Source organism: Dendropsophus ebraccatus, chromosome 3 (genome assembly GCF_027789765.1).
Source record: "Dendropsophus ebraccatus isolate aDenEbr1 chromosome 3, aDenEbr1.pat, whole genome shotgun sequence".
NCBI classification, from domain to species: Eukaryota; Metazoa; Chordata; class Amphibia; order Anura; family Hylidae; genus Dendropsophus; species Dendropsophus ebraccatus.
In genome coordinates, this window is record NC_091456.1 from 65,286,637 (window position 1) to 65,761,316 (window position 474,680).

The following is a 474,680-nucleotide window of genomic DNA, read 5'->3' on the forward strand; positions in this document are numbered from 1 at the left end:
GGACAAGTGCCATGAAAAACTTTTTCCCAGTAATTGAAGCACATTACAAAGTTATATAACTCTGTAATATGCTTCAATCACCTATCTGCCTCCCTTCCCTGTCTTTTCCCCCCCTCCACCGCCCACTAGGAAGTGTCCTAACTCACACAGACCTGATTACTGTCGTCACCATCACCAGGCAGCTCCTTCTTGTGAGGATGAGTCATCAGCAGGAGGGCTGCTCTAGGTCCTGTTACAGCAGTCCCCCTCCCCAGTCCAAGTGATGGTTTGCAGTTGTTCAGCCAATGGGAGCTGAGCAAGCTGAGGCACCTAACAAGGCAGGGGAGGGGGGGCTGCTGTAACAGGAGAAGGAGCTGAGAGAAGAGCTTGGTGACAGTGACAACAGTAATTAGGTCTGTGTGAGTTAGGACACTTCCTGGTGGGGGGTGGAGGGGGGAAAAGACAGGGAAGGGAGGCAAATAGGTGATTGAAGCATATTACACAGTTATATAACTTTGTAATGTGCTTCAATTACTGGGAAAAAGTTTTTCATGGCACTTGTCCTTTAAATCCATTCCTGGCTTTGGCTTCAAAATCTGTCAGATAAATCGTTCCGTGTAAATGCACCATGAGGCCTCATTCACACATCCTGCAAAGTTGTCCATGATTGCGGATTCTCAATCACGGATCAACTTATTGCCCATTAATTTCTATAGGGCTATTCACACAGTCCGTAATTTGTACCACATAAAAAATAAGAAATTCTAGTGCTGATTGCAATACGAATTACCAATAGAAAGCTATAGGATCCATGCTTTTTTGCGGACGTCACCGATGTCACATCTGAGACATTCGTGAAAAACGTGGATCAGATCAAAACAAACTAGTGACTTTTTTTTTGATCAGTTCAACATTTATGCGGATGTGGATGCAGATGTACTACGGATGCAATTACATTTTACACTGTACAAATAGCATAAGAAATAAATGTGGCACTCAGCCATGGTAGTTTAAAACAGACCAATATTCCATGCTTGGGTCACAGCGTGGAGGCTTGTGGACAGGCGATGGACCGTTTCACGCACCAGGCAGTGTGAACTTCGTCAAGGCCCTACTACACCCCTTCCAGTACCTCCAATTAAAAAGCACAACAGCTTGGTAACTCACATAACTAAAAATTTAAAGGGACAGATACACTTATATCAAGTAGACATGTTCACATTGACATGAACAAAGCAAATGTTCAAAGGTTAATATCTGAGCGTTCATTATAACTAGAGGTCCTAGTGCATTAACCCTGAGTATTATCAGAGTCTGCTTATTTAATAATATTCATCACGAATGTTGCTACATCTCCTAACGCCACTAGATGTAACTCACCTATGGTTTTGCTCAAAACATCATTGTTTTGTATAATGTGCCAATTGCTATACTGTGATCCTCAAATTTGGCTAAATTTTTTTGCAAAAGTTGGGGCCACAGGTGTTCCCATCAAAGTCCCAGCCTGCTGACAGTACCAACTGTCGGCGAACTGGAACGCATTGTGCCCCAACACCAAACCCAACATCTTACAAATATAGCTGATAAATGGTTCCTCGTAGACTGTGTTCAGTGGCCAGCACTGAACTGCCCACACACCTGAGGGATGCAGCTGTACAGGCTCTCGACGTCAACACTAGCCAACACAAAGGGAAGTCATCCAAGATGGTCACCAACTTCTTAGTATTCTGTAAATGGGAGGGGACATTTTTTTTTAATAGGAGACGTAATGCCTAAACCATTTTGACCTATTTTCACTCCTTTTTGTATAACAGATCTGACCTTAGACTGGTACTCCACTGTAGGTTCTTTTTTAAGGGCTACATAAGTAATGATATTCAACTGACATTCAGATAAAAACAATATTCACTTGCTATTAAAATGATATTTCCCCCCTTGACTGCGGCTTTACTATTATATCTTTGTTCGATTTGAGCCAGGATAGTGCTTTTTCTCCTACTGTCAAATTCAATACAGATTTAGATTTCATGCTGCAAAATCTGCTGCAAATCCCTTGCTGGTCATTTTAATGAGAATACGAACTCGCAGCAGGATGTACCTAAGTGACAGCCCCCTTAACCCCTCACCACGCAGTGCAGTACACTGATTGGCTGGGCGGGACATCCAGACGCAAACCCCTAAAGCAAGCCAGAGGGTGGAGCAGGTAATGTATGCTCCGGACAGTGGGGGCTGTCACTTACAGACTCTGTCAATTCTGCTGCGAGCATGTATTGTCATTGAAAATGACCGGCAAGTGATCCAGAGCGGATTTTGCAGCTTGAAATCCGCTGTGGATCCGGCAAGTGTGTTTGTAGCCTTACATGGATTACAACTCCCACCATGATATAGTAAGTTAGACACTTAAAAGGTAGTTGCCATAATAGCTTTTTCCCCCAAAACAGCACCATACTTGTCGTATGGTTGTGTGTGGTATTTCCACTTGGCTCCATTAATTTCAGTAATAGAGTTGCAATACCACATCGAAATGGTTGGCTCCATTTAACTGACTAATATGATCGCATCAGGGAATGCTAGGTGTTCATGCTCTTTACGTCCAATGAGAACTTTTTGGTCGAGGCGTGGAGACTATTGTGCCCATATAGATATTATACAAAAAACATGTCTAATTTGATTTAAACACAAAAAGTGTTTACGGAAAATCTTGAGAATGTTTATGTCTAAAATGTTTATTCTACCCAGCCATTGAAATTTTTTTGCCAAATCTAGAACAATTCAAGAAGGGGGGGGGGGGGGGTGTTAAGAAAATTCAAATCAAATGTTTCCAAATGATTGGCAGGGGTCTGTATTCCCAAGCATTTAAAGGCTTTGAAACTGGACCTGGTCTGCTGAACCATTTATTATTTGTGATTACTTGAAAGTGATATTATAAAAGTAATCCCCTTGTGAACATGTTTGTCCATAATTTGCCCATTAAGGGGAATTATAAGCAATCTCTGTCTCCTATAGCTTGAGGGAGCAGATCAGTCCTCTATAAGTAGTTTATGTCTAAAAGAAACACTTACATCACCTGTGTATAGACTGGCTACAGGTTTTTTTTCTTTGTTCAATTCCCCTGATGGAAATAAAATACAGCCATTAATTTTTTTTCTCATTATTGTGTAAATAAAATAAATTAAAAAACAAACAAACTGAATTCTAAGACTAAATTTGGACCGGACTATAAAATAAAATAGCTATATTTAATTTACATCAGAGAAATTGAACCAAGGGGAACCATTTGGGCTAGGAAATTTAACTAGATCTGGGTGTTTCTTTCAAACTACCTAAAGAGGACTGATCTGCAATCAGACAAGCTGAAAACGTGAGAGGAGGAGGCCGGCCCGCAGAGAGTATTCATAAGGCACAAGGAGGAGAAAGCAGTGGTAAGGTGTGCCAGAGTGCAGGGCAAACGTTGAGCCACAACTCCTCTTTGACTTTTTGGGCACTATTCCACCAGACGATTATCGTTCAGATTATCGTTAAATCGTTCGACTCTAAACGATAATCGTTCGGTTAAAATGCAGTTAACGATTAACGACCGAACGAGAAATCGTTGATCGCTTTATAAGACCTGGACCTATTTTTATCGTTGCCCGTTCGCAAAACGTTTGCGAATCGTTCGCATTGAATAAGACATCGTTCTGTCGTTCGCAATAGATACGAACTTAATAGCGAATAAAAAAAACTATCGCAATTACGATCATAAGTAACGATTATGCAAACGATAATCATCCGGTGGAATTAGGCCCTTAGTTACAGTAGGATATTTGAGATTGCCCATGGATTGGATTATGTACAAATTACCAAAAGGTAACCTGCTCACTAGGGGACTGCCAGCTACAGTGTGCTGTAGCTGGCAGTCCCCTAGTGAGCATGGTCTTTTGGTAATTTGTCCGTGCAGTGGATTATGCACAATCCTACTGGAATGAATTGTCAAAGAGGAGTTGTTTGTGCCGCACTCTGGTATGCCTTATCACTCCTTTCTCCTCCATCTTCTTCATGAATATTCAACGCTGCCCAGCCTGCTGCTCACTCAGCAGTAAGCAAGTGTTTTTCATCAGTCCTCTGTAGGCAGTTTATGTCTGAAAGAAACTGTCACCTATAGTTGAATTTGAGCCAAAATGTGTTGGGGATGTGGTCTAGGGGTAACTCGCCTGTCTAGAAACCTGCCAGCAGCAGTTCATTCTTTGGTTCAATTCCCTGTTGAAATTTAGTGGATGGCTGCCATTTAATGGCAAATAATTGTTATTTTAAAACGGCGACCGTTGTTTTGAAATAAATAAAAAATTAAGAGCTACATTTTATTTCCATCAGGGGATTTGAACCAAAGAATGAACTGCTGGCAGGTCTCTAGAGAGGTGAGTTACCCCTAGACCACAGCTCCAACACATTTAACTATATCAGAGTGTTTCTTTCAAACACAAACTGCCTGCAGAGGACTTTGGCTGACAGCTGAGCGGGCAGGGAGCCAGGCAGCATTGATTCATTCTGAAAAAGGAGGAAGGAGTGGTGAGGTAGAAGAAAGGAGTGGTGGTGAGGGGACCAGAGTGTGCCACTAACAACTCCTCTGACACTTTGTGCAGTGGATTATTTACAATCCTACTGTAGTAGACAAACTACCAAAAGGAACCATGCTCACCAAGGGGACTGCCACACCTTAGTTAGGAAGGTAGGGCCTGGGAGCTGACAGGTTCCCTTTGAAACTACTATAGAAGGAGTAATACCTACTGGTTTGAAAAAGAGAGGGGGGAAGTAAATATAAAGTAACAAGTCATGCAGTTTTTCCATGTGAATACCAGGAAATGTTTCACACAAAGGAGGCGGGACAATGGGCAACCATGTCTGGTGCCATTCTGGATTGCAATTCTTCTACCCAACAGGATGGGGGCAGATGCCAATAGCGCCATGAAGTCCTCCGGGAACCTTCACTCCTTTAAGAGTATGTTTCCTTGTGTGAAGAATCAGAGGCGGCCCAGTGTATAATCTTAGGCTTCCCAAGATTTTACAAAGCCATATTGATTCTGGTGGATCAGAAGGCCCAAAAGGCCCACCCAGACACTTGGCAAGCATCTTCAAAAAGTTTTGCAAAAGTAAAATTGGCTTGTACAGAGTTAAAGTAGCTTGTACAGAGGTTTTGGTCTTTACCTTCAAGAGTCAGGTAATAAGAGCATGTTAAAAAGGTTATGAAAGGGTACAGAATCGGAGATACTATGAATTTATATAATAAAAATGAAAGTCTGTCTGTCCCCTATAGACTTCCAAACACCAGAACCATTTGACCCCAAATCCAAACACCAGAACCATTTGACCCCAAATTCGGCACACAGATACATTGGGTGCCTGGGAAGGTTAGAGCAAAGATCCCGTCCCTGCCAGATGTACAGGGGGGGGGGGGGGGGTAGCGCCCATAGAAATGAATGGAAAAATCTCCACACTGCACAAACAGGTGGCATAATTAGTGCTGCAGCTCTCCAGCAGTAATGGCAGTTGGAAGCCTTAGCAACCAATAGGATTACTACTTTCATTTTCAAAGGGAGCTGGAATATGATGGGTTGCTGGGGCAGCTGCCTCACCAGAAATAAATGGTAGACCCCCTACTCCAACTATACAGTACAGGTATACAGGACCCCCAAAAGCTATACACTACAGGTATACAGGACCTCCACCAACTATACACTGCAAGTATACAGCTCCCCCCCCCCCCCAACTATACACTACAGGTATACACTAATTCCACTGTTTAACTCAGATGAAACAATACCTTTTAGACGATTGTAGTTTCCAGTTAAGCATTTGCAATGACAACAAACAAGGCCCAAGCCTGAACATTGCAGGTGGCATCAATCTGGATTCTGCATGTTTTACGCATGGACAATTGTATGTTGCTGCTCCAGAGTTGTATCAGGTAAAAATCTTTGTGTCTGTCTATGTACCTGGCAATAACACTGCCAATGTTGTATATAACCAGGCTCAGTATAACACTGCCAATGTTGCATATAACCAGGCTGTATACAAAACTGTATACAGAGCTTTGGTTATATAAATCATTGTCAAGTCTGATCACATGACATCTCAGTTTGGCTATTAGGTATTTAGGATGTTTAAAGTTTTTAGTTTATTTCTAATATGCATAACCAGTGCAGAACTGTCGGGTATATAGGGCTCCTGGCAATTTCCCCTTAAAAAAAACAAAAAGGGAATAGATTGGCCTCTTGGGCACTCTTGAAACAAATCTAACACACTGTCACATTGTAACCGGGCAGCGACGGATACATTTTCTAGTACAGGATAAAAGGATATAGTAATAAGTGCCTGCAGGGTTTTATAGAATTTAGCTGTGCACCTTTTAGGGCCAAGGAGTAGAGATGAGCGAATCAACGAAGGGAAGCACTTAGTTTGATCTGCACTCCGCTTCCTGCCACTCCTCCCCGGATGCCAAGAAAAGTTGGATCCAATCCTGGGAAACCTCTCCCAGTTTGCTAAGATTAGATCCAGCCTTTTTCTGGCACCTGGGATAAAACTGGTATCAGGTCAAATGAAAAACTTCGCTCTGTTTAGATGAGCAATTCGCTCATCTCTACCAAGGAGTCTAAGGGCTATAGTGCATGGCAATTCTTTTCTGGAAGGGAATGTCCAATAGGGTGACATCTTCAGGGAAAAAGGTGGGAATGCCATGCTGGCTATATAGAGATATTGTGGGAGTCTCAGGAGGCACACTTAGCGGCGGTTTTAGACAGTGGTATAGTAGTTATAAAAAGGCCTTTAGTATATCTCTGGTCACCTTGGTGATAGGGAGGAATGCATATCCCTATAAGTGGATGACACTACATCTTAATGTCCCTTACTCCCTTGGATTTTTTTTTTAATATCTTTGCCTTTTACTCAGAACTCAAAAGTTAATTGGATCATCAAGTCCTCGCCCTCAGTGTACAAACAAATTGTTATATTTGGGCATAGTAGAGGGGGGGGGGGGAATAAATATAAAGTAACAAGTCATGCAGTTTTTCCATGTGAACACCAGGAAATGTTTCACACAAAGGAGGCGGGACAATGGGCAACCATGTCTGGTGCCATTCTGGATTGCAATTCTTCTACCCAACAGGATGGGGGCAGATGCCAATAGCGCCATGAAGTCCTCTGGGAACCTTCACTCCTTTAAGAGTATGTTTCCTTGTGTGAAATTGTTATATTTGGGCATAGTAGTGGTGTCTATAGTCTTCTCTACTGCAGAGGTATAGAATCCAAATCTCACTTGGATGCAACTTAGGGCCCTATTACATGGGACAATTGTTGTGTAAAAAATGGTTATATTATTCGAATTTAAACGATAGTTTCATGTCTATGCGGGCAACGATCGAAAAATCTACTTATTTAAGTTTATTCCCAAAAGTTCATTTGAATTTTTTTTTTTATTAAAACTATTACCGATAATCACTTTGTCTACTAGGACCCTCAGTCTCATACAGCTCACAATAATTTTGTTTTTTCACAACTACCAAAAGGTCTTTCACAAGTCTTGCAGTCGAAATGACGACTGTCCAAAAAAGCAGCAGCAAAACAGATATTTAGAACCCAGACAGACTTGTCAAACAAGCCAGAAAGACAATCTGAAATTAACAACCAATGCCCTGCTCTGTGGGTGGACATAATCATCAGTCCTTTTGCTAGATAGTATTCAGTACCAGCATACATTACGCAGGAAACAAGTGGGAGGCCAGTAAAGATAACGTTTGAACAAAATTTGTTTTATTGATATTGAAAAGCTAAAATAGTAAAAACAGAACACAGGTATGCAATAATGTAAAAAAAAAAAGTTGAAAAGCTAATTTTTATCATTTTAGCTTTAAAAGTACAAAAATGTAAACATTCACCACATAATCTAATATAAAACATTGATTTTATCACTCAAAATATAGGCTACTGAAAATAAATATTCGATTTTATCCCTCAGTATTTAAAAAAGTATAATAAATGTTATGGTTCATCTATATTCTAATCTATTGGTGAAATATGTTCTAGTCTTTGTACATGTTCAGTTGTAGGTATTCCGTTGGTGTTAAACAGTTCTAATCCTTTATAGCCCCCTTAACAGTGTGGGACATATCCAGGGACATTATTATTTTTTTTTAAATATGGTTGGAGGTTGTTCATAATTTTTTTTTTTTTTTTTTTTACATAAAAGCAGTCAGAGCAGGAACTGCCCACCAACGGTCCCAATGGTGTTCAAACATGTAATTGATTGACTAAGTGGGTAGGTCCTGCTGTGAAGCGCAGGCAACCAGGTTGCCAGACAATGATCTGTGGGATAAGCGATATATATTAAAAATACTTAAATGTATTGTCCCCTCACAACACCTTTAAAAGAAATATATCATCTGCAAGTCATGTTCTAAACTGCTGACATGGTTAGGTCAAAGGGTATGTTTGAAAGGTACCATGTGTCTCCATGCTCTAATAGCCATCTAACAGTATCAGCAGTTTCGAACCTGAATTGCAGCTGGCAGATCTCCATTAGAGATGAGCGAACCGGGTTCGGTTTCGAGTCCATCCGAACCCGAACTTTCGGCATTTGATTAGCGGTGGCTGCTGAAGTTGGATAAAGCCCTAAGGCTATGTGGAAAACATGGATATAGTCATTGGCTGTATCCATGTTTTCCAGACAACCTATGACTATATCCATGTTTTCCACATAGCCTTAGGGCTTTATCCAACTTCAGCAGCCACCGCTAATCAAATGCCGAAAGTTCGGGTTCGGATGGACTCAAGCATGCTCGAGGTTCGCTCATCTCTAATCTCTATTAATACTGAAAACTTGTGGTGACTATAAATAACGAAAATGTCCTACACCTTTTGTAGAATTCACAAGGGGTCCAAGAATCAGAGATGCATATTGAGTCTGACTGATATATAAAACTGCTATCATGTAGAGCTCTGGTATAAAGGTCTGTCAATTTCTTTTCATCACGCAGACTGATATGAATAGAAGCCCCCCTTTCTGTCTTATAATAATTTATGAAAAAGAAACACCACAGTACAGAGACAGCTAAAGCATCTCTACAAAAGTGTATAATGCAGATGACTGTTCCACATCTTAACCAGTACCAACGGAGTGTCATACTGGTTGACATAAAAAAACAGAAAAAAAAAAAAAAAAAAATCTGATCTCTCCCCCCCGACTGGACTAATGTTTACATTTCACATATCAGAAACATGTTTCAAGTACATTTGTAAAAACTGTCTTAAAAATTTAATTCTGGAGGACCACCTGGAAAACTGGGATACAGTCACGGAGCGGGCAGACAGCGGGAATCTGATGCAGAGTGCTCGGGTTCATACGAACCCGAACCTCGGAGGGTTCGGACCATCCCTAATCTAGATCATAAAACCATCTGCCAGTGGTAACTTTGTCCAGATGACTATGGTTTATGGAACAGGTTTACTTTTGCAGGATAACAAGTGGCCCAACATCATTGCATTAAAATGGAATATCGTTGTGTTGACAAGCTATTCTGCATTCCCAAAGGCCAAAGATGGGAGGGTAAACAAGTTGCCGTTCGCACAGACATAATAGTTTGAAGGAAAAATCTTGATGAAATAATGTGCATTTATATTGGCAATGCATGAAATTCTATGATTCCTACATGCCATTTACTGAACAGAGATTGTGCTGCAAACTTAGTTGAAATGTACTTCCCTCTGGTTTAATATTTGCAAATGTTTCTATTTGCGTAGTCCAATGTATGCACTTAATTGCACATTATTTGAAGTGTACCTGCCATTACGATTTCTCCCCCCAAACAGCATGCAGTCGCCCCTGATACCAGAAGTTTTGGTAACTATGGATTCGACCAGGCCGGGCCGGTTCCACACAGTTACCCGAACTTCCAGCGGGCAGGAGCAACTGCATGTCTATCAGAGGAGAAATCATAATGACAGGTATACTTTAAGCATCAATGATTTTCTTTCTTCCACAAGGTTGCTGAGCACAGTAAAACATTTTTATATTTACACAGTGTTGTTCACCTTCTGAAAATGTGAGAGGAAACAGCTGCCACTAAATGTACTAAGTGGCAGTCTTAAACTGGCAGTCACATTATAAAAAAAGTAGAGTGTCACACTACGATGACGCTCTTTTCTGTTCACTGAAAGGGGATTCGTACATCTCCATGGGAGGACAAGTGCACACCAAATGCTGGTCGCCGTAGATGTCATCAATCCGAGCAATTGTGGGCCAGAATTTACTCTCTGGTTTGACGAAAGGCTGTAACACAGTAAAGATAAATTAATAACCTAAATGTACTACATGTATATTACCTATGCACAGGATAGGTGATCAATGTCTGATCAGGTGTACAACCAAAGTGAAAAAAGGGTTTGAATGAAGCAGCAGCCAACATGCCATTTAGGATTCTTCCAGGCGTAGTAAAAAAAAAAAAAAAAAAAAGCCTCTTTCTTCCAGAAAGCACAATTCTGGCCCTCACGTTGGGCAAGGTTTTGCAGTTTAGTTCCAATCAAGTGAATGGAGGTTAATTGCAATTCCACACAACCTGAAGACAGGGGTGGCGCTGTGTTTGCTAGAAAGTAGCTGTGTTTCTTCTAATCCTGGATAGCAGCCGCCAAACACCGGGTAAGATATGGGCCCAGCTCTCCAGGAAGCCATACTCTCACTAGACCAGGGCTGTAAAAGTAAGGGATTATTCCCATGTTGCGTAGAAAACAGAACCCATGGACAGGGAAGTCCTGTAGTGGACTCTTTCCCTGCCTGGCATCAGGGATCAATATGATGACTGAGTTGGGAAAGTGTTTGAATCTTCGGCACTGTAATGACAGTTGCGTGGCTGCTTCATTACTGTGCCGCAAAGATTTAAACACTTTCCTGCTCCCAGCATCACATTCATACAAGATGCCGGGCAGGGAAAATCCACTACAGGGCTTTCCGGTCAGTGAGTTCTGTGTTTCACGAAAGCCTTAAAGCCCCCTAGGGCGATGCAGAGGAGCAAACTAGTGCAGTCAACGCTCGCTTGCTCCTCATTTCCCTCTCACTGCTGGCGCCATTGCACATGTCGGCAGCGAGCGCCCAAGAGTCGGGGAGGCCTGCCCGAGTGATTGCTAGATTGTCTGTGCAGCCCATAGAAGATAGGAGTGCTCTGCTGCCGCCGCTCCTGTTGCACAGAGCGATGGCAGTAGATTGTTGCTACCTTAGACTTGGTCTTTCAACATGTTGAAAGACAAGGACAGACAACGATCAGCCAACATCGTTCATGTTGGCTGATCTTTGTCTATTACACAAGGCGATTATCGGCCGATAATTGTTTAGTGTAATAGAGCCTCAAGACACAAGTTCCATCCTTAAGGCAAAAAGACACATGAAACTACACCATCCTCTAAATGTACTGTTACATTCTTATAAAGTAATTAGAAGAAACAGAAAAAAAAAAAACTTCATACCAAGGGGAATGCAGCCACTTCCCGTGAGTATGGGCGGTCCCAATTTGAAGATGCAATGCAAGTTAGTGTGTGGGGAGACATCTAGAAAATTAAAGTAAAAATATTCAAAATTAAAGTGTTGTAGGATGTATGCATACGTATGCACTTCCTGCTCAACACAAACAAAGTATATTATTGCAGGTTAATCTACCTTTAAAGGATTCATTCTGGAGTCCATTCTCCCCTCTTCAATATCAGCAATTTCCTGTCTTATGTTGATCATGGCATCACAGAATCTGTCTAGTTCAGCTTTATCTTCAGATTCGGTTGGCTCAATCATAAGAGTGCCAGCCACAGGCCATGACATGGTTGGTGCATGGAAACCTGAAATAATGACATATCCCTATCATTTTGTAATACCACAGTGCTTAATGAGAGGACATTACATGTATGCATATTCACCTATACATAAGGCAATTAGTGACAAAAGTAACAAACCATTTTCTGTTTGTATAACAAAGAATTAGCTAAAGTGTACCTGTCGTTATAACTTTCAAAATTTAAAAAACACAGTAGATGTGATAAAAAAAAAAGTTAAATAACAAATGCAAATTTTCTTTATCATGCTATAAAACAAAGCTGCACTTCCACAAGAAATCCAGGTTCAGCTTTTTTTTTTTTCAACCAGGTAAAGACTAAAAACATGAAGTCCTAGAGTGTCAGTCAATAAAATGGCTACCATCTCTGAGCGCAAAGGACCTGGATAAATGAGACTTCCTGTGTTTAGACTTTTTTTTCTTTTCTAAGAGTCTAAACTCTTGCTGCATTTTCCATAACTAAAAAAAAAATCTATGTAAATTGCAAACTTGCTTTATATCACATCTACTGTTGATTTAGAGCTTGAAAGTTATACCGACAGTGACACTTTAAAGTAACTTTCCATATGAAGTGTATGATGGTAGTTTAAGATCACAACAGAGGTCACATGTCCCCTATTTATATGGTGTGGCAAAAATAAAGACACTGAATTCAAAAATGATGGGGCAAAGGACTGCCAAAGTTTAGTTAAAGCCCACATAAGGACTTTACTGGTGCACTGGCTATACAAAATACTAATTGAGAAAAAAAAAAAAAAGATGACAGTAAGAAAGGGATCTGAACTGCCACCAATGAGAATTACAAACTAAAGCCTGGTAGGGAGAACAGATTACATCTAGGAGGCAGCACTCTGTACATAGCAAAAATACAAGTATTTACACAAGAAATAACTACACACAGGACCGGTATCAGGCTTTTGTGGGCCCTAGGGTGACACAGCCTCAGCGGGACCCCTTGTAAAGCAAATTATGTGGCGACAGTAGCTTGCATATATATGACTTTTTGATCACTTTTTATTCCACTTTTTCTGGATTTGATAGGACCACAAATCAGCAATTTTTCCTTGAGGGTTTTTTTTTTTTGCATTTACGCCATTTACTGTGGGGGGGGGGGGGGGGGGTTAAAACTAACGCGGGAAGGGATGCACTGATTGCTCATATGGATCATTGCAGAACATGTCTGCTGCTCGATTACCAAGGGCCGCTAAAGCCTCTAGACCAGCATCATTAAGTTGATGAGGCCTAGTACATATAAACCGATCAGGTTCTCACAACTGCATTGCAAGACCCTAATTTGCCACTAGACCACCAGGAACAGCTTTAACAGTATTTAAACGGTTACCTTTAAATGCAGTTGGCCATGTTTGTATAATAGCTGAAGTGAAAAGGCTGGGCAATAGAGATGAGCGAACCGGGTTGATTAGCGGTGGCTGCTGAAGTTGGATAAAGCCCTAAGGCTATGTGGAAAACATGGATATAGTCATTGGCTGTGTCCATGTTTTCCAGACAACCTTAGAGCTTTATCCAAGTTCAGCAGCCCCCGCTAATCAAATACCGAACGTTCGGGTTCGGCTGGACTCGAACCCGAACCTGGTTAGCTCATCTTTACTGGGCAACCATCTAATTGTGGAGATTATATGATTTTTGCTTAAAAAAATCTTAGACAAAGCAGTGTTTTGTTTTCGCCAATTAATTGCAAGCAAGAGTTGTTGTAAACGAGGGAGGTTTTAAACGACCACTAATTGTTCACCAAAATACGCGGAATGATAGTCATAGTGATCACCAAAATACGCGGAATGATAGTCATAGTGATCATTTATACACTCTACACGATTCCACCAAACATTTAGCAAACAATTTGCAAGCAATTTAGAGAGAATGTACCATTAGATTAGTAAAAATGAGCCATACATACTGCCCTATCGCTGCAGTGTACTGTCCAGCCGTGTGGAGCTTTTTTCATTCCGTCTCCCGATTCCCGTTATTTCTGCCGATATATGTATATGCTGATTAGCGGCCCTGAAGCACAAGAGGCCGGCCCAGTGCCTGAAATTCCACCTCCTTTTCACCCTCCTCAGGTTGCACTGGCACGCCTCCTATTCTAATTGCGTCCCGCCTCCTGCCCGGCCACAGAATCCTCACGTTGGATCCAGAGCGCAGTCAAGGGGGGCAGAGAGGAGGTGGAATTTCAGGCACCGGGCCGGCCTCCTGTGCTTCAGGGCAGCTAATTAGCATATACATATATCGGCGGAAATAACGGGAATCGGTTGGCGGAATGAAAAAAGCTCCACACGGCCGGACAGTACACTGCAGCGCTGATAGTAAAAATGAGCCATACATACTGCCCTAATTTAATGGTACATTCTCTTTAATGAGAACCCTGGGCTGGGGTGATTTTTGGCTGGAGAGGATGAAAGTAGTATCATGCTCTAACCTTCACGTCACGTCCCAGGTCCCCACTCCGACCCAGTAGTTGCTGGGACTGGAGCTTCAGGATATTGGCGCCAGCACTGGAGCAGGAAGGGTGAGAGCATGTTACTTCTATCATCCTCCCCACCACTTTGCCAAAAATCACCCCAGCTAGGAGTTCTTCAACGATGATTTTATGGTCATCTCAAAAGATGCGTGCAACAAACAAATTTTCATTAGTTGTTTGTTGTCGCCATACACAGAAAGTTTATCACTTAAATTCAAAACGATAACGATAATCTTTGTGTAATAGGGCACTAAGAAATGTATAAAATGTCAGGTCTGTCGTGATCAGTACCAGATAAGTAAATACTACCTACTATCTGTAAAGTGGTTTGAAGGGGAGAAGGGTCTAAAGAGACCAATCACAGAATTAAAATTACCATAATCTTGCAGTCTTTTTGCAATATCCACAGCTTCTATGTTAGCAGTCTTCTTGAAAGGTCTTACATCCACTATGAATTCATGAGCCACACATCCTAAAAAATAAAAGATCTAGTTAAATAAGCAAAGCGCAAAATGAGAGAAGGCTTTTTATGAAAATTAGCCAAATGTAAGATGCTTATTCCAACAATTCAGGTCAATGACTCAAATCGCATGTTTAATGCAAAACCTTTACATTTCTGTACATTTTATAGAAGTGAGGAAAGCATTACAAAGTCATCTCAAGTGATAAACATATCTGTAACTAGTCTTCATCCTGTACGCTGTATCCGGTTTATATTTTAACCCCTTCGTACTGCAGCTAGTTTGGGCCTTCATGACCAGTGCTTTAACGTATGCTAGCGACTCGGAGACAGTGTTTTCCTTTACATACTGTACTTTACACAAGGCAAGATTTGGTAACAATCTTGCGCGTTTTTTGTAAAAAACAAAACACACACAACTCATACTATAATGGAATTGGGAAATATATATATTTTTTTATATTAAAGCGACTCTGTACCAACAACCTCTGTCCCCTTCAAACCACTTGTACCTTCGGATAGCTGCTTTTAATCCAAGATCTGTCCTGGGGTCCGTTCGGCAGGTGATGCAGTTATTGTCCTAAAAACATCTTTTAATCCGGCAGCGCTGTGTCTATCGGCTGGGGCTTACATTAGTATATGCATTAGGCTGGCACACCCTCTCTGTCCTTCCTCCCCACCCTCCACATCATTAGGAATGATCTAGGAACATTTACTGCTGTTTAAGCTTTGCACAGGTGTATTAACTGATCCAGCCCATGTTCATTATACACACAGGTGGGGAATAGGAAGCAATCTGCCTGGAGCATTCCTAATGATGATGAGGGTGGGGAGGAAGGACAGAGAGGGTGTGCTATGACAATACTGTTTTTATGACAATAACCGCATCCCCTGTCGAACAGACCCCAGGACAGATCTTGGATTAAAAGCAGCTATCCGGAGGTACAAGTGGTTTGGGGGGGGGGGGGCTGTCAGATTGTGGGTACAGATTTGCTTTAAACTTATTCAGTGTGCAGTAAAACCATTGTAACATACTTAAGGCAGAAAAGGCAAAAGTCCATCAAGTTCGACCTACAGTATTGATCCGTTAAAGGCAGATGCCAAGAGCATATATGGCAAATATTGCAATCAATAAATGCCTGGATCAACATATTCACTGGGTCACTGCAATTTTGTTTTTTAACCTATTACCACATATGCACAATAGAAACCATCTTCCTAAAAAAAAAAAAACAGGACCTGTTGCCACATTGCAAGATCCATAGAGTTCTCTTCTCTTTTGCATGACTAAGCTGGTTTTAGGCTTAGTTTCCTTAGTTTTTATGGAGACCAAGTTTGACATATATTTGACTTTGTTCTGTTTTATGGCATTTTTTCTGAGACTGATTGACAAAATACATTAATTCTGGTGCTGTTATTTTTGAAAAATATTTACATTTTGGAGATACCAAACATGCAGTTTTTAGTGGGTTATATAATGTTTTATAAGTTTATTTTGTATGGGGAATACAATGTAATTTTATTTATAAAATAGTATTTACAGTCCTATATATACTATAGATGTTGGACAAAACTGCAGTTTTCCTATAGAGTCATTGGGAAAATTACAGCTGTATTTTTTAGTTTGTTTTGCTCAAAAAGTGTGAACCAACAAATTAAATCCTACATTAGGGTGCTTTCTCATGCATCACATTTGCTGCAGATTTTACGTTGCAGAAAACTCAAATGAATTCTGCAACTCATTTACTTCAAATAGGTTCACAGAAAAATTGCTATTATTGAAGATTTGCATTGAAGTGGATTGGTAGAAAATTTTAGACAAACTCTTCTGTGTGACCTGCTTTGGGTAGCTTTCAGATAGACACAATGTGATATGCAGGAACAGCATATTTTTTTGTCAATAACAGAATAAAACTTTTAAAATTCAAAGCATATCAGATCCTGTCCATGGCCTGAATTTTTGTTGCTTGGTGCTTTATCATAACAGTTATAGGCAGAAGCAAAAATTAGACATTCCACACTCACCTCTAGAACCTCGGAATAAGATTTTGTAGTGTTTTTCCAACCTTTTTGACATGTAATTAGCATTTAATATGGCAATCTCTGTTGCATGCTTAAGTCCTTTTGCACCCATCATCTGTAGGAACAGAAATGTTTGTAATGTACTTATTCGACATTTTGCATAGATTTGTTATCAAGATATATCTAAAAAAAAAAAAGCAAGCTAACCTTGATATAGGCCCATGAAATTGGTAATATTGCACTTGAGCCCCATGGGGCTGCGCTTATCGTTCCTAAGGGACGCGCATCATTGTCCTGCTGCAAGGGTATTATTGGATGGCTGGGTAGATATGGTGCAAGATGTTTCTTTCTAAAAAAATATAAAGTTATTTAAAATTGATGCCTTGTTAGCTTTTCTATTGCATCAAAAGAAATATTAAAACCATACGAAATACATTACTCATTCCTCATAAGTTGGTTTAAAATAAACTGTGGTTGGGGCACAAAGTAACACTTTCAAAATGTAAAAAAAAATAAAATACATACACAGATTAACTGTTACTTACACTCCAATAGGTCCCATTCCAGGGCCTCCTCCACCATGGGGTATACAGAATGTCTTGTGAAGGTTTAAGTGTGACACATCTGAACCATAATCTCCAGGACGGCACAGGCCAACCTAAATGAAAAAAGTACTATTAGGCTATGTTCCCACACAGTATTTTGCTCAGTTTAGTGCTACCAAAACCAGGAGTGGATTGAAAACACAGAAAGGCTATGTACACAAACTGTTGAAATTTAGTTGATGGTTGTCACTTAGTCACAAGCTTACTTATATTATTGATAATCACTTACTAATATTTTAACCCCTTTAAGACAGAGCCCTTTGACGCACAAAAGTCCGGGTCAAATTAATGCAATGTTCCTCCCCGCCTTCTAAGAGCCATAACTCATCACTCAGTGACAGATGCTTGATCTGTCACTGAGCACCTTAAACGCTGCGATCGCTGTAGATTGCGGTGTTTAAGGGGTTAATGAGTCAGCTGCGGGATCGAAGCTGACTTTCATTACCTCCGGCAACTCTCTGCAGCGATCCCGCCCTTATCAAAAACCCAGTCAGTACAGGGAACGTATATATACATACCTACTGCACGGGGTATGTGCAGTAGGAACGTATATACACACACGTTACTGACGGGAAGGGGTTAATCACAGCCGCCGTTTTGAAATATCAGTAATTTGCCATTAAATGACGGCCATCCACTAAATTTTAACAGTAAGTAAACAAAGCCTGTGTTTTCAATCCACTCCTGGTTTTGGTTGCAAAATACTGAGCAAAAATACTGTGTGGGAACATAGTAAAAGTATCACTCGTGTCTACATGTAACATCAAGCCTTAAAAGAGGTTATCCAGGATTACAAAAACAAAAAGAAAAAAAAAAAAAAAAAAAAAAAAAACACACACACCCCTGTCCTCAGGTTGTCCATAGTATTACAATTTGGCCCCATTCACAGCATCTAAATTAAGCTGCAAAGCCACACCCAAACTGAGGACAGGAGTGGTGCCTTTTTTGAAGAAAGCTGTTGTGTTTTTATGTAGAGGTGTTGTTGTATAGGTTGTTGAGTAGTTAGTCTCACCTGGGCATTCATATTCGCTCCATCCAAATATACCTGACCACCGTGTCTGTGTATCAAGTCGCATACATCACTAATATCCTCCTCAAAAACCCCATTGGTTGAAGGATAGGTGATCATCATGGCGGCCAGATTATTTTTATGTTTGTCTACCTACATGATGAAAAAATATAAGATATTTTAGGTTAGGCTGCAAAAGATACAAATAAGCCCAAGGATCTGCATGGGTCTTAATCCACAGCTGACATCTGGCCACAGCGCTTTTACAAAAAATTTAGCCAGTGTGAACGCAGTCTGATCGGTATTTTCCTATAGCAGTGCTTTCACTCAAAGCTTCATTCCTCCTCCATATCTCCAAAAAGATATCACTACGGCTACCTTGTGTCTAGCAGGGAAAAAACCTGGCTACACATTGTGGAAAATGTTAAAAGGGCTGTCAGGGCATTATGGCCATTCTGTTATGCTGCTAGGGCTGTAGAAAATATAACATGTATACTTTCCACTGCAAATCCCCTGCCATCCAGTCTCACTGACATCAGAGTGTCTTGGAGACTGAATATGTCAGTGTGGGCACTGTACTGCAAAGCACATCAGAAGACTTCAACAGAGACCAGTGGGTTGAGAAACAGTCAGCAGAGTAGGATGGTATATACTGCAAGTTTAGGTGGTTGACTGTCTATTATGCTGAAGCCAGGAAAACTACTTTGAGAGACATACACAGAGCAATAACATGAATGTACAGTCAGATATTAGCAGCAACAAGGGTGTTTAAGGGGGAACTAACAGGTTAGACAACCTGCACGCCCCCCCCCCCATAGGGCTGGTGACGCTGAGAAGGAAGGAGTCTCTTACCTTAGTCGCTTAGTTGCTTAGTTGGGGTAAACTCCTCTCCAGAGTACTGCTGCGTCCATTGATCATTAGAAGGGGAGAACTGGATGAAGCAGCTGTGCTCCTAATAGTACTCCGGAGCGAAGTTTACCCCAACAAACAGCATGGGAACGGCACAGAGGTGGAAGGTAAGGGTGTCTTTACACAGAGCGATTTATCTGACAGATTTTTGAAGCCAAAGCCAGGAACAGACTATATGCAGAGAACAGTTCATAAAGGAAAGACTGAGATTTCTCCCATTTTCATATACATTCCTGGCTTTGGCTTCAAAAATCTGTCAGATAAATTTTTCTGTTTAAAGGCACTCTAAGACACATTCCTTCCTCCTCAGTTTCCCTCCCCGTGCTATAAGGGGGCTATCAGGTGTGATTTGTCTAACCTGCTGATCATTCCCCTTTAAAATAAAGGGGTAGAGAGGCTGTAATTAAAGAAAGTGTTGTGACTAGAGATGAGCGCATATACAGTAATAACCAAGCAAATCACTTCGTTAGCCCAGCAGTCGGCTTATCAGCCAGCTGCCTTTTAACTGCCACTCCTGGAAAAGCTGGATCCAGTACTGGGAAACAATCCAGCATTACTGTATATTCACTCATCTCTAGGTGTGACCTTAAACATTTCTAGGGAGATTTATCAAACATGGTGTAAAGTGAAACTGGCTCAGTTGCCCCTAGCAACCAATCAGATTCCACCTTTCATTTTCCAAACAGTCTGTGAGGAATGAAAGGTGGAATCTGATTGGTTGCTAGGGGCAACTGAGCCAGTTTCACTTTACACCATGTTTGATAAATCTCCTCCATCTCTAAATCCAATTAAAAAAAAAATCAAGACCTTACCATAGCTTTGAGATTTACTATATCAATGCTTCCATCTTTGTCCACTTCTACTGGCTGTATTTTCATTCCTGCCATTTGAGCGCTTGCAGGATTGGTTCCATGAGCAGATTTGGGGATTAGACAGACCTACCACAGCAGAGTGCAGAATATATTAAAAACTATGGCATTACAACGTAAATCAAGGCAAGAATACACAAAAATTGTCAGAGCGCTTCAGATTACTAACCGTGCGATGAGGTTCACCCTTTGCATTCAAATAGGCCTTGATAGCAGCCAGTCCAGCATATTCACCCTGTGCTCCACTGATAATACATACAAAAAAAAAAAAAAAAACCATACACCATGATTATAGGAGATTTAATGCCAGTTTATTTAGATGTTAAAATGTAATGATTCTTACCTGTTTGGTTGAAATGAGATTTTGTCATATCCAGTTATCTCACACAAGTCCTTCTCAAGCTCCTTGAACAACTGCTGATAACCCTGGGCCTGGTCGAGGGGTACAAACGGATGGATGTTGGCAAATTCAGACCATGTAATTGGCTGCAAAGAATAAGGAAAAATAAAGTTTTCAAAACAGACTTACAAAAAGGCACAAACCTGTACGCTAGTCAGAATCGGACAAAACCGGTTACATTGTCACTAGACTGTAAATAATGTTAACCTCAAGGAAGCTGCGGATTCATTCATGCCTGCAAATGATTCAGCAGATGTGACTTTCTCTTGGGATGAAATTTACCATGAGATACACTAAATATTTCAGCAGTGTGGATCTTTGAATATTTTATGGACACAAGTTTAGATTTTGCCCAGTGTATATACATCTAACAGATTCTTTGTTTAAAGCAAATGTGAAGAGTGTGGAGGACTTTAGAAATTAACATTTTAAAACCAACAAATTAAACAAACAAAACACGGGGCTGTCGTAATGAGAAACCATAGCAGTTACGGACGGGCAAAATAAACGCAGCTAAAAAGGTGTTCCATGTGTAGGAAAATCTTTTGCACATTGGAAAAGGATACAGTCCAAAAAATGTCAATCCATAGAACATGCTCTAGATTTTGAAATATTCAGCTGCCTGCCATGTTTTAGCTTATCCACTTAAAGGGTACCTACATCATTCCGCTCACAGGGCAGGATACCTTGTCAAAACTTAGGCAGGTAGGCAGTCCCCTTTCTAAAGCAAGCAGTCAAAAGAACTGTCGGAAACACCATAGAGTGTATTGTAATACACTTAAGGCCCTATTACACAAAGCAATTATCGGCCATATTTGGCAGATAATCTCTTAGTGTAATAGAAGACAATGATCAGGATAGCAGCGATCTGCTGCCATCGCTCCATGTAATAGGAGCAGTGGTGGCAGACCGCTGCTATCTTCTATGGGCTGCCCAGACAATCTAGCAATCAAACGCACTCACCTTTCACCCCCACAGAACAACATTATATTCTATATAACTGCAACTTTTAATATAATACTGCAAAGTGCTAGAGTACCCATTTAAGGTTGAACCAGGACTGAGAAAATTCCTAGTGTTTATCTGCCGTAAGGTACATGGACATTAGCAGCATACTTGAATGATTTACTTTTGATTTGCCTGTTTCATCACTTTTGTAAAAAAAATAAAATAAAAAATTCCTGCCGTTTCCCATTAACTTACGGTAAGTTCAGAAGAACTGTTGAGTTTCATTGTGCAGGAGCCCAGAGGAATCATACTATGTACGAGTGAAATATCTTTATTTTCCAAACGCTTCATGTAGCGAACAATATTGGTCTCTGAATGGTAGCTGAAAACAAGATAAAGTGTTAGCATATGACCCATGCATTTCCATGTAGATCTAGGTTTGTTCTGTATAGTGCCTCACCTATTAAACACTGGGTGTGTAAGAAATTTGCTTGTCCTTTTAAAAGCAGTGACTAAAATTCCCTTGTTCTCCTCTCCCATGCTTTCGGCAACCAGCTCCTGGAAACAAGAAAGGGGGAAAGAAAACCCATGGACAGTGGTCCCACAACATACAGTATTAATTCTTTCTGGGATGGCCCCAAAATGAAGTGATCTTCAGGGCCTGAGGGAATGACAGCATTAGTCCTGAACTCCACCATCTATTAGCGTCATTGGTGGTGACTAGACTGGTGGTCACACGCGTATACTACTGTTCCATTTACATGGGGTACTTGGGGGACTGCTGTTCTCTTCACGATTATTGACCACTGGTTAGGGTTCTTTTAATAACACAGATTGTGACAGATATCTGTGTGTAAAAGGACCCTAAGGCTGCATTCCCTCGTTCTGTGTTCCTCACGGAACACGGACGTGGAATGCCTGTAACGGACACTCCCCCGCCCGGGCAGCATCTGTGATAAGATGCTGGGAGCGGGGGAACTGTACAGATATGCACCGCACCGTAATGACAGAGCCGCACGGCTGCTTCCCTGGTCCCTGTTACCTACCCTCAGCTATAAACATGCCACATGGTGGGGTGTAGGGTTCCTCCATTCCAACGCTCTTCCCCTTCCCCCAATAAATTTTAATTTACTTACTTTCTTTTTTCATTTTATTTATTAATCTTATTTTTTGTCCCCCCTGCCTTCCCCCTCCTTCCCTATATCCTCTTGTCCTGCTCTGCTACACTAGTCTTTCATTACTACCTAATCTGTTTTTCCTGACATACAGTTGTCAGGGCTATGGGTGACACATAAAACAACTGAGACTTAGTTTGGAGTTACAGTTCCTACTGTTTTATATGCTATACACTATGTTTTTCATGTCATAGTCAGCCATGTTTGGTTGTTATATGGTATTGTACAAGATGCTCATTATTCTGACTTTGCGCAGTCACCATTTTCATTTCCTCTCTGCTTCTTTCAATAAAAACATTTAATGTAAAAAAAAAATAAAATCTGTCAGATAGATTTCTGTATAAAAGGTTATTAGTCAACCACACAAGGGCAGGAACTAAGGCTATGTTCACACATGCATTCACACTGCATTTTTTTTGTATGCATTATTTGCAGTAATCATTTAATTGCCGCTCAGACGTCCTTCATTGCGTTAACGCAATGAAACTGACATATGCGAACATACTCTAAGAGTACATAGCAATTAGCTGGATATATTTTATCCAATTTCTGAGCACCTTTAAAATGTAGCCAACTCCCACCAGGTACCAGAGAGATTGCTTACTTCAGAAGCTGCCCAATGGAGCCTACTGCAGTTTCCACCAGCAGGACAGCCAACTTCAGTACCCACCGGTGCACAGACATCAGAGAAGGAAATGTAAGGGCTCTATGACACCAAATTACCGGCCAATAATCGCTTGGTGTAATAGCTCAGGTTAAAAGGCAATGATCAGCCGACATGCACAATGTCAGCTGATCATTGCCTTTCAGTACTTTCTATTAAAACGATAAGGATAGCGATGGTCTGCTGCCCATCACTGTGTAATCGGAGCAGTAGCATCAAGTTGGCGCTCTCTTTGTGCAGTCCAGACAAGATAAGGATGGTCCGGGCAGCCCCTCAGTTTGCTGACTGTGCGTGGGGAAAGAGGAGGAGGCGAGCACTGACCTGACAGGTCGGCGGCCGCTTCCTCATCAATACAGCCCTTAGTTGATGCTGTATTAAACTTAAAATAGCCTATGAGAGGCCACTGAAAGTTGAATACATTGTACCTTTTTCACATAGGGATCCCCGACAACACAAAGAATAGCCATTTGAATTAAGACTACAAGATTAAGATTGGTACATCAGACCAAGGTAGACACTTATTTCTGCTCACCTAGCTTTAAGTAAACCTGCTCCACATTGTAAGACCGGTTCAATTTGTGTGTGATGTATAGAGTCACTGGGTCTGGCAGGAATCTTGACTGTGGCTAGCAAAACTGAACCAAACTTTCAAGTCACATGTTGCGCTTCATAGACTTAAATGGAGCCAGTCAGATTGGGGAGTAAGACTTCATGATAGATCTCTCCCATTGGCATGCCAAAAGTCTTTTCAAATGACAAACATTAAGATAACTTAATTTACTTACTGCTGAGGATTCGCATCCAAACACCCACAACAGGTCATCCAGATCTTTCTCCTTTACAGTTTCGTCAATAGATACTCCAAGCTGCCAAAATAAATATTTTTATCATGGTCTCGAACTCAATGATTTCATGCAAATAATCATCCTTTGTCTTCATACAGAGGTTGATAACCCATCATAGCAGTGTCCTACTAAGAGCTATATTACGCGGCCTGATCACCAATGTAAACAAGCGCAGATTTGCTAGATCAGCTTGATTCGCAGATTATCGTTCTGTGCAATAGGGTCATAACGCAGAAGCTGCAGCAGGCTATGTGTGTACTATTGCGTGCCCCAACAGTGACCTTCTATATCACTGTGTGACCCCTCTCTATATCACTATGTGTGACCCCCTGTATATCACAGGGATCTGGCATTGTTAGCAGTGTTTCTTGCTAAGTATGGCGAATATTTAGTTAGAAACATAGAAGACTGTCAGCAGGAAAAGACCACCTGCTCCATCTAGTCTAGTTCTGAGTTGTTCAGGACATGGAGGCTGGAGACTGGCTGCATCCACTACACACAGGAGAAGCTGCTTTATATACAGTATTCCTTTATTCCCTCAGAAGTCGCCCCAGGATCATGTAGGACATTAGGGAGAAGCTGCTGAGCCAGTGTGATAACTCCCCTGGTATATGACTGGCCATTTATGAAGGAGCAGGAGTCTGAGTCGGACCTGAAAAATTCAGGAGTCTGAGCTGCGGCTTACCGACTCCACAGCCCTGAATATAAGTCACAGTAGGACTACACACAAAAATACTGACATGTAGTACATCTACTCATTTCAACCCTTTTACACCCCCCAAAACTACTTACTGAACCATCGCTGTATAAACGGAGGTTAATTTGTCGTTGTGCAGCTCGATCTAGAACTTCTTTCAGTGGACAGCCACACTGAATCTTAACTGTATCAAAGAATAGCTCATTGTGTAACCGATGTCCTGCTCTCTTCAGACCTGAACAATTGGAAATGGGGTTAGAACTTCAATTACTAAAACTGACTAATTACTAAAAATCTGACTGCAGAAACATGAAACTTTAAAAGTTATTAAATAGAACACAGTTAGGTTATTGTTTAAAATATATAAAACTTCTAAGCCATGGGACAATACAGAGATTATTCTATCCATGCTAAAATTAAAACTAAAATAAAGCCGGCGCTGGCACAACTAGTGAGGGCGAATACTTCATCGGGGGGCACGACTGCTTTGGTCAGCACATACATGGCATTACATACAGGGGGTGCTCAGCTTCAAAAAGTCCAGTAAAACATGAATCCACAAAGGAAGGAAGCGGTATTTTGGCTCACCATATGAGTGGTAGAGGAGCAACAGCCATTTGGCAAACTTTGCGGAACACTCCTGCAAGACCCTGTAATACTTTGTATAGACGGGTGAGTGCAGCTAGCCTTCTCTTTCTGGATTCATGCTGAAAATAAACTAGTAATCTCACCCCCCGCCACCCCAAAAAAAATAAAATAATAATATAATATAATATATATATTTATTTTTTTTTAACAAAATTACCTTCAGCAAGTATGAGAGTAGCATTGTGAACTCTACGTGCAATATGCTTGAGGCCATTTGGACCATGATAAACACAAAACATTGCGGCCATATTTGCTAGCAGAGCCTATAAAGATATTAAAAGGTGAGTAAGCATTTAAAATATATCAAAAAACAGAACATAATTCCATCCGTAGGTAATCCAAAAAAAAGGACCCTTGGCATCACCTAAAAACCATCAGCAGTCCTCATTCAAGTTCGACAATAGTGGCTAGCAAATTTTTAATGTAGAACCTCATAGGCCTACTGGATGCTAATGAATGGGGGAAGAAAAAAATCACTAAGCAAAAAAATAAAATGTAAAAAACACAACACATTGAATCTTAAGAGTGAGATATGAGAGTTCCCACCTTAAGACCTTGCCAAGTATAGTTTGAGAACTGTTTTTCACTTTGAGCAGCCTCCAAGATATGAGGTTTAACAGAAAGGTGTTTTATTCCTATAAGGTCACTACCAACTATATTGCACATGTTGGCTTGTCAAAATTATAATCATGATGAATGGTTATTGGTAAAAACGGAATAGTCTAATAAAATACAAATGATGCAGCATCCTAGGTACTAAGAACATTACCTGAGCAGTACATATGTTACTTGTAGCTTTATCCCTTCTGATGTGTTGTTCTCTGGTTTGTAGAGCAAGGCGATAAACCTCCTTTCCAGCAGCATCTCTGAAAAAAAGTTCCAAAAGGTAAAATGTAGTTTTTTTTCATAGAAAGCATATGATAAGTGTAGGCACATGTGATAGGTCATTATTGCTGGAAAAGCAAGAAGTCTGAGGAACAAGCAAGAAGTCTGAGGAACAAGCAACAACAGACGGGCACAGAAAGGGGTTGGAGCGGAGGCTGCAGGGGACCAGAGCAGGGAGCTTGCAATCTATATTAATCAATTTCAAATACTATAGCACAATAGCTTCTAAAACACTACACACCTCACTAGTATCTGCAAGCCATTCAAATAGATTTTTTAAATTTATCATCAGTGCAGGGCTATCAATGACTACAGGAGTTTGTGCAGCCCTTCATGTAAAGGGAATGAATCAGAAGATGACCCATTCTTCAAATCAATCTTTTATATTAAACATTTTTTCTGAATTTTTAGTGGTGTTTTCCCCCCAATTTTCCATTTTACCATCTATACTCTAAAATAATCCTGAGATCCTGTAGTTTCATTTTCACCACAAGGTCTAAAAGTTGAGACTTCCTGTTCCCTCTGTGGTGATAAGAGGAGGCTGCTGGAAAGTGATTTGTACAGCATTACAGGCACAGGTCACAGCATAAAACAAGAGCAGTTCCCTGTGGAAAGACCTCTTCAAAAGGTCACAGGGTATGCTCAGAAAGGTTTCACGTTCATCTCAAGGGGACAGGTCCTCTCTATTGCAGCCTATAGCCATGAGGCTTACTGCAAAGCAGATCAATAAATGCTGTTACTGTGCTCCTGCAAGGTGGAAGCCCCCATAACATACCAAAAATGGCCAAAATTTCTAACCCTAGACTGAATGAGTAGATGGCTCACATGTTGCTTCAATGAACAGTTATTAGTTATTGCAGACTTTCATATCAGTTTATTTTGCTTGCACACCACATACCTAGTCACCCCGACCATTCTGCCAGGCATCATACGGACCAGGCTTTCTTTCACAGCAAAGAAGGCTGCATGTGGTCCCCCATAGCACAATGGTACACCAAATCTCTGCGAGCTGCCAAGAGCGATGTCTACTCCAAACTCACCAGGTGGCCTCAAGATACATAGCGCCAAGAGGTCAGTTGCACAGCATGCTAGGGTCTGACATGAAAACAGATAATCAGTAGCCATACAGTTTATTTGCATAGAGAATTTTTTTAGAAAGTATGTCAACATATATATATATATTTTTTGGCTATAATTTGGAAGGCAAAGGACAAAATGTGCTGTAGAAATATGCAGTCGTATGTAGCGGATCATCTCAAGCTGTCTCACATTGCCAGTTTATTCAGTTACATCCCAACTATGTGTCAGGACAGACAGGGTGGGTATAATGCCTACAGTATGTAGGCAGTTGAGCACAATGCTGCCTCCTGCTGGTCTTAAAATTAGATCTGTGAAGAGTCAGTCAGCTGGAGTAGGGTAAAGTGTAAAAGGGTCAGTTTCTGGCTTCTCTCTCTCTCTTCCTGCAACTTCGCTAAGCCAATCCTATGCAGTGCCCTGGCTGCTGCTCTACACAGGCTTCATTGACCAGTTCCTACAAGTTTGCGACAGTATATATGTATATTTCACATGTACATAAAAGTGTCCTTAAGATGTGCAGTCTGTTTTTGATAATTTATAAAAAGTATAATCACAACTGCCCCAAGTTATTATAAGACTTCACTCAACTTAATCATTTCTGAACAGAAGTGGAGGCATACTTCCTTTATGGAGTCTACACCTAAGCAAGGTGTATGCAGCATGTTCCAATACATTTTTATTGTTTGATAATGAAGGGCACAGAGCCAGGCACACTTTAAAGGGACATACCTTAACAAGATGTCCTTTAACCAGGGGTGTAGCTAAAGGCTTGTGGGCCTTGGTGCACAATTTAATTTAAGCTTAGTTCTGCAACCTGGAGAGCAATGCCCAGTTTGCAGTTTATTAGGACTAAGACTAGCACAGAATTTATGAGAAAAATTGCTCCGGAATAGTTATTTCCTGGTCAATGTCAGTATTTACAAAGAGACATTTCAGGAATGATGGGCCCTCTTTAAAGTGAATGTACCAGCAGATTTGAAAAAGACCTCTGTACAACCTGATCAGCACCACTACCTTTTAATAAATATGCAAATTTACTAGTGTGGTACATTGAAGGCAGGCCCAGCCGCCCCAGTGCACAGATTCCGCCTCTCCTCGCTGAGGCTCCTTTGTACTGAAATCTGTTTCTGGCCTGGCTCTGCAAGATCCTACAGCATAACTGAAGAGCATGTGTGAGCCTGCACAGTACACAATGAAGGTGATGCAGCTGCGTGGGATCTCAAAGCCGGGCCAGAAACAAATGTTAATGAGGATAAGAAGTGACACATTTGCATATCTAGAAAACGTCAGATTTCTCAGGAAACACATGGCCAAAAGAACCCAAGGGCATCACTAGAATCAGCATTGTGGCACCACACTAGTGCCGGCAGGTTGTTCTGATGTTTTTTCCTATGTCTGCTCGTACATTCCCTTTAAAACAGTAAGAAAAAGAAGATGCCAGTGGACTGCACAGGAGCCAGGAAAGTATGAGTGCATTTTTAAATTTAGAGTTACAGAGAGGGGAATACAACCTACTGGAGGCCTACCTCCACAAAGAGGTCCAATTACTTTATGGATTCACAGAGGGGACTACTATATGGGAAGAGTGGCCCAATAATACATGTGCTGGAGCAAGTGCACTGTCATCATTTGTAGTCTGCAAAGTCTGTGTAGAACTGGTATGTATATATGGGGACAGTGTAGTGGAAAATTGGTCTTCATATAGTATATGATTTTATTAGGGAATCTTCCAGGTCCATAAGCTGTACAGAGCTGCATACACAAGTAGATTTAAAACAAATAATGCCTTTGTCTTTGCTGAAGGCCATTTGCAAAGTAATAAAACTGCATTTTTCCTTGGAAGTGCCATAGAAGTGATGCAGAACCACCACATTCATGCGGGCATCCTCCTCCTCTCCCTCTCTTGACTGATGTACAGGGCTGGAACCCCACAATTTATGCCCTATCCGCTGCTATAGGTGCTATCCCAAGTGACACCTAAGATGACTGCAACAGATGACAGCAGAAGAGAAGTTTCCCAGACATGTTTACTTGTATCAAGCCAGATCATTAAATATTGCCATGAATTTAATTGGGAAAAAGGTCTTGTTTCCCTTACCCCGTTTTGGTGAGCCCTATCAACCAGTTGAGTAAAGTCTTCTATCTTCCCATCAGTGTCTGGATACTGAAACAATACACCACTGATATCTTTTCCACTAAAGTCCATCTCATGTGGCAACATGAGCTCTGTAGTGACACCAATATAGCTGAAACAGAACAAAAATGTTAAGTATGGACAAGTAAAACTGGCAGAAGTAATAACACTAAAACTCCTCCGACACCAGCCTAACTCTCACGAAACAAAACAGCCAAAACCATCACACCCGACCCTCTCTACAGACATAAGGTGTATGGACTCTTTTCTGATCACTGTTATAAGCAACATGAGTGCAGTGTCCCAGAGCAGGTGTGGTATTTGGCGTTTCCTGCCCACCTGTAATTCTCTACACTCTAAAACATATTTTCTTTTACCTGTATTTACACTTGTGCCTGTAGTATTTGTTTATTTCCACTAGACGTCACTGTTAGGTAAATAGTATGCACAGCTGTGAGGAAAGGGTTAACAGCCAACTGGCAGTTGTTTATAAGGCAACAGTTACTGTCCAATCCCTGAGATAGGTGCCTCAGGCAATCTGGCCAATCCCTACACAGTATTAGGCCCTTACAGTGTGTATCCAGCCAGTCAGGGATGAGGTTATTTCCCTGAGGGACAGAGAAGAGATTATTTCTCAGGAGGGACATGGATGGATTCCCCTGAGGTAAATCAGTGGCGAGGAGTTGGTTATTATTTCCTATGAGAGGAGGACTACACCACACAGAGATCCTGTGCAGGACTATGAGAGAAAGTATTTTACATTTTCTACATCCACTTCAGCTCATCCATGTCTAGCTAACAAGCCACAGAGGAGGATGAGGAAATACAGACTAAAGGGATACCCTATCTACACTGAGCAGCCATCTTCTCTCCTGATAACTGAGACAGGAGCACAAGACAGTGATTAGACAAAAGCGGTAAGCTGACAGACTACACTGCACTCTGCTAGGTTCCTTAGGGGTCCCCCCAACGGCTAGCTATACCCACCAGGTGGGGTCTACGTCCCTGCTCTAGGTTACAAGATACCCATAGACAGCCAAAGGTGGAAGAATCATACCCATGGGCGTAGACATTCTCTCAAAGCCCCTCAGTTGAGTACCTCAGGGTCTAGGTAGGTCCCTACAAGTCCAAAGTAACCCTCAGTCCTCACCTCTCCTCTGATAAAGCCAGTCAAACCACAAGATTAAAAGACTATCCTATTAAAGAAAAACTATTTCCAGTATTATTCCTCCAGCGAGAAGCGGTGTATACAGATACCCAGTTCAAGGCATTGGACTACAAAGTTATAACACACACACATATACATATATATACACACACTCACCGGCCACTTTATTAGGTACACCTGTCCACACATGGCGGCAACTCAGTGCATTTAGGCATGTAGACATGGTCAAGACAATCTCCTGCAGTTCAAACCGACCATCAGTATGGGGAAGAAAGGTGATTTGAGTGCCTTTGAACGTGGCATGGTTGTTGGTGCCAGAAGGGCTGGTCTGAGTATTTCAGAAACTGCTGATCTACTGGGATTTTCACGCACAACCATCTCTAGGGTTTACAGAGAATGGTCCGAAAAAGAAAAAACATCCAGTGAGCGGCAGTTCTGTGGGCGGAAATGCCTTGTTGATGCCAGAGGTCAGAGGAGAATGGGCAGACTGGTTCGAGCTGATAGAAAGGCAACAGTGACTCAAATAGCCAACCGTTACAACCAAGGTAGGCAGAAGAGCATCTCTGAACGCACAGTAGGTCGAACTTTGAGGCAGATGGGCTACAGCAGCAGAAGACCACATCGGGTGCCACTCCTTTCAGCTAAGAACAGGAAACTGAGGCTACAATTTGCACAAGCTCATCGAAATTGGACAGTAGAAGATTGGAAAAACGTTGCCTGGTCTGAGTCTCGATTTCTGCTGCTATATTCGGATGGTAGGTTCAGAATTTGGCGTCAACAACATGAAAGCATGGATCCATCCTGCCTTGTATCAACGGTTCAGGCTGGTGGTGGTGGTGTCATGGTGTAGGGAATATTTTCTTGGCACTCTTTGGGCCCCTTGGTACCAATTGAGCATCGTTGCAACACCACAGCCTACCTGAGTATTGTTGCTGACCATGTCCATCCCTTTATGACCACAATGTACCCAACATCTGATGGCTTCTTTCAGCAGGATAATGCGCCATGTCATAAAGCTAGAATCATCTCAGACTGGTTTCTTGAACATGACAATGAGTTCACTGTACACAAATGGCCTCCACAGTCACCAGATCTCAATCCAATAGAGCATCTTTGGGATGTGGTGGAACGGGAGATTCGCATCATGGATGTGCAGCCGACAAATCTGCGGCAACTGTGTGATGCCATCATGTCAATATGGACCAAAATCTCTGAGGAATGCTTCCAGCACCTTGTTGAATCTATGCCACGAAGAATTGAGGTAGTTCTGAAGGCAAAAGGGGGTCCAACCCGTTATTAGCATGGTGTACCTAATAAAGTGGCCGGTGAGTGTGTGTGTATAATATATATGTCTGCATTGTACTTCTATGCGAGCGAAGGATTATAGTAAAGACTGTTTTCTTGTTAAACTTCAAAACTGACTGACACCTACATCCATATTTATTTTAAGTGTTTTGTTGGTGTGTACACAGGGGTGGGCATGTACCACTCCTGGCCACCGTGACAAGTGCCTCAGGAGCACCACCATCAAGCCCAGCTACGCACCCCCTGGTCACCACATGAGCATGTCCAAACTTGACTCCATAGAACCTATAAAAGCAGTGTTCGTTTGGTGGACACTACAACCATACTTACTTGGCTCTTGTCTGCACCACAGCTATGGTCTGTGGATGGCATCTGCTATCAACATAGAATTTTCTTCTCTTGTTATGCCTAGCCAAAGATGGGAGAAGGAGAGGGAACAAAAATAAAATAAACTAACAATACATTGTTAACTGGTGCTAAAAGATGTCCATAACCACACATACATAATGAAGCTCCTGACCTGTGGCATAGTTGCATTGCTTCAGCTGCAGCCGTTCCTTCATCCAGGAGCGATGCATTTGCCACATCCATCCCAGTGATATCGCATACCATGGTCTGATAATTTAGCAAGCTCTCAAGTCTGCCTTGGGACACCTCTGGTTGATACGGAGTATATTGTGTTACCCTGTGAGGGTTGGTAAAAGTTAAAATAAAATCAGTAACTTAAGAGTTCATTCTCTAAAATGTTTAATAAAAAAAAAAAAAAAAACAAAAAAAAAAACACACAGACAGAACCTAGTCTAGACTGTTTACACGTTGCGTAGAACATTAGGTTTTAGACGGTGATCGCTGTTGCGTTGAGAGGCCGTGTTTTTTTTTAACATAAGGTTCACATTCCTTTTATTCTTGCTCATTAACATCAATAAAACCCTTGGTTAGGGTCAGACGACAACATGTTTACGTACAGGCTGCACTGGTTCCCTATTTTGCAACATTGCGAAATGTAACTAGTCCTAACCTATCTTGTCAAGCTGAATCAGGTCTTGATTTATAAGGGGGCAAGACTGAAACTGAACTAAAACAAAGCAGTGAATATTTTGATCCTCAAAGCTATTGTCATTCGTTTTCTTCTCACGTTGCTGGAATTTGTTGTCTCAGTTTCCAAGGAGACCGGATTCCAAGTGGCATTTTTGGAGTGGCTACCAACTCAGCCTCGGCTCTCAATTTTAACACTTTGTCAACATGCTTTGGTGGTTTAAGGTCCTGTAACTTGTATTAATAAATTGAAGGATAAAGCAAGGGGGGGGGGGGGGGGGGGGGGGGGGACAAAAAAAAAAATAAAACAAAATTCAGCCGTTTAATCCTCTTTCTAGTACATTCCCGAGCAGATTAAAAATTACGCAAAAAGCTAAAAACCAGTTTACAAAGTTCACTTCAAAGCAAATTCTTAGTTTTACCACATATGTTATTGTATAAATGTCTGCATCTAAATCAGCATTGCTCAATGAAAACACAATGTTCATTTGAGTCATCTGTATAAGTGAACTCCCCTGTTGGAACATTGGAGGGAACAGTCACATTTACACAGAACAAGACCAATATCTACTATTTGCAGTTACTGGGAGTTTAGCATCCACTTAATCCTAGTCATGAGGCAGCCTGAAGTTCTTAAAATAGGCATTGTACTTTTCACAATCCTGAGGATTTCAGGGAACCGTGCCATTAGAGATGGAACCCGCTGAGGGGAAAACTGGTGAAAAACACCCTATGCAAGTCATTAAGGTCCCCAGACAGTAAAAGGTGTATGGGGGGCCCCCAGGTTGTCTCACAGACTAGGTTAGTGAAGACAGGGGTCAAACATGATTGGGGGGGGGGGGAAAATCACTGTCCAATACCTTTTTTTCCTCCAAGAGATAAGCCATAGCCAGCAGTCTATGGGAATGGGAGGAGTAAGCCACAGCTAGAGAGCACAGGATCTCTGGGCTCAATGCTCCCGTGTATGTGGAGGACAAGGTGAGAACGGAGGCAATAACCGACGGGTGAATGATCATTTGGCCATTAGTTACGGAAAGTATATGGCCTCCTTTAGAAATACTGCTGCTCATGTATACACACTTATTCTTAATAGTCTTGTGGAAATAGGAATACTTAAAACAGGGTATTCCCATCTCTTATTTTAGTTAGACTTGTAGGGCTTGTCAAGTTATTTTTTTGCCAATAAATTCAGTTAGCAAGCTTTCCTTTAACTTATATACCTGCTATACACATACACACTATTGCTATACATCCTAGTACATCCATAGTATCCTAGCCAATAGTTGAAGGAAAGTCTGAATAAATCAGGAGGAGGCAAGTTTGCTAAATGAAGGTATTCGCAAATATATTAAAATTCACGAGTCCTACCAGTGTAACTATATGAGTTGAGATGGGCATACCCTTTAAGTTTAGCATATGCAGCTCCCTCTTTAACCTGCTGTAGCTATGTGCTAGCTTGAGCAAGGCTCTTTTGTAGCAGCTTCATTAAAGCACAGTTAGGGGCAAAGCCTCTGTCTATTTGGATGAATACAGATCAGAGTAATCAGCAGAAAGGTTATTCAGTGCAGCACTGTGAATGCTGCTCTGAATTACAATCCAGATGAGAAACTCAGGAGAGGGCATGAGCTGGAGCAGTCAGATAAGTGTATGACAGATTTCACCGTGGCCGAGACTCTCTACTTAGCAATGTAATACACAAGTTACATTCTATAGGCTATATAGTAGTCAGGGAATTTGGAGATTTTCCCCATTAGTTACAGACACACACACCCCAACTATCAATACCAAAACTTGCAGCTCTTATAACAGACACGCTCCAGATTATCAGAAAATTATTTCTGCAGTATACTTAGAAGATTGGGTTCACACTACATTTTTTTCTTCATCCTCTCTTTATTAGTTTAAAAAAACAAAAAAACTGTGTGTGTGTGTGTGTGTGTGTGTGTGTAAAACGTTTCCATTGACTTCCATTAAGAAGGAAAAAAGAAAAAAAAAAAACCAACCTGCATTTTGACCCTTAAGATTTACATAAAAAAAATAGGGATTCTTTTAGATATGGAAATCAATGAAAAAACAAATGCACACAAATACATCCATTTTACCATTTGCAAAAAAGAATGGGAAAAAAAATAAAAATAAAATAGTAGTGTTAACCCAGCCTAAGTCTGCAGTAGCATTCGTATAGTTTCCACATTTACTGCATACACTACAGATATCTGGTGTGATGTGGACTTCTTGTATAAGCTGTCCACAAGGTGTCAGCAGAGTCAATACAGAACAAAGGAAGCTTTATAAATATGCTTATATGACAAAGAAAATTAGGGACCTACTTACCAGCCTGCATTTTCCAGCAAATTTCTTAAGATGGCTTGAGGCACTGAACAGTTATAGTACCCCATGCCAATATAGGACCTCCAGATCTTGTTTTTTGATGCAATGTTATGTAACGTTTCTAGGATTTCATTTTCACCTGCATTCAAGAGACAAGAGTAGGTCAAGAATTGCTAAAAATACCACATAATATTTCCCTTAATAAAACATTTAGAAGCTATCCCTTTGGCATACACCAGTATTAATAATGTATTTGCATACTATATTTAACTTTCAGATTATGGTCATGCAGTGTACATTATCAGCAGCAGAAAATCTACATCATAATGGGGGAGAAGAAAAACAGCTAATCTTTTATAGATAAATAGGGGAAATGTATCAAGGCTTGTTCAGAGGAACAGTGGAGTATTTGTTCTTAACCCATCCGATTCAGCTTAATTTTTCCCAGAGGCCTTTTAAAGTTAAAGGTGCATATTTACCAGCAAAAAATTTTACCTGAAAATTTACCAACATTTGCAGATTTTGACATCCCAATTGTACTCAGTGGGGGAAAATCCACATTGACCTGACAAAATTGATATTGCACTGGACAATTTCTAAAGCCTGTAGTTAAGATTTTGGAAATTGCAGATTTTCTGCAGATAAATGGCTGTAACCCTAAAGGCCATATTGCACGACCTGATGAGCAGTGTACAAACGTCAATCTGATAAATCGGCACTCACTTACTGAGCCTATTACACGGCTCGACAATCGTGTAGGAAGGGCTGCACGAACCTAGTTAACATTGTTTTTTTTTCTCAGCAGAGATAACGTGACCAGGGATAGATACCATATCTCGCTGGGTGTTCAATGTCATCATGTGTATTATTGCTTTAACATACTGTAGTTTAGACTCTCTTGACCGGTAGTGCCCTTATCTTCAGTGCAAAGTGACAAGTGAAAATATTGCAGACTGCTAAGTGTTTGGAGTCGGTAGGGTCAAGCCGACTACCTACATTGCAAACTAAATAGGTTTGTCTTGCACAATATACAAGTATATATTGGTTTACTTTACTGTACAGTATTTTAGTCACATAGAAATAAATATAACATGGCCTGGACAAGCCTGCACATGGACCAATAAAGTAAGGATGCTTGAAGCTCTTTTACAATTCTGGGGCAGTAGAGAGAAAACACACTAACCCCTTAATGACGGAACCAATTTTCATGTTTTCCCCTCTTCATGTTTAAATTGTCATATTTTTTCCCCTACAGACTGACATTAGCCCTTAGTTTTTGCGCCACTAATTTTTCTTTGTAATGGCAGGCTTAATTTTTGCATAAAATACGCTGCGAAACCAGAAAAAAAAATTGAAATTGAAATCTGAAAAAGCAAACGAACAAAAAAAACAAACAAAAAAAAACGCAATTTTTATTTGGGGGGGGCTTTGTTTCGTCCTATGGTAAAACTGACACGTTATCCATGTTCCTCAAGTCTGTACGATTAAAACTATATGTAACTTGTATAACTTTTATATTTGATGGCTTTTAAAATTAAAATGAAAGCTTTTACAGAAAATAAACGTTCCCTAAAATTGCTCTATGACCATGCTTATAAACGCTTTTATCCTTTGGTCTATGGGGCTGTGTGGTGTGTCTTTTTTGCACCATGATCTGTTCTTTCTATTGGTGTTTTGATTGCGCATGTGACTTTTTGATCGCTTTTTATTACAATTTTTCTGGATTTGATGCGGAAAAAACAAAACAAAAACAATTTTGTACTTTGGCAGGTTTGTGTGTTTATGCGGTTTACCGTGCCAGATCAGTAATGTGATAATTTAATAGTTCGGGCGATTACACGCGCACAGATACCAAACATTTTTTATCTATTTTTTTATTAAATGGGGAAAAGGGGGGGGGGGGGGGGTGACTCAGACTTTTATTAGGGGAGGGTTTTTGTTTTTATTAATAGAAACACTTTAACTTTTACAGTAATTACAGATCCCCATGGGGGACTTTCAATATAACTACACTTCTCTCATAGAGATCAGTGTAGTATGCTCTATACAGCCCTGATCCATGAGATGGGTGCTCTATTAGTCTGGTCTGCAGCAGACCAGATCAATAGAATACCGAGCCGGGATCAGTGTCATTCCGAAGCAGAGTCCCGAGGCAGTAAGAGGAAGTGATCTCCCCTCCATGATTGCATCTCAGGGGGAGACTCCCCCCACTAGACACCAGGGAAAGCCACACAGAAGACTTTTAAATGCAGCTGTCATGTTTGACAGCGGCATGTAACGGTCTTAATTAGCGGGAGCGGCGATCGGCCTTGTCTGCTAATAGCCATGGTCCCCTAGCGACGAGATGGCGTAAATGTGGCGTAAATGTACGTCAATACGCAGGACACCAGGTGGAAGCTTGGGTTTGTGGAACAGCCTGTGAGCTAAATTGTACCGAGTATCCAGGAATAAATCGTATTTTTGGACAGTCAGTTTGTGGAATCCTATCATCATGGGTATCCAGCTTAGAAAGAGGACTACAACCTTGGGATACACAGGTACAGGTGTATTTAACACCGGTTTACTCAGGCACTATTTTTCTTGTTACATTGGACTTAAGGGATTGGTGGAGATCAAACAGCGAGTGCATTGTCTGGAGGCATATAGTGCGATTGACTTCTTTCTATACCAGTAAATGTACGTCATCTGTCGTTAAGGGGTTAAACAAGTAGTCATAAGGCTATCCACCTGGCTACAAATATAACTATGTTGGGTGAGATGGGAATACCCTTTTAAAAGGTAACAGTGCACAAGACTGAAGAAAACAGACAGAACAGAAGTTGAACTATAACAAGTGAATGTTGGGCGATGTTTAAAGGGAAGACCTACTGTTTAAATATTATGTTAAACATTTAACAATTTTGTTGAAGTCTTTTGCTAATTTTCCATTTCTCTATCCATATTATAAAATAATCCTTAAATATTGCTGTTTTTGTTCTCACCACTGGGGATAAAAGCAAGTACACCACCTGTTGTGTCTGTAGTGATAAGAGGAGGCTGCCGTAAAGTGATCTGTACAGTATTGCAGCAGCATGTGACACCAATTAATAGAGGAAACAATAGCAGCTCCCTATGGAGTGACCTGTTCAAAAAGCACAGAACACTTTCAATGTTGCTTTACATTCATCAAGTGGACAGAGTCTGTCTATTGTCATCTATGTCAGTGAGGCTTGCTGTAAAGTATGTCACTAAATGCTGTTAAACAGCTCAGGCAAGATGGCAGCACCCATAATTATGTACAAAGTGTAGTAATAATAAAAAAATACAGTTAGAAAATAGAAACCAACTGGAATACAACAAACAATTTTTAGTATCAGACTTTAATCAGTGATGGAAACTCTAGGTGACATATTTCCTTTAACTTATACTGTCAGCTGACCAATGACAGACAACCTGTAGAACATCAGCAGATTTTTATATTTTTCCTCCCAGCGGTCACTAGTAGTTCAGTGTGTATCTTCTGAATGTTCATACACAGTTGTATCCAATTGCATCTCAATATCTTAATGTTACATCCAGCGATACATCAGCTGTTAATCGCCTGATGTAAAGAACACTAATCAGGAGTCCTTAAATGCCAGAAAGCAATAAAAAAAAATGTTATCTTTATTGTGTCATTTAATTCCATACATGTTACCAGTAGAAGATATGCAGGAGGTATGGACTCCCAATCTAAGTCAAACAGTACAGAGTACACAATTTATTATTTTTTTTTTAAACAGTGTTCTTTATATTCTACTTCATTACTCACACCTGGATTTGGTTTCAAAGTTGGAGTAAAAAAATGCAATTAATGGCAAGTTTACACAGATTTATCTGATCAGATTTTTGAAGCCAAAGCCAGGAATGGCTTAAACCTTTTAAGGACAGGGCCAATTTTCGTTTTTGCATTTTCGGTTTTTCCTCCTTGTGTTTAAAAGGCCAAAGCACTTGCATTTTTCCACCCAGAAACCCACATGAGCCCTTATTTTTTGCGTCACTAATTGTACTTTGCAATGACAGGCTGAATTTTTGCATAAAGTACACTGTGAAACCAGAAAAAAAATTCAAAGTGTGGTGAAATTGAACAAAAAAAACCCATTTCTTTTATTTGGGGGTGGGGTGGGGGGGGGGCTGTGTTTTTACTCCATTCGCCCTGGGGTAAAACTGACTTGTTATGCATGTTCCTCAAGTCGTTTCGATTAAATTGATATAACATGTATAACTTCTCTTTTATCTGATGGCCTGTAAAAAATTCAAACCATTGTTAACAAATATACGTTCCTTAAAATCGCTCTATTCCCAGGCTTATAGCGCTTTTATCCTTTGGTCTATGGGGCTGTATGAGGTGTCATTTTTTGCGCCATGATGTTTACTTTCTATTGGTACCTTGATTGCGCATATACGACTTTTTGATCGCTTTTTATTACATTTTTTCGGGATTTGATGCGACCAAAAATGCGCAATTTTGCACTTTGGGATTTTTTTGCGCTTACGCCGTTTACCATGCGAGATCAGGAATGTGATTAATTAATAGTTCGGGCGATTACGCACGCGGCGATAGCAAACATGTTTGTTTATTTACTTTTATTTAAAACCTGGGAAAAGGGGGGTGATTCAGACTTATTAGGGGAGGGGGCTTTTTACTTATAACACTTTTTTTTTTTTAACACATATACTAGAAGCCCCCCTGGTGGACATCTAGTATATACACTTTGGTCTCTCATTGAGATCTTTGCTGTATACGTATACAGCAAAGATCAAGGAGATCGGCACTCAAGGACGGGGCCATCTTTGAGAGGTCCCCGGCCGGCAGCAGGTACAGAGATCGCTCCTCCGGGACAACGTCCCAGAGGAGCGATCTCACCCACTAGACACCAGGGATAAGCTGCGTCCGGTAATCAGATGCAGCTGTCATGTTTGACAGCTGCATCCGATTACTGTATTAGTGGGCACAGCGATCGGAATATGCCCGCTAATACTCGCGTCCTTAAGAGGTTGTCCAACTTTTTTTTTGGAAAAGGGAATAATTTGTAATCTGTCCATTTCTCTTACCAGTTTCCTCTAACCTTTCCTCATCTTTGTCCTTGGGCGTCCTCTGTTGCTGCTTTTTGAATTTGTGTTTACATGAGGAGCTTCCAGGTCACAGGGGTGAGCAGTGACATCACAGCTCTGCAAGCCTGTAGCCCCACCGCCGCCTCTATGGATCTAGCTCCGGCCACTCTACCCATAGGCAGGAAATGTCTGTATTACTACAAGTGTCTTTTGAGCAGCATGGTGGCTCAGTGGTTGCGAATTATAGTGCTTGTGCAAAAGCACTATATTGTAATGCGTATCCTTCTCCTTCCAGCCATTCTTCTGCGATTAATACAGCCCGAACCGCTTTGCGCACAGACTCTGTTCAAACTGTTTTGAAGCCCTCAGGCTGACAGGAGTGCTATTTTTGGTTTCGATCGGATTTGTTGTTTAAGAAATTTACGTTTAAAGACCCCTAATTTCCCATAGAAAATAATGGCCACACATATGCAAATATCTGAAATATAGCAGCCAACAGAAATTCTAAGGTCTTGTTATTCAATGCCTCACAACATCCACACAGTCACATGTCCACTACTGGCCAATAGAAAATGTAGAATGTGGAAGGTCCTTAACTATTTTTTCTTACTGATATGAGTAAGATTGTCATGGTAACCGAGCAATGATCTTTACCATTATAAGTTCAGTCAGTAAAGTAGCAAAGCTGAGGGGAGGGTACATCAGTCGCTCGTAACCTCTTAAGGACATATGCCGTACCCATACGGCATATGTCCGCAAGAGGAGTTCAGAGGGGGGCCGTGCCGCAACCCGCTCTGAACTGCCGTGATCCCGACTGCTATCTGCAGCACGGGACCGCGGCTATTAGCGGGAGTGGACGATCGTTGCTCCCGCTAATTAAGACAATTAGATGCAGCTGTCTAACAGTCTTATTTGCTGCCCATCCCAGGTGTCTAGTGGCGGGATCCACCCCCCCCATGGCAATGCAATCGCAGAGGGGGGATTCCCTGGTCTTGTCGGGCCGGGCCTCAGCGTCGGAATGCAGGACAACACAATAGAGCACCAATCTGATGGATCAGTGCTGTGTTATACAGCTATACTGATCTCTATGAGTAAAAAAAAAAAAAAAAGGAGGGTGTCATTAATAAAAAAAAACCCTCCCCTAAGTCTGATGAAAGTCTGAATCACCCCCTTTTACCATTTTATAAATAAAACATTGCGCAAAGTATTAATTTATCACATTCCTGATCTCGCCAGACCCACCAAAGTGCAAAAATTGCACATTTTTGGTTGCATCAATTCCAGAAAAATTGTAATGAAAAGCGATCAAAAAGTCGCATATATGCAGTCAAGGTACCGATAGAAAGAACACATCATGGCACAAAAAAATGACACCTTAATCAGCCCCATAGACCAAAAGGATAAAAGCGTTCTAAGCATGGTAATAGAGCAATTTTAAGGAACTTTTTTTTCTGTAGGTTTTATTTTTTTTAAAAGCCATCAAACATAAAAGTTATGCAAGTTGTCTATCGTTTTAATCATACCGACTTGAACATATATAACATGTCAGTTTTTCCATAGGACAAAACGGCGTAAAAATAAAACACCCCAAAGAAAAAGAATTGCAGGGGTTTTTTTTTCAATTTCACCGCGCATATAATTTTTTTCTGGTTTTGCAGCATATTTTACGCAAAAATTAAGTTTGCCATTGCAAAGTACAATTAGTGGCGCAAAAAATAAGGGCTCATATTGGGTTTCTAAGTGAAAAAAATCAAGTGCTATGGCCTTTTAAACACAAGGAGGAAAAAGGAAAATTGGCTCTGTCCTTAAGAGGTTAAAGGGACGGTACCCAAGTCGCTCTTAAAGGGACGGTACTTAATCTGGTCTTCAAAGGATGGTACCCAAGTCTCTTTTAAAAGGGACAATACTTAAGCTGCTCTGAAAGGGACAGTATAGAGGTCACTTAAAGTGTTGGCACCAAAGTTACTCTTAAAGGGACTGTACCAAGAGTTAAAGTTTATCTTAAAGGGAAGTCACTGTTAAAAGGGCGCTCTTTGGGGGACATTTACTAAGGCGTCTAATATGTGCAACTATTCTAATGGAGATTGGTGTGTATTTTGTTCGAATATCTTGTGACTGATTCATTAAAGTTTAGCACTGCCATAGTAAATGTATCTAATTAAAAAGGCGCAAAGAAGGCGCAAATATGAAAAAACTGCGCAGTTTTATTCACCTGGTTCTGACCAGACGTAAGCCTGTGCCTATGTGACTTTAGAAAGTCGCAAATAAATTGGGCACTAATCCCAGATTATGCAAACCTTTGGGTGAATACTTAAAACAGGCAGATTAAAAAAAAAAAAAGTCACATCTAAAAAATATTCACCTTACGAATACTGGTTCATAAATAGAACTTAGACCAAAAATGGTTAAAAAAAATACAATTATTCACCAAAAATTAGGCGCAAAACCCTAGATAAGTGTCCCCTATGTATTTCCCTGGAAATGCAAATCTAGTTACTTATATTAAATAATTTTTATTATAATCTTATCTTTTACATAGTTACATAGTTAAAGGGGTTGTCCAGCACTACAAACACATGGCCACTTTTCCCCCTACTGTTGTCTCCAGTTCAGGTGCAGTTTGCAATTAAGCTCTATTTATTTCAATGGAACAGAGTTTCAAAACCTCACCCAAACTGGAGACAACAGTAGGGGGAAAATTGGCCATGTTTTTGTAGCGCTGGATAACCCCTTTAATACGGTTGAAAAGAAGACACATGTCCATCAAGTTCAACCAAGGAGGGAATGGATACAGGGAAGGGGGAGGGGTGATAGGTTTTATACATATAGGTTATTTTGGTCTAAGAACTTGTCTAGCCCTGTTTTGAAGCCCTCTACTGTTTTAAGTTAAGTATCTTGATACACCCCACCGTCCACAAGACATGTGGGTTTGGAGTTTGTCTGTTAATAGTCAGATAGATAGGTGTAATATTGTGAGAGGCGGACAGATCCATGCACCAAACGGAGCATCTACCTTTGATTACCGAAGGCCGAAGTTGCATGCGGCCCTAGGGCTGCCTGGAAAGCATGGATACAGCCGATTTCTAGGACTCCCCTAGGACTGCATTCAGATTCTATTGTGAACTGATCATCAAATGCCCTGTGCTCCAGTTCACTCCTCTCTACCAACTAGCATAATAAAACACAGGATTGCACAAAAATGGCATTGCTGATGAAAGCAAGAAAACCTGTAGACAGGTGTGATGCTCTTTTTTGCAAGAAAGTTACTGTGCTTTTTGTAATCCTGGATAACAAGATGGGACAATGTCAAAAGAAGCAGAGAAGCGTTCCAGTCTCTGAACCACACCCCCTCTGTTATGATGATTTTTTTGTTATTAGGAAATGTAGCTTAGGAGACTCAATACCACCTGAAGGGGGTCCTAAAGCCCACCTTCTGGACGTAAGAATTAAAGCCTTGTGGTTTAGACTTCTGCTCCCCTGGACAAAAAAAAAAAATATATATAAAAATAGGATGGTCTGTTTTTCCAAGTTTGCATTAAAATCAGGGATGGAAGATAAAAAAAAACAAAAAAAAAAAAAACACAATAGATGTGCTTGCCAAGAGGTGAGTAGACATGGCCCTGTGGATTCCTGGAAATGTTGCACCAACATCGAATTGCAGCTACTAAGAAAGTGGCATGCCCTATCCTGCTGGTGTACATTTGGCACATGGACTGTGCATGGGATGAGACAAGTTTATTAAAGGTTTGTGCTTCCTAAAATAATTATCCAGGATCAGAAAAATCAGGCATTACTGCTCAGAACTGCTGCGATCAGGAGTTATAGCCAGGGAGAGAACATCACAGATCTTTCCCCCCCACCTCAACGACAAACTGCCAAATAGTGACCTCCAACTTTTGCCTTGACGACCCTTATCTAATAGGGCCAGTGCTTTATTACTGATATAGGCTTTATTACTGAGCTCACACGGGAGTAAAACTGGCGGAATTCCGCTGCAGAGAATCCCGCCCGCCTCATACAGACTGTTATACAGGCAGTCTATGGGAGGGCTCCTGTCTGTCTCCGCTCAGAAAAATGGACATGCCCCTTCTTCCGCACAGAGAAGATGAGCGCAAGCCTCCCATAGACTGCCAGTATGACATGGCTATAGTAAAAAGGGAAAAAAAAGCACACAAGAGGTGGCGCCTTGTGTGATATCATTGGAATGGAGTTACAGTAGGTAGCGGTAGATGCAAGGCTCACCTTGTTACCCTTTTGGCTTGATGCATATCACTCCTATGTTGGGGTACAGGCGAAGAATCAACAAAGTCTTTTAGTCACAGTCGGGGGGCTGCAAGCTAGTATGGAGTGGCATAACTGGATGCTCCCATAGGGGGCCGTGAGTAATTGAGAGGAAAAAAAGTGAAAAAACCGGAGTTACTCACCGGTAATGTAGTTTCCCCGAGTACCAGTAGCGAAATTTGGTGGGGGGCAAGGGGGGCGGTCGCCCCCGGGCCCACTCAGACAGGGGCCCACTGAGGTCTTAGACAGTTAATGCTGTCTGCAAAAGCTATTGCTTTTGCAGACAGCATTAACACGTCAGTAGTGGCCGGAACTGTATGCGCTCGCACTCCTAATGAGCGCATACAGTTCCGACAGGGCCAGGATGTGATTGACACAACATCAGGAGCCATTGGCTCCTGGCTGTGTCAATCATTCTTGTGGCCGGAGGCAGCGTTATGCCTCCAGCCACAAGAGGCTGCGCTCCGCATCCAGGGGAGGGAAGCCATCTATAAGGGGGGATACAGGGGGGGAGCCATCTATAAGGGAGGGATACAGGGGAGGGGAGCCATCTATAAGGGGGGATACAGGGGGGGAGCCATCTATAAGGGAGGGATACAGGGGAGGGGAGCCATCTATAAGGGGGGGGGATACAGGGGGGGAGCCATCTATAAGGGGGAATACAGGGGAGGGAAGCCATCTATAAGGGGGGATACAGGGGGGGGAGCCATCTATAAGGGGGGATACAGGGGGGGAGCCATCTATAAGGGAGGGATACAGGGGAGGGGAGCCATCTATAAGGGGGGGGATACAGGGGAGGAGCCATCTATAAGGGGGGGGGGATACAGGGGGGGAGCCATCTATAAGGGGGAATACAGGGGAGGGAAGCCATCTATAAGGGGGGAATACAGGGGAGGGAAGCCATCTATAAGGGGGGATACAGGGGGGGGAGCCATCTATAAGGGGGGAATACAGGAGAAGCCATCTATAAGGGGGGAATACAGGAGGAGCCATCTATAAGGGGGGATACAGGGGAGGGAAGCCATCTATAAGGGGGGGATACAGGGGAGGGGAGCCATCTATAAGGGGGGGGGATACAGGGGTAGCCATCTATAAGGGGGTAATACAGGGGGGGCATCTATAAGGGGGCAATACAGGGGGGAGCCATCTATAAGAGTCAGCCTACCCACTAAACAAGGGTGTAAAGGGGCCAATACAGATGTGCAGTGTGTATAGAGATGAGGATGGTGACAGTGTGAGGAGCCTAATATGTCTGTCTGGCAGATTCTGTGGATTCGTGGCTCGGAGAAGTTCTCATAACGGTCCAGGGCAGATGGAGAAGAAGATGAAAAGGGAAGAACTCCGATCAGAGAAGACGTCACCTGTGAGTCACTAAATATATCTGCACTGTAATGTATATGGTGTGTAGAGCCTGTGTAGAGCTGGGGCTACTGCTAAATGACTTGAAGAGGTGATATTGCTCTGTGTACAGTGGATTATTCAGTTGCAGCAGTGGTGTTAGTCAGTATGTGCTGGTATTAGTCGGTATGTGGTGGTATTAGTCGGTATGTGCTGGTATTAGTCGGTATGTGCTGGTATTAGTCAGTAAGTAGTGGTGTTATTTGTTACTTGTAATCTGGTACTATGTTTTATTGGATTTAGTATAGAGGATTTAGTCAGTAACAATATGGTGGTGATGGTAGTGGTTGTGGCGATATTTCCCCCTTGTATACTGGTATTATTGGTAATACCATATATATATACCAGTAGCATGCACTTGGTCGAGGAAGGGGGGCTCCAGGTTGACAGTCTGCAGCCCTCAGGGTATGCTGGGAGTTGTAGTACAGTAGTACAATCCTCCGATACCTGCCGCTGTAGACAGATGTATTGCTGGAACTTCAGGGCTGATGGTTGTCACCCACAGGTTGCAGCCACCAGGAGAATCAAACTGAGGACAAGAGTGGTGCTGTCTGTGGAAGAAGGCAGCTATATTTTTCTAATGTTAAGCCCTTTTACTTTTTTTGTGGTTCTATATTCCAGATGTAGAAGCCTCTTACACGGCTCTGTATCCTTATTCACTATAAGAAATGTAGAAGAATATTCCCTTTATTATTCAAAAAAATCCTTGTCACCTGCTGGGGTTCCCTATGGGTAACGTTGGTTGGGGGCCCACTCAGCCTCACTCGCCCCCCCTAGGCTGAACCCCTAGCTACGCCCCTGCCGAGTACATGACAGCACCACCAGAGAGAGGGACTCCGCCCCCCAGGGACAGGAAACCTAGAGAATAAAAGGAAAGGCCCTCCTCTCCACCCTCAGTGAATATCCGAGACTGAAGAGAGCCTTATAATTTTTAATCATGCATATACACAGTGTACAAACACATAACCATAACATAAATTATCCATCTTTGCTTTCAGAATAGGGTACACTTCCTTATCTATGAACTTGTTAATAGAACCCCCTAGGTGTTCACCCGGTGAGAAATAGAGTATTAAGGGGTGGGAATGTAATGGTGCTGTCATGTACTCGGGGAAACTACATTACCGGTGAGTAACTCCGGTTTTCCCCATCGACATGACAGCACCACCAGAGAGAATACCAGAGAGGAATTCAGGGTGGGACTACAGCTTGCAAGACCCTTCTACCAAAGGAAACATCAGAAGTAGAGGACAGATCCAAACGGTAGTGACGGAAGAAAGTGTGAGGAGAAGACCAAGTGGCAGCCTTACAGATCTGCTCTAAAGAGGCATCTCCCTTCTCTGCCCAAGATGTTGATACTGCTCGTGTGGAGTGAGCCTTAAGAGAGAGGAGGCGAAAGACCAGTGGAAACATAACATAAGCTTATGGCCTGTCTGATCCAGTTTGCTAGAGTACCTCTAGCCACCTTGTTCCCTTTATTGGGACCAGAAAACTGTACAAATAAATTTTTTGACTTCCTAAAAGGTTTAGTGATGTCTAAATAGGTAAGGACTGCCCTCCTGACATCTAAACAATGATACTCTCTCTCTTCCTCGTTTGCGGGTTTATCAAAAAAAGGAAGGCAAAACCACTACCTGGGACCTGTGAAAAACTGAAGCAACTTTTGGAAGGAAAGCCGGATCTGGGGTAAGTATAATTCTATCTTCTAGAACCTTTGTATAAGGTTCCGAGGCTGAGAAGTGAATCATCTCACTTACCCTCCTGGCCGACGTAATTGCTACCAATAGGACAGTTTTTAAAGTTAGCAATTTTAGAGACGTCTCTGTTAGAGGCTCAAACGGGGCTTTTATTAGGGCTGAAAGAACTACATTAAGGTCCCAAGGGGCCACTCTATTAGTAATTTTAGGACAGAGTCTGGTTAAGGCCCTAAAGAATCTAACAATCCAAGGATGTTTTGCTAAAGGGTGACTGTATAATGCTCCTAGAGCCGAGACCTGTACCTTAAGAGTAGCTGCTTTTAGTCCTTTTTCAAGTCCTTTTTGCAGGAAGTCCAGAATCGCAGCCAGGTTCGGTTTGTCAAGGTCTATTGTCGTGGTGCCTATGAAAGTAAAATATGCCTGCCAAATCCTAAAATAAATTTTACATGTTATAGGCTTCCTACTTTTTTGCAATGTCGAGATGACTGCATCCGACAACCCTTTACCTTTCAGGATTAACCTTTCAAGAGCCAGGCCGTCAAGTGGAGCTTGTCCACTTGTGGGTGCTGAACTGGCCCCTGAAGAAGAAGATCCGGACGGTCCGGGAGAACCCATGGGTCGGAGATGGACATCTGAGTTAGGCAAGAAAACCACGCTCTTCTGGGCCAAAAGGGAGCCAGTAGAATCACCCTGGCCCTGTCCTGCCTTATCTTCCTTAGTACCCTTGGAAGAAGAGGTAGCGGCGGAAAGGCATACATTAGCCTCCACCTCCAAGTCTGTGATAATGCGTCTATTGCTAGAGGTCGGTCCCTGGGAGATAGCGAACAGAACTGTGTCACCTGCCGGTTGGATCTTGTGGCGAATAGGTCCACCTCCGGTATTCCCCATAGGTCCGTGATCATGTGAAATATTTCCGGGTTTAGTTGCCATTCTCCCTGGTGCAGTGAATTCCGGCTGAGATAATCTGCCCTGATGTTTTGTGTTCCTTTTAGGTGAACTGCTGATAAGGATAGTAGATTTTTTTTTCTGCAAAGGAGAATATTTTGTAACAGAGGTCCAGCAATGCTGTACTTTTTGTGGTTCCTTGTTTGTTTACAAGCGCCACTGAGGTAGAATTGTCTGATATTTTCACGTTAAGAGTTTTTTACATAATGTTTTGCCGATCTGAGGGCTTCTAATATTGCTGCCAATTCACGGTAGTTTGAGGATTTATCCCTGAAAGATCCATCCCACATACCCTGGAAGTCCAACTCCCCTAAGTGTGCTCCCCACCACCTAGGGCTAGCATCGGTTGTGACCAAAATCGGAGAAAACATATTCCAGCTTAAACCTATTGTGAGATTTTTCTCTATTAACCACCAGGAAAGACTATCTGCGACTTCATGGGGAATGACTGTTTTTCTATCTAACCCTTTTGGAGACCCATCCCACACTTCAAGGAGGTGTTTTTGTAATGGTCTACTTATGGATTAGGGCCCAAGGTACCGCTGGGATGGCTGCAGTGAATAGACCTAATAGAGACATACCCTTCCTGATGGTTATTCTGGGGTTTTCTAGTACTGCGGTTACTGTATCCTTTAGTTTGCGAGTTTTGTCTTCTGGTAGGTAGGACTTTTGAGAAGATGAGTTTAAGTCTATTCCTAGGAATTTTTTCTGCTGGGCTGGGGATAGAAAGGATTTTTCATTATTTACAATCCAACCTAACTTATCTAGAATCTTTAGAGTTCTCACTATTTGAGAATTTAGTTTTTGCTCTGACTCAGCTACCAGTAAAAAATCAATCATCCAGGTATGGAATAAACAAACCTGGACCTTCCCGAATGTGTGCTGCCATCTCTGCGATTATTTTGGTGAAAACTCTCGGGGCTATCGCAATTCCAAAGGGAAGGGCCTGGAATTGAAGGTGACACAGGTTATTATTAATCCGTATAGCAATCCTCAAGTATTTTTGATATTGTTTGTGTATGGGTACATGAAGGTAGGCGTCTTTTAAATCAATGGAGGCCATAAAGCAATTTTTCTGTAATAAATTTATTGTGGACTTAATAGATTCCATCTTAAATCTCTGATACTTCAGAAATTTGTTAAGGGGTTTTAAATTAATAATGACCCTAAAGGATAAATCGGGTTTTTGAACTAAAAAGAGTGTAGAGTAAAACCCCTGTTCTATTTCACAGTGTGGCACAGGGACAAGCACGTCCTTATCAATAAGAGAAATCACTTCTTTCTCTAGAGTCTTAGCCCCTACTTCTCCCATTTGGCTCTTTGTTATTACAAATCGTGTGGGGGGTCGGGAGATAAAGTCAAAGTCCACACCTTCCTGAATGTATTTCAGGACCCAGGAGCTGCCACAGATCTTCTTCCACTCCTGGGCAAAAAATTTTAATCTACCCCCCACCTTGATCCCAGTACTACTGGGTAGATGGCTTTTTATAGGTATCGGATTTTTGGTTGAAGAGGTAGCCCCTTGATCTACCGTATCCTCTACCTCTTCCTCCTCTGTCCGATCCTCTTCTGCTAAATCCACCCCTACCTTGGGGACGAAATAATCTATAGGCATTTGGCTGAAAGGAGGAGGGAAACCCTTTCTTTTTATCTCCCGCCTTCTCCAATAATTTGTCCAGTTCTGACCCAAACAAAAATTCTCCTTCACACGGAAAGCTGCAAATTTTTGCTTTTGCGACTGCATCACCAGACCAGTTCTTAAGCCAAATAGCTCTTCTGGCTGAGTTTGATGATGCTGCTGATCTGGCTGAGAATCTGAGCGCATCGGCTGAGGCATCTGCCAAAAAAGAGGTAGACTTCTTAAGTTGAGCCAGGGAGGATAGAATAGTCTTCTGACTCCTTGGCCTTAATTGCATCCTCCAATTGTGCTAACCAGACTAACATTGAACGGGCAACACAGGTACCGGCTACATTTGGTTTAAACGTAGCCGTAGATGACTCCCAGGCTTTTTTAAGGTAACCATCCGCTTTTTTGTCCATGGGGTCTTTTAACGTGCCTAGATCTTCAAAAGGCAGCTGAGACCTCTTTGAAACCTTTGCAATAGCTGCGTCTATCTTGGGGGGCCCCTCCCAAGATGGGATTTCCTTTTCGTCAAACGGATATTTCCGTTTTACGGCTCGAGGAATAAAGCCTTTACGGTCAGGTTTTGCCCATTCTCTATTAATCAGTGCTGATATGGTTCTGTGCACCGGGAACACTCTTCTTTTCTTGCATTCTAAGCCACTGAACATGATATCCTGTACGGATCTCTGTTCCTTCTGCTCCTCAATCTCCATAGTGGAGCGTACCTCCTTAACTAGAGTATCCACATCTTCCACTGAGAATAAAGGCTTCCCGGAAAGTTCATCATCTGAATAATCCACCTATATCTCATTAATAACCCCCTCTTCAAACTCATTCTCTGCAAGGACTACTGCTTCCTGAGAGGTACTCGGAGTAGCGGGGTTAGGAGCAGAAACAGGTGCAACCGCAGGAGATACCTGCACAAGGGATTTTTGGATTTCCTCTTTAATTAAATCCCTAAAAACAGAAAAAAATAATTCCTGAGAGAGCTGCTCTTATTATATTATTTAACATAATAGAAAAAAAGGAGAGAAGGAGTAGAAATGAAAAAAAGAAACCGTCTCACTTCATGGATGATAGAATAGAGGATATATTGGGTGTTTCTGCAGCCACCATCTTATCAATGCAGGATTCGCATGTTGGTTTGTCATAATCTGTAGGCAGTCTCCCCTTGCAAATTCTACACTCCTTCTTTGCAGGTCTAGATTTCCTAGCTTCCTCCTCCTATCAAACACATTTCAATCAGTAATGTAAAATACAGACAGATACTGCTCACCACACTGTGTCTCCGTCTGTTACCCTGGATTTCTCTGCTGGCCCAGCAGCATCCTTCTTCCTCTCGCTCATGCTGGCTGGCACACAACAAAACACGCTGAAATGCTGGCCACCACCTCACTCCAGCACGATCTGCAGCTTTTGAGTTCCCAGTGCTGCCTCGCTTCCTGGTGCCCGGCGTCAGACGTCACTTCCGCCGCGCGCTCCGAGAATCCCGTGACGCGTCACTTCCGGGTATTCTCCTGCCGGCCGGATCAAACTCCACAGCCATACGATGAGGCGTACGAGCGTCCGGCCGGCCTCCAGGACGGTGAGTGTGGGCTTATGGACCCAACTAGGGCCCGTTTGAGACTCCCCCTCGGCCGCACCGAGCCACCAGGGATTAGAGGGAGCTCCAGCATGCTACATCTCCAGGCTCCCTACAGGGACAGGAAACCACTGAGGGTGGAGAGGAGGGCCTTTCCTTTTATTCTCTAGGTTTCCTGTCCCTGGGGGGCGGAGTCCCTCTCTCTGGTGGTGCTGTCATGTCGATGGGGAAAAATTGACACTCCTACAGAAAACCAGCGCTGCCTTCACAGAATGACAGGAACAGTGTTGTATTAATCTAATAAAGTAACAGCGTTTATTGGAAGATAGCACAGATATCCACCAGTTTCACTCAGTGTGAACCGGCCCATATGGAGAAAAATGTAACTAAATGCATGAGAGGGCTTTTTTAATTATAAATAAGGCCCTAAATTGATAGAACATAAACCATATTAATGTTATTATATATTATATTAACACAATTCATATGAAAATTCAATAATTTGAAAAATTTTTCCGACTCTAGCTCCGACTCCACAGCCCTGTCTATGAGGCTACATTGTCGGAATTAGAGTGTGGCTGGGAGTGAATTGTGCAGCTGCACTCCCTCTAACCAGCTATATCTGTGGATCACATCGGTACTCAGATCCACTGTGATCATTAACTTCTGACATGTCAAAAGTTATTCCTAGTGTCAGGTACTCTTAGGCATTTTTTTCTCTTCGGTACAAGATTTGGTAAGGTGCCCCAAAGAAACACTTTTCCATGGGGTACCCCAAGGTGGAAAAGGTTGGGAAACACAATCAAGCACAATCATTGAGCTACGTACCCTTACAGACGGCATGACTACAATTAAAAATGCTGATTTAGGTCACATTGTCTAAGTCTGGCACATGCATCCATGCATTGTCACTGCTCTTAGCCATTTATAAAGCCATATATAAAAAGTAACCACGGAGGGAACATTTTGTTAAGGGAAAACACGCTTCTGCATTAACCTGCAAGTTAAATCGGTACATTTCAGACTTTCTACTGTGCTTCAGCAATTCACTGATGTCATCCTGAACCAACCAGACTGAACTGGTCACAAACTTGACAGAAGCTAAATGGGTTTAAAGTTTGCACTCCAGCTGCAATGTGCTTTATATGCAATTACACAGAGAGGAATCAGCAGCAGGGGGACAAATTGTTCATTGTGGAAGACAGGAGGAAGCTACAGCAGCGTGGCCTGAAATAATGCGTCTACAAAACAGTTACACAAATAATTGCTGCCTCAAATGGTACCTATTTACAGTCTTCATGGCAGAGCAAGGGAGAAAAAAAAAAAAAAAAAAAAATCATTGATCCGTTCCCTCTATGTACAGTACATAAGTTGTGTTTTATGGCCGAGATAAACATGTACACAATGTAAAGTACCAAGTACACACACAGGAATCCATCTATAAGAATGTAACCTTTGTGAGAGTGTATCTGAACTACATGACAAGTACCAGTAAGTTTACAGTAACAGAGTCCATAAATACCAGCAGCGAGGCACTATTGTGTACCAGGAATGCTGTGGAGAGTCACTTTAGAAAAACCATCACACCAGCTCAACGGGCAAACAGACAGAAATTCAGTGTAATCCAGAGGTTAAATGAAATGAATGAGAACAGGTCACCAAGAACAAAGCACTGACGGGTCACATCCCCCCATTGCTAGTTAATGGCACATCTGGATTAATCCCTAAGCAACAGAGATCTTGGAGATTTGACAATGGAGGAATTCCAGAAACAGATTTCAACAATGATTTACCCTTAATGGATATACAAAGTATCAGAGCTTTCCCTTCAATAGTATTTTAAAGGGGTTATACAGGATTAAAAAAAAAAAAAAAAAAAATTTGCTACCGTCTTCCCAAACCAGCACCACTCTCGTGCTTAGCTCGTGTCGGATACTGGAGCTCAGTTCCACTGAAACCAAGCTGTAATACCACATACTACCAGAGGACAGGTGTGGCGCCATTTTTGCAAGAAAACAACTACTTTTTCCCTTCTGGCCCTATGACAGCACCCCTGGAGAGCATCCATCCCCTTCTCATGAGACAGGAAACAGCCGCCAGGCAATCAATCAAGCTTTAAAAGGAGCCGCATCAACCCCTTACACCAGTTCTGTTTCCTGTCTTCTGAGAAGGATGGTGGAGGGTGCAGCTCCTCTGCACCTTCCCAGAAGTCGCCAGGATCAAGCTGAAGCTGTGGGCGCCTGGTTCCTAAATAATTGATAGCCCGGGTTACCCTGCCGGTATAAGCCTCTTACCAGAAAAGAGCCACCTGGTCAGTCTGCGGTCCTCCTGGTTCCCCTCCTTTTGGCTTGAATTCCCTTCTCCCTCCGGCCAGGGTGAGTTTTTCCGCCGGGTTCCAGGCCTGCAGGGGGGGCCTGGCGTTCATGGCGGCGTAGGAGCGGCTTCCGGCAGGCGTGTGTGCCCGCGTCTGCGTGGTGACGTCACTGGGTGGTCATGTGGTACGGCCTACTTCCGGTGGGCGCCCTGGGTGCAGTATGGCTTCCGGTTTGCGTCGCGCATACTTCCGGCGCGGACTAGGGGCGGGCTGCGCTGGGGGCTCCAGGGCTTGGGGGGAGGATTTTCCCACCTGAAATCTTTCAGGGGATGGAGGGGCGGTCCGTTGTCAGCGGCGTTTGGCAGCTCGCCACCGATTGGTGAGAGGGGGGGGGGGCGGTCCCCCTCTATGAATTTAAAGCAGGAGTGTGGTTTTTTTCAAGTGTGTGCACCAACTGGAACAGGAACCCAGCCAGCTTCTGGACCAGCATACTACAGCAGGTGGAGGTGCTTCCCACTACTGCTACTACAGCTTCTTCAGCTTCAGTCATGGAGGAGGAAGCAGAACACACAGACACAGAAATCCCAGGAAGAGGTTTGCATGGTGGTGAGAGGGGTTGTACCCCAAATATTTTTTTCCTGATGGGTTTTTTCTACTACAGTAGGATTCTTCTAAAAAAGGAAAGAGTAGAAAGGAGTGCCTGATGTGTCATAAGAAACTGCATTCCTCCTATTCTAAGTCCCTGTGCAATATGTGCCTTTGTAAAGTTATGGAAGAGGACTCTCCTTCCTTTATGAAGAGCATTAAGTGAGATTTATCTGTTTATGTAGATTATGTGTTTATGCTGGTCCAAACTGTTCCCTAAAAAAGTTCTCACTTGTACTTACAGGGGTTTAATTAGAGATGAAGTTACGAAGGCTATGCCTAAGGAGAGGTCTGGCTCAGGTGCTTCTACCCCAGCCTCCACCCCAGCTTCTTCAGCCTCTACATCTAGAGCCGAGGTGGCTGTATCGCACTCTTCCAGTCCCATTATTACACTGGAGTCTGATCCAGAGAAGAGGGGGAATGTCAAGCATCTTCTGACAATTCATCAGATGAGTTATCGGGCAGGCCATTATTTCCGGTGGACAAAGTAGAGTCCCTAGTTAAGGCGGTTAGAGCCACTATGAATATGGAGGAGACTAAAGAGACTATCTATTCAAGACAAAATGTTTGAAAGTCTGGCCCCTAGAAAGAAGAAGGTTTTTCCAATTCATCATACTACGAAGGATTTAATAGATAAAGAGTGGAAAAAACCTGATAAAAAGTTTTTTGTACCTAGAGCTATGAAACGCAAATATCCCTTTGACGAAACAGAAACTGAAAGATGGGATAGAGCCCCTATGATTGATCCTCCAGTATCCAAGATAACGAGAAATCAGGGGGCTTTGCCTTTTGAGGATACGGGCACGCTGAAAGATCATATGGACAGAAGAGCAGATAGCTTTCTTAGGAAAGACTGGGAGGCGGCTGCAGCTATTTTTAAACCTATGGTAGCCAGCACTTCAGTAGCTAGATCCTTAAAACTTTGGTTAGAAGAATTGGAATCCAATATCAGGGATGGTACGCCCAGGGAAGATCTTCTAAAAGCCTTCCCTACTATTTTTGGGGTGGTGGATTTTATGACTGACGCCTCAGCAGACACCCTTAGGTTAGCCGCTAGAGCTACAGCAGTTTCTAACTCAGCTCGTAGAGCTATCTGGGTAAAGGATTGGAAGGGGGAAACTACATCCAAGTCCAAATTATGTGCCCTTCCATGCCAGGGAAAATTGTTGTTGGTCCTGCGTTGGATTCTATATTAGAAAAAGCCTCGGACCGTAAGAGGAAGTTCCCCTCCGTTCTTCCTCCTCCCAAGAGGCCCTTTCATAGCAAGGGAAGGGGGGGGGGGGCTCAGACATCTTATCCAAAACAAAAGAATTGGAAAGCCCCTGGTAAAGGGAAGGGTTATTTGTTTTCCAAAATGAACGCTTCCAAAAAAAGATAAGAAATGACGCCAGGGGGCCTGTGGGGGGACGCCTGAAGCGATTCTCTCAGGAGTGGGAGAATATAACCTCAAGCAATTTGGTGAAGGAGTCAATAAAGCATGGATTAAAACAAAAAATTCTGTCTCCCCAGGTCATAGTTTTGTAATAACAGATTTGAGCCGATATCCAGAGAAACAAGCGGCTTTGGAATCCGAAGTCCTCTCTCTTCTCCAGAAAGAGGTGCTGGTTCAGGTTCCCAGTTCAGAACGGGGTTCGGGTTTTTACTCAACCCTGTTCCTAGTGAAAAAGCCCAGCAGTTCGTTTCGCACAATTATCAACCTAAAGGACCTGGACCGGCACCTCTGCTACGAAAAATTCAGAATGGAGACTATTCAGTCGGCCATCCTGAACCTTTCAAAAAATTGCTACATGTGCACTCTGGACCTTCAAGATGCATATTACCATCTTCCCCGGACCACCAAAATCTGTTGAGAGTGGCAATTCGTATGGGAGGGATCCACCATTATCGGTACAGGGCTCTCCCCTTCGGGTTGTGTCAGGCCCCCAGAGTTTTCACGAAACTGATGCGGAGGTGATGGCTCATGTCAGGGAGCAGTACATTGTCAGAATTCCATACCTAGACAATTTTCTGATAGTAGGACCATCAGAAAAGATAGTCTCAAGAAACGCAATATAAATTACTCATGTGCTGGTATCATACTCCTTCCCTTCTCCACAAGTTCAACCCTGCCTTCCCTAATACCTGCTGGAGGTGCCAATCTGCTCTGGGTACCCTCTTCCACATTTTCTGGGAATGCCCCTTGATCAAGACGTACTGGGCGATGGTCCGGAACACCATACAAGAGGTTTTAGACACACAACTCCCTATGACTCCTTTACACTTTCTTTTTAATGTCCCCCCTAAGTCTATTGGGAGTCGCACAGCCAAGATGCTCCTTCACATCCTTACTGCTGCCAAATGTCTTATTGCCCTTCATTGGAAGAGTACTTCCCCTCCTTCCTCGATGGATTTGCTGACACGAATTAGAGACATTCGTAGTATGGAATCGCTTACAGCGACTTTAAACAACACAATTGAAAAATTTCATTCGGTATGGGAGCCTTGGGATGCGTTCTGGGACAGGCGTTCGAGATAACACTCCACCCCCCCCTTTTTTTTTTTTTCTTTCTCTCCCTCTCCCTCCCCCGTACTTCTCTCCCTCATCTCTTTTACTATGTTATCTCATCTTCTCTTTTTTCTCTTTTCCTTTTCTTACTAGCGATAGAGGCGAGCCTACTGTAATGCTATGTAAGTTCACCTTCCCGGTCCTCGAGGATATTATACGTTTTGTTATTATATATTTTTCCCTTGGTTCCGGGATGACGTTTATGAGCAGGATTTCTTCCTCGCCTCTTCCTTTGTTGTATTTGGTTTATGTTGCCTTATAGCCCGATTCATACAGCTGCTACTCGCACTTCTTTTCCGTGAGCGGGCGATTGTATTTCTGTCATAGGACAGTTTGTTCATTATGTATATGCAGATTTTTGCTACACTTTTCCTTTATACCTATGTCTTACTTTGTTTATACTAAAAACTTTATCTTTTCTTTTTTTATAAATTGTCTTTTTATTAGTCTCCCAGCATTGCCTGTCAGTCAGAACATCTTCTCAAGGCTAGGTCTGGAAGTAAATCTAGAAAAGTCCTGTCTGTGCCCAAACCAGATTTGCTCCTTTTTGGGGATAAGACTAGATTCTTTAGTTCAACGTTCTTTTCTTCCTCCCCAAAAGGTGGATCTGATCATAACGAGGGTAAGAGATCTTTTCACCCAGAGTTCCTGTTCCCCAAGACAGGCCATGTCAGTCCTAGGTCTTATGACGTCAGCCATTCCGGCAGTAGCATGGGCACAGTATCATTCCAGGACGCTACAGGCACAGATTCTAGACACATGGGACAGACAAAGAGAGTCACTAGACAAGACCTTTACACTATCTCCCCCAGTGTTGAGATCCCTATAATATTTGAACGGCTAGAGGAGTCTCTGAACAGGTTAACCTGGTCCCTGACAGCGGATTGCAGCAACCTCACTTGGTATCTAGATGCCATGGATATATAGAATGCTATATAACTTGAGATTCATGATTGAACTTACAGACTTGGTCATCTGTTTTCAAGGGTCTTGACAGTCGAATGCTTGCTGGAATAGTCTGATCGATTAGCTCATCAATGCTCTAATTGGTAAAAGAAAAGTATTATGAAATTGGATCAGTCTCATAATTCAGCTCTAACAATAAGGAGTCTATCATACATCTTACGGGTCTACTCTCTGCAACTACCGCTCCCATACAAAGTAACTGAATAAACGGACAAAGTATGTAGGATGTATTGATGGATTTCCTATGGATGCGTCTATGGTAAACACTGTCCTCATAACACATGCCAGTGACTGGAATTACTTTGGCTCTATAGACAATGTAAACACTTCTCCAGTATGTAGATCCTGGAAACAACCACTAGGACTATATTACAGCTGAAGAGACTAAAGATAGTTCATAGGGAAACCTATATATATATACACACACACATATACAGTAGTACATCGGGAAACCTATCTGATACAATGCTAGGGCTGAAGAGTTACTTAACATGTAAAGTAGAGAAGATAGAGAAGGGAAGATCCAGGATTTAACTCCACTGAGTCTGAAACTGGCTGATACCAGAGAACAATAGAGCAGTCAGCCACAGGAGAGACATGCTTGGGACTCAGCCCTCTCATAGCCCCCAGGCTTAGAGGGTAATCCTATAATCAGAGGGATGGAAGCCATTGTACTCACCTCCATTCCCAGAGCCTGCAGCATCTCTCTCTTCTCTTTGTCGCCGGGTCCGATGTGTCTCTCGGAGAAGTCGTCGTGTCGGGGGACCAGGAGCTCGATCTGTCTCTGGGAGCCGGGAGGGGAGCCGAGGGCTGCGGAGACCCGGCTGCTGCTGCTCCGGGTGGTCCTATGGATGTGCTGCCAGGCTGCCCTCCCGCTGCAGCCCAGCCTCACCGAGCGGCACAGCAGCCCCCAGGATCTGGTGCAGCTCTGCATGATGTCCGCCCGTGCCCTGCTGTGTGTGATCCCGGGATGAGATGCGCAGCACGCTCCCTCACACTTGTGGAGAAAGTTGGATATCGATCACCTGCACATCACTTTGTACTGATGTACCAGCCGCACGAGGCCACGCCCCCTCGTTATGTCCTTCCCCTCCAATCACCTCCCGCGCAGCATCTGACGTGGAGCCAAGCCCCCGTGTAACGCCAGGAACTAGTGCAGATAAGGCTGGAGAGTGCGCGGCTTGCATAATGCCCCCAGGCTTCCCCTCAGCAGACATGCGGATGGGACGAGGGTGAGGTGACCCGTGCAGAGGAGGGGTCCTGGCGGCTACTCCCACCGCCACTATAGGACGAGAGAACCAACTCCCCGCCGGCTCCTCCGCAGCTGCCACCTGCCGCCCGCTCCCACACCTGAGGAGATGTTATTACCTCACACAGAGGAAAGCCCTCTAATACTACATAGTATAGAGATAGGATGGGCTGCGGTTTTGTGGGTTTTTCAGTTTGAATATGTTTTTCACAGTGTATACATGAATGTAGTTGGCTATGTATATCGTATATAAATGTTGTTGGCTATGTATATCGTGTGTGTATATATATATATATATATATATATGTGTGTATATGTAGCTGGCTATGTATATTATATATAAAAGTAGCTGGCTATGTATATTATATATAAAAGTAGCTGGCTATGTATATTATATATAAAAGTAGCTGGCTATGTATATTATATATAAAAGTAGCTGGCTATGTATATTATATATAAAAGTAGCTGGCTATGTATATTTTGTATATAAATGTAGCTGGCTATGTATATTTTGTATATAAATGTAGCTGGCTATGTATATTTTGTATATAAATGTAGCTGGCTATGTATATTTTGTATATAAATGTAGCTGGCTATGTATATTGTGTATATAAATGTAGCTGGCTATGTATATTGTGTATATAAATGTAGCTGGCTATGTATATTGTGTATATAAATGTAGCTGGCTATGTATATTGTGTATATAAATGTAGCTGGCTATGTATATTGTGTATATGTATATGTAGCTGGCTATGTATATTGTGTATATAAATGATGGGGCACAGGTCCTGCCGTACTGGTGTGCTATGACTGCATTATGTGCCTCTTGTATACTGGTAAGATCATGTTGGTCTTGGTATATTGGATCTGGTCAGTAACACTATGGCGGTAATATGTACTGGGAGTATTTAGTATCTGTATGACTATTTAGAGATATACAGTACTGTACTTCATAAAAAACTTGTATCTATACTTTTAAATATGTGTTTGTATGTTTTGTTTTGTTTAAGTCATTGGTTGAATACATTTAAGGGGAACTATCGGCAGGGTAGACAAATCTAACCTGCTGATAGTTCCCTGGGGGGCACAGGATGCTGAGGATGAGGGTATGTCTCTTACCTTCACCCTTGGCAATGTTCCTGTGCTGTTAGTTGTGAATTCCTGTGCCCAGTAAGCCTTTAATCCCGTAAGAGCTGCGCCAATTTTCATTTTTGCATTTTTTTTTTTCTTCCTCGCCTTCTAAGAGCCATAACTTATTTTTCCATCTACAGGGCCAGGTGAGGGCTTGTTTTTTTTTTTTTTTTTCAGAAACAGTTGTACTTTAATGACAGAACCCCCAAAATATCATTTATGGGGTGAAATTGGGGGGGAACACTCAATTCCACAAATTTTGCGGGGATTCCGTGTTTATGTAATGCACTTTACGGTAAAATTGACATGATCTCTTTATTCTATAGGTCAGTCTGAATACAACGATATGCATGTTCACATAGCTTTTCTAATATTTTACTATTGTTATGAACAGTAAAACGTATTTTTTTTGCAAATAGCTATGATTACAATGGCCCTATTGTAACTCCTATAGCGCTTTTATTTTTTCACTTACGTTGCGGTATGGGGTGTAATTTTTTTGTGTCATGATCTCTAGTTTTTGTTAGTACCATATTTGTGTAGATCGGACTTATTGATCACTTATTTTTTTTTTTATATATATATAAAATGTAGTCAGCACTCCTGGTGTGTTTTTTTTTTTTTTACGGTTTTCTTTGTTCACGCCATTCACCGTGCGGAAACAATATTTTATTTTAATAGATCGGACAATTACGCAGGTTATGACATATGATATGATATGTTTATTTTATTAATTTTGTGTGTTTTATTTATAAAATGGGAAGGTGGGGTGATTTAGACTTTTATTGGGGAAGGGCCTTTGGGGCATTTTTAAAAACATTTATTTTTATTTAATTTTTTCTGTACACTTTTGAAGTCCCCCTTAGGGGACGTTTACATTGATGCATTGGATTGCTCACACTGATCCCTGCTATGCAATAGCATAGCAGGGATCAGTGTTATCTACGATCTTCTGATAGAGCGAAGACCTGACTGGACAGGGGAAGGTAAGAGGCCTCCGGCAGTCAGGCCATGCGGTCGGGACCCCCGCAAACATGCTGTGGGGGTCCCAATCGGTAAGTGACTGGAGCTGCTCCTGCCACTTCCACTTAAATGCCATGGCACGATTGTGGTGTTTAAGGGGTTAATGGCGGGCTTCCGTACGATCGCAGCAGCCAGTCATTAATAGTGAGGACCAATCTGGCTTGCCCCCTCCATTGATAATCGTTAGAAGGGGCAGACCTGCTGGGAGGCTGTAGCTCCTCCTTATGATATCAGTAGAGGGGGCTGGCCTAGCAAGTGTCAGATTAGTGTTCGGAGGAGCTGTAGCCCCGCCTCTAGTGCTCCTAATAATAATAATGTTTTTATTTGTATAGTGCACACAGATTCCGCAGTACTTGACGTAGTTTTGCCAATTATTGCTCCCTAAATTCACCTATCTGTATGTTTTGGGGGTGTGAGGAAACCAGAGTACCCAGAGAGAACATATAAACTTTTTGCAGATGTTGCTGCCTAATTGCTTACAGGGGTACATACATGTTTTGCCCCTGGTCTTCATGCCATGTGTATGAGTGACAAACCAACTACTTCCATCTACTATGAAGACCAAAATTAAAACATAACTTTTATTTGAGTAAGTTAATAAACATACGATCCGAGTGATATTAAAATAATGGATGCTTAACCGGGATTGTATAAATGTGTCAGGGTTATTGGACAAATAGTCCAGTAGAGACTCAAGGATGTATAGAGGTATTACGTATTGTAACTCTATCTGGGTTCGCAGACAATGGATGCTATGTCAGCCAGGATCTGCACTGTGCGGAGACACTTAGGGTGGTATTACACGGGCCGAGCAGGGCCCGATAATACCTGTAAACTAGCACCGATCTGCTAGATCGTTGCTCGTTTACTGGGCCTATTACACGGCCCGATAATCGTTTGACAAGAGCTGCAAGGACATTGTTACCGACAGGGCCGGACTGGGACTTAAAATCAGCCCTGGCACTCAAACCTCAGCAGCCCACATAATATATCCTCCCCAATATATGATAGATAGCGGTGTGCTATACATGCTGTAGCAAATTCTGCTCACTACTTCATTAAATATATGAACCCTACCATCAACACATAGAAAACAATATAATCTGCTGTGGATTTGTTGTTGCATATTTATGTATTTCAGCTGCACCAAATCCACAATGGATCTGTGTGGTCCATACCAGGTACAAAGAAATAGATCCTGGAATACAGGTGAGGGAAGATATAAGCGACAGGACCTTTAGTCTAGTCTAAACTTTTATAATCAACCTTTCCATTACCACCTGAAGTGTCACAGAGGCGGAGACAAGCCACAGCTGCACCTCCCACTGCCCCTTCCTGCTCTGACTGATTTACATACACGGCAATGCTGCGGATGTCGCTGTGACACTTTAGCTAGTAATGAAAAGAATGATTATGAAATGAGTGATTATAGTGCAATTACGTCCAGTGACTTACAGGAGTTGTCTTCTCTGCATGAATTGCAAGTGACGTTTTTAAACTTGTTCTCTTTTTCTTGCTCGGCCATCAGGAAGACTTCTCCGGCCGTGACTCCTCTCTGCAAGATCTACCAGACAAATAATTTAGGATCCTTGCTCCAGCATCATCCCCAAGTGTATTTCTTCACACAGTAACCTTGCTCCTTTTTTGACCCCCTTATAAGCAGTTAGGCCCAGTCTGTGCCTCTAAACAATAGTCCAGCCCTTCTGCACCCCATATAGTATTATAGTATAAAGTTCACTCTGTACCCCATATAGTAATAGGAGTCTTCTGTGCTGTGTCTCCGTATAGTAATAAAACATTTTCCCCTATAGTAGTAAGGCCCCTTCTATGCCCCAAATGCCCTCTCTGTGCTTCAATAGATTATAGGCCTCCTCTCTATCCCAACATAGTATTGGACCACCCTCTTTGGCTGCATGAAACATAGGCCCCACTGTATTGGTCCTCTCTAAGCCTTCTTATAGTATAGCCAAGGCTTTTAATGATATATTAAAAGCTGCATGGCCCCTCAACTAGTTTCTTTTTGCAAAGAGCATCATCAGGAGGAGAGCATATTTCATTTGCCCCCTCCTCCTGATCACACTTATGTCATTTGCCCCCTCCTGATGATGCTTATGTCATTTGCCCCACCTCCTCCTGATGGCGCTAATGTCACTTGCCCCCCTCCTGATGACGCTTATGTCATTTGCCCCTCCTCCTGATGACGCTTATGTCATTTGCCCCTCCTCCTCCTGTTGACGCTAATGTCATTTGCCCCACCTCTTCCTGATGATGCTAATGTCACTTGCCCCCCTCCTGATGACGCTTATGTCATTTGCCCCACCTCCTCCTGATGATGCTAATGTCATTTGCCCCCCTCCTGATGACGCTTATGTCATTTGCCCCCTCCTCCTGATGACGCTAATGTCATTTGCCCCCCTCCTGATGACACTTATGTCACTTATGTCACAAGTCCCCCCTGGAAAACAGAGATACAGCCTATGACCTAGGCTGTATTGCTGTTTAAAGATGGGACTCGTGCTATCTCCACCTTCCCTACGGAGCGGGAATACAGCGGGATTAAAAGGCCGATTGTTCAGGTTCATATGACGCCAAACCTCGGCCAGGCTCACTCATCTCTTATTATGACCTTAAAGTCACTAAATGTGTGCACAAAAGCCATTTTAATATCAAGTTTAAATTAGCACAATAAACCGTAAAGGACCATTTAGGACTTTTTGAGCAGCTACTGTATGGCTCAAAAAAGTGAGTGTGAACATAGCCTGACAGAAAGAAGTCCAGCACTTCTTTCTTGTGTATTTGAATTCACAGCCTTATAAGAGATCCATAATGCAAGACACCATTGTTTTCAACAAATGCGGCACGTGATGGTGATGGCGTCTTGTATCAGGGATTTGCTATAAAGTTGTGAATATTATTTCACTGGAAGAAAGTGCTGGACTTTTGTCTATGGAATCCTATGTACATTTAGTCACATTAAAATACAGATTATTCCAGTGGTGTAAGTGCTGTAGGATGTGCTGGTCACCTGCATCCACACATCATGCATGCTATAAATACATCATAAACACACAACACACACTGTGCATACATACATATATCATATACACACACACACACACACTGTGCATACATACATATATCATATACACACACACACACGGTTCATACATATACACACACACTGTGCATACCTACATATATTATATATACACACACACTGTGCATATACTGTATACATATATCATATACACACACACGGTGCATACATAAACACACACTGTGCATACATACATATATCATATATACACACACACATGGTGCATACATATATCATATATACCCACACACACGGTGCATGCATAGATACATCCATATATCATGAATACACACACACTGTGCATACATACATACATACATACATACATCATATATACACACACACTGCATGCATACATATATCATATATACACACACACTGTGCATAGATACAGACATCATATATACACACACTGCATGCATACATATATAATATATACACACACACTGTGCCTACATAGAGACATCATATATACACACACTGCATGCATACATATATCATATATACACACCCACTGTGCATACAGACATACACACACACACACACACACTGTGCATACATGCATACATACATACATATACACACACACACACTCACACTGTGCATACATACATACATACACACACTGTGCATACATACATACATACATACATACACACACTGTGCATATATACATATATCATACATACATACACATTTAGCATTAAACAGATTGTGCTGACACTACAGTTCATGTATCGTGACCTCTCAGCATGACTTGTCTAACACTGGCAGTATACACTTTGCATAGCGCTGTTTATTGCAGATTCCCTGGGCTGGGTGCACTACAACCAACCATGGCATCCCTGTCACACAATGGAGACTATAAGCTAGGACAGCATCTCCTTCATGCAAAAAATGTGGTTTCATATTCTGCCATATTGCATATACAAAATGTACATAATATTGTATATGCTATCTGTCAGAATAAGAAGACACATGAAGTTTTTGCATGAAGTAGATGCTGTCCTCTGGATTTTGTTTAATACATGCATAATATATATGTACAAACATACATTATATACACATATGCCTACTGCACATACATACATACATCATAAACATAATACAGAGGCATGCATACACTATATACTGTACACACATATTGTTGCATACATGCATGTATGTACAGTATATATGTGTGTATATATAATATATGTATGTACAGTATGTGTATATAGTGTATGCATGCCTCTGTAGTAGGTTTATGATATATGCATGTACTGTATGTATGTACAGTATATGGCTATGTTCACACTATGTAAGTTCCGCAGAAATCATGGCCGTTGTTACAACAGCAGTGATTTCTGCGGTACTTACGTAGTGCTGCAGGCTGAGGGAATCCCGGCCGGAGTGTATACACTCTGGCCAGGATCCCTAGTGGCGTTGTGAGAAACTGACATGTCAATGAATAGCGGCCGCAGAAAACCCTGTCAGTTCACACAATGGAGCGTGCAGGGAGATCTGATGCGGGCGCACACAGATACACCCGCATAAGAACTTAGCAGCGCTAAAGATCTTCCGGTTGGTACTGTAGTACTGGGCGGTAGGATCTTTTCTGAGACCGGCCACTCTCTAAGAACGGACGGTCTCTAACAGCGTATGAACATGGACTATATGGGGGAGATTTATCAAACATGGTGTAACGTGAAACTGTCTCAGTCGCCCCTAGCAAGCACCTTTCATTTTCCAAAGAGTCTGTGAGGAATGAAAAGGTGGAATCTGATTGGTTGCTAGGGGCAACTGAGCCAGTTTCACTTTACACCATGTTTGATAAATCTCCTCCTATGTGTTTATATATGATATATCATAAACCTACTACAGAGGCATGCATACACTATATACACATACTGTACATACATATATTATATATACACACACATATATACTGTACATGTATCATATATATATACACACACAGAAATCCTTTACACACACACGACACATACATTGCACATTACATACTATGACACACTATATAGGTACACACTATCACTGTGCACATATGCACACACACATAAAGACAAGAAGCAACCATTACTGTCCATAAATAAGCTCCTTACATCCCAGCTGCTGACAGGCCTTCTCTTCCTCACAGCCAGCATGGAGCTCCCCTGCCTCTCCGACTGCAGGAAGTCACTGGTTACACAGCAGGGGGAGAGGGCAGGCCTGGGCTGTAGCTTGGTGGGAAGTCCTTTCTCCTCACCAGGCAGTGCTCTCTGTTAATAGCAGTAACGGCCCCCTCTCAGTCACCTCAGGCAGCAGCCACTCTGTGCTGCAGGGGGCAGCAGCTTCTTCTCCTCTCTCCTCCTGGAAGCTGATCCTCTGCGGCTCCAGGAAATGATGTCAGCCGGCCCTCCTCAGAGTAAGTTGTAGCAGAGGTGCCGGTGCAGCACCTCCGCTACACACAAGGAAAGATTAAAGGGGCAGAGCGGGGAGGGAGGGAGAAATGCAGCAGCTGTTCTCCCAGCCGATGTAAGTGTGCAGGGGGACCAGCGGCCCCTCTGATTGGTAATCCTGGCAGCCCAGCGGGCATTTGCCCGCTCTGCCAGATTACCAATCCGGGCCTGGTTACCGATGTCCTTGCAGCCCTTGCTAAACTGGCATACATTACCCATCCACGTTCCAGGGCTGCTCCTGCTGTCCGCTTCTCCCGAGGTCCCTGTGATTGGCTGAGCGGCCTATCAGCTGACAGGCCGCTGTGAAGCGAGAGCGCGCGGGACCCCGGGAGAAGCGGACGGCAGGAGCAGCCCTGGAACGTGGATGGGTAATGTATATCGTTAGTCGCCGGCCACGCACCGCTATTACACATAGCGGTGCGCGGTCGGCGCCCGACAAAAATAGGGTCTAACCTATATCAACGATCAGCCGATGATCATTGTCATCGGCTGATCGTTGCATTTATTACACGGAGCGATAATCGGCCGAATCGGGCCAATTTGGCCGATTATCGTTCCGTGTAATAGTACCCTTAGGCTTTTTATTTATTTGTGTGTCACTCAGACTTTTATTTACTTATGCCTTTATTGTGAACTCGCACCGATATCGCCTGTTGTTTGAGGCTGAGAGTCACTGCATCGTCTGATGGTACCCTCTTCAGAACACCTCTATAGCATACTAGTGCGGTTAATAATGTTCCCGGCTATTTGCCGGCATAGTCGGGACACATAGAATTTGTATGACCGCTACCCCTCTTGATTGTTAAAGGGGTAGTGCGGCGCTAAGAAATTATTCACAAAATAACACACATTGCAAAGTTATACAACTTTGTAATGTGTATTATGTATGTGAATCGCCTCCTTCCCCTTGTTCCCCCACCCCCGCACGTGGTCCTGGAAGTGTAGTGTACCATACATACCTGAGGCGCGTCGACCCCGATCTTCTGTCAACGACGTAATCCTCGGGAGAACGGCCGAATCGCTGCAGCTGTCCCTGATGCCGGCCCTCCTCTGCCGCGTCATTGGCTGCTCAGCCGCGATTGGCTGAGCATAACTGTGCTCAGCCTATCGTGGCTGAGCAGCTGATGACGCGTCCAGCATCAGGGATGGCTGCAGCAATTCGGCCGGCCTCCCGAAGATTACGTGGTTGACAGAAGATCGGGGACGACGCGCGTCAGGTTTGTATGGTACACTACACTTCCGGGTCCACGTGCGGGGGTGGATGAACACGGGGAAGGGGGCGATTCACATACATTACAAAGTTGTATAACTTTGTAATGTGTGTTATTTTGTGAATAATTTCTTAGCGATGCACTACACCTTTAATATTGAGGTCTCTTCATATAGCGTCCATTAAAGTTAAAATACACACAAGCATACACACCACATGTATTGTGACTTTCTCAAGGGAGACTAGTATAAAGTGAATATTGTTTGTGTGTAATTTAACTTTAATGGACGCTATATGAAGGAATCTCAATATCAAGAGGGGTAGCGGTGATAACAATTTCCACGTGTCCCGGCAAATAGTCGGGAACGTTATTAACCGCACTAGTAACCCCTTGGCTCCCTTTCTATGCTAGAGGTTTATATTGGTGTTTAAAATGATACAATGATCTTTTTGCACATTTGCACTGTAGCACTTTTTGCTTCTTACACTGTGCAATATTTATCTATAGATGCTCCACATGATCTGATCATGTGGAGCATTATTAACATTTTTGATTCCCTGGTGAAGTAGGAGAGTATATAGTCCTCCTACTTAATTTTCAACATACCTATGTGGTTTTTTAATTGATTTTATTGCTGTTTGTTGTGGTGTTTGTCCTAATAAACATTGTATTTTGTTTGGATATAGTGGTGTGCGCTTTACTATAGTGTCCAGCTTTTTCTTTTTTGTTTGCATAAGGTTCGTTTTTTGGACACTCAGCTGCACCCCTTGTTTTTCTTGTATTTTAGGTGAGCTCCCCCATATCTTAGATTAGAGTTCACAATAAAGTCATAAGTACATAAAAGTCTGAGTGACACGTAAATAAAAAGCCTAAGTATCTCCGCACAGTACCGATCCTGGCTGACATAGCATCCATTGTCTGCGAACCCAGATAGAGTTACAATACGTAATACCTCTATACATTCTTGAGTTTCTACTGGACTATTTGTCCAATAACCCTGACAAATAATTGCTTACAGGGCACAGGATTTCACAACTAACAGCATGTGAACATACCTTCATCCTCAGTGCCCCATGCACACTAGAGAGCTTTCAGCAGGTTAGATTTGTCTAATTTGCTGATAGTTTTTCTTTAATACCTTCACGACCGGTCCAGTGCCTTAACCCTTTAAGGATGGAGAATGCCTCCAGTTCCATTGGGGCATATTTCTCCTGCTTCTCTGCTACTGAAAGCATGGACCCCATCCACCTCACCCCTTGCAAATCTTTAAAATGGTATGAGCCAAAGGTCATGAAGTAATTACTTGCTCTTTGACGTTCCCATTGATTTGGTGGTCCATCCACCTGCCCCAGTTGAAAACCTGCAATGCACTGATGCTCAACTAATACTGGGCAGGGACATAGAGAACCGGGGCAGGTAAGGGGCTCAGGTGAGCTGAAGAGACGGTGGCATTGGGCCCCTGTACTTGGGCTCTGGTGTCCATCGAGAAAACTGCAACAAGTGAGTGGGGTTATCCAGTGCTATAAAAACATGGCCACTTTTCTTCCTACTGTTGCCTCCAGTTCAGGTGCGGTTTGCAATTAAGCTCCATTTACTTCAATGGAACTGAGTTTAAAAACCCCGCCCAAGCTGGAGACAACAGTAGGGGGAAAGTAGTCATGTCTTTGTAGCGCTGCATAACCCCTTTAATTGCAAACCACACCTGAACTGTATACAAGAGTGGGGCAAAAGTGGCCATGTTTTTGTAGCTCTGGATAACCCCTTTTAAAGGGATTATCCAGCGCTACAAAAACATGGCCACTTTTCCCAGCCAGCCTCATAATGAAAGTCTAAAAGAGGCTCGCGCAGCTTTTCTCTTCATGCTGAAGAATAAACATGTTCATTCTTCAGCGCGGGGAGATGAGGCGTGCGTATTCTGCCACTTTTGCTGCCTTATATCTGTCAGGCAGCAAGAGGATTGTGCACTTTGCTGTGCTGGACATTCCTGTTTCTGGGGAGGACCGGAGATATAACTGTCAGACGAATGATTGTTCAGCCAGGAGTTATTGAAGGTGTATGACCACCTTTAGTCACAGTCAGTATACAAGGGGTCAAGCCTGAATTACTGCTAGTGTCATAATATTGACACACAAAAATCTTGAAGATGAACTATTATAACCACACATTGTTATTTTATTTATTTTTTTAATTGTATTTTTATTGAAAGTTTATATTTTTACAATACAGAAAATAAAATAAAAAATAAAGCAACAACTGTGCAATATAAATGAAAATGAGAGGCATTACATAAGTGGCATTAAACCTAATTCGAAATCCAATGACCATGGCATGTATAAAACCTCTATAACAGTATTTACAAAAATCAAGTGTAGGGGGAAGACAAGACAAAAGCCAAAAAAGGGGAAAACACAAAGGAAGTCTAAGGAAAGTTAGGATTGCCCGACACGAGGGATCATAGCGTGAGCCGGGTTTTTTTTCCGCCCAATAGACATCCCAGAAGTTCCAGACCTTTTTGAGATGATCAAGCCTGTTATTTATCATAGCAGTTAGCTGCTTCATATTCCTAATATCCAATTTATATGCAAAAAGATCATTCTCAGTGGGGGCCACCGTTCTCCTCTAGAACCTAGCTACTAAACACCTGGCTGCTGTAAGAATATGGAGCAGAAGTTTCGTAGTGTTGCATCCTAGTTTCGTAGCAGGAACATTAAAATAAATAAAATACAGGATCCAAGGGGACCTCTAGGCCGACAATTTCCTTAAACAAGTCCCTCACCATCAACCAGTAAGAGGCTATTAATGGACACGACCAGTAGATATGCTGGAGGGTGCCCACACCTCTCCCACCCCTCCAACAGACGTTAGTCAATGATGGGTTTATAGCATACAGAAATTCTGGCGTGTGATACCAAAAAAGCATTAATTTGTATTGATTCTCTTTATAGGTTGTGCAGATAGAAGTCTTAGCTGCTCTATCCCATATCACCCGCCAGACAGATTGGGGCAACTGCCTACCAAAGAGTATATGGATACCTAATGTCTTCAACAAAGGAAGGACTCTTCAGAATGTGATAGATGTCTGAGATGAGGCCTTTTGTAGAGACCCCTGCTTTACATAGCCTCTCAAAATCTGTAGGGAGGGAGACCTTGGTGGTAGAGAAAAGTGTGAACATAAAATGTTTAATCTGAAAGTATTGGTATTGTGCTGTAGGTTGTAGGTCATAGTCGGCAGCCAAGGTGGAAAACGGCAAAAGAGTCCTGTCTCTAGGGCTGGCAATGTCAGCAAACCGAAATAATTTATTGGCGTGCCATGCCCTAGTCATGCCAGTCAGACTATTCAGTAAACCTGGGTGAAAAAGAAAGGAAGTCATGGGAGAGTGCTCAGAAACTAGGGGGAACCTTTTGATACAGGTACACCATACATGCCTGGTGTGGGTTATAGAGCCTAAAACAGGCCCTAGGAGGGGCGCATTCAGGGTAGCCCATAAAAGGGAATTAGGGTGTACAGGAGCTATCCACAATTTCTCAAGCATCATCAACTTTGTGTAAGCCAAAGGCGCTAACCAGGCTGGGATATGGTGTAAATGTGCCGCCCAGTAATATCCACACAGTTAAATGTTGCCTCCACGCTGTTAATGAAAAAAATGCACTATTCAAAGACCAATAATACTCCCACATAATGACATAATGAAAGTCTTGATTGGTCCAGGTCTAAATGTTTAGACTCGTACTGATTGGTAGATAGAATCGGGAAAAGACCTCACTAAGCGCAGTCTTCTCCCGACTCTGTGTCCCATGACCATTCGGGATTATAATACAGCTCTATGGAGCCCGACTGATTATAATGACACAGAGTGGGAAGAGGATTCGCTGCAGCGCAGTCCTCTACCCGATCATTCTCCCGATCAATACGGATGTGAACGTTTAGATCGGACCGATCAAAACTTTTGACATGTCTGTATAACATTACAAAAGTTTTGCAAAATGACAGTGACACTTTCATAATATCACTTTATTGTTCCTGAAAAAAAAACACACTCTATACTTTTACTGATATATCCACAATTACGATCTGCACTAGGACATGTTTTTTTTTTGCATCACAGATCCACAAAACTTGCAGATGTGGGAATAGGCAGATAGAAATCAATGGAATATAAATCTGTCCATAATTGCAGATATATTACGGATAAATTTTATGGCCTTAGACAGTCCTTCCTAAACTGTGAGGTGGGCCTCAAAAGTGAGATAGATACACTCCCACAGCTATTTCTATTATACAGAATTCAGAGAAATAAATGGTAAATTGACTTCAACTACAGATAGTGAAGTTTAGCTATTATGTCAGTCTGTATGGTAAAGGCCAGGCATTACCCTTATCTGTCTGTGGAGGGTCCAGTATAAGAAGCCATGGTCTAAGGCTATCCTTTATTTCAAAGGCTTTGGCTATTGAGAGAAGAAAAGGCATTAAGTAAACATCGTTTACTAAGGGGGTCTACACTCACCGGCCACTTTATTAGGTCCACCTGTCCAACTGCACGTTACCACTTAATTTCTAATCAGCCAATCACATGGCGGCAACTCAGTGCATTTAGGCATGTAGACATGGTCAAGACAATCTCCTGCAGTTCAAACCGAGCATCAGTATGGGGAAGAAAGGTGATTTGAGTGCCTTTGAACGTGGCATGGTTGTTGGTGCCAGAAGGGCTGGTCTGAGTATTTCAGAAACTGCTGATCTACTGGGATTTTCACGCACAACCATCTCTAGGGTTTACAGAGAATGGTCCGAAAAAGAAAAAACATCCAGTGAGCGGCAGTTCTGTGGGCGGAAATGCCTTGTTGATGCCAGAGGTCAGAGGAGAATGGGCAGACTGGTTTGAGCTGATAGAAAGGCAACAGTGACTCAAATAGCCAACCATTACAACCAAGGTAGGCAGAAGAGCAACTCTGAACGCACAGTACGTCCAACTTTGAGGCAGATGGGCTACAGCAGCAGAAGACCACACCGGGTGCCACTCCTTTCAGCTAAGAACAGGAAACTCATCGAAATTGGACAGTAGAAGATTGAAAAAACGTTGCCTGGTCTGATGAGTCTCGATTTCTGCTGCAACATTCGGATGGTAGGGTCAGAATTTGGCGTCAACAACATGAAAGCATGGATCCATCCTGCCTTGCAGGGCCGCCATCAGGAATTTCGGGGCCCCATACAACCAAAGTGTCTGGGCCCCCCACATTAATAAAAAAAAAAAAATAGTGTGTTCGCCCCACGCCTTGCTGGGAGGTATAATTTGGTTCCGATCAATTCTAGAGAACTGGCTCATATACCCCATTTTCCCCAGTGGCTTAAAATGTAACCTCTGTTATACAGTTATAAAATTGTAGAAACTAAATGTGAATAAGGTGCAATTTAAATGTCACCATACAGACACTTACTTGTATAGCTGTCTCTTGTGCTCTGTATGCAGTGCATTATATTCACCCCTGCAACGTACAATTTATAGCGTGTCTACAAGCCCAGCGGGGCTTATTATGATAGAGACTAAAACTTATACAAGAGTGGGGTAGGGGTTCCCCTGTATTCAGAATGCTGTTGAGTACTAGGCAATGCCCCGTTTGGGGTTATTGAATTTCGAGGGTCTGGGGGGCTGTTTGATTTGTATATGTTCACCAATATACCCCCCCCCCCCCCCCCACGGTATGCTCACTAACATAGAATATGTTGATAAGGCTAATATAATGAGGCTGTTCCATGTTAGTGAGCATATACAAATCCCACCCCCCACCCCCAGGCAGACTAGTTTAGCTCACCCAAGACAGTGATAGCGAATACATGGTGGTGAGAACGCTTTCTAGGAGATCCTGTTTGTGCAGCAGAGGTGTCTTTATCCTGCTCTGCATAGACCCTCGAAATTCAATAATCTAAGACGGGGCATTGCTTAGCACTCAACAACATTCTGAATACAGGGGAACCCCTACCCCACTCTTGTATAAGTTTTAGTCTCCATCATAATGAGCCCCGCTGGGCTTGTAGACACGCTATAAATTGTACGTTGCAAGGGTGAATATAATGCACTGCATACAGAGCACAAGAGACAGCTATACAAGTAAGTGTCTATTTGAATTGCACCTTGTTCACATTTAGGTTCTTCAATTTTATAACTGTATAACAGAGGTTACATTTTAAGCCACTGGGGAAAATGGGGTATATGAGCCAGTTCTCTAGAATTGATCTCACACACAGACACCAGCACACATGTATACAGACACCAGCACACATGTATACAGACATACAGACACCAGCACACATGTATACACACATACAGACACCAGCACACATGTATACAGACACCAGCACACCAGGGCACGATGAAGTTTGAACTTCTGCAACCTGGAGAAATCACCTGATATCACCTGCAGTCCTATGTAACAGCACAGATAACACAGTGATATCTCTGAGTATAGATCATGTAGTAGATGTCACCTGCAGTCCTATGTAACAGCATAGATAACACAGTGATATCCCTCTGAGTACAGATAATGTAGTAGTCACCTGCAGTCCTATGTAACAGCACAGATAACACAGTGATATCTCTGAGTACAGATAATGTAGATGTCACCTGCAGTCCTATGTAACACCACACATAACACAGCGATATCTCTGAGTACAGATAATGTAGTAGTCACCTGCAGTCCTATGTAACACAACAGATAACACAGTGATATCTCTGAGTACAGATAATGTAGTAGATGTCACCTGCAGTCCTATGTAACAGCACAGATAACACAGTGATATCTCTGAGTACAGATAATGTAGATGTCCCCTGCAGTCCTATGTAACAGCACAGATAACACAGTGATATCTCTGAGTACAGATAATGTAGTAGATGTCACCTGCAGTCCTATGTAACACCACAGATAACACAGCGATATCTCTGAGTACAGATAATGTAGATGTCCCCTGCAGTCCTATGTAACACCACAGATAACACAGTGATATCTCTGAGTACAGATAATGTAGTAGATGTCACCTGCAGTCCTATGTAACACCACAGATAACACAGCGATATCTCTGAGTACAGATAATGTAGATGTCACCTGCAGTCCTATGTAACACAACAAATAACACATCGATATCTCTGAGTACAGATAATGTAGTAGTCACCTGCAGTCCTATGTAACACAACAGATAACACAGTGATATCTTTGAGTACAGATAATGTAGTAGATGTCACCTGCAGTCCTATGTAACAGCACAGATAACACAGTGATATCTCTGAGTACAGATAATGTAGATGTCCCCTGCAGTCCTATGTAACACCACAGATAACACAGTGATATCTCTGAGTACAGATAATGTAGTAGATGTCACCTGCAGTCCTATGTAACACCACAGATAACACAGCGATATCTCTGAGTACAGATAATGTAGTAGCTGTCACCTGCAGTCCTATGTAACACCACAGATAACACAGTGATATCTCTGAGTACAGATAATGTAGTAGATGTCACCTGCAGTCCTATGTAACAGCACAGATAACACAGTGATATCTCTGAGTACAGATAATGTAGATGTCCCCTGCAGTCCTATGTAACAGCACAGATAACACAGTGATATCTCTGAGTACAGATAATGTAGTAGATGTCACCTGCAGTCCTATGTAACACCACAGATAACACAGCGATATCTCTGAGTACAGATAATGTAGATGTCCCCTGCAGTCCTATGTAACACCACAGATAACACAGTGATATCTCTGAGTACAGATAATGTAGTAGATGTCACCTGCAGTCCTATGTAACACCACAGATAACACAGCGATATCTCTGAGTACAGATAATGTAGATGTCACCTGCAGTCCTATGTAACACAACAAATAACACATCGATATCTCTGAGTACAGATAATGTAGTAGTCACCTGCAGTCCTATGTAACACAACAGATAACACAGTGATATCTTTGAGTACAGATAATGTAGTAGATGTCACCTGCAGTCCTATGTAACAGCACAGATAACACAGTGATATCTCTGAGTACAGATAATGTAGATGTCCCCTGCAGTCCTATGTAACACCACAGATAACACAGTGATATCTCTGAGTACAGATAATGTAGTAGATGTCACCTGCAGTCCTATGTAACACCACAGATAACACAGCGATATCTCTGAGTACAGATAATGTAGTAGCTGTCACCTCGGGGCACCCCTACTAAATGATGTTCTACAAAATAAGAAAAGTGTCATACAGGGACTCACAGGTGACGTCTTCTTTGATCTGAGGAGTCACTTTCCCTTTTCCTCTCCATCCGGCCCAGACCTCCATGATGATTCCTTCCAGATATGTTTCATCTTTTCAGAACCTGCGAGACAAACAATTTAGGCTCCGCACATTTCTAGCAGCTTCCTTTCTCCCCCCTGTAGGCTCCCATAGTAACTGCGCTGTTTGGTGTTATGTGCAGTAAAGCGAGTAGGAATGTGGGATGCCCCCTGTATGTAGGATCCCCTGCTGTGCCCCCTGTATGTAGGATCCCCTGCTGTGCCCCCTGTATGTAGAATCCCCTGCTGTGCCCCCCTGTATGTAGGATTCCCTGCTGTGCCCCCATGAGCTAATAATGCCCCTAGAGGTGGCCCCCATGAACTAATAATGCCCACAGAGGTACCCCCATGAGCTAATAATGCCCCCAGAGGTGCCCCCATGAGCTAATAATGCCCCCAGAGGTGGCCCCCATAAAGTAATAATGCCCCCAGAGGTACCCCCATACACTAATAATGTCCCCAGAGTTGCCCCCATATACTAATAATGCCCCCAGAGGTGCCCCCATGAGCTAATAATGCCCCCAGAGGTGCCCCCATATACTAATAATGCCCCCAGAGGTGCCCCCATGAGCTAATAATGCCCCCAGAGGTGCCCCCATATACTAATAATGCCCCCAGAGGTGCCCCTTATGAACTAATAATGCCCCCATATACTAATAATGCCCCCAGAGGTGCCCCCATGAACTAATAATGCCCCCATATACTAATAATGCCCCCAGAGGTGCCCCATATACTAATAATGCCCCCAGAGGTGCCCCGATACACTAATAATGCCCCCAGAGGTGCCCCCATATACTAATAATGCCCCCAGAGGTGCCCCATACACCAATAATGCCCCCAGAGGTGCCCCCATACACTAATAATGCCCCCAGAGGTGCCCCCATACACTAATAATGCCCCCAGAGGTGCCCCATGAGTTAATAATGCCCCCAGAGGTGCCCCCATGAACTAATAATGCCCCCAGAGTTGCCCCCATATACTAATAATGCCCCCAGAGGTGCCCCCATGAGCTAATAATGCCCCCAGAGGTGCCCCCATGAGCTAATAATGCCCCCAGAGGTGCCCCCGTATACTAATAATGCCCCCAGAGGTGCCCCCATACACTAATAATGCCCCCAGAGGTGCCCCCATACACTAATAATGCCCCCAGAGGTGCCCCATATACTAATAATGCCCCCAGAGGTGCCCCCATACACTAATAATGCCCCCAGAGGTGCCCCCATACACTAATAATGCCCCCAGAGGTGCCCCCATACACTAATAATGCCCCCAGAGGTGCCCCCATGAACTAATAATGCCCCCAGAGGTGCCCCTAAAAAAAAAAAACATCCTACTCACCTAATCCGCGCTGTTGTTGCAGGCAGCAGCTCTTCCTCCTCTTCGGGCTCCATCTTGCGAGCCGCAGGGAGGGGACTTCCGGCAGGCGTGATGACGTCACATGATCACGCCTGCCGGAGAGGCACATGATCACGGCCCGGCCTCCCATAGGCTGCTGGTATGAAGTGCCGGCAGCCTATGGGAGGGAATACAGGAGGAGGACGGTGACAGGTCCTTCTCCTGTATTCTGATCGCTTTAATGTTCTGCCCGCTCACTGTGCGGGCGGAACATTAAAGCGATCAGTGCATCCCGAGAAGCTGCGCGGCCGCAGCTTCTCGGGATGCTCAAAAACAGTTGGCAAGGGGGGCCGTGCGGGCCCCCCTAGCGTAGCGGACGGGGGGGCGGCGACCGGCGGGCCCCCCATGTCTCTTAGGGTCCAGGCCCCATACGGCAGTACCACTTGTACTGCCCTATCGGCGGCCCTGCTGCCTTGTATCAACGGTTCAGGCTGGTGGTGGTGGTGTCATGGTGTGGGGAATATTTTCTTGGCACTCTTTGGGCCCCTTGGTACCAATTGAGCATCGTTGCAACGCCACAGCCTACCTGAGTATTGTTGCTGACCATGTCCATCCCTTTATGACCACAATGTACCCAACATCTGATGGCTTCTTTCAGCAGGATAATGCGCCATGTCATAAAGCTAGAATCATCTCAGACTGGTTTCTTGAACATGACAATGAGTTCACTGTACTCAAATGGCCTCCACAGTCACCAGATCTCAATCCAATAGAGCATCTTTGGGATGTGGTGGAACGGGAGATTCGCATCATGGATGTGCAGCCGACAAATCTGCGGCAACTGTGTGATGCCATCATGTCAATATGGACCAAAATCTCTGAGGAATGCTTCCAGCACCTTGTTGAATCTATGCCATGAAGAATTGAGGCAGTTCTGAAGGCAAAACGGGGTCCAACCCATTACTAGCATGGTGTACCTAATAAAGTGGCCGGTGAGTGTATATTCTATATATGGGCACAGAGGGGCCTAATACACGATGTAAGGACATTAAGGCGGCCTCTATATGATATGGGGGCACAGAGAAATCCTGTATACCACATGGGGGCACAGGGGGCTTATATACTACAGTCATGGCCAAAAGTTTTGAGAAGGATACAAATATTAATTTTTACAAAGTCTACTGCTTCAGTTTTTAAAATGGCAATTTGCATATACTCCAGAATGTTATAAAGAGTGATCAGCTTAACAGCAATTACTTGCAAAGTCAATATTTGCCTAGAAAATGAACTTTATCCCCCAAAACACATTTCAACATCATTGCAGCCCTGCCTGAAAAGGACCAGCTAACATAGTTTCAGTGATTGCTCCATTAACACAGGTGTGGGTGTTGATGAGGACAGGGCTGGAGATCAATCTGTCATGGTTAAGTAAGAATGACACCACTGGACACTTTAAAAGGAGGCTGGTGCTTGGCTTCATTGTTTCTCTTCTGTTAACCATTGTTATCTCTAAAGAAACACGTGCAGTCATCATTTCACTGCACAAAAATGGTCTAACAGGGAAGAGTATCGCAGCTAGAAAGATTGCACCTCAGTCAACAATCTATCGCATCATCAAGAACTTCAAGGAGAGAGGTTTCATTGTTGCCAAAAAGGCTCCAGGACGCCCAAGAAAGACCAGCAAGTGCCAGGACTGTCTCTTAAGAGTGATTCAGCTGCGGGATCGGGCTACCAGCAGTGCAGAGCTTGCTCAGGAATGGCAGCAGGCAGGTGTGAGTGCATCTGCACGCACTGTGAGGCGGAGACTCTTGGAGGAAAGCCTGGTCTCAAGGAGGGCAGTAAAGAAGCCACTTCTCTTCAGAAAAAACATCAGGGACAGACTGAAATTCTGCAAAAGGTACAGGGAGTGGACTGCTGAGGACTGGGGTAAAGTCATTTTCTCTGATGGATCCCCTTTCTGATTGTTTGGGACATCTGGAAAACAGCTTATTCGGAGAAGATGAGGTGAGCGCTAACACCAGTCTTGTCTCATGCCAACTGTAAAGCATCCTGAAACCATTCATGTGTGGGGTTGCTTCTCAGCCAAGGGAATCGGCTCTCTCGCAGTCTTGCCTAAAAAGACAGCCATGAATAAAGAATGGTACCAGAATGTCCTCCAAGAACAACTTCTCCCAACCGTCCAAGAGCAGTTTGGCGATCAACAATGCCTTTTCCAGCATGATGGAGCACCTTGCCATAAAGCAAAGGTGATAACTAAATGGCTCAGGGAACAAAACATAGAGATTTTGGGTCCATGGCCTGGAAACTCCCCAGATCTTAATCCCATTGAGAACTTGTGGTCAATCATCAAGAGACAGGTGGACAAACAAAAACCAACAAATTCTGACAAAATGCAAGCATTGATTGTGCAAGAATGGACTGCTATCAGTCAGGATTTGGTCCAGAAGTTGATTGAGAGCATGCCAGGGAGAATTGCAAAGGTCCTGAAGAAGAAGGGTCAACACTGAAAATATTGACTTGCTGCATTAACTCATTCTTACTGTCAATATAAGCATTTGTTACTCATAATATGATTGCAATTATATTTCTGTATGTGATAAACATCTGACGAACACACATATAAACCAGAGGGCAGCAGATCATGTGAAAATATAATATTTGTGTAATTCTCAAAACTTTTGGCCATGACTGTATATGAAGGTGCAGAGGAGGCCTAATGGTACTTTTACACGGAGTGATAATTCGCCCGATCGCACGATTAACGATTTTGAATGAACAATGTTTTTTTTATAACGATCAGCGTTTAGACGGAACGGTACATAGTACGAAAAAATTGTTATGCGATCGTTTAAGCCTATCTCACACATAGGTGAAATCGGTGAAGGACTGTTTACACGGAACGATCTGCAAATTTTTTGCGAACGACCAACGATAATTTGAGAACATGTTGAAAGATCAAAATGAACGATTTCTCGCTCGTCGTTTGATCGTTCGCTGCGTTTACACAAACGATTATCATTCGAATTCGATCGTTATCGTGCAAATTCGAACGATAAATCGTTCCGTGTAAAAGGACCATTACACTACATGGCTTCAGAGATTAGCTTAACTACTATATGGGGGAACAGAGGGTGCCTGTATACTATGGAGGTACAAAGGGTGTAGAGGTGATTAAACTACTATATGGGAACAAAGATGGGGAGATAGCTACTATATAGCACAGAGTAGGTCTTATTATTGTGTTGGGCAACACAGATGGGAGTTTGTGTAAATGTGGGGCTGGTCCTGGAGCAAGGAGCCAAAAATCAGACGATCATAAAAAAAGCGTCAATTAGACAAGACGACTACTGTGAGTCACTGGATGTAACTGTACTTTATTCACTTCTATGGGGTTATGGGAGCCTAGGCACATTCTCTGCACAGGGATACCCTGCAGTCGCTGTTAAAAGTGTACCGTAAGTGTAACATGGCTTTATGTAAATCTGTAAACTGCTCACATTGCTCTCCAAGGAAAGCCAAGCGGTGATGAGGAGACAAGTAAACAGCCCTCAGCTGAACGCTGCTGCCTGCTCATCAAAACTTCTCACATATCACTGTGTTTAACAGCAGACATGGGACCTTAGGAGCCTGTAGTCTTGAGAGGATTCATTGAAGTCTATGAGAAAGACTTGGTCTGTGACCTGTGCAGAGGTTGTAGGAGTACGAAAGGAGTGTCCAATACATATTGTCATTTAGGGATCCTGTGCTATCTACCTCCAGCTTTATATTGTAAGTGTTATCTTTATAATATAATAATACATAATCCTACCTGTCAGGATAATGGAATATCTGTATGTATAATGTATAAAAATATTTTTAATATTGCAGCTTTATTTAACCCCTTAAAGAAACATGACATAAGTTATGGCACCAGTAAATGGGTATGGAAAGAGCTTATAAAGTGAGCTCTCTCTATACATGGTGCCTCAGCCGGGGCCGCCACTAATAGCCGACGCAGACCAATAAATAGCAGACCAATAAATAGCCACCACTAATAGCTGACGCAGACAATAAATGGCGTAAGTGTAAGATGTCACATCACATCCCAAAATTTTTTTTATAGAAAGTGATAAATAAGTCATATATACACAAGTGTAATACTAATACAATCTACAGATCATGATGCCAAAAATCCTACAGACCAAACGATAAAACGTTATAAGAATTAGAATAGAGGAAATTTAAGCACATTTATTTTATTTAATTTTATGTAAGTTTTTATAGTTCTATAAATTGGATATTGTTGTATTTATGCTAATTTTGGGGGTTGCACTGCATATTTTTACAGAACAATTAAGTATATCATTACGAAATACAATGGGTGTCGTAAGTATAATACCTTATATGGGTCTGTAGGTGAAAAAATGAAAGTGCCATGACCTTTTAAACATGTAGAGAAAAAAATATATTAAAATGTACTCGTCCACTTAATGGGTCATTTTCTGACTATATATTAGTTAAAAGGTAAATTTTTATTAAATAAAACAAATGTTATACATTTAACAACAGCATATGTACACAATTCTGTATACTGATTATTTACTGCATCAGTAGGCTTCTGCTTCCATCTCTATGCCTATGGATTGTAGAGGAATACAACTGACAAAAAAATCTAAAATAAAACGTTAATCACTTTTCTGTTTTAAATTGTGTATATCTTTGCTACAACCTACCCTTAAAGAGGACCTGTCACCCCCCACACCGGGGTGACAGGCTCTCGACCCCCAGCTAGATCCCCTTATAGTTACCTCATGTCGCCGAGTCCCGCCGCCGGAGCCTGTCCCGGGACGGAGATATTCCGGTGAGAAGCCGGCGCGCGCTGTGGAGATGGGTCCAGCATCCATAGAGAATGAATGGAGCCGGACTCATCTCTGCTGTGCATGCACAGCTCCATTCATTCTCTATGGACGCCGGACCCATCTCCACAGCGCGCGCGCCGGCTTCTCACCGGGATATCTCCGTCCCGGGACCGGCTCCGGCAGCAGGACTCAGCGACATGAGGTAACTATAATGGGATCTATCTGGGGGTCGGGAGCCTGTCACCCCGGCGCGGGGGGGGGGGGGGGACAGGTCTCCTTTCAGTATAAGAAGTGCCTACTTCAAGTGCACTACTATCTTTGCGCCCAAAGACAATACAGGAATGTAGTAGTGAGTAGGCTCTCAAGAAGGATGCTCTTTTGAAGGTACTTGTGGTATATATCAGATAGAAGGTACATATACATATATATATATATATATATATATACACACACACACACACACATATGTATATGTACATATGTGTGTGTATGTGAATAATTTGTATTTGTAGTATTTGGACAAATGTCAATTATCCACATTTTACTGAGGAAAATGTGAGCGGACTGAGCGAGCAGACTGCTAAAATGGTAAAAGGATAACAGAGCCAAAGAACACTTGATTTTATTCATAGCCTTTACATAGATTTTGAGATATAAGATTTTTATTTTATTTATTATATTTTCAATATTGCTTATGTACATATCCAAATACTAATTATTCACATATGTACCGATGGGAGTAGTGGTTCCCCTGTGCCACCACTAGCGATGACGTAAGCTGCAACAGGGAGCGGAGTCTAAGGGGTCGCTGGTCTTCACCAGAGCACGCTGCAAGGCAGGATGGATTTGCTGCGGCAGGCGACCCCCAGGTCGCTACCCCTGGCTTGGCTTGCTAGTAGCGGTGGCAAGGTGCAGCTGGAGACTAGTAGGCAGATAGACAGGCACTCAGCAGGTGGCTTAGTTGGAACTGAGACAGCAGTCAGATGGTAGGAACCAGGAATGGCTGGAACCGCTGGGCAGGATACACAGGCAGGAGTATAAGGACAGGATACATAGGCTGGATAAAGGAGAGCTGGGCCACACACTAATGGTAAGAATGTAAAGGTTCCAACACCTGTGGTGGGTCAGGACTGCAATTTATAGGAGATCTGCAGAGCAGCAGCCAATTAAAGGTACACTGACCCTTTAAATGATAGCAGAGCCGGCACGCACGCTCCCTAGGAGACAGAGACGCCCCCATCGAGCTGACAGGGAGCCGGAGGAGGAGGAACCCCGTCACAGAGCAGAAGATGGGGCAGCAGTGGCACGGTGAGAGGTACAGTATGTGCCGCGGCCGCGGATGTGACGGTACCCCCCCCCCCCTTGGGCCTCCCCCGCTTTCTTGCCTGCAAGAAGTTCTTAATGAGATCCCGATCTAAGATGTTGGCTTTGGGTTCCCAGGATCTCTCCTCTGGGCCAAAACCTCTCCAGTCAACCAAAAAGAAGCGTCTTCCTCTAACAGTCTTCATTGCCAGGATGTCCTTAACAGAATAGATGTCATCAGAGATTGCTTGTGGAGAAGAGGAGAGTTTACTGGAAAAACGGTTGAGGACCACTGGTTTTAAGAATGAGACATGGAAAGAGTTCGGGATTCGCATGGTAGGAGGCAGGCGTAGTTTATAGGCGACCGGATTGATGCGCCTCAGGACCGTGAATGGACCAAGGAACTGTGGGCCCAATTTGTAACTTGGGATCTTCAATTGAATGTGCTTGGCCGACAACCAGACTTTATCACCTGGAGCGAAAGTCATGGCAGGTCTCCTCTTTTTGACGAACTCCTAGAAGACCGCTGAGGCGTTGCACAGACCAAAAGGCACGACCAGATACTCATAGTGCCCATCGCTGGTGTTGAAGGCGGTCTTCCATTCATCGCCCTTTCGGATCCTGATCAAATTGGCAAATGCTTGTTCAGCCTCGGGTGGCCATTGCTTGGGGTCGGCTTTCTTCTTGGTAAGGGGAGTAGATCAGGATGACATCCAAGTACACAATGACACAAACGTAGAGGAGATCTCAGAACATGTCATTGACAAACTCCTGGAACACCGCTGGGGCGTTGTACAGACCAAAAGGCACGACCAGATACTCGTAGTGCCCATCCCTGGTGTTGAAGGCGATCTTCCATTCATCGCCCTTTCGGATCCTGATCAAATTGGCAAATGCTTGTTCAGCCTCGGGTGGCCACTGCTTCCATTCATTGCCCTTTTCATTCTTCCATTCATCGCCCTTTAGGATCCTGATCACATTATAAGCCCCCCTGAGGTCCATCTTAGTGAAGACTCGAGCTCCTCGGAGGCGATCGAATACCTCCAAAATCAGAGGCAAGGGGTAGCAGCGATTTTTCACAGTCACTTTGTTAAGTCCCCTGTAATCAATACAAGGACGGAGTGATCCATCCTTCTTCTGGACAAAGAAGAACCCGGCACTGGCAGTAGAGGTAGACTTACAGATGAAGCCCTTCTGCAGGTTCTTCTTGATATAAGCAGCCATGGCCTCAGTCTCTAGAACCGAAAGGGGATACACTCTACCACAAGGAGGTGCAGTGCCTGGAAGAAGGTCAACAGGACAGTTATATGGCCGATGAGGCGGTAGAGTGTCAGCCTCCTTCTCGGAAAATACATGTGCCAGGTCTAGGTATTCAGCCGGCAGGCCAGGCAGAAGCTTGGATGGATCTGACGAAGAAGACACTGTCCGGAAATGAATAGTTTTCAGACAGCGGTTGTGGCAATCTGGGCCCCAAAACAAGATTTCCCCAGTCTTCCAGTCAAAGTTGGGGGCATGAAGCTGCAGCCAGGGTAGACCCAACAAGATGGACAAAGAAGAATGGGGCAAGACATAGAAGGCCATTTTCTCAGAGTGTAGCGCCCGCACCTGCAAGGTCACGGGATTGGTCTGGTACTGGACGACATTGATGAGGGTCTCACCAGTGACGGAGAATATAGTCAGTGGTTTGGCCAGAGGAACCACAGACAGCTTTTACCAGTGACGCAGCAATGAAACTGCCTGCAGAGCCGGAGTCCAGGAAAGCAGTGGATAGAAGTGGCTGACCAGCTGTAGATAAGACTGTTACTAAGAAGCATATTCATGGAGAGGAAGTACACACACCTAGGGAGGCCTCTCCTACCGGATCTAGGTGAGGGAGTTTTCCGGTTGTTGAGGACGCTTATGGCAGTTTAGACGGAACTGGTCAGGGCTGGCACAATAAAGGCACAGATTTTGCTCCCGACGCCGACTTCTTTCCTCTGAAGACAAACTGACTTTTTCCACCTGCATAGGTTCCCCAGGCTGAGGCAGAGGCTCAGAAACGGACAGCCTCTCGAAAATTGGTGCCAGACAACAGGTGTGGTGAGGACGATGTGACTCGCGTTCTTGTCGAACCTCCTCCTCTTGCTCAGAGAATCGGACGTCTATCCGGGTGGCCAGATGAATGAGGTCATTCCGAGAGGTTGAGAGGTCGTGGCAGGATAGCATGTCCTTCACCCGGAAGACCCTTTTTTAAAGTGGCCACCAGGGCAGCATTGTTCCAGTCCAATTCAGCTGCCAATGTGCAGAATTGTACCGCGTACTCACCAAGAGAGGAGTTCCCCTGGCGTAGATTGAGGAGGGTGGTCTCCGCAGATGAGGCTCGAGCTGACTCCTCGAAGACACACCGGAACTCTGACAGGAATGCCTGGAAATTTGCAGTATTGGGGTCATCTCGGTCCCACAATGATACTGCGCAGGCCAAGGCTTTCCCCTCCAAGAAGATGATGACAAAAGCGACCTTAGAGCGCTCAGTGGTAAATTGGTTTGCCTGGAACTCGATGTGCATAGCGCACTGGTTGACGAACCCCCTGCACATCTTGGGGTCTCCAGCATACTTAGACGGCTGCACAAGACGTAGGGTCTAACCAAGAGGAGAGTCCACTTGCATCGGAGGTGGAGACACTGGTGGAACCTGCTGATGCTGCTGTAAGGTGGCTGGCAATTGCTAAATCTGCTGTGACTGCTGTGGAATCTGCTGTGACTGCTGAGTGAGTACTCTCACGATGTCGCGGGCATCAGGCACCTTGCCGGGATCCATGGTTGGAGCCTACCGTAACACTTGGAGTAGTGGTTTCCCTGTGCCACCACTAGGGATGACGTAAGCCGCACCAGTTAGCAGAAGGGGCCGCTGGTCTTCACCAAGGCAGGATGGGTTTTCTGCGTCAGGCTGGAACCGCTGGGCAGGATACACAGGCAGGAGTATAAGGACAGGATACACAGACAGGATACACAGGATGGATAAAGGAGAGCTGGGCCACACACTAATGGGAAGCATGTAGAGGTTCCAACACCTGTGGTGGGACAGGACTGCAGTTTATAGGAGAGCTGCAGAGCAGCAGCCAATTAAAGGCACATTGACCCTTTAAATTATAGCAGAGCCAGCGCGCACTCTCCCTAGGAGATAGGGATGCGCCCGTCGAGCTGACAGGGAGCCGGAGGAGGAGGAGCCCTGGCACAGAGCAGAAGATGGGGCAGCATCAGTGCGGCGAGACATATGTGCAGCGGCCACGGATGTGACAACATACACACACATACTGTATGTTTATCCATATATATATATATATATATATATATATATATATCTTCTATCTTATATATACCACAATTACCTTCTATAAGAGTATACTTCTTGAGAGCCTATTCACTACTACACTTTTTTTGTTTTAGGCCCGAACTCACTTTGTTACTGGAAAATTACTTTCAACTGTGCTGCGTGTTGCCAAATCATCACCTTTCTTTGGTATTCATTAATAAGTAATCTTTTATTTGTCATTAATTTAATATTTACATACCCAGTAACATTTTCTGGCTTAGAGACAACAAAGCCAAAGAAATGACACATTCATAAATAGTTTCATGGCCAACGACATCTCCTCTCGGGATAAATATTAATCCAGTTCTTTGGTATATAGTGCCCAATTAAGATATTCACCCAGAACAAGCAGTTCACCACAGGATGACCTTTTTTTTCTCAAAGAAACTGAATTTGAGGAAAATTGGAGAAAATAAATGATGTTGGATGTTAACAAAATGCAATGATTTGTCTTGCACACCACACTATCTGGAAAATGACCTTTATCAATACTTTCTTTTTCCTCTTTTAAAAAATCTATATCAGTCCTCAATGGGTTCACATACTACAGAGTAAGAAGACAGAAGGAGTAAATTCTTAATATTTATTTAAATAACATAAAATTAAATATGTGACCTCTTTATAATACTTCTAGTTGTAACAAATCAGTTACATTATTAGAATTAGAATTCAGTGGTACCTCGGTTCTCAAACTGCTTGGAACTCGAACTGTATTTTCAAGGAAAGTTTGTGTTGGTTCTCAAACTCTTCGGGCACCCAGTCTTGAAGTACAGTAAATACCGCAGTATTCAAACGAAAATTTATCTGTAAGTAACATTCAGAAATCAAATTTGCTCGGTATCTGAACGTTTTAGCGAGCTTGGATTTTGGGTTATACCTGGTAAGTTTAGCATTGGAGAGGCTTCACATACAGTACAGTACTGTATAAGACTGCTGGAGTGCATATACAGTACAGTAGTTGTACAGTCAGTGCACCACCATCTTCCTTCCTGTACTGTATAAGACTGCTGGAATGCATATCAGTGCCAGGCATGTCAGTGCCAGGGCCGGGACAAAGAGTAGGCAGGGGTAGGCGATGGCCTAGGGCGCCAAACAGCAGGGGGCGCCATCAGGCCGAACCGGAAGCAGCATACAGGAGGTGATTACATCAGCCCCCTGCCGGGAGATGCACAGGCCTGTCGAGTCCTCTGCTGCTACTGTACATAGGAGGGGGGAGGGGCGGCTCCCTGCCGGGACACTGCTCTGGCTGAGCTCCCACAGCCAGGAGGTGTCTGACCTGCTCCAGGACACCAGCATGGGGGACTGTGCAGCATTACTCACATCCCCTGCTGCACATCCTCCAGGCTCTGGGAGCTGCTCAGCTGTCGGGCCAGGGAGAAGGAGGAGGTGAGGAACGGCAGCCTGCAGAGACCACACAGGGGGACCAGGAAGTGTGTGCCCCTGCCTCTCCTGTCAGCTGCTCATCACTGCTGCATCATCATCATCAGCAGCAGCAGCAGCAGACTCCTCCATGACAGTCCCAGGATGGTGAGGACAGAAAGTGCACGCAAACTAGCTGAGAGGTAACTGTTTTGTGTCTGTGTGTGTACATAAGTGTGTGTGTGTATGTATACATAAGAGTGTGAATGTGTGTGTATGTATACATAAGAGTGTGAATCTGTGTGTGTATGTATACATAAGAGTGTGAATGTGTGTTTGTGTATGTATACATAAGAGTGTGAGTGTGTATACATAAGAGAGAGAGTGTGTGTGTATACATAAGAGTGTGAGTGTGTGTGTATGTATACATAACAGTGTGAATGTGTGTGTGTGTATGTATACATAAGAGTGTGAGTGTGTATACATAAGAGAGAGAGAGAGAGTGTGTGTGTATACATAAGAGTGTGAGTGTGTGTATACATAAGAGTGTGAGTGTGGTGTGTATACATAAGAGTGTGTGTGTGTATGTATACATAAGAGTGTGAGTGTGTGTGTATACATAAGAGTATGTGTGTGTGTATGTATACATAAGAGTGTGAATGTGTGTGTGTATGTATACATAAGAGTGTGAGTATGTATACATAAGAGTGTGAGTGTGTGTATACATAAGAGTGTGAGTGTGTGTGTGTATACATAAGAGTGTGAGTGTGTGTTTATACATAAGAGTGTGAGTGTGTGTGTGTATACATAAGAGTGTGAGTGTGTGTGTATACATAAGAGTGTGAGTGTGAGTGTGTGTGTATATACATAAGAGTGTGAGTGTGTGTGTATACATAAGAGTGTAAGTGTGGTGTGTATACATAAGAGTGTGAGTGTTGTGAGAAGGTACAAGGGGTCATAGTAGATGACCGATACGTGTCACCGAGGTGCCTGGCCTCGGTGAAGTGAGCTGGTAGCTTTTGTCAGTAACCCTAGGTTACTGACACTTTTTGTTGAATAGTATGGCTGTTTGCACAGTTGATCCGGGCCGGCCTTTCACTGGAGCAGTCTTAGAGCTGGGTGGGATGACTGCTCCCACGTATTCCAGGCCGGGTTTTCTGTGGCTGGATAGAATCCAAGTAGCTCAGCAGAGCTGAGGGTGTGGTCCCAACTCTGGAGTTTGTGGGACTTGCAGTGCTGGAGTGTGTCAGCTGGGAAGCTGGTGGGTGTCTGGAAGCTGTGCCATCCCACCTTTCCACATCCTAGCGGGTGAACCCGCAACTGAAAAGGACTTGTGAGTTTGTGACGTCCACTTGGACTTTATATTCTGTTTTGCTGAAGTCAAGCCATTAGTGTTTTAGTTTGCTGTCCCTTCTATGCTGAAAATAAAAGGACTGCTGTTTGGCTAAACTGCATATTGAGAAAGACTTTTATATTGCCATTTGAACTCATCCCCACATATGGTGTTTCGGATGCGGGCAGCAATCCTGTGAACTTTCTGTATGTCCTGGGTCAAGGCTGCAGTACAGAGCCAGACCACACCAGCAGCCATGGAGGAGGTGATCAAACAGCTAATGCAAGCCAACCTCCAACAACAGAGGGCGCATACAGAGGCAATGCAGGCCCAGCAGGAGACTAACAAACTGTTCATTGAGCAGATGGCGGTGCTGTCAGATGCCATTCATGCTCGGGAAAATCCACCCGGAGCCATGCTGGATGAGGGACACAAAGTCAGGAGGACTGTGAGGGAAGCTCTACAGAAGATGACGCCAGAGGACGACATCGAGGCTTTCCTTACCGTGTTTGAGAGGGTGGCTGACAGGGAAAAGCTGCCGCCGGATCAGTGGGCTGAAGTCCTGGCCCCATATTTAACCGGGGAGCCCCAAAAGGCTTATTATGATTTGGCTTTGCAGGACGCTAAAGAGTACCCCAAGTTGAAAGCGGAGATTTTGGCACGGCTCGGTGTCACATTGGCTGTCAGGGCTCAGAGGGTACACCATTGGGCCTACCGCATGGACAAACCTCCAAGATCCCAGCTATTTGACCTGTTACACTTAGTTCAGAAGTGGTTGCAGCCTGAGCTATGTTCCCCAGCCCAAATGGTGGAGCGTGTAGTCATGGACAGGTTCATGCACTCTCTTCCCCGACCTATCCAGTGCTGGGTCGCACAGGGTGACCCCCAGACTGCAGATGACCTGGTGGGACTGGTGGAGAGGTTTCACACTGTGGAGAAATCCCTGAGGGGACCAGAGAACCATAAGTCTCTCTACTGGGGAGCCCAGAGGGACTTGGACAGTAAGTTATCTGCCCCGAAATCCTCTCGAGAGGGTCGTCCCAAGACCAGGGGAGGGACAGAACCCATAACCAAAGGGCCTTCTCGGGAGATCATTTGCTGGAGATGTCGGGGTCCAGGTCATATGGCAGCCCAGTGCCCACTCACAACAGAGCCAATGGACTGCTCTGCAGGCCGCCGCAGTTCCCTCTTTGCGCAGCCAGCATGCAGCGCTGTTCCCACTAATGGGGAGGGACCCCAAATGTGTACCCTAACTGTTAATGGGACTATTGCCGCAGGACTATTGGACTCAGGAAGCCTGGTCACACTTATCTCAGCCTCTCTCCCTCATGTGTTGCTCCCTGGGAAAAATCTGGGGGTCACATGTATCCATGGGGACACCAAGGTGTATCCTGTGGCACAGGTGGTTCTGAAGACAGACTGGGGTACCCTGTCACATAATGTGGGAGTGGTTAAAAAACTGATGCATGAAGCTATTATTGGTCGTGACTGCCCCCTGTTCTGGGACCTGTGGGAAAAGACCACTATGCCAAATCGTCCAGGGGGTTCAGACAACCTGGGGGGTCGGGAAGAGGAGGTAAACCCGGAGTTCCCTATGACCGCCCTAGTAGGGGAAAATGAGACTGAGGTTACCCCAGAGGATAATGTCCCTGACTTGGAGGTGTCCCGGGGTAATTTCGGTACAGCCCAACTCAGAGACTTGACCCTGAAAGGCGCCCTAGAGAATGTTGTGGTCCTTAATGGGGTTCCCCAGGAGCCTAGGGCAGACGACCGGTTCCCACATTTTGCCATGAATAGTGACCTGTTATATCGGGTGACCAAGATAAGAGATGAGGTGGTGGAGCAGCTACTGGTGCCAGGACCATATAGGCGTATGGTAATGGATATGGCCCACTCACATGTCTTGGGTGGTCACCTAGGGGCAGACAAAACGCTTGAGAGGGTTCTACAGCGTTTCTATTGGCCAGGATGTTACAGAGAGATTAGGGATTTCTGTCAATCTTGTCCTGTCTGCCAGGTCACCTCCCCGGTAGCCCATTTTCGTAGTCCTCTGGTCCCATTACCAATTATTGAGGTTCCCTTCGAGAGGATAGGAATGGATCTGGTAGGGCCGTTGATGAAGTCAGCTAGGGGGCATCAATACATCCTCGTACTTGTTGATTATGCCACCCGGTACCCTGAGGCTGTCCCCCTAAGAAGTCCCACATCCAGAAACATCGCCAGGGAGTTATTCCATGTCTTCTCCCGAACAGGCATTCCTAAAGAGATTTTAACAGACCAGGGAACTCCGTTCATGTCTAAGGTAATGAAAGAACTGTGCAAGGTATTGAAAGTCACTCAATTGCGCACATCGGTCTATCACCCACAAACAGATGGCCTTGTTGAACGTTTTAATAAGACCCTGAAGGCGATGCTAAAGAAAGTAGTGGAGAAGGATGGGCGGGACTGGGATTGTCTTTTACCATACCTGTTGTTCTCCATTAGAGAAGTGCCCCAATCCTCTACAGGGTTCTCCCCCTTTGAATTATTGTATGGCAGGCACCCCAGGGGTCTCTTAGATGTAGCAAAGGAGACTTGGGAAAGTGAGGTCACGCCCTACAAAAGTGTGGTAGAGCATGTAGCCCAAATGCAGGAAAGGATCTCCAAGGTGATGCCCATGGTAAAAGAGCATCTTATGCAAGCCCAAGAGGCACAGTCCAGGGTCTATAATAGGTCTGCTCGTCTGAGACAGTTTAATCCAGGAGATCGTGTACTAGTGTTAGTCCCTACTGTGGAGAGCAAGTTCCTAGCCAAGTGGCAGGGTCCTTACGAGATAGTGGAGAAAATAGGGGAGGTCAACTACAAGGTCCATCAACCAGGAAAGAGGAAGCCCTTTCAGATCTACCACATTAATCTGATAAAACCGTGGAAGGAGAGAACCCCCCCTGAAGTTTCTTGCCTGGTGACACAACCAGAGACCACCTTTGAGACAGTTAAAATTTCAGAGACCCTGTCCCCCTCCCAAAAACAACAGTGTAGGGAACTGCTGCAGAAGAATAAAGATCTCTTCACGGAAACTCCCGGGTGCACCTGTGTAATAGAACATGAGATCCTTACAGATCCCCAAGTGAGGGTAAACCTAAAGCCATATAGGATCCCTGAGGCCCGCCGGGAGGTCATTGCCAAAGAGGTCCAGAGAATGTTAAAACTGGGGGTGATTGAGAGGTCCAAAAGCGGGTGGTCCAGCCCAATAGTGTTGGTGCCAAAACCAAATAGTGAATGGAGATTTTGTAATGACTACCGCAGACTTAATGAAGTATCCACGATGGATGCCTACCCCATGCCAAGGGTAGATGAGTTGGTGGAACGACTAGGGCCAGCTAGGTACATCAGCACCCTGGACCTCACTAAGGGATACTGGCAAATCCCACTGTCCAAAGAAGCTAAGGAGAAGACTGCTTTCTCCACACCTGAGGGGTTGTTTCAGTACCTCCGGATGCCATTTGGGTTGCAAGGGGCTCCTGCCACCTTCCAGAGGGCCATGGACCATGTTCTACGTCCCCATAGGAAGTATGCTGCTGCATATTTAGATGACATTGTCATCTTCAGCCATGATTGGGGAAGTCACCTCATTAAGGTTCAGGCTGTCTTAGACGCCTTAAGGAAGGCTGGTTTTACTATAAACCCAAATAAATGTGCCCTAGGGATGGAGGAAACCAGGTACTTGGGGTAAATAGTTGGCAGAGGAGAAATTAAGCCGCAATTGAATAAAGTGGAAGCTATTCAGAATTGGCCCCGCCCACTCACGAAGAAACAGGTCAGGGCATTTCTGGGTATTGTGGGATACTACAGGCGGTTTGTCCCCAAGTTTGCGGAGATAGCAGTTCCCCTGACTGACCTTACAAAGGGCACAAAGTCGGCCATGGTGAAGTGGTCCCCAGAGGCAGAGAGGGCCTTTCAGGAACTAAAACAGTCTCTGTGTAGACAGCCAGTGTTGGTGGCTCCGGATTTCTCCCATGAGTTTGTGGTCCAGGCTGATGCATCGGATGTCGGTCTAGGTGCAGTGATGTCCCAGGTAGTGAACGAGGAGGAGCACCCAGTAATTTACCTTAGCAGGAAACTGACCCCAGCAGAGAGAAATTATGCCATCATCGAAAAAGAGTGTTTAGCTATAAAATGGGCACTAGACTCCCTTAGATACTACTTACTGGGAAGGAGATTCAGGCTAGTGTCGGACCATGCCCCACTTAAGTGGATGAGAGATAAAAAAGGAAATAATGCCAGGGTTACCCGCTGGTTCCTTACCCTGCAAGAGTTCTCCTTTTCAGTAGAACACAGACCAGGAAAAATGCAGGGAAATGCAGATGCATTGTCAAGGGTGCATAGTCTGGTGGCTGAAGGTGCCCAAGCCCCTGGCTTTGGACAGAGGGGGGGGGTATGTGAGAAGGTACAAGGGGTCATAGTAGATGACCGATACGTGTCACCGAGGTGCCTGGCCTCGGTGAAGTGAGCTGGTAGCTTTTGTCAGTAACCCTAGGTTACTGACACTTTTTGTTGAATAGTATGGCTGTTTGCACAGTTGATCCGGGCCGGCCTTTCACTGGAGCAGTCTTAGAGCTGGGTGGGATGACTGCTCCCACGTATTCCAGGCCGGGTTTTCTGTGGCTGGATAGAATCCAAGTAGCTCAGCAGAGCTGAGGGTGTGGTCCCAACTCTGGAGTTTGTGGGACTTGCAGTGCTGGAGTGTGTCAGCTGGGAAGCTGGTGGGTGTCTGGAAGCTGTGCCATCCCACCTTTCCACATCCTAGCGGGTGAACCCGCAACTGAAAAGGACTTGTGAGTTTGTGACGTCCACTTGGACTTTATATTCTGTTTTGCTGAAGTCAAGCCATTAGTGTTTTAGTTTGCTGTCCCTTCTATGCTGAAAATAAAAGGACTGCTGTTTGGCTAAACTGCATATTGAGAAAGACTTTTATATTGCCATTTGAACTCATCCCCACAGTGTGTATACATAAGAGAAAGAGAGTGTGTGCGTGTGTGTGTGTATACATAAGAGTGTGTGTGTATGTATACATAAGAGTGTGAATGTGTGTGTGTGTATGTATACATAAGAGTGTGAGTGTGTATACATAAGAGAGAGAGAGTGTGTGTGTATACATGAGTGTGAGTGTGTGTGTGTATGTATACATAAGAGTGTGTGTGTATACATAAGAGAGAGAGAGTGTGTGTATACATAAGAGTGTGAGTGTGTGTGTATACATAAGAGTGTGAGTGTGGTGTGTATACATAAGAGTGTGTGTGTATGTACACATAAGAGTGTGAGTGTGTATACATAAGAGAGAGAGAGTGTGTGTGTGTGTACATAAGAGTGTGAGTGTGTGTGTATACATAAGAGTGTGAGTGTGTGTGTGTATACATAAGAGTGTAAGTGTGTGTGTGTGTGTGTATACATAAGAGTGTGAGTGTGTATACATAAGAGAGTGTGTGTGGTGTGTGTACATAAGAGTGTGTGTGTATACATAAGAGAGTGTGTGTGTGTGTATATATATAAGAGTGTGTGTGTGTGTGTGTGGTGTATACATAAGAGTGTGAGTGTGGTGTGTATACATAAGAGTCTGAGTGTGTATACATAAGAGAGTGTTTGTGTATACATGAGAGTGTGAGTGTGTGGTGTGTATACATAAGAGTGTAAGTGTGGTGTGTGTATACATAAGAGTGTGAGTGTGGTGTGTGTATACATAAGAGTGTGAGTGTGGTGTGTGTATACATAAGAGTGTGTGTGTGTGTGTATATATATTTATATATATATACATAAGTGTGTGCCTGTATGTGTGTACTGTACATAAATGTGTGTGTCTCTGTGTGCGTAAGTGTGTGTCTGTGTGTATACTGTACATAAATGTGTGTGCCTCTCTGTGTGTATACGTAAGTGTGTGTCTGTGTGTATACTGTACATAAATGTGTGTATATACATAAGTATGTGCCTGTGTGTGTGTATATATATATATATATATATATATATATATATATATATATATATATATATATATATATTTATATATATATGCAGAAATATGTGTGTCTGTGTGTATATCCATATATATATATATATAGGGTCTCTCACCTTTAACCATAACTTGAATTTTCCAAAGTCTTGTTGATTTACCTTTGGACCCTATGGAAAAGGGAGGAGAAGTGCAAGGTGTACAGAGAAAGAAGATAATATATTACATAGAAAATGACTTGGGCTTTCTTATAAGTGTAATGAATCTTAAAGTAATTTGCAAACTGTGAATCTCCCCTATGAGGGGGACACATATGAAATTCACAGGGTGGTCTGACAAACAAAATTATTTTCAACTGTACAGTGTAAGGCCATACTCACACTACGTAAAAGTATGGCCGTTGTTGCCATCGGCAACAACGGCCGTACTTTGTGTGGTGTGGAACACTGCCTTATCTGCTATGGGATCCCGGCCGTAGCGTATACACATATGTAATGGCCCAGAAAGGTGTTTATTGTCAGGCGTCTGGAGATGTATTGTTGCTATTGGCAACCTTAGACAGTCTGTATTGGGACCTATGTACACTACCGTTCAATAGTTTGGGGTCACATTGAAATGTCCTTATTTTTGAAGGAAAAGCTCTGTACTTTTCAATGAAGATAACTTTAAACTAGTCCTAACTTTAAAGAAATACACTCTATACATTGCTAATGTGGTAAATGACTATTCTAGCTGCAAATGTCTGGTTTTTGGTGCAATATCTACATAGGTGTAGAGAAGACCATTTCCAGCAACTATCACTCCAGTGTTCTAATGGTACAATGTGTTTGCTCATTGGCTCAGAAGGCTAATTGATGATTAGAAAACCCTTGTGCAATCATGTTCACACATCTAAAAACAGTCTAGCTCGTTACAGAAGCTACAAAACTGACCTTCCTTTGAGCAGATTGTGTTTCTGGAGCATCACATTTGTGGGGTCAATTAAACGCTCGAAATGGCCAGAAAAAGAGAACTTTCATCTTAAACTCGACAGTCTATTCTTGTTCTTAGAAATGAAGGCTATTCCATGCTAGAAATTGCTAAGAAATTCAAGATTTCCTACAACGGTGTGTACTACTCCCTTCAGAGGACAGCACAAACAGGCTCTAACCAGAGTAGAAAAAGAAGTGGGAGGCCGAGTTGCACAACTAAGCAAGAAGATAAGCACATTAGAGTCTCTAGTTTGAGAAAGAGACGCCTCACAGGTCCCCAACTGGCATCTTCATTAAATAGTACCCGCAAAACACCAGTGTCAACATCTACAGTAAAGAGGCGGCTGCGGGATTTTGGCCTTCAGGGCAGAGTGGCAAAGAAAAAGCCATATCTGAGACTGGCCAATAAAAGAAAAAGATTAAGATGGGCAAAAGAACACAGACATTGGACAGAGGAAGACTGGAAAAAAGTGTTGTGGACGGATGAATCCAAGTTTGAGGTGTTTGGATCACAAAGAAGAACGTTTGTGAGACGCAGAACAAATGAAAAGATGCTGGAAGAATGCCTGACGCCATCTGTTAAGCATGGTGGAGGTAATGTGATGGTCTGGGGTTGCTTTGGTGCTGGTAAGGTGGGAGATTTGTACAGGGTAAAAGGGATTCTGAATAAGGAAGGCTATCACTCAATTTTGCAACGCCATGCCATACCCAGTGGACAGTGCTTGACTGGAGCCAATTTCATCCTACAACAGGACAATGACCCTAAACACACCTCCAAATTGCAGCTTGACCGTATGGTACGCCAGAAGTGCCCATCCAATCAATCCAACTTGTGGGAGCTGCTTCTAGAAGCGTGGGGTGCAATTTCTCCAGCTTACCTCAACAGATTAATAGCTAGAATGCCAAAGGTGTGCAATGCTGTTATTGCTGCAAAAGGAGGATTCTTTGACGAAAGCAAAATTTGATGTAAAAACAATGTTATTTCAAATACAAATCATTATTTCTAACCTTGTCAATGTCTTGACTCTATTTTCTATTCATTTCACATTGTATGGTGGTGAATAAGTGTGACTTTTCATGGAAAACACAAAATTGTTTGTGCGACCCCAAACTTTTGAACGGTAGTGTATTTGCTGCTTTTTCCTAACTCTCTTATGGAGATAGTGTTTTCCATCATATATTTATTCAATATGTTGTTATGTATTAATCGCTAATAATACAAGTGTTGAGCTTGATCAGTGCTCCTCCCCTGCAACCTATCATACTCTAGTGATTGACCAGGGGAAAGCTAGCTCCGCACACCTTTTACCCAGATGGGCTGTGCGGTCTCCTCAGTGACAGTTGGTAGTCTGGCATTGCCAGAGTCACATCTAATCTCCCTACGTCACCTCAGCAATCCTGTCAGACTCCATCCTCAACCCCCTAACCTGTTTTCAGTCAGCCATAAGGACTAATACGTGTCTTCAAAGTCTCAGCAGGACATCCTCTGTATTTATTAGTGCCTGCTGTCGGATTGGTGAAGTGATAGAGGGTCTCCCATTCACCGTCCACATCTTCCTGGCTTCCAAGTCAGCGTGTCCATGCGTCTTCCTTCTACATGATAGCGAGCATTGACAGCGTCAAGTCTCTTCAGTAACTTCAAGTACCTATTCACACGCACCTTATAAAGGCTGGAAAACCGCAAAGTCCCTGGAACAGGTCTGTCTACTTGAAACCCTATTTATCCACCAAGTCTTAGCTATAGTAACCAAGGTAACCCTCCCCCTGAAGCTAAGGACTCTGATCAAGCAAACAGTTTACCATCATCAGATGCCCCTGTATTGGATTGTATATAGTTATCCTTCAAGTAAAGTCTTAATATACTTTCACCGCTATTGTGTGAAGACTTTTTTTTTTAAATTATATGTCCCTGTGTGTATGCTGAAGAAGACAAGAGCCCCAGCACCCTCGGACCCCACCGTGACTGGAAGGTTTCAGAAGGTGAGCCCTAAGTTTGCACTACACCACCCAGCAACACCTCAGCATATCACACCACATACCACCAAAGGGACATTGTACATAGTATACGCTCCGGCCGGAATCCCATATGACGCCGCAAAGAACTGACATGTCAGTTTTCTGCGACCGCAATTTAGTAAATTGTTGCTGCAGAAAGACCTGTCAGTTCACACAATGAAGCGAGCGGCTCTGGTCGCTTGCTTCATTGTGTGCTATGAGAGTTCTGATGCGGATGCGCGCTGATGCGCCCGAATCAGAACACTGCGGCTGGAAAGATCATCCGGCCGGTACTACAATAGCAAAGCATGAAAAACCCCTAAAGGTATAAACCCACACACTATATACGCAGCAAATACGCAGCAGATGTGATGGTGAAGATTTGATGCTGTGTTCAGTTATTTAGATCTAATCTGCTGCGTATTTGCTGCGTATCGCAGTAGTAAATACGCTGCATATACGGTGTGTGGGTTTGTACCCTAAAAGGTATTAAATAAAACTTCATTTACCAGTATATGTTCATTTATTAGATAGCTGAAAATAGATTTTATCACGCTAGTCAGTTGAGTTCTAATGGCAGTGTATTATCTGGCAAAAAAACTCCTGCAACACAACTCCTCCGAGTTTCCATTGGTTGGTGGTCACAAGAGAAGCAAGCAAGACTTTCAAAGTCTTGGTTCCTTGATTTCTTTCTCATGGCAGTTTGTGATGCTTTCTGGCACCAGACAAGTCCAGCGGCCTACCTGCCTCTGCATCTCAGCACACAGCGAAAGGACGGCCTCTACTCCTGATCCTTCAGAGGAACGGGACTGGAAGGAACATGTTAAACTACTGCCCACATTCACTGACATGGAGAGATTTGTGAAATGCTTGGAGTCCTCCTACAAACAAGAGCTAAGCTCCTTAAAAGCAGAAGTACAGACTTTTAATGCAAAACTCACTGATGTTTCCCCTTGCCATCTTTCCCTCACTGCTACTGTGGAAGATGTAGACATCACCTTGGCTTCTCAAGACACACCGTATAGAATAATGGCTATAATTGATTGTGATTGTCCAAATGAAAAGCATGCTCATTATCTTGACCTGCTTTCCCAAAATAGACTTTTTTCCCATCTGTTCACATGTTTTATTTTCACCTAAAATTACAGTCATATTTAGTTTTAGTTTACTGCGTGTGAACCTAGCCTAATAGATGTAACAATGCCTCATAACATCATCTGTTGTCTGCACCAATACAGGATCAAAGAGAAGATAATGTTTTCCATATGGATGGGTAACTTCTGGGTACTTGATTTTAGCCTAGGTAAGGGTATAATCAGGCGGAATTCTGCGGCAGAACTTTCCGCTGTGAAATCACACATTCCTCAGTGTGTCATAGCCTGTCTATGGAAGAGCTCCGCTCCAGCCACTCTCTGCTCAAAGTATTAACATGTCAATTCCTTGAGCGAAGAGCTTCGGCAGACACGTCAGTTCCCTGAGCGGAGAGCAGCGGCAGCGGAGGAGAGAGCTCACCCATAGACAGGCTATGGCACACTGAGGCAGGCGGAACTTTCTACCTGATTTACTGTGTGACCATACCCTTACATTAGAATATAATGCAAATATTTAGCAAATATGTTAATGTTTCTTTTTAATAACACATTTTTTTGCGATGTTGCACATTCAAGCTATGTTCCCACAACCACTTTTTAACAAGAAAAATAAACTTTTTTTGATAATAATCATTATTTACAGCAGCAATAATAGAACATTGACTGTTATTTTAAAAACATTATAAGCAAAATAAATAAAAAAATAAAATTCTTATGCTATTTACCAGTGCTGTCCAGATGTATGTCCACGAGACCAGGATGTTCAAAGAGTGAAATATTTATTCTTAGGCACAAATATTACCAGTTTCTGGAGATATACTCCCTTCATCAGATAACAGTGCACTGTTATCTGATAAAGGGGGTATATCTCCTGAAATGGCATAAGAATTTTTGATTTTTATTTTACTTACACTGTCTGCATGGGCCCCCACTGGGAGTATCCGGTTCATATGCACCACCAGCTTTAGCAGTCCTTAGATGTCTGTGGTCCCCCTGTTTTTTCCTGCGCAGAACACTGACAGAGGTACCCCTAATTTGTTTGAGAGGTGATAAGCATAAAGCCCAAGGGGCACGAAGGTGAGCAGACCTATCACATCACTTACTATGCCTATTCCTTTGGGTTTTACAAGAGGCGCCGGGCATTCTTTTTTTTTCTTCTCCTTCCTGCATTTTAAAAATATGGAGCTACTGTATGATATCTACTTGGATGACAATAAAAATAGATTATACATTATTTAAATTAGGGCTGTATTTATTGTACACAAGTTTTATACAGATTACAGATCCACTTAAAAAAAATCTTAAAATGTGGCACCTTTCATGCTTGCCACTAGAGCAGTCACAAAAATCTGTCATTTTATCCGGCCTACATCCCATTTGTCAGCTTTTCTGTATATATATGCTTGCACAGGATGAGCAGAATCATCTCATTGTCATTAAAGGACAAGCAAGTTAATGACAGCTATATTCTACTGCCAGAAGCCTAGATAACGTAGCATAGCAACACTATAAAACTATATACAATGACATAGTATTTTTTTTTGCCGCTCTGTATTTTACCAATTCTTTAGTCCCTAATAATGTCACTGGGAAACCTAATCACCTGATCAAACGGGTGTCCCATTTTGTGCCAACTGGAATTGTGGAACCACTAGGCCACCGCTAGCAATAGCAGGAATCATGGGCAACAGAGCTGGGACCACAATTATAGGGTAGCAAATGCAGAGGCTCCAAAAGGGGGGGTCAGGGCAGGTGTAAGCATTTAAAGGGGAAGTGTTTAGTACGAAAACCAATTAAGGGCGTACTGCCTCTTTAAATCTGTGAGAGCTGTAGGAGGCGGAGATGCGAGTGCTCGCCAGGGAGAGACAACGCTGGAGGCGCCACCAGGCCCTGGCAGATTGGAAGGAACTGATGGGGTGGCGGTCCGATGCACGGGTCACTGCTATAACACATTTGATTGTGACATGGTTAATCTTAACTGCTGTGGTGAATAAGTTGACAATGCTTTTCCTGTACACTTTCCTGCCCTCTACTGCTCTCCTCTTGCTTGGACCTAATGCTGCATAGTAAGTATGCACTTGCCCTGGGTTTCATGGAGGGTCAGTGTGCGATGCCGAGCCCCTAGGGGCCACTCCGCTGAGAGGATGTTGTTGCGGGCAGGAACCGGGGCAGCTGCTAGCTAGAGGGTTGTCACGATTTAGGCACGAGGGATCACAGCTGGAAACCGGGCTCCTGACCGAGCGGAGACTAGGCATGTGATTCTTCGTTGTCCTTAGTCAGGGCACCAATAATTACACCAATGTCAAGGTTCAGCGGCACCTAGATCTTGAGAATAGATGAGAATCTTGAGAACTTGAGAATAGAACACTTCTGGTAATGCTGCAGCAGATACCACAGGGTTGCGGCCTTGTGACACAGGAGCAGCAGCAACACACAACCTATCCCCCTGAAGGTGGGAGACAAGAGACCAGGCAGAGAGGAAGTCACATGGTATTCCCCAGCCAAAGCTCGATGGCCATTGGAGTTACCATGGAAGCAGGGGCAGTCATGTGACATCCAGCCATTGCATCATCACATCATTAGGCTATGTTCACACTATGTATATTTCAGTCACTATATTTCAGTCAGTATTGCAACCAAAACCAGGAGTGGATTAAAAACACAGAAAGGATCTGTTCACACAATGTTGAAATTGAGTGTATGGCTGCCATATAACAGTAAATAACTGCCATTATTTCAATATAACAGCTGTTGTTCTAAAATAACAGCAAATATTTGCCATTAAATGGCAGCCATCCACTCAATTTCAACATTGTGTGAACAGATCCTTTCTGTGTTTTTAATCCACCCCTGGTTTTGGTTGCAATACTGACTGAAATATACATATACTGACTGAAATATACGCAGTGTGAACGCAGCCTTAGGCATATAGGACTAAATATACATGAGAAGTACCATACTTGAACACTGGGGGGCGACATAATACCCTTAGGCACTGATAACTGAATATGCATACAAGAAATGAATGGAATAGCAGACCTGAACACTGAGAGGGGTGATACAATACACACAGGTTGCAGTGGACCATAGCTTTCCAGAACAGAACTGGCCATAATAAAGGTGCAGAGATAAAGTGACAAATAAATACTCTGTTCTGGGACACTGCATACCTCCCTACTAGAAATGAGCCAACCTCGGCGAACCACAAGTTGAAGTAGATGTGGATGAATGAACATAAAGGGCCAAGACAACAAGACAAGAGGAAGGAATCTAAGTGTGAATGAATATGTAGATGTGTGTTTCCCACGCTCAAGGCACAGGTGACAGGAGAAATTATGAAGAGAAAGAAAAACCCTAGTGACAGGACTTCACCTAGGGGTGCCTAACGTACTCTGGTTACAGGTAGTTAGCGCGTGGACCATCTGACATGTGAGCCAGGACTACTTAACTGCTGGCGGGTGACCCTCAATTCCAGTCAGTTTAGACAGTAGGTTTCCAATGAAAAACGTAATCCTACTGGAAAAGAACGTGAATACCTGTGTACTGCCTTGGGTGTCTGTGTGAACTGACTTGGACACCTGGAAGAGGAATGAATAAAATAACAAACGCAAGCATACATTTAAGCCCTTTTCATACCGGTCAATCATACAACGCAATTACTCACAGGCAAGACACACGAAAAGGTGCCAAAGGTGCAGTATGTATGAACAAATGTAAATGTTGAGTAGGACTATGTGTAGCAACTATTGTGTGTTGGGAAAAGACAGGGGTAAACAAACAATGGAGACACAAGAAAGGGAAACATAGAAGACAAGAACACTGCGAGGGCCTGAAGAATACTGGCTCAGAGGAATCTTTCCAGTGGATAACACAATAATACAACATATGAGAAAAATAGAATACCCTTTTGAAAATACACTCTTTAGAAAATATACTCTTTAGAAAATAGACTTTCCCTGAGGCTACAGATACATACTGACTTCTTACTCAGAGGAGGAGGAAACTGAATTTGGCACGAAAACACACTCTATAAGAAGATACACTTTTTCAAAAGACACTCTTTACTCTGAGACTATCTAAATGACTTTTCTGCTTACTCAGAGGAAGAAAATACACATATGACTCTGGTATGAAAATAACCTTTGACTACTGAAGTGCAATAATAAACTTCTGACAATCACATAATCATGAAAGTGCTTTAGGAAGAACTGGGTAAGTGTCTCTGTTTTGGTAGAGTCTCTTTTAGGCAATTAAAACCATCGTCCATGTAAAAGGCTCTGGGACAGGCACTAGAGAACAATACAACAACCTGAGTGTCCATCAGCACATAGCTGGGTAAGGAATAAGGAAGCTTGGTCAGGTGCATAGCTTAAACGTTGCAAAACTTTTTCAAACTAGAGACATAACAATCACTCGAACAGTCAGGAATCTTGGTCTCTATTGCGAATTGGTAGTGTTCCCCGAGTTGAGCGCTCAGACCGTCTCAGCATGAGGTTGGCTTCATTAGCAGCTTGCTCTGGAAAAGGTCGGGGGTCATTGACAGCAGCTGGTTGAGGAAGGGGAACCGCAGGAGGCGGAATGACTGGAGTGTTCATAGGAACTCCCTGATAGCCAATGGCCATGTGGATATGGCTCAGTTCGGAACATATCATCAAGAGAGGGCGGTTTAGATGGAGCCTCTGGGACTGGCAGAGGTGCCTGTACAGGTACTGGACAGGATGCTGTGAGGTCTTGCAGATCCTCCCTCACACAGCGCTTTATCCTATTAGGGTGTACAGTTTGAGGGTCCAGACCTGGCTTTTTGACCTCATACACGTCAGTCTCCGGATAGGGAATAGCGGAAATGGTATAGGGTTCAGGCTCCCATAGGCTTTCTAACTTGTGGGTGCAGTGATACTTTTTGAGCCAGACTCTTTCCCCCACTCTTAGTGGTGTGGAATGCGCTCCCTGATTATAAGCATCTTTCTGGCGCTGGTGGGCCTCTCCCATCTTCTGGTCGACAATCTCTCTGGCATCTTGAATCCTCCTCTGATGCTCTTGGACCCAGTCGGTATTAGGCAGAGGGTTGAGAGTGCCAGTTACTTGAACTCCAAGCGTGCGGTCTTGAGGAAGCTGACCTTGGCGCCCAAACATCAGATAGAAAGGAGAGTAGCCAGTAGAGCAATGGGTGGTGTTATTATAGATTTCCACCAGCTTATCTAACAGGTGAGGCCATTCAACCCACTTTGCCACCGAAGCTGTTCTTAGCATGTTGATGAAGACCTGGTTGATATTCTCACAGAGGCCATTCCCTTGAGGGTGATAGGCCATGGTACGAAGCTTCTTGCACTCATGGTAAGCGCATAGCTCATGGAAAAGTTGAGATTTGAAAGCCGGGCCTCGATCTGTGAGCAGGGACTCAGGACAGCCGTAGTGTTTCACATATTCTTTGTAGAAAGTGATGGCTGTGGTCCTCGCAGTCAAGTCTCGGACGGGTACCACGACAACCCACTTGGAATAGTGATCAACCATGGTCAGGGCATATGTGTATCCACATCTCGTCGGGGCCAACTTCACACAATGGGACACAATGGAATGCAAGGGAGCTCGTGCCTCTCTTCCTCCTGCCTTGGAGATGTTACAGGCGGGGCATTCAGCAAACCAGTTCTCAATGTCAGCCCGCATTCCGATTAAATAGAAACGTTGACGGATGGTCGCCTCAGTCTTGTGGACCCCGAAATGGCCGGAACGGTCATGGTAGGCATCCAACACCAGTTTGGCGTCCCGCTGGGGAATCAAGATTTGATGGCATCGTTCTCCAGAGACGGGGTCCAACAAATTTCTTAGAAGTAGGCCCCTATGAAGGAAGAGCCGATTCCGCTGCCCCCAGAGACGTCTCAGTTCAATGTCTGGATAAGGCCTCTTGATTCTCATGGAGACTCTCCCAGTAGACAAATAGCCATAGATCTCTCCCAAGACTCTGGATTCATTCTGGCATTCTGGATGGTCTGCCATCTGGACAAATCTTGATAGGGGCCCGAGTCAGATCACCGTGGTAGTACTCTGGGTAGCGAATCTCTGATAGAAAGGGGGCATCTCTACATCTTCCCAGTTGTCATCCTCTGGGGCTTCCTCACCTCTTGGCAGTCGAGACAGCAGGTCAACATTCACATTGGCCTTGCCGCTTCAATACTTGATTTCGAAGTTGAAGTTGGCCAATCTAGAGGCCCAACGCTGTTCCAGAGCACCTAGTCACGCGGTATTGAGGTGAGCTAGTGGGTTGTTATCCGTATAGACAGTGAAATGATGAAAAGGCTGACTATAGTCAGGGTAGGCCAGGATGGGAGGCGAGGTCAATAGGGCCTTCAGGGTTTGAAACGCTGTCTCCTGTCGTTCAGACCACTCTATGGGTAGCCGTCGGCTGTAGTTCTCTCGGGGACATCCACGGAGTAGCTCATTGAGCGGTTCTGCCACCTGGGCGAAGTAGGGTATAAAGCGGCGATAATAGCCCGCGAATCCAAGGATGCTTCTCACCTCTTTCACTGTCTTAGGAACGCCCCAACTCTCCACGGCCGAGATCTTCTCGGGGTCAGGTTGTATCCCCTCGGCACTGACGACATGCCCCAGATAGTTCACCTGCGGTTTGAGGAGGTGGCACTTCGATGGCTTCATCTTGAGGCCGTGGTCAATGAGGACTTGGAACACTTCGGCTAGGTGATGAATATGGTCCTCATAAGTGCAGGAATAAACAATGACGTCATCCAGGTAGAGCAATACACTTTGGAAGTTGACGTGACCGAGGCACCTCTCCATTAACCGTTGAAATGTGGCGGGGGCGTTGCAGAGCCCAAACAGCATACTTGTGAACTCATAGAGTCCCATGGGGGTAGTAAACGCTGTCCTCTCTCGGTCTTCCGGAGCCATGGGCACCTGTCAATACCCACTGGTGAGGTCCAACGTTCAGAAGTAGGCGGCTGAACCCAGAGCAGCAATAGATTCCTCTATGCGAGGCAGCGGATAGGCATCCTTGTGAGTAATGGTGTTCAGCTTCCGGTAGTCAACGCAGAATCTGATGTTGCCATCCTTCTTTTTGACGAGGACGATAGGGGCAGCCCACGGACTTTGGCTCTCCTGGATGACGTTGGTGTCCTTCATTTCCTGGAGCAGTTTCTTCACCTGCTGATAGCTGGAATAGGCCGGTGCTTCTCCTTGATAGGAGGGTGATCTTTGGTATTAATTCGATGTTGGACCAGACCAGTTTTACCAAAGTCAAGTGAATGCTTGCTGAAGGCCTCGTGATGGCGCTTGGCAACTTTGAGTACCCCCTAAATATGCTCGATTGGGGTGTTGGCATCTCCGATGTTGAAGGCATCCCACCAAGGAGAGCGGGACTGGTTGGACTCTCCTGATGACATCCTAATAGACCTCTGGTGGGCGATAGTCTCTTCGCATATGAGATCCTCAGGGTCGAGTTGGTGGAGCATGGCAACCGTGGTAAACTTAGGTAGGCCGACTGGAGAGGCACTGAGGTTGACCAGCCGTACTGGAACCTGACCATTGGAGACGGTCACTAGGCTTCGGGCAGCCATGACAAGGGGTTGACCCTCAATTTTCGATAGAATTTAGTAAGGCCTCATAATCTGCGTTGTCCAGGCCTGGGCGAGCTCTGCAGCAGATAAGGGTCTCACTGTTAGCTGGGATAGTGATTGGGCGAGCATTTCTGGTACGGACACGACAAATTTCCCCTCGGTGATTGACAAACCTCTGCTGAGCAATTAACGCCTTGATAGTCTTCTGAATGGCTTGCTTGTAGGGGGAATGAGCTTGAGACAGAGAGTTATGCAAGGCAGCTACTAATTCTGAGAATACATGGCGGATAACATTCATGCCCAAAACTAATACCACTATCCCCTCAGTGACTATGACACCCTGCTGAGTTAACCTTCAGTTACCAATGCATATGGTGGGTTCCCAATACCCTAGTTGTGAGATAGTCCGACCATTACTAGCAATCAGTTTTAGTCTGGCTTTCTCCACTGGACACAACACCCTGCGGTCCCAATATTCTTCAAAAACATGCTTGGGGATGGTGGTAACTTGGGAACCAGTGTCCACCAAGGCCTCGAGGGGCACACCGTCTATCCTTAAAGTCACATGCGGGCACTGCGATAAGAATTTTGAGAGCCATTGTGACTCCTGCGGGCCTGAGACTCTACCTCCCGGGTGTTGGCCCTCAGACCCAGGGATAGCCCGTTTAACTGAAAGCACTGGGATTGATAGTGTCCATGTCGCCGACAATAGTCACAGTAGGGCCGCTCTCGAGGTGTGGCCCGGTGGGGTATGGATAGGTCAGGGAGGTGACTCTAGAGACAGGGCCTGACTGAAAGTAGAGTGAGAGAAGGAGGTGTGTGAAGTCCCCTTTAGTTCTTTGATGGCTTAGCAAAGGGAGCTGACTACTTGAGTAAGGAGGTCAGGAGTAGCCAGGGGGCTAGTCAGAGGAGCTTGCACGGCCTGGACAGCTTGAACAGATGGAATAGAAGCCGTGGTGAGAGGACCAGGGATCACACCCGTCAGCTCTGGCTGACTCGAGGTCGGGGGACAGTTATGGCAGGGGGAGTCAGTTCCCTCAGAGCCAGGGTTTTGAAATCCAGGAAAGACATATTAGGGTTCTGAGCAGCCAACATGCGCAACTGGCTTTGAATGAGTCTATCACCTCTATGAAACCGTCTGTGATTATGTTTTCTGCTGCAGAGGGGTCAATGACATCCACCTGTTGTAAGGCCCGGTAGGCGGACTGGAGGGCAAGAGCATAGTCCCTCAGGGTCTCACCTGGTTTCTGACGCCGATCATAGAACTGGAGACGGATTTCTGTGGGGGACTGTACCTCAAATTCCCTCCTGAGGCGATCAAAAATCTGTTGCACCCCAGCTTTTTCCGTAGCGGGCCATGACCGGACCTCCTCAGCAGCAGGACCTTCCAATTGTCCGAGCAGTAGTTGTACCTGCTGAGTAGGAGAGAGAGAGACCAGTTCAAGAGTACGAGAAATTTTTTCCTTAAAAGCAGCCAAGGTGTGGGGCTCCCCATTATAGCTGGGTAGGTTATTGCGCCCAATGAAAAACGGCACTCCAGCAGCACTAACAGATGCAGGGGGTGCAGCTCGGGAAGCGGGCGGACCAGTGGGTGAGGACAGTGGACTGTTTGACCCGCCGACGACACCATCATCCGTGCTGGAAATGATGGGGGACTTCCACTTATCTGACTATCCCAGTGCAGCGGACGGGATCTCTGGATGAACTGTGCAGAGTGGTCGGGATGATTGGCGGTGAGCTGAGATGACGGAAACAGGAGTGGCAGGCTTGCAGACGACAGCGGTGGAGCGGGCGGAAGCTGGGCCCGGCAACTTCTCATGGGTGCAGCAGTAATCTTCTTCCCCCAGCAACACAGATGATAGCTGAAGGCCGGGGGGCGGAGCGTGAGCGGCGTGCGCAGGAACCTTGGAAGTACAGCCGTAACCCCTTCCTGGGCCACAGCGTGGCAGGTGCAAAGTCTCTGGGGGGAAGTTGTAGCGTACCTTGAGAATGCTGACAGTCGGCACAGCGTAGATCCTGTTTGTGACGCCAAATGCGATGCCCAGGCCCCTAGGGGCCACTCCGCTGAGAGGATGTTGTTGCGGGCAGGAACCGGGGCAGCTGCTAGCTAGACGGTTGTCACGGTTTAGGCACGAGGGATCACAGCTGGAAATCGGGCTCCTGACCGAGCGGAGACTAGGCATGCGATTCTTCGTTGTCCTTAGTCAGGGCACCAATGATTAGACCAATGCCAAGGTTCAGAAACAACGGTAGTTGTGAAACAGAGGTAACTAGTAGCAACAGTCTTTCCGGATGCAACCGGGTATAAGACAAACTTGAATAAGGCAGAGTAATGGGTGATGCTGCAATAGGCTGTGATGATAGCGTGCTGAATGATGGGAGTCAGGGGCGGATTAACTTTACCATGGGCCCCGGGCTGTTCACCAAGCCTGGGCCCCCCACCTCACTGTAACTATGGCGGCACTAGCCTGGCGTTCATAGTACAGTATAGATAATGTCATGATGTCCTGATTTGTGCAAAATTGCCATAAAAAAACTGTGATTTTTTGCAAATCATGGCGGAAGTGTAGCCAGGAGACAGTACACCACTGAAAGTATAAGTCTTTTTGGGTGGTCATGGGCCCCCCAGGAGCTCAGGGCCCCAGGCTGCCGCCCGAAACGCCCCTATTATAATCCACTACTGATGGGAGTAGTAGTGATACTGAGGATAAGATGCTGGGCGGAATGGAATTGAGATGAATACTTGCTGTTGATGATTAGAGAAGATGATGAGAGGAATGACTGAAGAACGCCACCCAGATCTTGAGAATAGTTGAGAATCTTGAGAACTTGAGAATAGAACACAGCCAGGAACACTTCTGGTAATGCTGCAGCAGATACCGCAGGGCTGCGGCCTTGTGACACAGGAGCAGCAGCAACACACAACCTATCCCCCTGAAGGTGGGAGACAAGAGACCAGGCAGAGAAGAAGTCACATGGTATTCCCCAGCCAAAGCTTGATGGCCATTGGAGTTACCATGGAAGCAGGGGCAGTCACGTGACATCCAGCCATTGCATCATCACACAATTAGGCATATAGGATTAAATATACATGAGAAGTACCATACTTGAACACTTTGGGGCGACATAATACCCTTAGGCACTGATAACTGAATATGCATACAACAAATGAATGGAATAGCAGACCTGAACAATGAGAGGGGTGACACAATACACACAGGTTGCAGTGGACCATAGTTTCCAGAACAGAACCGGCCATAATAAAGGTGCAGAGATAAAGTGACAAATAAATACTCTGTTCTGGGACACTGCAAGTGTGCTGTTAAGCTCTTCTATATGATAGATCAGTGTAGTTGTATTAAAAGTCCCCTTGTTTTTTTTAAGTTCAGATATTTCTATAGTTATATATAGTTGCTATAATGTCAGGGTATATTCACACTACGGAATACGCTCAAAAATTTCAAGTGGAGGCCGTGTGGCGGACTCTGCTTAAAGTTCCGTATACGCAGCAGATACGCAACAAATACGCAGCAGATTAGATGGTGCAGATTTGATGCTGTGTTCAGTTATTTAGATCTAATCTGCTGCGTATTTGCTGCGTATCGCAGCAGTAAATACGCTGCGTATACGGTAAGTGGGTTTATACCTTATATATATATATATATATATATATATATATATATATATATAGTGGTGCCTTGGATTACAAGCATAATTCGTTCCGGGAATGTGCTTGTAATTCAAATCACTCTTTTAAACCAAAGCAAATTTTACCATAAGAAATAATTGAAATGCAGACAATTGGTTCCACACCCCAAAAATATAGATTTTTTATTATGAATAACATGTAAAACTAATGAAACAAACATTTAGAAACAGCTAAATATGTCATAAGTTACTATACAGTAATGGAGAGGAATGGGAAACACAAGGGCGGATAGAGACTGCAGGGAGCATGAAGGAATGAGCAGGACATATGCGGGCACATAAATGCAGCACTCTGTCCGGGGAGCGAGGGGATACAGCTATGAGGAGATTACCTTCACAGTCCTGTCCCCTGATGCAGACCCCAGCCTGAAGTGGATCTGCTATGATTTGGAAGGTGAGGGAGACGTCCTGGGTCAGAGTACAGGGCTGTTGACCCCATGATGCAGACCATGCCCCTAATCCACTCCCCCCTTCCACCCAGTACAGGGAGCTCTTAAACCAAAGCAATGCTCTTAAACCAAGTTACAATTTTCAAAAACTGTGAGCTCTTCTTGCAAAACACTCTCAATCCAAGTTATTCTTAAACCAAGGTAACATTATATATATTCCTCTCTGCTTCGACACAGACAGCAGCAACTAGGAGACCAATTCATCCTTTTTTATCCCCCAGAAAGCACCCCCCCCCCCCCGTGACTCTGCAGCATTAGTAATACAATCAGACCTCTGCCACCATACTGTCCCTACAGCTAGAGGCCGCTAAGGGACATGGCTGTCGGTCATTGAGCTGGGGAGAGGGGGCCTGAGGAGGCAGGGGTGCCTGGTGCTGTGCCTGCAGGAGAAGAAATGCAGGTGGTAAGGTAACATGACATCTTGCCACTTGCAGACCCCGGGTCAGTCAGCTACAGAGACACAGTGACTGATTGTCACTTACTGTTTCTCTATCAAAACTTTATGCAGCCTGCAGGGGAGAGTGTGTGTGAGGGGCCTTAGCTAAAATAATAGTAAGGGATTGTGCCGCCCCCTAGTGAAGCAGAGAATCTGCCGCCTGAGGCGGAACGCTCATCTCGCCTCATGGCGAAAGCAACCCTGCACACACTGTGTGCCCTAAGCACCTTCCTAGAGAAGTGCAGAAGATGCTGGGCATTTCTAATGCAGTTTATATTTAGCACTTTTCTGTCTCAATTGACATGTCAGCATAGAGAAAAGCTAGTGAGCCGGGAAAGTGTTCCGTGATGATGTCATCAAGGCTGTGATGACATATATAACTGCCAGACAGGCAAACAGTATATCTGCAGCCAGGCAGCCAAGCAGCAAAGGTAGGTAGTTAGCAAGGAAGATGCAGGTAGGTACAGTTCTAACCATTTAACTTCGATATTTTGGGGGCCAATCTATGCCTCTCGCATACTGCTATAGTTGTGAGCAGTTAGCATCGTTTTTTTAGAATAGTTAGCTACTAATTAAAGGGGCTCTCTTAAGTCGCTCTTATAGGGACGGTATCCAAGTCGCTCTTAATGGGCTGGGGCCAAATTCGCTCTTAAAGGAACAGTACCAAAGTGGCCCTTAAAAGGAGAGGTAACCAATGACGGTATCCAATGACTGATTGTATCTAGGGAGCATGTGCTGAATGGATTTTATATTAGGGAGATGGACAAGGAGAGTGTTCTGTCCTCTGCAGGCATTCACCTGGCATTGCAGTGCCTTCAGCTTCAGCACACTCCCCAATGTGTTGCCCAAAAATAGACCCCCAGCATGATGTGTACCTGCACTCCCAAATGTGTTCCCCAAAAATACACCCCCAGTAGGGTGCAGATCTGCACTCCCCAATGTGTTGCCCAAAAATAGACCCTCAGCAGGCTACGTTGCTGTGCTCCCAAATGTGTTGCCCAAAAATAGATCCCCAGCAAAGTTCAAGTCTGTATTCCCCAAATGTAATGCCCAAAAAAATAGACCCCCAGCAGGGTGCAAAGCTGCACTCCCAAATATGTTGCTCAAAAATGCATGTGTTACACTCAACTATATAAGAAATTGGATGATTGGTTAATATTTTTACTAATAGTTTTAAAAATGTATTTTTTTAATTCTAATCATCCCACTTATTTGGTACTGTTGGGTGCAGACCAAACTATTAAACTGTTAACATTACTGACCCACAAGGTCAAAGGCGTAGATGCAAAAAAAATAAAACAACATTGCTGACTTTGGTCACATCACAGACATAAAAATGGAAGTTAAAGTGATTTTAAAAAAAGTCACTTTTTTCACTATGTTATCAACAAAAACTATAGATTACGACAAAAAAAGAGCCCTCTCTAGGTGGAAAGATGAAAAAACTGTAGTCAGAATGGCAATGAACAATTTTTTTTTTTTTTTTTTTTATAGTAAAACAAAAACTAGTTTGGTATCATTGGATTCATACTCACATCCATTTTACCATCTCCCTGGAGGAGTGGACTTCTAGGAAGAGGTCTCTCCATTGGTTCCTGACTCCACTACAACCAAGCGCGGACACGAGTCTGTTCACATGGAGCGGCGTAAGCTCCAACTAAAGCCTACACACCGTGCAGAATATGGGAGATGTTCTGTCAGTGAATGCATCTAAGAAATAAAGATCCAGCAGGTCCGATGAAGTGACGCATCCAAGCCACATATGAATTTGTGTATCTATTAAGAATGGACTTTGATATCTAAACAAGCTTATTACTCACGTTTTAATTTACACTAAGGGCCAGTTCACAGTGAGCAAACACTGAGAGCTCCGGTGCGGAATCCCGCCGTGCTCAGTGTGCTGCTTTGAGTGAATGGGAGAGCGTGCGCCTGTCCGCTGCCACCCCTCTCCGCTCATGTTCGTTCCTGGCGCGGAGAGCGGCGGCAGCGGACGAGCATGCGCCCTCTCTATTTACTTACAGGAGCACACTGAGCACGGTGGGATTCCGACGATCTTGCTCAGTGTGAACTGGCCCTAACACTTTGAGTGTTTTTGAGTTGGACTTGCTATACTGTGGAAAACAACTCTCTACCACTGAAATTGGAATTGTATGGGGTTAACTTATGTGATTATCCCAGTAACCTATAACAGATGATGGACACTTTTGGTAACCAATGACCACTATGTAAGATTCTTTGTACACCTGTCTATAAACCAATGGCGGATTATAATGTGGGCGGTTTGGGCAGCCGCCTGGCGCCCGAGGCTCCGGGGGGGCCCATGCCACGCCGCCAAATTATTAATAAGGATGTTACTACTTACTACACAGCAGCAGCAGAGTGGGCCCCTGATCGCGCTATGTCTGGAGTCCGCCGCGACACCACCCCCTGTCCTCGATTCCCTGCCTGGCGGCACTTAGCTCTCTGACCCCTGCACTGCGTGCGTACGCTGCTCCAGGTGGGCGGGCCTTGACACAGCGCAGCGTTGAGAAGAAACACGGTGTCTGGTGTCAGCAGCTGTCTGAGCACTGTGCACCGCCATCCGCCGCCGATGCCGAAGACGAGCAGGAGCAGCCCAGAACAGCTAAGCCTCCCGTCTAGAGGAGCAGCCTGTGCTGCCTGTGCCTGTCTAATGTAAGTAAGTTTTCTTAGGCACTGGGGATGGTGGGACCGGTCCGGAACAATGGAACATGGATGGACCATTTAGGCCTGGGGGGAGGGGAGGCTGCCTGGCAGTAGGACCGGCAGACAATGGTTATTGGGGCAGGCTGCATAGGGGGGCCAGATGGGCATCTGGCCCCCTATGCAGCCTGCCCCAATAATCTGAGATGGCCATATGTTTATAAAGGACAATAACAGAAAACCAAGATGTTAATTGGGGGGGGGGGGGGGGGCTGTCTGTGACCTCCCCTATAAGATCAGCACCTTCCTCTCCTGACATCCTCTGTGCTGCTGGGACCTCTCCTATAAGACCAGCAGCCTCCTCTCCTGACATCCTCTGTGCTGCTGGGACGCTGGGACCTCCCCTATAAGATCAGCACCTTCCTCTCCTGACATCCTCTGTGCTGCTGGGACGCTTTGACCTCTCCTATAGGATCAGCACCCTCCTTTCCTGACATTCTCTGTGCTGCTGGGACCTCTCCTATAAGACCAGCAGCCTCCTCTCCTGACATCCTCTGTGCTGCTGGGACCTCCCCTATAGATCAGCACTCTCCTCTCCTGACATCCTCTGTGCTGCTGTGACCCTGTGACCTCCCCTATAAGATCAGCACCCTCCTCTTCTGACATCCTCTGTGCTGCTGTGACCTGGGGGGGGGGCAACAGCAGAGGATCAGGTGACAATATGTTTATTGGGGGCAGTAGCGGGTGAACAAGTGACAATATGTTTATTGGGGGCAGTGGAGGTGGGGTGGACAATGCTTACAGGGGGTAGCAGCAAGGGACCAAACATTATGTTTATTGGGTCCAGCAGGGAGGGGAGGCAGGCAGTGTTTATTGGGGACAGCGTGTGGGGGGGTCAATGTTTATTGGGAGCAGCAAGGGACCAGACATTTTTTTGTGGGGGCAGCAGGCGACCAGGAAATGTTTATTGGGGGCAATAGGGGGCTTTCTATTATGGAGTCAGCAAGGTTAATAGTTTACTATTACTGTCACTATCACAAGCATTAATTCTTTTCTTTTTTCTTTTTTTTTCCCATCCAAATGTTTAAGCAGACTTAGAGTGCCATCTAGTGTATCGACAATGAATAGCAGTAAGGCTTTCAATAAAAAAAAACAATACTTATTCATATATCTTATGACTTTCATTTGACAGATTCTCTTCTGAAAATTATTTTACAGGCTTTGATAGCAGACAATGACAACAGAAGTGAATGTATAGTCAACAAATCCAAATGTACATTAATTATCTGATCTGATCTGATAAAAAATTCTACTGATTTCAAAATAGTTTGCAGTAGTTAAAAAAAAAAAAAAGCCTAATAGAGCATTGTGAACTGAGCCTGGGGCCCCTATTACATAACATATGGGAAAGCCATTCTTGCATATATATTTCTAGATCTGAAGGAGCATTGTAGTGCAGCTCAAGGGAGAGAAGGAACCTGCTCTTAAGAAATATTAGAAAATGTTTCCTCTCTTCCTTTAGCCATGCTCCACTGCTTCTTTTGATGTAGAAAGCCACACAGGATCTCCCATAAGTGATGTAAAAGAGGCCTAATCTTCCTAGGTTTAAGAGAAAGAAATTTAAGTAGTAATAAACAGTGGAATACATCTCAATATATACATACATACGAAATCACTATATCTGTGACCGTAATAGAAAATGTGCAGATAAACCAAATATACAAAGAAAAGGGCATTTTCAGACTGAATCCTTACTGGATAATTTATTTCTTCCTTACGTTGGAAGAAGCATTTTAAAGGGGTACTCCAGAAAGTGAAAATATGTTTGTTTAAATATATATATATATATATATATATATATATATATATGGTAGTCTGAAGGACAAACTAGTAAAAACTAACTTGCAACAAAAAGAGAAGACAGGACAAAAATATCTGACTGTGATGAATAAGGGATCATATCCCTTTAGACAGTGTGTAACATGCACATACATGGTTAAAGGCAATGACTTTGGCAATGGCAAAGGCACACTGCTTGCAGTCACAAGAGTAATCAATCAATGCGGCGGGCGGGCGGCGGAAAATGGGGCGCCAGGCAGTGGGGTGGCAAGGAAGGGGGCCGCGGGCCCCCTTCGCTGGCGGGCCGGGTCGCAATGGCGACCGTTGCAACCGCCATAGCTACGCCACTGGTTTGGGCATAGATACCGGTAGCCTCCTGCTTTACCTAGTGGGGCAGTTGAGACAACCAGATTCACTTTCACCTTACCGTAGTGTTCACACACGGAGGTAGGGTGTCAGGCTGGAGGACCCAAAGCATGAATGGATGGAGTTCCTAACAGCATAGTTTCCCATGTACCCAAATGGATTTGAGCTGACAGCAATGATTCATGCAGTATTGAAGACTACAGGCACTAAGACTACAGGTACGTACGATGTCATACAGCCTGATCTTCAGCGTGTGCGTATTTACAACGTTTGCCATTGGATGACTGTAGACGAGCCGCCAGATGAACTGACAAGTATCCACCCACAGAGGCGTGTGTAGTGAGAGGACACGCGCACCTGCGCACTAGAAATATTTACAAACACAATGGAGTTGGCTACAACAGATTGAAATCGTTTTCCTCAATAAAAGGCAGTGGTGAGTGGTGGAAGACTCCGCCCAGCAATCATACTTTTTAACCCCTTAGTGACCGCCATGCTGCCTTTTCACGGCGGCCACTAATGGGCTTTATTCTGATGCGTACGCCTTTTAACGGTGGGCGCATTGGAATAAATGACCGCCCGGCGGTGGCAGCAGGACGGGGGATCAGCGGTCAGTGTGACAGCTGACACCCTCCTGTAACTGCCCGGAGCGGAGGATTCTCCGCTCCGGGCAGTTTAACCCTATAAATGCCGCTGTCAAAGCATGACAGCGGCATCTAACGGTTTCCGGTGTGTACCGGACGGCGCCGCAGGTCCACTTACGTGATCGGAGGTCCAGCGTCGTCGTCCGGTCCCTCCGACGTTTCCATGGTAACACCGGGGGCCTAATGAAGGCCCCCGGGCTTACCATGGATAAGCCATCCTGCTGACAGGGGTGGCTGTGCTACTGCCTGTCAGCAGGATGGTCACATGACACAATACACTGTACTGCAGAAGCAGTACAGTGTATTGTATACTGTGATCTAAGTGTTACACTAGTGTACAGTAATGTACACTAGTGTAAAAAAGTAAAAAAAAGTGCACCAAACACAATCCCCCCAGGCCCCCCCTCCCCCATAATAAAAATGCATTACATTCCCCATACACTATAAAACATTACATAAAAGTGATCAAAAACACAAATCCTACACATATTTGGTATTGCCACGTCCGTAACGACCCAATCTATAAAACGATATCAATAATTATATCGCACGACACACGCTGTAAAAAAATAAATAAAAAAACAGTACCAGAATAGCAGTATTTTATCAATCTGCTTTAGAAAATACGTCATAAAAGGGATCAAAAAGTCATATAAATATAAAACTTGGTATCATTAGAAACTACAGATCTTCCCGCAAAAAATAAGCCCAAAACCAGCTCTGTCACGCAAAAGATAAGAACGCTATGGATCTTGCAATGTGGCGACAGCTTTTGTGGGTTTTTGCTAGGAAGATAGTTTCTATTGCGCCAAAGTGGTAATAGTTAAAAAAACCTACACAAATGTGGTATCGCCGTAACCGTAGTGACCCAGAGAATACATGTATTATGTTATTAGTGACCGCCGCTACAGATTTTTACGGCGATCACTAATGGGCTCTATTCTGCTGCCATCAGCTCTTTATGGCGATGGTGCAGAATAGTGCAGCAGCGCCGGTAATGCCCGCAGCCCCCTCCTCTCAGCTACCGAAGGTTGCTGAGAAGTTGGGGCAGAATGTGGGGTCAGTCCTGGCCAGTCCCCTCACCGGCAATCGCCGTTATTACCAGTATAACGGCGGCCACCGGTAACGGGCACTGCATGCTTTCATCTCCTCTCACCGTTAATCCACAGTGAGAGGAGATGAATGTCCCCCCCCCTGTCCCCCCCGGAATAACCTTAGTGTTCACAGTGAGTAATTCCTTAGGGTACAAACACACTTGCAGTATCCGCAGCGAGTTTCTCACTGCGTATTCGCAGCGAGACTCGCTGAGGATCCTGGCCCTGTGTACTCAATGGCAGACAAAGTCGCAGCAGGGATGTACATCCCTGCTGCGAGTTTGTCCAAAGGCCGACCCGTTAACCCCCCGGCCGCCGGAGACTATACATCACCTGGTCCCGACTATACATCACCTGGTCACGACTATACATCACCTGGTCCATCTGATTCCAGGCACGTCCCGCTCAGCCAATCAGTGTGCTGCCCCACCGCAGCACTGATTGGCTGAACGGGCAGTGAAGATGCCGGGAGCCCCGTAGCCGGGATCAGGTGACGTATAGTCTCCGACGGCCGGGGAGTTAACGGGGCGAGCTGCGGACAAACTCGCAGCAGGGATGTACATCCCGGCTGCGAGTTTGTCTGCCATTGAGTACACATGGCCAGGATCCTCAGCGAGTCTTGCTGCGAATACGCAGCCAGAAAATCGCTGCGGATATGACAAGTGTGTTTGTACCCTTAAAAAAAGATCAAACTCTCATTCTCTCCACCACCAGAGGTGGCGGAGAGCATGGGACAATGATCAGGGACTAGCCGATGTGGTCCTGGTACAAGTGATCAGCGGTATATACTATATACCACTGATCACTTGTTCCAAATGCTTCCGGCACTTTTTGTCCCGTCACCAAAAATCATTGGTAACAGGATAAAAAGTCAAGTGCCCAGAATTACCTGTAACCACCTCTCATTACCTGTAACCACTCCGCATTACCTGTAACCACTCCGCATTACCTGTAACCACCCCACATTACCTGTAACCACTCCGCATTACCTGTAACTACCCCAGATTACCTGTAACCACTCCGCATTACCTGTAACCACCCCAGATTACCTGTAACCACCCCAGATTATTCATAACCACTCCAGTTTACCTGTAACTGCTCAGACTACCCGTAACCACCCCAGATAGCCAGTAAACACCCCCAGATTGCGTGTAACCACCCCAGATTGCCACAGGCTACCCATAACCACTACAGATTAACACAGATTGCCCGTAACCACCCCAGATTGCCCATACCCACCCCATAATGCCTGTCACCTCTTCCAGATTGCCCATCACCACCCCAGTTTGCCTGTGACCCCCCCCCAGATTGCCCGTCACCCCAGATAGTCGGTAAACACCCCCAGATTGTCCGTTACCACCCCATATAGCCAGTAAACACCCCCAGATTGTCCGTTACCACCCCATATAGCCAGTAAACACCCCCAGATAGCCAATAAACACCCCTAGATAGCCAGTAAACACCCCCAGATTGCCCATAAACACCCCAGATTGCCACAGACTGCTCGTACCACCCCAGATTGCCCATAAAAACCCCAGATTGCCACAGACTGCTCGTACCAGCCCAGATTTCCCATAAAAACCCCAGATAGCAAGTAAACACTCCCAGGTTGCCCGTCACTACCCCAGATTACCTGTAATCTCATTTAAAAAAATAATAATATTTTAGCACCTGCGCTATTCTAATAACCGATACTGATGCATTTGGGGTGTCTGGAGCATTTAGGACGTATCTTTCCCACATTTATCAGGCACCAACAGCTAGAATATATACCCCAGGATTTCTCTCCCCTGTATTTAATTTGTACAAAGGGACCCGGCAGGGTTGCCCGTTATCGCCGCTCCTCTTTGACCTTGCCCTTGAGCCATTGGCTAGGCATCTCTCCTCTGGAAAAGTATTTCCTGGTATAGAGGTCAGAGGGACGGCGGTACGGGCGGCCTTGTTTGCGGACGATATTATTTTATTCTCCAATGATCCCCTAAGAGATGTCCCGAACATCACGAGTACCCTGGAGGGCTTTGGAAGTTATTCAGGGTACAAGATAAATATTAATAAATCCGAGCTCCTACCCCTCTTTCGCCCCTCCGGAAAGCAAAAGAGAGATCTGGAGCAGTTAGGGCTCTCGGTTGCTACTAACGCCATCACCTACCTGGGGATAAAAATTTGGGAAGACTCCACATTCTATCTATTCCCTTAATTACCCCCCCTTATTTGCCAAGATAAAAGATGATTTGTATAGATGGCACTCGCTTCCACTGTCACTTTTGGGCAGGTGTCATCTAGTAAAGATGTCAGGTTTTGCGAAACTCCTCTACCCCCTACAAACAATACCGGTATTACTAAAACACGCCGATGTGGTGGCACTCCAATCTACTTTCACTAGGTTAATTTGGGCTGGTAAGAAACCGAGGATTGCTCTCTCTAAACTCATGTTGTCTAAAGGTGAAGGTGGTGTAAACTTTCCTAATATACGCGGCTATAACCTGGCCTGTCTTTTCAGGCATGTGTTAGACTGGCAACATAACACGTCTGCACACTCCAACACAGCACTAGAAAAGCAACTGGTTGCGCCATGGAACTTGATGGCGATACTTCATGGTCCTCTCTCTGCGCTCCCCCCAGCTGTGAAGGGCTCCCTTATGGTTCGAGACACCATCCTGGCATGGAAACAAATTCGTATAAGATTCAACAAACCATTCCAATGCTCTAAATATTTCCCGCTGTGGGAAGTACCTGACTTTCCACCTGGAAAATCAAGCCGTCTACTGTCTCTATGGAGGTCGGGGGGGGTTAAAGTCTTGGGTGATCTACTCCATTCTGCAGAACAAAACTGGCTAACCTTATCTGAAATAGCGGATAGATATCATGTCCCGATGACGGACTTCCTATCTTATCAGCAGGTAAAATCGTACTTTACTTCCAGACTGAAAGACATAGCATCTGAGGCCCCGCCCAATGACTTTGACTCCCTGCTGTTAAACCCCCCAGGTAACTCAGTATCTCTGTTATATAAAAAATTGCTTACACGGCTTCTGCCCACGTCCGCACATTGCCCATATAAGTATTGGGCCACCGCCCTTAACATTCCAGATATTTCTAAACATATTCACACTGGCTTGATGGCCTTCAGAAAACAAATAGTTAATGAAAAATGGAGGGAAACGCAACTCAAACTTACTCACAATGCTATTTATGCTTTCACGCTGCCCCCTTCCATTTTGCTCCCTGACCGTAAGGCAATGTGTCCGAAATGCAGTGCGCCAAAAACAGACCTGTTTTATGGTATATGGCACTGTCCTCGTTTGGAAGCCTTCTGGAAGGATGTGTCCAATCTTCTTAACACGGTCACCTCAGTTTCCTCCCGGTTTACCCCACTTGAGGCATTATTTCATATAGGACTAGATAGGGAGGGTTCGGAAGAGGTATATACTTACCTACCTGCACTTGCTCACCCCATACTGACAGTGGCAAAACACTGTGTTTTACAAGAATGGATTCGCTCTACCCTTCCTACACTAGAGGATGTTATATCCAAGCTACAGCATTTATTCTACGTAGAACGCCGACTGGCCCTACGAAGCAAAGAAAGACTTACGGCCCCCTTATTTCGTAAATGGAAGCGATTTCTTACCACGTATTTTTCTCAACCTGAGATACAACATATAATGCAACCATTTACACAATCTACCTGGTACCTAACAGAAGATCTGAAAGGGACATTGGGGCCTTTCAAATATATTAGGCCTACCTGCTCCCCTAACCCCAATGATACCTCTTCCTCCCTCCCTCCCCCCATCTCCTCTGTAAATTAGTCAACCGCACGCCGCCCACTATGGGTGACTGGAACAGGCTATATATGCTCCAAATTGACTTCTATAAGTTTCACTTCATACTACATACCCTTAGTCGGTGTCCCTCGGGGCATCCCCCGCCGTCTCCCCTTGAGTCTGAGTCGTGAGATACTGTATTGTCTTATATGTTAGTGTCTTGTCGGTCTTCTACTATTCTTCCCTTTCCTGATTTTCTTTTGGTTTTGCTATGTTTATTTTTCTCTTTTCTTTTCCCATTTATTTGGGCTGAATATAAAACTCAAGGTTTATAGTTATCTGTTACTGACTGCAGGATGGATGGTGGTACTGCCAATTGAACTACCAAACTCTAGATGGCTGATATCTAATTATAGAGATCCTTCTCTGATTTTAGCCTGTTGACACCAAGTTGTATCACCTATAGAACAACTCTGGAGCACACTAATGTACCGTCTCAAGACCCATTTCTGGAGGATACATATGCGATGTTTATTGGCTTCTCTGTTGAGAACTACTCGTGTTTCTTTCTGTATATTTTGCTTATGACCACCTAACCTGCTGTCATTGCTTGGTTTTTTGTTAATGGAATAAAATATTATTCAAAAAAAAAAAATAACCGATACTAGCTGCGGTTTTGCACCAGCAAAATGAAGCTCCTTCCCTTCTGAGCCCTGCTGCGTGCCCATACAGTGGTTTATGACCACATATGAGGTACCGTTGTACTCAGGAGAACATGCTTTACAAATTTTGCAGTGCATTTTCTCTCCTGTTTCTTGTGAAATTGAGAAATTTCAAACTAAACAAACATATTATTGAAAAAAATCTTTTTTTTCATTTTTACTTTCTAATTTTGAATCCTTTCCTCTAATACCTGTGGGGTCAAAATGCTCACTGCACCCCAAGATGACTTCTTTGAGGGGTTCCCTTTCCAAAATGGGGTGACTTTTGGGGGGTTTCTCTTCTGCGGACACTACAGGGACGCTGCAAATGCACCTGGCGCTCGGAAACTTGTTCAGCAAAATCTGCACTGAAAATGCTAATTGGCGCTCCTTCCCTTCTGAGCCCCGCTGTGTGCCCATACAGTGGTTTATGCCCACATATGAGGTACTGTTGTACTAAGGTGAACCTGCGTTACAGATTTTGGGGTGCTTTTTCTCTCCCTTTCCTTGTGAAGTTGAGAAATTTCAAACTAAAGGAACATTTTATTGGAAAAATTCTAGTTTTTCATTTTTACTGTCTAATTTTGAATACTTTCCTCTAATACCTGTGGGGTCAAAATGCTCACCGCACACCAAGATGTATTCTTTGAGGGGTGCACTTTCCAAAATGGGGTGACTTATGGGGGGGTTTCACTCTGCTGACAGTACAGGGGCACTGCAACCGCACCTGGCGCTCAGAAACTTCTACAGCAAAATCTGCACTGAAAATGCTAATTGGCGCTCCCTTCCTTCTGAGCCCAGCTGTGTGCCCATACAGTTGTTTATGCCCACATATGGGGTACCGTTGTACTCGGAAGAACCTGTGTTACAGATTTTGGGGTGCTTTTTCTCTCCTGTTCCTTGTGAAATTGAGAAATTTCAAACTAAACATACATATTATTGGAAAAATTCTAGTTTTTCATTTTTACTGTCTAATTTTAAATACTTTCCTCTAATACCTGTGGGGTCAAAATGCTCACCACACCCCAAGATGTATTCTTTGAGGGGTTATATTTCCAAAATGGGCTGACTTTTTGGGGGGTTTCACTTCCCTGGCACTACAGGGGCTCTGCAAACGCACCTGGCGCCTGAAAACTTGTACAGCAAAATCTGCACTGAAAATGCTAATTGGCGCTCCTTCCCTTCTGAGCCCCGCTGTGTGCCCATACAGTGGTTTACGCCCCCATATGGGGTACCATTGTACTCAGGAGAACCTGCGTTACAAATTTTGGGGTGCTTTTTCTCTCCTGTTGCTTGTGAAAATGAGATACTTTAATCTGAACTAACATATTATTTGAAAATTTCTATTTTCCATTTTTTCCCGGCCTAATTGTGAATACTTTCCTCCAGCCCCTGTAGGGTTAAAATGCTCATTATACCCCTAGATTAATTCTTTAAGATGTCTAGTTTCCAAAATGGGGTCATTTATGGGGGTTTCAAGTATACAAGCCTCCTAAACACACTTCAAAAAAGAACTGGTCCCTAAAAAAAATAGTTTTGGAAATTTCATGAAAAATTGGTAATTTGCTGATACATTTCTAAGCCCCGTAACGCCGAAGAATAGTAAAATATGTTTACGAAATTATGCCAGAATAAAGAAGACATATTGGTAATGTGACCTAGTAACTAATTTATGTGATACAACTTTCTTTTCTTAGAAGCAGAGAATTTCTAAGTTTGTAAAGTGCAAATTTTTCAAATTTTTCATGATATTTTTATGTTTTTCACAAAAAACACAAAAGATAGTGACCAAATTTTACCACTAATATAAAGTACCATATGTTACAAAAAAACAATCTCAGAATCGCTAGCATATGTTAAAGCATCACTGAGCTATAAGCGCATAAAGTGAGACAGGTCAGATTTTGAAAAATGAGCCTGGTCATTAAAGAGGACCAATCACCTAAATTTAACTGTCCCTGTTGTAAAAGTTCCTCTCTCCCTAAGTCTATCTTTGAAGATACAGACTGCCTTTGCTGTCTGTATCTTTCTAATTTACCTAATCCATCCTAGCGGCGCAGTAAGGCCGGGCGTGGCCATCTTGATTATGTCCCTTGCGTTCCAATGCTGCGTTCCACCGTTGGACCGCAAGTGACGTCATCAACATGGCGCCCGGCTTTACAGCACCGCTACAGAGGACTGGATAAAGTATAAGATACAGACTGCAAAGGCAGTCTGTATCTTCATAAAGTCTATTCCTGAAGATACAGACTGCTTTTGCCCAGTCCTCTGTAGCGGTGCAGTAAAGCCGGGCGCCATCTTGATGACGTCACTTGCGGTCCGACGGTGGAACGCACCATTGGAACGCAAGGGACATAATCAAGATGACCGCGCTCGGCCTTACTGCGCCGCTAGATGGATTAGGTAAAATATAAGATAGAGACTGCAAAGGCAGTCTGTATCTTCAGAGATAAACTAAACTGTCAGTTAGGACATTTATACACAGTGATCTCGCACTGTATAGCGCGGGATCACTGTGTATTTACAGAGCGGCGGGCAAAGGCTCATGGGAGCCCTTCCCGCCGCTCGGCATGCCGGGAGTTTCCTGTCCCGCGCCGGCTCTTTTGAAAAGAGCCGGCGCGCGACAGTGAACGGAAATGCAAATATATTAAAAACCCGGCAAAAAAATTGATTAATTATATTTACAAAAATTTATTAAAAATTAAATCTGTTAAATGGAGCAATAAAAAAAAAAACAACAACATTTGCCCGTGATTGGTTCTCTTTAAGGCTCAAATAGGCTTGGTCCCTAAGGGGTTAATATTTTATGTCACTTTACACTCAAGGAAGAAATTTATGACTTTTGGAGATAAGGCACAGAGACATTGTATATGATTACACTATATCCCGATGGGACCCTATGCTGTATAAAAGCCTTTTTTTTTTCATCTTAATTGCACTAATTAATGTTTAATTGTTTTTGATTTTACGTGTGTATAAAATGTGATGTGAGACTCACTGACATTATGCTTGAGAAAGGTCTCGTGATGAGATTGAAATGTTGCATATGAATTTGCTTGAATAAAAACACTTGGATTTTTTTCACTGAAGGAGGTGCTGCAGATTTCTTCTTTATGTATATATATACAGTGGTACCTCGGTTTTCGAACATAATTGGTTCTGGAAGGCTGTTCCATAACCGAGCAGTTCGAAAACCGAGCTGTAAGTTCCCATAGGGAACAATGTAAATGTGATTAATTGGTTTTTACACTCCGTGGGTCAGGTGCAGAGCACCTGGCCCACAGAGTGCAAAAACACTCCACATCCCCCGCAACAGTGAGAGGCAGGAGCGGGCGGCTATTTAAACTTGCCGCCGTGCTCCTGCTCCAATCAGCTGCGGGGGACACCCTGTAAAGAAGTGGGGAATCCCATCATAATGATGGGATTCCCCACTTCTTTACACGGTGTCCCCGGCAGCTGAGAGGAGCAGGAGCACGGCGGCAAGTTTAAATAGCCGCCCGCTCCTGCCTCTCACTGCGGGGACAGGCTGTAAAGAAGCCGGCTCCCAGCGCTGTCCTCCTGTCTCTCCCCACCAGCCCCTCCGCCCCCCCGCCGGCCCGGAGCGCTGTACACCCCTATAGACTGCGGCGCGCCCGCAGCCCCGCTCACCAGCTTCTTGCTCCCGCTGCTCCCCGCCGCCTCTGCAGACTCTCTCTTACCCTGCAGAGGCGGCGGGGAGCAGCGAGAGCAAGAAGCTGGTGAGCGGGGCTGCGGGCGCGCCGCAGTCTATAGGGGTGTACAGCGCTCCGGGCCGGCGGGGGGGCGGAGGGGCTGGTGGGGAGAGACAGGAGGACAGCGCTGGGAGCCGGCTTCTTTACAGCCTGTCCCCGCAGTGAGAGGCAGGAGCGGGCGGCTATTTAAACTTGCCGCCGTGCTCCTGCTCCTCTCAGCTGCCGGGGACACCCTGTATTACGATGGGATTCCCCACTTCTTTACAGGGTGTCCCCTGCAGCTGATTGGAGCAGGAGCACGGCGGCAAGTTTAAATAGCCGCCCGCTCCTGCCTCTCAGTGTTCCGAACACCTCTAACTGTCAGCTGAACATCAGTTCAGCTGACAGTTATCCCCCTGGTTTTGTTCGGATACCGAGCAATGTTCGGATACCGACCAAAACTTCAGGGGGAAATTTAGTTCGAAAACCAAATTGTTCGAACTCCGAGGTGTTCGGAAACCAAGGTTTTACTGTATATATATATATATATATATATTTACATATATATATATATATATATATATATATATATATATATTTTTTTTTTTTTTTTTTTTTTAAAGGGGTTATCCAGCTCTACAAAAACATGGCCATTTTCCCCCCCGCTCTTGTACCCAGATTGAGTGGGGTTTAAAACTCAGTTCCATAGAAGTAAATAGAGCCTAATTGCAAACCACACCCAATCTGGAAACAAGAGTAGGGCAAAAGTGGCCATGTTTTTGTAGCGCTGGATAACCCCTTTAACCTTCAGGGGACACTGCAATTTTTTATTTTGGATTTTCCTTTTTAAGGGTACGTTCACACTTAACGGATCCGCAGCTTATTTTCTGCTGCAGATCCACAGCAGATCCGCAGAAGATTTAATTTAAATATCTGAACACAGCATCAAATCTGCACCATCAAATCTGCTGCGGATCCTGTAGGTCTGAACACACCCTGAGGCTGCGTTCACACTACGTATATTTCAGTCAGTATATGTATATTTCAGTCAGTATTGCAACCAAAACCAGGAGTGGATTAGAAACACAGAAAGGCTCTGGTCACACAATGTTGAAATTGAGTGGATGGCCGTCATATAACAGTAAATAACTGCCATTATTTCAATATAACAGCCATTGTTCTAAAATAACAGCAAATATTTGCCATGAAATGGCGGCCATCCACTCAATTTCAATATTGTGTGAACAGAGCCTTTCTGTGTTTTGAATCCACTCCTGGTTTTGGTTGCAATACTGACTGAAATATACTGACTGAAATATACATATACTGACTGAAATATACATAGTGTGAACGCAGCCTCATGAAGGTGCGTGCACACTACAGAATCCACACTACGGATTCCACCGAAAGAACTGACATGTCAGTTCTTTTGGCGGAATGCGAAATCCGCCCGTGCATAGAATAGTGTCTATAGCACGGGCAGAGATGTGCGCTGCTGTGCACGGGTACGAGCAACGCAATCTGCCGCGGGTCATATGAGCAGATTCCGTAGTGTGCATGCACCCTTACTGCTCGAATTTAAAATTCATAACTTTCATTTTTCTATCAAAAAATATAAGGGCTTGTTTTTAGCTAAACTAAATTCACTTTATAATGTCCCTTTTTATTTTACCATAAAATGCATGGCAAAACGGAATAAAAATTCTGTGTGAGGTAAAAATTTGTACAATTACCTTCATTCTCTGGGCTGTTACGATTACAATAACCAATTTATATTGGTAATGGGTCCTGTTTATTTTGGGGCTTGTATACTTTTTCCTTGCTGCACAAAAACTCACAGATCTTGCTCAAAATGTATCATTAGGTGCACTGGCCTTGATAAAGCTGCACATTTTGTGTGATTCCGTCATTTTATTTGAGCAGTTTCTTTGGCTAAGTTGGCTAAAAAACTATGCCATGGTCTGACTGGAGTACTTCTGCAGAATTTTATTATGCCCTGCATAAAAACACAAAATAAATCAGTATAATGGTGCGTTTACACGTAACGATTATCGTGCGAATTTGCGCGATAACAATCGAATTTGAACGATAATCGTACGTGTAAACGCAGCGAACGATCAAACAACGAACGAGAAATCGTTCATTTTGATCTTTCAACATGTTATCAAATCATCGTTCGTCATTCGCAAAAAAATTCGTAGATCGTTCCGTGTGAACAATCGTTCGCCGATTTAACCAATGTGCGAGATAGGCTTAAGCGATCGCAAAACGATTTTCCGTACGATATATCGTACCGTCTAAACGCTGATCGTTATGAAAAAAAAAAGTTACTCCGACATCGTTAATCGTGCGATCAGGCCAATTATCGTTTCGTGTAAACGCACCATAATGGTGCATAATTATGCATCTTTATTTTATTTTCCGACCTAAAAAAATGGAAAACATTTGTCCAACTATGGGGCTATATGAGGGCGATATGACATATGTTTATTTGATTATTTGTTTACATTTCTTTATTTGGAAAATGGGAAAAGTTGGATGATTTGAACTGTACCATAGGAGGTTTTTTTTATTTAATAAAATTTATATTGATCATAGCTTTTTATGAGAAAGCTATGATCACTGTTGTTGGCAATTGACTGATCAGCCATTGCGCCACAAAGCCCACACACAGACGTGTGAGGCTTGCAGCCTACAGATGCAATGAAGATCATGCATTGGGAGAGGGACCAGACATCAGGGATCACCACTGGGCCACCAGATACTTTAGAGCCCTTTAGAGACTGTTTTCAGATTTGGCAATCGCACTGTACAAGCAGTGGCCCTCTGCTACACATTTCAACAAAGGGTTGCTGGTGTAATAGGAGATTGGCTCCCAATCTCCCATTATACAGTCAGTGCCGCTACGGTACATAAAGTAACTAGTAATTAGAGATGAGGAAACCTGCCAAAAGCTCAGGTTTGCACAAACCTGAACTATTGGTATTTGAATATCGCTGCCTGAAGAAGGTGAATGCTGCTTCACTCTTTTTCCACGGCCGTAGCAGACAATGGCCACTGTTCAATACACTGTGTCAACAACAGCTGTTATTTGCATTGCCTTCAATTCAACACATTTCTCTATGACAAGAACGGCCATTGCTTTAATTGAAAACAATGTCTGTTCTTGTAATAAAAAAAAATGTGGTGTGAACATAGCCTTTTCCCTGTCGTCCTATTAGCCTCACAATAGCTGGGGGTGTTCTCACCCCTGTGGGTCATTAGGACGAGTGGAATTTTAATGAATAAACAAACTTGTAGCTCCTCCCACCTCTGTATATAAGGCCCCTCTACCTTAGCCTCCTCAGTTTTTTATTTTCGTCCCTTGGGTTAGGGACGGGTGGATCGCCGGTCCTGGACTCTGTCGGGACCGGCACAAGCTCCGGCGGAGCGTTCTGTCCTCTGGACAGATTACAGTGGTCTGGCATCTTTTGGTGTCCAGGCCGCTGTTATTTTCCGAGTTGTGTCCCTGTTTATGGGCACCGCCATTTTTGTGTGGCCTAGGTCCCCGCAGACCGGATGTGACGTGCGTACGTCGTGTCGCACTTCCGGTTTCGGAGCGCTAGAGTAGCGCTATTCTTTGTTTTTCCCTTCTCCTCTAGTATAGGTGGCGTTTGGGCTCCTCCCCCTGAGGGTCGCTGATGTGAGGTCTGAACACAAGGTACCTTTTTGGCAGATAGCTATCCCACCCTAAGTGGGCGGGTAGGGGGCGGGAATGGGCGGTTTTGGAGCCAAACACTAGTATTTAAACCCCCCAGGTGCTCACAACCTCACCAGTCTGCTGGATCCCTCTCTCTGGAGTGTGACAAGCTCTTCCCTGTGCTACAGTGCTCAGTGTATTTCTCTGCTGACTAATGTAAGTGTGAGCCGCTGGCTTAAAAATCTTTTTTCTTTCTCCTTGTTACTCATTTTAATGTGTTGTTATCAGATGTCTTCTAAGGAAGGTTCAGACATCAGGACTTCTGAAGCCCACAAGGTGGTTGGGAAAAGAAAACATTTCTCCTGCGCTGACTGTGAAAGGAGCCTCCCAGAGGGATGGGAATATCTAAAGTGTCAGGAATGCCGCATGACAGCTAAAGATAAACCTACCATCCACGATGTGGTAAGGTTTAACCCCTCCTGACTCCTTTGGTTACTAAGTTTTCCAACCTTACCCTGTTCTGTTCCCATAGGTCGTATGGGTGAAACAGTCTCTCACTGGCATCCAGGATTCAATGTCCGAGCTTAAGGATTCCATCCAGAAATCCTCTAAGAGGCCCAGAAGAGATGATCGGCCCATGTGTGTGTCACCATCCGGGCGTGAATATAAGGTCCTTGATGAAATCGGTTCCTCTTCTGACGATGATTATGAGGACATTGAAACAATTAGAACCTATTTCCCTGTGGAGAAGGTTCAGAAGATTATCAATGTGGTAAAAATTCTGAATGAACCTGAGTTTGATGATGAGGACAGACCGTCTACATCCAAAAGAGCGTTTGATGTTGATGAAACTGCTATGTTTATGTTAAAAAAAAAAAAAAAAGGGGCTAAGCTTGAAAAGGCCCCGGTCCTCAGCCGTAGATTTAAATCAATGTTTCCTCTGGTAAATGAGAAGGCTAGAGATTGGCTGACTCCTCCCAAGGTAGATGTTGCCGTAGCTGGCCGCTAGGTCCATGTCTCTTGCCACGGCAACTCGTAGAGCTCTGTGGATAAGACCTTGGTCTGGCAACTTTTATTCCAAGTATTACCTTTGTAACTTGGAATATACCCCAGGAAGACTCTTTGGGACGGAATTAGATCAACTGATGTTGGACCTCTCGGATAAAAAGGGGAAGAGTCTCCCCCATAATCAGAGAGGAGGTCGTCGTCAGTTCCGCTGGGAGAGAATCCCTCAGCGGGTGCGTCAATTTCGTTACTCCTCAAGAGGTAGAGGTGGTTATGCCAACAAGAAGGGTTCCTCCAGACAGCAGTCTAAAGGAGGAAATAAGAAACCAGACTTCTGACTATCTCCAGCTTCCGGTAGGGGGTTGTTTAAGTTTTTTTGTGGAGACCTGGGAATCCAAGATAAAGGATACTTGGGTTCTCGAAATTATTCGGGAGGGTTACTCCCTTCCTCTGGAGCCTCTTCCTCCGGAGAGATTTTTAGTTTCAAGCCCCCCTCCATCTCCAAGAAGGGAGATTCTAGACAAGGAGATAAGAACCCTAATAGCCAAAGCAGATTTAGAGGAGGTTCCCCAGTCTCAGAGAGAACAAGGGATATATTCTCCAATTTTTTTGGTTCCAAAGCCTTCTGGAAAGTGAAGAGTTATTATCGACTTAAGGTATCTAAATCACTTTATAATAAAAAAGAAGTTCAGAATGGAGACAATAAGATCTGTTCCTTTCATTCTCTCACAGGGGGATTTCCTTGCGTCTCTAGACCTACAGGATGCATACTTTCACAAGCCCATTCACCTACAGTCCTGGAAATACCTGAGGATAGCGGTGTATCTAGATGGCCAACTGACACACCTACAATTCAAGGTACTCCCGTTCGGCATAACCACAGCTCCTTTTGTTTTCACCAAGGTAGTATCCTCGGTGGTGGCGGAACTCAGACTTCAGGGCATGCGAGTCATCCCTTACCTAGACGACTGGCTAATCATAGCCGCAAAATTAGCAAACATGAAAAATGAATAAAAAAGAGGAGATACAGCTCACCAGTGAATGGTTTCGGCAGCAGCAGGCAGTGAATAGAAAGGGTGCTCGATCTTCAAGACGCTGGCCAGAAGCCACATGCAAGACTTAGCTGGGAGGAAGAGGTGTGGAAGTCGGCACTCCTGGACGTAGAAGTATAAAATATAACTTTTATTCGTGCATATTAAAATCCGATGGTGGGCATAGCAGTACCTACGCGTTTCGCGCTACTGCGCTTAATCATGGTCTAATGTTAAATGAATCTTTTGGCGAATAAAAACAGGTGACCAACCAATGAGAAGATCCCTACGTCATGGATCATGTGCCTCAGCGGCACAGGTGTAGTATGAGTGCAACTCCCATTCATTACACATATGTTTGGATAAATCCCAATATACTTATGAAATGAAAGTGCATGCTAGTTTATAAACCAAATCTAGAAATAATGATAAAGTAGGTCATTTTTATAGTTAAGACCTTTTGGATACCTAGTGTCCAAGCGAAAAATCATTTTTGCTTCTTTATGCAGAACCTGTTTGTGCCAGTCACCTCCTCTCGGTGTTTTTTTAACCCTTATGATGGCATATGTACTGAAGGTGCTGACATCTCCTCCGTGTGTCTCAATAAAATGTTTAGCAGCCCTCTTCTTCAGGAGATGAGCAGAGGGAACTACTGGAGACTTCCATTGAGACCAGACCTCCTGACCCAGGGATCTCTACATTGCAACAGCAATCTGACGGCATGGCTTCTAGTAGGTCCCTTTTGAGAACCGAGGGTCTCTCAGACAGGGTTTTGGTGATGCCTTCTCACTCTAGGAGTGAGGCGACTAATAAATCATATTCCAGGATACAGAGGATCTTCCAGACTTGGGCAGTATCCAGACGTGTCGATGCCAAGAATCCATCAGTGTCACAGATCCTTGACTTCCTGCAAGATGGGTTTGATAGGGGTTTAAGACCTAACTCTTTGAGAGTACAGGTAGCAGCCATGTCAGTTTTTCTGAAAAAAAAAAACTTTTACAGATTCAAGAAATAAGGGATTTCTGCAAAGCAGCCGACAGACTAAGGCCGCCTATGGTAAGACTGGCTTCAGCCTGGGACCTGGTGTTGGTGCTCAAGCACCTTTGTTCAGCGCCCTTTGAACCTCTCCAGGAGGTTGACCTGAAGTTTCTAACCTTAAAGACTTGCTTTCTTTTAGCCATCTCTTCAGCAAAGCATGTAGGGGACCTCCAGGCTTTGGGTTCCAAAGAGCCTTATGTTCTTTTTTTGAATGACAAGGTTATTCTCAGACTATTACCCTCTTTCAGGCCTAAGGTTCTATCCTTTGCCACTCTTAACCAATCTATATCTCTTCCAGCTTATACTCCTACACCGAATGAGGATGGCATGGACTATTCTTCCCTGGATTTGGTAAGATGTCTCAAGATCTACCTGGATAGGACCAAACAGTTCCGAAAGGTTGAAAATCTTCTAGTTCTCTTTCAGGGAAGTTACAGAGGTAAGAAGGCTTCTAAACCTTCCATCTCGAGATGGATATGTGACTGTATCAGGGTCTGCTATACCATGGCAGAAACTCCAATTCCTGAATTTTTTGAAGCCACATTCCACCAGATCGGTCTCCACTTCCTGGGCTGAAAGGAATTCTATTCCTATGGAAAATATCTGCATGGCTGCTACAGGGTTTACCCCCATTACGTTTTTGAAACACTACAGGATTGACACTTTGTTATCGGCTTCTACTGTATTTGCAAAATCAGTATTAAATTCTGTCTCTGATTTCCCACCCTAAGGAATTTTGTATACTTGCTAATTCCCCAGCTATTGTGAGGCCAATAGGACGACAGGGAAGATTACATTTATTATGTTAAATTGTTTTCCCTTAGTCCTATTGGCATCACAAGAGTCCCTCCCTTGAAGCTAAGTTACTTGTTAATAAACTGAGGAGGCTAAGGTAGAGGGGCCTTATATACGGAGGTGGGAGGAGCTACAAGTTTGTTTATTCATTAAAATTCCACTCGTCCTAATGAACTACAGGGGTGAGAACACCCCCAGCTATTGTGATGCCAATAGGACTAAGGGAAAACAATTTAACATAATAAATGTTAACATACTGTTGTATTTTTCAGTTGCAGCAGTAAGGGTCGACAAGGGCCTCTCTGCTGCCACTTATGATCGTGATGGGAACTGCAGGGCTGCCCAAGCCCTGGTGCCTGCTCATCTGCTCTGATCAAGCACTGCTGGGACACAGCAATTTTAACCCCTTTGTGCTGCAGCTAGTTTTGGCCTTAATGACCAGGCTAATTTTTCAAAATCTGACCTTTCTCACTTTATGCTCTTATAGCTCAGTGATGCTTTAACGTATGCTAGCGATTCTGAGATTGTTTTTTCGTGACATATGGCACTTTATGTTAGTGGCAAAATTTGGTCACTACTTTGTGTGTTTTTTGTGAAAAACATCAAAATATCATGAAAAATTAAAAAAATTTGCATTTTATGAACTTTGAAATTCTCTGCTTCTAAAAAAAGAAAGTCGTAGCACATAAATTAGTTACTAAGTCACATTACCAATATGTCTTCTTTATTCTGGCATAATTTGGTAAACATATTTTACTTTTTTAGGGTGTTATGGGGCTTAGAAATTTATCAGCAAATTATCACATTTTCGTGAAACTGATTTTTTTAGGGACCAGTTATTTTTTTAAATGGATTTAGAAGTCTGGTATCCTGAAAACCCCCATAAGTCACCCCATTTTGGAAACTACACACCTTAAAGAATTAATCTAGGGGTATAATGAGCATTTTAACCCTACAGGGGCTGGAGGAAAGTATTCACAATTAGGCAGTAAAAAAATTGAAAATTTAAATTTTCCAATAATATATACGTTTAGATTAAAGTTTCTCATTTTCAAAAGGAATATGAGACAAAAAGCACCCCAAAATTTGTAATGCAGGTTCTCTTGAGTACAACGGTACCCCATATGTGGGCGTAAACCACTGTATGGGCACACAGCAGGGCTCAGAAGGAAGGGAGCGCCAATTAGCTTTTCCAATGCAAATTTTGCTGAAGAAGTTTCTGAGCGCCAGGTGCGTTTGCAGAGCCCCTGTAGTGTCAGCAGAGAGAAAACCCCCCATAAGTCACCCCATTTTGGAAAGTACACCCCTCAAAGAATTCATCTTGGTGTGTGGTGACCATTTTGACCCCACAGGTATTACAGGAAAGTATTCAAAAGAAGACAGTAAAAATGAAAAACTCGAATTCTTCCAATAATATGTTCGTTTAGTTTGAAATTTCTCAATTTCACGAGGAACAAGAGGAAAAAAGTACCCCAAAATTTGTAACGCAGGTTCTCCTGAGTACAATGGTACCCCATATGTGGGCATAAACCACTGCATGGGCACACAGGAGGGCTCAGAAGGGAAGGAGCGCCAATTAGCTTTTTCAATGCAGATTTTGCTGCAGAAGTTTCCGAGCGCCAGGTGCGTTTGCAGTGCCCCTGTAGTGCCAGCGGAGTAAAATCTCGCCATAAGTCACTCCATTTTGGAAAGTGCACCCCTCAAAGTATTCATCTTGGTGTGTGGTGACCATTTTGACCCCACAGGTATTAGAGGAAAGTATTCAAAAGTAGACAGTAAAAATGAAAAACTAAAATTTTTCCAATATTATGTTCTTTTAGTTTGAAATTTCTCAATTTCACGAGGAACAAGAGGAAAAAAGTACCACAAAATTTGTAACGCAGGTTCTCCTGAGTACAATGGTACCCCATATGTGGGCGTAAACCACTGTATGGGCACACAGGAGGGCTGAAAAAGGAAGGAGCACCAATTAGCTTTTTCAATGCAGATTTTGCTGAAGAAGTTTCCGAGTGCCAGGTGCGTTTGCAGAGCCCCTGTAGTGTCCGCAGAGTAAAATCTCCCAATAAGTCACTCCATTTTGGAAAGTGCACCCCTCATAGAATTTATTTTGGGGTGTGGTGAGCATTTTGACCCCACAGGTATTTGAGGAAAGTATTCAAAAGTAGACAGTAAAAATGAAAAACTCGAATTTTTCCAATAATATGTTCCTTTAGTTTGAAATTTCTCAATTTCACGAGGAACAGGAGAGAAATGTCACCCCAATATATGTAAAGCAGGTTCTCCTGAGTAGAACGGTACCCCATATGTGGGCATAAACCACTGCATGGGCACACAGCCGGGCTCAGAAGGGAAGGAGCGCCAATTAGCATTTTCAGTGCAGATTTTTCTGAAGAAGTTTCTGAGCCCCAGGTGCGTTTGCTGAGCCCCTGTAGTGTCAGCAGAATAGATTCCCCCCAAAAGTCACCACATTTTGGAAAGTGCACCCCTCAAAGAATTCATCTTGGGGTGTGGTGACCATTTTTACCCCACAGGTATTAGAGGAAAGTATTCAAAATTGGCCAGTAAAAATGAAAAACTCGAATTTTTCCAATAATATGTTGGTTTAGTTTGAAATTTCTCAATTTGACGAGGAACAGGAGAGAAAACGTACCCCAAAATCTGTAACGCAGGTTCTCCTGAGTAAAACGGTACATCATATGTGGGTATAAACCACTGTATGGGCACACAGCAGGGCTCAGAAGGGAAGGAGCGCCAATTTACAGGAGCAAAACCGCAGCTAGTAATGGTTATTAGAATAGCGCAGTTACTAAAATAAAATAAAAAAAATGAGACAGGTAATGTGGGGTGGTTACGGACAACCAGGGGTGGTTATGGGCAACCTGAGGTGGTTACAGGTAATCTGGGGTGGTTACGGACAACATGGGGTGGTCACGGGCAACCTGCTGTGGTTAAAGGCAACGTGGGGTGATTACAGGCAACGCGGGGTGGTTACGGGCAACGTGTGGTGGTTATGGGCAACGTGTGGTTGTCATGGGCAACCTGCTGTGGTTACGGCAACGTGGGGTGGTTACAGGCAACGTGGGGTGGTTACAGGCAACGTGGGCTGGTTACAGGCAACGTGGGCTGGTTACAGGCAACGTGGGCTGGTTACAGGCAACGTGGGCTGGTAACGGGCAACGTGGGCTGGTTACGGGCAACCTGCTGTGCTTACAGACAATCTGGGATGGTTACGGGAAACGTGGGGTGGTTACGGGCAACCTGCAGTGCTTACAGACAATCTGGGGTGGATACGGGCAACGTGGGGTGGTTACGGGCAACCTGCAGTGCTTACAGACAATCTGGGGTGGATACGGGCAACGTGGGCTGGTTACGGGCAACCTGCAGTGCTTACAGACAATCTGGGGTGGTTACGGGCAACCTGCAGTGCTTACAGACAATCTGGGGTGGTTACGGGCAACGTGGGGTGGTTACGGGCAATGTGGGGTGGTTACGGATAAACTGAAGTTCTTATAGGCAATCTGGGGTGGGTACCTGTAATCTGACATGGGCACCGCAATCTGGAGGGGGTCATTGGCAATTTGGGGTGGTCAGAGGCGACGTGTGGTGGTCAGAGGCGACGTGCGGTGGTCAGAGGCGACGTGTGGAGGTCAGAGGCGACGTGCGGTGGTCAGAGGCATCGTGGCGTGGTCAGAGGCATCGTGGCGTGGTCAGAGGCATCGTGGCGTGGTCAGAGGCATCGTGGCGTGGTCAGAGGCAACGCGCGGTGGTTACGTGCAATCTGGGGGGGTTACATGTAATCTGGCATGATTACGGGGAACCTGGGGGGGTTATGTGCAACCTGGAAGGGTTACAGACAATCTGGGATTGTCACTGATAAACTGAAGTGCTTATAGGTAATCTGGGGTGGGTACATGTAATTTGGGGTGGTTACGGGCAATCTGGAGGGGGTCACTGTCAATTTGCGGTGGTTACGGGCAACGTGCGGTGGTTACGGGCAACGTGCGGTGGTTACGGGCAACGTGCGGTGGTTACGGGCAACGTGCGGTGGTTACGGGTAATCTGGGGAGGGGTTAGGGGTAATTTGGGAGTAAACTGCAATTATTACTATAATAAAAAGTGTGTGTTTTATTTTTTTGTATGTTTGTCACTTTTTGTACTTTACATATTCATTTTCACTGTATTACTATGATTACTGTGATATTTTCTATCTCAGTAATCATAGTTCAGTGACAGAGACCAAATTGGTCTCTGTCACTTTAAATTTTCAGAGTTGGCTGGTTGTGAAGCGCATGCGCACTTCATAACCAGCCAGGACGTCGAGGAGGAAGGAGCTCCAGGATCAGGTAACGTATATGGGGAAGGAGGGGTGACTGGGGGACGGGGGTGACAGGGGGGGTGGGGGGCGACTTGGGGGGTGGGGGGACATCACTTTTTATCCCCTGTCACCAATCATTTATGGTGACAGGGGATAAAAAGTGCCGGGAGCACATGGCACAAGCGATCAGCGGTATATAGTATATACCGCTGATCGCTTGTACCGGGACCCCACAGGGGGGTCCCCGATGACTGCCCCATGCTCTCCGCTACCTCCGGTGGCGGAGAGCATGGGGCTTTCATTCATTTTAACTCTTTCATCGCTGTGAACCGACGTAGATTCACGGCGGGGGGAGATGAAAGGCGGCGGCAGCACCGGTAATCCTCTTTACCGACGGCCGCCGCTATAACGTTAATAGCGGCGATCGTCGGTAAGGGGGGGGGCCGGGACGGACCCCACACACTGCCCCAACCCCTCAGCTACCTCCGGTAGCCGGGGGGATGGGGTGGGGGCCGTCCCGGCCCCGCAGCCTTATTCTCTGCCATCGCCGTAAAAAGCTGATGGCAGCAGAATAAGGCCCATTAGTGACCGCCGTAGAAAGCCGTATCGGCGGTCACTAAGGGGTTAATATGGAGCCTCCCCCCTGTGTACTGTATACCCTTATGCATTAAATAATACAGGATACTATGAGAGGCTGGTAATATGTGTGGCAGCCTCTGCTGAGTAAGCAGTGATTATTATTCGCACAAACAGTGGCAGCAGAGAGGCCCAAGCAGTGAAGTCCTAGGTGCATTGCCCCCTGGGAAACATGAATATGCAAAAGAAGAGCCCGTGGGGCCTCTTCAAAAAGTCTCAAGACTAGAGATCATGGTGCAAAAAATGAAACCCCATACAGCCCCGTAGGTGAAAAACTAAAACCGGTGTAAGAGTCACAATAGGCCCATTTTACTAATACAGTGGTACCTTTGTTAGAGAGTTACTTGGTTTTAGAGAGTTTTGCAAGAAGAGCTCACAGTTTTTTCTAAATTGTGACTTGGTTTAAGAGCATTGTTTTGGTTTAAGAGCTCCCTCTACTGGGTGGAAGGGGGATTTGGGGACGGGCATGGTCTGCATAGTGGGGTCTACAGCACTGTACTCTGACCCAAATCATGGCAGATCCACTTCAGGCTGGGGCTTGCATCAGGGGACAGGACTGAGGAGGCAATCTCTTCATAGCTGTAAACCCACTCTCCCCGGACAGAGAGTGCTGCTATACTGTGCCCACATATGTCCTGCTTTTTCCTTCATGCTCCCTGCAGTCTCTGTCAGTCCTTGTGTTTCCCATCTTCTCCATTTCTGCTATAATGTGCCTGCACTTACACTCAGCTATACACACTGCGGTATAGAAAATCTTCTGTCACTGTCATCCTGCACAGCTCTGTGATTCTCACTTTCTGATTGGCCCATGCTGGACACACACCCCTTCCCCATTGCTGTCGTGACCGCACAGAATTCTGACAGCAATCCTGCTTCTCTATTCTAGCCTGTCGTACTACGCTACTGCATTAGGGCTCGTTCCCACTGAGGAAAGGTAGCGGAATTCCGCGACGGAATTGTCCGCCGCGGAATGCCGTTAGCCTCCCGCTCATAATGGGAGTCTATGGGAGGCGCGCGCTCCTGCCCTGTCCGCGCTGAAGAATGAACATGCAGTTCTATCCTGTATCTACAAACTGTTGTATAATAAATATAAGAATAAAAAATTATTTTTGCATAATTGTCTGCATTTCTTGATTTCTTATGAGAAAATTTGCTTTGGTTCAAGAGGAGATTTAGATTACAAGCACGGTCCCTGGTCGAAATATGCTCATAATCCAAGGCACCACTGCATTTGAAAAAAAAAATTAAAAAATTTGAAAATCTGTGTAAGGGTGCCTTCCCACAAGGAGCAGGTAATGTATGCTTCGGGGCCGTGGGGGTTAACGGCACTGAGTTTAACATACTTGCAGCGAGTATGCCAGCCCACTGAAATGCATGGGAAAGTATCCGCAGCGGATTTCTCACTGCAGATACGTTGTGTGTGAAGGCACCCTAAACTTGCATTTTGTTGTGTTCAGGCTGACCTATAGAACAACAGTATCCTGCCACTTTTACCGTAAAGTGTATTACCTAGGTATGGGAACCCCCCCAAAGGTTACAATATTTCTTTTTTTTTTTTTCAATTTCACCAATTTTTATTTTAAGAAATAATATTATTGGGGTTCCGTCATACATTTAATGGTAGATTGAAAAGTGCCAATACAAAGTACACTTGTTCCTGAAAAAAACAAGCCCTTAGATAGAAAAATGAAAGTGCTAGAGCTCTTAGAAGGGAGTAGGAAAAAATGAAAATGTAAAAATAAAAATTGGCACGGTCATTTAGGTCTGGGTCATGAAGGGGTTCATATACTCGAGATCCTTTACTATACAGTGTTACCTTGGTTCTCAAACTGCTCGGCACCCAAACAGTATTTTCAAGGAACGTTTGCTTTGTTTCTTAAAGGACAACTCCGGCGAAAAATTTTTTTGGCTTATTTAACACACATTACAAAGTTATATAACTTTGTAATGTGGTTAAATACCCGGTCTGGCCCCCTTCCCCCACTTTCCGACCCCCGACCCCCCACCCCGGAAGTTAAAGAATGTATACATTACCTATTACGGTCGTCACGATCCTCTTCTCCCGGGCGGCATCTGGTGACAGGTGACGTCAGAGCTGGGTGCGGTCCGGGTCTTCTTCCTCTTCGGCGTCTTCATTGAGAGTGAATGGGAGAGAAAAGGCTGCTGGTGCACATGCGCACCAGCAGCCTTTTCATTGGCTGGAGCGCATCACATGGCTTCCAGCTTGCTCAGCCCTGATTGGCTGAGCTTGCTGGAAGCCATGTGATGCGCTCCAGCCAAAGAAAAGGCTGCCGGTGCGCAAGCGCACTGGCAGCCTCTTCTCTCTCATGGACCCGGAAGCAAGAGACATCGCTGGACGGCGGATGCAGGTGACGGTGAGGCGGACGGCGGGCGAATGGAGTGGCGATCGTCACCGGAGGGATGGTGAGTATGGTGTCTGTGTGTGTCTGTGTTTTTTTTTGGGGGGGGGGGTCCCGCCGGAGTTGTCCTTTAAGCACTTTTCAGGCACCCAGTCTTAAAGTACAGAAATACTGCGGTATTTGAATGAAAATTTACCTGGAAGTAACTTTCAGAATTCAAACTTTGCTCGGTATCTGAACCTTTTTGCGAGCGCGGACCATGGTTGTACCTGATGAGTTTAGCACTGATGAGGCTTCACACAGAGTACAGTACTGTAAAAGACTACTGGCAGGGCCGGGACAAGGAGTTTTGGTGCCCTAGGCAGAGAAGGCAAATGCCCCCCCCCCTTATTAGAATTGGTGCTCCCCGCACAGTATTATGTCCTGAATGTGCCCTCACACTGTATTAAGAGCCCCAATACATACAGTAATTATCTTATAACACTATTTCCACCATACAGTGATCACATATTACAAGAAAACTGCACTGAACAAAACAGAAATATATCACCAATGATACCATTACATAATACCTCCACACCATGACCCCTATCACTACAACCCTATAACTGTGCAGTTACATCCAGCGACTCACATGGGGCGTCTTATCCGATCTGTCACATTTTCTTTTTCTCTCCATCCAGCGTGGGCCACCTTGAAGTCTTCCCCCCGTCTGTGAATCCTCTCTCCAGAATCTGTCAGAGAAACATTTTAGGCTCCAACACATACAGTAGTTACCCCCCTCTGTACCCCTATATAGTAGTTACACCCCTCTGTGCAGTCCCAATATAGTATAGACTGCTGTGTGCTCCCCCAGAAGTATATAGATCCCCTGTGTGCTCCCCCAGAAGTATATAGATCCCCTGTGTGCTCCCTCAGAAGTATATAGACCCCCTGTGTGCTGCCCCCAGTTATACATAGACCCCCTGTGTGCTGCCACCAGTTATATTTAGACCCCCTGTGTTCTCCCTAACCCTTCCCATATAGCAGTAATTCTCCAAAACAAACAACACCCACACACCCCTGCAGAATATCTCATATCTATGCACCCACACACCCCTGCAGAACATCTCATGTCTCGCACCCACACACCCCTGCAGAACATCTCATATCTATGCACCCACACACCCCTGCAGAACATCTCATATTTATGAACCCACACACCCCTGCAGAATATCTCATATCTATGCACCCACACACCCCTGCAGAACATCTCATATCTATGCACCCACACACCCCTGCAGAACATCTCATATCTATGCACCCACACACCCCTGCAGAACATCTCATATCTATGCACCCACACACCCCTGCAGAACATCTCATATCTATGCACCCACACACCCCTGCAGAACATCTCATATCTATGCACACACACCCCTCACCTTGCTGACCAGTGCCCTCAATGTGGCTTACCTCCTCCTATACACTGCACTCACTGCCTCATAAACAGCCCAGGAAACCAGCTGCCTCATAGAGAGCCTAGCAGAGGAAGATAGCTCCTCCCACACTGGTCACATGGGCATGATGTCATCAAAGGTCCTTTACACCTCCTGGACACTCCATTCCTGCTGCTGTATGACACAGTTACAGTGCAGGGCAGGCAGGGGGGCAGGATGGAGGGGTAAGTAAATTAATTACCCATCCAGATGGCGCCCCCTGACGTTTGGAGCCCTAGGCCATCGCCTACCTCCGCCTACTCTTTGTCCCGGCCCTAACTACTGGAATGCATATACAGTACAGTACAGTAGTAGTGTGGTGACCTTCTGTGCCGAGGCGTGTGTTGTGATGCCAGTGCCGATTGGGCACACTGGTATGGTGGCTAACCTGCTTTTATTTTGGTGGGCTGGCTATACCTTTTTCCCCTGTGAACAGTGACCTGCCAGGTTGTTTGGGGGTTCCTTGGACAATTATCATGGTGGTCCGGAGTGGAGTAGTGATCCAAGGCAGGTGTGTATGCTGTGTCGGTGCTTAACGAAGAATCACAGAGTCTCTTTAGCACAAATAGAATTTTGTTTACTCTGAAGATACTTGAGTTAGGCAGCAGATAATACAGCTTTGCCTTGATACAATACTTTACACTTGATAAGTTACTTAACACTTTAGGCCCCGTTCACACATAGCAAAACTAGCGGAATTCCGCCGCGGAATGGCGTTAGCCTCCCTCTCATAATGGGAGTCTATGGGAGGCACGCGCTGCTGTTCTCTCAGCGTCTCTCCGCACTGAAGAATAAACATGGGGAGAACAGCAGCGCGCGCCTCCCATAAACTCCCATTATGAGAGGGAGGCTAACGGAATTCCGCTAGTTTTGCTACGTGTGAACGTAGCCTTAGAGTCCAGATCTGCACTGAGAGTAGAAGAAGTGATACAGCGGTGCTCACTGAGTTGCGTCATGAGAGGTAGAAAAGGGGATCAGAAGAGTAGAGAGACGGAGCCAGGGCCCAACTGGGCTGCTGTAGGGAGCGTTCTAGCCTGCATCCTTCCTCTACAGAATCCAAAGGCAAAAGACCTCACACTTCCTCTACCGATGTGACTTTCTTCCTACAGCGCATGTGGGTGAGGGGTGCGTGTACAGAGGTAAAGAGAGAGATGATAGGTGAAGAGAAGAAAGAACTCTCATTGGTGTGCAGATCCATGTGATACACAAACAATCAATAACCCTTTGGTTCCTACAGCTGGGCCATATCTGTATACACAGTTATAACAACAACATCTTGTGGTACTACTGTGGATACCACAGTAGTACAGTCAGTGCACCACCAACTCCCATTCTTTACAGTAAAGGATGAGTGAGGAGTTAGTGACTACTGTACTATAATTGCTGGTGTTGTTGAATGTTTCTTGTGTATAATGTCCTGTACAGTATATAGTGCTGCTCTGTACTGTAGTGATTAAACGGGGCACTTTTCAATGTAATATATGGGTACTGCCGGTAATTATTGGTGGGTGCTGGAACCAATTAAACACATTTACATTATTTCCTATAGGAAGATAATGCTCGGTTCTCAGAATGCCCCCCTGAACCAATTAAGTTTGAGAACCGAGGTACCACTGTATTATAGAGAGGAGCCATGCTGGAGATGGGTCATTATAGCTATTCATCTACACAGCACACTCAGGGAGTTACCATAGCAACACCAACTGCCTCCTTCGTATACTACGCTAGCTGGGAGAAAGGTCCAGAAAGAGGGCAGAGCTATTCTAATGAGCTCCCCTCAAGAGGAAGTTGTGACAGGAATTCCTGGGTTGGTTGAGCACAGCTGTAGCAGGAGTAACATCCACTGAGGGGACTACAGCCTGTGAGGAGATTTCTAGGAGCCAGCTTACCAAAGACAGTCAGTATGACTCCCCTATGGTGAGATTTATCAAACATGGTGTAAAGTGAAACTGGCTCAGTTGCCCCTAGCAACCAATCAGATTACACCTTTCATTTTTCAAAGAGTCTGTGAGGAATAAAAGGTGGAATCTGATTGGTTGCTAGGGGAAACTGGGCCAGTTTCACTTTAAACCATGTTTAATAAATCTCCCACACTGTCCCTATGTGCCTCCTCACATACCCTGCACCACACACACTGTCCCTATGTGCCTCCTCACATACCCTGCACCACACATGCGATGCCCTGGCCCCTAGGGGCCACTCCGCTATACAGATGTTGGATGGGTGCAGGAATCGGGGCAGCTGTAGGAAGTAGTGGTCACGGTTTAGGCACGAGGGTGCTACAGCTGGAAGCCGGGCTCCTGACCATGCAGAGGCTGGGCATCCGATTCTTCGTTGTCCTTAGTCAGGGCACCAATGATCACACCAATGCCAAGGTTCAGAAACAACGGTAGTTGTGCATTTATTGTAACGGTGGTAACTAGTAGTAACAGTCTCTCCGGATGCAACCGGGAATAAGGCAATCTTGAATAAAGCAGAATAATGGGTGATGCTGCAATAGGCTGTGAGATTAGCGTGCTGAATGATGGGAGTAGTAGTGATACTGAAGCAGAGATGCTGGGTGGAATGAGACTTGAATTGAATACTTGCTGTTGATGAATTGAGAAGATGATGATGAGAGGAACTGAAGAATGACTGAAGAATCGACACCCAGATGAGGATCTTGAGACTTGAGACAGGAACACAGCCAGTGGACTGGAGCAGCAGAGCACAACGCAGGCCTCTCTCTTTTACAGGGAGAGAGAGGACTAACAGACAACCTATCCCCTTGATGGTAGGGAATAGACTGAGGTAGCACAGGAAGTCACATGGTAACCCCAGCCAAAAGCTCGATGACCATTGGTGTTACCATGGAAGCAGGGCACAGTCACGTGACATCCAGCCATTGCATCATCACACCATTAGGCATATACAGAGGAATATACATGAGAAGTACCATCCTTGAACACTAGGAGGCGACATAATACCTTTAGACACTGATACCTGAATACACATGCAATAAATGACTGAAATGCAGATGTGTAGTCAAGCGACTACAGGACCAAGGATCAAATCCACACCAGAATACGGTAAGCGCAGGAGTATACACAATTTGCACACAGCGGTGCAGCCAGGAGTCATCCAAGAATAGATGGCGTAATAAGTGAATATTACGCCATCTATTCTTGGATGACTCCTGGCTGCACCGCTGTGTGCAAATTGTGTATACTCCTGCGCTTACCGTATTCTGGTGTGGATTTGATCCTTGGTCCTGTAGTCGCTTGACTACACATCTGCATTCCGCTTCTCCCACCGTCGGTGGTGACGTCCCCCAGTACAGCTGCGGAGTACCTTCTTTCATGCTGCATTTAGTGTTGTGCCTAAAAATTCGCACAACCTACCCAGGTGAGTGGATCCCTGTTAGATCTCCTTTCCATCCACCTGGCCACCTTTTATTACACGAGGAAGCGCCCCCTGTCTCCCTTCTTTTCAAATGACTGAAATGGCAGACCTAAATACTGAGAAGAGGGACACAATACACGCAGTTTGCAGTGGACCATAGCTTTCCAGAACAGAACTGTTTATAATGAAAGTGTGAGCATAAGAAGGGCTGTTCTGGGACACTGCATACACACTGTCCCTATGTGTCTCCTCACATACCCTGCACCACACACACTGCTCCTATGTGCCTCCTCACATACCCTGCACCACACACACTGTCCCTATGTGTCTCCTCACATACCCTGCACCACACACACTGTCCCTATGTGCGTCATCACATACCCTGCACCACACACACTGTCCCTATGTGTCTCCTCACATACCCTGCACCACACACACTGTCCCTATGTGCGTCATCACATACCCTGCACCACACACACTGCTCCTATGTGCCTCCTCACATACCCTGCACCACACACACTGTCCCTATGTGTCTCCTCACATACCCTGCACCACACACACTGTCCCTATGTGCGTCATCACATACCCTGCACCACACACACTGTCCCTATGTGTCTCCTCACATACCCTTCACCACACACACTGTCCCTATGTGCGTCATCACATACCCTGCACCACACACACTGCCATTATGTGCCTCCTCACATACCCTGCACCACACACACTGTCCCTATGTGCCTCCTCACATACCCTGCACCAAACACACTGCCCCTATGTGCCTCCTCACATACCATTCACCACACACACCGCCCCTATGTGCCTCCTCACATACCATTCACCACACACACTGCCCCTATGTGCCTCCTCACATACCCTGCACCACACACACTGTCCCTATGTGCCTCCTCACACACCCTGCACCACACACACTGCCCCTATGTGCCTCCTCACATACCCTGCACCACACACACTGCCCCTATGTGCCTCCTCACATACCCTGCACCACACACACTGTCCCTATGTGTCTCCTCACATACCCTGCACCACACACACTGTCCCTATGTGCGTCATCACATACCCTGCACCGCACACACTGTCCCTATGTGTCTCCTCACATACCCTGCACCACACACACTGTCCCTATGTGTCTCCTCACATACCCTGCACCACACACACTGTCCCTATGTGTCTCCTCACATACCCTGCACCACACACACTGTCCCTATGTGCGTCATCACATACCCTGCACCACACACACTGCCATTATGTGCCTCCTCACATACCCTGCACCACACACACTGTCCCTATGTGCCTCCTCACATACCCTGCACCACACACACTGCCCCTATGTGCCTCCTCACATACCATTCACCACACACACTGCCCCTATGTGCCTCCTCACATACCATTCACCACACACACTGCCCCTATGTGCCTCCTCACATACCCTGCACCACACACACTGTCCCTATGTGCCTCCTCACACACCCTGCACCACACACACTGCCCCTATGTGCCTCCTCACATACCATTCACCACACACACACACACACACACACACATACACATACCCTGCACCACACACACTGTCCCTATGTGCCTCCTCACATACCATTCACCACACACACACACACACACACACACATACACATACCCTGCACCACACACACTGTCCCTATGTGCCTCCTCACATACCCTGCACCACACACACTGCCCCTATGTGCCTCCTCACATACCCTGCACCACACACACTGCCCCTATGTGCCTCCTCACACACCATTCACTACACACACTGCCCCTATGTGCCTCCTCACATACCCTGCACCACACACACTGCGCCTATGTGCCTCCTCACATACCATTCACCACACACACACACACACACACACACACTGCCCCTATGTGCCTCCTCACATACCATTCACCACACACACACATACACACACACACACTGCCCCTATGTGCCTCCTCACATACCCTGCACCACACACACTGTCCCTATGTGCCTCCTCACATACCCTGCACCACACACACTGCCCCTATGTGCCTCCTCACATACCATTCACCACACACACTGCCCCTATGTGTCTCCTCACATACCCTTCACCACACTGCCCCTATGCTCCCCATACCCTCTTCCTCAGGTTGCCCCCACTGCTCCCACCTGCATTCTGTCTCCTCTGTAAAACTACCCCACTCCATGTAAACTTCAGGCTAGCTCCCACACATGCCGGTCACGTGGTCATGACATCATCGGAGGTCCTTTCGTATAGGAAGACATAGCATTTATGGGCAGGGGATCATGGCAGCGGGCGAGAAGCAGGCTGCATACTGGCCTGGAGCGCAGGATCGTGAGAAAAGGATGAGAGGGCACCAGGTGACAGAAGGGCCGACGCCTCCATGTATCTCCTACGTGTGCTGCCTGTAGCCCCTGCCTCCCAGTGAGCGCTGGGGCTGTTACTTCCGACACGGGGAGCGACGCGCTCCCTGACCCGGAAGTAACAGCCCTAGCGCACACAGCTGCCTGGTGCTTGTGCTGCCCGGGCATCAGCTGGGGGCCCGTCCAACACTGACTCGTGTGACCGCAAGCGAAACACTGCTGCTGATCGATCAATACAGCGGCGGGCGGGCGAAGGAGAGGCAAGTGTTGAGGCAAGGAGGGGGGCTGGGTCGCAGCGGCGACCGCTGCGACCACGGTCACTACGCCACTGATTACAAAGTTGTATAACTTTGTAATGTGTGTTATTTTGTGAATAATTGTTTAGCGCGGCACTACCCCTTTAACCTCTGTGGCAGTATTTACGTCAGGAGGAAGGAGAGCGTTATTAGCACTCGGCCTGTGACAGAACATTATTTATTCCTCACAACGTCTATCCTCCCTGAGATCTCCTCACTCTAGTCTACCACAGCCTGCACCTGCAATACACTGGGCCCCTTGAGCCCTCATCATTTGCAGCACCCGGTGGTCGAGCAGGCCTCCTTGGTACTGGGGGGGTTTGGGCAATCACAAATTTGCTATGGGGCCAGCCATCTATAGTATTTGCGTACACCATTATAGTGGCTGCCATCTTGCCTGCGCTGTTTTTAACAGCATTAAGACATATGTTTATAGCAAGTCCTATGAACATAGCTACAATAGACTGGCCCAGACCCTATTTACTTGAATGGGAGACGTTTTTGTCCATGCTCTGTATCTGTGCAGAGGTCATTTAACAGGGAGGGGGAGGCTGAGCTCTAAGTAATAACTATTGTGAATAGTTTCTTAGCTATATACTAGTGTTACCTTTACTGTACTCCAATATATCTGTGATGATAGTAACTGTACTGTTATTTGTGATGAAAGTGACCTCCACAGAATAGGAAGTGTCAGCTTAGTTTTAGGCTTGAAGGTCATAATAAATTTCAGGATCCTTTAAAAATTTTAATCAGAAATAGAAAATGAATGCACAATTGTCCATGCTGCTATTGGTAACTAGGGCCCTGACTGTATTGTGCAGGTTTAGTCATGTGACCGTGCTGCCATTGTGTAACCCAGTTATGTAACAGCGTGTAACAAGGAAGCGTTATCATCGGTCGCAGCTACTATCTATCCTAGTGTGTATGAGCCACACGGGGTGCGCGCACAGTACAGAGCCCATTGTGTGAGCAGTGCGCGCCCCCGCCCACAGAGCTGGAGAACCAGCCAAGACCTCGTGGACGCGCACAGGGCACCCGCACGCAACTGTCAGCGCCGCCTCCATCTAGCCAGTTTAACCCCCTGTAATCCTGAACATGTTGACGTCACGCCTGCGACGTCATCAACCTCAGCCTACACAGCCGTGGAATCGGAGAGGTGCGACGCAACCGACTTGTTGCGGTGTCTGACGCGAGTCCGGTGGACCGGGGAGGCCACATAACCAGGCAGGAAGAGCGGGTACGTGCGTGTTTGTTGTCGGTGACGGCGGCGTGTGAATGCCCGTGTGCTGTGAGGGCAGCCCTGGCATCTCCGCTGTGGGAGCAGCAGCAGCCCCAGTGCGGGCAGCGCCCCCCGTGTGTATGAGAGGAGGGGGAGGCCGTGTGGGGAGACGAGGCTACAGCTGGCCGTGTGTTTATTTACTCGCTGCTCCTAATGACATGGGGGAGACGGGGGCAGGTGGAGTCTCCGGGGCGCCGCTGCAGCCATCTTTGGTGTGGGCAGGAAGCGGAGTTCTCTCTCACTTCTGGGAGATGCGGACTTGTGTAACTACACGGACTGTGCGGAGCCCTCACTGCTTCATTGTGGAGCCCCTCTAAGGGGTCAGTCACCGAGGGGCACAGCATGGTGGGGCAATAACGCCATATAACCAGCAGGACAGCCAGGCTGCTAGCGTCTGTCAGCTGTGCCTCCCTGTCAGGCGGCGGAGGAGCAGACACTGATGGCTTCACCTGTCCTAGGCTCAGTCTGCTGCCACACTGATGTCAGTCTGCTGTCCCAGGCTCAGTCTGCTGCCACACTGATGTCAGTCTGCTGTCCCAGGCTCGCAGTCTGCTGCCACACTGATGTCAGTCTGCTGCCACACTGATGTCAGTCTGCTGCCACACTGATGTCAGTCTGCTGCCACACTGATGTCAGTCTGCTGCCACACTGATGTCAGTCTGCTGCCACACTGATGTCAGTCTGCTGCCACACTGATGTCAGTCTGCTGCCACACTGATGTCAGTCTGCTGTCCCAGGCTCACAGCCTGCTGCCACACTGATGTCAGGCTGCTGCCACACTGATGTCAGTCTGCTGTCCCAGGCTCACAGGCTGCTGCCACACTGATGTCAGTCTGCTGTCCCAGGCTCACAGGCTGCTGCCACACTGATGTCAGTCTGCTGTCCCAGGCTCACAGGCTGCTGCCACACTGATGTCAGTCTGCTGTCCCAGGCTCACAGGCTGCTGCCACACTGATGTCAGTCTGCTGTCCCAGGCTCACAGGCTGCTGCCACACTGATGTTAGTCTGCTGTCCCAGGCTCACAGTCTGCTGCCACACTGATGTCAGTCTGCTGTCCCAGGCTCACAGTCTGCTGCCACACTGATGTCAGTCTGCTGTCCCAGGCTCACAGCCTGCTGCCACACTGATGTCAGTCTGCTGTCCCAGGCTCACAGCCTGTTGCCACACTGATGTCAGTCTGCTGCCACACTGATGTCAGTCTGCTGTCCCAGGCTCACAGTCTGCTGCCACACTGATGTCAGTCTGCTGTCCCAGGCTCACAGTCTGCTGCCACACTGATGTCAGTCTGCTGTCCCAGGCTCACAGTCTGCTGCCACACTGATGTCAGTCTGCTGTCCCAGGCTCACAGTCTGCTGCCACACTGATGTCAGTCTGCTGTCCCAGGCTCACAGTCTGCTGCCACACTGATGTCAGTCTGCTGTCCCAGGCTCACAGTCTGCTGCCACACTGATGTCAGTCTGCTGTCCCAGGCTCACAGTCTGCTGCCACACTGATGTCAGTCTGCTGTCCCAGGCTCACAGTCTGCTGCCACACTGATGTCAGTCTGCTGTCCCAGGCTCACAGTCTGCTGCCACACTGATGTCAGTCTGCTGTCCCAGGCTCACAGTCTGCTGCCACACTGATGTCAGTCTGCTGTCCCAGGCTCACAGTCTGCTGCCACACTGATGTCAGTCTGCTGTCCCAGGCTCACAGTCTGCTGCCACACTGATGTCAGTCTGCTGTCCCAGGCTCACAGTCTGCTGCCACACTGATGTCAGTCTGCTGTCCCAGGCTCACAGTCTGCTGTCCCAGCGATGTCAGTCTGTCTGTAGCCTCTCGTATAGAAAGGTTTCTGCTCTGTGACACTATATACATCCCCAGGAGCTCTGCTCACCTCATGTCCTCCAGTGGCTTCTGCTCTCTGTACATTCTCCTCAGTCACCCCCTCCAACACATCACTGTGCCTTAGAAGCCCAGGGCAAAGTTATATAGCTTATGTCTTACAAGTAGTATACATCACACACAGGGCAGTGTACGGCTTCCATTGGAGTGATGGTGTGCCGCAAGAAATATATGCAGTTCTGCTGTAGGTCCTACTTATGGGATGCTAGGTGTGTACCTTATTCTGGTGTACGCTATGTGTCTGCACAGTGTTTTATTATTAAAATGAGAGTGAATATCAGCTGTAAACTCTTGTATACAGAGGCAAGGTATGAACAGATCCTAAAGTCTTCTAGGTGCCCAACGGGGGTATTACACAGAAAAGGGATTGCACAAAGTGGTTGTGCTTCCCCCTTTTCTATCTATCTAGTCTGACATCTGCTGTTAAAGGAAAAGTCCGGCGAAGATTTTTATTAATGTATTGTTTTGTCCCCCAAAAGTTATGCAAATCCCCAATATACACTTATTATGGGAAATGCACATAAAGTGCTTTTTTTCCCTGCACTTACTACTGCATCAAGGCTTCACTTCCTGGATAAAATGGTGATGTCACAACCCGACTCCCAGAGCTGTGTGAGCTGTGGCTGCTGGAAAGGATGATGGCAGAGGGATGCTCAGTGTCCCTCCAGTGCCCTGTGTCCCTCAGTGTCCCTCTGCCATCATCCTCTCCAGCAGCCACAGCCCGCACAGCTCTGGGAGTCGGGTCGTGACATCACCATGTTATCCAGGAAGTGAAGCCTTGATGCAGTAGTAAGAGCAGGGAAAAAAACACTTTATGTGCATTTCCCATAATAAGTGTATATTGGTAATTTGTATAACTTTTGGGGGGCAATACAATACTTTAATAAAAAATAAAAAATTGCTGGACTTCTCCTTGCATGGAAGAGAGAGGCGCTTTACTGATCCATTTATAAATACAGCATCTGCAGCAGATTTAATGTTGTGTTACATCGATATCTGCAACATCAAATCTGCAGATCTTGTATGTATGAATGGACCCTAAAAAGGATCTGTCAGCTCCCCTGACGTTTCTGTTTGAATAAATGTTTATTCCCCATGAATAGTGTTCAGTGGATCTGTGAAACTATTCATGTTTGGCAATGTTCTCTGAAGCTGAATGCTTAACATTTAATTCCCAGTGGCTACAGAAGTTGCATGCAGCCCTAGGGAGTTCTGGAATACGTGGGTACAACCATAGGCCCAGTGCTTCCCCCAAACACTGGTCAGAGCATCATTGTGACAAAGATGCAAAGAGAAGGATTATCCAGCAAACCAATGGTAAAATTTAGCAGCTCTGTTGAAGTCAATTCATAATCCTTCTCATCTATTTCAACACCCCATGGTCTACTTGTGAAAATCCTTTGTACCTCCAGTATCAGCTTCATGGATACTATGGATATGTGAGTTTTTGTTTATATATCTTAAATTGAAGCGGACCGCCTATATTGTGACAAAGAACTACAAGAAACCCATGCTGCACTTTATAAGAAAAACAATAATATAGTGCGCCTTTAACCCTTTGAGGACAAGGCCCAAAATGACCCAGTGGACCTAGCAAATTTTGGTCTTTGCGCTTTCGTTTTTCCCTCCTCCCCTTTTAAGAGCTCTAGCACTTTCAGTTTTCTATCTACAGGGCCATGTAATGGCTTATTAGTTACAGGAATAGTTGTACTATGTAATGGCGTCTTTCATTTTACCATAACATGTATGATGGAATCCCAAATATATTATTTATGAAGATATAAATAGGGGAAATCGTAAAAAAGAATGCAATATGGTAACGTTTGGGGGGTTCCTGTGTCTACGTAATGCACTATATGGTAAAAGCGACATGATACTATTACTCGATAGGTCAGCCCGAACACAACCATATGCAGGTTACACAGATTCTCTAATGTTATATATATATTTTTAATGAAATCCTTTTTTTTTGGCAAATAAATATTAATAAAATGGGCCTATTGTGACGCTTATAACAATTTTAGTTTTTCACCTATGGGGCTGTATGGGGTGTAATTTTTTCCGCCATGATCTCTAGTTTTTATTAATACCATATTTGTGAAGATCGGACGTTTTGATCACTTTTTATAATTTTTTATATATATATATATATATATATATATAGTAACATAAAATCGGTAATCCGCGCACTTTTTCCCCTGTTTTCGTCTACGGCGTTCACCGTTCGCAATGACGCTTGTAATATTTTAATAGATCGGACAATTACGCATGCTACGGTATATTGTTTATTTTTATATGTTTTATTTATATAATGGGAAAGGGGGGTGATTTCAACTTTTATTGGGGGAGGGGTTTTGGGGTAGTGTGTTAGTGATTTTTAACTTTTTTTTCTTTACACATTTTAAGTCCCTTTGGGGGACTTTTACATACATTACTTTGATTTTTACACTGATCACTGCTATGCCATAGGCATAGCATTGATCAGTGTGATCAGCGCTCTGCTCATTGAGCCTGTCTGTGCAGGCTCAGTGACCAGATCGCCGATCGGACCGCACGGAGGCAGGTGAGAGACCTCTGGCGGTCCGTTTTAACGATCGGGACCCCCGCGGGGGGACACTGCGGGGTTCCCGATCGGTAAGTGACATGGGACTCCCCCTGTCACTTACACTTAAACGCCGCGACGCAATTGCAGCGTTTAAGGAGTTAATGTCATGCTGCAGCGCGATCGTTGCAGCCTGTCATTAATGATGAGCTGCCAGCTGCTGATTGCAGCCGGCCCCCACCTGCTATGAAGCGCGCTCTGCTCCGGAGCACTTTTCATAGCTCAGGATGTACCGGTACGTCCAGGGTTGTCTGGGGATAGACTTCCAGGACGTACCGGTACGTCCTAGGTCGCCAAGGGTTAAAAGGTGCCAGCTCAGGTGGTAACACTGATCCACCTGTGAAATGTCACTCTGGAGTGTGTGTGTAAATGTGAACCTCAAAACAGGACTGGAAATATTAGCCAAACTAGTCTCCTCCAAAAGGATTGATTACTGTTCAGTGGGTGGGATATTGACTTAGGGGCCTATTCCACGGAGCGATTATGGATCCGTGGAATAGAGAGAACGATCAGCCAATGATCGTGTCATCGGCTGATCGTTCATTTAGGTTCAAACCTAAAATCATCGGTCGCCACCAGCACATCGCTACGTGGAATAGCGGGCGCGGCAGATGACCAACGATTTCATAAACATCATGCATTACCTGTCCAGGCTGCAGGTCTTCTTCTCCCAATCCCACGTGGCAGCATTAGCTTCGGAGCGGCCTGTCTGAGCTGACAGAGCGCTCAGCCAATCACTGGCCATGGCCGGGACTGCCATGGCCAGTGATTGGCTGAGCATTCTGTCAGTTCAGTCAGGCCGCTCCAAAGCTGATGCTGCCGCGCGGGACCGGGAGTAGGAGAAGACCTGCAGCCTGGATAGGTAATGTATGAAACAAGGGCTGCAAGGACATCGGTAACGATGACCCTGCAGCCCTCGCTAATGATTGTCGGGTCGAGGAATAGGCCTAGTAAACGAGCGCTCGTTTACATCGTGATCGGGCCCTGCTCGGCCCGTGGAATAGGACCCTTACAGGGTGGCTACCTAAAGGTGATGCAAAAGAGGCTACAGTGTTTTCTTTCTAAGAAGTGCAAATTTGCCTCAGTTGTAAGAAAAACATTAAAGAGGACCTGTCACCCCCGGTGACGGGGTGACAGGCTCCTGACCCTCCGTTAGAGCCCCCTATACTCACGTGATCCTGTCGGGTCCCGCTTCTGGAGATGGCCGGGTCACGGAGATATCGGCGCCCAAAGCCCGGAGCGCGCGCGCGCTCCTCAGATGAGTCCAACGCTCATAGAGAATGACAGGAGAGTCCAGCACTCCGTCATTCTCTATGAGCATTGGACTCATCTCTCAGCGCCGGGCCTCGGGCGCCGATATCTCCGTGACCCGACCATCTCCAGAAGCGGGACCCAGCGGGATTAGGTGAGTATAGGGGGCTCTAACGGGGGGTCGGGAGCCTGTCACCCTGGCACGGGGGTGACAGGTTCCCTTTAAAGGGAATCTGTCAGCTCATGGGCCCTAGCTACAGTGCTGACAGTCCCCGAGTGAGCATGATGGCTTTTAATAATTTGCCTGTGCAGTGGATTATGCACAATCCTAGTCTATTGAAGTGTCAAGAAGGAGTTGTTTGTGCTACACTTTGGCACTTCCTCCTCCCTCTTCTTCATGATTATTTAATGCTGCCCAGCCTCCTGCTCGCTCAGCTGTCAGCCAGTGTCTCTGATTGCAGATCAGTGCTTTGTAGGCAATTTATGTGTAAGGGCCCTTTTACACAGAAAGATTATCTGACAGATTATCTGCCAAAGATTTGAAGCCAAAGCCAGGACTGGATTTGAAAAGAGGAGAAATCTCAGGCTTTCCTGTATGACCTGAACTGTTTATAGTCTGTTTCTGGTTTTGGCTTCAAATCTTTGGCAGATAATCTGTCAGAGAATCTTTCTGTGTTAAAGGGCCCTTATGGTGCGTTTACACAGACAGATTTATCTGACAGATTTTGGACGCCAAAGCTAGGAGTGGATTTGAAAAGAGGAGCAATCTCAGTCTTTCCTTTATGACCTGTTCTCTGTTTATAGTCTGTTCCTGGCTTTGGCTTTAAAGATCTGTCAGATAAATCTCTGTGTAAACGCACCATTAGGGTCCATTTACTCAGAAAGATTATCTGACAGATTATCTGCCAAAGATTTAAAGCCAAAGCCAGGAATAGACTATAAACAGAGATCAGTTCATAAAGGAAAGACAGAGATTTCTCTTTTTTTTTTTTTTTAAATCCATTCCTGGCTTTGGCTTCAGATCTTGGGAAGATAATCTTTCTGTGTAAATGGACCCTTAAAGAAGCACTCACGTATAGTTAAATCTCTGAACCCAAGTGTGTTAGAGCTGTTGTCTAGGGGTAACGGCCTGAACCCCATATAAATTATCGCAGAAAGTTGAAACTCAATGTTGCCCAGACTCATGCCTGAAAGCTTAAAGTGACTCTGTACCCGCAATCTGCCCACCCTAAACCACTTGTACCTTCTGATAGCTGCTTTAAATCCAAGATGTGTCCTGGGGGCCGTTTGGCAGGTGATGCAGTTATTGTTCTAAAATACAACTTTTAAACTGGCAGCCCTGTGCCAAACGGCCGTGGCCTAGAATATCTGTGCCCTAACTTTGCACCACCCCTAACTTTGCACCAGTTAACCTCTTAAGGACATATGACGTACCCGTACGTCATATGTCCTCACTTGCACTTCAAAGCGGGGCCGCGAGTAGCCCGGGACCGCTGCTATTAGCGGGCACGGTCGGATCGCCGTGCCCGCTAATTAGCTAATCGGAGGCAGCTGTCAAAGTTGACAGCTGCCTCCGATTACCGGAGGCAACGTTTCCCTGGTGTCTAGTGGGGTAGATCGCTCCTCCGGGACCTTGTCCCGGAGGAGCGATCTCGTTACTGATGCCGGCCGGGGACGCGTCCAAGATGGCGCCGTCCTCGGCTCGGCACTCGTTCGTTTCGGCTGCAGCAGCCGAAAGCAAACGAGTGCTTTGTTGTTAATAGTAAAAAGCCCCCTCCCCTAATAAAAGTCTGAATCACCCCCCTTTTCCCAGGTTTTAAATAAAAGTAAACAAATAAATAAAAAAATAAACATGTTTGCTATCGCCGCGTGCGTAATTGCCCGAACTATTAATTAATCACATTCCTGATCTCGTACGGTAAACGGCGAGTACGGTAAAATTGCGCATTTTTGGTCGCATCAAATCCAGAAAAAATTTAATAAAAAGCGATCAAAAAGTCGTATATGCGCAATCAAGGTACCGATAGAAAGTAAACATCATGGTGCAAAAAATGACCTCACAATGGCCCCATAGACCAAAGGATAAAAGTGCTATAAGCCTGGGAATAGAGCAATTTTAAGGAACGTATATTTGTTAACAACGGTTTGAATTTTTCACAGGCCATCAGATACAATATAAGTTATACATGTTATATATCGTTTTAATCGTAACGACTTGCATAACAAGTCAGTTTTACCCCAGGGCGAATAGCGTAAAAACACAGTTCCCCCAAATAAAAGAAATGCGTTTTTTTTTTCAATTTCACCACTCTGAATTTTTTTCTGGTTTCGCAGTGTACTTTATGCAAAAATTCAGCCTGTCATTGCAAAGTACAATTAGTGACGCAAAAAATAAGGGCTCATGTGGGTTTCTAGGTGGAAAAATGCAAGTGCTATGACCTTTTAAACACAAGGAGGAAAAACCGAAAACGCAAAAACGAAAATGGGCCCCGTCCTTAACCCTTAGACGACCCTGGACGTAGGGTTACGTCATGGAAGTCTGTCCCCAGACGACCCATGACGTAACCTTACGTCCTGGGTGTTTTTCCCGCTATGAAGCGCGCTCCGGAGCGGAGCGCGCTTCATAGCAGGTGGGGGACGGCTGCAATCAGCAGCCGGGACCTCACCGGTAATGACACGCTGCAGCGATCGCGCTGCCGCGTGTCATTAACCCCTTAAACGCCGCGATCACGGCGCGACCGCGGCGTTTAAGTGTAAGTGACAGGGGGAGTCCCCTGTCACTTACCGATCGGGACCCCCGCAGTGTGACTGCGGGGGTCCCGATCGTTGAAACGGACTGCCGGAGGTCTCTCACCTGCCTCCGTGCGGTCCGATCGGCGATCTCCTACACTGAGCCTGCACAGGCAGGCTCAATGAGCAGATCGCCGATAACACTGATCAATGCTATGCCTATGGCATAGCATTCATCAGTGTAGAAATCTAAGTATTGTATGTACAAGTCCCCCAAAGGGACTTCAAAAGTGTAAAAAAAAAAAGTTCAAAACACTAACACACTACCCCAAAACCCCTCCCCCAATAAAAGTCTAAATCACCCCCCTTTCCCATTATATAAATAAAACATATAAAAATGAATAAATAGATAAACATATAATATACCGTAGCGTGCGGAATTGTCCGATCTATTAAAATATAACAAGCGTCATTGTGACCGGTAAACGGCGTACACGAAAAGAGGGGAAAAAGTGCGCAGATTACCGATTTTATGTTACATTATATATTAAAAAAAATCAATAAAAAGTGATCAAAACGTCCGATCTTCACAAATATGGTATTAATAAAAACTAGAGATCATGGCGGAAAAAATGACACCCCATACAGCCCCGTAGGTGAAAAAATAAAACCGTTATAAGCGTCACAATAAGCCCATTTTATTAATATTTAATTGGCAAAAAAAAGGATTTCATAAAAAAATATATATATAACATTAGAGAATCTGTGTAACCTGCATATGGTTGTGTTCGGACTGACCTATAGAATAATAGTGTCATGTCGCTGTTACCATATAGTGCATTACGTAGACACAGGAACCCCCCAAACATTACCATATTGCATTCTTTTTTACGATTTCACCTATTTATAGCTTCATAAATAATATATTTGGAATTCCATCATACATGTTATGGTAAAATGAATGACGCCATTACACAGTACAACTATTCCTGTAACAAATAAGCCCTTACATGGCTTGTAGATAGAAAACTGAGAGTGCTAGAGCTCTTAGAAGGGGAGGAGGGAAAAACGAAAACACTAAGATCAAAATTTGCGCGGTCCACTGGGTCATTTTGGGCCTGGTCGTTAAAGGGTTAAAGCTTAACTGTCATATTTTTTTTTATTGCAGAAATCAGTAGTATAAGCGATTTTAAGAAACTCTGTAATAGGTTTCATCAGCCAAAAAAGCCTCCTTCTGTACTCAAGAAGCAATCTCCCAGCCTCCCCCCCTGACTTCTTATCTGTGCATTATCAGGCAAACACGTCTTCATTACAGAGAAGCCAGTGAAGACTGGCTCTGCTCTCTCCATTGTAAGCCTATGAAGGGGGAGGGGCTGAGGGCAGGCCCGTATCTGCCATGAGGCAAGGTGAAGTGTTCGCCTCAGGCGGCAGATAACACAGCCCTTGAGGGGGGCGGCATCAGCGTCCTGTGTCCTTATCATTACAACTAGTTACGGCTCAGTGCCCAGCCGTGTTTCCTGTCAGTTGCCTCATGAGAAGCGCTGAGGAGGCACTGGAAGCCTGGTATTAACAGGTATTCACATCACATAAGACATAGATATAGTGTCTCCTGCTGTTAACCCTTTCAATAATGCAGAGTTATTATACTCTGCATCACTTACACACTGTAGAAAAGAAAAAGTTAACAGCAGCAGGGACGCTATATTATGTCTTCTCTGCACTGCTGACCTCAGCACAGTGCAAGAGCAGGAGAAAAAGCATAAAAGTAATGTTCTGCTCTGCTGTTAACTCTTTCTGTATTGCAGAATGTAAGTGATGCACAGTAATACTCTACAGTCTGCAGTACTGAAAGAGTTAACAGAGCAGCCCGTTTTATGGCTCTTCTCTGGCTCCTGATGTCAGAGGTCAGAGGTTATCTATATTGGGGTACCATACACACTGCGATGCTGCACTGTGCCTGTCCTGGATCTTCTCTCCCTGACTATTGCTCTGAGGTCCCTGCAGTTTAGACTGCTGTCAGGTCACAGGATAGGATACTCAGCTGAGGCATTAACCTCTTAAGGACCCATGACGTACCGGCACGTCATGGATCACTGTCACTTAAGGACCCATGACGTACCGGTACGTCGGCCCTTTAAACGGGCGCCGCGGCCGGCCGGGTCCCGATCGGGGGAGATAGCCTGCTATAATACATAGCAGGCCATCTCTCCCTGTCGGCATGGAGGGTTGTTAACCCCCCCCATGCCGACGATCGCCGCTATTGGCTGATAAGCCCATAGCGGCGATCGGAACCTTTCCGGGCCATCGGTGGCCCGATGACCCGGAAAAAAATGGCGGTCGGTGCTGTCCGAGGACGGCACCGACCGCCATTACTGTAAAAAGTAATGGTGGTCACGGTACCACCGTCCCGATCGCCGTGAACAGCCGGCCGGCCGTTCACGGCGATCAAAGTCCCCACAAGTAATAAATACCTGCTCCGGACCCCTCAGCTAGGTAGCTGAGGGGTCCGGAGCAGGTATTTGTACATTACTCACCTGTCCCGGGGTCCTGATCGGCGTCTTCCGGGTTCCCGGCGTCCTCTTCATCTTCGGCTTCTTCCGTGAGTCCCGATCGTCTCTTTCCGGCTCCAGCGTCGTCTTTTTTCGTATTTTTCCGGCTCCAGCGTCGTCTATTTTCGGATCTTGCGCTCTGCTGCCCCCTAGCGGCTGATAAGTGTAATACACGTATCAGCCACTACAGGGATGTTCAGAATGTAGTAAAAAAAAATTTTTTTTTCCCAATTTTTTTTTTTTCTATTTTCCGCACCCTATCGCCGCTGAGTGTTGATCAGCATCGCACAAAAGTGCGCTGCTAATCAGCAACTCCTCCTTTTTGGCGTAGGGTGTTTTTTTTATATCCTACTGCCACGGTCTGCTGATAAGTGCCGAACATAAGTGCGGCATTCATCAGCAACACCATTTTTGGCGTAGGTTTTTTTTGTATACTTACTGTAAAAAACACTACATTACACCACACTACACTGAATAAAGTTTTACACTACACCACTACATACCCCATATACTAGTCCCCATATAAAGATGGCCCCCAGGGTGTTTTCGGTATCGGACGCATACATTATTATTGCCTCCGACACCGAAACAGACAGTGAGGATGAATGGGGGGTCATTTGTTCCTCCATTCATCCTCATCCTCCTCATCATCCAGTGACGTGTCTGGGAGTAGCGTAGCGTACGCTGCCCCCCAGACACGTCTTTTCCGCCAGTACCGTCCCGATAAGAGATGACGGTATGGCGTGAAATTCTACAAACTCTGTGAGAGTACCTCAGGGTACACTTACAGATTTAGGGTACGTGCACACTGCGGAATGGCGAAGGATAACCCTTCGTGCATTCTGCAGCTGGCACCCGCCGGCGGACTGATGCAGGGGCGCGTCTCCGCCCGTGTCATAGACTCTATCCTATGCATGGGCGGATTCCATCATCCGTCATTCCATCAACATGTTGGACGCAGAGCGGAATCCGCCCGTGCATAGAATGGAGTCTACGACACGGACGGAGACGTGCACCTGCATCAGTCCGCCGGCGGGTGCCAGCTGCGGAATGCACAAAGGGTTATCTGTCGCGATTCCGCAGTGTGCACGTACCCTTAGAGTGTATGAAGGAAGGGCACTCGAATCCAGCCCCAGATGCCCCCCCCCCATCCTCGGAGTTAGTGGGGAGATCGTTGGGGAACTGATCTTCCCACTGCTGGATAAAGGTCACCACCTGTACGGGGATAACCTTTATACCAGCACCCCCTCTTCTGGTCCCTCGCTGCCCGAGCTACTGTAGCTTGCGGCACGATCCGAACATATCAGAAGTAGTAATAGTGCCCTAATATTTAGCAGCCATGGAGCGGACCCAGCGCTTCTGGATATGAAGGACCCCGTATCGCACCAGGACAACATTTACCAGGTGACGTCCCCCACACTGGAGAACAGAAGACCCCAGAAGAAGTGCAGAGTGTGGTGTAACAGGGGGATCAGGAAGGACACCATTTACCAGTGTGACACCTGTCCTGATCCCCCCGGCCTCTGTATACTGGATCGCTCCAAGGCGCACCACACGTCATTGGGGTTCTACATTATCTAAATTCTGTCCCTTATTCCTATTTCAGGGGTCACGTTGATCCAGGGATTATTCTGATCGCCATTATGGAGTCGGGAAGGAATTTTTCCCCTGTGATGAGGCTACTGTCGTCTGCCTCACGAGGGGTTTTTGCCTTCCTCTGGATCAACACAGGTTAAATTTGATGGACACCTGTCATTTCCAACCTTATAAACTAATAATTGGCCTAACACCCCCAAATAAATTAGAATGGTCCCTTTTCCCCAGCTAAGTAGGTATGGCCGCCATTCCCATTAGAGGATGCCATGATGCAATTACAAAGCCTCTGTGCGGCCAGGACAGTAGAAACCCCCCACAAGTGACCCCATTCTGGAAACTACACCCCATAAGGAATCTAACAAGTGGGGCAGCGGGTATATGGCCCCCTGGTGACGGCCACATTTGGGACGTGAAAATGAAAAAAATGGTATTTTTTATTTTCACGGCACATGTTCTACACATGTGCCCATCACTAGTGGGGTCCATATGCTCACTGCACCCCTTGTTAGATTCATTATGGGGTGTAGTTTCCAGAATTGGGTCACTTGTTGGGGGTTTCTACTGTTCTGGCAGCACAGGAGCTTTGTAATTGCGACATGGCCTCCATCCCCCATTCCAGCCTCTAAATGGCGCTCTGTCCTTTTGGTGACTTGCCCTGTGCCCATATGGCAAATTATGTCCACATGTGGGGTATTTTCGTACTCAGGGGAAACTACCCTACACGTTTTGTGTTCATTTTCTTTTTTAACCCCTTGTGGAAATGGAAAAAAATCAAGGCTAGACCAACATTTAGTGTAATTTTTTTTAAATTTTTACTCTAAATCATTGATCTTGTCTTGATTTTTTCATTTTCACAAGGGGTTAAAAGATTAAAAAAAACACAATGTGTAGAGCAATTTCCCCTGAGTACGGAAATACCCCACATGTGGACATAAAGCGCCATGCGGGTGCAGGGTAAGCCTCCAAAGGGAAGGTGCGCCATTTGGTTTTTGAAGGCTGGATTTGGATGGAATGGATTTCGAGGGGCCATGTTGCATTCAAAAGGCCCCTGTGTTGCCAAGACAGTTAAACTCCCCACAAGTGACCCTATTATGGAAACTACACCCCTCAAGGAATGTAACAAGGGGTGTAGTCAGCATATGGACCCCACTGGTGACGGGCACAAATGTGGAACAATGTGGCGTGAAAATGAAATATTCAATTTTTTACACTATAATGTTGGTCTAGCCTTGAATTTATCATTTTCACAAGGGGTTAAAAGAGAAAAAAAAACACAAAATGTGTAGAGCAATTTCCCCCGAGTCCGTAAATACCCCACATGTGGACATAAAGCGCCATGTGGGCGCAGGGCAAGCCTCCGAAGGGAAGGAGCGCCATTTGGATTTTAGAGGTTGGATTTGGCTAGAATGGATGATGAACGCCATGTCGCATTTACAGAGCCCTTGTGCTGCCAAAACACTGTAAACCCCCCACAAGTGACCCCATTCTGGAAACTACACCCCTCAAGGAATCTAACAAGGGGTGCAGTGAGGATATGGACCCCTGGATGACGGGCACATTTGTGCCATGAAAGTGAAAAAATGAAAATTTTCACTTTCACGTCACATTTTTCCACATTTGTGCCCGTCACCAGTGGGGTCCATATGCTCACTGCACCCCTTGTTAGATTCCTTGAGGGGTGTAGTTTCCAGAATGGGGTCACTTGTGGGGGGTTTCCAGTGTCTTGGCAGCACGAGAGCTCTGTAAATGCGACATGGCCCTTGAAATCCATTCCAGTGAAATCCAGCTTCCAAAAGCCAATTGGCGCTCCTTCCCTTTGGAGGCTCGTCCTGCGCCCGCTTGGCACTTTATGTCCACATGTGGGGTATTTCCGTACTCGGGAGAAACTGCGCTACATGTTTTGTGTTTTTTTTTTCCTTTTATCCCTTTGTGAAAATGAAAAATTGAAGTCTAGAACAACGTTTTAGTGTAAAAAATACTTTAGTCTTTTTTCAAGCCATATTGTTTGGAAAATCTGTGAAGCACCTGTGGGGTCCAGATGCTCACCGCACCCCTTGTTACATTCCTTGAGGGGTGTAGTTTTCTAAATGGTGTCCCTTTAGGGGTGTTTTTTAGGTTTTGGCACCCCAGAGCCTCTGCCAACCTGAAGTGGTACAGTCAAAAATGACCAAAAATAACGGAGCCATTGAAATTCACTAGGCGCTCCCTTATATCTGAGGCTTGTGGTTGCGTCAAATAGCGCAATAGGGCCACATATGGGGTATTTCTATAAACTGCAGAAACGGGGCAATCAATATTGGGGTGCATTTCTCTGGTAATAGGTTTATAATTATGAAAAATATTGGATTACAATAAAATCTCTGCACAGAAAATTAAAATTTTCAAATTTCTTACACACTTAGCTTTTATTTCTGTGACTCCCCTAAAGGGTTAAAAAACTTTCTGGATGTGCTTTTGCAGAGTTTAGGGGGTGCAGTTTCTGAAATGGGGTGCTTCGTGAGGCTTTCTAACACACAGTCCCCTCAAATACACTTTAAACCTGAACAGTTCCCTAAAAATATCTGATTTTGAAATTTTACAGAAAATTTGGAAATTTGCTGCTAATGTTTTAAGCTTCCTATTGTCTAAAAAAAATGAAAGATAGTTTAATAAATGCCGCCAACATAAAGTAGACATGTTGCTAATGCTATTTAATATATAATTTATGTGGTATAACCATTTTCTGTATAAGCAGAAAAGTTTTAAAGTTGGAAAAATGCATTTTTTCACAATTTTTCACGCTATTTTGGGTTTTTTCATAAAGATTCGTTATAAGTATCGACTCCAATTTACCAGAAATGTGAAGTACAATATGTCACGAGAAAACAATCTCAGAATTAGCCGGATAGGTAAAAGCATCCCGAAGTTATTAATGAATAAAGTGACACTGGTCAAATTCATAAAATTTGCTCCGGTCCTTAAGGCCATTTCAGGCCCGGTCCTTAAGGGGTTAAAGGGAACCAATCACATGAAAAATCGATATGAAGGCAATAATCTGTGCTTATACCCCTTCTAGCACACTTCCCACACATGTATCTATAGCAGCTGTCCCTGCCCCACACACCCCAAAATCATACTTTGATCTGGTCCCTGCCGTATGCAAATCCCAGGAAGGTAGTCATGTGGGCGTTTGTTCAGATCAAGTAGTCACGGCCTCGGGGGGCAGGGTATTGCTGTAATACACAGCCCCTGTCACTGCTGCATCATCATAGGGGGCGGGGCCTGGACTGTAACTGAGATACAGCACAGCGGCTGCCTATCCTCCCTGTACTCTGTATGTGTGTGACCCGGCCTCTCACACAGGCTGCTGCTGCTGTACTCAGCGTCTCTGTATGAAGGATCTTAGCCCAGCTGAAGCCAGCACAAGCCACAGCAGTGTTATTCCTGTGCTGGTGGCTACACAAGGGTTAAAATCCTTCATTCCAGGACGCTCTTCTCCCCCCTCCTCTCCTTCCACATGTTCTTTTGTGCTGCTCCATGTCCTGTGACAGCAGCGGCCCCCTCCTCTCCTATGACCCGTCCTCCTCCTGTGTGGCTGCGGCACTCTCTGTCTCTTCTCTCCCTCTCTGACAGCATCGCTGGATGTCAGGGAGAGAGACAGATCGACACCTGAGGCACATGTGGAAGGAGAGGAAGGGGGCTAGGAGCATCCCGGAATGAAGGATTTTTAACCCTTGTGTAGCCACCAGCACAGGAATAACACTGCTGTGGCTTGTGCTGGCTTCAGCTGTGCAAAGATCCTTCATACAGAGACGCTGAGTACAGCAGCAGCAGCAGCCTGTGTGAGAGGCCGGGTCACATATACAGAGTGCAGGAGGATATGGAGCCGCTGTGCTGTATCTCAGTTACAGTCCAGGCCCCGCCCCCTATGATGATGCAGCAGTGACAGGGGCTGTGTATGACGCCCATAGAGGCGTGATTTCAGTGATACCCCGCCCCCCGAGGCCGTGACTACTTGATCTGAACAAATGCCCACATGACTACCATCCTGGGATTTGCATACGGCGGGGACAAGATCAAAGTATGATTTTGGGGTGTGTGGGGCAGGGACAGACGTTACAGATATATGTGTGGGAAGTGTGTTAGGGGGTGTATAAGCACATATTATTGCCTTCATATCGATTTTTCATGTGATTGGTTCCCTTTAATCATGTTGAATGGGGGAACCTGGGAGTGCTGGAGTCCTTGTATGGGGAATTTGAGGGGCACTATGCACGTGGTGATATTACAGGGAATGTGAGGGGCATTATGGGCATGGTGATATTACAGGGAATGTGAGGAGGGCAGGGGGCATGATAATCTTGTAGGGGGAATGTGGGGGAACAGGGATATAATGCTGAAATCCACTCCTGGTTTTGGTTGCAATATGAGGACCACAATACTGACTGAAATATACGTAGTGTGAACCCAGCCTCAGGCTGGGTTCACACTATGTATACTTGAGGCTGTATTTGGTCCTCTTGTCAGGTCCTCATAGCAACCAAAACCAGGAGTGGATTGAAAACACAAAGGATCTGTTCACATAATGTTGTAATTGAGTGGATGTCCGCCATATAACGGTAAATAACTTCCATTATTTCAATACAACAGCCGTTGTTTTAAAATAACAGCACATATTTGCCATTATATGGCGGCCATCCACTCAATTACAACATTATGTGAACAGAGCCTTTCTGTGTTTTCAATCCACTCCTTGTTTTGGTTGCTATACAGCCTCAAACATACAGCCTCAAATATACGTAGTGTGAACCCAGCCTCAAAGTGTAAAAGTGTAAAAACATTGAAGGTGAGAATGTTTTGTGTATAAGAAAAGAAAATTTATAAACAAGGAATTAAAAACAAAGTGCAAGCAGGCAGTAGGGAAAGCAATTGAATGCTAGGGTGGTCTAATGGGAAGATCGTCTCCCTGTAAAGCGATCGCTGGAAGCTGATCAGTTGTACTTACTGGCCCGGGCCAGTAAAAGTTTAAATCATCCCTCCCCGTTTTTCCTATATCTCGCTGCGAGCCCGGCAGGTCCTGTCAGTTCCCATACACTACATACTTGCTGCGGTCTAAACGACCGCAGCGAGTATGTAATTATACCGCCCTTAACCCCTTCTGCTCCCCCGCTGGGTATATACTTTACCTGTCATCGCTGCACGGGTCCGGCGTCCTGCTCTCCCGCCCGGCCAATCAGTGGCTGCGGCTGGGCAACACACTGATTGGCCGGACAGGAGAGCAGGACGCCGGACCCGTGCAGCGAGGACAGGTAAAGTATTTACACAGCGGGGGAGCAGAAGGGGTTAAGGGCGGTATAATTACATACTCGCTGCGGTCGTTTAGACCGCAGCAAGTATGTAGTGTTTGGGAACTGCCAGGACCTGCCGGGCTCGCAGCGAGAATCTCGCTGCGAGCCCGCCCGTGTGAATATACCCTTATACAGATAAACGGCAAGAAGCACAATAACCCACCAAAGTGCAAAATTGCAAATTTTTTTTAATCACATCCAGAAGAGTCTTGATAAAAAGTACATATTATGGCCAGGGCCGGATTAAAGGGAGGGCACAAGGGGCACGTGCCCAGGGGCCTCCACCACTAGAGGGCCTCCACCAGCCCAAACCCAGAAGTGGTGTCTGGGAGCCAGTCCCACGCGCAAAAAGCATGTGGAAACCCTACCTGGACACAGCACTGGCCACACTGCATGCTGTCCAGGGAGGGAGGCAGGTGTAGGGTTAATCCTGTGTAAGCATCTCCCTCCCGGCAGGCTCAGACTCCCCCCTGGTGGGTCTTTGAATGGATTCTTCCTGTCAAGCTTCCAGGGGCCTGTCTCCTGCCGAGGTCCTAACTCCCCCTTGCCCCTCCCCCTCACTGAGGAGAGGACAGCCTGGGACCTCAGCAAGGAAACCTGATCTCTCCAGCAGGGAAGTGACATCATGGAGCATGCTGGAGCATCTGTCACAGTGGCTGACAGGCTGAAGGAACAGAGAAGAGCCAGGAGAAGACCTGTCATCTGCCCAGATCAGGTGAGTATGAGGTTTTGTTTTGTATTGGCACATCAGAGCAGGGGTATGTACTATAGGGGTATGTACTATAGGGGCATATATCAGAGCAGGGATATATACTATAGGGGCATATATCAGAGCAGGGGAATATACTATAGGGGCATATATCAGAGAAGGGGTATATACTATAGGGGCATATATCAGAGCAGGGGAATATACTATAGGGGCATATATCAGAGAAGGGGTATATACTATAGGGGCATATATCAGAGCAGGGGGCATATACTATGGGGGCATATATCATAGCTGAGGGCATATACTATGGGGGCATATATCAGAGCAGGGGTATATACTATAGGGGCATATATATATAGCCTTTGTGCAGCATATGACATGTAGCCTGTGTGCAGTGTATGGTGTATATAGCCTGTGTGCAGCCTATGATATATTGCCTGTGTGCAGTGTATGGTATATAGCCTGTGTGCAGCCCATAATATATAGCCTGTGGGCAGTGTATGGTATATAGCCTGTGTGCAGCCTATGATATATACCCTGTGTGCAGCATATGACATGTAACCTGTGTGAAGTGTATGGTATATAGCCTGTGTGCAGCATATGATATATAGCTTGTGTGCAGTGTATGGTATATAGCCTGTGTGCAGTGTATGATATATAGCTTGTGTGCAGTGTATGGTATATACCCTGTGTGCATTGTATGATATATAGCCTGTGTGCAGCATATTGTGTATATATATTGCCTGTGTGCAGCATATGGTGTATATATAGCCTGTGTTTAGCATATGACATGTAACCTGTGTGCAGCTATATATGCCATGATCCTTAGGGTATATTCACATGTAGCATATCCGCTATAGATTATACACAGCCTTTAAGTACTTTCTGCTCTTTACTGCTTCAGGTAGTTTATATGGTTGGGAACTGAAGATGGGACTTAGACTTGCAAGTCCAGGTTCTGCCTGCGATTCACAACTGCATATGCTGCTGTGGTGGCTAACACAGGGGCAAGAGAGCACAGAAAGTACTTAAGTGCTGTGTTCTAGCATTGAATTAAGTGGGAACACACCGCAATGCTCACCCCTCCCCCATCCTGTCTCTAGGGCCTGGCATCTTCCTCTGGACTGCAGCCTCTAGGGACCATCATATGCAGAACAGAGGAGGATGTTGAGCCATCCAGCCAGGAGTGAGGAGGGGTAGGTGCTAAGTCCCCTACAGTAATCAGCCACCTGTATAGATTGCTGTATGGTTTATTTGTGGGGGAAGAAAATGGGGGGCCCCCAACAAAATTGTTGCCCAGGGCCTCCACCAACCTTAATCCGGCCCTGATTATGGCATATAAAATTACCCCCTACACCGCCCCATAGACCAAAAAAAAAGAACCGTTATAAGTAGAGATGAGCGAATTTACAATATAAAGAAAGCGAATCGCTTTATCAGTTCAGCAATTTGCTTATCAGCAGTTTGCCTTTGAAGTCCACGCAGCTCTGCCCCGGATGCCTGGAAAACTTGATCCAGTCTTGAGAGAAATTTCCCAGGACTGGATTCAGCTTTTTCATTCACGCAGGGAGGAGCACAAACTTCAAAGAGAGATTACCGAGCTAACAAAGCTATTTGCTTTATTTGTACTGTAAATTCACTCATCTCTAGTTATAAGGAGAATAGAGCAATTTTAAACACTTATTTTTTTTTAAAGTTTACATTTTTTTTTAGCAGTAAAATAAAATTTGTTAAATAAACTTTTACAGGTCAGTTTTACCACAGGACAAACGGCGTAACCCCCCCCCCCTTCCCACAAGAACAAAGGGACTCAGTCTTAGGTTAGTTGGGGGAAAGATCAGAAGCAACTTGAGAAAATATTACTTTAGTGAAAGAGTATTAGATGCTTTAAACAATCTTCCAGCAGATGTGGTTGGTAAATCTACAGTAACTGAATGTAAACCTGCCTGGGATAAACATATTATCTATCCTAAGATAATAAGAAAGGAAATATTAAAAGGCAGGGATGGGGAACCTTCGACCCTCCAGCTGTTTTAAAACTATAATTCCCGTCATTGTAGTTTTAATATAAGGGCAGGGGAGATAGATCAGGTGGTCCATCTAATGCGGTTATTTTATGACATTTGGGCCTCTCATTTTAAAAGGTGGATATCTTTAGGATACACATGTAAGTGGTGATGTATCTGTATTATGACTTTCTGATCTTCACAACCAGTTATTGTATCACTCTCTCTTGGGGTTGATGCCTTGGGGAATATGTTTGGCATCAAGTTACATATGATGCCATTAACATTTATTTTTAAATCACAGACCTTAAGTCTAACCAGTCACTGGGGTATTCCAACAGTGTAATTTGTGCTGTGGCTGCTAGTCACGACTAACTACTATTGTAGTGTGTGGTTTTTTTTTGGTTTTTTTTGTTGTTTTTTTTTGAGATTCGCTTATCTCTGTTTGACCTAATCAGTTACATTAACAGCCATTCAACAGCAATGTTTTGGCATGCAACCGGGAATCATTACACATAAAAATGCTATAATGTATTGAAATATATCGCCTTGCAGTGTTGCCTGTAAAATTAGTTAAGGATAGTGAAATATCAATACTAGAGTTAAAATATTGGTTTGATACCAGGATTCCCTGGTGTTTGATACTTTATGTTAAGCTGTGCAAGAGTGTGGCTTAGCACACAGTATACTCCTGAAAATATGGTGAGCAGCAAGATGAATGCCTGCCATGTTCTGTGTGCAGCCCCCTAACGTCAGCTGCCTCCCAAAAAAAGTTAGAAAGCAAACGTTTGGCATCGTTGCACACGTGACTGCCTGAACTATAAAAATGATTAAATCCCTGAAAAGGCCAAAATTTGCTCACATCACATCTGAGAAAAAAAGTAGTAAAAAAAGTGATCAGAAGTCACATATATATACAAACATCAAAACATAAATAAATAACATATTTATAAACAACCCATCAAAACTACAGATCATGGCACAAAAAATGGTCCCTCACACAGCCCTATAGGCTAAAAGATTAAAAAGTTATGGTCCCAGTCAGAATAGGGCGATTTTTAACCCCTAGGCGACCCGGGCTGCCTACAGGTGTTAAAAATGGGGCCGCGGTCCTGGGTGCTGCCTGTAGCCCGGGACTACGGCTTTTAGCAGCCACGGTCTGATCACCGTGCCCGCTAATTAAGTATCGGATGCAGCTGTCAAAGTTGATAGCTGCATCCGATTACCTTATGCAGCCCTTCCCTGGTGTCTAGTGGGGTAGATCGCTCCTCAGGCCGGGGTCTGGAAATAAACATACTATATACCATAGCGTGCGTAATTGTCCAATCTATTAAAATAACACAATGTTCTACCAACACGGTGAACAGCAGTGGTTAACACAATGATTGTTTTTTTAAAATACATTTTATGTATAACAAAAATAATAAAAAGTGATCAATATGTTTAATATATACAGATATAGTACTAATAAAAACTAGAAATGTTAAGTAAAAAAAATTGTGAAACATTAGAAAAGCTATATAAACAGGCATATCCTTGTATTGAGACTGACCTATAGAATAAAGATTTGTTTTACCGAAAAAGTGCATTACATAAACACGTAAACCCCCCAACCCCCCCCCCCCCCCCCCAAAAAAAAAAGTTGAATTGAATTCCCCCCCCAATTTCACCCCATAAACAATGTTTTGGGAGTTTCTATATTCATTTTATGGTAGTTTGGAGGGTACCATTACAAAGTCAAAATATTACCATTACAAAGTACACTTGATCCTGAAAAAAACAAGCTCTCATGTGGCCCTGTAGATAGCTCTTAGAAGGAAACAAAAACGCTAAATTTTAAATTGTTGCGGGCATTTTAGGCCTCTGTCCTTAAAGCGTAACTGTCATTTCAGGGTCATTTTTCTGAAAACATTAAATATCAACAGTACAAGCGATTTTAAGAAACTCTGTAATAGGTTTTATGTACTAAAAGAGTTTCCTTCTGTATTGAAAAAGCAATCTCCCAGCCTCCCCCCTCACATCAAATGAAGCAGGATTTCTGTGGCTATGGAGAGGGGAGGGGCTGTTAGGAGTGACTGAGCACGAAGGATTTCTGCACAGCCCAACACCCTGCAATCTTCTCTCAGTAAGTTCATAGATAAGCATTGACCTTTCTGACCCCAGAATCCTGCGTTTTAGGTGCCCAGAGAGTCTCCAAACAGCTGACCTTCATGTCACCTCTTCCTGCTCCCTCATCTCCCTCAGCCCCTCCCCCCTTCATAGGCTTACAATGGAGAGAGCAGAACCCGTCTTCACTGGCTTCTCTGTAATGAAGACGTGTTTGCCTGATAATGCACAGATAAGAAGTCAGGGGGGGAGGCTGGGAGATTGCTTCTTGAGTACAGAAGGAGGCTTTTTTGGCTGATGAAACCTAATACAGAGTTTCTTAAAATCGCTTATACTACTGATTTCTGCAATAAAAAAAAAAAAAAAATGACAGTTACGCTTTAACCCCTAGACGACCCAGGGCGTATAGTTACGCCATGGAAGTCTGTCCCCAGACGACCTAGGGCGTAACTGTACGCCCTGGGTGTTTCTCCCGCTATGAAGCGTGCTCCAGAGCGGAGCGCGCTTCATAGCAGGTGGGGGCCGGCTGCAGTGAGCAGCCGGGACCTCACCGGTAATGACACGCTGCAGCAATCGCGCTGCCGCGTGTCATTAACTCCTTAAATGCCGCGATAGCGGCGTTTAAGTGTAAGTGACAGGGGGAGTCCCCTGTCACTTACCGATTGGGACCCCTGCAGTGTGACTGCGGGGGTCCCGATCGGTAAAACGGACTGCCGGAGGGGTCTCACCTGCCTCTGTGCCGTCCGATCGGCGATCTGCTACACTGAGCCTGCACAGGCAGGCTCAATGAGCAGATCGCCGATAACACTGATCAATGCTATGCCTATGGCATAACATTCATCAGTGTAGAAATCAGACTAATGTATGTAAAAGTCCCCCAAAGGGACTTCAAATGTGTAAAAAAAAAAAGTTAAAAACACCAACACACTACCCCAAAACCCCTCCCCCAATAAAAGTTGAAATCACCCCCCTTTCCCATTATATATATAAAACATATAAAAATAAATAAACAAATAAACATATAATATACCATAGCGTGCGTAATTGTCCGATCTATTAAAATACAACAAGCGTCATTGCGAACGGTAAACGGCGTACACGAAAAGAGGGAAAAAAGTGTGCGGATTACCGATTTTATGTTACATTATATATAAAAAAAAATTAATAAAAAGTGATCAAAACGTCCGATCTTCACAAATATGGTATTAATAAAAACTAGAGATCATGGCGGAAAAAATGACACCCCATACAGCCCCGTAGGTGAAAAAATAAAGCCGTTATAAGTGTCACAATAGGCCCATTTTATTTATAATTAATTGCCAAAAAAAAGGATTTCATTTAAAAAAATTTATAACATTAGAGAATCTGTGTAACCTGCATATGGTTGAGTTCGGACTGACCTATAGAATAATAGTATCATGTCGCTTTTACCATATAGTGCATTACGTAGACACTGGAACCCCCCAAACGTTACCATATTGCATTCTTTTTTGCAATTTCACCAATTTATATCTTCATAAATAATATATTTGGAATTCCATCATACATGTTATGGTAAAATGAATGACGCCATTACAAAGTACAACTATTCCTGTAAAAAACAAGCACTTACATGGCCTGTAGATAGAAAACTGAGAGTGCTAGAGCTCTTAGAAAGGGGGGAGGGGAAAACGGAAACACTAAGATCAAAATTTGCGCGGTCCACTGGGTCATTTTGGGCCTGGTCCTCAAAGGGTTAAGGGGTTAAAAATATAACCTTTTTTTTTTTCTTTCTAGTAGTAAAATAAAAGGTACATAAATACTCCTCAGTCTGGGGGAGGGGGTCTTTATATCTTTATAATATATATATAATATGTGTGTGTTATTAAAGGGATATTTCACTGAAAAACACTTGTATCATTCAGTAGGAATGATCTAGCTCTACAGCTTTAGCTGTACAGTTTCATTGCTTTGCCAGCAGACTCGCTCCCCTAAGGACACAGCAAAGATGTGAAATAGAGTCCTCTCTATCTCGCTCATTGCTCTTTTTCCCCAAGACATGGATCATGTGTCAATGTGCATATTTTCCTTAATGTCTCCACTGCAGCTTGATCCTCCTTTTCCTGCTTCTTCAGGCTTTGAAGGGTGTTATTTTTAAAGGGCCTGGGCGGAATACCACTTTACATATTAAATTAGTATAGAGCATCAAAATAAAAAAAGTTTGTATTGAACTTAAAATTCTGGTATTGTGACATCACTACTTAAAGAGTCACTGTCGTATTTTTTTTATTTATTTTTTTTGCAGAAATCAATAGTCCAGGCGATTTTAAGAAACTTTGTAATTGGGTTTATTAGCCAAATCTGCCATTATCTGCATGTAAAAAGCCTTTTCCCAGCCCCCCCCCCCCCCTCCTTCCTCTTTTTCATCCACTCCAAAAAATCTGAAAATTGTGACTTGTTGCAGGAGTCGTACCCTGTCTGCTCTAGGGAGAGGGGAGGGGGGAGGAGGAAGGAGGGAGTTAGCCGGCAGCAGAAAGCAGATAACAGAGGATTACAGGCACGGAGCTGGGTGACAGCTGTAATCCGAGCTCAGACAGGTCACTGGTGATGGTCAGAACAGATAACGGGTGAGGGATTTGTAGATTAACTCTTTGTTGTCCTGTTTTGGTCTTTTCTTTAGCTCTCTCCATAGGAGAACAATGAAGACAGGGGGGAGAGCTTCAAACTGCTTTTTCATGATAAAAATGCATTTTTCGGATAATAAACCCAATTACAAAGTTTCTTAAAATCGCCTGGACTATTGATTTCTGCAAAAAAAAAATTTCACGACAGTGACACTTTAAGTAATGGAATATGGTTTTGGCTGCGTTTGTAATGCAAATGTGGAAACAGTGTCTTAGGTTGTGTTCAGACATGCAGTGATGCAATGAAAATACACTGTGACTGTATCTTTAATTGCAGTAATTGGTCATTTCATTGCAGTGCTGCATCATTTCATTGTGATAGGCTATGTTGCTGGGAATTGTACATGAATCGCATCAGAAATGGCTTTTTTTTTTTTTTTTTTAACTGTGATTGCCCAATTTGCTGCATAGCCTTATGGTGCGTTTACACAGGCAGATTTATCTGACAGATTTTGGAAGCCAAAACCAGGAATGGATTTAAAAACAGGAGAAAGCTTAGTCTTTCTTTTATGACCCGTTCCCTGTTTACGGTCCGTTCCTGGCTTTGGCTTCAAAAATCTGTCAGATAAATCTGCCTGTGTAAAGGCACCATTAGGCTCTAATTAAAGCCGTTTTCCGGCAGTCAGCCTTTTTTAATATATTGCTGCATATAATTTTTAATATAATTGGTCCATATAAAACAATAAATATGTTGTGCTTACCTGTCCGCGCTCCCTGGTGTCCTCCTCTGGTGTCTCCTGCTGACTGCAGAGCCTCCACTTGTCTCGGGAGTGACCACCCACTCAGGCAATCACTGGCCATCAAGCTGTCCTGTCTCAGTCAGTGATTTATCATCTATGCACAGCGAGCCCTGGCCCTCCTCTCCCGCATATACAGTGGCAGCAGGGGGTCAGTAATGGGTCGGCACCTCCTCACTCCACCGGGCACTGCACTCTGTCCCGCACAGGATTCCTTGTGCCCCGTTATCTTTTGTCAGTGCTGGAAGCAGCCATGTGTGTCGCTCTCCTCAGGACACTGCCAGCAGATATATGTGCTAAAACACTGAGTGACAGGGGCAGAGGATTCCTGTGCAGGAGAGAGAGCGGTGGCCGGGGGAGCATGGAGGTGCCAAGCCATACCTGACCCCCTGCAGCCACTGTATGTGCAGGAGAGAGGGGGCATGGCAAAACAGTACGTGACATAGATATATAGATATGAGAGAGAGGTGATAGATGGATTGATAGATAGATTATGTACATCTATCTTAGATAGATAGATCGATAGATGGCTATTGCAAACAATATAGGCAGCACTGTGGGTGCCAGCAGACGAATCCTAGACCTTGGATCAAATCCGCTAGTAAAAAATACTCAGCAGCACTCCGATTGTAGTACAAACGTGAAAATGTGGATTTATTCCATATAATGATGGCTTGAGATGTCAAAACTTCGTGTTCCAAATGGGAGTGGTTTTCAAAAGGGATCATGGCTTTCAAAGGGGCGTGGCATAATTATCGTTCAATTTATCGTTACCACGGCAATATGTACGGTTAACCGCGATATTAATGACCTGCCTACAATGCATAGGCATGCTCCTGATGAGGTGGCGGATGGAGCGTCCCAGATGTGCTCAATCGTTTTCAGGTCTGGGGAACGACAGGTTCCCTTTTATACACAGAGTGATATCTGGCTGAATTGGCCTGATTCAGCAGATAATTGCCTAGTGTGATAGGACCCTTACAGTTTTGCAGGCCTTCTGGGAAGGTGAGTAACAATTATTTATTTAGACAAAACACCTGCCAGTATAGCATTGCAATAATTTTTTTAGTAGGATACAAAGACTTGCAACTTACAGGTGAGAGGTTCTCTTTTTAAATAGATTGGCAGCAGGTGTATGCAGGTATACAATAACAGAATTTAAACATGCCTGGGATAAACATATATCTATCATAAGATAATAAGAAAGGAAATACTAAAAAGGCCGACTAGATGGACCCAGACAATAGTCTGTTTCCTATCTAAGGGTAGCATAAACTAGTGACAGAGAAGCTGAACAGTATGTTGTATCACTTTGTGTCTTCCTGAATAACATAGACAAAAAGTAGTCCACTCCATTATGTGCATGAGCCCAGTTATTCATGAGAAGCAGAACTGTCAATCAGCAGGGAGAGGGGTAAGTCAAGAATCCTATTCCCCTGCATATTAGGCACTGCTGAAAAGATCTGTCACCCTGGCTGCAATGTCTGACATCGATAGAAAATGACTGGAGCAGTCATTTTCTATGGACGTCGGACTCCTCTCTATTACTTTGCGTATAGCACGCGCACAGCTTTAAGCGGCGATTCCTCCGCTCTGGGACCAGGACCATGACTTTTCTGGAAGGTTTCAGTATGCGTGGATCCACCGGGGAAAGTGGCGATGGGTGCGATCTCTGCTATGGCAGCCGGGGTGACAGGTCCTCTTTAACTTACTCCTGATCCATGTTTTTATTGTCATCATATGATAGTTGTTTTATGTAATCAGAAATTGTCTGTAACTGTCTCTTCCAGCACAGAAGGAGCTTGATGCTGGGTAAGGAGGCATTTCTGACCAGTGCTTTCAGAGGTTCCAAGCTTTACAATTCTATAGTGTCAGGTTTATGGGCATATTTTCACATTCGCAAGATTTGGTCTCATTTAGCTAACAGACTCTTAGTCCTTTTTTTTCAGAAATTAAAATATTGATGGCCTTTTCTAAGTAAAGGCCATCAAAGGAGTTTGGCTCTGACTCCTGCCACCTTCAGAGATCAGCTGACTAAAGAGGCTCCGACACTCCAGCGAATGCTGTGTCTTATTGGTTGTTTACCAGAAAAAGCTCCATAGGTTTGGTGATGGCTGTCTCAGATACTGTCTCTGTGCACATCTATCCTGTTCAATAGAACTAAGCTGTAGGAACAAACACAAAAAAGGGGAAGGGATTAGGATAAGATAAAAATAAAATCTTACCTGCATGTAGCAATTTATCCCTCATATACGTTATTATTAGAGATGAGCGAACCTCGAGCATGCTCGAGTTCATCCGAACCCGAACTTTCGGCATTTGATTAGCGGTGGCTGCTGAAGTTGTATAAAGCCCTAAGGCTATGTGGAAAACATGGATATAGTCAATGGCTGTATCCATGTTTTCCAGACAACCTTAGAGCTTTATCCAACATCAGCAGCCCCCGCTAATCAAATGCCGAACGATCGGGTTCGGATAGACTCGAGCATGCTCGAGGTTCGCTCATCTCTAGTTACTATAGCTATGTATAGAGAACTCTTCTCTAGCATAGTAAAATAAATGCATACATGAATCTAGAAATATACAGCCCATAGAGTTATGGGGCACAGACTGCTAGATGCCCTATGCGTTCTACCAGCTACATGTCACTTCCTCAGCAGTAATCTTTGAGGAAGTTGGCATGTAATTTTACCTACATTTTGGATTGGCAGCCATTATATTTAAAGGAACTGTATCCCCTAGATTTATTTTTAATGATTAGTCATATACTAGAACATGATGATCTATATATTGTAAAAGGAAAAAAAAAAATAACTTTATTTTTATGGAGACTGAAATCTTGCTTGAGTTGTTATACCTGCATTTGGTGACATGCAAGCTTCATTAATATAGATACAAGCACATCTCCAGACATTAGTCTTTGCATTGGACATAGTTGTAAGCATACTCTGTAAGGGCCCTATTACATGTAGCAATATTCTGCTGAATTGGACTGACGTGCAATAGTGACTGCTGACAATCCTGCAAAAAAATAAAAAAATAAAAAATAAAATAAATAATACAAGTTCATGCATATCAGTCATGCATGCTGACCACGCATTCTATGCAGATGTGGACATGGAAGCGGATGCACCAGGATGCAATTGTGTACCAAATTGCACTGATCACGGAGTAAAAATAGTGGACCTTTTATGCGGACCCCAAAAAACACTAAATGTGTAAATAAGGCCTTACTTTGTGAACTTTACAAAGGTCAATCCACAGGGAGGGGGAAGCAGATATGTTGTCTTTGCTATGATTGGTGTCACCTTTGATTGTAGGCTATGTTCACCCGTAGTATTTCTGTCAGTGTTTTTTCAACCCAAACCAGGAGAGAGTTAAAAACATAGAAACTGCAGATCTCTCCATTATAATTTTGCCCTGTCATTCCCACTCCTGATTTTGAAAATATACTGACTAAAAGACTGACGGGAATACTATGTGTGAACATAACCTAATGCTGTGCAGATTACTTCCCAACAGTCCCTCCCCCCCTTATAAAATTTGTTCTCCCAAACAACCACCGACCGATGTCAGTGGTGATAGGGGATTGGCTGTGATGGAAAATCACAGGCGGCCCCCTTTGCTCAGGGAGAGAGGATTACAATGGGAAATAAGTAGCTTATATAGTAGGAAACACTGCAGCATGCTTTATAACAACATTATTGTAACTCAGAACACCATCTTGATGATTGGTTCCCTCTAAGCCTAGCGGCCAAAATGAAAGCGGAAAGATTTCCAGATTATTTTATATAGTAATATTGATGTTCTGGCCGCTCAGCCAGTCAGTCACTGTGGCAGGACACCACTACAGTCCCTGTGGCAGGACACCACTACAGTCCCTGATTGGCTCAGCGGTCAGCCCATCTGCCCGGATATGCCTTCCGACGGGGGGTTTGAGGCTGGTCCAGCTGCTCACCCTGGGCATTGGGAGGTAAGTTCCTACTAGTAATTAATTTTGCCCATGCCCCTGCTGGCTGCTGCATTTTAGAAATTGCCAACTTCTCCTTTATTTGAAGCCTGGCATGTGGACAGACTGTCAAGTCTTACAAATATATTGGTCAGCCATTATAACAACTTTCTTTTCTTTTCAGTGAAACCTATATTTTAAAAAATGAATGCAAAAGACTCTGATGAGCAGAACCCAGCATGCAAAATTATGACCTTCAGGCCAACAATGGAAGAATTCCGAGACTTCAACAAGTATTTGGTATACATGGAGTCTAAAGGTGCACATCGATCTGGGTTGGCAAAGGTGAGAAAACAAGGTGCATTTGAGATATACATTTGGAACAACATTGAAATGATATTAAAATAAGTCCTCAAAACACAAGGTGGTGTGTAGCAGTGTCACATGTGGCCGCAAAAATGGTAGCAGCCAAGTGGATGGGATTAAAAGCATAATAATAATACTTAAAGCTATATGTGTCCTCTTAATGTGGACAAATAACCTTTTGTGTGAAGGAGCAACACATCTGTACTAGTCTTCTATATGCGGTGCAGTCTGATGATGATGATGCAGGAAGCTGGAGGACCAGTGAATATTGACACGAATTAGAAAATGGATCCAGAGCCTTCAGATCTGTCTTCTTTCTTAGGGCAAAGAAGAGACACCACAAAGGGTCAAATTTTAAAAAAGTAAGCCTACGGATTGTTCAATCAGCTTTTCTGTTCTTGATTCTTATAAAAAGCTATCCTGTGTGGCATGCATTAGTAACATTGTTAAAGAAGAGCATTCCTCCCTCTTGAATGACTTAAAGGTTGTCCACCTTAAACTAACCTTTTTCCCCTCTCCTGCGTACCCCCCCCCCAACCATTTCCAGATTGGCCCCCAGCTCCTTTGTTTTGAATAGAGCCGTGGGTACGGCAAGTAAATGGAGGGGGGTACGGAGGTTGGAACCCCCCCATCTCATGTCCCCTATCCTGTGCATAGGGGACAAGTTACTTCAAGTTTGACAACCTCTATTAAAATCCTTGATTAAGGAAGAGTTTAAAGGGAATCAGTTGTGATATAGTACCAAGCTGCACAGTATAGATCAATTGTGCGGCTTCCCGAGGCTATCAGCAGCTTGTGCGGCGGTAGCTTTACATAGGGTGAGGTGGGAAGGAGTTTTATTCAGGCGCGCTAGACTGGAGAAGGGGCTGTGCAGTGCAGAGATGATTGAAAGGGAAGGAGGCCACTAGTAGGTCTTACTAGTCACTGACTGCTCCCCGCCCAGATTGCTAGTTGCCGCCCCTCTCCCTGTCTCGCACTCCGAAATAAAACTCCTTTTTTTTCCCAATGTGAAGCTACCGCTGCAGGCACGGCTGGTAGCCTCGGGGAGCTGCATAGTAGATCTAGATTGTGCAGTAGGGAAGCATATCAACTTATCAGCACTTTAATATTGCTTTTTTGCAGATGAGGAGGTAGATTGTAAATACTTTGACTCCCATGATACGCTTTTTAAACCTATAGTAGGTCAAACAATCTTTGTCTGTTCAAAATTACCTTTTTTGCACGCAACCTACCAAAAGAGACAGGGTTTTTTTTCCCCATTAATGCAAATCTTAAAGGGGTTGTCTGGCGATTCTTGCTTTAAAAAAAAGTCAATAGAAAGCATATTGGTATACTTACCAATCCCCTCCATATGCTTTTGCGGAAAGGATGAGACCCCGCCCCTTTACTTAATGGGGTTATCCAGCGAAAATCTTTTTTTTTTTTTTTCAAATCAACTGGTGTCAGAAAGTTATATAGATTTGCAATTTACTTCTATTAAAAATCTCAAGTCTTCCAGTACTTATTAGCTACTATATGTCCTGCAGGAAGTGATCTTTTATGTTCAGTCTTACACAGTGCTCTTTGCGAGACAGGAACTGTCCAGAGCAGGAGAGTTTTGTATGGAGATTCATAGAAAACAGATCTCAGCCAGAGATGTCAGCAGAGAGCACTGTGTCAGACTGAACATAAAGCAACATTTCCTGCAGGACATACAGCAGTTAATAAGTTCTGAAAGACTTGAGATTTTTTAAGAAGTAAATTAGAAATCTATATAACTTTCAAATATCAGTTGATTTGAACAAGAGATTTTCGCTGGACAACCCCTTTAAGTGCTATGTGAGTACAGTCTAGAGGCACAAAAAAGATTATATGTAATTGATTTTATTTAACCCTTAGAGGATCGGGTCAATTGTAATTTTTGCACTTCTGTTTTTTTCCTCCTTGTGCATAAAAAGCCAAAGGCGTCATTTTTTGCGCCATGATGTGTTCTTTCTATCGGTACCTTGATTGCGCATATGCAAATTTTTGATCGCTTTTTTAAAAAATTTTCTGGATTTGATGCAACCAAAAATGTGAATTTTGGCGCTTACACCGCTTACCGTGCAAGATCAGGAATATGATTAATAGTTCGGGCGATTATGCACGCGGTGATACCAAACATGTTTGTTTATTTTTATTAATAACATGGGAAAAGGGGGGGGGTGATTCAAACTTTTATTAGGGGAGGTTTTTTTTTTATTAATAACACTTTATTTTTATTTTTTTACACTTATACTAGAATCCGCCCTGGGGGACTTCTAGTATAAGTACACTGATCTCTCATTGAGATCTATGCAGTATAGTTATACTGCATAGATCAAGGAGATGGGCTTAGAATTGCTTTCGGCTGCTGCAGCCGAAAACAATCGAGTGCCGAGCCGGGATCAGTGCCATTACGACGCAGACCCCGGCTGGTGCCGGGGGGGGGGGGGGGGGGGGGGGGGGGCGATCCATCCCACTAGACACCAGGGATGAGGCTGCAGACTTTGACAGCTGCATCTGAAAACTTGATTAGCAGGCACGGCGATCGGACCGTGCCCGCTAATAGCCGCGGGACAGCTTGGCCCAGCTCTGAACTCCCCATAGGCGATCTTGGACGTACAGGTAAGCCCAGGGTCGTCTAGGGTTTAATTTAAATATTTATTAACTGCAATACCCCTTTTAAGGAGTTCATTATTGACAAATCTCAGGAAACAGAAAAGAGACTGTCCAGAGAATTTAAAAGGAGAATGCCCTTCAGTTAGTAGGATTCAAAAATCTTGGAAGAAATTTTAAGTTGATATCCAGGTTGACAAAGGAAGCACTTCCAACATTCCAAGTCACCAGACCTTGCTCGCTTTTTGCTCACATTGGCCATTAATAGCAGGAGTCCTCTGTGCATGGTCTGAGCCCGCTTTATACTTCCTCCTCACGTCGGTGACACTTATGGCTCGATCACACTGAGTAAAACGGGTGGAAATTCTGAGTGAAACACCAGCCGCGGACTTCACTCGAAATCCCACCTGCTTCAGTGTCTCAATGTAATGTGTTGCCCTCCTCTGTTCTCTACTGCTCTCCGCTCAAAGAATTGACATGTCTGGATTGTAAATAAAGAAAAATGAGGTTTACACTCAGGAGAGGGTCTTCCTAGGCTCCCTCTTGGACTCCCATTTGCAGATCTTTCTTCTTTCATATCAGAAGATCTGACAAGGAAATTCTTAGGGGCCATTTACACTTCAGCAATACACGGTCTGTGCACAGACTGTATACTACGGACCAAACCTAGGAACTCCGGGCATGATAATTTATTATGATGCTCTGAGTTTGGAAACTGGTAAAATATTTGTGCTGCTGTACTGGTGCATTGTCAGTGCAGTAGCGTAAAGTTGTCATAAACAGCTAGAAACTCTCTAATCTCTAATTAAGAGATTAATTAAGGAGTTAGCGCGTATAGGATCTAGAATCAGGCCATCTTGCCCTCAATGGGATCTTAATACAGACTGCTTTATTGGTGGCTGTTTCGTTAGTCCATAGAATTGGTGCAATTCTATGTTTCTTTCTATGAAAGAGTCTTTCTTGAAGATAATGGGTCCTAAAATTATCCTTACACATTACTCTGATTTTCACCCAAAGATGTTTTCAGATTTCCTTTTTTTGTGTACACCCTACAAATGAAAAGGAGCATGGATTCCAAACACTGTGTGTGTATACACACATACACACACACACATACACATACACACATACATACACATACACACATACATACACACATACATACACACACACATACACACACATACACACATACACACACACACATATACACACACACATACACACACACATACACACACACATACACACACACATACACACACACACATACACACACACACATACACACACACATACACACACACACATACACACACACACATACACACACACATACATACATACACACATACATACATACATACACACACTGTCAGACTGAACATAAAACAACATTTCCTGCAGGACATACAGCAGCTAAGTAGTTCTGGAAGACTTGAGATTTTTTAAGAAGTAAATTAGAAATCTATATAACTTTCAAATATCAGTTGATTTGAACAAGAGATTTTCGCTGGACAACCCCTTTAAGTGCTATGTGAGTACAGGCTAGAGGCACAAAAAAGATTATATGTAATTGATTTTATTTAACCCTTAGAGGATCGGGTCAATTTTAATTTTTGCACTTCTGTTTTTTTCCTCCTTGTGCATAAAAGGCCAAAGGCGTCATTTTTTGCGCCATGATGTGTTCTTTCTATCGGTACCTTGATTGCGCATATGCGAATTTTTGATCGCTTTTATTACAATTTTTCTGGATTTGATGCAACCAAAAATGTGAATTTTGGCGCTTACCGTGCAAGATCAGGAATATGATTAATAGTTCGGGCGATTATGCACGCGGTGATACCAAACAGAGTGGTGCCTTGGATTAACGAGGATAATTTGTTCTGGGACTGTGCTTGTAATCCAAATGACTCTTGAAGCTAATTTTCCCATGAGGATTCATTGCAGTGCAGACAAATGGTTCCACACCCCAGAAATAATATTTTTTTTATTCTGAATCAGCTTGTGGAGTATAATGTACAGTAAGTGCATAAAAATGAAAAAACAGCAGCAGTTTGTAGATACAGAATGGAGGTGCAGATCCCCATAATGCAGGAGCGTAGTACAACAGGCTAGAATAGGTAAGCAGAGTTGTCAGAAGTCTTTGTGGTCACATGACAGCAATGGGGAAGGGGGGGTGTGTTCAGCATGGACCAATCAAGAAGTGAGAATCACAGAGCTTTGTAGGACAGTGACAGAAAATTTTCTATACAGCAGTGTGAATGGCTGAGTGTGAGTGCTGCACATTACAGCAGGGATGGAGAGGATGGGAAACACAAGGACTAACAAAGCCTGAAGGGAGCATGAAGGATCAGAGTACAGTGCTGTAGACCACTCTGTGCAGGACACACCCCTTCCCGACTTTCCCTCCCACGCAGTACAGGTTGCTCTTAAACCAAAGGTATGCTCTTAAACCAAGTTAAAATTTTGAAAAACTGAGTTCTTCTTGCAAAAAGATCATAATCCAAGTTACTCTTAAACCAAGGTACCAATGTGTGTGTATTATATAATTTTCCTTTTTTAAAAATTTTTTTTAAGGTGATTCCTCCAAAAGGATGGAAACCCAAGAGGCATTATGATGACATAGATGACCTTGTGATCCCTGCTCCAATCCAGCAGATGGTGACAGGCCAGTCTGGTCTCTTCACACAATACAATATTCAGAAAAAGCCAATGACTGTAAAAGAATTCAGAAGACTTGCCAATAGTGATAAGTATGTAAGATGGGTGTCACTGTTAATTAGTATTAAGCTCAATAACTTTTTCCTATGGACATCATTGAAAAGCATTGTTTTTATTCTTGCAATATTCTTACTATAGTATCCAAACATTTTCTCCATAGGTCTTTATTAAAACATGCTTGCTTTGTCTAAAACAGCCTCTGCAATGTGCTGTGTGAGCTCTATTTTCCATTTTATTATACTCGTAAAAAGCCTATATGCTTATGTCCAGCAGGCTGCCCTCTCCTCTGTTTCCAGCCTGTGTGAACTGTCCTCCAAGGTTACTCTCCCCCCATGTCCACAGTCAGAGCTGGTCTAACAAAAAGCATAAAATCCTGTAGCTGTAAATTTCCGTGATGATTAGCAGCGAAATGGTCTGTTATTTCTAAAGAATAATATTTGGAAAGTTGCATCATTCAGAAGACAAATCAACAATTAACAATTAAGTCCAGCAGGAAAAAAAACAAAAACAAAACAGATCGGCGGTGGGGGACATAAAAAAAGTATACCTTCTGGTCCCCGTGGCCCTGCAGCGCCCCATATCACTTCCAGACCCAAACAGCATTCTTCATATAGCCCTCTTGCAATGTCACAACCCGCTTAAGGATGCCCGCTAAGCCATTCAGTGACTGGGATGGGACACCGCTGGAGGAAATAACTGGCTGAGCAGGCTATTTCCCACCCTTTTCCACCAGGCTGCAATGTACCCATACTAAAGCTGGGAGAAAATCACATCTGGAGGCGGTCTGGGAGCTTGGTAATTCGTCCATTTGGGGACCAGTAAGTATTCTTTATAATGTTCCCCCCATTCCCTGCTGGCACTGTAGTTTTGGATTTTGTCGGACGTCTTTTAAGTTTTCAGCAAATTACTTCATTAATCCAGATTTAATCAGTTTGAGATTAAAATGTCTCACTTTTTTCCTTATACAGATGACAACCAATCACAGCTCGGCTTTTATTTTTTAAATTGCAATGTTAAAGCGAATGTACCACTAGATTGCAAGAATAAAGATTCCTATATCACATGATTATTGTTGTGCACACCCTGAAGCTGCTAAAAATCCTCGCTTGCTGGTCCACTCTGTCTCCACTTCTGTCTTCCCCCTCCCTTCTGAGACAAAGGCCACATGATTTGTGTCTCTTCTGTTGCCAAGCAAGCTGTAACACCTCATCTGTAACCCCTGACATCACACAGTGATCACCTGGCAAAGGATAGGGAAACAGCCTCTCCTGAATAATATAGGAGAAATGGGACACTGCTCCATCTCTCTCTCTCTCTCTCTCTCTCTCTCTCTCTCTCTCTCTCTCTCTCTCTCTCTCTCTCTCTCTCTCTATGTAGATGAATAGATACTGATGTATAGATACTGTGGGAGATTTATCAAACATGGTGTAAAGTGAAACTGGCTCAGTTGCCCCTAGCAACCAATCAGATTCCACCTTTCATTCCTCACAGACTCTTTGGAAAATGAAAGCTGAAATGTGATTGGTTACTAGGGGCAACTGAGCCAGTTTCACTTTACACCATGTTAGATAAATCTCCCCCATTGTGTTTACTGTGCAAAGCAGCATATGGAGTCAGTGGTGGGCAGATACTACAAGACAGGGACAAGTACCTGACAGTTGGTTATGAGATGCAATGCATACTGGGAGATGTAGTTTTCCGACTGGGTGCTGTAAAACTGGGATTGTTTGTAAAAGCTTGAATCTGTTACTCGGAGTGGCATAGACAAGTGGGAAAGGTGTCAAGCAATTGGCAGGGATCTATGCGTGCACCTATAGGCTTTTTGTGCATTTAATTTTTTTAATGGGATCACTGGAGTCCCCCCATAGCTGTGAAATCCGCTGCAGTTCCCGGCACTGTAATTTTGAATACATTTACTCGCAGCAAAATTTTCATTCCGCTGCGATTTATGTAAAGCGCCATCCCCCTTAACCTGCGGTGGCCCAGTGAATACTGTCCTGCCCCAGCCACTGATTGGCTAAGCAGAATGTCAGAATGCTGGGAGCCACAGAAGCAGGCCAGAGCGTGCATCAGTAAAGTATTCATCGGGCCGCCGCGGGTTAAGGGGGAATAGCACTTTACATATTTGCGAGTACGTAAACCTATTCAAAATAACACTACCGGGAATCGCATTGGATTTTGCTGCGGAACTCACCCTTGGTTGTCCAACCAATTTTTCTTATTGGAATAGAGAAATCATTGTAATCTGTCCCTTTCCCTTAGGGCCCTATTCCACAGCAACGATAATCGGCCGGATCGGCCCCATTTGGCCCGATTCGGACGATTATCGTTTGGTGAAATAGAGAGAACGATCAGCCGATGATCGTGTCATCGGCTGATCGTTCATTTAGGGCCAGACCTAAAATCATCGTCCCCCCCCCCCACCGCGCATTGCTACGGTTGAATAGCGGTGCGCTGCGGGCGACCGACGTTTTGACAGACTGCAGCATCATACATTACCTGTCAGGTCTTCTCTGCGCTGTCTTCATCCCCGGGTCCTGCGCGCTCTATCTTCAGAATGCCCGGTCAGCTGACGGAGCGCTCCGCCAATTACAGGCCGGGACCGCTGCGGCCTGTGATTGGCTGAGTTTGGCCGGTCAGCTGACCGGCCATTCTGAAGATAGAGCGCGCGGGACCCGGGCATGAAGACAGCGCAGAGAAGACCTGACAGGTAATGTATGATGCTGCAAGGACATTGGTAACAATGTCCCTGCAGTCCTCGCTCAACCATCATCAGGCCGTGGAATAGGCCCAGTAAACGAGTGGTGATCTAGCAGATCGCCGCTCGTTTAAATTGTTGATACGGCCCTCCTCGGCCGTGGAATAGGACCCTTAGTCGTTTCGCTCTGTGTCTCTGGGCATTCTCTGTTGCTGCTTTTTGGATTTGCAGTTATTTACATAACTAACTTCTAGGTCACAAGGGTCAGGAGTGCTGACATCACAGCTTTGCAGGTCTTAAACTCTCTCCATCCTCTTTTCTTAGAATCTAGCTCTGCCTAGGCTACCCATAAGCAGGGAAATGTCTGTCTCAGTAGTTAGTGCTGGTCCCTTGCAATGCCGAGATCTTTGGTTCAGATCTATATCTTTTTTGTCTTTTTGTCTTTTTCTTCTTCGAATACAATAGTTAAATTGTGCTGGTAGAAATGAATCTCTGCAGTATGGTGGCTTAGTGGTTAGCACTGTTGCATTGCTGTTCTGGGATCAAAACTCATCAAAATGGGCAGTGGCATTTATGTTTCTTGAAAATGCTGTGTATAGTAAAGAAACGGTATACATGTAGACAGGGCCGGATTATGGTTGCTGGAGACAGCACCACTTCATACAATCTGCAACCACTGCAGTGTCTTGTTAATTACCTATATTATCAAATAAACTGTTCCTGAAGTTCTCAATCGTTTAGCTGTACATGTTAGGAGTTTTAGTCCTGGAATACATTCACACTAAAGATTGTCAACCTGCAGATGGATGGGGTTTCAGTGGGCGGGACTTAAACGAGCCAGTAGCATCTCTCCTCTCCATGTTACACTGCCCGGCCACTACAGATCTTTACACTACAATAATAACAATATTGTTCCTTATTCTGCAGTGCTGTACAGAGATTGTAGTCACTCATATTGGCCCCTGTCCCCAATAGTGATCACAATGTTTTGGAGTGTACGAGCCATGCAGCTCTTATGTTTGGTGACATTTGATCCCAGGACTCCCAACACTACAAAGCAACATGGCAGACCTCTGTGCCACCCACAACATAGCTATCAGCTCCTGGTCTCCTCCATGTCATGCTGCCCTTTCTGCTGCAGTTTCTACTGGGCTCAGATATTAGCTCCTCCTACAGAAGTGAAGAGGAAACAGACAGGCAGTGTGACATCACAGGAAATAGAGAAAATACAGACAGAGTGGTCATTTTACTGAGCCTGAGAACATAATAAGCACTTTTAAATAAATAATAAAACTGTATATAGAACATATGACACCCACAGAAGTCAGTGCTATGCTAGTTTATAGAAAAGTCCTGGACAGCCCCTTTGTGTGGTTCCCCATTAGTGCCCCATTACAAAATCACTGGGTTCTGTTGTGTTACAACAGTAGTTGGGCCAATGGTCTGCCACTTTCACCTATTGGACCCTTACAAATTGACACTGATAGGCATAATACACTGCAAGAAAGAAGTTTGGTGGTGTACTATAGAAGTGATCAAATGTTTGTGGGTTATCCCATCTGTAAAATATCCTTAGCCTTGCAAATCATTTCCAGAAGTGGGTATAGAGAAGGTTGAGGCGTATGTGTAGTATTGTAAGCTTTGGTGTTATTAATTAATCATAGAAACCTGTGTTCTCTCTAAGTATTTAAACCATTCAACACCTACCATCATACTCTGGTAAATTTTAGCCTTGTTTTGATTAAAGTTTTTTTTTTTTGATAATTTGTCATTACAGATACTGCACTCCAAGATACATGGATTATGAAGATTTGGAGCGGAAATACTGGAAAAATTTAACATTTGTTGCTCCTATCTATGGGGCAGATGTCAATGGAAGCCTTTATGATGAAGTGAGTTAATGATGATTGGTGACTATTTTATGTATTTAATGTACATATACATCGTCGTGTCTTGTGGCATGGCTTTAAAGGAGAAGTCTGACCAAAAGTATTTTTAAATATGTTATTACTTATGGAAAGTTAGACAAATTCCTAATGTACGTTAATTATGGGAAATGCACATATACTGCTATTTCCCTCAATTTTAGTAGATCAAGCAGGCTTCAGATTCCCTAAAAAAAGTGACGTCACTTATCAGGTGTAATTCCTATGGAGTGTCTAGCAGGGGGGCGCACTATATGTAGAAGTCTATGTAGTGGAGTGTATTGTATATGCAACTGTATGTAATGTAGGGTTAGTGACACTATCACAGGGACACAGGACATCTCCTTCTCTCCCTGTGCTGCCAATGACCAGGCTCACACCAGGAAAGAGGGAGATAGATGGCACCGAGCAGGAAGGGAGAGAGGTGCCCGTACATCAAACTTCCTCCCCCCTCCCTCCCTGATTGGTGTGTGGGACACATACACACTGTACTACTCCTCCCATAATCTGCTCATAGTATGAGTAGATGATGGGGGAGTAGTACCAGGCCGATCCCAATCACCATAACCACCCCACATTCCGCCAACCAGCATACATCCCTCCAGCCACCAGGGAAACTGAAGCCTGCTTAATCTACTAAATTAAGGGAAATACAGTAATACCTCGGTTTTCGAACGCTTTGGAACTTGAACTGCTTGGTATTTGAACGAAAATTTACCCAGAAGTAGTGTTTGGAATACGAACTTTGCTCGGATTTTGAAAGTTTTTCGAACTTTTTTGCGAGCGTGGATGGTGGGTTGTACCTGCCGAGTTAAGCAGTGGTAAGGCTTCACATACAGTACAGTGCTGTATAAGACTGCTGGAGTGCATATACAGTGCAGTAGTAGTACAGGCAGTGCACCACCATCTCCCATACATTACAGTGCTTGGATGGGGGGGACGCTATACAGTAAAGGATGGGTGAGGAGTTGGTGACTACTGTACTATAATTGCTGGTTCTGATGAACATTTCTTATGTTTAATGTCCTGTACAGTATAGTGCTGTACTGTACTGTAGTGATTATACTGAGCACTTATCAGTGTAATAAATGAGTATTGTAGGTAATTATTGGTGGCTGCGGGAACCAATTAATTACATTTACATTATTTCCTATGGGAAGACACTGCTCGGTTTTCAAACTGCTTGGTTCTCAAACTGCCTTCCGGAACCAATTAAGTTCGAGAACCGAGGTACCACTGTAGCACTATATGTGCATTTCCCATAATTAATGTACATTAGGAATTTGTGTTACTTTCCTTATGTAATAACATAAAATAAATATGTTTTGTCCGGAGTTGTCCTTTAAGGCACTATTACACGGGCCGATCAGGAGGTTAAAGCGAGCCCGACCTGTCAAATCGGCGCTCACTTGCTCCTCGTTCCCCGTTCACTGGCAGGGCTACCACATGCGGCGGAACTCGAGCGGGTAAGAGTGTGTGTTGGAGGAGGGGAGGGGGGGGGGCAACAATCTTTAGATTGTCCAGAGAGCCAATAGGAGATAGTGGGTCTGCTGCCGTCGCTCTATGTAATAGCAGACCGTTGTTGTTGTAGTTCTTTCAACATGTTAAAAGACAAGGATCAGCTAACATTGTGCAGCTGATCGTTGGCTTTTAACATTAGCTATGACTAGCTATGAAGTGATTATCGGTCGTAACGGCCGATAATTGGCCAAATACGGACAATTTTGGTTTGGTGTAATAAGGCCTTTAGGACATGATACAAATAAATGGGACTGTTAATGATCTGGTGACTGTGCAGCATCCTGATGTAGGGTGCTAATGGTTAATGTCTATGTCCCCGGTTGTATTTGGTGGTACAAGGTTTCATTACATCATTCTTGGGGGACAAAATGTGCATCATATACATATATGTAATGGAGTACAAATGTGCTTTTAGTAAAAAAAAAATAAATAAATAAAATAAAGCTTTACAGTCATTATATAAAAAAAAAAAAAAAAAAAAAACTTTTGACATGTTGCTCTTGCATCCGTAATGAAACAAGATGTATGTGTTCACACATACACGTGGTTTCATTATGGATGCTGTTGGATTCCTTACCTACAATTCTACAGTGCCCAATTGGATTGTGGGCCTACCTGCGTGCATCTTAATTTTTCAATACAGTGGCTGCATAGTATACTTTCCACAAGGGGCTGTTGGATTTTCTCTTGTTCACATGTTGCTCTTGTATGTCAGAGAGACATGTCAAAAGTTTTGATTGGTTTGGGTCTGAGTGGGGAGAGGACTGCGCTACCACGCAGTCCCCTTCCCACTCTGTCAGTCAGCCTCATAGACAGATCATGTGACACAGAGCCGGGAGAGGACCACTCTGAGTATAGTCTTCTCGTGACTTGATCTCACAATCGGTCCATCTTAAACTTGGACCTATGAATGCTTTTGACATGTCTCTGTGACACTTATAATAAAGTAATCTTAATAATAAAGTAGCTTACATACCTGTACAACTTTTATATCCCATGGATCTATTCACTTCCACTTCCTCTCATGGACTGTGACCCAGCTGGTGCTATACAACTGTGCACACACTTTCCCACAATCTTCCTTGCTTGCTGGCTCAGCGGCGACCAGCTGCAAGTACCTCCTGAAGGTCTTGGTTCACTTGAGCATGTCTGGCCCATCGTAGTGGGTCATAACCATGGGAAGCAAGTTATCAAAAGAAAGTGGGCACATGAGGGATTAGTAAATTTAGATACTTCAAACAGTACAGTTGAAAAAATGCTTGTAAATTTGGAATATGTTAAATTGCACAATGCATCAATTGTGACTTCAGTCATGACTTCTTTTTCTAATGGTGTCTGGACTCTAATGGACTCTTGCTGGCAGGGTACTGGTCAGTCTTAGTTAGATCCTTTGTTCTGAATATTTACAGTCTTTTTTATGAAGGGAAAGAAGATGTTTGTGTAGATGTATCTGTACCAGCCACTTAGTTTTCTCTATTATTGCATAGGACGTTCAGTGAGTCTACATGAAAGTAGACTTTTACCTGAGCCGGAATAGTCTCAGAGCTGTGCAGTTTAGGGCCGTATTAGATAATCCCACTAACACATTGGATAGTCCCACCAAAACTGGTTTGTTTGGACAAATGTCCTTCAATAGGCGACACCTATATGAGCTTGTTCCAAACCATGGGGTTAATATTGGGTATCAGGAACATTTTTGTAGCTATAATGGCTTTTCTTTTGAGAAGGCTTTCCATAAGGATTTATGTGCCGTCAGTAACTTTGACATGTCTGACACTGTGAGGGTCATGGCTATGGCAAAGTAAAAAAACAAAAACAAAATTTTAGTATATGGTGTAGTCTGCTCAGTGGGATGGTCAATGTTTTGTCCTGTCATTGTCAAGACCACAGGTGCCTCAGTTTTGTAATAAGGCAAGAACATGAAAAAGAGATTACACACCGTGACCAGTTATTTTGGAAACTGTTTCCCACTTCCACCGGGGCTCAGTTCGGAAAGCTCCGTTCTGGGTTCCTTTTTAAATTTAAAGAATCTAAGCAGACAAAAAGAAATGCAAGCAGTAATTTTTTTGCCTGCTTGACTACTGTAAAATAAATGGACACAAGACAGAAACCTGACAGACCCCATTGAAGTGAGTGGGATCTTTAGGGTAGGGTCTGCATCAGTTAGTGTCTGTTCTTAAAAAGATCGCCCGGCTCAGTTTTGCGGCATCTGCTAACAGAGTCTTTGATCTGAGCCCCGAAGTAAGTGTGAACCTAGCCTAAATTGTATGAAAAAAATATATTTTTTACTCTAAATTATTTTTATGATTGCTTTCCTTTTTAAGATATATTTGTTTTTATCCACTAGGTGGCTCTCTTGCATATGTATTTGAGTACCTTCTGAAGACATGCTCAAGGGACACTTTTCTGTGTTCATTTTATTTTAGGCAGACATGTATTTGCATAATGAATGTCATTCTTGAGCAGTACCTATTTTGGAATTTTCCTTTTCTAAACATTTATCTAAATGCAGAAGCCACAAACGGCAAGCAATCACTGAAGTGGGTGTGTATATATTGACAGTGGAGATATACTCCGCTGTTGTTGTCTTTTCACATCAAACGGAGTGAATCTATCAGAAGGCGGTCAGATATATACAGTATGTGTATCCTAATAAGAATATATTACATTCTCTGAGAATCATTTTAATGATTGTGAGACACACGCTAGTTTTTATGAAACCTAATGTGTGTGTGTGTGTGTGTGTGTTTGTGTGTGTGTGTGTGTATATATATGTATATGTGTGTATATGTATATATGTGTGTGTATGTGTAATATATATATATATATATATATACACTCACCGGCCACTTTATTAGGTACACCATGCTAGTAACGGGTTGGACCCCCTTTTGCCTTCAGAACTGCCTCAATTCTTGGTGGCATGGATACAACAAGGTGCTGGAACCATTCCTCAGAGATTTTGGTCCATATTGACATGATGGCATCACACAGTTGCCGCAGATTTGTTGGCTGCACATCCATGATGCAAATCTCCCGTTCCACCACATCCCAAAGATGCTCTATTGGATTGAGATCTGGTGACTGTGGAGGCCATTTGAGTACAGTGAACTCATTGTCATGTTCAAGAAACCAGTCTGAGATGATTCTAGCTTTATGACATGGCACATTATCCTGCTGAAAGTAGCCATCAGATGTTGGGTACATTGTGGTCATAAAGGGATGGACATGGTCAGCAACAATACTCAGGTAGGCTGTGGCGTTGCAACGATGCTCAATTGGTACCAAGGGGCCCAAAGAGTGCCAAGAAAATATTCCCCACACCATGACACCACCACCACCAGCCTGAACCGTTGATACAAGGCAGGATGGATCCATGCTTTCATGTTGTTGACGCCAAATTCTGACCCTACCATCCGAATGCTGCAGCAGAAATCGAGACTCATAAGACCAGGCAACGTTTTTTCCAATCTTCTACTGTCCAATTTCGATGAGCTTGTGCAAATTGTAGCCTCAGTTTCCTGTTCTTAGCTGAAAGGAGTGGCACCTGGTGTGGTCTTCTGCTGCTGTAGCCCATCTGCCTCAAAGTTCGACGTACTGTGCGTTCAGAGATGCTCTTCTGCCTACCTTGGTTGTACTGGTTGGCTATTTGAGTCACTGTTGCCTTTCTATCAGCTTGAACCAGTCTTCCCATTCTCCTCTGACCTCTGGCATCAACAAGGCATTTCTGCCCACAGAACTGCCGCTCACTGGATGTTTTTTCTTTTTCGGACCATTCTCTGTAAGCCCTAGAGATGGTTGTGCGTGAAAATCCCAGTAGATCAGCAGTTTCTGAAATACTCAGACCAGCCCTTCTGGCACCAACAACCATGCCACGTTCAAAGGCCCTCAAATCACCTTTCTTCCACATACTGATGCTTGGTTTGAACTGCAGGAGATTGTCTTGACCATGTCTACATGCCTAAATGCACTGAGTTCCCTCCATGTGATTGGCTGATTAGAAATTAAGTGGTAACGTGCAGTTGGACAGGTGTACCTAATAAAGTGGCCGGTGAGTGTGTGTGTGTGTGTGTGTGTGTATATATATATATATATATATATATATATATATATATATATATATATATATATATATATATATATATATATATATATATATATATATATAAAATTATTATTATTATTATTATAAAAAAAAATTCATATGAAATCTGTTTATTTTCTATTTTTTAAAATGAATTTTAACTTAAGTTGTAGAACATGGGCACTGACTAATGTTCAGCACCTTTTTTAATTTCATTTTGGTGGAAGTGGTATTGAGAGGAATAGGTTATACTTTCCATTTATTCTGTTTTTGTGCTTATTGTAAACCATAGAAGTGTTGCTAGTTCATATCTGGCTATTCCCGTGTTTTGAGACTCGCAACTGAGGCTCCACGGACCTTTTCTTGCATATTTAAATTTATAGGGGGCAATGGAGACCCTTGAGTGAGCGATTTTTTTTCACTGATCTCCCTGAGCTCAGTGATTGCTGTGTTTTGTTGACTTATATATGTAGTCATTAGATTGCATATACTGTTCAGTGCTATGCCTGATGCAGACTCTATGGGAAAATCGCCGATCTGACAGTATTTCTTCTCCGCCTGTCAAAGAAAGTGATCAGGAAAGTCAGTCATGCTGCAGGAGCCCCGACCAGTCAGTGAAAAGGATTTATCCTGTCACTGACTTTCTTAAACGCTCCGATAGCTATAGAGGGTTGCGTCTGTGGGGTTATTGGCAAGTAGCTGCCTGATTACAACTGCCTGTCATTATCTCCGACTCTTGGGGCACTAATGTCTGCAGGGCTGCTCACATTGAAGCAGCCCCACACACATTAAAACCCCTCCACGCTGCTTGTGTATCTATATATGTGTATGTGTGTGTATGTATGTGTATATATATATATAATATATGTTATTCCTATCGCAAGGGGCATTGCCAGTAGGAACGTATACCCATATGGCTGATGTGAAAGAGTTAAAATAAATCAATAGTTAACATAGAAATCATACCCTCTGTATCCTGGGAAAATGATACAGAAATGGGTATATTCTTGTAAAAGAGGAAAATGTACCTGTTCATTATCAGAGAAGATGGCCTGATCTAGAACTGCGTAAATGACACAATGCCGACTGCCTGAAATGGCCACTAGGGGTCAGCACACTGATTTGGCTGAGTGGGATAGCAGGGAGCCAGGAGCGCGGCAAGGTAACGCATTAGCTGGACAGCTCTAGTTTAAGAGGGAAGGGGCTTTACATACTCAGCCACTCAGTATGTAGACCCATAGAAAATGACAGTACCGGGAATCGCATCGGATTTCGCTGCAAAACTCGCAGTTTGAAATCTGATGCGATCCAGTACGTGTGAAGGTACCCTTAGGCTATATTACATCTGTTGCAGATTCTATTGTGTTTAGCAGACTGGGTTATTCACAAAGTGTATGTATGTTGTCAGAAGGGAGTGAAGGAGGGACATTATGTTAGTGTCTGTTCATCAACATTTTTATCAGACTCCATATTGAAAAGCATCAGGCGGAGAAATCTGATCAAAGTATGCAGCTCTGACATAACGCCAAAGCTATTATCACATCTGTTCTTTTAGGACCCTTCATTGCAGGTTCTGTCACAAAATCTTGGACAGAATAGCACAACAGACATCCAACAGACCCCTTTTAAAGTTATAAGGGCTCTGTTAGGCACCCTTAATGACTGGCATGCAGGGGATCTGGAACTGCTGATATTTGTTGTCCTGCTGCTATGCCATAGTCCCTTATCTTGGTCCGATGTTAGTCAAGCCTACTCAAGAGACAGACTACTCACATGACTCATTTTAGGTTTAAAGCATTCCAGTCATTTCAGGTAAGTTCTCGGGATAAGCTGTTGTGTCTGTACATGTGGACATAACATGTGGACATAACAGTATTTATTTCTAGTTCATATTACCCCTTGCCTTTTTCCCTCACCATAAGCATCTATAAGCTTTAATACAGATGGGTGCTTTAGCCTTTTTTTCTCCAAAGAATCTAAACACAGGAAGTCCAATGTTTGCCATGTCATCTTTATACTCTCGGAGAAGGCAGTCATTTGATTGACTGACATATTGAGCAGTGACACTCTATACAGGCCGGCCTTAATGTGTCTCTTTTTGAACCCGCTCAAGACTAAGAGTCTGTTCACATGTCTGTATATTTTTTACTCCGCAAATTTGAGTTCACTGTTTTTCATTCGCAATCTGCAAATAATTTAGTCACTATTTGCGGATTGTGGATCCGTGTTTTTGCGCATCGCATTCGCAAAAATACGGATCACATAGGGTTCTAATTGGAGTGTCTGTGGAGGAATTTCAGTCCACAGTACGGCCTGCCCTTTTTGTGGTACAGATCACAACTACAGAAATGTAAATGGGGCCATTGAAATACATTGATCATATTTTCTGTCTGTAATTGCGGACGTGTGAATTGGGCCTAAAAAGCCACCTTCAGAAGACTAGACCTGGATTTTATTAGTGTGGAAAAGGCAAGTTGCTTGTGAATGTCCAGATTTTTTTCCTTTGGTGGGGGGAGTGTTACCTTTAGTGTTGGATAAAGTAGAGAGACAATACTATAATACTAGTCCTTGGAACTTAAATATTGGTATGTTCACTACTTGGCCTGCAATTTTATTTCTAGAGATAAGGAATAGTTAGTGAATTCTGAAAGATCAGATAATAGATGTGTGATAAATGTCAGGGCGAACCGTATCAAGTCTAACACGAGTGTATCATGTACATTCTGCACTGGCTGAACCCTGTTACTTTGCTTATCTGGTTTAACATTAATTACACCTCCTTATCTAATGCTTCAAAGTTTATCTTGTAGTTTGGGATTACTTGTGTTGAGTAAGCCTACATAAAGGTCTGAAGTGTTATCATTGATCTCTGCTGTGGCATCTATATAAACTTTCTTAGTTCACTGCCATAGTTTTGTTTTGTTATAGTGACCTTTCCATGCTGCCAAACCACTATGTTTTTTTGAAAGAAGTTGACTTTTTTTTTTAATCTAATAAATTTCACTGCTCTACCAAATATTTTTTTTTCTGCTTCTGGAATAGAAATAAGTGACCCTATTTTTTGGGAGTGCCAAATCCGGAGGAGAAATATTTACTGTTAAATAAAAGTTTTCAGTCCCTTCTATCCTCTAAACCTCTTCATGCAGTGTGCCATATATCAATTACACTGACACCAGGTTTCTAAAGAAAGCCGTTGCACAATTGATAATAAATACAAACAAAAGGGAAAGCGTTTAAAGGGAAAATATGAATGTTCTTTATTGTTTAAAAGGATATAAAAAAAACACACACTCCGTGAGATGTCACATGAAAAGAATTCATTACAAAATGGACACTTATGACCACACAAATGCAAAAAATGGAATACCAAGACACCCCCAAATGAATTTATCTACAGTAGTGATGTTGCCATCATACAATGTTCCCCCCCTACACATGGAATCAAAGTCAATCAGTATATATAGAGTTAAAGTGCAAATGTTCAAACCATGTAACAGGGCTCAAAGGCGGAAGAAGCTATTGTAGCAAAACGTGCATCAGGTTGTGGACCCGAGACCCTCCATTGCTGGTTCACAGGTTTGTGGCAGGGGATGTGTGATAGGTGTACTGGTGCCTTACTGTAAACCCCCCAGTTCCTGTGATGCTGCATACCTTATGTGTATTTTTTCCCCTTCAAGTTACTGGCTATTGGTTGTATTAACCATTTGAGCCCTGTTACATAGTTTGAGCACTTGCACTTTAACTGTATACAGTATATACTTATTGACTTTTATTCCATGTGTAGGGGGGGACATTGTACAATGGCAACATCAATACACTAGATATATTCATTTGGGGGTGTCTTGGTATTCCATTTTTTGCATTTGTGTGGTCATAAGTGTGCGTTTTGTAATTATTATTTTTTCATGTGACATCACACAGACTCCAGTGTTGGTGTCTGTGTTAGTGCTTGTTTTTTAAATCTTTTTAAACAATAAATAAAGAACATTTATATTTTCCTATAAACTCTTTCCCTTTTGTTTGTATATATTGAATCTTTCATTGGGATTTTTTTTTTATTGTGTTGGATTTTTTTCTTTGTTAATTAACACTTGATGATACACAAACAATTTTTAAAAGTGTGTTTTGTTGTGTAATAGTAATAAGCCATAACAAAAATACATAAAGTTGTTATTGCTGCGATATCAGCCCATGTTTGTTCTACCTCCCAAACATTTACGTAAAAAGTTGTATATACACAGAATGGTACTAATTAAACTAAACTGAAACAAAGTCTATAGTTCTGTTGCTGGGTAAAAGTAAGAAAGCTTATGGCTCTCAGAATATGTCAACACAAAAAGAAAGTATTTAGCAGTAATGGTGAAACAAATTCAAACGTGTAATTGCCGTATTTGTATACATCTGAAGAATAGAGTTAACATTAGTGACAAGCGAACATCGGAAAAACATCCGTATTCAGCCGTGTGGCCGAACATAAACACTCAGCATTCAACTCTCTGTGTCTGGAGACCGAGAGTTTTATTAAGACGCTGGGAGTTGTATGCCGAGTGTTTTGTGATTAGCCACGTGGTCGAACAGGGATATTTTTCCGATGTTGGCTCATTACTAGTTAACATAAAAAAAAGTCCTATTTGGCAGTTGTGAGTTCAGATTAAAGTGGCTTTTGAGTAACATTCTAACATGTGGTTATGATCTGATTGTCTATCTTTTTATATTGGTTAGAATATTCTCATAACTGTTGGAACAAAAACTTTCAGGTACAAAGCTGTTTTAATGTTGTTTTAGCATATACAGTAGCATTTAAAATCTGCATCACATCCTGTTAACTGGATATCAACCATTTAAAATGGATATGGGGGATTTTCCATCTGATTAAATGTGTATAAAAAAAAATGCAAGTACAGTGGTACCTTGGTTTAAGAGTAACTTGGTTTAAGAGCGTTTTGGTTTAAGAGCTCACAGTTTTTCAAAATTGTGACTTGGTTTGAGAGAATTGCTTTGGTTTAAGAGCTCCCTGTATTGGGTGGAGGGGGGAGTCGGGGAGGGGTGCGGTCTGCATAGCGGGGTCTACAGCACTGTACTCTGACCCAGGAAGTCTCCCTCTCCTTCCAAATCATAGCAGATCCACTTCAGGCTGGGGCTTACATCAGGGGACAGGACTGTGTGGAGGTAATCTCTTCATAGTGGTAACCCCTCTCTCCCCGGACAGAGAGTGCTGCATGTATGTGTCCACATCTGTCCTGCTCATTCCTTCATACTCCCTGCAGTCTCTTGTCCCTTGTGTTTCCCATACTCTCCATTACTGTACAGTAATATCACATATTCTGCTGTTTCTGAATGTTTGTTTCATCTGTTTTACATGTTATTCATAATAATCATTATTTTGGGGGGTGAAACCAATTGTCTGCATTTCTATGATTTCTTATGGGAAAATTTGCTTTGGTTTAAGAGTGAATTTGGATTACAAGCACGGTCCCAGAACTAATTATGCTCGTAATCCAAGGCACCACTGTATTACTTTAAAAACATCCAGGTTTGATGAATCGTGTCTTACCAGTGTCTGATGGAGTCATGGTCAAACTTTCACAGACTATTCATCTCTGAGTCTGATGGAGCTAGCTGAGTTCAGTGCTGGGATAGCTCTGTCAATGCCTGTTGAAACAGTGGGTTGAGAACTTGATATATCACTAAATTACAAAGAGCTGGACACTAAAAATACTAAATCGCTCATCTTGTATTATCATTGTTACCACAGGACATCGATGAGTGGAATATTGCCCGTCTTAACACCATTCTGGATGTTGTAGGAGAAGAATGTGGAATTTCAATTGAGGGGGTGAATACTCCATATCTGTATTTTGGAATGTGGAAAACTACATTTGCTTGGCATACTGAAGACATGGATCTTTACAGCATAAACTACCTCCACTTTGGTGAACCCAAGTCATGGTAAAATCATAAAAATCCTTAAAATTGCGTTAAGTCCTGTGTGTATAGTGTGTGTGTTCGTAATCTGGTGCTTTTTTGGGGAAAAAAATCGTACTCCAAACCTCATAAAAATATATTGAGGAGTTAATCAGTGTGGACCTTTTAGATCTAAAATGAAATTACTACCATATTTTCCAGCGTATAAGACGACCCCTGACTTTCAAGAATGTTGTCAGGGGTTCACCTTATACCTTGGAAAATCTTGTTGGAAACCTCTTGTCCCGTTCACGGCGCAGGCAGTGTGACGTAAACTGATTGCGCCGGGGATCCCCGAAGCTCTCCCGAGCAGCCGGGCGTCTCATCGGAGATACTTGGCTGCCAGGAGAGCTTTTGAAGAATGACGGAGGCTTTGGGTACTTCCGGAGCCTCTGTCATTCTTCCAAAGCTCTCCCGTGAGCTGAGCTTCTCCGATGAGACGCTCGGCTGCTCGGGAAAGCTTCAGGAATCCCCAGCGCAGTCAGTGTACGTCGCACTGCCGGGAACGGGCCTCAGGTGAGTTAACTGTTTTTTGTTTTTTAAATCTAGCTGCAGTTAACCCCTGCCTGACCGTAGGGCTGCAGTCAGGCAGGGGTTAAAATTTTCCAGCGCCCAGGCAGCTGAGCACTGGTTATATGCTTGTATATTCACACACAGATGAATGCACATTGAATGTGCACCTATATATTTAGGGGCGTAACTAGGATTCATGGGGCCCCATAGCAAAAAAACTGTCCTGTATATTACCACACACCATGCTGGGATATGTAGTCCTGTATATTACCACACAGTATGCTGGGAGATGTAGTCCTGTATATTACCGTACCGTATATACAAATAAACCCATAAACACACACATACATAGTACACACATGGAAAATACACAGAGCACATACATATATATACATACAGTACACAAACATACACAATACATACTGACATACATGTTTTTTTGTACACACACAGACTTACCCTTACTGCGGGGGGGGGGGGGGGGGGGGGGGGGGGGGGGGGTTCCACAGAATGAAATAAGTCTTCTGCTCCAGGACCTGCTCCCAGCTTCAGACAGTCTCCCCCTCCCCCTGTGTTCCGAGACAGAGCTGCACTATACAGTGCAGGAGGCTGTGTGAGGAACTCAGAGGTGGTGGAGGGGCGCTTCTTGTCTGCACCGTACAGCGTCCTGCGCTAGTTTAGAGGATAGGGACCCCCTATAAATATGACATAATCCTCAATCATCCGGGCATATCCCAAGCAACCATTTGATACCAAACATGAATGCATACAGTCCACATTATCAGATGATATCTAATATCACCTGGTTGCTCTGGGCATATCTACATGATTTTGACATCTGTATGGAGGTGCCCTCCCCCAACCATAAATACTAAATTAGGGAGCTCCAACTATAAATTATGAGAAAGATTCCTTTGTTATAATATTTCCACTTTGTTCCATCTTTATCAAGTCATAGTGGGCTCAGGAATGTGAGTGAGGGTCTGAGGTGTGAATCTTTGTCCCTAGTGTAGGTGTGAATACTATCTTGTGTCACATAGAGATTTGGGAGTTAAGCCTAAGGGTCCTATTCCACGGGCCGATGGGGGCTCGATTAATAATGTAAACGAGCGCCGATCTGCTAGACAGCCTGATAATTGCTTAGCGAGGGCTGCACGGACATTGTTGCCAATGTCCTTGCAGCTTTTGTTTAAACACCATACATTACCTAAACATGTTGCAGGTCTTCTCCTGTGCACCTTCTTCCTCCTGGTCCTGCGCAGCAGCAGCTTCGGTGCGGTCTGTCTGAGCTGACAGACCGCTCACCCAATCACTGGCCGTGGCGGTCCTGGCCACTAATTGGCTGAGTGGTCTGTCTGCTAAGACATGGAAGGAGGAAGAAGGAGCACAGGAGAAGACCTATGGCCTCTGCCAAGGTGTTAGGGGCCTATTCCACGCAGCGATGCACGGTCGGTGCCGGATGATTTTAGGTTTGAACCCAAATAAACGATCAGACGATGATGACACAATCATCGGCTAATCATTGTCTCTATTCCAAGAAACTATATTCGGCCGATTATCGCTCCGTGGTATAGGCCTCTAACACCTTGGCAGAGGCCAAATGTTTCCCCTGCAAGGGTTAGAAACAGGTCAATTAATAACCCCCCTTGCCACTAGGCTGCCTGTAATATCAGACATGGTATGCTGGATTATTTGAGTTTTACTGTGTATAAGCAGTACTTTTTTTTTTTTTTTTTAATTAAGCATTAGATTTCTTTGTTCTGGAAACACAGACTGATTTATGATAGATACCATGTGTGTCCTTGTCCTAATGGCAGTTTTTTCCACCTTACTTTACAGCTGTATTTTGCTATTATTTTACTGTCTGAGACCATAGCCTGAAGGTTTTTTTTTTTGTTTTTTGTTTTTTAAAGTGCATACATCTGTGGTTCTCTACTGGTATTTATAATAGTATTGAGATGTAACAATTTTTATGTGACATTTATACAATTTTATATGAACAATTTGTATTTCTTCTTAAAATAAGAGCCCCCTCTCTGCAGAGATTTATTGATCCGACCATTAAACATTTTTCCAATCTTTTACTGAATTTTCATTCTATTCAACAGACTGTTGACATGCAGTAGTCCTTGACAGTGACTCTTTGACTAGACTTTGCTGTGTTGCAATAGTTTCTTTCCCCATTTATTTTTTAAGTTTTAGCTCTGTAGAACATTCTTTCCTTTAGCACAGTTCCTTGTGGTGTTTTTTTCTCCCCATCTGTAACGTACAAGACAGGCATCAAATCCTCTAGGTGCTCCCTCATTTGGGCGACTCTCTCCATCTACAGTATGTTCAATCTATTGATTTCCCATCTGAAAAATTCAACTGATGTACACACGCTTGAAAAAACATTTCTGTAGGCGAGTCTTTGATTTTATTCAAGGGTAAAATTATTGTGAAATAGGTCTGCATAGTACTGTGCATCTTGCCTGCTGAGGGAACACATTTTGAGATGTGACATGTGCTGTTAAAGCTGTCTAACTATCTGTTTGTTGGAATACACAAATACAGTGGATTATTTACATCTTGTAGCAGCAATGAAATATTAGTGGAAATGTTGAAAACAGGCTAGAAATGTTCTTAACTTGTAGTCGGAAATGGTAACTAGGTTAGTTTAGTTTTAAACTATAAAATACTATTTTTATTTCTATATTTATACTTTATATGGTCTCTATAAAAAAAAAAAAAAAAAAAAAAGAAAGTTTTAGGAAACAATACACAGCTGGGTTCACACTGCGTTTTTGCAGTCAGTTTAACATTTCTGTTTTTAAATGGTTACTTTTAACATACACAAAAACATGTCAACCATGTTTTTTGTGCACGCTAAAAATCATTAAAAAAGAACATCCGTTTTCATCAGTTTTTTTTTTTAAATCTATATCATAAAAATGAAAGTCTGTCTGTCCCCTATAGACTTCCAAACGCCTGAACCGTTAGACCCCAAATTTGGCCCACAGATACATTGGGTGCCCGGAAGGTTAGAGCGCAGGTCCTGTCCCCGCCAGATGTACAGGAGGAAAGGGGGAGGGGGAAGAGCGCCCCCTAGAGATGAATGGGATAATCTCCACACTGCACACACAGGTGATATAATTAGTGCTGCAGCTGACCAGTAGAAATGGCAGTTGGAGGCCTTAGCAACCAATAGGATCACTACTTTGATTTTCACAGGGAGCTGGAATCTGATTGGTTGCTAAGGCCAGCTGCCACAACAGATCCACAGATAGAAATACAGTAAGGGTACAAACACACTGGGTGAATCCGTAGTGGGTCTCGCTGCGAATATCCCTGCCCTGTGCACTCAATGGTAGATAAAGTCACAGCAGGATGCACATCCCGCTGCGAGTTTGTCAGCAGCCCGCCCCATTAACACCCCGGCCTCCGGAGCGTAAACTTCGCCTGCTCCCTGCTCCAGCTTGCTTTGGGGCAGTGCACTGATTTACCGAGCAGGAACTGCCGGGAACCCCTGAAGCAAGCTGGAGCAGGGGCTAGGTGATGTATACACTCCGGCGGCCAGGGGGCTGCTGCTGACAAACTCGCAGCGGGATGTGCATTGAGTGCAAAGGGCAGGGATATTTGCAGCGAGACCTGCTGTGGATTCGCCCATTGTGTTTGTACCCTAACAGTGTACAGTGTATATACAGTGTATACAGTTAGGGGCTTACCTGCCGGGTGGTGGTGTTGGGGAATGTATACAGTAAGGGGGCGTTATGGACTGTATACAGCATGGGGGCTACTTGAAGTGGGGAGTGTATATTGCATGGGGGGGCTACCTGAAGGGGGGAGTATATACAGCGTGGGGGCTACCTGCAGGAGGGAGTGTATACAGTATGGGGGCTATCTGCAGGGGGGAGTGTATACAGTATGGGGGCTATCTGCAGGGGGGAGTGTATACAGTATGGCGGCTACCTGCAAGGGGGAGTGTATACAGTATGGGGGCTACCTGCATGGGGGGAGTATATACAGTATGGGGGCAACCTTCGGGGTGAAGTGTACAGTACAGGGCAACCTGCGGTGGTGGAGTGTATACAGTATGGGGCAACCTGCAAGAAGGGGGGGAATGTATACAGTATGGGGGCTAACTGCGGGGGTGGAGTGTATACAGTATAGGGACTACCTGCAAATGTATAGAATATGGGGGCTACCTGCAAGTGGGAGGAGTATATAGAGTATGGGGGCTATCCGAAGGGGTTGGGGGTGTATACAGTATGTGGGCTAAGTGTGAGGGGGGGCAGTGTATACAGTATGGGGTTACCTGCAGGGAGGGAGTGTATACAGTATAGGAGTACCTGCAAGGGGGAGGGGGGGGAGTGTATACAGTACAGGGGCTACCTGCAAGTGGGGGGAGTGTATACAGTACGGGGGCTACCTACAAGGGGGGGGTTACAGTATTAGAAATTTTAAAACTTCTTCTGTGTTGTCCTCACCAAGGATGAAAGGTAGTGCCTAAGAGGGCCAGATTATGATGATGCAGGATTGTGTATGCACTTGTAAGTATATAGCCAGGCTCAGTATAACACTACCAATGTTGTACATAAACAGGCTGTATATAACACTGCCAATGTTGTATATAACCAGGCTCTGTATACAGTCACATGACATCTCAGTTTGGCTATTATGTATTTAGGATGTATAAAGTTTTTTATTTTATTTCTAATGTGCATAAGCTACAATTTACATAAACAGTGCAGAACTGTCGGGGAATATAGTGTATAGGGGTATATAGGGCTCCTAGCGATTTCCCCTCAAACAAAAAAAAACAAAACAAGGGCATAGCTTGGCCTCCTGGGCGACCTTGGAACACATCTAATTAACAAACTGACACTTTATACCCGGGCAGCGCTGGGTACATTTTCTAGTATATATGTGTGTGTGTGTGTATGTGTATATATATATATATATATATATATATATATATATATATATATATATATATATATATATATATATATATATATTAAATATAATATACACTACCGTTCAAAAGTTTGGGGTCACATTGAAATGTCCTTATTTTTGAAGGAAAAGCATTGTACTTTTCAATGAAGATAACTTTAAACTAGTCCTAACTTTTTAAAGAAATACACTCTATACATTGCTAATGTGGTAAATGACTATTCTAGCTGCAAATGTCTGGTTTTTGGTGCAATATCTACATGGGTGTATAGAGGCCCATTTCCAGCAACTATCACTCCAGTGTTCTAATGGTACAATGTGTTTGCTCATTGGCTCAGAAGGCTAATTGATGATTAGAAAGCCCTTGTGCAATCATGTTCACACATCTGAAAACAGTCTAGCTCTTTACAGAAGCTACAAAACTGACCTTCCTTTGAGCAGATTGTGTTTCTGAAGCATCACATTTGTGGGGTCAATTAAACGCTCAAAATGGCCAGAAAGAGAGAACTTTCATCTGAAACTCAACAGTCTTTTCTTGTTCTTAGAATTGAAGGCTATTTTATGCGAGAAATGGCTAAGAAATTGAAGATTTTCTACAACGGTGTGTACTACTCCCTTCAGAGCACAGCACAAACCGGCTCTAACCAGAGTAGAAAAAGAAGTGGGAGGCCGCGTTGCAAAACTAAGCAAGAAGATAAGCACATAAGAGTCTCTAGTTTGAGAAACAGACGCCTCACAGGTCCCTAACTGGCATCTTCATTAAATTGTACCCGCAAAACACCAGTGTCAACATCTACAGTGAAGAGGCGGCTGCGGGATTTTGGGCTTCAGGGCAGAGTGGCAAAGAAAAAGCCATATCTGAGACAGGCCAATAAAAGAAAAAGATTAAGATGGGCAAAAGAACACAGACATTGGACAGAGGAAGACTGGAAAAAAGTGTTGTGGACGGATGAATTCAAGTTTGAGGCGTTTGGATCACAAAGAAGAACGTTTGTGAGACGCAGAACAAATGAAAAGATGGAAGAATGCCTGACGCCATCTGTTAAGCATGGTGGAGGTAATGTGATGGTCTGGGGTTGCTTTGGTGCTGGTAAGCTGGGAGATTTTTACAGGGTAAAAGGGATTCTGAATAAGGAAGGCTATCACTCAATTTTGCAACGCCATGCCATACCCAGTGGACAGCCGTTGATTGGAGCCAATTTCATCCTACAACAGGACAATGACCCTAAACACACCTCCAAATTGTGCAAGAACTATTTACAGCCGAAGCAGGCAGCTGGTATTCTATCGGTAATGGAGTGGCCAGCGCAGTCATCAGATCTGAACCCCATTGAGCTGTTGTGGGAGCAGCTTGACAGTATGGTACGCCAGAAGTGCCCATCCAACCAATCCAACTTGTGGGAGCTGCTTCTAGAAGCGTGGGGTGCAATTTCTCCAGCTTACCTCAACAGATTAATAGCTAGAATGCCAAAGTTGTGCAATGCTGTTATTGCTGCAAAAGGAGGATTCTTTGAGGAAAGCAAAGTTTGATGTAAAAACAATGTTATTTCAAATACAAATCATTATTCCTAACCTTGTCAATGTCTTGACTCTATTTTCTATTCATTTCACAACGTATGGTGGTGAAGAAGTGTGACTTTTCATGGAAAACACAAAATTGTTTGTGTGACCTCAAACTTTTGAACGGTAGTGTGTGTATATATATATATATATATATATATATATATATATATATATATATATATATATATTTGAAGTTAAAGAAACTTTTCCAAATGAATTGCACACAATTGCATCCATTCTTTCATCCGTTCCCGCCACTTCCCCATTAACCGGATGTGTAAAACAGACTGCAAAAACTATGTGGAAACCCAACCTATCTAGTTTCCAGTCACCAAATGAAAAAATATATATGTATTTATTGAGGTTTTATTTTTAGTTTTGTTTCTTCAATTAAATTCAGAATATTGTTCACATTAAAGTACTTGCCTTTTGTACATGAAAGGTTTGATTTAGGCTTACTAATAGTGTTTTTTTTTTACTCTTAAAGGTATTCTATACCACCAGAGCATGGGAAGAGACTGGAAAGGCTTGCTCAAGGTAAAGAGAATTTATTTTTGCATTGCACTTAAATGTTTGTGTGCATATTTGAATGTTTACATTTGACCTTATAATTTAAATATAATGTACTAGGCTAATTTATTATTCTAAAAAAACATTTGTACCACCTGTGTCAGTTTAACCCTGTTTACTCCTGACTGCAGACAGAACTGTTGGGATTGAAGAACTTCTGAGTTTACAAAACCCACTGATCCTTAGAACAAGCTAGGGGAAGCACTGAGCTAAGTGTGTTCACTCCTGCTTAGTATGCACAACAGTAAAGTGACTTCAATATACAATAAAATCTATGGACCATCTCCTGTCTCACGCACAGAGTGGGAGGAATCAGCTGTCAGTCGTGTATTCTTTTCCTGGCTTGTTCTAGCAATTGGTGGATGAGTCTGAATACATGGACCTCCACCAATTTCGATGTGTCTCTAGGATTTTGGATTGGCTGCAGTCACTGATTGGCTGGACAGGACCTCCGGGAGCCTCAGATGTGTTGGGTTTAGGAAACTGGCATTTACATACTTGCAGTGGGATGATAATCCCACATGGAAACTGACAGGGAAGGCATCCGCAGAGGATTTCGACGCGAACTTGCAGCGTGATGTCCACTGAGGATATGGTACGTGTGAATGTAGCCTGAAAGAGGGCTGCCCAACAAAACTGCACAAAAAGAGAGTTTGCAAGCAGAGAATGGAGTACAGTACCGCCTCAATAAGCTGTACACTCCATGGAGTGAAAGAGTGACCATAAAAAAAAAAGCCTTTACTTGTAGCCAAGATGAAGAAGGCTCATTTTAAGTTTGCCAAAATGTATGCAGAAGGTGCTCTTGTCAGATGAGATATAAATTTAACTTTTTGACCACCATGAAAAACACTATCTGGAGCAAAATCAAGAGCATCATACCCACAGTGAAACATGGTGGAGGCAGCATCATGCTGTGGGATGCTTTTCAGCAACAGACTAGGAAACTGGTACGAGTTGAGGGGAAGATGCAAGGTGTGAAATACAGGGATGTTCTTGAGCAAACCTTTTAATCTGTCAGGGATTTTAGACTGGTTCAGAGATTCACCTTCCAACAGAACAGTGACCCAAAGCAAACTGCTAAAGCAACTCCCGAATGGTTTAAAAAGTACATTCTCTTTAATCTGACACAGGGATAGAACAGCGCAGTCACGGGCAAGCTGGTGCCGCGGCCCGGTTCCAGTGTATGGCGCCATTCTATCCACGGGTCCAGGGCCAGTGCTCAAGCACTGGAGGCAGGCTGGCCTGCCCCCAGTTGGAGGGAATTCCTTCTGTATGACACTGCTCCGTTAGAATCAATGGAGCCGCGTCATACAGGGGAGGGAATTCCCTCCCACTGGAGGTGGGCTGGTCCGCCTGAGCACTGGCCCGGAACCCGTGGATAAAAAGGCGCCCTACACAGGAACCGGGCCGCGGATCGAAAAACGGACCGCGGCACCGGCTTGCCCATGACTGTGCCATTCTATCCCTGTGTCAGTTTAAAGAGGATATACCTAGTGGTACATCCTCTTTAAGAATCTGTGGTCAGACTTCCTGTGGTCAGGAAGCTGTCTAATTTAAAGGAGCTGAAGCAGTTTTGCCATTTTGAATGGGCAAAGATTCAAGTGGTGCTCTGTTCAGCTGCAATCTCCTGATATGTCCCATTAGTATAGATTGGTCTTCCCTGCACATGCAATCAAGGGGACTATGGAAAAGTGTGTAAACAACTTTGCTTTGTGGGAGAACCCTTTTGATAAGACAAATATAGATCCACGTCAAATTGACACATCTATTAGACCAGACACATCAGTAATTCAAATTTAGGACAGCCATGTAGTACAAAACCTATGTAATCCGCCTACCTTCATTTTAGCTACCATAGGCTGTTCATTTCCTTTCCATAAAGCATTGCATTTAGCAGTATTGCCTTCCCTCTACCCTGCATTCATCGGGGATTCGCTAATAGAAACAAAAACTTGCTGTCTAATACACATTACAGCCATGGCAGCCCTGGGAGCATTTGTCAAGATCCCAGCTGCAATGGCAACCATCAACACACAGTGACTGCTATTGCTTCATGTTGATAAGTACTGCTCCTCCCCCTGCACCTTCAGATGTTTTGCATGCCGAGTGGTCACTACTGACCTCTCAGCATATAAAGAGTGGACGACCAGGAACAGACTCTCCTCCCAGCAATGGTAGCAGGGTTTTGGCTATGCATTACAGATCCTGCTGCTTTAGCAAAGAGAGCATTGCAGAGTGATGGGAGTGGGGGGAGTGCCTTCTCCCTCATTCGTTTTACATGGTGCGGTCAATATCAATATGGTTACACTTTTTTTTTTTTTTCTGTTGCCGGCACTTGTTGGTTAATTGTGGGGGTGCACTGGCAGAACTCCTGTGATCAGCTCGACTACTCCTCCTTGGGCAAAACTGTTTTTTGACTTTGGCCATCAGCCTGAGCTGATGCAAAAGGAGTTATTGAAGGAGTTATTCCATAGTTAACCCCTTTCCACCGGTATACGATTTAACTTTGTTTGGTGTCCTAACTGCTCAGTTACCCACCAGCCCTGGGATAATAGGTCTATTCTCCACTGAATGAATGGAGCAGCTGCATGCATGCGTGGCCCCATTATTTCTCTATGGGGCTTCTGAACATGCCCCGACACATTTTGACACTGGGTTCTCCAGTGAAAATGTAAGTGATCATTCTACAAGAATCTTTAACAGTATGTGAGGAACTGATTGCTCTACTTGCTGTTTACGACCTCCTGCAAATAGCAATCGGAAAATTTGGTCTCTCTCTCTCTCTTTTTTTTTTTTTTTTTTAATCTTTGTTTTGTTATTGTTGTTGGCCTTCTTTTCAGTGTCTTTTTTTTTCCTATATGTAAATAAATAAAAATGTAAGTGAAAACTATTAACTAAACAGCGGTTATACAATACTCACTTATCAGATGCTTGCAGGAATAATTAAATTCTGTTAAGTAATTACAGTGATAAAAGAATGACCATTTCATTAATTTTGTTGACTGTGTAAAATGTGATGAGGCATCACCAGTTGTCCAGGTCAAGTCTGCACTCAATACATAACACCAGACAAAGGCTGGAATATTTTCCATTATCTTGTCTGCACATCGTAATTATCACACTTGCCTTTTATGCCTGGATGCTTTCATCTGTAGTCTCTTCTGAAATCTTGATTGACTATAGCACCTACAAATATTTTATCTGCAAGACATTAGGCTTGAATCTAATAGTCATTTGATTTTTGCCCTTCAACTGCTTTATTATTTTAGTATGTTTAATAAAGATATGTAAAAGATAAAAAAAAATTACTTTTATATTTTCTCTTTGTTCTGCAACTGGAAAAAGGGCTAGTATGTTTTAACAATAATAAAAAAAGAAAAACCTTTTAATTATGCTGCAAAGCGAAAACAAGTTAATGTATTCTTCCAAGCATCAGCTCAGTTTAAAAAAAAAAAAAACTTTGAATCTGTGATCTACTGACTGTCTATTAAGCTGACAGCAACAGTTTTCAAAACCTACCTTATTTTTCACTTTATGCCTAGGCTTTTGGGAAGATGTAAAAAATATATATTGAACCAAAAAGTGGGCTAAAATATTTATTAAAATAACAGAATATGTTAGAATGAACAGTAGTCAACCTCCAAGGGCCATTAGTACTGTAAGTAGCAGTTGAGGAGAGAAAACTCCTTACAAATGTCCAAACTTGTCAAGGATACCATCCTCTGATCCATCCAAGGCATTACTGATGCCACCTTTTTTGAAGCATCTTACAACAGTTTCATCCTTCACAGCCTGCCATAGTCTTTTACCCAATCATAACCTTGAGTGATGGTCTTTGCTAATTAATAGATATGAGCGAGTAGTGAAATATTCAAATTTTGAATATTGAGTCGAGTAGACCCCGATACTCGACTATTCAATCGAATATCAAATCCCATTAAAGTCTATGGGAGAAAAATGCTTGACACTTGGAATTTAAAATTCGACCATTTGGAGGTCATCAAGTCCACCATGACACCTCAGTAAATTATACCAACACCTCTGGAATGCAACTGGGACAGCAGAGAAAGCATGCCTGGGTGCATCTAACACGCCAAAGTCGCATTATTATGCCACTATCGTAGCCTCTCAACAATAAATTCCAAACACAATATAACCTCTATGTAAAGTTGAAAAAACACCAGGAAACCTTTTTTCCTCTACCTTACCATGGACATAAAGCTAAAAAAAAATTGAAGCAAAATAAATATTTTCATGCACAAGGGCTTTTGTCGTCTTTCCTACCTAAAATCAGCTAAAACCTCCCTTTCCCTGCAGCAGCCTCTCTCTGTCTAGGTCCAACATGGCATCTGACGACGAGCAGCAAGTCCCAAGTTTTTGTACTTTGGAGGTCAAATGAGTAAGCCAGCCAATGAATGTAGACGCTATTCCCACGATGCCCGCCGCCCCCCCAAAAGCAATCGAGTGCCGATCTCATTGATCTATGCAGTATAACTATACTGCATAGATCTCAACGAGAGATCAGTGTACTTATACTAGAAGTCCCCCAGGGGGGCTTCTAGTATAAGTGTAAAAAAAAGGTGTTTTTATTAATAAAAAGCCTCCTCCCCTAATAAAAGTTTGAATCACCCCCCTTTTCCCATGTTATAAATAACAATAAATAAGCATGTTTAGTATCGCTGCGTGCATAATCGCCCAAAATAATTTCACATTCCTGATCTCGCAGGGTAAACTGCTTAAGCACAAAAAAAACCCTATGCGCATTTTTGGTCGCATCAAATCCAGAAAATTTGTAATAAAAAGCGATCAAAAAGTCGCATATGCGCAATCAAGGTACCGATAGAACACATCATGGCGCAAAAAATGACTCCTCACACAGCCCCATAGACCAAAGGATTAAAGTACTATAAGCCTGGGAATGGAGCGATTTTAAGGAACATATTTGTTACCAATGGTTTGAATTTTTTAAAAGCCATCAGATACAATAAAAGTAATAAATGTTATATATATACAATGGTAATCGTAACGACTTGAGGAACCTATATAACAAGACAGTTTTACCCCAGGGCAAAGGGCGTAAAAACAAAAACCCTCCAAATAAAAAGTGTTTTTTTTTGGTTGTTTTTTCCAATTTTACCACACATTTAATTTTTTTCCTGCTTTTGTGGTGTACTTTATGAACAAATTCAGCCTGTCATTGCAAAGTACAATTTGTGGCGCAAAAAATAAGGGCTTATATAGCCATTACACCAATATCACAGAAAGGAAAAGAAACCCTAAAAAAAAAGCCAGGAAAAAAAACAAAACAAAAGGTAAAGAGACCAGTAAAAAAAAAAAAAAAAAAAAAACATTATCACTGTTGCCTTACTCCACCAATATCCCTGGGACCACCTGACACGTGTTTCTCTCTTTTTTTTTTTTTTTTTATTACATCACATCCAGAAAAAAATTCATATATGCGCAAGTCCCTGTGGAAGTAAGCTACACGAAACGTGCATTCAGTAACTAGTTACACTGTCAAGCTGTTGCACCATGAGTTATTAGAGGATTAGTCTGGCAAACATTTTTATTAAAGTATCCTCTCCAGCAGCCACAGCCCGCACAGCTTTGGGAGTCTGGTTGTGACATCACCATTTTATCGAGGAAGTGAAGCCTTGATGCAGTAGTAAGAGCAGGGAAAAAAATCACTTTATTAGCATTTCTCGTAGTAAGTGTATATTGGTAATTTGTATAACTTTTGGGGGGCAATACAATACTTAAAAAAAAACAAACAAAAAACATTTTAGCCGGACTTCTCCTTGATTGACCTTGTACTATTAGGGACACACAGGACGGGCATAAATGGTTTAAAGAGAAAGGTATTGGTGACCTGTGTCTTGCCTATAATAATTTGACAACTGTGGTTCCTGCAGCTTACTCATTGATAAGGCGCTGGGTTTTGATGGTGTCCACCCTAGAGTTCTTTGAGAAGTTCTGTCTGTGATTGTTGGCCCCCTGACAGATCAGTATAACTAATCCCTGCTAACAGGAGATGTTCCTGATGTTTGAATAATGGCTTATGTTGTACTTATCCACAAGATTGGTAGTAGAGATGAGGCCAGCTACTTGATATCTGTAGTAGTAAAATTATAACTTCTAAAAAAGGACTTTGAACACTTAAAAATCAACTACTTTATGAGGGCAGATCATGTTTAACGAGCCTCATTGATTTCCTTTGATCAAAAGTGCTAATTGAAGGTGGTGTCTTGGATATTACCTATCTGGACTTCAGTAAAGCCCTTAAAACCACTCCCCTTAATGAGCTGATAGAGAAGTTAGTGAACGTTAGAGCTAATTAGCTAAAACTTTAGAAGAGGAGGATTTATGGGTAATGATTTCTGACCGCTTTAAAGTAGTCACCAGTGCAGCTGGGTGGTGGAGAAAACTAATCGTATGCTGGGCTGTATAGCTAGGGGTATAACCAGTGGGAAGAGGGAGTTTGTGATTCTGCTGTATAGAGCTCTAGTGACACCACATCTGGAATACTGTGTCCAGTTCTGGAGACCTCATCTACAAAAAAGATTAAATGAAATTGTTCCAAAGACTGGCTACAAAAATAGTGGATAGTCTGAAGCATAAAACATTTCATGTCATTTCATTTCATTCCCATCTCAACTAATATAATTTTTCTTGTACGGCACATCACAGCTGTCGAGAAGGAATAGTAGATGCTTGGAACAAGCTTTTAGCAGATGTTGTTCTACAGTAAACTTGCATAGAATAAACCTATATCCATCCTAACATAAAAGTAAACACAAATAATTAAAGGGCAGACTAGATGGACCAGGTGATCTTATTCTGCCGACAAGCATCTGTTTTTTACTCTAACAAACCAGGACAATTATTAAAACTGAGTAGCTAGAACTAAAAAAATTAAAAAAGACGCATTATTTGTCCTGTACATCCTGAGGGCCCTATAACACTAAATGATTAATGGCCGTACTTGGCCGATTACTAGACGTTTGGGCGACATGCGCAATGTTGGCTGGTTGTTGTTGTTAAACATAAAATCACATCAAAATGGATCACAATAGTGTTGGTCTGCTGCCCATCGATCTGTGCCTGTCGTTCTCTTGAATGGGCAGCACGGACGATAAAGAGATCGTCCGGGTCGCCGCTCCCCGCGGCCCCCCTGCTCAATGTCTGTGCTTGTAACTATAATATCATACATGACACATTACCATGCAATAAGTAGCTGTGGAAGCACTGTTGCCTTACCATGGAAGTCACTGTGGACTGAGGCATCCTATGAATTAGGGAAAACTCACATATACACAGTGGTACCTTGGTTCTCAAACTGCTCGGAACTCAAACAGTATTTTCAAGGAATGTTTGCTTTGGTTCTCTTGCTCGGTTCTCAAACACTTTTCGGGCACCCAATGTTGAAGTACAGATGGCAAGGGGTGATGCAGACAAAGGGTAGGGTCACGTTTATATTACAAGGCAGAAACAGACTGGGATACGAGATGAAGGAACCAACCAGGGGTGCAGGAACAGGAGTGTTGAGCCACAGGGACTCTGGAACACAGAAACCAGGATGGAGAGTATAGGAATACCCAGTTAATGGGTGCGGGATGCCAGAAATGCTTTTGTACGTTTTCATCTCCGTAAACAAATGACAATCCATAAAGATTGTTGCTTGTTTACAGATGGCCACTTGCCATTTGGGTCAACTAACAGGTATATAACTGACCTTGACAACATTGTAACCGCCCATAATATTTTTAATGAGGGAAATTAATTACATTTTGTTTTTATTTTCTTTTATTTTGTGCCAGATTTGGCATGTGGCCTATTCTATACAGGCCACACCAAAACGTGTGTGTCTTCCTTGTATATCTTTGGCCATCAGTTCCCCCCATGGCTATGTTTCCAAACTTTTTTTATTTTTTTTGGCAGTTTGATGATCGTCATATTGTGAGGTCAAATAATGACCATTATTTTGTAATCACCGTTTGTACTAATTGTGGCCGTCATTATAAAATATCGTCCAAAAGGATGTGTGGACATAGTCTAAAGGTTTGTTCATAAGTTCAGGTATTTAATTGCAATTATTATGTACAAAGACAGCAACAGAAATGAAACATTATTGTTATTATCGTTGTTGTTTCTGACACTTTGTGTTCAGTAATTGCCTATAAAACCACACCGTGTGAATACACCCCAGATCTGGCTGGTTTCCCAGTTTAAACAGTGATGTAGCTGTACTGCACATTTGACCAAACTGAGTTGCAAGAGGACATATGTCATGCCACCCAGGTACAAACATATACATGATGGGTATTTGTGTTATGGTTGGTCAAATGTTTGCTTAGAAATTTTATAAAAAGAGGTATAATTAGACAAGAATTAGATTGTGGAAATACTACTTTAAGGTTTTTAGTATATTCACAGCCTTTAAAAATGTGTTCCCACTGGCATGTAGGGATCATGTAGAACTCATAGAAAATTGGCCACCCTCCTGATGGCTTGTCTTTACAAATGTAAAAATTTAAAAGCCCTGAGGAAATAAGATATGTTAAGGGTGGTAATGAGTAAAGAAAGTCGCACATCTTGCTAATAAGCTTCTTGTCTTCTCCACCACACAAATCCTCAGGAATTAGAACTCCCCTGTAGCTAATTATTGTTATTGTTGTTGTTTTATTATTATTAGTTAGTTTGTAATTGTGCCAGTTTAAAGGATTTTCTATCCTGTGTATTGCTCAAAAGCTGTAAGCTATAAATTAGCTCAGCAAATAATTACTTTCAGGTTTATCTTAGATATTGCACTGTTTTTCATCGCAAATAAAAGTTTTCTTGACTGATTTTGTATGTAATTGCATTGCTGCATGTTCTTGCTGCAATTACTTTTATAAAGCCAACAGCAGTTTCTAGTTTAGGCTTATGACTAGTATAAAATCGATAAAGGTTACCTTCTACCTTAAATCATGTATTAAAGGGTGTTCTGATTCATTGCAAAACTACACTGCAGCCTGCTAGGGGTGTAAGATAAAAAACTACACCATACTCTCTACCCGGTCTAGTGCTGACTGTAAAGTCCCATTTTCACACCCATAATTCTGTCTGTACAGTCATGGCCAAAAGTTTTGAGAATGACACAAATATTATATTTTCACATGATCTGCTGCCCTCTGGTTTTTGTGTGTGTTTGTCAGATGTTTTTATCACATACAGAAATATAATATTATGAGTAACAAAAGCTTATATTGATAGTTAGAATGAGTTAATGCAGCAAGTCAATATTTGCAGTATTGACCCTTTTTCTTCAGGACCTTTGCAATTCTCCCTGGCTGCTCTCAATCAACTTCTGGACCAAATCCTCACTGATAGCAGTCCAAATCAATGCTTGCATTTTGTCAGAATTTGTTGGTTTTTGTTTGTCCACCTATCTCTTGATGATTGACCACAAGTTCTCAATGGGATTAAAGCGTAACTGTCATTTCAGGATCATTTTTCGGAAAACATTAAATATCAACAGTACAAGCGATTTTGAGAAACTCTGTAATAGGTTTTATGTACTAAAAGAGTTTCCTTCTGGACTGAAAAAGCAATCTCCCAGCCTCCCCCCTCACATCAAATTAAGCAGGATTTCTCTCTCCATTATGTGGCTATGGAGAGGGGAGGGGCTGTTAGGAGTGACTGAGCACGGAGGATTTCTGCACAGCACAACACCCTGCAATCTTCTCTCAGTAAGTTCATAGATAAGCACTGACCTTTCTGACCCCAGAATCCTGCGGTTTAGGTGCCCAGAGAGTCTACAAACAGCTGACCTTCATGTCACCTCTTCCTTCTCCCTCAGCCCCTCCCCCCTTCATAGGCTTACAATGGAGAGAGCAGAGTCCGTCTTCACTGGCTTCTCTGTAATGAAGACGTGTTTGCCTGATAATGCACAGATAAGAAGTCAGGGGGGAGGCTGGGAGATTGTTTCTTGAGTACAGAAGGAGGCTTTTTTGGCTGATGAAACCTATTACAGAGTTTATTAAAATCGCTTATACTACTGATTTCTGCAATAAAAAAAAAATGTGACAGTTACGCTTTAAGATCTGGGGAGTTTCCAGGCCATGGACCCAAAATCTCTATGTTTTGTTCCCTGAGCCATTTAGTTTTCACCTTTGCTTTATGGCAAGGTGCTCCATCATGCTGAAAAAGGCATTGTTGATAGCCAAACTACTCTTGGACGGTTGGGAGAAGTTGCTCTTGGAGGACATTTTGGTACCATTTTTTATTCATGGCTGTGTTTTTAGGCAAGACTGTGAGAAAGCCGATTTCTCTTGGCTGAGAAGCAACCCCACACATGAATGGTTTCAGGATGCTTTACAGTTGGCATGAGACAAGACTGGTGGTAGCACTCACCTCATCTTCTCCGAATAAGCTGTTTTCAAGATGTCCTAAACAATCGGAAAGGGGATCCATCAGAGAAAATGACTTTACCCCAGTCCTCAGCAGTCCACTCCCTGTACCTTTTGCAGAATATCAGTCTGTCCCTGATGTTTTTTCTGAAGAGAAGTGGCTTCTTTGCTGCCCTCCTTGAGACCAGGCCTTGCTCCAAGAGTCTCCGCCTCACACCTGCCTGCTGCCATTCCTGAGCAAGCTCTGCACTGCTGGTAGCCCGATCCTGCAGCTGAAGCACTTTTAAGAGAAGGTCCTGGCGCTTGCTGGTCTTTCTTGGGCGCCCTGGAGCTTTTTTTTGCAACAATGGAACCTCTCTCCTTGAAGTTCTTGATGATGCGATACATTGTTGACTGAGGTGCAATCTTTCTAGCTGTGATTCTCTTCCCTGTTAGGCCATTTTTGTGCAGTGCAATGATGACTACATGTGTATCTTTAGAGATAACTTTGCGAGTAATTTCTGTTAAGCTGATCATTCTTTATAACATTCTGGAGTATGTGCAAATTGCTTTTTTAAAAACTGAAGTAGTAGACTTTGTAAAAATTAATATTTGAATCATTCTCAAAACTTTTGGCCATGACTGTAATTGCAGATCAGCAACTACAGACAGAAATATGAATTATAAATTTGTATCCATAACACTCTGCATTTGCACAGACCCATTGATTGAAATGAGTGATCTGTGCAAATATGGCCCATATTATGGCTTGCCAGTATTTTTTTGCAGCACTGATTTTTATTTTATTTATTTATGTAATTTCAGATCTGTAGCAACTAGGCATGTGTAAAACAGTACATAGAAATCATTAGGAACTGTACTGTCTGCAGTTACAGATCTGCATTTAAATTTGTGTACAGAATGTATTGCAAACGTAGCCAAAATAACATTCCAATTTCTTCCTCTATAGCCGTCTGCTAACGATAATACTGGCAACATTGCACGGCTATTTGGGAAGCAATGAAGATGGGGTTTCGTCTGCATTCGGAACACAGGTGTGAAAACACAGGCTAAGGGCCCTATTACATGGAGCGATAATGTGCCAATTTGGCAGATCATTGCTCCCTGTAATAGAGAATGATCAGCCGATGAAAACTATAATCGGCTGATGGTGTCTTGGTCTGGACCTAAAGTCATTGGCGACTGGGTGCACATTGCTTCTTGTAATAGCAATGCACGCCGAGGGCTGTGTTTAAAAAAACAAACAAAAAAAAAATCCCAAAACAACTTCTACATACCTGTCTGCACTTCCCTAGCTTCAGCCCACTCCCTGCAGTGTCTGAAGTGAAAAGCTTCTTAGCTAATCACTGGCCACAGCACCGTCCCAGTGATTGGCTTAGTGGCCCGTCTCTTCAGACACTGCAGTGAGCAGGCCGAAGCAAGCAGGGCATAATTGAACATGGAGAGGTATGTATAAGTTTATTATTTTACATTGCTAACAATGTCTGTGTGGCTATCGCTGCACGATTACTGGGTGGTATATGGGCTTGGCATGCGAGCGACGATCTAGCAGAGCAGCACTCACTTACATCAAGTCAATAGGTCGTGTAATAGGGCCCAAAGGTCCACCTCATTCCTTGATGCCACACTTTACTTGTTCTGCTGCTGTTCTGAGCCCAAGGTCCCTATTATACGGGACGAATATGGTACGAAAAATTGTTATATCGTTGCGCAGATTTAAACAGTAATTGTTTTGTGTGTTTTCCAGGCAATGATCGAAAAATTGTTTGTGTTGTTGATTGCATCTTTTAACCCTTAGGGGACACAGCCAGTTTTCATTTTTGCGTTTTCGTTTTTCCCTCCTCGTGTATATAAGGCCATAGCGCCTGCATTTTTCCACCTAGAGACCCAAATGAGCCCTTATTTTTTGCGCAACTAATTGTACTTTGCTAAGGCAGATGTAATTTTTGCCTAAAATGTGCCGGGAAACCAGAAAAAAATTATATGTGTGGTGAAATTGAAAAAAAAAACGCATTTCTTTTATTTGGGGGAAATGTGTTTTTACGCCATTCGCCCTGACTTGTTATGCATGTTCCTCAAGTCGTTACGATTAAAACGATATGTAACATGTATAACTTATATTGTATCTGATGGCCTGTATAAAATTCAAACCGTTGTTAACCAATATACGTTCCTTAAAATCGCTCCATTCCCGGGCTTATAGCGCTTTTATCCTTTGGTCTATGGGTCTGTGTGAGGTGTCATTTTTTGCGCCATGATGTGATCTTTCTATCGGTACCTTGATTGCGCATATATGACTTTTTGATCGCTTTTTATTACAATTATTCTGGATTTGATGCGACCAAAAATGCGCAATTTTGCACTTTGGGATTTTTTTGTGCTGACGCCGTTTACCGTGTGAGATCAGGAATGTGATTAATTAATAGTTTGGGCGATTACGCACGCGGCGATAGCAAACATGTTTGTTTATTAATTTATTTATTTATTTTTATTTATAAAATGGGGAAAGGGGGGTGATTCAGACTTTTATTAGGGGAGGGGGTTTTGTGTTATTAAAAATACTTTTTTCTTTTACTTTACACATATACTAGAAGCCCCCCTGGGGGACTTCTAGTATATGCACTCTGATCTCTCATAGAGATCCATGCAGTATAGTTATACTGCATGAATCCATGAGATCGGTGTTCTATTACTTTTGGCTGCTGCAGCCAAAAGCAATAGAATGCCGAGCCGGGATCAGCGCCATTACGGAGCAGACCCCGGCCCGGTATGGATGCAGGGATCGCCCCCCCGCAATCGCGCCGCAGGGGGGCGATCCCCCCACTAGACCACCAGGGATGCATATCAGGAAGTATTTAGAAGCAGCTGTCAACTTTGACAGCTGCTTCTAAGTACTTAATTAGCGGGCACGGCGATCGGACCGTGCCCGCTAATAGCCGCGAGCCCGGGCTACACGCGGCACCCGGGATCGCGGCAGTTCAGAGGGTGGTCGCCGCGCGACCCCCCTCTGAACTCCCATAGCGGCACGAGGACGTTAAATAACGTCCTGGTGCAGCTATGGGTTAAGCTGACCATAAAATCATTAATAGTTTGCTAAACGTACACCTCATGTGTTCTTTTGTTGGGATCAGAAGGAGTAAACAATCGTTCTCTAGTGACTATAGTTCTGTGTATTATGGTGAATGATTTTAGGTCTAGTTTGCAATTGTTTATCGTTAATCATTTAAAAATCGCTTCATCTAATAGGACCCTTAGTCATTGGCTGCAGTATAGAAGAGAGCATGTCAATAGGCGATGTAAACATACATTAGGATGTACTAGAACAATGGCGTTCTGGACTCTTTTTAAGCTGATTAAAATATATATTTTTTTTTTATGGCAAGTTAATAATTTTAAATACCTCCTTAAAGAGGCACTATCAGCAGATTTTTCCTAGAGAACCTGCTGATATGCCGTAGTAGCAGAGGACCTCTGTGGTATATTGCAGTTAGTTGCACCCCTCTCCTCCCCCGCATTGTTTGTAAAATCGCTAAATGCTCTTATGCAAACTACTAGCTGCTCCTCGCGCATGCGTGAATCCCACAGGCCGCTGCAGATCCTCCCGGAGGTTCCTCAAGACGTAAGTCCAACTTATACGCACGTCCTGAGGGACCTCCGGGAGGTTCAGTGGCGGCCCAGGCAATTCAGTCCGATTGCTTCCTTGTGCAGCCGCCGTGTATAGAGCCCACTATGAAGTTATGAATATGCATAGTGGGAGGGGGCGGGCTGTGGGGGGGCGCGGTGATGCTCTTGGGCCCCGAGCAACGCCCTAAATGTTTTTATGCTAGTAATTTGCATAAGAACATTTAGCGATTTTACAAACAATGCGTGGGAGGACAGGGCTTAAAGTTACGGCTATCCTGAGATACACAGCTACTGCGCCATATAGTGCTGCTTTAACTAGTACCTAGTTTAAATCCAAGTTTTTACTTATTTTGTTTTGGGTTTAGTAATTAAAATGTGTTATGATTAAGTATGTGGGATTAATTGAGCATTTATAGGTTTTTGACTGGTTAAAAATGTGGCTTGAAATGGCTAAGAAAAAACTGAACTATCTAATATATATATTTGTTCGTGTGGCTGTAGGAAATAGAATGATAAGTATGTAAATTAGAATGATTTCATTATGCATTGTTCCAAATCAAATCTTTTTGTGCAGAATGAAAAAGAATACCACCTGCTGACAATATTCAAAAGAAAACTGTTGTTAAGAGAGCGCTCCAGACTCCAAGCGAAATATGCATAGTGATTGCACACTTTGACTCTTGGAGAACAGCCACCAAAATGCTTAAGGATAACTTTGGTTGAGAAGCAAAATTTAATATGCTCTTGTATGGATTTTATCGAGTCCTGAATGAGTTTCTTGAGCCAGAAGAATTTAACATTAAGTAGTAAAATCAAAACCTAATGATGAATACATTACGAAGTTTCACATTTTAATTTTGTGCTTGATTACGTTTTTGATTTATTACTACCTGCTGAACAAAAGAGCTCTGTCCGTTTTACTGCATTTTTTATTGTGCTTATTTTAAAGCTGTATCAATCAATCTTTTACTGGAATCATCTTTTTAAAGGGGATGGTCATTTTCACTATCAATCACACAGGTGAATTTTTTTTTGTTTTCGGTTTAACACAATAAATGAAAGGATCATAGCCAAAAGGGACTTGTTGAGGCCTTTTGAATAACTGGGTAGTTACAGAAATTTTATAACTAATGGTCTATTAAAAAAAAAAAAAAAACAACAACAGTAAATGCTTTCTTACTAGTATGCCAAGCCCACACCCAGGGCTGTTTCCAGGCTTTCTGCCGCCTGAGGTAAACCTGAGATGCCCCCACCCCCGCCTCGATTGTTCACTTCAGAAAGCTCCCCCAGGACAAGTTAACTGTGCCCCCACGTCAGCGTGCTGCCTACTCACGCACTGGGTATACTCACTAAAGTGCAGGAGGAGGTAGGTAATGAGTAGCACTGCAGCGGATGGCCGCGGAGCACGCACCCAATCAGCTGAAAGGAGGCCTGGTGACATCACAGACAGAGCCCAGCAGTACGTGCAGACAGCGGTGAGCACTGGTGTCAGGACGTTGGGATAGGTGAACAGCTGCCCACAGACTGAGAGGGGCCCTGACTGCTGTCGTTTTTGTTAAGTTAAACTTAACTAAAATGACAGCAGTGGGGAAGATTATGTTCCCTAGCTATTTTCTATGGAGTTAAAAACCTAGACCTTTTTATTGAGCCACCTTTTAGCGCTTTGGTTTCATTGACTTAATATTGTAAAAACCATGTCAAACCTAAATCTAAATGTCTGAGACCTAGAAATTTCAGACTGATCAGAAATGTTTAAGACTCTGCACATTTCTTCAGCAGTTCTCGAATGCTAAATTAACTTGCTATCAGTCACCACATTTGTTCTGTCTTTGATTGCGAATCCATATGATGAACGCAAATTAAATAGACTCTTCTTTCTTCATTGATTTTAAATTTAAAATTGAATTCTTTTAATGCAGCATAAATCTTTGGAGTTGAAGAGCTTGACAGTGTCATGTAAGTCTCCCCAAAAAGTATTTGAACAGAAAATAAGTAAAATAGGAAGTACTATTTGTCGAGCAGGTTGTTTGGGGCTTCATATAACTAACTTCTGTAACCGTGTCTGAAATGGCAGCTTGGATATTGGTCAGGATGGCATGAAATGGATGTACCGAAGTTCTTGTAGAAATTTGGTACTGTTCAAGCATGCTGTGGTATTAAAGTATACTTCATAACTGTTTTCTAAGGTCGTTGCTAACAAGTGCACTACTGACAAAGAGTTAGGGATATCTGGCTTGAAATTTATGGAAAATGTATAAATTTAATGCTACAGTGATATATCATGAAAGTAAGGCATTTAAGTAGACACATGCAATTGTAATTTCCTTATCTCAAAGAATGTAACCCCTTCAATGCAATGTTCCTTCTTGCCTTCTAAGAGCCATAGCGCTTTTAATTTTTTTACCTACAGGGCTGGTTGGGGTGTAATTTTTTACACCATGATCTCTAGTTTTTATTAATATCATAGTGGTGTGGCAGAAAATTATTGATCGCTTTTTATAATTTTTTTTTCCTGATCTATAATTTAATAAAATCATTAATCCTGGTGTCTTTTTCTCTTTTTTTCATTTAAACCATTCACAGTGCGGGAACAATAATGTTATATTTTAATAGATCGGACAATTCCGCACGCTACAATATGTAATATGTTTATTTTTATTTTTTTAATTTTATTTTTATAATGGGCAAGGGGGTATTTTAAACTTTTATTGGGAGTGGGTTTATAAGGGGTTTTTAATACCTTTAAAAACTTTTTTTTTATTGCACTTTGTTTCACTGTAAAAGATCCAATCAATAGATTGCATGTACTGATCTATGCTATGCCATAGCATACCCTAGATCAGTGTTATCGGCGATCTATGTATAGAGCCTGCTTGAGAGCAAACTCTATACGTGGATCGCGGATCTGACAGGATGGAGGTAAGAAGCTTACCCCCTCCTGTCAGCACAAGCGATTGGGACCCCCCGCAGCTATGCATGGCTGCGGGGGTCCCGATCACGCAGTGACAGATGCTTGATCGGTCACTGAATACCTTAAACGCTGCGATCGAGATAGATAGCGGCGTTTAAGAGGTTAATGAGACGCAGATGGCACACATCAGAAGCCCCTGTAATCAGGAACGTGTATTTACATTCCTACATACTCCCACAGGTATGTGCAGTAGGAACCTATATATACAGATTGCTGATGGGAAGGGGTTAATGAAACAAAAGCAAAACAGTAGTAGGTATACCTTAGCAAAAAATGTCAATGTCTTAATAACTTGTTATGTACTTTTGAGCATCAATTACAGCTTGACAGTCATGTCTCATGCTGTTTATTTTATGCTGAGGCATGGCATTACACTCTTCTTGGAGGGCAACTGTACCTGGCTGTTATGAGTTATATCCTCTTGCAACTCTGTTTGTTTCAGCATAAATATGAGGTATAGGCATATTATTTATGTGGAGCGCATTTTAATCCTGGGCAGTATGACAACACATCTACAGCAACCTTCAATAACAGGAAGAATATATGCAATACATAGCATGGCACAGAGGAGAATACGTGGAGCGTACCAGTCACAAAGCACTTGTTGATAATGAAGTTTGCCATTGTGAAACAGTAGTCAAATGTGCAGTTTAGTCTGGGAAAACAGCCTGATCTGTGGTGTATTCACAAGTTCTGGTTTTATATACAATTACCAAACACAAAACCAGGACTAGATATGAAAACAGCATTAATCTTTGCTTTATACATGTGCTCTATTTATCTGTTCCTGGCTTTGTATTAATTGTAATTAAAAACCTGAACTTTGAACACATCCTTAGGGAGGAACTGATGGTCAAAAATATACAAGGAAAATGGGCAGCTTGTATAGAAAAGGCCATGTGCCAGAATAGGTTTAGCAAAATGGCTGTTCTGCAGGTATGGCACACCAGTACTACTTCCTATGTACATTTTTCGGTTTTAGATGTTTTTAGTTTGTTTGTGGAGAATTATTTTACTTGGATTATTGTTTTTAATCAGTAAAGCATTGACTGATAAATAAATTTTGAAGTGTGCCTTTATAATTTGTATTAGTAGAATTTCTGACAACACACATCTCTGCTGAAAACCCTCAATATAGTGGACATGTTAGGTAGAAACAGGTATATAAGAGGAGAACATTCACAAGAGTAGGTTGACCTCTGTATGAAAAACATTCTTAAGTGTTGTCGAACATTTAACTCCTTTATGATTATTTTTTGCATTTCTGTTTTTTTCCTCCTCGCCTTCCAAGAGCTCCAGCACAAATATTTTTCCATCTAGAGGGCCATGTAACAACTTGTTTCTTTCAGTAACAAGTGTACTTTGTAATGAGCTTGCTTCATAGTGCTGTAGAACGTAATGGTGTACGGGTACCGAATGGGTCGTCTGTGACCAGATGACACACGCCATACCTGTACGGCAAGGTTCATATAGTGGTTAATGTCAACTTTTTAGGTGTTACTCAGCAGTGATAAAACTAGCAATTTTCTTAGGCTACATTATCTTCTTTTACAGCATCTTCTCTATGTAGTTTATAAAGGAAAATGCTATGTCTAACATTGGTGGCAGTCAGTCCTGAGGAGTCACCCAGTTGAGGAAATGTTGTACTGACGTTATAGTCCTATAGTCAAATCAGAGGATTTTAACTATGAGCACATCTTTCTCTTTCTATGTAATAAATGAGCACACATCTGTATATTTACTGTGATCTATTTTGTAAAGGGGAAAAAAATATTTTGTAAACAAAGGAAACTACAGGGCAGTATTTCAGTCAAAAAGATCCTAGAAAACAATAGTCATAGTTGCGGACACGTCTGCCTTACTGTTCATGCTTCATTTTGATTGATGTGCATACTTATTGCCATTTAACTGTTGCAAATTTATAAAGCATTTTTCTTTTTTTACATTCCCAATGCTTTCCTTTTTGCATTGCAAGTATTTAGTTGATATTTATGACTTGTCTCAAGCCTCTCATTATTGTTATGCTCATAAAATTCACTTGTATTAGAAGGTGGAATACATTTCCTGACATTAGAATAAATTGTCACAGACTGTGGCCAGATAATGTCTGCTTAAATAGAAGATATATTTTTTTTTACATAACATACATATGTATTATTGACTGCGATTAATAATGTAAAAATGAATATTATGCAAGATTTTATGATAGTAACAGGTTGGTATTTTCTTTCACAATCTGAATCTTTTTGTTGTTTGTCGATGTGCTTTGACCATACTAGTGTTTATTGACTACATTGTTTCCCAGAGATCACATGCTGATAACCCAGTGGATTGGTGAAAAGTAGAGATGAGCAAACCGGGCCGAACCCGAACTATCAGCATATGAATCCCATTGTCTTTCTGTTCCCGCCTGGAAAACAGGAATACAGCCTAGGGGCCGTTCCATCCAAACTGAACCTTTCGTAACACCTGTAACACCTAGTTGAACTCTTTTTTTTTTTTTTTTTAACAGCTAATTTAAAAAAATGCAATTTAACAACAAAAGTTATAAATATACATTAAGACTAGGGATCGTCCGAACCGAGTTCGGTTCAGGTTCGTACGAACCCGAACCCTCGGTAATGATTCCCGCTGTCTGCCCACTCCGTGCAGCGGGCGGATACAGCGGAAGGAACGCCAGGAAAACTGGGATATAGCCATGGGCTGTATCCCAGTTTTCCTGGCGTTCCTTCCGCTGTATCCGCCCGCTGCACGGAGTGGGCAGACAGCGGGTATCTGATGCTGAGCGTTCTGGTTCATACGAACCCGAACCTCGGCAGGTTTAGACCATCCCTAATTAAGACTCAATGTATATTTATAACTTTAGTGTTTTTAAATTGCAGTTTTACTAGGTTTAACTAGGTGCTACGGGTTTTATGAAAGGTTCAGTTTGGATGGAATGGCCCCTAGGTCATAGGCTGTATCCCTGTTTTCCAGGTGGGACTTAGGCTGTCTCTGTCTTCCCCATGGAACAGGAAGACAGCGGGAGTCAAATGCCGATGGTTCGGGTTCGTACGAACCTGAACCTTGGCCCAGTTCGCTCATCTCTAGTGAGAAGTCTTAGGACAGCCATTAAAATTGCATTTATTGTATTTGCAATTTTACATTTTGCTTTTTTTATTATCTCGCCTATAGAATGTTTGAATTTATATATTTTATTTAATTGGAAGTGTTCAGTTGGGATGATGGCTAAAACATAAGATAATTAAATTAATATTTCCTTAACTAGCTTCTTGTTTTATCTCTCTAGGTTTCTTTCCCAGTAGTTGTCAAGGATGTGATGCTTTTCTCCGACACAAAATGACACTAATTTCCCCTTCCATACTAAAGAAGTATGGTATTCCTTTTGACAAGGTAAGTTGGCAAACCTTATAGCAATAATTTTATATTTTCTTACTTTTTGTAGTTGTGTGTGTGTGTGTGTGTGTGTGTGTGTATATATATATATATATAGATGTATGTATATATATATATATCAATGAACAATAATGTATATTTTATGTTAGTGTTTGGTTTTAGTGCTTTCATACTGTGCACGGATTGTGCAAATAAATCCACACTCAGTTGTGGAGGGAAAAGATATAGTTTACTTAGAAGCCAAGACAAAAAAGCAACACGGTACAAAGAACTAAAAAAATTAAAACTAAAACACACTTGGCTTGCATCTGACCATCCTGGAGAAGCCCTGTGGTTGGATATGCAAGCACTCCTGGATATTAGAGTAGCTTTAGGTGACCATCTGCAGTTACACTGCAATGTTCCAAAGGGCCCCCTGTCTGTCATCTCTGGCTTTTATACCATACTGACTGTCATACAGCTGCATTGGCTAAGGATGCGCCAAACTTTCAGAATCATCCTCCAAACTTTTGGTTCCTATAAACTGATATCTAGCAGAGGGCATTACAGCTATTACTTTTCCTGTAAGTAAATATCATCTGGTTTGCAGAAAATGTGTAAAATGTAATGTAAAGCATAGTCACCATTATATGCATTTTATCATAGTAAAAGAAAGCCATAGTAAAGTATGGAAACACATACAGATTTAATCCTTTTATACACATTCCATCAATGTTAATGGTCTTTGAATGTGTATCTGCCCCGATATGATCTCTCACTTAAATTTTTAACAGGATGTTGAATTTTTAAGTTTGATTTAATATGATCAAACTATAACAGCATATTTTACTAGGCACCCGTACACAATTAAAGTGTGAGTTCATGCGTACCAGAATCGCAGTGGATCTCACTTCTGCCGTGAGATCCGCTGCAATTCTCTGCACTGTCAATTTGAATAGGTTTACATATTGGCACCAGAATTTTCGTTGCGCTATAAGGCTGGGTTCACACTATGTATATTTCAGTCAGTATTGTGGTCCTCCTATTGCAACCAAAACCGGCAGTGGATTAAAAACACAGAAAGGATCTGTCCACACAATGGTGAAATTGAGTGGATGGCCGCCATATAACAGTAAAAAACTGCCATTATTTCAATACAACAGCCGTTGTTTTAAAATAACAGCAAATATTTGCCATTAAATGGCGGCCATCCACTCAATTTCAACATTGTGTGAACAGATCCTTTCTGTGTTTTCTATCCACTCCTGGTTTTGGTTGCAATATGAGGACCACAATACTGACTTAAATATACGTAGTGTGAACCCAGCCTAAGTATGAAAAGTGCCATCCCCCTGTGAATACTTTACCTGTCCCTGCTCCAGCCTGCTTCCATGGCTCTAGGCTTCAAAAGGACTGCTTCGGGAATCGCAGCAGAACGCGCAGCATGAAATCCGCTGCAATTCTGGTATATGTGTACCCATCCTTAGGCTATTTCCACACTATGTAAGTTTCGTTATAATCAACGATCATCGATTTGCAACAACAGGCGGAACTTACATAGTGCTGCCATTTATGAAATCCCAGCCGGAGTGTATATACACAGTATACACTCCAGCCGGGATCTGTAGCAGTGCCGCCAAAAACTGACTTGTCAGTTTTCTGCGGCTGCTATTCATTGAATAGCAGCCGCAGAAAACCTGTCAGTGCACACAATGGAGCGTGCGGCGGCGAATTCATCAGAAATAAAGAATATCCGGCCAGATCATCTTCTCTGACATCGGCTGTTGGGGTTTTGCAACTTAGTTCCATTGAAGTGACTGGAGCTTAATTGCAAACCACAAGAGTGGTGCTGTGTCTGGAAGAAAGTGGCCATGTTTTTGTATCGCTGGCTAACTCCTATAAAATAAAAAAAAGTTTTAGGGTACAAACCCACTTGACGTATTTGCTGCGTGAATCAGTCTTAAAAATAAGCAGGCAAAACGCAGGTTGGCTTTATACGATTGTTCTGCGTTAAAATACGCAATTGCGTATTTTTGAAGCGTGAAGCTTGTTGTTAGCAAAGCATCAGTTGTTAACAACCTGTGCTAAAAACGCTTGTAGCTTCACGCTTCAAAAATACGCAATTGCGTATTTTAACAACTGATGCTTTGCTAACAACAAGCTTCACGCTTCAAAAATAAGCAATTGCGTATTTTAATGCAGAACAATCGTATAAAGCCAACCTGCGTTTTGCCTGCTTATTTTTAAGACTGATTCACGCAGCAAATACGTCAAATGGGTTTGTACCCTTAAAGAATACGGCAAAACCCCTCCCCCAATAGGTTTAAGTTACCCCCCCTTTCACAAATAAAAACATGTAGAGAAAGAGAAAAAAATTATGATATTGTAGCATGTGGAATTGTCCATTCTATTAAAATAGAAATATATATTAATAATTATTTTTTTTTTAATTGGTGAATAGCGTAAATGAAAAACTGGGAAAAAACACAAGGATGGGTGACTTTTTGAAAAAAAAAATAAAAAATATTAATCAGAAATTTTTTTATAAAGATATTAACCCCTTCGTGCTGCAGCTAGGTTGGGCCTTAATGACCAGGCTAATTTTTCAAAATCTTACCTGTCTCACTTTATGCTCTTATAGCTCAGTGATGCTTTAACGTATGCTAGCGATTCTGAGATAGTTTTTTCGTGACATATGGCACTTTATGTTAGTGGCAAAATTTGGTCACTACTTCGTGTGTTTTTTGTGAAAAACATCAAAATATGAAAAATTTAAAAAATTTGCATTTTATGAAATTCTCTGCTTCTAAAAAAAGAAAGTCGTAGCACATAAATTAGTTACTAAGTCACATTACCAATATGTCTTCTTTATTCTGGCATAATTTGGTAAACATATTTTACTTTTTTAGGGTGTTATGGGGCTTAGAAATTTATCAGCAAATTATCACATTTTCGTGAAACTGATTTTTTTAGGGACCAGTTCTTTTTTTAAATGGATTTAGAAGTCTGGTATCCTGAAAACCCCCATAAGTGACCCCATTTTGGAAACTACACACCTTAAAGAATTAATCTAGGGGTATAATGAGCATTTTTACCCTACAGGGGCTGGAGGAAAGTATTCACAATTAGGCAGTAAAAAAATGGAAAATTTAAATTTTCCAATAATATATACGTTTAGATTAAAGTTTCTCATTTTCAAAAGGAATATGAGACAAAAAGCACCCCAAAATTTGTAATGCAGGTTCTCTTGAGTACAACGGTACCCCATATGTGGGCGTAAACCACTGTATGGGCACACAGCAGGGCTCAGAAGGAAGGGAGCGCCAATTAGCTTTTCCAATGCAAATTTTGCTGAAGAAGTTTCTGAGCGCCAGGTGCGTTTGCAGTGCCCCTGTAGTGTCAGCAGAGAGAAAACCCCCCATAAGTCCCCCATTTTGGAAAGTGCACCCCTCAAAGAATTCATCTTGGTGTGTGGTGACCATTTTGACCCCACAGGTATTACAGGAAAGTATTCAAAAGAAGACAGTAAAAATGAAAAACTCGATTTTTTCCAATAATATGTTCCTTTAGTTTAAAATTTCTCAATTTCTCGAGGAACAGGAGAGAAATGTCACCCCAATATATGTAAAGCAGGTTCTCCTGAGTAGAACGGTACCCCATATGTGGGCATAAACCACTGCATGGGCACACAGCCGGGCTCAGAAGGGAAGGAGCGCCAATTAGCATTTTCAGTGCAGATTTTTCTGAAGAAGTTTCTGAGCGCCAGGTGCGTTTGCAGAGCCCCTGTAGTGTCAGCAGAATAGATTCCCCCCAAAAGTCACCCCATTTTGGAAAGTGCACCCCTCAAAGAATTCATCTTGGGGTGTGGTGACCATTTTTACCCCACAGGTATTAGAGGAAAGTATTCAAAATTGGCCAGTAAAAATGAAAAACTCGAATTTTTCCAATAATATGTTGGTTTAGTTTGAAATTTCTCAATTTGACGAGGAACAGGAGAGAAAACGTACCCCAAAATCTGTAACGCAGGTTCTCCTGAGTACAACGGTACCCCATATGTGGGCATAAACCACTGTATGGGCACACAGCAGGGCTCAGAAGGGAAGGAGCGCCAATTTACAGGAGCAAAACCGCAGCTAGCAATGGTTATTAGAATAGCGCAGTTACTAAAATAAAATAAAAAAAATTAGATTACAGGTAATGTGGGGTGGTTACGGGCAACCAGGGGTGCTTATGGGCAACCTGAGGTGGTTACAGGTAATCTGGGGTGGTTACGTACAACATGGGGTGGTCACGGGCAACCTGCTGTGGTTACGGCAACCTGGGGTGGTTACAGGCAACGTGGGGTGGTTACGGGCAACGAGGGGTGGTTATGGGCAACGTGTGGTGGTCACGGGCAACCTGCTGTGGTTACAGGCAACGTGGGGTGGTTACAGGCAACGTGGGCTGGTTACAGGCAACGTGGGCTGGTTTACGGGCAATCTGCTGTGCTTACAGACAATCTGGGATGGTTACGGGAAACGTGGGGTGGTTACGGGCAACCTGCAGTGCTTACAGACAATCTGGGGTGGATACGGGCAACGTGGGGTGGTTACGGGCAACCTGCAGTGCTTACAGACAATCTGGGGTGGTTACAGGCAACGTGGGGTGGTTACGGGCAACCTGCAGTGCTTACAGACAATCTGGGGTGGTTACGGGCAACGTGGGGTGGTTACGGGCAACGTGGGGTGGTTACTGACAATCTGGGGTGGTTACGGGCAACGTGGGGTGGTTACGGATAAACTGAATTTCTTATAGGCAATCTGGGGTGGATACCTGTAATCTGGCATGGGCACCGCAATCTGGAGGGGGTCATTGGCAATTTGGGGTGGTCAGAGGCGACGTGCGGTGGTCAGAGGCGACGTGGCGTGGTCAGAGGCGACGTGGCGTGGTCAGAGGCGACGTGGCGTGGTCAGAGGCGACGTGGCGTGGTCAGAGGCAACGCGCGGTGGTTACGTGCAATCTGGGGGGGTTACATGTAATCTGGCATGATTACGGGGAACCTGGGGGGGTTATGTGCAACCTGGAAGGGTTACAGACAATCTGGGATTGTTACTGATAAACTGAAGTGCTTATAGGTAATCTGGGGTGGGTACATGTAATTTGGGGTGGTTACGGGCAATCGGGAGGGGGTCACTGGCAATTTGTGGTGGTTATGGGCAACGTGCGGTGGTTACGGGTAATCTGGGGAGGGGTTAGGGGTAATTTGGGAGTAAACTGCAATTATTACTATAATAAAAATCGTGTGTTTTATTTTTTTGTATGTTTGTCACTTTTTGTACTTTACATATTCATTTTCACTGTATTACTATGATTACTGTGATATTTTCTATCTCAGTAATCATAGTTCAGTGACACAGACCAAATTGGTCTCTGTCACTTTAAATTTTCAGAGTTGGCTGGTTGTGAAGCGCATGCGCACTTCATAACCAGCCAGGTCGTAGAGGAGGAAGGAGCTCCAGGAGCAGGTGAGTATATGGGGAAGGGGGGGGGGGGTGACAGGGGGGACGGGGGTGACAGGGGGGGTGGGTGCGACTTGGGGGGTGGGGGGACATCACTTTTTATCCCCTGTCACCAATCATTCATGGTGACAGGGGATAAAAAGTGCCAGGAGCACATGGTACAAGTGATCAGCGGTATATAGTATATACCGCTGATCGCTTGTACCGGGAGCCCACAGGGGGGTCCCCGATCACTGCCCCATGCTCTCCGCTACCTCCGGTGGCGGAGAGCATGGGGCTTTCATTCATTTGAACTTTTCCATCGCTGTGAACAGACATTAGTCGGTTCACAGCGATGGCGGCGGCCATCTTGGAAATGATGGCTGCCGGGGGAGGGGGGGTTAGTGATCGCCCTACTAGGGGGGGCTGATCTGAGGTCTGGGGGACACTTATTTCATCTCCCCCCGCCGTAGATTCACGGCGGGGGGAGATGAAAGGCGGGGGCAGCACCGGTAATCTCCTTTACCGACGGCCGCCGCTATAACGTTAATAGCGGCGATCGTCGGTAAGGGGGGGGCCGGGACGGACCCCACACACTGCCCCAACCCCTCAGCTACCTCCGGTAGCTGGGGGGATGGGGTGGGGGCCATCCCTGCCCCGCAGCCTTATTCTCTGCCATCGCCGTAAAAAGCTGATGGCAGCAGAATAAGGACCCTTAGTGACCGCCGTAAAAAGCCGTATCGGCGGTCACTAAGGGGTTAAAAACTCCCATTTACACCAATATGTTACTGTTAAACACTTTAACTTATGGTAAAAAAACTGAGCCCCTAACCAGCCGCATAGGTGAGAAAATAAGTGGTATGACTCTTGGAAGGCGAGAAGGAGAACACTGCTTCATTGTGACCTGGACATCCGTGCATCAATTACCTTTGGCCATTAAAGGGTTAAATAAAAGGACATAGGGGGCTGTTTGGCCGTCACTGCTATTAGCTCTGCTAGATAGTTTTGCTTCCAACAATCTAAACGATGTTCGAGCCCGTTCACACTGCAGATTTGCGCCGAAGTTCAAGTGGAGTTCCTCCTGTCCCACTGATTGAATAGGATGTCTCACTTGCTTTCCGCCATCCACCCATAGAATTGCCATGTCAATTCTTTGGGCGGAGGGCGAATTGCATAAGACATCCTATTCAATCAGTGGGACAGACGGAACTTCAAGCGGCCCCTGCAGCATGGACTCCGCTTGAAATTCCACACAGATTCCGTAGCAAGAACTGATCATTCTTGTAAATCAATGGTACTGCTTAAAATAATGGTTGGAAAACCACGAGCATTGGATATAGCAGATATTGAGACTTGCTGCAAGTCTGTGGGTTTGACCAAACCCAAAAGTGTACCTGTCGTTAAAACTTTCAAAATAAACAGTAGATGTGAAATAAAGCAAGTTTGCAATATTCACTCATTATTTTTTGTTATGCTGTAAAACAAAGCTGAACTTAAGCCCCTATTCCACCGGGTGATGCAGAGGAGCAAACAAGCGTTGTCAGCACTCGTTTGCTCCTCGTTACCCGCTCGCTGCCGCAGCTCTTCCACGTGTCGGCAGTGAGCGGGTGAGTATGGAAGGGGCCACAGGGAGGTGCGGGGGCTGCCCGGGTGATCACTAGATCATCTGGGCAGTCCATAGAGGATAGTGGCGGTCTGCTTTCGCTGCCCCTTCTCCACGGAGCGACGGCAGCAGATCCCTGCTATCACATTCGCTGGTTTTTCAACATGTTTGAGACATGTTGAAACGCAACGTTCAGCAGACATGAATGATGTCCTCTATGCCATGGGCCAATAGTGGCCGTAACGGCCACATGCGGCCTGTAATCGTTCCATGGAATAGGGCCTTTACCAGAAATCCAGGTTCAGTCTCCTGAAGGCAGATTTTCTGACGTGCTGGTTAAAAAAAAACAGATTAATGGTGCGTTCACACCTACAGGATCTGCAGCTTATTTTCTGCAGCAGATTTCAGTTAAATAACTGAACACAGCATCTTGATGCTGTGTTCAGTTATTTAACTGAAATCTGCTGCAGAAAATCTGCTGCAGATCCTGTAGGTGTGAACGCACCCTAAACACGGATTCCAGCCAGTACAGCAAGTCACCGCTCAATGCATCCATCAGACTGCCTTCTCTCTGTGAGCGCTCAGATGGCCTGGGATACACTGGACTTCCTGTTTTCTGACTCTGAGAAAAAAAAAAAATCAGAAAACAGCAAAAAAGAAAAAAAAGATTTTAAATTGCAAATTTGCTTAATATCACATCTACTTTTGGTTTAGATTTTGAAAGTTATAACGACAGTGACACTTAAAATATTTGTCATTTTTTTTTTTTTTTTTTTACAGATAGTTACCCACACTTGGCTAGAGACTTTCCACCCTCTAACGGTGAAAGCAATTAAGTTTTTTTGCTTTCTACTTATTGTATTTCATTAAAACACCTGCTAGTTTTATACAGTGTATCTTTTTACTGATCTTTATGAAAAACATTAAACATTGTATATTGAGTGTCGTAGTCACTTTTAAAGGATTCGGTACCAGAAACGTTGTTCAGAATATTTCAGACCATAAAAGCACCCTAGTTTTGTTTTTTGGCTGTTAGTGTGGGTGGTGACAATGGTCGGTAGATGAATGTCTGATTTTCCATGAGACACGGGTATTCACTGCAGGTGTCTTTGTCTAACAACCTCTAAGCAGCATTCCTGCTCAATAGGAAAGTAGTAGGTTTCTATCTTTCAAAGAATCCATCCTAACTTTGATAGGCGTCCTTGACATTCTTCATTGTGCAATATATTGTTAGCATGGTAATTGGCTCAGTGTGTTTTTAATCATTATGGAATGGTGTCATTTTAACCCATTGTTTGAACGTATATGCCTGCGTTTCATATTGCACAAAATGCTTTCTTATATACAAAATTAAAGTTTGTCAGAATCGAGCTTTACAAAATCTTTGTAGAATAGAGAATGTATTACACCTATACTACTGTTATTATTATTATTATTATTATTATTATTAACCCCTAGACGACCCTGGACGTACAGTTATGTCATGGAAGTCTGTCACCAGACGACCCCTGACGTAACTGTACGTCCTGGTTGGTTCTCCCGGTATGAAGCGCCCTCCGGAGCGGAGTGCACTTCATAGGAGGTGGGGGCCGGCTGAAGTGAGCAGCCGGGACCTTACCGGTAATGACACGCTGCAGCGATCGCGCTCACCTGCCTCCGTGCAGTCCGATCGGCGATCTGCTACACTGAGCCTGCACAGGCAGGCTCAATGAGCAGAGCGCCGATCACACTGATCAATGCTATGCCTACGGCATAGCATTGTACAGTGTGAGCAATCAAAGTACTGTATGTAAAAGTCCCCTAAAGGGACTTCAAATGTGTAAAAAAAAAAAAAGTTCAAAACACTATTACACTACCCCAAAACCCCTCCCCCAATAAAAGCTGAAATCACCCCCCATCCCGTTATATAAATAAAACATATAAAAATAAATAAATAGATAAACATATAATATACTGTAGCGTGCGTAATTGTCCGATCTATTAAAATATAACAAGCGTCACGCGAACGGCGTACACAAAAAGAGGAAAAAAATGCGCGGATTACCGATTTTATGTTACGTTATATATTAAAAAAAATCTATAAAAAGTGATCAAAAAGTCCGATCTTCACAAATATGGTATTAATAAAAAAACTAGAGATCATGGCGCAAAAACCCAAAATACCCATGACACCCCATACAGCCCCATAGGTGAAAAAATAAAACTGTTATAAGCGTCACAATAGGGCCATTTTATTAATAATTGATTGCCAAAAAAAGGATTTCATAAAAAAATATATATAACAGAGAATCTGTGTAACCTGCATATGGATGTGTTCGGACTGGCCTATAGAATAATGGTATCATGTCGCTGTTACCATTTAGTGCATTACGTAGACACAGGAACCCCCCAAACGTTACCATATTGCATTCTTTTTTACGATTTCACCTATTTATATCTTCATAAATAATAATTTTGGAATTCCATCATACATGTTATGGTAAAATGAAAGACTCCATTACAAAGTTCAACTATTCCTGTAAAAAAAACAAGCACTTACATGGCTTGTAGATAGAAAACTGAAAGTGCTAGAGCTCTTAGAAGGGGAGGAGGGAAAAACAGAAACACTAAGATCAAAATTTGCGCGGTCCACTGGGTCATTTTGGGCCTGGTCCTCAAAGGGTTAAAAAAAAATTATTTAGATTTGTTTCTTCTTTCGGTTGTTGTGTGTGTCGTTTTTTGTGCATTATTATTTAGGCAACCATTTTTAACAGCATTTAGAGATATGCCTTACATCAATCCCCATGGACATGGGCACACTAGCCTAAAGTTGACCCTCTTAACTTATTTTGTGAATGATATACCAGGGTCACCTTTTACTGTAATTCTTTCTGTGGTGATGAGAAGAACACTGCTAAAAAGTAATTTTCACAAAACAATTGACATATTCCTTTTAAAGAGTACCTGTCATTATAAATAACTTTTGACATCTCATCAGACATCTCAGAAGTTAATGATTTCAGCGAGTCTCACTGCTAACATCTGTTGATCAGGAGGTATAGCCAGGGAAAAAAAGACACCATCCATGCAGTGTTCTCCCAGGCCTCTCACTAATTCCAATAGTTAATCCTCATAGGCTATAATGAGGCTAAACTTCCGGAATAAGTGAGTGGCCAAGGTGTTGATGGCATGGCCACCATGTTTTTTTCCCTGGCTATATCTCCTGATCATTGCTGAGACCTGTTGAGATCAGTAAAGTTTGACATGCTTGGTGACATGTCAAAACATAATTTTAATGACAATGACTCTTTTAATGCTTTTAGATAACTATATTATGATACGCCTAAAGTGTCGCTGTTTAAAAAAAAAAAGTCAGAATGAGCAGGATGAAGACCACACTCAGCGCTTTTACTCTACTGGCTGTTTCACATGATGAGTCGGGACTCCTTATAAAAGTCTATGACCGTGACTCTCTTCACTGACACAAAGCAGGGAGCAGACCACAGTCTATGTACAAGTATCCAGCCACTGACACTAGTGACTGTACACATGGACTGAGGAAACAAAATGTACAGCTAAGTACTAAATAATAAACTGAGGCCAATCTGGGTAAATTGAGGATACTAGTGGCAATAAAACTCAACTTTAGCAAACAATGTAAAATCAAGTGAAATCATGGCTTCCATCTAAAGATGTGTAGTTATATTCCTGTAACCACGACAAGGGGCATCCTCCATTAGAGATGAGCGAACCTGACGAGGTTCCGGTTCGTATGAACCTGAACTCTTGGCGTCTGATTCCCGCTGTCTGCAGTCTCCGTGAAGAGGGTGGATACAGCTGGAGGATCGCCTGGAAAATTGGGATACAGTCATAGCCATAGGCTGTATCCCAGTTTTCCAGGTGGTCCTCCGGCTGTATCTACCCTCTTCACGGAGCGGGCAGAGAGCGGGAATCAGACGCCGAGAGTTCAGGTTCATACGAACCCGAACCTCGGCAGGTTAGCTCATCTCTATCCTCCATGACTAGGCTGAGTAAGGTTTTACAGATGCAGATTTACTGTAAGAGTGGTGAGACTATGGAAATCTCTAACCTGTTTTTTTCTTTTTTTCTGAAGATACGCAGTTGATTTTTTTTCTGTTTGCCGTATTTATTGAGAATAGATTTTCTCCTCCAAAGCTTTTCCACAAAAAAAGAGAGTATGTATGCAGACTGCCTCCTGCAACAATGTACAAGATAAGATCCCAAAAAATGTTATTGGCACAAAAAACAGATGTCTTTTATCTGTCTTTTTTTCACCCTTTTATAAACTTACCTGGAGAATGTGCAAGAATTTTATTTTGTTTGTGTTTGTTATGCAGCTATGGGGATGTTCACGCAGGAACTGACTTTTTTTTTTTTTTTGCTTAAGTTTTGCTGTGAGTTAGGGTGTGTAGTTCCTATTGAAGCCCTTGGGACTTGGTTTGTTGGTTGATTTATTATTGTTTAGTGCTGAACGCAAAAACACTTGTTTAGCCTAAAAAAAAATGAGCGGTTTTCATTTTGTCACCTAGTAATTTTTAACTAAAGGCCTGGCTGTTCTCTTTTCCTTGAAGATAAATGTCACCTCTAACACCATTAAATTCTGAAAATCATTGACCCAGATTTATCAATCCATCTGACATATTTTTGTCTTGGGCAGATCACAACCAATTGCAGCCCAATCTGAGTAAAGAAAGATGAGCTGCGATTGGTTGCCATTTGTCTGAGACAAAAATGTGTCAGATTTTTGTCTCTGGCAGAGTAATAAATCTGGGCCAATGTTTATAAAGTAACTACTTGGTGGTCAGCCAGTGGTCAGTCTATTCTATTTCTGTTTTCTTTTTTGATTATCCAGACAGGTAAAATTTAATAAAGTTTTATGTCTGGCTTCATACATTCCATAGCTTCTTCAGGATTTATTGTATATAATGTGCTATCTTGGCAACAAAGGGGTGACCTGCAATCTGGACTGGGCAGCCAAAGAACTGGTGTTTGCTTATCAAAAACACATTATTTCTGTCTGGATCTGTTTTACTCTTGCAGTGTTAGCGCCGTGCTGGTTCTTATTTCCAAGCAGGTCATATTTCCTGCATTTTCTCTTTTCTTGCTTTGATGTCTCTGTTAGATGTTATTCTTTTTTTTTTCTTTTCACAACTCATCTAGCTTTTTGATTCTTCCCTGCAGGTTACACAAGAAGCTGGTGAATTTATGATCACTTTCCCATACGGGTATCATGCCGGTTTCAATCATGGCTTCAACTGTGCCGAATCAACAAATTTTGCTACAGTTAGATGGATTGATTACGGAAAAATAGCCAAACTGGTGAGTGGATGATTTGCCTCAGACAAACGTTTGTTGTCCTGCTGTGCTGCATGAAACCTGCATTGTAAAATTACACGTTTACAACCTCAGCATATCAGGCGGTTAGTGTTTTGTTCAGCCTCTTCTGATTGCAGGTTAGTGGACTAATGATATATTATTTAGGAAACTAGTCCTGCACCTTGTCGTACCCGTTGAGATTGACAGGCACGTAGGATGATCTTAGGACATTGGGTTTTGTATTTTAAGTTAATGTCTCTCTTGTTCCATTGGACATTATTCCTGCTCCGTCAATTTTAGTTCTCCAATTTTTGTGTTACTTCTGTTTTCTGTAGTTGAAATTTGCCTTATTTTTAAAGTTTATTCTGGTAGCCTGATTTCAATCCTTTTATGTTTTCGCCTTCAATATATGTAACCCCTGGCAAAATCCATGGAGTCACCATACAGTTGTAGTGTTTGTCTGTGTGTGTGTGTGTTTTTTTTTTTTAATTTCCTTTTCACACATATGACACAAAATAAAGTTTGTTTTATAGCTTGGTCATTTTGTGGAACATCTCTCAAACCGATGAATGGAATTAATTTTAATGAGTGTATTTCCATGTGACCTAAAGGCTTCCTGGCCTGTTTGGGGCTGGAGCATAACCCTTTAAGATACACTGTTTCTGTAATTCTGGAAGTTACACAAACAGTGTAGCTCAAGTGGCTACGCATTTTGCACAGCTCCCACTCCTACCTCCTTTAGTGGCTGTAAGTAGGCCATAGAGGGCCAGGAACAACTTTGATTGTGTTTTTTTTTTCTCCCTAGATCAAATAAGGGGAAAAATATAGAATCACCTTGTATCAGTGTTTGTTTTAGAAATGCACTTTACTAGTCTAAAAATTTAAATTTAGTCTGCAGTTACAGGAGATGGTGTCAGGGTCTCAGCTAAGGGCTTACAGGCCCTGGTGCAGAAATCCAGCTTCTGGAAGCTTCATACATTTATTAATTAGTATGTTATATCCGATAACTCACAGGTAAGGTCTTCTCTGGGTAAAAGTTCATTTTCATTTGGTTTTCCATCTGCCTCAGGCCGCGCTCTTGATTCTTTCTGCTCTCAGCTTCTCATTTGTATGGGTGTCTTTAGGGGTAGCGTGACATTATGGTCGACCAAACACAAATTCATAAGCTTAAAGTGTCACTGTCATTATAACTTTAAAAATCTAAACCAAAAGTAGATGTGATATAAAGCAAGCTTGCAATTAACATTCATTTTTTTTTTTTTTTGTTATCATGAAGAACACTGCACTTCCAGTTTTCTGACACTTTTTTTTTTCTGAAATAGTCAGAAAACGGGAATGTGATTGATGGAGACATTGGGCCGTGACTCTCTGTACTGGATTGAATTCCTGTGTTTAGTCCGTTTTTTTCCAACCAGCAGTCAGAAAATCTGCCTTCAGAAGACTGGACCTGGATTTCTGATAAGTTTAGCTTTGTTTTACAGCATGATCACAACAAAAAAAAACAATGAATGTATATTGCAAACTTGCTTTATATCACATCTACTGTTGATTTAGACTTTGAAAGTTGGAATGTCAGGTACACTTTAAGGGTATGTTCACACTGAGGAAAAGGCGAGGTATTCAGCTTGAAATTCCTCCTGTAAAATATGTACAGAGCAAAGTCCCATTGTGTTGAATGGGTTTTCTGCTCTGCTGTTCACACTGCAGAATTTCCGAGCAGAATTTTCTGCTGTAGATCTGCTAGAGGAATCCTATAGAAGTCAATGGGGGGCTTAAATTCTGCTTGAATTCTGCCTGAAAACTTTCTGCTTCAATTCCTTGAGAATTCCTCAGTGTGCACATACCCTAATAGGGAGCGCTGGCTGGTTACAAAGTTGGCAGCTCTGGATATTCTAAGCTATATAGGAGCAGCCTCTACATAATTTAAGCTAAAACTAGGATTTTTGTATCTGTAACTAGGATTCTTTCTATATATGTGTGTTTGTTTTTAAAAAACTAAAACATTTTTCCCAGCATAGTGTTTTTTACTGTGATACTCTGTTTGCCCTTCTCCTGTGACTTTGGAAGTGACTTCAGTGGATTAATTGTAGACATAAACATAGTACCACTCAATAATGTATTCAAAATTCTAGTGCTGAGAGCGTATACGAAAAGTGATGGCAAAATCTCCAGTCTTGAGTTTAAGCTGTCAATATGACCTTAAGGTGAAATCATTGACTGCTAATGCTGTGTTTAGCTTGCTGAGGTGAAAGCTGTAATGAAGCTTGTTTTCTTGCTTTGTAAGCGGTGGCTTCATATGTTAAGACCAGAGTTATTTCCAACATGTTTAAATGGGCACTGTTGTCATAACTTTCAAAAACTAAATCAATAGGGGATGTGAAATAAAGCTTTACAATCTACATTAATATATATAAATTTTTGTCATCTTGCTTTAAAACAAAGCCCTACTTACATGAAATCCAGGCCCAGTCTCCTGAAGGCAGTTTTTAGTCTTGTGCTTGTTGGAAAAGAGACCAAATGCAGGAAATACCGGCCAGTACACAGTGTCATGGCGCAATGTGTCCATCAATCACATGACTGCCTTCTCTGTGAGCACGCAGATAAAAGGACTTCCGTCTTTTGGTCTTTTTTTTTTTTTTCCCCTCCATCAATCAGCACAAGACTTTTGGAGACTGAACTTCGATTTCAAGTAAGTTTAGCTTTATTTTAAAGCATCATAACTAATAAAAAAAATGTAAGTTGCGAACTTGCTTCATATCACATATACTGTTTAGATTGTTAAATTTATAAGGACAGGTGCCTCTTGGCCACTTAAAAAAAAAATTTGTTCAGTGTACAGTATTAGTGTACTCACTGCACTTACTGACAGCAGTTTCCTGTGTATCCCATAGAGCTAAAATCAGACTTGTCCCCTCCAAGCTGTTCTGCCCTCTGTGATGAGTCTGTCCATAAGATGGCCGACATGGAGGAGCATGTGACCATACCCCCTCCCCCCAGTGTCCACCACTGAGCCTGTATATGCCTATAGAGGAGACTGGAGGTGGAGCATGGTCACATGCTCCTACATGTCGGCCATCTTATGGACAGACTCGCCACAGAGTAGGGCACCACAGCCTGGAGGAGGGAAATCTGATTTTAGCTCTATGAGGGACACACTGAGCTGCTGTCAGTAAATAATATAAATACATTTACTTATACTACACACACACACACACACACACAATATTTTACTATAAAGTGGCCTACCCCTATAATGATAACAGAAATGTAACATCACTTGGATACCCCCTTTCTGCCATGGAGGTCCATTAGCACTGGATACCATGCTATCTGGAAGCCAATGGGCAAGTACTGTGCAGCATACTCTTTACATGTTGTGGTCACGGTCTGCCCGCAGCCTGTAAAGGTATAATATACCAGGAACTGAGGTTTCTCTGTTCCTGTTAGGTACAGGTGTATTCTACACCATATCAGCAGTCATTAAAGGAGAAGTCTGGTGAAAATTTTTATTAAAGTATTGTATTGCCCCCCAAAAATTATAAAAACCACCAATATACACTTATTATGGGAAATGCACATAGAGTGCTTTTTTCCCTACACTTACTACTGTATCAAGGCTTCACTTCCTGGATAACATGGTGATGTCACGACCCGACTCCTAGAGCTGTGCCGGCTGTGGCTGCTGGAGAGGATGATGGCAGAGGGGTGCTCAGTGTCCCTCCAGTGCCCTGTGTCCCTCAGTGTCCCCCTGCCATCATCCTCTCCAGCAGCCACAGCCAGGACAGCTCTGGGAGTCGGGTCGTGACATCACCATGTTATCCAGGAAGTGAAGCCTTGATGCAGTAGTAAGTGCAGGGAAAAAAGCACTTTATGTGCATTTCCCATAATAAGTGTATATTGGTCATTTGTATAACTTTGGGGGGCAATACAATACTTTAATAAAATTTTTTGCCAGACTTCTCCTTTAAGAGGTCAAATATGTGTACTTTAAACAAACACAATGAAGTGTGTGAACCTTAATATATATCGTTAGCTATTTAATATTATGTAACTGATGGTAAAACCAGATTCTTTTTTTTCCTGTATATTTAGTAGTTATTGCACTATTGCTTCTGATCTGCTATGGTCGGCAGGAACGTCTTACTTTTAACTTTTAGGTAACAAGTAGTTTTTTCTATAGGCGATATGAGCACATGCAGATTAAATCTCAGTAGCTTGTTGTTACAGAATACTTTTACTTCAGTATTGGCAAAGTGTCCCCTTCTGGAATAATTCTCACCTGACTACAGGTTTATGCAGTTTTTTTTCTGGAAGACAAAGTGCCTGCCTCCTTGTTTCATGACTTTCATGTGTCTTCATTTGTGCATGTTATGAAAACCCAATTCATTGTAAAATAGAGGGGTGAAAAAATAACTGCGGACTGTTGAAAACTTTTAGACCAGGCTTGATAAAGATTCAACTGAAGCTGGTTTTCTTTATCCTTTAGACCACTTTTGAAGCCAGTTTAATTTTGTAAACGTTCCCACAATAAGAACTTTCTAAGCAGTCAATGACAAAAAATTGCCTGGCTGCTGAGATTTATCCACCCGCATTAGAATACAATAGTGTTGTATTTTTTACCATCCCATCTCCAGCAATTGGAAGGGGTGTGTGCAGTTGCGATGACACAAAAAGAAAGACAATCAGACATCTATTTGGAGGGAAATATTTGGAGGGTTGCGTTCTTTGGGATTGACATTCCCCATAGTGGGCCATACATAATGGCTTGCATATTCTTTTTCCCCATTAGGGTATATTCTATAGATACCCATGGGATTTCTATTTTCTCCCACCATGCTGATAGAGGCAATTAATGTTGCTCTATAATATCTAAATAGGTCTGGCACTTTAAGTCCTCCAACTGATCTGTCCTTAGTTAGCAATCTATATGAAACTCTGGGTTTCCTGCTTCACCATATATATCTAGACAAAAAGGGTTTGATCTTATGAAAAAATACTTTGGGACGGAGAATGGTAATACTCTATATAGATACAATAACTTAGGCAAAGCATTCATTTTGAAGGCTGCTACACACCCTAACCAGGATATTTCTAATTTACCCATTAGGGTTAGTTCCTCCTGAATGGATTTGAGGAAAGAATTAAAGGGGTTGTCCAGGGAAAAATGATTTTTTGTATTAGGAAAGGGTTAACCAAGGTTAACCCTTCTCTAATATACTTACCTGCCATTAGATGTCTGCTCTGGGAGAACCCTGGGACGGTCACGTGACTTGCTTGCTTCTGATCTTCTGTCTTCCTGTTATTCTCCGGACCGGAAGCTTCTCCTGTCTCTGCTTCTGGTTCGGTGACGTCAGCTGCACTGAGCTCTTCTGCGCCTGTGCCAGCCTCTCCCTCTTCTTATTGGCTGCAGAGTACTTGAGCTTGATTGGCTACACAGTAGCCTGTGCAGATCAAGCGTGAGGGGGACTTGTGAAGACGGAGGAGCTTGATTTCTGTCAGGCAGGTCCCAGCAGATCACACTCTCAGCAGCAGCACAGGCAGTGTCTCCTCATCCCCAGAGTGAGTCTGAGTCATCCTGAGAGGGGAGAATGCTGTGTGTGCTGCTGCAGTTCTGATCGCTTCAACACTTCCTTCTGTGACAACTGTTCCCTGACACACAAATCATCTCCTCTGCCGTCCTAACCCCCCCTCCCCCCCTCCCCACACACAGAGAAGCCGTCAGGGGAAACCTTCATGTACATAGAGCTGAAGCAGCTGGGGGGAGCACTCTTGGCAGCAGCAGCAGAAACAGCCACAGATGACTTCTGCACATCTTATTTCTGTGTTTTTTTCTTTCAAATAGAAATCATCACCACCTGGTTCACCATCCCTTTTTTATTTATTTATTCAGAATTAGATCTATTTTATAGACTATTTCCCTCTTGTTTCATCAGCTTCCCACTATGGTGCAGTGGTAAGTGACAGGTTTACCATGCACACTGACCAGGGTTCACATCCCATCAGTGAACTTTTTTTTTTTTTTCCAATTATGACTTGTGCTAGATATTATGGTGATTGTAGTTCCTCTGCAAACAAGAAACACTGAGGGTAATATACAAACAAGATGAATTCTCAAGTCTTCCCATCCTTATAAGCTACTATATATCTTGCAGGAAGTGGTGTTTGTTTACATTCAGAAACAGTGCTCTCTACTGACATCTCTGGCGGAGTCAGGAACTGTCTAGAGCAGCAGCAAGTGCCCATAGAAAACCTCTCCTGCTCAGGACAGTTCCTGACTCCGCCAGAGATGTCAGTAGAGAGCACTGTTTCTGAATGTAAACAAACAACATTTCCTGCAGGACATACAACAGTGTATAAGTATGGGAAGACTTGAGATTTTTAAATAGAAGTAAATTACAAATCTATTTAACTTTCTGATACCAGTTGATTTGAAAGAAAAAAAAATTTCGCTGGACAACCCCTTTAACCCTTTAAGGACATGGCCCATTTTCGTTTTTACGTTTTCGGTTTTTCCTCCTTGTGTTTAAAAGGTCATAGCACTTGCATTTTTCCACCTAGAAACCCACATGACCCCTTATTTCTTGCGTCACTAATTGTACTTTGCAATTACAGGCTGAATTTTTGCATAAAGTACACTGCAAAACCAGAAAAAAATTCAAAGTGTGGTGAAATTGAAAAAAAAAACGCATTTCTTTTATTTGGGGGAAATGTGTTTTTACGCCATTCGCCCTGGGGTAAAACTGACTTGTTATGCATGTTCCTCAAGTCGTTACGATTAAAACGATATGTAACATGTATAACTTATATTGTATCTGATGGCCTATAAAAAATTCAAACCGTTGATAACCAATATACATTCCTTAAAATCGCTCCATTCCCAGGCTTATAGCGCTTTTATCCTTTGGTCTATGGGGCTGTGCGAGGTGTCATTTTTTGCGCCATGATGTGATCTTTCTATCGGTACCTTGATTGCGCATATACGACTTTTTGATCGCTTTTTATTACATTTTTTCTGGATTTGATGCGACCAAAAATGCGCAATTTTGCACTTTGGGATTTTTTTGCGCTGACGCCGTTTACCGTACGAGATCAGGAATGTGATAAATTAATAGTTCGGGCGATTACGCACGCGGCGATACCAAACATGTTTATTTATTTATTTATTTGTTTACTTTTATTTAAAACCTGGGAAAAGGGGGGTGATTCAGACTTTTATTAGGGGAGGGGGATTTTTACTATTAACAACATGTTTTTTTTTTTTTTTTACACATATACTAGAAGCCCCCCTGGGGGACTTCTAGTATATACACTATGATCTCTCATTGAGATCTCTGCAGCATAGATATGCTGCAGAGATCCATGAGATCGGCACTCGTTTGCTTTCGGCTGCTGCAGCCGGAAACAAACGAGTGCCGAGCCGAGGACGGCGCCATCTTGGACGCGTCCCCGGCCGGCATCAGTAACGGAGATCGCTCCTCCGGGACAAGGTCCCGGAGGAGCGATCTCCCCCACTAGACACCAGGGAAACGTTGCCTCCGGTAATCGGAGGCAGCTGTCAACTTTGACAGCTGCCTCCGATTAGCTAATTAGCGGGCACGGCGATCGGACCGTGCCCGCTAATAGCGGCGGTCCCGGGCTACACGCGGCACCCGGGATCGCGGCACTTCAAAGCGGGGCCGCCGCGCGGCCCCGCTTTGAAGTGCTAATGAGGACATAGGACGTACCGGTACGTCCTATGTCCTTAAGAGGTTAACCAAGAATAACTTGGAGATGGAGGGTGTTACAGTGATGCCCAGATATTTTATGCCCTTTAATTGCAAGTCCATGTAAAATTCTTCCTTCATCACCTGTATCTCTGATGTTCCTAAATTCATAGGTAACACTTGTGTTTTATTTCTGTTCAGTTTGTAAATGGAAAGCAGGCTAAACTTAGAGGTAATTTTAAAAACTTCACAAAGAGATTTCCTTGGAGAGGTCAGTGAGAGGATGATGTCTCGGCGTAGAGGGAGATGACATGATTGCGGTCACCAATCTCTACCCCAAGGACATCACCACTCTCTCTAATTGCCTGAGCTAGAGGCTCAGTGGCTAATATAAATATCAGCGGGGAGAGAGGACACCCTTGTCTGAGCCCATTCATAATATGTATGGGATCAGACAGTGCCCCATTGACCAGGACCTTTGCTGACGGGGAAAAATACGGGGCTTGGATAGCTGTCATTATCTTTCCCTTAAACCCCATCCTCTCCAGTGCCGAGAAGGCGTACGACCAGTTAACCCGGTTGAACGCCTTCTCAGCATCCAAAGCGGCCAGCACTGCAGGCTTTCCTCTGTTCTCCAGATAGTGGATAATATTTAATATTCTGCACGTGTTGTCCGCAGGAAATCGTCCCTTTACGAATCCTGTCTGGTCGTTGGTTATCAGTCTGGATACCAGAGGCGCCAACTGGGCAGCTATAATTTTAGCGTAGATTTTAACATCTCCATTTAAAAGGGAGATCGGACGGAAATTTTCGGGTTCATTTGATGCTGTACCTGGTTTTGGCAGGGTCACTATAAACGCCTCTTGATTTTCTGATGGGAGCTCTCCTTTTTCTATAGCCTGTTGGTAAAACCTCTTTAGTACTGGCGATAATGTTTTCTTGATATTTTGTCACATGACTTTTTTTTTTTTTTTTTTTTTTACGTTGCTTTGGTTTGTTAGTTTTAGTCAGGTGAGATTGTGTCACAGCATATACCTCATTTTAAGAGGTTTACATTATTTCCCAGACCTTGTGACTTTTTTTTCCCCATCGATGTGCTAACTTTTGCTTAGTGCCTTGGGTGCGGACACATAATGGTTTTCTTTGTTCAAGTGTATTATCTCATGCATATTTTGCAGCAGAAGCTGCTCTGATGCATGTGTGTGCCAGATCAAAGTGCTGGCCTGCAGGTTGTATTTAATTTTACTTCTCCCTTTGGTGGGATGAGATGCAGTTGTTTTGATGTTGGGTTTGATGAATTTGTTTGCTGCTGCATTCATTAGCTTCAGATCAAAAACCTGACAGGCTGTTAAATGAAACTCTTGGCTTACATTTTCAGCTTCACTAAGACATTCCTAAAGATCACATTTATTTATATATTTTATGTCTGTGTGCACCAGCCTTAAGCAACTTATTTTAGTCCCACACATATTTGCTATCATGGCTCCCCCCACTTCAAACAAATAGAAAGGGCTCATGATGGAGAATGGTCTTGTCTGCAAAAATTGCATATTGTGGTTGAATTAATAGGAACTTCCATTTAGAAAAAACATTACTATGCAAGCTTCCTTAATTTGTACTGATTTGTATACAGCTTACAATATTTCCCCCAAAGTACCTTTTTTATGTTTCCCGGATGCTGCCTAGTTTCCTGTGCTGCTGCTTCAGCCTTCCTGATGCCTGTGTGGTAGGGATATAATAAAGAACTGCATATCCTATAGCTTACATGCATTGGTTTACCAGAAACCACATCCTGTGGTCACTTTAGTAGGTGTATTACTGTACAGTTACTTAGTGGTTGTTCAAATAGCAAAAAAAAAAAAAACTGATTGACAAAGTCAAAGCCAAACAAATCTTTTTTTTTTTTTTTTCTTTTAAGGAAAATTTATATTATCAACCAATAATAAATAAATTTAAACGTCCAGCTTACTTATCCTAAATAGTGTAACAATGTAGTGCTGGTACAATGCTATAAGTGCTTTTAAGTGCTTTTTCCACCGTATACATTATTTCTTCGGCAGCCTTACTAAATTTCAGGATTTCAAGAGTCATGCTCTCCACTGTGACAAAGTTTGCTTACCTATTTGATGTCTTTAACCTTTTCACGTCGCTGCCTGTATATTTATGACAGCAGATATGAAAGGGAGTATGCTGAGCCCGCTCCGTACACATGGGGTATCTGCTGCTATTTAAAAAGCAAAATGACAACTGTTGCTGGTGAGTGTTCAGACGCTGACCGATAGTGAGAATGATTGGAGATCGTGGGGGTTGACTCTCCACCCTGTGTCGGTAAAAAGAGTTGGTCTCATAGACTTTCATTGTGAGTCTGAGGCTGAGCCCTCTCTTCTCTTGGCTCGTATTCATGATCGGTTGAAGTTTGAACACTCATGTCTCTCTGACAAAAGGTTTTTATAAGGACAGTGACACTTTAACATAAAAACTCAATTTAATTAGTAGGTAATTTTTTTGGCGACTCAATACCTTTTTATAAATTTTATTCCCCAAAATCAGCAAGTTTTCGCTCACACTGTTTAATGTGCAAGATTAACACTTGGTTTCAATTGTTTGGACAATTCTATATGTGGTCACACTAAATATTTAAAGCGTAACTATAATTTAAGTAGCCAAAAAATGAAATTTCTGAAATCAAAAGCCCACGTGTTACTCTTTTTAAAAAGAGCCCTAAACTGCGTTGATAGTGTGTACGCTCACTGAGATATCCCCAGTTATTTGGCTCAGAAGAATAAATGAATTTTTCTTCTGGCTGAGAGAAAGTGCACGTGGCCTATCCCTCATCTCCCTGGCTGCGTCCCTCTATCCACTAAGCAGCACCTTAGCAGATGTATCACACACAGTGAGATCAGATACAGCCCCAGCATACAGTATCACAATGTAAGATTAGATACAGAGCCCCAGCAGATGGTATCACACACAGTGGGATTAGATACAGTCATCTGCTCTCATTACACTGTAGGATAATGTCAGCCATGGAGGTGGGAGCACTTGCTGCAGACATCTGATAGTAAATGTTATATGTACTATGGAAGGACTACAGCGGTGTTGTGCTCGGACTTGTAGTCCTCCCCTCAGTGACTCACCCACTCTCCCTCATGCAGCACATTGGAGTCATGGCTGGGATGTCCCTCCTTGTTGAAGCACTGAGTACTTGTCCCTCCATCCATCTCCTGCCCTGCGCTGGTCCCTCCATCCATCTCCTGCCCTGCGCTGCTCCTCACACACAACACCCTCAGCTCTGCTAAGTCACCTCTGTGAGGGGAGGGGGGAGAGCGTGCTGCTAGGAGGAGGGGAGGAGGCTTTGTTTATGTTACTGACAGGGCTGTTATCTGATCCTCCTGTCAGTCGTACCTAGTTGCTACTCTGTAGGGATCTCCAGGGAGGGGCGTGTCCAGCAGGAATGCAGAAATAACTCAGAGGCTCTGACAGCTCTAAGGGGACTTTATGCTTCATGTTTTTAAAAAAAACTGTTCATTTTAGGTTAATGTATATTGCAAAAATTCTTATCATGACCTAAGCGAACTAAAACTGAATGGTCAGAATATTTTATAGTTACGCTTTAAACATATTTGTGTTACCAAATACAGAATTGTACAAAATATTTAAACATGGTGTTAATTCTCCACATTACACAGTGTGAGGAGAAAAGATGCCAAGCACCAAAATTGCTCATTTTTAGTCACGTATGGGATATGGGAATTAAATTAATAAAAAGCAATTGAGAACTCTCATCAAAACAAGATACTGCTGATAGAAAAACTACAGATTACAGCATAAAACATTAGACCTCATACAGCCCCATACCCAGCAACATAAGTGTTGGGGGGACAGAATAGAACAGTTTTAAGCAAATTTGTGAGAGGTGTTTTTTTGTTTTTTTTAAGTAGTAAAATAAAGCAAAAGCTGTATGAGTTGATTTTGGGTTTTGTAATTAAGGGCAAACAGGGAGTGCAAGCAGCAGGTGCTGCAATAGTCTGCAGTGTGGGATAGGGTACTGTCTGTGGTGTGTAGGAGGGCTGTGCTGAACAGCTGAAAGAATGCAATGCATTCTGGGTATAGTATTGTGTGCAGCTGCTCAACCAGGAAGTACAACAATGAAATTAACAACTCAGAGGCCCCAAACTAAGGGCCCTATTCCACCTGACGATTATCGTTAAATCGTTCAAATCTAAACAATAATCATTCAGTTGAAATGCAGTTAACAATTAACGACCGAACGAGAAATCGTTGATCGCTTTATAAGACCTGGACCTATTTTTATCGTTGGTTGTTCGCAAAACATTCGCAAATCGTTCGCATTGAATAAGACGTCGTTTGGTTGTTCGCAGTAGATATGAACGCAATAGCGAAGAAAAAACTGTCGCAAATACGATCATAAGTAACGATTATCGTTCCATGGAAATGAGTAAATGTTTTCAGGTCTTTCGCAATAGCGGTCGTTTGAGATCGTTAATCGTTAACGATTATGCGAACGATAATCGTCCGGTGAAATAGGGCCCTAATTTTTGGTGGTTTTAGAATTGGGCAGTAAGCAATGATAAAAACTTTTGAAGCATTTTTTAACCTCTTTTTTTGTATCCTCATCTACTTTGAAAAATAAAAGGATATGAATATCATGTTCAAAATGTTGAGTGTTAAACCATAGTGTTCATAGTGTCAGTGATGCTATTTTTGGAAGCCTGATCTGTGTCTGTGGAAAATAAACCAGAAAGATATAGTATTAAACCCTTGTGATGCAACAGGGCTCAGTGACAGTAAAATCCCAGGTACAGATAGTGCTTTCCGTTTCTTTTGTATATCGTATTATGAAGGTAGCTCATTCTATACATTATAGTGTTTACTAATATTGCCTCTGCAACCTTTATATGTTAGAGAAGCAATTGCCTCTTTTAAACCGTGAATGTAGAAAGCAGAATCTTGCCGTCCTGCATGCTGCAGTGTTTGAAGGAGCAGCTGTTATAGTTAGTAGATACACACACATCAGAAGAGCCAGAGCAGATAAATGACTTTATATATTTCCTCTGATCAGTCACATTTGTTAGTTGGCACATTCCAACAAAGGCAGGAGTTGAGACAGCAGAGGAGAGGGAAGCGTATTTTCTACATTCATTGGTTCCTTCTGGCTTGATTGATGAGAGAAGCAATGTAAACGGCAGCTGCTTATCTCTACCAATACATATTGTAGCATCCTGGCTCCTGCAAGCATAGATACCACATAGCACCATATGTCAAAGAGAAAAGGGACCGGCTTGGTAAACCATAGAAAACTTCCATCAAAAGTCTTGTACATTTAGATTATGTGGTAGATTAACTTTAGTTTTCTACACATCATGGCCAACTGCAATGAGCAATTAACATTTTCAGAGCATTAGACATATCTGACTGCTATGCTGCACTAGGGAGATACTGGAGAATAGCAACTATTCCCTTCCTTCGGGAAAATGTTTGCAAAATATCAAGGTAGAAAAGGTTCCAGGCCAGTTAACTTAAGCAGTAATTTCTCTTTGCATCCGTGTCCATGTAAAAACAGGAGAACTTGTATATATTTTAGTAGAACAAGCTTTAAAGGGTTTTTCAGACAATAAAACCTATTTTTAACTAATCTGATCAATATATGTTCATTTATTAAACAACTGGGCCTCTGAGAGCAGCATAGCATAAATATTAAAGATGAGCATGAATTAAGCATGCTCTAGTTGGGTCAGCTTTTGAATACTGTGGCTGACAGTTTGATGCACCCCTACCGGAGTCCTAGAAAACATTGATGCAGCCACCGGTATTCAAATTCCAAGCAATCCAAATTGAGCACGCATTCAATGGTATGTATCAAAAGTATGCGTGTAAGAAGACTTTATTTAATTGAAGAAGGATTAAAGTCTATTTATGACACACCAACAGGTTAAGTTGCAGAAATTTTTTTTATTTATAAGTCATAATGTATATTTATTACTCCCAAATAATAGACATTTAGTATAATTACTGTATGTCTAGAAGTCTCTAAATATATTGCTACTGTATAAACATAATCCCTTATTAATGACATTTATCCTGAATATCTGTTGGTGTGCAGCAAATAGACTTTATTACCCTTAAAGCGAATGTACCATCGGGTACATTAGCATTAACATGACCCATGGATAGAACAGGGCTAGTGCGGGGAAGCAGGAACCGCAGTCCACTTTTTTGAACCGTGGCCGGTTCCCGTGTATGGTGCCATTCTATCCATGGGTAGCGGGCTGAAGCACTGGAGGTGGGCCAGCCCGCCCCTCTGACCCGACTCCATTAGAACCTGATGGTACATTCGCTTTAAAATTAGACAGCACATGGTCAGAAAAGAGTTGCCTATACCTCCAGCTGCCTAACTGATTGACCGATTTCTCCCAATGACTGCTTAGGGAGACATCCCAGCCATTTATCAGTGGATGGTCAGGGGACTGGAGATTTGGTCTATTAGGCACGTTGATTAGAACATGCAAAACAGTATGCTTTTCAGTACTGGTTGGCGCAGCTAAGTTAAATGGACTCCTTTACCTTCAAAACACCTGCCAATCTGCAATTTTTTTCTTTCTATGTTCTTACATTCCTTTGCTATAAGGCCACAAATGAAGTAGTCCTCTCCATTATATTTCTTTGAACTAGATAGTCCTCTCTATGCATCAACATGTCCAGTTTGTAGGCTTACAGCGGTGAGATACAAATGAGTAGAAAGCTACAAATTACAGATTTAAAACCAGCATCCATTATTCTACTTACAGATGACTTTAGGGTAGGGGCGTCAAACTCAGGCTCTCCAGCTGTTGCAAAACTACAATTGTAGTTTTATAACAGCTGGAGAACCTGAGTTTGACACCTGTGTCCTTTTAATTAACATGTTCCGCTACACAAAGATTATTTAGATACCAATAAAAAGATATTCCATGAAGATTGGTTAGTGCCTGGATCTAGTTAGGCTGAATTTTACAACCAACTTGTCTTACCATAAGCGCCACTTATTATTGGGCATAAACAAAAAACTGTGATATAGGGGGAGCCGCAGAATGTAATTAGTATTGAAGGGTCCTATACAAAATGATTATGTGTTAGAATAATAGAATAAAAGCATTAATAGAAAAAAGAAACAAAAATGTAAAACTCCTATTTTCTCATATTCCAAATAATATTTTAAAAAAAGTTAAATACAAAATAAACATAATTGGTTACTTGCCATATGAGGAGGTGTTCAATAATGTTTATCTCGCACCATGCTGTAAACAGGGAAAAAATAACCAATGTCAGAATTTCTAAATTTTTTGGTCACCATGCATCCCTAAAAAAAAAAAAACAACAATGAAAAAGTCCTATTTACCACAAGATGCTACCATGAAAAACTACAGCCCACTACAGCTACAGGAAAGTAGAAGCCCCCGCATAGCTTTGTAGATGGAAAATAAAATTATAGCAGTCAGGGTATGGTGATTCAAAGAAATTAAAAATGAATAATTTAACATATGGGCTATGTTAACATACCAGCAAAACGGCCTTTTAATAACAACGGCTGTTCTTCTTCATTTAATAACGGACGTTATTTGTTTTGAAATGATGGGCATGCAATAAGCACAGTCATCTTTTGACTGTGTGTGAACATAGCCTTTAAAGCAGTAAAACAAAGTTGTATGAATTTTGTATTGCTCGTCCACACAGTGATAAACCCCTGCAACAGCTAAAGATGTTTACTTTTTTCTTATTGCATTACTTTATATGGTAAAATGAATACTTCAATTTAAAGTATGACTAGTTCCACAAAAATTTTTAGTCCTCATATGGCTTTAAAAAAATAAAAATGTCCTGGATAGAGATGAGCAAACCTAATTCATAAAGATAGTGAAAGCACTGTTTAATACACATAAAAAACAACAACAAAAAAGTGTATGCTTACCTGTCTGCACTTCCCTGGTGTCCTCATGTGGGTCTCTGGTGTCTTAAGCTGCTTCCAGCCCTCTCAGCCAATCACTGACTGAGATGGGAGAGTGCCACAGCCAGTTATAGGCTGAGTGGGCTGTCGCCCTTGTCTTGGGAGTGACAGCCTGTTCAGTCAATCGCAGGCTGTGGTGCTCTCCTGTCTCAGTCGCTGGTTGGCATAGCAGGCTAGAGGTGGCTGCAGAAGGAGCGTGGACAGGTAAGTATTGTCGACCAAAGTTGCATCCAGCTTCCTAATGTAAGAATTGCTTTTGTCAAAATGTACTAAAAGACACTGATTTCTTCAAGCCCATTTATTAGTAAGACTAGGTTTTTGCGTTCTTTTGTTTTAGGATCTGTTTTTTCCCTTTTGTTAACAGAAGTTTGCAATTGAAATGATTTATTTAATTAGTTATTTTTTTTAAATACTCTAAAAAAAACAATAAAAATATTGCAGATGTTCTAGTTAATGTGTTCCAGTTTTAATTTTTTTTAAACCTATAAAATGTGTATGAGCGCATGACTTTTTTTGAGACATGCTATATTTCATGTAAATCCGAGAAGCACAGTTGTCCTCTGAAACCTAATGGAAACAAATGTGAACATCCTAGGCTTGGCTTGTAATGCATGGCTCCATTCTTTCTAAATGATAAATATGGCCTTTTTAGTTTATAAAGCTTTAATTCAGGGGAAAACAAATGTAATTAGAACCTCGTAATTACAGCTCGACTATATTAAAATGATGTAATTTTTGTTGATTATGTTTCCCTTCTTGGATGGTTTTATATTTAATTAGGGCTTGATAATCTTCCTTTCTAGTACCTTCTAGTGCTTTTCAGAAAGGAGCTGTGGGGAAAATTGTGGTAATTGAATTACTGCTTTCATAAACATACCAATATATTGGGAATAAAACTACATCATTAAGTTGTAGGGGTATATATGGTTTTCTTTATATGTCTCGAATACATTTTACATGTAGATCTAGCAGGGTAATAAACTTTGTTAGAAGGAATTGGCCAGTCTATTCTTTTCTAATCTTTAATAATTCTCTAACACTTCTAACAATAAGGGGACAAAGTCAAAAAGGTGGATTATCAGCTCATTTAACTTCACATGCAGGCCAGACAAGACAGAAAGGGGTCAGGCAGGCAAGCTTAGTCCAGGCTCTGGTCAGAATACACGAAATAGCAGACACAGGACCAACAGGAACACAAGGAAACAACAACACTTAGTAAAGATGGAACAGCCTTTAATTGGATAAGGTGAGCCAGGATAGATGGAGGATGAATAAGAGGGGACACTCGGTCTTAAGTCCAAGAAGTGGCCACATGTACACTCTAGTGCACAGGGTAAGAACTGCTCTAAGCACAGGTTAGGAGAAACTGGTCCGTTCCACCTTGGACTGCACAAGGACAGTTGGAGAGATTAACCTGGATGGGACTACCATTGGTGACCCAGCAGTGTTACTCCCTTTGTGTAAGCAAAGCTTAACAGACCTTTGCGAGAATGGGAGATGCTTTTTGAGACAATCTCTTAAATGTGTACCTCTAGTGATGCGGTCCCACATACTGCGCACAGTTTGCTGCGGAGAGTTGCATGTTCTGCTGGGCGGCTGGGTTGCTGAGGCAACTGTGCTGCACCCAGTGAGTATCATGCACAAGCCCTTTTTTATTTTTATTTTTTCAATTATTAGGACACCTGCACAGAACACTCTGGACGTCACATGGTTGTCAACCCAACAGCCTGGATCTTTCCACAACGACTGACAATCGCTCCACTTAAATTACATTGTGTGCTTTGGGCAGCTTTACTATTCTGCATTCCCATGATAGACTGTGGAGCCTGCAGGACCACATCTGTGTACTGATTAGTTTTAAATAATTCTTTTATTTGTATAGCACCAACATTTTCTGCAGCACTGTCCAGTCCTTGTCATCACAGTTTCTACCTGTACCATTGCTTAAGGAAGTAAGGAAACAGACACTGGGGTCATCATTCTGTATTTGGTTCTATAATTTTAGATGCCTGCAGTCCTTTATTTTATAAGCAGTGCTGCAAGCAAAAATATGAATTGGTAGGTAAGATTTCTAAAGACTTTTTTTTAAATTTCTACTGTTTCTTTACTCAGTGATTATGCTTTGTTTACCTAAAACCCCATAAAACATGTAAAAATGTGTTATATTATAAGAATGGGTACTGATAGTCTGGGTACTGATATATCCAATGACTGAGATATATTTTTAGCATTCTTGCATGCTATTATGACTGTTCTTCTCTGGTTTACCTGAAGTAAAGTCCTTAACTAGACAATAAAGGATCTGTTGGATGAAGTCTAGGAAAAATCAGAATATCTGCTTCAGACAATAAAATATAATGGAATGTATTACACTTATAGCTATACAGGAACAGGGCAGGGTCAGGTTACGCTTGACATCTAAGCAGTTGTCTGGATACAAGTCATGCTACAGAGCAAATAATGATGGCACCATGAATGTGATTTTTAATGCATGTGGACCTTGGCTGTAAAGTACGGTATGGTGATATAGAATTCCAAGCACATGCAAAGACAGATTTATTTATTTTTTCTTTTCACCTAAACCTTTCTCAAGTCAGAATCTCCGAGCTGCAGCTTTGCATTTGGGTAAATACTTTAGTTTGTTTTATTTATTTATTGAAAGATACATTTCTTTCTATACTACAAACAGCTGAAATGTGTGATGGTCAATATGACATGTTTTACAAATGGCTTCATAGTAAATTCCGTTTTTGTATACTATGTGATATGAATACTCAGTGTGTCTTGTGTTACCAGTAGAGGGCAATCCAACGCCACATATTTCAGCAATTTTTTTCCTTCTTTCTCACTTCCTTCCCCTTCCTACTTCTAGCAGTGTACTTTCTGAATATGTATGACCTGCTGGAATAAACAGAACATATTATTATAATTATGTAAATAGCTGTTAAAGGAATATTTTTCTTAATAGAATTAATCACAAAGAAACTATGTAGCTGTAGAAAGGAATGTAGGTGTTCTTCTTGAACTTGGATGGCCAGTGAGGTATATTACATTTTTTGCTTAGGACTAGGGGAAAGGAATAAAGTTTTCAGTGAATAACATGTGATGCAATATTTTCTTATAGTAGCCTAAATGGGGTGTTGGTACCTCTTTCTATGTATCTGTATTCTGAATGGATGCCTTTAGCATGAAAAGCTTTAGTGTTGTAAGGCCCACTTCACATATATCCAGTGGTCCGGACCGGCTCAGTTTCCCTCTGGCACGGAGGGAAATCTTTTCTAGGACACAAATTATGAAGCTATTTTCCACCTCTGTTATTCCTTTGACACAGGTAATAGGTTTTTTTTTTAAATACAGAGTTTGCCCCATGATCTCACTTATCAAAATGGGTAGGTTTTTTGTAGCACTATTTCTTCTACAGATTAAGGGCCTGAGCACACAAAGTTGTGTGCATAGTGCCTGTATAAAAGTGCAGTTCTTTGTGTGCCCTATATACAGAAAACAATCCACAATTAAAACATGCCATTCTTTTTATTTGTTTTGAATCTACCACAAAATAAAACAAACACCTTATTGTGATTGAGGCAGCAAGTGCATGGGTTCTAATGGACAGTGCTATATCAACATTTATAAAGTCTTCCTAGTAGGTATCATGCAGAAACCAGCTATAGAGCAAAAATCGGATGTTCCGCTGGCCAGCGAAAGGAGTGGATCACAGTAGGTCTCAGTGAGGCCCAGTGCGATCAGTAACTTTTAAAATGTCTGTTGGCACGTCAAAAGTTACTCTAAATGACAGTAACACTTCAAGCTGTCACTCCTTATGGTTGATGATTAGGCTACAAAAAGTGCTACTTCACTTTCTTGTAGGTGGTGGTGTTTACATTCAAAGAAGGGTTAACTTTTGCTTGAGAGTGGCTGTGTATCACGTGTGTTAGGTAGGGCATACACAAACTACAAATATAGATAGATATATAGATAGATATATAGATATATATATATATATATATATATATATATATATATATAAAATAAATTTTTTTTGCTCTGGCATGTTTTTGGCATGGTTCTGCACCAAAGCAGTGGCAAAATGGGCACAAATCATGCCAAATAAACAGCTAGTGATTTTTGAGCTCTCCTATTGATTTTAAGCAGAAACTCATGGGAAGTGACAGGTCACATGTCTTTGAGGCAGGAAAAAAATGTGAAAAAAAAAAAAGTTTTCACAAAGCTTGAAATCAGCGGGAGGTGGTTTTTAAGCTAAAATAGTAATGCTCTTGAGTCGAGATCTGCACCGTTTTTACCTCACAAAGCATGCTGAATGTGTGTGTGTGCATATGCACTTATGTTTCATATACAGGAACAGCACCATAAGTGCAAGGCACGAAGCATTGCTGCTTAGCTTCTATTACCATATATTGGGTAAGGCTTAAACAAAGCACGTTTTTTATTTATATTTTTAGAATTGTTATTTAACACTTAGCTTTTTATATCAGGCCTTCAGTTTGACTGCATTAGATTAAGCGATTCTAACCATTTACAGGGAGATATATTCTCTTATGCAGATGAACAGATTAAACTTAACACTACAACATTTAGTTTGCAATTAATTATTAAAGTGTGCTGTTGTCAGCAAGCGCGATAGTGGACACTCTGGGATGTCACTCAACCTATGCTAGCACACCGGCCTTATCACAGTCACTAGGGAGCTGACTGGGAATGCTTATCTGAGAATGTCCACACCAGAATGTTTTAAGCTTGTTTGTGCTCTCTGCGCCTTTGGGATTTTATGCAATTTCTATGAAGCAGCACATTACTTTATAGGACAAGGATGGTAATTAATTCACCCGTTGGCTGATTCTGTTTATCAGGCTTGTTTTGTATGTTTTACAAAATGAGGTTTGCTTGAAGAACTTTCTTCCCTTTTCTTATAAGCCCTAAGTAAAGGTACATCAGGAAAATGAATAATTAGTGAATTTACTGAACTTTTGCGAATTCACTTCAGCTGGGAAAATGCTGGGGTTTGTTACATGGTTAACAAGAAAATTGGTATTCGTAATGGTGCGTTTACACAGAACGATTATCGTTCAAATTTTTGCGATACCGATCATATTTGAGCAATAATTGGCACATGTAAACACAGCGAACGATCAAGCAACGAGCAAGAAATCGTTTATCGTGATCTTTCAACATGTTCTCAAATTGTCCTTGGTCGTTTGCTGAAAATTCGCAGTTGGCTTTGTCTAAACAGTCTTTAACTGATTCACCCTATGTGTGAGATGGGCTTAAGCAATCTTAAAACTATGGCAATTAGGTTTTTTTCTTACTATTTATCTCTTCCTCTAAATGCTGATCATTATAAAAACCAAATAGTTGCTTCAAAATCGTTAAACTATCGATTGGGCGAATTATCGCTCTATGTAAACGGACCATTACAATATGTAGTGGCTTTACCACTTTATGTACACTGAGCTGTACTTAAACTTCTTTAATGGGAAGAGCTTTAATCCCCCACAATGCAGTAAGGGCTTATTCACACGATCCGTGCCGCAACCTGGAGGACGATTGTAGCATGGATCCCCTACCCAGATTCCCTGGCTGCAAAGGTGACAGGAGAGCATAATGTGCTCTCCGGTCATCGCATCTACTACTCGCCTATTCCCCCCCAGGCAGACCACCTACAAGTGCTCACCGGAAGTGGCCTGGACTACGCTGCTGGGAGAAGGCAGTGTAGTCCCAGCCACTTCTGGTGAACATGTACAGTAATTTTTAGGGCTGCATAAAAGATCAAATCTGTTTTCTGATGATCTCTGGCCCTTTTACACAGGCTGATTATTGGCTGAATGCACAGTCCTAGATACACTCTGTAGTGATTGGCCCACGTAAAAGGGCACTAATATGCCCACTTAATGATTTAATTGAACTACACAGCCGAGTATGCCTAGGTAAATACTCTTTTTAATCAGGATAGGGACTTTAAATACATTTCTTGACACCATATTTAAAGGTTATTCCCAGCATCAAAAGTTATCCCCCATACACAGGATAGGGGATAACAAAATGATCAATAGGGGTCCCCCTCACCAGTTGAGATAATAGAAAATTCTCCCCCCCCCCCCCCTAATGAATGGAGTATAGCTTGTGCCCTTGTCCAGTGCTCTATTTATTCTATAAGCATGAAAAACTTCTTAGCTCAGCACTTGTTCTGAAGCCCCCATAGATAAGGATGTTGGAAATACCCCTTTAGTTTTACACTAAAACAGTCCTGGAATGACTCTCACAAAATCTATCTTGTAGCTCTACAAAAAGTTTGTGTGTAGTCCTTACCTTAAGCAGGTGTCAACACCTAGTGGCATGGTTTTAAGCCAGGTATCTGGTTCCAGTTTTATGCAAAATTAAGAAGGCCCAAAAACCACAAGCCATTGTTCTATACAGTATAAAATTATTTTTAATTTTTGTAATATATTCTAATATTTTTTTTTCTTCCCCTTTGCCACCTTTTAATCTATTTGGAACTAGTGGAACCCGACTACAAAAAACTCTTATCTGTTGTCAGGTTCTGTAGAAATTATTGCAGGTGTCTCTGTTCGGGTATGTTCACACTACAGTATCCTTGTGGAAACTTCATGCAAATTCTGCTGGCTGGCCGCTTGAATTTCTGCCCACCCCATAGACTTAATAATGTTGACATGTCAATTCTTTGGGCGGACAGTGAAAGAGTAGAACTAGCAGAATCCGCTTCAAGTTTCTGCACAGATTCCGTAGTATGATTAAAAACTTCAGTTCATTAACAGTGCCTACATATGCATGTAGAAGACTTTAAAGTGGTACTGCAGCCAAGCTTACTTTGTGTGCAGTTCTGCCGCTGAAATTTCAATGTCACGGCAAGGCTGTGTTCCAGCGCCGCCATTCTGTGTAGCTCCATCAGCTGCAGTGGGCTTCCCTTGTTCCAGGCTGTACTGCCCTCCCCTACAGACACAGGGCGGTGCTGTACTCTTGTTATGGATGGTACTCAATCCGTACCAGACTATTGTCTATCTGCTTCATACGCATATGCATGGTGTATTTATAAAAACATTTTTACTTTTTTTGTTTACACATTTTAAGTCCTACTGGGGGACTATTACCTGCAATACTTAGATTGCATACACTGATCATTGCTATGCCACAGACATATCATTGATCAGTGTAATAGGCGCTCTGCTGTTTGAGCATGCCTGTGGCAGACTCAATGAGCAGAGCGCCGATCGGACAGCACGGAGGAAGGTAAGAGACCTCCGGTGGTCCGTTAAAACGTTCGGGACCCCTGCAGTCACACTGCGGGGATCCTGATCGGTAAGTGACAGAAGCTGCACCTGTCACTTGCACTTAAACGCTACAATTGTGGTGCAATCACGGCGTTTAAGGGGTTAATGACAGCCTGCAGTGCGATCGCTGAAGTCTGTCATTAATGGTGAGGGCCTGGCTTCTGATTGCAACTGGCCCACACCTGCTATGAAGCGCTTTTCGCTTCGGAGTGCTCTTTTATAACTTCTTAAAGACCCAGGACTTACAGTTTAAGTCATGGGTTGTTTGGTGACAAATATACATGACGTAACTGTATGTCCAGGGTTATCTAGGGGTTAAAATTCTTAGCTCTGACAAACAACTGACCTACTGTAAATCAAAAAGGTGTTCATTTTTTTTTCTACGTATCCCATTTACCACTCAAGACTGTAATAATACAATAATACCTTATGAAAAAGTTATTTTCTAGTAGTTTACGAAGAGTTTGAATAAGGACCTTATGCCCCCTTATGTTCCATTCAGAGTGACAAATATAATGTTTTCCCAGTGGTAGTTTCTGTAGGATAGTTATTTTGTTTTAGCAAAGCCGATACCAAAAAGGGTTACTTCGAATTAGTGCAGACTGTGTGGTAAAACAGAATGGATGTATTTTTCTTTGCTTGGCATGGAAACGAATGTTCTTCCAGGAGGAGAGACTCTTTTTGTAACACATTTGGCTAGACTCCAATTAGAAAATCTTATAGACCGTGTGAAATGATGAGTGTTAGACAAAATTAGGAATCCTTTAGCCATCATCAAAGTTCAGTTAAGATTGCTCCGGTTCCAGAAGACTGGAATGAAACTATTATAATTCTAGCATTAAGAATAACGGATCAGAGGGAAGCGGTGGACTGAAGGCCAATTAGTACTACATGTATCATGTGTGCTGCTCGGAGAAACTCCGAAAACTGAACGAAGGAAGCTTTTCAGCACTAAAATGAGAGGTTTTTAGAAGTCTTTAGCAATCTGTTCTGGTTCTGTTTCAGAAGCCTTGACTGAAACACAAAACTTTATTTATCGTTGTGTTAAAACATAAAATGTAAGTGGATTAAACAATTTACCAGACTGAAAATCTGAGACCGTGCAGGAGGAGTTGTGAAACAGCAGGGGAAGATTATAAGCATGGTTTCTGCATAATATGTGCAAGTGACACACATCCAGTGTTACATACAGTGTTCATTGTACTCTTACCCAAACTGTTATTAGTTCCCACATTCCTATATTGTGTAATTTATGAGTTTAATAAAAAAAATTTTCGCCAATAAATGTTTTGTTTTTTTGTATTTTCTGCGTAATATCATTAATTGAAATTTATTAAACCTATAGAAGGTGGCAATTTCATTGTCATCTTCCAAGATGCATGTGTACAAAAGTATGATTGATTTGGATAAAATTCTATCCAGGTAAGCAAAATTAGTAACTATATAATATTGCTGTAGCACCTCAGTTTTTTTAGTTGTAGCTCATGTATTCCCAGGATTTATAATATAACTAAACTGTACAACAGGAAGATGCATCCAAAGTACACAACAGTGCTAGAAGGTAATAAAGAATAGCAACTAGTAGATGTCAGGGACCAGAATTATGGAATTTATAATTGCAAAAGAAATGGTGATGATGGCTGTCAGGAATTGATGATGAACAGGATAGAGTACAAAGAAGTGGCCTTAGCTAGCTGAACACCAAACATAACATTAGACATCACAAAAAGCCTCCCTGTTCCGGCAAATATGCCTAAGAAAATCGTTCTCTACATTTTCCCTAGCAGAACAATAAGCAAGTACTAGGACCCATAATTAAAGCAAGGCTGAGCAGAAAACTAAAACGCTGTTACTGTTTTATAAAAGTGGCTTCAAGGAAGGACTAACTAAAGAAAACTAGAGTAAAACTAGACTAGAACAAGGCATAGAAAATACAAATGACATTGGAAACAAATGCATGGAGAATGCACAATATTCTATGCAGAACTGTCAAATCAAGAATATGTAACTCCATAACACAGAGTGCCATACAAGGCAGAATATGATATGTGAAAGGGTCTTATTTACACATTTCAGATTTGTTTTAGTAGTACTGAAGTAAATCATACGTTTGAACTGAAAAAGCGTGTGTGGGAGTGTTTTTTTAAACCAAAGTGTATTCTTGTAAGATTCAGGAACTTTAGATTATCGGAGTTTAGAGGAAAGCAAATTGTTTTTATATCTGTCTGCTTTTGTTTTTAAAGCAAATGTGGCAGATATCAGGTACATTGCTTTTTTACCAAATTGGTGTAGGGATCCAAGTGGTGCGGTCCTTTTTTCGAAATGCCACCTGACTCCTGCACTCAGGGATGTTTATTTCCTGTGCATCAACCATTAAAACAGAGGGGAGGGGATATCGTCACACTGGAGGGTGCCAGGCTGGTGCATGGGAAAAGAACAGAGCCAAGCACAGGAACTGAGTGGCATTTAAAAAAACAAAAACAAAAAAAAACTGTGCCACTGGGATCCTCACTTTGGCGCGAATATGGTAATGTTTTAGAAGAAAATGAAATTGTACCTGGTGGTACATTCGCTTTAATTTACTATCGCTTATATCTCTATTGTACAATGTGCACCATGTTTGACAATGCTGTCTAATGTACATCTCTAAATGGGCAGCTAGTAACAATTTGAGCAATTTGCAAAGTGGAAAGAAGTCTGCTGCTCCCTGACCAAGCACTCACAGGGTCAGAACTGGGAGGTGGTGATGGCATGGAGGTGCTGGAGGATGAGGCAACTAATTGGGCGACAGTAAGAAGAGGGGATATAGGGAAAAGTGCCAGGGAGGCTAGTCCTAATCTGGCACAACAAGTTTGCCAAGTTGGCAGATGAGGGGGGGTATGAGTTCAGGAATGGCATTTCTGCAGCAGGACACTGCCTCTGAAAGCTAGGAGGATGTCTTCTCCAGTAAAGTGGGGAAAAGGAGTACAGGGCAGGCCAGACAAGTGCTGGTAGTGGGGGTCTCAATTATTGTTGGACAGAGTTTGTCGTTGACAGATTACTGTATGGAGCTGGCGAAGACCCAGTGGTAGGTGTCTCCCAGCCAGCCCCTCCAGCAGTGGCAGCTGTAGCCAGCAGCACAAATGTCTCCCCCCTCAGCCAGCACCTTCCAGTGCATCTTCTACAGTTCACAGTTCCTCAGCAGCTATCAGCAATATGAATGCAGGGCAGGCTCATATTACTGATAGCTGCTAAGGAACTACAATTCCCATCATAGTGTTCGTATACTGAAAAAAAAAAAGCCATCTCCACACCTCTGCACACCTCTTAGAGCTACATCATCATCAGCTCTGCTTCATGGACCAATCAGGGAGAAGCAATGCATGATGGAAAATGTAGTTTCCTGGCTGGAGCCATCTTGGATATAAAAAGGCTTTTAGAAAGACTGAGAAACTCAGGAAAAGCAGCAGCTAGAAAGACAGGAGACAGCTCAAAATACTTAGGGTGAGTAAGAACTTGGTGAGTGAGTACTTGGTGAGTAAGAACAGCTAGGTTTGGGAGCATTTAATATTTTACTTCTTGGGGTGAATGCCCCTTTTAAAGTGTCACTGTCATCATAAAAAAACTTTTGAGAACTTTCGGAGATCGGTCTGGGTTTGTGTTTTGACCCATACCAATTGTGAGAACAAGCTGGGAGAACACCTTCAGCAGAGGTTTCTCCCGTCACTGTTATGCGATCAGTCGGGCCATCCCTATTTATAACATTACTGTTTTATTTTTGCTTTGTTATACTGAGAGTTATGTGTTTGTCCATGTGTTATATACAATTGGAGTACCCTCGTGTACCCTCACTGGATATTTGTTTTTTAACCTTTTTTATGTTTTTCCCCCCCCCCATTTTTTTGTGATGATTAATAATGTTATTCTAACTTATATTTGGTGAACTATGCATTTTTGTGTTTCTGGTGGACCAATTTTACTTAAAGTGGTGCGCAGCTAATGTGGTAATATTTAAGAAGGGGTCAAAAAGTTATTGTGCATGAAAGATCGGCCTATACGTTGAGGATGCTGGGATTAGGAGAAAATATATGTTAATGGCTAAGTTACTGTCTAAGTGATAGGAAACAGAGGGTAGTTTTCAATGTAACATACTCTGTTTGGGTCACAGTTAGAGATGAGCGAATCGGGTTCGAGTCCATCCGAACCCGAACTATCGGCATTTGATTAGTGGCAGCTGCTGAACTTGGATAAAGCTCTAAGGTTGTCTGGAAAACATGGATACAGTTAATGACTATATCCATGTTTTCCACATAGCCTTAGGGCTTTATCCAACTTCAGCAGCCACCGCCGCTTATCAAATGCCGAAAGTTCGGGTTCGGATGGACTCGAGCATGCTCGAGGTTCGCTCATCTCAAGTCACAGTTATTAATGGGGTACCACAGGGGTCAGTATTGGGACCACTTCTTTGTAATATATTTATTAATGACCTTGTAGAGGACACTGTGTGGTAAAATAAACACCACAGAGGAGGATAATTTTATGTTACAGAAGAATTTGTAAAAGCTGGAGGCTTGGGAATATAAATTGAAGTTTATTGAAATTTAATGTAGATAAAGGTAAGGTTATGCACTTGAGCCATAGAAATAAGAAGTACAGTTATGTGCTAAATCATTAAAAAAACTGGGTAAAACTGCTTTAGAAAAGGACTTGGGGGTATTGGTAGTAAACTCAACTGGTGATCAGTACCAGGCAGTGGCTGCAAAGTCTAATAAAATCATGGGATGCATGAAAAGAGGCATAGATGCTAAAGATAAGAACATAGTTTTGCCTCTTTATAAATCACTTGTCAGGCCACATATGGAATACTGTGTACAGTTTTGGGCACCTGTATATAAGGAGGACATGGCTGAACTGGAGCCGATGCAGAGGAGGTCAACCAGGGTCATTAGGGTAATGGGTGGGTTACAGGACCAAGACAGATTATTAAGCTTGGGGCTATTTAGTTTAGAAAAAGATGTGTAAAGGCCCTATTACAGAAAGCGATTATCAGCCATTATGGCTTAAAACCGCTATGTGTAATAAAAGGCAATGATTAGCCGACACGAATGATGTTGGCTGATTATTGTCTTTCAACATGTTGAAAGCAACAGGTAGAGAGCAACAATCTGCTGCTGTAAAAGGAGTGGTGGCAGCAGACCACCGCCATCTTCTATGGGCTCCCTGGACGATTTAAAGATCATCTGGAAAGCCTTCCTGCGCAGGGCACGAGAAGCAAGCGAGCGCTGACCTGACAGGTAGGTGCTTGCTTGTTCCCGGACAGCATCCTGTATAATAGGGGCTTTAGGGGCGATCTGATCACAGTGTACAAATATATGAATGGACAGTACATAGATCTTTCTAGTTATCTTTTCACTCCTAGGTCTGTAACCATCCTCTATGCCTAGAGGAAAGAAGATTTCACCACCAGCACAGACACGGATTCTTTACTGTGCGAGCAGTGAGATTATGGAACTCTCTGCCACATGAGGTTGTCATGGCTGATTCATTAAATAAATTCAAGGGAGGCCTGGATGCTTTTCTCAACATTTCAGGTTATGGGCACGAAGTTTCATGTGACAGGACGTTGATTTAGGGATTTATTCTGGTTGCCGTTATGGAGTCCAGAAGGATTTTTTTTTCCCCCCGTGATAGGGCATTTGGCAGCTACCTCATGAGGTTTTTTGCCTTTCTCTGGATCAACACAGTAGGGTTATACTGTAGGTTGAATTTGATGGACTTTTTTTTTCCACCTTATTAACTATGTAACTATGTTTCTGTGCTTAAAAATGTATTAAGTTAATATGAATAGGATTGTTTTGACAGACACTCTGTCATGTGAATGTCATGGCTATACAGTTGCCTGTGGGTCTTAACACAACCCTTATCCACTTGTATGAGTAAAGGTGTTGCGTGACACGGTGGCTCCTGATCATGCGACCACCCCTTTATAGTCCTAGCCTTTAGAATGCTATGCACCTGAGGAAGGTGAACCTGCTATTTGGGCCTCTGTCAGACTTTTAGGATTAGTTCATTTATTGACCTGTAAGAGACGTGAAGTAAAATAAAATGAGCTAAGGAAAGATTGAAACTTGATAGTTTCCTCAAGAAGAGGCTTAGCTGTACAGTTCCCACATATGATAGTGATGAGCAGTTCTGTCCTACTCATTAGTCATTGAAATTGCCAATCTGTCAAGTGTTTGCATAACTGCTGACAGCGCTTGCTGAATTACAACTGCCTGTAACATGAGAGAGGCTCATTTCTAATGTTAATTGCGTAATGCTATACTCTCCCAACATAAATGGGGTTTCAGTATCACCCTGGAATGGTGCTTTCATATTGAATTTGTTAGCAAGGCTTGTTATTGAGCCTATTTCTTCTCACCACACAAGATATTCAGTTTACCCAAGTGACATTTATTTTTATTCATATTTTCCAAATATCAGCTGCCACAAGAACTTCTGCCAAACATCTGTCAAGGTTAATCCCACGAGCTTTGCAAACCCCTTAGTCTTTGCGATATCATTTGCAGCATGATTTCTTTCTTTTCTTTAGCATCCATGTAAGTCAGGCTTTGGCAACCAGTGCAGTTGGGAGTCCTACAGCATAGAACCAGGGAAATAATGGAAATTAGAGTCTTTGTGAAATTTTCCATTTTTAAAAGGATACACTTTAACCCTTTTACAAATACAATGTTGTCCATCAGGAAGCTTTTTGTTTTACCTTTTTCCAGCATTCTGACAACTATTACTTTTTTGTATAATTCGTTCTGGGACCGTGCTTGTAATCCAAATCCACTCTTAATTTAAACTAAAGCAAATTTTCCCATAAGAAATCATTGATATTCAGAAAATTGGTTCCACACCCCAAAAATAATGATTTTATATTTTGAATAACATGTAAAACTAATGAAACAAGCATTTATAAACAGCTGAATATGTGATATAAGTTACTGTACAGTACAGTACAGCAGTCAGCATGTGGTGTATAATGTATAGTACGTGCATAAACCTGACAACACAGAAGCAGTTTGTAGATACAGGATGGAGATGCAGATCCCCATAATGCAGTAGCGTAGTACAACAGGCTAGAATAGAGAAGCAGGGCTGCTGTCAGAGGTCTGTTTAGTCACATGACAGCAATGGGGAGGGGTGTGTGTTCAGCAAGGACCAATCAATACTGACAGGACTGCAGGGAGAATGAAGAAATGAGCAGGGCAGATGTGGGCACATACATGCAGCACTCTGTCCGGGGAGAGAGGGGTTACAGCTATGGAGGTATTACCTTCACAGTCCTGTCCTCTAATGTAAGCCCCAGCCTGAAGTGGATTTGCCATGATTTGGAAGGTGAGGGAGACTCCCTGGGTCAGGGTACAGTGCAGTAGACCCGGCTATGCAGACCATGCCCCACCCCCACTCACTCTCCCACCCAGTACATGTATGCATATATGTACAGTAACCCCCACCATACGTTGCCCTAAACAAGCAATATATTCACGGTCCTGTTTCATCTTAAGATGAATATGGCATCAATTTACAATACTTCCTTAGAAGTATCCTATAGAATGCACACAGCAGCGACTGGTTTCAAAAGTATCAGCAGCTCACGTGATTGGCTGGAATATCCAAACAATCGGCAAAATATGTGATATTATAAGTTACTGTAGAGTATAGCAATCAGCATGTGGAGTATAAATGTATAGTAACTGCATAAGAATGAAAAACAGCAGCAGTTTGTAGATACAGGATGGACTACAGATCCCCATAATGCGGTAGCATAGTACAACAGGCTAGACAGGGCTGCTGTCAGAGGTCTGTGAGGTGACATGACAGCAATGGGAAAGGGGGGAATGTGTAGCATGGGACAATCAAGAAGTGAGAATCACAGAGCTTTGCAGAAGGACAGTGACAAAACCTTTTCATATAGCAGTGTGTATAGTTGAGTGTAAACTGCATGCACATTATAACAGCAGTGTGAATGGCTGAGTATAAGTGCAGGCACATTATAGCAGCAGTGTGTATAGCTAAGTGTAAGTGCAGGCACAATATAGCATGAATGGAGAGGATGGAAAACACTAGGTCTGAAAGAGACTGCAGGAAGCATAAAGGAGTGCGCATGCCCCTCCCCCACTCCCTGTCCCACCCAGTACAGGGAGCTCATAAACCGAAGCAATGCTGTTAAACCCAGTTAAAATTTAAAAAAAACTGTGAGCTCTTCTTGCAAAGCGCTCTCAATCTAAGTTACTCTTAAACCAAGGTGTCACTTAAAATGGTGTACTTGACCTGCCTAGAGTTGACTAGACATACATGGAATTGGCTTTAGGGTTTTAAACTGTGCCTTGACAGGCTACATGTAGGCCGTTTTACAGTTTTATCTGCTTTATAAAAGCAAAGTACATTTATTAGCAGTGATTGGTAGCTGAATATATACTTTCTGCAGTTATCACTTCTCTGAGGGCATTAGGGATGGGTAATAGTTGGATGGTGGATATTTGGAATTCTGCTTCCGGAGTATACCACAAGTCTTTGAAATGCACCAGCTAAAGTTCTTTTGGCGTTATGCGGACCACAAATTATGTTACTTAGATCAGGGTTTTATGTCTCTTTGGAAAATAAAATCAGATGCTAATACAAGTATTTGGAATTATCTGGACTGCTGCTGTTGGTTTGGATATGGATAGAAAGAAGTGGGTTTGAAAGTATGAGGAGGACATAAAAAGCCTCAGTGGAGCCAACAATTGCAGATCTGTTTATTAAACTTGGAATTTAGGTGGTCGCTATTTTCCACTTGATTTTAAAGTTTTATCCTTTTTTTTTTTTTTTTTTTCTCCTAAGCTCATTAGAATCCAAACAAAGAGGACATATTGGCACATTATTTGTTGCCTCTTCTTTTCCTGTGATCAATTTCCCAAATAAGATTTCTAAGAAAAATTATTTTATTGTTTGGAAATAAATATTTATCTTCCCCCCCCCCCACCCCCAGATATGTGATGGGTCAATCTTCTTTCTGCACTTACATTAACATATTCACTTAATATATAATACAGGTGCCGCATGCACTACCTGTGTCCATAGAGTGTGTTTATAGTCTCTGCTGGATGAGCTAGTTACTGACATCAAGATAAATCAATATGTTATAGAAAATTTACATTGTGTTTTTTGTATGTATTTTGTCTACAGACACCGCATAGTAGGTACAGTGGAAGCATGCCAGAGTGACTGAGGGAAAGTAAATTGGTTCAGAGAGATAAGCGCTTAGACAGTAAGTGAGTCAATATGTCACTTAGGCTTAAACACATTTGATGTAAGGTAGACTGATGCTCAGTAATGGCTCTTGACAGCAGTGCGTCCTTGTACAGTTTCACTGCCATGGATTTTTTTTTTTGCATGTGTTTACAAACTATAGTATAAATTTTTCTATTTCTATTTCTCTCATGTGTCTTTTACTTTCTAGACTGCGATATAAACAAACAGGACAAGTTTATTATGACCTTAATTTTGTTTTTTATTTTGTTTATTTGTTTAAGAACATAGTCCTGAACCCATACTTTCAATTCAAGATAAGAAAAGAGCTGCTACTTGCAGCATATGACTGTTATCCTATCAAAGTACACTTTGTCACTTTTTTCTGCACCTATAAGTTAACCTTATATCCTACTTATGAAGGATTTTTTTTTCTTTTTAAGGTTCATTCTTGTGACTTAAAGCGTAACTGTCATTTCAGGGTCATTTTTCTGAAAACATTAAATATCAACAGTACAAGCGATTTTAAGAAACTCTGTAACAGGTTTTATGTACTAAAAGAGTTTCCTTCTGTACAGAAAAAGCAATCTCCCAGCCTCCCCCCTCACTTCAGAAGAAGCAGGATTTCTGTGTCCATTATGTGGCTATGGAGAGGGGAGGGGCTGTTAGGAGTGACTGAGCACGGAGCAGTCTTGCAAAGCACAACACCCTGCAATCTTCTCTCAGTAAGTTCATAGATAAGCACTGACCTTTCTGACACCTGAATTTAGCGTTTTAGGTGCCCAGAGAGTCTACAAACAGCTGACCTTCATGTCACCTCTTCCTGCTCCCTCATCTCCCTCAGCCCCTCCCCCCTTCATAGGCTTACAATGGAGAGAGCAGAGCCCGTCTTCACTGGCTTCTTTGTAATGAAGACGTGTTTGCCTGATAATGCACAGATAAGAAGTCATGGGGGGAGGCTGGGAGATTGTTTCTTGAGTACAGAAGGAGGCTTTTTTGGCTGATAAAACCTATTACAGAGTTTCTTAAAATCGCTTATACTACTGATTTCTGCAATTAAAAAAAACATGACAGTTACGCTTTAATTTGTGCCCATCCTTTTTTTATATTTTAAGAATTTTCATATTTTTTTTTCATACAGGAGCATAAATCCAAGTAGTGTTTGTCAGTCTTTGTATTTTTGTTAAATATTTTGTAGCAAATTACGGCGCTGATAAAAAAAAACAAAAAAACAAGAAACAATCAATCATCAACATAGTTTTTACACTTTCCATACGTCTGGAACCTGTCTCCGTTTGAATTTCCCGCTTTTTGCAGGTCCCTGAAGCTCCAGTCGATGTATTGATTTTTTTCTTTACTTTCTGGTTTGTGCTTTCCTATGATGCATTTTGTCTCCTGTGATGTCTAACTGAATCTGTAAAACTGTTAGATGGCTTACAGCTTGCTCAGCCAATCAGAGCTGAGCAACCTGTGTCATGTGACAAAGGGAGGCTGGCTTAACAGGGCTTAGACCCGACTCCCTCTTGATGATTATACTGTCACAAAATGGCTTTCACAGAGCATCCTGGGGTCAACAGTCATTAGGTAAAGGCCCTATTCCACGGAACTATTATTGGCCGGTATCGGCCGTTATGGCCGATAATCGTCCCATGGAATAGAAGGAAATGATCATCCGACATCGTTCATGTCGGCTGATCATTGCAGTAGTTTGTTTTTCAACATGTAGAAAAACAAACGACTGATACAGCAACAATCTGCTGCTGTCGTACCGTGGAATAGGAGCGGCGGCAGCAGTCGCTGCTGTATGCTATGGGCTGCCCGGACGATCTAGCGATCACCTGGGCAGCCCCCCCCCCCCGCAGCTCCCCTGGCCCTCCCCGGACTCACCCGCTCGCTGCTGCCGCGTGGAATATCGGCAGCAATGAGCTGGGAACGAGGAGCAAACGAGCGCTGAGAGCGCTCGTTTGCTCCTCAAGTCGGCCCGTGCAATAGGGGCTTAAGAATAGGTTTACTTCACTTCCTGGTGGGGGATTGAGGGTGGGGGGGGAAGGTAGGGCAGATAGGTTATTGAAGCATATTATAAAGTTATATAACTTGTGTGTTTCAATTACTGGGAAAAAGCTTTTTTGCTGAAGTACCCCTTTAAGGCCCTATTACACAAACCGATTATTGGCCATACTTGGCTGATTACTGATCACTCCGTTGATAATCGCTTGATGTAACAGGGCTTGTTGAAAGGTCACGATTAGCTGAGATTTTTTGTTTAAATATTATGTCGTTTTTATGGGGGCTGCCATTGTGCCAAAGCGGTTTTCAACAACATTTAAAAATGTAATAATGACTAAACAGTTTAATCTTTCTCATGAGATTGTTTTGATATTTTTTAACTTTGTCAATAAATTTTCTATTTTCTTTCCCTTTTTATATTGAGCTTGTCATTCTGATAACTGCCTTTGCAAGTTAAGCATTTCGCTAATGTTCTGTGGTAGGCATCATACTGGGCAATTAACCAGGGCATCATCGTTGACTTTATGGCCAAATTCAATGGGCCATGTGGTAAGCAGTTAGGAGTAAAAAGGGCTGTTGGGAGCACAAAAGACATTTAAAGGAGATGTTTAAAATGCTTCAGTGCAAGTTTAAGCAAAAAATAGGCTTTTGTTTGCTTTCTCAATCAAGATTTCATATGGTAGTAGAAGTGAAATTGCTGATGAAACTACACTGCACTGACTTTGATGCTATTTGATTTGAACCATTGATCAAAGGAACATACAGGAAAAAAAAATGCTGTAAAATCTGCTATGAGCGATGCGTGTCCATGTAGCTACCTGGTGATTTGATTGAGCTATTAATGGCCTGCTAGTTAACAGATCCTCTGTGCCTGAAAGGATTCATTTCAAAATTTTATTAGCTTCCCATTTCTAATGTAATGGCAATATCTAGTTTCTTGTCTGTTTTATTAATCTCAATGCATCACCTTTTAAAAAAAAAAATAAGATACCGTATTTTCCGGCGTGTAAGACGACTTTTCAGCCGAGCATCTCATCGGAGAAGCGTGGAGACGCTCGGCTGCCGGGAGAGCTTCAGGAGAATGCCAGAGGCTCCGGAAGTCCTCAAAGCTTCTGTTATTCTCCGAGCTTCTCTAATGAGACGCTCCGCTGCCCGGGAGAGCTTCGGGGACCTCCTGTGCAGCCAGTGTACGTCACACTGCCTCCGCTGGGAACAGGGAGGAGAGATGCGGGGCTGCCGGGAACGGGTCATACGTGAGTTAACTTTTTTTTTTCTTTAACTCCAGTTAACCCCTGCCTGACTGCAGCAAGGCTTTAGTTAGTAAACCCTGCTGCATTCATACAGGGGTTAACATTTTCTGGCATGTAAGGCGGACCCCTGACGATCTTCTTGAAAGTCAGGGGTTGTCTTTAGAGATGAGCGAACCTCGAGCATGCTAGAGTCCATCCGAACCCGAACTTTCGACATTTGATTAGCGGTGGCTGCTGAAGTTGGATAAAGCCCTAAGGCTATGTGGAAACATGGATATAGTCATTAGCTGTATCCATGTTTTCCAGACAACCTTAGAGCTTTATCCAAGTTCAGCAGCTCCAGCTAATCAAATGCCGATCGTTCGGGTTCAGATGGACTTGAACCAGAACCCGGTTCGCTCATCTCTAGTCTTCTTATATGCCCAGTCGCCTTATACAACGGAAAATATGGTATATCTGTTTGTTAGTTTTTCAAACGCATTGGTTATATGCGGATTTTTTTTGTGTGTGTGTGTGTGTGTGTGCGCTGTGTATTTTATGTTCAAGGGCATCCATCTTAATTGAGCTGCTACATTAAGCTATGAAGCAGAGTCCAGAGATTTGTCTTAGAGCAGGCATTAGAAAACTGACTAAAAAGTGTTTTTAGGGTACAAACACACTTGCCGGATCTGCAGCGAGTCTCCTTGCTGCGTTTTTGCAGGGAGACTCGCTGCAGATCCCGGCCCTATACTTTCAATAGCAGAGAAACTCGCATCAGGGATGTACATCCCTGCTACGATTTTGTCTGCAGCCCGCCACATTAACCCCCTGGCCGCCGGACATTGTACATTACCGGGTCCCCGTTACTGCTTGCTTCGGGGAGCCGCCGAAGCAAGCAGGAGCCGGGATCAGGTAATGTATATCCTGCCCGCCCCCCTGCAGCCCCGATCGCCCCCGGCCGCACGATCGCCCGCAGCCCCCCAGCCCCACGATCGCCTGCAGCCCCCGGCCGCACGATCGCCCCTAGCCCCACAGCCCCCGGCCGCACGATCGCCTGCAGCCCCGTAGCCCCCGGCCGCATGATCGCCCCCAGCCCCGCAGCCCCCGGCTGCACGATCGCCCGCTGGGGGCGATCGTGCGGCCGGGGGCTGCGATGCTGGAGGCGATCGTGCGGCCGGGGGCTGCAGGGCTGGGGGCGATCGTGCGGCGCGGGGCTGCGGGCGATCGTGCGGTCGGGGGCTGCAGGGCTGGGGGCGATATACATTACCTGATCCCGGCTCCTGCTTGCTTCAGCGGCTCCCGGCACGTTCCGCCTGGCCAATCAGTGCGCTGCCCCGCCGCAGCGCACTGATTGGCCGGGCGGGCTGTGAAGACACCGGGAGCCCCGAAGCAAGCAGGAACGGGGACCCGGTAATGTATAATGTCCGGCGGCCGGGGGGTTAATGGGGCGGGCTGCAGACAAAATCGCAGCAGGGATGTACATTCCTGCTGCGAGTTTCTCTGCTATTGAAAGTATAGGGCCGGGATCTGCAGAGAGTCTCGCTGCAAAAACGCAGCAAGGAGACTCGCTGCAGATCCGGTAAGTGTGTTTGTAACCTTAAAGTGATTCTGTCAGCCGTAATTTACTTTCCAAACTGCAGACACTGTTAGATGTTAGGACAAGGAGACACATGGGACATTTCATATGTCAGTCTGTGCTTTTAGAATGAAGAAAACTGCTTATATTCTCTGTTACAAGGAGTCAGTGAGGCTTTTCTAAGCTCCCGTTTTGCAACAAGCTGTAATGCCTCCCCCTCCCTCCTTCCTGCATGATTGACTGCTAGAAGCGGAGTCCTAAGCAGGTTCAGGTATGGGAGGGAGGAGTAAGGAGTTGTTGCAGCTTGCTGCACTTCAGGAGCTCAGGAAAACATCTTTGACTAGTTTTGTATAGATAAAAGGTATTTTTCTATGTTCTGGAAGCACAGACTAATATCTGAAAGGTACCAGGTGTCTCCTTGATCTAACCGTTATCTAACAGTGTCAGCAGTTTGAAACGTGAACTGCAGCAGACAAATTCCCATTAAGAATGATACGACTAGTTCATAGGTTACTGTTAAACTGAAAGATAGGGGTTTGTGATGTTCTATGTCCACTAGGTATTTTTAATCGGTGAAATTCTTGGTTAGGCCCTGTTCACAATACAAAATCGGTGCTGAGATTCTGTGCGAAATGCACCCCCAACCGCCCATCACGACATGTTAATTCTTTGAGCGGAGGCGCACAAGCCCTCCCATAGACAGACTGTATGACATGATTTTCATTCATGAACATTGTTTAGTTAAAGGGGATGTGTCATGACGCAAAGAAGGTATAATCAGATGTATACCACATACATATATTTAAAGAGAGCAAATCTGCTGCTGTTAGTAAAGTAACTTAGATCCCTGTACACTTTTTTCTCCCCTATGTATTTAATCACTTCATATATTCCTCCTTAAAGGAGACCTGTCACCCCCCGTGCCGGGGTGACAGGCTCCTGACCCCCAGCTAGATCCCCTTATACTGACCTGATCTCACAGAGTCCCGCTCCCGGAGCCGATCCCGGGACGGAGATATCGTGGTCAGAAGTCGGCACACGTGCTGTGGAGATAGGTCCGGCGTCTATAGAGAATGAATGGAGAAGCGCCGGCTTCTGACCAGGATATCTCCGTCCCGGGACCGGCTCCGGGAGCGGGACTCTGTGAGATGAGGTCAGTATAAGGGGATCTAGCTGGGGGTTTGGAGCCTGTAACCCCGGCACGGGGGGTGACAGGTCCTCTTTAAACTTTGACCCATCTGTTGCCATGCAACAGTGCAAACACCTTCCCACAATCCCCTTTGCTTGCATCTGAGTGAAAAACAACTCCAAACATTAATGGGGCAGATCAGGAGACTGTGTTTGACCTACGCGTGAGTGACACAACCTTGTGGATGCCTAAAGGCGGGCTTTAACTAAGGGCAGCAGGTTATCAATCGAAGCAGGTACAAGAGTGGATTAGTGAGTCTACGGCTGATCATGTCTTTTGATCCTGATCTAAAGTTATCGTCCGCAGACTGTGCATCGCTACATGTAATAGCGATGCGCTTCTGATGACTATGTAAAAAAAAATAATAAAGTATGTATGTGTCTTTCTGGCTTCTCCCCGCAGCTGCTGGTGCAACTTTAGATAGTGACAGGCTGCTCAGCCAATCACAGGACGGGACTGCCGTGGCCAGTCATAAGCTAAGCAGCCTTTCACTGTCTAAAGTTCCATCGGCGGCTGTGAGGAGAAGCCCGGACAACTCTATGGGGCGTGAAGAGGTAACATATATATTTTATTATTTTACCCTATTAAAGCAAGGGCTGGACAAAATTGCTAACAGTTAATAGGCTCAGTGAACGACCACTGATTTAGCAGATTGGCACTCTTTTACATTTCTAAGCATCCATTTACACAGAAAGATTATCTGCCAAAGATTTGAAGCCAAAGCCAGAAACAGACTATAAACAGAAATTTGGTCATAAAGGAAAGCCTGAGATTTCTCCTCTTTTCAAATCCATTCCTGGCTTTGGCTTCAAATCTTTGGTAGATAATCTGTCAGATAATCTTTCTGTGTAAATGGACCCTAATCGGGCCATGTAATACTCCTTGTGAAAATAGCAACAGTAGGAAGTTTGTACACCTTTGAGTTAAAGGTCTTGCTTTAGTAGCTGTTTTAAAATGAAACATAAAAAATCCCCCCCCCCACTCTTCCCTAATAATAAAAATGCATTATATTCCCCACATATAGTAAAATGTTATGTAAAACACACAAAACCAATACATGTTTGGCATTGTCATGTCTGTAACATCCCAAGCTATTTAATTATATCACTGTTCATACTGCACCAGAATTGCTGTATTTTTTCAATCTGTCTAAGATTAAAAACATCATAAAAGAAATCCAAAAGTCATATATATGTAAAACTTGGCATCAATACAAGCTATACATCTTCCCCCAAAAAATTTGCCCCAAACCAGCTCTGTCACGTGAAAGATAAGAACGCTATGGATCTTGCAATGTGGCAACAGTTTTTGTGGTGTTTTTTATTTTTTAAAGGAAAATAGTTTCTATTGTGCCAAAGTGATAGTAGTTGAATAGAATACATTTATTATGTTATTTTTACAGCACACTGGATTGAAAAAAAAATATAAAAATAAAACTTTTTTGTATTATCCCTCCAAAAAAGGGTTAATAAAATTAATAGGTTTTATGAATCTGAAAATGGCGTTATTAAAAAAAAAACACAAACATAAAAAAAACGTAAACATAAAACAACGCTGCAAATCTTGGAAGGCGGCAATGAAAAAAGTATGAAAATGGCTTTGTCATTACGGCCCAAAATAGGCCTATATTTATAAATATTTAACTCTGCAAGAATTTTTTTTTTCTTCAAATCAACTGGTTTCAGAAAGTTATACAGGTTTGTAAGTTACTTCTATTTAAAATTTCAAGTCTTTCAATATTCTGTTAATTTACAATCTGTATAACTTTCTGACACCAGTTGATTTAAAAAATGATTTTCTCCCTCCTCCGGTGTAGCCTTTAACCAGTGTTGTAGCTACTATAAAGGCAGGGCAGGCAGCTGCTATGGGGTCCATGCAGGATGGGGGGTCCAGGGATGCTTAGGGAAGATAAGAGCCATCCTTCTGCTTAACCCCTTATGTACTGCAGTGTGTAAGTGACCCAGTGTTCACTTGCATGCTGCAACCTAAAAAAGGGTTAACAAGTACAAGAAGAGATCTCTGCTTCACTGCTCTGTTCTCCAGAGCTCCATGCAGGGGTCAGGGGTTATCAGTGCATGAGCAGTGAAGTAGAGATCTCCTTGTCTTTATTTTTAACTTTTTTTGTTTTGTGTTGCAGCATGTAAGAGAACATTGGATCACTTACATACTGCAGTACCTAAGGGATAAGTAGAAGGTAATCTGCTCCTGCACCTATGTATTTAACCATAAAGGCTCCTAATGGGCCCTTATAGTTAAATACAGTGGACTGACAGCGCAAACAGCTATTGGCTCTCTGCTCTTCCAGTCACTTTTGTATTTTTGTAGCTGCAGGCTGGATTCTGCCTCTGATTACAAGAGATTTTATTTTTTGGCCACATCACCCAGCCTGTGTGTATATATATATATATATATATATATATATATGTATGTGTATATATAATATTATATTATATATATGCAGTGCATATATATAATATAATATAATATATGTGTTGTGCATAGGGGAGGGGGCTACATGCAGGTTTTGATTTTGTTTTTTTGTTTTTTTTTGCTATGCCATGAATCCTAGCTATGCCCCTGCCTATAATTATGTTAGTGGAGATGGGAATACACCTTTACCCCAGCTTAAAGGCCATCTGTCACCTGTAATTCATAATTCCAAACTGCTTACTCTGTTAAATAGTTGTTTGGTCATGGAGATACATGGTACCTTTCATATATCTATCTGTGCTTCCAGGATGTAGAGAAATGCTTTAATTCTATAGTACAAAGAGTCACAGGACCTTTTCCAAACTCTCGATATGCTGCAAGCTGGAATGCTTCCTCTCTCTCTGCTTGATTGAAACCTGGAAGCTGAGTCCCAAGCAAGATCAGGTATGGGAGGGGGAGTAAGGAAAGGTTACAGCTCACTGCACTTCAGGAGCTCAGGAAAGCCTCTTTGACTCTTCTTACTATATAATAAAAGCACTGTCTACATTCTGGAATTGCATACAGATATATGAAAAATACCATGTGTCTTTCTGATCCAACAGCTATCTAGCAGTGTCAGGGGGTTGGAACGTAAATTACAGCTGAAAGATTCCCTGTGAGTATATTATCTAATTTTTACAATATTTGTTAATTACCATTTTACTGTTCTCACCTTTCAGTTACTTTTTAGTATTTGGTTACATTTTATTTTTAATCTGACTTGACAATTTGTTAATTCCTGATGTACTATGTGGGCTTTGTACTTGTTATGAGGGCGGTTGGAGGAGTACAGAGGTGTTAATTAGCTACAGACCCAAACCAAACACACCACACAGCCAAAGCAGAGCACCCTTGTTTACTCCAAATGTTATATAAAAGACATGAGAAGTACATGTCATCAGTTGGTTGCTAGCCATCTGCAGGTAGCATTAATAGGCCTAAAAAACCCTGTCAGTCAAATAAAGCTCATGGAGAGTATGCTTGTTTTTTTAATACATTTGCTGACTGTGATACTAGTTGCCCTTCTTGTCTGTAAAGCTGAGGCAACCTGTTAGGACTATCTCTGTACCTGTGAGGCTAGGTTTGTGCACATTAGTTAAGGGTCCATTCACATGCACTGTATCACAGCGGTTTTCGCTGTGAAATCCACTAAATTAATGATCTTGACTAAAGTCTATGGCACTTTTTTCACCACAAGAATATAGTGTGAGATTGGCTTAAGAGATCGCAAAACGAATTTTCGTACGATATATCGTACCGTCTAAACGCTGATCGTTATGAAAAAAAATCGTTACTCAGACATCGTTAATCGTACAATCGGGCGAATTATCGTTCCGTGTAAACGTAGCATAACTTACTAATATATGTTAATTACCTATTTCATGGCTTCCAGCTTGCTCAGCCCTCACTGACTAAGGACCCTCATACACCAACAGATTATCTGACAGATTTTTTTGAGCCAAAGCCAGGAACAGACTATAAACAGAAAACAGGTAATAAAGAAAAGAATGAGATTTCTCTTCTTTTCAAATACATTCCTGGCTTTGGCTTAAAAAAAATCTGTCAGATAATCTGTTGGTGTAATAGGGCCCTAAGCATGCTTGAAGCCATGTGATGCCATCAAGCCGATGAGAAGTCTGCCGGTGCACATGTGCACCTGTAGCCATTTCTTTCCCATTCACTTCACTGGACTCCGAAAGTGAGGGAGATCCGAAGATGCTGACAGGACTGCGGGAGAATCAAGCGGTGATTGTCACTGGAGAGATAGTGAGTATAAAATGTGTATGTGGTTTTTTTTTGACCACCGGAGTTGTCCTTTTTTAAGATTTTAGTTTTTTCTTCATGCAATTAAGGGGTAAATGGAAAACCCAAAGAGAATGCATCTTACCAAAGTAAGGTGTATTCTTTGTAAGGCTTTAATATAACAAAGTTTGGAAATGACCATATGAATAGAATGATGACTTGATGACATATTGCTAGAGTTACAGTGCTGTCTCCACAAGTATAAATCCTAGAAAAGTAATCTGAGTTTTTGCTGCTGGTAGGGTTTAGATAAGCTTTCATCTCTCACATATTCACTGTCAGCTCAATCTGATCCAGGCTTTAGACTTGATAATAATACAGTTAGCTCCTCGGTTTTTCCTGACTGTCTGCAGTGGCTTCGAGCATCGAGAAGATTGCATGATTTCTCTCACTGGCCTTTTTAATGACCTTTCAATTCATATGAAGCAGTGGGTGATATAATGAACACAGATGTCATATCCACTTCTCCTACATCAGTATGTAATGTGACAACTTAGGTTTATTCAAAGGTTTATTCAAAGCAATGCTTACAATTGTTTCAAATATAGCTAAGTAGACTGATTTAACCTACTAGGCCCATGCAGGCAAGCTTGCAGGACTGAAGTAAGATGCATAATGGTTGCAGTACAACCAAAGACCGAAAGTTGCGGTTGCTTGGTATTAACCAGAATTTATAGGTGTGTAAGGTTGTCTGTTGGGGTAACAGAAATACATCAGCTTCATACTATAGATTCCCCTGTGAAAAGCAATAAAGATGGCAACGTTTCGGCCTCAGTTGGACTTACTCATAGACTTGACTTTCACAATCCAGATTAAGCATTAAAAGTAATTTTACATAGTTTTCAAAAACAAAAAACTTGCATCAATAGACTATGAGACATTTAACTCTGCTGTATTTTTAAGCATGCTTTAGGGAGGCAGTGTGACAGGAATGTTGGCTAATTTTTTTTTTTTCTTCTGTAAAGCCTATTTTCCCCACATGAGCAGGCCGGTAATATAAAGTAGATGAGACATATTGTGCTCTGGGGCACACCAGCTTTAGGTTATGCCTCTGCACAGTAAACATGTGCCTTGTATTGAGTGGGTTTAACTACTGCGCCTCCTCCAGACAACCTAACTTTAAATTTGGATTTGTCAAGAGGCGTGCGCATCAGGCTTGTTTTTTTTTTTTGGCTAATTTGGGCGCAAAAATGTATAAATTCTGTCTTGTCATTCCCCGTCCCTATCCTCTCTGCCCATATTGCTAGGCACAAACATTGATAAGTGTGCCACTAAATGTCTAGAATTATATTATAAAGCTATGTTTCCACACAGTATTTTTGCTTAGTATTTTGGTCAGTACTGTGCAACCAAAACCATTTGTGGAATGAAAACACAGAAAAGCTATGTTAACACACTGTTGAAATTGAGTGGATGACCGTCATTCAATGGCAAGTAATTCCCAACTTTTAAAACAACTGTTGTTTGCCATTAAATGGCGGCCATCCACTCAATTTCAACAGTGTGTTAACATAGCTTTTCTGTGTTTTTAATCCACTCCTGATTTTGGTTGCACCGAAATACTGTGCAAAAATACTGTGTGGGGCATAACCTAAAACTGCATTACTCCTGAAGGGATGCAAGGGTAATCATATTATGGCACAAAGTTGGAGCAAAGAAAAGAAAATGTTGAGAGAAATCTGGGCTGTGGAGTCGAAGTCGTGGAGTCGGAGTTGGAGCTAGTTTTGGCTGGAGTCTGAGTTGGAGTCGGAAAAAAATGTACCGACTCTGACTCCAGCTTTTAAAAAAATCTTTAGAAAATGTAGAATTGAATTTTGATATTAATTTTACAAGTTTTGCTCATGAATATATATTATGAGCAACATTCTAATAGGACACTGGCCCTATTACATAAGGGTGGTCGGGGAATATATCAGTAATAGGACACTGGCCCTATTACATAAGGGGGTCGGGGAATATATCAGTAATAGGACACTGGCCCTGTTAGATAAGGGTGGTCTGGGAATATATCAGTAATAGGACACTGGCCCTATTACATAAGGGTGGTCGGGGAATATATCAGTAATAGGACACTGGCCCTATTACATAAGGGTGGTCGGGAATATATCAGTAATAGGACACTGGTCTATTACATAAGGGTGGTCGGGGAAAAGTTGTCGGTCACTATTTGGCAGTTTGTTTCTGAGCTGGAAGAGTCCATTATGTAGGAGGAGATCTGTGCTGTTCTCTTCCTGGATGACTGTATATGAGCAGCAGTGTAATATAAAGATATCCTGTGTCATATAGAGGAGGAGGAGGAGAAGACATAAGTAGTGTAACAGTTACCTCTGTCCTCAGTGTGGTGTTTTCTTTCTGGGAGAAGATTGTTTGTGTTTTTGTGTGTTTTTCTTCAGTGTTCTATGGCCGCAGTTGTGTGTCTGTGTGTGCTATGGCTGCAGCCGGCTGTGTGTGTGTGCTATGGCTGCAGCAGGCTGTGTGTGTGTGTGCGCACACTATGGCTGCAGCAGGCTGTGTGTGTGTGCTATGGCCGCAGCAGGCTGTGTGTGTGTGTGTGTGTGTGTGTAGTGTGCACTATTGCTGCAGCAAACTGTGTGTATGTGTGCTATGGCTGCAGCAGGCTGTGTGTGTGTGTGTGTGTGTGTGCGCGCGCGCGCTATGGCTGCAGCAGGCTGTGTGTGTGCTATGGCCGCAGCAGGCTGTGTGTGTGTGTGGTGTGCACTATGGCTGCAGCAAGCTGTGTGTGTGTATATGTGTGCTATGGCTGCAGCAGGCTGTGTGTGTGTGTGTGTGGTGTGCGCTATGGCTGAAGCAAGCTGTGTCTGTGTATATGTGCTATGGCTGCAGCAGGCTGCGTGTGTGTGTGTGGTGTGCGCTATGGCTGCAGCAGGCTGTGTGTGTGCTATAGCTGCAGCAGGCTGTGTGGGTGTGTGTATGCTTTGGCTGCAGCAGGCTGTGTGTGTGTGTGTGTGCGCGCGCGCGCTATTGCATGCCCCCACAGTGTTCTTCTATATCACTGTGTGACCTCTATATCACTATGTGTGACCTCTATATCACTATGTGTGACCCCTCTCTATATCACTATGTGTGACCCCTCTCTATATCACTATGTGTGACCCCCTGTATATCACTATGGCTGACCTATATATTACAGGTATCTGGCATTGTTAGCAGTGTTTCTGTGTGTATGGTGAATATTAGTTAGAAACATAGAAGATTGTCAGCAGGAAAAGACCACCTGCTCCATGTAGTCCAGTTGTGAGTAGTTCAGGACATGGAGACTGGAGACTGCACACACAGGAGAATCTGTTTTATATGCAGTATTCCTTTATTCCCTCAGAAGTCGCCCCAGGATCATGTAGGTAGAAGCTGCTGAGCCAGTGTGATAAGTAACTCCCCTGGTATATGACTGGCCATTTATGAAGGAGCAGGAGTCGGGAGTCTGAGTCGGTCCTGATAAAATTCAGGAGTCTGAGTTGGAGTCGGAGCTGCGGCTTACCGACTCCACAGCCCTAAGAGAAATGCTGGGATGTATAAATCTGAACTGTGTATATATAATACAAACAAATATAAGAACTGCAATATATCTTACCAGACAAAAATGCATCCTTCCTATGTTATCAAATGATCCCACCCCCTCCTTTAAAATGATCTTTGAATTGAACTGGGATTTACTGGTTATGACTTGTAGCTAGCTCAGGGAACACACTAATGCTGCCCAGGTAAAAAGAGAGCTTAAATTTTGAAATCTCCTGAACAGTGCCATATACCAGATTAATAATGGCCACATATAGTGCTGCTGCTTATGTACACACTTAGAACAGCTTTCCCTAAATAAGTACTTCAAATGGCTGGTACACTTCTAGGGAAATCTGTCAGCTCTGTATGGAGCTGCAGATCTGAGCAGTTAGATCATAGCTTAGTTTCATCTTACTGTGCCCTATGATCTAACTCATGGGTCTCCAAACTGCGGCCCTCCAGCTGTTGCAATACTACATTTCCCATCATGCCTGGACAACCAAATCCAAAGCTTTAGCTGTTCAGGCATGATGTGAATGGTGGTTTTGCAACAGCTGGTGGGTCGCAGTTTGGAGACCCATGATCTAACTGCTGGGGTCTGTGGCTCCACACTTCATATGGAGTGGACAGATTCCATTTGGATTTTTCAGGGCATTTTTCTGTGTTTAGTGTCCTTTTAATCTGGTAAAATTATTACTGATTCTGCTTCATTGCACAGAATAACCTAAATCAGTTGTTTACACAGCTTTACAGGATAGCACTGTGCAGCACAAATTCAACAAAGGTTATGCTATTATACTGATAGCCTTGGCGTACTTCATTTTTGTGTTTCCATTCATCATAATGTCCTTAAAATATGCACGCATCGCTGTGGAATTCCTACAACTCTCCCTTTCATGTGTTGGATAAGGGTTTTATGAAGTTTGTACCTCACTCTTAGGTTTGACCTTGAGAAAAGATATTCTGGTAAATGGATAGGAAGAATGTGAACCCACACAAATGAAACTTTAAGATTTGTTTTCTTTGTATGTGCAGTGTCTATTAATGAATTTAAGATTAGTCACAGGCCATCAAACAGAGCCACGATTGACCTTGCTCTTCACTTTTCAAGGTCATTTAACAAATATTTACAAACCTTTTAGCAAAACCGTCATGATTTTGATATTCATAGAAAAGAAGCATTGTGTTGCAAATGTATCTGGTATAAGCTGGTATTCGTAAACATACAGCACATATATATATTTTTTTTCTTAAAAAAATTATTTATCACAGTCGGCAGAGCCTACATTTGTGAAATAACATATAACATCTGTGGTGTTTCATGTGGGTTTCCGTAAGTTTTTCCCTGTGTTTTTTCAGCACATGCCCAGAGGCTGTGTTCACACATGCAGTAACGCAATTAAAATGCAATGTGAATGCATCCTTTAATTGCAGTAATTGATCACGTCATTGCAGTACTGCATCTATTTATTCCATTACTGCATCTCTTCATTGCATTAATAAATCATATTATCACCATCCAGCCATTCTTCACTGTGTTAACGCAGTGAAACTCCTGAAACTTTGTCATGGCACATATTGGCCATTATAATCAGGTTAAGATTTAATGTATACAGCCGTGTTACAGCTCTGTTTTATACAGGGCTGGAATAAGCTGCACGGCTGTATCAGTACAGTCCTGAAAAGATTTAAACACTTTCAGCTCTCCTAGCATCATTTTGATACATGATGTTGGGAGGTTTGTAATTCCACTGTGCAGCTTCAGACTTTGTATGGTCCGTGGACTAAGGAACGTGTGAATGACCCCTTATTCAGGTTGGTGGAGCCTGTACTAGGCTACTGCATACCTAACAGAAAATGAGCATGTTCATTGGCTTCTAGTCAGAAATAGGCATTTTACCCTTTTATAATCCTGACGTATAATTCAAATAGTGCTGCGTCCCATATTTAGAAGAAAAGGGGAAAAATTTATTACAAGTAAGAACTTACCTCCCCTCGTGCCCACACCGGACTCAGGTCCCCACTGGGCTCCAGGATCTCCAGCGCTGACATGTCACAACCTGGCTGATGAACTAGCCACTAAATGAACTGAACTAGTGGGACGCTGCTCCAGTCACTGATTGGCTGAGCAGCAGGCCTTTCTCCCCTGAACATGACGTCATCACAACTCATCACAATGGGGGTCGTGAAGCTGGTACCACTGCTCACTGCAGGCACGGGAGAGGTAGGTTCCTACTTGTAATCAATATCTCCCCGGACCCTTCCGGCTGCCACATTTTAGAAATCGTTGGACTCTTCCTTTTAAAGTGCTTTATTGTGCACCATTGATTTGCCAAAAAATGACAACTTCGATAGTATTACCTGGGGGATAATTTCAATCTTGTTAGGTATTCAAGTTTTCCTAGGGAAATGGATTTCTGTTTTTTGTAGGTGCAAGATGCTAATGCATAGATAAGTTACATCGGTTTTCTGCTAGTTAAAGGACAACTCCGGCGGGACCCCCCCCCCCAAAAAAAAAACAACAACACAGACACACACAGACACCATACTCACCATCCCTCCGGTGACGATCGCCACTCCATTCGCCCGCAGTCCGCCTCACCGCCGTCCAGCGATGTCTCTGACTTTCAGGTCCTGGGGATGGAAAAGGCTGCCAGTGCGCTTGCGCATCGGCAGCCTTTTCATTGGCTGGAGCGCATCACATGGCTTCCAGCAACCTCAGCCAATCAGGGCTGAGCAAGCTGGAAGCCATGTGATGCGCTCCAGCCAATGAAAAGGCTGCTGGTGCGCATGTGCACCAGCAGCCTTTTCCGTCCCATTCACTCTCTATGAAGACGCCGAGGAGGAAGAAGACCCGGACCGCCCCCCGGCTCTGACGTCGTCGTCACCAGATGCCGCTCGGGAGAAGAGGACCATGACGATCATAATAGGTAATGTATACATTCTTTAACTTCCGGGCGGGGGGGTCGGGGGTCCGAAAGTGGGGGAAGGGGGCCAGACCGGGTATTTAACCACATTACAAAGTTATATAACTTTGTAATGTGTGTTAAATAAGCTAAAATAAAATTTCGTCGAAATTGTCCTTTAAGTCAGCCATTTTTTTTTTCTATTTTTGCAGCTCACTATGGCAGGAACTGAACCCTAGTAATGGCCTCCCGCTGCCATACTAACTGATTGATACCCACAATCATGTTTTAAGGTTGGACACTCACAAGGTCATTTGTATGCCACAGTCACTAGTGATGCATTTAACTTTTAACTTTCAAAATCAACACTAGATATGAAGTAAAGCAAGTTTGCAATATACATTGTTATGATGCTGTAAAACAAAGCTAAACTTACCAGAAATCCAGGTCTAGTATCCCGAAGGCAGATTTTTAGACGTGCTGACTAAACACAGGCATTCCGGTCAGTACAGAGAGTCACGGCTCAATATGTCCATCAATCACATGACTGCCTTCTCTTTGTGAGCGCTCAGATGGCCTGGGAAACATGGGACTTCCTGTTTTCTGACTCTGAAAAAAAGTCAGAAAACAGGAAGTGCCATGTTTTCCATGATAACTAAAAAATTCAAATAAAATTTAAATTGTAAACTTGCTTAATATCTAATCTGCTGTTAATTTAAATTTTGAAAATTATAACTACAGTGACACTTTCAGGGTTAAAATGATCACCAGCAGCGTGGATGCTTATGTCACTCATTAGCAGTGGGTGTCTGCAGCAGATAGCAGCTGACATCCACTTAGTATGGAGCATGCTCAGCTCCTGAGAGTGCTCTACATACATACACCTTTATGCTTCATGACCTATATATACTTTGCAAGGTTGTGATGCAGTAAACTACTTGCTACAAAGCTCCAAAATGAATTATTAAAGGAAATTTAATAATGCACTATTTTATTTTGTGGGGTAAACCTATTCCTGAGGTAGGTTTTAAACCAATATACCTGTTCCAGGACCAGTGTTTATTCAGAACTAGTAATTGTGATTGTTCGACTAAACACGGAACTTAGAATCCATCTAGACCTCAGGAGTAATAAAATAAATTTGGAGGGGGGGGGGGGGGGGGTTAAGCATACATGAATAGTTATGAGGACATGAGTTGGGGAAAGCACTGGTATCACTGTCAGCCAGATTTCACAGGTTATGCCAGTCAGAACTGTGACAAAGCAAAAGGCAGCAAGTCTGCCCTACTATTAATACAGGTAATACGAATCCAGAATCAAAACAGAAGCTCTTATCGCATTTTTCCATATTTATTTCTGCTTTCAGTGTGGTATTACAAGTCTTTGCAGAGAATTATGCACAGCAGTTTCTATAATCTATACAAATACTGCTGCAAAAATTTTCATTTTTATCCATATCTGCATTAAAGAAATAACTGAGGTTTGTAAAATATACACCCGTTCATAATGTATCTTTCAGAGTCAAAGCCTTTACTTTCAGCAGGAGCAAAGGAACGCGTTAATGTTAGTGTTTTTTTTTTTTTAATTCTTTATATCACAAAGTGAACTTCTTAAAACACAATGTCGTCTTTTACCCTAAAATTGAAGAGCAGAAACAGAATGGGAAGCAATTTGGGATAATGCACAAACAATAGAAATGCTGAATTTAGGGACTTGCTTCAATTATTTTTTCTGCTGCTGATTAAAGCTTCTGGATTCAGCAATTAAAACTTTTAATTACTCTTAATAGCCATAAAACTCAATGACTACTAGAGGGTGTTAGGATTATGCAGTATTGCAGAAAAAGTTTCATGATAACATCAACAGGCAGAGTTTTCCTTAAGATTAAATATTAGCAAATTGGTTTGGCAATTATCAAAAAGCTCATGACCTATCATAAAAGCATGAATTAAAATAGCAGTAATTGTCTTTAGAGATAGCAAAAGATAGCATGATTGCATCTGATAGTAGTATGTCCTTGCTCAGCTTTTTTCCCCTGACTAAATTCCATTGTGACTTCTTTATATGATCATGTACTTGAAATTATTTACCGTCAAATGGAGTCCACACAGGTCTATTAAAATCTTGAATGAAAGCTCCAGCTTAGCAGTCATTTAAATAATATGACATGAGAAAGTAATTCTAATAAGACACAGAATTTTTTTCAACCTATAGTTTTTAAACCTTTAAGGGTATTATTACACATACCGAGTTTCTTGCAGTAAAATTCGCTGCGATTCTGATTAGCATTTAAGTCTATAGCACTCCATTCTCATTGAGAATTTTCTCTCCACTGTAAGAATGGAGTCCATAGCGTTGTAATAGTGAATATATTTAGCTGCTATGTTAAAAATAATAAAGAGGCCATGCTTACATGTTTGTGCTTCCCTGGTGGCATTCTGCTTGCCTCTGAGTCCCCGGCTCACTGTAAGCTCACTCAACCACTCCCTGTGTCCACTGTCAGTGAGCTGGGGACCCAGAGATGATACAGGAGGGCACCAGGAGAGCGTTGACAGGTAAGCATGATCTATTATTTTTAACAATTTTCAATGGTATGGACTCCATTCTCCCAGTGGAATAAAAATTTGCTGTGAGGGGACAGTGAATGACTGAAGGATTCTTTCTTTGGTGTTCTTTTAAAACATGCGTCTCACGTTTCATATAGAAAACAGGCAAAAGAATTAGTGAAGTAAATTACAAAGATGTAGTATATCACCTCCTCTGCTGATTTTGTATTATTTATTGGTAATGACAGTCACCATTTAAAGGTACCATAGTGGACATACAGTAATTGTTAATCCCAAACCTGAGTGTACGTGTTATGGTAATGTTGGCCAGGCCTGACATTTTTGGTAGTGTCTGCCAATCATTTAATGGTTGTGGAGGCCACTCTACGCTCCCCCAGTGACACATTTCTGGTAAGAGAAAGATTGGCCAGTTGGATTTCAGTGGACCTAAAGCATTTGTTCCGCACAGCAATAAGATGATGCCTAAGGTCTCCTGCTGAGGCCCACACACCCACAGCCCTCCTCTAGCCACTCACTCTCAAACAACCAAACAAGTGTAACTACATGCCTTCTTAATTGGTACCAGGAGCATGGATTTGAGACCAATATTTTAATAATACCACCCTTTTCAGACTACCAGGCATAGCGCTGGAGAGCTACGAGGTACTGGGGGTGGCTTGCAGATCACCAGCAATGTGATGGATTACCCTTAAAATACATATAGATATTTTATAAAATGAGTAAATCATGTGTTGTTCTATAGGGCATCATGACTTATGTATTAACTGACACATCAATTTAAAGCCATTATAATATTCCAAACCGAATAAAGCAGAGCATGACTGAAAAAATAATTTAGCTGAATATAGCTGGGCAAAGAAGAATAACTTTAGCTGGATTCACATATTGGCTAAGATTTATCATCAAATGTGTCTGATTTTTAATAGCAAAAACAACTAGATTTGCATTTTCAGGAAAAAACATAGTGCTTGAAAAAAGCTTCCCTTTAACAGTGACTTCCTTTTAAGAGAAACTTTAACCCTGGGTGCCGTCCCTTTAAGAGCGACATTGGTCCCGTCCCTTTAAGAGCAACATGGGCCCCCTTAAGATCGACTTGGGTCCCGTCCCTTTAAGAGCGACATGGGTCCCTTTAAGAGCGACAGTGCCATTTGAGAGAGAGCGACTTACTAATCCCCCTTGTGCATGCATTCTTTTAACCTGATGTCCACTGGCAGGTAGTCTCAACTTAGGCTGCAAGCATGGAGGATTGACCACAGCAGGATCACAATTCAGAGATGAAACCAGGATGTAATTGGATGCATGGGAGAAAAAAACAGTACAGGGATATCATATACTTTACTATAGTTTACATATATGATGTGGATTTTTATTAACTTTGCTTCGTGAAACAATCCCTTTAACTCCCTTTGGTGTTAATAGAAGTTGTGTAAACAACATAGCACTTTGAATTGCACTGTTTATGTAGCACAGAAGTTATGGTTTGAGCTATAAAATAAACTTTTTTTTTCTACAGTGTGTTTCACTGATATACAATGTTTAATTCTTCGAGTTTGTTTCAGAAAGATTGATGTGGAATTAAAATAAAAAATAAAATTTCTGTCGTGCCTCTTTCAATTTTGCTTTGTTCAGTGCCCTGGAATACAGTTTTCCCACTTCCATTTAGTCAGTCAGGCAGCACCGAAAAATGAGTTTTGCATGTTTTAATGGACAGTTTCTGCAGCTTTCTATTTGTTGTACTGTAAAGGTATTACATTTTCCTACATACTGTATTTCTATACCAACACTTAATAGATCACTGACCACAGATGCATTTATCAGAATGAATGGCACAGCATGTTCTTACATAGCTCCATTTCCGTATTTAGAGCACCGTCATGTTTTCACATTTATGGAAATGTTTTGTGTTTTAGGCTATGTTCACACAGTGAAATAAAAACAAAATAAAATGGTATAAAAGTAGACTTATTTGGAATCTAATACATGTTCTACATTAAAGTCTATGGAGAAACACCCATCTGTGCACACAATACATAGTTAAGGTTGAAAAAAGACCAAGTTCAACTTACAAAAACTCTACTGTGCTGACTCAGAGGAAGGCAAAAACCCCTGTTAGGCAGATGACAATTGCCCTATCACAGGGAGAAAATTCCTTCCCTCCTCAAATGGCAATCAGAATAAATTCCTGATTTATTAGCACACTGATTGGCTGAGCGGGATGTCCAGACGCCAGGAGCCACAGCCGTTATGAATGCGTCTACACCCATCTCTGCACCCAGATCAGCCAATAACTGACTGACAAGGGACAGTGCCACAGCCAGTGATTGGCAGACCATCTCAGAAGTTCCAGCAATGGCTGCGGAGAGTGTGAAATGGTATTATAAAGTTTTTTATTTTATGTTTTATTACACTTTACTCCATTACACGCAGCGATGTATAGTTGGTGGCCAATGAATTTTCAACATGTGTAAAGACACTGATCAGCCAATGATTGCTTCATCAGCCGATTATAGTCTTTATTACATGAATCGATAATCTGTCAAAACGGCCTGATTTAGGCAGATTATCGCTCTGTGTAATAGGGCCTTAAAGAGGTTGTGCACGCAAAACTAACTTGTCCCCTATCCACAGGATGTGGGACAAGTAAGAGACCTCTGTACCCCCTGCCAATCTCTGTTTTGAGCCCCGATTCCTTAGTTATTAATAGAGCTGTGTGTTGGGTATGTTACCTGCGGCTCTATTCATTCCTATGGCGCCTCCGGAGAGAGCCGAGTACAGCACTTAACGCTGCTCGCTCTGTGGAAAAATTGACATGTTATCAATGTTCCTCAAGTCAGTAAGATTAGAATGATAAGCATTTTATATAACCTTTTTAAAACCTTAAAAAACTAAAAACTAAATGTGTTTAAAATTGCTCTATTCTTTCTTACTATTCTATCTCTTTTTAAAGGGGTTATCCAGCGCTACAAAAACATGGCCGCTTTTTTCCCAGCGACAGCCCCACTCTTGTCTCCAGCTTGGGTGCGGTTTTGCTGCTTAGTTCCATTGAAGTGAATGGAGCTTAATTGCAAACCGGACTTGAACTGGAGACAAGAGTCGTGTTGTCTCTGAAAGAAAATGGCCATGTTTTTGTAGCACTGGATAACCCCTTTAAGGGTCATATTTTGCACCATGATCTGTACTTTTCATCAGTAGTTTACTTGCATGTATGTGACTCTTTGATCACTTTTTGGTCAAATGTTTTTGGATTTGATGTGACCAAAAATCTGCAATTTTGCACTTTGGCTGTTTTTTTTGTGTATGCTTACGCCGTTTAATACGCCGTGCAAGATCAGGAATGTGATAATTTTATATTTTGGGCGATTTGGATGATAGCAAATATGTTTTTTTTTTTTTTTTTTAAAAGTAAAAACATGGGGGGCTGATTTAAACCTTTTTACATAGTAATTTGTCTCAATAGGGGACCTCTATAAGCAATATGCTAATTGCTCATACAGATCAATGCACTACTGCATTGATCTATGCAAAAAGCGCTCATTTACTAAGGGCTGCTGAAGCCCATAATAAACAATTGTCGAGCTGGCATCAGCGTCATAGCACCACTGAGGCTCAGCCCAGTAAGAGTGAATGAACACTTTCCTGATCCCCACATTATACCACCACCAGTGCCTTTTTATTTATTTTTTTTACAGCGTTTACATGCCGCTGTTAGCCAACAGCAATTGATAGCAGCCGGCAGCTGCGCGGGACGAAGCTGTGCCTTGATGGACATTTGCGTCATGCGTTGTGAAAGGAATAAAGAAAATCTGTCCGCTGTAATTCACGTTGTAAACTGCTGACACTGATATAGTTCTTAAGGAGATTCGTGGTACCTTTCAAATATCGAGCTGTGCTTCCAGACTGTGGAAAAATGCTTTTTATTCTATAATAAAAAGAGTGAGAGGCTTTCCTGAGCTCCTGAAGTACAGTAAGCAAAGGGTATTTGCACATTGAGGAATTTCAAGCAGAAGTAGTTTAATATTCTGTGGCAAGTAGGATTTTACTAGTGTATGCTTGAATCCATTTTTGTAATTTTTTGTGCTGGCCTTTGCTTTTGATAAAACCTCTAAAGCCTTGGAAGAAAACCGACATAGATGTGGTTCAGTATTGGATTCTTCTCCATTTGTTTAATTTACCCAGTCTTGGAAAGTTCATTTGAGGATACTGTCCGCGTATGGTTATAGGTATACATAGCAGACTAACTACGTGAGACAGTACACTGCTGTATCTGAATTGCAGTATTGGTATTGTGCTTTTATTATTTAAGTGAACATGTCCAGGATGATAGATCTCTTTTTATATTAGAACATCAGTGTAATACCCAAATAGATCTATACTAGTGGGTGTAATGGGGTTTAAATGAATATGGCAGAGACTGAAAATAAAGCAGCCTGTCATTCGATGGAGTCACATCATCTTTCCATCACAGCGTCTCTGGAAGAAGCATATAGCATAGATTCAGTGACTCTTCAGACATCAGAGAGATCATGACCATGTGTGTGCCATCGTGTGTGCCATCACCATGTGTGTGCCTTTTTATATGTCACGTGGTATACTGCTTAGCAGCGTCCACGCTTTTCTGTGAGGGCTGCATACAACATAGTCTGTAACGTAGTTCTAGTCTCATCTACTAGCCAGATCTATGACTATGCAAGTAAATAAATATTTATAGTGTCTCTCTAGCTAAATATGCTTCATGGTTTTCTCCTTTGTGTGTTCCATGGTTTTCTGTATAACCAACATTTTCTTTTTATCGTCACCCTCATTAGCAGTGCACAGTGCTCCATAGAGGTCTATTATTTCATCATGGAAAGACTGCTATGCTTTGTTTCCACTGCCTGGATGCACAGAGAGCATGGCCCAGAATAATAATGCAGATGAAATACTCAAGGGAAAACATTAGTGTCTTTTATGATTATAGCATACTGTGATGTCCTGAGTTGCTTGCTCACATGCTGCATCATGTCCTTGATTCATGTGGTCTTCTTCTGTTTTTGTGTTTACAGTCCTTCAGTGTATACACAATAAGTGTGCACGTCCGTGTTTTCAAACTTTTGGAAAACTACCAGTACATGTATGACACTTTTAAATGCACTCAGTTTATCTCTTATGTGGACAACCCCTTTTCAGTTACCCCAATACTACAAAAGACATCAAAGTAAAGGTTCTCTACAGCTGAGTATGACAAAGAAATATTATTTAAACGGGCAGAATGCAGTGCTACATTCAAGCAAAGGAAATGTGCAACAACCATGGCGTTTCTCTGACAATAGCAGCTTATCATCAAGGGTTAAAGAGGCTGTCAAGGATGAAACAACTGATCCCCTATCCACAGTTCATTAGCAGGATGCCGATACCTGGCTCCCCTGCTGATCAGCTGTTTGGTGCCCGTCCTACAGTGAGAATAGAGCTGGAAGCAGTTAAAGCCCCTATTACACGGGGCGACTGTGAGGAGCAATCGAGCTCTGTTGAAAGACAAACGACTACAACGATCAGCCGGCATCGTTCATGTCGCCAATCGTTGTGTTCTGTTACACAGGACGATTATCGGCCGTAACGACCGATAATTGTTTCGTGTAGTAGGGCCTTAACTCTGTTCCCTGTGTGGCAGCGTCACTATGTTGCTGCATCCAGTGTCTGACTGGGGTACCTTGGCCCACCAGGGAAATTGATTCTTGGGGCCCACCCAATATATAAAGACATAATCAGCGCCAAACCTTTCACGTTAGTACAGCGACTTTGCATAGAGCTGTGTATGTGAGCAGCAATACTAGTGCACTGCCAGTCACTTATATAGTTGTTACTGATTTATGCAGTTGTGGTAAAACTGCACCATTTATGTAGAAACTTTAATGAAATTCCAACAATATTGCTGTAAAAACACATAAAAAATTTAATGTGTGAACACAGCCTCAGAAGATGAAGCAAAAAATTACCATCTAGTCTGCTCCTCTATTACAATCTCCAGCAGAGGAGACCCATGACTGTTTATTCTAGCCTCACAATAAGGTGTTGGGCTAGAATAAGACTTTAAAGGACCATCATGAAAGGCATATCAGTGGTCAGCGTGTAAACCTGGCTTTAAAATGTAATCTGCCATTTTATACATCTACTAGTAGAAGAGAGAGAACACCATGCGGCACACATAGCTTATTACTGCAGAACAAATGTGTGTAAGTGGCTAACCTTGCTGCTCACCTTGGGCGGTCATGCTACAAGCCCAATACCGCCAGTCACTTTAGCGGTGGTTTATACACCTTGATGCCGCTTGCAGTCCTTTCAACAGAACCTGGAGACTTGGTACAATAATTCAGCAGCGAAGACAGCACCAAAGTAGTCAAAAATCTTGTGACTTTATTCACTCTCTCTTGTGCAATGTTTTGCCTTACTCAGAGCTAAAACGAAACATCGCGCTAGAGGGTGTGAATAAAATCACAAGAATTTTTACTACTTTAGTGCTGCCTCTGCTGCTGCTCCGGAGGGGTGCAGTCTGGTGAGGGGGTATAATCCTACCTATCACTGATACTACTGCTCCGGAGGGGGTGCAGTCAGATGAGGGGGGCATAAGCCTACCTATCACTGATACTACTACTGCTGCTCCGGAGGAGGTGCAGTCTGGTGAGGGGGTATTATCCTACCTATCACTGATACTGCTGCTCCGGAGGGGGTGCAGTCAGATGAGGGGGGCATAATCCTACCTATCACTGATACTGCTGCTCCGGAGGGGGTGCAGGCAGATGAGGGGGGCATAATCCTACCTATCACTGATACTGCTGCTCCGGAGGGGGTGCAGTCTGGTGAGGGGGGCATAATCCTACCTATCACTGATACTGCTGCTGCTCCGGAGGGGGTGCAGTCAGATGAGGGGGGAATAATCCTACCTATCACTGATACTGCTGCTCCGGAGGGGGTGCAGGCAGATGAGGGGGGCATAATCCTACCTATCACTGATACTGATGCTGCTCCGGAGGGGGTGCAGGCAGATGAGGTGTGCGTAATCCTACCTATCACTGATACTACTGCTGCTCCGGAGGGGGTGCAGTCTGGTGAGGGGTGCATAATCCTACCTATCACTGATACTACTGCTGCTCCGGAGGGGGTGCAGTCTGGTGAGGGGGGGCATTATCCTACCTATCACTGATACTGATGCTGCTCCGTAGGAGATGCAGTCAGATGAGGTGTGCATAATCCTCCCTATCACTGATACTACTGCTGCTCCGGAGGGGGTGCAGTCAGATGAGGGGGGCATAAGCCTACCTATCACTGATACTGCTGCTGCTCCGGAGGGGGTGCAGTCTGGTGAGGGGGTATTATCCTACCTATCACTGATACTACTGCTGCTCCGGTGGGGGTGCAGTCAGATGAGGGGGGCATAAGCCTACCTATCACTGATACTGCTGCTGCTCCGGAGGAGGTGCAGTCAGATGGGGGGGCATTATCCTACCTATCACTGATACTGCTGCTGCTCCAGAGGGGGTGCAGTCAGATGAGGGGGGGGCATAATCCTACCTATCACTGATACTGATGCTGCTCCGGAGGGGGTGCAGTCAGATGAGGGGTGCATAATCCTCCCTATCACATATACTGCTGCTCCAGAGGGGGTGCAGTCAGATGAGGGGGGGCATTATCCTACCTATCACTAATACTGCTGCTGCTCCGGAGGGAGTGCAGTCTGGTGAGGGGTGCATTATCCCACTTGTGTCTGCTGCTTATAGCTTTATTTTTGAGTCGAAGATCTTGAGAAGAAGTTTGCACTCTGGAGGTCCCAGTTGTGCAGGAGATCCGTGAGGCTTGGGCGCTGATCAGCTGAGTCAGGATTCTCACATCACAGATGATAGGAGTTGTAGTAGACGTAGGAGTAAGACAAATCAATGGATAATGTGTTTCTAAGGGAATCCTCAATAGATCTGATGATCTCATTTGATGATACTGTTATATCAACTACAACACCTATCATCTTTGATGTGAGAATTCTCAGCTGATCAGAGCCCAAGCCTCACGGATCTCCTGCATAACTGCACCTCCATAGTGTGAACTTCTCATCACATACATACTGTATACATGTATACACAAATAGACATACTGCAGACATACACACTGTATACATGTATACACAAATAGACATACTGCAGACATACACACTGTATACATATATACACAAATAGACAAATAGACATACTGCAGACATACATACTGTATACATATATACACAAATAGACATACTGCAGACATACATACTGTATACATATATACACAAATAGACATACTGCAGACATACACACTGTATACATATATACACAAATAGACATACTGCAGACATACACAAACATGCAGACACAACACACCTTACATATATACATCTAATCATACTAACACACACACACAGACTCACCAACATGGATACACAGATACAAAAGCATGCAGATTACACATAATATATACACTATATACATGATAGAAAACACACACACACACACACACACACACACACATCACTCACATGCATAAACACATGACACATGTACAGACACACACTGATGACAAAGATAGACAAGAATATACACAAAGACTCACATGTTCAGCAGGGCAGGAGGCTTCAGTCTTCTTGTCTCCATCTTCTCTTCTCCCAGCCAGGCACAGCAGCCTGCAGCCTCTCCCCCTTGTCCTGTGCACCGACTGCACACAGCAACAGGAGAGTCACGTGATTGCAGAGGGGAGGGGGGGGGGACAGAGGGGCCCTGCTGCTGCTTCTCTCGGCATCTTGTGACAGGCAGGAAGATGGGAGCAGATGTAAGGGAGTCAGGTGAGCAGGGGGAGGGGAGGGCCCATGATTGCAGAAAGAACGGCCCTGATACGGTGCTTAACTCACCCAGCAGTGTGGGAGCTCCCGATATAAGGCAGCTTCCAAACGGGAGGCCCCTCTCTGGCTTAGGGGAAGGGCCCTGCAAGAGGGAGGAGGGGGTGGGGCCCACCAGGGGATCCCCCGGCTCCCCGGTGGCCCAGTCTGACCCTGGCTGCATCCTCCGTTCCTATTGAAGTGAATCAAAGCAGAGACTGCAGTATGTCAGTGCCACCAATTGCTTCCAGCTCTGTTCTCACTGTAGTGTGAGCACCAAACAGCTGATTGGCAGGAGAGTCAGGTGTCTGCACCCTGCCAATCAACTATTCTTTACCATAAACACATAATGCAATAATATTAATTCCTTAAATTATATAGCACAACTGTTTAGTATAGAGATTGCCATCACGCATCATTTTCTTTTTTCAGTGCGCTTAGAGTCTAAACTACAGATTGACCTATCACTATCTTCTGGAGTGTAGAAAGAAACCCACACATACACATGGTAGAACATACAAACTCCTTGCAGAGCCAATGCACCATCCAAAAAGTAGTTATCATTCCCCAGTCTCTTCCACTGCTGTCCTTATTGTGGCAGACTCCAGTGGCCTCCAATGTTGGCTCTACCTTCAGGAGTTAGGTTAAAATCAGTGTGGAATTCCAGCTCATGGGATGCCTTTCCCAACCAACCTGAAGACCCATCCTGTTACATTATTTATGCTGTTATTTTTAACGCACCCTAACCCCTTCAAAAATTGTTTGAGTTCTTTTTATGCTGTTAGAATTTACCAATTTAGAGTTCTTGACAATAAAATAAATCTATTGTAAAGTGTAAGTGCTGTAGATGCCAAGCAATCTAGAGCAGCATTTGTGATAAATGTACATCTCCTTCAGTAATAATAATAATATTTATTTGTATAGCGCCAACAGATTCCGCAGCGCTTAATAATTCTGCAGTAATTATCGCTCCATTTCTAGACCACTTTTTTTTTACTCCACAGTGTTTAGGAGTAAAGGGGATTTTTGTCATTGAATTGAAGAAGTAGGTTGCTTGCAGGTGTTAATGCTAAAATTATAATACTAAGCGTTTTATCATGACTCTTGCTTAAAGTGCCTTTTTACGTGACCCCACTGTCTCATTTTCACACTTCACATATCACATTGTTGACAAGGTTTCCCATGAATTATTCCCTGAGCAGCCATTTGTCATATCTCTGTAGTAAATGGAACCTGTATGGACTCTGTGTGTGCTCGCAAGGGGCCGTTCAGTGTCAACAGCTCCTAAGCTCAACAGCTTGATGCTCCTGAACAATCTTGCTTATCCTTGCCATTCCAATAATTTACAAGCCAGCCTGGATCTATGTTTCTATTAGGTATGCACTGGGTTAAATCAACTTAAAAATATTCTGCCACGCAAAAATAGTCCATAAATAAAGATTTTAATATTGCAGCAAACTGAATGCTTCTTGTATAGATGGGATTTGTATTTGTTCCAATATAATAATAATCATTTTCATATTTAATTTCTTGTGATTTTCCTTCTTTAAATGAATAGATGTTTTAATGGGTGTTTTTATCTTATTTTGCAGTGTTCATGCAGCAGCGACATGGTAAAAATATCAATGGACATATTTGTGAAAATGTTTCAGCCAGAAAAGTACGAGATTTGGAAACAAGGGAAAGATGTATATACTATTGACCACGCAAAACCCACTATTGCAACAACACCGGAAGTGAAGGCATGGATGAGTAAACGGAGAAGAAGAATGAAGAATGCATTGAAGGGGTATATGTGAACTTCTATTTTTGTGTTTTCTGTATTTAGGAAATTGTTAAAGGAGAAGTCCATAGAAAAAGTATTGTATTCCCCTTCAAAAGTTATACAAATCCCCAATATACACTTATTATGGGAAATGCTTATAAAGTGCTTTTTCCCTGCACTTACTACTGCATCAAGGCTTCACTTCCTGGGTAAAATGGTGAAGTCATGACCAGACTCCCAGAGCTGTGCGGGCTGTTGCTGCTGGAGAGGAAGAGGGCAGGGGGACACTAAGCATCCCTCTGCAGGTAAAAAGCACTTTATGGGCATTTCCCGTAATTAAGTGTATATTGGTGATTTTGTATAAATTTTTGGGGGAAATGCAATGCTTTAATAAAAATTTTCACTGGACTTCCCTTTAAATAGAATCTGAGATGCTAAGGTTGTGGTGGTGGAGAGCCAGCCTTCAGCCGTCAGCTGCCTCCACAGACTTAGCTCCAGAGTGTACAGCCAGGAGCAGCTTGGGATTTAGCCCAAAAATCTGCTTCACAGGACTGAGCTTCCCTGCCACCATGACACGGAGGATGATACTAGGCCAAGGTGAGGGACTGCCCTGCCTCTCTGGTTGTGTAGGACTCAGGGGAGGTGCTGCTGGCCAACGTGTTGTGGTTCGCCACCCATCTGATCTTTACCTTGCAAAGGCGCAGGCAGAAGCTTGACAGATGAAAGCAGGACAAGAGACCTGGGAGGGAGACGGGGTAAGAGTGCAGCAGGTCTATATACAGCCCCAGGACCAGCACAGTGTGCATGGAGGAGGCTGCCAAAGTCTGTATATACTGTGGCAGTGCAGTGTCTGAATATACTTTGGCAGTCTCCATGTACACCGTGCCTGCCCCAGTGCTTTATATACAGATTGTACATACCGTGGCAGTGAAGTATCTGTATATACAGCCACGGAGCAGCCACAGTGTACAGTACATGAAGGAGACTGCCAAAGTATATTCAGACACTGCACTGCCACAGTATATACGGACACTGGCAGCTCTCCTTTCCCTGCCTTCAAAGGGGGCGGGTGTTATACTGCAGGGAACATCGTGGATTAGCAGCAAAAAAAAAAATCCACACCCATACATACATAGATACACATGTATACCTGCCTTTTTTTTTTACTTGTTCTACCATGTGTGGAACAGAAAAATGCAAAAAAAACTGCATCTGTGGACTACTTAAGTTCTAGGTATGAATTGATTTTAATGTCTGTCAGGTTTCCAGTGTATCATCTGGGATTGAATGGCCTCATTCTTGATTGAAAACAGCTGTTTTGGGGTCCTCGCCTGAAATTGCCATACTCAAAAAGCACATTATCTCTTCAGTCCCATGTTGAAGGCTTCTCACTAGCCACTCATCATCCTGCTCTGTAGCTTAAAGGCTCTTTATGGTTCAAATATTAATTTGAAGTTACCTCCAGTAGGTAGCAGTGTTCTTATCCTCTTGGAGAACTAATTTGCATATGTTTCCCATGGAGCATTACTTTGATTGCAAGACTAAATCTTTCTAAACTGTACATGGGACAAGTGGAGAATTTTTCACTCTTCACCTATGGAAAGCGCTTTCTCCAGGAAGAATCCCCATATAGTGTTTAAAGTTATAATTAAAGATGAGCAGACTATGTGCAGACTAGGGCTGGGCGATATGGCCTAAAATGTATATCACGATATAATTTGATGCATGCACGATATAACGATATATCACGATATATAAAAATTTTTTTGTGTGTATACAAATTACAACACTTTAAGATTTTTTTAAGATGTGTATTGTATAACAGATTTTTTTCCAAACAATGCAAAGATTAAGTGTTAGTAAAACACAAAATTGTTTAAAATAAAGTGCAAATTAAATGTAAAAAATAAACATAAAATTTCGTCCTGTTGTCCTGACTCCTGATAACATAATTATGTGCAGCTTAAGGCTGGGTTCACACACTATGTATATTTCAGGCTGTATTTGGTCCTCATGTCAGGTCCTCATAGCAACCAAAACCAGGAGTGGATTGAAAACACAGAAAGGCTCTGTTCACATAATGGTGTAATTGAGTGGATGGCCGCCATATAACGGTAAATAACGGCCATTATTTCAATATAACAGCCGTTGTTTTAAAATAACAGCAAATATTTGCCATTAAATAACATCCATCCACTTAATTACAACATTATGTGAACAGAGCCTTTCTGTGTTTTCAATCCACTCCTTGTTTTGGTTGCTATATACAGCCACAAATATACAGCCTCAAATATACGTAGAGTGAACATAGCCTTATTGTTGTGCAATATATTTAAACATAAAACCCTTCAAGTTCAACAGGTTTCTTTTCCATAATAGGGAAGGGAACCTGTCATCAACTTTGTGCTGCCCCTACTAACGGCAGAATAAAGTAGAGACAGGTGAGTTGTTTTCAGAGGTCTGTCATTTAAAAGTTAAAAGTAAGTGGTTGCCAAGAACCAACATCACAATCATTGCAGACTAGGCCTGAAAAAGAGTCATGACCACCTGAGAAGAGTCAAGGGTATTTATAAATTCCTGCTCTCCCCGCCCACCTGCTGTTGATTGACCGTCTTCTGCCTAGTTCCCTTTTTCTCTAAGAGAGAACTGCCAATCATCAGCAGATGGGCAGGGAGAGCAGGAGATTAGGAATAACCATGACTCTACTCAGAGAGATCTGACTCTCTAGGCCTGAGCTGCAATGATTAAGAGGCTGGTTCTCAGCAACCACTTACTTTTAGCTCATCATTGACACACCGCAGAAATCACAATATCTGTCACTACTTTATGCTGGTGGTGCCCTCAGTGAACTCGTCAGCATAAAGTTGATAAAAGTTTCCCTTTTAAATATAGAACGAATTTCACACTTGCAAAGTATGCACATATTTGAACCAAAAACCCTTCAAGTTCGTTCAACAGGTTTCTTTGCCATTAAATGGAACCTGTCATCAATTTTGTGTTGTGCTGTCCCTACTAATGGCAGCATAAAGTAGAGACAGGCGAGTTCATTTCAGAGGTCTGTCATTTAAAAGTTAAAAGTAAGTGGATGCCAAGATGAACCGATATCACAATCATTACAGCCTGCGCCTGGAAAAGTCATGACCACCTGAGAAGAGTCATGGCCCATGGGTATTAATAAATTCCTGCTCTCCCCGCCCAACTGCTGTTGATTGACCGTCTTCTGCCTAGTTCAGTTTTTCTCTAGGAGAGAACTGCCAATCAGCAGCAGATGGGCAGGGAGAGCAGGAGATTAGGAATAACCATGACTCTTCTCAGGGAGATCTGACTCTTTCTAGGCCTGAGCTGCAATGATTAAGAGGCTGGTTCTCTTCTCAGCAGCCACTTACTTTTAGCTCATCATTTGACACACCGCAGAAATCACAATATCTGTCACTACTTTATGCTGCTCAGTGCCCTCTAGGTCAGCCTAAAGCTGATGACAGGTTCCCTGTAAATATACAACAAATTTGCAATATGTAATGCAAACTAACATGACTGAACAAGAACAACATTAATGTTGTGTGCCGTGATTAAACTTCTGGCACATCAGACAAGGTTTTTTGCCAGGAACACAAGTTTGTCCACAGTCTCGGGCTTCAGTGCAGATCGGTGGCATGTTACTATGTTGCCACTGGTGCTGAATGCCCTTTCTGAGGGGGCACTCGTGGCAGGTATGCAAAGGTATTTCTTGGCTAGGTTTGCCACCCTGGGAAAATTAGCCTGGTGCAGCCTCCACCACATCAGTGGGTCAGCTTCGCCTTCTACATCCAGTGCCTGCAGGTAACTCTTAAGCTCAATTTCAATTGCTTCTCTCTCAGTAAAGGCAGCTGGGCCAGGCTGAGCAGAAGCATTTTTAAAAAAGCTGCCCAGACTTCGTTTACTCCTCTTGGGTTCTCTCTGGGCTTCTCCATCAGCTCCTGTGCTTGTGTGTGATGGTGGTGACTCTGTGGCAGACACAGCTTGCGTCTCTTGTAGTGCCTGAATTTCTGCTGCTGCTTTTGTGAAGATGAACTCTCTTCGGTCATCTGCTATATATGATGATCTGAAGCGTGGGTCGACAAAGGAGGCCATATCCAGGAGGTCATTAGTTGCAGGGTCTGAGTACTTCTCATTTAAATACTTGAGGATGACTCTCTTCATGTTCTTCGTCAGGTCTGTGTCACTGTCAATGTCATCATCAGCTAGAGGAAGAACTGTGTTGTTTAGAAGGTGGAGCACAGGTTTGACATAAGACACACTCACATACTCTTCTCCAGACAGAGCATCTGTGAACTCCAACAGGGGATTGAGGGTCTTGTTTATAGATTCCAACACATCAATGTCCTGCCAATTTGGTACCAGGTGCCTGGTTTTCCTGTCTGCTTTTAGGACCTGTGATATGGCCTTCTCTTGTTCAAGCAGCCTCTGAATCATCTGTTGTCGAGACCCCCATCTTGTTGGTGTTTCAGTGATGAGGCGGTGAGGAGGCAGGTTTAGCTCAGCCTGGGCATTAGCCATTTCTCTCTTCCTTTTCCAAGTGTAAGAAAAGGCACTCACTATTTTCTTGCATTTGCCAATTGCTTGTTCAACACGGGCATCTTTCACACTTCTCTCTAAGGACAAAATTAGAAAATATTATTAGCACAATACCCCCGCATAATGTTGAACTAGTCTCGACTCGGACTAAAAGAAACGTTTACCTACCGATGGCGAGGTGGAGCCTGTGGCCGAAGCACTGCAATCTTGTCCAGCCATTCATTTCCACAGCTTTCACAATATTTGCGCCATTGTCGGTGGTTATGCAGACTTGTAACTCTTCTTTAAGTCCCCATGACTCGAGTGCTTCCTTTAATCCTTGAGATATGAGTTCACCAGTGTGATCCTCGGGGAAATAAGCTGTCTGTAGGCATCTGCTGCACAACTTCCACTCGTCATTGATGAAGTGGACTGTAAGACTAATGTAAGGCTCCATTGTGCGACTGGACCACAAGTCCGTAGTGGTTGCATAGTGTTTTATACTCTGAAGTTCTTTCTTTACTTGCTCGCGGACTTTGTCATACAGTTTGGGCATTTCAGTTTGGGTAAAGTGTTTGCGGCCAGGTACCTCATAACGTGGATCGAGTGTCTTAATCATGTTCTGAAAGCCGCTTTTCTCCACTGTAAGAAACGGCACCATGTCCTTACACAGGAACAGGGTAATGGCATTTGTAATCTCAATCCACCGCCGATTTCTTTTGTCATATGGAATGCCTTTAGAAAATGCTTTTAAAATATTAATCTGCTGTGTAGGCGCAGGGCCACCTTTTTGGTTTCCACTTGACTGACTGGGCGTTTGTGGAGGGCGCAGTTTTTGGCTATCTTCATATTCCAAAACGTGCTTCATTTTGAGATGATAAAACAAATTAGTTGTATTCCCCATCTTCGCTATTATTCTTGCCCGGCATAGTTTGCAGATTATATTTTTCTGCTCAACATCTGACTCCTTAAACCCAAACCAGGTCCATATGACAGACGTCGCACCGGTCTTCCTTATGAGCACCTCCTCCTCCTCCACACTTGTAAGCTCCTCCTCCATGCTTGCGAGTTGACCAAAACAGGCACACAGCTTGATGAGATCTGCGGCTGCAGGAAATGATTATTTTAGCAATTGAGTATTAATCCGAGTACTACTCTTATAAGAAAAACCTTAAGACTAATGGTGCGGTTACACAGACAGATTTATCTGCCAGATCTTTGAAGCCAAAACCAGGAACAGACTATAAACAGGGAAAATGTTATAAAGACAAGACTGGGATCTATTCTATCCTCTTTTCAAATCCATTCCTGGCTTTGGCTTCCAAAATCTGTGAGATAAATCTTTCTGTGTAAACGCACCATAACGTAACATATTGCTAAAATTGCTTTATTTATCAGCCCCATGATGCCACCATCATCATGTCCCCCAGCCAGTGCCATCAGCCCCATGCCATTTTTTGCCATCATCCTGTCTCCCAGCCAGCACCATCATCACTTATGTCAGGGCTTGACAAATTTCATCAGAATCTAGGAGCCAAGGTTTTTTTTATACTTATAAAGCGTTATTTTCAACGACGAAAATAACACATCTTAAATTAACAATAAAGAAGACTAGAACCAAACAGCATGGGCATTAACAAGATAATCATTAATGTGACACACACCACGGCACACCCACCATCAGCGGCTCAGCCCTGTGCAATGAGCCCCCTTTGTGCCATCAGCCCCCCCTTGTGCCAGTTATCAGCCCTCCCCTGTGCCAGTCATCAGCCTTCCCCTGTGCCATCAGCCCCCCCTTGCCAGTCATCAGCCCTCCCCTATGCCTTCAGCCCCCTTTGTGCCAGTTATCAGCCCCCCTTGCCAGTCATCAGCCCTCCCCTATGCTGGCCCCTTTGTGCCAGTTATCACCCCCCTTGCCAGTCATCAGCCCTCCCCTGTGCCAGTCATCAGCCCCCCCTCCTTTGTGCCAGTTATCAGCCCCCCTTGCCAGTCATCAGCCCTCCCCTACGCTGGCCCCTTTGTGCCAGTTATCACCCCCCTTGCCAGTCATCAGCCTTCCCCTGTGCCATCAGCCCATCCTGTGCCAGTCATCAGCCCTCCCCTGTGCCAGTCATCAGCCCCCCCTCCCTTGTGCCAGTTATCACCCCCCCCTTGCCAGTCATCGGCCCTCCCCTATGCCTTCAGCCCCCTTTGTGCCAGTTATCACCCCCCCTTGCCAGTCATCAGCCCTCCCCTGTGGCCTGTGCCATCAGCCCCCCCTCCCTTGTGCCAGTTATCACCCCCCCCTTGCCAGTCATCAGCCCTCCCCTATGCCTTCAGCCCCCTTTGTGCCAGTTATCACCCCCCTTGCCAGTCATCAGCTCTCCCCTGTGCCATCAGCCCCCCCTTGTGCCAGTCATCAGCCCCCCCTTGTGCCAGTCATCAGCCCCCCTTGTGCCAGTCATCAGCCCCCCTTGTGCCAGTCATCAGCCCCCCTTGTGCCAGTCATCAGCCCCCCTTGTGCCAGTCATCAGCCCCCCTTGTGCCAGTCATCAGCCCCCCTTGTGCCAGTCATCAGCACCCCCAACCCCCGCCCCCCCCGGTGCCAGCCATCTCACCCCTCACTGTTTTCCAGGCATTTCATGTGCCAGCCATCATGTCCCCCCAGCCAGGGCCATCATCAGCCCCATGCCAAGCCATCTGCCGCCCCCGACCCCTCTGCTACTTACCTTTCCTGCAGGGCTGGCTGATGGAGTCCGTGAGGCGAGACGGGCCGCGTCTTCTTCCCAGCATGCACTGGGAGACCCGACGTCACACGCATCAGCTAGCGCGCTGACAATGCGTGAACGGAAGGCCCTGCAGCGCGGTACCACGGAGCGGTAAGTGAGAAGCTTATTCACTACCGCTCCGTGGTATATCGCGATATGACGATATGCCAAAAATCCATATCGTCAACCGAATTGATGACGATATTTTGGCATATCGTTTATATCGCCCAGCCCTAGTGCAGACTATGTAAGAGACTGGCCGTTCCGTGACCCGGCTGGGTCACAGAACGGCTGGTCTCTGAAAAGATCATCCCGGCTGGTACTGTAGTACCGGCCGGATGATCTTTCGGGCCGCAGAGTTCTGATGTGGACGCATCCGTGCACATCGCATCAGAACTCCCCAAAGCACACTATGGAGCGTACGGCCGTACATACAACGTATGTAACGTATATTCGTGGTTTTACGAAAATATATATTGTGTGAACATAGCCTAACGATGCAAAGCATTTCCTTGCGCTCAGTCATCGGCTTGAGAGCCGGCTGCCTTTGTAACCTGCTGCGGGTGCCTGGAAAAGCTGGATACAGTCCTGGGTTGTCTGGGGAGAAGGAAAGGTACTACCTTTTCTTTCTCCCTGAAACTCAACGTCTGAGATCAGAGGGGCTTAGTACCATATTGTGATCATTGCATGCAGGTGAAACCATGTGCACATCTACTATCCAATAGCCGCACAATGTCACCCCAACTTTGTGCAGGTGTTAGCTATACAGTTTCCCATATGCAATATTCATTATATAAGGGGTACTTAACAACTTTTAAGGAAGGTCCAATTACCGAGGTCTATTGTCAGGTGAAGGTCCGAGCTGAACATCAGTAGTAAACGTGTTTAGTTAACTTTTTACAAACGTTGTTGAACTATTTACATACAGAATTGATGCTTATTAGTGGGAAAACTGTCATTTTTTTTTCTCTCACCAGCCCTTTGAAATATATATAGCCCCCCTGTGCGCTCTCCCCCTCCCATATAGTCCCCTGTGTGCTCTTTCCCTCCCATATAGCATAAAAAAAACAAACACTTATACTCACCTGGGTCCGGTGTCTCCTCTTCACTCTTGTGGCCGCACTGCAGCAGTCACAAGAGGCCGCTCTTCCCTTGTCCTGGCGTCGGCGCTCCAGTGACGTCACTCGAGCACCGAAACCAGAGGCATAGAGCGGCCTCTTGTGACCGCCGCGGCCACAAGAGTGACTGACAGGGAGGGAGCCAATTGCTCCCTCCCTGTCAGTGCTGCTCTACGGTATCTATGAGTGCTCGTTATGAGTGCTCATAGTTACTGTTTAGCTCTGAGCTGCAGCAGGACAGCTTGCCTCCGCGGTCCGCCAGTTGAGGACCCCTGCACTATATGGTACCCACACCTTGTCATTTTGGGAAGTAAACATCCTAAAGAGAGAAGCTTAGAACAATTTCTGTTCCCACTTCCAAAGACGTTCTGTTTGGAGGGGTGTAAAGCATTGTTAGTTGCAATATAATAATAATAATAATAATGCGCCAACAGATTGTGCAGCGCTTTTAAAACCTAGTCATTATATGGAGCTTAAAATATTTAAAGGACAAGTGCCATGAAAAACCTCTTCCCAGTAATTGAAGCACATTACAAAGTTATATAACTCTGTAATATGCTTCAATCACCTATCTGCCTCCCTTCCCTGTCTTTTCTCCCCTCCACCCCCCACCAGGAAGTGTCCTAACTCACACAGACCCGATTACTGCCGTCACCGTCACCAGGCAGCTCCTTCTTGTGAGGATGAGTCATCAGCAGGAGGGCTGCTCTAGGTCTTGTTACAGCAGCCCCCCCCCTCCCCAGCCCAAGTGATGGCTTGCAGTTGTTCAGCCAATGGGAGCTGAGCAAGCCTGTCACCTGACAAGGCAGGGGAGGGGAAGGCTAGTGTAACAGGAGAAGGAGCTGAGAGAAGAGCTTGGTGACGGTGACGGCAGTCATTAGGTCTGTGTGAGTTAGGACACTTCCTGGTGGGGGGTGGAGGGGGGAAAAGACAGGGAAGGGTGGCTTTCACCCCTGCAGCTGGGGTGACAGGCTTCCTTTAACCTCCTAAAAATCTAGAGGTCTCTAGTTTAGCAGCACAAATATAGTAAAGTGAATGGAGCTTAATTGAACTGAACTGCAGTTGAACTGGAGACAAGAGTCATGTTGTCTTTTAAAGAAAGTGGCCATGTTTTTGTAGCCCTGGATAACCCTTTTAAGAATCTCAAGTCTTCCCATACTTATCAGCTGCCTTATGTCCTGTGGGAAATTTTTTTTTTTTTCAGTCTGATACAGTGCTCTCTGCTGCCACCTCTGTCTGAGACAGGATCTGTCCAGAGCAGGAGAGGTTTTCTATGGGAATTTGCTGCTGCTCTGGACAGTTCCTGTCTCGGCCAGAGATGTCAGCAGAGAGCACTGTGTCAGACTAAAAAGAAAACAACATTTCGGCAGGACATAAAGCAGCTGATAAGTATGGGAAGACTTGAGTACTCAGGGGAAATTACCCTACACGTTTTGTGTTCACTTTCTTTTTTAACCCCTTGTGGAAAAGGAAAAAATCAAGGCTAGACCAACATTTAGTGTAAAAAATGTTTAATTTTTACACTAAGTCATTGATCTTGTCTTGATTTTTTCATTTTCACAAGGGCTTAAAAGATAAAAAAAAAACACAAAATGTGTAGAGCAATTTCCCCTAATTATGGAAATACCCCACATGTGGACATAAAGCGCCATGGGGGTGCAGGGTAAGCCTCCAAAGGGAAGGAGCGCCATTTGGTTTTTGGAGGCTGGATTTGGCTGGAATGGATTTTGAGGGGCCATGTTGTATTTAAAAGGCCCCTGTGTTGCCAAGACAGTTGAACCCCCCCACAATTGACCCCATTATGGAAACTACACCCCTCAGGGAATGTAACAAGGGGTGTAGTGAGCATATGGACCCCACTGGTGACGGACACAAATGTGGAACAATATGGCGTGAAAATTAAATATTACATTTTTTACACTATAATGTTGGTTTAGCCTTAAATTTTTCATTTTCACAAGGGTTTAAAAGAGAAAAAAACACACAAAATGTGTAGAGCAATTCCCCCTGAGTCCGTAAATACCCCACATGTGGACATAAAGCGCCGTGTGGGTGCAGGGCAAGCCTCCAAAGGGAAGGAGCGCCATTTGAATTTTGGAGGCTGGATTTGGCCAGAATGGATGATGAACGCCATGTCGCATTTACAGAGCCCTCGTGCTGCCAAAACACTGGAAACCCCCCACAAGTGACCCCATTCTGGAAACTACACCCCTCAGGAATCTATCAAGGGGGGCAGCGGGGATATGGACCCCTTGATGACGGGCACATTTGTGCCATGAAAGTGAAAAAATGAAAATTTTCCCTTTCACGTCACATTGTTCCACATATGTGCCCGTCACCAGTGGGGTCCATGTGCTCAATGCACCCCTTGTTAGATTCCTTAAGGGGTGTAGTTTCCAAAATGGGGTCACTTGTGGGGGGTTTCCAGTGTCTTGGCAGCACGAGGGGTCTGTAAATGCGACATGACCCTTGAAATCCATTCCAGTAAAATCCAGCTTGCAAAGGCCAATTGGCGCTCCTTCCCTTTGGAGGCTCGTCCTGCGCCCGCTTGGCACTTTATGTCCACATTTGGGGTATTTCCTTACTCGGGAGAAACTGCGCTACACGTTTGGTGTTTTTTTTTTTTCTTTTATCCCCTTGTAAAAATGAAAAATGAAGGCTAGAACAACATTTTACTGTAAAAATTAGAATTTTTCCTTTTTTACACCACATTGTTCTGAAAATCTGTGAAGCACCTGTGGGGTCCAAATGCTCACCGCACCCCTTGTTACATTCCTTGAGGGGTGTAGTTTTCTAAATGGTGTCCCTTTAGGGGTGTTTTTTAGGTTTTGGCACCCCAGAGCCTCTGCCAACCTGAAGTGGTACGGTCAAAAATAACCAAATATAACGGAGGCGTTGAAATTCACTGGGCGCTCCTTTATATCTGAGGCTTGTGGTTGCGTCAAATAGCGCAATAGGGCCACATAAGGAGTATTTCTATAAACTGCAGAAACGGGGCAATCAATATTGGGGTGCATTTCTCTGCTAATAGGTTTATCATTATGAAAGATATTGGATTACAATAAAATCTCTGCACAGAAAATAAAAATTTTCAAATTTCTTACGCACTTAGCTTTTATTTCTGTGACTCCCCTAAAGGGTTAAAACACTTTCTGGGTGTGCTTTTGCAGAGTTTAGGGGGTGCAGTTTCTGAAATGGGGTGCTTTGTGGGGCTTTCTAACACACAGGCCCCTCAAATACACTTTAAACCTGAACAGGTCCCTGAAAATATCTGATTTTGAAATTTTACAGAAAATTTGGAAAATTGCTGCTAATGTTTTAAGCTTCCTATTGTCTAAAAAAAATTAAATATAGTTTAATAAATGCTGCCAACATAAAGTAGACATGTTGCTAATGCTATTTAATGTATAATTTATGTGGCATAACCATTTTCTGTATAAGCAGAAAGGTTTCAAAGTTTGAAAAATTCATTTTTTCACAATTTTTCACGTTATTTTGGTGTTTTTCATAAAGATTCGTTATGAGTATCGACTCCATTTTACCAGAAATGTAAAGTACAATATGTCACGAGAAAACAATCTCAGAATCAGCCAGATAGGTAAAAGCATCCCGAAGTTATTAATGACTAAAGTGACACTGGTCATATTCATAAAATTTGTCTCTGTCCTTAAGGCCATTTCAGGCTCTGTCCTTAAGGGGTTAATACATATGTTGGGCAGTCTGAAAACCTGAAAGCCATGTCCCTTTTTTTAGATTTTTAATGCAAACTAGTGGTCGTGTTGATTTTTTTTGTCAATTTGGTGCAATTGTACTGCAAATAGTGGCCCAGTCACATTGTGCCACCATTTTGGTATAAGTTCATTGTACTCTACAGATGGGTTGACAGTAGTAAATCAGAACCATGAACACCTACCAGTTAATTTGTCTTAATTGGATTCAATATAGATTCCTTCTGAGAGTTTTCTCTCCTTTTCTTTTAATAACATTCTGCACTGATTGACAAGCGCTCTAGGTTCTGATCTCATTTTCCTTGGTTATATTCATGCTCACCTTTGTCATGGCAAAGTTCCAAAGGTTATTTATCCCAACCTCTGAGAACTTGAGGAACTTTGATAGAGGCTTAGCAAGTCTCCAAATCAAACCGTCATCTGTAACATAATAAATTCTAAACACTATCAGCACACAAAAAATGACATTTTTGTGCTTTTTTATTAAGGTGAAAGGCGTTTATATTAGAAGCTGTTTTATCTTATCCACGCCAGACATTCTAATCTGACAGCAGTATCTTCCATTACAGCCTTCAGCATACCACATCTCGTTCTAAGAGGCTTAAGACTCAGGAGGACAAGAAAGTATCAGCCATGGTAGTCGGGGCAGAAATCATAGCTGCTGAAGCTGCTACAGATGCTTTCAAGGTCAATGAAAAACCCATAGCAAATGCAGTGCTAGTAAACAAAGAAGAGCCTTCCGGGGAAGAGGAGAACATTAGAGAAGTGCATCTGGATCATAGTTTATTGAATAATATCCAGGACCCAGGTAAGATAAGGACTAATTATGATTCTTTGATAAGTTGTAGGTAGTTAAAGGTACGGCGTTCAACCTTGTGTTCTATGTAGTAAAACGGATATTGCAGTAATTGACTGTTTCGCTGGTAAAATTAGATTATGACATGGACATGCCTGAAGATATATTTCTCCTACCCAGACAAGTGAATATCAGGATTTGCATTCTTTGCTTTTAGTGTATAAGACATATAGGAGAATTAGATGCCCTTTCCTTAGTTTCTTTCAATGGAAAGGTCTGAGCCATACTTTAGTATGTGTGCTTCTACAGCACACGGCACTGTCAACTTTAATTATAAAAATGGACATTTGATATTTGTTTATTCTGGTCACCTGCCTAATACCTTGTTAGGGCCACCTTTCTGCCCATCATACTAAACATGACTGACATCTGAATTTTATCCGAGGTTGTGTTTTTTTGTAGTAGCCATTTACTAATATAACTGTAGCACCCCAGAAACACACACACACACATTTCTCTAAATACCAGATATCGTGCATGGCCTCATGTGTTATACAACAGTGTTATACATTAGACAGTTAAAGTGTCACTGTCGTAAAAAAATTGTTTTTGCAGAAATCAATAGTACATGCGATTTTAAGAAACTTTGTAATTGGGTTTATTAGCCGAAAAATGCATCTTTATAATGAAAAAGCAGTTTGAAGATCTCCCCCTTGTCTTCATGATTGTCTACCAAAACAGGACAACAAAGAGTTAATTTACAGCTACATGACCAGGCTCTCTCCTCTGACATCAGCACTGACCTCTCTTACCTCTGAATACAAGCTTCATACAGCTCCCTGCTGTGTAATCCTTTGTGCTCTGCTCTCTGCTGCCACTAATCTTCCTTCTACCCCCTCCCCTCTCCATAGAACAGACAGGACCCGACTGATGTAAAAGAGTAGAGATTTCCTGATAATGAGCAGTGGATGAGAGAGGGGGGGGGCTGGGAAAAGTCTTTTTTTATGCAGATAATGGCATATTTGCCTAATAAACCCAATAACAAAGTTTCTTAAAATGGCCTGTACTAACTATTTCTGCAAAAAGAATTTTTAGCGACAGTGGCACTTTAAAGTGTTAAACATACATAATCATACAAAGGGTATTGAATAATAGCATAAACTCTCCCATTTAGTTCCACATTTACTAAATCTAGCACTGGTATGAAGACCAGTAAAACAATTGGAGCTGGCAACATATGTGTGTGTCTCTCTCTGGCACTCTCCCGAATGTGACCACATTGGATTACCTTGCCCTGCCACTACTAAAAGAACAGTGATTGCAAGGATGAGCGTTTGTAAACACTAAATAGGCAGTAGGACTCAAACAACTGTTACAGCCTCTTCAGATGGTTGGTGGGGGCGCTGGGACTCTTGCCAATGTAATATTGTTGGGCTATCCTTAAAGAGGTAATCTGGTGAAAAGAACTGTTTTCAGATCAATTAGTATCAGAAAGTTATACAGATTTGTAAATTACTTTTATTTAAAAATCTCAACTATTCCAGTACTTATCAGCTGCTGTATACCCTGCAGGAAGTGGAATTTTATTTCCAGACTGACACAGTGCTCGCTGCTGCCACTTCTGTGCTGTCCACAGTAATAGCAAATCTTCATAGAAAACCTCTCCTGCTTTGGACAGTTCGGGTTACAGACAGAAGAGGCAGCAGAGAGCCCCCTGTCAGACTGGAAGGAGTACACCACTTCATGTAGGTCATACAGCAGCTGATAAGTAATAGAAGACTTGAGATGTTTAAATAGAACTAAATTGCAAATCTGTGTAACTTTCTGGCACCGGTTGATTTGAAAACAAGTCCTTTTCTCCAGATTACCCCTTTAAGCTAGGCCATCACTTTTAAAAGGTGTTATCCTAAATACACATGGCAGCTTTCTTGCAGAAACACCATTATTCTTCTATTCAGTTTGTATGTAGTATTGCAGTTCTTCGTTACACAGAATGAGGCTGAATTGTAATACCACATACTACCTGAGGACAGGTGTGGTGCTGTTTCTTTGGCAAGAAACTAGCTGTGTTTTTTCTAATCCTGGATAACCCCTTTAAAGCCCAGATATACACAACTGTGGTCTAAATTTTTATTTTTTATTCTTGCCTTCTAAGAGTCATAGCACCTTTATTTTTCTACCTACAGGGGACATTTCGGACATCTTTTTTGCACCACAATCTCTATTTTGTATTGGTATCATATTTTACATTTTCACTCTATATGGAACTAAAATGTTTATTCATCCTTATCATACTCAATATTATATTATATTATATTATATTCTTTATTAGTTCTCCAAAATTTCTCATTTTGATTTTTCTGTTCTATCAAAGTACTGATCTGCGGTTAGTCAAAATGAAAGCCATATCTGTATTGTGATGGATAAATTTGTTTAATTTGGTGTGCAGGTTGCCTTCTCATTCCCTTGGGTCAAGATGCAAAAGCAGAAGAACCAGATAACCATGACCTGAGTTTAGCTGCTTCAGGTCTGGCAGAGTTGTACTGTTCTCTTGCCCAGTCTCCCCCAGAGAAGGTAGAAGACAGCAAATCCTCACTGGAAGAAAATGACCAGAGAACGTTCACTCAGAAGTCAGAAGAGTATCATCTTTCCGAGGCAGAGAAAGAAGAAACTAGCAGCTTTTCAAGTGGCGGAGATGAGGATGATGGCAGTGACCTGGAAGTCGCTGAATGTGGCCTAGAACCTGGGGAAGTTCCTAACTTAATGAATGATGGGAAACAGGGCTCTGAAAAGACCAATTTGTGTGTAAGCACTTATCATTTCATTGTATTTATTTCAGCTCAGTCCTATTGAGCAGCTGTTAGCAGATCTTTAGCAGTAAAAGCTCGAGCCTCATTAATGTTTCAGGGATGGTATTATACTTGCTCATTTGCTGAATCGGACAGAGCATTAATCATTATAAACCAAGATGGATTTGATTGTACAGCCCTGACAGCCTGTCTGCTGTACTTGTAAAATTAACAACTATCAGCATAAATCACTGGGCTACAGTGAGCATCATGTATGACAGGTTACCTGTCATGTGTATAGAGGTGCCATGTACATCATGCTTCCTCTTCCGAAATGCTATCTATAAATCAGACTCTCTTTCTGCAGCGTAAGGAAGACATTTTTGTATCATTATTCAAGTCGCTATGAGGTTTTGTCTGATGTTCTGATGTCTGCAGGAAAAACGACCCTCAATATATAAATATCACGTTCATTGTGTGCTCCATTCAGATATATATATATATATATATATATATATATATATTTTTTTTTTTATTATTATTTTTTTTATTTTTCCTTAGGAATAGTGGTAGAACATTGCAGGGTGTGGCGCCTTTCCTTTTTTAGCAGATTATTTATAAAAGTCGCACATTTTAGAGACGGTAAAGAGCAGTTGGTTAGCTGTGAGTCCACATTCTTTGTATGCTGTTTTTCTGTGCCTTTATTGTAGAAAAACAGGCTTTCTATTCTGATTATACCCAAGTGCATGCAAAAATTTGCTTGGGTGAAATGACCCCTAACTGGAGATAAAAGTAGGCAAATGGCTCATCTAAACAAAGCGAATCCTTTAATTTGATCTGCGTTCTGCTCATCATACTGCCGACCTCTCAGCACCCCTCCTCTCCCTGCTACTCCTCCCAGGATGCTGGGAAAAGCTGAATCCAATCCTGGGAAACCTTTCTTAGTTTCCCAGGGTTCAATCCAGCTTTTTCCTGGCTCCCGGAGTGGATTGGCAGGGAGCAGAGCAGCACTGAGAGGCCAGCAGTATGATGAGCGGAACAAAGATCAAATTAAAGGATTTGCTTCGTTTAGATGTGCGATTCGCTTATTTCTACACCTAATCTGTTAACTCATGCTAGTATAATTAAGATTTTAATGATTGCAGACAGAAATTGTGGTATGGTTTACTGTAGTAGCTGTAGTAAATTCACATTTTAGATCCTTTACCTCTATTTTACTTTGGGTCATGTGCACACTTTGGAGATTATTTCTATTCTACTAATTGCAGTTACATTTCTTCTGGCAGTTTATTAACACTGAACCTATTTATGATCTAGACTTGGCCAGAAAACAATGGGAACAGACAACAAAGAGCAAAAAGTTGGAGACTCCCACTTGGTAAACCTCCTTCTAGGTCACTAATGACAGTGGTTAAACAGCAGACCACTAGCGATGAAGGTATGGATTTTGTCTGTCAGCTAAAATATTACCTTGATTGATGTTTTGTGTACCATGTGCAGCTTATGCCATTCTTTCTATAGTTTTGCAATTATGACAGATCCTGTCGACAATACATTGTTTTAGATCTCTGATACTTGGAACGTAACTTTTTAAATAAGAGTAGATGTAAGCTGCTTCCAGAGTTGTTTTGAAAGAGGAGTGTAGGTTGAGATACAAAACATGAGACCTTTCAGCTTCTTTCCTTTAGGGTCAAGTTCACACCACAGTTTGCCTATATGTTGCATGGTTGTGGGGCTTCCTGTCAGAATGTGATTAAAAAAAAAAGTATACATTAAATGGTAGGGGCCCCATAGACTTTAATAGTCCCAACATAGCATTATACGTTTAGACTTAGGCCCTAAAGCGTGGTTTGCTATGCTCTGGGATCCAGACTGAAACCATCTATACCATCATAAAATGATCCAAACATAGCCACTAGCTGACTACATTCTCGCCATTAAAATCTATGAGACCCTTACCTGTTTGTGCACAGAAACTTCACTATCCCAATTTCACAGGACGCTGATGTGTAATTGTAGCGCAAAAGCAGATTGTGGTGTTATCCCAGCCTAAGCAATGAATTTGTTGATTATACGACGCCCTTGTGTCTTAACAACATAATGAGAATTATTGTGGGGGGGGGGGGGGCAGGGGAAATTATTAGAACTGGGGGTTTATCAGAACAGGGTTTACGTTATATAAACACACCGTATGGTATGGTTGCCGCATAAGGTGGGGGTGCTCAAAAATGGCTGCATCCCCACCATATGCGGCGACCAGTATAAAAAAACCCCAAAAAACAGTTAACTGTTCCCAGCAGCCACGCGTCTCCCGTCCCCTTTCTGGCACAGGCAGTGTTACACGTCCTGTGCTGGATATCCCTGAAGCTCTGCCAGGCAGCTAAGCGTCTCATCGAAGAAACTCAGAGAGGCTCAGCTGCCGGGAGAGCTTCGGGAGAATGACAGAGGCTCTGGAAGTTCCTGAAGCCCCTGTCATTCTCCCAAAGCTCTCCTGGAAGCAGAGTGTCTCTAAGCTTCTCTGATGAGACGCTTTGCTGCCTGGGAGAGCTTCAGGGACCTCCGGCACAGACAGTGTAAGTCACACTGCCTGTGTCGGGAACGGGACAGGAGATGCTGGGCTGCCGGAAGGAAGGTGAGTTAACTTTTTTTTAAACTCTATCTATCTATCTATCTATCTGTCATGCTGAAGTAGTAGTAGTGCAGTAATAGCCAGTTTTGCTCTTGTGATGGAAATAAACGGGTTATCGCAGTTTATATTTCAGTCTTATTAAAACCCTTCTTTCTATCTTAATTTGTATAATTCATGGAAAAATATGTACCTAAATAGTTTCCTTGTTGCCCGATTCATTATGGTGTCTTTACACAGAGAGATTTATCTGGCAGATTTTTGAAGATTTTTGTTCCCTGTTTATAGTCTGTTCCTGGCTTTGGCTTCAAAAAATCTGCCAGATAAATCTAAACACACCATTACAGGGTGTTGGTAGGGAGGAAAAAACTTTTTACATGTCAGAGACATCTGTCAAAAGTTTTAATCCGTCAAGGTCTGATTGGTCTGACCTTGACCAATGTATACTGGCCCCATTCCTCTGCAGTGCTGCATCATCACTCCTGCCACGTCACAACCCAAGCTTTGGACATGCCTGCTCAGCCTGTCAGTGTCTGAGGCGGGAAGCTGCGGCAGTCTCTGATTGACTGAGCGGATTTTTTCCTGCGGGCATTGGGACAGGTAAGTATAGATTCTTTATTATGTTGCTGCACCCCCCTGCCTTCAGATTTTTCATTTTGGCCAAACTTCTCCTTTAATGACAGTGCCAATTTAAACACTGAATCTGGTAATTTATCATACAGCTATTCCAGAACCAAAGTTACTTTCATACTTTGCCGCATGATGAATGGTGTATTGTAAAATGCTCTTAATATAAGAATGTCATGATTTTAGCAGAGGTGGAGGTTTATATTACTATGCAGTCCATTGCTCCACATGCATCCGGCATATATAATATAGTTCCATGTTTTCTTGATTTTTCATTATGGCTTTTGGCAAATATGTTTTAATGTTTCTATAGTATTCCTAGGTAAGATTTTCATTTAAATGTACCACTTTTAGGCTTCAGGAACATTCACAGATTCGCTTTTGTGCAGAACTCTTTGGTACTCATGACACCAATCAGTTGATTGCAATTACATTTCAGAAACACTAAAACCTTTTAAGAATCTTCATGTTCGCTGTTAAATGAAAATAACTTTCAAATTCGAAAATAGTAAAGCATTTTTCTGTGCATTTAAATACTCTATACTAGCACGACACTTACCCATCCTGGTGCTGGTGTTCTGATCATAAAGTGTTGCCCTGTTCACTTGAATGGGACTATCCTGCAGTAGTATACAGTGTTACTCTGCAGTGTTAGTACTAATAGTAAGGTGATGTAAAGATGAGCAGAACTAAGCAATGAAGACACTGCAATGATTGTATGGGTACTGCAGCTTCTTCAGGCAGCGGATTGGTGGTAGTGAACTACCAGTCTGATAGTGATTTTCTATCCAGAGGAGAAGCAATCAATTTTTAAAGGCTGGATTACTGTTTTAAGGCTGCGTTCATACGTACCACATTCACAGCAGATTTTACATTGCGAAATCCACAGTGATATACACTACAGTTATGCCCTATGGCCTCTGCATTCTCAGTCCACTGTGAGAATGTATCCCCACTGCCTTATTAACTAATTAGCTGCCAGACCTTTAAAGAAGCTTATACATTACCTGCTCGCACTTCAGCTTGTTTCTCCGGCTCCTGGGTCACTGATGGTGCTCAGCCAATCGGTGCACTGTCCCGCCACAACACACTTAATAAGGATAACGTATAGGCTTCTTTAAAGGTCCAGCAGCTTCCATACTAACGTCCGCCATTGCTCAAATAACATCTGTTATTTTTTAAATAACATATGTTCTGAAACATAGCCGCCATTTTTACAAAACATGTAAACCTAGTTATATAAGGGATCATGTAGTGGTCGAGGAATAAGCTCTACAGAGGTGGACTGCAGCATATTATCACTGTGGAGACCTGGTGCAACCACACTTAAGGGGAAACTATGCTTGATTGCTGGGTGTGTGTGAAAAAAAGTTGCCAGAATAGCTTCCCCGCCCCCCCCCCATTTTACATCCCATAAACAGGACTAAACAGAAACCTTTTTTTCCCCTGGCTCTACCCACAACACTGTCCTGTAGTGAGATATCCACATATGTTAGTTTAAAAAAAAAAATCTGTACCATCATTTGGATTCTGTGCTGATTTTAAGTAAAACTATACAGTATGTTTTGTTTTTAAAGGGAACTGTTATCCTGTTTCAAGTCACTGTGGTGGCCCCATGGCGTATGGCTATATCCATGTTTTCCAGGACTCCCTATGGTGGTGTCCAACTTTTCCAGCCATGGGGAATCAAACGCCAAGCATTCTGGTTTGAATAAAGTTGCCAGACCAAAAAACTTTTTGACAGATCTGCTCAACACCACTGCTGATTGCCTCCGTTTTGTGATGTAGTTAATGGCTTTGCAGTGTTTATAGTTGAAAGCTTTTTTTAAGTGTGTGTGTGTGTGTAAAATATTTCTTTTTGGGGAAAAAAATTAAAAACAAAAACCCCTAACAATTGCTTGCAAAACCGTGGCAATTGGCCATTGGACACACCGCCAAGAAAGAACTGCTCCATGCTTTCATGGATAAAAAAAGTATTGTTCTAGTTTAGCATTTAAAGGAACATGGGCTTTAGCACAACCCCTGCTCTGTGATGCAAGTCTTTCAGATACAACATATGGGCGTCATTTTTTTTTTTTCTGCAGCCTGTAGTGACATTTGTGTGATATAAGTTACACATTTTTGCTGCTTTTTTTTATTCCACGGCAAACAACTTACTGACACATTTTATTTGATATTTTCATGCAAAATGGTTATTGCTGCTGCTAATGTGATCGCCCTAGACTTCTTTCTAGAAAATAATCTTCTTTCAGCACTAGAGGAGCACTAGGGAAGAAAAAAGGCATGTAATTTCATTATCCTTGGCTCAAGTTTCAATTCTGTTTATCACCGAGTTTGTAATTAATTTACTCAGTGTGAATCTTCATCTGCTCATCCGTCACCTACCTAATACCTGCATTTTAGGATGTAATTTATGTGAAGAAACCCTACATTTATAATCTCAGCCCAGTAGTTCTGCCTCACATAGCTCAGTTTGCTTTTAAGCATCTCTCCCAGAAAGGAGCGGCAGCCTGTGATCCATATCAGTATAATCTTTTCATGCCTTAAGGGGCTGCAAGGAAAAGTGGGTTTCTTTCTGATTGCAATATACAAAAAAATGACTTGATTAATATCATAGCATAGTTGGCATTGAAATTAAAATTTAAATGCGTAGGCGGCAGAAGCAAATGACTAGTTTACCATGGCCTAAAACTAGTGCTCACCACAATGCTTTATAATCTTTACGGAATTCAAAAAGCAACATGATGCTATTCTAATTGAAGTGGCTATAGGACTAAAGAGCTGAGAAGGACATGGATGCGGCAGAATTTTAATAATGAAAAGAGTTCTGTATAACTATTTTACATTAATACATAATATAAAACGATGAAAGTTAAAAAGGTTAAGTATATTTGGATCTATTGAGAATTCACTCCTCATTGTGCTTTATTTTATAACATGATGTTGGACAATTTAAACAAATTGCTTTCATCTACACCAACAGCCTCATTAAGGCTATGTTCACACTATGTATGTGTGCGGCTGTATTTTTTATGCGGCTGTAAATGTGCGGATGAAACTACGGCCGTGTGAAAAAATAGACATGCGGCTGAAAACATACGGTCATTTACTTGGAAATCTGGTTCAACTAAAAATAACAAATAAAATCTTAAAGTGATGCAAACACCTCTGGATGCATCTGGGAAAGCAGGGAACACAGTTTACATGAATTGCTATTACCGGGGTTTGCGATCCTCTGCAGTATGCCGATGCCGATGCCTCTCATGGTTAATATATTGAATTAATAAAACACATTTTCGTTGTAATAAAGTCCCTTTCATTGTTCAATAATTAAATTTAAACGATTCCATCATTTTGCAATTAAATATACTGTTAAAATAAATATATATATAAATAAATGTATATTTATATATATATTTATTTTTTGACAGTATATTTAATTGCACAATGATGGATTCGTTTAAATTAAATTATTGAACAACGAAACTGATTTTATTTCAACGAAAATGTGTTTTATTAATTAAATATTAATTAGTACAGGAAGCGCCAGTAAGCCGTTAATTCATATTGCCGGCAATAGAGCATTCTGTACTAATCATCACTTTACTTTAATTAAAACATCAAATGTTTCTTCTAATTATGTTATCACAATAGCATTATTAGAAGAAACATTTAGAATTATATGTGCGCTCAGCTGATCGGCTGATCGGCTGAGCACACATATAAAGAGCCGGTCCGCAGTACAGTGACTTCATTGTGCTGCAGACCTGCGAAGAGGACACATCGGGGTGAGTATAGAGCTCTCCCCACCCCCTCCCCAGCACTGCACCCCTCCCAGCAAGGAAGGGGGGTCACTTAACCCCTTCCTTGCTGGGATGGGTGCAGTCTGACATCAGTCTGGCCCCCAAGGGGTTAAGGGGGATGCAATACATCCTCCCTTAACCCCTTGGGGGCCAGACTGTAAGCAGCGATCTGTAAAGATGCTGCATACTGTAAGGAGCACAACACCGCTCACAATGATGGGTGTTGTGCTCCTGTTTGTGTGTTTTATGTGTGTTTCTCCCTTTTTGTTTTTCAGATATCGGTATCCTGTGGATTACGTCAAATTCCGTGGACTACGTCGATGACCAGCGGTTGTTTTTTTGTTTTTTTTTTAATAAAATGGTCAATGAGGGGTGTGGGGGTGTTTTTTTATTTGAATAAAATTTTTTTTTAACTTGTGTCTTGTCTTTATTTCTTTACTTTATAGACTTAGTAGTGGAAGCCGTCTAATAGACGGAATCCATTACTAAGTCGGGGCCTAGTGTTAGCCGATATAAAATGGCTAACACTAACCCCCTATTATTACCCCAGTACCCAATGCCACCAGGGGTACTGGGAAGAGCCGGGTGCCAGTGGTCCCGGAGCGTCAAAATTGGCGCTCCTGGACCGGGTGGCAGCAGGCTGGTAAGATTTAGGCTGGGGAGGGCCTAAACCAATGGCTCTTCCCACCCTGGTTTTACCAGGCTGCTGTCGTTTGGTTTTTAACCCGGCTGGTTATAAAAGTAGAGGGGACCCTATGCGGGTTTTTTTTAAATAAATAATTAATTAATAAAAAAAATGCATAGGGTCCCCCCTATTTTTTATAACCAGCCGGGTTAAAAACCAAACGACAGCAGCCTAGTAACACCAGGGTGGGAAGAGCTATTGGTTTAGGCCCTCCCCAGCCTAAATCTTACCAGCCTGCTACCGCCCGGTCCAGGAGCGCCAATTTTGACGCTCCGGGACCACTGGCACCCGGCTCTTCCCAGTACCCCTGGTGGCATTGGGTACTGGGGTAATAATGGGGGGTTAGTGTTAGCCATTTTATACCGGCTAACACTAGGCCCCGACTTAGTAATGGATTCCGTCTATTAGACGGCTTCCACTACTAAGTCTATAAAGTAAAGAAATAAAGACAAGACACAAGTTAAATTTTTTTTTTATTCAAATAAAAACACCCCCACACCCCTCATTGACCATTTTATAAAAAACAAAAAAACACCAAACAACCGCTGGTCATCGACGTAGTCCACCGAATCCGACGTAATCCCCAGGATACCAATATCTGAAAAGCAAAAAGGGAGAAACACACAAAAAACACACAAACAGGAGCACAACACCCATCATTGTGAGCGGTGTTGTGTAACTTATAGTATGCAGCATCTTTACAGATCGCTGTTTACAGTCTGGCCCCCAAGGGGTTAAGGGAGGATGTATTGTATCCCCCTTAACCCCCTGATGTCAGACTGCACCCATCCCAGCAAGGAAGGGGTTAAGTGACCCCCCTTCCTTGCTGGGAGGGGTGCAGTGGTGGGGAGAGCTCTATACTCACCCCGATGTGTCCTCTTCGCTGGTCCGCAGCACAATGAAGTCACTGTACTGCGGACCCGCTAATTATATGTGCGCTCAGCCGATCAGCTGAGCGCACATATAATTCTAAATGTTTCTTCTAATAATGCTATTGTGATAACATAATTAGAAGAAACATTTGATGTTTTAATTAAAGTAAAGTGATGATTAGTACAGAATGCTCTATTGCCGGCAATATGAATTAACGGCTTACTGGAGCTTCCTGTACTAATTAATATTTAATTAATAAAACTCATTTTCGTTGAAATAAAATTTAATTCTAACGAATCCATTATTGTGCAATTAAATATACTGTCAAAAAATAAATATATATATATATAAATATACATTTATTTATATATATATTTATTTTAACAGTATATTTAATTGCACAATGATGGATTCGTTAGAATTAAATTATTGAACAATGAAAGGGACTTTTTTACAAAGAAAATGTGTTTTATTAATTTAATATATTAACTATTAGAGGCATCGGCATTCGGCATCATTGCCGGCTATTTTTGAAGTACTCCGTACGGACCGCCTGTCAATCCACGGCCGCATTTCCAGCCACAAACAATGGTCTTGTTCATTTTTTACGGGTCCGTTTACGATAGGGCCGTAGATTCATACATAGTGTGCACTGTGCAGCCGTATATCGTATACTTTCCAGCGTACGCATGAACCACCAAAAATACCGCCGCACATTTACAGCCGCACAGTTACATAGTCTGAACCTAGCCTAAGGGTGCGTTCACACCTACCGCATCCGCAGCTTATTTTTCCGCGGAAATCCGCAGGTCTGGTAGTGCAGATTTCAACCTGCGAGAAATCCGCATATGTGTGCGTTTTGCGTTTTTTTCTGCAGCAAGTTTATCGCAACTGAAATGTCAGTTTAAAATGTCTGTCATTCTAAACAGACATTTCAGTTGCAATAAACTTGCTGCAGAAAAACCGCAAAACGCACACATATGCGGATTTCTCGCAGGTTGAAATCTGCACTACCAGACCTGCGTATTTCCGCGGAAAAATAAGCTGCGGATGCGGTAGGTGTGAACGCACCCTAAAGGTATATTCTCATCTGAAGAAGTTATCCGCAAGATCAGGGATAACAAGCTGATCAGTGGGGGTCCGACTGCTTGGGGTCAAACTGAGAACGGGTTCAAATTGTCCCGAGAATGAATGTTGAGTGGCCAGTGCTGAAGTCGCCAATGTTCAGTGGCATCAAAGAGGATGAATGGAGTGCTGGTCGTTCACCGTTCATGCTGTCTCTCTTCAGTGGTCCCAGTATTTGGACCCCATCGGTCAGTTTGTAATACCCTACACTGTGGGTAGGGGATAATGTGTTCAGATGGGAATACCCTTTTGACATTGTCATCCTGTGCGTCTGTATTAAAATATGCCTTGTTGTATTTGAAGGCCTGTTTAACATGTCAATTATTCTTAGTCAAAGGAATGAGAAAAAAAAGCAGCCAATCAGATTCCATCTTTCATTTTCCGAAGAGTCTATGAGGAATGAAAGGTGGAATCTGATTGGTTGCTAGGAGCAACTGAGCCAGATCTACTTTAAACCATGTTTGATAAATCTCCCTCTTTGTGTTTAAAAACAAAAATATGCTTTTCAAGAAGCAGAAGACCAAAGCCGCGGCTGGAACAGACTGAATGGAAACCATTTTCCAAAGACAGTTGGAAAGTATGCTTATATCTTACCAGCAAATCATGCGACTGCAGCTAAATGCATAAAAACTAGCAGACTTGTTTAACCCCTTCGCATCCCATGGCGTACCTGGTCATGGTGGTGCGAGGGGAGTTCAGAGTAAAAAAAAAAAAAATCCCCTCCCCTAATAAAAGTCCAAATCACCCCCCTTTTCCCATTTTATAAATAAACAAACATATTTAGTATCGCCGCAAGGGTAATTTCCGAACTATTAAATTATCACATTCCTGATCTCGCACAGTAAATGGCGTAAGCGCCAAAAAATCCAAAGTGCATCAAAGCGATCAAAACGTTGCATATATGCAAACAAGGTACCGATAGAAAGTAGAGATCATGGCGCAAAAATGACACCTCACACAGCCCCATAGACAAAAAAATAAAATTGTTATAAGGATAGGAATAGAGCAATTTTAAACGCAATTTATTTAAAAAAAAAAAGGTTTTAATTTTTTAAAAGCTATTAGATAAAATAAAAGTCATTGCGGTTACATATCATTGTAATCGTACTGATGTGAGGAACATAGATAACATGTCAGTTTTACCATAGCGCAAATGGCGTAAACACTAAACTCCCCGAAATGAAAACGAATTCCCTTTTTTTTTTTCCAGTTTCACAGCAAATAAAGTCTGTCATTGCAAAGTACAATTGGTGTCGCAAAAAATAAGGGCTCATATGGGTCTCTAGTAAAGATGAGCAAACCGGGTTCGGGTTTGAGTCGATCCGAACCCGAACGTTCGGCATTTGATTAGCTGGGGCTGCTGAACTTGGATAAAGCTCTGAGGTTGTCTGGAAAACATGGATACAGCCAATGACTATATCCATGTTTTCCACATAGCCTTAGGGCTTTATCCAACTTCAGCAGCCACGGCTGATCAAATGCCAAAAGTTCGGGTTCGGATCGACTCGAGCATGCTCGAGGTTCGCTCATCTCTAGTCTCTAGGTGAAAAAATGCAAGCGCTATGGCCTTTTAAACATAAAGTGGAAAAAGTGCGAAAACAAAAATTGGCTTTGACCTTAATCTGTTAAGAGGGTCTGTTCCACCAAATATCAGAATAGGGAAGCTGTGTCCCCCAGGTGGCACTTACTGCACAATGATTCTTTGTGCCAAGGTGTTTGGTTTTGGGTAGTCTGAATATGTCAGTTTACAGAGACCATTAATAGTAAGACCAATGCCGAAACAATAGCAGGGTTTTCTTCCAACCGTTTGATGACAACAAAGGTTGGCTATTAATGGTCCCTTATAAACAAAAAAAGTAAAGACTTTTAGGCCTAAAACTTAACTTTTAATATCTAGTTAAAATACAAGTATCAAACTGTGACCAAAATAATGTGACAATCTGCCCACATGCACTCACAGCAGGGGGTGGATACTGGGACCCATAGTGCATAAGGAGGGAGGGGAGGGAAAGTGCAAACTACGCTGTTCCAGGTACACTGTCCCTGCCTTTTAGGGTGATCACCTCCTTAGCAGGGTGGCCCCTACCACGGTGTCGGTCCCTATCCTAAAGTAATTGCATTTCATACTGTAAACAACACTGCTATTATTAGAAAAAACAATAACGCTGCACTTACTGTTCCCATTTGATTCAATAATAATAATGCTCTGTAGCCCTGATAATGACTAGAGACCAATCAGACTACACTGGGACACCACATTGCCAGATAGCATATATAAGAACAATGTATACTCATATAGACCCAAATGTTCAGCAGTTCCAGTATGTGTACGGCATGCCTGGTTCGCAGTCTGATGGGGCAGATCATCTGGTAGTTAATCTACTCTGCTCGTCCGAAGTGAAGTCGCTGCAGATGCTCACTCATGCGACCCAGGCATGCCATACACATACTGGGACTGCTGAACATTTGTGTCTAGATGAGTATACATTGTTCTTATATAGGCTATCTGGCAATGTGGTGTCCCAGTGTAGTCTGTAGTCACTATCAGGGCTACAGAGCATTATTATTAAATTAAATGGGAACAGTGAGTGCAGTGTTATTGTTCTTTCTGGTAATAGCAGTGTTTACAGTATGAAATGTTATGATTGATTGAGCGGGCTTCCGCCTACAAGCAGATGAGGACGGTATAGGGTAGTCTGCTATACCTTGCAGTACCTATTTGGGACAGCTGCTATCTGACATTGGATTATTTATATAATTGTGTTGCAATATTTTTACATATGTATATCCCCTATTTGTGGTTAAAATTGATCAATGTCTGTTGGTTCCCGGATGAACCCGTATAAATTGGAGGGGGGGGGGGGGAACGCGTAGAAACAATTTAATACATATTGGTAACTGTCTGATCTTTTTATATTGTACATAGTTCACAGTGTGTACACTTACTTTTTTGTGGGGTTTATTAGTGTGGCACTTGGTGTTTATTGTTTTCTCCCCTGCAATTACATTAGGGTAGGGACCGACACCTTGGTTGGGGCCACCCTGCTAAGGAGTTGATCACCCCAAAATGTAGGGACAGTGTACCTGGAACAGCGTAGTTTGCACTTTCCCTCCCCTCCCTCCTTATGCACTGTGGGTCCCAGTATCCATCCCCGGCTGTGAGTGCATGTGGGCAGATTGTTACATTATTTTGTTCACGGTTTGATATTTGTATTTTAATAAGATATTAAAAGTTAAGTTTTAGGCCTAATATAGTCTTTACTTTTTTGTTTATAAGAGACCATTAATAGCCAACCTTTTTGTTGTCATCAAACATGATTTATTGATAAGCATGGTCAGAAGGTTCATGCTAACAAAACGGCTGTACGCCGCAAATGGTTGTTTAAGGTCTCATAGAGCCATAGACCTAGTAAGTGAGAGGTATTGGAACATCTTCTGTTTTTAATTTGTAGTGATATGTCTACAAGCCTCTTACATGTAAAATAAAATCTTAAGATGCATTATAAAAGCCGCCTGTGAAATAATTATAGCTGTTTTATGTTCCTGAATTCCTGCTTTCTAAAGCAATAAAAAAGTCACCCTTGCAGTTAGCTGTGAATTGATTCAGGATATTTATTGACCCATTACTAAGACTTTTTTGTGTGTTTTTCACATAAAACAGCAAGAACATTTTTTATCCAAGTTGCCTTTTTCTTCTAAATTTGGCTTCTCAGCATTTTAGTTTTTTTTTTGTGTATCCTGTATTTAAACTTATAGCATAGTTTGTCATCTTTTGGTACTAGCTTCTTTTGTTCTAAATTTTTCCCCTCTGCATTTGACACTTGTTTTAGTCATTTAGAGTTTTAGTTTTTTTATTTTAGTTATACCCAATTTTTTATATTGGGTTTTGAGTGCTGTAAAAAGAAAATAGTCCCCTTCACTCATCCCCTATAGATGCCGTTCTGGAAAAACTGGGTCTTTGCTGCTCCCCGCTTTGTGCATGAATAAAACTGGAACATGAGAGCAGCAGGGACCCAGTGCTGTCAAAAATATAAAAGAAACTATACCCAATGCAGCTACCAAATTAGTTAGCTAATTAGTTAGCTAAATTAGTAGAAAGAGTCGCCCTAGAAAGACTTCTATATGTCAGGCCGGGGGGATGGGGTACATAGCAAGAGAACAAAAACATTGTTGGAATAAACACAACTTTTTTTTTTTTTTTTTTGGGGGGGGGGGGGTGTGAGTGACTGAGCACCGACCGTCTTTTATACCATATATCGATGAACACAAACATACCTGGTTTGTATGGACTCCTGATCATTATAGTGTTATTTGCACTGCTGTACTCCCGAAATACAGCCGAGGGGAGTTTGTGGCAGTGTACCTCACCCCCCAACTGGCAGAGCATCTGATTCTTTCACTCCATAGACTGTAATGAAGTAATGGAGTCGGCTTTCATTAACAGCATGGGAGAGATGCGCACTGCCAATCAGTAAATTTTGACTTGTCTAATGAAAGTTGCTCCAAATGACAGTAATACTTAAGGCATGTATTTATGTTGCAAAGTTAATTTCTCATGAGATTTTTTGCTTTTTATGCAAAATTGTATGCTTAATCTAAATTGTATTCTACTCTGGATGCTGTGCGATTTAGAGAAAAATGTAGATTTTGCTAGCATAGTAATGGTTTGTGTAATGCAGTATATATTTTTGACACAGATATTGCATGGTCTCTTTAGATCATAACCTATAAAGTGAGATTTCGTCTAGGTTTTACAGGGGTGTTCTTATTAAAGGGGTCGTCTTCTCTGGAGGTTTTACTCTATGATGGTTATGTATATATTAAAAGACTAAAATGTACATTTGGTGGCAACTAGAGATGAGCGAACCTCGAGCATGCTCGAATCTATCCGAACCCGAACATTCGGCATAGCGGGGGCTGCTGAACTTGCCATGTATTAATGTTTTCCAGACAGCTTAAGAGCTTTATCCAACTTCAGCAGCCCCGCTATGCCGAATGCTCGGGTTCGGATAGACTAGAGCATGCTCAAGGTTCGCTCATCTTAAGTGGCAACTGGTATGTTTCTGGGCAGTATAATTTAGGCTTTGTTTGCTGCATAGTGTTAAGGCCCTATTCCACGGGCTGTCAGCGCTCGTTTGCTCCTCGTTCCCTGTAGCCCATAGAGGATAGTGGCGGTCTGCTGTCTCCTATTATACAGAGCAACAGCAGCAGATCGCTGCTATATCAGTCGTTTGTTTTTCAACATGTTTGAAAGACAAACAACTGCAACGATCAGCCAACATCGTTGCCTTCTATTCCACGGGACAATTATCGGCCGTATTCTGCTGATATTGGCCGCTACGGCTGATAATCGTCCTGTGGAATAGAAGGCCTTTAATAGCAGCAATCCTGGTGGGTTTTTCTTTCACTTTTCATTCACACTGTTCACCGTGCAGAAAAAATATTGTTACATTTTTATAGATCGGACAATTCCACGTGCTATGATGTAATATGTTTATTTTTTATGTTAGAGCAGACTTTATGCACAGATCACTGATCTGACAGACCGGAGTTAAGTGGCTTTGCCCTGCATGCCGGTACAAGTGAACGGGACCCCCGCAGTCATGCTGTGCGGTACCCGATCACTCAGTGACAGGTTCTTGTCCTGTCTCTGACTACCTTAAATGCTGCGATTGCTCTCCATTGGGGCGTCTGAGGACTGTAATGTGTGCAGGGCCGATCGCATTGAAACAGCCCTGCACACATTAAAACACATTCACAGCCGGGAACGTTAATGTATGTTCCTGCTACATGGCTGACGTGAAGGGGTTAAAAAAAAAGGCTGCCATATTAAATGGTGGTATATATAAAGGAGCTTGGGTCAGGCTAACGTCAGAGCATGTTGAGGCAACAGTAGTTGTTGTTGGTCCTTATTTTTACAGCGCCCTTGATTCCAGAGCGTTATACAAGCAATAGGGGGTGACAAACAGAACATTACAAAATCAGTTTTACCACTGTTCCAGCAACTTTTTTACAATTGGTTAGCCAAAGTACCGTGGACCCCCTATCCGCCCTCCTCCAGTTACTTGATTTAAACTAAAGGGAACCATAAAGTGGAGGTTTAGCAGAATATTTTCCTCTTTGCTTTAAGCAATGAATCTTTATTTTTACATAAAGTCCTAATTTACTGTATAATCCACATTTTAGTCAGGTAATATTCTACAAATAAGGTAGAAATAATGTATGCATAGATTATAAAAAAATAACTGTATAATTTCCCATGCTTTACCTTTGCATTCTGATTGTTTGAACAAAGAGGCATCATTTTCCTTTATCTGCTTTCTTTGTAAGTTATAGCAGGAGAGTTGCTTGTGTTGACCTTTATCTTTCTGCTTTTGTTAGAAATTGTAAGTGAATCTTGTAATGTGGCTGATATTCAGCTTTCATCTTGTTCATTGTACCGACCAGCTTTTATTGTTCTGTCACAGTCATTAATAGGATTCTCTGTGCTTTTACCTTTGCTTTTCTTAACTACAAAGTATTGGTTGTCAGACTCGGCAGAGCTTTACATTTTCCATGTATCGGTGAAAGCAGTAGTACCCTTACACTCTTGTTAATTTCCTTAAATTGATACTTGCAAGGTTTATATTTGAAGCTCATAGTAATTACTATGTAATGACAAGATCAGAGAGCTCAAGATTCAAAGAGAGTTACAATTATCAGACATTTTTTTTTTTTAAGAAGACAGCCCAGATTTAGAATTATGGGCTTCTGTCATTGGTGACGTTTCTGGATTTTATACTAAAAGTAAATAAAGTTATTCATGGAAAATAAATTAGTGTTTTGTTTTGTTTTTTTGCTTTAATTTTGCTATTCCATAAATCCTTAGATATAATAGACAGCATTTTAAGCAGCCAGGTATAAAACTCTAGAATATCAGTGTAAGTATCATCAGTGTTTTAGTGAATTTGTTTAGGGTAGTTTCAGGCTGTAGAGTCAGGCTGTAGTCTTGAAAATGAGACATGGAGGGACCATGTTTATATAAAGAGAAGGGAAGACCTTAGCTGTGATGAGGAGGAGATGCATTAGGGCTGGGATAATGATAGTAGTAAGTCTGGGTTCACGCTGTGTTTTTTAAGTCCGTGTAACATATACATTTTATGGGGGAAAAAAAGGATTAAAAACGAATGCAATTTTGTGCAATTCGTTTGGATCCGTTTTTACGTTGACTTCCAAGATGTTTTTTTTTAATTTATTTTAAGCGTACCCGAAAACCTAGTTTACCGCATTTTTGTGTACCGTAAAGTAACCATTCAAAAATGAATATGTTAAACAGATTGCAGAAACACAGAGTGAACCCAGGTCTCTGAAGCTCCAGTTGGTGGCTTAATTTTTTCTTTACTTCCTGGTTTAGGCTTTCCCATGATGCATTTTGTCTCCCGTGATGTCTAGCTGACTCTGTAATACTGTTAGATGGCTTACATCTTTTTCAGCCAATCAGAGCTGAGCAACCTGAGTCATCTGACAGTCATTTAAGTGAATGGGCCTATTGTAGTATGCTGTGGAATACTTTGGCACCCAGTTTTTGACAGGTTGCTGACCTATAGCTGCAAAGGAATTCCTAATGCAATGTTAAAGGAGGATAAGCTATAAAAGGTTTTAGGCCCCTTTCACATAACATTTATGGTCTCTGTTGTAGGTATACATTTAAGTATCATCCAAAAAAGTGCTCACACATATACTATGGCATTGCCAGTGGCGTAGCTACCACCCCCGAGGCCCCCCCCTGCCACTGCACTGCCCCCCTCCCACTCCCCCTTGTGACCGCAAGCAATGTTTTGCTTGCGATTACAAGAGGCAGGCTGGGACCGTCCCCGGCTGACTTGCTGCTCCCCGGCTTTGTCTGGTACCGTCCCCGGCAGCACACTCACCAGGGAGCTGTGTGCGCTGGGGAACTACTTCCGGGGTCGGGAGCATCGCGTTGTCGCCATAAACCAGGCCCCGAGAAGCCCCGCCCCCTGCAGCGGGAAGCCCCACCCCCTGCTGTGGGAAGCCCCGCCAGTGCGCGACTAGAGGACTACAGAAACCATATAGGTGAGTATAGATTTTTTTTGTTTTAAAGGACATGATGAGGGGTGTAGTGGTATGATGATGAGGGGTGTAGTGGTATGATGATGGAACAAGAGGATGATGAGTGGTGTAGTGGTATGATGATGATGATGGAACAAGAGGATGATGAGGGGTGTAATGGTATGATGATGATGATGGAACGAGAGCATGATGAGGGGTGTAATGGTATAATGATGATGATGGAACAAGAGAATGATGAGGGGTGTAATGGGATGATGATGATGATGGAACAAGAGGATGATGAGGGGAGTTGTGGTATAGTGATGAAGGAACAAGAGGATGATGAGGGGTGTAGTGGTATGATGATGAAGGAACAAGAGGATGATGAGGGGTGTAGTGGTATAATGATGAAGGAACAAGAGGATTATGAGGGGTGTAGTGGTATAATGATGGAACAAGAGGATAATGAGGGGTGTAGTGGTATGATGAAGGAACAAGAGGATGATGAGGGGTGTAGTGGTATGATGATGAAGGAATAAGAGGATGATGAGGGGTGTAGTGGTATGATGATGAAGGAACAAGAGGATGATGAGGGGAGTAGTGGTATGATGATAAAGGAACAAGAGGATGATGAGGGGTGGTTAAGTGGTATGATGATGGAACAAGAGGATGATGAGGGGAGTAGTGGTATGATGATAAAGGAACAAGAGGATGATGAGGGGTGGTTTAGTGGTATGATAATGGAACAAGAGGATGATGAGGGGTGTAGTGGTAAGATGATAATGATGGAACAAGAGGATGATGAGGGCAGTTGGAGAAGATGAAAAGGGAAGAACTCCGATCAGAGAAGACGTCCCCTGTGAGTCACTTGATATAACTGCACTGTAATGTAAATGGTGTATAGAGCCTGTGTACAGTGCGTCCACCTCTATATGACTGTATGAAGTTATATTGGTCTATGTACAGAGGATTTTATTCAGTAGCAGCGGTGGTGTTAGTCAGTATGTGGTGGTATTAGTCAGTAGCAGCAGGGTGTTAGTCAGTATGTGGTGGTATTAGTCAGTATGTGGTGGAATTGTTACTTGTTCGGTAGTGTGTTTTATTGGATTTAGTATACTGGATTTGGTCAGTAAAAATATGGTGGTGATGGTTGTGGTGTGGCGGTAATATTTCCCCTTGTGTACTGGTAATATTGGCAATATTGGTCTCAGTAAACAGGATTTGGTTAGTAACAGTATGGCGGTAATATGTATGGTGATATTTCCTATATACTGGTATTATTGGTAATATCGGTCTTGAGATATACATCTACCAATAGCATCGAGAAAGGGGGGGCCCAAGTTGACCTCTTGCACCAGGGCCCAAGAGACATTAGCTATGCCCCTGGGCATTGCTATTGGCTTGGAATAATCTACCTGTGACAACATATTAACTCGTTTTCTCTGGTAAATGTTCTATACAAGTGTTAGAAAAGTGCCCATGCCATTCTATACTGCAAATAAAACTATACTGCATTAAAGCAGACCAGATTTAGTTTTGTCTGTAGCTCTAAAATATCTATGAATAGATGATGGGCAGCGAAAATGTGATGTAAATGGCACCTTATCTGGGTCCAGCTATATAATAAGGGTGTTACCTTTACATTTAACTGTGGAGAAGTGACCTGTATAAAAATTGCCAGATTTGAGTAATTTATGTAGATAGCAATGTGAAAAGGAAAAAGAAAGAGTTTAACCTTCAAAGGCCAATTTATTGTAAGGAAATATAGACCCTGTCGTTTTTAAATGCCTTATATAATGAAAATACAGCTGAGAAAAAAATATATTGCATAAGAAGTTGTTGAAATCAAATAAAACTTTGTGTTTGAATGTAATGATGTATGTAAGTTATTGCAATATTGGAATGAGAGGATAACTTTATTCGGGAAAACTGTACAAAAGAAAGGTCTGTCCTCGCCTGGATACCTGATGAGACGCAGTTGAGCATGAAGAATTACAATCCGAATAGCCTCCTATATTTGCCCATCGATGTTGCAGCTGGGCTCATAGGTTGCCCAAGCTTGCAATCCAGCTGATGCCATAAATGCTTGATTGGTGATAAATTTGGTGACCAGGCAGGCCAATAGTCCCTTTTACACTGATAATTTCGCCCAATCGATCGTTTTCAAAGCAACAATTTGATTTTTATAAAGATCAGCGTTTAGACATAGTGAAAAATCGTTAAAAAAATAGTTATTGCGATCTAAGATCGCGTAAGCCCATCTCACTCATATGGTGAATCTGTGAAAGACTGTTTACACGAAGCGATCTGCGAATTTTTAGCGAACTACCAACGATGATTTGAGAACGTGTTGAAAGATCACAATGAAAGATTTCTCGCTCGTCGCTTCATCGTTCGCTGTGTTTACACGAGCCAATTATCGCTCAAATGCGATTGTTGCGAAAATTCAAGCGATAATCGTTCCGTGTAAACGCACCACAATAGACTACAATCTGGCAGAGACATTCCTGGGAGACCCTTGCTGTTTGTGAGTGCGCATGATCCTGCAAAAAGTTGCCAGTTGTAAGTCTTGAGAGGCAACGTGGCTGCAAGATGTCCTGTATATATCACTGAGCTATTAGTGTCTCTTGTATCACTACTAGAGGCGACTGTCATATGTGAGGGCTTCCCAGGCCATCCCTCCAGCAGTTGGGGCAATGTGTTGCTCCACAACAAAGCACTCGCCACAAGGCCTCTGAACTCAATATGTACTGTTGCTAAAGACAATATGGTTCCGGATCATAGCATTCAAGGTTTCTTGTTCTTGACACCACTGCAAACAAAGGTGTCAGTGGCTCGCTTTCAATTGTACCAGATTTCTTTCCACTAAGCACCTATAAATGGTCCCGGCAGAGACAGGGTTGTTTAATAAAGGCCTCACCTGTGCCTGGGTAGTGAACGGGAAAACAGTTGTTGCTCCTTGTATGTGTTGGTGGATAAACAATCCTTTCTACTAGTGGTCTTTCTAGACCATCTGGAGCCTTAATGGCTGTGAGCGTGCCTACTCAGAACCACTGCTCCCAATACCTCCTAACTTCTTGGTCATTACGACCTAGATGATGGGAAGTTCAATATGACGACCATCCTGCTTTTCAATCCAGTGATGCAGGTCCTCTTAATGACACAGCAAATGTATTTTTTTTTTCATTTTCACTTTTTCTCTCCTTCTAAGTGCCATAGCTCCTTTATTTTTTTGCATGACCAATTGTATTACCATATTACCATTACACCGTTTTTCTTTGGTCACCGTTCTTTCTCAGTTTTTACTATAAAATTCAATGGACTTTTCAATTAAGCCACACCCAAAGGCTGATAAGTAACCCGAAACTAGAGTAATGTACCAGAAGCTGTTATTGCACTAAGGGGCGGCCAGACAGCTAAATGACAATGTCCTTTTAAAGTGAGCTGAAAAAACATTGTGTGAACATAGCCTAACATAGAAGCAGAAAACATTGGGGGGAATTTATCATTGCTTTACGTATGTATTTGGCTGTCGCTAATTTTTGTTTAAAGTTTACACCCCTCATGTCAGTCCTCAGCATAGTTCTATCTGTACATATGTTTTCAGTGCCACATCTTATTTAATAAATGCAACTTTTTTTTAAAATGGCACAAAAAGGCATAAAGCCACTCCAGTCCGGACCACACTTGCATGTTCACGTCAGATCATACTACCTATAATAGCCAGAGCTGCATTCACAATTCTGCTGGAATCGACCATTTTGGGAGTAGCTAAAGTAATTTCCTGTGATGCGCTGTTTGATAATCTTCTTACAAGTTTTTAATAGGGAAATTGTGAATATATTTAATTTTTAGGTTCTGGAGTATCAGCAGAGTTTTGCTATTCCTTTTCCTGCTGTTTCTCAATCTTGTAGTGAGGAATACACTGGACCAAATTTATCAGTCTGTCCAAGACAAAAATCAGACCCATTTCTTTCCTAGACCGATAACTACCAATCACAGCCCTTTCTGAGAAAAGAAAGCAGAGTTGTGATTGGTTGCTATTTGTCAAAGACAAAAATGTGATCTCATTTTTGTCAAGGACAAGTTGATAAATCTGCGTCATTGTAGCAGATTTGTTTGACAGATCTGTGCTGCTACTTCCTTTTCTTTTCTGTTCTATCACAGGTTAGACACCTTGGACCCAATTTATATTCTTTGTTGCCCATAACAACAATCTGTCATCACACTCACGCTGTCTGAGCCATGAGTCATTGGGGAGGTCTCTGATTGCTCCCTCTACCCCCATTCTTCCTCATAGGTCTTTCCCTTTTTGGTTATTAAAAAAACAATCAAAACATCAGTTTTTTTATAGCGTACACTATTTTCTGTGCACACTGAAAAAAACAGATGCATTTTGATCCGTTTTGTATAATGGATATCAATGGAAAACGGATCAAAACTTACACACAAATCCGTTTTTTTGCATAAAATGGATAAAAAGAAAAAAAAAAGAAATACAGTGTAAACCAAGCCTTACTCTACATTGTGATAATAAGTCCTATCTGCTATACTGACATAAGACATAGTGTATCAAGTATGGAAAGCAAAACATAATGCAAGTAAAGTTCATGGTCTGCAGAATAACATGTATAAAACATGGAGTAAATTCAAATATCAGATAATAAGAAGCAATGGTTTATTATAACTGGCATCAGTTTACCCTTAAAAAAATGTGCATACTTACAATAAAGGTAAAGTACCTTTTAGAGAAGACATTATAACCACATTGTGTTTGTGAACAGTGTGTTACCCTTATGTCATGTAATAGGGCTAAGGTTTAAATACAGCAGCTGCTGAGTGCCAGTGCTTTCCAGTTAGATTGTGTAGCGCTTCACATAGCACATCAATGTCCCCTTCTACTGCTTTCCAAGGTAAGATCCTGGTAAGGCTGGGTTCACACTGCGTTTTTTGCAATCTGTTCAATGCATCCGTTTTTAATTGGTTACTTTTAACGGACAGAAAAACGTAGTCAAAACTACTTTTGTGTCCGTTAAAAAAAAAAGTATCCGTTTTGATCCGTTTTTTTTTTTTTTTTTTTTAATGGAAAAACTAAAAATAAAGTCAATGGAAAAACTAATCCAAACGGATGGCACACAAAAATGCAGTGTGAAGCCAGCCTAAGAGATAAATGCACAGGTGGTTATATATAATTTTTGGCTTCAGTCTTCTGTTTGGTCAGTTTTACTATGGGGGTGTCGGTCACTCGAGTTACTATGCATCTTAATCTCCTTGATTTTTGTGCACTGTTGATATTATCAGAGATTCTCTAGGTGACATCTATTATTTCTCTTATTGATGTTCTTTTACCTAGATAACCTTGTCGTTGTCTAATCTGACATCCACCTGAGAGTTGGTCCTTTATATACCTGAACTTTAAGCAGTCATTTCTGTTGTGACCTATGCTATATTTTAGCTCCTTACTATGTTCTAACAGGGTTCTATAAGGTTGCTTTATTTAGTTCTCTTTTGATTTATGTTTTATAGTTTTTGATAAAGGTTTGTAAATAGTGGACCATCTGGTTTATACATGTGGACCATATGCAGCATGGAGTGCAGAGTTCTAGATTCAATGTGCATCAGTATAAAAAAAAGGTATATTTTATACCTAATGAAATAAATTTTACATCAGGACACAAATCCCATTTCACTAGCCTCACTTTTTCAAATTAAAATAAAATACGTTCTCAGACCTTGATCCATGGTGTGCAACACTGTCTTTCACTTCTTTCATCTCTCCAATCACCTTTGATTATGTCATCATAAGTATTTTGGGCAGCTCTCAGCTCTCAGTCATTGATGAAGTGTTAGATGACAGCCTTTCAATAAGTCATAGCGAGTAGCAATGGTAAAGTTATTTGCAGATCTGTATAAGAACTATGAAATGACCCTGAGCACAGGTCTATGTGGCTATTTGCTCTGTCTTGTCAGTCTTATGCATACCCTTACATTTTCCTTTTTTTTATGAGATTATTTAAATCCAACAGGTTATATCACAAAAATGACCCCATAATTTTATCTATGCTATGAAGATTTTTATTTCCAATTCCTTTTATAGCTCCAGCATATCCCACAGAGATGGTCATCAGTTCCTGTCACCTGCAGGGCCCGAATTTCCTGTCTGAAGCACACGCTAGCACAAGTGGCACACGTTTAGGACATTTTAGTCACATAATACATGTGCATAACTTGCCTAAATCTGTGGCAAAAAGGCAGTGGGGACATGGGATAAACTAGAAATAGGAGACAAAAAGGGCAGGAGGATGGTGACTCATGTAATGCTGTTATGTATGAGGTGTATGAAGAAACAAAAGTGTAGATGGGCTCTCACCTTTTAGCCCCTTGGGCTTTGTGCATATCAAATGGCCAAAGTTTCCAGGGAACAGAGATCTCCCAATGTTGAGGCTGTAGAAACATGCAGAACAAGTTGGAAAAAGCAAATGATTCCTGGATGAAATTCCTGGCACTGCCAAAAACTTTCGCTGTTCTATTCCTGGGCACTGGCCCGGCCACCACCAGTGTGAAAAAAAAACCTCCCCTCTGTGATGCAGCTCCATTACAATCAGTGGAGCGAAGTCACACAGGGGAGGGGTTTTGTCACACTGGGGCTGGGGCTGGTGCCTGGGAATAGACCGGCGCCGGCATCCCCGCGCTGGTCCATTTATATAAAAAAAAAAACGTAAGCAATGAATGTTTTAACATTAAGAGCGACATTAGGATGTGCTTAGAGTAAAAAGGGCTAACCAAGGCATCTTGTGGCTGAGTGGGCCCCCAGCAGCATGGGGCCCCCTTTTTTGCCTATGTTAGCCAGGTGCTGATGCTGTGGTCTATCTATATACAGAGACTTAGCCGATCACCTGCTTGTGCTTGTTCATGGTCATAAGAAAGATCAGTTCACTAAAATATCAGCTTACAGCTACCTAGACTCCGACTGGACCACCAGGGAACCGGGGAAACCGCAGGTGGACCCCAACTCCATAGAGGTCCTAACTACTATATGGGTGGAACAGTGATATCGACACAGCGAGGCCTTACTACTATATGATGGTAGAGAGTGCCCATCATCTATATGGAGACACAGATAGGGCTTATCTACTATATGAGGGCATAGATGGGGCCTAATTACTAGATGGGCGCACAAAGTGGGTGTTCTCCTCCCTTTCCCCAGCCTGTGCGAACTGTCCTCCAAGCTTTCTCTCAGTCTTCTAACCATCTGCGACAATGCATTATACTTGGAGTTAGTGTTGCCTTATTTATAGTATGTACACAATTTGTTTAGGTAATGCTTTTATATCATACATTCTGTTCTTCATTAAATACATTCACACAATAAATAGTGCATCTGTGAATGCTGATTTTTTTTTTTTTTTTTTTATTTAAACATAATCTCAGTTGAAAGCTTTCTTTTTTTGACCATAGAGTTTCAAGAGTATTCTGGTGAAACAACTGACGAAACTGAACCTTGGGCAAAGCCTCTCTTTCATCTCTGGCAAACCAAGGTGCAGAGTTTTACAGCTGAAAAGGAGTACAATGAATCGGTCTCCAAACTGAAGCCATATTGTGCAATCTGCACACTTTTTTTGCCTTACTATAAGGTAAGTTATAGTTTGCCTAAAGTTTTATATGGCTCAGTAGCATAACATATTCTTTGTAAAAGCATCCATGGCCCTTCTTGTGTTCCCCAATATTGTTTATGTGATGTTGCAGCCAGTCACTGATCCCAGTTTACACATGCCATCATACAGAGCTTCTTGGGTTGTGAATTTCGGGGGAGTTTTTATTATTTGCTTCACTTACAGCCTTTTATTATTATTATTATTATTATTATTATTATCAAATGTTAAAATGTATTTAATCTAGTCAGGGCTGCTGTCACACTTGTTGGGCCCAGTGTAAAGGTTTAATGAGTGGGCCAGCCCTTAGGCTACATTCACACATTCCATGTTCACTCCGTGAATCACGGAGGAGCTGCTCATCGCTGTCAATAAAGTATAAAAGAAATTAAGGGTATAAACCCACACACCGTATATGCAGCAGATATGCAACAAATACGCAGCAGATTTGTTGGTACAGATTTGATGCTGTGTTCAGTTATTTAGATCTAATCTGCTGCGATTTTGCTGCGATTTTGCTGCGAGTTTGCTGCGTATCGCAGCAGTAAATACGCTGCATATACGGTCTGTGGGTTTATACCCTAAAACTGTTTTCCCACACTCTGCATGATATTTAAACATTATTCTTGGCATGGAAACCATCCAGGACAGGCATTCACCGTCCGTGTCATCTGTGATTCATGGAACAAAGATGGAACCTGTGAATGCAGCCTTAAAGGGGTTATACAGGATTAGAAAAACTGCAGCTACTTTCTTGCAAAAACAGCGCCACCCACTCCTCAGGTATAGGAATTCAGCTACATTCACTTCAAATAAACCAAGCTGCAAAACCACACCCAAGCTGAGGACTAGTGGGGTGCTGTTTCTGGAAGAAAGCAAAGTTTTTTTTTTAAGTCTTGATAACGCCTTTAACCCCTTAAGAACACAGGGTGTATATTCACGCCCTGTGGCCGCTTCTGGGAGTTCAGAGGGGGGCCGCGCGACGACTACGCTCTGAACCGCCGCAGTCCCGGGTGCCACATGTAGCCCAGGACCGCGGCTATTAGCGGGCACAGTCCGTTCACCGTGCCCGCTTATAAAGTAATCAGATGCAGCTGTCAAAGTTGACAGCTGCATCTGATTACTTATGCAGCCTGATCGGTGGTGGTATAGTGGCGGAGATCTCCGTGTCTGCTGCCGGACGGGGTCTGCGCTGTAATGGCTAGGCACTCGAATGTTTTTGGCTGCAGCAGCCAAAAGCAATCTTGTGCCTATCTCATTGATCTATGCTGTATTACTATACAGCATAGATCTCAATGAGAGATTAGTGTGCATATACTAGAAGTCCTCCAGGGGGGCTTCTAGTATAAGTGTAAAAGAAAAAGTGTTATTATTTGTAAAAAAACAAACAAAAAAAAAAACTCCCCCTAATAAAAGTTTGAATCACCCCCTTTTCCCATGTTATAAATAAATAAATAAACAAACATGTTTGGTATCGCAGCGTGCGTAATCGCCCAAATCATTAATTTCCTGATCCTGCACAGTAAGTGCAAGTGCAAATTTTTAGGTCGCATCAAATCCAGAAAAATTGTAATAAGAAGCGATCAAAAAGTCGCATATGCGCAGTCAAGGTACCGATAGAAAGAACACATCATGGTGCAAAAAATGACACCTCACACAGCCCCATAGACCAAAGGATAAAAGCGCTATAAGCCTGGGAATGTAGCAATTTTAACCCCTAGACGACCCTGGACATAGGGTTACGTCATGGAAGTCTGTCCCCAGACGACCCATGACGTAACTGTACGTCCTGGGTGTTTCTCCCGCTATGAAGCGCGCTCCGGAGTGGAGCGCGCTTCATAGGAGGTGGGGGCCGGCTGCAGTGAGCAGCCGGGACCTCACAGGTAATGACACGCTGCAGCGATCGCGCTGCCCCGTGTCATTAACCCCTTAAACACCACGGCGTTTAAGTGTAAGTGACAGGGGGAGTCCCCTGTCACTTACCGATCGGGACCCCCGCAGTGTCACTGCCGGGGTCCCGATCGGTAAAACGGACTGCCGGAGGTCTCTCACCTGCCTCCGTGCGGTCCGATCGGCGATCTGCACTGAGCCTGCACAGGCAGGCTCAATGAGCAGATCGCCGATAACACTGATCAATGCTATGCCTATGGCATAGCAATGGTTAGTATAGAAATCCAAGTAGTGTATGTAAAAGTCCCCCAAAGGGACTTCAAATGTGTAAAAAAAAAAAGTTCAAAACACTATTACACTACCCCAAAACCCCTCCCCCAATAAAAGTTGAAATAACCCCCCCTATCCTAATATATAAATAAAACAAATAAAAATAAATAAATAGATAAACATATAACATACCGTAGCTTGCGTAATTGTCCGATCTATTAAAATATAACAAGCGTCATTGTGATCGGTGAACGGCGTACACGAAAAGAGGGAAAAAAGTGCGCAGATTACCGATTTTATGTTACATTATATATTTTAAAAAATCAATAAAAAGTGATCAAAACGTCCGATCTTCACAAATATGGTATTAATAAAAACTAGAGATCATGGCGGAAAAAATTACACCCCATACAGCCCCGTAGGTGAAAAAATAAAATCGTTATAAGCGTCACAATAGGCCCATTTTATTAATATTTAATTGCCAAAAAAAAAGGATTTCATAAAAAAAATACATATATAACATTAGAGAATCTGTGTAACCTGCATATGGTTGTGTTCGGACTGACCTGTAGAATAATTGTATCATGTCGCTGTTACCATATAGTGCATTACGTAGACACAGGAACCCCTCAAACGTTACCATATTGCATTCTTTTTTATGATTCCACCTATTTATATCTTCATAAATAATAATTTTGGAATTCCATCATACATGTTATGGTAAAATGAAAGACGCCATTACAAAGTACAACTATTCCTGTAAAAAACAAGCTCTTACATGGCTTTTAGATAGAAAACTGAGAGTGCTAGAGCTCTTAGAAGGGGAGGAGGGAAAAACGAAAACACTAAGATCAAAATTTGCGCGGTCCACTGGGTCGTTTTGGGCCTGGTCCTCAAAGGGTTAAGGAACGTATATTTGTTTACAATGGTTTGAATTTTTTACAAGCCATCTCATAAATAAAAGTTATACATATTACATATCGTTTTAATCATAACTACTTGAGGAACATATATAACAAGTGAAGTTTTAGCCCAGGGCGAACGGCACAAAACCCCCCCGAATAAACAAAATGCGTTTTTTGTTTTTTTTTTCAATTTCACCACACATTGAATTTTTTTTTGGTTTTGCAGTGTATAAAAAAATTCAATCTGTCATTGCAAAGTACAATTAGTGGTGCAAAAAATAAGGGCTCATGTGGGTTTCTAGGTGAAAAAATGCAAGTGCTATGGCCTTTTAAGCACAAAAAGGAAAAAAACCTAAGTGCAAAAATGCAAGTTGGCTCTGTCCTTAAGGGGTTAATCCACTCTAAAGTACAGTATTTTAAAGGAGTTTATTAGACATGTTAGGGTTCTGGTATAAGTACATTTTTGTAGTGTATTTATAAATGGTGTTTCTTTAAAAGGCCGTTTTCTTTGCATTTCTATTCAATGATAATACTTTTTTGAATAATGCTAATTATCTAAATTGTTTACTTTTTTAAAACCTCCTACAAAAACATTACATCTATAAGGACTCCTCAGTGTGAAAGGTTTAGAAGCACAAGTAACATTTCTGGTTTTGACTTGCTAGCCTAAACTTTCTTTCTCTGCTTTCCCCACTCCCAGCATGATATTGATACACGACGCCTTGCGGGGATAGAGTCCACTACAGCCTGTCTGTAGGTTCTGTGTTTCATGGAATGTGCGAATAAGCCCTTAGACATCTCTATTAGCTCTCCCTTGACATAATTCTCCACATAGCCGCCTTCTTTCCCAGACTGCGTACCATGCCCCCTCCTTTCACAGGCTCTTCCCTAGGCCCTACTCCTTCTCCAATACAGCCTGCGCCCCATGCTCCTCCACTCTCACAGACTGCTCCCTGTGTTTCCCTTTTTCTTGTGCACTGTGCCCCCTATGGTTAATTAATTTTGGATGCCCTATTATGCTTCCTTACAGACTACTCCCCCATACTCTCATTTTTCTCAGGCTGACCCCAATGCTCCTATTTTTTCTCCCCTTACATTATGCTGTCCCTTGTAGCCTTCTTTGTCACACTGACTTCCCTGTGCCCCCTCTCTTTCACATAGACAACCCAATAACATGGCACCCATTTTTCTCATATAGACTGCTTTTTTTTTTTTCCAGTCACTGCCTTCCACTAGGTTCCCTATCAATATCATACCTCCAAATGAAGAGACTATATTCATGATTTGAAACATCAAGCACTTATACGTCTCTTTTTACCAGCATATAACATTGGCTCAGTCTGATGAATCTCCTTCCCAAACACCCAGCCACCTCTAATAGGGTCGTATTCATTTAAAGGCACATACATGATATGGACACTGGTCTGATTTTATATTATAGGCACAAGTCTTTACTGGAAAGCATCACGGTGATCGGAGATGCTGTCAGTTTGGGTCATTAGACCAGGACTTCATTGGTAATACAAATAAAAACAGGTGTCTGTATTACACGCTTGAAAGTGACCGAATAGTCGGTAGAACATCAAATTTTACAAGTCTGTTAGATATACCACATAGCTGAGTGTCTGTAGCTTCATGCTCATATCATAGAATATGGGGTGTAACCATGCTTTGAATTGCAGCTTGTATTGATATTTTCTTGTCGATTTTTCATTAAACTGATTTTTTTCTTTTTAGTCAGAAACATACAATGATGATGTGCAATCTTACTGGGAAACTGTGTCAAGCGAAATTCTGCCACTTGAGCCACGAACAAAACCTCTGATCCCAGAAATGTGCTTCCTATACAGTGAAGAGAACACTGAGAATGCACCCACAAATAGCTTTATTGATGGTGATGGAAAAAGTCAGCTCATTGCCTGTACAAAGTGTTGTGTACAGGTTCATGCAAGTAAGTAGACATTTCTTTATAAGTGGCTGAAATGGGCACTGTCACAAAAAAACAAAACTTTTTATATGTTATATAGGGATATCCTGCATTCCTTTTTTTTGTTCAATAGGTGAGGAGACACATCATTCTGTTACATTTTGTGGTATAAAATTGCATTTTTCCTTGGAAGCTTAAGGCTACAAACCCACTTGGCGGGTCTGCAGCGAGTCCCCTTGCTGCGTATTTGCAGCAAGACTCGCTGTAGATCCCAGCCCTATACTTTTAATGGCAGACAAACACGCAGCAGGGATGTACATCCCTGCTGCGAGTTTGTCTGCAGCCCACCCCATTAACCCCCCGGCCGCCGGAGCTGATACTTCACTTGATCCCGGCTCCGGCGGTTCCCGATGTCTTCAGCGGTTCCCGATGTCTTCAGCAAGCCGGAGCGGGGACCAGGTGAAGTATATGCTCCAGCCAGCCGCCCGCAGCCCCGGCCGCCCGATCGCCCCCCCGCAGCACCGATCGCACGTCGTCCCCCCCCTCCGCAGCACCGACCGCACGCCCCCCCCCCCCCCCCCCCCCCCCCCCCGCAGCACCGATCGCACGCCCCCCTGCAGCCCTGGCTGCTCGATCGCCCCCCGGCAGCACCGATTGCCCCCCTGCAGGGGGCGGGCGATCGAGCGGCCGGGGCTGCAGGGGGGGCGTGCAAGCGATCGTTGCTGCGGGGGGGCCTGCGATCGGTGCTGCGGGGGGGCGTGCGATCAGTGCTGCGGGCGGCTGGCTGGAGCATATACTTCACCTGGTCCCCGCTCCGGCTTGCTAAAGACATCGGGAACCACCGGAGCCGGGATCAGGTGAAGTATCAGCGCCGGCGGCCGGGGGTTAATGGGGTGGGCTGCAGACACTCGCAGCAGGGTGTTTGTCTGCCATTAAAAGTATAGGGCTGGGATCTGCAGCGAGTCTCGCTGCAAATACGCAGCAAGGGGACTCGCTGCAGACCCGCCAAGTGGGTTTGTAGCCTAAGTGCCACACCTTTCTGCCTGTATCTGATAGTTGTGTGTTGAGCAGAAGGCTGCTGAAGTCTTTTGCTCGTTGGCAGTCACTACCTGAAACTTCACATCTCTGAAGTAAGCCTTCAAAGACGTGGGGGAAGGGGCTAGGCCGGGATCTTCGTCAATGCCAGCACATGATGACAAATAGCTGCACAGTGTCCCTGAAGTTGCGGAGACATTGTGTGAGTTTTTCGTTCACATGTGATGAATGGAACTTAGCCCACCTTCCCACTTCTCGGGAAGAGGGAGAGAAAAAGTTTCAGCTCAGGGGAGCAGAAGGCTTTACCTTTCTTCTGTTCGCCAGACAACCCCTAGTGTTGAGCGAGCTTCATGAAAGTGTCCAGGTTCTGTAACTTTGAACCCAGACACTCTTCATTTAACTCTCAGCATCTTGAGAAGGTGGAGGAAGCTAGAGAACTGCCTGGAACACAAGGATACAGCCTATGGCTGTATCCAGGTTTTCCAGGACTCCCTAGGCAGCATCCTGGTTCTCCAGACGCATGGCGTTAAATGCTTAGTTTTCAGGTTCAGAGAAGTTGCTGAACCTAGACACTTTCATGAAGTTCACTCAACACTTACATCTCCTGACAGGCGGCTATGCTGCTGTTGCTGTAAAAATGTGGTTGCCCGTGTCGGACTGGGGTACCTTGGGCCCACCAGAGAAAATAATCCTTGGAGCCCACCAATATAGAACCATCGAGACATGACAGGCTGACCCGGGCCTTTCCTGGATTCATCTGTATCTGTGACAAATCCCTTGTGAATAATATTTTCAGTTGAACTAAAACTCTCAGAATTTCCTACATTTATACAGCTCTCAGGGTATGCTGGGAGTTGTAGTCTCTGAGAGGACAACCCTTTAATAAATCACTGTGTGCAGAGTCTCCTGGTGGCTGCAATCTGTGGGTGACAACCATCAGCCCTGAAGGTCCAGCAATACATTTGTCTACAGCGCCAGTTATCAGAGGGTTGTACTACTGTACTACAACTCCGAGCATATCCTGAGGGCTGCAGACTATCAGTACATGCTGGGAGTTATAGTGCCTGCAACTGTTGTATTTGGCTCCTAGAGGCATTATACACTGGATGCTTTGTGGCATATAAGAATACATAGATCTGTGGGGGCTCAGTGTGGGGAAGTGACCCCAGAACATCACTAATAGGGATAGGAGTAGATGTTTTTGTTCTTTCCCCTATTAGTGATTTTTGGGGTCACTTCCCTGCACTGAGCCCCCACAGAACTCTGTATTCTGATCTCCTACAAAGCATCCAGTGTATGATGCACTTAGGACCCAACTACAACAGCTGCAGGCACTACAACTCCCAGCATTTACTGACAGTCTGCAGCCCTCAGGATGTGCTGGGAGTTGTAGTACAGTAGTACAATCCTCTGATAACTGCCGCTGTAGACAGATGTATTGCTGGACCTTCAGTCTGCAGCCCTGGACTGGACCTGGGAGCTCCTAGGCAGTTTAAAAGTTTGCCCTAATTTACTTTAGTGACCGCGGGGCTGTGTCAGTACACTACCACAAACCATACACTGACCAATGATACACAGGCTCTGCACACTATAGAAGTGATTACAGTGCATTTACTAATGACTCACAGGTGATGTCTTCTCCGATTCTTGCTCACTTTTTGCTTTCTTCTCCATCTGGCGCAGCCATCATGAAGACTTTTCCGACCACAAATCATCTGCAGGCCGGCAGTTGGGGGTGACAGGGGATGGAGGCAGCTGGGGGGGATTCGGGAAGGGAGGCAGCTGGGGGGCCAGTGGGAGCAGCTGGGGGTAACTGGGGAAGGAAGGACACTGGGGGGAATTTGGGAAGGGAGGTAGCTGGGGGGGGAGGGAGGCGGCTGGGGGGGGGGCAGGGGGAGTAGCTAGGGGTAACTGGGGAAGGGAGGCAGCTAGAGGTGGCAGGGGGAGCTGCTGGGGGTGCAGCTGGGGGTGACAGGGGGAGCAGCTGAAGTGACAGGGAGAGAAGATGGGGGGCAGGGGCAGCAGCTGGGGGCAGGTGTAGTAGCTGGGGTTGCAGGGGCAGGGGGAGCAGCTGGGGCGGCAGAGGGAGAAGCTGGGGGCCAGGGGGAGAGGCTAGGGGGCAGGGGCAGCAGCTGGGGGCAGGGGCAGCAGCTGGGGGCAGGTGTAGCAGCTGGGGTTGCAGGGACAGGGGGAGAAGCTGGGGGGCAGGGGAGAAGCTGGGGGGGCAGTGGCAGCAGCTGGGGGCCCCAGCTGCCTAACGGTTAGTATGTGGGAGGAGGGGCCCACCGGAGGATCCTCCGACGGCCCAGTCAGACACTGGTGGTGGCCCAGCTCAAAGCCCAATGATGTCTTTAAAAACACGTATGGGCAGTCACTAAGGCATTAAAAGGGTATTCCACCCAAAACGTTTTTCTATTGTTAAATAGCCCACCCATACATCAACATATTGCTCAAAGCAAGTGATGATGTGTTTTAAGCTGTTTCCTGGCTATTTACCCTAACTCACCACCTCTGGTCACAAAAAAGGAGCTTAACTGAGTTCACTCTGTCCTGCTTCATGCTCCTGGCCCCCACCTTTTTAGGACGCCAAACACTTGTCCTCCCTCTCCTCAATGGGCTGGGTTAGAAATAACCCTGCCCATTGAAGAGAGTGAGCACACATTACCCATTGACATAAGCTTTAGTGGGCTCTTTGCTCAATCCTCCTCCCCTCCACTGCAAACCGCCCCCTCCTACCCCTCTCTTCTGTCGCCTGCCTTCCCCCCCAATAAACAGATGCCTGCTCTGGCTCTGTACTGCCACTATTGCTGCTGCCCCCTCCTACCCCCTCCTCCACTGCAATGCTGATTCTGTTGGGATGATGGTGATAGGTCACCAGTTTTATGCTGCCCCCACTGTTGGACAACATCAGAGAGGATGACCTCCTGTCTGGCCCGGAGGGCTGCCAGTCTATGTCCGTCTCCACCACCATGCCCTTCTACTCCTGTCTTCATCAGCTCTGCTATATCACGTTTACGTGCATTAGCTTTGCTAAATCACTTTGCATGCATCTGCTCTGCTACATCACTTTGCGCGCGTCAGCTCTGCTACATCACTTTGCGTGCGTCAGCTCTGTTACATCACTTTGTGTGCGTCAGCCCTGCTACATCACTTTGCGTCAGCTCTGTTACCTCACTTTGCGCGCGTCAGCTTTGCTACAGTGCATCATCAGCTAGTATGGAATACATATTGGGGTGATGTGATGCAAAGCCAGTGAAAAAGAAAAAAAGTCCTGTGTTTACTGTGCAATTGTAATGACAGCAGTAGGCAGAAAACAAAACTAAGGGGGCAATTTGCAAACAGACCAATCAGGGCGAAGCATTGCATGATGAGCAATGTAGTTTCCTGACTGGCGCCATCTTGAATATAGATCGGCTTTTGGAAAAACTTGTAATTCAGGAATGGCAGAAGCTAGAAAGAAGGCTCAAAATACTCAGGGGGACTTGGTGAGTAAAACCAGCTAGGTTTAGGAGCATTACATTTTTTAGCTCTTGGGTGGAATAACCCTTTAAGGAATTTCTGTTAACCTCTTAACGACGCATGACGGGTCCCGCAGCCCGCGGTCCCCGGTTGCTATGTGCAGCCAGGGACCGCGGGTATTAACTATGACAGCTGCATTTGAAGAGTGTATGTGGCCCCTCTCCCTGGTGTCTAGTGGGGAATCTCTTGTACTGAGCCGTCCGGGGCTCCGACGCTGATCCCGACTCGGCAATCTATTTAGATGGTCTGCAGCAGACCAGTATAATAGAGCCATGATCTCATGGATCATTACTCTATTATATACACAGCATTGATCTCCATGGGAGATCAGTGCTGTGTATATAGAAGTCCTCCAGGGGGCTTCTAATTACTGTATGTGAAAATAGAAAAAAAGTGTTTTTATTAATAAAAAATCCCCTCCCCTAATAAAAGTTTGAATCACCCCCCTTTTCCCATTTTACAAATAAAAATCAATAAACATGTTTTGTATCACAGTGTGCGTAATCGCCCGAACTATTAATTAATCACATTCCTGATCTCGCACGGTAAACGGCGTAAGCGCCAAAAAATCCCAAAATGCAAAATTACGATCAAAAAGTCGTATATGCGCAATCAAGGTACCAATAGAAAGTAAACATCATGGCGCAAAAAATGACATCTCACACAGCCCCATAGACCAAAGGATAAAAACGCTATAAGCCTGGGAATAGAGTGATTTTAAGGAACGTATATTTGTTATCAATGGTTTGAATTTTTTACAGGCCATCAGATAATATAAAAGTTACACATGTTAAATATCCTTGTAATCGTAACGACTTGAGGAACATATATAACAAGTAAGTTTTTCCATAGGACACACGGCGTAAGAATGAAGTCCCCCGCGCGTATAATTTTTTTCTGGTTTTGCAGCATATTTTATGGAACAATTCAGCCTGTCATTGCAAAGTACAATTAGTGACACAAAAAATAAGGGCTCATGTGGGTCTGTAGGTGTAAAAATGTGCTAGGGCCTTTTAAGCACAAGGAGGAAAAAACTAAAATTAGCCCGGTCCTTAAGGGGTTAAGAAACGTATTCCTAGCCCCCCCAAAAAAAAAACTCCATTATCCCACTCTGGAGGCTAGTGGGCTTAGATGATCCTTTTATTAGATGGACTGCCTTTCATCTAAAGGCCAGCCATGTACTGCTACATTTACCCTGCAGTATATGCTGTTGACTATTTCACACAGTAGTTGAAGCACCTCTTGCAGAGATTAAAGAGCCTCCAGTCTTCTTGGGTATGATGCCACAAGGTTTGGATACCTGGATTTATTTTTTTTTTTGCCATTCTTCTCTGCAGATTCTCTGAAGCTCTGTCAGGTTGGATAGGAACATTCAGTGGACAGCCATTTTTAGATCTCCACAGAAGTGTTCAATTAGGTTGAGTTCAGTACTCTCATTGCTTTAGGGTTATTGTCTTGTTTGAAAGTGAACCTTCAGCCCAGTTTCAGGTCCAGAGCCCCCTGGATAAGGTATTAGGAATATCTTTGTACTTTGCTCCATTCAGATTTCCCTCAGCCCTGACCAGTTTTCCTATCACAATCGTTGTAGGGATGGTATTGGTCAGGTGATGAGCAGTGCCTGATTTCCTCTAGACATGATGCTTACAATTGAGACCACAGAGTTTATCCATTTTTCTTTTTGGAAACTCCAGGCAGGCTTTCATGTGTGTTTTGATGCAGTGCTAATCGACCTTTTGAAAGTTTCTGCCATCTTCACATGATCTTTGGAGTTGAGCGGAAGTGACAATTGGGTCCTTGGTGACCTCTTATACTAAGGACCCTCTCCCCTACTTTGTTTGCAGGGACGGTCTGCTCTAGGATTAGTCCTGTAATAACTGTCATCTGTGACCTGTGAGCCCCTACAGCCAAATTTCAAGTGCAATAGGAAAGGGTACTTTTGTAGATGTTAAATTTTACCATTTTAACAAATATGAATTTTAAAATTCTGTGTTCACATTCTTGTCATAGGGTACATGTTATATATTGTTTATTTTTTATTTTTTTGTGGGGTAGTGCAGTATTGGATTGATATTAAAAAAATATCAATTTTACCATTATACTGTCTAACATTTTTACATCACGTTTTTTCTGCGAGTCTCCTAACTCATAGGGTAAAACCTTTTAAGAAACTAAAATGCTTGATATTTGTTTCAAATGTCAAGGACATTCTATCGTGGTTATTTTCCCTTTAATCCTGTCGTATTCTTGCTCCATACACCGCTGAGTTTCTTGAAAATTCAGAGACCAGAAGGGGCAGAATTCATTAATTAACTGAGTTCTCTCATTACAGGTTGTTATGGTGTTCCTTCCCATGAAATTCATGATGGATGGATGTGTTCTCGATGTAGAATTGATAGAGTTTGGACAGCAGTAAGTTGCATCATTTATTTTTAGATTCTAAGCATGACAAACTAGCATGAAACAAGTGATATTCGACAGCCAGCTACTGACTTACAAACTTGCCACTATACAAGGAGAAATGTTCTGTTTCCTTTAACAACCAAACAGTTTTTTAAATTGATAACAAACTTGCCAATACAAAGTTGGACTAATACAAAGCGGGCCATGGCAATAGTAGTAATTGTGCGTAACCTTAGGGTGTTAAGTGGTTGGATAGATATTTCTTATAGAAACAGTTCCACAGCTCCCACAAAGTCAGGAACTTCCCATGGGTACCCATTTCCCAGCTACATAGTTCTTCAAGATGGGATATTTGTTGCACTTTATCAATCCACTAGTTTACTGTAGGCGGGAGCACATCTTTTCAATGTAACGAAATGAGTAATTTCGCAGCTGAAAGCAAAAGGGTCGGTAAGTAATTCTTAGACTGGGTGAATGAAGGGTTAGGAACCCATAGAAGAATAAGAGAGGGATCTAGAGGAACAGGGCTTCCACAAAATAGAAAGAATGTGCCGAGAGATCTCTGTCTAATTAGTTTTGGAGAATCGGACAAGTGACCCAAATATGAGAAAGTGTTTGCGGTGCGTATTACATCTACAGCAACTGTCATGACTAAGAATATTCTTTTTTTTAAAAGATGGGGTGACCTATACCATCTTAACTTTTAAGAGTTTTCTTGAATTTTAATACATCTGGAGAAGCCATGCGAGTTTTTAAAGATCTTTAAAGCGACTCTGTGCCCACTTTGTGACACCCCCCCCAACTACTTATACCTTCTTTTAGCTGATGAGAAGTTCTTTTTGCTGGTATGTTTATCCATGCTGGTGTCGCTTTTCAGAGGCCAAAATTCATACTGTATTCGGGCAGTAGCCGTGCCAAAGAGGCGTGGCCTAGAGCGATCATGCCCTAGGCCAGCGCACCTTGTGTGGTGTGGCTGTCCATCTCTTCCTGCCTCCCGATCCGCCCTCTGTCCGACCGCACACTACTATCAGTCATTGCGCATGCGCCGCCTCCTGATTCTCCCCCCCCCAGCGCGCCACTGCAATGACGTAGGCGGATCCGTACCGCCTCTCTGGTGTGCCCTCACAACACCGCCCCTGCCCCATGTTTGTGTCGCGCCCGGCCTTTCCCCGACTCTCCTGCCTGTCTGTCCCCCCCCACCGCACATACCATTGTGGCGCCCGCTCCCAGAATCAGCTAGTCCTCTTCTCTGCACATGTGCCTTTGCGCTACGATCCCGCGCATGCGCATTGGCGAACGGTGCTTGTAGTGTCAGGATCATGTGCAGAGAAAAGGACCACCTGATTCAGAGAGCGTGCGGCACAATGGTATGCGGGGGGGGGGGGGGGACAGGCAGGGAAGGCCGGGCAGGGGTTGCGTTGTGAGGACACACCAGAGAGGCGGCGCAGACCCGCCTACGTCATTGCAGCGGAGCTGGGGGGGGTCCAGGAGGCGGCACATGTGTAATGACTCCTAATACTGTGCGGCCGGACAGAGGGCGGATCGGGGGGCATGGAGAGACAGACAACCACACAGGCGCTGCTGGCCTAGGGCACGATTGCTCTAGGCCGTGCCTCTTTAGCATGGCTACAGCCCGATTAAAGTACGAATTTCGGCCTCTGGAAAGCGAGACCAGCATAGATAAACATACCAGCAAAAAGAACTTCTCATTAGCTAAAAGAAGGTATAAGTTGGCTTATTTTCAGGTTCATGAAGTATTAGGCCTTTGTAACTTTAAATTGTGCAAATACCTCTTTGTAAATGAGTCTTTTTTTTTTTAATGACAACCTTTGGGAGCAAGTTCAAATTAGGTTTTCCAAGCACAGCAACTCATCGAGAAAAATGGAGCCAATAAAAATCCTAATTGCTGTTGACTTTTAATAGGAATATTTTCAAGAAACATGTTTTTTTTTTCTTAGTATTGTCAAGCCTTTTGCTTTCCAATCCACCTAGCTTGTTTACTTATCTTACAAAATAACATTGGTTCTGTAAATGAGCCTTATATAACATATCCATCTGGTTAATACTTCTTAATTTGCATTCTACTTCCAGAATGCTTAGGTAATGATTTTTGAGTTGTAGATAATCTAACCTTGAATCAAGATTAAGAGTTACAGTATGATAGTAAATTAATAAAGGTTATTAGTCATTATGAAACTTTGTATGAAATGGATTAATACTGAGCTCCATGAATGGTATTTTTTGCCTTTTGTATGCATTTCAACGATCTCTTTAAGCACAATTTTATGTTGTGATGTGAATTCTATTTTTCACACATTTGTGGCATTTCATTTGACATCAAAGGAATAAAAAAATACAGGTATTCTGGTATTTCTTTCCTAGCTAATCTTTGCAATAATGGCTGGATCTCCGCTTTCATTATTCTAAGAACAGACTACACAGCAGCTGCACAGCACAATAGGTATTCAGTGTGTGCTTGAAATATGGTAGCAGATGATCATGTTGTATATCAGAACATTCACTTCAGGATTTGCTCAAGGTCAGGCGATCATAATTCTATTTTTGCTCAGCAGAATGTGTCAACTGTGACTTAACATGTATCTCCACCACGTTTTTGCTTACTAGTCTACAAAGTTAAGAAAAGGAAAAAAACAAAACAAAAAACAAGCCTTTTTTAGGAATAGTGAAACAACTATTTTGAATTGGATAATGTTCTCGTGCTGTGCCTGGATGCTGTTTTACTAGGGAAAATCTGTGATCTACAGGTGGATGAGAACTAACCCTGGGTCTAAAATGACCGTACTGTAAAAGCAGAAACAGTTGTATTTTGTTAGTAGAGCCTTCATGCTTGGGGGAAAAAAAATAAGGCTTATGAGACATGTTTGTGACAAGAAACCTGCACTTAGAGTCAGTAGCAAAATTAGGTGGGGGCAGGGGGGCTGCCGCTCAGGGGCCCACCCTGGCAGGGGGCCCACTGTGGTCTGGAGGTTATTGGCTATAGTGGCCCCCCTGCACAGTGAGCGTTCATGCATATATTATATACATGACCGCTTACTGAACTACAGGAGCAGAGAGATCAGCCATAGACTGATGTCTCTCCTCCTGTATGCATATTCTGGGACGTGCTATGCTAATAGTGTACTGCCCACGGAATATACGTGCAGGAGCTCCTTGCTTCTGCACTGTATGGAGGCCCCTGCTGTCAGCTGTGTCTGTCTCCTTATAAGGGCGCACACAGAGCTGACAGGAGGCTCAGAGCAGGGGGACATCACCAGCGTGGGAAAGTTTGGTGAGGTTAATAGCTGTGTGTGTGTTTGTTTATTTTACTTTTACTTTCTGAAGAAAATGGAGGACACAGGAAGAGGGAATATAAGGTGATTGGGAAATGGGGAAATATGAGGTGATGGAGGACACAGGGAGGATTATAAGGTGATGGAGGACACAGGAGGAATATGAGGAGATGGGGGACACAGGAGGGAATATGAGGAGATAGGGGACACGGGGAATATGAGGAGATGGGGTCACAGGAGTAATACAAGGAGATGGGGTCACAGGAAGGAATATGAGGAGATGGGGGACACAGGGAATATGAGGAGATGGGGGACACAGGGAATATGAGGAGATGGGGGACAGGGGGGAATATGAGGAGATGGGGTCACAGGAGGAATATGAGGTGATGGGGGATACAGGGGGAATATGAGGTGATGGGGGACACAAGAGGGAATATGAGGAGATGGGGGACACGGGGAATATGAGGAGATGGGGGACACAGGGAGGGAATATGAGGTGATGGGGGACACAGGGAGGAATATGAGGAGATGGGGGACACGGGAGAATATGAGGGGATGGAGGACACGGGAGGAATATGAGGAGATAGGGGACACAGGGAATATGAGGGGATGGAGGACACGGGGAATATGAGGGGATGGACACGGGGGAATATGAGGTGATGGGGACACAGGGAATATGAGGGGATGGAGGACACAGGGGGAATATGAGGGGATGGACACGGGGGAATATGAGGTCATGGGGACACAGGGAATATGAGAAGATGGGGGACACAGGAGGGAATATGAGGGGATGGGGGATACAGGGGGAATATGAGGTGATGGGGACACAGATGAGAATATGAGGGGATGGGGGACACAGGAGAGATTATGAGGTGATGGGGACACAGGGAATATGAGAAGATGGAGGACACGGGGGATTATGAGAAGATGAGGAGATGGGGGACACGGGAATATGAGGAGATGGAGTACACAGGAGGCAATATTAGAAGATGGGGGACACGGGGGAATATCTGGAGATGGGGGGCACAGGAGGTATTATGAGAAGATGGGGGGCACAGGAGGGAATATAAGGGGATGGGGGATACAGGGGGAATATGAGGTAATGGGAGACACAGGAGGAGATTATGAGGTGATGGGGGACACAGGAGGGAATATGAGGAGATGGAGGACACCGGAGGAGATTATGTAGTGATGGGGACACAGGTGGAGAGGATTATGAGGTGATAGGGCACACAGGAGGGGGGATTAGGAGGTCATAGGGCACACAGGGTGTTATGAGGAGATCGGGACACGGGGATTGGGGGACATAGGAGGAGGGGATTATGAGGAGATTGGGGGACACTGAAAGGATTATAAGGAGATGGGGACAAGGAGATTAGGGACACAGCGGGAGGGGATTATGAGGAGATGGGGACACAGGGGAGGGATTATGACAACATTACGAGAAGAGGGGTTTATGAGGGGATGGGGGGACGTGTTGGAATATGAGATTAAGGATACAGCCGGGGGGGGGGGGTTATGAGGAGATGAGGGACACAGGAGGGGGATTAAGACTACATCGGGGCACAGGATGGGGGACTATGACAACATGACGAGACTGGGGGGAATAGAACTTTACATCCTGGCCGGTAGTTCCCAATACCTAACCAACCCTAAGCCTTTGCTCCTAGGCATTCTAACCCACAACCTGCCATTATTTTAAGGAGTCGGCCCACTCAGACTTGCTCGCCCCTCCCTAGGCTGAACGACTAGCTACGCCTCTCCTTAGACTACCTCTTTACCAGAGTTTACACTCCAAACTGCAACATGTTTCATCAGTTTATTTATGAAAATGGTGCAAGAAAAAAAATGGCTGCCCTTTTATGATTTGCAGAAGCATGGTTTGAGGGTTATTCCGGTGCCAATATTTATTTGAGACTTTGTGCATAGTATCATGAAAGTGTTTTAGCTCAAAGAAGTGTGTATGAATAGATAGATAAGGTTAAGGAAATTAGCACAAGAGTTAACCATTAAGAAGGAACTGGATGTCTGTCCACAACTAATGACAACATTGAGCATGCACGTGAACTCATTCTGTTGGATATTCGGATTATTTTGCAAATCAGCCATGGATCTGGTTTGCAATAATCCATGACAGATGTGGGCATCAAAAGATTTGTGTGTGATGGCTACTGACACAACTCACAGAATAACGCAAACCAAAACATTTAGACATCTGCAAACAAAATTTGGACTGATACTAGTTGACAGATTCTTAAAATCATTCCTGGTGGCAGTACATGGATTCATCACTATAAGCCTTAGAGTAAAGAGTAGAGCATGGCATGGACACATCCTTAATCATCGACCAAGAAAATATCCAATAGTCAACCATCAGCTGGAAAATTAGTCCTTACTGTTTTCAGGGATTCTCAAGGGGTCAGTATTATAAAATTATCAGGAAGAAGATTTAACAATCAACAGTGTGTGTTACGGTGCAATGCTTACTGGAGAACTGAAGGCTAAAATTCAAACAAAACACATAGATCTGCTATTCAAGGGTTTTGTTTGTGCAGTTAAGGTATCCTGCTTATAATCCTCCCCATAGTCACAATCTTGCCCCACCTGTTTGGTTTCCTGAAAGTAAGAATAAGAGGACAGAGACTGAGGTAAAGACGGCGGTGCAGCAGTCCTCTGTGATGGGCATTTAATAATTTAAATGCAGTCAAGACTTAAAGCGGCATTAAAATGGTGCTGGCATGCCTCCATTGGTGCTCCAGTGGCTAGATCGGCTCTTCGCAGTGAGACTGCAGGATGCTGATCTGTTCTTCAGGTAGTCAAGGGCCTCTGTGATGTCATACAGCTGCCTGATTTCAAGATTGCTTTAGCCTGTCTGCAGCAGGCTGAAGCAAACAAGTGCCGATTTAATTGATGCAGTACATATGTACTGCATTGATCCCTATTGATCCCTATGAGCAATCAGTGTATTGCTGATAGTCTAAGAGGGACTATAAATTAATTTTTTTTAAATAATGTATGACTATATAGATATGTCAGTTTTACAACACAGCACAAAAAAGCACAGCATAAAAAATGCAAACGCTATGGCCTTTTAAACATAAGGAAGAAAAAACAAAGTGCAAAACAAAAATGTCACTGTCACCATAAAAAACTTTTAACATATCATAGAGACATGTCCGAAGTTTTGATTGGTCCAAGTTTGAGTGCTCATTCCCGTATCATCTGGGAGAACAAGCCAGAAGACCACACTAAGTGAGGTTTTCTCCTGGCTTTGTGTCACATGATCAGTTTGGCTCATAGTGTAAGTCTATGGAGCTCAACTGATTATGCTGACACAGTGGGGAGCTGATGCGCTGCCCTGCGGTCCTCTCCCCACTTGTTCTGATGATCCATATGGGTCTGAACACTCAGACCTGGACTGATCAAAACTTTTGACATATCTCTATGACAGTGACACTTTTTATGGGGTTAAATAAAATAGAATTTGGGATAGTTTAATAGCTTCTCCCTGATCCAAGCCTGAATTTGCTGAAAATTAGAAAAGCAGGGATCTTGCAGAGAAAACGGTTTGATGCCAGAAATAGATCCTGTATTTTCGTTTGGCTTGCTAAACCAAAGAACATCCAATTTCGGTAAAAGGATCCATCTGTCTAATATGCACATTTTACCTTGTACTGGCGGCATTAATTTAACTAGTTTTCTGTTCAGTGAAGGCCAAACATTGCTAGATTGATTGTTGTACAAGTAGTACACAAAAAAAACCCTTTATTGGAATGCCATTGCGATAGTTTTAGAACATTGATATATTTGCAGGTGGAGAAATTGGGATTGTTCTCTTAATTGTTCATCTTTTGTACAGAGTACAGAGCGGTTCTTCTCTGAAACTTTAAACTGTTCTATATTGACTTTTCTTAACTGATGCTTTGTTAAACAGCCTATTAGAAAACAATTTGCTGTAGTAGAAGTAATAAATGTTAGGCATCTCCATTATTAATTTTGGCACTTTTCTACGTGTTGAATAAAAAAATGTGAATTCTCTTAAATCCTTTTTTTTTTAACCAACCTTTTGTAGGAATGTTGCCTCTGCAGTCTACGAGGGGGAGCTCTCAAGCAAACAACAGATAATAAGTAAGTCTTGGGTCACTTTCTAAATACTTCCTTTTTTTAGTTGTGCCTAAGGTTCTAAAGGATTTGGTTAAATATACAACTGTCTAAATATATAAACTGCAGAACGGAAATAAAAATGAATGGTTTAGGTTTAAAACAATAATAGGTTGTTCCTATGAGCAGATTAAGGGTGCGTTCACACATACAGGATCTGCAGCAAGTGGGGGGATGAAGACAATGATGTACACTTAACTCCCCAGCTCCATCGCTGGGGCCCGCGTCACACTGCTTTGGTCCTCCGGTCTCCAGCTGTTCAAGTCACATCTGAGCGGCCAGGGATCGAAGCAGCGTGATATAGGCCCCAGCACTAGAGCTAGGGAGGCAAGTGCTGAAAAAAGTCCTCCCGCCCATAGTAGTTCTTTAAATTTAGATAGTTTTTAATATACAATGTAACAGTGAAGTTACACATATGATTGAAATGCTAGTTTTTTTTATTGATGTTTTTAGGGCCTATTAACTTTTCAACAGTCAGAACTAGAATTAGTAACTTTTCTAAAAAGTAAGTAAGGCCACTCAGATAAGAGCCTTCTGTGACTGCTTGGATTAAAAGCGCATTAATGGTATGTTTTTCAACCCTTTTGGCTGTATTTAGATTTGAAAACATAGTGATTGGTCTTGTTTATTTTCTGCAACAAATATGCACTTATTGGAGCTAATGAAACTCCTTTGTCAATGTCTGTTAAAACCTTATCATACGCCAGCATATTTTCTTCATTAGTTGTAGAATAAGTCTTGATTGTCAAACTCACAAAACATGCCACATAATGACTTTTAGGCTAGCAAAACTCCTGGGATGTGTTTGTAGGTATATTTGTCTGAATGCTTTAGGTCTACATAGCAAAACGTATTCATTTAAAAAACAGCTGTTTTGGCGTGGACCAAGGAAAAGCATTTTTGGTCCTACCTGGAGCGCAGATGTGCCCTTTTTCTTGACCACAGCTGCACAGTGGACAACACAGGTATAAAAAATAAATAAATAAATAAAAAAAATTCTCAAATATTTTGCATTTTTTTAAGTATCACCAGGTAGAGGGTGGATGAAAACAATGACGTCCACTGACCTCCTCGAGTTCAGCGATGGGGCCTGCATCACCTTGCTCCAGTCTCCAGCTTCTTCCCAGTCTCAGATGGGACTTGAGACGTGACGTTTCAGGCCTTCTCAGCCATTCAGCGACTGAAGCAATGTCCCACCTCTGCTGCTGAATTGCTGATTGGGCCTGAGACATCCTGTCTCAAGTCCCATCTCAGACCAGAAAGCGGAAGGAGACTGTGGACCGGAGCAGCATGATGCAGGCCCTGAAGCCAGCGAAATAAGTAAACATTGTTTTCATCCACCCCTTCCTCAGCAATACTGAGAATACCGGGTCCCGATCGCTGTGTTGGAATGCCGGAGGTCTCTTAGCTTCCTCTGTGCGGTCTGATCAGCGATCTCCTCATTAAGTCTGCCTATGGCATAGCAGTGATCAGTATTTGCAATCTAATGATTGCATGTAATAGTCTCCCAGGGGGACTTAAAATGTGTAAAGTAAAAAAAATGAAAAATGTTTTTTACAATACCCCAAAGCCCCTCCCCCAATAAAAGTTTAAATCGCTACCCTTTCCCATAATATAAATAAAAACATTTAAAAATAAATAAACATATTGTATACCGTATCATAATTGTCCAATCGATTAAAATATCACAATTGCCGACCCGTACGGTGAACGGCGTAAAAGAAACGAGGGAAAAAAGTGCCAGGATTACCGATTTTATTTATTTATTTGGTTACATTATATGTATAAAAAAACTAATAAGTTATCAAAACGTCCGATCTACACAAATATGGTATTAATAAAAACTAGATCATGGCGCAAAAAAATTACACCCCATACAGCCCTGTAGGTGGAAAACTAAAACTGTTATAAGAGTCACAATAAGGCCGTTTTATTAAAAATTCATTGCAAATACAGAAGGATTTCATAAAAAAAAAAAAATATATAGAAAATCTGTGTAAACCTGCATATGGTTGTGTTCGGAATGACCTATGGAATAATGGTATCATGTCACTTTTACCGTATAGTGCATTACGTAGACACAGGAACCCCCTAAAAGTCACCATATTGCATTTTTTCCAATTTCACTATTTTATATTTTCATAAATAATATTTTTGGGGTTCCATAATACATGTTTTGGTAGAATGAAGGACGACATTACAAAGTACACCTATTCTTTATAAAATAAACAAGCCCTTACATGGCATTTTAGATAGAAAAATGAAAGTGCTAGAGCTCTTAGAAGGGGAGGAGGAAAAAACTAAAGTGAAAAAATGAAAATTGGATTGGTCCACTGGGTCATTTTGGGCTTGGTCCTCAAAGGGTTAAAGGAGAAGTCTATCCTCAGAGGGTTTTTTTTTCCTTTTTTTTTTTTTTTTTAATTGAACGGCACTGAGTAAAATAACAAACAAGACTAACTCATCTTTCACCATGCCTCTTCAGCACCAGATCACCTTTCCAGGACCCTCACCGGGCTCCGGGGTCTCCTGCACTGTCAATGTCACAACCCAGCTGCTGAACTGGCCACTACGCCAGTCAGTGACTGGGGTGGGACTCTGCTCCAGTCACTGATTGGGTGACCAAGTTGTCCATCAGCCGGGGCGGGAATTTTCCTCAGAGTAGTGACATCATCGCAACTCAGGGGAAAATGCCTTCCGCTGGGGGTCCTGGGGCCTGTTAGGTGGCTTATCGCGGGCATGGGGAGAGGTAAAAAATACTTCATTGTTACACTCCCCCCTTCCCCTTCTGCCTGTCACATCCTTGCCAGGACTTTAATTACTTTAATTTACTTTAATGCCCTATTACATGGGGAGATTATTGACTAAATACGCCAATATGAATCTGTGTAAAAGCCATAGTAATCAGATGAATATTAAAGGGGTACTCCAGCAAAAAGCTTTTTCCCAGTAATTGAAACACATTAGAAAAGCTATATAACCTTGTAATAAGCTTCAATCACCTATCTGCCCCTCCTCCCTATCTTTCCCTCCATCAATCCCCCACCAGGAAGTGAAGTAAACTCATTCCTACCTACTGACTGTTGTCCCCAGGCTTTTCTGTGGCAGCCATTTTGTGACAATGACATCAGCAAGAGGGAGGCGTGTCTGAGCCCTGTTAAGCCAGCCCCCCTGTGTCAGATGACTCAGGTTGCTCAGCTCTGATTGGCTGAGCAAGCTTCAAGCCATCTAACAGTTTTACAGAGTCAGACATCACAGGAGACAAAGTGCATCATGGGAAAGCCCAAACCAGAAAGTTAAGAAAAATAGAGGAAACCAACTTCAGGGACCTGGAGACGGACTCGGGAGGGATTTACTTTACACCATGTTTGATAAATTTCCCCTTATGTTTGATTTTTTTTCCCTCTCAGCACCGAAGTACCCCTTTAATGATCTTTAATGCCGGCCTGGAAATCATTGTTAGTTGGCAGCATACCTCCCTGTGTAAAGAGGGAATGTGCTGCCAGCACTGATGTAACCTAAGGGTCTCACAAATAATCCAGCGATCATATGTGCAGCCCTGCTGACGCTATAATTGAACTCTGTAAAAACTCCTTAAACGAGTGATGACGTATTAGATCAGTCTGCCCCACTGAAAGGGCCATTACAGTCTACAGGGTGGAGTATTGCTTTTCCTCCTTTGACCAGGGAATTTGCATGCAAAGCCTTCTCTGTGTGCACAGTTTTGCAATCTTGCTGTCTATGCTTCTAGCAGCACAGTACAGCTGTGGTTAATATAACCACCTTTGAGCCCACATCCTCACATACTTGGAAAGCATTGAGCCAAACCCATGCCCCCTTGTATTCACCAATAGGTATGCAATATTGCCAATCTGTCCCTGCCAGGTTAAACTATTGGAGAATGCAAAAGGGTGTGTTTTCAGTTGCATGCAATCCTCAGCATGTGAGAGCACAGGTTATTCTCTGCAAACTGTGCCCCAATTTACTGCAAAATTGACAAGTGTACTAGAGACAACACTTTATCATGACTGTACTAGTGATCAGTGTGAAAACTGTTTCCACATTTTTGAGGGGATAGTCACATCAAACAGAACACTTTTTACTTCTTTTTTTTTTTTTAATTTAGTGTCCTTATCTGACTGCATAGCCTCTTTAACTGAATAAACATGCATGTGTGTGCTTTTTGTTTAGGTGGGCTCATGTAATGTGCGCAATTGCTGTCCCAGAAGTAAGGTTTGAAAATGTGATGGAGCGATCTCAAGTAGACACCAGCAGAATTCCTCTCGAGAGGTTAAAATTGGTAAGTATTCAACAAGTGTGTTATTATGATGGCTAAAATTTGTTACAAGACTTTAAACTGGATTTAAAAGGCAGCCTTTCTTTTGAGTGAGTCTCAAAGCAATGTATTGTGAGCATGAATAGTATATTCTTCTCTTTGTTTTATAAGCACATTACAATAAATCAAATATGGTTGTTGAATAGGTTCATGTTGTGCCACATCTTGAGCACCTTTTACACAGCATGCAGTATGTCAAGGGAAAGATCTAAAAGCGTCCTACTTTTGAAGAACAGAGGTTTAAAATTGAATTGTCTTTTGATTACATATTGGAGAAGACAAGTTCTATCAAGATTAAAACGATGTCTCCAAAATGTAAAACTAAAAAGTAGTAGGCCACATATACATTTACACATGAAATATGTATGTTAAAGAGAAATAGAGAATATAATAGTTCTAGGGACAAGGGATTTTTCTTCCCTTGGGTGAATTCAGGGAAAAATTATAATCAAGACAAATTAGCTAATTCTTCCCATCAAAATAACAATAAATGTGTGTTTAATGTTGTATCACCTTGTACCATCAGAAATGTAAAGGTGACTTCATTTTCAATGTCACTGAGCTGCAGCTTTCTGCAGTACGTGGTACAGTCAGTCCAAAATGTGTGGAGGTGAAGCTGTACCTGGTGAACAATACAAGAGAAATGGTGCTCACTGAGGGGAGAGGGAGTGTAGCTTGTAGTCAGACCCTCTTCAATCCTATATTGATTGCCTTTCCTAATGGTGCGTTTACACAGAGAGATTTATCGGACAGATCTTTGAAGCCAAAGCCAGGAACAGACTATAAACAGGAAACAGGTCATAAAGGAAAGACTGGGATTAGGGATGACCCAAAACTGCCGAGGTCCGGGTTCGTATGAACCCGAACGCTCGGCATCAGATTCTGTCTGCCCGCTCCGTGTAGCGGGTGGATACAGCGGGAGGACTGCCTGGAAAATTGGGATACAGCCTATGGCTATGGCTGTATCCCAGTTTTCCAGGCGGTCCTCCCGCTGTATCCACCCTCTCCACGGAGCGGGCAGACAGCGGGAATCATTCCCGAGAGTTTGGGTTCGTACGAACCCAAACCGAACTCTGTTCGGACCATCCCTAACTGGGATCTATCCTTTTTGCAAATCCATTCCTGGCTTTGGCTTCCAAAATCTGTCACACAAATCTTTCTGTATAAACGCACCATAAGGATAAGTCATTAGTTTTAGGCGATATTTTTTTTAAATAATGACCATTAATAATGATTATGACAATAGCCGTTATTTTACCTAAAAAGACCTTGTGGCTCATGATCAGTCAGGATCTGAACACTTAGAGCCTGACTGATCAAAACTTTTCATATGTCTCTCTGGCATATCAAAAGTTGTTTGTTTTTTTTGTTTGTTTTGTTTTTAATAATGGTCATGCCGCCATAGTAGAAGTATATCAAGGCCCTAATAATTACACAAAGATCCCACACCCCATGACACACGTCAGGTGGAGCAATTAAAAACTTTATAATATATTTTATAATATAAGGCTGGGTTCGTACTGCAATTTTGCTGTCTGTTTACCATAACGGTTTAATCCTTAGACGACCCTGGACGTACAGTTACGCCATGGAAGTCTGTCACCAGACGACCCTGGGCGTAACTGTACGTCCAGGGTGCTTCTCCTGCTATGAAGCGTGCTCCGAAGCGGAGCGCGCTTCACAGGAAGTGGGGGCCGGCTGCAGTGAGCAGCTGGCACCTCACCGTTAATGACAGGCTGCAGCGTGTCAGTAACTCCTTAAACGCCGTGGCCGCGGTCATTAACTCCTTAAACGGATGCGGCCACGGCATTTAAGTGTAAGTGACAGGGGGGAGTCCCCTGTCACTTACCGATCTGGACCCCCGCAGTGTGACTGCGGGGGACCCGATCGTTGAAATGGACCGCCGGAGGTCTCTTACCTGCCTCCGTGCGGTCCGATCGGACATCTGCTCACTGAGCTTGCACAGGCAGGCTCAATGAGCAGATCGCCTATCGCACTGATCAATGCTACGCCTATGACATATCAGTGATCAGTGTGAATAATCGAACAAATGTATGTAAAAGTCTTAAAAAGGGACTTAAAATGTGTAAAAAAAAGTAAAAATCACTATTACATTACCCCAAAACCCCTCCCCCAATAAAAGTTTAAATCACCCCCCTTTCCCACTATTTAAATAAAACATATCAAAATAAATAAATAAACAAACATATAATATACCGTAGCGAGTGTTAATGTCCGATCTATTAAAATATAACAAGCATCATTGCGAGCAGCGAACTGCGTACATGAAAAGAGGGATAAACGTGTGCGGATTACCGATTTTTATATTACATTATATTTTTAAAAAAAATTCAAAAAGTGATCAAAACGTCCGATCTTCACAAATATGGTATTAATAAAAACTAGAGATCATGGTGGAAAAAATGACACCCCATACAGCCCTGTAGGTAAAAAAATAAAACCGTTATAAGCGTTACAATAGGCCCATTTTATTAATAATTAATTGCCCAAAAAAGTATTTCGTTAAAATTTTTATAAACATTAGAGAATCTGTGTAAACCTGCATGTGGTTGTGTTCGGACTGACCTATAGAATAGTGGCATCATGTCACTTTTACCATATATAGTGCATTACGTAAACACAGAAACCCCCCAAAAGTTACCATATTGCATTCTTTTTTTACGATTTCACCAATTTATATCTTCATAAATAATAATTTTGGGTTCCATCATACATGTTATGGTAAAATGAAAGACGCCATTACAAAGTACAACTATTCCTGTAAAAAACAAGCACTTACACAGCCTGTAGATAGAAAACTGAAAGTGCTAGAGCTCTTAGAAGGGGGGGAGGGAAAAACGAAAACCCTAAGATCAAAATTTGCACGGTCCACTGGGTCATTTTGGGCCTGGTCCTCAAAGGGTGCGATATTTTGGATCTGTTTTTTCATTGAGTTCCATTATAAAAAAAAAAAAAAAAGGACCAAAACTGATTTTTTTTTTTTAAAAGCGTACAGAAAAATGTGATCAAATGTATTTTTATGTATGCTAAAAAAGGGATCCATTTTATTCTTTTTTTAATCAAGACAAAGGGAAACAGATAAAAAAATGGATGCATTTGTATGCACCTGTTTTTTCCATGGACAGCAAAAACGCAGTGTGAACCCAACCTAGTACAGACCGCCAGACTTTTATAGCATGATATGGGGCCCATGGCATATTGTTTATTCTTTCCTATTTAAAATACAGATATGTAAATTTTTCTTTATTTGTGATTTAACACACTACCCCTTAGCTTAAGGTTTTTCACTGCCCGCATTTAAGTATGTAAGCCTTATGTTTTCACTTTGTCCAGGCAGACCGTGTCCTAACAAAATGTATACACAAAGCTCTTTTATTACTTTATCTCCTGTGCTGCTTATTATTTTTACATTTGAAAATCCCATTTCTCTGTCAAAATAGAGGCAGAAAATGAGTTTGAGAATAGATGGCGTTGCCCCTGGGCTTTCAACGACCTCAAATTTTGTATTTGACAAGTGAACCGAGTCTAAGCACAAGTGTACTCTGAACGCAGACATTATACTTTGAAAAGGGATTTACACTACAATGATGACTGATCTATAAGCTTTTCAATATTTGGCCAGGGCCACCCCATTCTACTTGGAAGCCTGTGTGCTCTGAGAGCTGCACCTAGAGGGAAATAATAGCAAGCTTGAAAGCTACAGATTGTGGTTTTGAAAGCTCCATCAATTCTGAAAATGGAGTGCATTGGCAGTATTGTTTTAGCTATAGAATGGGTTAAAGGAAGTAGTCAGCAATTGTTTTTTGTTTTTTTTTTACTGTTTTTTTTTTTATCACCTGTTTGTTTTCATAAATTATTTGTATAAATTTTCAGATAAACAGTAGTAAACACGGTGTCACAAAAAACATACAGAGTAGGCTGTGATTTCCGAATGGGTTCTATGTCTGATCACAAATTAGCATTATAAACACACCGAGGAATTACTTTACTTCTATATACTGTCATCAGTATAAATGGCATCAGTTTTAGCCAGTAAAGACCAGTAAAGTTACCTTGTTCTTATCATTAAATTAATAAATTGAACCATAACAGGAGTATGTGTTTTTTGTTTTTAACTTTATTGATGCAAATGCAAATGGGTGCACATATTTTTAAAAATTCTGCCCTTCATTCTGTCCACTTATCATAGGCCCCGTTCACACTGAGCAAAAACGGCAGAATTCCGGAATGCCGCCATGCTCAGTGTCTGCCTTGAGTGAAGGAGAGGGCACTCGCTCCTCCGCTGCCGCTGCTCTCCGCTCAAAGAAACAACATCCTTTCTTTGAGCGGACAGGGGAGGAAGCGGACGCGCACGCACCCTCTTATTTACTCACAGCAGGACGCTGAGCGCGGTGGAGAGCTCCGACGCAGAATTCGGGGCCATAGGGTTTACTAAAGTAATTTCCCATGTACATTTTCAGCTTTTGGAGGTAGTCTGTATAGATTCTAATTATTAATATGAATTCATCTTCTATTGTATTAAAATGACAGAATATGTGGTCACTCAAAAAACATTTGTACGCATTATAAAATCTGTTGGCGCTATACAAATAAATTTATTATTATTATTATTATTATTATTATTAAGTAAAGTAAGTAAATCTTAAATAACTTCTTGTCTGTTCTCTTGTAAAGCTTTAGCTTCTGTTATAACATTTCTTATTAAGGAAACAGTCCCATAATTATTATTTTTGTCATTACTCATTATGCAGGTAGTTGACCAATGTATATAATTCAGCTAGTATTACCTTATTCAGTTGTTCCGATTTATCAGAAAATTCCTGAAATTCTTTCCTTTAAGGGGTATTCCACCCTAGAGCTAAAACATGAAATGCTTACAGTTTATCTTACTCACCAAGTCCCCCTGAGTTTTTTTTAGCCATCTTCCGTCTTTGTAGCTGCCACCAGTCCTGAGCTACAAGGAGGAGGCAGAGGGGGAATGGGACTTAGGTGGAAGGAGATAGAGACAGAGGGGGAAGGTCACAGAGTGATAAGGAGCACAAATAGAAACCAAACACATAGGGGCTGTGCGCCTTCTCGGCTCTACTGTGCCAATAGACAGAGTACTTATGCCCAGCGGCGACTTTGGGGGGGGGCGGTGATGGAGTACTGAGGAGACTGAGGGGGAAGGTCACAGAGAGCCATAAGGGGCACAGATACAAGACCAGACAGGCTTTGTGCCTGCTCGGGCAATACTCCTGCAACCCCTCCGGGGGCAGGTCATAGAGAGCGATAACCCTAAACACAAGATGGTAGCGATAGCTGCTTAACACACACGCAATCACTACCAATCATATTGACTATGTGTAGATTTTATCAGCTGGTACCGCTTTGCTCAGCATTCATAAGCTGACGCACACATAGGGTGCGCTCTCTTACTGGAGGCACGGACCACTGAATTCATGTCAATGGTTAACATGTCCTCCACCTATTCACATGACTCATCCATGTCATTGAGCAATGATGTGGAGGCATGGGTGGGCTATTTAACAATCGGAAATTTTTTGGGGGTGGAATATACCCCTTTAGGTTGTGTCATGGGATCTAATGGGGTCCCCCCCCCGGTAAACACATGTTGTCTATAGAAGCTAATGGGTTAAAGTGAATTTGATTACATATTTTTTTTTTATTTGCTAAGTCTACGGAAGGATGACAGAAGCTCATCATTTTTTACCAGCCGTAAAGAGCACAGGGACTTTGACAGTGATGCATGGCACTGCTCTCATGTGTTGCCAGAGATGTAAGGGCTTATTGATTGCCATGCAACATTTCAGCTGGTGCTATAGGATCATTAAAAACATATACAATTATGTAGCATGTCGTGGTCACACATTGAGTTAAATTGAAATCTCTAGAGAAGACAGCACACAGTAAACAAAACAGTTTGTGCACTGTGTCAACTGATTTCTTAGGTATATAAGTATATGTGTGTCTTTTAAAATGTATAGTATGGATGTGTCCATTGTATGCAGTTTTTCTCCTTTTTTTATTCATATGCATTTCTCCTTATAGGCACGTGTGTTGCAAATGATAAATTACTTTATGAATAAACCTGGCATTAACTTTTTTGGAAATGCTGGATACCGTCTGGGCACGATGCTGCCTGACAGGCTAGTCCTGCAGTTCTTTGTTGACTTGAACGAGTCTGTTTGATAGATTTGCTGGCTGCTTCCGAAAATTGAATCCAGTGGTGGTTTTGTACTGAAAATTGATTAAAATAAGAGCTTCCAGTTATATAAAAAAAAAAACAAGACAAAAACATACTTTTTTTTTTCTTTTTTAGTTCTGCACAAATCTAATTATAAGTAGCAGAAATAGTTTGAAAGAAAATCATAATAACCTCGTTATTGCTGAATTTGGCACAACTACTAGTAGGTGGTACTCCAGCGAAAATCGTTTTCTTTCAAATAAACAGGTTTCAGAAAGTTATATAGATTTGTAATTTACTTCTATTTGCAAAATATCTAGTCTTCCCATACTTATCAGCTGCTGTATGTCCAGCAGGAAGTGGTGTTGTCTTTTCAGTCTGACCCATTGCTCTCTGCTGCCACCCCTAAACCAGACAGAAACTGTCCAGAGCAGTGCTGATAAGTACTGGAAGACTGAAGATTTTTAAATAGAAGTAAATTACAAATCTATATAACTTTTTGAAACCAGTTGATTTGAAAGAAAAAGATTTCTGACTGAGTACCCCTTTAGGGATCTTGCATGGAAAAAATACATCATGGAGCATTGAAATCGTTAGGTTGTAAATCTCGCCAACACCCCACAATTGCAAGTATGACATGGGCCTCGGTCCAGGGCCCACGTCATACTTCCTCACCCTCCCCATGCTTTAAAGGAGAAGTCCGGCAAAATTTTTTATTAAAGTATTGTATTGCCCCCCAAAAGTTATACAAATCACCAATATCCACTTATTATGGGAAAGTGCTTTTTTTCCTGTACTTACTACTGCATCAAGGCTTCACTTCCTGGATAAAATGGTGATGTCACAACCCGACTCCCAGAGCTGTGCGGGCTGTGGCTGCTGGAGAGGATGATCGTAATAAGTGCATATTGGTGATTTGTATAACTTTTGGGGGGCAATACAATACTAACGTCCCTAACAACGATTGGGCAGTGGGAGGAGGCTGTGTCACACAGCCTCCCTCCGTTGCCCCTGCCCGGAGGGTAGCCGCACTTCACCCCCCGGCAGTTAACCCCATAGGCACGGTGGTCCAGGCAACCGCAGTGTCTATGGGACAGCCGGAGGGAGATCCGCTCCCTCCGACCCTCTCGGAGCTGTGCGCCGCAAAAAAAAAAAGCCTCACAAAACTCCATTGGCGGAAAAAAAAATATTACTGCTCTTACAATATGCAAGACACAAACAGTTTTTATAGTAAAAATGCCATAAACTATAACAAAAGCTATATAAAATGGATATCAGTGTAATCGTACCGACGTGACGAATAAAGATAACATACATGTCATATGTAATGTACAGTAAACAGCATACAAAATAATGTGGAAAAACAGCTGCTAAATTGTGTTTTTTTATTCATACCACCTCATAAAAAATGTTATAAAAAATTATCAGGGTGTCACATGTCCCTTAGAATAGTACCGATGGAAACGTCAACTTGTCTTACACAAATATTTTGGCACCGCAAAGCCTCTGTGACATGGTATATTGGCTAAATGGCTAAAACCTGAAATAAAAAAGTCCCCAAAATTTCCCAGGCCTCTGTCATGTCTGAGGTCTGTGGTTGAGTCAGGTGAACCACTACAGCTACATACTGTATGGGGGATTTCTAGAAACACTCGAATAAGGGGAATAAGTAGTGAGTGGTATTTCTCAGTTAGTATATGCTGTGTAAGAGGAAAAAATTTATTAAAATAGAAGATCTGCCCCCCCAAAAATTAACTGAGCACAATTGTGACGCGCCGGAGGGGGGACGGGTGGCAGCGACTCGGCCGTCCGTCCGAAGATGACGTTTGGCACAAGATGGCGGACGGCCTTCGACACGGATCAGGTAATGTATAATGCACCAACACTTCCGGGTACATGGGTGGGGGTGGTGGGACACGGGGAATGGGGCGATTCACAGACATAACATACATTACAAAGTTGTATAACTTTGTAATGTGTGTTATTCTGTGAATAATTTCTGAGCGCCGCACTACCCCTTTATATTTCTGCAAAACACCTAAAGGGTTAATAAGCTCATGAAATGTTACTTTGAATACTTTGAGGGGTGCAGTTTTTACTGTGAGGGATTTATGGGGGTAACTAACATACAGGCCCCACAAATTCATTTCACAACTGAACTGGTCCCTAAAAAAATCTAAGTTGAAAAAGCTAAAAATTGCAGCAAAATTTCAAAGCCCTCTAACATCCTAACATGTAAAAGGGCGTTCACCAAATGACGTCACCCTAAAGTAGACATGTTGTAGATGTTGCATTAATAATCCGTTCATGTGGAATGACTATCTTTCTTAGGAAAAGAGAGTTTTGAATATAAAAAAAATTAAATTTTTAAAATTTTTGCGCAAATGTTTTTTTTTTTTTTTTTTTACACATCCCTATTTTTATGATTCATGGTACACACATAGCCTAGAACAATAATAGTGAGAGGGAAATAGTAATATAAGTGAAAGGAGTGAGCAAGAACACAGGACTTCCCAAATATATTTTTGTCTTGAACGACTTATTGATAAGCACGATATAGATGGTAATCCCAGTCTAGATGTAGGTCTAAGCTCCTGAATTTAACACATCATAGTTTGGGTAGAGACTGTTATCCTCAATACTGACATAAACATAGCTGCATATTATGGTTGTGTAAAAGTGGCCCTATTCTAATACTCTGGTGCTGTCAGGGTAAAGAACCGCTCTCTCGACCACTCCAGACTAGTCTTGATAGAAAAGAAATCCGTTATGTGAGTCTATCCCTATATTGTGACACCTTCCCTTAGGAATGTAAAAAAAAGTTTAAATGAGCTCACCCTATTATTTTGCAGTATTGAATCATGTTTTGTTGTATAATTTTAAAAAATTACATATCCATATGTGTTTTGAGAATGCTTAGTCTCCAGGAAATATATTTCAACTTTGGGCTGGTGCTGTAGGTCATTAAGAAATGTACAATTATTTGTGTATTAGTACAACTCCCCTATCCATTAAAAATAAGTAATAAATTGACTATTATTAAAGAACTCTATGACTCCCTAGATTATACATCCCAAATTGTACTAATCATATGTACTATCATAGAATTTACACAATGACTGTGCTGTTTAACTTTGTCTTGTCAATAAAACTACCTTTATGTAAGAAAAAAAGGAATTGCACAATGAAGAGCACATGAAAATACATAAATTATACTTTGCTCCTATAAATGCTTTTTTAAATTTAATTCAGGGCAGCAATGGATAATGAAACCCATTAAATGTTATTAGAAGTATAATAGATTGCCATTATTTTAATGAACACAAAGTTAGGAAATTTTGATCCACCTTCAGATGGACAACCATATAAATAAAAGAAAAAACTGAAAGTAGGACAATATAGTAGTGACATATACTTCTATATTCATTGGTATATAAGCAGTTTACTTTTACACCTATATGGGCATGGTTATTTGAAAGACCTTTAAGAAAGGTTAGTACTATGCAAAGAAAAAAACAAAAAAAAAAAAACTTCACATACTATTAAAAATCTTTTTGAATCATAAGAAAGGACAAATATAATTCCATGACAGATGACAATGTGAATACCATAAAACTGCAAAAATGTAAACACTTAAAGAAGTCCGGCCAAAGTGAAAACTCTGCTTACGACGGGGGTACGGAAACACAATAAAGAACCAATACTTACCTGTCCCCATGCCCCTGCAGTGCTGCATAACAGGCCCACACACTGCTATTGGGCTCCAGTTTCTACTCGGTTCCGGTGTTGTCACGCCTTGTTGGGAAGGCACACTCAGCCGGTCAGTGACTGCAGTTGTGTCCTGTCCCACTTACAGACTGGCTGAGCGGGCACTCCTGAGCTGGGTTGTGACGTTGCAGGATATCTAGAAGGTCGATATTGGTCCTGAAGCAAGAAGACAGCGATGCAGGGGGAGGGGTAAGTATAGATTCTTTTGACTATTATGTTTCCCATACCCCCTGCTTGCAGTGGAGTTATCACTTTGGTTGGACTTTAAAAGTCAACAGAAAGTAGAAAGGGATAAATATTGGCGGCACTGTTTCTCCCAGCACAATATGGATGTAACACAGAGATTCACACATGTACTCAGTCCCAGGGTGCAGGGCCCCAGGGTGTTCAGTCACAGAATCCACCAAAGTCCTTCCCAATACAAATTCATAAAAGAAACAAAGCCGACGACACTCGCCAGGATGCAAATCAAGCAGTGCTTACTGTAAACCGTCTGTTCACATCAACGGGAATGCAGCATGGGGCAATGGCTGGTTAGCAGTATATGTTGCTGTCTCTTGGCCTTTGGTAATCCTTGGAATATTGGGCTTTCTTAAAGTGACTCTGTACCCACAATCTTACCCCCCCAAACCACTTGTACCTTCGGATAGCTGCTTTTAACCCCTTAACGACATCGGGCGTAAACTTACGCCCTCGCGCCCTGGTACTTGGCGCATCAGGGCGTAAATTTACGCCCGATGTTTCCCCGATCGCTGCGTGTTCACACACAGCGGTCGGGGAAGATGGCCTGCTATAAATCATAGCAGGCCATCTTAGCTTCACGGCACGGGGGGTGGTTAACACCCCCCGTGCTTACGATCGCCGCTATAGGCTGATCAATTCAGATCAGCCAATAGCGACGATCGGAACCTTTCCGGGTCATCGGCGACCCGATGACCCGGAAAAAAATGGCGGTCGGTGCTGTCCGAGGACGGCACCGACCGCCATTACTGTAAAAAGTAATGGTGATCGCCGTGCCACCGGCCCGATCGCCGTGAACGGCCGGCCGGCCGTTCACGGCGATCGGGCCGGTGGCACGGCGATCAGAGTCCCACAAAATAGTAAATACCTGCCCTGGACCCCTCAGCTAGGCAGCCGAGGGGTCCAGAGCAGGTATTTGTACATTACTCACCTGTCCCGGGCTCCTGATCGGCGTCTTCCGGGTTCGCGGCATCCTCGTCTTCGTTCGGGTCTTCGGCTTCTTCCGTGACGTCACGTTCGGCTTCTCTCGGCTATTTTCGGCTCCAGCGTCGGCTGTTTCCGTATTTTGCGCTCTGCTGCCCTCTAGCGGCTGATAATGTGTAATACACGTATCAGCCACTATAGGGATGTTCAGAATGTAGAAATTTTTATTTATTTTTTTTTCAAATTTTTTTTTTTCTATTTTCCGCACCCTATCGCCGCTGAGTGTTGATCAGCATCGCACGAAAGTGCGCTGCTAATCAGCAACTCCTCCTTTTTGGCGTAGGGTGTTTTTTTTCTATATTCTACTGCCACGGTCTGCTTATAAGTGCAGACCGTGGCAGTAGAATATATCACCAACTCCTTTGTTGGCGTAGGTTTTTTTTTTATACTTACTGTAAAAAAACACGTAAAAAACACTACATTACACCACACTACATTGAATAAAGTTTGACACTACACCACTACATACCCCATATACCAATCCCCGTATAAAGATGGCCCCCAGGGTGTTTTCGGCGTCAGAGGGATACGTTATTATTACCTCCGACACCGAAACAGCCAGTGAGGATGAATGGGGGGGATCGTTCTTTCCTCCATTCATCCTCATCCTCCAATGACATGTCTGGGGGGTAGCGTAGCGTACGCTGCCCCCCAGACACGTCTTTTCCGCCAGTACCGTCCCAATAAGAGATGACGGTATGGAGTGAAATTCTACAAACTCTGTGACAGTACCTCTGGGTACACTTACAGATTTAGGGTACGTGCACACTGCGGAATGGCGAAGAATAACCCTTTGTGCATTCCGCAGCTGGCACCCGCCGGCGGGCTGATGCGGGCGCATGTCTCTACCCGTGTCATAGACTCCATTCTATGCACGGGCGGATTCCATCGTCCATCCAAAGAATGAATACGTTGGACGGAGAGCGGAATCCGCCCGTGCATAGAATGGAGTCTACGACACGGACGGAGACGTGCGCCTGCATCAGTCCGCCGGTGGGTGCCAGCTGTGGAATGCACAAAGGGTTATCTGTCGCGATTCCGCAGTGTGCACGTACCCTTAGAGTGTATGTAGGAAGGGACACCCGAATCCAGCCCCCAGATGCCCCCGCCCCCCCCAGCCTCGGAGTTAGTGGGAAGATCGTTCGGGAACTGATCTTCCCACTGCTGGATAAAGGTCACCACCACCTGTACGGGGATAACTCTTATACCAGCACCCCCTCTTCTGGTCCCTCGCTGCCTGAGCTACTGTAGCTTGCGGCACGATCCGAACATATCAGAAGTAGTAATAGAGCCCTAATATTTAGCAGCCATGGAGCGGACCCAGCGCTTCTGGATATAAAGGACCCCGTATCGCACCAGGACAACATTTTCCAGGTGACGTCCCCCACACTGGAGAACAGGAGACCCCAGAAGAAGTGCAGAGTGTGGCGTAACAGGGGGATCAGGAAGGACACCATTTTCCAGTGTGACACCTGTCCTGATCACCCCGGCCTCTGCATACTGGATCGCTCCAAGGCGCACCACACGTCACTGGGGTTCTACATTATCTAAATTCTGTCCCTTATTCCTATTTCAGGGGTCACGTTGATCCAGGGATTATTCTGATCGCCAATATGGAGTCGGGAAGGAATTTTCCCCTGTGATGAGGCTACTGTCGTCTGCCTTACGAGGGGTTTTTTTTGCCTTCCTCTGGATCAACACAGGTTGAGTTTGATGGACACCTGTCATTTCCAACCTTATAAACTAATAATTGGCCTAATCCCCCCAAATAAATTAGAATTGTCCCTTTTCCCCAGCTAAGTAGGTATGGCCGCCATTCCCATTAGAGGATGCCATGATGCAATTACAAAGCCTCTGTGCGGCCAGGACAGTAGAAACCCCCCACAAGTGACCCCATTCTGGAAACTACACCCCATAAGGAATCTAAGAAGGGGGGCAGCGGGGATATGGCCCCCTGGTGACGGCCACATTTGGGACGTGAAAATGAAAAAAATTGTATTTTTTATTTTCTCGGCACATGTTCTACGTAAGTGCCCGTCACCAGTGGGGTCCATATGCTCACTGCACCCCTTGTTAGATTCCTTATGGGGTGTAGTTTCCAGAATGGGGTCACTTGTCGGGGGTTTCTACTGTCCTGGCAGCACAAGAGCTTTGTAATTGCGACATGGCCTCCATCCTCCATTCCAGCCTCTAAATGGCGCTCTGTCCCTTTGGTGACTTGCCCTGTGCCCATATGGCACATTATGCCCACATGTGGGGTATTTTCGTACTCAGGGGACACTACCCTACACGTTTTGTGTTCATTTTCTTTTTTAACCCCTTGTGGAAATGGAAAAAAATCAAGGCTAGACCAACATTTAGTGTAATTTTTGTAAAATTTTTACTCTAAATCATTAATCTTGTCATGTTTTTTCATTTTCACAAGGGGTTAAAAGATAAAAAAAACATTTAATGTGTAGAGCAATTTCCCCTGAGTACGGAAATACCCCACATGTGGACATAAAGCGCCATGCGGGTGCAGGGTAAGCCTCCGAAGGGAAGAAGCGCCATTTGGTTTTTGAAGGCTGGATTTGGATGGAATGGATTTCGAGGGGCCATGTTGCATTCAAAAGGCCCCTGTGTTGCCAAGACAGTTGAAACCCCCCACAAGTGACCCCATTATGGAAACTGCACCCCTCAAGGAATGTAACAAGGGGTGTAGTGAGCATATGGACCCCACTGGTGACGGACACAAATGTGGAACAATGTGGCGTGAAAATGAAATATTACATTTTTTACACTATAATGTTGGTTTAGCCTTGAATATATCATTTTCACAAGGGGTTAAAAGAGGAGAAAAAAAACAAAATGTGTAGCGCAATTTCCCCCGAGTCCGTAAATACCCCACATGTGGACATAAAGCGCCATGTGGGCGCAGGGCAAGCCTCCGAAGGGAAGGAGCACCATTTCGTTTTTGAAGGCTGGATTTGGATGGAATGGATTTTGAGGGGCCATGTTGCATTCAAAAGGCCTCTGTGTTGCCAAGACAGTTGAAACCCCCCACAAGTGACCCCATTATGGAAACTACACCCCTCAGGGAATGTAACAAGGGGTGTAGTGAGCATATGGACCCCACTGGTGACGGGCACAAATGTGGAACAATGTGGCGTGAAAATGAAATATTACATTTTTTACACTATAATGTTGGTTTAGCCTTGAATTTATCATTTTCACAAGGGGTTAAAAGAGAAAAAAACACACAATATGTGTAGAGCAATTTCCCCCGAGTCCGTAAATACCTCACATGTGGACATAAAGCGCCATGTGGGCGCAGGGCAAGCCTTCGAAGGGAAGGAGCACCATTTGGATTTTGGAGGTTGGATTTGGCTAGAATGGATGATGAACGCCATGTCGCATTTACAGAGCCCTCGTGCTGCCAAAACACTGGAAACCCCCCACAAGTGACCCCATTCTGGAAACTGCACCCCTCAAGGAATCTAACAAGGGGTGCAGTGAGGATATGGACCCCTTGATGATGGGCACATTTGTGCCATGAAAGTGAAAAAATGAAAATTTTCCCTTTCACGTCACATTGTTCCACATTTGTGCCCGTCACCAGTGGGGTCCATATGCTCACTGCACCCCTTGTTAGATTCCTTGAGGGGTGTAGTTTCCAGAATGGAATCACTTGTGGGGGGTTTCCAGTGTCTTGGCAGCACGAGAGCTCTGTAAATGCGACATGGCCCTTGAAATCCTTTTCAGTAAAATTCGGCTTCCAAAAGCCAATTGGCGCTCCTTCCCTTTGGAGGCTCGTCCTGCGCCCCCTTGGCACTCTATCGCCACATGTGGGGTATTTCTGTACTCGGGAGAAACTGCGCTACACATTTTTTGTCTTTTTTTGCCTCTTATCCCTTTAAGAAAATGAAAAATTGAAGGCTAGAACAACGTTTTAGTGTAAAAAATAAATTTTTCTTTTTTCACGCCATATTGTTCAGAAAATCTGTGAAGCACCTGTGGGATCCAGATGCTCACCGCACCCCTTGTTACATTCCTTGAGGGGTGTAGTTTTCTAAATGGTGTCCCTTTAGGGGTGTTTTTTAGGTTTTGGCACCCCAGAGCCTCTGCCAACCTGAAGTGGTACAGTCAAAAATGACCAAATATAACGGAGGCGTTGAAATTCACTAGGCGCTCCCTTATATCTGAGGCTTGTGGTTGCGTCAAATAGCGCAATACGGCCACATATGGGGTATTTCTATAAACTGCAGAAACGGGGCAATAATTATTGGGGTGCATTTCTCTGGTAATAGGTTTATAATTATGAAAAATATTGGATTACAATAAAATCTCTGCACAGAAAATTAAAATTTTCAAATTCCTTACACACTTAGCTTTTATTTCTGTGACTCCCCTAAAGGGTTAAAACACTTTCTGGATATGCTTTTGCAGAGTTTGGGGGGTGCAGTTTCTGAAATGGGGTGCTTTGTGGGGCTTTCTAACATACAGGCTCCTCAAATACACTTTAAACCTGAACAGGTCCCTAAAAATATCTGATTTTGAAATTTTACTGAAAATTTGGAAATTTGCTGCTAATGTTTTAAGCTTCCTATCGTCTAAAAAAAATGAAAGATAGTTTAATAAATGCCGCCAACATAAAGTAGACATGTTGCTAATGCTATTTAATATATAATTTATGTGGTATAACCACTTTCTGTATACGCAAAGAAGTTTCAAAGTTGGAAAAATGCATTTTTTCACATTTTTTCACATTATTTGGGTTTTTTTCATAAAGATTTGTTATGAGTATCGACTCCAATTTACCAGAAATGTAAAGTACAATATGTCACGAGAAAACAATCTCAGAATCAGCCGGATAGGTAAAAGCATCCCGAAGTTATTAATGACTAAAGTGACACTGGTCATATTCATAAAATTTGTCTCTGTCATTAAGGCCATTTCAGGCTCTGTCCTTAAGGGGTTAATACAATATTTGTCCTGAGGTCCATTCGGCAGGTGGTGCAGTTATTGTCCTAAAAAACAACTTTTAAACTGGCAGCCCTGTGTCAAATGGCCGTGGCCTACAATATCTGTGCCCTAACATTGCACCACCCACTGTTCCCCCTACTGTTGTCTCCAGTTCAGGTGCGGTTTGCAATTAAGCTCCATTTACTTCAATGGAACTGAGTTTCAAAACCACACCCAATCTGGAGACAACAGTAGGGGGAAAATGGCCATGTTTTTGTAGCGCTGGATAACCTCTTTTAAAGCAGCTATCCGAAGGTACAAGTGGTTGGGGGGGGGGCAGATTGTGGGTACAGTGTCAGTTTAGGGCGGTATTCCAGCCAAGGGCTAAAAAAATTAAATGCTCCCAAACCTAAAACCGTGGAGGGTAAGTTGTAGCTGGGCAATAATTATTACTGTATAAGTAGTAGGTATGGCCACCCAATTGTTATTCAGTAAATAATAAATTTTCACACATCTTGTGTATTTATTGTGCAACACAGACTAAAGTATTTGTTAATCCTGACGTTTTGGTGTAGTTCACACCTTTTTTAAGAAGTCTTTAGTAAAGAATACAAAGATGAATAGTGTAAACACATAGGGCCACATGTATCATCCGGCGAACGGATGATTTTCGGCGGAAAGTGCCGATTTGCGTATTTTTATATACGCAAATGGCCGATTTGCGAATAAAATATTTGCAAATCGGCACTTTCCGCCGAGTACGCCAGTGGGCGGAAAGGGGGCGGAACGTGGGCGGAATGGAGGGCGCGGACTCAGAGTCCGCGCGATTTACCATCCGTTCCGCCAAAATGTACCATCCGTTCCGCCAAAAGCTGGCGCAGGTTTTCGGCGGTGCGCAACGGTGCGCACGGGATTTATGTAGAGGCAGTCCGCCTCTACATAAATCTCCGTAGCGCCGGAGCTGCGGGGGCATTTTTACGTCTGGCGCTTGATACGCCCAAGGATAGCGCCAGGAGCGCTCCCCACCAGACATATCCACAGCGACGTTGAAAAAGGTCCTGGATAGGATTGAAACGTCCACAGTCGCTTTGCATCCAATAATTGTCTTGCTAGTGAAAGCATTGTTATTTTCCTGGTTCTCTCCTGCACGCTGTTAATAAATTTATGAACACTTTTGCATATAAAAAACGAGTGCTTCGGATATTTTTCTATTGGATTATGTTTGGATGAAAACATCCGTCCGTAATTAGCACCAAGTATTCCTGCTGTGCACCCCTATTTCTTCTAAACTGGACTTAATAAATGCCTCCCATAGTGTGATAACTATATACATTTCTATATACATTGCATACAGATGTACAGGAATGTAAAGAATACATGTCACGGTACCATGGCTAAAAAAAAACATAGTATTGATTAAATCTGCATAATCAGTCCATAGTGTGAGTCATACATAACACATCCAGATTGGCTGTATGGTGTATTTAGTTATTTCAAATTTCATATTTTCGTAATTCTGTCCAGTCATAGGAAGGTGGTGGCATGGCTATAGATAAATACCATTGATAGTTATTGGGACTGGTATACATGAGCAAGTAGGTACATAACAGGGCGAGAAGAGGGCCATAAGTCTAGAGCAGAGCCATAGTAGTATAGGAAGGGGTACAGTGGGGAGGATGGAGAATAGGTACAGTACCTGTATGTTGGTAGTAAGAGTAATCCTGAAGTCTCTCTGTTTTTAGGAGTCTATTGCTGCAGGGAGGGAGAAAATTGTGAGGGCATAAACCAAAGGGAGGTGTACCAGAGGTCTGTGTCCAGAGTCAGAGCTGTGTGGGGTTACTAATTCTACATAAGAGTATACCTCGGCACTCCCATCAGTCTGAATTTGACCCTATACAGGTGTATCCCGCACCATCTTCTTATGACCCGTTGCCACCATAGGTGCTCCCCCACAGAACAGACAGTCATCAGCAGTTTCACTCAATAGAAAATAGTGGAGGCACTCACCGCTTGTGGCAAAGTATAAATTTCTCTTTTATTTCATCATCAGGTAACACACATGGGTAGCAGATGAGCAATAGCCAACAGCTGTTTAGCACATCACTCTGTGACGTGCGAAACAGCTGTTGCCTATTGCTCATCCGCTACCTATGTGTGTTTCCTGATGATGAAATAAAAGAGAAATTTATACTTTGCCACAATCTGTGAGTGCTTCCGCTATTTTCTATTCAGTGAAGCTGCTGTGTGGGACGTTACCTGGAAGCGGATTGGGCTGCATGTTGATTGCGGTGTACTGAGTGTTATGGGTTGATTTTGGCCCCTTTATGTGGATGGCGCATGCACCCTTTTTTCAGGGTTGCTGCTGGTGTGATAGCGCAAGGTGCGGCATGATTGTGTATGATGTGACTGTCTGCCTGATGGCACAGTTTCTAGGAGCGTTGCTGGGAACTGCTGGCTTAATGGCGTATGTAGTAGCCATCGGTGTGATGGCTTTTTTGCTAAGTGCGGGGATGCCGAGCTGTCATTATGATAACTGCAGTATAGTGCGGTCTATAGCAACTGTAGTTTGTGTGGGTTGAGAAAAGGGTATGTGTAAATAAAGTACATTTAGACTGCAGTGTAAATGTTTGTGTATATATTAGTGGCAGGTAATATGATCACTGGTGTAAATGTATGAATTCACGGTGACAAAAGTAAGAATATAGGAGGAATCAATGTATGTCCTAATTAAATAGAGCAATAGTTAAACAGTTACTCTATAGGGTGACTGATATTACTAGTCAGATGTGGTATGTGAGGAGACTAGATCATCTCTAGTGTTTTTGGTCACTTGTGTGAGATCTGGTGTTTTTTGTCCCTATTGGATATGGATACTGTGCCTTGAGTGTGTGGGATGAAGAATATCTGTAAAAGGCGTCGGTAGAGACAGATACACTGTAGAGTTATGTTCACACATGGTGTTTAGGTAGCGTTGATTATGGGCTTTTGCAGCGAATTGCACAATTGCTGTAAAATAGCACTATTTTTGCAGCAATTTCATCAAAATCGCTGGAGAAGTGGCCCTATTTTACCAGAATTACACAAGGTAAGGGTTTAATTTACTAATTATGCAGGTGTGCAGAAATTCTACTATGAACCTAACATGCCATTCTGATGCTTCAGGATGACATGGGTGGGCTTTTCTTGAATGCTATACTCTAATGCAACTTATTATTTTTAATAAGTATAAAAACAATGTTCCATAGTTTGGGATCAATCCCGAAGAAATTGACTGCATTATTTTCACTCCTTCTATGGCTAGGGTGGGTTCACACTACAGGATCTGCGTGGAAAAGTTCTGGCGGATTCCGTCACCCCCTTAAGGCAGCACGCATAGCTGCCTGTGCCATAGACCATTCTATGGCTGGGTGAATTCCGCTGTCCGCTGAAAGAAATGATGCTACTCCATACTTTTAAAGGATTGTTTGACATTTAAACAACAGGTACACTTTAAAGGGGGTTGTTCACCCAATTTTTTTTCTTTCAAATGGATCCAGAGATTTGTAATTTACTTCTATTAAAAAAAAAAAAAAGAAATCTTCCGGTACTGCTGTCTGCAGGAGGTAGTATTCTTTCCAGTCAGGAGAGGTTTTCTATGGGGATTTGCTGCTGCTCTAAACAGTTCCTGGCATGAACAGAGATGGCAGCAGAGAGCGCTGTGTCAGACTGGAGAGAATACACTACTTCCTGCAGGACATACAGCAGCTGATAAAAACTGGAACTCAAGATTTTTTAACCCCTAGACGACCCTGGACGTAGGGTTACGTCATGGAAGTCTGTCCCCAGACGACCCATGACGTAACCTTACGTCATGGGTGGTATTCCCGCTATGAAGCGCGCTCCGGAGCGGAGCGCGCTTCATAGGAGGTGGGGGCCGGCTGCAGTGAGCAGCCGGGACCTCACCGGTAATGACACGCTGCAGCGATCGCGCTGCTGCGTGTCATTAACCCCTTAAACGCCGCGATCGCGGCGCGACCGCAGCGTTTAAGTGTAAGTGACAGGGGGAGTCCCCTGTCACTTACCGATCAGGACCCCCGCAGTGTGACTGCGGGGGTCCCGATCGTTGAAACGGACTGCTGGAGGTCTCTTACCTGCCTCCATGCGGTCCGATCGGCGATCTGCTACACTGAGCCTGCACAGGCAGGCTCAATGAGCAGAGCGCCGATAACACTGATCAATGCTATGCCTATGGCATAGCATTCATCAGTGTAGAAATCAAAGTAATGTATGTACAAGTCCCCCAAAGGGACTTCAAATGTGTAAAAAAAAAAAGTTCAAAACACTAACACACTACCCCAAAACCCCTCCCCCAATAAAAGTCTAAATCACCCCCCTTTCCCATTATATAAATAAAACATATAAAAATAAATAAATAGATAAACATATAATATACCGTAGCGTGCGTAATTGTCCGATCTATTAAAATATAACAAGCGTCATTGCGAACGGTGAACGGCGTACACGAAAAGAGGGGAAAAAGTGCGCAGATTACCGATTTTATGTTACATTATATATTAAAAAAAATCAATAAAAAGTGATCAAAACGTCCGATCTTCACAAATATGGTATTAAAAAAAACTAGAGATCATGGCGGAAAAAATGACACCCCATACAGCCCCATAGGTGAAAAAATAAAACCGTTATAAGCGTCACAATAGGCCCATTTTATTAATATTTAATTGCCAAAAAAAAGGATTTCATAAAAAAATATATATATAACATTAGAGAATCTGTGTAACCTGCATATGGTTGTGTTCGGACTGACCTATAGAATAATGGTATCATGTCGCTTTTACCATATAGTGCATTACGTAGACACAGGAACCCCCCAAACGTTACCATATTGCATTCTAATTTACGATTTCACCTATTTATATCTTCATAAATAATATATTTGGAATTCCATCATACATGTTATGGTAAAATTAATGACGCCATTACACAGTACAACTATTCCTGTAAAAAACAAGCACTTACATGGCTTGTAGATAGAAAACTGAGAGTGCTAGAGCTCTTAGAAGGGGAGGAGGGAAAAACGAAAGCACTAAGATCAAAATTTGCGCGGTCCACTGGGTCATTTTGGGCCTGGTCCTCAAAGGGTTAATATAAGTAAATAAAAAATCTCTGGAACTTTCTAGCATCAGTTGATTTTAAAGAAAAAAAAATTGTTGAACAACCACTTTAGGTGGTAGTTTTCTGAATGTCTGAACATCGGTGTCTTTCTGATGTTTGTTCGGCTTGCATTACTTTCATGTTTTTTGTAATGGAAACTATAATAAGCCATGGCCAGATTTGTATGTTCATAACTTATCCTCCGTGTAAACTAGGGAAATGGCTTATTGAAATAAAGCATGCCTGATCTATCCCCTCCTCCATGTTATATGCCATTGAGGGAGTCTGATAACCCTCACAAACATACTACATAGTCAGTCAATCCTCTCTGACACTTTTTTAATGAAGAATAAAACATTTTTTTTTTCCACATTCTGGAAGTACAGATGGATTATTGAAAGGCACCGTGAAATGCACCATGTGTCTCCCTGACCTAACAGCTATCTAACAGTGTCAGATTTGACAGATTCCCTTTAAACTTAAAGGCATTACTTAAAGTTGTCTTTTCTGTATTCCAAATCGCTGCAAATAAGACATGAGATATGAAAATTATAAACAGGATTTGGTATGAGCGGTTTGCTGTATTATATAGATATAATGTAGGCATACATAGATGTATAGACACACCAGAGATATCGGCTGGCACACCAGTCACTGCGTAGTGCAAGCCCGGGCTATGTACTGTAGCTAATACCGCTGTTACACCATCGGGGGGTGCTCTGCCGAAAACATAATTCATACCTTCTTACATGGAGAAACAGTAGCGGCACTCTCCCATAGGTATAAAATGCTTTATTTCATTGGCAGAAGCAAAGGACAAACAGTGCAATCCAAAGGAAGAGCTACGAATCGTTTCGCGCTACACGCGCATCAACAGGCTCATGTTCCCATACGTCACTGGCGCATCTTAAATACGTCAGCATACGCTGATAATATACAATATAACCGTGCAAAAATAATACATACATACATAGTTATAAATGATAAAATCAATAGTAACCAACAAACAATGAATCTACAGAAAAGAAATCTACAAAAAAGCTGACATTTCGTTCCTGTCATTTAATCCCAATGGGCCCATGGCTCCCGTCCGGATGATCCATGTCGCCTCTTTTCTGGCTAAGGCTTTTTGCCGATCCCCTCCATCTGGGTTATTACGGACAAGTTCTAGTCCTGAAAATTTAAGCACAGTGGGATCACTATTATGCTTTTCCCTAATATGTGCTATCAGTCTAGCTGCAGTCTAGGTGCAGCTAGACTGATAGCACATATTAGGGAAAAGCATAATAGTCCTTTGGATTTGTCCTTTGCTTCTGCCAATGAAATAAAGCATTTTATACCTATGGGAGAGTGCCGCTACTGTTTCTCCATGTAAGAAGGTATACATAGATGTATGCATAATGCCTGACATTCACATACTCTGCCCCCTCTTGTATTGAAGGCTGTTGCCTAGTTATCTGCAACAGCTATTTACCAGGCATATGAACTTTTTATTAAAAATTGCTACCTAATGTGGGCGTATTGGGTTGATGCTCAGTTCTTTAGAATTTAGCATAAAAGCAGCCTGTAATCAGCTTCTCATCATCATACTATATCTCATGGCTCCTTTGTAACTTTAGGGGGTAATTTGTATTTTGCAGCTTTGACATTACTATGGAGAGGGTTTGTTATGGCCTCAGGCTCAATACTGGGAGTTTCTAACTTTCATTCAGTTGAGTCCTTGGAAAAGTGACTTGTCTAGTTTGCAGGGACATAAAAATCAGATATTGTTTTAAAGCAGTCTTACGGTGTACAGTTGGCCTGTTTTCTTACTATCTTTATACTAAATGGTAAATCAACATATGAGGATGTATTTGTCACTGCTTTTGTCCTTTTATTTTTTTCTTCAATAGTCCGAATAGTTCTTTTTTCAAAAGTTGTGTGTGCATATTTTATTTTATTATGCACCTAACTGAATGTGAAGCAGTCTTTTTAGACTATGCAGTTTTATTTGACTAATTCATGGTGCAAAACCTCAAAATTGCACAATTTTTTTCCGCAGTGTTTAAAAATAGCTGTTTTCTACCCCCTGAGTAGGTTTAAAATTTATTCATGTTCGAGTTTTTGTAGTAAGTTTTTGAGTTTTTGCCTTCTGAAGGACTCCAGGCCTGCCATGAATATTCCACAGCAAAGCCAGCCTAATGACGATATAGAATACACAGTAGTAGGGCAGTGGTTGTATCGGTGATCAGAAGATCAGCAGTTAATATACATTAGTTTATACCAGTGTAACAGTTTATACCAGTATAACAATGAAATAAATAGTGCAGTAAAACATGGCCCCCCATCCTTCCCCAGAAAAAATAGTTACGTTTCCCATGCAAAATAAATGGTTTTATAAAACATTTTTTTTTAAAAAGAAGTATAAATTTGGTATCTCCACATATGTAATGACCCAAGCTATAAAACAATATCATTATTTTACTGCATGTTGAATAGCCTAGGTGGGATATAAAATGTTGGCAATAAAAAGTAAAAGATGTCCCCAAAAAATCTGACCTCTTATGGGTATGTGGACAGATATGACACTTGGAGGGCGGCAATTAGGGATGAGCAATTTTACAGTACAAACAAAGCCAACCACTTCCCTTGCAATCAGCAATCTGCTTTTCAGCCTTCTGCTTTTTAAGTCAATGCCTCTTCACCCTGGGTCCCTGGAAAAGCTGGATCCAGTCCTGGGAAACTTCTTTTCCAGGCACCCAGGGCGGACTTCAAAGGCAGACTGTTGATAAGCAGGTTGCCGAGCTAAGCAACTGATTCATTTCATATGTACTGTAAATTTGCTCATCTCTAGCGGCAATGAAAAAAGTAAGAAAATTGCTTGGTCGTTAAGGTCCAAAATAGGCCCAGCACTAAGGGGTTAATGGTCAAGGACAGAGAATAAAGTTCTTCAAACCTGGTGCCCAGTGGTTCACATCTTACACATTTTGGGGAATCTCTCTTTTTTATTTTGGCTAGAAAAAAATAAAATGATTATTGGTTTTCAGCTTTCTGTTCCCTCCCCTCCGTTACCATAGAGGTCAAGACAGGAAGAGTGGTATGGGTTGCAGTAATTGAACATCAGAGCAAATATTCTCTGGAAAGTTTGATATTTTTTATTCTAGATTTCCTGTAGCATTTCCCAGTGTATATGCTACACTGCAACATCCATGTATTTGGTAAATTTATTTTTAAAGATAACAAAATATTTTTACAGGTCAAGACCTACAGTTTTTGGTTCTGTTAGTTTCTGTTGTTAATTATTATCCAGGTCCATGTTACTAGCTTGTCCACATGCTTGCAAACATGAAAATGAACTATTTCCTACCTCATGCACATTGAAAAGCTTCCTTTAAAATTTATGGTGAAATACATCTCAATGAGATTAATGTAGTGTAAACTAAAAACTATTTTTTTTTTAATTCTTAAGTGGCATGAGAATCCTACTTTATTAATATATGACTTCCACCAAGTTTACTTTTACAAGTGGTGCCTTGGATTTGTTCCGGGACTTAAATGATTTTTTTATTCTAAATAACATGTAAAACAAATGAAACAAAAATTTCAAACCTGCTGAATGTGTCATATTATAAGTTACTGGTTAGAGGTCTGTGTGGTCACATGACTGCAATGGGGAAGAGGGACCAGCATGGACCAATCAGGAAGTGAGATTCACAGAGCTGTGCAGGAGTCCAGGGACAGAAACCTTTCTACACAGCAGTGTGAATGGCTGAGTGTATGATTTGGAAGGTAAGGGAGACTTCCTGGGACAGAGTAGAGACCTATAGACCACCTATGCAGACCCTGCCCCTCCTCCCCCCCTCTTAAACCAAGTTACAATTTTGAAAGACTATGAGCTCTTCTTGTAAAGCGCTCTCAATCCAAGTTACTCTTCAGCGTAGGTACCAATGTATTATTTCAGACAACATGTTGGGTTCTTGACCATAAACGTACACTGAAAGTTTGTTTACCTGTAAGATTGAAAAACTTCTTTGCACTTCCCTGTAACTCCAGGCTAGCAAACCAATCTATATGCACTGCAAATTAGGAAGCTTTATTTCCCATTCAAATATCAAAGAATGTTGTTGAAATCAAGTGGAAAATAAAGAATTATTTACATGACAGGAATACATCTTCTTTTACGTTGTTTTCCATTTGGGATAAGAGATTGTATGTCGGTACTAGTCAGTAAGAACATGACAATTCATTGAGATTACCTGTATGCTTGCTATCATGAATTGGCCTCGAAGACGTTTTCTGTACAATATGCGATTTACTGCACCATCATTATCATTGCATTTGGTGAATGACAAAAGTCTCAAAAGTTAATGTACCATGTTATGAAATGCAGACTTGGCAAGTTATCAGAGAAAAAGTTGTGAGTGATATGTCTTTCTGTGCAGCCTGAAAAATGTATCTTCATTTTCTCTCACCTAGCACAAAAGGATGATGCTAGCCTGGAGTATTTTCTTTGTTATTTTACAGTTACTTATTAATATTTTAAAATGCTGCTGACTTGGATGAGAGCTTTAGCAACAACATGCGGCCCCTTTATTTCAGCCGTTCCACTAGGTACTGGTTAACAGAATGCTTTGTGTTCTGTTATAGATATCTATATCTAGAGTGAAACATCACACCATGAATTGAAAAAGTAAAGGGACCAGAGAGAAGCTACTGTCTCTTTTGATCACAGAAAGTATATGATAAAAATACAGCTAAATCTATAAATATCAGCAATGTCAAAGTTAAGCTCTTCCACCAAGTTTTACAGCATTTATGAATTGGTTTTAGCATGTTTTAAAAAAAGAAAACAGCTGTTTAGCAGCACTGTTTAATTGCATAGTAGTATATGGAACCACGCCCAAAATGTATACACCCTGTATACACTATGGCTGGTTCTCTGCGGCCGCACAAAATAATTGACAGGTCTGTTTTGTACAACTGCTGTTCTGTGTGTGTGTGTGTGGGGGGGGGGGGGGGTAGTAATGAAGCAAAGGGACATAATTGAACCTTTAAATATTTCAAAAGGTTAAACATGGTGGAAGAAGGAAGTCTTTTAACCCCTTAATGACTAAAAAACCTTTTATTTTCTATATGGGGTTGTTAAGGGAGTATGAAGAGGGTTCAGGTTCGCGCCAACTACTGCCTACCGTTAAAAGGGGGCATGGAGTGGTCGTCGAGTCAGCTATTAGTCAGCTGACAGTGCTATTTAAATGGACTTACAGGATGACATTGATGGTGCAGTTACATAGATCTGGTGCAGTTACATAGATCAGCTACCTGTAACACGATTGCAGGGAGCTGATCCATTGTTCAGAAGCCCGAAGCTTTGTCTATACCTCTAATGGCTACCTGACTCTGCAATTACAACAGGCTGCACTAAATGACTGCCTATCTAATGGATCAATATGTACGTATACACTGCATTAATTTGTATGAGTAATAAATCATACTCTTAGAGAGACAAAAAAAAAGGGTGGCATCCTAGTGCAACAAATTCAGAGAAAACTCGGGGGTGAGAGGTTGGGGTTGAGACCCCTCACCTGTTAGAGTTGTGCTATATAATAGGCACAACACTATTGTAAGCTTCATGCAGAATACACTGCAGGCAGGTCAGGGACACCAATAGGTTGGTGTGTGGAAGTATAGCAGTAGCGATCCAAACGTGGGACCAGGACCAAAGATTCTTTCCACACCTGTGTCAGTCTCTGAGAGGGAATCTTTGGTCCAGGTCCCGGTCCCGCGTTTGGATTGCTACTGCTACAAATCATACTTTTAAAAGTGATCATCTAAGAAACTCCCATTTTCAATTTCTGTCACACTCAAAAAGTCACAGTCTTCCCTTTATTCACATAATATACCTATGAAACCTATAGAGATCAGTAAATAGAAGCGAAGGCTTGTCTGTGGAGGAGGTCAGGGGTTAAGTGTTCAATATCTGATGGTAGCGTTTCCAGATACATTGGTTCTAGAAAAACAAACTAAATGTTTCCATGGTGCCGAGCACCCCAGTAATAACATCCATGTTTGTTGCATCTACTTTCCCATGTATACATGTACACAGTATAGGAAAAGAATGACCAAACCAAGAAAATATGTACCAGTATTGCATGATAGAACTAATGTGCAGACATGTTGAAAAGACTGACGTTTTTCCATCTAAGTCATTCCATGCTTCTCAGCCAGCCATACCTTATTTTACAACTTGTTTTAAATGTTTAGCATGTGCAAATCTATCCCATGTCCCAAATACTAGATTATAAACCAGATGTTATTTCTGATACTCAGCATCATTTTGTGGAATCCTTCTGTTTCTCGGAAAAGTTTTACCATGTAATTGCAATTGGCTCCGTGCACAGTGATTTTTGAATGAGATGCAGAAGTTTCTGTGAATGTTCATAGGGAAAATATTGAAAGCTAATCAAACTGGCAGCTAAATATTGCAAACATGGCAGCACTGTAGTTTCTTACTGTTGTAGGAAATAAAATGCTGTTGCCAACAGATCTTTTTTTGTTGACTCCTCAGAACGCTTCCAATACAAATCAGCATTTTTATTGCATTTATTCCATTAAGTTTAATAACGATCATTTTTCTATGTACTGAATAAAAAGAATCTTCAGGAACAAATTGGTTCAGAATACAGAAAAAAAGACCAAGAACTGCGTTTCCTTACATTTTGGAATGAATCATAACCATTATTTTGATATAAAGTTTTAACAGGAAGCTGAACAATAGCAACTATAGCCAAGTCTACATGGCGATTTGGGCCATGACACGTGTCTCAGCCCAAGTTCACAGTGTCACAATGCAGGAAATGTGCTGCATCATGGCTAATGTAAGAAAATAAGATCACATTGCCAAAATCGCAGTGTAGCCTCAGAATTGTACATCTAGAAAGTGAATCAGCCTAGAGGAAGTGAAGGTCTGAAGTGATTCAACTCTTTTCCTACTCTGCTGCATATTGAATGGAGTAGTGACACTCCCTGTGATCAGCTTATCCTTGGGGGACCCTTCTAACAAAAACATTTGTCCAAAGCTTACTAAATTGATGTTACCCAATACTACAGTTACTTAAATTGATGATCAGTTAAATCCCTATCATTGGATGGAGAAAATGCTGAACTATATTACAATTACATTAGTTTTATAGAAGTTGTATTAATGTATATTTCTTGTCTCCCACAGAAATGTGTTTTCTGCAGACAAAGAGTTAAGAACTCTCATGGAGCTTGTATCCAATGTTCATATGGGCGCTGCCCCACATCCTTCCATGTGACCTGCGCTCATGCTGCGGGGGTAGTGATGGAACCTGATGACTGGCCCTTTGTAGTGTACATCACATGCTTCAGGCACATGATCAATCAGAACATGGTGAGAACTTATTTTCTTTGTGTTTCTCATTATATTGATTTGAAATCTTCCAGAGCATGGTCACAGCGTTGCAGAATGATGAGTGCTTTTCGTGGGTTTCTAAATCTGTCACTTCTGTTACTTACAAAGTCTCATGTGGAGGCAAGCTTAAGGCACTTCTAAGTATATGAACTATATAAAATAATCTTTGAATTTTTTAACATGTTCTGCTGATAATGTTGCAGTGGAAGATTTTACCCTGAAGTTAGCCTTCAACCATTGAGTGAATTGAAAGAAGGTGTTGTAAGAAATGACAGGAGCAATGATCTCTAGGGAATACGGTTACTTTTGTATCTCTCTTTTATTAAAGTGTGTTTTTTTTTTTGTATTTTGTTTTGTCTAAAATTCAATTGTATTTGGGAAATTTGTAGTAGTCTTATAAATTGTTATAATTCTAACAGCTATCTGTAGGCCTTTGTTTTTCCTCTTAAAAGTTAAGATTTGTTGTTGTTCAAGGCAGACTTGAGGCCAGAGTTTTAGTACTGAGGCCCTACCTGAGATGCAGGCAGGGTGCTGTAGTTGGCAGTCCCCTAGTGAGCATTTTACCTTTTGGTAATTTATGTGTGGGATGGATTATGCACAATCTTGGGTCTCCAACTGTAATGAGTCAAACAGGAGTTGTAGCTCAGCATTTCTGCCACACTCTGGCAAACCTCACCACTCCTTCCTCCATCCTCTTCTTCATGATTAGTCAGTGCTGCCCTGCCTCCTGACTGTAGCTCAGTCCTCTGTAGGCAGTTTATGTCTACAGACAACTGCTTTTGGTCTCTTAGACAGGTGATTTACCCCTAGACCACAGCTCCAACACATTTTAGGCTGAGAGATTCAACTATATCTGAGTGTTTCTTTCAGACCTAAACTACCACTGGCATACAGCTTAGTGTGCAAGGAGGCCAGGCAACATTCATTGATCATGAAGAAGAGGGAGGAGGAAGAAGTGGTGAGGTGTGCAAGTGTGTGGCACAAACGTTGAGCCACAACTCCTCTTTGACTCTTCATTACAGTAGAAGACCTGAGATTGTGCATAATCCACTCTACAGGCAAATTACCAAAAGGCTACGTGCTCATAAGGGGGCTTCCTCAGCTAAGGCCCAGGTGTTGACAGATTTCCTTTAAGAGTATGTTGTATCCCATTCCAGCATTTGTATTTAACTACCAAAAACACAAAGGAGCCATAGCAACGTGCTCCTGCCTAGTGTGAATGGTGTTCTAGGAGAGCTGACCAAATTTGTCCTTTTATTTAACTACCAAACTAGGTATATGTAGCAGTACAAATATTTTTCGTTATAGCATCAGGTTTGTTAGTAAAGTTTCTTAAATCCTTTATGCTTAGAAACAGTTGTAACAGTATGTATACTTTGAAGTCAATTTATAGTTTGCTGTAATATATTTTAAATGCTATCACTACTTAACAGTCTTTTAAAAAGAAAAGTGTAGTTTGGTAGCCAATACCAAATCAATGACTGTGAGCAGCTATATTTTATAGTCTATTTATTCCCTATAATTTCTGCTTTTGGCACAAGTACATGTTAACATAACGTTGTGTTGCTTTATGCAATAACAAACAACTGGCGCTTTACACAACTGTGACATGGGTGACTCTATATACTCTGACCATGAGCGGCCCAAATAGTCCACACGTCAGGACACAGCAATGCTACTGCCATTTATCTAACAAAAAAGAAAAAAAAAACTACATTTACTCTGAAAAACAGCTAATTTATGTCATTTGTATACAAGATGGGGTAGCGGCTTTCTTAGGCATCAGGTTACTTGTTACCGATTTAAAGTCTATGGAGATTAGAGGGACACACCTGTGAATATCCAGCACTTTATTCTTAGTTTACACTGCACAGTACTGCTCTGTAATGTCCTCCTTTGTGTGTGTGTGTGTAGAGACTTAAAAGAGCAGGTTCCCCTTTTGTTTATGTGTGTGCAGTATATAGGAGACATCGTAGAGGCTAGGCTCCACCCACTAGCTTGAAAAGTTACCAAAACTGCAGGTAACCTTTAAAGTGTAACTACCAGCAGGGTCCGCCAATCGCTAGAACAAAGGGGCAGGCGCGCGCAGGTAAGTTCCACAGACTGCTTGTATTAGCAGTCTACGTAATTCCTCTCCCTGTAGCAGAGATGATGGGCAGATTCGCTCCCGTGTGCTCCTACCCCTTTGTTCTAGCAATCAGCAGGGTTCTCTGCAGCCGGTCCCTGACTGATACGCACTTTTGACATGTTGCTATGACATGTCAGAAGTTTTTAAAATTGACAGGTCATTACTACAGTGGAGTATTAAATCACCTAATCAATTAAATGTGTCATTTATACCTCATACAGGAAAGAGATCACTGATCTCAGGGAGACCAGCCAAAGACACTGTCGGCTGCTGCTTAGAGTGCTCAATACAGTGAAAATCCTTGGTGCATTGCTCCCTGGGAAACATGAATATGCAAAAAAGAGAGCCTGTGGAGTCTCATTGAGTCTCGAAACACAGGACAAGCCAGATATCCCTCCGGGAAGGGCTGAGCCAAGAGGTGGCTCCTTTAGGAAAACCACCATATTAAGTGGCCCTATAAGTTGATGTAATGACAAGGGAAAAACAAAGGCTAGGTTACTATCCACAGACAGCTGTTTCGGGGTGTTGCCCCTCATCAGTGTGGAGCAGGATTCTGGCTAGGTGGGAGCAATGCCTAGTAGAGCCATAAGAGACACAGATTACTGATCTCAGGGAGACCAGTCTAAGATAACACTGCTGGCTGTTGGTTAAAGCGCTCAATACAGTGAAATCCTTGGTGCATTGCTCCCTGGGAAACAAAAATATGCAAAAAAAAGAGCCTGTGGAGCCTCATTTAAGAGTCTTGAAAACAGGACTAGCTTCCTGGAGAGATATCTGGCTAGTCCTGTGTTTCTTAAATGAGGCTCTACGGGCTCTCTTTTTTTGTATATTTATACCTCATAATGAATAGCACAAAATCATAATATTGTGAGAGAACTGACTACTGTATTTCAGAAACTACATTGTCTGTATATTGCACATTATTGTATATGGTTGATAGCTCTTAGCCAAATTAATTTAGAGAACTAAAGAAAATTCATTGTGGCAAAAGTGTTAGTGCTGTGCGTACCAGTTATTGCCATTGTTTTTCTTTTTCTTACTGGTCACTACAAAATAAGCTCTTGTATTGTTACTGTTAAACTTGGGTGTTCTTTCTATTATACCTACTGTATTTTTCATTAAAATGGCACGTCACTTTCTTGTCTCAGGTCTGTTGAGCAACAGTGAATAACTACCATCTTACTGATCAAAAGTGACATTTTAAACTTCTATACATACTTTTTTCCCTGACAGGAGGTTTTTTTTTCTCAGGTCTTAGAGAAATTAAAAAGTGTTCCTGTCAGTATGTCATCTTTCACATATCAAGCTTTTTATATATGAAATTATTTTTCTCTACAGCTTGACTGAATCACTTCACTTGAACACATAAAATATCCCACAAGTTGTATACTGTATGTTATAATGCCTAGAAATGTTGCCACTCTAAAATAGGTTACAGTACATTTGTAAGGAATTTATTCTATTTGCTATAAGTACCAGTTTTAAGCTGATCCTTATGTTTATTGGTTTCTTTCTGGTCGTTCCCCCCCCCCCCCCCCCCCCCTTTTTATAGACAAAATACTAAGTCCCGGTGCCTTAAGGCTATTTTCTCGACATGTTTTTGGTGCATATTCACCACCTATACAGTAAACGTGTCCATATACCCGCATTACTCATCAGAGGCCAAAAGAAATTTAAAAATGTACAAAGAATCCCCGTATTGCTATTGAAACCTGCAATGTAAACACTATAAATGGGGAAAAATAATATGCAATGCAATTTCTTATTTTTGTTTACATCCCAGGAAAAAAATATTTCAAAAAAGTAATCAAAGATTCCCATATAACCTGAAATGGTACAAATAAAGATTACAGCACAAATAATTAAGTTTGCAGAGTTGTTTTCTTTTTCAACTCTACTGTAGAAAGATTTTTTGTTCTTTTGTTTTGCCAATTTTATTGTCAAGTGAAAGGGTCTGTTAAAAAAGGGCAGATGATCCCACAAAAACAAGCACTCATCTGGTTCTGTAGATGGAAAAATATGAGCTATGGCTTTTAGAATTAAGGAGATGAAAATAATAAAAGTTACTATAACAATGAAAAAAATTCTTGGCATACAAAAGATTTTTTTTTTTTTTTTACTATGATTTGTGTATGTACATATTGACCACACTAGACAATTTTCTCATATTTATTCTTTTGCTCAGAGAAACAAAATAACCAAGAAGAATATCAACATTGGACAGACAGTGATTGCAAAACACCGAAATACAAGATATTACAGCTGCAAGGTTAAAGAAATAGCCTCTCAGACATTCTATGAAGTAGAGTTTGATGATGGATCTATCAGTAGGGACACATTCCCAGAAGATATTGTTGTAAGTACATTAAAAGCATTTTGGTGAAAAAATATATATATTTTCTTTATAGTAATATACATATAAATATTACATTTATCTCATCAGATATAACATTATTTGCCATAAATATAAGGTATGGCCTTAAATGGACACATTTGTTTCAACCAATTTCTCTCCATTTGATAGCTATTGTGAACATGTTAATTAATGACTTTATTAACCAAAAAATACTCCTTACCACAGCAAAACAGCTCTAAAGTTGTAGTCACCAGGTTTCCCCATTCTCTGCAATCTGCTGTCCACTGCCTGTTGTCAGAGGAAATCTGTCTCTAGTAACAGCAACATCAGGACAATTATAGGAAGTGGGGGTGGGGTTTACCATGTGCAATGTGGAGGAAACAGTAAGAACCTGAAAGAGATTGGGCTATGTACCTGCAAGCTGAGCTAGTCTACCTACTGAGGATTATCCGCTCTTCAAAAGGTAAATCAATCTTTGCTCTCACCACCCAAAATGTTCTGTGTAGCTGTCTCTTGTGTAAATACTAAAGCACGTACTGCTGTTTGTCCACAATGCTGCAGTGTCATCTCCACATTCCCCCTTCTCTTTAGATTTGCAGCAGCAACAACACTAGCCACTCAGTGCTTCTGCTTCTTCTGCTGCTGTTTATTTGCTTTTTGCTCACATAGCACCAGTAACCCCTTCTAATCTGTTAATTCTAGTGTGTTTTTTTCCAGCACTAGGTGGGGAACTTAGCAAGTTCACTGGCACCCTTACCAAGAGAGCAGGGCTTTTACCTGGGGGGATTTTGGCCTCTGTAGAAGAGCTCCAAGCTGGCATAGATTTCAGAGACTGCTGCACTGGCAGTCTCAGGTGCCCCTGCATTTATGAAGAGGTTGGCAAAAGAGTACATTGGAAGGGTTTACTTAAGACTAGCATATAAAGTTTCCCCCATGTGATTGTGTAGCAGAGAGGAGTGTGTGCTGTGCTGGTGAGAATTCCACATCCAGAGTTCTTCAGCAAATTGTATGTTTATGCTAGCTTGTTAAAGAACACAATCCATGTGAACAAAGAAAAAACATTGTCTGATGAAATTGGGTTTTACTTAACCATTAGTCATAGCATATAAGAATTCATGCTTAAAATACATAAGGGAAGAGCTGACCTTACATGACCTGTAATGAATGCCCCATGGAGATATAAAAACCTAAATAAAAGAACATACATACATATGTATGTATATCCATGTCAGAACACAGAAACATGACCTAACAAAGGAAGCTAATAGGTAAGTATTAGATCCTGTTGTAAATGTAAGCCTGTCGGCTGTCAGGACCCCAAAATAAACATTCTCCATTACATGATGCTTTTTCTGCTAAGCTACTGAGCTCCAATATTAGCTCTGCTTATGGGGGGAGTGCTAAAATCAATGTGAAATGCCAACTACCCCGTAGGAGGGACACCTGCCCCAACCTGCCTGATGACACCTGTGATCATGTTCAGTGGAACAGGAAACAGATATTGACCATGACCTGACAGGAGGTAAACAAATCACAAGCAAAGTGGTCATGTGACTGAGCCTGAGAACACAACAAGAGCTAGAAATAAATAATGAAAGTGGATATACAACATACAGCACCCACGGAAATCAATGCAATGCTCGTTTATTAAACAATCCAGGACAACCTATACTCACCTGAAACCACCATATGCTGACAAGTAATGCATTGTCTTTGGCCACATTAACACTGACCTCTGTAATGCAGCCGTGCTGCTCCATTTCTATCAGTGCTTCAAGATGAGAATAAGCTAGGAGACAAAGGATTATTATTTTCTTTAGAATCAGAAGGGCAGGTAGGTATATGTTAATGATTATTTAAAATGTTTTCAGATTGCCTACTGTACCCAGACACAGATCCAGGTCTTTCCTCTGATTTACCTTTTCTAGTTCTGTTCTGATTAGTCAAAAGGAATTTCATATCTAGTAACAGAGCCCAGTGGGAAGCTTAATGTAGATGAGTAGAAAATTTGCATTATCCAGACAGTTGTGACAGTATGTTCCGCTCTCCTAATGGGATGTTATCCAAGACATGGGCCTAATACCCTGAGGACGAGGCTTTTAGCTGGAAAGGTGTGTGGGGTAGGGAGGAATGTTTTGGCTTCATAAGAGGCTCCAAGCTGGCATTGATTTCTGAGCCTGCACTGGCAGAATTGGTGCATCTGGATTTATCAAGGGACTAACAAAAGAATGTGCTTCAAGGGGTTTACTTAAAGGACAAGTGCCATGAAAAACTTTTTCCCAGTAATTGAAGCACATTACAAAGTTATATAACTCTGTAATGTGCTTCAATCACCTATCTGCCTCCCTTCCCTGTCTTTTCCCCCCTCCACCCCCCCACCAGGAAGTGTCCTGACTCACACAGACCTGATTACTGTCGTCACCGTCACCAAGCTCTTCTCTCAGCTCCTTCTCCTGTTACACTAGCCTCCCCCCTCCCCTGCCTTGTCAGGTGACAGGCTTGCTCAGCTCCCATTGGCTGAAAAACTGCAAGCCATCACTTGTCACATCTCACTTGCTTATCTTCCCTCAGACTGACTCCGGCACATAGGCAGCTCCCCCCTCCCCTCATACCCTCTCTCCTGCTGCCGTGGACTCAGTGAAGGAGTCATGTCACTAGAGAAGATAAGCTGAGCAAGCAGAGTCACCTGACAAGGAGGGGAGGGGGAGGCTGGTGTAACAGGACCTAGAGCAGCCCTCCTGCTGATGACTCATCCTCACAAGAAGAAGCTGCCTGGTGACGGTGACGACAGTAATCAGGTCTGTGTGAGATAGGACACTTCCTGGTGGGGGGTGGAGGGGGGAAAAGACAGGGAAAGGGAGGCAGATAGGTGATTGAAGCACATTACAGAGTTATATAACTTTGTAATGTGCTTCAATTACTGGGAAAAAGTTTTTCATGGCACTTGTCCTTTAAAGGGAAACTAAACAGATGACAGGCGGCAGAGAAGGACCACTTGGTCCATCTAGTCTGCCATTTATATGATTTCCTTTATTATCATCATAGGATAGATATATGTTTATCCCAGACAGTTTTAATTGAGTTACTTTCTGCTTGCTTTGTATGAGGAGCTTGGAAAAGCCACTTTGACTCTTCGTACCAGAGTAGAGAAGCATTATTCTATATTATAGAAACACAGCTGGATATATAAAAGGTACCATATATCTATTTGGCCTAACAGCTATCAAACCGTGTCAACAGTTTGGAATCTGAATTCCAGCTGACAGATTACCTTTAAGTCTTTCCTGATTTCATTTAGACTCTCCACCATTTTTGTAGCCCATCTTTGGATTAGTAGATTTGTATATATGTCCCCGAACTGTTGGAGTGCAATAACTATAGACATGAACAACTGCGTTTGCTTGTTTCTAAATGCGAACAGACAAAAAATTGTTCTTTTCAAACAGAATTGAATCTTATTCCGTTAGGCAGTTTGTAAAAATAAACACCATTATGCTAATTTTTTTAATGGAAGATTCCTTTAATCAAGGTATGTAATCACCATCTAGAAAATCATTTGAGTGGCTTAAGCCAGTATTAGTGCACAATCCTCATCATTTTCTCTTCTGCTTGTTTTCACTGCATGTTGTCAGAGTATGTATTATAGTTTTCAGTCTTGGAACAAAGAAATCTTGCTAAAGAGTGTGTATTAGAGTCTGAGACCCCACTGAATATAATTTTAGCAATTGGTGGAAAGGCTGCTGCTTCCAAACCTAACATGCTTATTAGTTGTACAATTTAATACATGCCTTATGTATATTATATCATAATAGAATGGGGTTTATTATAAATGTGACAGATAAGAAAATATTTTGCCTGGCTTAATCAGTCATGCAAAGCCTTACCTAATGTCTCAGTCCAATGTCTGCAAAAGAACACTGCAGAGACACCATCACGTGTCTCGACGTCAGTGAACTAGCCAAAGGCGTTCTCCAGTCAAGGAAACCACCTCAGCAAGGTATCCATCCACAGACAGCTGTTTCGGGGTTTTTGCCCCTCATCAGTGTGGAGTAGGTTTCTGGCTAGTGGGAGCAATGACTAGTAAGTGCATGCAAAAGGACGCTGGTTGATCTCCCTGAGGTCAACCAGCGTCCTTTTTCAGTCCAATGTCTGACACAGACTTGAATATCCATAGGACTCTCAGTTGTCACCATGGTTTTCACAGTGTACATAGTTATCAACCTGTTGAAGGGGTACTCCGGCAAAAAGAATTTTTTTTTAAATCATCTGATACCAAAAAGTTATACAGATTTGTAGATTATATTATTATGTATTATATTACATTTTTTTCCTGTAATTCCAGTACTGCTGCTGTATGTAAGTTTTCGTAGTACAGTGTATACACATTTTTGGTGATGGTCTTTCTTCACTCTATCCTCAAGCCTTATAATAAGCTGACATTTCCTGTTTGTATAAATCACTTTGCAGCAGTCTCCTCATATTATTGCAGGCAAGATTACAATGAAAGAGGAACATATATTGATAACACAGCAAGATGCTATTCACAATAAGTAATGGTCACAGCTCACCTAACTTCCTTCCACCTCTGCATAGGTCACAAAGCATCTAAACTTCAACAATAAAAGCAGATGATAAACTTATGTAGCGGTATCTGATTTTAATTGGTCAAACAAGACATAGGTGATACATTAATTTACAGTATTAAAATAAACTTTCTTTATGTGGTTACAAAGTATCTGTTGTCACATATAATCTGCTTTTTATTATCCTTATTGAATTGTTGTCCCACATGGTACAAATCTGTATTCTTCCTCAAAACATTGACTGCCAATACTCTTTCTTGCTTGTTGATGTGCAAGAGTCCTCCCCCTTCAGTACGGAGTCCTCCCCGTTCAGTACAGAGTCCTCCCCGTTCAGTACAGTGTCCCTCTGAAAATATTTACTTACAAATGGCATGAAATGGAGTTCTTTCAACTATAATAAAACTAATGACAAGCTGGTAGTAATGACAGATTACACTGCAAGTCTAGGTAAAAATTTACTGTACAGTTCATTTATTTTTAACCACTATTTTAATGAAACACTAAATGCAGAGCCATTTGTCTGTATTGTTACCCTGGTCTGCAACTTTTTATTTGATTAAATGGAAGCATGTCTGACAATTTGCTTTTTACATTCACCCTTCAGGCTGATAAAGGCTGAAACACGTTCTGTAGTACAGCATACATTGTTCTTTTGACAGATCTTGTATAATTCACTTTGTTCCATAAGTCATCTGAGTTAAATGCATATTTACCTTTGAGGCAGCCACAATGAAAAAATATATATTTTGGGACAAAAAATGGAATGAAGACTTAATTTAAAAAACATGTTTTCTGTATGTAATTCATAGTTATTACATTGGCCACTAGATGTCACTGTTTTAGCTTCATTGCCTACTGTCAATGAATGCTTATCATTGGTTTGAAGGTGGACAGGAAGTGAAGGCAGGAGATTTAAAGCTCTGCTCCCATGCTGTCAATCACAATGCGGGATTGAGCAACCACAGACATTAGATCATCAGACAGCACAGGAGTTCATCTAGACAGAGAGGCATCAACTCAACATTAGGTAAACTCCAGAACTAATCATATATAATTTGTGTATGTTATTGTGACATCTAGAATTTCTTTTTTTTTTTTTTTTTTTTTTACAGTAAAAGGCTGTGTTCCCACAGGTTTCTCAGTATTTTGGTCACTATTTTGCAAACAAAACAGTGAGTGGATTGAAAACACAGAAAGGCTATGTTCACACACTGTTGACATTTAGTGGATGGCCATCATTTAATCAGATTTTGACTATTTTAGCCAGAATTGCACCAATCATAGTAAAATTGCATAATTTGTGGCACAATTTTGTCAAATTTGCAGAAAAAAATGTATTGAAGAACATAAAAAAGGGATTTTTTCATTATAAGCATAAATTTATTTATACTGTAAAATAAAATTGCATTCTATGTGTCCTAAATATATACAAAAAGTATATGTAAATATTTCAGAAGCTTACATAATGTTTAGTTGATGCCTCTGTCCAGATGAACTCCTGTGCTGTCTGACTATCTGATGTCTGTTGTTGCTCGATCCCTGCACTGTGATTGGCAGCATGGGAGCAGAGCTTTGAATCTCATGCTTTGTTCAACAGTGCTGCTGCTGTTGACGAGCATTCTTTGACAATGAGCAGTGAAGCTTAACCCCTAGACGACCCTTGATGTACAGTTACATCATGGATGTCTATCACCAGACGACCCTTGATGTAACTGTACGTCATGGGTCTCTAAGGTGCTATGAAGCTTGCTCCGGAGCGGAGCGCGCTTCATAGCAGGTGGGGACCGGCTGATCAGCAGCCAGGCCCTCACCGTTAATGACAGACTTTAACCCTTTAAACGTTTAAGTGACAGGAGCAGCTCCTGTCACTTACAGTGTGACTGCTAGGGGTCCCGATCAATTTTACGGACCGCCGGAGGTCTCTTACCTTCCTCTGTGCGGTTCGATCGGTGCTCTGCTTATTGAGTCTGCCTGTGGCAATGAGCAGAGCACCTATAACACTGATCAATGCTATGCCCATGGGATAGCAATGATCAGGGTATGCAATCTAAAGATTACATGTAAAAGTACCCCAAGGGGACTTAAAGTGTGTATAAAGAAAAGGAAAAATGTTATTAAAAATCCCCCAAAGCCCCTCCCCCAATAAAGATTAAAATCGCCCCCTATCCCATTATATAAATAAAACATATAAAAATAATAAAATAAACATCTTATATACCGTTGCGTACATAATTGTCAGATCTATTAAAATATAACAATCATCATCCCATACGGTGAACGGCGTAAATGAAAAGAGGGAAAAAATTTCTAGGATTTCAGTTTTTTTTTGTTTCATTGTATATAAAAAAATTCATAAAAAGTCATCAAAATGTCCAAGCTACACAAATACGGTATTATTAAAAACTAGAGATCATGGCGCAAAAAATGACACCCCATACAGCCCCGTAGGTGGAAAACTAAAACTGTTATAAGAGTCACAATAGGGCCACTTAGTAATTGCAAAAAAAAAAAAGGATTTAAAAAAAAAAATATATAAATAACATTAGAAAATCTGTGTAAACCTGCATATGGTTGTGTTTGAACTGATCTATAGAATAAAGGTATCTTGTAGCTTTTACTGTATAGTGCATTACGTAGACACAGGAACTCCCCAAAATTACCATATTGCATTTTTTTTCCACCAATTTATATTTTCATAACTAATAATTTGGGGGTTCCATCATGCATGTTATGGTAGAATGAAAGATGCCATTACAAAGTACAACTATTCCTGAAACAAACAAAGCCTTACATGGCCCTGTAGATAGAAAAATGAAAGTGCTAGAGCTCTTAGAGTGAGGGGAGGAGGAAAAAACGAAAAAATTAAAATTGCTGCGGTCCATGGGGTCATTTTGGGGTTGGTCCTCAAAGGGTTAAACAGTGGCACCTAGTGGTCAAAGTAAGCTTTGAATTACACACAGAATTTTTTTTTTTATTAAAGTGAATTACTGAAGTGAAATATGCTAGATTTTGATACCTTTGTCAGAATATGCAAGGTTGTTTTGTAATTACAGTGGTATACCCATACTCTTTCATCTTACTGAATCAGAAGCACAAGAAGTTTTTACTGCCTGGGGTATGGTTACAAGCATTGTTTTTATGCCATTTTCTTTATGACTTTTGTACTGTAATTAATTATTTTAAAAAATTTGGGGAAAATAATTTTCCATAGTTGTGGTCTTCAGTTACAGTATTTTTAGATTATCTGAGCACTGTATTTATTCATTGAAATAGCTTTCTGCATGGTTACAAGATAACATCTGTCCAAAATATAATAAAATAACATATATTCATTACAGTATTTCAACCAAAAACCTAATTTGGTTCCACAAAATGTGGAAGGCATGATCTTTAAATAATTGGTGCCTTCTACCCGATTATTTAGCATTAATTCTTCTCCTGGCCATGAATCCTCTCTGCAGAATCTGCCAGAGAAACATTTTAGGCTTCTTGCTCCCCACATAATAGGTAAGTATGCTCTCCTATATAATATAGACTGCTCTGTGCAGTCCCAACCATGTGTAGCATCCTCATATAGTATAGGCTTCCTCTGTGTTGTATCCCCATATAGTATAGCCTCCCATGTGCAGCATCCCTATATATTATGCACCCCCCCCCATTCAGCATCCCCTTATAGTGAAGACACCCCAGGTGCACATCCCTATATAGAGTTATTCATAGAGCTTCCAGCGGCACGGTCTTTCTTCTTTTCGAGTCCAGCCTGGTAAGGCAGCAGACATGCCTGCGCACAGCATGTCTGCTATCAATAGCGCTGCCACCCCTGGGGGTACGGAGCACCCCTTTTGACTGCAGGCATGGCGCTGCCTGTGGTCACAAGAGTGTTTGACAGCGTGATGAGCCAATGGCTTGTCACGCTGTCAATCAGGGCGCTCAATTTAATTATAAGCATGTCAGACATGCTTATAGTTAACAGAATCGGTGGAGCAGCCGGCACCCCCTTTTTTTCATAAAGTGATTAGCCTAAGGCCGGCCCTGGTCTGTTCTATCTGAAGTTGGCGCCAGGTGAAATGAACTGATAACAGCCTGGGATCAGAGCTAATGCCGGATTGACTGCAACATTTAAAGAGTTCGAGAGGAGTGACAGTGCCTCAGCGATTCAAAGAGTTTCCCCACTGCCGGTATGATATTGACACATCATGCTCGGCGGGGAACGAATCCATGACATTCCTTCCCTGTCCACAAATTTGTGGATATGTGAGGGCCCCCTTAGAAAGGAAATACCAGTTTAGATTTCAAATTTTACCAAAATACAAACTGTAGTAGAGATTTTAACTGCTGTTAAATGTGTTGCAAAATAACATATTTTATATATCTGAAATGATAGCAAAGAAATCCTTTGTTTTATAATGACCACATTTAACCTTGAATTTAGTTTTGTGCGTGTTGACTCTAATGTGGAGCAGGTGAATATTTAGTGGGTGCGTAAAAAACCTTGAAACTAATTTTAAGCTTACTGAGTTTTCAGCACATTTGCAGCGCAGATGGTAGGGTGCTCTAATTGTTACTTAATTGCATATGACAATCTGAATTAAAGGAATACGGGCTAAAAACTTTCAAGGCAATATTTAGGGCAGATGTTTGTTTGGAATGTTATAGGATAAATATTTTGTTAGTTTTTGCAGACTTTAGAAAATTCCTTCCTTTTCTAGGTTATATTATGTATACCACTGTAATTGAAAAAACGTCTAATAATATTGCACAATTTCCCCATAGAACAAAATAGGACAAAATATTGTCTTGCGTTTTAAAAAGCTTACTACAGTGCCACTTCTGGTGAACAAGTAAGCCGGTCAGCATGGGGGAATAGGTGAGTAGTAGATGCGATGACAGGAGTGTACATCCGTGTGTTCCGCACTAGGACATGTCCTGTTTTTTCACGGAGCGGATTGTGGCATGGATCATGTGAATGGCTGCATTCACGTCAATGGTACCTAAAATTGTCTGTGGTTGCGTATCTGCAATGCAGCATTTTGGTGAAAATGATCTGGGGAAGAGAGAGTCTTTGCACATCCTTTCTTCCTCCAAAAAAAAACACGCCCTCATCATTATTGTTCCATTTCCCCCTATTAGATTAGATTCAAAATGAATGTAAAATATAAAGGAAGGACTTAAAATTTTGCTTCCTGCTGGATCCACTTCTGGTTTTGGCTCAAAAACTGCCTTATTATTTTCCCCATAAAACAGCTGTGTGTGACAACAACCTTAATGTCATTTTAGCTTAAAACGTACAGCATGTGTTACATTGGTTGATTCAATCATATAAACTGCCAATTGTCTTACCGTAACAATTGTATGTAGCATTGAGTTAAATTGCAGGTAACCTAAAGCTGCCTTTTCCATGCTGTGAAATTGGCCTGCGTATTATTTCTACACAGCACGCTGTCAACTGCTGATCTCTGCTTTTCTAAAGAAGAGAAATCATCTACAGTCTGACAATTCCATACCCTACTCCATGTTCACTAATTTCCAGATCCTGGACAAAGAAAGGGATGTAGTAATGTCAAAGGCTTAGACATTTAACTATAATCAGTTTGTAATTTAAAAAAAAAAACTATGTTGAAAGACGAGAACACATGATGCAGTAATATAATGTAAACAGCACTAGTCTGCTGAATATGCCAGTTTTGGCCTTTTCTCTGAGTTAAAGCGACTCTGTATCCACAATGTGACCTCCCCCCCCCCCCCCCCCCAAACCACTGGTACCATCAGATAGCTGCTTTTAATCCAAGATGTGTCCTGGGGTCTTTTCGGTAGGTGATCCCATTATTGTCCTAAAAAAAACTTTTAAACTGGCAGCCCTGTGCCCAAGGGCATGGCCTAGATTGTGTATGCATTAGGCTGGCACAACTCTCTGTCCCTCCTCCCCACCCTCCTCATCGTTAGGAATGCTCCAGACAGATTGCCTCCTATTCATCAGCTGTGTTAGACTGGCACATGGGCTGGATTGTTAAGCAGCTGTGCAATGTTCAGACAGGAGTAAATATTTCAGTGGCATTCCTAATGATTAAGAGGGTGAGGAAGAGGGACAGAAGGGTGGTGCAAAGTTAGGGCACAGATAATCCTGTTTGGCACGGGCTGCAAGTTTAAAAGTTGTTTTTTAGGACAGTAACTGCATCATCTGCCGAACTGACCCCAGGACAGATCTTTGATTAAAAGCAGCTATCCGAAGGTACAAGTGGTTTGGGGGGTCAGATTGTGGTTACAGAGTTGCTTTAAGACTCAGTAGTACAGGGCCAAAGGTAGAGTGCCCTGATATGGTTCCTCTGTCAAAGGTATTCTAATGTTCTCATGTCTTATCCATACAACATCTAAAATAAAACATAAATTCTCTTAGTGAAAACGATATACAGACATACAGAGGTACAATATGGCACAAGCTTATGGATTCCCTATTATGGCTCTGTATAAGTTGCCATAATGCATTTTGGTTAGTTAGGTTGCAATTTTCCTATTTTAAAGGCTATATGCACATTTAAGAAGCATTTTTTAGTTCTCTTTTTGTACTTGCTATGGGGCTAAAAGAAAATTCTCAGGTTTTTATTAAAATGACTTTGCCTGTATAGCCTCTATATTGTGCTGTATGTACTCTATTTTCTCTTTATACTTCCTCACAGCCTATATGATTCACTTGCAGATAGCTTTTTGTCTATTTCTCTAGCCTAAGGTGGCATTCTCACATTCTGTGAATATTGTCTGTGCACGGAACTCCCGGCATATATTTCATTATGGTATCAGAGCTGCGAAACAGTTTAAAGGGGAACTATTCGCAGATTGGACAAATCTAACCTGCTATGTCCCTATTACACAGAAGATGCAGAGGAGGAAGGTATGTCTTTTACCTGGGTCCTTGTTGTCGTTCTGGTCCAATTACTCTTGTTTCTCACAGTCCATTGAGATCTTTAAGAGCGTGTATGTGTGTGTGTGTGGGGGGGGGGGGTTAGGAGCACTGCCAGCCCCATAGCGCTACTGGCTTGCCTGCTCCATTCATTATCATTAGAAAGTGGCGGGCTGGCTGGGGTTGGGGGAATTGGCGCTATGGGGATGGGTAGTGCTCCTAACAGCTCCCCAGTGCTCTTAATGGTCTCACTGGACCATGAGGAACACGACTAACTGCACCGAACGGCGCAGAGGAGTAAGGTAAGAGACATACAGTACCTTCCTCCATGGCGTCTCCTGTGCAGTAGGGAGCTATCAGCAGGTTAGATTTGTCTAACCTGCTGATAGTTTCCCTTTAAATATTTGTGCTGCTTTTTGACACAGTGTATCGCATGAACGTATAAATGCCCCCAAAGTGAGATGACCCCCCAATATTTATTTCTCCACTGTCTTTAATCTGTTTATGTGCTAAAAGACCTCACTATTTCCCTTCTATTGGGTATATTTGGTAAGTATTCACAAATGTTGCCAGTTAGTTGAAGCATTTCTGTGATGGGATTTCCAAACATCACTAAGCTTACATTGATTTATCAAGCAATTGTTTTTCATTATCATAAGAAGCGTTTTGGACCATAATTGTTTTCATTCATCCAGAAAGCTATGGTACATGGAGCTAACATTAACCTGAAGAGACAGTTAGTTTTAAGTGCATTAGGGGAATGGAATTTCTGATATTTTAGTTTCATCCCTAGGGACAATGTTTTACTTTACAGTTCTTAGGTTAAGTCACCTCTGCATTTCTGGCCCAGGATTTATACTTATTCCATGGATTTTATACAGGAAGAATCTACCCTGTATGGCAGTTCTCACACTCTGTTACATTCCTTATTTCTACAGCTGTATGTCTGAATAAATACTTATTGCCACATTCTTAAGAAATGTCGCAGATAAGGCAGATATTCACACTCTTTTATGTAATTTACAGACATACACCTCTGACTGCTAGTATTTGCCTGCACAAATCCATAATACAACCACTTAACCAAAAATACTAAAATTACACTTTTTTGTTAATGGGGTCTATGGGAGTCTATGGATATATTTACAGTATGTGGCCATGTTCACACTAAGGTAAAAAAAGGGGAAAAAACATGCCCGCTTTTTGTTTGAAAGAAAAAAAAAAGCCTGTTATTGTATTATTTTAATTGACTAATTGCGTAACAGAGATCATTTACACTTCATTTATTAAGAGACAGATCTCTTTTGAGGCGGACGTCAAATAATGTTCATGATAATTATTTTCAGACGTCTTTTGCAAACAACAGACATTATTATTGTTCACACACAGTTTTTCTTTTTACCTTCCTTTCACAGTCATTACTATTTTAATTTAATGGACTTCTCAATAAAAGACACATCTAGAAGCCAATCGGTCCACCTGAAATAGCGGCCAAACCACAAACTAACAGACTTTATTTTGGCCTCAAAATGACAGACATCATTTAAAAAAATTATAAACTGACAAGAACATAGGCTATGCCTTAGAGATCCTGACTCATATGGCAAACATGCACCACTACTGTTGTGGTAAAATAGCCTAAACCCCACAGTTACAATGTGCTGATTTTTTTCCCCATATTGTAACAACTACCAACAATAAAGAAAAATTGTATTTACTTCTAAATAGAAGGAAAAGCCAATGTTCTCTATACATTTCAACAGTTGTGTGTTTAAACGTTAGGTAATGTTTAAATGTGTTTTGTACACCATTTTTACAAGAAGCATTGCATTTTTCCAGTATCTTTTTAAATATATTTTTCTTTCCACATACAAACATTTGCAAGCATATTTGTAATTCCACAGAAACAACACCAGATGTCTACAGAGAGTTAAGAGAAATACCAGACTGTTATGCAAAGAGAGAACACAATGTGCAGTAGATAGAAGTATTATAGTAAGAACTCTATAAACTAAGATTTTTTTTTTCTAAAAAACAAAAATTATAAAGTAGATTATTATTTGCTGAATCAAGATGGATCCACAAAGTCATTAGAATAAAAAAAAAAAAAAAAAAACAAATTTGTCAAGCTTTTTTTAATGAAATGATTATTATTGTGTCATTAAAGGGACTCTGGGCTCTACCTGAGGTCCTGACAGTGTACTGTAGTGGGCAGGCTACTCCATGGAGTAGATTCTGTGCAGACATAAGTCTCATACTGTATTCATGAATCAAAGAGGAGTAGTGGTTTGGTGTTTGTTTGGCACACCTCACTACTACTTCCTCCTGGCTCTTCTCCATGAATATTTTCAGCTGGCTGGCCTCCTGCTCGCTCTGGTCATTATTGCTGTGCATGCATGCGCCGCTGGTGCTGACAAGGGCTTTAGTCACTCTTCCCGCAGGTGCCATAGACCAGACGAGTGGTCTACAGCGCCTGTGCAAGCAGTGTCTACAGGAAGAGTGTGGCCCGGGAGATTACGCCGCATGTGCAAACTGTAAAGACGGCGCACGACCCTTGTCAGCCGCCGCAATGCATACATGTACAGCAATAATGACCAGAGCAAGCAGGAGGCCGGTGAGCTAAAAATATTCATTGAGAAGAGGGAGGAGCAATTAGTTGTCAGTTGTGCCAAAGCACAAATGCCAAACCAGTATTCCTCTTTGGCTGTTAAAGATGATGTGCCATCAGTTACATCCTCTTTAATCTGACCCACGGATAGAACAGCGCCACCACGGGGAAGCCGGTGCTGCAGTTCGTTTTTTTGAACTGGGGCCCGGTTTCCATGTACGCCGCCGCTCTATCCATGGTTACCGGGCCAGGGCTGACGCACAGGAGGCGGGCCGGCCTGCCCCCAGTGGGAGGAACCCCCTACCCCTTTATGATTCGGCTCCTTTAGAGTTAATGAAGCTGCGTCATAGAGGGGAGGGAAGCTCCTCCCACTGGGGGAGGTCCGGCCCGACTCCTGTGCGTTAGCTCCGGCCCGGTAGCCGTGGATAGAACGACGCCGTACACTGGAACTGGGATGCGTGTCAAAAAACGGACAGAGGCAGCAGCTTCCCGGTGACAGCGCCGTTCTATCCGTGGGTCAGATTAAAGAGGATGCACCTGATTGTACATTCTTTTTAAGTACAGTATAGGACCCAAGATTGCATAGAATGCACTCCATGCTGGCAAGGAGCCTGCCACATAGAGTACACTGTCAGCACCTTGAGTAGGGCCCGGGTGCTGACAGATTCCCATGGAAATTTTTGTTACACAACAGTATCTTTTTGTAATTTAGAAGTTTGTGATGTTATTTTCTTCTGTTGCCATATGTTTTTTTTCCGTTCACTCTTAATTTTTTTCATGTCTGCCTTCTGTACTGAAAACTACAGTATCAAGAAAGGAAAATTATGTGAAGGATACAAAGAATGATATAACATAAGCCAATTAGTTTGTATTTTCAGCTATATGTGTATATGACGCACACTTTCAGCGTTACCCTGTATGGTTTTGTTAACACTCGCTATTTGTTAGAGTGTAGGAGCTGCGTATCAGTAAAGTTGTAACCTGCTAACAACCTCAGTATGTAAAAGATCCTATGTTAATTTGTATCTGATCGCGCTCCTCTGTTGTATCGCTATATCCACATTGGTAGTGAAGCGATCTTAGATAACACCAAGTTGATATATTCCTATATACATTCACTCAGAGCACTCTGGCAATTAGCTGCACCAGCTGTAAACTGCAGTGTGTTGATAGCAACAGTTAATCACAATATGTCTTGTTCACATTCACTCACCAGCATCCTGCAGCTTTAAAACTTTTGTTCCGATGTGCTGTAAGTGTAGGTTCACTCAGAGCACTCTGTTAGTCAGCTACACCACCTGTAAACGGCGTCCTGCAGCTTTAAAACTTTTGTGCCAATGTACCATTGATGTAGGTTTTTGGTATGTAGAAAGGATGTAGATCCACAGTAGACACACAGTCGTACACACAGAGAGCGCGCCCCGGCCGGCGGCGTTACTCACTGTTGGTGCACTATTTTTTTGGGGGGAAAAAAACATCAAAGTCCCGTGTGACGTCACACTATCTACAGACGGACCATGTAGATAGTGTGACGTGACACAGGACTTTGAAAGATTTTTTTCCCTGAAAGCAGTGCACCAACAGTGAGTAATGCCACCGGCCACCGGTGCGCTCTCTGTGTGTACGAACTACTGTGGATCTACATCCTTTCTACGTACCAAAAAAAGCGTTCTCTTACCATACTTGGTGTGCTGACCTCCTGAGGGGCTATACAGTGGCGGTCTTTGGCACCAAGCACCCCAAGCGATCGCTTGGGGCCCCCAACATCCAGGGGGGCCCCCACTCCCCGCTCTTGTGCTCAAGACCGCTGGACAGGGCCGCTGCCCCGCTCGCTGCTGCCATCTGAACTGTAACTATGAGCACTCGTAATGAGCGCTCATAGTTACATGCAGCAGCACTGACAGGGCGGGAGACATTGGCTCCCTTCCTGTCAGTCACTCTTGTGGCCGCAGGAAGGGTTTTCCCTGCGGTCGCAAGTGGCCTCTTTGTCCTTGTGGTGCCGGCGCTCCAGTGACAAGGGGAGTGCGGCCTCTTGTGATCGCAGGGAAAACCCTTCCTGCAGCCACAAGAGTGAAGAGAAAAGGAGACGCCCGGACCCAGGTGAGTATAAGTGTTTGTTTTATTGTGATATATACTATATGGGAGGGGGAGCATACAGGGGTCTGTTTAACTGGGGGAGCGAACATCGGGGGTCTATATAAATGGGGGGAGCACACAGGGGGGCTATATACTACTGGGGGAGCACACAGCGGTCTATATACTACTGGTGGGGCACACAGGGGGCCTATATTCTACTGGGGGAACATACAGGAGGTCTATATACTACTTGTGAGGCACACAGGTGGTCTATATATAACTGGGGGAGCACACAGGGGTCTGTATACTACTGGGGCAGCACACAAGGGGTCTATATAATACTGGTGGGGCACACAGGGGGTCTATATACTACTGGGGGAACCACACAGGGGGTTTATATACTACTGGAGGAGCACACAGGGGTCTATATCCAAGTTGGGGAGCACACAGGAGGTCTATATTCAAGTGGGGGAGCACACAGGGGGGCTAAATACCCCTGAGGGAGCACACAGGGGGCCTATATACTAGTGGGGGAGCACACAGGGGGTATATACAACTGGGGGTAGCCCACAGGGGGTCTATATACAACTGGGGCAGCACACAGGAGGTCTATATACTAGCACATGGGGGGGCTATATATAACTGGGGGAACAGGGGTCTATATACTACTGGAGGAAGCAAAAAAGGGGTATATACTGCTGGGGGCAGGACACAAGGGGTATATACTATTGGGGGCAGCACACAAGAAGTATATATTACTGGCGGTAGTGCACAAGGGGTATATACTACTGGGGGCAACACACAGCGGTCTATTGTTTTGGAACGCGTGTCGAGGGGGGGGCCCCAGACATAACTTCGCTTGGGGCCCCAGAAATGCTAAGACCGCCCCTGGGGCTATATAGGTAAAAGTGTTTTATTTTGGTGCAGTCTTCAGGAAGAGAGGGGACTAGTTATTTGGGTGGAGCTGGCCCCGTAACTAGTCACAGGTCTCTGCCTGTCAGTGCACGCTACAGGAATGTTAATCATCCCTGCAGAGCACACTGACAGGCAGAGCCTTGACTAGTTACGGCCTTTCTCCCTGCAGGACGTGCCGGAGTAAAACACCGTTTTCTCCTATATACCCCCTAGGGGAGAGCGTATGGTAGAGAAGTATGGTGAAAGAACACTTTAGCAGCTCTATTAGGAGCTGTTAACAGCGTTGTATGCATTATAATAATTATTAGTTCAATTTAAAAGAAATTAAGATTGCTATTAGGGTACAGTATGTCTACTTGGAACAAAACATTTCTGCATTGTGCAAAGTTTGGTGTAGCTTTTTTTGCTGCAAATTTTGGTGCAGAATATGCCAGTAGTAAAAAAAGTATAAAGGGGATATAGGGATCAACATGAGTGCTGTGTCTACTCTGCAGCACGCTTTTAACTTTGTTCTGGAATAAAGTATCACTATATTAATCTTTTCTATGGAGTGCCAGAACCATCACTTGTTTGTGCATCTGACCACTCTGCATCTGCACAGTCACATACACAGCAATCTCTGCTGAACTGTGCCCTGATGCCTGGTAACATGACCAGCATTTCAGCAGTGTTCTGTGGGACTGGATCAGGGGAATTGTGTATTGTGTTTTGTTATTCTTTTCCTCCTGCAAGTCACACTGAGATGAAAGGGCACAGTTACAGAAATCCCTGAATCAAGTTTGCTGTGTATATAAATGTATCTATACCTACAATAGCCAAACAATAGCATCCTAAAATGGTAAATGACACATTTGCTATATCTTGTATTAGTTGCTATATTAGTTGCTATATCTTGTATTAGTTGGTTACTGCAAACAAGCAAATCAAATAATAATATAGTAGTTTCTTTAGGAAAAATCTAAGAATAACCCATCCGCCGCCACTCCTGAATGTTCTCTTACACTAACACCGTCAATGAGGAGATCATCTAGTATCTTTCTTTAGGCTTCTGTTTAAGATTGCTATTACTCTGACTTTTTGTGTAGTGGTTTTAATGTTTTTCATTTGAACTTTTAAATTTTTATATACATTTACTTTTCTGAGGCATCCTAAAGAACTTTTTTATTATTGTTAATGATGTAATTGGTAATCATGGTAAATGCTATATTTTTTTATTGTATCCTTTAGTTGCACAGCTATATTTTGTATACCTTTATTATCGACACACACAAATTATTCTAACTCGTAAGCTATTTCTATTTTTGTTTTGTTTAATAGAGCAGAGACTGTGTGAAGCTAGGCCCACCTGCAAAGGGAGGGGATGTCCAGGTAAAATGGCCGGATGGATTACTTTATGGAGCAAAATACCTTGGAAGCAATGTTGTCTATATGTACAAGGTAAGTGCTGTTTCTTTTGAGTTTTAATTTTGTTTACAATTAAGAACTACTTACTGTATGTCAAACTGTGGCTACAAACCAGATATGCACTGGAAAACTGATTTACATCTATGACAAAGATTTGTTGTTTTTTTTTCATTGTGTGTTTGGACATTATTGTGAATGATATACTTGCCTGATCAGTGAGCTCCAACCATTTGGACCCAATGATCACAAGAATGGGGGTCTTGTGTTCCCCTGTCTTAATAGAACAGTATATGGTCTTGTTCAATGCTGATCCATTCTACTTTATGGGCCGGATGAAGCTAGCTAAGCACTGCAGACAAGTACCTCGTGTTGACAATAGAGTTGAATGGCGAGGCATTTTACATGTCTTACTGCTGCTCCATTTCAAGCGGGGGAACAAAACCGCCATTCTCATGATGATGGGAATAGGTAATGAGTGTACTGTAATAACCCATTTATTTTTCTAGATGTTTACGTCGGCATTAGTTGTGGTATGGGTTAGCCTTTTGTGGTAGTGGTATTGACTCTAAAACGAACCTAAAAAACTTTTGGTCTTCATGAATAAAACTATCCCATAGAAAAGTCACTACTTATATGCATCCATAATCGTGAGAGGTTACAGGTCATTACATGTATTATTACCCAAAAAGATTTGGAATCTCATACAGCAGCTTTACAGTACAGCGGAAACTAAAGCAACATAGTTTTGTATTATTTGACTATTTTCTGCACTCTGCTGGATTACTTTTCTTATTCTCTGCAAAAAAAAAAAAAGAATCATTGTAGATTAAATTTCCCCTTAGACAGGAGGAAGCATTTTCTGTTTTTGAAATGAGCATTTTAGAACGTAGTGTTGTAGACATTGGTTTAGTTAGCGATATCTCGTGGCATGTCACTCAGGTTGTCTTCACCTTAAACGCGCAGACAGTCTGAAAAGAGCTGAAAGCTATTCAATTAATTTCTGGTAGCAGTTGAATCAGAAGCAAACATAAGAAAGAAATTAAATAAAGAATGAAAAAAAAAGTTGATGGATGGGTATGCAAAAGTTTTAGCTGTAACTACATTAAAATGTGGCACTTTAAATACTGATAATACAGTGAAGGTTATCTTTGAAACAGACTGTATGGTTAATGGAAATTCCTGAGGCGGAAAACAGACATTTAAAGACCCATTTTAGTTCCAGCTACTTATATGCTGAGTTAAACTTGGAAGGCCCCTGCAGAGCTGGCTTCTAACTGCAGACCTCATGCTTCCTTCTATTCTGTGACTAAATACTTCATTAATATTTTAAGGAGTTTAGGTGCTAGGTTTGTAAAATAATAGTCCTGTATTGCAGTGCGTACAGATAGTTAAAATCAGCTCTTGCTTATGATTATTTACATTTTTATTGTAAGTGAAGACCATTTTTGCGAAAGAAGAAAGCTAGATTTTAAATATGTTAAGGCCCCATTCCCACTGAGCAAAACTAGCGGAATTCCGCGGAGGAATTGTCTGCCGCGGAATGCCGTTAGCCTCCTGCTCATAATGGGAGTCTATGGGAGGCGCGCGCTCCTGCCCTGTCCGCGCTGAAGAATGAACAGTGGGTTCCACTAGTTTTGCTCAGTGGGAACGGGGCCTTAGGGTGCCTTCACACATACCGACTCGCAGCGGATATCTTGTTGCGAGTTTTTGCAGAGAGATACCCCATGAGGTAAGGTCCTGGCAGGCTCCTGTTACTACATACTCGCAGTGGTGTGAAAGACCGCTGCAAGTATGCAATGCAGCCGCCCCATTAACCCCTTCATTGGCTCTGGCTCGGCTCCCGTGCTGTCTGTATATACATTACCTGTCTCCTTGCTGCACGGGGTCCCGGCTTCCTGCTCTCCCACCCAGCCAATCAGTGGCTGCGACTGGACTGGATAGTTCGTAATCGCCCGAACTATTAATAAATCACATTACTGATCTTGCACGGTAAACGGCGTAAGTGCAAAAAAATCCTAAAGTGCAAAATTGCGCATTTTTTGTCACATCAAATCCAGAAAAATTTATTAAAAAGCGATCAAAAACTCGTATATGCGCAATTAAGGTACCGATAGAAAGAACACATCATGGCGCAAAAAATGACACCTCACACAGCCCCATAGACCAAAGGATAAAAGCGCTATAAGCCTGGGAATGGAGCGATTTTAAGGAACATATATTTGTTAACAATGGTTTGAATTTTTTACAAGCCATCAGATACAAGAAAAGTTATACATGTTACATATCGTTGTATCGTCAGTTTTACCCCAGGGCGAATGGCGTAAAAACAAATACCCCCCCAAATAAAAGAAATGCATTTTTTTGTTCAATTTCACCACACATTGAATATTTTCCTAGTTTCGCAGTGTACTTTATGCACAAAATTCAGCCTGTCATTGCAAAGTACAATTAGTGACGCAAAAAATAAGGGCTCCTGTGGGTTTCTGGGTGGATAAATGCAAGTGCTATGGCCTTGTAAACACAAGGAGGAAAAAATTAAAAAACGCAAAAACGAAAATTGGCTCCATCCTTAAGAGGTTAATGTATAAACATGGTCACATTAGAAAGCCAAAGTGATACTATGCAGGTTGCTGTTTTACAAAAGAAATACACAACCGGACACACTGGGCATCATGTGTGAACAACATAACACCACCCAACAATAAGTGAGAAAATGGAGGAAAAGAGCAAGTATGTCCCCAGAGAAAAGTAAATACAGAGAGATATGCGGAATGTGACCCGTGTAAGCCACGCACGTTCTGTCTGTATACCAGATTTTCTCTATGAGAACAGAATAGCAGTTTAGTCTCCTAACCCATTGTTAATTTCCCTTGAAATTGCTCATGGGCATGAGCAAGTGAGTCAAGCAAAGGGGGGGGGGGGGGCTGTAATAAAGGTGATTCCCCCTGAGGACCAAAACAAAAAGCAATATATATATATAAATTACTGAATGCAAATACAGTGCTTCAGCTAGAATACACTCTAGGAGAGTATATCGATCTACTAAAGTGGGCCCCATACAAATATCTGCTACGGTGGAATGAAACATGAACCACTACAAATAGAAGCAAATACAACATGTAGTAAACCCTCATAGAGCCCAACTTTAATTGTTTTCCATGAGACCGCTAACCGGTACTAATATTTTTGTTTTCTAGGTTTTATTAAATCAAGAAGTAAAAAAAATCTGATAAAAAAATAAATAAAATGGTGCACCTCACCTGGTACTTAGTGTAACAGTTTATCCTGGCCCACATAAACAGCAGTACAGTACTACAATGTTCTGTAGAGAGGCGGTACTGCACAGTCAGTCAGTACATGCACACAAGTTATTCAGGGGTCTTGGCAGTAAAATGCCGACAATCAACTTCTCAGTGGGCGGGAGTTGGAATCCCTTATCCTGTACATAGATTTTGTGTGCAGAATTACTCTTTACTTCACTTCATTTATTTTTCACACAGGTTGAATTTGAAGATGGGTCCCAAATTGTAACAAAGAGAGAGGATATTTACACAATGGATGAAGAACTTCCCAAGAAGATAAAATCTCGTTATGTAAGCATCCTTAGCTTTTGTCCTAATCTACGATTCATTGCAGACATTCTGTAAATTGAATATACTACCAGTTACCTATGCTACATAGCACCTGTCATCAAAAACTTTCCCCGAAAAGCTTTTCTGTTTGAAAAACTATTGTAATGGAAACATTACAGGTTTAGAATTTTACATCCAGAGTTGGTGTGAGATTCTGCGGAATAGGAAATATAGCCTTCTAACTTGAGTACTGCAAAAAGTTTCTGGAAACAGAAGGCTGTTGCATATCTGACTTAGTCTTTTAAGGAAAACTGCTAAGGACAGTGAAACTGGTTAGTATTATCCCTTAGCCAGACAGGCATCCAGGAAAAATGTTGTTAGCAATTTCCCAGACCATTAAAGGAGAAGTCCGGCCAAAATTAATTTTTGATATGTTGTTACTTATGAAAAGTTATACAAATTTCTAATGTACATTAATTATGGGAAATGCACATATACTGCTATTTCCCTTAATGTAGTAGATCAGGAAGTGTTAGAAATATCTCTGAAGAAGTGACGTCACGACCCAGGGTGTAATTCCTATGGAGTGTCCAGCAGGGGGTGCTCTCTATATAGAAGTCTATGGGACTTTATTGTTTCTATGGGTTTCTATGTAATGTAATGTAATGTAATGTAGTGTACAGTGCTTTATTGAATGAATACATCTATGGAATACTTTGGGGAGCAAGTGTCCTTGCTCCCCAAAGTATTGCATAAATGTATTCATTCAATACACAGTAAGCCCGCCGATCCGCCGCATTTCCGCCGCATTCCCGCCGATCCGCCGCATTCCCGCCGATCCGGACCATATACATTGAACTACAGCTCCCATCATCTGCTTCTAGTATGAACAGGTGATGGGAGCTGTAGTTGGGTAATGGATATGACATGCTGCCGGGCGCAGGGGGAGCCGCTCAGTACACAGCAGCTCTCCCCCCTCCTCCTCCTCCTTCCGTGATAACTTCCGCCTATACCAATGCTGACTCCCTGCCTGGCCGCCGCTCTCCGCTCACATATACCGGCTCCCGGCATCAGCGCGGACACCAGGATGCATCGGGAGCCGGTATGTATGGGGGGGAGAGCGGAGAGCGGCGGCCAGGCAGGGAGTCAGCAGTGCTATAGGCGGAAGTTATCACGGAAGGAGGAGGAGGAGGGGGGAGCGCTCCTGTGTACTGAGCGGCTCCCCCCTGCGCCCGGCGGCATGTCATATCCATTACCCAGCTACAGCTCCCATCACCTGTTCATACTAGAAGCAGATGATGGGAGCTGTAGTTCAATGTATATGGTCCGGATCGGCGGGAATGCGGCGGATCAGCGTGTGGCGGATCGGCGGGAATGCGGCGGAAATGCGGCGGATCGGCGGGCTTACTGTGTATTGAATGTATTGAATGAATACATTTATGCAATACTTTGGGGAGCAAGGACACTTGCTCCCCAAAGTATTCCATAGATGTATTCATTCAATAAAGCACTGTACACTACATTACATTACATTACATAGAAACCCATAGAAACAATAAAGTCCCATAGACTTATATATAGAGAGCACCCCCTGCTGGACACTCCATAGGAATTACACCCTGGGTCGTGACGTCACTTCTTCAGAGATATTTCTAACACTTCCTGATCTACTAAATTAAGGGAAATAGCTCTATATGTGCATTTCCCATAATTAATGTACATTAGAAATTTGTATAACTTTTCATAAGTAACAACATATCAAAAATTAATTTTGGCCGGACTTCTCCTTTAAGAGCTTTTAATTTTCTTGTGTACATCCTGACATTGAACACCTCCACAGACCTTGTTCTATTTTCATAGTGAAACATGCTGTGCATAAATGTTTGCATAATCAGATATGTGCTGCTTTCTGGGGTCTGATTGTTCTCTCGAACATGCTTAAAGGGGTAGTCCACCAAAAAAAGTTTCTTGCAAATCAACTGGTGCCATAAAGTGCCAGAGAGTTGTAATTCACTTCTATTAAAAAATCTCAAGTCTTCCAGTACTTATCAGCTGCTGTGTGTCCAGCAGGAAGTGGTGTTTTCTTTGCTGTCTGACACAGTGCTCTCTGTTTCCTCCTCTGTCCATGTCAGGAACTGTCCAAAAAAGGAGCAAATCCCCATAGAAAACCTCTCCTGCTGTCCAGACTGGAAATAATACAACTTCCTGTTGGGCATACAGCAGCTGATAAGTACTGGAAGGCTTGAGATTTTTTTATAGAAGTAAATTACAAATCTCTGGCACTTCATGGCAGCAGTTGATTTGAAAGAAATTTTTTTTGGGTGAACTACCCCTTTAAGTCCGATCTTTCGGCATTCGAATACCAGTGGCTGAAGAAGTTGGATGCATCCTTAGGGAGTCCTGGAAAATATGCATGCATCCTAGAGGTGCATCCAACTTCTTCAGCCACTTCAAATGCCGAACAATCAAACTCGCCGCTCGAGTTGCACTAATCTCTAGTTATTCCCAGATGCCTTATGTGGTTTTCAGTATATTTTATGCAGTTTTTCTTCTACTCTTATAGTCCAAAGCATCGGACATGAAATTTGAAGATGCATTTTATGGGGAAGAAGTAATTAAAGGTGACAGGAAAAGACAGAGAGTGTTGAATGTGAAGTTCAAAAATGAATATGTAGATGATCCTGGATATCGCTCATTTCTCAAGAGTTCATTCCTAAAGAAGACCCAAAAACGACAGTAATGGACCGAGACCACATAAAAGTGAACAGACCTAAGTTTGGAAAAGTTTTGTTACAGCATTTGCACTACGTCCATAAAGAAATAAGTTGGATGCAGGGGGCATTTTGGTTCAATCTCCTTTTCACAATTAATTTTCATACATGACATCTACATGCCTGCTGTGGAGAATTAGTAATTATTAACATTATGTCTTCTATTAGCTAGCCACTCATAGTATAGCCCTTCTTCCGATAGTGTCTGGGATATTAAGGGAAAGACTTTAAAGACTCATTGCAAGCCTGGAAAGCCATGTGCTCCTAAAATGTAATTATGCCTTTACTGTTTGAGTCTTTAAAATGTTTTTGGAGATGCCTACAGGTTGTATGCATGATAATATAGATGGCATAAGGTACTCACATGAAAGGTCATGTATACAAACATTGTACTGTATACACTGCCAATCAAAACTGCTAGTCCTATGGGAACAGCCATTTGTAAACACATGTATTGATCTCTTGGTACAGTAGTTATCCTTGTGGCCCATCACATCATACATCTAGTACTGTTTGTTTTTTTCCCAGAATATTCTGGTTCGTGCTAAGCTGGGTTCACACTACGTTTTTTGCAATCTTTTTTTTTTTTTTTTCATCCGTTTTTTTTGCAAAAAAAGGATGAAGAACGGATGCAAAAAACGGATGCATTTGTGTGCATCTGTTTTGATCCGTTTTTCCATTGACTTCTATTATGAAAAAAAAAAACAACAGATCAAAACAGATCCATTTTTTTTACTTACACAAAAACGTAGTTGACCTCATTTTTGTGTCCGTTAAAAAAGGATCCCTTTTTTTATAATAGAAGTCAATGGAAAAACGGATCAAAACGGATGCACACAAATGCATCTGTTTTTTGCATCCGTTTTTCATCCGTTTTGTGGGAAAAAAAGGATGGGAAAAAAAAGGATTGCAAAAACGTAGTGTGAACCCAGCCTTACCTCACTTGCTAGAACTTAGGTAACAGGTAAAGAGTCTTAAGAAGCATTGACTTGGAAACTACTCTAGTCACTCAGGGCTGCATGTTGTCAGGATATGAATTGATGTTCTACAACAAAGCTTGTATATATCGTATGGGTTATCTTACCAGCATTCATTGTTAAAAACTTCACCATGGTCGTCAAAATATTTAAAGATCATTAATTTGATTTAAGGTTTAATGTACATATTCTCTGTATGGTTGTTCCACATCAGGAAAAATCTCCTGTACACTGATTGATTTTTTTTTTTTTTTTTTGTATGAGAAGTCAAATCCCCATATTTGAGTGAGTTCACCTACAGTGCCCTTTTCAATACGCACTCCACATGTATAAGTTAGTTTTGTGAAGCAATAAGAAATCTTTTCTCTGACAAGTGGAGAAATTCTTGTCTCTGGAATATGCCTGTCACTATTTTACTTCTGGTTTTACAGAGAATTGTTGAGCAACTGATTCATTTGTATATATCCAGTTTCAGAATCCAAGTTGAAAATGGTGAAGAAATCTCATTAATAAAATAATTTAGACACTTTTGTTGGGAGCTTCATATTTATTCACTAGATAACAATTTTACGGTCAGGGGGTGGCTTATCCACGTCATTATGTCATTTTTCATTTGGGCCAACTCCTTATTTAGTTAGGCTTTTTTGTTCATACTGCAATTTTTCTCAAAAATTGTCAGCCTTACTCAGGAATGGCCGCTTATTCTTGGCAATTAAATGATATTCAAACAGAAGACTGATTTCCATTGTTTTTTTTGAGGCATTTGCCATAATACTAAACTGGAAATTGTCCAGCTGATCAGAAGATACTATACTAGGTAAACATGTTGAAAGACTTTATATATTTCAGTTACCGGTAGAGGTTTCAATTCACCTGCTGTATACACATAATTCATATTTCAACAAATATGAACATATCTCAGTTAATTACCTTGGTGTGAGCCAGTTGAGGCTGCATAATATCTGGGTCCACCCACCTTTTATAGGTTTGAATACTACCCTGTTAACATTTTTCTCATGTGGTACTTAAAATATTCCAAACCATGTTGAAACAGATGTAAAGCTTTACTGTCACTTAAATTTTTTTTTTTTGTGTTCATACCCCCACAGACCACTAGATAGAGCTGGGGGAAGCACACAGCTGAGAGCTTCACTCCCCAACTTGCTGCTCTCTCTGACTTGTTGCAGAAGTTTGCTTCTATAGTAAGCCAGAAGTGTTAAAAATCAGCACCTCAAGGTCGGCAAATTGTCTGTTTAAAAACCTTAAGTAGTGTAATAAAGTTCACTAATCAATCAACACAAAATTATGTTTACAATACTACTGCACTGCAGGGCCACTCTGTACACACACATATACAGGGAGTCCCGGAAAACATTGGATATAGCCATAGGTCATGTTCACATGGTGTATAACACAGGCTGGTGTTACTGAAGATCATCCCTGCTGGTACTGCAGTACCGGGAGGATGATCTTCATTTCTGGTGAATTTGGATGCGGGCACACCCATGTGCGCCCGCATCCAAATTTACCGCTGCAAACAATGGAACTTGCGGACGCACGCTCTATTGTATGAACTGACATGTTCTGTGTGGACGCTATTCAATGAATAGCGGGCGCAGAAAACTGACATGCTAGTTTTTCGTGCGGCCGGATGGAATCCCGTCCAGAGTGTATACTATGTGTATAAACTCCGGTCGGGATTCCATTCATTCCAATACAACGTATGTTAAGCATAAATCACGGCCGTTGTTGCAAATTGGTTTATGCTAAACATACTTTATGTGAACATGGTCATAGGCTGTATCCATGTTTTTCTGGCAGACCTGGGGCAGCATTTAACTTCTCCAGCTAAGAGGAGTCAAAAGCCGAGCCTTCAGCTTCAGAGAATTTTGCTGAACGCCAACAGTTTGGTTAATCCACTTGGCATAACCTGAGTTTTTTTTTATTTTTTATTACGAACAATTCACAGACCTAGAGGTATTGATTGGTACAATAATTAGTACATTTGCTTATATAGTTGGTGTATGGAGCCCATATCCTACAAAGCGTTAGCAGCTACCACTTCTCCCGATTCCGTCAAGCAATTGTTGACCCAGACCCCCGCTAATCAAAACTTTTGAGATGTGAAAGGATTTTTAAAGGGGTTGTTCAGGGATCAGAAAGAGATGAGAGTGAGTGTCAGGAAGCAAAACAAGTGAGACCTTTTCTGTTCTTCTACAACCTCTTTAAAGTAAACGTAATGTCTTAAGTAAACTTAAAGAAGTCCACACTTAAAGTGCACATTAATTCACGGGATAATTGGTTTCCAATAACATATTGGGGCGACACAGAGAAATAGAAGTGCATTGATTTTTAAATTTCTTTAATGTAAGATCATAATCAGTGGTGGGGTGATCAGGTACCCACCAATCAGCTTGTTATGCCATATCCTTTAATACGGGGATATCTTTTTCAGATTGGAATACCCCTTTAATGACCCTTTACCAGACTCTTCCAATACATTAGTACATTTTTAAAAACAGTATAGTCAGAATTATTATGCCATGTTGGTATGATTTTTACTCCTGTATGAAAATGTGCCATAAAGATCTACTTTGTAAATATCTAAGACCTCCAGCTGTGTGCAAATGGTAATATCAGATCTGGTAAAATGCCCTACAAGCACAACACTTATTTAAGTACTACTCTCTCTCCCCCTCCCCTTCCCCATACATACCTTTTTATTATTTGTGTATCATTTCTGTTAGGGCCCTATTCCACCGGACGATTATAGTTTGCATAACGATTAACAATCTCAAACGACCGCTATTGCGAAAGACCTGAAAACGTTCACTCATTTCCATGGAACGATAATCGTTACTTATGAATTGCAATCGTTTTTTCTTCGCTATTTCTTCGCTATTGCGTTCGTATCTATTGCGAACGACCGAACGATGTCTTATTTAATGCGAACGATTTGCGAACGAGCAACGATAAAAATAGGTCCAGGTCTTATAAAGCGATCAACGATTTCTCTTTCGGTTGTTAATCGTTAACTGCATTTCAACCGAACGATTATCGTTTAGATTCGAACAATTTAACGATAATATGATCGATAATCGTTTGGTGGAATAGGGCCCTTACTCTATGGATTACATTGTAATAACCTAAGCAATTAGGTTTTTGCAAAAGAACATTTTTTGTCCAAGAAATGTTACTGTATTTCCTTAATTATTACTTGTTGGAAAAGAGTTTATGATATAATATATTGATGCTTTTCTTTTTTTTCTTTGTCTTCTGTAATTTAAATAGTATTTATGGTTATAAAATGAACTCAAAAGTGTAAGTGTGACTCTTTTCTAGTAGCTTTTTTATTTTCCTTTTTGTTACGTTTGGATGTTTAGCTGAGTTATAAAATGCAACATTAAAAATAATTTAACTGCAAAATTAGTAGTTATGAATAGTTGTGTTAGGAAAAACAAAGGCATCTTGGCAATATAGTGCATTATAGTGACATTCTCAGTTTAGAGATGCAAAGTTCTGGAGTTGTACCCCTTTTCTGTTTTCTTTCTTTTCTTTTTTTTTTTTTTTTTTTTATACAAGAGAATAAATAATTTTGCTATGTTGCCCATCCTGTTACTGTATTTCTTTTCTACTTGTTTGTCTTAATTCTGTTAGGATTAGTTTGGTCCAAACCATTAAGTGCTATGTGAACTTTGGGTCAAGGGAGGGGGCACATCCTCTCTGCTCCCCTTGCACATGATTGTGTTCAGCTCCTGTCCTGCCGTTCCACTTGTCTGCAGTATTTTTTAGTGTATGTGGCCAGTTGCAAAACCTCTGCAAAGATGCTAGTTTTAATAATTTTAAAAAGGGGAGGGGGGTGTAAAAAATAAGAAAGCACTTATATTTTATTCACCTAGCTGAGTGCTGGACACTCACCCTCTAGTATTCAAGGAGAAATATGGCCCCAAGAGAATGCAGAACATGAATATTGACAGCTATGATTGACAACCTATGGTGCCATGTGGTTTTACAGCAAATGGCTAGGTTTACACTGCTGCCCTCTAGAGGCTGATATGTGTAATACACTTATCAGCAGCTACAGGGATGTTCAGAATGTAGAAAGTTTTTTTTTCCAAATTTTTTTTTCTATTTTCCGCACCCTATCGCCGCTGAGTGTTGATCAGCATTGCACGAAAGTGCGCTGCTAATCAGCAACTCCTCCTTTTTGGCGTAGGGTGTTTTTTTTCTATATTCTACTGCCACGGTCTGCTGATAAGTGCCGCACATAAGTGCGGCATTTATCAGCAACTCCTTTGTTGGCGTAGGTTTTTTTTTTTATACTTACTGTAAAAAAACACTACATTACACCACACTACATTGAATAAAGTTTGACACTACACCACTACATACCCCATATAACAATCCCCGTATAAAGATGGCCCCCAAGGTGTTTTCGGCGTCAGAGGGATATGTTATTATTGCCTCCGACACCGAAACAGCCAGTGAGGATGAATGGGGGGATCCTTCTTTCCTCATCCTCATCGTCCTCATCATCCAGTGACGTGTCTGGGGGTAGCGTAGCGTACGCTGCCCCCCAGACACGTCTTTTACGCCAGTACCGTCCCAATTAGAGATGACGGTATGAAATTCTACAAACTCTGTGAGAGTACCTCAGGGTACACTTACAGATTTAGATTGCGTGCACACTGCGGAATGGCGAAGGATAACCCTTCGTGCATTCCGCAGCTGGCACCCGCTGGCGGACTAATGCGGGCGCGTGTCTCCACCCGTGTCATAGACTCCAATCTATGCATGGGCGGATTCCATCGTCCATCCAAAGAATGAATACGTTGGACGGAGAGCGGAATCCGCCCGTGCATAGAATGGAGTCTATGACACGGATGGAGACGTGCGCCTGCATCACTCCGCCGGTGGGTGCCAGCTGCGGAATGCACAAAGGGTTATCTGTCGCGATTCCGCAGTGTGCATGTACCCTTAGAGTGTATGTAGGAAGGGACAGCCGAATCCAGCCCCAGATGCCCCCTCCCCCCCATCCTCGGAACAAGTGGGAAGATCGTCCGGGAACTGATCTTCCCACTACTGGATAAAGGTTACCACCTGTACGGGGATAATTTTTATACCAGCACCCCCTCTTCTGGTCCCTCGCTGCCTGAGCTACTGTAGCTTGCCGCACGATCCGAACATATCAGAAGTAGTAATAAAGCCCTAATATTTAGCAGCTATGGAGCGGACCCAGCGCTTCTGGATATGAAGGACCCCGTATCGCACCAGGACAACATTTTCCAGGTGGAGTCCCCCACACTGGAGAACGGGAGACCCCAGAAGAAGTGCAGAGTGTGGCGTAATGGGGATCAGGAAGGACACCATTTTCCAGTGTGACACCTGTCCTGATCCCCCCCGGCCTCTGCATACTGGATCGCTTCAAGGCGTACCACACGTCATTGGAGTTCTACATTATCTAAATTCTGTCCCTTATTCCTTTTTCAGGGGTCACGCTGATTCGGGGATTATTCTGATCGCCATTATGGAGTCGGGAAGGAATTTTTCCCCTGTGATGAAGCTACTGTCGTCTGCCTTACGAGGGTTTTTTGCCTTCCTCTGGATCAACACAGGTTGAATTTGATGGACACCTGTCATTTTCAACCTTATAAACCAATAATTGGCCTAATACCCCCAAATAAATTAGAATTGTCCCTTTTCCCCAGCTAAATAGGTATGGCCGCCATTCCCATTAGAGGATGCCATGATGCAATTACAAAGCCTCTGTGCTGCCAGGACAGTAGAAACCCCCCACAAGTGACCCCATTCTGCAAACTACACCCCATAAGGAATCTAACAAGGGGGGCAGCGGGGATATGGCCCCCGGGTGACTGCCACATTTGGGACGTGAAAATGAAAAAAATTGTATTTTTTATTTTCACGGCACATGTTCTACGTAAGTGCCCGTCACCAGTGGGGTCCATATGCTCACTGCACCCCTTGTTAGATTCCTTATGGGGTGTAGTTTCCAGAATGGGGTCACTTGTCGGGGGTTTCTACTGTCCTGGCAGCACAGGAGCTTTGTAATTGCGACATGGCCTCCATCCTCCATTCCAGCCTCTAAATGGCACTCTGTCCCTTTGGTGGCTTGCCCTGTGCCCATATGGCACATTATGCCCACATGTGGGGTATTTTCGTACTCAGGGGAAACTACCCTACATGTTTTGTGTTCATTTTTTTTTAACCCCTTGTGGAAATGGAAAAAATCAAGGCTAGACCAACATTTAGTGTAATTTTTGTAAAATTTTTACTCTAAATCATTAATCTTGTCATGATTTTTTCATTTTCACAAGGGGCTAAAAGATAAAAAAAAACACTAAACGTGTAGCGCAATTTCCCCTGAGTACGGAAATACCCCACATGTGGACATAAAGCGCCATGCGGGTGCAGGGTAAGCCTCTGAAGGGAAGGAGCGCCATTTGGTTTTTGAAGGCTGGATTTGGATGGAATGGATTTCGAGGGGCAATGTTGCATTCAAAAGGCCCCTGTGTTGCCAAGACAGTTGAAACCCCCCACAAGTGACCCCATTATGGAAACTACACCCCTCAAGGAATGTAACAAGGGGTGTAGTGAGCATATGGACCCCACTGGTGACGGGCACAAATGTGGAACAATGTGGCGTAAAAATGAAATATTAAATTTTTTTACACTATAATGTTGGTTTAGTCTTGAATTTATCATTTTCACAAGAGGTTAAAAGAGGAAAAAAAAAATAATGTGTAGAGCAATTCCCCCTGGGTCCGTAAATACCCCACATGTGGACATAAAGCGCCATGTGGGCGCAGGGCAAGCCTCCGAAGGGAAGGAGGGCATGTGTCCCTTGTGCCCCTTGATGACGGGCACATTTGTGCCATGAAAGTGAAAAAATGAAAATATTCCCTTTCACGTCACATTGTTCCACATTTGTGCCCGTCACCAGTGGGGTCCATATGCTCACTGAACCCCTTGTTAGATTCCTTGAGGGGTGTAGTTTCCAGAATGGGGTCAATTGTGGGGGGTTTCCAGTGTCTTGGCAGCACGAGGGCTCTGTAAATGCGACATGGCCCTTGAAATCCTTTCCAGTGAAATTCAGCTTCCAAAAGCCAATTGGCGCTTCTTCCCTTTGGAGGCTCGTCCTGCGCCCCCTTGGCGCTTTATCGCCACATGTGGGGTATTTCCGTACTCGGGAGAAACTACGCTACACATTTTGTGTCTTTTTTTTTTCCTCTTATCCCTTTAAGAAAATGAAAAATTGAAGGCTAGAACAACGTTTTAGTGTAAAAAATAAATTTTTCTTTTTTCACGCCATATTGTTTAGAAAATCTGTGAAGCACCTGTGGGGTCCAGATGCTCACCGCACCCCTTATTACATTCCTTGAGGGGTGTAGTTTTCTAAATGGTGTCCCTTTAGGGGTGTTTTTTAGGTTTTGGCACCCCAGAGCCTCTGCCAACCTGAAGTGGTACGGTCAAAAATGACCAAATATAACGGAGGCGTTGAAATTCACTAGGCACTCCATTATATCTGAGGCTTGTGGTTGCGTCAAATAGCGCAATAGGGCCACATATGGGGTATTTCTATAAACTGCAGAAACAGAGCAATCAATATTGGGGTGCATTTCTCTTGTAATAGGTTTATAATTATGAAAAATATTGGATTACAATAAAATCTCTGCACAGAAAATTTAAATTTTCTAATTTCTTACACACTTAGCTCTTATTTCTGTGACTCCCCTAAAGGGTTAAAAAACTTTCTGGATATGCTTTTGCAGAGTGTGGGGGGTGCAGTTTCTGAAATGGGGTGCTTTGTGGGGCTTTCTAACATACAGGCCCCTCAAATACACTTTAAACCTGAACAGGTCCCTAAAAATATCTGATTTTGAAATTTTACTGAAAATTTGGAAATTTGCTGCTAATGTTTTAAGTTTCCCATTGTCTAAAAAAATGAAAGATCATTTAATAAATGCCGCCAACATAAAGTAGACATGTTGCTAATGCTATTTAATATATAATTTATGTGGTATAACCACTTTCTGTATAAGCAAAAAAGTTTAAAAGTTGGAAAAATGCATTTTTTCACATTACTTGGTTTTTTTTCATAAAGATTCGTTATGAGTATCGACTCCAATTTACCAGAAATGTAAAGTACAATATGTCACGAGAAAACAAACTCAGAATAAGCCGAATAGGTAAAAGCATCCCGAAGTTATTAATGAATAAAGTGACACTGGTCATATTCATAAAATTTGTCTCTGTCATTAAGGCCATTTCAGGCTCTGTCCTTAAGGGGTTAATGTTTTAATGAAGTGAGCAAAGGAGCCGAGCTTGGCTCATAGAGAGTAAGGACCGATTGCTATCATTGTTAGTGACTGGCCGGAGCAATCGCACTGCCACTCACCATTAACACCTAAAACACTGTGACATTTAGATGTCAGTGTCCTTATCCTTTTCCCTGTCTGCTGGAAGTCTAATGCTTACCTCCATACAGGCAGCTCTGTAATCTTCTCATAGAGCCTACCTTAGGCCACCTTATTGCACATTACACTGATCAGTGCTATGCAGTGGATGGTATGCAATGAACGAATGTAAAAAGGTAAAATAAAAGTTTCTTAGCATGTGTAATTATCTGATCAATTATATGTTCAGATATAAGATGCTATTCCTGTATAGTGAACAGCGTAAACGAAAAGAGGAAAAAAGTTCCAGGATTGCGTATTCTTTGTCACAATATTTATCAGAAAACAAATAATGAAAAATATTTTAAAAATAAACAAATATGATTCTAATAAAGACTAGAGCTTGTGGTGCAAAAAAATGACACCCCAAGCAGCCCTGTAGGTGGAAAAAAAAGCGGAGGAGAAAAGGAAAAATGGCCTGGCCATTAAGGCAAAATAGGCTGCAGAGGCAAGGGGTTAAAGGGATGCTCTGGAGGAAAAAAATTCGAGATATACAGATTTGTAAATTCTTTGTAAAAATGCAAGCCTTCCAGTACTTATCAACTGCTGCATGCCTTGAAGAAAGTGTGTATTCTTTCCAGTCTGACATGGTGCTCTCTTCTGCCACCTCTATGTCATGAATTTTCCAGAGCTGTAGAAAATCCCTATAACAAACTGCTCCTGCTCTAGACAGTTCCTGACATGGACAGAGGTGGCAGCAAAGAGCACTGTGTGACCCTGGAAAGAATACACCACTCCTGCAGGACATACACCAGATAAGTATGGGAAGACTTGAGTTTTTTTTTTTTTTTAATAGAACTCATTTACAAATCTGTATAACTTCCTTGCACTAGTTGATTTAAAAACCTGCCATAAGCAAAGAAAATAAAAATATATACCTATATATATATATATATATATATGTGTGTGTATATATATATATATATATATATCACCTGATTATAATATTGAGGCTTGCATTTTCAGCAACTAATTTAGATAACCATGATTTCACAGATGACAATTATACTAGACAGTTAACTTTGTGTAGAGGTTTTTTTTTTAATTGATAGGATATGCAAATAAACACTGTGGCACCCCTCATTCTCACTGTACATGTCTGTATTTACTACATACCATAGGCTGGATGGATGTGTCAAAGAAAAAAGGCTGCTGTGCTACTGTATATCTGAAACAAGTGTATTGCAGTAAACCATTGCACTGATTCATTGTACTGCCTCCCACAGCAGTAGCCAGTCCAGCAGAGCATCTGGTACTATGGCACTCCTGCTCAAACACTCTATAGGTACCACAGTATGCAGTAACAATGCTACCATGTATTATTTTATAAGTTTAGCGACAGACTACATAAGGAAAATTATAGCACACCCTGAAGTCATCTTTTGGGCTTCACCTGTGCCTTTAACAAGAGAGCAATGAGACCAAAGAAGATTGAAGAAGAAAAAAAAATAATAATAAAAATATATATATATCTTTAAAACGGATTTGTTAAACTCACTAGAGACGAACGAACTTACAGTATCGACAAAGCAAAGGGCTGCAATAGCTTGGCATTCTGCTTATCAGCCAGCTGCCTTTGAACTTCATGCCGATCCTCTCTGGGTGACTGGAAAATCTGGATACAGTCCTGGGAATCTGGAAGAAGTTACCCAGGACTGGATCCAGCTTTTGCAGGCATCCGTAGAGGAGCAGCACAGTGTTCAAAGGCAGCTGGCTGATAAGCTGATTGCCGAACTAATGAAACGCTTTGTTTTTTTTAATGCTGTAAATTTGCTCATCTTTAAAACACACAAATACTAAACAAGATTATTTAGTCTAAAGGCCATATTACAAGGCCCAATCAATGATGTAAACAAGACAAATCTGATCCGCGCTTTTTTACTGAGCCTATTACACGGCTCAACTATCATGCAGCAAGGGCTGCACGGACATAGTTAGCAATGTCTGTGCAGCTTTTGCCTTTAGTGTAAAATAGATGCGTTCATAAATACATGAACATGCTCCTTGGTGCCTCTAGAAGCCAGGAAGATACCAGGGAGCTTGGTCAAATATGTATGAACTTTATTATTTTCTTTACACAGTCGTCAGATGTGCATCACTATTACACGTAGCGATGCGCGGACAATGATTTTAGGTCAGGACCAAAAGACATAATTAGCTGATGATTGTTGTAAGAGATGAGTGAAGCAGCCAGAAATTTGTTTTGTGACCTTTGCAAATTTTTAAACTCTCCAAGATTCACAAATCAAATCTTAAAGAGGAAGTTCTGGAGGTCTGGTCTTGCGGTTTTAGCATAAGCCGTCTGGAGCTGTATAGCATATCTGAATGAACTATTAAGACTCATAACAAATTGAAATGTTTCTCTATAATCATAATCTATAATCATTAGCGACCCTGACAGTCCCCCCTAGAAACATTGAAAATCACCTTAAGCATTTAATGATTAAGTTAGACAACCTCTTAAGGACGGAGCCAATTTTCGTTTTTGCGTTTTCGTTTTTTCCTCCTTGTGCTTAAAAGGCCATAGCACTTGCATTTTTCCACCTTGAAACCCATATGAGCCCTAATTTTTTGCGTCACTAATTATACTTTGCAATGACAGGCTGAATTTTTGCATAAAGTACACTGCGAAACCAGGAAAAAATTCAATGTGTGGTGAAACTGAACAAAAAAAAACCCAAAAAACGCATTTCTATTTGGGGGTTATTTGTTTTTATGCCATTCGCCCTGGGGTAAAACTGACTTGTTATCTTTTCTTTTATCTGATGGCTTGTAAAAAATTCAAACCATTGTTAACAAATATATGTTCCTTAAAATCGCTCCATTCTCATACTTAAAGGGAACCTGTCACCCCCCGTGCCGGGGTGACAGGCTCCCGACCCCCCGTTAGAGCCCCCTATACTCACCTAATCCCGCCGGGTCCCGCTTCTGGAGATGGTCGGGTGATGAAGATCTCAGCCGCTGCAGCCCGGCGCGCGCTGAGAGATGAGTCCAACGCTCATAGAGAATGACGGAGCGCTGGACTCTCCCGTTATTCTCTATGGGTGTTGGACTCATCTCTCAGCGCGCGCGCCGGGCTGCAGCGGCTGAGATCTTCATCACCCGACCATCTCCAGAAGCGGGACCCGGCGGGATTAGGTAAGTATATGGGGCTCTAACGGGGGTCGGGAGCCTGTCACCCCGACACGGGGGGTGACAGGTTCCCCTTAACGCTTTTATCCTTTGGTCTATGGCGCCATAAATACATGAAATATGCTCCCTGGTGCCTCTAGAAGCCAGGAAGATACCAGGGAGCTTGGTCAAATATGTATGAACTTTATTATTTTTTTTTTTATACAGTCGTCAGCTGTCAGATGTGCATGACTATTACACGTAGCGATGCGCGGCCGCCGGACAATGATTTTAGGTCAGGACCAAAAGACACGATTAGCTAATGATTGTTGTAAGAGATAAGTGAAGCAGCCAGAAATTTGTTTCGTGACCTTTGCAAATTTTTAAACTCTCCAAGATTCACGAATCAAATCTGAATTTTTTAAAGCATGTTGCTGTAAAAGTGTCAAAAATGGGAAAATCACAATTTAAAAAAAAATGTGAGCCAGTGAATCACCCAGTTTCTGCCATTCCTCTCTGTCCCTATATCACTCTGTTAGTCTGTCCCTGCTGTGCTCTAACTGCCTGCTGCCATCCTGCTCTCTCCTCCACACACAGCCGACTGGCCACCTTCGTTAGCGAACCTCCTTATATAGAAGGGGAGGTGCTGACATCACATACAATCAGCCCTCCTATCTTCTCCTCTCTGTCCCTAAATCGCTCTGTTAGGGAATGTACACACTACGGAACTCTGGTGGATCACCCGCCTCGGATTCCGCAGCTCGCCCACGCTCGCATCTCCACCTGTGCCATAGACTCCATTCTATGGTCAGGCAGATTCCACCGTCCGCCCGAGGAATGGATGGCTTCATTCTTTGTGCGGACAGCGGATTCTACCTGTGCATAGAATTTAGTCTATGGCACAAGCGGAGATGTAAGCGGGGGCGAACTGCGGAATCTGCGTTGGGTAATCGGCCCGAGTTTCATAGTGTGCACATAGCCTAAGTCTCTACCTGCTCTGCTCTAACTGCCTGCTGCCATCTTGCTCTCTCCTCCACACACAGCCGACTGGCCACCTCCGTTAACGAAACGCCTAACATAAAAGGTAAGGGGGAGCTACTGACATCACAGAGGGGCCTGCAGCTGTTTAGATGTCCCGCTGATGGTAAATCCCTTTCTCCCGCCCAATGACCCTCCAGACAACATGTGCGGCCACCATTTTGTTTTTATGCGAATTTCCTTAACGTATTGACGGGAATTCCCTTTGCATAAAAAAGAATGTACAGCGTGATTTGCAGTGAATCTTGATTTGCCAGATTTGCTTAGCTCATTTCTAATTGTTGTCGTTATTACATGGGTGATAATTGCTCTGTGTAATAGGACCCTAAGGATCATCATTTTGACAAGGTGATGAGTCTATTTTTAGTCACCTTGCATCAATTAACTGTCTCTGTTCTAATTACTAGCCAGTGCCCGCATAGCCCGTATCAGAAGCTCCGATACAGAACACATTGGACACAGGACACAGATGTGTGCACACAACAACTTCCTCTTTATTAAAAATGTTTCTTTTTATAATTGCAGAATACAGGAGTGGTTCCATAGTCACATGTATATATTTGGTATAGCATGATTGGATAACTTGATTTTCAGATATAAATAGTATATAAAAGTGCGCAACAAATGGCTATATTATTGCATTGATATGGTATATAGCAATTTCAGGAGCTTGTCTGCCTAGCAATTGGCAAGCTGTCAAGATTCTTTGTCATCCAAAAAGAGGAAGTTCTGGAGGTCCGGTCTTGTGGTTTTAGCATAAGCCGTCTGGAGCTGTATAGCATATCTGAATTAACTATTAAGACTCATAACAAATTGAAATGTTTCTCTATAATCATAATCTATAATCATTAGCAACCCTGACAGTCCCCCCTAGAAACATTGAAAGTCACCTTAAGCATTTAATGATTAGGTTAGACAACCTCTTAAGGACGGAGCCAATTTTCGTTTTTGCGTTTTTTCATCCTTGTGCTTAAAAGGCCATAGCACTTGCATTTTTCCACCTAGAAACCCGCATGAGCCCTAATTTTTTGCGTCACTAATTGTACTTTGCAATGACAGGCTGAATTTTTGCATAAAGTACACTGCGAAACCAGGAAAAAATTCAATGTGTGGTGAAATTGAACAAAAAAAACCGCATTTCTATTTGGGGGTTATTTGTTTTTATGCCATTTGCCCTGGGGTAAAACTGACTTGTTATCTTTTCTTTTATCTGATGGCTTGTAAAAAATTCAAACCATTGTTAACAAATATATGTTCCTTAAAATCGCTCCATTCTCATACTTAACGCTTTTATCCTTTGGTCTATGGTGCTGTGTGAGGTGTCATTTTTTGCGCCATGATGTTTACTTTCTATTGGTACCTTGATTGCGCATGTACGACTTTTTGGTCGCTTTTTATTAAATTGTTTCTGGATTTGATACGACCAAAAATGCGCAATTTTGCACTTTGTGATTTTTTTTGCGCTAACGCCATTTACCGAGCGAGATCAGTAATGTGATTAATTAATAGTTTGAGCGATTACGCACATGGCGATACCAAACATGTTTATTTATTTATTTACTTAAAACATGGGAAAAGGGGGGTGATTCAAATTTTTATTAGGGGAGGGGGCTTTTTTTTTTTTACTAATAACAACACTTTGTTACTTACTGTATACTAGAAGCCCCCCCAAAGTCGAGGAGTAGTTACTCCTTGACTTTGTGTGATTGCTACTTCCTGTGTCCTCCCCTCCCCCCCCCCCCCTCAAACCAGACACAATTTGAAAAGAATATAGGCGTTTTTTATGGTGAAGGACAGGCGGCAGACACTTTCTTGAAGTGTGAAGCGTGGACCCAGGTAGATTTTCCCTCAAGTTTCACAGAGGTTGGGGACACCAGGAACACTTGAAATGGGCCTTCAAATCGGGGTTCTAGAGCGTCTCTGACGTGCTTCTTTACAACCACAAAATCGCCTGGCTGAAGTGAGTGAGTACTTTGGTCAGCTTTAGGATCTGGAATAGAGGAAGAAACTGCAGCATGTGTTATTTTCAGCTCATTACACAGATTCACAACATACTTAACAAGACTATCATTTCCTGCTGTCAACTGTTGGGGATAGTAACTTCCAAGCCTAGGGGGATCTCCAAACAGGATTTCATATGGGGTGAGGCCAGTGGGTTGCCTAGGGGTGTTCCTAACAGAATATAGAGCAATAGGTAGGATGTCAGGCCAGGGAAGGGACAGTTCCTTGCTGGCCTTCAGGATTTTATTTTTCAGAGTGGCATTCATGCTCTCTACTTTCCCACTACTTTGGGGGTGATAGGGAGTGTGTAGGCCTAGATCTGCCCCTACCATTTTCCAAATCTCCCTGGTTACATCTGTGATGAAGGCTGGGCCTTGGTCACTTTCAATTTCCTCTGGGACCCCAAATCTACAGACTAGCTCGGTCAAGAGTTTCTTCACTGTGAATTTAGCCTTCATGTTGATAACTGGGTATGCCTCTGTCCATCCTGAGAACATGTCCACCACCACCAAAATGTATTTATACTTCCCACTTTTTTGGTAATTCCATGTGATCAATTTGGATTCTCTGAAATGGGTAGAGTGGCTTGGCCAGGTGTTTCTTCGGGGTAGGTACTGTGCCTCCTGGATTACAAGTGTTACAGATGTCACAACTTTTAGTATAAGTGGCTGCCGTAGTGGAGATCCCAGGTGTTAGATATAACTTAGCAATTGCAGAGATCATCTGATTCTTTCCTCGATGGGTAACCTCATGAGCCCATTGTACCACTGCGGGATACAAGACTCTTGGTAGGCAAAGTCTCTTTCATTTTCTCCAGAATCTATCTTGTTGAATCTCAGCTCCTTGGTTTTCCCATTCTTTCTTCTCTTCTGGGCCTGTTTGAGTTTGAAATTGTTTCAGCAAAGTGATGCCTGGATTGGATGTTTCTTGTTGTTCAGTTTCTTCCTCTTCTTCTTTCTTCTTTTTCTTTGCTCTTGTTAACACATGTATGCCAACACCAACCTCTGCTTCCTCTCGAACCTGTGGAAGAAGTGCTGCAGCTTTTGCTGCCAGGTCTGCTCTATGATTGCCTCTGGCTTCTTCTGTCTCTGTTCTGCCATGAGCTTTTACCTTCAAAATGTTTTCTTGAGCTGGTAGGTGGAGAGCTTCTATCAAAGTCTTGATGGCTTCATGGTTCCTAATGGGCGTTCCACTAGCCGTCTGGGAACCTCACAGGGCCCACTTCAGGCCGAAATCATGCGCTATTCCATGCGCGTAGGCTGAGTCAGTGTAAATATTGGCGGTCTCCCCCTCTACCAGCCGGTAGGCTTCAGTCAGCCCTAAGTTCAGCTTCCTGGGCCGACATCTTGGGAGGCAAGGAAGCTGCCTTCACGGTTTCTGATGAGGTAACTACAGCAAAACCTGTATGGAATTGTCCCTTTTCATCCGCCTATATAGAACCATCAGTGAAGAAAATGAAATCAGGATTATCCAGTTTAGAGGCAGAGACAGTGGAGGGTTGTGAAGTTTCTACCTCCATTTGCTTAAGGCAATCATGGTAGTCATCATCATCATTGTGACAAGCACTTCCCTCGTGGAGTGTTTGACTAGGGGTGGGTCTTCATAGTCTGGTTGATAATCCCCCCCTTGAGAGAGGAAGCAGAGTTGCTGGATTCAAAAGAGTACACCGTTTCAACGTGACGTTTTCAGGCATAAGTAGAGAACATTGCAGACGCATGTTGCGCTGCATAGAAAGGTGAGGTTGTTCAGATTGTTTCATAATTGCTTGAAGATCATGAGGAGCAAGAATAGTGACTGGATGACCTAGAATGATATCTTCAGTCTTCTCCAGAAGGACTTGAGCTGCTAGAACAGCCTTCAGGCACGTGGGGGCAGTACGTGCCACAGGATCTAGTCAACATGCTTCTGAGCCATGCTTCTGAGCCAAGACTCCAGAAGCATGGCCTTGATATTCTGAGATGAAAAGGTAGAAAGGCTGATTGTAATCAGGAATCCCTAAGGCAGGAGCTTCCAAGATAAGCTGTTTTAGCTTACAGAAGCATTCTTCGGCTTCAGGGGCCAGTCTTCTTATAGCCACAATGCTTTGAAATGAGTCGTAAAGAGGCTGCATAAGAGCAGAAGCATTGGGGATCCACTGTCGACAATATGTAATCAAGCCAAGGAAAGCCTGAAGCTGCGTCAAGGTGTTCGGTAATGGAATGGCCTGTACCGCTTTCTTGCGTTCTGCAGTGGGGTGTTTAGAACCTTGTGATATGCAATGACCAAGGAAGACAACTTTATTGAGGCACCACTGAAGTTTTGACTTAGAAACTTTGCAATTTATGGATGCCAAGTGTTGTAGAAGGCTGATGGAGTGTTCCCGGCATACAGATTCATCTGGAGAACAGAGGAGTAGGTCATCCACATACTGTAAAAAGGGTTACCTCTGGGTGAGCCAAAATCCAAGGTTGCAGACAAGTCTGAAGAGCCTGAGTAAATTGGTTGGGAGAGTTTTGAGCTCCTTGGGGCAATCGCGTCCAGGTGTATTGGGCCCCGCGGTAACAGAATGAGAATTGAGAAGCATTGGTCAAGTCGATGACCGTGAAGTAAACAGCAACCTGAGGGACTTGGTTGAGAAGCCTGTGGGGATTCGGGACCACAGGGGTCTCCAAAACAGTAGCAGCATTCACAGCTCTAAGATCTTGAACCAAACGGTACTTAGTAGGTTCACCTGGCGCAGTTCTTTTCTTGACAGGAAACACAGGAGTGTTTGCTGGAGATATACATCGGATGAGTACTCCTTTTTTCAAGAAAGTGTCTATTTGCTTTTCTAAGGATTTTTCTTGTCCATCCTTTAAAGGATACTGCGGTAAGCGGGGTGGTGACGCTACCTCTTTGAGAAAAACACTGACAGGTGCAACAGGGAGCAAACCGATGTCATCAGGACCTGTGGACCAAAGACTTTCAGGAATCAAAGGCAACACTTCAGGAGGAATAGACGTCTCCAGACTTGGGAGGATCACAAGAGTATTAACTGCTTGAAGGGCACACAATTATTCAGACGAGGGAGTATTTTCCAAGTCCAGGTACATTCCAGACGAGTCATATCTGATAGTAGCCCCCATTTTTTGTAGGAGGTCTGCACCCAATAGATTGGTTGGGCAGGAGGGAGAGACAAGAAGTCTGGATAGTATGTTTTGATGATCAAGAGGTACTGGATAGGTAAGACGTGTCTTGGTAGGATTTCCTTCTACTCCAACACAAGGAATAAAATCAGGAGAGAGAGAATGGCCCCAGGTGGAATATCAGAAGTCTTAAGTACAGATCTGGCTGCACCTGTGTCCACTAAAAAAGGAAGTTCATGACCATTCACTGCGAGTTTAACTGTTAGAACAGGGCCAGATTGGTAATTGGGGTCATTGGTGAGATTGGTGAAAATAGCAGACGCAGGCTTGCCAAAATCCTATAGTTGTCCAGGATAGAATTAGTCTTGAGGAGGAGGACCCTGTTGGTTGTAACCTTGAGGAGGAAAGGCTTCCTGATCCGGAGCTTGGTAGCATCCTTGGTTAGGTGCTTGGTAACAAGCTTGATTAGGTGCTTGATAGCATCCTTGGCTATAATTCTGATAGTTTCATCCTGATTGCATGTTGAAATTTTGGACATTCTGAGTCCCTCGAAGGAAGGAACGACAATTCCTCTGTAAGTGTCCGTGCTTTCCACAAAAATGGAAGGTAATATGCTTGGGTGTCATGTGTCTGGTATATGATGCCTGTGTGAGCTGAGATTGCTGTGGTCCAAGGTATTGGTTCCCAGGATAAAGTTGTACAGGTTGATTAATCATTATTGTCTCAATCTGGGATGCTCCTGAGGCATCAATAACAGGAACTTCTTGCAAGATAGCCACTTTGGTTCCAGCTTTCTTTGGTGGAGCAGTTTTAGTTCTTTGCTTCTCAATGGCTTTGGCAATGAGCAACACTTGATTCTCAGGTAAGTCCACATATTTTGGTCTGGATTCTTCTAGTTTCTTCCGGATGGGGTCTAAAAGGCCTTTCACAAAGGATTCCACAAAAAGAGTGCGTTGATGTTTAATTTTCATATTAAATCCTTGGTCTGTAAAGAGTGCCAGCATTCTTACATAGTTTTTTTCCACTGACTCTTCAGAATAGTCAGTAAGACTAACTGAGGAGTCAGCCAGTCGATCTTTTGCACATACCAGGAGTCTGCGGCAGAATTCCTCACCTGAGGAATAGCTAAGAGTATTTATAGTACCATCTTCATTTAGAGCTGACTTTATGATAGGCCAAAATGAATCACCGGCCTTGATGTTGACAACATTACCGAGATCCTGCCAAGTGGCAGAATAGGTCTTCTGCACTTCATTTAGTCTCCGATAAAAAGGCATGGGGTGCTTTTCAGGATCAGGCAACTGATTTACCAATTCGTTTACCTGAGTTGGAGTGAAAGGTACATATCGAGGACGTTCTTGTTGCAATAGAGTAGGTTCAGGTGGTGGCAGTGATGCTGCTGTTAGTGGTGGTGGTGGTAGTCGTGTCTCTGCTGGTGGTGGTGGTAGTAGTAGCTGTGTCTCTGGTGGTGGTGGTGGTGGTGGTGGTGGAAATTGCTTTTCGATCAAAGGTAATGTTGACTGTAGTTGAGGTTGTGGTAGTGGTAGTAGACCTGGAATTAATTCTTCTTCCATCGGGTTGTGAGAGGGAGTCATCACATTCTGCGCAGCAATTTTTGAAGGCCAAAAGGGGGTCTTGGGCAAAGTAATATCTTTCCAGGTCTCCACCAGTAGATCTGCCGTTTTAGGTAAGGGCACATGTTCATGTTCCCGCACTGCAGAAAGAATAGTGGAGGCATAGGACAGTATAGGGAAACCAAATAACCCAGAAGAAATGAGTGGTAGAGAGACAGATGTAAGGCTGCATTCCCACATTCCGTCATCCTGACGGATCACGGATGTCGAATGCATGTACCGGAGTCCCCCCGCGCCCGGACAGCATCTGTAATTAGATGCTGGGAGCGGGGGAGACTGTATTCATAAGCACCGCGCTGTAGTAACAGCATCGCGCGGCTGATTCATTACAGCGCGGCGCTTATGAATACAGTCTCCCCCGCTCCCAGCATCTAATTACAGATGCTGTCCGGGCGCGGGGGACTCCAGTACATGCATTCCACGTTCGTGATCCATCAGGATCACGGAACGTGGGAATGCAGCCTAAGCCTCTTGGATCTTGCCACCTCAAGGGCATTGTGTATAGTTTTTCTTAATAGACGGACTGACATGTCATGACATTCACCATCATATATGGGGCCTACTGCATGGATTATATAGACGCAGGATAAAGTACCTGGTCCGGTTAGGTAGGTTTTCATTTTGGCAAATTTATTGCTGCTGAAATATCCTTGAAAACCTGCAGTGACAGAGAAACCTTGAACATCATCTTTTGTGTAATGTTCTCATGCTATGGAGTTTCATGTTACACATTCTTGACACATTTATCAGCATGCAGCAAGGCAAAAGCTTGTGTCTGTACATACTGTAAGGCACTGACAGATCATAAAGCATTTTAACAACCCAATATTTAAGCAAAGCAATAATGTCATTCTGCTCATATTTATTGTGATAAATCAAAATGAAACTAGCAATACATGCTGCTATTGAGGAATTAGATTGTGAGGTCAATTGCACAGAATGGAGGAAGAGATGAATAAGCAGAAATTGGTGTAAACCCAGTACCCTGCCTCCTACCCACACTGCTGGTACCAGACATACCATGTATGATCAGAACTCTGTTAAAGGGGAACAAAAAGCATATACTGTAGGTGCACTCACTAATTGTTTGCATCGTTCCCAATTGTCTGCATTGCTCCTAGCCACAGATTAAAAAATAAAATAAAATTACCCCAGTTTTACATCATGGCATCCACCTGAAAAACTACATCTCCCATCATGCATTGTGCCTCAGAGCCAACTGACAGTTTCCCTTCCCCAGGGGAGGAGGATCTAAGTTTACCTTCTAATGCTGCGTTTACACGGAGCGATTATCGTTCGAATTTTCGCATAAACGATCGCATTTGAGTGATAATTGTACCGTGTAAACACAGTAAACGATCGAACGACGAGCGAGAAATCGTTCATTTTGATCTTTCTTTGTTCTTAAATCGTCGTTCGTCGTTCGCTGAAAATTCGGAGATCGCTTCGTGTAAACAGTCTTTCACTGATTTACCCTATGTAAAAAATGGGCTTAAGCGATCTTAAAAATGATTGCAATGATGATTTTTCTTATGAATTTTCAAACGATTCTTCTAACGATTTATTTGTCTAAACGCTGATCGTTATAAAAAACAAATTGTTGCTTCAAAATCGTTAAACGATTGGGCGAATTATCGCTCTGTGTAAACATAGCATAAGGTAGTGCAGATCGCCAAGCTAATGAAGCGATTCTCTTAGTTTTTACTGTAAATTCGATGATCTATACTGGCAATAGAAGAGACAAAGATCATGTCTCAGAAGGGAGGGGGAGAACAGAGGAGCAGAGTCCGAGTGGACCAGGAAGTGAGGATTTTTAGCAACATCAGGGTGTCAGTCAGGATGTGCTGCAGACAAACTGCCCAATCCATGTAATAGAACCTTTTACAAACAAGCTTACATCTGCACCATTTTCACATTCAACAATAACCAAAAGACAACTTCTGTACTTGTGGCTCATAATGTTTTGGTGTGTCTACACACAAGTATTCATGACATGCCTAAAACAACTTTATATTTTCTATTCTCTGGTGCAAAGACTCAAAGAGGCATTCTCAAGCTCCCAAAGAACGCTGCAACAACCTCCTCACTCCCCTTATCATCCCTGACTCCGCTTACAGATTTCAGTCAAGCAGGGATAGATATGAAGAGTGAGCGAGAAGGCTTTCTATCTTTCATGAGCTTGGGAATGCCTCTTTATCTCTTTTCACCATAGAATAAAAGCATTTTTGTACATTCTGGAAGCACAGATAGAAATTAAAGCGACTCTGTATCCACAATCTGACCCCCTAAACCGCTTGTACCTTCGGATAGCTGCTTTTAATCCTAGATCTGTCCTGGGGTCCGTTCGGCAGGGGATGCAGTTATTGTCCTAAAAACAACTTTTAATCCTGCAGCGCTGTGTCTAACGGCCGGGATTTACATTTGTATATGCATTAGGCTGGCACCACCTCTCCGTCCTTCCTCCCCACCCTCCACATCATTAGGAATGATCCAGGAACAGGAACATTTACTGCTGTTTGAGCTTTGCACAGGTGTATTAACGATCCAGCCCATGTTCATTATACACACAGGTGGGGAATAGGAAGCAATCTGCCTGGAGCATTCCTAATGATGAGGAGGGTGGGGAGGAAGGACAGAGAGGGTGTGCCAGCCTAATGCATATACAAATGTAAGCCCTGGCCGTTATACACAGCGCTGCCGGATTAAAAGTTGTTTTTATGACAATAACTGCATCTCCTGCCGAACGGACCCCAGGACAGATCTTGGATTAAAAGCAGCTATCTGAAAGTACAAGTGATTTGGAGAGGTCAGATTGTAGGTACAGAGTCGCTTTAAAAGGTACCATTTATCTCCATGATATTACAGCTATCTAGAAATGTCTGCAGTTTGAAATGCTAATTTTAGCAGACAGAATCACTTTAAATTTACAGCAGACAGGCATGAGCAAGTGATATGATCTTAGTATTTTTGTTCAATAAAATCAGACAATTTTTACTGGTGAACATACAATTTTTCTTTGGACTAAAGCAAATGTTTTGTAAGCCCCTGGCGAAGTAAATAGCTGAATGACCAGACTGCTGAAGCTTTTTTTCCCCTGACACCACAATTGTAGTTTTAATTTCTTTGTGTTATATTGGCTGCTTTTTTGTACCATGAAATCACTTAAAGTCCCTATCGTCTCTAAAAGTTGCTTAGCTGTGACAATTGTAATGTACTTCTAATTGAACTCAGAAGGAGTTGCATGGTATGTTTAAAAACACTAGCAGCAGTTTGACTGATAAGCTGGATGCCTGCCACTTATCATTTGCTATCTGTGCAGAATACAGCACAGACCTTTCCTACTTAGCTTTTCCACCCATGCAGAAAAAAAAATACAGCAGAGTGTTATCCCTCCTGCTGCTGTTTGGAGTGTGCTCATTTTTTTTTTTTTACTCCTGAAAAGTTAGAAATATTATTATTAATTTTATGTGACACCAACGTAAACTTCTAGTGGGTGGTTTATATGTTCCCTAAACCTGCAAAGCTGAATTTTTTAGATCTAAACAATAAAGGTGAAATAAAAATATGAATGTGCCAAACATTTAAATAAGACTGATAAAAAAAGTAAAGAATTATAACACCACAGAATTACATACAGTCCCTATCCACATCTGTAATGCAGTGTCCTTAAGGGACCTAAATAGGGAAGTTTGTAAGCTTTTTGAGATAACGCTTCACTTCTTTCTTTTTATTCCTAGTCTTTCACATTAATGTCCGTACGACTAATAAACCGTGACTAATGGTCCATGCTTATTAGTACCAGTTTTTATTTATTTATACTGGAAAGTTTAGCAGTGCTCCACTTCTGTTACAGTATGTGTGGACATAATCTAGCAGATATATGAGCAGTGGTATCTGCAGGTTACCCTAATAGATCTTAAAGCAAATCTGTTATCAACCGGCCACAGTGTTATGTACTATGCAATAACAGGGTAGAGATCTAATTGTTATGTCCATGTTTTCATTCAAGCAAAAAAAGCACTTATATGTGCCAAGTAGTAGCGGATTATAATACGTCCTTTTCGGGCAGTAGCCCGGGGCCCTGAGCTCCTGGGGGCCCATGGCCACCCAAACAGACTTAGTCTTTCAGTAGAGTATTGTCTTTGACTCCAGTTCTGCCATGATTTGCAAAAAATGTATGCTTTTTACCACAATTTTGCACAGATCAGGGCAGCATGACATTATCCATCTTGTACTACGAACACTACGCTAGTGCTGTCATATGTACAGTAGAGTGGAGGGGGGGCCCAGACTTGGTGAATAGCCTGGGGCCTATGGTAAAGTTAATCCACCCCTAGTGCCAAGTGTTTAAGAGGCATGACCTAGGGTCTCCTGTGCTGTAGGGAAACATCTATGTGTCAGAGCTACTTGATAGGCAGGGGTCGGCTTCCAGCTCAGCCCTGCTGAAATCCAGCGAGTGCATTGTTGATCTGCATTGCAGCCCAAGCACATTTAGCAAGTAGACCAATGCCTAATCTGGAACACTTGCTGCTATCAAGGAGCAGTAGGATGAAATTTACAGCACAAAGGAGTTGTGCTAGGGCATAGCAGACCCTAGGCCAAACCTCTTTGACACTTCAACAGTGTGTAAAAGTGATTATTTTTTCATATAAACACATGGACACAATGTCTTAATGTGGGTTTCCAGCACGCAGGGCAAGGCAAAAATTTTTGCCTCCTTGACACTTGAGCTAGAGAGTGATATAGAGCTGATGTATTCCTTTTACGAAGAATCTGTCATTTCAATACCAGGTATAGAGCTGCAGACAAGGGCTAATAGGTAATGGGGTAAACACTTGTTTGGCTTTGTTGGCTCCGCTTCCAGCACTAAGCTAAGCTACTGTATGTACATCAACCAGTCAAAACAGGGAGGGGTTTGGGGGAGGCAGAAGACATGCATTCTGCAGCTCAGCTCTGACCCTGCACATACAAGTTTCCCAGGAATAACATGCCTTTATCACCTTGTAAACAGCCATCAGCAAACCCTAACTGGTGATTTCTCCTACACCTATCCTCCTATGTCTGTAACAAGATACACTCACATTCATATCCTACACTTTTTGTTTGAACCACGACCTTATATTATGTCCCCTGATAACGTCCTATACCCATGCTTGAAAGCTTCTAGCCTACTAGCAGTGTACTATACATACACGCATTTGATTGAAGATGTTGTACAGTAAGGGGTGGGGAGGGTTGAGTGTCAAGGGAAACTGCCAGGTCCTTACCAGGTACAGAGCTGTAGATACAGGTAGATAGGTGATAGGGAGATAAAACTAATGATGCCTTTGTCTTTGTTGATGGCCATCTGTAGAGTTATAAGATTAGAGATGCTAAGCCACAGCATGCAGGCCTCCTCTCTCCCACAACCTCCCTGGCTTGACTGATTGATGTACAAGTCTGCCTCCAGCTTGTATGTCAGTTAGTCAAGAAACGGAGGTGTGTGTGTGTGTGTGTGTGTGTGTGTGTCACTTCTGTGGCACTTTAGCCTCCAAGGAAAAATTCAATTTTATAACTAATTATAATTTTATAATGATTGTGAGATGTTAGTTTTCCCCTTTAAGGGGAACATGAACCACATCAAAATCTGCAAAACTGGATTTATGTGGATATTTATTTGCCTACTGAAGAAACTTCGGAACATCCACAGTAAGGTAGTGTTCACATGTACTGTATATGTCTCAGATTTTATGCTGTGTTTAGCTATTTATTTTTTGATTTATACTACATAAAATCTGCAGCATATACAGTACGTGTGAACACACCCTGTTTCTTCAGATTTAAAATATACAATGTGGATTTTTCCCATGTGTGAATACATTAACCTTCAAATCCACTGGAAGAAAAACAAAACAGCAAAGGATGTGTTGTCTACCATTCCCAGTGACCCTAGGAAGGATTGTTTCTGAGGTGTAAGAAAAACTACAACCCCCTGCAGGTCTTTAAAGTCTAAAACTGTCAGGACGAGCTGGGATTTGTAGTTCTCAGACAGTGTACATTAAGATATGCATTATGATAAATATTTTGGACTGGGTTTGGGACACACCGCACTGCTGGGCTGACCTAGACAACACTGAATTCTATGTCACCTCTAGCTGCTGTGTCTGTAAGACTAAAATTTGTTGTCACTTTAATCCTGCTACCATGCATTGTATCACTGTATTCTGTTTTTTATACATTTTTTTCTGTCTATGGAGCTATGTGAGGGCTCATTATTTGTGCGGTGATATGTTGTTTTATTAGGGGTAGAGGGGACTTTTGATTGTCTTTTATGTAATATTTTTGGGGATGTGAGGTGACCATACACTGGCAATCCTGGCATTTAGTATCTTTTCTTTTAATTATGTTCACTGTGCAGGGTAAGTAATGGTATTAAAATTTCTGCTCTAGGTATGTACTGTATCAGTAAAATTTCCATAGTTTACTTCTTTATTTGAAAAATGGGGAAAAGGGGTGGAGCAGCATAGAGAGTTCACATAGCCAAGTGCTGGAGATGAAGCTGTCAGGCTGGGTCATATACAGGAGAATCAGTACACAAGGGTCAGGCAGAAGCAAGGTCGGGAACCAGGCACTTATAAAGTACAGGTTATAGGATCAGACACCTTTGCAGTAGTAAACTACTTTATTGCTCAAGCCCAGGTGATTGGGTGGAGTAGCCCTAAATAGATGAAGCCAGACAGGGATAGGTAAAGGACACATTCAAAGGCGAAAACTGGCCCTTTAAGTTGCAGTCAGTGCTCGCATGTGGCCTGACCAGTGACGTCAGTCATGGTGGAAGCAGAAGGAGAGTCACCAGCAGAGGAAGCTCGAGGCAGACAGAGAATGTGACCCAGCGGCAGTGAGTGGCTACGATTACATCATGGCATTACATCTGTCTTGTTGCGGTGATGGGCGGCCTGCTGGTCCCTCTAGCTAAAGGATAGTCTTAAATATGACCCCTGTAGCTCCGCCACAGGTGTAACCTCATTTTCAGATAATATTTATGTTATAATGTCCACCATTCAATGCAAGTTCTTACCTTTCTTTGTAACTTTGGTCTGTTTCAACTTTTCACTCCACCTACAGTAGTTACTACTTTTCAAGTTACCTAAGAGACATTTTAATATATTCGACATATTAAAATAATAATATAGCTACCTTGTCTCTTTTATCCTTTTGTTCCATGTCATTTGCTACAATAACACTGAAATACCCATAACTACATTTTATTACTAATTCACATGCTGCTGTAACTATTCCTATCAAACAGTTTTTATACTGAAAAAAGAAAAAAATCACAGTTTAAACAAAATAACTTAAAGGTGTTGATGAAACGTTAAAGTAATTTCCAGATATCTTCAATTGTCGCAGGTAAGTGCCAGGTTGCTGCATGTGGTGTGTTCCTGTACGGAACCTGTCCATCTGTATCACTTTGCTGCCATGTCAAAGTGTGAAGAGGAGGTAGCTGTTCTTTTGTTTTGCCTGCTGCTTCTTCCGGAAGGTAGAATAAAGTATTACTGGCAACAAAATCAGCGAAAATGTCAAGCTTAGTCTCAAAATCAAGTATCAACAAAGAGGTGTGAAAGGATGAGGAACTAGAGCAAGAAAAAGAAAACCATTATACTAAGGTAGAGGAAGGGCTGAAATGTATGTGTCGTGGATATTTCTGCCGTATTCCTTGGCTTATTATCTACTTATCAATTATACCAAAGATTAAATAAATAAATAAAACATACCTCATATATGTAATGACATTTGGTTTTATACAGCCATTCCTACTTTCCTTTCTTTTCTATGTTTTTATATGGCTCAATGGGAGAGAGAAGGTGCATGCATCACAAAAACTTCTTGCACAATGTCTTACTATTATTTCTTGTATGTCCGTAATTGAGACATCATGGTATAGTGTAGCATTTTTGTTTGAAGTTATAGCACCACATTCTCCTTGGTGAATGAAGGTAGAGCTAGGACCATTGTGAAGGATGGGCAGTATTCTACATTGGCCCATTTAAGCTTTGTCCAATGGGATTTTGGCGTAGTCTCTAGTTAAGCAATTATTTCCAGTCTTTGTCTACTGCTGGTAGATTTGATAGGTCTCTTAGTACTTTTGAATTGTTGTGCATGAGTGTTGGGCTTCAGCATCATACTCTTTCTAATATTTATTCAGCACTGAGCTCCCCCCACACATCGGACACACTTAGTCCCAAATATTTATCTCAATGTGGGAGGGAAAAAAAGGTTGCCTTTACAAAACCACAGAAAGTATGTATGTTTGCTCTTACGCATACATCATCAGTATCGAGTCGATACCAAGAAGTTATAAGATCCTTACACAATGTTATTGCATACCATCACAGCTCCATAAGATATATCCAATGGTTTCTCCAGCTTGCTGGAGTCGACCCGAACCCAAACGTTCGATATTTGATTAGCGGGGGCTGCTGAACTTGAATAAAGCTCTAAGGTTGTCTGGAAAACATGGATACAGCCAATAACTAATTCCATGTTTTCTACATAGCCTTAGGGCTTTATCCAACTTCAGCAGCCACCGCTAATCAAATGCTGAAAGTTCGGGTCCGGATTGACTTGAGCATGCTCGAGGTTCGCTCATCTGTAATAGAGATAGGAACATTTATCCATATTTTCAGGAGCTGTCCTCGGCTTTCTAAATTTTTGGAGAAGGTGTGGGGAATTACTAGGCTTGAGGTTTATTCCCTGCCTTTCTTCACTGCTCTGCTTTTGTTGCATTTGTCAGAAATGCCTATGGAGCTGTATCAATGTTCGTTTGTTCGCCATCTTATTAATGCAGCTAAAATATGCATTCCAGCACTATGGAAAAGCTTGAAGATGCCATCAATTACTATGTGGTTACGAGAAGTGAAAAATATATATCAAATGGAAGATCACAACTACAAGAAAATAATGACAGAATGTTATTTAAATAAGAAAAAGTTTAATAAAAGTGAGAATTGATAATACCCTATTCTCATTTTTCTTTTTCTTGGGCATTGATTGTTTTACCATACACACTGACATTGTTTCATTTGGTAAAAGTTACGCTATAGTTTAGTAATTGCTAAATTAATTTCTCTTTGGGTGTTCCAGCCGGCCTTAGTTTCTGCAGGGGCAGATTGATCACACCCATTTCTATAGAGACAGCAAATACAATTCCAGGCATAATATATCAAAATGCAAATAAAGGCAATGGTTAAAGGGGTTATCTGGAGAGCAGGAAAGGTCGTACCTCTTCTGCTCTCTGGCACTCCACCCCCCCCCCCCCTCTGCCTGTCGAGACACCGGCAACATCCCACAGCTATAGGTCATTGTCCGCAACATACTCCAACCCCACCTTTTGTCTACAGAATCGGCACAGATTGGCAGAGGGAGGAAGTGGAGCGGCAGAAAACAAAAAAGGCAGGACCTTTTCTTTTCTTTAGATAACCACTTTAACCCCGTAAGGTCAAAACCAATTTTCATTTTTGCGCTTTTGCTTTTTCCACTTTATGTTTGAAGAGCCCTTATTTTTTGCGACACCAATTGTACTTTGCAATGACAGACTTTATTTTGCCATAGAATATGCTTTTCAGGGAGTTTCGTGTTTATGTCGTTCATCCTATGGTAAAACTGAGATGTTATCTATGTTCCTCACATCAGTACGATTACAATGATATGTACTGTAGCTTGCATAACTTTTATATTATTTGATGGTTTTTAAAAAATAAAGCCTTTAAAAAAAAATAAATGTGTTTAAAATTGCTGTATTTCCAACCTTATAATGCTTTTTTTTTTGGTCTATGGGGCCGTTAGAGGTATCTTTTTTTTGTGCCATGATCTATACTTTCTAATGGTACCTTGTGTGCGTTTATGCGACTATTTGATCACTTTTTATTACATTTTTTTCTGGATTTGATGCGACCAAAACGTGCAATTTTGCAATTTCGCTCAGACCTAGCCCGGCCAGAAGAATGGATTTCCCCCGAGCGATCGCATCGCAGTGGGGAGATCCGTCCCACTAGACACCTGGGAAACCAGGAGCACAGCATTTAAATACAGCTGTCAGGTTTGACAGCTGCATTTAAATGCTTAATTAGCCAGCGCAGCAACGGGGCCCGCGTCGGCTAATGGAGGCACTCCCTGGCTGCAGAAACCAGCCGGGAGCGGCGCTGTTCAGGGCGGGGTCCCGGCGGGACCCTTCTCTGAACTCCCCTCGTGCCACAATGACGTACCAGGTACGTCATGGGATGCAAAGGGGTTAATATGAACATGTCAAATCACAGGAAGGAACTTACTTTTACTTTTATAGCTAGGGCATCTGTCAGCCCTAGGGCTTCTTGAGCAGTTAATTGACACCCTTGTACATCCTCTTGGCAAACACATTTCCTATATTATTATACATTTACATGCATTTTCAGGAAATCTACAAGGAAATATAAGAAATTGACATCACAAGGTTCTAATGACTAGAATAGAATCGAAAGCATTGTTAATGGCAAGGCACCCACTTATAGCCTATGAAGGAGTCACAGAACAAATAATTGAAATAGAAAAGAAGAAAGAAAATAGGCAGACATTAACATGTCAGGAGGCAGCAATCAGAAACATCACAAAACTATTAAGTAACAATAACTTCTATGTCGGGCCAACAGGCTTTTGAAACATATCAGTGTATTTCTGTTAGCACGGCTTCTGGGGACAGCTACAATGCTGATGTTGATTGTGTTGACAGCATATCGCAATGTTAAATTGCTGTTCTTGCAATTGGATTGACAATAAAATGTTTCATCTCCGCTACAAAAACCAATGACACATTTGCAAAAACACAAAGTATTAACTGCTTTATTTCACTGAAAGAGCCGGGCAGAACTCAATAGTAAATGAGTTTCATTTTTCCAATGCTTTCACACAATTTTGAAGAAAAAAAAAGATCATAAACCTTGCATTTGCATATGGAATAAATGCTTTAATTTAAAAGTGTATCTTTCATCTTTAATTTCTGATAGTTGTTCTATGTCCAAAACAAACAGCAAAGGGAAGAGTGGGCCAGTCCTAGGGAGTTTCCCTTTTTAATAGAAATCCTTTTTTAAACTTTTCTATTCATTGTAACCATCGCTTTTGCCTCTTTTTATAATGTTTTAATCATTACCACAAAGTTTTCCACCACCCCTTACTTATGCAAAACCACCCATAAAATTCCAACTTTACCCTGTTACAGGCCTTGGCGGCATCCAATGACGGGGTGGAGTGGGAGCCCACCTCGGAACCCCTCTGCATATTATGGGAAACCCTGTTAATATTGTGTCTCGTTCACGTTCTATGAAACGACTGGAAACATGAGTGAGTTTTTTTTCCCACTTTCACATTTGCAAGTGTTTCATGAATAGACAGCTCCAGACTGATATTTACTATATGGAATGACTGGTGGAGGGGTGCGGATCTATTACTGGTCTGTGGAGCAGTTTAGATTAAGACTGAGTTAAACAGTTGAAGTTTGCACACCAGAAGCAATATACTTTATGTTGGTCATGCAGCACTGTCTCAATAATATTTGTAATACATCTTGCAGTTCAAAAGTTATCATAAATTAAAAAGTTAACAGAAGTTCATAACAATTCAATCCAGTGCCTTTAGCTACTGTACACAGAGCTGAAGGGCTCTAAAATGTTGAGCAAATGGTGCACTAGGAAGTCAGACATTAAAAATAGCAGCATTAAAGGGGTCTTTCCCAGACATTTATGGTAGATCCACAGGACATGCTATAAATGTCCCCTATATGTGAGACCCACACCTATCTTTAGATCTAGGGTTCCCCAGCCTCTGCTAAGTTTGCAACCACCTTATGTGGTTGGGAAGCCAAGAACAGTCAAAGCGGATTTAACTACAAATGGTGTAGCCTGTGACTTTTGCTATTTATGTAAACTGCATAGCTGTGACACAAATATAACCTTTTATATTTGTGCAGCTGTAACCAGGCAAGAAGGAAAAAACTAAAACACCAGCTTCAAAATTGTTACAGTGTAAAGTAGTTAATTTGTTAAATAATCTATGTATTGTACTATTGCACAGTTTTTGATTCACAATTTCAGAAGGCGAGAGGAATAGTCATCCTTAAAGGGGAATTATCAGCAGGTTAGACAAATATAACCTGCTGATATGTCCCTATGGTGCAGCAGGCACCAAGGATGAAGGTTAGTGCGTTACTTTTATCCTATGCGGATTTCCCGTGCACTTAGCTATTCACTCCTCAGTCCTGTAAGACCACTAGAAGCACTGCCCCGCCCCCCCCCCCCCAGCAACCATCTGGCCTGCCCCAGGCCAGCCCGCTCTGTCGATTATTCGAAGGGGCGGTCCGGATGGGGGTGGATCTACATTATGGGGTCGGGGCAGCTCTCCTAATGGTGCCCCAGAGCTCCAAGTAGTCTTACTGGACCATGGACTAAACTACTAAGTGCGCAGGAACAACGCCGAGGATGAATGTAAGAGACTTACTGTACCTTCCTCCTCTGCCCCTCCTAAGGACATATCAGCAGGTTAGAGTTGTGTAACCTGCTGATAGCTCCTCTTTAAATTTTGTTATAGATTATATTTTTTTATTAAGGCAAAGCTAATGTTACACTAGACACTATACTGGATGGACAGTTTTGCTTTAGTGACTAAAGATTTCACATCTCTCTTGATTAGAGGCTAACTTATTTTTGTTGATTGAAAATGAAGTCAAGTTAAATTATTCTTTATTTTTACCATGCCTGGTTACAATAATATCATTATCCTGGAATTCAGATGAATTTAATTAAGCTGTAATGAACAAAATTGGTTGTTTTATGTAATTAGAGTGCCATTTAGTTGAGGAAGGAACAGATAGGATGGTAATTGTAATCTGTCATAGTGGAACTTTTCTAACTCTCCATTTAAGTTCATACTCATCACTTCACTCTAATATGGAAGCAGTTTTTCAAGAAACACAAGGATGCATGAACTCTTATTGCAGGTGCCCTACAGAGAAATAACTACTACGTAAATATAAAAAGTTGTGTGTAAATAGTTGATAATAGACTTGACAGAAATGTTCTAATTAGGGATGGTCCGAACCTGCCGAGGTTCGGGTTCGTATGAACCCGAATGCTCGGCAGCAGATTCCCGCTGTCTGCCCGCTCCGTGGAGCGTGCGGATCCAGCGGGAGTAAAGCCCTGAAAACTGGGATACAGCCTATGGCTATGGCTGTATCCCAGTTTTCCAGGCAGTCCTCCCGCTGGATCCGCCCGCTCCACGGAGCGGGCAGACAGCGGGAGTCATTACCGAGGGTTCGGGTTCATACGAACCCGAACTGAACTCGGTTCGGACCATCCCTAGTTCTAATAATACTTAACTGTATTATGCTTTATCTTTCTCTTATACAGTACTTTAACCCCTTAGCAACCCATGACGTATCTGGTACGTCATGGTGCCGCGGGGGTGCTGCTCCCGATTGATATGTGCAGCCGGGCAGTGCCTCTATTAGCCGGCGCGGGTCCCTTTGCCGCGCCGGCTAATTAAGCACTTCAATGCAGCTGTCAAACCTGACAGCTGCATTGAAGGGCTTTAAACTTCATATCCCTGGTGTCTAGTGGGACGGATCTCCCCCCCGGGATGCGATCTCGAGGGGGAGATCCGTTCTTCTGCCCGTGCCGTGCCTCAGCGTCACAATGACGCTGATCCAGGCTCGGCAATAGATTGCTGTGGCCCGCAGCAGGCCAAAGCAATCTGTGACCGATCTAATCGATCTAATCGACTTCTAGTTCATGTAAAAAAAAGTATAAAAGTCTTTTTATTAATAAAAAAAATCACCCCCCCAATAAAAGTCCAAATAACACCCCTTTTCCCATTTTATAAATATAAATTAATAAATAAACAAATAAATAAACATATTTGGTATCACCGTGCACGTAATCGCCCGAACTATTAAATTATCACATTCCTGATCTCGCACGGTAAACGGCGTCAGCGCAAAAATATTCCAAAGTGCAAATTTGCACATTTTTGGTCGCATCAAATCCAGAAAAAATTTACTAAAAAGTGATCAAAAAGTTGTATATGCGCAATCAAGGTACTGATAGAAAAAACACATCATGGCGCAAAAAATGACACCTCACACAGCCCCATAGACCAAAGGATAAAAGCGCTAAAAGCCTGGGAATGGAGCAATTTTAAGGAACATATATTTGTTAACAATGGTTTGAATTTTTTAAAAGCCATCTCGTAATATAAAAGTTATACATGTTACATTACGTTGTAATCATAGCGACTTGAGGAACATATATAACAAGTCAGTTTTACCATAGGGTGAACGGCGTAAACGCAAAACTCCCCGAAATCAAAACAAATTCCTTTTTTTTTTTCTTCAATTTGACAGGGCAAATGATTTTTTTCCGGTTTCGCAGCACATTTTATGGAAAAATAATGCCTGTCATTGCAAAGTACAATTGGTTTCAGAAAAAATAAGGGCTCATATACGTCTCTAGGTGAAAAATGCAAGCGCTATGGACTTTTAAACATAAAATGGAAAAAGCAAAAGCGCAAAAACGAAAATTGGCTTTGACCTTAAGGGGTTAAAGAAGAAGTCCAATGACTGGTGTTTGTACGTTATTCTAGTTTGGGGTTTACTAATTGGCCTTTGGATGTGGCTTAATTCATAGAAGTCCATAGAATTTAATATTAAAAACGGAGAAAGAACGGTGCAAAAAGAAAAACTGTGTGAACAACTAATAAAAAATGTCCGCTGTTTGCAAAAGACGTCCGAAAATAATGATTATATCGTCCTTCTTACCATTGACTTCAATGCATTGCCATTGCAGTCAGTTAAATTGCGGCAAAAACTTGGCCACCTTTTCTTTTATTTTTGACGTTGTGTGAACATAGCCTTACCAATATATACTTATTACGGGAAATGCACATACTTTTTTCCCTGCACCTACTGCTGCATCAAGGATGTCACAACCCAACTCCCAGCAACTATTGTGGGACTATCGGGCTCTTTTGCAGAAAAAACATAGAAAATGCATAGAAAGGGCTTTTTAATGTCACATTACTTTTAATGGATGAAGCAGCATTTTGGCCCTCCACAAAAAAGGCATCAAAACTGGCACCTGAAAAGCCTGTTTAACACCAATAGAAAGCTGCGTCTACATCCCAGTGTTTCCACCCATGGTGAGCTGCGTCTCCCATGTTTCCGTCCCTGCATGAAACTGCAATAGAGCAAAGTATGGCAACAGGTTAGAAGTGTGGTGCAGGTGCCTGCACTTGTCAGCTAGCTGCTTTTCTGTGTACCCAAAGTCCAGTTGTCCACAGGTGCCTATGGAGTGGCCTGAGGAGGAGAAAGATATAGTGTCATGGCCAGCAGCTCTATTGTCACTACCGCTGAGATACAGAGAGGCTATTAAGTCCAGCTGAAATGAGGAGGCAGCTCCATGTGATCCACCACCATCATACTGGAAAGCTGTATTTGGCATGAAAGCTGAAGTAAGCAAATAGAGTGTAGTAATGCCAAGAGAGGCCGTGAAGCTTGCCTAGCCTCTCCAAGTTGCTTACCTGGACAGGGAGTTTGGAAGAGAGCCACACTTACATAGAACTGAAGATTGTTGGCAGAAAAAGACCACTGGGTCCATCTAGTCTGCCCTTTTAGTATTTCCTTTCTTATTATCTTAGGATAGATATATGTTTATCCCAGACAGGTTTACATTCTGTTATTTTAGATTTACCAACCATATCTACTGGAAGTTTGTTCCAAGCATTTACTACTTTTTCAGTAAAGTAATAGTTTTTCACATTGCTTCTGATCTTTCCCTCAACTAACATCTTACTGTGTCCTCTTGAGTTCCGTTTTTTCTAAAAACACTTCCCTCCTGAACCTTATTCAGTCCTTTGAGATATTTAAAGGTTTCAATCACCCCCCCCCCCTTTCCCTTCTTTCCTCTGGACTATACAGATTTAAATCCTTAAAGCGTGCCAGCAGGTACATCGCTTTAAGATCTTTACATTAATAGACTGGCGCAGGCGCAGAGATGCCTTTTTTTGAACCGCAGCCCGGTTCCCGTGCATGGCAACTGTCTATTCCTGGTCACCGTCCGTGCATAAAGCACTGGAGGCGGGCATGCCCACAGTGTGATAAAACCCCTCCCTTCTGTGACGCAGCTCCTTTGATTCTTATGGAGCCACGTCATGGGCGGCAGGCTCCAGTGATTCAAGACAAGCTGGCGACCGTGAATAGACCCTCACAGTGTACGGGAACTGTGCCGCCCCGCACCAGAGCCAGTCTATTGATGTAAGATCTTAAAGCGATGTACCTGCCGGCACATTAGCTTTAAGTGTTTCTTGATATTTTTATACCATTTTGGTGGCCGTCTTTGGACTCGTTCTATTTTATCAATATCTTTTTTTAGATGAGGTCCCCAGAACTGGACACAGTATTCCAGATGTGGTCACGCTAGAGCTCTATACAGCGGGATCACAATTTTCCTCTTCCTACTGGTTATACCTCTAGCTATACAGCCCAGCATATGATTTGCTTTTCCCACCACCTGGTTGCACTGGTGGCTCTTTTTAAGGCTGTCAGAAATCACTACCCCATAATCCTTCTCTTCTGAAGTCTTTGCCAACACAGAACTGCTGATATTATACTCGGATAGAGGATTCCTCCTCCCCAAGTGCATTATTTTACATTTGGAAACTGCAATTTCTATCTAGCAAAACTAAATAATTTCCCATATTACTGACACCTCCAGGAATATCAACCCTATTGCACACTTTTGTGTCATCAGCAAATAGACAAACTTTACCTACCAAACCTTCTCCTGTGTCACTTACAAACATATTAAAAAGAATAGGACCCAGAACAGACCCTTGTGGCACACCACTTGTAATTTGTAACCACTACTTGTACTTGTCCCTGCTCAGAATATACACCATTAACCACAACCCTCTGACATCTATCCTTCAGCCAACAACAAATCCACTGAACTATCCAGGGATTAAGTCCAATTTTATCTAACTTTTCAGCTCTTTATGGGGAACTGTATCAAAGGCTTTGCTGAAGTCCAGATAGGTGATATCCACAGCACCACCTTCATTTTGCATGTTTGTGATATAATCAAAGAAATCAATGTGATTAGTCTGACATGATTTGCCCGCAGTAAAGCCATGCTGGTTTTGTTGAATTGTTGTTTCTTAGGTGATCCTTTCTTTTTTAGAAGAGTTTCAATCATTTTTACTACTACAGATGTTAAAGGGGTTAGCTCTACAAAAACATGGCCACTTTCTTCCAGAGACAGCCCCACTCTTGTCTCACGCTTGGGTGAGTTTTTGCTGCTCAGTTCCATTGAAGTGAATGGAGCTTAATTGCAAACCGCATCTGAACTGGAGACAAGAGTCGTGTTGTCTCTGGACACCATCTGGACCCATCGCCTTATTCAACTTTAAAGAGAAAGTTCCTCTGCAACTTCATCCTCTGGAAACACTGGAGATGAAGCCATATAACTGGAGCCAATGCTGTGTCCAACCATACTGTGATTGTGCAGGCCTTCTGAAAACACTGAGCAGCAGTACAGGTAGCTATTCAACTAGTCAGCGACTTATCTTCGTTAATAAATATATTCTCCCCATTACTTATTTTAGTACTGTTGCAGCTATTCTTTTCATTCTTCCTGTCACTTACAGTATATATCTGAAAAAGATTATATTCTCCTCCTTAACAGATTTTGCCGTTTCTTCTTCTTTTAAAGCTTTAGCAACATTTATAATCTACTTTGCCTCCTTCTGTATAATTTTATACGTCTCTCTGTCAGCTACATTTCCAGTCTTTTTATACTTCCTACAGGCTGCTGGCCTGCCCTACTGCTAGCATCTTGTCAGAGAAGGTATTTAGTACTGCAGGGGATATTATCACTAATACGCATACACACCTGTCAACTGAGAATGCTGAAAGCCTGACGCTTATTAAGATGAATAAGCCATGGATTTCACCAGACTTCTCTTCACCACTGCAAAGCAGCATACCGTAAAGCCAACTGACAGGAGTGTTAGCATCTTACTTCTCAAAAAGAGTCTTAATGCACTGAAAAGAGACATTTTTCAGGGGGTTACCACCAGACTCTCGATCATAATTTCCTACGGGGGTCCTACACGGGTTATTTATTTGGAAATGTCCATTTACCTGCGCGGTCATCTATCACAACCAACAATGCGTTAAAGCATGTCGTTCAAAGCAGTCAGGTGTCAGCCTCCCACCAATGTCCAATTTCAAATTCAGTTTTAAATTCAATTCAAATTAATTTTCAATTTCAAATAAAAAAACAAATAAAAGTACTTTCCAGGACTAATAATCTCTCAGTGTCATTATACAGACGTTGTAACAACTTTAAAAAGGGTCTCACCAAGCTCTTGCCCTAAATTTTTATGGAGGTCACCACCAAATTCCATGGCCTCTAAACAATAGTGTCAGGTGTCATCCTCCCACCATTGCCGAATTTTTATTTCAAAATCAATTTAAAATTCAATTAAAATTATGTTTTTTTCAATTTCAAATTACTTTTTTCATAGGGTCACATCAGGCTCTTGTTCACAATTTTTACAGGGGTCACCACCAAATTCCATGGCCTCTTAAGAATAGTGTATTGTTATTTATCACCTTTCATAGAAGTAGTAATTTCACAGTTCTAACAGCTCTAACAGCTGTTTAAAATCCTTGTGTGAACTTGGCCTAAAGGTGGCTCAGAACAATTCTGCGTAGTTGTCATGGCTAGCACAATCATAATTTGTGGTGTAAAAAAGGGCAGAAATATATTTCCAGAATAGCATAAAATAGGTAAATTTGGAGCCATGTAAGACATATGCAGCGTCTTCAGGTATTATGTTATTTTTGCATATTTTTATACATTAAAGGAAACTATTTAACTCCTACATGAATTTGGCAGATTAGTGAGGAGTACAATGCTATATGTGCTAGTGCTATTTTTAGCGACAATTTTTCAGCACTTGCGTATGGTTACATGAGAATTCTAGAAGTGCGTCCATGCCCTTATAGTATCATAAATGAATCCTTATGTGGTGTTGATGTAGTTGCAGTTGAAGTAGCATAATAGCTATGGAGGTTCTTGCAATTTAAAGTTCATTGTCACAGTGTAATAGGCGAAAGCATAGAGACACTGAACAAAGACATCTTCTTTCATTGTTCTCTACTTCAAAGACCTCTGGAAAATAACATGCAATAATAGTATGTATAGTGTAATTCCAGGATGGGAAAAAACAAAGCTTCGGAGAACTATTATCAATTGATTTTTAAGACAGTTGCCTATTCTAGGTGCTTAACTATATATCAACTGTACAAAGTGCCTTCACCATTACTATTTATTTATTAAAAAATAAAGCTCGAAGGATCTGAAGTCTATTACAGCAATGGATGGATTCAATATCTGTGCAATGATGTGTTAAAAATGGAAGCGGTATCATTATAACTCAAATATACTATTAATGTATTTTGTTCCTCACAGGAATAAAATGTGAATTACTGTATCGCACCAGGCGTTCTGTGAGCTTTCTGATTATTTTTTAGCTGAGAGAAGTGCAGGGACAACATCTTAATATTCACTTGATCACGAATATTACCTAAGCTTTTATTGCCACACAACCCTATAACAGTGACAATTACCACGGAGGGGGAATATGTACAATGAACAGCTAAGGGCCAATTTTATCCTGCTAGCAGATTATTTAAAAAAAATTAAAAATATATATTTTTTTGTAGGTTTATTTCCCTAGACAAGCTAAGCCTATAGTGTTTTCTACTACACGTAAACTATGTGCCATCTACGTGTACATGGAATTTTCGCCTTTTAGCCGTTAACCTTAAAACAGTTTATTTTATAGTCTTTTCATTGCCTCTAATGGACAAATCCAAAGTAAGGTTTATTATACATGTTAAAGGGGTTCAACACCTTTAGGAAATAGTATTTTATCTGCTAAACACTATCACGCATGATATTGTAAAATTTTTCTTGTCATTCACTATACTCATGGCACTTTGTTTTTGCTTTTTTTTCCTCTTAAAGAAATATTTGGAATCACTGCTGCAGGAAAGTACTTTAAAAATGCACACATACACAACCATAGGGTAAGCTTTCTATGGGGTCACTAATTGTAAGCTACTAAGAGGGTATTTGTTTTTATTATTATTATTCTAATCTGTTTTGCCAGGGGCAGAACTAGAATCCTATGGGCTTGTGGCACAAGGGCACGAAATTGTGAACCAAATCTATGGACTGTATGCGTCAATTTACAAATAAAATTCAGTGAAACTTGTGTTATGACTTATAGTCCATTCTTATGTAGTCTTAGGTTAAATAAATGATAGAGAAAAGTGCAATGCTGCATTTATAGACTTTATATACACTATAGACTATATATACAAATATATTAAACTTTTGCAAGTTTACCCGAATACAAAGAATAGAGAGGTATGTAATTTTTACTGGGAAAGACAGATTCTCTAAAGAACATTTCAGAAAGTCACATAGTATGATTTTTAAATAGTTAACTGACATTTTATTGCATGGAATAAGTATTTGATCATCTACCAACCAGCAAAAATTTTGGCTCTCACCAGGGCCGGCCTTTGGGGTGTGCGACATGCATCACTCCCGGCCAGCAGGGGGGGCGCTCGGGCAGAAGAGACAGAGACAGCTGCATATCTAGCTATAGAAATGTGTGCTGTCCCTGTCTGCAGGAGCGCAAGCACGCTATAGGAGGAGGGGGGCGCAGGGTAATCAGCCATAGAGGCGCCCGGGCAGAGAGAGGCAGCTCTGCATACATACTTATCTTTGGTGTACAAAGGAACTCTGTATGTCTGCAGGAGCGCCCTTAGAAGCCACTGTAGGAGCAGGGTGCCGGGCGGCCAACTGGGGGAGTAATCGAGGCGGACAGACATACACAACATGCATTATTGACAGTGTCATGCTCTGTATGTCTGTCTGCCCCAATCGCTCCCCCAGCTGTCCATCCGGCACCCTGCTTCTACAGTTGTTTCTAACAGCGCTCCTGCAGACATACAGCGTTCCTTTCTACACCAAACATAAGTATGCAGAGCTGCCTCTCTCTGCCCTGGTGCCTCTATGGCTGATCGCCAGCGCCTCCAGCGCCCCGACGGCCGAGTGACGTCACTGGAGCGACGTCCGCCGAGCTGAGGAGAGGAGACACATGGCGGGAAGCCCAGTGAGTTAAAGTGTCTGTTTTTTTTTGTATGTGTATTTGTCAGTGCCTACATCAGTGGAGGGGGGAACGGAGTGGATGGCAACTACCTACCTACAACTACCTACAGCTACGTACCTACAGCTACCCACAACTACCTACAACTACCCACAACTATCTACAGCTACCTACAACTACCTACCTATAACTACCTTCCTACAGCTACCTACCTACAACTACCACAGCTACCTATAATTACCTACCTATAACTACCTTCCTACAGCTACCTACCTACAACTAACACTGCTACCTATATACCTATAACTACCTACCTACAACTAACTACAGCTACCTATAACTAACTACAGCTACCAACAACTACCTACCTACAACTACCACAGCTACCTATAACTACCTACAGCTACCCACAACTACCTACCTACAACTACCACAGCTACCTATAACTACCTACCTACAACTACCTACCTACAGCTACCTATAACTAACTACAGCTACCCACAAATACCTACCTACAACTACCACAGCTGCTTATAACTACCTACCCACAACTACCTATAACTACCTACAGCTACTCACAACTACCTACCTACAACTACCACAGCTACCTATAACTACCTACGTACAGCTACCTATAACTACCTACAGCTACCCACAACTACCTACCTACAACTACCACAGCTACCTATAACTACCTACCCACAACTACCTATAACTACCTACAGCTACCCACAACTACCTACCTACAACTACCACAGCTACATATAACTACCTACAGCTACCTATAACTACCTACAGCTACCCACAACTACCTACCTACAACTACCACAGCTACCTATAACTACCTACCTACAGCTACCTGCTTTTATGGTGGCACAGAGCCACCATGTTGGGGGGGGGGGGGCGCCAGAACACAGTTTCGCACAGGGCGCCATCTACCCTAAGGCCGGCTCTGGCTCTCACGGACCTGTTAGTTTTTCTTTAACCCCTTCACATCAGCAATACGTAGATATTTGTTCCTGCTGCACATACCAAGTGCAGCAGGAATTTATTTGCACGTTCCTGACTTCAGGGGCTTTTGATGTGTGAGGGGCTGCTGCAGTGAGAGTTGTCCAGCACACATCAGTGTAGGCAGCTGCGATTCAGCATCTGTTTGTCACTAATCCCTTAAAGGCCGTGATGTATAGCGATTGTGGCTTTTAAGGTACTCAGTGACAGGACAAGCTCCTGTCACTGAGTGATTGGGACCCCCGCAGCATAGTCCTGATAGCTTGTACCAACAGGCGGGGGTAAGTCTCTTACCTCCGTCCTGTCGAATGGGCGATTTATGTATAGAGTCTGCTCTCAGGCAGACTCTATGCACAGACTTCTGATAACACTGATCCATGCTATGCTATGGCATAGATCAGTATATGCAATCTATTGATTGCATGTTTTAAAGTGTTTAAAAGTGTTTATAGAAAAATCAAATAAATAAACATATTATATATTGTAGTGTATGGAATTCTCTGATCTATAAAAATATAACATTATTATTCCCGCACGGTGGGCATAAACAAAAAACACACACACACCAGGATTGCTGAATTTTTTTAATTATATATCAGAAATTTTTTTATAAAAAGCAATCAAAATTTTTCTTTTACACCAATATGATATTAATAAAAACTAAAGATCATGGCGCAAACAATGACACCCCAACCAGCCCTGTAGGAGGAAAAATAAAAGCGCTATGGCTCTTAGAAGGCGGGGAAGAACATTGCCTTAATTTGACCCGGACATCCGTGCATCAATGGGCTCGGTCTTAAAGGGGTTAAGAAGCTCCTCCTACTCTGCACTCATTACCTGTATTAATTGCACCTGTTTGAACTTGTTACCTGAATGAAAAAAACACGTGTCCACACTCAATCCACGCCAACCTCTCCACCATGGCCAAAATCAAAGAGCTGTCTAAGGATACCAGGAACAAAATTGTAGACATGCAAAAGTCTACAGGACAATAGGCAAGAAGCTTGGTAAGAAGGCAAAAAATGTTGGTGCAATTATTAGAAAATAAAAGAAACACAAGATGACACAAGTCAATCCTTGGTCTGGTGCTCGATACAAGTTCTCGTCTCATGGGATAAGGATGTTTATAAAAAAGGTCAGGAATTAGTCCAGAACTACATAGAAGACCTGAAGAGAGCTGGGACCACAGTTTCAAAGATTACTGTTAGTAACACACTACGCCAACATGGATTAAAATCCTGCCCACTTAATGTCCCCCTGTTTAGGCCACCACATGTCAAGGCACATTTGAAGTTTGCCAATAACTGTCTGGATGGTGCAGAGGAAGCATGGGAAAATGCTATGTGGTCAGATGAGACCAAAATAGAACTTTTTGGTATCAACTACACTCACCGTGCTTGAAGGAAGAAGTAGGATGAGTACAACCCTAAGAACACAGTCCTAACCGTGAAGCATGGGAGTAGCAACATCATACATACACCCCTTAAGGACAAAGCCAATTTTTGTTTTTGCACTTTGCACTTTTGCTTTTTCCTCTTCATGTTTAAAAGGCCATAGTGCTAGCATTATTTTACCTACAGACCAACATGGGCAGTTATTTTTTGTGACACCAATTGTACTTGGCAATGATAGCCTTAATTTCCACATAAAATATGCTGCAAAACCTGGAAAAACTATTTATGTGGTGAAATTGGAAAAAAAAAAATCATGCCGTCCTCCCTAGGGTAAAACTGACATCTTATCTATGTTTCTCAAGTCAGTACGATTACAACAATAGGCACCTTATATAACGTTTATTTTATTTGACTGCTTTTTAAAAATTAAAAAACAAAAACAAAATGTGTTTAAAATTACTCTATTACTCTATTACCATGCCCAGGCAGCATCTGTAATTAAAGAGTGGGAACTGTATGCATATGCGCTGCGCTGTAATGAAACAGCCGCGCAGCTGTTATTACAGCGCGGCGCATATGAATACAGTTCCCCTGCTTTCAGCATCTAATTACAGATGCTGCCCGGGCGGGGGAGGAAGTCCATTACATGCATTCCACGTCCGTGTTTTCTGCAGAACACTGAACGTGTGAATGTGGCTTTAGATCTGGAAAAAATATGGGTGGGACAAAATCCCTGCTGCAGTGTATGCAAACTACAGGAAACATCTTCTAATTGCACACAGTTTTAAATATTAAAGCGACTCTGTATCCACCAACGCACCCCACCAAACCATTTGTACCATCTGTTTAATGACAGTTAATCCTAAGTGGTTGTGTCTTTTAAAATGCACCTAGTGCCTTGATTAAAGCAAAAAATTATCTTTCAATCTGTAGCAGGCAAGTCAAACTGGTGTGGCCTAGAGTGTCTTTGCCCAAGGTCTGTGACGCCTCTCCTTTCTTCCTCCCCATGAGCAAACCGGGTTCAGGTCCATCCGAACCCGATCGTTCGGCATTTGATTTGCTGCTGAAGTTGGATAAAGCTCTAAGGTTGTCTGGAAAACATGGATACATCCAATGACTATATCCATGTTTTCTACATAGCCTTAGGGCTTTATCCAACTTCAGCAGCCACCGCTAATCAAATGCCGAAAGTTTGGGTTCGGATCGACTCGAGCATGCTCCAGGTTCGCTCATCTCTAGTGAGTAGGGATGGTCCGAACTTGCCGAGGTTCGGGTTCGTATGAACCCGAACTCTCGGCAATGATTCCCGCTGTCTTAAACCTCTGTGCAGAGGGTGGATACAGCGGGAGGACCGCCTGGAAAACCGGGATACAGCCATAGACTGTATCCCAGTTTTCCTGCTGTATCCACCCTCTGCACGGCGGTTTAAGATAGCGGGAATCATTGCCGAGAATCCGGGTTCGTATGAACCCAAACCTTGGCAGGTTCGGACCATCCCTACTTGTGAGTACTTGAAACTATTTGTTAGTATACAAGGCATATTGTAAATCATGTTGTAAAACAATTAAATATCAATATATCTGTTTGCAGCACATTAAAAACACCAGTGATGGTTTTGCTATCCATGATATGGTAGCTTAGGGCTGCATTCACACGTCCGTAGAATTACAGTGCCGCAGCAATTCAAAGAGTTTCCCTGCTGCTGGCATGATATTGACACATCATACAGAGTGGGGAAACAATCCATTACATGCATTCACTGTCCGTAGGTCCGCAAAATCTACAGACCTGTGAATGCAGCCTTACTATTTGACTATCTGTGCTTTTCACTGAAAAATCTAAAGTAACGGTCCATTTACACCTATAGATAAATAAACAGTGAAAGACAAGCAATATTTTTTTCTTTTTGGAGATAGATGTTCAGACGAGAAGACAAATCACCATGAAAAGTCATTGAAACGATCGTAATTATATATAAATATATAATATATAAATATTATTATAAAAATAATATATAAATATTATTGTAATTGGGTTGGTATATTTACTGTGAAAGATCATTATTGCGTTTGTACCTATAGGCTATGTTCACACTACGTAAGCTACATCAGTTTTCTGTG

The 474,680-nt window shown here is 42.6% G+C and overlaps 3 protein-coding genes across 6 annotated transcripts; 1 reads left to right on the forward strand and 2 right to left on the reverse strand.

Moving 5' to 3' along the window:
• Nucleotides 1-8,721: 8,721 nt before the first annotated feature.
• On the reverse strand, nucleotides 8,722-59,615 carry GLDC (glycine decarboxylase). The gene is made up of 24 exons (XM_069961943.1): nucleotides 59,234-59,615; nucleotides 58,552-58,630; nucleotides 35,488-35,623; nucleotides 32,639-32,803; nucleotides 32,449-32,526; nucleotides 29,610-29,757; nucleotides 27,333-27,529; nucleotides 26,319-26,415; nucleotides 25,707-25,812; nucleotides 24,997-25,136; nucleotides 24,145-24,225; nucleotides 21,981-22,078; nucleotides 21,776-21,902; nucleotides 20,516-20,658; nucleotides 20,342-20,417; nucleotides 20,116-20,241; nucleotides 18,398-18,547; nucleotides 17,326-17,438; nucleotides 16,988-17,129; nucleotides 16,784-16,895; nucleotides 14,675-14,770; nucleotides 11,657-11,829; nucleotides 11,467-11,547; nucleotides 8,722-10,279 (listed from the first exon to the last, which is right to left on the reverse strand). The coding sequence occupies exons 1-24, from the start codon at nucleotides 59,486-59,488 to the stop codon at nucleotides 10,136-10,138; spliced, it is 3,063 nt and encodes a 1,020-aa protein (XP_069818044.1). The 5' UTR covers nucleotides 59,489-59,615; the 3' UTR covers nucleotides 8,722-10,135.
• An 86,099-nt stretch (nucleotides 59,616-145,714) lies between these two features.
• On the forward strand, nucleotides 145,715-429,201 carry KDM4C (lysine demethylase 4C). 4 transcript variants are annotated; one of them, XM_069961946.1, is made up of 22 exons: nucleotides 145,715-145,734; nucleotides 181,464-181,624; nucleotides 186,842-187,017; nucleotides 191,461-191,575; nucleotides 202,969-203,162; nucleotides 210,676-210,725; nucleotides 231,031-231,134; nucleotides 243,378-243,515; nucleotides 305,509-305,705; nucleotides 318,377-318,615; nucleotides 321,053-321,408; nucleotides 322,710-322,830; nucleotides 346,639-346,814; nucleotides 351,635-351,848; nucleotides 358,708-358,787; nucleotides 366,141-366,196; nucleotides 370,418-370,526; nucleotides 399,059-399,244; nucleotides 403,579-403,749; nucleotides 422,144-422,263; nucleotides 425,731-425,823; nucleotides 428,366-429,201. In XM_069961946.1, exons 2-22 carry the CDS (start codon nucleotides 181,484-181,486, stop codon nucleotides 428,540-428,542), a joined length of 3,213 nt encoding a protein of 1,070 aa, XP_069818047.1. In that variant the 5' UTR covers nucleotides 145,715-145,734; nucleotides 181,464-181,483; the 3' UTR covers nucleotides 428,543-429,201. The 4 variants fall into 4 exon arrangements, with proteins under 4 accessions (XP_069818047.1, XP_069818046.1, XP_069818048.1 ...); XM_069961945.1 differs by lacking the exon at nucleotides 145,715-145,734 and adding an exon at nucleotides 149,514-149,595; XM_069961944.1 differs by lacking the exon at nucleotides 145,715-145,734 and adding an exon at nucleotides 150,880-151,131.
• On the reverse strand, nucleotides 309,053-311,274 carry LOC138787552 (E3 SUMO-protein ligase ZBED1-like). Its single transcript, XM_069964899.1, has 2 exons — nucleotides 310,404-311,274; nucleotides 309,053-310,312 (listed from the first exon to the last, which is right to left on the reverse strand). Exons 1-2 carry the CDS (start codon nucleotides 311,272-311,274, stop codon nucleotides 309,267-309,269), a joined length of 1,917 nt encoding a protein of 638 aa, XP_069821000.1. The 3' UTR covers nucleotides 309,053-309,266.
• Nucleotides 429,202-474,680: the final 45,479 nt, after the last annotated feature.

Coding starts and splice junctions, on each gene's coding strand:
- LOC138787552 (XM_069964899.1), bottom strand. CDS start 311,274: ATGGAGGAGGAGCTTACAAGTGTGGAGGAGGAGGAGGTGCTCATAAGG. Junction 310,313..310,403: donor CAGGCTCCACCTCGCCATCG/GTAGGTAAACGT, acceptor TTTTGTCCTTAG/AGAGAAGTGTGAAAGATGCC.
- GLDC (XM_069961943.1), bottom strand. CDS start 59,488: ATGCAGAGCTGCACCAGATCCTGGGGGCTGCTGTGCCGCTCGGTGAGG. Junction 20,659..21,775: donor ACAGTTCTTCTGAACTTACC/GTAAGTTAATGG, acceptor TATTCTTTGCAG/CCAATTACATGGTCTGAATT. Junction 14,771..16,783: donor CTTATTCCGAGGTTCTAGAG/GTGAGTGTGGAA, acceptor TTTATTTTTTAG/GATGTGTGGCTCATGAATTC.
- KDM4C (XM_069961946.1), top strand. CDS start 181,484: ATGAATGCAAAAGACTCTGATGAGCAGAACCCAGCATGCAAAATTATG. Junction 403,750..422,143: donor CATTCCCAGAAGATATTGTT/GTAAGTACATTA, acceptor TTTGTTTAATAG/AGCAGAGACTGTGTGAAGCT. Junction 422,264..425,730: donor ATGTTGTCTATATGTACAAG/GTAAGTGCTGTT, acceptor TTTTTCACACAG/GTTGAATTTGAAGATGGGTC.